General features: G+C 40.4%; 4 protein-coding genes, 4 long non-coding RNA genes and 1 other non-coding gene across 52 annotated transcripts in view; 4 read left to right on the forward strand and 5 right to left on the reverse strand.

Annotated features, from left to right (window-relative positions):
* The first annotated feature begins 4,312 nt into the window (after positions 1 to 4,312).
* Positions 4,313 to 7,781, forward strand: RPS13 (ribosomal protein S13). The gene is made up of 6 exons (XM_072793924.1): positions 4,313 to 4,455; positions 4,610 to 4,658; positions 4,827 to 4,905; positions 6,434 to 6,603; positions 7,010 to 7,110; positions 7,705 to 7,781. Exons 1-6 carry the CDS (start codon positions 4,433 to 4,435, stop codon positions 7,736 to 7,738), a joined length of 456 nt encoding a protein of 151 aa, XP_072650025.1. The 5' UTR covers positions 4,313 to 4,432; the 3' UTR covers positions 7,739 to 7,781.
* Positions 7,782 to 14,368: 6,587 nt separating this feature from the next.
* LOC140614734 (uncharacterized) lies at positions 14,369 to 47,492 on the reverse strand. 2 transcript variants are annotated; one of them, XR_012015513.1, is made up of 5 exons: positions 47,411 to 47,492; positions 28,449 to 28,569; positions 27,175 to 27,392; positions 22,765 to 22,827; positions 14,369 to 14,563 (listed from the first exon to the last, which is right to left on the reverse strand). It is a non-coding gene; the product is annotated as an uncharacterized lncRNA (long non-coding RNA). The 2 variants fall into 2 exon arrangements; XR_012015512.1 differs by having other exon boundaries at positions 22,754 to 22,827.
* On the forward strand, positions 31,214 to 31,678 carry LOC140615394 (uncharacterized). Its single transcript, XR_012016060.1, has 2 exons — positions 31,214 to 31,288; positions 31,386 to 31,678. It is a non-coding gene; the product is annotated as an uncharacterized lncRNA (long non-coding RNA).
* LOC140615681 (U6 spliceosomal RNA) lies at positions 32,139 to 32,242 on the reverse strand. The gene has a single exon (XR_012016164.1). It is a non-coding gene; the product is annotated as a U6 spliceosomal RNA (small nuclear RNA).
* Positions 47,330 to 267,526, forward strand: PLEKHA7 (pleckstrin homology domain containing A7). Of its 18 annotated transcripts, none has more exons than XR_012015511.1 (30): positions 47,330 to 47,462; positions 47,557 to 47,633; positions 47,728 to 47,785; positions 176,721 to 176,804; positions 190,228 to 190,339; positions 191,087 to 191,191; positions 193,751 to 193,823; positions 195,244 to 195,344; positions 203,219 to 203,394; positions 217,620 to 218,090; positions 225,969 to 226,491; positions 226,998 to 227,084; positions 227,674 to 227,793; positions 229,896 to 229,949; positions 236,810 to 236,890; positions 240,712 to 240,780; positions 240,979 to 241,059; positions 241,921 to 242,070; positions 242,690 to 242,791; positions 249,095 to 249,203; positions 249,358 to 249,584; positions 252,824 to 253,012; positions 253,108 to 253,225; positions 255,259 to 255,362; positions 256,065 to 256,265; positions 259,111 to 259,269; positions 261,479 to 261,612; positions 262,347 to 262,489; positions 264,011 to 264,116; positions 266,052 to 267,526. XR_012015511.1 is itself a non-coding variant. In XM_072793905.1 (30 exons), the coding sequence occupies exons 1-29, from the start codon at positions 47,380 to 47,382 to the stop codon at positions 264,104 to 264,106; spliced, it is 4,092 nt and encodes a 1,363-aa protein (XP_072650006.1). In that variant the 5' UTR covers positions 47,330 to 47,379; the 3' UTR covers positions 264,107 to 264,116; positions 266,052 to 267,526. The 18 variants fall into 18 exon arrangements, 17 of the variants coding, with proteins under 17 accessions (XP_072650006.1, XP_072650007.1, XP_072650008.1 ...); XM_072793905.1 differs by having other exon boundaries at positions 264,006 to 264,116; XM_072793906.1 differs by having other exon boundaries at positions 255,259 to 255,350; positions 264,006 to 264,116.
* On the reverse strand, positions 69,508 to 75,930 carry LOC140615395 (uncharacterized). The gene is made up of 4 exons (XR_012016061.1): positions 75,580 to 75,930; positions 74,235 to 74,420; positions 72,491 to 72,597; positions 69,508 to 70,420 (listed from the first exon to the last, which is right to left on the reverse strand). It is a non-coding gene; the product is annotated as an uncharacterized lncRNA (long non-coding RNA).
* Positions 267,527 to 283,671: 16,145 nt separating the features above from the next.
* On the reverse strand, positions 283,672 to 296,594 carry C23H11orf58 (chromosome 23 C11orf58 homolog). Its single transcript, XM_072793961.1, has 5 exons — positions 296,365 to 296,594; positions 291,044 to 291,127; positions 287,515 to 287,575; positions 285,415 to 285,524; positions 283,672 to 284,708 (listed from the first exon to the last, which is right to left on the reverse strand). The coding sequence occupies exons 1-5, from the start codon at positions 296,425 to 296,427 to the stop codon at positions 284,478 to 284,480; spliced, it is 549 nt and encodes a 182-aa protein (XP_072650062.1). The 5' UTR covers positions 296,428 to 296,594; the 3' UTR covers positions 283,672 to 284,477.
* A 33,587-nt stretch (positions 296,595 to 330,181) lies between these two features.
* The window catches only part of SOX6 (SRY-box transcription factor 6), a 633,064-nt gene continuing 386,529 nt past the window's right edge, over positions 330,182 to 576,716 (forward strand). For 2 of the 22 annotated variants that reach the window (XM_072793947.1, XM_072793954.1), the window contains exons 1-2: positions 378,915 to 379,211; positions 477,152 to 477,223. Coding sequence is in view for 3 of the 22 variants with exons in the window: in XM_072793929.1 (XP_072650030.1) it covers positions 549,344 to 549,357 (14 nt within the window). In the remaining 19 variants the exon portion in view is untranslated. Of the gene's footprint in view, positions 330,260 to 331,733; positions 331,894 to 373,380; positions 373,561 to 377,970; positions 378,371 to 378,914; positions 379,212 to 379,815; positions 379,970 to 381,615; positions 381,894 to 434,677; positions 434,735 to 437,342; positions 437,414 to 447,346; positions 447,389 to 477,151; positions 477,224 to 495,356; positions 495,439 to 496,504; positions 496,561 to 506,726; positions 506,810 to 541,601; positions 541,688 to 547,136; positions 547,212 to 549,264; positions 549,358 to 554,315; positions 554,402 to 576,716 lie in introns of those variants that run through there. The other 20 variants (XM_072793935.1, XM_072793936.1, XM_072793934.1 and 17 more) reach the window with 20 other exon arrangements.
* Positions 398,232 to 501,590, reverse strand: LOC140614739 (uncharacterized). Of its 5 annotated transcripts, none has more exons than XR_012015518.1 (5): positions 434,554 to 434,655; positions 433,833 to 433,908; positions 429,324 to 429,418; positions 408,017 to 408,141; positions 398,232 to 398,976 (listed from the first exon to the last, which is right to left on the reverse strand). It is a non-coding gene; the product is annotated as an uncharacterized lncRNA (long non-coding RNA). The 5 variants fall into 5 exon arrangements; XR_012015517.1 differs by lacking the exons at positions 408,017 to 408,141; positions 434,554 to 434,655 and adding exons at positions 499,818 to 499,910; positions 501,481 to 501,590 and having other exon boundaries at positions 398,239 to 398,976; XR_012015515.1 differs by lacking the exon at positions 408,017 to 408,141 and having other exon boundaries at positions 398,246 to 398,976; positions 434,554 to 434,646.

A 576,716-nucleotide genomic window follows, 5' to 3' on the forward strand; every position in this document is an offset into this window, starting at 1 on the left:
CAAAAATCCTGAATTTCAAAACTGGCCTATCAGTTGCTCCTAACAATGATAAATCTGACTTCTATCCTGTGATTCTTTGAAACCAAGCCATAGTTCTGGATTGCCACTTTGCCCCATCACCATTTCATATGGTTGGATGCAATATTTCCAGACTTCTGTAAGTATGGTCCCTCGCCCTGGTGGTTTATTTAAATATTAAATAGGGGATCCCTGGGTGGCGCAGCGGTTTGGCGCCTGCCTTTGGCCCAGGGCGCGATCCTGGAGACCCGGGATCGAATCCCACATGGGCTCCCGGTGCATGGAGCCTGCTTCTCCCTCTGCCTATGTCTCTGCCCCTCTCTCTCTCTCTCTCTCTCTCTCTCTCTCTCTGTGACTATCATAAATAAATAAAAATTAAAAAAAAAAAGACATTTCTTCAAAATGACCATCACATGAGAAGATGCTCAACATTATTAGTCATTAGGGAAATGCAAATCAAGATGAAGTGATACCAGGACACCTGGGTGGCTCAGCGGTTGAGCGTCTGCCTTAGGCTCAGGGCATGATCCTGGAGTCCCAGGATCGAGTCCCACATCGAGCTCTGCGTGGAGCCTGCTTCTCCCTCTGCCTATGTCTCTGCCTCTCTCATGAATAAGTGAATAAAATCTTAAAAACTATAAGATACCAATTTATACACACTAGGACAGCTAGAAATTTTAAAAAGTGGAGTGTTCGCTTTGGCAGCACATACACTAAAAAAAAGTGTGGAGAATCTCAAGCCCTCCTCCCTACATTTCTGATGGGAATGTAAAGTGCAGCTGATATACAAAACATCTGGCAGTTGTCAGAAAAGTTACCCTATGACCTGGCAATTCATTATATATATATAGATATAGATATAGATAATTTGCAAGAGAACTGAAAACAGGTACTCTGATACTTGTACCCAAGTGTTCATAGCATTATTCATAATGGCCAAATAGTCGAAATAGGCCAAATGTGCATCAACTGATGAATGAGTAATTAAAATGTGGTATAGCCATACAGTGGAATACTATTTGGCCATATAAAGTTCTGAAGCACTGGGGCATTTGGCTGGCTCAGTCATTGGAGCATGTGACTCTTGATCTCAAGGTTGTGAGTTCAAGCCCCACACTGGGCATGGAGCCTACTTGAAAAACAAAAAACACGGGCAGCCCCGGTGGTGCAGCGGTTTAGCGCCGCCTGCAGCCCAGGGCGTGATCCCGGGTCAGATCCTGGATGGAGTCCCACATCAGGCTCCCTGCATGGTGCCTGCCTCTCTCTCTCTCTCTGTGTCTCTATGAATAAATAAATAAAATCTTTAAAAAAAAAAAAAAAAAAACACTGATAGATGGGCAGCCCCGTGGCCCAGAGGTTTAGCACCGCCTTTGGCCCAGGGTGTGATCCAGGATGGAGTCCCACATCAGGCTCCCTGTATGGAGCCTGCTTCTTCCTGCCTGTGTCTCTGCCTCTCTGTGTCTGTCATGAATAAATAAGTAAAATCTTTTTTTTTTTTAAGATTTATTTATTTATTCATGAGACACAGGCAGAGACACAGGCAGAGGGAGAAGCAGGCTCCATGCAGGGAGCCCGATATGGGACTTGATCCCAGGACTCCAGGATCATGCCCTGGGTGGAAGGCAGGTGCTAAACCACTGAGCCACCCAGGGATCCCCAATAAATAAAATCTTAAAAAAAAAAAAAAACACTGATAAATGCTACAATATGGATGAACCTTGAAAAATACTATGATAGGAAACCACACACAAAAGGCCACATATTGTATGATTCAATTTATATGGAATCTCCAGGACAGGCAAACCCATAGAGACAATACAAAATAGTCCTTGTCAAGGCCTGTGGGGAGACTGGAGAGTAATTGCTTAGAGAGTACAAGGCTTTTGGGGGTGATGAAGACTGGAATTAGTGGTGATGGTTGCAGCATGCTGTGAAAATAAAACCACTTTAAAATGGTGAAAATAACAAACTTTAGGGCATGTGAATTTTACCTCAAAGAAAGATGTCTTAGAATCCTGGGGCAGGGACACATTGGATGGCTCAGCGGTTGAGCGGCAGCCTTTGGCTCAGCTTGTGATCCTGGAGACTAGGGATCGAGTCCCACATCGGGCTCCCTGCAAGGAGCCTGTTTCTCCCTCTGCCTGTGTCTCTGCCTCTCTGTGTGTCTCATGAATAAATAAAGAAAATCTTAAAAAAAAAAAAAAAAAAAAAAGAATCCTGGGGCACCTGGGTAGCTTAGTTAAGCATCTGCATTTGGCTCAAGTCATGATTCCAGGGGCCTGGTATGAGCTCCACATTGGACTCCCTGCTTCTCAGGGAGCCTGCTTCTTTCCCTGCTGTTCCTCTTGCGTGTGCTCTCTCTCAAATAAAATCTTTTTCTTTTTTAAAGATGTATTTTTTTTATTTATTTATGATAGACCTAGAGAGAGAGAGAAAGAGGCAGAAGACACAGGCAGAGGGAGAAGCAGGCTCCATGCCGGGAGCCCGACGCGGGACTCGATCCCGGGACTCCAGGATCCCGCTCTGGGCCAAAGGCAGGTGCGAAACCGCTGAGCCACCCAGGGATCCCTAAAATCTTAAAAATAAATAAAGTTTAAACCTGCAGGAGGAGTGCTAGGAAAATGTCACAGATTTGTATATTGTGAAGATAATAGGATGTTATGTCGGAAAGGAGGATAACTTTAGATGGTCTTCAGGGAAGGCTCTTTCTTTTCTTTCATAAGAAAAAGAAGGGGGTGCCTGGGTGGCTCAGCGGTGGAACATCTGTCTTTGGCTCAGATCGTGATCCCCGAGTCCCGGGGTCCGGTCCAGTCCGGCATTGGGCTTCCTGCATGGAGCCTGTTTCTTCCTCTGCTTATGTCTCTGCCTTTTTCTGTATCTCTCATGAATAAATTTAAAAATCTTAAAAAAAAAAAAAAAAGTGCAACCAGGGGGAGAGGGAGAAGCAGGCTCCTCACTGAGCAAGGAGTCCAATGTGGGCCTCAATCCCAGGACCCTGGGGATGCCAGGGTGGCTCAGGGTGTGATCCTGGAGTCCGGGGATTGAGTCCTGCATGGGGCTCCCTGCTTGGAGCCTGCTTCTCCCTCGGCCTGTGTCTTTGCCTGTCTTTCATGAATAAATAAAATATTTTTTTAATTTTTATTTATTTATGATAATCAGAGAGAGAGAGAGAGAGAGAGAGGCAGAGACACAGGCCGAGGGAGAAGGAGGCTCCCTGCGGGGAGCCCGATACGGGGCTCGATCCCAGGACCCGGGGATCACGACCTGAGCCAGAGGCAGACGCTCCACCCCTGAGCCACGCGGGCGCCCCTTGAATGGAATTCCTGATGCTTTAGAAGAAAATCGCTCATCAGTGATTGGCTGAAGGAGTAACAGCAGAGGTGGCTGTTTTGGTCCGTGGGAGTTCTCTACGTCTCCGCGGTTATTTTGAACACTGATACCCTGATTTCCCTGCGTCCCCCTTCCCGGGGCCAGCTGCACTTTGAGCAAAGCCCTTCACTGCCGCGTCTCCCAGCTCCTCGCACGCACGGGCGCCGAGTCCGCGTGGTAAGGAGTTTCAGCCGCAGCTCCGCCTTGCCGGGCCGGACGCACGTGCTTCTGCGGTCTCCTCCCCCACAGCCCTCCCCCCGCACAGCCGGCCGGGCCCTCGCTGCCCGGCTTTGCGAGCTCCGCGCTGGGGCCCGCGGCTCCCGGAGGAGCCGCCCCACACAGCGCCCGGCGCAGCCCAGCGCCTCCCCGCCCGCTGCAGGGGAAAGGTGAAAGCTTCCCAGGTGGAGGGGGAGGTCCTCCAGGGCCTGGTTCAAAATCCTGGGTTCTTCTCTGGGGCCAAAGAGCTTAAATCAGGAGCGGAAATAAGAGGTGGTCGCGGTGGCCGGCGGTAAGGACCACGACTTCCAGTGCAGCGCCTGTCACCGCGGGATTGCACCTGTGCATCCACGACCTGCAGGCGCGGCCTCTGCGGTGGCCAGTGCCACCACCAGGCCTGGCGCTGCTGCACGAATGAACACCTGTGCATGGCTGAGCTTCAGGCGCTCAAATTCGCTGAGCGGCGGCGGCGCACGCTGGGACCAAATTGCCCACGCTCCCTCCCAGGTCGGGACTCGAACCTGCACGAATATAAGCGCAGGCAGCTCCTCCCGAAAGTGCGCGGGCAGCGGGCTTAACCTCGCGCGCCGGCCCCGAGGCTCCTCGAAGCCCTGATGCATGCCGGGATGTGTAGTCCTGGGCACCGAGGGATCTTGCGGGGCGACGCCGAAATGCATCTCGGGATGTGCAGCCCCCGTTCGCCCGGGGGGCCGCGCGGCGTAGCTCCGCCCCCTGCGCGCGAGGAGCGCGGACGTGTGTGAGGTCACTTCCTGCGTGGCGGGTGGCTTCCGGCGGCGTCCCGACCCTCGCTCTCTTTTCCGCCGCCATCATGGGTCGCATGCACGCTCCCGGGTGAGCTCGGGTTTCTGAGCGGGTTGCAGGGCTGGGCCGCGGGGCGCGGGGTGTGGGGGGAAGGAGGGCGTGTGGGCGGCGAGCGGAGAGGAGGCTGTTCTAGGCCGTGGTGGCACTGAGCAGCGCCTCATCCCGAGACCGTTTCCCTTCCCAGGAAGGGCCTGTCCCAGTCGGCTCTGCCCTACCGCCGCAGCGTCCCCACCGTAAGTAGCGTGCGGGACCCGGGAGGCGGCGGGGCGGGGGGGGGGGGCTGCCCTCCGGCCGTCGGGAGGACGGGTGCCGGGCCCCTCACGTGTGCCTGGGGGGCGCCGCTGGGCGCCGGGGCCGTCCGCGCTGTCCCGGCCTAAGGCCAGGTTCTCTTGCGTCCACAGTGGCTGAAGCTGACGTCCGACGACGTGAAGGAGCAGATCTACAAACTGGCCAAGAAGGGTCTGACTCCCTCGCAGATCGGTGGGTGTGTGCGCGCGTCACGCGGCCCCTCGCGCCTGCCCTCGTGTAACCTGCGGGGGAAGCCGCTGGCGGTGAAGGTGCCGCGGCCGTGCTGAGAGAGCCTTTCAGTCGTGTCCCTGGCGTTCCCGCTGCTGGCCCAGGCCTGCCGTTCATTTGTGGGACTCTCGAGTTCCTTATTTGGCATTGGGGAAAATTACTAAAAAATGGTCGCAAAGAAATTTTTTTTTAAGCGTCTTCTTTATTCATGAGAAACACAGAGTCAGGCTCCATGCGGGGACCCCGATGTGGGACTCGATCCCGGGTCTCCAGGATCACGCCCTGAGCCAAAGGCAGACACTGAGCCGCTGAGCTACCCGGGCTGCCCTGGACGCCAAAATTAAAGGGGTATTTGCTGTGGGCTAGGCGCTCTCCCTGCTGAATGGTCCTACCCATTTTACCGCTCTCCTTTAGTTCGGACAGCTGCACGTCCAAGTAACTGAAGTTCTGTCCATCTTACAGTTGGGGAGGTTGAGGCACGGTGCAGCTCTACACAACTAGACCCAGAGCACGCAGCTGTTGGGTGGAGGAGTTGGGATTGGCAACTCCGTGCTTGTCACGCCCTCACGTTGCGATTTGAACCTCAGTTGTGGGTAGTTTTGTGCACGTGGTTTCATTCAGCAGACGTTTGCCTGCTGTGTGGTTCTGGACCCTGAGAATACCCTGGTCAGGAGAAGGGCAAAACGTGTGGTCTCTTTGAGCTTATGTAATCTAGCGGAGGCATCACGCGCTGTAGGAAATCCTAGACTGTCAAGTATTCAGAAAGTGCTGTTTCGAGGTTAAAATACCACACTTAAAGTTTTTACAAGAACGTCTGATAGAATTTCTCCATTCATTCATTCATTCATTCATGGGAGACAGGCAGAGGGAGAGGCAGGCTCCCCACAGGGAGCCCCATGTGGAACTTGATTCTGGACCCCAGGATCACACCTTGAGCCAAAGGCAGATGCTCAACCGCTGAGCCACCCAGGCGTCTCCTGATGGAATTTCTAAATGTTATGGTTTTAATTATTGAGCAAATACATATAGAGGAATCGCATTGATTTCTTTGGTGGCCTATCATCCAGCAAGTTCGCTATGATGATGTTCTTCCAACATTTGAGGTTTTCTTCGTAAGGGTTTTTCTTTCTTTCTTTTTTTTTTTTTTAAGATTTTATTTATTCATGAGAGACCCAGGGGGCGCAGTGGGGGCAGAGACACAGGCAGAGGGAGAAGCAGGCTCCCTGCAGGGACCCCAGGATCACGCCCTGGGCTGAATGCAGATGCTTAACCGCCAAGCCACCCAGGCATCCCAAGGGTTTTTCTTAGTATTCGGTAAACCAGCCTTGGGTTCTGAGTGAACCTTGCACCCATTTTCATGTTTGTTTCTGTGACATATAAGTAATCCCATTATACGGAGGAAAACTTGGGAGAATGACCTGGTCTCAGAACCTTGACATTGCATGTTTCAGTTGTGTGTTTGGTAGAGGACTTTAAATTACTCCTTTTTCAGGTGTGATCCTGAGAGACTCCCATGGTGTTGCACAAGTACGTTTTGTGACAGGCAATAAAATCTTGAGAATTCTTAAGTCCAAGGGACTTGCACCTGATCTCCCTGAGGATCTGTACCATTTGATTAAGAAAGCTGTTGCTGTTCGAAAGCATCTTGAGAGGAACAGAAAGGTAAGAGACTAGAACCGCTTATATGAACTTATTTCAGTAAGGTGTGATGCATCTAATGTGAACTACTTAAAGAGGCTTAAAGCACAAACTTGTTACACTTAGGTTGCTTTGAAATAATTATAACAGAAGAAATTGGGGTTGGGGCCAGCTTTGGCTATGCTATGTGCTGTATATTCAGTTGGTTGAAAATGTGTTTATTTGCAGAATTTGTACCTCATTCATGTTGGGGTTTCTGGAAGCCTTAAATTCCCTTAGGGACTCGCTCTAGCCTCATGAACCGTAGTCTGTGATTCTATTACAGGGCATTGGGTATTTTCATTAGAGTGCATGGTATTTGCATTCTTTTGTTAAAATAATATTTGGTAATGTTGTAAGTAGTTTTAATTCCATCAATTTTTATTTTTAGGATAAGGATGCCAAATTCCGACTGATTCTGATTGAGAGCCGTATTCACCGATTGGCTCGATATTATAAGACCAAAAGAGTTCTCCCTCCCAATTGGAAATAGTAAGTATTAACCTTTTTGGTTAATAAGAACAGATGTTAGCCATATAGTAAATACAGTAGCAACTGTAGTAAAAGGCCTGTTGGTAAATGTTTTAGCCCCTGCTCTGCAGTTAGCTACTCTTTTAACTCTGCCATTGAAGGAGGAATACATCCATAAACAATGCATAAACAGGCATGGCTGTGGTCCATTGAAACTTTATTTACAAAGACAAGCAAAGGGTCCTATTTTGCAGAGCCCTGATTTAAAACATGAATAAGCCCTTTGAATCATTCTAGACCGTAAAGTTTCAGTTCATACCTCTGCTCCCTGTGTTATGTTGTCTTCAGTTTTGCATAGATTACTCGCTATAATGATTAATTTCCAAATATTAATTTTTCACCAGTTTTTCCTTAATGTTTGGTCAGTTCTTCCTTAGATGAGTGAAGATCTTCATGTCTTATGCTTCAACACAATAAGCTAATTCAGGAACTTAGTGCATTTTACATATTTGTGGTTTATTTTAGCTGTTTGGAAATAGCTCCATAGGTGTGAGAGTCTTAATGAATATGGAGGACCTATTTTAATCCAGCTCTTCCCCCTTTTTTCCTTTTCAGCGAGTCATCCACAGCCTCTGCCCTGGTCGCATAAATTTGGCTATGTACTCAAGCAATAAAATCATTGTCTACTAGAAGCATATGTTGTATTTCTTTACGGAAAAAAACATGCCGATTCATGTATGTTGATCTTTTTTGATGTGGAAGTGTTTTAGCACAGTAAGTGTGTGATTCTACAGAAAGCAATACCTTTTTTAAGATTTTATTTATTTATTTGGAGAGCATAGCATGAGCAGACAGGGAGAAGCAAGGCTCCTCAGTGAGTGGGGAGCCCAACATTGGGCTCAACCCCATGACCTTGAGATCATGACCTGAACTGAAGGCAGACCCCTAACCAGCTGAGCCACTTGGCTACTCCATTTCTAAGAATTCTTTTTTTTTTTTTTTTTTAATTTTTTAAACTTTTTTTAGAGATTTTATTTATTCATGAGAGAGAGGCAGAGACACAGGCAGAGGGAGAAGTAGGCTCCATACAGGGAGCCTGACGTGGGACTCGATCCTGGGTCTCCAGGATCAGGCCCTGGGCTGAAGGCGGTGCTAAACCCCTGAGCCACCGGGGCTGCCCCTTTTCTAAGAATTCTTTCTTTCTTTTTTTTTTTTTTTTTTAAGATTTTATTTATTTTTTTCATGAGAGACAGAGACACAGGCAGAGGGAGAAGCAAGCTCCACACAGGGAGCCCGATGCAGGACTCGATCCCAGGACTCCAGGATCACACCCTGGGCTGAAGGCTGGCGCCAAACCGCTGAGCCACCCAGGGATCCCCTTTAAGAATTCTTAATACATTTAATGTTAATCCTAAGGTAGGCCTGTGGTCAATGTCGTCCAGGTAGTGTATGCCATCGTATAGTCTGGTCAGAAATGTACAAGAAAGTTCCTCTGCAGAAGGAGCATCTTTAGTATGGAGGGACCTCAGGAAGAACTGATATTTAACCCCACTCTTGCTGTTGATGCTTAAAGATGAAGAAGGAATTTAGGTAACAGCAAGGACAGTTCCATCTGGAGCAGAGGAAAGCAGAAGAACTGTCAGATGAACTCAGGTCGCTGAGCCTCACAACACAACTCTTGGATGGCTTAAAACAAAATGGATTCACGTGGATTCTTAAAGAATACTTAATTCTTAACCTAATGAGGTATGTAGGTATCCCTGTTTAAAAGAGGAAGGTCTTGGGACACCTGGGTGGCTCAGCCATTGAGCGTCTGCCTTTGACTTGGCGTGATCCCAGGGTCTGGGATCGAGTCCCACATCAGGCGCCTGCGTGGAGCCTGTTTCTCCCTCTGCCTGTGTCTTTGCCTCTCTCTCTCGGTCTATCTCATGAATAAATAAAATCATTAAAAAGGGGGGGGAGGTCTTGAACAATAAGTAAGTTGTTGATGAGTATGAGACCATAAGCTGGAAGGCTAGCTGGTTTACAGAACCACACATTCCTTCAGACTTGAGTAAAAAAACAGGCTATTTTTATGTACTGCCTGTTTTCCAAGTGTATCAGTTGAATAAACACATTTAATAAGCTTTTTACTTAAGCTTTACCCTAAGCAATAATCAAAGTTGTGTTTGAAATCACCATGAGGCAAAGTCCCTTGTTTTAAGAGAACAGGATTAACTAGCATTGATGGCCTTTTGAGTGCTTTTCTCTTGGTGTACAGACACCAAGTGACTTAACGTTATTCCTTAGAGCACTTCATATCTTCACCTGCCCAGCACTGTGGGTATACAAGCTGACTCAGTCCCCTTCCTAATGAGCTCACAAACAGTGGGAAACCATCTGTTTCCATATTCTACCCCATCCTTACCTGGGGTTAGATTTTTTTAATCCCTGTGTTTTTGTCTTTAAAGATTTCGTTTATTTATTCACGAGAGACATAGGCAGAGGGAGAAGCAGGCCCCATGCAGGATCCCAGCGTGGGACTGATGGCAGCACCCCAGGATCATGCCCTGAGCCAAAGGCCAATGCGTTTAACCACTGAGCCACCCAGGCGTCCCTGTATTCATGTTTTAAAAGCAGCTATCATAAACCAAGAAACTGATAATAGGACAAACATCTCTAAGGGTAAGTAAGACAAGCTAACTCAGCATGGTTTTTTGCAATCACTAGGTAGCTAGGCAAATGTTAAGTATTGATGGTTCTGGACCAAAAACTAGTGAATAGTTCGTGGGGGGCAGCCCCGGTGGCACAGCAGTTTAGTGCCGCCCGCAGCCCAGGGTGTGATCCTGGAGACCCGGGATCGAGTCCCACATCGGGCTTCTTGCATGGAGCCTGCTTCTCCCTCTGCCTGTGTCTCTGCCTCTCGCTCTCTCTGAATGAATAAATAAATAAATCTTAAAAAAAAAAGTTCATGGGGCATTTGTTGTTTCAAAGCGTTATCTAGGGTTTGTTTTTTTTTTTTAAGATTTTTATTTGAGAGAGCAGGAGGACGGGCAGAGGGAGAAGCAGACTTCTGGCTGCGCAGGGAGCCCAAAGTGTGGGAGGGGGGGAATCCAATGTGGGGCTCAGTCCCAGGACCTTGAGATCATGACTTGCACTGAAAGCAGCTGCTTAAACTGATCCAGCCCCTCAGGTTTGATCTCAGGGTTGTGAGTTCAAGCCCCAACATGGGGCTTGCATATTTGTGGTCCTTGCCATCAAGGAAACTTACTGTGAATATTGAATATGACCACATGTAGGAGGTTTTTAATACCTTAAAAAACTAGTATGCTTGATAGTAAATAAAACTTAAAAACATTTCCAATCCTTAAGTAGTGGGGAGAGAGGGGTCAACTTGGTTTTCAGCAACAGTCCTGTCACTTAAAGGCTGTGGGGGTAAAATCTCAAGAATCTAAGTTATTGTGAGGAGGTACTTAATGAGGTACTTAATACATGGTGGTAGTTAAATCATTTCAGCGAGCAACTTTGGTGAACCTCCCTCCAGGTAACTACCCGTTGGGATATTTTTGTACGTGGGCATCATACTACATATGTCATTCCGTTGTTCTTTACTGGTTCTGTCCAGGTTTTGGTATTACAGGTGTCACCAACTGTACTTTGCCTTGTAGTTGTCTGGAGATCAACTCACAGGAGTGGGAACTTTGGCACATGTATTTTATATTTTTGTATATATATTGTGAAAAATGGCATTTCAACAGTATAAAGTTAGCAAGAAGTACATGAGAATGTCATTTCTTCACATCCTTTCAAAATTGGTTTTAAGAGAATGATACTGTTTTTATTTTTATTGTTTTACTTATTTGAGTAAAGAGTGTCTTATGTTTCTTTTTTGTGAGCTGCCTGTTCATGGCTTATACCAGTTTTTCTCAGAACATTGTTATTCTTAACCCTTTATCATGTTACAAATATTTTTCCCATTTTTTTCTGTCTTTTCATCTTTAGAAGTTTTAAGAATTTTATTGATGCTGTCCCTAATGATTTTTCTTATGTTTTTAAAAAATGGATCAGTCTAATTGTTTTTTTTTTCTGCTTCCCCTTCTGTGAATATAGTCTTCATCTGTCTTTTACACTTAGACATTTATTCTTTCTTCATAAACAAAAGTTTCCATATGCTTTTTCTTTGTAACAGTTTTTCTGACACAGTTGGAATCAGCATATGCATGTTATTTGTCCAAATCTACCCATATGTGAACAGCTAGGGTTTGAAGGTTTCCTTCAACAACTGTTCTCTTCATTTAAAACTCATCTTTGTGATGCTTGGCTGGTTCAGTCGGCAAAGCATGCAACCCTTGATATCAGGGTTCTCAGGTTGAGCCCCATAGAGTTTGCTTAAAAAGGAAGGTGAGGGCAGCCCTGGTGGCGCAGCGGTTTGGCGCCGCCTGCAGCCTGGGTTGTGATCCTGGGGACCCGGGATTGAGTCCCACATCGGGCTCCCTGCATGGAGCCTGCTTCTCCCTCTCCCTGTGTCTCTGCCTCTCTCCCTCTGTGTCTATGAATAAATAAATAAAATATATATAAAAAAAAAGGAAGGTGAACACCTGTCGCTTGAAGGGAAAAGGACTTTTAAGTTTTTTTTTTTAAACATGCCCCCCCTTAACTATTCTTTAATCAAATTTATGCATATATGTGGTTTTAGAAGTATCATTTTACAAGACAGCTAAAAATAGTCTCTCCCCTTTCACAGTCTGAAGTCTAGGGCAGACTTTTTAAAGATTTTATTTGTGAGAGAGGCAGAGACACAAGGCAGAGGGAGAAGCAGGCTCCCTGTGGGGAGCCCAATGCCTCACTTGATTCCAGGACCCGGGGGTCACCCTGAACCAAAGGCAGCAGCTCAACCACTGAGCCACCCAGGTGCCCCTAGGGCAACCACTTTAAACTCCTAGCTGTTTTTCTGACCTACATTATGCCTTCTTGTTTAACATTCCTTTTTTTGTTTAAATTGAGGTAAAATTCACAATGTAAAATTCATCATTTTATTTTTTTTTATTTTTATTTTTTATAATTTTTTTTTTTTTTTTTAATTTATGATAGAGAGAGAGAGAGAGAGGCAGAGACACAGGCAGAGGGAGAAGCAGGCCCCATGCACCGGGAGCCCGACGTGGGATTCGATCCTGGGTCTCCAGGATCGCGCCCTGGGCCAAAGGCAGGCGCCAAACCGCTGCGCCACCCAGGGATCCCAAAATTCATCATTTTAAAGTGAAAAGTTCAGTGGCAATACATTTTTAAAAATACCGTACAACCACCACCTCGTCTAGTTCCAAAATGTTTATATCACCCCAAAATAAAACCATACTCAAAAAGGCAGTTACTGGGGAGCCTGGGTGGCTCAGTTGCTTAAGCATCAGCCTTTAGCTCAGGTCATGATCCCTGGGTCCTGGGATTGGGCCCCACATCGGGCTCCCTGCTCTGGGGGGAGCCTGTTTCTCTCTCCCTCTGCCTACCTCTGCCCCTACTTGCTTGCTCAGTCTGTCAAATAAGTAAAATCTTAAAAAAAAAAAAAAAAAAAAAGGCAGTTCCTTATTCTCCTCCTCACCTTGCCCCTGGCAACCACTAGTCTGCTTTCTGTTCCCATGGATTTACCTATTCTGGATATTTCATATAAATGGAATCATGTAATATGTGACCTTTTATGTCTGGCTTTCACTTAGTATGATGTGAGTAGCATGTCAGTACTTTTTAGCTAAATAATATCCCACTGCATATAAGCATAATTTATGCATTTACTTGTTTGGATTTCTACCTTTTGGTTATTTCAAATGGTGCTGCAATAAACATTTATGGTCATTCACTTGTTTGAATCCCTGTTTTCAGTTCTTTGGGATACACACTTAAAAAGTGGAGTTGTGGGCAGCCCCAGTGGCTCAGCAGTCTAGCACCTGCCTTCGGCCCAGGATGTGATCCTGGAGACCGGGGATTGAGTCCCACGTCAGGCTCCGTGCACAGAGCCTGCTTCTCCCTCTGCCTGTGTCTCTGCCTCTCTTTGTCTTTCATGAATAAATAAATAAAATCTTCAAAAAGTGGAGTTGGTTTATTTTTTATTTATTTTTTATGATAGTCACACAGAGAGAGAGAGAGACAGAGGCAGAGGGAGAAGCTGGCCCCATGCAGGGAGCCCGACGCGGAACTCAATCCCAGGCCTCCAGGATCACACCCTGGGCTGCAGGCGGCGCTAAACCGCTGTGCCACCAGGGCTGCCCCTAGACAGATTATTCTTGAGACTTACAGTTCAGGGATCTAGTGTCAGATTTCTATTTCTACATAATGTTTTCCTCTCTCTTGGTTCCTCCTTCCTTTTGGTGAAACATTCTCTGGTAGCTCCCAAAGAAAAGGCTCAATCCTTGGATTTCTTTGTTTATACCAACCCCTAGGTAATTTCATCTGGTCTGTGGCTTTAAATGCTACCTTAGGGGTTACTACTTTAAAACTCATACCTCCAGTGCAGACCTTCCCTGAACTGCAGCCTTACATGTACATCTGCCTATTAAATATCCCCACCTAGATCTCTAATAAATACCTAGGCTTAAAAAAAAATTTTTTTTAATTTTTTAAAATTCCAAACAGAACTCTTGATTTTGGCAATCCAAACCTGCTCTCTCCCCAGATATCTCCATCTCAGTAAATAGCAACTCATCCTTGGACCAAAATCCTAAGTCCTTGACTTTTTTTTTTCTCTAAATGCCACATACGTACTTGATCACCAAAACCCCTTAGCTCTACCTTTACAACATATGCCCACATTTAAGCACTTATGACCTTTACTACAACCACCCTAGCTGAAGTCACTTTCTACCCTTACTACTGTAAAAGCAACTGTTCTCTTTCCACCTGTGAGCCCCACTGAAATCTTTTCTATATATGAAGAGTGATTTTTAAAATGTGAATCGTTGGGGTGCCTGGGTGGCTCAGTCAGTTAGGGTCTGACTCTTGATTTCCACTCCAGTCATGATCTCAAGGTTGTGAGATTGGAGCCTTACATTGGGCTTCACACTGAGCATGGAGTCTGCTTGAGATTCTTCCCTCTTTCCCACCCCCTTTACAGGTATATGCATGCTCCCTCTCTCCAAAAAGAAAAAAGAAGTTGTAAGTCACATGATGTCCCACAGGTTCAAAAACCTCCAGTGGTTTCCCATCTCACTCAGAATAAAATCTAAAATCCTCCTCTTGCCCTCTAAGGCGGTGTTAGGATCTTGGTGGAAAACAGATGGATGTCATACTCACATTGAGGAATTTGGAGAGAATCTTCTAAAGGAATGTTTTATTTTATTATTATTTTTTTAAGATTTTATTTATGAGAGACAGAGAGAGAGGCAGAGACACAGGCAGAGGGAGAAGCAGGCTCCAGGCAGGGAGCCTGATGCAGGACTTGATGCTGGACTCCAGGATCACGCCCTGGGCTGAAGGCAGACGCTTAACTGCTGAGTCTACCCAGGCATCCCTAAAAGAACGTTTAATAAAGATGTGAGTGGGGTTTAGGGAAGCCACAGGGCATACTGCCTATGATTCCCTGGAGCTAGCAACTGTGGGGAGACATTAGGCATTTCCACCCCTAGTCTGAAGAGTGCAAGGGAACTCAGAGCTGGGGAGGGTCACCTGACAGAGCTGTGACCCTCTGTAAAGATTCCGGCCTTCTGATTTATTGCAGGTGCCTTCCATTGGCCAAACCTCACAGGAAGCCAGAGGTCAAGGGAGCCTGTTGATATGGTCCCTGAATATCAGGCTCCCAGGCAGCAGAGAAGGGTGGAGAGTGGGACTGGAGGGACAAGCGGAAAGCATCCAGTACAAAGGGCCCTGTGATCTGGCCTTGTCCAGCTACCTGTGTTCATCTCCTACCACCCTTTCCAGTCCTGGTGGCCTGGTTCCACAGACACTCTTCCCAGAGTCATTGCCCCTCTAATTCCTCTACCCGGAAGGCTCTTGGCCCAGCTATCCACATGGCTTGTTCCTTCCTTCCTGAAAGGCCCTATCTAAAAGAGGGCCCCCTCCCACCCTTCGGGCCTGCTGTTGTTCAGAGGACGGATCACTACCTGACACGTCATGTTGATATTTTCAGATTATAAGATCCAAACAAGGACCTTGTTTGTTCACTGCTGTATCCCTAGCATTTAGAATAATGTCTGGTACATGGTAGGTTCTCAATACTAATGTATAAAATGTTAAAGGAATGCACATAAGAGTAGAAAAAAAGTTTTGGAGATCTTGGAAAGTCTTTTATCAACCATCACTGATAACTAATAAAGAATTTGACTTGGGGGACGCCTGGGTGGCTCAGCAGTTTAGCACCTGCCTTTGGCTCAGGGCATGATCCCGGGGTCCTGGGATCGAGTCCCATGTTCGGCTCCCTGCATGGAGCCTGCTTCTCCCTCTGCCTGTGCCTCTTGTGAATAAATAAATAAAATCTTTAAAAAACAAAAAACTGTGGTTGTAAAGTCAGGTGTCATTCTGACTTCCATTGCTTTGTTAGTAACCTATGTTTTGTTTTCCTTTTTTTTTTTTTTCTTTTTTTACTTGCTTTTAGGATCATCTCATCTCTTTATTGGTTAGTTTTCTCAGTTTTGTGATAATACCTTGGGTTTTCCTTTTTTTTTTTTTTTTTTTCATTTGTTCCATGAGATACTCAGTAAGCTATTTTAGTCTCAAAATTGTCTTGCAGTTTGGGGAGATTTTCTTGAGTTATTTATTCCTTTAATGTTTCACACTATTTTCCGTGTTCTTTTTCTGGAACTAATTATTTGCTTACGCTTTCTGGACTGATGCTTTAATTTTTTTCATCTTTTACTAGCTATTGTCCATCTCTTTTCCTGCTTTCTGGGAGGTTTCAACTTTATCTTCCAATTTTACTTAGAGTTTCATTTCTACCTTCATATTTTAAATTTCCCAGAGTCGGTGATATGTTGGTAACTGTTCTATGTATATTGTTGGATGTGTATTTACATATGTGTGTATATACATGTATGTTGTGGATACACATATGTATGTTATACACATGCATGTGTGTTGTGTGTTGGCATGTTGGTGAATGTTTAACTCTTGTGAGGGAAATGACAACACTGATTTGTAGTGTTTACCTATTTCTGTGGTGTAAAAATTCCCACTATGGCCTATTTCAAACTACCAGCAGGATGTCACGATGTGGTGTTAGGAAGAGATGCTCAGTAGTAGCCATTATATAAGATTTCCCCTATACAGAAACAATTAACATAAGTGATTTCAAAACCATGAATAGGGCAGCCCCAGTGGCTCAGGGTTGAGCGCCGCCTTCAGCCCAGGGCATGATCCTGGAGACCTGGATCGAGTCCCATGGCGGGCTTCCTGCATGGAGCCTGCTTCTCCCTCTGCCTGTGTCTCTGCTTCTTTCTCTCTCTCTCTCTCTCTCTCTCTCTCTCTGTGCCTCTCATGAATAAATAAATTTAATTAAAAAACCATGAATAATAGTAAAACTATAAAACAATCAGGAAATGGTGAGTTTTGAGTATTTATTACTATTGTTTTGAATACAGTTTATTTACCTTTGAGTTCATTTATTTTATTTTTAAATAATGTCTGTGTTTAACTGGCTTGCAGAATTCCTGAAAATTTAACAGTCAGCTCTTGTGAGCCCTTATGAACCAGATCCAGTTCGCCACTGCTCAGAGCTCATTTTTGTTCCTTTAATTTTTTTAAAGGTTTTTTTATTTATTTGAAGGGGACAGCACATGAGAGAGCGCAAGAGCAGGAGGAGGGGCAAAGAGAGAGGGAACCAGTGGCTCCCACGAAGCAGGGAGAATGTGGGGTTCTATCCCAGGACCTGAGATCATGACCTGAGCTGAGAGTAGATGCTTAACCGACTGAACCACCCAGGCGCTTCTAATTTTTTTTTTAATTTTTATTTATTTATGATAGTCACAGAGAGGGAGAGAGAGAGAGAGGCAGAGACACAGGCAGAGGGAAAAGCAGGCTCCATGCACCGGGAGCCCGATGTGGGATTCGATCCTGCGTCTCCAGGATCGCGCCCTGGGCCAAAGGCAGGCGCTAAACCGCTGCACCACCCAGGGATCCCTAATTTTTTTTTTTTTTTTAAAGATTTGATTTATTTATTCACAAGAGACACAGAAAGGGGGTTGGGCAGAGACACAGGCAGAGGGAGAAGCAGGCTCCATGCAGGGAGCCCGACGTGGGACTCGATCCCGGGTCTCCAGGATCACGCCCTGGGCCGAAGGCAGGCACTAAATCGCTGAGCCACCCAGGCAGGGATCCCATAATTTTTTTTTTTAATAGAAAACTGTTGTTTCATAGCTGTCTTCTCATCTTAGCTCTTTCTGCCTCCACACTGTCTGGTTTTGCTGAGCTCCTTTGATGCTTGTTTGTCATTTATGTTAGGAGACTTTGCTCAAATACCCAGTCGTCCTTGCAAGAATTTGAATTGTGATGCCCACCGTACTGTATAGTGAATTGTATCCCGATGCAGTTACTCTTCTTCGCTACTAGGTGGCGTATATTGTGCTGTTGCTGGTGTAAATGCTACCATATAACCAGCAGCTTTGTGTAATTTAAATGTACTTTGACATTTATTATTTCTTTGATTTTCACAACTTCCCAAAAGTTAACTCCAGATATCCTTGGAAGGAGACTTGGAATGAATTCAAACATATATGTCCTATTTTAAAGATGGGGAGGGAGGGGCGCCTAGGTGGCTCAGTCTGTTGGTAGCCTGACACTTGGTCTCAGCTCAGGTCTTGATCTCAGGGTTGTGAGTGCAAGCCGCACGGTGGGCTTTGCACTGGGTGTGGAGCTTCTTAAAAAAAGAAAATGATGCAGAAATTGAGGTTTAGAAAAGGTAACTCAAACCAAGATCATTAGGATATCTAGTGTTCCATCAGTATATCTTGGCGATAGACTTTTACAATAGTTTTTTCCAAGTTTTTGTTTTTTTTTAATGAGGAGTACAAATAATAAAGACCCATGTTCAAGGCACCTGGCTGGCTCAGTCAGTAAAGCATGTAGCTCTTCATATGGGGGTCATGAGTTCAAGCCCCACGTTGGACATAGAGATATTTAAATAAACTAACATATATGTAGGTTTAAAAAAAGGACCCGTGAGGCAACCCGGGTGGCTCAGTGGTTTAGCGCCGCCTTCAGCCCAGGGCATGATCCTGGAGACCCGGGATCAAGTCCCACGGTGGGCTCCCTGCATGGAGCCTGTTTCTCCCTCTGCCTGTGTCTCTGCCTCTGCCTCAAAGGCAGGCACCAAACCGCTGAGTCACCCAGGGATCCCCAATTTTGTTTAGTTTTTTATGTTGGCTCCATGCCTAACGTGGAGCCTAATGTGGGGCTTGAACTCACAACCGTGAGATGAAGACCTGAGCTGACATCAAGAGTTGGATGCTTAACTGACTGAGCCACCCAGATGCCCCAAGGAATCAAATTTTAAAATCTCCAGACATCTAAGTGAACTTAGGCACTGCTCTCTTTTATATTGTTTCTCCCTAATTTTGTTACCTATCAGTAAAAACTCAAATTCTCCCAAGCTAAGGATAGGAGTTGCCTTTCAGCTGCAAGCGAGTGCTGTTGCCAGCATCCCAGCCTCACCTGCAGTCATAGTGCTGCTTACACTCCTACGTGTTGTGTGGCTACAAACACAATGATGTATGTACTAGTAGCTGGGGAATGACAGTCCCCATATCAGGGTAGCGGCACCCCTCTAGCGGGAGGAACTGAGCAGGATTGGGCAGGACCACACAGACATCTTCACCTGTGTCTGTAATGCTTTCTTTTTAAACCTAGGTTTAGGTTCAAGGGGCTTTTGTTATAGTTTCTGTGTCTTTTTGTATGTCCAGCATAAAAAGTCTCTGTGAGGTCTACAATTGTAGAAGCAGTTTGCTCACTCAGCAGATATTTACTGAGCACTTCTGGGACAAATCCTCTTCTATACAGTAATGAACAGCAGTCTAGGGTCTGGATTCATTGCTAATTCATTCAACACACATGCACGGAGCTCCTGCTCTGGGTACCGTGCTATGCCAGATGCTCATAAGATGAGGCACTCGTGCTTGGTCCTGCACTCTGACAGGCTTGCCCACTAGTGTGGGGTGGGGCACATTATCCATGAAGTGTGCAGCCCTTGCAAGACAGGACTTAGCTTCAGAAGAGAGATAAAGTGTTAAGGAAAAATCATAGAATTCGGAGGGCTTCACAGAGGAGATGACAGTTAAGCTGGATCAGGAAGGACAAGCAGGGAGGGGGTGCAGTGCAGGCAAAGAGCCTCCTAAGAAGAAGGAACAGCATGAGCAGAGTGTGGAGGTGGAGAGTGTGCAGGGTGAAGGTCTAGCGAGCATTTTAGTTTGATTGGTGAACTTAGTAAAGTCCGGGAAAGGAGTTAGGTCAACTGGGGAGGGCCCAGGTCCAGGTAGGTCTCCTACTTAGAGCCACTGGCTGTTAGTCAGGGCCAAGAGGGCCGGGGAACGGCAGCTGGGTGGGCAGAGAGAGGACCTGCCCAGACAGGGGCGGGGGGAGATGGATCTGAGTAGAATCCACAGGACCTGGCAGCTGTTTGAGCTTGGGTTGGGAGTGCTTTTCACAGGAGGTTACTCAGTGTCTCCTTGAACCCCTCCAGGGAGGGAAGGTCACCATGTAAAAGGTTTGGGCTTTTCCTGCTGGATGGTAGTTCCTCATTTGTGTACTGGATCTCACATGGAACTCCCCTGCACAGGAGTGCGCTGAGGGGGAAGGACGTGGAAGAGGAGGAGCTTGGAAAAGTCGGAAGCATGCAATTTCTGCAAGAGTCTGTGCGCTGGGGTCCTGGTAGTCAGGGCGCCTGAGGGCAAGCCCAGCTGGAGGTTATCAAAGGGGAGAGGCTGCCGTGGGGCTGCTGGATTGCCTCCGTGGTGTCCGTGGGGAGATGTGCTGAGACTGGTATGCCCTCCCTACCGGGGGAACTTGGGATGGAGACACCATCTAGGGCTGGAGGTGTGGGGGCAGTCTGTGTCATCCAGGAGATCCTGCTCTGCTGGCATTTCCTCTTCCAGTTTCAACTGATCTGAGGTCCTCTCAGCATGAGCCATCACATTGGCCCTCACACTCCAACAGCATGGCTTTAGGTTCAAAGATGGGGCCAAGACTGGTCTAAGGAAGACTGATAGGTACACTTCGAAGGTCACTAGAACAGAACCCCTCCCCGTTGCCCTAGATCTCTCCAGCTAACCTGTTGCAGTGCCTGAAATCCATCGCTGGAGAAGCACATACATTTCCTGGAGGGCCCGGCACATTATTCGAGAGCTTACTATAATACAGTTATTAACAAGTTCACCAAGATTTCAGAGGGTTTGGTTTTGTAAATTGTCAAACCCTACTCTTTTTTTTTTTTTTTTTAAGATTTTATTTATTTATTCATGAGAGACGCACAGAGAGAGGCAGAGACACAGGCAGAGGGAGAAGCAGGCTCCTCACAGGGAGCCCAATGCAGGACTCAATCCCTGGACCCAGGATCGCACCCTGAGCCGAAGGCAAAAGCTCAACCGCTGAGCCATCCAGGCGTCCCAACCCTACTCTTAAGTAAAGTGTCATCATTTATACAAATCATCCCTAAGCACTAACTAGTTTGAACTCAGGATCAGGGAATTATGGGTTAGAAACCCTTTGCCTCCATAATCTCACTGGAGCTTTACAGCAACCTCGTGCTGCAGAAATTATTCAAATTCTCTTTGCCTCAGTGTCCTCCTGTAAACTGGATGTAAAATCCCTTGTCCAAGGTCACATGACCCATATGAGGCCACAGAGACCGAGTATTAGATTTAGAAACGGGGCTTATTTCTTCCTACTTTCTCAAAGCAGTCTGGGGTGTGACACTCTCTACGTAGTGGAAGGGCAGTTCTCTGACCTTTGCAAGCGGGGTGAAGAACGGGTGGGGGCTAGAGAGGGAGTCATAGTCCCCATGGGTGGGTGGGTGAAGGCATCCAGAATCTGTGGCAGGAGGTCACTGAGGAAGTCGAAATGGGATTTTGGGTTGTGGTCTATTAGCCATTCAGGTGGTGAGACATTGGTCCTACTACCTCGGGGTGAAGAGCCTGGGATGGAGAATTTGAATTACTCCCTCAGGATGGACCCCCGACCCGTCAGTGCCTAAGCCCTGTTTCTCCAACCCCGCACTGCTTCCCAGTGGTGGCCAAGTCTCACTGCCTGGTTGAGTCTTACCTGGAAAAGGAGGTTGACCAGGCAGGCATGCTAAGTTCTGGAAGCAGCTAAAACTATTCCAGTCTCCAACACCTCCAAAAGCTAGGCCCTGGGGCAGGGAGGATGAGTGTTTCCAGTCCTAATGGAATCACTTTTTCCTACATCCTAGCAGATTTATTTCTGCCCTCGTGCCTCCTTTCCAAGATTGGAAAATCAGGTGTATTGGGAGTCATCTTCTGGGCTCTGCCCAACCTGCCCATTTCTTCATTCAGCAACGTTCTCTAAATGCCTACAATGGTCCTGGCCCCCTCCTCCCCTCTCTTATCCGTCTGTCCATCCATCCATCCATTTATCCATTCATCCATCCAGTCAACAAATATATATTGAACTATGTGTCAGGTGCTGTTTTAGGGCTCGTGATACAAGAGTGAGCAAAACCAGACATGGTCCCTATCCTCATGGAGCCCGCGGGGTTTGGGAAGAGAGAGATATTCAAATAATCACTATACAACTGTAGATGGCATCTGTAACAAGTACTACAAAGGAGACTGCCTGGTGCTACAGGAGCCTCCAAGGTTGGGTGGGTGAATGGCACTAGGTAGGCCATGAAGGCTTCTCTGAGGAGGTGACACTTGAGGCCTTATCTGCAGGAAGGAGGAGCGAAGGAGGAGGGGGTGTGGGCATTGCTGGCGCAGGAATATAAAGGCCTTCTGGCAGAAGGGAGCACAGTAAGCGTTGGGGAGGCCGAGTGGGGCCAACAGGAGGGAGGGAGGCAGGCCCTTGTAGGCATTTTGAAAGATCTGCCTTTGCTTCAAAGCAACAGGGATAGAGGGTTTTCATCGGAGGGAGTGACGTGATCAGCTTTGCATTTTGAAAATGCTCTGTCAGCTTGCTGTGTGAAGGATGGAAGTGGGTGGATAGAAGGGCCTAGTGAATTTGTAAGAGCAGACCAGTAAGGAGGCCAGAGTCCAAAGGAGAGTTGACTGTAAGCTGGGACTAGGGGTTAGGGTAGAGATGGAGAAGAGTTGAAAAGTAAGAGAAACATCTAGAAAGTAAATTTGACAAGACTTGGGATTGGGTTGGTTATGGAGAAGGAGAGAGAGAGAGAGATAGGAAAGGTGACTGCCAGGTCTGGGACATGGGCAAGAGGAGGGATGGCGGTCCATTCCTGCAGGTGGGGGACACTGAGGACGGGGCAGGCAGGGGCAGCACGTTATGAGTGCAGTGTTGGAGATGCTGGGTTTGAACCGTCTTTAAGATATCCACACAGAAGGGTGCCTGCGTGGCTCAGTCAGTGTGGCTTGGGTCATGATCCTGGAGTCCCAGGATCGCGCCCTGTGAGTCTGCTTCCCCTCTCCCTCTGCTCCTCCCCCTGCTTGTGCTCTCTTGCTTGCTCACTCTCTCAAGTAAATAATAAAATCTTAAAAAAAAAAAAAAAAAGATATCCACACAGAGATGCCAAATAATAACCACCACTTACCGGGCACTTACATGTGTTAGGCACGAGGTGGAGAGTATCAGCGCCACCGCTGTCGACAAGGACACGCTAAGGCTCTGAAAGGTAAAGTAGGTGGGAAGGTGACATACAGATCGGAAGCTCGGAAGCAAGCTCTGGGCCTGAGAGTAGGGTCCTCAGGGAGGAGTGGAAATGAAGCCATGGTCAGCCCCCGGAGAGGAGTCCAGCTTCTTCCCCCTCTTACCTCCACCCCACCGCCAGCTGGGCCCCCCTCGCGCTGGGCAGTAAATGGGGTGCCTGGACCTACCCCGCGTGTGGCCAACGGTGTCAAAGGCGGCCGCAGTGAGGCCTCCTGCCCACTTGTCTCCTCGGAACCTTACTTTCTCCAGTCAGGGCATCCCCAGCAATCCGGCAGGCCTGTGGCCTGGTAACTAATAGGGCTCCGAGCCCTGAGGCGCCAGCACCTGTGCGGTGGGCGCGGGGAGGGCCTTGTTGCTGGACACTGCGTGGGCCTGAGCCTGCTGCTGCCTCCCTGGAGCGCTGCGCGGGGGTGAACCAGGCATCGGGCAGTACTAGGCCTGGGGCACCCGGGGGGCTTCCTCGGTGACTGCCCCCAGTCACCCCAGCCACTGATCTCCCCAGCCGAGGCCCAGACATTTAGAGCGGGGCCATTCCTGCCATGCCCTCTGACTTCTTGACCCACAGAATCCCGAGCAAAATAAAATAGTTGTTTTGAGGCACAGAACATTGGGATCCCGTGTTTCACGGCGAAAGGAACCGGACAGCTTCCTGGAGGGGCGCGGGCTGAGCGTCCCCGGCCTCCTGGCTGCGGGGGACAGGGCAGTGGCTTCTCTCCACCTGCCGTGACTTCCCGTTCTCGCCTCCTCTCACCGACGGGAATTACACGTGGACGTGTGTGTCTGTCTGTCCTGTCCACTGGCGGGGAGCCCCTGTGGGGAGAGGAGGGCACGGCTGTCCCCGTCGCCACATAGCCCAGGCTCAGAGCCCGGCAAGAGGAGAACCAGAAAATGCTTGCTGGTCCATGCATGCTGCACGCCTGCACGCTGCCTGACGCTATTCCCCCGGGGGCACCCCCACTTCTTCCGGGCTCACAGGGGCGCTGGGCGGGAGCTCTTGCTGGCTGCCTCACAAAGATGTATGATTGGCCTGAAAGCACTTTTGCTGAAAGCATTCTCATAATACAACAGTTTGACCGAAACACTGGTTTGATTGAAAATAAATATTCCCATTTGCTCAGGTTATTTTTTTTCCCTATAGTGTCAGCTATTTTCATGCTTCACAGGGCAATTTTTAGCCAAGAGTTTTTTAAGCATTTTTGTCCATTTTCAGAATTTTTCAGAGTTTTCCCTCCTAACTATTCGTAATTTGCTTTAGCCTACTTTTCTGCTTTTTAGTATTTGTAGTGATTGAAAGTTGGAACAGCTTAAGAGTCTAATGGATGTGGGGTCCTGCTTGGGACCACTGACTTAGAGTCTCAGAGGAGGGAAACCAGATGGGGCACTTCATTGGGGTACTCATTTTTTGTGTGTGTGATACATTGCGGCTTCAAGAAGGAAGGGGCTTGCCAAGGTCACGCAGTGAGGGGACAGTGAGGACCAGCATCCAGTGTCCTGGCTCCTGGCCTAGTACCCCTTCCCCTCTGTTCCTGCTCCAGGTAGGAGAAGAAATGGTCTCGAGGTGAAATTAAATCTTTCTTATGTCTCTATTTTCTGATGTTTCTGAAGGAATATAAATTGCCTTTGGACAAAAAGAAAAAAGAGTAAAAGAAAGAATTAAAAAATTCTATTACAGGGGATCCCTGGGTGGCTCAGCGGTTTAGCACCCGCCTTTGGCCCAGGGTGTGATCCTGGAGTCCCGGGATTGGGTCCCACATTGGGCTCCGTGCATGGAGCCTGCTTCTCCCTCTACCTGTGTCTCTGCCTCTCTCTCGTGTGTGTCTCTCATGAATGAATGGAGAAAATCTTTAAAAAAAATTCTATTACAGACATTTCGACCTGAGTACCCTCACCCCCTCCACTACACCGTGTATAGACAGGGTAGGAAGGCTGCCCGCCCACGCAGCTTTGCCTCTTTTAAGACAGTGGCCTTTAGGGACAATCTGGCTTAGACTTGTGATCACACAGGTCCCGGCTTTGAGCCACAGGGTCCAGGAAAAGCCAGTATATTCTGGGGGCACATATCCCTGGACCTACCCACCCAAGACGGAGGAGATGCCAAGTGGGGGGCGGTAGGCCCTGCAGAAGGCCACAAGCCCCAGGAAGTGCCACCAGAGGGCAGCAGGAAGCTGGCCCGAATCTCTTAGGAGTGTGGGGGGCCCCCCACCCCTGCTAAGAGTATCCCTGGGGGGCCGCGGGCTCCTGGGAGGAGCATTTTGGTCAGGTTCAGAGGGAAGGGAGTGGAAAAGCTAGGTTTGTGTTTGGGGATGGCCCGTGTAAGCTTGGGGAGACAGGAATTAAGAAGTCAAAATTGCCAGAGGTGAGGATGGGAACTAAAAGCTCTGGGCGGGCTGGGAGGGGCTGTGTCTGTTTTCTGGAAGCAGCTATATCCTTTTTTCTTTTTTTTTTTTTAATATTTTATTTATTTATTCATGAGAGACACAGAGAGAAAGGCAGAGACACAGGCAGAGGGAGAAGCAGGCTCCATGCAGGGAGCCCGATGTGGGACTCGATCCCAGGACCCCAGGATCATGCCCTGCGCCAAAGGCAGACGCTCAACCGCTGAGCCACCCAGGCGTCCCTGGAAGCAGCTATATTCTTAGAACAGTGCCTGGAATACAATATATATTAAATTAGTGTTTGGTAATTGAATGTACAAATGGAGATACTGCTGGGCGGGGCAAGGTGGGGAAGAGAGGGATGGCGGGTGTTTGAGTGGAAGACAAAACACAAAGAAATTTTACCTGTTTGTTGGGCAACATGCCAATAATCTCTTTAAATTCATGATCCCTCTTTTCTTTCTTTTTTTTTAAATATTTTATTTATTTGTTCATGAGAGACACACACACAGAGAGAGAGAGAGAGAGGCAGAGACACAGGCAGAGGGAGAAGCAGGCTCCATGCAGGGAGCCCCATGTGGGACTTGATCCCAGATCCTGCGATCACGTCCTGGGCCGAAGGCAAGCACTCAACCGCTGAGCCACCCGGGTGTCCCATGGTCCCTTTTTTCAAGTTAGCTTTTAAATTGAAAAATAGTACATTCTTATGATTAAAAAATATGAAACAGGGATGCCTTGGGTGGCTCAGTTGGTTAGGCGTCTGCTTTTGGCTCAGGTCATGATCCTGGCTGGGGGTGTCCTGAGATTGAGCCCCATGTGGGGTTCCCTGCTCAGTGGGGAGCCTGCTTATCCCTCTGTCTCCCCTCACCCTGCCCCCCTCACGTGCTTTCTCTCCCTCTTAGATAAATAAATAAATAAATAAAATATATATTTTTAGATTTTATTTATTTATTCATGAGAGACACACAGAGAGAGAGAGAGACAGAGAGAGAGGCAGAGACACAGGCAGAGGGAGAAGCAGGCTCCATGCAGGGAGCCCGACGTGGGACTCGATGCGGGGTCTCCAGGATCACACCCTGGGCTGAAGGCAGTGCTAAACCTCTGAGCCACCCGGACTGCCCAATAAATAAAATCTTTAAATAAATAAAATAAAAAATAGGAAACAAAAATTTAAAAATAAATCTCCCAGGACACCTGGGTGGCTCAGTGGCTGATCATCTGCCTTTGGTTCAGGGCATGATTCCGAGATCCAGGATCAAGTAGCACATCGGGCTCCTTACAGGGAGCCTGCTTGTCCCTCTGCCTGTGTCTCTGCCTCTCTGTGTCTCTCATGAATAAATAAATAAAATCTCTAAATCAATCAATCAATCAATCAATCAATCAATCCTCCCTCTCAAGCCAGCCCCTCAGGCTTTCTCAGAGGCTGACAATGTTTATTGCATATCTTTGTAGAAATTTCATATGCATGTCCTTTGTGGGTCCCCTGCTCCCTGCCTCATCTCTCTGAACCTCCAGGCTGAGATCAGAGTGGCATTTCTCCAAGTGCATCCTGGAACCACCTACAACAGAATCACCTGGTGGAGATATCACATATTAAAATGCAGATTTTGAGGCTTCACATGGATCACCATAATCAGGGTCAGGAATCCCTGATTTTAACAAACTACTCTGGGCATTCTTTTTTTTTTCTTTTTTCTCAGTTTATATATATATATTAGTAATCTCTACACCCAACATGGGGCTCAAACTCAAAACCCCGAGATCAAGATCATGAACTGGATGCTCTTCCGACTGAGCCCGCCAGACATCCCCTTGGGCATTTCCGAAACCCGCTAACCTTTGAGAAGCACTGACCTGACTCACACCATCACTACATGGGGGGAGGGTCCAAAGAGTTCTGGGGCAAATCTAGGTTCTACTATGCCCTCACCTTGTGACCTTGATCTTGGAAACAGACCTTGGAAGCAGGCCTGTCTCAGGCTGCTGTGACAAAGTACCTCAGGCTGGGCAGCTTAAATAATAGAAATGTATTCCCTCGCAGTCTGGAGGCTAGAAGCCCAAGATCCAGGTGCCAGCAGGGTAAGGCCTCTCCTCCTGGTTTGCAGATGTCTGTGTTCTCCAAGAGTTTTCACAATCTTTCCTCTGTGCCTGTGAAAAGGTAGAGAGAGGGAGATGACGGGGGAGGAATGGGGAGGGGGTCAGTGCTCTGGTCTCTCTTCTTCTTCTTCTTTTTTTTAATTTTATTTACTTATTTGAGAGAGAAAGAGAGCAGGGGTGGGGGGGGTGACAGAGGAAGAAGCAGACTACTGAGATGCAGGGCTCCATGTGGGGCTGGATTTGGGGGTCTATCCCAGGGGCCCTGGATCATGACCTGAGCCAAAGGCAGACACTTAATAGACTGAGCCACCTCTCTTCCTTTTCTTATAAGGACATCAGTCCTAATAGATTAGGGCTCCACCCTTATGACCTCATATGATCTTAATTACTTTTTTAAAGGCCCTATTTCTAAATAATCACATTAGGGATTATGGTTTCAATGTATGAATTTTGTGGGTACTTAATTCCATAATATCTTTTTCATGTCCTCCCCCCAATTTAATGTCTTCTGCCTCAAGGCATGTCTCTTCCACTTATTCAGGTTTTATAAACTTTGTAGTAACCACTATTTTAATAACCACAACATTTAAATAATAAAACCACCATTTTAATAATATATTTAATTATATGCATATAATTATATATTGAACTTTCACACATTGAATTTTTACATTTCTCATAAACTTATTGCTAGTTTAATATTTAATGTTTTTTTGCTTTTTTACCCCCACATTTTTATTTGTTAAACGTTCTAATCTATAAAACAGTTGTAAGATATGCAATGAATATCGATAGTCCTAGATTCACCAGTTGTTAACCTTTTGCCATATTTCCTTTATCTTTCTCTATGTATCTCTATTTTTTTTGTCCTGAACCGTTCTCTCTCTTCAAGCTCCTGTGATGCTCCCCTAGCTGCTCCAGAGCACCTCTGGTCTTTTGACATTTAAAGGACCTACTTCTTGCATATACTGAGAATGCTTCAGAGGAGGGACCATGGTGTGTGTTCCACTGAAGCTCTAGGATTTTGTAGTATCTATTGCCAATGGATGTTCAATAAATAAGAGAAGTGGGGCACCCAAGGTCACACAGCTTAGTGAGGGCCCACACCTGGATTTACATGCAGGTTCAACAGGCCCAAAGTCCATCCTCTTCCATCATGCCATACTGTCTCCTTGATAGTAAAGCAGACTTTTCACAGGAGAATAATGCATTATTGGTTACCTGGAAGCTGAAAATATGGGGGCACATATTTGATCGACTGAATCGCATTTTGATCTATCCTTTTTTTTTTTTTTAAGATTTTATTTATTTATTTGACGGAGAGAGAGAGCACAAGCAGGGGGAGTGACACACAGAGGGAGAGGGAGATGCAGACTCCCCGCTGAGCAGGGAGCCTGATGTGGGGCTTGATCCCAGGACCCTCAAATCATGACCTGAGCCAAAGGCAGATGCTTAGCCACATGAGCCACTCAGGCGCCCCTGATTCATCTTTGAGCATAAACTACTTTGCATTTAAGTTGCTGGCTCAGTGTCATGCACATCAGCAGGAATAGCTACCATGAACTGAAGTCCTTCACTATGGCTGATCAAGGGAAAGCGCCTCCGGATGAAGCTCCTTTTATCATAGGTGGTAGTGATTTGTCCTGAGACAAATTGGTTGGAAAGGGAGGGCCTTGGACAGGTGTGGAAACGTGCGTTCTGGTCTAGGCTGTGTTATGTAACTAGTCACACAATCTGTGGCAGCCCACTTGCCCTCTGTGGCCTTCAGTGTCTTCATCTAAAAAATGAGGATAAAAACTTGCCTTGCCCATCTCCTAGAATTGCTGTGATCAGAGAAGGGAGAAAGCATATAAACCTTTGTGGGTTTTGTTTTGTTAAGATTTTATTTATTTATTCATGAGAGACACACAGAGAGATGAAAAGACACAGGCAGAGGGAGAAGCAGGCTCCCTGCAGTAAACCTGAGGCGGGACTCGATCCAAGGACCCTGGGATCACACCCTGAGCAGAAGCTCAACCACTGAGCCACCCAGGCGTCCCAAACTTTTGTGCTTAAAATCCATTATATAGGGACGCCTGGGTGGCTCAGTGGCTGAGGGTCGGCCTTCGGCTCAGGGCATGATCCTGGTCCCCAAATCGAGTTCCACATTGGGCTCCCTGCGAGGAGCCTGCTTCTCCCTCTGCCTGTCTCTGCCTCTCTCTGTGTCTCTCATGAATAAATAAATACAATCTTTAAAAAAAAAAAAAAAAAAAAGAATCCATCATATACTCCATCCAATCAGAATCAGCTCAAATATTAGTAATTGTGCTCGGAGAATCATGTAAAACTTAAAAAGAAAAGGAATCAATTATTTTGTTTTTATTAACTGAAAATTTTGCTAGGATCAGGCCATAGGCTGGGAAAAATTCATGTCTTGTTTTCATCAATCACAGGAGGTATCTACCCAGAATGGAACTGGCACCACATCTGAGCTCTCAGATTCAAATGCTACTTCTTACCCTGTTGAGTACTTTTCCTTAATTGTACAAAATGATATATGTGAAAAAGAATTCTTTAATGCTTGATAGATTGAGGTCAATAATGGTAGTTATTAACCTCAGGAGCACATTAGAATTACCGAAGGAGATTTAAGATCACACCAATGCATTTCTTGGGGTAGGGCCCAGGCTTTTTTCTTTTCCTTTATTTTCTAGATTGATTGATTGATTGATTGATTGATTGATGAGAGAGAGAGAGAGAGAGAGAAACCATGAGCAGGAGGGGCAGAGGGAGAGGGGATCTCAGACTGCACTGAGCACAGAGCCTGACATGGGGCTCCATCCCAGGACCCTGAGATCATGACCTGTGCTGAAAGCAAGAGTCTGATGCTTAACCAACTGTGCCACCCAGATGCCCTTGGGCTTTTTTCTTTTTAAAGCAACTTGGTAATTTTAATGGGCATAAGGTCTATAGGTACATGAAAGTATGAAATGAAAAAGCTGTAACAGTGCTAATTGATATATAATGTGAACCACAAAGGTGAGCAAATATATGTAACAAAATTTTGTAGTAACCACTATTTTGATAATATATTTGACAAAACTCAATGGCTCAGCAGTTGAGCGTCTGCCTTCAGCTCAGGGCATGATCCTGGAATCTGGGATGGAGTCCCACATCGGGCTCCCTGTGAGAAGCCTGCTTCTCCTTCTGCCTCTCTCTCTGTGTCTCTCAAGAATAAATAAAATCTTAAAAAAACCCCAATACATCCAAAATATTATTTCAACATATAATTAGTACAATTATGAATGAGATATTTTACATGTTTTATAGTAAATCTTCAAAATCTGTTGTATATTTTATACTTAGAACATATATCAATTCAGATAATGCAGTCTAGCCATAGTTCATGGGGCCAATGGCTATTGTTTAGGGTAGTGCAGAGCTGGAATATATAACATAAATATTTTTGCTTATAATTCATTGGATGATGCAGTTGCAAGAATTTCTAAATCTTACCAAGACCCTTAGATGCATGCATTGCTTTCCTTGTTTTTTTTTTTTTTCATTTACAGGCTCAAATTTGAAATAAAGTTGTTATAACATTCACTACCTCTCAGTAAAGCTGTTCAGTTTTTATTATATAGGTTTTATACATACCCATTTTGCATATATTGTTTCATTAAGATTATTCCTTACTTGTTTGAATATTTGCTACTATTATAAGGGAGAAGAGTTCAGTAACTGATTATTGAGCTATTGATTTGTGATATTATCTTGGTCCCAGACTCCCTTATTAATTTTAAGCATTTGGGGTTGTTTTCCACATTTAAAGTATCATGCCATATTATCTGCAAATAAATTAAAATGTTTTATGTCTTTCCCAATACTTAAATGTCTTATTTCTGTTTCAGGTCTTATCGTATTGGCAAAAATTTCTAAAACAGCATTAAATAATAGAATTGCTATAGGTATGCTTCTTTTCCTTTTAATGTTTTCTTATTTTAATGAAAATGTCTTTAAATGTTTCATCGTTAAAGAATGTTTCTTTTTCTTTTTTTCTTAAAGATTTTATTTATTTACTTGAGAAAGAGAATCTGGGAGCACAAGCAGCGGAGAGGGGCAGAGGAGGAGGAGAAGCAAATTCCTCACTGAGGGAGGAGCTCCTGAGATCATGACCTGAGCTGCAGGCAGATGCTTAACAGACTAAGCCACCCAGGGGCGCCCCTGTTGAAGAATGTTTCTATCTGTCTGAGAGAGATGCTCTCAAAAGAAACATTTGGTTACCTGTAATTTTCTACTTCTTTTTAAAAGCTTTTTATTTTGAGATAAATATAGATTCACAGAATTTTGTAAAGACAGTAGAGAGGTGTCTGTTTACTCTCTACCCAATTCCCCAATGGTTATATCTTATATAATTGCAGGACAATAGCAAAACAGAAAATTGATGTTAGTACAATGTATACTTCTATAGTCATTTTATCCATTTGTGTAGCCACCTCTGCAATCTAGATACAGAACTGTTTGATCACTACAAAGACCTCCCGCATGCCATTCCTTTATGGTCACATCTTTTCTCGCCCCACCACCATCCTTAACCCCTGGCAACCACTAATCAGTTCATCATCCCTATAATTTTTCTTTTAAATTTTGAGAATGTATGGTATCCAAATAATATGTAAATATTTCAAATTGGCTTTTTGAGCATAATGCTTAGAGGTCTATTTAAGTTGTTATAGCAATAGTTTGTTCCTTTTTATTACCAAGAAGTATTCCATGGTACAGATGTACCACAGTTTTATGGATTTTTTTGTTTTGTTTTTTAATACAGAACACTTTAGGAATTTGCATGTCATCCTTGTGCAGGGATCATGCTCATCTCTTTATTGTTGCAATTTTAGTATATGTGCTGTTAAAATGAGCACTGTACCACGGGTTTTTTATTTTATTTTTATTTTATTTTTATGATACTCACACACACAGAGAGAGAGAGAGAGGCAGAGACACAGGCAGAGGGAGAAGCAGGCTCCATGCACCGGGAGCCCGACGTGGGACTCGATCCCGGGTCTCCAGGATCGCGCCCTGGGCCAAAGGCAGGCGCTAAACCGCTGCGCCACCCAGGGATCCCCTGTACCACGGTTTTTTTAAGCCATTCACCTATTATAGGACATTTTGCTTATTTCCATTTTTTTTTCTATTACAAAAAGCTACTGTGACCAATCATGCGAAAGTATTTATGTGAGCATAGGTTTCATTTCTCTGAGATAAATGTCCAGGAGTAGGATTGCTTGGTCATATGGTAAGTGAATATTTATTTTTTAAATAAACTGCCACAACTATTTCCCAGGATGGCTATAAGATTTCACATCCCCACTAGCAAAGTATGAGAGATATAGTTTCCCTGCATATTCACCAGCATTTGATATTGTCACGATTTTTTATTTTAGATTCATTTTTAAAAAGATTTTATATATTTATTCATGAGAGACAGAGAGAGAGAGAGAGAGAGAGGCAGAGACACAGGCAGAGGGAGAAGCAGGCTCCACACAGGGAGCCTGATGTGGGACTCGATCCCGGGGCTCCAAGATCAGGCCCTGGGCTGAAGGCCACACTAAACCACTGGGCCACTGGGGCTGCCCTTAACTTTGGATTCTAACATAATTTTAAAAATTAGGATGGTTTCATCAAATACATCTTTGGCATTTATTGAGATAATTTCATGGTATCCCTTACTGGCTCTCTTGATGAATTGCATTAATTAATTAATTAATTAATTAATTAAAAAAAGATTTTATTTATTTATTTCAGAGATAGAGCCCAAGCATGAGCAGGGGAAGGGCAGAAGGAGCGGGAGAAGCTGAGCAGGGAGCCCAGTGTGGGGCTGGATCCCAGCACCCCAGGATCACAACCTGATTCAAGGGCTGATGCTTAATCAACTGAGCCATTCAGGGGCCCCGATGAATTGCATTATTTTATCCTTAAGTATACATATATTTCGGGATGCCTGGGTGGCTTAGTGATTGAGCATCTGCCTTTGGCTGAGGGAGTGATCCTGGAGTCCCGGGATCGAGTCCCGCATCAGGTTCCCCACAGGGAGCCTGCTTCTCCCTCTGCCTATATCTCTGTCGTTCTCTCTGTGTCTTTCATGAATAAATAAATAAAATCTTTAAAAAAAAGTATACATATATATTTTTTTCTTCAATGTTACATTTTACTTTTTGGGGAGAGAGGACAGGAGAGGGGGGAAATGGTCTCACGGGAATCTCCCAGGTGTATGAGATTGGTAATAGAAAGATGGCCAGGCAGATTGGATGGAAGGCCTCCAAGATTCTTTCTTCTGATTTCTATACTCTAATTAAAAATGATATGACATATATGTAAGTGTCTAAAACATGGTATTCAGTAAATGTCTGTTGCCTTTCCTAGCAGGGTTCTCCACAGGTTGTACCTAGGCATCATCGTCCTTCTCCTTTTCAAGAATGAAGCTCACCTGGAAAACTAGAGCATTAAAAGTACAGTAGTTTGGATGATGCATTTGGCTAGCTGGCTCAGTGCAGGGTTTCCCTGTCTCCCTGTCCTCCCCACTCCACTCCGCCAGGAATGGGCTGGAGTAGTTGCCCAAAGCTCCCTAGGCAGCTTTCCCTGGCAGATTCCAAGTGTAGGGCTGTGGGCTGCAATTCTCAGGGCACAATCCTCTCCTTTTGGTGCTGATACTTGTTCAGAGAGACGCAGACATGTGTGCTGATATTGCAGGCTGCCTTCAGGATCTCAACAGCCCTGCTGTGTTCAATCTCTTGGAAACCCACATCATTCACACCTAGGGTTTGGTCTCTATCCTGGAGTCCTGTTCAATGTGAGTCGGAGTTGGGAATCACCTTGGAAATGAAGATACCTTGCTGTTAAATCCCAGCTAAGCTTCACGGGGCTACTTTAGTGTGATGACTGGGGGCAGAAACTGGGTTGACTCATTGGTGTAGTCTTCGTGGCTCCTCTCCTGAGGAGCATCCGTGCCTGGGGATTCTCACAGGCTGGTAGGAAAACTGCCAGGTAGTCATCATAAAGAATCTGGCTGTCCATCTCCAAGGCCATGCAGCAGGCCTCAGACACCTCAGGCTCTGCTCACTGCCAATTCTACATATATGTTTTATTTTTTTATTATTTTTTAAAAATATTGTATTTACTTATTCATTAAATTCACACAGAGGGCAGCCCGGTGGCTCAGCACTTTAGCGCCGCCTTCAGCCCAGGGTGTGGTCCTGGAGTCCCCGGATCAAGTCCCCTATCAGGCTCCCTGCATGGAGCCTGCTTCTCCCTCTACCTGTGTCTCTGTCTCTGTCTCTCTCTCTCTCTCTCTCTGTGTGTCTCTCATGAATAAATAAATAAGTAAATAAATCTAAAAAAAAAAAAAAAGAGAGAGAGAGAGAGATAGAGAGGCAGAGACATAGGCAGAGGGAGAAGCAGGCCCCATGCAAGGAGCCTGATGTGGGACTCGATCCTGGGACTCTGGGATCATGACCTGAGCCAAAGGCAGACGCTCAACCACTGAGCCCCCCAGGTGTCCCAAATTCTACATATATGTTTTAAATAGTAAAAATGTCAAACAGTACAAAAAGGAACACAAGGAAAAGTAAATCACTTCCTATCATTATCATGAAACAATCACTTTACCTGTCTCTTGTGTTCTCATCAAGGGACTATATATATTTATGTTTTTATTTATTTATATATTAGTTTCATTGAGATAAAATCGACATATAGTATTGCATGAGTTTAACAAGTACAGTGTGTTGATTTGATACTTAAATATTGTGAAGTGATTACCACAGTAGCATTAGCTAACACCTTCATCACCTCACATAATTACTTGTGTGTGTGTGTGTGTGTGTGTGTGTGTGTGGTGAGAACATTTAAGATCTAGTCTCTTAGCAATTTTCAAGTATATAATACAGTTTTGTTACCTGTAATCACCATGCTGTATATTAGATCCCCAGAACTTAAAACCAGATGTTTGTACACTTAGAAAACATCTCCCCATATCTGCTACCCTCTGGCATCCACCGTTCTATTCTCTGTTTCTAGGAGTTTAGCTATGAATTTAGATTCTGCATATAAGTGACATCACACAGTATTTATTTTCCTCTGACTTATTTCAGCATAATGCTCTCAAGGTCTATCCATGTTGTCACAAGTGGCAGAATTTCCTTCTTCAGCATAGCTGAATAATATTCCTCTATATATACATTAGAGTATAGATATATATGTATATTCTATATATTGTATTTATTCTATCTATCTATCTAATCTATCATCTATCTAATCTATCAATCTTCTCATATACAAATGCCTATATCTATATCTATCTATCTATCTATCTATCTATCTATCTATCTATCTATCTATATGTCTCACGACTCTTTTACCCAGTCATCTGTTGACAAATACTTAGGTTGTTTCCATATCTACGGTAAATAATGCTGCAGTGAACGTGGGAGTGCAGATAGCTCTTTCCTTTGTTATAATTTCCTTTGGACATATACCCAGAAGTGGGATTGCTGGATAATATGGCAGTTCTATTTTTAATTTTTAAAAAAGTTATTTGAGAGAGAGAGTACAAATGGTGGGGGAGGATGGGCAGAGGGAGAGGAAGAGAGTCCCAAACAGATTCCCCACTGAGCACAGAGCCCAACATGGGGTTCAATCTCACGGTCCCAAGATCAGGACTTGAGTTGAAACCAGGAGTTGGATGCCTAACCGAATGCACCATCTAGGTGTCCCTATTTTTAATTTTTTGTGGAAATACTCTACTACTTTCCATAGAAAGGCTGTAGAAATTTACATTCCCCCCCCCCCCACAGTGTACAGGGTTTCCCTTTTCTCCACATCCTTGCTAATACTGATTAGTTCTTGTCTTTTTGATGACAGTCATTCTGTGTGAGGTGATATTTCATGGTGGGTTTGATTTGCATTTTCCTCATGATTAGTGATGTTGAGCATCTTTTTATGTATCTGTTGGCTATTTGTAGAAAAATATCTATTCAGGTCTTTATATATACACACACATATATATAATATTCAGGTCTGCTCATTTTTTATTGGATTGTTTTTGGCTATTGACTTGTATGAGTTCCTTATATAGTTTGGATATTAACTGTTTATCAGATATATGATTTAAAAATATTTTCCTTCCATTCTGTAGATTGCCTTTTCATTTTGTTGATTGCTTCTTTTGCTGTGTAGAAGCTTTTAGGTTGATGTAGTCCCACATACTTATTTTTGCTTCTGATGCTTATCCATTTGGTAGCCTATCTGAAATATCATTGTCAAGACCAATGTCAAGGAGCTTTTTCTCTATGTTCTTTTATCAGAGTTTAGTGGTTTGGGGATTTAAGTCTTTAATCCATTTTAAGTTAATTTTTGTGAGTGGCGTAAAATAGGCATCCAATTTCCTTTATTCTGGATGTGATTATCCAGTTTCCCAACATCATTCATTGAATAAACTATCCTTTCCCCATTGAATATTCTTGGCTTGGGACCACTGGGTGGCTCAACGGTTGAGCGTCTGCCTTTGGTTCAGGATGTGATCCCGGGGTCTTGGGATCGAGTCCCCCATCAGGCTCCCTGTGGGGACTCTGCTTCTCCCTCTGCCTATGTCTCTGCCTCTGTGTGTCTCTCATGAATAAATAAAATCTTTTTAAAAGATTTATTTATTTATTTATTCATGATAGAGAGAGAGAGAGAGAGAGAGGCAGAGACACAGGCAGAGGGAGAAGCAGGCTCCATGCAGGGAGCCTGACGTGGGACTCCATCCCGGGACTCCAGGATCGCGCCCTGGGCTAAAGGCAGGCGCTAAACCGCTGAGCCACCCAGGGATCCCCTTTAAAAAATATTCTTGGCTTATTTTGTCAAATATTAGTTGGCCACATATGTGAGGTTGATTTCTGGGCACTCTATTCTGTTGCATTGGTCTATTTTTATGCAAGTACCCTAATGTTTTGATGAATATAGCTTTGTAGTATAGCTTACAATCTGGGACTTTGCCAGCTTTGTTCTTTTTTCTCAAGATTGCTTTGGCTATTCAGAGTCTTTTGTGGTCTTATATGAATTTTAGGATTGTTTTTACAGTTTCTGTGAAAAATGCCATTGGAACTTCAGTAGGGATTGTACTGAATCTCTAGATGGCCTAGGGTTGTATGGACATTTTAATGACATTAATTCTGATCCATAAACATGGGATATCTTTCCATTTATTTGTGTCTTCTTCAACTTATTTCATTGAAACCTTATAATTTTCAATGCACAGATCTTTCATCTCCTTGGTATTTCATTGCTTTTGATGCTACTGCAAATGGAGTTGTTTTCTTTGTTTCTTTAGCAGATATTTTGTTGTTATTTTATAGAAATGCAACTGATTTTGTATGTTGATTTTGTATCCTGTAACTGTACTGATTTTATTGATTAGTTCTAATAGGTTTTCTTTGTGGAATCTTTAGGATTTTCTTTTTTTAAAAGGTTTTATTTATTCATTCATGAGAAACACACACACACACACACACACACACACACACACACACACACACAGGCAGAGACACAGGCAGAGGGAGAAGTAGGCTCCATGCAGGGAGTCCAACGTGGGACTCGATCCCGGGTCTCCAGGATCACGCCCTGGGCTGAAGGCGGCACTAAACCACTGAGCCACCAGGGCTGCCCTCTTTAGGATTTTCTATGTATAAGACATGTCATCTGCAAAAAAAGAAAATTTTACTTCTTCTTTCCCAATTTGGATGTCTTTTATTTCTTTTTCTTGCCTAGTTGCTCTGGCTAGGACTTCCAGTATTTTATTGAATAGGAGTGGTGAGAGTGCCTACCACTTGTGGGAACCCTTGTTTCTGTCTTGTTTCTGCTCTTAGAGGAAAAGCTTTCAACCTTTCACAGTAAAGTATGGTTGTAGCCATAAGTTTGTTGTATATGGTATTTTTTTTTAAGATTTTATTTATTCGCAAGAGACACAATGAGAGAGAGGCAGAGACACAGACAGAGGGAGGAGAAGCAGGCTCCATGCGGAGAGCCCCACACAGGACTCGATTCCAGGACTCCAGGATCACACCCTGAGCCAAAGGCAGACGCTCAACCACTGAGCCACCCAGGCATCCCATATATGGTCTTTATAATGTGGAGGTATATTCCTGCCGTTCCCAGTTGTTGAGAGTCTTTAATCATGAAAGATGTACTTTGTTTTTTTTTTTTTTTAATTTTTATTTATTTATGATAGTCACACAGAGAGAGAGAGAGGCAGAGACACAGGCAGAGGGAGAAGCAGGCTCCATGCACCGGGAGCCACCCAGGCATCCCTCTACTAAACTTTTATCCCGATGTGGGATTTGATCCCGGGTCTCCAGGATCGCGCCCTGGGCCAAAGGCAGGCGCTAAACCGCTGCGCCACCCAGGGATCCCCCGAAAGATGTACTTTGTCAAATGATTTTTATCTTTTGAGATATGGTGTTTATTGTTTTTTCCGTGTCCATTTTATAATTGAGGGAAAATAAAAGTACGCACACACCACATACACACAGAAAATAAGAATTTTCATGTTATGCAAAGATAAATGCTTTGTCAAGATTTTGGTATAGGACTTTCAGTCTTTCCCCCAATATTTCCAGACCTCACCTAGGATCCAACAACTAAGGTATCCAGAACCTTACTCTCGGACTATGGGTGACATTCCTTCTGTTTCTTTACTACCTATGTCTTTCTATTTTTTAAAAAGATTTTATTTAAGCCATCTCTACACCCAACATGAGGCTTGGACTCAAAATCCCAAGATCATGAGTCACATGTTCCACTGACTGAGCCAGCCAGGTGACCCTTTTAATTTAAAAACATTTTTTAAAAAAATTTGAGTGTAGTTGACACACAAACTTACATTGGTTTCAAACATATAAAATAGTGATTCAATAAGTGTATACATTATGCTATGCTCACCATAAGTGCTATGCTCACCACATGTGTAGCTATCATTTGTCACCATACAATGCTATTAAAATATCTTTGGGTCACCTTAAATATCTTTAGGTGCCACCTAAAATATCTTTGGGTGGCACAGTTGGTTAAGTGTCTGACTCTTGGTTTTGGCTCAGGTGGAGATCTCAGGGTTGTGGGATCAAGCCCCATGTCAGGCTCTGCAGAGTCTGCCTGAGACTCTCTTTCCCTTTCCCCTTGTCCCTTCCACTCTGCTCTCTCTTAAATGAACAAACAAACAAACAAACAAACATCTTTGACTGTATTCCCTATGCTGTGACTTTTATTCCCATAACTGGAAGCTAGATCTCCCACTCCCCGTAACCCATTTGCACATCCTCCCATCACCCTCCCCTCTGCCAACCATCAGTTTGTTTGCTGTATTTATAGTTCTGATTCTGCTTTTTGTTTATTCATTTGTTTTGCTTTTTAGATTCCACAAACAAGTGAAATTATATGGTATCTGTCTTTCTCAGCCTGATTTATTTCACTTACAATACCCCCTAGGTCCATCCATGTTGTTGCAAATGGCGTGACCTCATCCCTTTTATGGCTGTGTAATATTCCATGCTATGTGTGTCTGTAATCTCTTCAATGTTTATCTTTTATTCTTTTTATTTATATATACATATAAATATATATAACATATATATTTATCTTTCATTCTATTAATGTGGCATATCACATTTATTGATTTGCATATATTGAGCCACCCTTGTATCCCATAGATAAATCCCACTCAATCATGATATATGATCCTGAATTAGGCTTGCTAATATTTTGCTGAGAAATTTTGCATTTATATTCACCAGGCTATTGGCCTGTGGCTTTCTTATAGTGTTCTTATCTGGCTTTGGTACCAGGGTAATGCTGGCATCTTAAAATGAATTTGGGAGTATTCTCTTCTATTCAATCTTTTTTTTTTCTTTTTGAAGAGTTTGACAAGGACTGGTGTTAACTCTTCTTTAAAAGTTTAGTAGAGGGGGGATCCCTGGGTGGCGCAGTGGTTTGGCGCCTGCCTTTGGCCCAGGGCGCGATCCTGGAGACCCGGGATGGAATCCCACATCGGACTCCCGGTGCATGGAGCCTGCTTCTCCCTCTGCCTGTGTCTCTGCCTCTCTCTCTCTCTGTGACTATCATAAATAAATAAACATTTATAAAAAAATAAAAACAAAAGTTTAGTAGAGGGATGCCTTGGTGGCTCAGTGGTTGAGCATCTGCCTTCAGCCCAGGGAGTGATCCTGGAGTCCTCGGATCCAGTCCCACATCAGGGTCTCTGCATGGAGCCTGCTTCTCCCTCTGCCTCTCTCTCACTCTTTCTGTCTCTCATGAATTAACAAATAAAAATAAAAATAAATAAAAGTTTAGTAGAGGGGCAGCCCAGGTGGTTCAGCGGTTTAGTGCCATCTTCAGCCGAGGGCATGATCCTGGAGATCCGGGATCAAGTCCCATGTCAGGCTCCCTGCATGGAGTCTGCTTCTCCCTCTGCCTGTGTCTGTGCTTCTGTCTCTGTGTCTCTCATGAATAAATAAATAAAATCTTTAAAAGTTTAGTAGAATTCACCATCATGGAAACCTTCTGGTCCTAGGCCTTTCATAGTTGGGAGATTTTTGATTACTGATTCAATCTTATTACTTGCTATTAGTCTATTCAGATTTTCTATTTCTTCATGCTTAAGTCTTGGTAGATTGTATGTTTCTAGGAATTTATCATTTCTTCTGGATTATCCAATTTGTTGCCATATAGTTCATAATAGTCTCTTAAGATTTATTGTATTTGTAGAGTTGTAGTGTCCTCTTTTTCATTTCTAAATTTGAGCCTTTTTTACCTTAGTCTAGGTAAAGATTTGTCAATTTTGTTTATCTTTTCAAAAAAGTAGCTCTTAGTTTCAATGATCTTTTTTTTATTGCTTTTTTTTGGCCTTTATTTCATTTATTTCTGCTTTGATCTTTGTTATTTCCTTCCTCTGCTAAATTTGAACTTAGTTTGCTATTTTGATTTGTTTTTTGACCCATATTTGTTCAGGAGTATATTATCTATTTATTAAAAAAAATTTTTTTAATTGAATAAAGTCTATCCCCAGCATGGGGCTCAGACTCATGACCTGGAGATCAAGAGCTACACGCTCTACTAACAGCCAGCCTGGTGCTCCAGGAGTTTTTGTTTTGTTTTAAGATTTATTTATTTGAGAGAGAGAGAGAGAGAGAGAGAGAGAGAAGGGAAGGGCAGATGGGGAAGGAAAGAGAGAATCTCAAGCAGACTCCCCACTGGTGTGGGGCTCAATCTTATGACCTTGAGATCATGACCATAGCTGAAATCGACCTTTAACTGACTGAGCCACCTAGGCACATCAGGAGTATTTTATTTAATTTCCATATATTTACTAATTTTTCAGCTTTTCTCCTCTTATTGATTTCTAGTTTCACATCATTGGGGTCAGAAAAGATACTTGATATGATTTGAATCTTCTTAAATTTGCTACAACCTGTTTTGTGACTTACCGCATGATCTCTTCTGGAGAAGGATCTGTGTGCACTTGACATGAATGTGTGTTCTGCTGCTGTTAGATGGAATGTTCTATAAATATTAGGTCCATTTGGTCTAAAGTATCATTCAAGCTCATAGTTTCATTATTGATTTCCTGTCTGGGTTATCTATCCATTGTTCAAAGTGTGGTATTGAAGTTCCCTGCTATTATTATATTGTCTATTTCTCCCTTCGGATCTGTATTTGCTTAATATACTGAGGTGGTCTAATGTTGGGTGCATATATATTTATAATTATTTTCTTGATAAATTGCCCCTTTATCATTATATAATGATCTTCTTTGTCTCTTGTTGCTGTTTTGGGTTTAAGATCTATTCTACCCCTGTTCTCTTTCAGTTTCCACCTACACGGAATTATCTTTCTCCAATCCTTCACTGTGAGCCTACGTGTGTCCTTACAGCTGAAATAAGTTTCTTGTAGGCACCATATAGTTGGGTCTTGTTTTTTTATTTTAATTTTTAAAATTAAAAAAACTGTAATTTATTTTTAAAAGATTTTATCTATTCATGAGACACACACACACACAGAGGAAGAGACACAGGCAGAGGGAGAAGCAGGCTCCATGCAGGGAGCCCAACGTGGGACTCAATCCCGGGGCTCCAGGATCATGCCCTGAGCCAAAGGCAGATGCTCAATCATTGATCCACCCAGGCATCCCAAATTTTTTGAAAAGATTTTATTTATTCATGAGATATACATAGAAAAAGGCAGAGACATAGGCAGAGGGAGAATCAGGTTCCCTGCGGGGAGCCTGATGTGGGACTTGATCCTGGATCCCTGGGATCATGCTCTGAGTTGAAGGCAGATGCTCAACCACTGAGCCACCCAGGCACCCCTATTTAATTTATTTTTTAAAAAGATTTAATTCTCAAAAAAATAAAATAAAAAATAAAAAATAGATTATTTATTTTAGAGAGAGTGAGGGGAGGAGCAGAGGGAGAGAATCTTTAGGCAGACTTCCTGCTGAGCATGGAGCTGGACTTGGGGCTTGATCTCACAACCCATGAGATCACGACCTGAGCCAAAACCAAGAGTCAGATGCTCAACTACTGAGTCATTCAGGCACCCAGGGATCACACCCTGAGCCGAAGGCAGATGCTCAACCACTGAGCCACCCAGGTGTCCCCCATTATTTCTTTAAATAAGCTTTCTTCCCCCTTCTCTCTCTGGAACTGCATAATTCATAAATTATTTCTTTTGATGTTATGCCATAATTTCATGTAGGTTGTCTTCACTCTTTTTTTGTTCTCCTCTGACTGGATAATTTCAAAGTTCCTATCTTTTTTGTTTTCTTTAAAGATTTAATTTATTTATTTATGAGAAACACTGAGAGAGGGAGGCAGAGACACAGGCCGAGGAAGAAGCCGACTCCTCGTGGGGAGCCCAATGCAGGACTTGACCAGGGGACCAGGGGATCACGCCTTGAGCCAAAGGCAAATGCTCAACTGTTGAGTCACCCAGGCATCCCTCAAAGTTCCTATCTTCTAACTCACAGATTCTTTCTTCTTGATCCATCCTGATGTTGATATATTTTTTAAAGATTTATTTATTTGAGAGAGAGGTGGGGGAGGGCAGAGGGAGAGGGAGAGAGAGTCCCAAGCAGACTGTGCTGAGCAGAGAGCTCAACACTTGACCCAGAGATTATGACCTGGGTGGAAACTAAGAGTCTGTGGCTTAATTGTGCCACTCAGGCACCCCCTGTGGATGGTTTCTTTTCTCTCTTTCTCTTTTTTTAAGATTTTATTAATTTATTCATGAGAGACAGAGAAAGAGAGAGACATAGGCAGAGGGAGAAGCAGGCTTCCCACAGGGAGCCCGATGCTGGACTCGATCCCAGGACCCCGGGATCACACACTGGGCTGAAGGCAGACGCTCAACTGCTGAGCCACCCAGACATCCATGTTGATGGTTTCTATTTCATTCATTGTATCTTCAGCTCCAGAATTTTTTTTTTTATGATTTCTACCTGTTAAACTCATTTTGTTCATGTATTGTTTTCCTGATTTCATTGAATTATCTGTGTTTTCCTTTAGCTCAATGAGTTTCCTTAAAACAGGTATTTCAAAGTATCTATTGAGTAAATTGTAGGTCTCCATATTGAGGTTGATTACTGAAAGATTATTGTGATCTCAAGTTTTGTATTGCTGTTTCTGTGTTTGAAATGGCAGTGACCTCCTCTAGTCTTTAGTAACTGCCATCTTTTTTTTTTAAAGATTTTATTTATTTATTCATGAGAGACAGAGAGAGAGAGAGAGGCAGAGACACAGGAAGAGGGAGAAGCAAGCTCCACGCAGGGAGCCCGATGTGGGACTCGATCCCAGATCCCAGGATCATGCCCTGAGCCAAAGGCAGGCACTCAAATGCTGAGCCACCCAGGTGTCCCAGTAGCTGCCTTCTTCAATGCACCTAAACTTGTGTTTTTCCTCCAGCTCCGTGCTGGAACTTCTTCATTCGAAACCGGGACTTCTGCAAAGACTCTCTCATCGGTAAGTGATTATCCAAGACAGTGCTTTCCAGGGGCTCCTGGACCATGGCTGAGAGGGGTTGGGGTTGGTTCATGGGCCACTGCAGGGTCCACAGTGGGACCAAGGTATGTATGCCTATTGCCCAATGCAACATGTAGGTGAGACTCTGCCTAGGTCCCTTGACATATGGTGCTGGATTCCACGTCCTCCAGAAAAGTACTTTTGTCCATACATGGATGCCAAATTATTGTTGTTGGGGGTGGGTGGGGACACAAACAGGGGTATCTTATTCAGCCATGATGCTCCCTATACATTTTTAAAAAAAATATTTCATTTATTTATTCATGAGGCGGAGACATAGAGAGAGAAGTAGGCTCCATGCAGGGAGCCTGATATGGGACTTGATCCCGGGACTTCAGGATCATGTTCTGGGCCGAAGGCAGACACTCAACTGCTGAGCCACCCAGGCATCCCTGCTCCCTATGCATTGATAGTAGTATACCAGGGCAGCCTGAGTGGCTCAGGGAGAAGCAGGCTCCATGTAGGGAGCCCGACGTGGGACTCGATCCTGGGACTCTAGGATCACACCCCGGGCTGAAGGCGGCGCTAAACCACTGAGCCACCAGGGCTGCCCAGCTCATTGTTTCTAACAGTAGCATAGCCTCCCATTGTAGGAGTATGACATAATATAATTAACCTTTTCTTTTCTATTTAATTGAAGCATAATTGACACATGACATTATATTAGTTTCAGGCGTACAACATAATGACATATATTATGTCAATTTGTGTTTTTCCTCCATATAATGACATATCATTATATGATAATCACAATATATTAATTTTAGGTGTACAACAATATATACAAATGATATTGCAAAATATCACAATAAGTCTAGTTAACATCCATCACCATACAAACCTATTCTTTTTTGATAGATATTTAGGTTGTGTGGAATCCTTTATTAACTATTGACTGTGCTGCAGCGAATACACTGGTACACAGGTCTTTGTGTCTCTGTGTGAGCACCAATGTAAGATAAATTTCTAGTAGTGGAATAGGTAGGTCAACAAGTATATGCATTTAAGTTGTAATAGCTGTTGCCAAATTACCTTCAAAGAGGCAACCATTTTATAATCCCACCAACAAAGAATGTCTTTCTCTACAATGCACATTTTTTTTTGCCAATATGATATCTAAGAACTAGTATCTTAACCTTAACTTTAATCTGCATTTCTCCTATTAGGAGGTGGTTGAGTATCCTTTCATTTGTTTAGAATCCACTGGTATTACTTTTCTATGAACTATGTTCATATCCTTTGCCATTTCATTATTTTAAATTAATATTAAGAATAAAAACACAACTTTCTCATTGTCATTTGCTGAAGAACCTCCTCAAAGGCAGGAGGCCCCCTCAAACAAGTATTCAGTGGTCAAGTGGTCAGTGGTCTCCACAATCACACCAACTCCCCCCTTTTTTTTTAAACTCGTAACAGTCTCCTTCCCCAACACCACTGTCTTCTCAAGGATGGGCACCTTTATGATCTCTTCAACATCCCATACCCTTCCCATGAGCCTGTGTTTGCTCTCCCATCCTTTCCCTCTGGGGTGCTCTCTTCTCATTCAAACCTGACCATTCTTTCTGGGCACAACTGGTTTCCACCTGCCTGGGGTGCTTTTCTGAATAACAGTGCCTAGGCTACCTAGAGTCTCCTGGGAGCCTCTCCCCACCAACTGCAGCCTATACCTCTGGAAGGTTGGGCTTGACATCTCCCAGAGTCTAGCTTCCCCTCTGTCCGCGCTCAGCATACAGGGGTGCCAGTGTGGAGTGTGTCTTAGGCACTTTTTCAACATTTATTGAATGTGTACACGAGTCAGGCACTGCTCTAAGCACCGGGAATGTGGCAGTATATGAGACAGAACTAGGTCCCTCCTCTCCGCCCTCTGACATTTTAGCCTGTTGCTGGTAGCTCAGCCTACAACATAGACAATAAGCACACACACACGCACAAGGATGCCAACTAAGTGTATACACGTAATGGAATAGACAGTGGAGGGAGGAGGGAAGAGGTCCCCTTTGGATCAAAGGGGTCAGGGGAGGGATCCCCCAGGAGCTGAGATTCCAGCATAGGCCTGACTGTGAGAAGGCTCCAGCCATGTAAAGAACTTTCCAGAGGCCCCAGAGAGGCCCAGTCTGGCGCTTCTGCTCTTCTAAAGATAGAGGAGATGCAGCCGGTCCACAGCGTCTGTCACTTGACAGGAACTAAAGGCAGACAGAAGCCTAGGATCCCAGCAACTTCGGGGCTGTGTGTGTGTGTGTGTGTTGTGGGGGGGGGGGACCCTGCACCCTCCTTCTTCATCTCCCAGCTGCAAACCTGGGGAAATAAAATCTCGCTTGGCCGGTATTCGTGGGCCACCTGCCGGGGGCCAGGGGCCAGTTAAGCACTTTCCAGCTTTGTGACTTCACATACTCTACACGACAATCCCTCGTGATACTTACTATAAACTTTATTTTACAGCGGAAGGAAAAAAACAAAAAACAACCACCGAGGCTGCCCAATATGGATGCAACCTGTTCCGATCTGCGCGGGCCAGAAAGCGGAGTTCGGTTTCCTGGAGGCGGGAGGTCCGCGGTGGGGGTCGGGTGTGTGTGGGTTCGGGGCGCACCTGCTCCCCGGAGTTTGCCCGCCGCGCCCCGGCAGCGGCCCTGGGCCCCGCCCGGGTCTCGGCGGGGCCTCCGGGCAAGGGGCGCGCGGCGGGGCGGGGGCGGGGGCGGCGGGGCGGGGGCGGGGACGGGGACCGGGACGGGGACGGGGACAAAGGCCGCGGCCGCCGCGCTCGGGTCGGGCCGAGTCCCGCGGCCGTGCAGGCGCTCGGGGCTCCCGGGACCAAGCCGCGCGCCGCGATGGAGCGCCCCGGGGCGCCGCGGGGGCCCGCGCAGGCCGAGCCCGCCGCCCCGCCCCCTCCCCCCCCGCCCCCGCCCCCGCCCCCTCCCCCTCTCCCGGCGGCGGCGGCGGCTCCGCGCTCGGCGAACATGGCGGCGGCGGTCGGGCGGGACACTTTACCTGAGCACTGGTCCTACGGCGTGTGCCGGGACGGCCGCGTCTTCTTCATCGAGTGCGGCGCGGGGGCGCGGGCGGGGGCGCGGGCGGGGGCGGGGGCGCGGGCGGGGGCGCGGCGGCGGCGCTAACAGGTGCACCTCTCTCCGCAGCGACGAGCTCCGCCGCACCACCTGGCTGCACCCGCGCACCGGGGAGCCCGTCAACTCGGGCCACATGATCCGCTCAGGTGGGGGCCGGGCCGGCGGGGGCTGGGGGCTGGGGGCTGGGGGCTGGGGGCGCCCGGGGGCTCCAGGTTGACCCGGCTCTCTTGCTTCCCGCAGACCTGCCCCGCGGCTGGGAGGAGGGCTTCACGGAGGAGGGCGCCAGCTACTTCATCGAGTGAGTGGCCCGCGCGCCGCTTCCCGCCCGCACCTGTGCTGTGCGCGGGGTCCCCGCCGTCCCCGCCCGCGCGGCCCGAGAGGCTGGGCGCGCACAGAGCCGCGGCCGCGCCCCGCTGGGGTCCTGGGCGCGGGGTCCGGGCGGGGCCGCCGGCTGCCCCCCCCCCCCAGCACCCCGGGTCCTGCACCCGGGCGGGATTCGGGCGCGGGGTTAGGGCCCCGGCGGCGGCGGCGCGGGCTGGGCCCGTGGAGCTAGGACTTGCGCCCGGGGTCCCGGACGGAGCGCGGCGGGGAGAGGCGCAGGGAACCCCCCGGGAGAGGCCTCGGGCGTCCACCTGGTTCCTGGGGCGACGGTGCAGCGTCGGGACCGCGCCCCCTCCCCGCCTGGAGCGCGGGGTGCGGGGTGCGGTGGGGGCGGGGAGGGAGCCCCTCAGCCCGAGGTGCTGCTCGGACCCCCGCGGCGCCCGGCGGGACGGTCACTCCTGCCCCCTGGAGCCGAGCGGCACTAGTTCAGGCAAAGCCCGCGGGCGTCGCGCCCCGCCGGTGGCCGCGGACCCGGGCGTGCGGAGCTGCGGCCCCGGGGCTAGGTTAGGGCCCCGCCCCGCCGCCCCCGCGCTCCGGCCCGAACTTTCCCGCGCGCGGCGGGTACCTGTTGTCTCGCTGGAGCACCCGGCCGGCGTGCTCGCCAGTCGACCCCCGGCAGTCGGAAGCTGCGCTTGGTCCTCAGCCCGGGGCCTGGCACAGAGTAGGCCCTCGGGAAATCCTCGTGTGCGGAATGAATGAACTAGCCAAGGGCTGCGGCTGGACGGTGGTCTGACAAGTAGCGTCACTTGGGGGGGAAGGGGGGGCTGCGAGTCCACCAGCTCGAAGCACTGCTCGTCAGTAGTAGAGCAGCATAGTCGGAGCTTGATGGTCTCGGAAGATCCTGGATCCCCCCTCCCTACTTTGGGCTCTTGCAGGATGTTTGAAATCCTGGTGGATGAGATGTGTACAACTGAACACTAGGGCTCTGGCTGGGGTCCTGCCTCATGTCTGTGTTTGAGAGAGAAGTTGGGGAGCTGGTGAAGACCTCAGAGCCCCTCAGTCATGGGCCTGGCTGGTCATAACTGCATTTATTAATATTTATTAGATTTCTCCTCGTGTGCCACACATTATTCTAAGCATTGGAACCACAGAAGTGAGTAAGGCAGACAAGGTCTGGATGCTCAGGGGGCTTGCAGTCTAGTGGGGAGAGGGAGCAGAAAATAAGTTAAAAACCAAGAATAGGATCCCTGCGTGGCGCAGCGGTTTGGCTCCTGCCTTTGGCCCGGGGCGCGATCCTGGAGACTCAGAATCGAATCCCACGTCGGGCTCCCGGTGCATGGAGCCTGCTTCTCCCTCTGCCTGTGTCTCTGCCTCTCTCTCTCTCTCTCTGTGTGTGTGACTATCATAAATAAATAAAAATTTATTTAAAACAAAACAAAACAAAACAAGAATAGGGCAGCCCCATGGCTCAGCGGTTTAGCGCCGCCTTTAGCCCAGGGCGTGATCCTGGAGACCCAGGATCCAGTCCCACGTCCAGCTTCCTGCATGGAGTCTGCTTCTCCCTTTGCCTGTGTCTGTGCCTCTCTTCTCTCTCTCTCTGTGTCTCTCGTAAATAAATAAATAAAATCTTAAAAAAAAAAAAAGAATAATGTCAATGGTGACTACTGTGCAGAAAATTAAAATAACGTAGTGTGATATCAAGTGACTGAGTAGTGGTGTTGGATTGAGAGGTCAGTAGTGGTGTTTCTCAATAGGTGACATTTATGGTAAAATTTGAATGACAGGGAAGAGCCATCTTTGTGTTGATGAGACGGCAAAGCATTTCTGGAGGAGACCAGCCAGGGCAAGGGCTTCAAGGCAGAAAGAGCTTCAAGTTCAAAGAACCGAGAGGCCAGTGTGGCTGGAATGTGGTGAGCAAGGGAGAAAGTAGCAAGAGAAGAGGTTACAGATAGGAGAGAGCAAATGGTGTAGAACTTTATGAGCCAGGGCAGGGAGTTTTTAAACTTTATTCTAAGCCCAGTGGGAAATCACTAGGGGAGGGGGGTGTTAAGCAGAGGAGCAATGTGATTTGATATGCATTTTTAGAAAGATCATGCTACCTGCTGTATAGTGGACTCTATGTAGGTGGGTAACTGTAGCGGGCAGGGTAGTAGTAGCGGGTTGTTGCTGTAGTCCAGGCAAGAGTACATGATGACTTGACTGAGGGTGTGGCCCTGCAGATGAAGGGAAGTGGTCATATTCAGGCTTGTTGATTTGGATGCAGTCTGTGAGAGGAAGAGAAAAGACGACTCCCAGAGGCTTGAGCACCTGAGTGGATGGTACTCATATCACTCAGATGGGAGGGCTGGGGGGAGGAGCAGCTTTGGAGTGAGGGAGCGCATAAGATCTTGTCTTGACATTTGAGATATGAGTATGTCAGGTAGTCGGATGGATGTATCTGAAGCTCAGGAGAGAGAGAGAGAGGACTGCAGAGGTGTATTTGAGTATTATAGGTGGTATTCAAGGCCACAGGATTGGTTGAACTCACCTTGGAAGAGAGTGTAGACAGGAAAGATGACCTAAGCCTTGAGACATAGCAGTGTTTAGAGGTTGGGAAAAGAGGTGGATCTAGCAAAGGAGATTGAGAAGTTAGGAGAAACCCCAGTAGAATGAGGGGTTCATAGAAGCTTAAAGGACAGAACCTGACTGGAGTAGGTGGATGGGAAAATATGGGGTGCAGAGTTGGGGTCATAAGTACAGGTGAACCTTTTGGGTAATTTTCTTATGAAGAGGGTTTGAGACATTCACTGAGGATTGGGGAGGTTGTGGGTTTGAGGTGGGGGAGGTGTCCTGTTTATTTAGTGGGGAGATGAGAGAGCATGTTTTGTTCCTTGGGAATGATCCAGTAGAGAGAGAGAAATGGATGATGCAGGAAGGAGATAGGGCAGTTCCTGGAGCAGTGTCTCTGACAAGGTGAGAGGGGGGATCCAGGGCTTAGGTTTCAGTGGTCCCAGCTGGGAACAGGGCCTTTTTTTTTTTTTTTTTTAAAGATTTTATTTATTTATTCATGAAAGACACAGAGAGAGAGGCGGAGACACAGGCAGAGGGAGAAGCAGGCTCCTCGGAGGCAGCTCGATGCGGGATCCCAGGACCCTGGGATCACACCCTGAGCTGAAGGCGGATGCCCAACCACTGAGCCACCCAGGCATCCTGGGAACAGGGCCTTTCATCTGCATGACAGGAGGGAGGGATGCCCATGCCAGAGCCCATGCTAGGAGGTTGGCAGGTTTGGTGAGGGGAGACGTGGGTATTTCTGTCTGATGGTATCTGTCTTTTCCATGAAGTACTAGGCTGGGGGAGTACTAAGTCTTGAGCTGGGGGGCTTGAGGGCTGGGTAGAACTCTGTCAGCCATTGCCACAGCCCCCTGACCTTCTCTCTTTTGCTGACTCTTCTGTGGTGACTCCGTGAAGTTCCTAGTGATTATCCTATAGCAAGCCCTGGCTCCCCACTCCCCAGGGTCATCCCAGGCCTAGGGAAAGCAGCGTGTGACAGGTCCCCGACCTTCAAAGGCCAGCCATACAGGGGGGCTGGGACACTGTGGCAGCCAACTGTGTTTTCTTGCTCCTTCTGAGACAACTTTTGTTTTTTTTTAAAGATTTTATTTATTTATTCATGAGACACACACACAGAGGCAGAGACATAGGCAGAGGGAGAAGCAGGGTCCTTATAGGGAGCCTGATGTGGGACTCTATCCTGGGACCCCAGGATCACGACCTGAGCCGAAGGTGCCCCCTGAGACAACTTCTTGAGAGACTGAGGGTTTGGGAGTAATTGTTCTCCTTTTCCTTACATAAAAAAATCAGTCAGTCAGCTTTCTTAGATTTGCTGTGATAATTTCAGAATGTTCTATTTTTGGGGGTTCTTCTTCTAATGTGGCTCAGTTAGAGGGACAAAGCATTGGGACAGCTGGTTTTATTTTCCCCAGTGGGTCCTTGGTCTGGAAAGTTGTGTAAGGTTTTCAGGATGTATCACTTGCTCCTGATATTTAGTGGATGTTTGGTACTCTTCAGTGTACATTTCTTTCTTTATTTTTTATAGTTTCTTTTAATACAAGATTCTTTAACTCTGCTGTACTTAAGAAAATCCAGTCTCATGACCCTGAGCTCAAGAGCCTCATGCTTTACCAACTGAGCCAGCCGCCCCGGAGTACATTTTTAAGCAGAAAAACTTGAGCTAAGGCAGGTGCATTTTAATTTTGATTTCTGCACTTGAGTTCAATTTTGGATTAGGGGCAAAACATAAAAGGAGTTTACTCCTGGTTCCCCTAATTCTAGACTTGGTGATGCTGATATCCTCTTTAAGAAGACTTATACTCTAGGAGCACCTGGGTGACTCAGTTGGTTAAGCCTCTGCCTTTGGCTCAGGCCATGATCCTGGGGTCTTGGGATTGATCCCCACATGAGGCTCACTGCTCAGTGGGAGTCTACTTCTCCCCCTGCCCCTCTCTCTTTCTTGCTTTCTCTCTCTCTCTCTCAAATAAATAAATAAAATCTTTTAAAAATATATGTATTTATTCATGAGAGAGAGAGAGAGAGAGAGAAAGAGAGAGAGGCAGAGACACAGGCGGAGGGAGAAGCAGGCTCCATGCAGGGAGCCTGATGTGGGACTCGATCCCGGGTCTCCAGGACCACACCCTGGGCCGAAGGCGACGCTAAACCGCTGAGCCACCTGGGCTGCCCAAGACATTAATTATTAATTAGTAAAAGAAATTTGGCAGAGGAGCCTTTTCAAATATGAGATCCATGAGGGTAAAGTTCTAGAACAGGCCTTGTGAGGAAGAGTGTTAGCACTGGGCTGGTTTTCGGGGGTTTTGTGGCACTCTGTGGGTTGGGTTCTCCTTACAGCAGGCTTTGTATAGGTCCTGAGTCAATAAAGAGGATGAATGGAGAGAAGAGGGGGTGTTGGCCACCCTGTCTGGACCAAGGTTGTCGCTTGAAGACTGGTACCCTGTTCTACATCTCTGAGACTTGGTGCTGGGCTCTGAATAGGGTCTTGGTATTTATTGAAGCAGTAGTGTTTTAAGGGACTCAGTGAGTTTAGTAGTTATTCCAGGTTTTAGAAAACTTGCTGGAGAGGAGATCAGGGGTTAGGAGAGGCTGGGTAAGGTGACAGAAGCAAAGCAACTAGGAACCATGCCTGTCAAGGCTGGTTCTTGGATCCCAGCCCTCCTAGAGATAGTTGCTTGCTGCCAAGAACAGCATTTGAAGGAAGAACCTGGCCTCCTGTGGCTCCTTCACCTCATAACCTCATGCTCTGCATCTGGGGAATGGGACATCTGTTGGCATTCCCTCCCTAATTCTCTCCCTCCCTGGTTGCCAGGCCCTGGAGTCCTCTGTGAGTTGGCTCTAGGGTTTGGGCAGAAAGCAGCTGATTACACAAGGTCTCTTCTAACTTTAAGTCCCTTGGTTTTAGCTTTGGAGATTTACAGGGGCATCCTATGTAGGTGTCATTCTCCTTGTGGGTGTCCAGCCCCAAGTGAGGCCAGTGAGGCTCTTGGGAAAGACTTTTCTGAGGCTTAGACACCAAGACTGACTTTTCCCTCTCTAGTTCTTTGGACCACAGCAGGTCCTGTGTGGCTACATGATTTGCAGGACTCAGTGAAAAAAGAAAGTGCAAGGCTACTTGTTCTAAAAACCTGGAAAAAGGTGCCCACTAAAGATATTAAAGTGTAAACCTTTTCCCTTTCTTCTGTAGTTTCCCCCCCCAGTTTTTCATGGTGTTTTTTAATTTGCTATTCAAAGTCAAAAAATCAAATTATTAGCATGACTCTCAGGTTCATCTCTGTTTTGTGGAATATTTTGAATGCAAACATCTGGGTGATGACCTTGTGTGCTGAGCCACCACCAGCACCACCATGCTCACTCCAAGATAGCACAAGGTAAGAGTACTGGTTCTCAGTCTCTCCTGGACAGGCATGAGGAGCAGGGAGGCTGTGTGGGGCTTGGGGTTCTAGGTACCTGGGAATAGGTAGTTAAGACCTTGTCCCATAGAGGCAGGGAGTTGGGACCACTCTTGAGCCAAGGCTTTAAGCCTCCTTCAGAAGAGTTACTTTTCTAGAGATAATGCTAAGTATGTACAGTGTGTTTTTGTATTCAGCAAACCCATTTTCTCTGAAATTAAAAGGAAAGAGGAATTGGGGAATGAAGGCTAAACCAGGGAAGACAGAAGGTCCAGAGGGGTACCCCAATGGGGCGTAGGCACCAAGTACAGAAGGCCCTTTGGAAAAGTCTGTGAATACTGGAAGGCCCAGGAAGGTGCCCTCCTGAGATTTAATTATGCCATCATCCAAGGGACAGTTTTCCAGGCCCCCCCTTTATTTCCTGTCTGCCACATTTTTCTCCCCAGAGAAATGTTAAACTTCATGTTAGTGGAATTCGTCTTGTAGAGTGCCAAACTTTTGGTTCATTTATTTGCCCTCTTTCTCATTTGTCATCTTTCTCATTGCCTGGAACAGCAGTTCCAGAAACTTGATTTCAAACCAGAAAGCAACAATTCTGCAAAGAATTTCTGGGAAATGGCGGCTCACATCTATTTAAAATGGAAATGCTGAAACCTCTTGTTGAAGGTTAAGAAAAGCTTCCCCCAGCTTGGCCAGTTTTGGCATAATCCCACACTTTACGTTTCATTTCCTGGTTGTTTTATCAAGAGTGAAAACTGGCTCAGGGATTGAAGTGTTAGGTCCTGTACAAAAGGAACAACAGCGGTGTTGTGCAGAAAGCAGAAGGAAGGATTAGGAGCCGTGATTTGTACCACGCTCTCAAAACCATCCCAGAAAAGATCTGGGAAAACCTCTTTAGGAGAAACGGTTGCAAGTTGCTCTTAAGGCTGTTTACCCCTGAGCCGGGTGTGCTTCAGAGAAAGGACAGGGGAGGGTGGTGAGGAGAGGTGCTATGCCCAATTTCCAATGCTGTGTGTATGGAGAGGGTGTGTGGAGGTTTCACGTGCATTGGTGGAACTCTATTCTCATGATATTTATGGGAGGAAACTTTGGGCTTCTTAAACTAGGGCTTCAGGGGGATCCCTGGGTGGTGCAGCGGTTTAGCGCCTACCTTTGGCCCAGGGCACGATCCTGGAGACCCGGGATCGAATCCCACGTTGGGCTCCCGATTGCATGGAGCCTGCTTCTCCCTCTGCCTGTGTCTCTGCCTCTCTCTCTCCCTCTCTTTGTGACTATCATAAATAAATAAAAATTAAAAAAAATAAAATAAACTAGGGCTTCGGGAAAATGGAGTCTACTTGAGAAAGCACATCAGAATGTGGACTGTTTGGTGATTTAATGAGGTGCTTGCTCCAGTTTTCCCATCTCTTCGGAAGACAGCATGGGTTAGAATCTCTGCTCAGTAAACTGGCATGGTGTCTTAGGTAAATATTGGCAGAGGGAGAAACACGGAGGAATATGGTTTTATTTGCCTGTTGCTTTTAAATGGCTGTCAAAACATTTGTTCCCAATTTTCTGAAATGACAAGTGTTTGGGGTTAATGTTTTATTGTTTACAGAGTGCTTCACGAACATTATCTGGTTGGAGGCTCACAGTTATTGCATTTTTTAGTGCAGAAAAGTGGGCTCAGAGCGATTAAGTGACTTCGTAAAGCCTCACGCTGTGTTAGTTCAGCCTCTTCAGAGTGCGGAGAAGAGGTGGACATGTGTTGTCTCAGTCCCAGGATTCTCAGACTTTGCAACCACAGCTGAGTGTCAGAAGAGGATGAAGGCGAACTTGCCTGGGAGATTGGATGGTAGGAAACGTCATCAAAATGTGGGTACTACCCAAAAATTTATGTAGACTTATTATAAAATCTCTTTCCATATCTTCCATTAAGATCAGTGCTTTGGCAGGATGTATCATGTTCATTGTATGGCTTTGTGTTTTCCTGAACAGAAATATGTATTCCCGGGACACCAATTCCCCTGTTCATTTTTTTTTTAAAGGTTTTATTTATTCATGAGAGACACAGAGAGAGAGAGAGAGAGAGAGAGAAAGGCAGAGACACAGGCAGAGGGAGAAGCAGGTTCCACTCAGGGAGCCTGATGTGGGATTCGATCCTGGGACTCCAGAATCATGCCCTGGGCTGAGCCACCCAGGGATCCCTCCCCTGTTCATTTTAAGGGACAGGGGAGTGTGGGGACTGCTCATTGGCCTTCCAGCCTCTCTGGGCCATACATCTCCAAAGGGGGACGTATAGGCCCTGAGGAAGACATTAGCAGCTGTTGTGACCTCGGGTCATTTTTTGCCTGGACTGAGTTGTGTCAGACCTCCTCTCTGTCTCCCATCCAGCCTACTCTGGGTCACTTGGATGCTGGCTGGGTTTTTCTAGAAGCCAGAGCATAGCCAGGCAGCTTTATCATGCAGAAAAATGTATAGGTACTGTGTATGTGGTGGTTGTGTGTGTGTGTGGAGGTGGTGTAGGAGCATTGGCTCTGGATTTCCAGCTTCTGACTCCAGTTCCACCAGTTAAAGCTCCTTGTCCTTGGTAGGTTACCTACTCCCTTTAAGCCTTGCATCCTCACCAATGAAATGGGGATCAATGTGGGGATTACATGAATTATTTAATGGAAAATGTGCCAAGCAAGTGCTAGTACAAATGCCCAGTAAATGTGAGTTTCTTTTTGTACAACCACACAACTATGAGATGGGGTGGAAATGTGAATTCTGAATCCCAATTGCGTTCAACTGCTGCTGGAGATATCTGGTACCCTCGAACTGGGGTTGCCTGGGTCAGGAGCATGCAAACTGTAGGACTCAACTCAGGATTTGGACCAATAAAAACTATAACCATTATGGTTATTAGAAGGATGTCCTCATTCTTGGGAGATACGGAAGTATCAGCTCCAAAAGGTTGAGAGAAAACTCTGTGTGTGTGTGTGTGTGTGTGTGTGTGTTTGTTTTGAGGGGAGCAGATGATAGAGCAGATGGAGCAACGTGTTAACCATGGGTGAGGCTGGGTGAGGGGTGCTGTTCTTGCACTTTTTCACTAAGTTTAAAATGATTTCCAAATTAAAAATTAAAAAAACAACACTAACCTTGACCATCAGGGCTATGCTGTCCCAAGGCCACAGTACCTTGTCCAGGCTGCAGGGACCTAGGGACCAAGAGCCCAGGGTAATGAGGTGTGAAAACGCTCCTGAGTTGGCTGTTTCCTGGGCATTTAGAAGGCTGCACAGATGTCTGCTCTTTAATCTGGGTAGCCACCTGGTTATCGGCTCTGACTGCTGAAGGACAGACTTATGGTCTGGTACTGCCTGGGCCACAGATGTCAACAGTAATAATCTTCATGGTACTCTATAGTTGAAAAACACATACATTCCTTTTAGAGGCAGGTATTCTTATTATCTTTTTAGCTTCATTTTACAGATCAAGCAGTGGAGGCTGGGGGAGGGACAGGGGTTAAAAGATCTAACTGATGCCAGAGCATCAGTAGGGGAGCTGCAACTTAGAACCTGAGTCATCTTGGCTCCACATTTGTGTACTGTTTCTACCATGGTGTCTTCTGACTCCCATTGCCACTCCCTCTATACTGAATCCTCCCCCCAAATTGGTCTTCTGTACTTTCCCTCACGACCCTTTGGGCCTCATTCAGAAAGTCTCCTGCAGGGTAGATGAGTGATGGGTGGATTGGATGGTCCCTAGGCAGGACAGGGGGCAGGTCCCTGGTGCTCTGGGAGAGTGCCCCCCCCCCCCCCCGCCCCCGTACCATGTCAGCTGACCACAGCTTAGGGGCTGATGAGCCTCTTAAGCCTGCTTATAGCCAGGCCGTCTCTTTCAGCTTCTGCCAGAAGAGTGTTTCCAGCGTCACGGCCAGTGTTCTCAGGGTTTCTCAGGGGCTTTTTCTGCCAAGGTTGAGCCCTGACCCTCTCGAGGTCTGACAGCTTGGAGTTAGCATGCAGTCTCTTTTAGAGGCTGCTGGCTGCCTCTTGTGCTTCCCTGGAACAGTCAACAGTGCAGGTGGGGTGCAGTGCGCTCAGGGGTGGAGGAGGCAGAGGGCCCATTCAAGCCCTCTACCCAGGCCCCTGGCTACACAACCTCCAGTGTTCTCTCCCCCTGGGTAAAGTGGGAGGTGAGACAGTCTCCTTCCCAGGAGGAGTAGAGCCAGAGCAATGTTGTAGGTTAGTGCAGTCACCTTTGCAACGATCATATCCTCTTTACTTACAAACTGTGTTGTCTGTGGATGTCCACAGATGGAACCAGTGGGCCACCTTGAAGAGTGGTGAACACCTTATTGGAGGGACAGTTAAATGAGAGGCTTTTGTTCCAGGATTCATCTGTTGGGTCACCAGACTCTGATGAAGCATGTGCTATATGCCAGTTTCCACACTGGGTGCTGTGAAGAGAAATAGCTAACATCATCTCTGCCCTTCAGCCGTGCCCAGTCCAGGAGGAGAGAGGGACACTAGACAATTTCAGTATAGGTGACTGGGGGTGGGGGCCCTGAGGACAGGCCCTAGGGAGCTTCAGAGGTTGAATGTGAGAAAGGCCAGGCAGCCATGGGGCAGAGCAATGGGCAGCCCAAGGCAAGAGAGGCCATTGGAGGAAATTAGGAACTAGGGGCTGTGGGCGAAGGTAAAGTATGTGTGTGCTTGTCTGTGTCTTGAAGAGCCCGGTGCTGAGTTGAGGCATAGGGATTGGGTCTGGATAATACTCTTCACTAGTAGCTGGGCTTCAGGAGAGTGGTGTAATTGGGGATATTGTCCTAGGGGTTCCCCGACTCCAGTGTCTGAGGGGTGATGCTGCTTGGGGGTTATAAAACATGAATTCTGGAGTCTGAGTACCAGGGTCTCTGCAGCCGGCTTAGACAGGTCACTTAAGCCTCTTCAGAGGTTTCTTCATCTGTAGAATGGGGACAACGACTCTACTGTTGACTTAAGGATAGTGCCTGGCAAATTGCACTTGCTGTGTAAGAATGAACTATTATTATTACTACTCCTAGAAAGGAAGCCTGTTTCTGTGGTGAAGTGTGGCACAGTCAGGAGAGAGCTGTGGTTCATTGTTTTGAGGGAAATCTCCTAAGATAAGGCTAGCAGGAGAGAGAAGTGTGTTTTCTTGTTGAGACTTGTCTTCAAAAAGAAGCTGAGCACTAAATCGTTGGTGCCTAAATATGAAAGAAATGATTCTTCATCTTTGAAGCCCTGTGTGGATGTGTCCAACTAGCGAGAAAATGAATAGGTGTCTTGGGCTTATGATCAACACATTTTCCAAATGGGCAGTTTTGATCTATTCCTCTTTCATCCTCCAGCCCCACCTCCTGGTGAGACGGTTCCATGGTGTTAGTATTAGTGTTTGCATTGCCTGGCAAGGCATCTAGCTTTTTCTTTGGAGGTAATGAACCCTGGTACCTATGCCAGAGCACTTGACGAAGGAGTAGTGAGGCAGACATGAAGTAGTGACTGTTCTGAAATGCTGAGTCAAAACTTTCAGGGGTTGGGACAGGGAATCAGCATTATTACAAGTTCCACGAGTGATTCTATGGACACGGGAAGTGAAAACATCTCAGAGCTTCAGCTTCCCCACAATAATGATATCGTGTGATAATAATAATGCTACTTTCCTTCCTGGTGTTGTTGAGAATTTATTGAGAATCTGATATGGTGGCCTGTCTGCAGCTCCTTTCGGCACATGGTAGGTGCTCAGGCATTTGCGAGCCTTTTCATTTACAGGAGGCCCTCTGTTGGAACTGATTGGATGAAGCAGTGGGAAGGGCCTTGAGAAAGTGTCAGTAGGCACTGCTGTCCGTTAATGCCCACCCTGTTAGCCAGAGTAGATCCCGGGCCCCTGGTGGGCCTCTGGTTTCCCCCATGGAGGTTGGGAATGTGCTGCTGTTCCCTCTGCCCGGATGATGCTGGCAGTCCTAGAGGTAGGTAGTAAGGCTGGTCTTGTGGGTGACCACTTTGTAGGGACTACCATCTGCTTAGGTCTCAGAACCCCATGACCACTTAGAGATCCTTCTGAGGGCAGAGGAAGGCCTGGAGTAAGGGGTGTGTTGTTCTGAGTGATTGACATTGAAAGCCAGAGCCGGCAAGGAGGCTGCAATTAAATTGAGAAATTGGAATGTTACCCTGCGTGGGAGAATAGATGCTCCAGCAGACAGTGGTGATGATGAGGAAGTCGTAGAGATGTCTGGTGTTGCAGTCTTCCCTGAGCTGGTCCTGGGGGAGATGGAGCAGGGGCAGGATGGTGACTCAGTGCCGGGAATAGCTCGCCAGCACCCTGGGAACAGTGTCAGGCACAGAGCCAATCCTCAGCCAAATTGGTGTGGGTTAGTTGATCTGACATTTGGCATAACCTCTTTGACACTGGCCGACGTACAAAGAGAGAGTTGATTGGCACTGAGAGCAAATTGAGGTTGTAAGTTGACCACAAAGTCTGTGGTCAGGGTTCCTACCAGGGGAAAAGGTTTTCTTCCTTGCTCATGAAATTGTTGGGAGAGATTTTTTTTTTTTTTCTCAACACATTCTGACCTGGGCATTTAAAGAAATAGATGAATGCTGTGAGGCTAAATATCTATAATCACTGCACCCATTAATGCATTTCTAAATGGAATTGGTGGTACCTGAAATTACATCCATTTACCAAGGCTTGAATAATTACATTTTTTTAGCCCCGGTGTGTGGGTGGGAGCTGGAGAGTGCTCAGTTGGCTTCTCTCAGCCCTCCTCACCTGAAAATGCATAGATGTGTTTGTGTGTTTGGTACCAGATGGTTTATAAAACTCAGTGGGGGTATTAATTCTTTGGGGGAGAGGAAAGTAATTGGCTTCCTATTCTGTGAATAGATAGATATTTAAATTAGAATCCAAAGAACATGCTTTTTATTTCAAAAGCTCCATGTGTCTGAGGAGCCCACTGATTTAAGATGTAATAACTGTGTTGTGTGATGATCTTGCTGGGCCTTTTGAGGCTGCTCCTTGAGGCTGGGAGGACTGGTTGGTGCTGATTGTCTTCTTGAGTCCCTGGAAAGGTTTGAGAATTTGCTTTTTTCTTTAAGGTCTGTATTGGATTTGGCTTGGTTTTGGGGTTCAGTAAGATGAGCGCTAGGGCAGAGGGACTGTCACACTGAGAAGCCAGTTGCTTTTGTTGCATCTATATTTGCTTGTTTTACAAATGTTTTTTTTTTTATTTATTTTTTTTACAAATGTTTAACTAGTGCTCACCATATGCATTGTTTTAAGGGCTTAATAGACAGGGGTTCATTTAATACTACTACCAATCCTATGAGGTAGGTACTTATCTGATTCTCATTTTTACATATGAGGAAGATGAGGCACAGGCAAATTAGGGAGCTCGCAGTACAGGTGTAAGGTGGCAGGGCAGGGGTCATCCCCAGCTGTCCTTTTTTTTTTTTTTCCCAGCTGTCCTTAATTGGGGGGTCCTCCCATGGTCCCTTTAAGCCCTGCTTGCTTGTTTCACCATGCTCCATGGTAGGTAGGGAAACTATAGGGTTGTGATTGAGCACACAGGTTTGGCAGCCCAACTTTGTGGCTGTGGAACTCAGGCAAGTCATTTAACCTCTGAACAAAATGGGGCAAATGCTGGTATCTGCCCCATGGGTCTTTTGTAGTGGTTAAATGAGAGTAATACAGACATTCCCTGACTTACAGTGGTTCAACTTATGATTTTTTGACATTCCCATTATGGGAAAGAGATTTGCATATCATAGATAGATACCATACTTTGAATTTTGAGTTTTGCTCTTTTCCCAGGCTAGCAATAGGTGTTGCGACACTGGCAATGCTGGGCAGCAGCAGTGAACACAGCTCCCAGTCAGCCATGAGATCATGAGGGTAAACAACTGATAGACTTACAACCATTCTGTACTCATACAATTATTGTGGGGTGTTTTTTTTTTCCTTTCGGTACATTATCCAATATATTACATGAGATTTCCAACATTTTATTATAGGCTTTGTGTCAGATGATTTTGCCCAATTGTAGGCTCACCTAAGTGTTCTGAGTACATGTAAGGTAGGCTCCCTAAGTTATGGCATTGGATAGGTGAGGTATATTTTTGTTTTTTGAAGAATTTGTTTATTTATTCATAAGAGACACACATAGAGAGGCAGAGACATAGGCGGAGGGAGAAGCGGGCTACATGCAGGGAGCCCAATGTGGGACTTGATCCCAGGATCCAGGAATCACGCCCTGAGCTAGAGGCAGACCCTCAGCCACTGAGCCACCCAGGCATCTCTGACTTCAATATTTTCAATTTACAATGAGTTTGTCAGGATATAAACCACATTGTAGATTGAGGAAGTATGGACATGTAAAATACTCAGTCCCCAGGGCATAGTATATTTAGTAAATTTTAGCAAATATTTACATGAATGTTTTTTTTCCGTAATAGCTGATTGGTCCAAGCATATTTGGGTAATTCCTTGACTTATATCCCACAGTGACTCTTATCTTCTGATATATACAGAGGGTACTTGTGTGTACTGTCCAGCTCAGATTCTCAGTTACGGGCATTTTGTGATACAAGGCATTGAACATCCTGATGCATTTTGCGGAGGGTTAAAAATGTCCAACTGTACTTGCTGTTTTTAACCACAGCTGTACCCTAATTATGACCTTGGCTGTTACAGCTGAAAGGGTTAGGCAGTTTGAATATAGTAAACATATCTGACCCAAGCTCTGGCTTGCCTTCCCTGGGTGAGGGGAGAAATAGCTCTGGTGATAATGGAAAAGTAAAAAGGGGAGGCCGGATTCAGTTTAGCATTTGTGTATCCATTTTTGCCATGTACTGGCACCATATTTGTTGCACTCTGTGGGATGTCAGGGAGCCCAGGGATCTGGTGAAGCAAGATGTCTGCACAGCTGCAGGTGACAGGATGGTCAAATAGTGTGTGACCAAGTGGTAGGTAAGTAGTATAGGTGCAGCACGGAGAGGAATGTCCAGGAGGAAACAATTCAGGGGTTGGAGGAGTCAGGGAAGACTTGGGGGCTTTATGAATTGGGATTGAGTGGGGACAAGACATGGAGCAGATGTTTCAGAGGGACTAGCATTCATCATTCAGGGGTCTCTTCATTTAGCAGACTTTACCTGAGCACCCTGTGTGTACCAAGCATTGTCCTGGGCACTGGATAGCAAAATGAGTAGGGCAGAGTGGAGAACATAATACCGAGAGGCAGAATGACCCAGTGTCGGGAGCATGGTGTGGCACGGGATTGCCTGGGTTTGAATCCCTGTCCTGCCACTTACTAGCTTGTGAATTCTGAGCAGGTTAGATAATCTGGAGCATCGGTTTCCTCATCTGTAAGATGGAGGTAATAGTAATTGTGCCGGAGATGAAATGAGTTCATATAAAGTACTCAGAATAGCCTTGAATACATCCTGTGTGTTGGTCATTATTATCTCAAGAACGTGACCTCCATGAGGGCAGGATTTTCTCTCTCTTTTGTGTTCCCTGCTAGGTTGCTGGCTCCCAGAAGGTATCTGGTACATAGTAAGCACTCAGTGAATCAGAGTGCCATGGCTGTCCTTCAGGAACCTGGGAGCCTGATCTCCGGTGGGGACACAGACAAGGAACAACTAGATGATACTGTGCGAATGATTTGATAAGGAGAGCTTGGGGATTGGAAGGGCACAGAGGAGAGCTGGCCAGGGATGGCTTTCTGGTGGGCGAGGGGAGGCTGAACTGTATCTTGAAAAGCAGGGATTTGTTGGATGACAAGAGGAAATTTGACTTTTCAAGGGAGGGGGAGCAGCCTGGGCAGAGCTGTAAGAACACAACACTTTCAAGATGTTGTGAGAAGAGGAAGGAGGTGCAGAAAAGCGCTGCTCCGAGGAGCTGGGGCTCGGTCCTGGGGGCAGTGCAGATCCAGGGCATGAGGAGGGGTGTGGCCAGGGCCCCACCAGGGTTGTGGGGGAGGAGGAGAGGATATACTGAGGGTGCTGGGCATCTGCAGGGCTGGAGCCTGATGAGGGATCCCACCCAGCAGGTGAGGGGTTGGCCTCTAAAGGAGGAGAAGCTGGGTAACCCATACTGCTGCTTGGCAGCACTCCTGCCTTAAAATAGAAAGAGATGGAGATAAAGAGTGGGTGGTGTGAGTGTCCAAGGGGTGACCTAGTTAAAACCTGACCCCCTGGAAGGGCAAGAGCCGTCCTTACTGTCGCCCTGCTTACCTGGTCTCTCCTCGGCTCTGGGCGATGCACACAAGTCCTGTGGCAGGTGACCTTGGCCCTACCCCGCTTACAGGAAGTCTGGTTTCCAGGCTGTGTACTCAGTGCCTCTAGGGGAAAGGGGGTGCGTGAATAAGGGAGAAGTGGGGGGGGAGAAGTCAAGTTAATGGAACCTATGTATTTAGCAATTCCAATTGAAGGAGATTTTGAGGAAAAACTCTTTATATTTAGGTATCAGTTCCCCACCGAGTATCCTAATTCCTTAAGGGCTTAATTATCGACAGATAGTAACACCCTTCCCCTCCCTTGTTACCCCACCCTGGCTTCTGACTTCCTTAAATACCCCCAGAGATAGTAGGGAAGAGTAAAAGTGGAGGCTTTCACTTTCTCAGGCCCTCTCCCTCATTTTCCTTTGGACTGTCTGATTTCTCTGAGGCCTTCAGGAATTATTTCTATAGCTGGTCATTTCCATGCAGGATCTGCCAAAGGTCCTCATGCAGGACTTTATAAACTTTACCTGGGGTTGTGAGTCTGACACACTGTGAAGATGGCATGTACAGGCGTGTGAAGTAGAGTCCTCTGACCATTGTGCCTGGGGATGTTTTTCTGGCTTGCAATCTAGTGTTGGCGAGGGTGCCCTGTGCTTGTTTCTATAATCCCTATCCACCACGTATTCAGCACCTACTGTGTGCTTGCTAGGCCTTCACGATGGCTCTGTGAATCTGGTGTCACCAGCAGGGAGAGCCCCTGGGAATGAGAGAGCAGAAGCTGCCACAGAGGACCCATGGGTGATGATTGTTTCTAGTGAGCTCGAGCCGTGTTTAAGAGGGCCAGGAAGTTTTGCTTGTCTGTGGGAATGGGCTCCTGGTACTGGGCCTGACAGGAGGGAAGAGTGTAAGCTGAGTGTAATGCCTTGGCTTCCTCTCATAGTGGGCAGGTGGGAAGGGTGGACAGAGTTGGTGATGGCATAGAAGAGATTCAATAGGATCAGCTCAAATAGGGCCACCTGGGTGGCTCAGTGGTTGAGTATCTGCCTTTGGCTCAGGTCGTGATCCTGGGGTAGAGTCCTGCATCAGGCTCCCCACAAGGAGCCTGCTTCTCCCTCTGCTTGTGTCTCTGTCTGTCTCTCATGAATAAATAAATAAAGTCTTTAAAAAAAAAAATCAGGGATCCCTGGGTGGCTCAGCAGTTTGGCGCCTGTGTTCAGCCCAGGGCGTGATCCTGGAGTCCCAGGATCGAGTCCCACATCAGGCTCCCTGCATGGAGCCTGCTTCTCCCTCTGCCTGTGTCTCTGCCTCTCCTCTCTCTCTCTCTCTCTCTCTGTCTCTCATGAATAAATAAATAAAATATTTAAATAAAATATTTAAAAAAATAAAAATAAAAAAATATCAGATCAAACATCACCACATTTTTCACACATCATTTGCTTTAACCTTCATGGTATCCCTAAAAGGTATTCTTCCTCCCATTTTATAGATGAGGATGCAGAGGCCCAGGGAAATTATACATCCAAGGTCACACACCTAGGAGTGGTTGGTGTATTCTGATTCACTTGTAGGCCACCTCAGGTAGTATGTTAAGATTCTCATTTGCACACATGGCTCTGAGACCCAGGCTCAAATGACTTACCCAGAGTCACACAGTGGAAGGTAGTGGCACTAGGCCTGGGACTCAGATCACCGAGCTCCCTCACTGGCTTCCTTGTAAAGGAGCTCTTCCACCTTTCAAAGGCAGGAGCAGTTTGCCCATGAGCCACCCAACCCTTCAGAGGTGGGGGGAGAAGGATGGTGAGTCCTGCAGGGAGAGGCCCCTCCTGGCTTCTGCTCTCTCTTCACACCCAAACCCAGAGTCACATGGCATCCTGCCTGCAGCTCTGCAGTGATGCACTTTCCACGCTTGTATGTCTGGCTGGGGCTCTGGAGACCAAATTCAGCTTGTCTTTTGGTTTACTCAGTACAAGCAGCCAGTAATGCCTACTACTTAGCATCAGGCACGTTTCCAGGGAACTTTTAAAACCCTGCCATCTCTCCTTTGAAATATATCTGGAATCAGATTGTACCTATGACCTGCGACCACCTTAGCCCACGCTATTGTCATCTGTTGCCGGACTGTTGCAATACCTTCCTAACTAGTCCCTGAGCTTCTCTTCCCTTCCCCCAGGACAACAGCTGGAGATTGTTCTACAGTGGAATTTGGATTATGTCACCTCTCTCAAACCACCTAAGGGTCCCATCTCACACACAGCAGAATCCTAGGTCCTCATAGCAGCCCTTGAGGCTCTGTGTCGTCTGTTCCCACCCCCGTTACCCCTCCGACCTCATTTCTTCTCTCTCTGCCTGCCGCTCTGCTCTAGCCACGTTGGCCTCCTTGCCGTTCTTCCAACACGTGAATACAACAAGCCTTTGGGCCTTTGCACTCACTGTGCTCTTTATCTGGAATGGCCCACTGCTTCCTCACTTCCTTCAGGTCTCTGCTCACATGTCACCTTTTTAGGGTGGCCTTTCCGGACTCCTCTTCCCCAGCACTTTCTCCTCCTTTAACTTTCCTCTCTTTTTCTTTAGAGTTCTCAGCCAATCCAGATACAGTAGGCTTTATTTTTATTTTTATTAATTTTATATTATTTTTTTAAAGATTTTATTTATTCATGAGAGACACACAGAGAGAGGTAGAGGAGACATAGGCAGAAAGAGAAGCAGACACCACACAGGGAGCCTGATGTGGGACTCGATCCGGGAGCCAAAGGCAGATGCTCAAGCGCTGAGCCACCCAGGTGTCCCCAGATACATTATATTTTAATTTGTTTGTCTCTCCCACTAGAATTTAATGTCTGTGAAGACACAGAGAGTGCCTGTTGCTCAAGACGGTACCTCTAGTGTCTAAAATAGTGGTTGCAACAAGTAGCTGTTTAGAAAATAATTTTTTAGCTTTATTTAGATATGATTCACAAAGGTTCTTGAATATATTTAAGATGTACCACCTGATGTTTTGAGATATATATAAAATAGCAATTGAGATAGTTAACACATGCGTAACTTCTTGTGGTTACTTTTTCTGTGTAGTGGTGAGAGAAGATAATTGTTGAATGAATTTATTAAATGGTTCGGTGAACCCTGTGCTATTCTGTCTTGGGACTCTGGCCGAGAAGCTTTTTAGCCACTGAGCGGTGCCTCTATACCCAAGGGAACTGTAGCCCGAGAGGTAGAGGGATGGGCCTTGGGTACCCTGGCTTCGGTGTCCCCAAAGTCTACTCTCTAGTTTGGGAAATCATATGGTATTCTTATTTATCTCCATACTGGCCTCCAGTCACTCCTTCTGGGGAATTTTTTTTTTTAAGATTTTATTTATTCATAGAGACAGAGACACACACACACAGAGAGAGAGAGAGAGAGAGAGAGGCAGAGACACAGGCAGAGGGAGAAGCAGGTTCCATGCAGGGAGACCGATGTGGGACTTGATCCTGGGTCTCCAGGATCACGCCCCGGGCTGCAGGCGGCGCTAAACCACTGTGCCACCGGGGCTGCCCGAATTTTTGAAAATCAATATATTCTATCATGCTTATCTACAGTGACCACAGCAAATTAAAACGTGTTGGCTTACCGGCTAACCCTCAGAAGCATTTAAATGCCAACTGAGTTCTCAAAGCCATACAGATCCTCTTGGTGGCCAGAGAGATACCATCCCATACCTCGAGGTTCTCCCTGTAGAGTTGGATTTGAGCCGTGCCCAGGGCAACAGTGTGGTTCAGAGCTGAGGGTGTAATAAACTGGAAGGAAAGAAATCAAGGTTGAGTGGACACCTATTGTGCACCATACACAGGCATGATAGTTATGTAGTTATCTCACTGAACCTTGAGGTTCACAATTCCATGCTCATTTGACGGGATGAGGAAATTAAGGCTCAGAAGTGATGCGACCAAGACTCTCACTGACTTCAGAGCCTTAGGAGTAATTGGGAAAATCTCTAAAGGGAAAATCACAACCAGACTGTGAAGGACCATTAGTATTTGGGTCATGGGGACAGTGTGGCATCAGCAGTGGCACAGATGATGAGACAAGAGTGCTCTATTGGGTGTGGCTTGGATGGTTTTGAGGCAGCCTTCTGAATATGAATATGTGTCTTTCTTTTTCTTATTATTAATTACCTGGGAACTGGGAGAGAATATTTTTAATGAAGCCCCCAGAGAGCTGGGGCTAGGGAAACCTGGCATCAGCTCTTCCCCACATAGGACCTATGCATCTTGGGGTCCCCAGGGACCATCCCAGACAATGCTCACCTGACTACGTGCAGCTCAGCCTGGCTCCTAAAGGAGATTGGAGCAAACCCCACCAGTGCTGGAGGTCTTGTGGTTGGGGAAGGTAGGACACTGCCATGTCCTGGGTGGGGACTCCCCAAAAAAAGAATTGGGGACTGTGACACGAGCTTTCCTGTCTGGGTGTGGGGGGTAGTGCTGATTCAGAATAGTAAGCCCTTCTGAAGTAAATGCTTCTTGCCACCCAGCTTGTGCTGGTGGGGTTGGAGCTGCTAAGAGGGCAAAAGAGGTGCCTGTCTTGATATCAGTTTAATTAACTTGTTCATACAGTTGTTTGCTTATCAGCATTTATTAGCTCCTACTCTGTACCAGATGGCACCATACCAGATTCTGAGGCTACAAAGACAAGGATGTCTTCAAGGAATTCATAGTCTAGCATAGGAAGAAACAGGCCAAAGATAATGTTCAGTGGGTAAGGGCTGTGGGACAAGAAAACAGCCTGGGGCTGTTGCATGGTGCCTGAGGCCACAAGGCTTTGGGTTGGCCGACTTGGGTTTGACTCTTAAACCACTTACCATCTTTGACCTTGGCCTGTTCTTGGTCTGGGCTGGGTGCTTACATACTTTGTCTCATTTATTCCTCAACTCAGCCTAGTGAGAAAAATTTTTTCCCCATTTTGTATTTGAGGAAATTAAAACTTGGAGAGAATGAATACTTTGTTAGAGTCACTCGGTAAATAAATAGCAGGACTAAGATTCCAACCCAAGTCTGACTCCAAAGTTCCTGTACTTTCTGCTCTAACCGGCTGAGGAGAATGAGTTTTGTTCATGCTCCTGCATGGCTGGTGCCCTCTAGGAGATGCAGCTCTGGGAAAAAGTTGTTTACTGACCATAAACTCCGTAGTTGTTGACAGAATGATGTGACCATCCAGAATGCTAGTTTTGTTTTAGGCCACTTTAATGAAAAGTATAGTGCTCACAACATGGGAGGTGATGGTGCTGCTCTGCCCTTGGAGATCTAGGATCAACTTTTTAAGAGGGATATGACTCCTTGAAGTCCTTCTGAGGGAATGACTGTAATGGGCACTGGAAACGTCATCTCCTGAGGAACAGCTGAGGAAACTGTGGGGATTTCATGCGCGGAAGAGGAGACACACAAGGAGATGAGGGCTGGTCGCAAATATCTGAAGGGCTGTCACATAGAAGAATCTTATTATCTGGGAGAGCAATAGGGAGAAAGTTTTTTTTTTTTTTTTTGTAAAGATTTTATTTATTCATTCATGAGAGAGAGAGAAAGAGGGGGGCAGAGACACAGGCAGAGGGAGAAGCAGGCTCCACGCAGGGCGCCTGATGCGGGACTCGATCCCAGGACCCTGGGATCACACCCTGAGCGAAAGGCAGACACTCAACTGCTGAGCCACCCAGGTGTTCCAGGAGAAAGGTTTTTGGCTCTGGGTTTACAATAGAATCTTCTAAAATATTTCAGTATATAGTGAGTGAACTGTCACCAAGGAGCTTGGCCTTCCAAATAATGTCTAGGAAACTTCACCCAGTGGTATTGAGGACTTCTTAGGTGCAGATGCATTAGAGAGTTGACTCCAGGTTTGTGCAGAGCCCTTTGAAATATTTGTGATAAAATAAGCTCCCCATTGCTAGCAATAAGTGGGAGTCCACTACCCATGAGACCTATTGAGTGGAGGAGGCAGGAGAGAATGGAACAGGTGGTAAGAAGGGAGGGATCCAGGAGGCCTTCATGGAAGAGGTGACATTGGAGTAGGGCCTAGACAATACTTCATTATGTGGGGAGAGGGGCAAAGTCTTAGAGGAGGCACATATAAGTGAGTACAAATGACGTGCAGGGAGAGAGCCAGATGCGCTGGTGGGGTATTTCCTGCCAGTTGGAAGACTCTTCCCTTCCTGACAGTAGAGCTTGAAGCTCTCTGGTAGTTGAAGGAGATCCAGATTTACTGCAGTTTGCTGGTAACACTTGGGTCATGAAGAGGCAGGGAGAGATGTTCCTGTGAGGCTTTTTCTATTTCTCAGAGGAAGGTGAGGCCTGAGATGAGAGAGGGTTTCCTGGCCAGCAGAGGGTGAGCTGAGGCTAGAACCCACTGCCCAATCCCAATACCTCATCTGGGGGCTGTTTTCAGTGTGCCGCATGGATGACTCTGTCCAGACTCCATTTTTCCTGGTTCCGCCTCCTGGCAGGCTGTTATCCTTAAGAGAGAAAAGGAGGAGAGAACAAAGTTGTATTTACCAAAGGGGCTGGTTGGGCAGGTCTTCTTGCTGAAGCTGGAGTCTAGGCCAAGGTCAACTGGGCTGGCTCCTAGTGGGTGGAGGTGGGTGGGGTCAGGCCCTGGAGGGCCATAAACTGAGGGCTTTTGGTTGGGGGTGACTACTGGTAGGAATGGAGGTTTGTCCAGGGTATTGCCCCTGAGCACAGCAGGCTGGAAAGATTACAGCTCATACATTCTTTCTCAGATTAGGGCCATGGGAGATTATGGGATACACAGGAGGCTGTAGGAGGCCTGTAAATTTCCCATTTGGGGCAATTAATTTGATGGATTGTAAAACAGCTCACCACTTCCTCTCCCCCTGCCTGGGCTGGGCAGTCAGACTGGCCGGAGAATGTCCCAGAATGCTTTCCCCAGAGTCCTGCACTGCCTTCCAGGGTCCCTTGTTAAAGCGTTCACCGGGGGCAGGGGCTGAGCATGTCCTTTTGTTGCCACCCCTCTGGGATAAGGAAGAGCACATAGTAGGTGCTTTAGAGAACCATGCAGAGCTGGTACCTATCTGATTGGAACTCTTCCAGAATGCTATTAGGGGTGGGACGGAGTGGGGCTCGTGGTGGCAGCTCTGGTTTGTAGATGGGGAAGTTGAGCCCCAGAGTGGCGGTGGGGGGGGGTGGTGGTGAGGTAACCTGCCCAAGGTCACTCAGATCGTTGGTGCTAGCTGGGACGCTAGCCAGATCTCTTCTCTACTGGGCCAGGGTGTGTTCTTCCCAGTTGTGGTATGCTCAAAGTGAAAGTGAAATAAATAGCACTTCTTCTGGTTCTTTCCCCTGACTTCCTCCTTGCCTTCAGCCAGTTACTGCTTTGGTGATTGTGTACAAGGCGGACAGGGTTCTCCTCTCATCTCCTCCAAGCAGTTTTGCAGCATGTACTTCTCCTGCATGCTCACTAGTGTACCGTGGCTCATCTCGGTGTCTCTCTTCTCGGTGGGGTCTGGCACCTGTGATCGGTAAAGGGTTCCTGCACATCACCTTTCTCTGGTGCCTCCTGAAGGCCCTGTCCTCACCAGCACACACTGAGGCTGGTGCAGTTGGTCCTGACAGTTGTCAAGCTTTGGTCCTGTCTTCCTTCCAGGGACCCAGAGTCCACATCCTAATGTGCCTCCTGATGAGGGCCTTCCCAGATGTTCCTAACTTGGGGCTTCTCTTTGTGCGGTCTGCATCCCATCAGATCACGCTGTTCACCTTGGCCTGAACACAGCTCAGCAACATCCTATTACTTCTACACTCTCCTGCTTCTATGTAGTTTCCATTCCACCCAGGAATGTCCCTATGCATCAGACATTACCTCAGGAAGTCTTCCCTGACCACTCTCCACCAAGGCTTTGTGATATCCCTTCATTGGTGCTTTTGTTCATTTATTCAGCAACGATGTAATGAGAAACTGTTCTGCACCCACAGTGTTATAAGTGCACGTGAATGAAACACTAAGGCACCTGTGCTCATGGAGCTTACAGCCTAGCTCCTCTCTTGCCACTTATCTCCTTAGTTTATACTAATGTTTCCGTCTCTCCCACATTAACCTATGAATTCTCCCCATGTTTTATGCACTCCTCTCTCGATCTCTAGCACTCAGCACAGTGTCTGGCAAAGAAAACCGTAAAAGTTGGGCCCTGGGTGGCTCAGTGGTTGAATGATTGCCTTGGGCTCAGGGCATGATCCCGGGGTCCTGGAATCAAGTCCCGCATCAGGCTCCCTGTGGGGAGCCTGCTTCTCCCTCTGCCTATGTCTCTGCCTCTCTCTCTATGTGTCTCTCATGAATAAATAAATAAAGTTAAAAAAAAAAATAGAAAGCCTTAAAAGTTAGCATTGGATGAACGAATGAACAGGTTTCCCACCTTCTTGTCTCCCCAACCCACTTGTAGAGTGTACATGTCTCGCTGCTTGTGTGCAGCACCCCTGCCTTCCCCATGCACTGCTGGCACCGTCCTGCTCACATGACTGTCTTGCTTCACATTACACCTTTTTGAGTCTAAAATCTTTTCTTTCTCTCTCACCTGGTTGTACATTTCTTCAAGGTGGGTCTGTTTCTAGTTCCATTTTGTGTGCTTGGAGTTTCTGCCCCTCTTCATCTTCAGTAAAACAAAGGGCAATATGTGAAGTGCTGCAGAAAGAAATAAACATGTAAGGAGAGACTGAGTGCCTTAGAGGTATGATGATTTACTCAGAAATCTGGTGGACACCTGCTGTGTACCAGCCCTGAGCCAGGTGCTGGGCATTTTTGATGAAGGAAGCAAAAACATCTGTCTTTGAGCAGCCCAGATGGAGGAATGTGAGGACAGGTGGGTGTAGGATGCCAGACCCTTCCCTTTGGTGGCACCACCAAGAGGGGTGTCACACAGGCCTGGAGTTCAATCCCATCTCTGTCCCTTGGTATCTGGCTGACCTTGGACAAATGAGTCAACTTTTCTTGAGCTTCGGTTTTCTCATTCACAATAAGGGGCTGGGACGAACATCCCCTTTGTGGAGCTGTTCATTCATTCATTGAGTTCCTGCTCTGTGCCAGGCATCGTTCTAGATGCCGGTGAGGGAATTGTGAACAAAGTCATTAAAAGTCTCTGCCCTCATGCAGTATGCATCTCAATAGGAGAAAGACTGGAAACAAAATGGTTTAAATACATAGAATCAGGGGATGGTAAGCAATGTGGAGGGAAAGAAGTCAGGAAAGGAGGGAGGAACACCGGAAGAGCAGGCTTGGCGGGGAAGCAGATGGTTAGAGGAAGCCTCTGCAGAGAGGGCATTGGCGAAGAGATGTGAGCCTGCAGGCAGACATCTGGGGGCAAGACATTCCGTGAAGGGTAGCAGCAAATGCAGAAGTCCTGAGGCCGGAGTATGCTTGGCTTGTTGAGAGAAGAGCAAGGAGGCCACTGTGGCCAAGACTAAAGGAGTAAGAGCTGAGGTTAGAGAGAGAGAGAGAGAGAGAGAGAGAGAGAATAGAGTGGTTTGCAGACCTTAGAAGGGACTTTGGCTTTAACCGGAGTTAGGTGATAGTCCTCACTTGGAGGGCTTTGAACAAAGGAGTGTCATGATGTGCCTTTTGATTTAGAAAAAGGATAATTCTGGTTGTTGTGTGGAGAAGAGACAGATCAGAGACAATGTAAGTAGTGTGCTTAGCACAGGGTCTGGCACGGACGCCTTCATGAAGTGGTAATGTTCATCTTGATGATAATGTTATTAAAGATTGACCTAGATGCCTGCTGGTCCTGTCCTGGGCCCTCATCCTGTCTACCTTCTGCCCTCACAGGAGCTGTAGCATCCAGGTTGCCTTCACCTTGAGAAAAGCAACGAGTCTAGGCAGGGGAATGAGGAGGGAGAAGGTGGCTGAGTCTTTGGCTGTTTTTTTTTTTTTTTTTTTCTTGATCTTCTGTTTAGTAGTCATGGGAAGAGGGTGGTGGCAGTGGTGAGGGTGGCAATGGTGCCGGAGAGGGGGCAGGAGAAAAGCCCTGGCCTCTGTAAACCTAGACTGGAGAGCTCGACCTGGCCTTCAGGAGCTGCCAGTCAGTCGCATGGCCCACTCCAGGTAATGCCAAGCCAGCTGCTCCTAGAATGTCTGTCCTCTTCCTCTTTGCTCCTTCCTTCCACTGGTGGTCTAGGATTCTCAGGAGGGGCTGGAGCTCTGCACACAGAGCTGCTCCCCTGCTCCTAGGACTTCACCGTGAGCATCTCCTCATTGCCTCCACCCCTAGAATCTCAGGCCTTTATGGAAAGGTCTGGGTCCCTGATGTCTCCGATGTGGTTTACCTGTTTGCCCCGTATCGAAATGTCTCCAGCAGCACTGCTGATCAGGCTCCGTCCGCTGGATTACTTTGGATAGCAGGAGGGGTGCACAAGGCAGCCCCTCCTGGAGTCTTCATATCCCCATTGTTAGGAGGCTCCATTTTGAAGTTGAAACCTCTTCTGCTCTGACTTCCTTCTTTGCTTTTAGTTCTGAAAATACAGGGAGTGAGTTCTGGTTCCTCTTATCCCTGCTTCTGTCCTGTACCCACCCTCTATTAGGTAGAAGGTTGTTAGTTTCCCAAGAGACTCCTTGCAGAACAGTTCTGGCTCTGTTACTCAGGGATCGACTGGTTGAGGAGTCAAGGAAAGCTTTGTAGAGTAGGGTACATGGTGCTTGAGTGGGGTCCTCTAGCAGGTTAGCTAGATCAGGAAAGGAAGAAAAGCCTTTGAGGCAGAAGGTAGGATGGTGTCTTTAAATAGTATGTAGAGTTAAGGATTTCTAGATTCTAGGTAGTTCAGTATCACTGGAATAGTAGGGGATGGGGGAAGAGAGAGAAAGGGAAAGAAGAGGGAGGGAGGGAAAGGCAGGGAGGGAGGGAGAGAGAGAGAGAAAGAGAGAGAGAAAGAGAGAGAGAGTGTGTGTGTGTAGAATACTGGGTACTGTGAAGAAGGTGAAGCTGAGAGGTCAGGTCAGAGTCAGAGCATGAAGGGCCACCTGGGACCTACCAAGGATTGTGGACCTGACGTCAGAGGACCGCCTAGGAGAATGGGTTTCTGGGTACCCATAGGTTTCATGTTCTCCTCAAACTGATAAATGGGTTTTTGAGTACCTCTGACTCTTCATTCTGCTGGGGTCTGGATTCACCAATTAAATCTGTCCTTCGGACTTTTGCAGAGTGGATTTGGGTACAAGTCAGTACCCTGAAGTGCCCGTTGCCTTAGACATCCTGTTTCTGAGTTTAGTGTACCGGGTGCGCCTGGTTCTGGGCTCCTGCCTCTTGATTACCTGTTTCATGGGTTGAGGTGGGGGAGGGTGCTATCCCATGGCCGGTCAGCCTCAGTTTGTCTCTGCCCCATAGTTGGCTGGACACACAGGCCTGCATTTGCCTTGTAGGGTGTCTCATTTATGCGGGCATGAACAGTGTCTGGACTCCAAGCCCTTGGCCAAACATTCCAGATTCTTTGGCCATAAACTTTTCTAAAGGGGCCTGGGACCCTTCCAGGGCTTGGCAGTTTTTGTTTATGCCCCACACAGATAGCTATTTGTATCTGATTTTTGTATATTCCCAAAAGTACGTTTCCAGCATCCTGGGGGAGCCCTTTATCTCCCAGCCTGGCCGGCTCTTTGGGAATCTTCTGGCAGACTCACCTCACACCGCTGGCATATGGAGCGTCCTCCCACCACTGTCTGTCCTTCTCTGGTGTCTTGGATGCTGAAGTGCTGATGGTGGAGTGAGGCTTTTTGTTTTGTTTTTAAATAGGGGCAACGTGGGTAAACAGAGCGGCGTTTCTGGTGCTGTCGGGAGGGCCAGGACCCTACATTCCGGTTCCATGACGACAGCCTGTTTCGTTGCTGCTTGCCGGGCTGTGGGCAGCAGCAGTTTAGACGGAGACAATGGTGGCTCTGTTGAAATGCTGCTGAACTCCAGCAGAATGCATTTTAATTGAACACTTTCCACCCTGAAGTCTGCGGGGATCTGGTGGCCCACTCCTCCTCGTTCGCTCCTTTTCTCTTTGCAGCTCAAGAGCCAGGTTGTTACTGCAGCTCCTTTTTCCCCTCTGATATTAGCAGCCTCTTGGGGGTGGGGGGGATGGTTTCCAGCCTGGGGGTGGGGCTAGCCCTGGGCAGACATGGCAATGGGAAGAGAGAGGAGGGCTGGCAGTGGCTGGGAGACATACCTGTAACCCGGTCTGGGTGTCAGCACAGGGCAGGGATCAGTGGGTGCCTTGGGAAGCTCTCCTTCCCGGGACCAGGGACCTGCAGGTGCTTGGGAGCCCTGGGCCTAATGTCAGGCTGCCTGGGTTGCAACCCCAGGATCTCACTTCCCAGCATAACCTCTCTGGAACTCAGATCCCTCACCTGCAAATTGGGGGGATAGGAATAGTGTCTGCTTCTTAGGACAATTGTGAGAATTAAATTAATTCAATCATATCCAGTGTTATGGGTACCTGGCACCTAATAAATACTCAGTAAGTACATTTATCATTATATTATATCATTTTAATATTATGTCCTGATCATCATTAATATTACATTTTACCCTGCAAGGGTTCCATCTGAGACTGCAAGAGGGACAGAGCAATATTCTCTCTAAAATGCAAATTTGCTCTCATCACTCCTTGGCTGAGAAAGCCTCAGTGAGTCCCCATTAACTTCTCTGCATAAAGAGGAAGGAATTTCTGCTTATTGAAGGCCTACTCTGTGCTAAGTAACGGGCCCCTGGTGACCGCTGCTCGTTTAGCCTGATGGGTAAGACCTTTATCCGTTGGCCCTATTTTTATTTTAGTAATTTATTTATTTATTGAAGAATAATTGACAGGCAATATCGTGTTAGTTTCAGGTTATGACATAGTGATTTTCTATTTATATACATTATGAAATAGTCACCACAATAAATCTAGTTACCATCTGTTGCCATACAAAATATCACAGTATTATTAACTATATTCCCTATGCTGTATGTTACATCCCTGTGTGATATTTATTTTATAACTGGGAGATTGTTCCTTTTATTGCCCCTTATCTTGCTTATCTTTTCTCCCCTACTCTGCCAAGCAAACAAACAAACAAAAAAAACCCAAACCCACAACTCTACCTCAAAGGATGGCTTGTTCTTTGATGTCTCATTGCCCTTTTCTCCTCAGTGCCTTTGTACTTGTTCTGCCTTCTGCCAAGGATGCCCTGTGGGTGGTGGCTGTGGATCTGGAGAAGAAGATGGGACCGGGGAGAGTTTGGGGATTCCCACAGGGGGTGGTGGACACAGCCTGCGTGAGAGCCCACTGGCCAGTCTGACTACAGGGGGCTGACTTTGGTGGAATTCTGCTCCACCACTAGCTGTGTGGTCCTAGATATGCTCTATAATAGCTACCCCATAGGTTTGTTGTGTGGAGTTAATGTCTGACCTACTGTGAGTGTCAACAGATGTTAGCTGTTCTTGCTTTTGCAGTCTTTCCAAAGATCTGATATAATTTTTCCTGTTTGGAGTTCTCTTACCAGACTCAACACTGGACTGGCTTTCTTTGCAAGGAAAGAGGAATTGGAGAAGTTCAATGCATCAGGGAGGTCCAAGCAGGGGTTCCTTGTCCTGCCTAGCAATTCCTGCAGCCTCTGGCCAATACTGTGGGCCAAGGACGGTTTCCCTCTCTCTTGTCTGTCCATGGCAGGGACCCTGTCCTCAGTTAGTGACTATGCTCCTTGATGTGGCTATTCCTTGTGGTGACAGCTAGGTAACAGACACAGGGTAGACTCACGAGACATGGAGACTATGTGTACACAGACCTGCTTGCTTATGGATGGATTTACCTGTCGGTGGATGGGCCACTTGGTAACCAAATGAGAAGTCTTTTTTTTTTTTTTAATATTTTATTTATTTATTCATGAGAGAGAGAGAGAGAGAGGCAGAGACACAGGCAGAGGGAGAAGCAGGCTCCATGCAGGGAGCCTGACGTGGGACTCGATCCCAGGTCTCCAGGATCAGGCCCTGGGTGGAAGGCGGTGCTAAACTGCTGAGCCACCCGGGCTGCCCTCAAATGAGAAGTCTTTATGGACCAAAGTGAATTGCTGATTTGACATTAGTGAGTAATCCATTTCTGCTCAAGAAAGGTGGCATATGTGTTTTTTCATCTTGCTGGCTTCACAGGGCCAGGTTCTCAGAGACTGATAGGTTGCAGGTACCTCTCACTGAAACAGTGAAACTGATGAAGTGCCTTAGAAAGAGCAAGGGTAACAAAGAATGGGGGATTTAATTCAGGAAGCTATGCTGATGTGCAGTTCATGTCCTCTTGGCTCTCTGATTACTGGGCTCAACATTCAGGAGAGCTGGGGCTTTATCCTGGTTCTGTAGCTCACTATGTGACCTTGAGCCATTGGGCCTCAGATTCCATATCTGTAAAGTGGGAATAACCATCTAACTTTGCCTGCCTCCCAGAGTTATTTTCAAGGTCTTGTGTTCCTGTGTATTCATATTTGTTCACTCATTCAATTACCTTTGCTAGACCTACTGTGTCCCAGAGCCAGGCGTCTAAGGATGGACAGGATATGATCTCCTCCCTTCTGGAGCCCAGAGAGGGAGGTGAAGGTAGGGAAAATGTGTGAGTGGATAGCCATCATGAACATGACTGGCAAGTGCTTTGCTAGAAGCACGAAGAAGGTATGTTGGTTCTTAACTCTGAGAGGTCAGGGGTGACTTTCCAGAAGAGGTAACACTTGAGTGGGGTAGAGATAAGAAGGGAAGGGGGCATGAGGTGGAGGCAAACATGGCCTGGCACTGTAGAAATGTGCCTAGGGTTGAAGATGGGGTTGTGGGCATGTGGGGAAGAGGCCACCTGCAGATCAGGCTGGAGATGGGCTAAGGGTTGAGTCTTTGTCAGGGGGTGGGGGCAGAATGACTTCAGGCACTGGAGTGCAGGATCAGGTTGGCATTTTGCAAATCTCATTCTGGTGGTCCTGTGCAGGGAGACGTGCTGGCTGCCTTGACCATAATCTCCTATGACCATTTATTTATTTTTTATTTTTTTATTTTTTTCCTATGACCATTTAAGTGAGAGATGATCCAGGCCTGAACTGAGGCAGGGCTGTGGGCATGGAGGAGGACACAAGGCACATTTGTGTATGTTTGTGTGTATGCGTATTTATATGTGTGTGTTCTGGGAAAGGGCAGTTTCATTGCTTATTGAGATCATCAGAAGTACAGACACCTAGCATTTTCAGTGCTATGGCTCCATCCTTCCAGGGGATATGGAGACAAATTACAGAGGTTTATGTACAGGGATGGTCATTTGCAGTCTTGTGTATATTACTAAGAAATTGAAAACAGCCTTGTCCATCGGTTAGGAGTCAGATAACTAAATTATGGAGACCATAAAATGCAACCATTAAATGTTGTTTGCCGGCCTGTTTTTCTGAACACAGCAAGATAAACATACATGTATAGCACTTAGCCTGCTACCCCTTTGTTATTTTCTATGATTCAGAAAACCTACTGAGGTCAGGTTTGCTCCTTTCCCCTATGTATGACTTTCTATCTTATGTTACTTGATAACTATTTCATGTCCGGGTCTCTATGAACAAGGACCATTCCTCATTCTTGCTGCCTTACTTCCCTCAAGCAACAGGAGTAGGTGGCCGCTAATTATTGCAGAATTTAACTGAGGGATGTGAACAAAAGGCCTTGTTATCACCATTAAGTGATATTAAGCTGTAGGCTGATTCTTCCTCTTGTAAAAAGAAACAGTGTGTCTGGCTCATAAAGAAGCTTTTAAACTAAAGTTGTGTTAACAAAGACCTCTTCCAGAGACCTCCCTGCTTGGGGGGAGCCAGAGTACATTCAGGCTTTGTTTCCTCTGTCTTAGGGAGCCAGCTGGAGGTGAGGGGAGATGAGGTGTGCTTGCTGTCCAACCGGTTTTCACGCACAACATCTGAGCTGATGTGTTTTTGTTGGGGTGGCAAAGGGGCGGGGGAAGCTTTGCCTTACATCTACTGGGTGTTAGCACCTATGTTACCTTGTTTCATCCTCACTGCAGCCTGAAGATGAAGGAAAGACTCTGCTTCTTTTTGTAGACAAGGATACCAAGGCTCAGAGGTTGAGTATCTTGCTTAGGTTGCCCAGCTAGGATTTGGTAGAGCCAGGATTTGATCCCAGGTCTGTCTCAAACCTTGCTTTTCGTTAGCTGCTAATGATTCTCGAGTTGGGGCTGGCACCGGGCAGGTAGGCATTCTTGCTGTGTGGTTTGGCTTTGGTGATGGGTAAGGGGTGGGAACGTCTGAGTTGGGGCAGGATGAGAGTTAACCAGTTAGTACTTATTTCATATCTGCTGTGTATGCAACACGATGCTCGGTACTAAGGGACACAGAGAAGAGGCCAGGATGACGCTGTCCTTGTCTAGTTAGCCATCTGGCTGAAGTCACTCGTTCTTATCTGGGGAGATAAAGTTGGAGGTGGTGAGGGATGAATAGGAATGGCGGAAAACAAGAGGTGGAGGGAATCTGAAGAGGAACCGCCAGTGGAATAGAGGTGGCCTGCAAGAGGGTGGTGGGTTGTGAGCAATGGTGTAGGGATGGCAGGTCTGGGCTTAAGTGGTGGTTCTTGGAGATGAGGAGTGGAATCTTGATTGGGAGGCCTTGGACACTGGGCTGAGGAGTTTTGCTTGATTCTTTAAGTGATCGGGAGCTAGTAAAGGCTTTTAAATTGAGACATAACTGACATACATTATATTAGTTTCAGGTGTACAATGTAACAACTCTATTTGTATACACTGTGAAACGATCACGTGTCTAGTTAGCATCCATCACCACACATACTTAATAGATTTTTTTCTTTGATGAGAACTTTTAAGATCTATTCCTTTAGCAACTTTCATATATGTAATACAGTGTTATTAAATATAGTTGTCATGCTGTACATTATATCCCTAGGACTTATTTAATTTATAACTGGAAGTTTGTAGCTTTTGACTTTGTTCACCTGTTTTATCTACCCTCCCCCTCCACCCCCCCCACCTCTGGCAACCACATTTCTGTTCTCTGTACTTATGAGCTGGTTGTTATTGTTATTTTTAGATTCCACATATAGGTGAGATCATAAAGTGTTTGTCTTTCTCTTTTTTACTTATTTCAGTTAGCATAATGCCCTCAGGGACATTATGAGAATATTGAAAATGGGAAAATTTCTTTCTTTCTTTCTTTTTTTTCATGGCTGAATGATATTCCTCTGTGTGTGTGTATGTGTGTGTGTGTGTGTACACGTACCACAATTTATTCATTTATCTATCAATGAACACTTAGGTTGTTTCTAGATTTTGGCTAGTGTAAATGATGCTGCAGTGAACATGGAAGGGCAGCTGAGTTAGTGTTTTTGCTTTCTTTGGATAAATACTCAGAAGTGAAATTGCTGGATCATCTGGTAGTTTTTTTTTTTTTAAGATTTTATTTATTCATGAGAGACACAGAGAGAGGCAGAGACAGGCAGAGGGAGAAACAGGTTCCCTGTGGGGAGCCCAATGCAGTACTTGATCCCAGGACCCTGAGATAATGACCTGAGCCAAAGGTAGGCACTCAAGCACTGTGCCCCTGGTAGTTCTATTTTTAATTTCTGGAGGAATATCCGTACTGTTTGCCAGAATAGTTGTACCAATTTATAATTTCTACCAAGTATACAATGGCTCCCTTTTCTCCACATCCTTGCCAACACTTGTTATTTCTTGTCTTTTTGATATTAACCATTCCAACAGGTGTGAGATTACCTCATTGTGGTTTTGATTTCCACTTCCCTGGTGATGACCGATGTTGAGCATCTTTTCATGTGTCTGTTGACTTTCTGTATATTACTGAAGGCTTTTGAACAGATTGTTGATATGGTGGGAACAGTTCTAGGGTAGTTCATCCAGCCATGGTATAAAATGTGGAGTGATGGAGGGAGAGGAGAGCTGCCTCACCTCTCTAGAATGTTTTACTCATCTGCGAGAATAATGGTAGGAGGGGTAGGGATGTCCTGGCTGAGGTGGACTGGGTATGTTAGATCTACTTTGACTTGGGTATGTGATGGTCCTAACAGTAAACAAAACAGGTAGCTGTGTGTGCTAGTCCTGGGATATGTGTGACCACACTTAGAGAAGGGTTAGATTAAAGAAAAGTTGGCGTGCATGTGTGCAGGCCTGCATTTATTGAAGTTATTCACTGAGTGTCTACCATTGCACTTAAGCTAGGTGTATGGTAGTGAGCAAAATAGACATGATTCCCTCCTCAGGTCTGGCTTTGAAAGTAAATGTCAGGTGAGAAAAAAAAAGGACAGAAAAAAACATCTGAGGTGCTTTAAGAAAACAATTTACTCTATAGCCCGGTTGTTCCACTAGAGTGAAAACATTGCTTCTCACTACAGATAAGATCTTATAGAGGAAACTCCGGGACAGAGCTTTACTGGAGGGGTGGGGTTTTAGACAGAATCTAGTCCAACCCCCTTAACTTAGAGGTGAGTTAAACAATGGGCCCGTCTGGAGGTTGGGGGAATTCCTATGAGCTCTACAGCACATTCCAATAAATCTCTGTGCTTCTCAGCACTCCTGCCCTGTACCATGCTGGCTCTTCTTCCTGGATGAGCCCATCTTTCCAGCCTGGTTTTTGCCCTTAGGTGGGAAAAAGGGCTGGAAGAGAAAAAGGGGGATAGAGTGGGCATTAAAAATGGAACAGTGAGGGGCGCCTGGGTGGCTCAGTTGGTTAAGCATCTGACTCTTGATTTTGGCTCAAGTCATGATCTCAGGGTGGTGAGATCAGGCTCCATGCTGGGTGTGGACTCTGCTTGTGATTCTCTCTTTCCCTCTGTCCCTCCCCGCTTTTGTTCTCTCTCTCTCAAAAAAAATAAAAAGTACAAAAAAGAAATGAAACATGGAAAGTGTTTCAAACAGGGCAACCCACAGAGTAGCAGCCTCCCTTCCTCTGTGGGTCAGTGAGGCCTCAGTTTAGAAGTTTATTATTTATTTATTTATTTTTAAAAAAGATTTTATTTATTCATGAGAGAGAGAGAGAGAGGGAGAGGCAGAGACACAGGCAGAGGGAGAAGCAGGCTCCATGCAGGGAGCCCGATGTGGGACTCCATCCCGGGTCCCCAAGATCATGTCCTGGGCTGAAGGTGGCGCTAAACCGCTGAGCCACCCGGGCTGCCCAGTTTAGAAGTTTAAAGAGGCTTTGGCTGGACTCATGTTCTTGTCAGTTGCCCAAGGTTTGATAGATAGCTCATTCCCAGGGCTTGTTTCTGAAGGGCTAGATGGTATGGACCAAGATGTCAGTCACTTCAGAAGACCACATACCCTAAGAAAGTCCAATGTCTTTCCTTTGAGTCTTGGGGCTCTGGCCAAACAGCTCCTGGTATGGCTACAGCTCAGGTCTCTCAAGTACCCCTGTCTCAGAGGTTCAGGACCTCTGGCTCAGCGAGGGTAAGTAACTTCTTGGAGTCTGACAGTAAAGGGTGCAGCCAGTGCTGGAACTCATTCTGTATGCTTCACTCTGTGTGCTTGTGGGCCAGCTGGAGGCTGCACTGCCTGCCTTCCTGGGTCTGGGTGGCCCAACCCTGTGGAGGTCCTTTCCCAGATGACCAAAGCCTGGCTTGTTTGATACTCACAGTGGTTGGGGAGGAAGACCCTGGTTGAGTAACTAGAGGGGAGAGCACCACCATGAGAGGGCTTGGACTTTGGAGGCATAGAGTGTGGGGTGTAGCCCCATCTGCCCCCTTTACTGGCTGTGAGATTCCCATGAAGTCACTTACCCTTACTGAACCTCAAGTCCTGTACCTGTAAGATGGGGTGAGGGAATATTAACACCACAGGATCATTGGAAGGTGGAAATGTGAGTGTGCTCAATGCATAAGGCACAGAGCCTGACATAAGAGGCAGGTGCTCAGTCTAAGTTCCAGGATGAATGTGCCCGTTAGTCCAGCATGCAGGCTATATGGCTATATTCTAGTATGCTTCCAATCAGAGGGGAACCCCTCTTTTTTCACTACTAGTCCTCTTTTTCCCCCACAAATCCATCTAGGTCCACGGATTTGCTAGAGGCCTTGCAGTCCATGCTTCTTTGGGGAACCCTTTGGTTTATTATAGCAGGCCATATGGTTATTGACCAGAAGGTTTCAGATTTTTCAGGCATTTACGAAAATTAGCTGCTCGGTGACACCACATGTGTCTTGGTATGTTGGTGTCTATTCATCATAATGTATGTGGAGGCATTTAGAAAACAAGGAGGCCAGGGGCTCCTGGGTGAGTTGGTTGAGCATCCGACTCTTGGTTTCAGCTCAGGTCATGATCTCGGGGTTGTAAGATCAAGCCCCGCATTGGGCTCTGTGCTGAACATGGAGCCTGCTTGGGATTCTCTCCCTCCCTGCTTGTGTTCTCTCTCTCTCTAAATAAATTAATAAAATCTTAAAAACAAAAGGCAAAGAGGCCAGATTCTAAAATATCCACATATCTGCATTTTTCCTGACTTTCAGAGAAACATTTTCAAAAGCCTAAAATATTAGATTGAACTTGGATAGCTCACTAGAACCTGAGTAGTAATAGTAATAGTGGCTAATACGGCAGTAATAATAGCTTACATTTATTGAGTATGTTCTGTACTTGGAACATCTAAGCTCAAAGAGTTGCTGAGAAGATTAACTATTTCCATATCAGAGATCAAACCAAGCCAAAAACTCCTATCACTCACTGGTGATAATAGTCATACAGTGGATTACTATGCATCCATTTAAAGTGGTGCTGTAAAATATTAACTAATGATATGGAAAATGTTCCCTGTACCTTAGTAGATAAAAGAAAATTATGAAACAGGCTGGCATTTAGAAGTTCTCAGTGTATGTTTAAACCTATACTCACACAAAGCAATACTGTCACCTTCCTCATTTTATTGGTAAGGAAATTGACTTGCCTAAAGGTCACATAGGATTTTGTTTTGGAGTCTTTCTTTCGTAAGAATCCAGCATTGTCCTCATTGTCTTCATTTGTTTCTATTTTAAAAAAAATAGACATTCTATAATCAAGAATTGCTGAATTCAAAGCAAAAAAGACAAATGAGGCAGGGATACCTGTTTAAGAACCACATTGTTTTGTTTTCATAGTTCTTACAGTTGGCAAGATACTTTATAGCATTTATAGTATATACATTCTATTCCTAGTTTAAAAAAATACATGTTTATTGTATAATTAGGAAAATAGAGACCCGTCTAAAGAAGGAAAAAAATATTTATAACCTCTCAAGGATAATCATTGTTAACATTTTTTTCTTCCTTTTTCTTTGCAAATGTATTGTAAATTTTATAAACTTGGGATTGTGTTGTACATATGGTTTTGGTTCTTGTTTGTTTCACTAATCTATTGTAGACATTTCTCCCCATCATTAATTGTTCTTCTAGTCTCTAGGGTTTTTTTTTTTTTAAGATTTTATTTATTTATTTGACAGAGAGAGAATGTACAAGTATGGGGAGCAGGAGAGGGAGAAGCAGGCTTCCCAGTGAGCAGGGAGCCCCATGCGGGACTCGATCCAGGACCCTGGGATCATGCCCTGAGCCAAAGGCAGATACTTAACCAACTGAGCCACCCAGGTGCTCCTACAGGTTTATGAGTAAACCTCAAATTTTGGACATTAGGTTATTTCCACTTTTTTTCATTATTATGAATGATGCTGTTATAAACACTCTTGCCTTTATGAACATTTCTGGTCACTTCCTTAGGATAATATCTTGGAAGAATCATTATTGGGTCATAGGACATCAGCCTCTGATAATTCACTCTTTGTTTACATTTTCTCTTTTGTAAAGAGAAAATAACCTTTGAAGCTGGTTTGGGAGGGATTATTATCTCCATTGTACAGATTGGAAGCTGAAGTTTATAGAAGTTGCAGTTTCTCAAGATAAACTACTTTGCAATGATAAAAGGAATCGCTTTAATCTGATGAGTTAGAATAGTGTAGGAGGTGGGTTCAGATTTATCAGTTTTGTCATACTATTCAGACTTTCCAGAAATTCCACTTTCTGTAACTTCCATCCATGTCGTGGATCTGCCCCCTGGCCCCACAAAGAACCAGTTTCTTCCTTAAGGATTCACAGAGGCTCCCATGTGGCCATATGCATGCCATTTTCTGAGTTAAATCTTCCTTGTTTTCTCATGAAGCATGGCTTTTTATTTATTTACTGTCTTTGGTACTAGTCTGGGCATATTGTACTTTATCAGTAATCTTCTTAAAGTGTGTATTAATCAGCACCTCAGTTTGGAAGTGACAGAAACCCAACTCAAACTAGCTTAAACAGAAAAGCCAAGTGTTATCAGTTCCAGTTCCAGGGAATGCCAGGGGTAGATCTGACCTGGTCTTGGTGCTCACTCTCCCAGGATCTGTGTATCACATCTTAGAGAAGATTTCGGTTGGCCCTGCTTGGATCCTGGGCTCACCCCTTGAACGAGTACCCCTTGAGTAGCCAACGGTTGCAACCTGACAGCATGGGGAGGTGGTCTTCACTGAAGAAGAGGGTGTGAGCAATGCATGTCTATTATATTGTGATATGCAGGATTGAGCACTGTGCGCCCGGTGGTGTCTGACCAGCTCAGAAGAGAATGGAGTCATCATCTCTCTTTCTCTCAGCATTTTACTTCTATTAAGACAACCTAAAATCAAAAGAGGTTCCCTACTAATGTGTAGTCATATTACATCAGGTGCTAATGCTCAGCCTCTCTCTCCCCACTTGTACTGTTTTGTACTATTTTTGCCGGGACTCAAATTTAGGTTTTTAAGCTTATCCCTGTTAGGTTTCATATGGCTATTGGGTCCAGAGAATCAACCTGTTGAGACCCTTTAGCCTTAATTCTGTCATGTGGCTTACTGGTCTCCCTCTAGCTCAGTGCACTCTGTAGTCAGGTGATAGATGTGATTGACATTTAGTGGGGGAAGGGGGGAAGGGGGGATGAGGGAATGAAGTAGCTCCAGGCAATCAGCTGCATTAAAAGAGCCAGAATCTTCTCCTACCTCTCCCTACTCCCCAAACCTGTACAGTTTGTGTGTGTGTGTGTGTGTGTGTGTGTTGTTTTATTTTTTTTGTGTGGCCCATGAGGTCAGCTTTCTGGTTCATAGTATGTCAGAGCTTGCCAGGAAGGACATCAGGCAATCTGATTTCCTACTGAGGCCCAGGATGGACTTAAGTTGAAGTAGGAAGGATCCAGGTTAGATATTAAGAACTTGTTGGTATGGATGGGTGTGGGAGGTATGCTGGAGGAAGCGTAGGTCCATTTCCAGAGACTGCAGGCACTTGCAAGTACCTGAGAATTTTTCAGTGGTATAGGGTGGCAAGCAATGGATTGGAAGTGCCCGTGAGCCTCATTGAGGGTTTAGGTTGATTGTGTCAAGGCTCCTGCATGCAGGCAGTCTTGGTGGTGAGGGGTAGCACTGGTGTTGCTCTGCTGAAGACTCCAAACTGTGTTGTTCAGCTGCAAAAACAGTTTTCTTCCTTTGCAAGCAAGAAACACAAAGCAGCCCTTCAGAGAGGACAGCTGGACGTGCAGCAGTCCTGGCAGGATGTTGTGCTATCTGATGCAGCATAGGGTGAACCACCCCGGATGGCTTGGCAGAAGCAGCGTTGGGCAGCAGCCTCCGGAGGGCTGCCTGGAGATCAGGGAGCTGTGGGGGGAGCCTTGCCCTAGAAGGGCCTGAGTCCATGTAGAGGGACAGGCAGGAGGCCTCATCTAGGCACTGGCTTGCCTTGAGTGGAGCAAGAATGACACCAGAGAATGGCCTTTTCTGTGTGGCCCAGTGGGTCCAGTGGAGCCTTGTATGCCGAATGTGTGTCTTTGTGTCTAGAGTTGAGCCTGCAAGCAGTTCCCTTTTAGTGGTCTGGGAGAAGAGGGAGGCAGTTCCCTCTGAATGTGGCCGCCTCAGGGGCACCTGGGTCTCTCACCTCGAGTGGGCCTGCCAAACTACTCAATGCTTTGGCAGTCTGTCCTGCTGCCATCTAGGTGACTTCTTGTGACTTCCTAGTAACTCTCTGTCCCCCTGTCCACACCAGATCCCAGTTAGATTTTGGGTTTTGGCTTGGGCTGAATGTGGTTTTATCTGCTCATCTTCGCTCTTGTATTCTGTCTCCCTTCCTCTCTCTCCTTCATTGTTTGTGTCACTTCTTTCCCCTTTGCTACATGCTCCGAGCTCCCCATTCCACCCCAAGGAAGGTCAGTGGCGGTTGGTTAGACCAGGACCAACTTCCTCATATTTAGATGAGCTCCTCTTTCAGGGCAGCAGGGTAAATGAATTGGGTCTAGAGTCCAAGGCTGAGTTTGGCTGCAGAGGAGGAGGTTGAGGCAGCCAGCTGCCAAGTTTGTGTGTCTAATGGGGGTGTCTAAATCACTCTGGTACCTGGAGGATGCAGGACAAGTGCTTAGTGCTTGTCTGGGGCTCGTTTTGGGCTCCTGGGCTGTCAAAGAGGAAACTGGTTTGCAGGGCACTTTTGCATTGGAGAAGGGGAGCAAGACAGCTGGTGGGCTATTCTTTTCTGGATCCTGGGTCCAGTGGGACCCTGGGCTCCCTGGCAGGAGGTGACTTGTGGGCGGACCTCAGGACTGGAGAAGGGTCTTGTGGCATCAAGCAGAGCTGTTTTCTCCCTTCCCTTTCCTCAGCCTGGTGGAGAGCTATAGCATTTGTCTTTGATGGGGTGTCTCTTTAGCATTTGTCTTTGATCGGCACTGCCCAGACCTCACATACCCAGCTGAGGGGCTATTTGAATTTTGCTTATCTCTGCTTCAGGAGGAAAGAAGCCAGTTTGGGAAAATGTGAGTGGGGGGAGGGGGAGTTGCTAGTTGAGGTTTGCCCTGGTGAAATGCTCTCTGGGCTGTTCCTGGAGTTGCTGGAGAAATTATATGTTAATGGGAATGTTCTTTTCTAAACGTTAACTAGCAAACCGAAGAAGTGTTTGCCTGTTAATAATGTACCTGGTAAGCTGTTGAGCTGAACTTTCACAGCCAATTTAAAAAACAAGGTAGGGAATTAAAAAAAAAATAGGACATCCAAAGCGCGCGTGTCCTGGAATGATTTCCATGCTTCTGTTGAATAAGTGGTTTTGTCAGCACAAAAAGACTTGGAGGCTTTCAGTGGCCCTGTTCTTGTTGGTGGCCTTTCCAGGAGGTGCTGATGGTTGGCTTCCTGCCCCTGAAAAGTAATTTAATGTGTAGCCCATTCGTAGATGAACCAGGAAGCCATTTCACCACTTTGTGAAGCCATAAAGTTGGGGCAGCTTTTCCCATGGTGGGAAAGGCCCGTCAAAGTGGCTGAGGCAGAGCAGGGAGCTCCCCAAACCCTGTGCAGGCAGACGATGCAGGCATAAGAGAGCCATAAAACCCTTCTGGCCCAGGGGGGTGGGGCTGGCTGAAGGAATAAAGCAGGGAGTGGAGTTTCTGCTCTGGTATCTGAGATGACAAAGTCCTTCTGCAGAGTTTGCTTTGGAAAAGAGAAGAAGTTAAAACAAAACAACCCAAATCTCTGAATGGAAAATTTAGGGAAATTGAAACAAAGACTCCTCTTGGATTCTGAGTGGTGTGTGTTACTGCAGGAGATTGGTGCCTTTTGTTAGAGTCCCTGGATCTCAGTCAGGCCCCCTCTAAGCTTAAGCTCCTAACTTCACTTTCACAGTCTGGCTACTGACTCCAGATGTCCTTGTACCTTGCCGGCTCTGCTGGTGCCTGGTGGGCTTGTGGTTCAGAGCGTGGCACCTGGAAATGAGCTCAGAGAGTGGACTTTGCCTGGCTTGTGCCTACATCCCTCAAAGTGCCTGACACTAGGGGTTGCTTAGAGGATGTTTGGGGAATGCATGGGTGGTTACTTACAACTTTGTGCAGCACGTACACACACACACACACATACACACACACACACACACTCCATGCCTCTGGTCCTGCCCCTGCACCTGTCCTGTCTTCCCAGCCTCATCCAGAGTTCTCCTCTTGCCTCTTGTGTGTCCTCACCCCTACCTGTGTCATTAGAAGACCTAGTCCACGCTGAGCAGACATTTGCACTAGTGTTTTATGTCCACTGCCTCATTTACTCCCCACAGCCACCCTGGGAAGTAGGTGCTAGTGTTATTATGTGGTCATCTTACAGATGAAAAAATCAAGGTGAAGAGGGATTAACTAATTTGCTCCAGAAGTTAATGGTGATACCATGGCTTACCCACAAATATCTCTGATTCAAAAGCTGAGTTCTAAATTTCTAGGCTGCAAATCTCCCTTTTTCCAGGCTTTCATCTGGAATAGAGAAAAAATGCTTCCGTTCTCCCCTCCCTACTATTCCACTGTTTACAGGCAGCTGTTTCTCACTTCCCGCTGGCATAGGAGCCCCCTAAAGATGAGTTGACAGTAGAGAAGTGTCAGGCTCTGAAGGGTTTGCGGTGGTGGGTTTTGTGAGTTTCTTTCTCCCCGTTATAATCATGGCTGTCGGTATAGTATATAAAAATCAAAAGAAAAAATCAGAAGGAGAAAATGGCAACAAAGGAGGGGTCGGTCTAAGATAGGAGTCTTCAAACTTTTTTGATCATGTGTATCCCATTAATAAATTAGCATGTGCCCTAATATATGTAGACTCATTTATAAATTTTATACACAAACTGCTGTGCTAATGTACCTATAAGACACCCACACACACACTTAAAAGGATGATATAAAAATAAACGTGAATAGGTGTTCTAATATTTTCTTTCTGAACTGCAGTAGGCCATCTTGAGTACCTCAAGGTTGAGAATGCCCCACTTTGGAGTCCCCTTTCCCCCCCCCTGCCCCCCCCCCATTATCTGATCAATGCTCTGTGACTATAGAGCCCTGTGAGAGAGGGCACCTATGGCTGGACCTTCCATTTTTAGGTGCTCTGATTCTCAGAAGCATGTAAGTCCTGGCCTAGCAGCCTCATGATTTTTGCTTAGAGTTTTACCAAATGGACTGGAACCAAGGGGGAAGCTCTCCTAGCCACTGGTCTGGGTGCAGTCCTTTGCTGAGCCCTTCTGTCGGTCCCAGTAGTTTGTGAGTCATCCTAGGGATGACAAGGGAAAGGCTGTTTCCTGGGGCTTGGGTAGAGCCCAAGGATTGGCGAGGATGTGGAGAAATTGGGACCCTTGGGTTTTGTGGACAGGGATATAAATGGTGCAGCCACTATGGAAAACAGTTTGGTGATTCCTCAACCATCTAGATAGAATTAACTGCATGATCTAGCAATTCAACTTCCAGGTATATACTCAAAGGAATTGAAAGCAGAGATTTTACAATAGCCAAAAGGTGGAAATAACCCAACTATCCATCAACAGATGAATAGATAAACAAGATATAGTATACACATGAAATGGAATAGTGTTTGGCCATAAAAAGGAAGGAAATTCTATAACATGGATGAACCTCAAAGACATGCTAAGTGAAAGAAGCCAGACAGAGAAGGACAAATGTTGTATGATTCCACTCATAGGAGGTGCATAGTCAAATACATAAAAAACCAGAAAGATTAGGAGTTACCAGGGGCTTGGGGGGGCTGGTGGAGGGGAGGGGGGCTGGGGAGGGGGAGGGAGGAATCAGTGTTTTTGCTACTAATGGTTATAGTGTTTCTGTTTGGGGTAATGAAAAAGTTTTAGGGGCACCTGGGTGGCTCAGTGGTTGTGCCTATGTCTTTGCCTTTCTCATGAATAAATAAATCTTTCTTTTTTTAAAAAAATTAAATCTTTAAAAGAAAAATAAAAAGTTTTAGAAATAAATAGTGAGGAGGGTTGCACAACATTGTGAATATAATAAAATAAGAAAAAACATTTATTTAAGATTTTCTTTATTTATTCATGAGATACACAGAGAGAGGGGCAGAGACTTAGGAAGAGGGAGAAGCAGACTCCCTGTGGGAAGCCTGATGCGGGACTCGATCCCAGGATCCCGGGATCATGACCCGAGCTGAAGGCAGATGCTCAACCACTGAGCTACCCAGGTGCCCAAGAAAAAACTTTTAAAAACGGAGAAGGAAGTGAGGACAAGAGGCTGGGGGTTGGGGTAGAAGGACAGGTGGTTGGTTACTTCTTTTGTCTGAATGTGGTGCAACTGTGGATCAGATGCCAGGCTGTCCCCATCCCTGTGGGTACCTGGTGCCAGGCATTAGGGCTGCTAGAATGGGACACCTGTGGCCACACCCTGGCCATTCTGACTGGATATACAGATAGCTTTCCAGGGCCCCAGGGGATTGGTCATCAAGATTTAGGCCATGAAGTAGGTCTATTTGTCCCCCTTCTTGTCCCCTCTCCCCAGTCAGCTGATGACAGCTCTGGTCCTGCAGCCCAGCACCCTGTAATCGAGGACACACCTCTCTGGCTGCTCCATTGTCAGAGCTCTCTGATTTTCAGAAGCGGGTAATGGTTTTCCTCGGAGGGTTAGGATCATGAAGTAGGGCAGACAGGCTTCTTTGGAGTTAAATTTAGGGCTTAGAATCCAGGGGTGGCTGAGAGAAGCTGTATTTAACTGCTACCCTACCACCAAAAAAAAAAAAAAAAAAAAAAAAAAAAAAAAAAAAAAAAAAAAAAAATTGTCCTAAATTAAGCTCGGTACATGGAACCTGAAGATACCTCAACCAAATTGGAACACACGCCTCTAAAAATAAAAGATGCTGAAATCTGGAAAACACCACGTATGGCTTTTTGGTCAGGTGCTTGTTTCTCTGCTTTTCTATTTTTGCCACCCCCTGGTCCCAGGACTGGAGTGGCACAGGGACAGCGTCACCCTCCTCCCGAAGAGTAAGGCCTTGTCTTCCATGATCCATGGTCCCTGGGATGGGGAGTAGAGGCTTCCTGTTCTATAGATAAGGAGGCTGAAGCCAAGAAGTGCCATGACGACTGTCTCATGGGTCACAGTGGCCACTCCTGCTTCTCATTCCTCACTTTCCCAAAATTGGTTAGCCCTTGGTTCTCTTGGGGATGGGTACCTACCTTCTCTCAGAAGCCCCCTTAGTACCACCTACTTCCCAAGGCTCCAGTAGCCAAGCCCAATATGTTTGTTGGGCACTGTGATTTTTCCTGTTGCTCCTGAGTGCTGGCTAGATCGGAGTGCAGAGGGGATTCTCAGAAACACAAGTACGAGGGCCACATCCAGGTGCTGGTGTGCACAGTCAGAAACTGAGCTCTCCGGAGAGAAGACTGGGGGTGGTTTTAGGAAGTGAGTGTTGCATGGAGAAGACAGGAACCATAGTGAAAGAGGGGCACTTACTGCATATTGGGCCTGTCTCTGAGGGTCTTCATACAGACGGCCTCACGACAACCCTGAGAGGTGCATATTTTGATCATGCCCAGTTAGAGTGAGAAAATTGAGTATCCTGCCCAGGGCCACCCAGTAGGCAAGGGATAAAGATGGGATCCAACCCCAGGCAGCCTGTCTCCAGGGCCTGTGCACCTAGCTGTGTGTAAGCCAGTCATTTCTGCCAAAGCCACAGGGCTGCCTCCAGGTCTGAGGCACAGAGTTGGGACTCAGGGCCCCGGTGCTCCTCCTATGACCTCCTGATTTGGGAAAAAGGTTATAATAAAGGTTGCCCTGCTCTCTTCCCCCACTTACTCCTCTTCTGGAGTGGTGGTTGTGTCAGCCTGACTTTGGCATGCAGGCTCCTGCTTTCCATCGGGGGCATTTTGGTGGGGCCCACCATGACTACCTACCTACCTTTGATAAGTGTTCACTCATATTGTCTCACAACTGCCAAGGAGGTAGGTATTACTGCTCCCAATTTACAGGTGAGAAAACCGAGTCTCAGAGAGGTGAACGTCTGGGCCACGTTAAATAGCTAATTAATGGCAGAACCTTAATATGATCTCAAGACTGTCTGGCTCAAAGTCTGTGGCCTTTCACCCTCTTCCCCACGCAGTGCAGTGGGGCTGCCGTGACCTCCCTCACCCTTGGCTCTGCCAAAATCCTATCTCTGGCTTTGATGATGACAGGGTGGGTCTGAGGGCTAAGGTGAAAATAACATTGCCCTTTCCAGGGAAGATGCTGGGGGCAGAGACGGGGGAGGAGGGTCCCCATGACCTCCCCCCATGTGTCCTGATGCTCCTGTCCTGGAAAAGTAACTGCTAGAGTACCCCCCACCCCTTTGGGTGTGGCTGGGGGTGTGTGTGCAAGGCGGAGGGCCTCTTTTCTGGGCCACTTCTCCGGTTTCCTGTGGCCCGTAACTGTAAACTCTCCGGAGTTCTCGGCCAAGGGAAGCAGAGGGAGGATCAGCGCCCTTGAGGGGCCGAGGCAGGTGTGAGAAGCAAGTGCTCTTCCCTCTCTGAGACTTGTCCTCTGATGAGGCGCATGGAAGCTGGTATCAGGATCACCTGGGGCTGGGAGCCCTTCTGCAGCCCTTCCTGGCTGAGTTGCTGAGACACTGTCCTTTCTTTAGGAGCCTTGGTCTTCCTGGTGAGTGGCAGAGAAATAAGCTTGGGGCGGGGGTAGTTTGGGAGACTCACTGAGGAAACTGCTGGATGCCCTGATTTTTCTAAAACTTGAGGGCTTTGTGTTTTGGGAGAAAGCTGTAGCCAGAAAACAAGGAGGGATATGTCTCAGAGGATCAGGCTTTTCAGCCAGAGACCCCCACGGGCTCGGTTGGCAGTGGGCTTCCTGAAAGGGCGCAAGGGGGAGTTGCTGGCTGGGTCTGTTTTTGGGGAACACAGACTGGAGATGTGGAGGGTGGGGACAGAGGTGATGAGAGGAAGCCCAAAGTTTGAGGGCAAGTTTGGGTTCAAGGAGCTCGCCCATAACTAGAGTGAGAGCTTCTTGCCCACCCTGGGCTGGCTCCCTGTGTGCCTCTGTGCCCCCATCTGTACTTTGGGGGTGAAATTCTCTCTTGGCAGCTTTTCTGCTCTGTGGCTTTAGAGGTCTCAGCTGCCGGGTGTAGCTGTTACTGTTTGTTGTTGTCATTATTTATTATTTAAGCACCTCTCTTGTGGCCGAGCAGGGGCCTATGGGTAGAGTATCACCCTAGATCGTGGGTTCCCTTTCTCCACTGGACTCTACAATCACCTGTTTGTAGTTAGCATCTCCTACTTGCCGCCGGGGTCTGCACCAGGTGTTCCCTGTGGGCTAGTCAGGGGAGCCAAGGAGCCTTTCTGGAAGTGGGCCCCCACAGCGCTTGTGTCTGTTGATGTGGTGTGCGTGTCCTTCTCTCCCCACTCTGTTCCACCCTTCTCCCCCCCTCACTCTCATAGTGCCTGGCACACAGCTCTCGGCAACCAGGTAGTCAATCCAGCGGGGTGTGTGGAATCTAGATCTGTGGCTTCTCATCTCACTCTTGTTTCCTGGCCCAGCTCAGGCCCCGGGTGCTGTATCTCCTGCTCAGGGTGCCAGACGCTTGGGGGGCTGTACTGGCCTCTCCTGGGGCGGGGACGTTTGGAGTTGCCCAAGCAAGAGGCTGCCAGTGCTTGGGCATTCAGGACAAAAAAAGAATAGGAGTCGTCATCCGGGAGATAAGAGGTCGTGGGAACTGAAAGGACACATGGCTCAAGGTGGACAGAAAGGCCAGTTCACAGCAAGGAGTATGGTTGGTAGAGCCGTGGGAGGATGTGAAGGTGTGTGTGTGCATGCATCTGATCTTAGTGGCAGTGTGGAGGGCTGGGTGTGGCGTGCACAGGAGTCGGGGCCAGCACTCATCCTTGGGTCTTCCGTGGGTCCCTTGGGGTCCGTTGGTTTCGGCTCTGAAAATCCATAGGTGTTATCTGGGCTCTTTCCCCTGGGTTTGACCTGGGGTAAGCCATTTGGAGGCGCTGACCTTTGAGGGAACCCTCAGCCCCTTCCAACTTGGAGCCACATTTTATGGGCAAGCTCAAACCAGGAACAGCACACCGATAAAGAAGTGTTTTCATTCTCAGGGACGTTAATTACTACAGATTAGATTTCTACTGAGTGGGCCTTTTGTTGCAAGACCCTTTCTAACCAAGGTGGTTTCAATACTACTGTGGGTTCAGTGAGCCCATTCAGGTTCATTACTTAGGTCTGTTACCACCTGGAGGATTCAGCCCTGGATGTCATTACTTATGGCCCCACTGGGTCTGTTTTTTTTGTTTTTTGTTTTTTTAAGATTTTATTTATTTATTCATGAGTGATATATAGAGAGAAACAGAGACACAGGCAGAGGGAGAAGGAGAAGCAGGCTCCATGCAGGGAGCCCGATGTGGGACCCAATCCCGGGTCCCCAGGGTCACGCCCTGGGCCGAAGGCAGGCGCTAAACCGCTGTGCCACCCTGGGATCCCCTGGGTCTGGTTTTTCAAACTTGGTTTAACTCCTGGCCTGGCATCTTCCTGAGACATCACTCTCGTGGGGTGCTGAGCCTGGAAAAAGATAACCCAAGCATGTAGACACGTTTTCTCGGCTCTGAATTTTATTAAACATTTACAAATGTGTTTTCTTCAGTTTCCGGAGGTAATCTGGCACAAACAAGATGGGCTTTGAGTGTTTTTTCTAGTTGTCATGTGTATTTATAATTCCATCAGTTCCCAGTCTATGGAAGAGACTGGAAATGAATCAGGCAGTGGTGGTAGGGAATCCAGGCAGAAAATGGGCAGTTGGTGGCCCGTCCCCAAATGTGAAGACACGTAGTTTCTGGCTTGGGTGGGGTCTGGACTCTCACCCACCCGCAGCCTTGACACTTCCACTCTTGCGATGGGCACTGCTTGTGCTTCACACTTTTCCTTTTTGATATTCTTTCTCTGGTTGCAGCTGCTGTGTCACTAGGGAATTAGCAAAGAAGAAAATAAGTCACCCATAATCCTACCACCCTAAGATAATAGATAATGAAAGTCAAGATCTTACCATATTTCCTTATAGATTTTTTGGGGCATTTAAAAATAATATTGAGGTGTTACACTCTCTCTATATGTCTATATCTTGCATTTGCAGAACAGTTATTTCTTATTGCAGAAACAATGCACATTTGATTGTAGAAAACTTGGAGAATACAGAGAGAAAGCACAGAATGAAAAGTAAAAATTACACTGATTATTCCTCCATCTAGAGCCAAGCATTTTTTTGGACTGTTTGTTTGCATACATTGCCAGTCTTTTTTTCTCAAGGATATATAGCACATTATCTCTCCCCACAAATCATGCAAATACAGACATCCTTTTTTTCCCCCCTTTTTACTTAAAAATATCCAATAAATGTGTGTCACGACATGCAGTTTTCTGAGACATGGTTTTTGAAAAATAATTTAGGTGAAATTTATGTAATGTGAAATTAACCATTTAATACATTCACAGTGTTGTGCAACTACCACCTCCATCTCCTTCCAAAACATTTTCTTCACTGGAGAGTAAAACTCCTTACCCATTAAGCAGTTTCTCGCCATTTCCCCCAGCCTCTCGCAACCAACCAATATTTGTAGATTTATCTATCCTGGATATTTCATGTAAATGGAATCCTACATAAGATGTATGTGTGTGTATGTTTGAGACATGGTTTTTGATGGCTGCATGGTATGCATTTTATCTTTTTGAATAGGCCCCAGGTCTTCAGTGTGGGGTCTCACCATCCAGGAGCTGGGTTACCATAATTTATCTAATCCCTTGCTTTTGGACACTGAGGTGGTTTGCAGGTTTTTAATACCTACAAGGTAATAATGTGTTGAACATCTTTGTGCATAAATTTCTTTTTGTATTTCAGATTAGCAAGGACATGTATTCTTTAGTATGTCTATGCAGTTTAATTTGAAGTCATTATGAAGTAAAATCTTTTTTTTCCCCTTGGGATCATCTGGGCCTCCCCCCCCCCCCCCCCCCCCCCCCCCCCCGCCAAATCTTTCTGTTCTCCAAGGGCAGCATAACTTTTGCAGAGACTGGTTAAACTGCTTTAGATGGAATTGACAGGGCTGGCCAGTGCTTGCGGAACATGTAACCACCAGAGACTTCAGGTAAAAGTGATGGTGCTGCTTCTCATCTCTCATCCAGGTGCAGGAAGTGCCAGAGTAAAGCTGGCTGTGAGATGTCCCATGTAGACATTGTGGTGAGGGCACAGCCAGGAACAAGCTTCCTGGAGAGGCTTCAGACCTCCTGCAAAATTTAAGGTTGGCACGATTTCCTTTATCCTTGTCAAAGACCTGGATCAGGGATTATTAAAATAGGAGCTACCTTTGACTACTACTGTGGCCAGGTGAGCCTAGGATCATTGAAGGACGGTTAGCTGGTTCTGTGGATTGGGAGAGAGAGCCACAAAACCAGCTGATGGAAGGAACACTGAAGTGAAGTCTTTTTTTATTTTTTATTTTTTTTATTTATTTATGATAGTCACAGAGAGAGAGAGGCAGAGACACAGGCAGAGGGAGAAGCAGGCTCCATGTACCGGGAGCCCGACATGGGATTCGATCCCGGGTCTCCAGGATTGCGCCCTGGGCCAAAGGCAGGTGCCAAACCGCTGCGCCACCCGGGGATCCCCTGAAGTGAAGTGTTATCTTTGCTGTGCCATTAATTTATCTATGCGATTTTGAGCAAGGCACTGCTCCTCTCTAGGAATCAGGTTGTCTGTACTTCAGTGAGTGTTGACTGGCCCTGGGCACTCATGCCCCCTTCAGAATTGCACTAGCTGGGCCATCAATGATGACTGTTTGCTCCAAGCCTAGCACAATGCCTGGTACAGAGTGAACATTCAACATGCATCTGTGTGGGCATGCATGCACACACGTACACACTCCTCTGAGCTGCTCTATTTTGACCATAGGATGTACCTGTTGCCTGGTCCCTCTTTTTGTGTATACAAAAAGAACATGTTCCTACAAACTGGATCACTGGGTGTGGTTTCACTCACAATGATTTCTAAGTTGCTGTGTATGGTCTCTAAAATCTCCTTTTTTCTAGGTGGCTGGGTCTCTAACCATGTCTCCAGTCATTATAATCTCTTGTTTGGGTTCACTAAGCCTGTCTTCATTTTAGATAACCAGAAATAGTCCTTAAAATTCCATCCTTTCCCCCACCCACTGCCATTGTAGAATTTCTTGGGGATAAGAGTCTTTATTATTCTTTATGGACATTATGAATTGCTGGCTCCTGTTTGACATGGCCTAGAGAAAACAAAACAAAACAAAACAAAACCCTTTAGAATTCTATCCAGATCAGTTGAGGTTAAGTGTGTGTGTGTGTGTGTGTGTGTGTGTATATATATATATATATATATATATATATATACACACACACTATCTTCTCTATTAGTCTGTAACCAAACTGACTTATTCAATTAATTCAGTTAATGCTAGGGAATCAAAATCATGGCCCGTCAAGATGCCATAGTCCAGTAGGGAAAAATAGATACACAAACAACTGTAATGTAACAAGTGTCCTCAGGAGGATTGTATAGAATGCAACAGGAATGCAATGGGGGATATGGGGCATGGATCCATCCCATGGGATAGCCTCAGTAGGAAGCAACTTTGAACCAGGCCTTGAAGGATGGATGGGTAGGAAGTTGTCTTATTGATGGGTATGAGAAGAGTATTCTGGGAAAAACCTTTCATTCCATTCATTCATCATTCATTCATTCAGCAAGTCCTGTGTTTACCTGCTGCAGCCTAGGCTCTTGGTTTGTTAGGAGTTTAGGTTTTCTTAGTATTCCCTAGGGGTGCTTCGCATAGTGCATATACCAATTATTTGGGAAATATTTGAATAAATAAAAAGTTTCACCTAATAAGTAAGGAAAAGTAAAAATTATTCTGATATTTGTAGAAACTAACTTTCAAATGAAATAATGTATATGAAAATAAAGCATTAAGCAACTCTAAGGTATGCAATTAATATTTAACTTTTTTTTCAAAGAAATTTATTTGGAGGATTTTTGTGGTCTTTCAAATAACTTCAGCATCCTACATTATTATTTTATTCTTACAAGCTTCAATAGTGCTGGATAAGAGAATATTTATGATGATGTTTTAATTTTATTTCATGATTTTATTTCATGATTTGTTATTAACATATAGGGGAATAAATCCTACAAATCTTTTTTTTAATAAATTTATTTTTTATTGGTGTTCAATTTGTCAACGTACAGAATAACACCCAGTGCTCATCCCGTCAAGTGCCCACCTCAGTGCCCGCCACCCAGTCACCCCCACCCCCCACCCACCTCCCCTTCCACCACCCCTAGTTCGTTTCCCAGAGTTAGGAGTCTCTCATGTTCTGTCTCCCTTTCTGATATTTCCCACTCATTTTTTCTCCCTTTCCCCTCATTCCCTTTCACTATTTTTTATATTCCCCAAATGAATGAGACTATATAATGTTTGTCCTTCTCCGATTGACTTATTTCCCTCAGCATAATACCCTCCAGTTCCATCCACGTCGAAGCAAATGGTGGGTATTTGTTGTTTCTAATGGCTGAGGAATATCCCATTGTATACATAGACCACATCTTCTTTTTTTTTTTTTTTAATTTTGTTTTATTTATTTATTTTATTTTTAACGTTTTTTCTTTTTTTTTTTTTAAGATCTTATTTATTCATAGAGACAGAGAGAGGGGCAGAGACACAGGCAGAGGGAGAAACAGGCTCCATGCAGGAAGCCCGATGTGGGACTCGATCCCGGGTCTCCAGGATCACACCCCCCAGGCTGCAGGCGGCGCTAAACCGCTACGCCACCAGGGCTGCCCGACCACATCTTCTTTATCCATCATCTTTCGATGGACACCGAGGCTCCTTCCACAGTTTGGCTATTGTGGACATTGCTGCTATAAACATCGGGGTGCAGGTGTCCCTGCGTTTCATTGCATCTGTATCTTAGGGGTAAATCCCCAGCAGTGCAATTGCTGGGTCGTAGGGCAGATCTATTTTTAACTCTTTGAGGAACCTCCACACAGTTTTCCAGAGTGGCTGTACCAGTTCACATTCCTACCAACAGTGCAAGAGGGTTCCCTTTTCTCCGCATCCTCTCCAACATTTGTTTTTTCCTGCCTTGTTAATTTTCCCCATTCTCACTGGTGTGAGGTGGTATCTCATTGTGGTTTTGATTTGTATTTCCCTGATGGCAAGTGATGCAAAGCATTTCCTCATGTGCTTGTTGGCCATGTCTATGTCTTCCTCTGTGAGATTTCTGTTCATGTCTTTTGCCCATTTCATGATTGGATTGTTTGTTTCTTTGCTGTTGAGTTTAATAATAAGTTCTTTATAGATCTTGGAAACTAGCCCTTTATCTGATACGTTATTTGCAAATATCTTCTCCCATCTGTAGGTTGTCTTTTAGTTTTGTTGACTGTATCCTTTGCTGTGCAAAAGCTTCTTATCTTGATGAAGTCCCAATAGCCTTCGTGGATGTATCTTGCAAGAAGTTACTGTGGCCGAGTTCAAAAAGGGTGTTGCCTGTGTTCTCCTCTAGGATTTTGATGGAATCTTGTCTCACATTTAGATCTTTCATCCATTTTGAGTTTATCTTTGTGTCTGGTGCAAGAGAGTGGTCTAGTTTCATTCTTCTGCATGTGGATGTCCAATTTTCCCAGCACCATTTATTGAAGAGACTGTCTTTCTTCCAATGGATAGTCTTTCCCCAGTGGATAAGCTTTCCTCCTTTGTCGAATATTAGTTGACCATAAAGTTGAGGGTCCACTTCTGGATTCTCTATTCTGTTCCACTGATCTATGTGTCTGTTTTTGTGCCAGTACCACACTGTCTTGATGACCACAGCTTTGTAGTACAACCTGAAATCTGGTATTGTGATGCCCCCAGCTATGGTTTTCTTTTTTAAAATTCCCCTGGCTATTTGGGGTCTTTTCTGATTCCACACAAATCTTAAAATAATTTGTTCTAACTCTCTGAAGAAAGTCCACGTCCACAGCATTTTGATAGGGATTGCATTAAACATGTAAATTACACTGGGTAACATTGACATTTTCACAATATTAATTCTGCCAATCCATGAGCATGGAATATTTTTCCATCTCTTTGTGTCCTCCTCAATTTCTTTCAGAAGTGTTCTATAGTTTTTAGGGTATAGATCCTTTACCTCTTTGGTTAGGTTTATTCCTAGGTATCTTATGCTTTGGGGTGCAATTGTAAATGGGATTGACTCCTTAATTTCTCTTTCTTCAGTCTCATTGTTAGTGTATAGAAATGCCACTGACTTCTGGGCATTGATTTTGTATCCTGCTACACTGCCAAATTGCTGTATGAGTTATAGCAATCTTGGAGTGGAGTCTTTTGGGTTTTCTATGTAGAGTATCATGTCATCGGCAAGAGGGAGAGTTTGACTTCTTTGCCAATTTGAATGCCTTTTATTTCTTTTTGTTGCCTGATTGCTGAGGCTAGGACTTCTAGTACTATGTTGAATAGCAGTGGTGATAGTGGACATCCCTGTCTTGTTCCTGATCTTAGGGGAAAGGCTCCCAGTGCTTCCCCATTGAGAATGCAGATCTTTCTTAACTTGTGGAGTTTCCTTTGTGTTAAGTCTGCTTCTTACCCAGTGAAGTCCTGAACTTCCATTCTGACTCCATGATTCAGTTTAGCTTCCCTTGGGCCTGAAGGTCAGTTTCTGAACTTTCTATAAGTTTAGTGAGTCAACTTTCTAATCATGATAAAGAGCAAATTATTCTTTTAGAAACCTGGTGCAGGGACACCTGGGTAGCTCAGCTGTTAAGTGTCTGCCTTGGTTCAGGGCATGGTCCTGGAGTCTGGGGATTGATTCCCACATCAGGGTCCCCATGAGGAGCCTGCTTCTCCCTCTGCCTATGTCTCTGCCTCTCTCTCTGTCTCTTATGAATAAATAAATCTCAAAAAAAAAAAAAAAAAACCTGGTGCAACTTGGCACGTTCCTGTCTTACTAGTTTGTTGAGGGGGAAGGGAAGGAAAAAACATAAGCACCCTATAAATCTGCTTTATATTTTCCTGCAGAGTAAATAGTAGACTTTTATTTATTTGAACAACAAAGATAAATACAAACTAGAAAAACATTGTCCAACTAGGTCAATTTTCCTTTAGCAGGTAGCTTAAAATGTGCCTCTAAATGCAGTACTATTTATTCAAACATTCAAAGTTAATTAGTAGGGACACCTTGGTGGCTCAGCTGGTTAAGCATCCAACTCTTAATTTCAGCTCAGATTATGATCTCAGGGTCATGAGATCAAGCCCTGCATTGACTCCACGCTAGGCATGGAGCCTGCTTAAGATTCTTTCTTGTCCTGGGATCCCTGGGTGGCGCAGCGGTTTGGCGCCTGCCTTTGGCCCAGGGCGCGATCCCGGAGACCCGGGATCGAATCCCACGTCGGGCTTCCGGTGCATGGAGCCTGCTTCTCCCTCTGCCTGTGTCTCTGCCCCCCTCTCTCTCTCTCTCTGTGACTATCATAAATAAAAAAAAAAAAAAAAAAGATTCTTTCTTGTCCTTTCCCTCTGCCCCTCCCTGGCTTCTCTCTCTAAAAAGCAAACAAACAAAAGAAAAGCTAATTAGTAAAGAGCTCTGATGTAAACTTTGTTAGTCAAAGTTTTTTTTTTTTTTTTCTTTTTAAGATTTTATTTATTCATGAGAGAGACACAGAGAGAGGTAGAGACACAGGCAGAGGGAGAAGCAAGCTCCATGCAGAAAGCTTGACGTGGGACTCGATCCTGGGTCTCCAGGATCACGCCCCAGGCTGAAGGCGGCACTAAATTGCTGAGCCACCAGGGCTGCCCATAGTTTTTCAATTTCAGTATAAAAATGCATAGAGCATAAAATGAAGTCTTATATTTCAAACCTGTGATCAAGGTTCTTAATGTATTACCGTTTTGAAAAGCCCTGGTGCTTAACCATTTTGTCTAGCTTATTTTAAAAATCGGGATCATGTACATAATTGTTCTTGTTTTTATTTTTTTTTGCACAGAATCTTAGAACTTTAAGACTTCTTATAGATTATAGTCACATTAGCACTCACAAAAGAACTTTCTTAACTTTTTCTAGTTTCTTGACTTTTTCATCTAGTCAATAAAGTAATGTAAGGTGATTAGCTGATTACTGTGAAGAGCAAAGTTTAAGACTTGTCTATGAGAATATATAATCCAGTGGAATCTAGGTGTGTCATTTCCATGCCTTTATATGCACCTTCAGTGCTCTTTCTTTGTCCCTCTTATACATCTGGCACCCTAATCCTTAGCCTTCAAGGCATAGCCAAAGCCTCCATGAAGCTTTCCCTCACCTCCCTGTGCCTTTTAGGGTAGTGGTTCTCCAACCTTGGGCACTCAGTGAATGTTCTTTAAAATGGTAATGAAAGGGGGGCCTGGGGTGGCTCATGGTTGAGCATCTGCCTTTGGCTTAGGTCATGATCCCAGGATCCTGGGATCGAGTCCCACATCAGGCTTCCCGCAGGGAGCCTCCTGTTCCCTCTGCCTATGTCTCTACCTCTCTCTGTGTGTGTCTCATGAATAAATAAATCTTTAAAAAAAATAAAATAGTAATGGAAGGATGCTGAGGAATGTAGGTAAGAATGATTCCCTGTCCCTAGGTTGCTCACAGATGATTAATACCCAGTGTAATGAGTCCCAGAATGGAAGGATTCTCTGGGTATTGTGGAAACTCAGGGGAGGGAGGAGTTGGGGAAATGTGAACAGGGAGGTGGGGTAAGGGGTATATAGGAGACATTTGACAAGAGGTTTAAAAACCTGGGAGTTAGGCAGGGGTACCTGAGTCAGGTAAAGATATTTGGAAGAAGGTGTTCCATGCAGAGCAGCCCTGTGTGCATTGCCCTGGAGGTGTGAAAGGCTCAGGCTGAGGGAAGGGTTAGATGATGTGTGGGGCCAAGGTGGACGAGGCTAAGCCACTTGTGGGGACACAGTGGCAGGTCAGGCCAAGTAGGTACTTGCACCTTGGAATACAGTCACTTGGACCTTGCAGACCATGCTTAAGAGTTGGGACTTTGTTCTGTATTCGGTAGAGGGTTTTTTTTTTTTTTTTTAAAGAAAAATCGATCTGATCTTCCCAAGGGTCAGGAAAGTAGAGAAATCGCTTCTTTCTGGATATGCACAGCCTTTTTGACCCCCTGATGGCCAGAATGAGTTGCTCTTCACATCCTTTCCTGTCCAGCTCCCTGGAACATCAGGGAAGGCATTGTGCCAGGGAGCAGTGGATCCCTGGAAGCTTCTCCACAGGGGGCATCTCTTCCCATCACTGGTGTGGGAAATCTTCTTTTCTATTCCTTTGAGGGCTCCTCTGCCTTTACCTGAGACTTCACCTGTAGTGGTAGTTATGGTCATGCCCATCACTTCTCACCTCACAGAATCTAGAGCATGGTCTATAATGAGGAGGGAACCGTTCTCAGCTCTCTGCTGGCCCTCCAGCTCTGACTTCTCCCTTCTCTGTGTCCCTCCTCTGCCTCCACACACTCACTCTCTCTTCAACCATCCTCACTGTTTAGTTTGCACCCCTCCTCCACCCTGAGATTTGCCTGGCTTCCTGCTCACCAAGCCCAAATGCTGCTGTCAGGCCTGGTTCCTCTCATTCTTTGACTTTATTGACAAGTTTCTTTTTCTTTTTTAAAAAATATTTTATTTATTTATTCATGAGAGAGAGAGTGAGAGGCAGAGACACAGGCAGAGGGAGAAGCAGGCTCCATGCTTAAAAACAAAAACAAAAACAAAACAAAAACCCCCACAGGTTTCAGGGCCCTATCCATTTGAGAGAGAGAAAGAGAAAGGGAGAAAGTCAGTAGGGAGGGGCAGAGGGAGAGGGAGAAAGAATCTGGAGCAGACTCTGCACTGAGTGCAGAGCCCATCCCAGGACTCAGTCCTGCAACCTCAATCAAGACCATGACCTGAGCTGAAACTAAGAGTCTGGATGCTTAACTCAGCCACACAGATACCCCTGGAGTCTGCATTTTAAACAAGCATCTTCCCCCTCAAGTGATCATATTCTCATTGAAATCTGAATGTCTGGTTTAAAGGTCAAGGTTATAAATGCATTTTATCTGCTGAGCATCAAGTGTCTTCTAGATGAGGCCTGGGAGGTGAGCTGGATTGCTGTCCATCCCTTCTCACCTGCAGGGCAGATGGGACATGGATGGAGGCCATGGCTTTTGTGACGTGATTGCGAGGGGAGCATAGAGGAGGTGGGGCCGGTCACAGTGAAATGGGTGGACAGATAGATAAAGCTTGCTAAGTAGAGATGGGCAGAGCATTAAGAGAGGGACATTGGGAGGCTCTCAGGGAGGGGGAGCCAATGTGAGCAAGGCACGGAGGTGAGAAATCCAGAGTGGGGAATGACAAGGAGTCTGGGTTGCTGGATGGAAATACATGAGGGGAAGCAGAAGATAACAGACTCTGGTCATGAGGGTTTGAATGCCATGCCGAGGAATGCTGACTTCCTGCCTTAGAGATGCTTCTGAGGAGACTGGAGTGTGGGCCTCTGTGTGCACCTGTCACCTGCAGGGCTTGCTGTTCCCTCTCTGTGTTGAGGATGTCTCTCAGGAGTGGAGGTGATGGGAAGGGCTTCCTGGGGAGGGCTCTGGGAACCCTGGTGCTCAGGATCAAGCTCTAAAACCCTTCCGTCCATGTTTGATGTGGGAGGGTATCTTCTTGTTTCAAAGTTCTGTGCTTTTTTAAAATTTTTTTTAAAGATTTTATTTATCCACGAGAGAGACACACACACACACAGAGGTAAAGACACAGGCAGAGGGAGAAGCAGGCTCCATGCAGGGAGCCTGACGTGGACTCGATCCCAGGTCTCCAGGATCACGCCCTGGGCTGAAGGTGGCGCTAAACCGCTGAGCCACCCGGGCTGCCCCAAAGTTCTGTGCTTTTAAAAATATTTTCATGCTCCTGTGAGTTTGCTGGAGAACCTGGGATGGTGTGTGTATGTGTCCCCCCTTCATCTTGCCTCACAGTTTCCCCAGTTGTGTGTGTGTGTGTGTGTACGTACCTCGGTAATTGTGCAGATACTGTTTTACCTATCCTTTCTTCCTCATTGCTACCACTGCTGTCACCTTCCTAGTGTGAGGGAAATGGAGGGGGAGGTAATGCAGGACATTCGGATACATTTGGATGTGTTTTACAACCCACTAGCTGAGAAAACAGTAGCCTGCTTAATAACCCTGCACCTCCCCAGGTTGGGTGGGGCCTCGGCACCTGTATTCTCCACATGCTCCCAGGGGCACTTGCTGATGTTGATGTGGCTATTAATTTGGAACCATCTGCCCAGATAACCCAATCACTTTGTTCTTTCACCCAGGGATTAGGGGCCCATGAATTCCTCAGCAGGAGTGGGGGTTTTCGAACTTGAGAATGACGACTCCTTCCTCCACTTTGATCAGTAGAGAGGAGACTACCGTACAGAGAAGAGAGTTGGCTGAGGGATGTTCCCCTAGGTCTGCAGTGTGTGGTGGGTGTGCGTTGCCAGAGCCTGAGTCTAACAGAATGCTCATTAAGACCCACAGCAAGTTAGGGCCTGTCAGTAGTGAGTACTCTTTGCTGTTTTCTACAGAAAATTCACTTTAAAACCTGATTTGCCTTCAAATACCCTGATTTGCCATTCTAATTAGGCCCTGGAGTCGGGCTTTGTGGGCAGGCTGGTGGCACCCTCTGTGCATCCCGATTCCGTGAACCTCTAGGGAGACACTTGAAGTGAAATTCTTTGAACACATCAAAAGAAAGCCAACACAAACAAACAAAAATCCCAGTGATTCCCAAACCCAAAAAATTTGGCGTGTCCAATTTCAAAGTTCCTACCCCCAATTCACTTTAAGGTTGGTATAATCCTGCCTTGTGATACGAAGTGAGGAAAGAGGATTTCACACTTTAAGAGGGGAGGATATCAGGGTTGGGGGCTCTGGCAGGTGAGGGTGTCCAGCGCTCTTCAGAGTTGGTAATTCAGAGACCAGACTGTTTGGGAGAAGGCACTGGGTGGAAGCCTGGAAGCCTCAGCCCCAGGCTGACTGGACTCCGGCTCTCCTGGGTGCTGGCGTCTCTGATCAACGTTGCCCACCTTTCCTGTCTGGCAGCCTGAGGGCTGTGGGAGACAATAGTAGCAGTGTCCCGTGTGGAGAGTGAGGGTGGCACCGCCAAGGGTTCCTGCTGCCCCCATGAGGAGGACGGGGGAAAGGGAGGAACTTCCCCACAGTGGAGGTCTAGCTCCCCCTAAATGAGTATAGGGAACCTGGCTGGCTCCTGTCTGAGGCTTGCTCAGTGAGCAGACTGGGATTGCCAGTCAGGGAATGCTTTTTTTCCTTAAAAATAAAACCAAAAGTACCAGTGACCTAAATGAGAGAGCAAGGCAGTGATGTCCTTTGAGGCCAGAGAGTGAAAGTAGGAGACTTTGTAGGACTTTTGTTCCCAGTCAGGTCCTTACTGGGCCGATGGTCCAGCCTTTTCCTACACCTAGATCCCCGATTCCTTTGAAATTGCCTCTTAGTAATAGCCTTTTTATTCTGGTACTATGTCTTCTTCCCTTCAGATCTGCTATCTGTAGGGCCCCCAGCCCCTTTCCCTCTGTCCCCTCGCAGCCCTTCACCTCCAGAGAGTGCCAGATACTCCTGACCAAAGATTTTATTCTGTTCCCTGCTTAGTAACCTTATGGAGATTCCATTTATTTAGCTGATAAAGTCCAATGACCTATCAGGCTTATAGCCATCCATCTAACACTTACCCTGTACTACAGGACTCTGTGAAGTTCCTGGGTACAGAAATATAGTGACAGAAAGAGGTACAAATCTTAAAGAACCCCCAGGTTGCTGGAGAAAGCAGGTAACAGTCAAGTACAGGAGCAAGTATGGTGGGCTGTGGGATAAGAGGGGAGGGGCATCTGGGCTGGATCTGTTAATGGTCATTCATAGTGTAAGATGGGAACACATTAGGTGCTGGAATGAAACCTACTGATTTTGAGTAGGAGGAGGGATAATGATAGTGATGCTTTTAAAACAGACCTACTTCAAATTAAGCTTGTTTAAAAGTATTAACTCTTATTTCAGTACCTGGGTGGCACAGTCAGTTAAGTGTCTGACTCTTGATTTTATTTTATTTTATTTTATTTTATTTTATTTTATTTTATTTTATTTTATTTTATTTATTTTTTTATTTTATTTTGTTTTTTATTTTTATTTTTTTTTAATTTTATTTATTTATTTATGATAGTCACAGAGAGAGAGAGAGAGAGGCAGAGACACAGGCAGAGGGAGAAGCAGGCTCCATGCACCGGGAGCCCGACGTGGGATTCGATCCCGGGTCTCCAGGATCGCGCCCTGGGCCAAAGGCAGGCGCCAAACCGCTGCGCCACCCAGGGATCCCTTGTTTTTTATTTTTTAAAAAAATTTTATTTATTTATGAGAGACAGAGAGAGAGAGAGAGGCAGAGACACAGGCAGATAGAGAAGCAGGCTCCATGCAGGGAGCCCGATGTGGGACGCGATCCCGGATCCCAGGATCATACCCTGGGTGGAAGGCAGATGCCCAACCACTGAGCCACCAGGTATCCCCATGATTCTTGGTTTTAGCTCAGGTCATGATCACAGGGTTGGGAGATCCAGTTCCCCCCATGTTGGGCTCTACACTACGCAGAGTCAGCTTGAGATTCTCTCTCCCCCTGTCCTTCTGCCCCTTCCTCCCATGTGCTCACTTGCTCTCTCTAAAATAAATCTTAAAAAAAAAAAATTATTAACTCTTCTGAGTCTCAGCTTCCTCATCTGTAAATTGGATAAGGCATAATAATAGCACCAGCCTCATAGGATCATTGTTAAGGATTAGATGAGATAACGAATATTTGTGGAACATAGTAACTGTTCAATAAATATTGGCTATTGTAATTATTATCAAAGTCAGAGAAAAAACTTTCTCCGGGATCCCTGGAGCGGAAGTCACTGAAAATACAGAGAAAAACATCTCCAACAATTTGCTCAGCATGAATTCTCCAGGTCTTATAAGCCTGTCTGTTGCAACATGCTTCAGCATCAGTGAAAGGAATAACACCAGGAGTGCAATTTGGTGAAAGATGTCTGCTGGATGAAGAGTAACACAGTTTGTCAAGTGTGGGTTTTGCATGTTGGATTTTTTTTTTTTTAAAGAAGAGACATTTTAATACTTGTAAGATAGGTTGGTACAGCCATTCCCTAAGTGAGGCCATATCAGAATTGCCTGGGAAATGTCTTAAAAATACAGATCCTGGGGTCCTGCTTTTCTCCCTTCCCCTAAACTCATCCAGTATATCTGGACAGGGCCTGGAAATCTGTATTTTAAATAAGTGCCTTCAGACAATTCTGTTTTGCAGCTCAGTTAGGGAACCTAGGACAGGGCTCTGAGGCCAAGTACTGGGCTTAGCTTCTCCAGGTACTGTCTATGTCTGCCTAAGTGACCTGCTGGTTACTAGGCCTTCTGAGCCCCAGGCTTGTCAGATGTGCATATCTGACAAGATGAAGAATGAGAGCACTTGTATGTGGGCTCTGTAAATGTAAAAGATTATCATTTCTACTAATTCATTACGACAGTCTCTTCCTCTCAATCCCACTTCTTCCCCTAACAATTTAATCAGAGTTACCACTGCACACATTTATCTGTTAAGCCTATGGTTGCTTTTCTCATAAGATTTAATGTTGTAAAATAAGGAGCAAGAGCCTGTGCTTTGACCCAACAGCAAATTTCTTTTTTTCCTGTTAACGGCCTCTGATTCTGAGCTCGGGTCTGTCTGCAAATATTCTTCAATCAAGTGGTTGGAGAGACTATGCCAGGCGTTTATGATTAAGGATTTGAAAGCTTGAGGTCTCTGCTGTGCTGAAAGGTAGCTGCTAGCTACATGTGGCTATTGAGCACTTGAAGTTCGGCTAGTCTGGCTTGAGATGTGCTTCCAATTTGACATCTCAGATCTGAAAGACTTAATGAAAAGAATGTAAAATATATCAACGATTTTTATACTGGTTCATTTTGAAAATGATAATATTTTGGAAATATTGAGTTAAAGTATATTATCTCTAAAAACAATTTCACTAGTTTTTTACCTTTATTATTAAATTATTAAATTATTATTATACATATTATATAATATATACATATATATTATATAATATATAAATTATTAAATTTTTTTATTTATTAGTGAACACGAAAACAGGGGAGGAGAAGGGGGGAGAGGGAGAGAGAGAGACAGAGAGAGAGAGAGAGACACTCCCCACTGAGCAGGAAGCCCAGCTAAAGCAGGGCTTGATCCTGGAACTGAGCAGAAGGCAGGCAGTTAACTGACTGAGCCACCCAGGTGACCCTGTTTTTACCTTTTTTAATGTGGCTACTAGAAAGTTTTAAATTGTGTATGCGGCTTGTGTTGTATTTCACCAGGCAGTACTGCTTTCCAGTTTAAGTCAATTTTGGGGACCAGTTCAAAAAGTTTGCAGTGTTTCCTCTGTTTGCAAATTCAAAACGTGAGTTTTACATTCAAAATGGACATATAGAGCAGTTATTCCAAATCATTTAACTTGACCTTGAATGTTTTGAAGTGTTGTTTTTGCTTTTTTTTTTTTGAATTGGAGATTTCATGAAATTGGGTCCAAAGGGCATTTGTGGCTCATCTACTCTATCTTAAGAGTCTTCTAACATCTCTAGGAGGGGCAAGAAGAAAGCCTAAGTAGAGAAATGGCTTTGCTCAGATTATATTTTTATTGTGGAACTGCAAAGCCCAGAAGACAGCAGTGTATAGTGGACGCTGCCGTTCGTTTTTTAACTGTGGGCTTGGAAACTGCTGTGATACAGCCACGAAAGCACTGCTTACCCTTTTTCTAATCATTTTTGGCCTCCCCCTGGCCCTCTGCTTTCTCTCTCTCTTCCCCTGATGTGGTTTTTTGATTACAGTGTGTGAGACTCAGCCAGGCACTCAGTGGTGAGGTTGAGAAAAACACATTTAGTAACAGCCAAATTGGCATGGGCACTGGTCACTGACTTCTCTCTCTAAATGGCAGCATTCCTGGGAATTCAGAGCATTTTCTTCATCTCTGAAGTGGCAATGCTAAAAGCTCTTGTGTCTACCTCATGGTGGAATTATGAGAAATAAAAAGGCAAAATAAAAAGGACATTAGGTGCAGAAATAGTTGATAGTAAAAGTCTAGCTTCTCTGCCATTAACTGTTTCTGTGACAAACAGTCTCTCTTCTGTAAGTCTCAGATCTTTCTCCTGCTATAAACTAAGGAAATAGAATGGCTCAATATAGTTAAAAGGGTACAAATCTGACCCCAGATTGATTTCTAGTTCTGCTGTCTATGGGCTGTGTGACCTTAGGAAACATACTTGACCTCTCTGTGCTTCATTTTCCTCATCTGTAAAATGGGTAATAGAACCTCTTGTGAGGTTAATCGAGCTAATAGAACCTGTAAGATTCTTAGAAAAGCACCTAGAAGATAGTAAACACTCACTGAACATTGGATTCATTCAGTCTGCAATATATTCCGAGTGTCTTTTATGTGCTAGGTGCTGTTCTAAGCACTGGGCACAGCAGTAAAAAAAGCACTTAAGATCCCTGTGAGAGAGGTACTTTTAGAGGAGGAATTCCAAGTGTATTTATTAATTATAATTACCAGAGTAAACCACTGTCTTAGGAGCCTTCACAGACTGTGCTGCTTCATTTTATTTACTGGATTTTGACACTAAGATTTTTTTCTTAAGAGTTCTATTGGTGAAACAAAACAAAGCAAATGCAAAACCTTGGGTTTTATTCCTAGCTTACCTGATACCATGTGACCTTGGGCAAGTTATATTAATTTCTGAGGCTTCATTTTCTCACGTAGAAAAAAAGTTAACAAGTATTATCTTACTCAAAGGAGAGTATGAGCTTTCAATGTATTTTTTTTTTGAGCTTTCAATGTATTAAGTGAGATAATACCTGTAAAGCTTTTAGCATATGCTTGACTCCTAGTAAGTGTTCTATAAAGGTTAAATATTATTGCCATTGCTTCCAGTTGTAGAGATTCTGGATATCAGTGGTTCTAAATGAAAAGATCCTCAGGCTGGTGGAAGGTAAATTGACTCTTGTTCTCCTGTGGTGCCCACTCTGTAAGTGAGGTTGTTCAGGATGCCTTGGAAACTGTATTCTTTTTCAGAGAAAAACAACAGATCCAGAATTTCAGTAGAGCTGCCCAAAGATGCAGTAAAGCGTCTTTGAGCAGTAGTGAGTCACTCATCATTGGTGATGTCTAAGCTGGGCCACCAGTAGGCAGGGATGGGCCTTGTCGTCATGAGCTCTGAGGTTTGGAGGGTTGGTTTGGTTGTCAACATATGATCCAACTGTGTAAGGAAGCCCTAGGGAGGGTCACCTGATTATCCCAACACCTTGCAGTGCTCATTTCTAAAGGGCAACTGGTGAGCTCGGAGGCATTCTGACCCACCCAGCCAGGTGGGGCATTTGCTGGGACAGACTTCGCTCTAGTACTTTCCTTCTCCTGAGTATAGTTATTTCTTGGAGGCAGGTGCTAGGGTTGAGTTGGAGAGAGGCGGGTCATGCTACTGTTTATCCAGAGAGTAGAGGGCACCTGGTCTTGGTGCCACAACTGTCCTTCAACTCCCTTCTCTGGGGATGGAGTGAACGGAGATGACTTCAGAGCCAGGTGGCCAGTGGAGGGGCATGCCTGTGTCTGGACCACTCAGCCAGCCCTGGGGAGCCGCAACCAGCTTTTAATTTTGGTCTCAATCACTCCTCCACCCTAAACTTACCTACAGGGAGTGAAAAAACAAAGGCAGGCACTTGTTTGCTGGATTCACTTACTCTTCTCTTTAAAAAAAAAAAAAGAAAAAGATAATTATTAAAAAAAAAAAACAGAACAAAACGCTTGTTATATCAGGCAGTTTATTTGGTGGTTTTTTTTTTTTTTTGGTTTATTTGGTTTTATTTTATTTTATTTTATAAATTTTTTATTGGTGTTCAATTTGCCAACATATAGAATAACACCCAGTGCTCATCCCATCAAGTGCCCACCTCAGTGCCCATCACCCAGTCACCCCCACCCCCCGCCCACCTCCCCTTCCACCACTTCTAGTTCGTTTTCCAGAGTTAGGAGTCTTTCATGTTCTGTCTCCCTTTCTGACACTTCCCACTCATTTTTTCTCCTTTCCCCTTTATTCCCTTTCACTATTTTTTATATTCCCCAAATGAATGAAACCATACAATGTTTGTCCTTCTCCGATTGACTTATTTCCCTCAGCATAATACCCTCCAGTTCCATCCACGTCGAAGCAAGTGGTGGGTATTTGTCATTTCTAATGACTGAATAATATTCCATTGTATACATAAACCACATCTTCTTTATCCATTCATCTTTCGATGGACACCGAGGCGCCTTCCACAGTTTGGCTATTGTGGACATTGCTGATATAAACATCGGGGTGCAGGTGTCCCGGCGTTTCATTGCATCTGTATCTTAGGGGTAAATCCCCAGCAGTGCAATTGCTGGGTTGTAGGGCAGATCTATTTTTAACTCTTTGAGGAACCTCCACACAGTTTTCCAGAGTGGCTGCACCCGTTCACATTCCCACCAACAGTGCAGGAGGGTTCCCCTTTCTCCGCATCCTCTCCAACATTTGTGGTTTCCTGCTTTGTTAATTTTCCCCATTCTCACTGGTGTGAGGTGGTATCTCATTGTGGTTTTGATTTGTATTTCCCTGATGGCAAGTGATGTGGAGCATTTTCTCATGTGCTTGTTGGCCATGTCTATGTCTTCCTCTGTGAGATTTCTGTTCATGTCTCTTGCCCATTTCATGATTGGATTGTTTGTTTCTTTGCTGTTGAGCTTAATAAGTTCAACTAATATTCGACAAAGGAGGAAAGACTATCCACTGGAAAAAAAACAGTCTCTTCAATAAATGGTGCTGGGAAAATTGGACTTCACATGCAGAAGAATGAAACTAGAACATTCTCCTACACCCTACACAAAGATAAACTCAAAATGGATGAAAGATCTTAATGTGAGACAAGAGTCCATCAAAATCCTAGAGGAGAACACACGCAACACCCTTTTTGAACTTGGCCACAGTAACTTCTTGCAAGATTCATCCATGAAGGCAAGAGAAACAAAAGCAAAAATGAACTATTGGGACTTCATCAAGATAAGAAGCTTTTGCACAGCAAAAGAAACAGTCAACAAAACTAAAAGACAACCTACAGAATGGGAGAAGATATTTGCAAATGACGTATCAGATAAAGGGCTAGTTTCCAAGATCTATAAAGAACTTATTAAACTCAACGGTTTATTTGGTTTTAAAAGATGTTTCCTGAACATCTGCTGGTACAAAGCACCTGCTAGCCACCAGAGGGCGGAAGAGAAAAGATATCCTTTTTCGTGCATCTTTCCCAAAAGTAACCCATTCTTCCAGTTTGCTGTGTGCCAGGTACTGTGCTAGGACCCGGAGATACAAAGCTCAGAAGACACAGTGGTCCTTCTCTTCGAAGCTCTAGCACAGCAGGGGAGACAAGCTTTGAGTCAATAATTTTAAGGTCCTGGTTGTTCATCAGGGGTGAGGGGTGGTGACAGACCCAGTCAGTCTGAATGGTGGCTCTTCCCTAGCTTTCTTGTTCCAGGTCCTGGTGGCCCTGGCTTGGGTTTGGCCAACCTGAGACAATTGTCTGCTCTCCTGGGTTGCTGACTCGCTCCCTGTGGTGATGTCTGGGTTTCACTATATCCTAGGTGTCAGTGAAATGTAACTGGTTTTTGTCACTCCCCCCTGGTCAGATACCTATGTCCAGGCAACTCAGGGAAATCCCCTGGGCCCCACACACCTTGGCTATGCCGGCGCAGCCTTTCCTCCTTCGTAATCTTTGCTGCAAACCAGGAATCCTCTGGCTCGTAATAGAAGAAAGGCCTGGAGGGATAAGAGGGACATGGGGATGTGTGTTGCCAAGCTAGCTGTTCTGGAGAAATATGAGAAGAGAAAAAAAGGGGGGGGGGAGTGGCTTTGAATGAACTGCTTTATGAGAGGGACTTAAAAAAATAGACTTTACTTTTTTGAGCAGTTTTGGGTTCTCAGCAAAATTGAGCAGAATTCACCCTTCCATACATACCCTGTATCCCCCGTATATCCACAGCCTCCCCCCAATATCAGCACCCCCTACCAGAGTGGCACATTTGTTACAATTGATGAGCCTACACTGACACGTCATTACGACCCCAAGTCCATGGTTTACATTAGGATTTACTCTTGGTGTGAATTCTGTGGGGTTGGACACATGTATAGTGACTTTTAAATTGCATCTGTAGGGATCCCTGGGTGGCGCAGCGGTTTGGCACCTGCCTTTGACCCAGGGTGCGATCCTGGAGACCTGGGATTGAATCCTACATCGGGCTCCTGATGCATGGAGCCTGCTTCTCCCTCTGCCTGTGTCTCTGCTCTCTCTCTCTTTCTCTGACTATCATAAAATAAATAAAAAAAAATAAAAAAAAATAAATTGCATCTGTAGACCTAGATTTTGTTTAGTGCTTAGTGTTCCCTAAACTTCAGGCATTGCCAGCTTTAGGCATTCTTGTCCACCTCTGCATTTTTGCAATAGCCATGTATTTTTCTTTAAATGGACACACTTAAAACCACTAAAGTGAATTTAAAGAAATAATTTCATATTCATTTTTTATTAACCTTCATAACTCTTATTGATGTCATGTATGACTATTATTTATAGTATTTATGTATTTTTTCAAATGTTCTTGCCACACGCTGCCTTGGGCACCCTTGGGTATCTGCTCCATTCTTAGGGAGAGTACCCAAGAAGTTAATGAGTGGACTTTCAGGAGTCCTTGAGTCTCCTCAAACTGCCCAAAATTGTATTTATGTATTTCTGTTCTGAGTGAGATAGTTCGAAGTTTTCATTGTATAAAAGGACCCAATAAGAACAACAGCATCTCAATCGGCAGTTCTTGGAATTATGTCTAATTATCCACAAAGATTTTATCTTCCCAGGAAGAGGAATGGAGTTTTCTATGAGAAACGGGCCTTTTACTCACAAAACATCCTACTTTTCTAATAGTGCAGATAAATGGCACATTGAGAATCAGTAACAGCTCATCTCACCTCTCCTCATCTCTGTTCTGTTTTCAACCTTCAGCATGTGAACATTAGTTCATTGCAAGAGGAGAATGACTGTTTTCTGATCCAAAAATCATGAAGGATGGCCTGATGAGGGATTTGTATGTGTATACCATGCCTTTCTGAGGTATTAGGGGAATACTTCAGTTATATATTTAATGAGTTGTCTTTATTAAACAGAGAAAATTGTTTAAAAAAAAAGTGGGGGTAGGGAGAGAAGGGAGCTCCTATGCTGAAATATCCAGAATATAGGTTCACTGTAAATATAGGTCAGTGAATGTTTCAGGGAAAAAAATGAGCTAAGGGAAAGCTGCTTGTTAGGACAGAAATATAACATGATAAAGTGGCTCTGGGAAAAAGCACCACTGTGCTAGATCACACTATCACAAGGAACGCACTGCTTGTACAAAAGTGCACCAAGCCACATGTCTTCTTCTGCCTCTGGGGTAACATACCAGGCAGGGATACAGAGGGCACTCTGTTAGTTCTTTCCAGCTCAACCCCTTAGCCTTAGAAAGAGTATTAATAAGTCTTTGTGTCCTGCTTCTACCCAAGATCCATGAACACTAGATGCAATGATAAAATAGAAATAAGAATTTGAAATCAGGATCAGGGAAAATGTAAGAGGAAGAAGACAAACTGAGGGGGTTGGGGAGAATATAAATATTCATGCAATAAGGGTTTGGATTAGTGTTGAGCTTCACATTTGACCTAGAGCTTCCCGGCAGCCAAAACAAGAAGGGAACAGTAGGTTTTCTGGATTTCACTGTTGGGAAGAACATCCTACTCATTAAGAGGAAGCCAAGAGCATCCTAGTTTGTCCCTTTAAGTTAAATATCTTATGTAGAGCCCACCGTGGGTGTGGAGAACAAGATCCTCTTCAGCTTTCCTCTTTGTCTTTACTAAGCTCTCATTATCTTGCAGCTCCTCAGACTGGGCCAATTTCCTCATTTTAGGTGGCCGTCTTACAGATGGCCATGCACCTCTCCTGTATGTACTCATCACAGATGTACATTTACATCCACTCATGTGTTTAATAAGAAGACGAGCTTTCAAAATAGACTCTAAGCCTCATGATGCCAGGGCCATATTATCCTCATTCTTGGCATAATCTTGGCACACTGTAAGATCTCAGTAAATGCTTTTTGAACAAATGAATAAGGCAAAAGCAGTCAGGGATTTTATTTTAATTAATTAATTTATTCTAAGATTTTATTTATTCATGAGAGACAGAGAGAGAGAGAGAGGTGCAGAGACACAGGCAGAGGGAGAAGCAGGCTCATGCAGGGAGTCTGATGTGGGACTCGATCCCGGGTCTTCAGGATCAGGCCCTGGGCTGAAGGAGGCACTAAACCGCTGAGCCACCCGAGCTGCCCGCAGTCAGGGATTTTATGTGGCTGATTCTTGTACCTCTCACAGAAAATTGAGGCCCTTTCAAGGTTGCAAACTATCTTTTGTCCAGGGAGCTTGATCACCATGGTGCCCCAGACGTCCTCAAGTTCTTTTTACTCCACGGTGCCCTTCAGGGATTATTAATAATACAACTCCAGTGTATTGTGCACCTGCTGTAAGTCCAGTCTTATACTAGGCACTTGATACATGTTGCTTGCAGTCCTACCAAGTGAGGGAAACCGAGGTTTGGGGAAGGAATCAAACTAGCCCAAGGTCAGAGAGCTGGTAAAAGTCGGGATGTTGGTCTGACTTCAGAGGCACGCTCTTTCCTTTCTGTCTGCTGCGTCTGAGCCTGAGCCACAAGTGTCTGTGTGAGTTACGGGTTCTTATCTCTTGGCAATTAGAGCTGCACAGCCAGGGTATTTCTGGCATAGGCCATTGCTGCTTTCTGACAGCTGTTACATTCCAGTCTCTCTTGAGTTTGGGGAAGGAAGGCCCACACCTGGGGTTGGCAAAGGCAGCCTCAGATCTCATTTTCCCTGGTTTTTACACACAGAGAATATGTTTATTGCTCTTGTCACATAGTCTCCTGAAGTACAGGTGAATTAAGCTTGAATATTATTTTCATAAAAGTCATTAGGGAGAAGGGGAGAGGAGATGCACAGTTCTGTTGTCTCAAGGAATAATTGGATTTGCCCAATGATTGGTAGAGTGCAGGTGGGAAATGACAACATGCCGGGAAGTACATTTGACAGTGCATTTGATTCCAGATTTGTCAGGCATGTATTTTTAAAGACTTTGTGCCTGTTGTCATTATTTTAATAGAGACCTAATTTTTAGAATGGAGTTCATTATTACATTAAACTTTCTCTATTCACCAGGGTTGGCAAATTGAATAGTCTCATGGCTCAGTGTTGCCACCTACCGTGTTCTGCATGGAGTGTCAATCTTCAAAAACCAGGAAGGCAATAAAACACATTTCAAACTACAACAAGGCATAATTTGATCTGTCTGTTCTTCTACAAGGTTGCAAGTCCTCAGGGTGAACATTATAAGCATCTGTCATCACTGCATGCTCTCGAGTGCCAAGACACTGGTTCCAGTGACTTCTGGTGATAAAAAATGTTAGTCAAAAATACCACTTTTCCTTTGCTCCCTTGAGAATGAGCCCCCTCAAAAACATTTGCTGCCTGCACATGGGGATCTGAATAATTGCTACATTCAGGTTTATGTTAGAAGGAGTGTTCCCAAAGAAGGCACTTAAGGGGATGTTTGTAATGCGATGAGGCTTTTGGTTCTATCTTTGGCCCACTAGTCTCAGTAAGGATTTTGGCTCATGTCAGTGATTTGGAAAACCTAATAATTTTTATGTCTCCAAAGTTGTGTTCCCAGGCTGCTGGCTATTTCATATTCTTAAGCTTGTTCCTGCATTTTAGGAGGACACCAGAGAATAGCAGTAGGCACTGTTCATGCCTTTACCTCCCCCATGTCAAGAAAGCATTGAGATTCCAACTTTGTAGATAGATTTAGATTGAGTCTTATTCCGATTTCCTTCAGTGGCTTTGACAGTTTCTTGTTTGGAAGATAAAGCATCACAGTATTGAACTGGCATCCTGTTGTTCCCAGTTTTAATGGTAAGAGCCACAAAATCATCTGTACCTATATACAGGATATAAGATTTCACCCCCTTCCCCCCATATATTATTGTTTAGACAATTAGGGACAGAAAAATATGAAAAATGCAGGTGTTAATTTTTACTAGACTATTTTTTAGCATAAGGAGATCAGATATTTTAAGTGTTTTACTTATTAATTCAGATATTTTTCCCCCTAACCTCCAATTGATATCCACAATAAACAGACTTTATGAAATTTGTAGATCTGTAAGTTTAATATCCAAGAATGTCAAGACTGTGCACTGTTTGTCTGTTTATCTATTGCTTTATCCGGTTCCACAGTGGATTCAAGGCTGCTTATGGCAAAGGGATAAAATACAAATAAAAATATAAAATAATCAGCAGAAGCCAGAGTTGAGTATAAATTATGTTAGGATATTTAAGCCTAAGGAGAAAGAACACCCTGGGTCTATTTCTGTTAAACTAAAAAGCCATTTCATTGGACAAGTTGATGTAGCCATTTTTTTTTTTTAAAGCTACTTGGAAGTGGGTCTCAGTTTGGAAAGCTCTGTGTAAACATGGGCTGCCTTATGTTTCTGACATTTCAGCTGAACTTTAAAAGTTGCCATTTTTTTTCTTTCTTCCAACCTCTACCTGACCTCTAATGCACACACCCATTTCCTCTGAGCCAAGGAGGTGTGAATACCGAAGGTATTTTATCAAACGAGGTTGCTGTTTTTCTGGAAATGCTGTAGCCAGGACGCCAGCCAGCCAGCCGGGAATTTGGGAAGCCTGAATGTGGGAGGCTTATTTTGGAAACTCTTTCATTATCATCACACTCAGGCCCTTGTGAGCAGTTGCAGGGACTCACTCACACCCGGATGGGCTTCAGTGATAGGAGGGCTGGAAAAAAAATGTTGCAGTGTAAGGGAGGGGGTCAGGAGTCCCCTTCTCACAAGCCAGCAGGATGCCCCATAACCTTCCCTCCACAGCTCCTATTTCCAGCCTGTCCTCCTGGACCTCCAGGCTCTGTGGGTTACTTGGAGGAGTCTGGCTCCCAGGGAGCTGGTTCAGAGAATAGGGCTGGGATGCAGACTTTCCTGGACCACAGAAGGGCTGGGCAGGCTGCTTTCTGCCTCAGAGCAAGTTGTAAGCTTGTGTTGAGATACCAGCTGTGCTCTTGCTTGTTACAACCAACCAGAAAGGTCTGTAGCTGAGAGAGCCCTCTTCCCCCACCCATACAAACACACAGGCACTAAGGAGTCATGTTGTGATGGGATTCCCAAGTGGAGACTGCCATACCTCACTGCCTTTGGGATTTCTCCCTTGGATGTCTAATAGACTCGTTGGACCTAAGGTGTCCAAAATAAGAGTTCTCGATCCGTTTTCCTGTTTCCTCTCCCTTTGGATTTGATCCCCCCCACCCCCCGCCCCCGGGCTTAATCATCTCAGGAAATTGCACTGGCATCCACTCTAGCTCATACCAAAAACTTGGGAGTCTTCTTTGCTTTTCTCTTTCCTTCACCTCTGTCATAAATCCTGTCACTGGTGGAATTGGCTATTGCCACCAAGACATTTTGCACAGCTGATTCCCCCTCAGCATTTACACCATTGTTGTCTTGTCAGCTACCACCCTCTCTTGCTTGTAAGGTTGAAAGACTCCTGCAGTGGTCTTTTTACCTAGCCTTTCTGGTTTTCCTCACTTCTTTTCAAGGCATACGAGTGGCATTGGAATCAGATCATCTGGGTTTGTATATTGGATCCTCCACTTACTGGGATGGGCAAGTCAGTCTCCTGTACCTGTCATCTGTAAAATTGGGATAATAATGATACGAGTTTTCATGAGGGTTAAAGATCATACATATAAAGTTCTTTGGGTAGTTCAGAGCACATTGTTTAAACACTAAGGAAATGTTAGGTTTTTATTTATTATTCTCAATCCCCAGGCCATTCTCTTTATAAATGCTACAGAAGTCTTTTTGGAAAGCAAATTAGATCATACCTCTTCCATGGTCCAGTCTTTTAACCCCTTCCATGGCTTTCTGTTGCTTTTGGAAGAGAATCCAAATTCCTAGCAGGTATTACATAGCCCTCCTTCATCTTTGCTATCTGATTCCTCAGTTTCTTCTCTTATTGTCCTTCCCATTGGTCACTGATGTCCAGCCTCACTATTCACCTTCTGTCCCAGGAATAAACTTTGTTGCCGCCTATTCTTATGCCTAAAATGCTCTTCCCCTAGATCTTAGGCATTTTACTTTTACATACCCCGAACCCCTATATCATTCCATCATATCACTGTTTCATTTATTTAAAAGACATTTATTTATTTATTTATTTATTGCTCACATATGAGCAAGGGAAGCAGAGAGGGAGAGAATCTCAGGCAGACTCTGCACTGAGTGTGGAGCCAATGTGGGGCTTTATTTCACCACCCTGAAATCATGACCTGAGCTAAAATCAAGAGTTGGTCACTTAAGTGACTGAGCCACCCAGGCACTCCTATTTCCTTTTCTTAATAATATGCATCCATCTCTGAAATTATCTATTTAATATCTATATTTTTGTCCCCCTGTCTCTTTCATCACTACTGTGTCTTCTGTGCCTGCAATGCCTTATTTATAAAAGGCCCTAATAAATGTTTAGCCATTGAATGAGTGATGGCCACTATTTATTTAGTATCTACTATATCCCATTCATTTACACAATTATTGTAATTATTTCATCCTCATTACAATAGTATGGGGGTGGGGATTTTTAATCCCATTTTAGGGCTGAAGAAATAGTGGCTCAGGGAAGAAAATAGTTGGTAAGTGGGTGAGCCGACATTTTAACTGAGTTCATGGTGTTTTTAGGTGATAACACTAGTGAATTCAGAGAGTTCATTCCCGGCTTACGAGTACAAAGTGAGACCTGACAGGTATCAAGAGTACACTATACTCATCCTTTTAGAAGATAACAGTTTTAGAGTGTTTCCTATGTGCTAAGTGCTTCTGTGTATTTTCCTTGTTGTGGCATTCTTTTTTGAAAAAAAAAAATTTATTTATTCATGAGAGACACAGAGGGAGAGAGAGAGGCAGAGACGTAGGCAGAGGGAGAAGCAGGTTCCATGCAGGAAGCCCAATGTGGGACTCCATCCCAGGACCCTGGGATCACGCCCTGAGCCAAAAGCTCAACTGCTGAGCTACCCAGGCGTCCCACTGTTGTGGCATTCTTTATCATGCCCTAATTTTGTTGTAATTTTGTTGAGGCTTCACAAGAGGTATTAATTGGATTCATTCAGATTAAATTTTGAATTGATTCAAGTCTGCTTGGGTGATGCCTGCTGGAAGTCGAGGGGAGACAGGTATTAGGCACTCCTAGCTTTTTAGCATCAGGTATCTCAAAGTGTGGCCTCCAGAATACACATAGCCAGATCACCTGGGGTGCTTCTCCTGGAATCTGTTTTTAAACAATCACTTAGAGGTTTTTCTGATTAAAATGGATATATGAAGAAGATCTCAGGTTATAGAGATGAGTTCTAGCTAATTAGATGTTTTGTAATTTGGTTTTCCTGATTTAACAAAATCTATAAAGCTGTACATTTAGTTATTCATTTTATCAAACTCCTTTGGGTGGCTTATTTAGGTCTCTGACTAAGGAGCAAGTGGTCCTCCTCCCCCAACTTTCCCCTGCATCTTAATGGTCCTTAGGCTCCCAAATCTCGAGTCCAAGTTGGCTTCCTTGGTCAGGATTTTCAAAATGTCCTGCTTAGGTGAAATAGAGTGCCTTATTTCTGTCCCTGAGATTTTGGCTGTGGGGGGCTGGTCTGTTCTCGAGGGGACTGAGTAGTTGTACAATGGTGAACCTTCTGATATATCTGTCTTTGTTAAAAGTTATTTTTTAAAATTGGGTTTGTTTTTATTCCTTCCCAGAAACAATTCTGGAATGATCAAAATTCCTAGTCCTTGATGTCTGATCTTTCCTCCCCTCCACTCACTCTCTAAACAAAGGCCTTGTGTTTAATAGACACCATAACAGTAAAATTAGCTTTATTAGACTCTAGGTGAACTTAAAATGTAACCTAATGGCAGCTCTCTCTGACTTGTCATGTATTTTATTTTGAGCAGACACCATGGGTAGTGGCCCTGACTGGTAGGCGATTAAATGATTATTGCTCATTGAAGTGGCTAAATAACATAGGCATCCTTCATCTTTAGATCCTGCCCTGGTGGCTTTTGCCCATTGTGTTTGGAGAAACCTGGCCCCCACCTTGGAGTTTTTATCTCAGCTGCCTTCTGTCTTTGACTTCAGAGCTCCCTGTGCCCCTGGAGAAGTCAGCATCTTTGTCTTTCCCACCTCCACTCCCACATCTGATGTGTGTGCGTGCGTCCCAGCTTCTTGGAAAGCATGAAAGGTGAGGCAGGTTGCAGTTTACCAGCCTTGTGTCACAGGACCCACAACTAGCCAGCTCCCTCCTTCCCTAAAAGTCCCAGAATATATTTCATTAAGTAATAACACCCTACACTGACAGTGCTGTTCACTTTGTCTCTTTATTAGGCTATTTCGTAGAGGTGAATCTGAGGCACAGATCACCCAACTAGTTACTGGCTGAAAGCAGTCTGACTTATGGCCTGTTCTTTTTCTACTGGTCCTTACCGGTGTTCTTGGGGGCACCACCAGGTCTTTGAAAAGCAGACTCAACAGTTTTTAGTCCTGAGGACCAAGGGTATGTGCTTTACATGTTCTCAGCTTATTTATTTGATAGAATTTCCTGGGTAGAGGACAGCTCCATTAGCGGTCATGGCTGCTTCACTTCAGACCCTTTAGTCTAAGCTTCTAAGCATCATTATAAGCGCAGCCTAGGAGGTAAATGTAAAAATAATCTTCTTGCCAGGTTTTCTTGCATGGTATCCTAGCGACGATGTACTGTCTGTCCTTGCGTGTTGGGGCACCGACTGGGGCAGAATCAGCGCTTGCAGAGGGGAGAGATGTAAAGGGCATGGTCAGTCACCCTCTTAAAGTCAAAGCCTAGATTCTTGTTATCTTTTGGAGAGTTTTTAACTCACTTATTTTTAGGCAACATTTTATTTTCTGATTAAAAATATGTTTCTTGTCAGACAACTTGGAAAACAGAAAATCCTAAGGAAGGAAATAAAAATCAACTGTAATTCTAATGTTGTTAATATTTTGGTAAATATCCTCCCAGTCATCGTTTTTGCTTTCATACAGTGATTAGGTTCTAAATTCAGAATGTAAGGGGAAAAAAATCTCATAAAGTCAGAATTACTCTAAACCACCCTGGACAGTAATTTTTATGCTCTCTAAAGTTTGGAAACCACTGATCTAGACTCAAGGACAACTGAAAAATCTATATGAAATGAAAAATCTGGGAGAAAAAAAAAACCCATCTACCTTTGTAAGTTTATTATCAAATCCTTAATGGTGAGTAGATGGTAGTGGAGAACTGAATTGTGTTCCTGCCTGCCTGTAAGGTTTATTTCATTCTGTTTTAATATTAAACTTTTGTAAGTTATGGGTTAATAGATTTACTTGTGAGGAGATATGCTATAGTGGCATCACATCTTGCTCCGGGTGTTAGGTTCTGAGTCAATCAGTGAAGAAAACATAGTGCAGCTCCACCATAGGTACTTAACCACCCTGCTCCCAAACTCACACACATGTGCACACACACACACACACACAAATTGGGATCATTTGTTTTATAACATTTGTTTAATTCAACAGTAAATATTCCATATAGCATTTTAAAGTTGCATGTGTATATGCAATTGTAAAGATGCTTATTAACCAATCTCTTGTACAGTTTATTTCCAATTATTTGTTCTAAAAATGGTGAAGTGAACATCCTTGTGGATAAATCTTTGTGTTCATCCATAATTATGTCTTGAGGATAAATTCTTAGCTGTGGAATTGATGGTTCAAAGGATATGAACATTTTTAAGTCTTTTAATTCATCGCTCAGTTGTCCCCAGGAACATTGTATGCTTCCATCAAAGTGTCTGTTTCCCAGTATCACTGGAGATTATCATTCAGAAGAGTTTTCTACAGCACGCCTTTCTTTTCTTTTCTTTTCTTTTCTTTTCTTTTCTTTTCTTTTCTTTTCTTTTCTTTTCTTTTCTTTTCTTTTCTTTTCTTTCTTTTTTCTTTTTTGGATGACCCAGGGCTTCTCTTCATTGCGTGGTCAATTTATCCTGGAAAGAATAAACAAAATGAGGCTACAGATGATAAGTGCTGGTGGGCAGGTTCATGCAAGGGAGGGAAAGGGACAGATAACTGGGAAAGGGTGAGCTTGGAGACCATTTCTTTACTCTTGCCTCCAAGTCTTCAGTAGATATCTAAGGAGAGAATTTTAATATTTAAAGGGCATATATAGTTTTAAAAATTTTTAATTAACATATAGTGTATTATTAGTTTCAGAGGTAGTTCAGTGATTCATCAGTTGCATAGAACGCCCAGTGCTCATTAAATCACGTGCCCTCCTTAATGCCCATCACCCAGTTATCCCATCCTCCTACATCCCCCTCCCCTCCTGCAACCCTTTGTTTGCTATGATTAAGGATCTCTTATTGTTTGTCTCCCTGTCTGATTTCAACTTATTTTATTTTTCCCTCCTTTCCCCTATGATCCTCTTTTATTTCTTAAATCCCACATGAGTGAAATTATATAATTGGCTTTCTCTGATTGACTTATTTAGCTTAGCATAATCCCCTCCAGTTCCATCCATGTTGTTGCAAATGGTAAGATTTCATTTTTTGATGGCTGAGTAATATTCCATTGTGTGTGTGTGTGTGTGTGTGTGTGTGTACCCCATCTTCTTTATCCATTCATCTGTCAATGGACATCTGTACTCTTTCCATATTTTGGCTATTGCAGAAGGACATATGTAGTTTTAAAAGCATATTTAATATCTTAATTTTTGATTTGGAAAATGATTTGATGTCTTGTCATTATAGATGCTACAGGACAGTAATGATATTTATAAATTTATCCAAAAGGGAATATGGTTTTTAAAAGATAAATGGAGGGACTCCTGGTGGCTCAGCGGTTGAGCGTCTGCCTTCTATGATCCTGGGGTCTGGATCAAGTCCTCATCGGGCTCCCCGCAGGGAGCCTGCTTCTCCCTCTGCCTACATCTCTGCCTTTTTCTCTGAGTCTCTTGTGAATTCGTAAATAAAATCTTTAAAAAAAAATGGAGAAACACTGTCTTAATCTAGCACTTCACCTTACAGAAACTGAAACCAGAGAGTAAAAAGGATTTCTGTAGAGCTGCACAGCAAATTGATGATAGAGTTGAAGCTAGACGTAAAGGCTCTCGACTGCCTATTCAGAGTTCTTTTGTTGAGTTTGGTCATCATGGTCTAGGAGACGAAAAGCAGTTATAGGGTCCTCTTTGGATAGGTGGCCAGGCTTTCTTCCAGAGCCTATGAGCTGCCCCATACCCCTCCTGGGCGAAGATCCAGGTGTTTCCAGCATGGCAGTTCACTTCTGCTTGAACATCTCCACCTGTGACTAGAGTGAACTTGCACTTTGATAACCAAGGTTTTTGCCTGAACTTTCCTTCTTCCCCTTCCATAACTTCTAACTTCTCTTCATGCCTCAGTGTCTCAAATGCCACTTCCTCAGGGAAGTCTTTCTTGACTGCCAAGATAGTTTAGGGTCCCTGTGTGCATTCCCATAGCACCTCTTACCTTTAATACCCTTGTCACAATTATAATTTGCGCTGTACTTAATATCTCTCTCCCTGACTGGGCTATATGTTCTGTGACTGTTGAATGTTGTTTATGTTCTGTTGCTCCTGGCCCAAGCATTAGTAAATGCTTGAATGTTTGATTATTTGGATGGATGCTAATGTGTGAAGTGGAAGTGTGTGTGGTTGCTGGGCGGTGCTGCTTCTGATTGCCTGCAGAATCAGAACTGTCCCTTATGGCCAAGGGCATTGAGACTTGAAGAGAAAAAGGAGACTCCTTGTTAGGCTGCTAGTATAGAGACAAGCCAGAGGGTATGGATTGCTTTGCTGGGTTCCCTATAGAAGCCTCCGGATGATGGGGTCAGTAACCTAATCCAACCGAGCATTCATTCCTGGCTTGTCAGAATCAGTCCCAGCAATTTAGGTAGGGGTGGTTGGAGAGAAGCCTCCTTGAGTCATTCTGGGGAAGATACTTCAAGGTCAGGGCTCTCCTTGGCGGGGAGGAAACAGCAACTCGGGTCACCTGCAGCCTGGTCTTCACAGTCGATGGGCACTTGCAGCAGCGGCTGTGAGGTCTGCTGGGGGCTGGCTGGGCGCCAGAGCAGCGCCGCTGTTAGGCGGCAGGTCCTGCCCCTCCGCCGCTTTCCCTCCCCCGCCTCCGTCTCCCTCCCCGCTCGCGCTTGCAGCATCCTCTGCAAGGAGGGGATGTGCTGCGCTCGGACGCGCCGTCCTGGCGGCGCGGCGGCACTCGGGGCGCGCTCGGGACCGCCGGGGTCCGCCGTCTGGCGCTGCGCCACGTGCCTGGATCCGCGCTGATGTCAAGTGGGTGTGGGCGCTCGGGGAAGGCCCAGGCGAGGACGAGGAGGGCGCGCGATGCGCTGCTGACCGGTGGCCGGCCCCGGCTGGAGGAGCGGGCGCATGGAGCGGGGGCGCTGCCCGCCCGGGGACGCACCCCCCGCCGCCCTGGGGGGCTGGCGGGGACCAACGCGGGGGGCCTGCAGGTGTGTCCGCGCGCCACAACTTTCGGGGGGCTGCGGGCTGTGGGGCCGGCAGGGCGCGGGGGGCTGCGCGGGGGGTGCATGGGGGCTGCATGGGAGTGCATGGGGGCTGCATGGGGGGCTGCGTGGGGGCTGCATGGGGGGTGCATGGGGGGTGCTTGGGGGGTGCTTCCGTGCCTGGGCGCTGCTGGCGTGATGGGAGCGGGTTCGTCCCGGCCGGCCCTCCGCGTGGGAGCTGCAGCTCGCCGCGGGAGTTTCGGGGAGAGAATTTCTGGGGCGGGCACCCGGCTGGGGGTTACTCATCGGGAAGGGCATCGAGGGAGCTGCCTTGTTTTGAGAATTGGGTCTCCAAGTACAGCCTCCGTTCATGGTAACAGGATGATTAGCCCTCAGCAGAGAGCTCGGCTTCCTGGCTTCCAGAAATCGGCGGTGGTTGGGGGCACCCATCGGTCGGGGGTGCGGGAGGGGGGAGTGGGCAGAGGCGATTTTTTCCTCCTCCTTTCTAACCGCCCCCCCCCCCCAACTCCCGTTGCTGGGAGCCAGCTAAGGGGGAGGCAAGGGGTCAGCTCCTCAGCGTTTGACAGGTCTGGTTTCAGACACACCTTCCCAGAGGAATGCGGAGGCTTTGTTCCAGGCGCCCGTCCCAGCCCCGAGCCCAGAAGCTTGCGGGCTTGGGGCCGGGGCTCCGGTGCCATTACTCATCTTTTATGGCAACGCCGGCAAGCTCCCGGGTAGGCAAGTTAATTATTAATGTGTCTATGCTGGAAATGAGATTTGGTGGGTTGCAGGTTTTTCTTTCCCTTTTTTGGCATTGGCACTGAGGTTTAAGCCCAAGGAATTGCAGCCAGTTTGCAGAGAAGGATGCTGGTATTTCCCCAGTGATCTACACTTGAGAGGAAGGGATCCCCTTCCCTGCCAGTGGGACAGCACCATCACCCTTCTAGAGCAGAGAGGGAGCAGCTGTTTTTTTTTTTTTCCCCCCTTCCTACTTTGGAACCAGCCTCTACCTTTCCTCCTTTGCTTTCTGAAACCAACCACACGCCCACCCCTTGTCCCAGGGCAGCTTCCTGATGAAGCTTCCAGGCCAGGTGTGTGAGACATGGGTCCTCTGCTGACCACCTGAAGTTTTCTGGAAAGGCCTGCCTTACCCCAGCCCTAGTACCTGAAAATCTGCACTTGCTCAACAAGTGCCTCTGGGTGTCTTTTCAGGCCCCTGATCTGTAGGACTATGGATGGAGGCAAGAGGGTCCACCCGGTGGTCACCTGACCTGTCTCTCCCAGTGCCCTCCGTGCCTACTGGAAGGAGGAGGTCAAGGTGGGGAAGAGCTGAGGGCGGGATGTGGTTCCTCTCTCAAGAGGGTTTCAGTTTCTCTCCTCCTTGGCTAGGGAAAGGTGGATTCTAAGACTGGTTAGTCTCGCAAGGTATTTCGGGTGGGCCCCTATTGAGTGGGAATGGAAGAGCCCAGGCTTAAATCAAGGGCTGTGGATGGGGCTTGGCTTTGGGGGAGGTAGGTTGGAGGGGGCTGGTTGGAGGCAAGCCTGAAGAGATTTTGCCCCATCTGGGGCCTATGGAGAGTTGCCAAACTCAGCCCTCCTGGCAGCATTGTGCTTTAAAGACCTGGGAAACCGTTTTTTTTCTTGTCAGCTGAGGCTGGAGTACTTAGCCTTATAAACTGAGGGGTTGATGGATCTGTAGTTAGTGTGATGAGAAGATAAGCATATCTTGGCAGTTGATGCTCTTAGGAGTGTAAGAGGGGCTGGGCTTTCTGGGGCTAGGTGTAGGGAGGGGGATGGGCTTAGGGGGTTGAAAAGTGAGTAAAGGGAGTGGGTTTATTGGGGGCATGGAGTGCAGGGAAGGAGATCTTAGCTCTGATTGTAGGCTGTGCATTGTGTCAGAGGTTCTCTGAGACAGGCTGCCGGAGTACCCCACATTCCTCTCCTCAATTTTCTGTTCCCTGCTTCAGTGACTTGGCTTGCTGGATTCACCTTCCTTGTGGTTCTGATCTCCAGGGCTGGATTCTTCTTCTTTCTTCTTTCTTCCTTCTTCTTCTTCTTTTTTTTTTTTTCTAAAGATTTTACTTATTTGTCATGAGAGAGACACAGAGAGAGGCAGAGACACAGGCAGAGGGAGAAGCAGGCTCCCTGCAGGGAGCCTGATGTGGGACTCGATCCCAGCACTCCAGGATCACGACCTGAGCCAAAGGCAGACGGTCAACCACTGAGCCACCCAGGTGCCACCGGGGCTGGACTGTTCTGATGGCTGCCCAGGGACACATAGTTCCCATCTCACTCCAGCCTTCCAGGGAGGAAATGAGTGACAGGGCTTGGCTTTAGGGAGGCAGCTGACCCTGGTACCCGGGTTACTGGGGAGTCCATGCCACCTGTCTTCCCACCTAGGGAGGGTGGTTATGTATACCCGGTGGCAGGCTTTCAGACTTCCACCTTCTCCAGCAGGGCCCTGTTGCTGATCTGCTGGCACTCTGCAAGTTGAGGATTTGGAGATAGCCCTGATTAGGAGCAAGTTTTTTCTATTATGGGAAGTGTGCCCATGGCTGCCTTCTAATGTCTGCTCACCTCCTGGCCGATTGGTTGTGGCTGAATATTCATTGATAATGGCCTGGCCACTCCCTGGGGAAACTACTCAAGGTGAGGCTATAAAGAGTAGGTGGGTAGTAGCGTCCCTGGGAGTGTTGTGAGGCAAGTAGGAGGTCAAGGGGTTGTGAGGAAAGTGAGGCAATTATCAGAAAGGCTCTGGGATTGTGGGGTTAGCAGACAGGGTCAGAGGACTGAGCAGGGTTGGTTTGGACTCCCCCCGCCACACACACATGTGTCCTATTCCTGCTGTCTGTGCTGGACACAGGCTGAGGTGAGTCCAGCAGCAGCAGAGGCCTCTGTCCTGGGATCTGACTGCCCCTGCGACCTGGGAAAAGGACCAGTCTGTTTATATATGCCAGCTCCTAGGTTTGTCGTCTTCTTTCCCTCTTAAGGGAGGCACTAGGGTTGATGGTGGCTGTGACTGTGTTCCTCAACACCAGCTGTAGCAGGGAGCCTTTTCCTGGGATGGACAGCAGGATAGAGTACCCAGGCTAAGAGAGAGGTGCCCTGAAGGTTTGTTCTGAATCTGATAATATCAAGACAAAAGACACAATAAAGACCCTGGCAGCCTTTGTGGTCTTGGTTTGCAAAAACACAAAATTCCTCCCTAGGTTTTTTACTGTCTCTGAAGAGAAAAGAGGCCAGTATTTTAGGCCTAGGCCCTGTGGGTATCCAGGAGCAAGGGGAAAGAAAATGAGGGTTAATTGAGGCAGATGGTGTTTGGTTTCCTTGCCTGTTAAAGAGAGGTAAGGATACCTCTGTTCAATACTCCTTGCCCCCCAAGGATAATTGTGAGGATTATGAGATGTTTGTAAAAGGTTTAATATAGTGCTTGTTAATTGGTAGCTATTATTTTTTATTAATTAAAGATAACTGGAGGATCCTTGGAGCAACAGCTGGGAGAGTTTTTTATAGAAAATGTGAATGTCAGAAATGCCATTGTTTTTTTGCTAACTCCAGAGACCATTCATACCTGGGCTCCTACCTAGTGTCAGATGTGAGAACTGCCCTGGAAGAGTTTCTTCTGACCTTCACATCAAACCTCTTTTCTGGCTTCAGATCATTCAAGGAGGCTTTGGAGACCTGTGAATTCCTGACTATAGGCACATAGCACAGTTGAACTAGAAAGGCATGCTGAAACTCTTGCTATACCATCTCTGGTCTAGCCATGATTAATGGAATGTTAGTCCAAAGAGCAACCAGATACCTGGCACTTTTAGCTGTGTAACTCTAGACACATTATCTCTTTGAGCCAATGTCCTATGAGAATAATAAAACCTGCCTCTCATAGTTCTTATGATCAAATGGGATCATGTATGTTAAACTGTGATGTGGCGTGCAAATGGTAATTTACTGTGTATCAGACACTGTTCTAAGTGCTTTCATGTGTTATTTAATTTTTGCAATAATATATGATGCAGTTTTCAATTAGGAATTTAAAAAAATATATTTTATTTATTTATTCATGAGAGACACAGGCAGGGGGAAAGCAGGCTCCTTGCAGGGAGCCCAACACAGGACTGGATCCTGGGTCTTCAGGATCAGGCCCTGGGCTGAAGGTGGTGCTAAATCCCTGAGCCACCTGGGCTGCCTGTCAATTAGGAAGTTGATGAAGAAGTTGAGCTGTTAGGAATTGTAATTATCATTGGCTAACCCACCCCCCTCTGGAAGTCATACATCTGAAGACTTATCTTCCACAGTAAGGAATAACCAAAGTTTCAGCAAATGTTTGCACATTGCTTTTTCCCCATTGATCTATTCTAACATCCTAGGCTAATTCTTGATGTGTTTGCAAAATGAGTATAAAAGAGGTCCTTTTTGGTCAGTTTGTTTTTTTGGTGTCCTTTCTTCTCTGCTCCTCATCCATAGGCTGTATGGGGCTTAGAGACACAGCGCTTTCTTGGCTGTGACTTTTAAATGTCATTGTGTGGGATGATAACCCTCTTGTGCTCACTCACCTAATGGTCCCTTTTAAGAATGAGGTTGCTAGGGCAGCCCTGGTGGCTCAGCGGTTTAGTGCCACCTTCAGCCCAGGGCCTGATCCTGGGGACCTGGGATCGAGTTCCGCATTGGGCTCACTGCATGGAGCCTGCTTCTCCCTCTGCATGTGTCTCTGCCTCTCTCTCTCTCTCAGGAATAAATAAAATATTAAAAAAAAAAAAAAAAGAATGAGGTTGCTAGTGGACCAGTGTTGACATTAGGGTGGTAATGCAAGGTGTATTAAGGGGATTGTACATTAGCATGCCTCAATGCTGGCTGACACTTAGATGCGCACAGTGTTATAGTTTTATCTCCTGATTTGAGTGTAATAAAAACAAACTGAATGTGGAAAAAGAAGGAAAGGGATTGTTGGTTTTTTTAATTTTTTATTTAATTTTTATTTTTTATTTTATTTAATTTTATTTTTTGTTTTTAAAAGATTGTATTTATTTATTAGAGAGAGAGTGAGAATAAGAGAGATCACAAAGGGAGAGGAAGAGGCAGAAGCAGACTCACCGCTGAGCAGGGAGCCTGATGTGGGGCTTGATCCCAGGACCCTGAGATCATGACCTGAATCGATCCCAGGCACCCCGAGGGATTGCTAGTTTGCTTTGACTTTAGGCAAGGGAAATGTTTGGTTTAGAGCCAACTATTAGGCTCCAAGTTTTCAAGTTCCCATCCTTTCTGTTGGTTCTAGTTAGCTGTTTTGCCTCCTTCCCTCTGCTCCAAACTGTATCTGCCAGTGAGTAAAGTCTCAAGTTTTAAATGTGTTAGGAAAAAAAAAAGAAAGGAAGAAAGAAACACCCTCTGAAAATAGGGGCTCACGGCTGGTGGTGTTCCCAGCATGGGTGGTACTCATTAACAGAGACTTATCACAGCCTCAAGATTCATCCTCATTACTTTTGTAGCACATTTATAGGATAAGGAAAAGGCTCCAGCTTTGTGGGTTATTCTCTTTTTATGACAAGAATAACATTTATGAGGGTATGACACAAATAAAGGAATAAAGATCTGGTGAGGAGTGAAAAGTGAAAAACCAACTGATAAGGGTTCCAGGCATGCTCAGGAGGTTTTAGAGCTCTGGTTGGCAGAGGTAGGGTTTTCGTGGCATGGACCTGACCTGGGTGTCCTGGTTCCCACAGCAGCATGGTGATGTTGTCAGAGGAGGTATTGTTATTGTCATTAGGAAAGTAGAGTGACTTGCCTGAGGTCAGATAGCTAGATACTAGATATGTAATGTCGGATACTGGGACCCCCCCCCCCCCCCGACTCCAAGGGACACAGTCTCATTTATCCTTGTAAGAATTTAAAGTTTTTTCCTATTATGTATATATTTTGGAATATTTAGAATATTACAAAGGAAGATTGAAGAAGGGGGTGGGAATGATGATTCAAGCACTGAAGACAGCACTGTTTACATTTCAGTGGATTTCTCAATTTCTTCTTTTTTTTTTTTTTTTTTTTTTTTTTTGAAGAGGGAACATTTGTTTTTATCAGGGAAGTTTTGCTTGTTATCTGTACAGCTCTGGGAATATTCAGTTTCCTGTCTTGGAGCAGGAACTCTGTCTGTAAGAGTGGTTTCCTTACATATTCAAGTCAAGTTCTTTTGTGTGAAACGCTGCTGGGCACTGTGGGGGAGAGGAAGATGAACAGGGTGTTCCTGCCTTCAGAGGGCTTATAATTCAGTAGAGAGGCAGATGTACACCAAACCAGGTAGTCCAGGCCTAATAGTAATAGCAAACAGTGATAACTCCAGCTTTGTTCCAGGTACTCAGACGTTACTCACACTTAATCCCCAAACAGCCTCGTGGAGGAGGTATTACCCATTTTACAACCGTAGAAACTACAAGGTGAAATGGCTTGCCTAAGGTGATAAAACTAATAACCACCAAAGCTGAGATTACAAGACCAAGTGCCCTCTCTCATGAAGAACTGATGTAAAAAGTCCCATGAAGGAGATGCACAGTCTTTCATCCTTTTCTTCTCTCAGATTTTAAGACAGATAATTCCAATTATATTGGATGGTATTCATTACCTTTTCAAAAAGATCCCTGCCCAGATTCTTTTGCTTATTCAGACCATTTGATAATAACTCTCAGAATCTTGGAACTAGAAGGAAATGGAAAGGTAGTCTAGTCCATTCTCTTTAGTTTCTTGTTTTGGAGAAACTGAGTCTCAGAAGGGAAATCACCTGAGCACATATAATAGTGTTTAGTTGATAAACACTCTTAGTATCAATAGTGTAATAATGTTTAGTTTTTCCATCAGTTTCCCAAACCGTGAAAGCGTATCGGATAATATAGGGGTGAGATTTTTTTTAAAGATTTTATTTCCCTATTGGAGAGACAGAGAGTGAGCATGGGGAGGGGGAGAGGTGGAGGGAGAAGCAGACCCCCTGCTGAGAGGGAGCCTGCTACAAGGCTTGATCCCAGAATTGTGACCTGAGGCGAAAGCAGACACTTAACTGACTGAATCACCCAGGTGCCCCCAAGGAGGTGAGTGTTTTTAATTTTAATACCTTTATACATGGGTATATAATTTCTCGTGTGTATTTGAAGAGAAGTATAGCTAGAGCATCAAATTATTTGGCAGCTATTATTGTCTATGTAGTCTATTTAAAGGAAAAAAGTGGAAGTACAGGTTGGACAGGGAAGTGGTAGGAATCATGGAGGTGGTGTGTGGGTGATGTGTGGAGAACATTAAGGAAACCGTGCATATACACCAATTTGCACTCTCCTGGAGGGTTATCTTGCCCTGCTAGCTTTATTAGTTAAGGGGTAGGAAAAGGGAAGACCATCCCCTCATGGAAATATACTACCTGTAAGCATTATACTTGGGCTCAGTGTGCGGATGTTGAGAAAGCTCAGAGAGGTTGATTAACAAACCCAGGTAACACAGGATAGATCAAAGAGTTAGGATTCAGATCCCAGCTTGGGATTCTTCCATTGCCAGCTCCTAGCACCTGTCATATTTTGTAAGGTGAGTGAACCCTGGGCCCGGCCTGCTCCTCTTCTCAGGGGTTCCAACATCTTGTTCAGGTACCAGGCTCAAGCAGAAATGCATGTGGTTGGGTTGCTAGGTTGCTTACTGTTAGTCTGCTAATTTAAAGCTTGATTTTGATAGAATTTCAAAGAGTGTGCCGTATTTATAATATGTGGTATTTATCGAATCTGATTCATGCTGTTAAGTGATAGAACTCTTATCTATCTGCCTTTTGGCTTCTGTTCACATTGTGATGCTGCCATGTGGGTTGTGAGCTCCAGGAAGATATAGACTGTGCCTGTCAGTCTATGCGAAGGGTAATTACCAAATGCTTTTTCTAGCCATCTAGCCATACATTCAGCCATACATTCAGAGTTCAGAGCATTAACTAGTAGATTTTTACCTAGAGTGGAGGTATGGAGATGTAAGTATGGTTCATCTAGCCATACATTCAGAGTTCAGAGCATTAACTAGTAGATTTTTACCTAGAGTGGAGGTATGGAGATGTAAGCATGGCCTGCTTCCAGGTTAGCTGAAGAAATCTGGAGTTGCAGATTATGGAGAGAGGGCCCCTTTAGGATATTTTCACTACCATGGGTGGGGGAAATGTTTAGGCTTTGGGACTTTCCTCAACCAGCTGAGAGGATTCTACTTCTCACATGGAACATGGCCTCTTGCATGAAGTAGGCAGTTATTGCCCATTTGCTGTGTACTAGGTGCTGTGATAGTGGGGTGGGCTGAATGATTCCTCCCACCCCCCCAATTAAGATGTCCATGTTCTAATTCCCAGAACCTGGGAATATGTTACCTTATATGGTAAAAGGGACTTTGCAGGTATAATGAAGTGAAGGATCCTGCAATAAGATGATTCTGGTTTCTCTGGGTTGGCCCAGTGTAATCAGAGGGGTCCTTATAAGAGAGTCAGAGTATGGGCAGCCTGGGTGGGTCAGCGGTTTAGCACTGCCTTCAGCCCAAAGCCTGATCCTGGAGACCCGGGATCAAGTCCCGTGTTGGGCTCCCAGCATGGAGCCTGCTTCTCCCTCTGCCTGTGTCTCAGCCTCTCTCTCTCTCTCTCTCTCTCTCTCTCTGTGTCTCTCATGAGTAAATAACTAAAAAATATATATATATTTTTTAAAAAAGAAGGTCAGAGTGAAAGAAGGAAATATGGATTTAACAGGTTGGAGTGATACACGGCCATGAACCAAGTAATGTGGGTAGCCTTTGGGAACTGAAAAAGGCAATGGATGGATTCTCCCTTGGTAGCCTGCTGACACTGGTTTTTGCCCAATGAAGCTGATTTTGGACTTCTGACCTCCAGAAGTATAAGACCATAAATTTCTTAAGCCATTAAGTTTAAGCCACTAAATTTCCTGTCATTTATTAGAGTTGCAATAGGAAACCCGTACAGATAGGTACTGAAGATTGAAGAACGAATGTAGTCATATTCTCTGCCTTCAAGTGGGGCTCAGTCTAGTGGAGGGGGCAGGCAAGTACACAGATGATTTGGATAATAGTGGTGAGCCTCTGATAGGACTGTAAATCCAGGAATCTATAGGACCTAAGCCAATATGGGCAGATAAGGGAAGACTTATCTGGATAAGCTGAACTCAGGTGCCAGTGATGGAGGGTTGGAATTAGGTCATGAAGTGGGGCAGAGAAGGGCCTTTTTGGAGAGAGAGAAGCATGTTCAAAGTTATTTCAGTAAGATCTGAAAACTAGGTGCAGGCTATTGGCCAGGCCTTGTAAAGCAGAAAGCTGGTTCCATCTAAACTGGTGTGGGCTCTGATAACCCTGTTTCTGGGCCTTGCGTAGTGGAGCGGTAAGATGGAAGTGCTATACCTTCAGGGTCTGTGAACACCCATTAGCTCTTTTTACATGTATTATCCCATTTAATCCTCATAGTAACTGTGCAAAGAGGAGACTGTAATTTCTTCATGTTGCAATGGAGCGAAATGAGACTTAGGTTGGGGGGGGGGCAGAGGGAGAGGAAGAGAGAGAATTCTTTTTTTTTTTTTTTTTTTTTTTTTTAAGAGAGAGAATTCTAAGCAGGCTCCATGTCAGTGGAGACTCTGAGATGGTGACATGAGCTGAAATTAAGAATTGGATGCTTAACAACTGAGCCACCCAGGTGCCCCAGAGACTTAGGATTTAAGTAATGGGCCTAGGGTGACACAGTTTGTAGGTAGCAGGGCTGAGATTCGAATCTTAGGCCTTCAGGTTTCAGAGCCCAAATTCTTAGTATCCTCCTCTGTGATAGAAAGATCACTGGGCCAGAAATCAGAGGACTAGAGTTCTAGTGCTACCTCTGCTGCTTATTAGACTTAGGGCAGGTCAGCCTGTTCCCATCTGCAGAAGGGGACAATAGGCCTGCCTTCTTCAGAGATGTGAGTGTGTAGGAGATTGTCCTTTATGAATATATTCATTTTCACAAATATTCTCATCAGAGTTTCAGACACCCCCAGAGAGGGTCATGTTAGTGAGCCTCATCTTGCAGTATTGGGTCATTCTTAAGGGTCATGCGACAGGTTAGGGAATTTGACCAGAGTAGGTGGTCACTGAGGTGTTCACATGAGGTTAGAATGTTTGTATCCATGAGCAGTGGTGGAGACAGAAAGTGGGCAAAAAATGGTGGGTGGCCTGTCTCAGGTGCCAAGGGTGAGAGAATAAGTCTAGAAGGAAGCAGTGTGCTCTGCATCTTGTTTCCTGCAAATATGCTGATGTTGGAGGCGACTGGGGAAGAAACCTTTCCTGACTTGGAGTTGGGCGGTTAGCTTTTACTCCCAGCCCTACCGCGTACTGTTGCTGAGCAGGGAGCCCAATGCGGGGCTCATCCCTGGCTCCTGGGATCGTGGCCTGAGCCAAAGGTAAATGCTTAACTGACCAAGCCACCAGGTGCCACCAAGGGCTAATGATTCGTACTTGGCAGAGTATGTGAAAGCATCCTGTCCAGTTCCTGGCATTTAGTGGACATTGAGTAAATAGTGGCCATCTCTGAATCTGGCAGTTCAAGGCTTCTCAGGGTTAATCCAATAAATCCCTGTTCTTTGCAGGATTCCACCTTTTCCCCTCGCCTTTCAGACTCACTTAGGCATGTTGTAATTGGATGCGAAGGGAGACTCTGGCCACAGAAGGAGAGCCCTATGAATCTTTGAGAGGGGAAGACCCTTTGAGGGGGGAAGACCTTTCCAGTGGGAAATGGTGACGAGTGGTTTTCAGGTGGCTGCAGTGGGTACGCCGAGCCATTTTGGAAGTGAGAATATGTTTGTCTTGCCAAGTATAAGATTGAATGTCACCGTTTTGCTTTCTGGGAATAATGGCCGTGCAGATGAAGTGGATTTATGGCGCGGAGGCATGTCAGAGAACAGACTTTTTTTTTTTTTTTAATGTCTACATTTTCTGATTATTGAGGTAATGTGCTGATTTTATAATATCTGGAGAATACCGGTAGGGAAAATAAAAACGTTTAGTTCCACACTCAGAGACGATTACTGTTAACATTCTGGTGTATTTCCCACCATTCGTTTTCAAAATGCACATAACCTTTTTTTGTGTGTGTGTAAAATGCACACTTTAATGTTTTATTCACTTAACATTAAATCATGTCACGTGCATTTCCCAGATTATTACCTATTCCTTAAAAACATTTTTATTTGCTACATAATAGTCTGTACTATTATGTATATGTTCCATAATTTACTTAATCATTCCCCATTCAATAGTTGGGCATTTAGATTGTGTCCATCACAATACATAAATGCGTATTTCCCCTAAAATACATAAAAATATTTGAGGGTTTTTTTTTTAATCCACTTTCTTAGATTCTCCAAACTGGAATTCCCAGAATGAAGAATAAGTACATTTCAAAGTGCATTTTGGTGAGGATTATCAGACTGTTCTATTTATCTCATACTAAAAAGCAGGAAAGTCATGGCATGTTAGATGGCTGTGGTCAACCCAGTGAGGTCCATACCCTTGATCATTGTGCAAAGAAGGCTGCCTCCCCGCGGCTCACTTGCTTCCTGGCAGACAGTACAATCAGCCTCTTGTGGCTCCCAGTGAAACTTAAGTAATGGGTCAGCCTTTCCAGTGCTTCCCTTTCTGTCAGGAAGTTCATCTGTGAATCTAACCTAAATCTCAACCGCTGCATTTTAAATCGTCACCCTCTGCTGGCTCCCCTCAGTGGAGCGGAGCAGAGCAGAGCTGTGCACGATCCGCAGGCTGCCCACTCGTGTCTCCCCCACCGCCTGACCGCCGTGGCTCTGCCCACCAGCCTTATGTTACCCTGGAGGAAACTCGAGGGTCTCTGGCTACTGCTGTCTCGACTGGGAGGGCGGCCCTTGCATCGAGTTGCTGCCGATAACGCCAGGTAGGGTTTCCAAACCTGAGCGTGCCCACGCTGTGAGGGCCAGCCTCCTGGCCTCTCCCGTGCCCTCTGCAGAACTTGTGGGGGCAATTAGCATTCAGAGCAGTGCTCCCTTATTGACACTGCAGGTCTATCAGATTCATTCTCTGGGAAAAAAGAAATGTGGCTAGACCGGGGATTAATTATGTTTCAGTCCCAGGCGCATTGGCCAAGTGGTAACTGCAGTGAGGCCGGACAGCCAGGCAGGGAGGGGGCATCTGAGTGCATTCTGGTGATGGGAAAGCCAACTGTCAGTGGAGGGGTAGGGTCTTACCCTGGGCCTCCCACCCTTGGCATCAAGTAGCTGCTGCGCCCTCTGCCCAAACAGCCTTGGCCACCTTTCTTAGCCAGCATCCTTTGTTGGGAGCTGACAGCTTTATTACAGGGCAGTAGGATGTTAATTTGGAGGGAAATGAATATAGCTGCAACTTCACGGGCAGTAAGAGGCCCCTTGTGTCCCTTGCTTAGACATTTTAGAGCTGGCTGGCAATAGGCCAGCAGGGTGGACCAGATCATACAGGAAACAGACTGGGAATTGAGTCCTGCAGCACCTGTGGGAGTATCTGAGCGTGGCTGGAAGCCCAGAGGAGGCTGGAGCCCGAAGCCCAAAGCATCCCTGGGGCCAAGCCCAGGCTGGCTAAGCTTCTCCGGCTCCTTGCCCTCCCCTGCAAGTCAGCACCAGGGGATCCTGCCTTAACATGAACAGCTTCATGCTTCTAGTTTTCCCTCCTCAGGAGGTCTATGCTCACAAACAAGATGCCTGGTTTCATACTTTGCTGTTTCTTCTTTCAGTGCCTGGTACAGGTCTAGCACTTGATTGAAATAAACATTTAGGAGGCAAAACCCAGTGGTTTTATGCACTTGGTAAGGAAGCTGCTTCTCTGCTCTTCAGTCCCCATTTAAAATTTCCGTGTCCGATCATTTTTTTTTTCCTTTGAAAAGGGTAAGCTTTTTCTTCTGGCCCCTGTTATTGTTATCCCAAATCTACTTTGGGGCTAAACGTCACTGGTACTTTTGGTTGGCAAGTTGGAGCCCAGTGTCCCCACTGTGAGACCTTAGCCTGGTGGATGCCATCCCTGGCTGCACTTTAGAATTCTCTTTGGAGCTTTTAAGAAATATTGATGTCTGGGACTCAGTGCCAGAGATTCTGATGTGTTTGGTCTGAGTTGAGGCTTTGGCATCATTTTAAAAACATTCCACAGGTGATTCTATGTTATTTATTAATGTCCAGTGAGTTTCCTAGAATAAGGAGTAAGATATGCCTGCCATGTCCTATCAGCAATTTCCCTTTTTGAGAAGACATGTGTGAGAAGCCTTGTGATATCTACCATAGTGGGTCGCTCCAAATCCTTTATGGAAGCAGAAATGGTGAAATGACAAATGAAAGGATTGTGTTAGTCCTTTCCTGTGTGGTACTGGCTTGCTGAGAAGTCCCCGTGGATGCACCTAGCATCTCTATTACCAGGGTGTGCTCTGGCTGTGCTGCTCTGCCTGGTAATTAAGTAGGGAACCTGGACAGGATGAGGATGCTTTAGCGAAGGTTAAAGATAAAAAAAGGTACAAACAGGGCATGAATCTGTTTATATTTGGTTCATTAGCCAGGGCCTGGATTCACTTTTCTCAAACTTGTGGAGCATGGGCACAGGAAGGAAGGATGGGGAACAGGGCTGTGAGTGTCTGGCTTTCATTTCAGGTCTAGAGGACAAACAGGGCAAAGTAGCAGGTGCTTGCAGTGACCATTCAACCTTTTGTAGGCTGGGATCCCTAAGGCCTCACTTCTGGCAATGTCCTTTTGAATGTTGTAGAGGTGTCTTCCCAGAAGGGTTCATAAGGGACTGAATTATTGCTGTGAGTGAATGAGCCCTTTCTCTAACTGCATTTGGATTTGCCTGTGGGTTCCTCTACGTGATTTGAGAATGGTTATGCTCCTAGTTTGCTAATGTATTTGTCTGGCTGCCCTAAGTCCTATTACCTTCCCTACTCTCTCTGGAGTGTGTGAGGCTGGGGCTTGCTCCATGAACAGCTTCTCAGATTGAGGGGCTGTTCTTGTAGTTTCTGCTGCTCCTTAGCTTGTCTTATGGTGAGGAGGGCTTCTCCCAGGCTCTGGGCCTTAGAGAAGCTGGAGCTCCAGAGAGAGAGAGCCCCCATACTTGTCCTACAGGTAAGGAGGCCTCTAGATTAACCCCTGGGATGCTGGTGGCCTCATTTCTCAGACTCACAAATCCTGCTTAGAAAAAGCTACGAGCATTTTATTTCATTTTTAAAAATAGTTCTCATGCTATTCAAACTGTACTTGACTAACTATAAGAGATTCCCCTGGGATGCTTGTTAAAAACGAAGACTCTCTGGGAATGAAATCTAGGAATTTTGCCTATTAGCTGGAATCCCAGGCCATTATCCGGTATAGAAATGTTTGAGAATAATTTTGTTAAAAAATATTCCTCTCCCACCTCCTGCCTTGTTTTACAAGGGAAATATGACACAGATTGGTCAAGTGACTTGCCTGGGATCACACAGTGAATTAGGTCTGGAGCTAAGTTTGGAAGAACCTGAAGCCAAGTCCAGAATGTTAATACCTCCTAATAGGTGTGAAGAGCTTTATTCTTTGAAAGTGTAGTTTATCTTTCTGTTCCTCTCGTTTGCTAAGATGGAGAGTGTCATCCATCCATCTGTTGAACCAGATTATTCTTTGTTGTGGGGCTATCCTATACATTATAGAATGTTCAGCAACATCTTGCTTCTACAACCCTTGGATGCTGGTAACATCCCCCAGTTATGATAATCAAAAACGTCTCTAGACATTGCCACATGTCCCTTGGGGGCAAAATCACCCCAGTTGAGACCACTGCTTTAGCTGTAGAAGCTGTGTGTCAGGGACGTTCCCAAATAGCATCCTACGACATTTATGTTTGGGGACTTCACTTTTAAAATATGCATTGTTGGCTTCTCCCCAACTTGGCTACTGTACTGGGCTACACACATAAATGAAAATCACGCTGGATATAGGCTGTCTCCTCCTCTCCATTTTGGCTTGCAGAAGGAAGGCATAAATAAACCTGGAAAGACCACTGAATTTGGACACCAGGCCATGGTTTGCCAGCCAGCCCTGAACTTCCTAGCTGTGGGATCTTGGGCAAGTCTCTTAAACTTATTATAAGCCCCTTCCCTCATCTGATTATGATAGAAAGAAATGTTTGTTGTGAGAATTAAGTGACACCTTGAATGTGTTAGTGTTTTTAAAACAGTACTCTTATATTAAGTGGCGATGATAAGATCCAAGGCTAATTACCAACACTTGAAGGTTTTCTCAAATTCAGAAGTGCAGAACTCAGCACAGCAAATTGAGACTTGTATTTGGCCAAGTATATATGACCCTTGTCCTCTTTCTGCCCGTCATGTTAATTTTTCCCTGTTTTCACTTTAAATTTCACCTTCTCTTTCTTGGTGGCCATTGTGATACCTCTTTTGGGTCATTGTCTCTGCAAGATTTGTTAGCTTATTATCTGTGCTCTGTGAGATAGTTTCTTTTTATGGTGAGATTTCTTTTATTTTTTTTTTTTATGGTGAGATTTCTGAAGGGCTGACAGATATTTTATGAAAATCTCAAAACCAGCACCATCTTCTTTTCTTTCCTCACCAGCACCCAGAGAAGTGCATGGTGATGGGTACATGAGCCTTGATTTCGGGCTGCGAAGCCTGCACCCGTCTGCAGAGATGCATGCAGATGAGCTTGGAGATTAAAGGTCTCTGGGTTCTGGGCACAACAAAGCTCAGCTAGTTCAGCACTTATTTGCAGTCAAGGAAACTGAGCCCAGAGGGGGAACGTGTGGGGGTGTCAAGGTGGCGGAGTTTGCTGCTTTTGGTGTGGTACTCACGCATGCTCCCTGCTGCCGCCTGGGCTGGTGTGGTGGGGAGCAGGCCCCACTCCATATCCACGGGGCTCTGGCTGACTTCTCTTTGACTGTAGATGTTGCCTTGTAGGTCTTGTGAAATCATCTCTTTCTGCTCAGTAATTTATGGATGGAAATTCATCAGAATTCTCACAGTACATGACATGATTTTCACTGATTCTTTATAGCAGGACATCTTGAGAGGAAAAGGCACCGAACGTGAAGGCGCTTCAGTGTCTTTGTGAAGAGGAAAAAGATTGAGAAACCGAAGGTCCTTTTGTTTCTTCAGTAACCTTGAACGCTGTCTCTTGGCTATACATTTTCTCCCACTGTGATGTGCTCTAATACCATCATCACTGCTGATATTAATTGTTAGTATTATACTTGCTGCTGTCTGGTGAGTGCATGTGAAGTGTTTGCCACAATGAACATACCACAGTTGATCTGCCTAAAATCTCTACAAAGAGGGCGCTATAACCATCTCTATTTTGTAAACAAGGAAAGTAGTTAAGTAACTTATTCGCGGTCATGGAGTAGGAGAGGGAGCTGAGATCTAAACCCCTCCCGTGTGTAAATCCTGACTAGGCTTGTTCCTGGTCTGTAGTTCCTGACTCCGGTGCAGGTGGTTATTGTGAACCGCAGCAGCTGATCCTCCTCTCCAGCCCAAGTCCGATGCCTTCAAGGACCTGCTGTTTGTCACATGACCTGTTTGGCCCTCTAGGGCTATCCCCCGCACTGGGTGGCATCCAGCCCGCCAAGCCAACACCTCCCCAGACACGTCCTCTCAGGCTGTGCCAAAAGCCTGGATGAGAAGAACTGTCCCTGACTTTGGAACCTAGAGATCTGCTGTCAAGGGAGGCATAGCCTTTAGAGATGAAAACCTGGGTTCCACCGCCTGGAGCCCTTCACCTTCCAGAGCCTCATCTTCCTCAACTAGAAAGTGGAGGGATTCCTGTTTCACAATTTTTTTTTGGGGGGGGGGGAGAGTGTTAAATGAAACACTTCATTTTGAAATGAAGTGTTTTTAAACTTTAGGTTTAGGTGGGGTTGTGAGACTAATGACAGTAGATTCCAGAGGAGGGGGAGTGGGAGCCTGGGGAAGACTGGGGAAGAATGTTCAAGGGGACGAAATACAGGGACAGTTAGGGGGAAAAGAAACAAAGGAATCTCCCTTGCCAGTCATTTCAAAGGCCTTCTTGCCCAGCCTTAACTGAGGTACCATCACGTATGGATGTGTTTCTACTTCCCTGCCCTCCTCTGGAGAAGTGCTCACAGGCTTGGAGTGGGGCTGGGGGTTCCTGCAAGGCCCTCCCTGCAGATATTCACCTGAAGGCTCCGTCCTGCTGTTCTCTGGGGCTCTGCAGCAAAGAAGGCTGCCTGGAGGGGACTTGACTGTTTTAAAGGAAAGTTGCTAATAGATACTTTAGATTATGGTGACTGAGGAAAACACAGAATATTTAAAATTATTTTTTTTGCCATTAAGGTAGTGTAACTACTTCCAAAATTGGATGATAGAGGAGGAAAAAAGCATTCATTTCACCTTACTGTATTTTTTCTAGATGTTTGGGGGAGGTGGGAGAAAAGTTCGTTTGTTTTAATTAAGGTATACATAACACGGCACAAATTTGACAGTTTCACAAAGCAGTGAAAGTCTTTACAGAACATGCTTTTAGTCATTTTGTACATACGATTTTGACTTTTCCAGTTAACTTATTCGTATGTCTGAGCATTTCTTCCTCCTTCCCATTTTAAAGATTTAAAAAATTTTTGCAAGCAGCATATGTAAACTGTATTTGTGAATTTTTAGTCTGACAGCAAAATACCAAATTGGTAACAGTGGTGACATGTTACAGATGACTTATTTTTATTTTTTGTGCTTTTATTTTCTAAATTTTCTACAGTGAGCAAGAGTATTCAGAGAAGTATACTGAGAAGATATTGTTCATAATCTTGGAATTAACATTTTGGCCTATTTTTATTCTTACTTATCCTTTACATTTCTTAAACATAGTTGAGGTTATATTTTGTATCAGTGTGTGGGTCCTGCTTGGTTTTCATTTAACATAAACAGTTACTAAGCTTAGATTCTTCATAAATGCTGCTTTTAATGGCCGGGCAGTATTCTATCAAGTAGAAACACCATATTTTGTTTAGCCATTCCCTTATGGTACTATAGTTGGGTGATTACCAGTTTTTGTTTGTTTGTTTTATACTGTTAAAATAATACCATAATGAACAACTTAGGAAACAAAGCATTTAGAAGTGTTGACCCTCAAACAATCAGTCTGGTGTTTGGAGCAGCTGTAGGCCTGATGGATGAGTATACAGCAGGCATTCAACAGTTGTTTGTGCTTAGTGAATCAGGAGACATGAGTGAAGGAGTTCTGCAGATGACTTGAATAGTGATAATGTGGAGGAGTAAAGAATGTTCTATGGCAGTGCAGGCCTGTAAAGAGGGCCCCCCAAAATGGACCGCAAAATCCAAACCTGTCATGCTCTGATAGCTTCCAGGTCTTTGAGAGGGTTCTGCAGTTTGGGCCATGAAGGATATTGGGGGAAGATAGTGACTTGCAAAACCGTACAGCAGGAATGTGGGGCTTTCTCTGTCTTTGCGCCATGTTGGAGAACCCAGTGCCAGTGGTCCTTCTCCCGTCTGAAAGAGGGAAACATGGCCAGGACAGAAGCCTAAGGGGCGGATTGTTGTCTGAATGTGTGCTGCCCCAAACAGCTGCTGAAACCAAATCAATTTGTGGAAGGCTGTGAGGGTTTTCTTGGCTTGGCTCTCTCTTTTGGAATTGAATAGGAAAATAGAATTTCTCTGAAAAGTGTCTCTCTGTGTTTGTGCCTGGAGCGCTCTGTAATTTGGACCTTGTCAGAACAGCCTGTCTTTATTTTGAATTTGGAACCACTGACTCCCCTTTTCTTTACACTGTGAGCTATTTATATGCCCAAAAAGCATAAATGGAGGCCTTTTCACCTTCTCCCTCATGACTTCAAGAAATAAATAAAGGAAAGCAGCATTCTCTAGAATCTGTAATCCCTGAGGGCTGGTGGTAAAGAGCTGAAAAATATTCCAGTGTAGACATCTGTGCTGTGTGGTGGGCTGTCGATGGGCAGTGAGGAGCTTGGCTGCTGTCTGAGGTGCTGCTTCTCAGCCTTTTCTAGAACCTTTTGGGGAAGGGAGTCCTCAGTCACCTAGCTGAGCATATATCCCAAACACATTCTCTGTCCATTTATTCATGTACTCCTCCTGTTTGATTCACTTTGGTTATCGATCACCTAATGTACTGTCCTGCAGTGTGCAAGGCCATAGAGAGATAGAGCCATGACTAAGCCTGCCTTCCTGTATTCAGTCAGGACTCGATGGCAGTAACGGGAAACTTGCTATTCTAAACAGAAATGGGTTTTGTACCATGCATTAGGTGTTATATCATTATGGGAAGGGTGGGAAAACAGGATCGAAGCGGGCCTTTGGTAGTGACTCCTAAAACAGGAATCTGAAAGTGGTCCACTGGTAATGGTTTTCTTTTCCCTTTTTACTCCCTCTTTTGAACCCCTCTTGCCTCCTGTTCCTAGGCTCTCTGTCCTAGATGTTAGTCTCTCACATTATGAGAAAAACTGCTTCCAAGAGTTAATGGAATGTGAAGTGTTAATGATCACGTCTGTTGTTCATAATACTTGATGTCACTTGCTGATCCTTTACTAAGTGCCCAGCTGTGTGCTAAGTCCTTTACGTGCATCATCTCAGTTCTCACAACTTCTGTTAGGTACTGAGTAGTAATACAGGTAAGGAACCTGAAGCTGGTAAAAGTGACTTACTTACCATTGTTCAGCTAATAAGTAACACTTGAATTCAAACAGTATCCCTCTCCGGAGGTGATTGCAGCTTGAAAGAAAAGCTGGGCCAAAGGAGATACTCAAACAAATGGCCAATAAACATGTGAAAAGATGCTCAACATCAATGATTTTGCAAATCAAAATCATTGTGAGGTACAGCTTCTCTCTCTCTCTCTCTCTCTCTCTCTCACACACACACACACTTAAAAAGATAATTAAAAAGTGCTGGTAAGAGGCGTCCTGGTGGCTCAGTTGGTTGAGCATCTATCTGACTATTGGTTTTGGCTCAGGTCATGATATCAGGGGTGTGGGATGGAGCCTTAGCGGGGCATCCGCTTCAGATTCTTTTCCTCTCTCTCCCTCTGCCCCTCCCCCAGTCTCTTTCTTTCTGTCTTTAACACAAACAAATAAATAATCTTTTAAAAAAGAGTGCTGGTAAGACCGTGGAAGAATTGGAACACTAATACACAGCTGTATTATGCAGTCATGTTGGAAAGCAGTCTGCAGGTCCTCAAAAGGCTAAACATAGAGTTACCATAAGATTCACAAATTTCATTCCTAGGTACATATCTAAGAGAAATGAAAACCACGTCCACATGAAAACTCCTACATGAATGTTCAAAGCAGCATTATTCATAATATCTCCTAAGTGGAAATAACCCAAATGTCCACCAGCTGATAGTGGATAAATGAAATGTGGTACATCCATATAATGGAATATTTATTATTTGGCAATGAAAAAGTGAGGTACATGCAATAAGGATGAACTTTGCAAACATGATGCTAGAGGAAACAAGCCAGTTAAAAAAGATGACAGTGTTATGATTCCATTTCTATGAACAGAATAGAGAAACCTATAGAGATAGAAAATAGAGCTGGAAGGGGAATGACAGCTAAAGGGTATGAAGTTTCTTTTTAGGGTGAGGAAAATATTCGGAAATTGATTGGGGTTATGGTTGCGCAACTCTGGCTATATAAAAGCGATTGCATTGTACACTTTAAATGGATGAATTGAAAAAAAATTGAAAAAAAAATAAATGGATGAATTGTTGGTTTTTTTTTTTTTTTAAGATTTTATTTATTTATTCAAGAAACAGAGACAGAGGCAGAGACACAGGCAGAGGGACAAGCAGGTTCCATGCAGGAAGCCTGATGTGGGACTCGGTCCGAGTCTCCAGGATCACGTCCCTGGCCGAAGGCAGCGCTAAACTGCTGAGCCACCGGGGCTGCCCTGGATGAATTGTTTGACATGTGAATTATGTTTCAAGTTGTTATCAAACCAAAAAAGAAGAAAAGCTAGAAAGGACAACACTTATCCAAATAAATTGCTAGTGGTGGAATTTAAGGAATAGTATATAAATCCCATCTAATTCTCTGAAACTTTTGGGTCATATTAATTTGTCCTCACTAGAATCTGGTCAGTGGACTTAGAGGTGATTTCTTTTCCTTAGTTGTCTTTTTTTTTTTTTTTTTTTAGTTTTTTTTGAGTTTTCCCTATGCAAAAGGAACATCATGACTTCTACATGTTGTATCACTTGAACTAGTTTGAGAATTTTTGTCCTAGAATAGAGATTTTTTTTTGGGGGGTGGGGGTGGCGGTGGAGGTAGCGAGGTATCACAGGTGTTCTTCCCTGCATCGAGCAGGTGTCAGAATCTAATCACTTCTGCCTGGAAAGCTGCCTGCCTTTTACCCTCTTGTTTCTTACTTACCTTCTGTCTCTCCAGAGACCACCAAGTTGTGTATAATTTTGTGCATAACTTTTTTTTTTTTTTTTTAACAAGGAAAAGAACATGGGAGGATGGTGGCGGTGGTGATGGGTAGTCATCTCAAATTGAATACTGGTAAAAGGAAGAAATGTAGTGGGGTGTCTATGCCCTTAAGTAGTTTGTTCCATTTAATTTATCCAAGTATAATTGCTGATGCCAGCATTTCAGAGTCTACTTCTTGTAACTCAGTAAAATACCTCATAAAAGTTATAAGGCCTGCACAGAAGGGGAATTCACTGTAGCCCCGTCCTTGCCACCTCAGCTAAGGGCCAGCTGGACCATACATATGCTTGGTTTTTTTTTTTTTTGTTGTTGTTATTTTTTTTTAACAGGAGTTATGGATCAGTGAAGTGTAATTTATTGAGATCCAACTGTATGTTTGAGGACAGAATATTCTATTGGGCAGTCAGAGTATAACTGGGGATTTACAACCCATAAGGGGCTTAAAATTTGGAGAGTTCTTTACCCATTACACAGTAAGTTGGCACCTTGGAGCATGACCTGGATTTCTCCGGCTCTGAGGCCTTCTCGTTTATTGTGTGCACATGTGTTTTTCTGTAAGTAAGGCCCAGGTGCCTTCCAGGTAAAAGGGGAAGTGAGAATTGGAGTATGTCTACTAGATGCCTCTCCCCTCACGTTGTCCCATGAGTCTGCAAGCACTTTCCTGTGCTCTTCTGGCACCTGGGCTCTCTATGTCCCTACTGATACCTGGGATTGCTAAGAACAGGCCTGGAACAGCTCACAAGTGTGGTAGAAAGAGAAATCCCAGAGAGCTAGGTTTGGGTCCTCACCCTACCACTCACAAGAGGTCTTTGCCTTTGGGCACATCACTTACTTTTCTTAAGGTTTCCCTAATCTTCAGTAGAAATAATGCTATATACCTTACATGCTCATGATGAATATGAAATGGAAATCATAGGGAAAACACAAAGCATGGTGCTGGAAACCCATTAGGCCTTTGATAAAGATCATTACCTCTTTCTCAATCTGCTTTTCTTCTTTGCCTCCCCTTTTCCTGGCTTGATTCCTACACGGGGTTGGCAGAGAAAGCTACCCAGTTTTCTCCACCTCCAGTCAGAGGCCACCTGTCAGTGCTTTTATTAACATATTTTCTCTCTGCCTCCCTGTTTTTGTGCTAAATTTATCTATATCAAACACATTTCTCCAAAATAAACCCCATTGAAAAAAATTGTTTACTCTAGAATAACGCTGCCCAGTAGAACTTTCTACGGTGATGAAATGTTCTTGGTGATTCTTGTCCTTTTGCTCTTTAACTTAGATTTAAGATGGGTTGGTGAAGATTCATAAAAAACCCCTGAGACCTCGATTGGTGTCACACTGAATTTATAGATTGATTTAGGGAAGAGTCAAATATTTTTACAACATTGGGATTTCCTAGTTCTCCTTTCAGTTAGGCCTTTAAAAATATTTTTCAGTAAAGCTATATTTTTCTCCATGAAAGTTCTGTCAGAGGTCCATCCAGAGCCAAGTGACTAGCACAGTTCTGGATTTTTGAATATTGGCTAGGTGGCCATAAGTACAGTGGACTAGAGAGAGCAGTGTCTGGAAGCAGAGGCCACTGAGGATGCTGTTGCAGTAGTCCGGGGGGAGAGAAGATGAACATCTGGATTTAGGCCTGTGAGGAGGGAGAGGAGCCACATATACTAGAGACGTTTCCTAGAGGAAAAAGAACAGCACCTTTTTAATTCTTCCAGGGCAAAATAAGGCAGAGTCATGATGATACTTGCTGCCATTTACTGATAGCCCACTGTGTACTGGGCCACATGCCGGTATATTATGGTCGCCATTGCTTTTCTTGATGCTCTCAGGTAGCCAGTGTTATTTCTGTCCTCCAGACCAGGAAACTAAACCTCAGAGAGGTTAAGTAATGAACCCAAAGAAACCCAGGGGAACAAAGTAAATGCTTGAATCTAGATCTAACTCCTGCCCAAAGGCCACTGAACACTTGTCTAATCTTGGGCCCTCTCAGAGTTTATTGGAAGTACTTTATGGCAATATGCCAGACCTTTCGAATTTTATGACTGAAATAAAAATGACTAAAATCTTGCTCTCAATCATAGTCAGAAAATTAAATTGGAGTGTTTACCTAGTTTTATAATGTTTGATAAAAGATCTAGACATGTCTGGATTTATGAGATCTATAAAATTTGAGTTGTTGAAGGGGCAGGAGGGAGGGCTTTGGAGATATAGATCATGTGACTCAGTGGAAAGCCTCAGAAGTATTTTTGAATTCTGACAGTGTTCCTGGTCATGTATTTCTGGGTAACATTTTGTTGATGTTTTTCTTCCATTGGTCAGACAAAAAAAATGAATAGCCTTAATTAAAATTTCTATTGTCTTTGCCACAGAGGAAGGAAGCCTTTCCGTGGTTGTCATGGTGATGTCTGAATGACACCGTTGAAGTGGGTAGTGATTGCCATCCAGAGCCCTGAAATGAGCATTTATCATTTTCCTTGCCCCCTGAGAGGCTTGCAGAACCAAACTGCACATTTCCTTAATCGTCTTTTAAATTCACATTTGAGCCAAGTGTGTGTGTGTGTGTGTGTGTGTGTGTGTGCATGCGCGCGCGCACTAGGGAATATACTGTGCTGCAGCCATGGTTAGAATCAAGTCTGAAATCCCATTCTGTTTGCTTTGTGTTCCTGAAGCAAAATGCCATGTGTGTGGTGCTCATGAAAAGTCTGAGAAAGTAATTAGGAACTAGCAGCCTTTTGCGTGGCACAACGGGATAGCTCAGGAAGGAGGCCTCCTCCCTGTCCCAGCTCTCTTGCCCCACTCCCAGGCACTCAACAGCCTTGCCTGACACACCTCTGTACGCAGCCTGTTTAGAGGGGCTTGCACTTAATACCTGGCAACTTTAAATGCTGCCACTTAACCACCCATCCTCCGCTGTCCCTCCCTGCACCTAGCAGGCTCACTGGAGCCGTCATGCTGCATGCAGGCACAGTGCAGCTGTTTCTGACACTAAAACTAGGCTCTTTGCTGGCTTTGGGATTTCTGCATGGTGTGATTGGGGTGAGGGAAAGGGAATGGGAAAGAGTGATGTTGTACAGCTGGAGAATCTGGATGGGTTTTCTGATTCTGTCTGCACGTGAGGCTACCCTCCACCCAGGCCTGTGAGGACAGGACAATGACACCTCTCCTTCCCAGTGGTGCTGTGCAGCTGCATAATATAGATGGATTTTTCCAGAGCTCTGTCTGCAGGTGAGATTACTCGCAGGTCTAAAGAAGACAGGCTATGACACCTCCCACTCCCAACTGGATTTCACGTGACAAAAAGCAAAGAATTTGCCTTCAAGTCTTGGCTCCACTTCCTAGCTAGCCATGTGAACCTGGACAAGAACTCAACCTCTCAGAGCCTTAGTTTCCTCTGTAAAATGTAAAATGGTAATAATGACAGTAACTGTCTCTCCAGGTCATTCATTGTATCTCATTAGATGATGCTTTGTCAGCTATAAGTGTCAGATGTAAGCTGTAAATTCTAATTCATAAAGCTGATATTGTATCCTAGGCTGAGTGCTGGAGAATCAGAGCCAACTGAGAGGCAGGACAAGAAAACAACCATCAGAATAAGATGGTAAATGTGTGATTCCGGTGTATACCAACAGGCACTTAACTCTGCCTGGTGTTAGGGAGGGCTTCTAGAAGAAGGTGGTGACCCTTGCACTGACCCTTGAAGAATAGATAGAAGTTAGCCAGAAAGACAGGGAGACAGCCTTCAAGAAGAGGGAATGGTGTGTGTAAAGGCACTGAGGTACCACCGAAACATAGGCATCCTCATAGGAATGGGAAACCATAAGTCAGGGAACAGGTGAAGGGTGGGATTTGCCTTTATCCAGAAGGTCAGGGGAAGCGCTGGATGATTTGAGGGCAAGGAGTGACATAATCTGTAGGTTTAGAGATATTACAGGTGGCTATGTGGAAGACTGTTAAACGTTCCACTGTGAGGAACAGGTGGGCGAGTGCAGAGATAGAATGATGACCTTAGAGGCTACTCAGTCATCCCAGTGAGAGTGCTGTGGGGATGGAGAAGATGGACTGGTTGGTGATATGGAAGTAGAGTTGACTAGTCTCTGATAGGGAATGAGGGAAAGGGGTAGAATAATTTCCAGCATTTCTATATGGTATTCCCATTGGCCTTTGGAGAGGGACAAATTTTCATTGTGCAGGACAGTGTTATTTAGCAATCTGGGCCCCCTGCCCACACAATGTCACTTAATTGCTATGACAACAAAAATGTCACTGCCGTTTTTCCAAATGCCCCTACTTGAAAACCACAAAATAGTGGTTTACCATCATGGGGAATGAAAGATGAGAAATATGGTGGGAAGGACTCCATTTTGAAATATGTTGATTTAATGGTGCACAGGAGACACCTTGGTAGAAGTGTCCTGTAAGTGTTTGGATCTAGGGATCGAGAGAATGGACAGCCTTGGATATAGAGCTTCAGGAATCCTACCCATGGCAGTGACTGAGCTTTCCCAGGAAGAGATAGCATGAGGAGGGGGAGGTGGATAGCAGAACCTTGGGGACTGTCATGTGTCTTGTTTGATCTTGCAAGCTGAGGAGGAGTGATCGTATTCCAGGACCCATAGTGAAGAAGAAACTGAAGCTCAGGGAGAGCAGATGACTTTTCCTAGTTTCTCTTTTATTCAGTTTTGGCCGGGTCACTGTCCAGATGAGACTGAGGAGAAATGGATTTTACCCCTTCAGTGAAGGTTCTTTTAACGTCTAGTTTGTAGCCAATTGGCCCAAGTGTCTCGATGACTGAGCTGTCCCTATCTCTTCCTCACCTTGGGTTTTAGAAGTCTCTGTGCGTTAGTAAGGAGGCTTCTCAAGGTTTGCTTTTTTTCCCTGGCAATGGCGGATTTTTCCTTGGTGCCCTCTGTGTTCTTGGTTCACTGATTCATAGACACTTGAGGAATTGCAGGGAGGCATTTAACATGCATCAGATACCATCACTAGCAGAGAAAGTGATTCACGGGCGCTCTCTCCACCTTCTGCATTCCTCCCCACCGACAGAGTTTGACGTTGGGGAATTGAGTCTGGACCTGGAAGAGCACAGTGAAATTGTGTGATTTAGCGATGGCAGTGTACAGCTGCAGCCAAAGTGGGGGTGCTCAGGAGCAGGGGATGGTGAGGAGGCTTTCACTCCCATGTCCTTCACAGCACCCTCTTCTTTTTTTTTTTTTTTTCTCCAGTGTACAGCACCCTCTTCAAAGTTAGCAGTTGTTCTGGGTTGAAGAGCACCAACAAGTTCTACCAACAAGTTCTGGGCTCTGACCTTCAGGCTTTCTACCAGTTTCCATATATATATATTTCTTTTTTTAAGATTAATTAATTAATTAATTAATTATTTATTTATTTATTTATTTATGATTGGGGGGGGGCGCTCAGAGATACAGGAGGAGGGAGAAGCAGGCTCCGTGCCGGGAGCCCGATATGGGACTCGATCCCGGGACTCCAGGATCGTGCCCTGTGCCAAAGGCAGGTGCTAAACCGCTGAGCCACCCAGGGATCCCCCCAGTTTCCATATTTTCAGCCAGAGTGTTGGGACTTTCCGCCAGGGACAGGAAACTCTGGAGGTTTATTTCCAGAGTGTGGTTACTCTAATAAGCATGGCTTCCTTTACTAAGCCCTTATCCAGTAGCAAAGTTTTCTTCTTGCCATGAGAAAGTGAGAGCTGGTTTTGCTGTGTTTGTCTTCATGGGAAATGGTCCAGCCTTTGACTCCAGCTCTGGAGTTAAAGGCTTAGGTTTGAATTCAGGCTCTGTCCCTACTTAGTTGTGTAATCTTGCATAAACCCCTTACGTTTTCTAATCTGTAGAATAGAGATAATAGTACCCACCTTCTAGGATTATACTCAAGAATGATATAATGACTGCAGAGTGCCTAGAATATGATACGATACACTTATGGAAATTACAGTTTGGAATATCTCTTTTATTTGGTTCTTTATCCACTATCCTGCCTTCCTCACACAATTTGGCTCTCTGTAGAAATCTGTCACTTCAGTGTGTAGCCGGCCCACTATTTAGGGATGTGGAGAGCTAGTAGGTTTTCTTTAGGGAGAGAGATCTTGATAAGACCAGCTACCCTTATTGTTTGTCTACTTAATTCTAGGCACCATTTAGAAGGTCTTTCACAAAGCCTGCACTCGCAGTGTGGGGTTGCAACTGGAACCCAGTTGTCGCTCCAAACCCACACTCTCTTGCTATCTCCCCTGCTCTGTCTTCTCTCCGTCCTGCTTTGCCCCCTGCCCTAAAAAAAAAAAAAAAAAAAAAAAAAAAAAATCAAAAAGAAATACCAGAATTAAGCCAAAGAAGTCTGTCAGGATATTCTCTCTGGGCTCATTGGTTTGCTCACTGGAAAGTCTGGGTACTCTGAGTCCTCTGGGTCAGGCACCTTCTTCCTGCTGTGTTTCTTGACATGAGGCTCCCTTCCTGAATGGGCATCACTAGGAAATTAAGAAGGAAACTGGTTTGGGTGGGGGGTTTCCGAAATCATCCCCATTTTGCCCATTTCTAGAAGTGAGATAGGCCAAAAGAGCCCCTCCCTGACCAGATGTCTGGAGTCATTTTTTCCTTCCTCTACCAACCCTGAACTGAAGGTGGAATGGTCCCTTTTCCCCGAGTCATGGAGAGATGCTGCGTGATTGGGCTTCTGGCGTCCCTTTGCTCTGACACCACTGTGAGAGACTCTTAAACAGGTGGGCTGAGGACGTCTTGAGCAAGCAGAGCAGCACGTGGGAAAGTAGCCCTGGAGGCTGGAAGGGAGCCCTTACTGGGACAGCTACGAGAGGCTCCTCCCACTGGAATGTGGCTGGACTACTTTACCTCTCACAACCTACTGACAGCTTTATCTTTTCTAAACAAAGACCCTGTGCTTTAATTCCTCATGAACATCCCTTGGGCTCTGGGCACAGCTAGCCTTCAGATCTGTGTGCTGATACTTTACAGCTCAACCCCAGTTTATGGAGTAAAGTGCTAAATGTCAAGATTTATGTGGGTCATTCTACACTGCACACCTGCGAGTGAGCTCATATGGCCAACTTTGTGCCTGTTCTTGGTCTTCTCCTTCCATTACTGCCCTGACCTCAAGGTAGAATGGGAAAAGTTTCTAGGTGTGTCCCCCTTGTGTTGAGTATCAGAGAATTACCACTTCCCCTGTCACCACTTGCTCAGCCCTGCCAATGTGGAGGTGACAAAGAGAAAAGGAATTTGGTAGAGCAGCATCATGTTAATCAACTCCAGCCCTTTCCCATTTTATAGATAAGGGAACTGTGGACCAGACAGAGAAAGTCATCTGTTTCCTTCCCAAATGGCTGGTAGGTAATGTTATTTACCTTTAACAAATTAAATGCCCAAAGTAGAGTGCAAAGGACACATCATGATGCAGGGAAAGAGTTTGGCTTCTGGACTTGGACTCCGATGGGAATCCTAAATCCTTCTGAAATGTATGGCCTTGGACAAATGACAACCCCTCTTAACCTCAGTTCCCTAGAATGGTAATACCATGCCGTGTTGAAGTGACTGGTAGAGGTAACATATGCAAGCATCTTAAGCAATTACTCACAATGATAGGTTTTCAGAAAACAGTGACTGTTGCTTTTAATATAGTCTAAGTGGCCTGTTAATGGATACTGGCCACATTGGACTCTTAAAGCTGTGTATCTAAAAGAAAAAGCTTGACACAGGTACTGCCAGTCTCAGAGTAAGTTTCCCATGAGAAGGGGCGTAAGGAACCCAGCTTCTACTATTAGGCTATGACCACCTGCTCCTGTAACCAGTTTCCTGGAAGTAGGCATAGGTTCTCAGCCACAGATCCTTGTATCTTTGTTTACCCGCCAAAATATCTCCTAATGCACAAGATCTCTTCATCCTCCCATATACTTCAGATTTCACATCATTCCTAAATGGTATGTTTCATGGGTTAACAGATTCATAGAGCTGGAAAGGAGCATACGAGCATTGTGACAGATACAGACCTAGGGTTTGTGTGTTTTTTTTTTTTTTAAATATTTTTTTCTTTATTTATTTATGATAGTCACACACACACAGAGAGAGAGAGAGAGAGAGAGAGGCAGAGGGAGAAGCAGGCTCCATGCACCGGGAGCCCGACGTGGGATTCGATCCCGGGTCTCCAGGATCGCGCCCTGGGCCAAAGGCAGGCGCCAAACCGCTGCGCCACCCAGGGATCCCTGGTTTGTGTTTTTTCTATAGCAGCATTTTGCCAAGTGGTTTTTGACATGGGCTTGAAAACTTCCACCAACAGGAGGCAGCCAGCCAGATGTTCAGAAGCCACTCTGACTTTGACATTGGTAGACACACAATTCCTTGAAAAATATGCTTCCCAGGGACTCCACCTACTGATCTAGTTCTACCATGTTGGCCTTCAGGGAACAAATCAAATTACTCTTCTTTATGATAGCCCTGCAGAGATGATGAGAGTGGTCCTGTGCCCTGAATCCTCCCAGACCATAAAACTCCTGTTCCTTTAGCGATGTGTTTTTTTTTTTTTTTTTTTTTTTTTTTTTTTTTTTAGTGATGTGTTTTTGACCCATTGGTTGCCCTTTCCAGTCCTGGCTTGTCTCTCTTCCAGCTTTTCACTCTCTGATTAGTTTTTTCTTCCCTTATTTTTTCTTTTATTTTTAAAAAGATTTTATTTATTTATTCATGATAGTCACACACACAGAGAGAGAGAGGCAGAGACATAGGCAGAGGAAGAAGCAGGCTCCATGCAGGGATCCCAACGTGGGACTCGATCCTGGGTCTCTAGGATCATGCCCCGGGCCGAAGGCAGGCGCCAAACCGCTAAGCCACCCAGGGATCCCCCTCTTCCCTTATTTTGGACTAGTAAGTGAGTTCCAAGGCCCTACTAGCTTTGCGACAGCTTTTCCATACTGTTGACTAGTTGGTTTTGTAGTTAATCAAAGCCATTAAACAAATACAGATTCTGCATTATTTCCTAAAGCGGCCATAACAAGTTATACAGACTTGATGGCTTAAAACATCAGAAGCTTATCCTTATAGCTCTGGAGGCCAGAAGCCTGAAATCAAAGCAGCAGCAGTATTGGTTCCTTCTGAAGGCTCTGAGGGAGAATCTGTTCCATACTTCTCTCTCTGCTTTTGGCGGCTGCTGACAATTCTTGACATTCCTTGGCTTGTAGATGTTTCACTTTAGTCTTTGCCTCTGTCTGCACATGGCCTTCTCTCCTGTGCATACTTTATATACCGCTTGAATCCAGACAATGGCTCTGGACTTCTGTGCAAGGTCTTTTGACCAGATACAAGGATTCCCAGCTCTAAAATGTAGCTTTCAGGGTGCCTGGGTGGCTCAGTCAGTTGGGTGTCGGCCTTTGGCTCAGGTCATGATCCCAGGGTTCTGGGATGGAGCCCTGCATCAGGCTCCTTGCTCAGAGGGGAGTCTGCTTTTCCCTCTCCTCTGCTGCTCCCCCTTTTTGTGCTCTTTCTCTCTGTCAAATAAATAAAATGTTTTTTTAAAAAATCTATTTTTCATATTTGTTAGTGGATAATAGTCACTGAAAGATGATTTTGTTTAAGGCGGGAAATTAATTTTAGAACAGGGTATGATGTTTTTTCATAATTCTTGTTTTCAGGAAGCTAGTGTTAATTTACAGTAAGTAATCATGATGACCTTGAGCAATTCTCTAGCCTTCTCAGACCTCCATTTCCTCGTTTGTAAAACAGATTGGATGAGGCAAGCTCTGTGTCATTTTTAGCTCTAAAGCTCTTAATACTGTGATTTCTGGAAAGCATCACCCTTTGTGATAAAATGTTTCAAGTTGGCTTAATAAACTAACTGAAAATGAATAACTCTTGACTAAGAAGACAGATTATGATTCATGAATCTGAAAATCTGAAAAACTCTACCCTTTTGTTCACCTTTGACAGGATGTAGAGACTAAGCTGCTTGTTACACATTCCTACCCTCTTCTTGGTTACTCATGTAGTATAATATACTATGGGATTTGCATCTATTTGGTTCCCAAATATTTGTTACATGAATGAATGAATATACTTATGTTACATACCATTTTTGGGAGCAAGTAATGCAGTATCATTCTAGTCTTATCATCTAGTAAGTTTGGGCTTTTTAAGATTCCTCCTGAAAATAATAATTATAATATTAAAGGCTCCACGCCCTCCATGAGACTTGAACTCACAGCCCTGAGAGCAAGAGTCGCATGTTCCGCTAAGCCAGGCAACCCCGCCCTCGAATATTATTTTTAGAAGATGGTGGCAATGTTTCATTGTTGGTTTCTGTAGCAGTTTCCTTATCTGTGATGTGGGTGACTGTTGAGGACTGGACTCCAGGCCCTGTGCTCTAAACACCACAGCAAAATGTGTATTTTTTTTTTTTCAGATTGGGGGAGGTCTGTGGCCGTGTCCCAGGCAGCACTTGGTAAGATGCTTTTCTGTTGCGGGAGCCCTACCTGCTGTTAGTGGCCTTGTGGGTGTCCATAATGGGCTGCAGCCACTGGCAGCTCTCTTCCTTTGGATTCTCTAGGGACCTTTGTTGGCAATGCCTCTCTGGGCTTTTCACTTTGTGGAAGAAACAGTCGGCTGGCTGTCCTGGGTCTTACCTTTTTAGGAGTCCCTTCAGGGAAGGCTAAGGATGAGTCCATTTGCCATTATTATTAGGAAGATTCTTCTCAGTTTTGTTGTTGTTGTTGTTGTTTGTGTGTGTGTAGAGAGAGAGAGAAACATTTTGTGGCCTATTTTTGCCATTTTCTTTTAGTTATATTTTAGAATATATTTTACTTAAACTCAATTTGCCAACATATAGTATAACACCCAATGAGTTCTTACTCTTATACAAGAAATCCATATTCTTTAAAACCAAGCTCCTCACTGGGTGTTATACTACATGTTGGCAAATCGAACTTCAGTAAAAACAAGGAAAAAAATAAAACAGGGCTCCTTCTTTAAAGGAAGATCTTCAAAAATAAATAAATAAATAAATAAATAAATAAATGAATGAATGATCTTCTCCACAATCAGTGGTGGTGGTACAAAATTGGTTGCAAACTCAGTGTTTATAGAGGCTTAATGGATAACAAAAAAAGCAGACTGTGTTTATGCTCTCCAATTTGTTTTTGGAATACTTGGCCTACTCTGTTTATCTTTGATTTCTCCCATTCTGATTGAGCTACGGTTATAAAGAAGTTGCTTTCCTGTAGGAAAATTAGAAATATAGGTGTGATGATAAATAGCACTAAGTGTACATTCTCAACATTGGGAAGCACTAGGGAGTGATGACTGCAGTGAACTAGAAGGACTATTCCACCTCTTGTGGGGGCCCAGTGCTGCCCCCACTTTGGTTTTTCCAAAGCAAGCTAGATTTTTATATGAAATGTTCCTGATTTCAAACTTTGGTTCAATTTAAAAACTCTGTGTGGCTCAAATAAAACTCATTTTGGGAACAGATTGGTTTGCATGTCATTAATTTTAAACCTCTCATATGTGTTTGGGCAGATTGACCAGGCTCCCACATCATCTCTGTCTATAGATTGGTCTGGTTTAGGGCTTCTAAGGAAGCTGTGATGTGGAGACATTGCTATGCCCATCCTTGCATATGGATATGTGGGAATCCAAGATATGTAAAGTCAAAAGAAAGTTATAGGATAATATGTACAGGGCAGCCCAGGTGGCTCAGCAGTTTAGTGCTGCCTTCAGCCCAGGGCGTGACCCTGGAGACCCAGGATCAAGTCCCACATCGGGTTCCCTGTGAGGAGCCTGCTTCTCCCTCTGCCTGGGTCTCTGCCTCTCTTTCTCTCTGTATCTCCCATGAATAAATAAATAAAATTAAAAAAAAAGAATAATATGTACAGTTTTATTCTAGTTATGTATTTTTTCTAAAAAAAGATGTGTATATAAAATTTAAAATACATGAAAGCTTCATAAAGCCAAAAAAAAAAAAAAAAGATACTTAAGAAACTGGTAGGGGCACTTGGGTGGCTAAGTGGTTGAAGGACTTCCTTTGGCTCAGGTCATGATCCCAGGACGGGTTCTGGGATCGAGTCCCATATCAGGTTCCCTACAGGGAACCTGCTGTGTCTCTTCCTCTCTCCCTCTGTCATGAATAAATAAATAAAATCTTAAAAAAAAAAAAAAGCTGGTAAAGGTATTGCTTCTGAGATTGACACTGAATTGGTGGCAAGAAAGGGAACTTCTGCATTTTTACTCTCTGTAATACAGAGTAATTTTGAAAGGTAAAATGAAAAGAGTCGTTGGGATGTATAATTGCTGCATAAAGAATGTGAGCCTTCAGTGCTGATAGTGTTGAGGAAGGATGGAAACAGTGTGGCCCAGAGTGATCAGGAAGGGATGTTGGAAAGAGAAGGGGCCTTGATGGTTGGGCGGAATCTATTAGAGAAGAGGACAGCAGCAGCTGAAGCTTCCTACCCCTCAGGAGTAGGAAAGCATGTGTCTTGGGGACTGGGGGGAACAGGTACATTTGCAGGAGCTGTGGGTAGGGGGAAGTGCTGAGAAGGACGCTTTAGCAGTGAAGGAGGGTGGTGTATGGCAGGAAGTAATGGAATGTTTGCTGTGCTCCAGCATGATCCATCTGGCAACAAGGACAAGGGAGCTTGTAGGCAGAGCCAGAGGGTAGGAGCCTTTCATGTGGCCTCTTCTGGCTTCCTTGGTAGCTGCCACGGGTCCCTGCTAGGGTGTTGCCTGGCAAATGGGGTTTATATCTATATACCTGATGAATAAGCTCATGGCACTTTCTATTCCTTCACTCCCAAGAGTGTGGGCTTTGGAAGCTTGCCCACCTCTGCTGCTGCTTGTTGTGGTTCCTATACCTCTGAAGTCAGCATGTCCCTCCCGACATTTTGGAGGTTCTGTAGAATGACTGGCCATTGACTAAAGTGTAGCCGCTAAGAACAGTTCCATACTTTGGAATCAGGTAGTAGTTCAGGGCTTGAATTCTGACCTTGCCACTTACTGGTTATGTGGTCATGGGATGGCACTTGACCCCTTTGGGCTTTGACACCCTCTGTGCAAAATGGAGATGGTACAATTTACCTTCTAGGATTGTTGTATCTGGCAGATTGATACCTAAAACATAGATGTGCCTGCCTTTACTTTTATATTATGGTCTCCACTCTGGCTTGTAGTTATGTATCTATATTATTTATGTTTAACATATGAAATATATACTTATCTGTAATTGTTTATGACTATATCAGTCTATGTTGTTGGATTGTAAGCTCCTATGCAGTGGGGATAATATGTTCTAATCGTTGTTTTACTTCAAAGCACTCAGAGTGCTAAGGACATAGTAGGGCTAAATAAATGTTGGATGAGTGGAGTCTGTGTTCTTTAACCTACTCCAATCTTTACACAATCGACTTGTGATTGATTAGGATGTGTCTATAACTGTGGGCGTATCTCCTATGCAATAGTTAAAACAAGTTTTGTCAAGCTGAATGCCTTTATTAGGGTGATTATCAGGATGGCTCATGAGTCACTTATTATTTAATTCCACTGTGGTACATCTATAGTTTGTGGGCCTTGATGTTCCTACAATTTAGGAGGTCTTTAAAATCATATAAGATTGTGGAAGGCATGTATACACAGTACTAGGGCCTTAGAAGGTGCTTTTGTTTTGTTTTGTTTTTTAATTGTTTAACTTTTACTTTTTTTAATTTATTTTTTATTGGTGTTCAATTTACCAACATACAGAATAACCCCCAGTGCCCGTCACCCATTCACTCCCACCCCCCGCCCTCCTCCCCTTCTACCACCCCTAGTTCGTTTCCCAGAGTTAGCAGTCTTTACGTTCTGTCTCCCTTTCTGATATTTCCCACACATTTCTTCTCCCTTCCCTTATATTCCCTTTCACTATTATTTATATTCCCCAAATGAATGGGAACATATAATGTTTGTCCTTCTCCGACTGACTTACTTCACTCAGCATAATACCCTCCAGTTCCATCCACATTGAAGCAAATGGTGGGTATTTGTCATTTCTAATAGCTGAGTAATATTCCATTGTATACATAAACCACATCTTCTTTATCCATTCATCTTTCGATGGACACTGAGGCTCCTTCCACAGTTTGGCTATTGTGGACATTGCTGCTAGAAACATCGGGGTGCAGGTGTCCCTGCATTTCATTGCATCTGTATCTTTGGGGTAAATCCCCAACAGTGCAATTGCTGGGTCGTAGGGCAGGTCTATTTTTAACTCTTTGAGGAACCTCCACACGGTTTTCCAGAGTGGCTGCACCAGTTCACATTCCCACCAACAGTGTAAGAGGGTTCCCTTTTCTCCACATCCTCTCCAACATTTGTGGTTTCGTGCCTTGTTAATTTGCCCCGTTCTCACTGGTGTGAGGTGGTATCTCATTGTGGTTTTGATTTGTATTTCCCTGATGGCAAGTGATGCGGAGCATTTTCTCATGTGCTTGTTGGCCATGTCTATGTCTTCCTCTGTGAGATTTCTCTTCATGTCTTTTGCCCATTTCATGATTGGATTGTTTGTTTCTTTGGTGTTGAGTTTAATACGTTCTTTATAGATCTTGGAAACTAGCCCTTTATCTGATATGTCATTTGCAAATATCTTCTCCCATTCTGTAGGTTGTCTTTTAGTTTTGTTGACTGTATCCTTTGCTGTGCAAAAGCTTCTTATCTTGGTGAAGTCCCAATAGTTCATTTTTGCTTTTGTTTCTTTTGCCTTCGTGGATGTATCTTGCAAGAAGTTACTGTGGCCGAGTTCAAAAAGGGTGTTGCCTGTGTTCTTCTCTAGGATTTTGATGGAATCTTGTCTCACATTTAGATCTTTCATCCATTTTGAGTTTATCTTTGTGTATGGTGAAAGAGAGTGGTCTAGTTTCATTCTTCTGCATGTGAATGTCCAATTTTCCCAGCACCATTTATTGAAGAGACTGTCTTTCTTCCAATGGATAGTCTTTCCTCCTTTATCGAGTATTAGTTGACCATAAAGTTCAGGGTCCACTTCTGGGTTCTCTATTCTGTTCCATTGATCTATGTGTCTGTTTTTGTGCCAGTACCACACTGTCTTGATGACCACAGCTTTGTAGTACAACCTGAAATCTGGCATTGTGATGCCCCCAGATATGGTTTTCTTTTTTAAAATTCCCCTGGCTATTCAGGGTTTTTTCTGATTCCACACAAATCTTAAAATAATTTGTTCTAATTCTCTGAAGAAAGTCCATGGTATTTTGATAGGGATTGCATTAAACGTGTATATTGCCCTGGGTAACATTGACATTTTCACAATATTAATTCTGCCAATCCATGAGCATGGAATATTTTTCCATCTCTTTGTGTCTTCCTCATTTTCTTTCAGAAGTGTTCTATTGTTTTTAGGGTATAGATTTCTTACATCTTTGGTTAGGTTTATTCCTAGGTATCTTATGCTTTTGGGTGCAATTGTAAATGGGATTGACTCCTTAATTTCTCTTTCTTCAGTCTCATTGTTAGTGTATAGAAATGCCACTGATTTCTGGGCATTGATTTTGTATCCTGCCACGCTACCAAATTGCTGTATGAGTTCTAGCAATCTTGGGGTGGAGACTTTTGGGTTTTTTTGGAAGTGAGAGGTACTAATGCTTGAGCTTCATTAGTTTCAAGTAAACCATGTCTGTGTTTAAAGATTTGCAGAACACTCACTATAGGCAGTTAATAGGAGTTATGAAGAATAAGGAGATTTTTTAAAAAGTGTTATATATTTATTTGAGAGATAGCAAGTGAGCACAATCTGGGACAAGCAGACTCCTCACTGAGCAGGGAGCCTGACTCGGGGGCTTAATCCCAGGATCCTGAGATCATGACCTGAGCTGAAGGCAGACACTTAACTGACTGAGCCACTCAGGTGCCCTGGATAAGATTTCTAAAGTGGAAAAAATGGTGGTAATCAATACAGGTTTTAGTAAAACCATCATTCCAAGAAGACTCAGAGGAAAATCCTCTGTATGTTTTTTTTCGTTAAACAAATATATATTGAGCACCTACTGTGTGCCAGGCACTATGTACACATTGGAACATAGCTTTGAAAACCCAAGTCCTTGTCCCGTGGAGCTTATATTTCAAGTGGCCGCCTGTGTCATGACTTATAGACCTACTTAGATTGTAGTAAAGAGCCACAGTGCTGATCTGAGGCTGTGGCAATAAAGGCACGTTGATGCCTTAGTTTCCCTTTCTGATTCCTCTTCCTTCTCCTCTCCAGGTCTGTTCTTTTTTTTTTTTTTTTTTCTTTTTAAAGATTTTATGTATTCATGAGAGACGCAGAGAGAGGGGCAGAGATATAGGCAGAGGGAGAAGCAGGCTCCCTGTGGGGAGCTTGATGGGGGACTCAATCCCAGGACCTCAGGATCACCCCCTGAGCCAAAGGCAGATGCTCAGCCACTGAGCCACCCAGGTGCCCCTCCAGGCCTGTTCTGAGAGGGAGAGCCACATGATTAAATCTATGCTAAGAGGACCTAAGCCATCCCAAGCAGTGATGAAAGAATCATAGCCGTGTTCCCTGAGGTTGTGGGGATGGTGGCTTGGGACTGCTCAGGCACTTCCTTGCCTTTGCCCATGGGACAAGCGTGATAAAGAAGCTATCACTTTCCCACTGAAGGCTCTGTTTTAGGGCCAATTTCAGCCACGAAGGTAGCACAGCAAAACTGAGGGAGCAATTCATTCAGACTCCAGAGCCAGTAAATGGAGGTGTTTCCTATGTCCTGCTTCCAGAGGAGTAGCCAGGCCCACAGTCTCCCAAGAAGAACAGCAGGATCAGGAGACGTGAAGCGCCTGCCTCACTGTTTACCACCAGCCAGTGCTCTGCTTGGCCGCAGCAGCAGGGCAATGACTCAGAGCTGGAGCCCTGTTCCTTGTGTTGTTGCCAGATTTTGCGGGGGGGGGGGGAGGGGGGGGCGTGTTGGGGAAGAGGGAGAATGAATGAGTAGGAGCAAGTGGCTGCTGGATTCGTAACACCTTCAGAAGCAGCTGCTGGAGAACCGAAATTGAGAGTAGGCGGGCTGTGAGCCTCCGCCTCACCTCTGCAGGCAGCTGGGGCCTCCTTCCCTGTCTGACCGGAACCCGAGCTTTCATAAGGGCTGGGTCTGGGGAAGAAGACACAGTCCTTCTGAACATGGAGCTCACAGAGAGAGTGAACGTGTCTGCCGCCTTTCCCTGTGAGATTGGGAGAGCAGGTTAGTCCTGTACGGGTTTCACCGGGACTCCGTTCACTGCGATGGATTTTGATTCATGAAAGTCAGGTAATGACCAGAGGGAGTTTTCGATGGCTTGGTTGGGAGTGCCTGCAGTTAAAAAATAAAACCAAAAAAAAAAAACCCAACACCAGATGATCCAATTTAATTGAGAATAAATAGGACAAAAGTATCATTAACTTCACCTCCCCGATGTCATTACAAAGGATTTTCTGTTGGCTAGCGAGATTGGGGAGGACAGCATTCTGTCCTGTTCCTTTGTGTTTCAGTTATGTGTAGTGTTGTTTTGGTTCAGTCTGCGGCTCGGGCAGTAGTCAGAGATGAACCTCAGCGTCTCGGGATGTTGTGGTTGGAGGATCCCTACAATATCACCTGGTCTGCACGTCTCATCTTACACTTGAACCCAACTTACTGAAGAGTATTAAACAGAAGTACAGAACCAGGTACTCTCTGAGGTCGACAATGTTTCCTGGGAAGTTTTAAAACTTACATAGAGTGTGCATCCCCAACTCAGCGCAGCTTGCTAGGGAGGCTGTTTTTCTTGGGCTGTGCTTTCTGAACATTGGGGCTTGATCTGGTGAGGGACCGAAGTGGGGCTGAAGGCAGGCGCCTACTGATCTGAAGTACTTTGCCTGGCAGGCAAGTTCTTTAAATAGAAGTTTAAACTGGAGGCTGAGTGTAGTGCCTCAATTCAAACAGAAAAAACTGTGTTCTTGAGCCGCTGTCCTACAGCGTTTGCAACATGGAGAAAGGCAAAGCAACTGGATTAGTGTGGAGTTTTAGAGCTAGCAAAAGAAAAACTATAACAGACGCTAAACGTGGAGTGCCTCGCGCTAGGCCCGTTATCAGTACTTTCAAAAACAATCTGGCAGGATTGGAATTGTATTCTCTTTTTTCAGATAAAGACACCATTCAAGGGTCAGTAACTCCTTCAAGGTTGTGCACCACCAAGTGTGCAGCAGAGCTGGGGTTTGGACTGTGATCTGTAATGTCTCTGAACAACAGCTTGGGGTTCATGCTTGGCAGGCTTCATGTGGCCTCTGCATTGGACAGATGAGGAAACCAAGACCCAGAGAGGCTGAGTGTTTGCCTGGGGGGTGTGGAACTGGCAGTAACAATGCTGGTACGTTGGCTCCTAGTACATTGCTTCTCAGCCAACTTTCTTAAAAAAAAAAAAAAAAAAAAAGCAGGAGGCTATTAGTTTTGGTTCCCTCATTGTATCAGGGGTTTGGCTTTAATCTTTTCATGGTTCTTGACGTCCTGTGAAGTCAAAATTAAAACTCCCTATTAACCATGTAGGAATCCTAAGTGCTGGGACCCCATGTGGGAGCTCAGGAAGAAAGCAATTCTTTCCTATGGGTTACTGGGTCAGAAGAAGTAATTTATGAAATGAGTTGGCCACTGAGTAGGTCTGCAAACATCTGGAATACCTAATGAAATATAGAGCTTTTCAAATCATGCTGGAAGACTTTAGTCCATTAAATCCAGAGTTTGGACCTTGAGTACTTGTTTGGAAGTTCTAGCAGGGGAGTGCAGCTACTCATATACCCTTGACTGAAGAATGGTCCTCCTCCAACGGGGGGTGGTCGTCCTCTTTGAGTGCGCAGCTTTGGGACGCACATGGAATGGTGAGGGAGGAAGGGGACACCCGCCTAGCCAGCCAGATCAGCCGAATCAACCCTGGAGATCACTGGGGTGACAGATGTCACAGCCAGATCCCCCTCACATCCAAATCCAGAGTTTGGAAAGAACGGTTCTCTTTGTAAGATATGCAAGCTTTGAGTTTGCTTGGTTAATTTTGTGACTCCTTTATGCCCAGCTCTGTCTCTGCCAGGCTCTGCCCCTTTAGCACCTTTGGATGAGGATAACAACAGGTACTGACTGACCCTTCAAGTGGTAGGTCTGGGGTGTGGCTGGATTTCAGTGTGTCTGCTTAGTTGGGTGTGTGAGTGAAAGCCAGGGGTGGACAATGTGGGCATGGGGAAGGCCATTCCTTGGTCTGTGCCATGCTCCTCAGGGCTGCTAAGTCTCCAGCCTGCATGGAGGAACCTTTAGTAGGCCTACAGACCCCTCTCTCCCCCACATTCTCTGGGGGAGGCATGGCAGGTTGGGTTGCTGTGATCAGAAAATGAGGTGGGTTCTGCACAGCCTGTCTCTGAAAGTGATGTGTTTGTGAACTCAGGCTATTGAGATAAAGGAGTTCAAGTGCCTGCTCCATGGGTATCACTGTTCTGTGTCGCAGGAGATACATGAGAAATAAGTGAATGACGGCTCCCAGCCCTCCAGGAACTTAGGCTCTCACTGGAGGGAGAGAGAGAGGGGGAGGAGAACAAACACACATGAAATAAATAGAGAGCAATATAACAGCATATAATCAGTCACCAAATTGTAGGTTTCATACCAAATATTTTCCTAGTTCACAAAAGGGAGATACAGGTGATGTTTGTATTATCCTCCTGTGTGTTTTTAATCACTCAGTAATTTCCTCTTGGGTGTTTGCATTCCATTCTTTGATTCTCTCTGTTGCGTGTATTAACCTCCTTTGCGGGGGTGGGGGGGTTTGCAGGGAGGGCTAATTTCTCCAAATTATATTGTAACACAGTTGGGAGAGAGCCAATGATGAAGTGTTCTTGGCAGGTTGGTGTCTCATCCTTCTTTCCTTTGTCACTAAGAGCAGAAGCCACTGCCCCCTGATGGCTTATGACCCTTTAGATGATCTGTTACTTTTGCCCAGACTTCTGTAGGGTTAGCTAGCCTATTTGGAGGCATGGCCTCACTTTAAGGTAGGACTTGCCATAGTCATTTCTCGTTCATTCATTCAGCAAATGTAATAGTGCCAGACACTGGTATAGGCCAATGAGGGCAGCGAAAAGACAGACACGGTCCATGCTCTCCTGCAATACACATATTAGGGAGACTGACAGTAGTCAAAACACATAAGTAAGAGAAATTATAGTAATAAATAAAATAGGGTGTCATGATATCAAGTGACTGAAGCCTATCTCAGTGGGTGATTGGGAAGGGCTCTGAGATGGTCATAATTGTGCCAAGGTCTGATTGATAAGGAGCCAGTTATGAGAGTATGAGGAAAAGAGTTTCCAGGCAGAAAGGCTAGCTAGTACAAAGGTTGTTAAGTGGGGAAGACCTTGGTGTTCAAAGGAGTAGGAAGGAGGCCATGTGGCTGGGATGAGAAAGGAGGAGAGAAGACGTCCATTGTACGAGAAGGCGATGCAGCTGGTCAGGGGTTAAGTTACCTAGGGTCAAGCCAAGGTAAAGAGCTTGCATTTTACTCTGTGATGTGGAAGTGTTGTTGGGTTTAAAGGAAGAACATGACATGATTTAACATCCATTTGAAGAGACCCATCAGGGTTCCAGTGAGGCGAGTGGGTGGTACAAAGGCCGGGGTAGAAGCAGAAAGAGCAGTTAGGCTGTTGCAGTATCTTATCTAGAGATGATAGGGTGCTGGCTGTAGAACTGGAGAGAAGTGAGCACATTCAGAGATGTCTTGTAGATAGAGGCACCAGGACTTGTTAACACAGTGTGTGTGTAGGTTAAGGTAGAGCAAGGAATGGAGAGCGACTCCCAGGTTGCTGGATAGTGATGCTGTTAATGAATAGGGAAGACTGGAGAAGGAATATTGGGTGTGTGGGAGTGGGGGGAAGAGGCTTATCCTATTTTTTGCTCTGTTAAAATGTGGATTCCTGTTAGTCATTGCCGTGCTCAAGGCATGTGTTCAGGTTCAGCAAATGTCACCTGAGTACCTTCAATATACCAGGCGTTGTGCGAGGTTCTGTGTGTCTCTCATTTATCCTCACAGCAACTTGTTGGAAGGTTATTATTACTCTTCCCTGTTTGCAAATGGGAGAACTGAGACTCTGAGAGGTGAGGTGGCTTGCTCTGGTTTGAACACAGGTCTTCTGACCATGGGGCTCATGGGCAGGCATTGAAGGAGGCTGGTTAGTGCAGTGTTGATGGGTTTCACTTGGAGAGAGGATGGGGACCCTATGTTGGCTCATCAAGGCCCAATTCCCATGATTTCTGAAGAAGGGCCTATCAGAGTAATGCCCACGTGCAATGAGCTGTTGAAAATCTTGAAATTTTCAAAATAGTGCAAGCTCTAAAGACCATTTCAGTAAGATTCTCAGTCCCTTTAGGAAATGCCACATGAACAACAGTGGCACTTTGTACTAAACGAGCAATTTTATAAAAGTTTTGAATAAAATAAAGGGACCTTGGAAATGTTGAAAGAATGTAACGATGCTGCTTCCACCTTTGGTTGTCACTTCTTTACTCTGTGGCCCAAGTAGGAACTGAAGAAGAGAGGGAAGCAATTTCCTGTGTTCTTGGAGTTACCAATTTGGGGACCTAAGTAGGAACATTATTAGGTTACCCACAGTCCTTGGTTTTCTTGAGACACTGGGATTTAGAACAAAGACAGTAAGTGCCTTAACAAGCCTGGAGGCAGTACTGAATGTTCATCAGGCCTGCAAGGTGACACTCTTACGGTATTCGAGGAGCCACACTGAGGAGCCAGAGGGGCCAGGGTGGCAGCTGCTGCTGAGCATACCAATGAGAAGAGCCTTGATAGAGTCCCTCCTTAGGCTTTCAGGCTGGATACTTTTCTTACATTTTAAGTGGTTTCTTCTCTTTATAGCTGGGCCAGATAAGAACTCATGCTGACTGCGCGGATTTGTCTAACACTCCGCATACCAATACCACCACTGTCAGAAAAACCAGATTTATCAGGGTGCTGTGACCTCCACTCTTGAGCACCATTCACATAACTGCAGAACTTCTTGCTATACCAAAAGAAATTGCCATGTTAAGTAATTGGAACCTTTATGTTTAACCGACCAGAGTCTCACTGCTCACATTATGGTCAAAATCTATAGGAATGGAAGATTAATCTTGCAAAAATGCTGTTTACATTTTGACCAGTCTTGTCAGTGGTTGTAGGTGGGCTCTTCCTTCTATTGAGGTCAAATCGATTTCCACTTCTCCCTAGTACTCACTCTGTCCTCCTGTCACATCTCTCGTGTTTGCTGTTGGATGTCTTTAGGGCCTAACTCAAGTCCTCCCAGGCTCAGGGCTTGTGAAGACGTGCTTATTTATGTGAATGGTTACCTATGGCCTGCCTTCCTTGGGTGATCCTTCCCTGAAACCTTCTGCACGTCCTTCTCCTCTCCCAGGTGAGACTGGCTGCCATTCAACTTAGAGGGGCTGCTCTTAGGAGGAAGAGCAGGATCTGAGAATAAAGCCTTGCTTGTGTTTTACCTCATTTAGCAAGTTACTTTCTCAGTAGCCTGGAGAGAGACAGAAGCTCTAGTATAGAGGAAAGAAAGTTTCTGTGCTCCCTTGGAACCGGCCACCTGGCTCTCAGCCGGGCCATCTCCATCACTACCAAGGAGCAAGGTGGCAATTCAGGTTTAAGAACAGGTATTTCAGGGGATTTGTCTGTGCCTGCTAAATGTGCCTTGAGACAGGGTGATAGGACATGAGATTCTTCATGGATTTTAGAAAATCAGGAAATGGAGCAGGGTGGGGGCTTTGGGACTGAGGTCAGGGACAGCAGGTAAAGTCAGAGGACTTTGCAATCTCCAGATGGGTGTGGGGATCCAGCATTTACTATGCAGCCTTTGTTTGGTGTGAGGATGAGCTTAGCTTAATGGTAGGAGACCAGAAGGGTGGTGGTGTGCAGGAATGCAGGACCTGACTGTCCTTGTCGGCAAGTCATCTACCCTTCTTGGATCTCACTTTCCTCACCTGTGGTCTGGTATGATGAAACACAGCCTGCCATACTGGGTATTTGGCAAGACTGAATTAAATAACTCAAGCACCTAACATTTCTTTTGCTCAAAAAGTGCTGAACCAGAAACTCTGCAAGTTGGGCAAGTTTGATCAGAAATGATCATATTTTAAGACCTCAGTGTTCAGGAGGTATTATTCTGGTTTCTATCTTTTCTCAATGTATGAGTCCTTTTTTCCCCCCTTTAATTTAGTGTTCCAGTAACATATAACCCAGATCATCAGTTTTCTTATGTGTAACACGGGAATAAAAATATCAGCTCTCCCTACCTCAGAGGATACTTGGGAGGTTAAGATATGATGATGAATATGACCATACTTAAAGCTTCATGGAAATTCAGGAAATGGTAGTGGTAATACTGTGGTTGATAACTTTTTTTGGCAAGGAGGACAGCATCTATATTAGGGAAGAAAGGTTAGGGAGCTGCCTCTAGATCTGATCGAATGACAGCTATATTTTTATCCACTTAAAAAAATCTGTTTTTTAATGTTAGAATGTAAACCTCATCTTAGTGTCTAAACCTTTCAGGTCAGGATTCATTTACCCAAAACTCTGGACTTATTTAAGCTGATACATGTTGGGTATGGGGAGCCCAGGAGTACCTCTCAAGGTCATGCAATGTATATGAAGTGGTTGCTGGATGCTGGATGCTACTGCTCCAGGCATAGAGAAGATTCGCTTTTTGTACATATCAGAGATTCTCCTGGCTGACCTTGGATTAGGATCAAAGGCTTTTTGGGGGTGCTGCTGAGTGCTACACAGGTGTTGTCATTCAGAGCTTTGGTTCTGGGCACAACTGAAGGAGGGGGAGGTGTAGAGGGAGAGAGGGAGTAGCAGTGGATGATGGTGCTGTTTTTTTTTTTTTTTTTTTTTTTTTTTTATGCTTTGTCTTTAGGGATTTCGGGTCATAGCCAGGAACCTGTCAGCCCTGTAGACTCCTGAGGAAAGGGGACAGCAGGTTATCATGCAAAGAGCATCTAATCTAGAAATAGAAGACCAGAATTTATGTCCCAGTCTTATCATTTATTGATGAATTTATCTTAAGTCACTTAACCTCTCTGAGCCATTTCCTCATTGATAAAATGGGGGGTCGATGGTGGTTAATAGCTAAGACGTATAAGGAAAGGTTATAGAGTCCTTGAGAGGTAACAGTGGATGGTGGTATCGTTGCTTTGTTGTTATTCTCATTATGAGCAGGGCATTTTTTTTTTCCTCCAGGTGGAAAAGAGGCAGGCTTAGAATTTGTGTTTTCAAGATTCCCTGGTGAATGGAAGTGACTCTCTAAAAGGAGCTGGGTATTAGAGAAAAGAGAAAGAAAGAAAGAAAAAAAGAAGCTGGGTATAAATAAAGCCAACCCCTTGGACATGGGGCAGAGATTTCTGGACCAGATGTTGCCAGGCCCTGCTTTTCATCCTTATCTAGATGCCTATGCCTTAACTCTGCTTTCTTGTGAAGACCAGGCTGCTGTCTGCCAGATGGAGTCCTGGGATTCCAAGGGCTTGCTTCAAACCTGGAGCTGGGGATTTGGAAGCTAGAGTGGTTGGGAGGGGGTGAAAGGGTGATGGGGGTGGTGCACAATCACAGAACCATCAGCAACCTGGTCTGATGGCTCTGACGGCTTCACATGTGGCTTATTAGCAGTCAGGCTGCTCCAAACTCAATGCCAGCTCACCCCAGACACCAGAACACAGGACACTCTGGCCAGGCCCCAGGGCAAGTAAGATAAACTTAGTAGATATAGAGAGTTTTTTCTTTTTTAACCTTTGTTACTATGCTCATTAAACATACTAATCTCTGGGAGTAGCCCCATGCTCAGTTTGGAGATGGGCTAATACTTTAGCAAAATGAGATGATATATTGACTCTGACAGTGAAAGCATGTTAGCCATCTGTAGTAGGAGCCTTAGAAATGAGTATGCCCTTTGATTAAGTAATTTTACCTTTGGGACCTTAACCCAAGGAAATAATTTGAATTGCGGGAGCAGTCTGTACTAAAAGATGTATAGTGCACCCAAAAATGTCCAGCATTAGAAGAATGTAAATCTTTCTAGAATCTAAGCAAGGGGAAAGAACTTTTTGTTCATTCTGTATCTCTAGCATCTAAAGTAGGACCTGGCACACTGAATGGCCAATGAATGTTTTTTAAATAGTTGCAGTTTTATCCATAGGATAAAACGATTACAAGTTTCACTGGCTATCTGGAAATAGAGCATTCCAGTGAAACTTGTAAGACAGAATGATGTAAGGAAACAGCGATGACCATAATTTATATGGAAAAAATTTGGAGCATGCCAAGAACCCCCAAAATAACCTCTTAGGCTTTTCTGATTAATCTTAGGACATGTTTTGTTAATAGATGCACAAAATAAATCGAGATGAAACACAGTTGCTCACAGACCCAGTTCAAAGCTAAGACAGCTTGATGCTGAGATGCTGGTGTAGTTCCCAGGTAGGGAGCTTGGCGGTGCCACTCACTGCTCCGGAGTGCACTGCCTCTAAGAGGACTCCCTAGGATGCAAATGCTTTTCAACCTTTTTTTTTTGTAAAAGTGAAAATTCTCTTCACATTTCTTTCAGTTAGTGAAAACAGGTGCTAGTGTAGGTCTTTCCTAAAAATGTAGCGGCTTAACTTGAACTTCCAAAAGGTGGGAGACACCTGGATTCAGCTATTGCAAATGAAGAAGTCTTAGAGACAGGAAATTTTCCATGTGAATAGGATGTGAAAAAGGCAGGAGACAGATTTATAAATGCAGGAAAATCATAATTTTTTAGTAGAAGGAAATAAAAACTAGGGAAGGAGAAGATACTCAGGTATAGGTGGTGAGATCATGGGTGACATTTTTTCTTCTTATATTTTCAAAAATTTCTAAAAGAACTAATTTTTGAATGGGGAAAACACTTTAATATAAATCATACTCTTGGGGAAAAAAGGACATTAAGTTTGTTTATTCCTCAAGCAAACCAGCAGCCTCCAGAGCCTTCTCCTCCTTCCTTTCAAAGAACCCAGGCATGCAGCCTTTGTGAATACACAAAACACCTACACACTTTGGTTGTGTCTGTCAGCTTGGCCTGGAAGCTGATCCCTCCTAACTTCAAAAGGGTGATAGAAACTCCACGGTGTTGAAATTGTGCAGGTCATGTTGCAGAGACATGCCCATACATTTACATCCCATCATTGAAGTGAAGGCATATTGTAGTAGGGAGAAGAATTTTAAGAAGATAGATTTTTCTGGGTGGGTGGTTAATTCTTGGAATTCTTTCCCTGGTTCATGGTTTTGGGAAGCTGTTGAAAGTGCTGTCTGCTTTCCTTCATTCTTGTTTTAGCTCGTGCCATCTTAAGGTAGCTTGTTATTGAGCCATTGGGTTTGTTGGAGTAAGTACTTCATGGAATATCTCTCTCAGATGCAGTGGTCTCTTGCAGCCATTCTTTCCTAGAATTAAAATCCTTTCATCTTAGGTTGGCTGTGGCACCTGAGCTGAAAGTTCTTGTTTTTTTAAATGCAGCTGGGGCCTGACAGATTAAATGTGTCTCCGAAGAAAGGCCCACTCTCTCACTCTGGGAGGAATCTGTGATGATCAGGGGTCCTCAGACATTACTGACCTGTTGTTGTGTCTGCAAGCCTTTCCATTCACATGACTTCTCATTCATTATCTCTCTCTCTTTCTCTTTAGCCATAACCAACAGACCACAGCATTCAGGCATCCTGTGAGTGGGCAGTTTTCTCCGGAAAATAGTGAATTTATTCTTCAAGAAGAGTAAGTACTTCTGTATATTCTCCTTTTCCAAGCAGAGTTTTGGAGCTTAAAGGCATTTGGTCACAACAAAGCTTGTTAGACTGTTTTCTCTCCCAGATAGAGAGACTTGGAGTGGGTTGGTTGATCCAAAGTGGAATGCAAGAATTTTGTTTTTCAATCTCTGGACTTCTCTCAGTGGGAAGATGTGGAAGTGTGGAGATGATACAGGTTTGTGCTGTGATTGATACTGTCAGAGCCTCTTACAAACTCCTTTTCCCCTGAATGAAACTCCCCCTCCGTGGCCCCCAGTATCATCTAACACACTAGCTGTGCTCTAAGAGGACCCACTCATTTGGAGTGAAAGTGCCTTAAATACAGTCTCACACCAAGCTGAACCAGCCTTCCTCAAGTTAAGAGTCCAAGCCCAGGGCTTTGAAGGGAGGAGGGCTGTGGCGCCCATTGTCCCTGAACATCTGGAGTTCTTTCTACTTGTTTTTACCAATGTGGGGACTTTCTTGCTCCTCATTCCTATTTCAGCAGAGCCCCTGGGCTGCTAAGACTAAGTTATACCACCTAGGGCTTGTCTACTTAAAAATGCAGGTACAGCCCAAGCAGGGTGTGGTGTTCTGCAGGAATGAAGGCAGAGAAGTGTATGCAAGTGGCTCTGTTTCTTTCTGCTCATCTGAGACAGTTCTGTTTAAGAAAATAATTCTGTTTGAGACATTAATAGAGACGTTGGCTTTTTCTCCCCCTTCATATCATTCTTAGACCATCTAGACCAAATATCTGAAAATAATCAATATTTATATTTTCACAGCATTTCCCTCCCTAATGCACTTTAAATTTTCTATTATGGAAAATTTCAAACCTGTACAAAAGGAGAAAGATAAGGCAATAAGTCTAATGTATTCATCTCCCATCTTCAACAATTTCTAAAACATGGATGATTTTATTTCACCTATAGCTTCCCTCTCACCACATAGATTATTTTGAAGCAAATTCCAAACGTCATTTTGTTCCTACAGTATTTTCACCTTAGAATCATTATTATCTTACAAAACTTTTAAAACTGGAAATCTATAATTATGACACTAACATTCCTTGCATGTTTTTTTCTGTGCTGGGGGTTTTTACGTGCATATCTCATTTAACACGACAATCCCAAGAAGCAGACCATCACCATTTTAGAGATGAAGATATTGAGACTCAAAGAAGTAAGGTCACTTGCTCAAAGTTGCATGGCTAGAAGTAGAAAAAGCCAAGATATCCCCCTGCTTGATCTCTTCAGGCAGGGGTAACCCTTGCCCCTAGTCAGAGGCTACTTGCTAAATTATTTTTGATGTGGTGGTCCCATGGGTCATGATGCCAGACTAGGGTTGGGGTCTGACTTTGAAAGCATTAGTACTATTAGAAAGTGGATGGAAGGTAAAGATTGTTTTGTCTTCTACATAGAGACAGAACTGCTATGTAAAGACAGAGCCAGAATGTGGATTCTCTACATTCCAACTTGAAATGAGCTTGTTTATAGAATCCTGAAGGTCAGAAGCTCTTGGGAGGTCAGCGAGTTCAGCCCCCTTCCTTACACATCCTAAAGACATGGCTGCCTGTCATTTATAAAGGTCTGGGTAGAGAATCCATTAGAACACCTATCTTGGGAAGTTACCAACTTTAATAAAAGCTTCTAGAGAAATGTAGACTTCCCATCACTAAACACCATTGTCTTTACACACTTCCTTTCTCTCACTGTTAAGACTTTGTTCCTGGCCACTTCTGAGAAGACAGCCTCTTTTATCCTCCCAAAATATCTTTGTAGGTAATCTCAATACCATCCAGTGTCCAAGAAAAAGATATTCCTTTATTTTTTCAAGGGTCACTTTTCCCCCTCTACATTTTCTGGATGTCATAAGGACTGCTTGCTTGTCTCCGGTGGTGGGTGCAATGTCTGGGTGACCAGAAATTCCTTGAAGCAGGCGGGATGTGCTTTAGGCATTGAGAGGAAGGGAAGATTCCTATGAGCTGATGTGGTGATCCCTGCATTCACTCATTAAGTATTAAGTGCCTATATTGTGTCAGGGGCTGTGTTGCACCCTGCAGTGACAGCAGCAAGCAAGACGAATGTAGTCCTGTCTGTGAAAAGCTTATAGTTGAGTAGAGAAGATAAATAAACAAGAGCTCACAAATGGGATAAATGTTCTTGGTAAAAAACAAAAACAAAAACATAGGGTTCAATGGGAGTTGATAAAAGAGAGTTCTAACCTGGCTTAGGGAATCAAGGGATGCCTCTCTGTCCTGGGAAAGGATGTTGTTTAAATTGAGATCTGTCTAGTCAAAGTGTCCCAATCTGGGCAAAGGTCTAGAGGGGAAAGAGGGTAGAGCATGGGGGATCTATACCAGTTGAGTCAGAATGAAAAATGAGGCACACCAGATGGACTCTGGAGATATTTGGGAGGTAGAATTGACAGGACTAGGTGATTGATTGGCTGTGATGGGGATGAAAGAGAGGGAAGACTTTCTTGAAGTGTCTGGCTCTAAATTGGAGGAAGGGGGGATTTAGATAAGTGAAGATAAGTGCACGTGTGTGCGTGGGTTGTAGCTGAGAGAAGTGTGACCAGCCTTGGTGGGGTCAGAGAGCAAGAGGGACTGACTTACGGAGGAGGTTTGTGAAGGGGGGAGTAAGGAGATAAGGTTGGAAAGGGAGATACAGCCAGTTATCTAAATTGCTTCCTCCTGAAATACACCCAGATTTACCCCTGGTGGAGCTCTGGATGGTGAGTGAGGCATGATTTCACCTCATAGAAACCCAGTTTTAAAAAATGTGCCAACAAGTACTTGGTTTGTTCCTTTAGAGGAGCTTAATTTTTTTGTGTAGTGTGTTACATGGTGAGGAAAAAAGACTGAGATGGCCATTCCTGTGTCCTTTACACATCAGTTCTCAGGTTAATGTGGTGAGTGAGAAACTCGCTCTTTTCTTTTTCTTCTCTAAGGAGTATCTTTTAAGACCACATTGACTTCTCTTGCTAGAGCCTCCACTCTAGGTTCTTGAAGTGAATAGTTCGATAGCAGTGGTCTTCAGGGTGGTCTCTGAACCAGCATCACCTGGGAGTCTGTTAGAGATGCAATTCTTTTTTTAAAAACATTATTTTAAAAAGATTTTATTTATTTATTCATGAGAGAGACAGAGAGAGAGAGAGGGTGGGGGTGGGGTAGAGACATAGGTGAGGGAGAAGCAGGCTCCATTCAGGAAGCCTGATGTGAGACTCAATCCCGGAACTCTGGGATCAGGCCCCGAGCCAAAGGCAGACACTCAACCGCTGAGCCACCCAGGCATCCCCCTAGAGATGCAATTCTTGAGCCCCACCCCAGACTTACTAAATCAGCCACTCTGGAGGTATAACCTGTATTTTAACAAGCCTTCGGGTGGTTCTAATTCAGGTAAAATAACAACCACTGATTTAGACAACTTGCTGTTTTCATCCCTCTTAAATTACTCCTAGATTCTTCCTTTCATCCTTAAATCTTCTATAGATACCCATCATTCTCTGGGCTGTGGTGACAATCTTAGATGGATTTTAGTGGAATAATCTTGGGCTCCTTCTTGTGTGGGAAAAAACCCAAACCAGTCTCCATGGTGACTTCCTTTAGAGCATTGCTGTGTGAACAGATAATACATCTATCCCACTGTTGGCAGGTGGGGCTTACCTGAGCTGCTTGGTAGAACAGGTGCATGCCTACCAAAAGACTTCCCACCTTACAGATTGGAAGCATGGGGAAGAGAAATAATGTGAAAGCTATGATCAGTGGGTCCAGAGGACATGAGCTCTGAGTATTCTAGTTTCTGTGTCAGTAATACAGAATCAGCCAGGATAGGCTAGGGTCTGCCGTGGTAACAACAACAAATGAAATCTCAGTGAAATAAAAAAATTAAGTTTGTTTTTCACTTAAAAAGATTTATTTATTTTTTAAAATTTACTTATTTGAAAGACAGAGTGCACAGAGAAGGGCAGGGTAAGGGAGAGAAGCAGACTCTGCTAAGCGCGGAGCCTAATTTGGGGCTGGACCCTAAGATCATGACTTGAGCCAAAATCAAGAGTTAGATGCTTGATCAACTGAGCCACCCAGGTGCCTCTATTTCTGCCTTTTGCTCCATGACCATCACAGGTCACCTCAGGGATTCTGCTTTGTCATTTTTATTGAGGGATGGTCCATCTCTGTGCTTCCATGATTGCCATAGCTAAGACCAAGGGAACTTGGTGAATAAACCAAGTCATATGACTTTCCCTAACTTCATGGGGCCAGGGAAGTGCATTTCTACTATGCACCTGGGAAGACCATCCAAAATATTTGTTGGCCGGTACTAATGACTATACTTAATAATCCACAGTCCTGATTTATTAAGGGAAGTAGGACTTTTTTTTTTATTTTTAAAGATTTTATTTATTTATTCATGAAAGACAGAGACGTAGGCAGAGGGATAAGCAGGCTCCCTGTGGAGACCTGGGGGATTTGGTCCCAGGACCCTGGGATCATGGCCTGAGCCAAAGGCAGATGCGCAACCACTGAGCCACTCAGGTGCCCTGGGAAGTAGGATCTTTTGAGTCTATCACTGACAAGCATCTTCTGCTGCATGATTAGAGGGTTTGATTTCTCATTTCACCTTTTCTGTTACATTATCTAGTTTTTTGACGAAATTATCAATACAGGTGGATATCAGTCAACATGTTCTACAGTCTTGTTTCCCACGGGACACTTCTGTATACCCAAGCCAACAGGCCTATGAGACTCCCACTTGCAAGAGTTAATATAAGTTCAGGCTGCATTAGTAAAAATCCAATATATGGAGAAAGGAGGACAATAGTTCTGGTATATCATGGTGTGTGTGGACCACTTCATTCATTCCAAGTTTATGGAGCATCAAGGACATGCTAAGCCCCAAACACTTTGATGTGGGTACTAAGTTTGAAGAGGGATATTGAGCAATTGAGATTGCTCATTGGCTTGTGATCTTTCATGTTTAGTCTGCAGGAGAGAAGATGAAGGAGGATGTGCTATAAGTCTTTGAGAAGGATTGGCAGGTGGGAGTGGGAGTGGGGTACATTTATTGTATGGCTGCCAAGGCAAGCAGTGAGGAAGAGTTCTAGGCAGGCAAATTTTAGCTCAGTTCATAATTTTCTGGGAAAACAATTTCCCGACATCCCTTGTTTCAGGATCTAGAATTTCAACTTTAACATTAAATGAAGTAATCTACCTCCTAGATTAAAAGTTGGCTTTTTCCATTAATAATGTTATTATTTTTATAGTGAACACTTAGAGCCCCTACTATGTATTACTGGGTATTTTTCTAAGTGGTTTATACTTATTAATTTCTACAACCATCTTATGAGGAAGATGCCTATATAGTCCTGGATACTGAGGCCCAGAGAGGTTAAGAGTCTTGCCAAAAGCCACACAGCTTGTAAGTGGCAATTAGGATTTGAATTGAGATAGTCGGGCCCCAGATGCTGTACCTCCAACCACTCCAGTACTGTCTCACGTTAGAGTGGTCTTAAGGAGACAATCTTCTTCCTTGGCTGTCCTTAAATGTTAATGTGCCAACTAAGCAGGCTAGAGATGTTGATTCTATCTGCAGTAATGAAATTCGATCTAATAACTTCATCCTTGCATGAAAGATGCCAAGTCTCCTTAGTAGTCTTTTCTCCAGAAGATATTCTCAGGCTTTTCTACAGAGCTTCATTTCCAGTGACTGATATTTGAGTTCCTCCTCTTCAGCCTCTTTCTGATTCCCCATGATGTTCTTGAACTGGGAGCTTGTAGTTTCCTTTGTGGCTTAACAGGCCACACATAGGGAGCCCTCCTGAAGAGATGACCCGGCACAAGGGACTTCCAGGCTGTGGTTCTGGTGGGAGGGAGGGGGGCTATGCACAGGAGCACTTTCTCCTCTGAGCCGGGCTGTCCAGGAAGCCGCTGACAGCCGCCTCCGCAGCTCTCTCGGAAGAGGAGAGAAGCATTCCGTAGCTGTGACGCCGGCAGCTGATTGACAGCAGGCTGTGTACACTGATCCCCAGGCTCTGTCAAGCATTTGATGTTGAGGTGGGGCCTACTTGAGAGAGAGTATGTGCTCTGGAAGTTCAGAAGCCTGCTGCTGTGCTCAGAAGCCAGCTGTAAGGCACCACAAATCTCCTAGATTCATAAACCTGGAGGAGACCCTTGCCTGGCTTGCCTCTCCTAGCATCCTCTTGAGGTTAGCTTAGTTCCTTCCATTGAAGTCTGAGTGGCCCCCTTTTTTCTCATTGGATTGTTTGGAAAAGAACTGTAAATTGGAATTGCCTGGAATGTTATGAATGGTGTTTGGAGGATACCCCTTAAAAAGATATCTTGCTGAAGGTAAGAATTACCTTCCTGACCTTTGACTTCAGGGGTTCATTTTGTAGTAGCAGAGCAGGACTCTCCAAGGCATATGCAGATTATAGGCCTTGGGGGTGGGCTATCTCCTGCTTCTAGGAGAGAGGGAGGCTGACTCCTGTTTCTCCTGCAGTTACAAGTTGGTAAAAATTTGCAGTGAGAGATGAAGAGCATAGGGTGGGGGTGGGGGCGGGCGGGGGTACACTGCAGCTCTGTGCCTGGAGGATTCTGTCCTGTAGTTCATCTGCTGCACCCTGGACTGTGTGGCTGATATAACCAGCACCTTGTCTCTCCAGCCTGGCAGTCTGGGGCTAGCTTTGCCTGTTGCATTTGGTTGCCATGGCAGCAGAAAAATGAAGAAAAATGGAAACATCTGGCAAGCAGATGCAGAAACTTGACTGTTCAGTTTTCCTTCCTGGTCTAGGAGACAGCATTTGTGACAGTCACAGGTAGGGAAGAGGTGGTGCTGTTGTCTGCAGTTCATTCAAACCCCTGGGTGTTGACTTGGCATTGGCGTTGATGTCTCCAAGGACACTGGCATTGGAGATGCGACCATTGCCACGCGGCAGTCTGTGTGGGGTGAAGATGCTGCAGTAGTGGCTCTGCTGTGTGTGGAAGGGAAGCTGCTGCTTGCAAACAGTCATTTTATTTTTTTTCCTGTGACTTCTCCCTCTCCTCCTCCTCTTCAACCTCCCTGGTCTGGGAAGCACTGAGCTCTCCATTAGAAAGTGAGGGGAGTGGCTACCTGGTAAGCCTGGGAGAGCTGAGAGGCTAGAGGAGGGCTTGCAGATGGCTCCAGTTAGCATTGTAGCATCTCTGAAATAGCAAAGCAGAGGCGGAAGGAACAGGAGAGGTCAAGGTTTGGTTCTTCCCCAGCACAGACTGAGGCATGGGGCGTGGATAGGGGACAGTGGAAGAGACCGGTCCAAGGTCATATGACTGAGCACATAGGAGCATCTGAGTTCAGAGCAATGCTGAGATTGGGGGCAGGGAGCTCATGGGGCTCACTGGACTATTTTCATGCCAGGTGAGGGGTGCTCTTTGGGTGCTCTTTGGGCTGCTTTCCAGCTCCTGAGGGATGGGGTGGGGTGGGGCACTGGAGCCTTTATTCTAGAGAGGAGTTGGGGTGGGGGAGGAGCAGGAACACAGAAAGCCATAGTTGAGTAACAAGGCCACACTCGTTGAATGAAAACCCCTGTCAGACAGCCTCCTCCCAGGTATTGGGAGTATACAGTGAGCGTCGGCTGTCTGTCTGTCTCTTAGAGGAGGGGATGTGGAGGTGTCTGCCTGCTTGGGACAAGAACTTTCTTTTATTCCTGCTTTTCATTGTGCATTGCTTTTCCCAAACTCCTTAGGTGGTGAGTGTGAGCACTTTAAAAAATCTGGTTGTTATCGAGTGTGCCTCTTCTCATATACCCTCCTCCTATGATATTAATTCTGGATGAACTCTTGTGTAGAATCCTTGAGGAGAGAGCATGAATTTGGGGGCCTGTGTTTTCCAAGAATTGATAGGACACAAGCAACATCTAATAATGATGTCTTCTCAATAAGGGATTCCCAAGTCCCCATAGCTTTCTGTCCTCCTGTGGAAAGAATCTGAGCCTGGTCCCCCAGCCACAGGTTTATTACATTTCGAAGGAGCCCCACCAGACACGGCGCTTATAGGGGCATTTCTAGGAAATGATCGTTTATATGTTAGTTGTTTGGCATCTTGAACTTTCTGGAGAGAAGTGCCTTGGAAATAAAAATAGAGTGTACCTGAGATTTAAATTCTGGGGTCTCCACTTGTAATAGTCGTAACAATGCTTTTCATTTAGTGCAGTGCCATGGTTTTCAAAATGTCGTTTGAATCCACACAATCATCTTGTGAGGTGAGAGTAGTTTTCACCCACTTTGCAAAAATGTTGACTGAGGCCCAGAGAAATGTGATTTGTGAAGAAGTGGCTAAACTGCAGAGTTTTGTTGAGACCCAGTTATCCCGGGCTCCTGGTCTTTCCACCACCCTAGGATCCTCTTGGTTTGGGGCTGGGTCTTGGGGCTGAGAAGAGCAGGAAAAGCCTGCTTCTGTCACACCCTGGGACTTGCCATGAGATGGTGTCTCTGTGGCAAAACCCAGGTTTTGGAGTCCAGCTTCTGTCTCGGGCAAATTATTAATCTCAGTCTCAGTTTTCTCATTTACAAAATGGATACGGTAAAACTGGCGTTTTAGGGGTAAGTGAAACAATGAATGCTAAGTGCCTGGCACGCAGTAGGTGCTGGACAAGTCCTGCCCAGTCCCTCTGGTTGCTTGACCTTGTGTACTGACCCTAAGGGTTACTAATTCTTGGCTTGGTGACCTACCTATTAAGACAGTGATAGGGTAGGGTCTTGCTGTGATCCCACTTCAGCTTGCTTCTGTTCCTGATGTTGACCAAGAGGCAGCTGAGCATCCCATTAGCCAAACTCCTCTACATTCAGACCCAACTGAAAAAATGACTTCTGAATTTATAACCTCCCTCTTACTACCTCTGTCAATGTTATACGCATTTGCTCTTGGGTATGTAGGTAGCAGAAGCAGTTCCTTCTATAGAGGGGGAAATTGAGGGACAGAGAAAGTGATTTCCTGTCCAGGCTCACTTGACACATCCTTCAGGAAGTTTAGAGTAGGATGAAGTCACTTTCCTACTAGGCTTCTCCAGACTGATTTTTGTCTAGTCCTAACTTCTTTTGTTCATTTCAGCTGGGAGGCAGTTAAGTTAAAACTCTAGCTCACTGTTTTGAACTTCAGCCCACACCCCTCCAGCAAAATAATCAGCATTCATGTAGCCCAAGCCAAGGAAAGAGACGTCTTTGTTCAAATCATCCCACTGTACTTTGGGAATCCAGAAACCTGGCAAACAGGCTTTTAAGTTAATAGATTTTATTTAATGACACCAAGAGTCTGCCTTCCCATAGCGTGTGCAGGTGTTTTGGTGTCTCTCCTGGGAGTCTGTGACTCATGTGCCTCAGGGCATGCTGTTGACTGAACCACCTTTCACAGCGGCTCAGCTCAGGAGCACAGGCTCTTCTCTGGGGGAGAGGATGGATCATGAGTGAAACCTGTCAGGAGTATACTTCAGTCTGAGGAGTGGAGGCTAAGTCAGTGTCCACCCCACCAGGCCCTTAGGGAGGGAACATGTCTGTTAGATGATTCTTTCAGTATCGTCTGTCTTCAGGAAGCTATACCCATAACACTGGTGATAGTCCCATTGTTCAGAACAGTGTGGTAAACGACCTCCAGAACTTTCCAGAGCCAGCTTTTTAGCCAAGTGAGAAAATTGGTTTCCAGATTTTGTTTTGTTTTATTTGGGTTTCTTTTTTAGGGGGGCGGGGTGGGCAGGTAGGTAGAGGGGCAGATGGAGAGAGAGAGACAGACAGACAGACAGACAGACAGATAGAGATTCTTAAGCAGGCTCTATGCGCAGTGCAGAGCGTGACGTGGGGCTTGATCTCAGGACTCTGAGATGATGACCTGAGCCAAAATCAAGACACTTGATTGGACACTTAACTGACTGAGCCACCCAGGTACCCTGAGACTTTTTTTATATTCTTATTTTTGGGTACCCAAAATGGTCTCCCAAGCATGACCACTACTTTTTTTTTTTAAACTAGTTGTAATTCCAGATAACTAGTTATTTCCCAAAGTCATATTTACCCTTGGGAGACCTAGGAGATCATTACTCATTGAGGAGATTCAGAGGAACATCCTCTGAAGACCAATCTTGTTATGTGGCTGAGTGGGCACCTTGTTCTTTCAAAGAGCCAGGTCAGGGACTACCAGGTAGAGGTTGAGACTGTTGCTTGAGTTGGGAGCTGTCCTTGCCCAGGGGGGACCTCCGATGAAGATATAGTCACTGTTTATAGAGACAACATGGTCCCCTCTCTGGGGCAGATATAGTTTGAGCTTTAGTCATATCTCCTGATAAGCCAGCTGTCTCTGGGTGTGGCTGAGCAGAGGTCTCTGCAGAATGAAGAATGGAATTATCTTGATGTTTTTCTTTCTTCTTTTCTTGTACTCACCTGCCAACCCCTGTGTTCCGCTGTCCATCCCTGTTGTTCAGTATTAGGACCACAATCAGTCCTCCTCCAGCTAAAATCTTTTCATAATTGGCTCCCTCGGTGGTGATTGTACCTTCTTTCCTCAACCTCCAAGGCTGTAGGACAATACTGTTGTCTGGAGGAGCTCCTTGGCCAGCCAGCATCCCTGAATGGGATGGTGACATAGAACTAGAAAGCGGGAAGTGATGAAAGTCAGAGTTCAAGGATGTAAAGATACAGAAATGGTGCAAGTGGCCATCTATCCTGGATCTTCTCCCAGTCACACCTCCAAATAATTTTTTCTTTGTCCCATAGAGGAGGAACAGTATCTAGTTGATGGAATGTGATGTCATTTAAAATGATGTGGGGATCCCTGGGTGGCGCAGCGGTTTAGCGCCTGCCTTTGGCCCAGGGCACGATCCTGGAGACCCGGGATCGAATCCCACGTCAGGCTCCCGGTGCATGGAGCCTGCTTCTCCCTCTGCCTGTGTCTCTGCCTCTCTCTCTCTCTGTGTGACTATTATAAATAAATAAAAATTAAAAAATAAATAAATAAAATGATGTGGATGTGGATGCTGGCTGGCTCAGTCGGTAGAGAATGTGACTTTTGATCTCAGGGTTGTGAGTTCAAGCCCCATATTGGACATAGAGCTTACTTAAAAGGAAAAAATTAAAAAAAAAAAAAAGAAAAAGAAAAAAATAAAGAAACAAAATGACATGGATGTGTTTAAAATAATGGAGAAAATGTTTGACTTATAATAGGTTTTGAAAAAATCAAAATGCAAAAATCATAAACACGGTATGATCACAATTATGTAAAAACACAAAAGTGCTCTTCCCCACTCCTGCACAAACCAGACCTATAAAAAGAATGGGAGTATATAGGACTATGATGATTTTTTTTTCCTTTCCTTTTAGCTTTTTAAAAAATATTTCCCAAATATTCTATAATAATCCTCTGTGTCTTAAATGGGAGCAAATTAAACTGGATAAAATCCCAAACAAATCTATTGTCAGACTTTGTGTCTTGAGTTTTGGCTTAGAGCTACAGCTGCCATAACCGAAAACTCATCTTTGTCTCAACCTCTGGAAATCTAAACGTCAGGCAAGGCTAGGTTCCAGGCAGATGTTTTGGGCATAGTTCTGCCTGGAGGCAGGGGCTGGACAAGGCAGCCTCTGAGGGCCCTTCCTCTGAGAGCCCTTTTCACCCCCGGCTGGTGATTATCTCTCTGCAGCATGCAGCCTTGGCAGCAGTGAGTGGGGCTGAGCTTGGTGACATTCTCTGAGTGGGGAGCAGTAACAAAAGTCTGGCTGGGATGGAGGCCGGGGGCGGGGAATCTGGAGTGAGTGCCTGAGCTGATAAGAGCCAGTGATCTTTCTGCTTGGTGGGACTTGCACCTCCAGCTGCCAAGCATCCAGTAGAGCTCAGCCCCTTGGAAAGCTGGTGCCACTGCAGTGGTCCTGCTGTTGGCACAGCTCAGAAAGCACAGTGGTAACGGCTACTTCTGCGAAGAAGTAATGGTGCACGGTGCGGGGACCCTGTCTTTCGGGGCAGGAAGGATCACTTATCCTTTGAGGAGCAGTGGTTTTGAAGGAAGCAGCCTATCTCCAAGGTGGAAACTAGGATTTTCCCTCGTAGCACCTCTGTAAAAGTTAGTCTGGCGAACGGACATCTGGAGTGCTGCTTCTTTGCTGTGTCTTGTTTGGATCCTCCATCTCTTCAGGCACCTGGCCCAAGCCTCCAAATCAGATTTCCTCCACTCCTCAGGCAGAGAGCCTCAGTTTACTGCACGCAGCTGCCTGGATCGTGTTGCCTGTCAGAGAACCCAGCCACAGAACAATGAGACTTACACTTTGAGGAAGGCTGACTGATCTTGGAGTTAGTAGAGTCTGGGAAGCAGGCATCAAGCTGTTCCAGGACAGGCACTGAATTTGTTGGAGGCATTTGCCACGACCCGGGCTTTGAAAGACTGGCGAATGCTGGGGCTGTGTGGAGGCAGGTGAGAAGGGTTCTCTGTAGTGTCTCTTGAGTGTCAGACTGAGATGTTCCCAGAGTTCTGGCTATCCCAAGGCAAGCAGAGCTGTTTGACGGGAAGCGTGGTGACACTGTTGGGGACACATGGAGGGGGATCTTCATTGGGGGCCCAGGTGGCTTTCATTGCTTCTTGCTCCCAGGCATGGCACAAGGGGTTAATATCTCTGATGGTTCTATTTTGGGGCAAAGGAGTGTTCCTAGAATAGGGCTCTTTGTTGAGTAATCTATTTTGGGAGGCAAGCCCCACTGGCGTTTATGTAAGTGATTCTCTGTGTGTATCTGGGGGTGTGGATGTGTGCGCTAGTGATTTTTTATTACTAATTATAAACAGCTTCTTTTGGGAGCCAGGGAAATGGAGGTGTGTGTGAGAGTGTGTGTGTGTGTGTGTGTGTGTGTGTAAGGAGTATGTGTTGCTCTTGTGTGAAGAGTGTTACAACTGTTTGTGCCCATCTGATTGGGCAGTTGCCACAGACACCCCAGTAAGAGAGTAAATGTGGGGACCTTAGGACAGCAGGTAGGAATGATGGCCTTGGCTCCTTTGTGGGGTGTCAGGCTAGGAAAATGTGCCCATCTATTCTTTTGATTCCCTGAAACACATGGCCATTGTGGCTCTTGCTGTATACTCTGGAGTCAGGTGGTCTCCAACAGATTGATCATGGCACATCAACCAGTTCTAGTCTGGAATAAACCTCAGATTCCGGGGATCCCTGGGTGGCGCAGCGGTTTGGCGCCTGCCTTTGGCCCAGGGCGCGATCCTGGAGACCCGGGATCGAATCCCACGTCGGGCTCCCGGTGCATGGAGCCTGCTTCTCCCTCTGCCTGTGTCTCTGCCTCTCTCTCTCTCTCCCTCTCTCTGTGACTATCATAAAAAAAAAAAAAAAAAAAAAAATAAACCTCAGATTCCACTTGCGCTGCAGCCTGGTACTTACTGGACTCTGCTATGTCTTTCCACAGGCCACACCCACATATGTCGAAGCAAGAGAAAAACCAAAGACCGTCCAGCATGGTCAGTGAAACATCCACAGCTGGTACCACGTCCACTGTGGAGGCCAAGCCTGGCCCCAAGGTGAGCTCCTGGCCACTCACTTCTTTCTTCCATTCTTTAATATTTGCAGATGCTCATCAACCCCCACCATAGCTTTGTGAGGGAAGCATGTAAGAAGTATCTTCCCCAAATAACAGATCAGGAAATTAAGACCACTTGGGGTTTTGTCACTTGTCTAAGAAAGAAGGTGATTGCTGGCAGATCCAGAACCGACATCTAGGTCCTTAGATGCCTTCTTCATTTTCCCAGCTTGCTTGGGAGGGTCACACCACTGTTCACAGGTGTATTACGAGACTGCCCGGTGAGCTTTGTGACAGGTGGGCCTGAGGAAAAGTGAGATGTGGGATCAGTGACTGAGGAGCAGGGGCAAGAACCAGCATTTCAGAGAAGGGGTGAGTGCTAAGGACCGAACACAGATAGGAGGGGTAAATCTGGACATTGGCAAAATCTGTGACTGAAAAGTAGTTTTGCTCCAGAAAGATTAGGACATCTTAGGACCAACAGCTGTTGGTGAAAGTTGATTGAAGAATCCCTTTAAAGTTGTTTTTTTTTTTTTTCTTTTCCTCTGTGACCCAGACGGGAAGCTTCCTAGGTCTTGGATTTGTGTTTTCATTAAAATGCTGTGGCCAGGTGCCCACCTGTTCTGGTCTCCTTACTGTTCATTTGATCAAAGGGCACGGCCACTTAGAGTAAGGCAGAGGAGGCTCCTGCTTTTTGTGACTCCCCAAATCCCCCCTGCTGCTAGAATTCGAGTCTGCTTTTTCCTAGATGATCAAGTCCAGCAATAAAGTCCACAGCTTTGGGAAGAGGGACCAGGCCATTCGGAGGAACCCCAATGTTCCGGTGGTGGTGAGGGGGTGGCTGCACAAGCAGGTGAGAAGACTAGGATGTGAGAGTGGGGGAGGGGGATGTGTCTTGCTGATCTCATTCCTTAACCTGGAAATGGGGACAGACTCAGAATAAACTCTCTGTTCCTGAGTTTGTCTGAGTTTGTTCCTGAGTTTGTCTACGCTGTCCATTTTTGAGTGGACCATCTGCTTAATGGCTGCAGCTTCCCTCCCCAAGCCCACTTGACCAATTGGGCCCCCAGAGCTATTGGCTGCCCTGGGACCAGGCACTAGTGCGGGTAGGTCAGCATGAATCCAGCCTTACCACCAATCCCCTGTCCGCGCTCTCCTCTTGATGTGAAAGAGCCTTTGTTATCATTTGGCTGACAGATCCCATCTTTTCCTCTCCCGTGGTCTGGCACACGTATCTAGCTCCCGTAGCCACCTCAGATTCCAAATCAGCCAAACTCAGCTCATTGCCTCCTCACCCTTTACCTCTTTTTTTTTCCCCAACCTACTTTTTCTGGACCTTGGTGATTATACCAACATTTTCCTAGATACCCTGGTTAGAACCAGCTTTTTCTTCTCCTTCACTCCCCTTCACTCAGGAAGCCCTGTCAGCTCCCCTGAGGCTATCCTGCATCCCTGAACTCACCACTAACTGCTCTGTCTCTTGTTAGGCTGTGCGCTCTCAGGGCCAGAGATCATGTCCTTTTGTCTCCTTCCTTCTCTCCTTGCCATCCACCCATGTGTTCGTCTATCTGTCCATCTGTTTACCAAGTGCCTGCCAGGTTCTATTTTTTTTTAAAGATTTATTTATTTATTTTAGAGAGGAGGGAGAGGGTGCGTGCACGAGCAGTGTAGGGGAACAGAGGGAGACAGAATCTTAAGCAGACTCTGCGCTGAATGTGAAGCTGGATGTGGGGCTTGATCCCACAACCCTGAGATCATGATCTGAGCAGAAACCAAGAGTTGGACACTGCCTGCCCCTGACTGCCCCTGCCTGCCCTGTTCTAGGTGCTCTCACAGCAAGTGTAAGGAGATGAATAACATGTGGTTCCCGCTGTGGAGGCACTCAGTCTGCTGGGGAAACAGACACATCTCGGACATGCCCTGTTGTTACCCTCGTGGTCTCTCACTTATCATACCATCCAAAAAAGTCACAAATTGCAAGAGCTATGATGTTAATTTTTACCAAAGGCTTTATGGGAAGACAGAGCAGGGCATTAGGCTGCCCACCACACAGAAATCCCTAGAAGTCCCCTTGAGATCTCTCTCCCCTCTGACTCACCATGGCAGCTCCCATAGCTCTCCAGCCTCCTCCGTCAGACACTGTGCTGGCCCTCTCTCAATGATTCCCTCTTCCCTCACAGCTGTGTCTCTTTCCTTGCCTCTCTGCCCATCTCTTTTCCCAGAATAACCTTCTGACTTTTCCTTTTGCATCCCTGTCCCCATTAAGCAAAAGTATGCTCCTTTGATATGTGGAGGGAGAGAAAAGAAGGTATAAGTAATTCTTCTCCCCAGCACCACTGCCTAGCCTGGACCCCATGGCTCTGCTGTAACTGTAAGAGGCCTGCATCGAGTGCTGTGGACACACATCACAGAGAGTGTAGCTGTGCTTGCAGTCTTGAAAGGCTTCCCAGAGGAAGTGACATTTGCACTAGGGTGGAAGGATGGAAAGGAGTTTTCCAAACAAAGCAATATGCCAAGATCTTAGAGATCATCTGGTCAGTGCAGAAGATAAAACCAAGAAATAACATTAACTCAACAAATTAAATTTGTTTTTAGCACTTTAGTAAGGGGAGAATGAACAAACTTCATGTTGTGCTTAGGTTTATAAACTGACATAACTGTTATTTTAAATTTAAACTTGCAGAAGGAAAACAGTTTTAACAGCTAAGAGCAGCTCTGGAGTTTTCCTAGGTTTAGGGGGTTAAAATGACTCTATAGCACTACTATTTCCCTACCCTGGCCATGTTTTTTTAGAATTTTCACAATCACCTAAAATGTTTTTAATAAATGTGTTGATTTACGTTTTAGATGTGTAAAGACAAATTCATGTTATGAGGCAGTTTGATAGCAAGATAACCAAGTCCCTTTCATCGAGTAGAAGGAAAATCCATGGCAAAATTAGCCCCTTATCATAGAGAATGGAACTTGGTCAAATGAGAACTTTGCTTCATTGATTAATTAACTAACTTAAATTTCTTGTTCCATACTATGTAAATCAGTTTTCTCATCAACATAAGTGAAGGTATTTATAGAATAGTACCTAAATAAATAAATAGCTTCCTTTTTGTTAAAAGCTGATTTCTTTCTTAATGGAAGAACTGTATTTTTTAAATTCACATTTTCCTTTCTAAAAGAAAGATACTTATATTAATCTGTTTCTAGAACACACACAAAATTTCCTTGGGATAAACCATCATTGAATCTAAATTTCAATGTCCTTTTCAGAAATGGCCTTGCAATAAAAATTCATTAATTTATTGTAAGAAAGAGTGGATATGGGCAAGTCTTGTTTCTAGCATCACATGATGCATGATTGGAAAGGGGAGGGAAGAGTATACTCAGTATGGTCTGATTAGTTTTCTTTGCTTTGCAGGACAGTTCTGGGATGAGACTGTGGAAAAGGAGGTGGTTTGTGCTTGCTGATTATTGCTTATTTTACTATAAAGGTGAGCTGAGGCTCAGGCCACCAAGGGATCTTTATGTTGGAATGGGTGGTAAGGTGATACAGGTGATTATATTTTCAAATCCAGTGAGTGGACCAGTGGCCTGAGATAATATATAACCTATTTATTTGCCAAAGTGTTCACGTTTACATATGTGGTGGGTTGGTGACTTTTTAGCAATCCCTGCACTCGAAGTGCCATTTGTTGAGTTAAAGTAAGGAGAATCCAGTTTATCTGCTGCTTACGTTCTCCAAATCTGTTGTTGTCTGTGATTCTACCCCATTTGGAACACAGGCATACTTTCAACACAATCTGGAGAAGTGGGAACTATGGATAAATCATTATTTCATCATATGTTGTAACTTGTTGTCTGGATCTATCCCCTATTATATTGGATGGATAACTGGTGAGTTGAGTTGGCTGCATGTACGTTTATGGAGCCCCACTCCATAGAATTAGGGGCTGTGCAATAGTGAGGAAGAAGTTAAGACTCAAAATATGAAGGAAGAGAGAGTTTACTTGTAAGACAAGACTAGGCTGTGTTAGGTGCTTTATAAGGCATTCAGTGTGCTTAAGCAATTCAGGGAGTGTTGGAAGTTAATTCCTTGGAGAATTCCAAATTGGAGAATTTGGGAGGACTTTCAGAATAAATGGGATTTGAGTTGGGCTTGTAAAGATGGGTAGAGCTTTGCCTGTGTATGGGGGCAGATGGACATTTCAAGCAGAGGAAACCACTTGAATAAAGTTCCAGAAGCAGAAGAAAGTGGAATGACAGACCTGTGAGGCCTGAGTGGGTCTTGCATGTAGAACATACTTGAAAAGAAGGCTCAGGAGGTGGGCTAGGGCCAAAACGCAAGAGGGCTATGACCCCAGGTAGAGTAAGTTGGGCTTCGTTTTGCATCCAGTAGGCCGTCAGCAAGTGCCTTTGAGTAAGGGAGTGACAGGACCAACTCTGTCATTAGGAAGTTAGCTCGGTAATGAAGATGGATTAGAGGAGGAAGAGAATAGATGTAGAAGGTAGGATATTTCACAAATGCTCTAACTTTGCCTATGGGGTTTGCTCTTCCCAGAATGCCCTTCTCCAATCCTTTAAAACACATTAGATATCACCTTCTGAAGCCTTCTCCATTTCTCCAGACTGTGCCACTTCTGCCTCTGTGCTCCCACAGCACTTGGTATACAGCTGAGTTATAGAAATTCACAGGTTGCACTGAGCATGTTTCCATGCCTGTCTCTGCCCCCATCTGATTAACCGGTGTCATTCCTGTGTTAGCACAAAGTTCCCCAGGGAGCACCTGAAGGGATGATCAGTGATTACAGTAGTCCTAGGGAGCTGTAAAGAGCCCTGAACTGGGGCAGTGGGATGGACCAACTCAGGGAAGCTGCCACAGAGGTTATTCTGATGTGTTTTTTCCATTCAAAGACAGTCGAGAAGAAGCGGTCCTTGGGAGCATCCCTCTGCCCAGCTACGTGATCTCGCCTGTGGCCCCTGAGGACCGCATAAGTCGCAAGTATTCCTTTAAGGTACTGCCCTTTCCCCCTCAGGGCAGCTATTCTACCCTAAGAAACCTTGGGTTCCCAAAAATGGCTTCGTAAAAGCAGTTGTTTGTTGTGGGGGATGGGGAAGAAGTTAAGAAGTTCAGATGCATGATAACAAGATTATAAATTCTTTGTTTTTTCAAATAAATTCTTTAAATGAGAATAATACCACATCAAAAGTTATTTCATTTGTATCTGAGCTTCTGAATCCACCAGCTTTGCTCAAGTATTCAGACCCCTCTTTCCTATTGCCATCAGTCCTGTGTTTACTAGTCCCCCTCATGGAGGTGCTTGGATGGCTCAGTCAGTTAAGCATCTACCTTCAGCTCAGGCCCTGATCCCAGGGTCCTGGGATGGAGCTCCGCACCGGGCTCTCTACTCACCAACACACAGCTTCCCCCTCTCTCATTCATTCATCCTCTCTCTCTGACATAAATAAAATATTAAAAAAAAAACCAACTAGTCCCCCTCATGCCTTCCCTTCACTGCAGTCAGCTAGTCTAACTAGTGTCCAGCCACTCAGTATAAGTCATGGTCCCTCAGAGTGGATTTCTGTCAATTATATTATGAAAACATACACTGAGGGTTAGAATCTCACCATCAAGAGATTTTCAGGTTTGTCTACTTTGTTCATCTTGTTGAAAAGCAAATAGAATCAAATTTGTTTTTTTGGCTTTTTTTCCTGGATCACTGAAGATTCATAGGGAAATCCCTTCAACAGTAAAACCTCCTTTCTACTCTTCTACTTGGTCATATGTCATACGGAGTGAGCGTGGCCATGATAATTGACGGCAGGCCTTTGATGCCCTCTGGCATCTTCAGGGCCAGATGTGGAGGGTCCAGGAAGGTGGTGGTCAGGCCCAAACTTGGGGAATCCTGAGGCCATCTCCTTTGGTGACCTCCACACATTTCCTGCACTGCTGCTATTTCTTGGGCCTCCTAGGGTTGGTAAGGATAGGGTAGGTTGAAGATCTACTTTGCTGGCAGTTGAGTAGAAGTCCCAGCACTGAAACAAGTGGCCTTTGGTGCCAGTAGCCACGGGGAAACACCCTCTCACACTGCTCAGGGTACAAGGCAACCCACTACTCATGCAGCTTAGCTATTCCCATGTTTAGGGTGTAAGATGGGTACTGGAATTAGGTACTAAAGCAGAAGATGAACAGATGTCAAGTTTGCCAACCATAGGATAGTTAAAGGATCATGGAAAAGCACAAGATAGGACACACCGTTCTCTGTAAGGGTTAAGGAGAGCATTGGTATGTGTTATCCACGGTGTCACTAGAAAGTGATAGTCTGCATCAGCATCTTGATCTGGAGTCTGTTGTGGGGGCGGTGGTTGGAAAGTCAGTCTCATCTTCTACCTTTCCTTCCTGGGCTGATGCTTTAGCTTTGTTTATTGCCAGATTGGAGCTGTCCCTCTCTCCCCTGACTGTCACTGTTCCCGATGACTGCAGAGTTGCTATGGGTTAAAGATTCTGGGATCCTTCCCTATTTCTTGTTGCATGACATACTATTGCTTTATATTTGTAAAACCTTTTATGACTAGAGACCTACTTCTCTCCACATAAGCTCATTTAAGGTTGTAGAGAACCAATATTGTGCAGTCAGTATTTATATCTTAATCTTTATAGATTAAGAACACAAGGATTAGAGTACTTCAAAGTCGCAAAGCTGATGATGGTGACAGAACTTGAACATGAACTCTATCCTCTTACAATTATATTCTAGGGAGGAAGGATGGTTTCTTTCTCTTCTCATTTTGGTCATCTCCTGCAAGCACGTTGTAGGAGATGGGAAGTGATTTGAATTAATGTTTATTATTATCATTTTAGGAAGACTCTTGTATTTAATCGTTCAGAAGCCTCTCCTGCTGATTGCTGGCTCTGAGAACATTGTGTTCAGTGGGTTTCACCCTGGTCTTTTGCAGCCTAAAGGTCTTCCTCAGAAAACCTTCCTTTCTGGGGTTCAGCGTTGTTACTGGGCAAACAGTTGGGATACTGTTCTATGTAATTCTTGGGGACAGCATTTGAAATATGGTCAAAGTAACTGATTGTAACTATATATATTGCATCTTAACACTTCACTGGGAGGTGTGAAAACAGATTTAGAAAAACATCTTTTATGTGTCATAGATTCTTTTCTTTTTGAAAAAAATTTTTCTTAGAAGGACTTTACTAAGAGTGTTCCTTAGCTAAATCTTTTGTCTGAGAGACAAGGCGTACTTGTGTTTGGGGGATCCCTGTGGGGGATCCTCAGGGTCTGAGAATAGAGAAAAACTGCTGCAAGCAGGTCTAGTGGTGTTCAGCTGGTTTTCCACAGAGGGTTGTGGTTTCCTTTGTGATAGAGTTCTCTTTCCCTTTGATTGCAGCATTGTTTTTTTAGGGGCCAGAAAGTGGGACCCTTGGGCAGTTCAGGATCCATGTTCTTGGGGACCCTGAGGAAGGCACAGTGTTTAGTATCCTGGCCCTTATTCCTGCTTCTGATGTCAGCTCTTCATTATTTCCAGAGCTGAAATTCTCTGACTGTTGCTAGGGTACCTTGCTTGAGATTGTCAAGAGTATCTGTGGTTGTAGATAGGCACAACCTGAAAGGTTATATGGTCCTTTCCTTGTCTCCCTCCCTCCCTCTTTCCCTCCCTCCCTCCCTCCCTCCCTCCCTCTTTCCCTCCCTCTTTCCCTCCCTCCCTCCCTTTCCTTCCTTCCTTCCTTCCTTCCTTCCTTCCTTCCTTCCTTCCTTCCTTCCTTCCTTCCTTCCTTCCTTCCAGAGCTCAAGCATGAGCAGAGGGAGAGGGAGAAGCGGACTCCCTGCTGAGCAAGGAGCCCATGACACGGGGCTTGATCCCAGGACCCTGGGATCATGCCCTGAGCTGAATGCAGCTGCTTAACTGACTGAGCTACCCAGGTGCCCTTTCCTTGTCTTTCTTTTTCAATAGTGCCTGAATCTTGGCAGCCCCTATGTATTACCAGGGACTCTGGTGCTGGATAGACCCTGAGACACAGGCAGCTCTGTAGGAGAGCCAAGCAGGGCTCTTGGTGGCATCTAGGAGATATTCTGTAATGCCCTGACCTTTTGTGCTCTGGTGGCTCATCTGGGTGCCTCCCCAAAGAGCTCCTATTAGATGCACAGCCAACCTTGGCTTGCTCACCTTGGCTTGGTCACCTCAGAATAAGTTTGCCCCTCAGGTCCAGGATCTGGAGCAAAAAAACATTTCCATGCAGCAAAGGATCCAAGGATCCTCAATGGGGAAAAAGCCTTATTAGTCTCTTTTGAGCTGTTCTTCTTCTCTCAAGACCAAGGTTTCCTGACCTGAGCTCTACAGATCCCCAAGTATCAGTGGATAAATCACATCTTTACTTTTTTTAACCTATAATGTTTCCTTTGATTAAGAAAGCAGGCAACAGCAGGTATCTGTAGCACCTCTGCCTTGATCACCAATAGAAACCAGAAAGCTCTTTATATCCCATCATGACTGTTGTAAATATCTTGAAATAGCATTATGCTCATTGCCACTTTGAAATTATAATAATTGTTACATTTCTTAATGAATTATTAAAGAAGTACCTCTATTATACCACATTTAAGAAAATTTTAGTAACTGTATTTCAGTATAACGAACTTCCTTTCTTTTTTATTTTTATTTTTTTACTTCCTTTCTTTTATTTGCATACTTAGAAACCTTCTGAGAAGAGTTCTTAGGATTTATGAAACTATCCAAAGGATTCATGCTGCCCAAAAGGTTAAGACCTCTGCTTTAGATTCTGGCTAACGGCCAGGCGAAACGTGATTTTTCACTTATTTATATTCAGCAAACTTTGATTGTGCTCCATTGTTCTACTTGGTAGGATGTGGATGCTGGGGATACAACAATGAGAAAGATAAGGTCCTTGCCTTCAGGGGGTTCTGTTCTAGAGTCCCCAGCACTGTGGAGGGTTATTAGGGGTTAAGAGAACAGGGAAGAGCTGCTCTTTCCCTCTCCCATTTCCGTTTTGCCCTCCATCTACTTTTTTCCACTGCCCTGTCACTATTCTGTCTTGACCGTTATTCCTCCTATTGGTAACTAACTTTCTACTGAGCACATGGTGAGTGCTCCGTAGATGTTGGTTTTACCACAGCTTCTGCCCTCAGACTCTGCAGCCTCCAGTCCATCTTGCACACTTTCTGAACGGCACATCTGTTTAGGCTGTGCTCTCATGACAAACCCTCCCATGGTTCCCCACTGCCTGCAGTATAAAGCCCAGTCTTGGTTTACCAGCCCCAGCTTCTCTCTCCAGCCCCATCTTTAGCCACTCCCATCTTAGATTTTCCCTCCAGCCGTGTACAGTTGCCTGGGGCCCCAGGACATTTCTTGCCCACAGGCCTTTGCCTGAGCTTCCGCCATAGCTCAGAATGCCCTTTCCCCAACTCTTAATAAGTCCTTCAGGTCTCTGCCTGGGGGTCACCTTCTTCAGGAAGCCTTCCTTGAGTTCCCCGGACAGGTTAAGTGCCCTTCTTCTGTACATCTACAACTCTTGCCACTGCCCTGCAAGTGGTTGGTTTAGTTATCCAGAGCTTTCACCTGGAAAACTAGCCCATCAGCTGGTTCTGCCTGGGTAGATGGGGCTAGTCCCAATCTTCAGACAGAGACCACACAAAGCAGTCATTTTAAGAAGGAGCTGTGGTCAGTGACACTGCTTATACGTCCCGAGTTCAGGCTTTCTTGTAATTCGTGTTTAGTCCTTTGTACATTAGCAATGGGGAGGGGCAGAAGAGAGTCTTTCAAAGTTTCTAGAAAGTTCAGTCAATCAGCTTAGATTACTCAAGTGACTGTTCCTATAATAACATCAACTAACATAGCTTTTGAGCCTTGAATAACAGCCTTAAAAATGCTTTCAGTTCCATATGTGCATTATCTCATTGAGTGCTCACGTAGCCTTAAATGGTAAATACCACCATCACCCACAGTCCCATTTTGAAGATGGGGAATCAGAGGCCTGGGGAGGTTGAGCAGCTTGTCCAGGTTGCCCTGAGGTAAGAGGCAGGGTCACCAGGGCCTTGAGTTCTTACGCAGTTCACTGTGCTGCTCGGAGTCAGCCTGAAGGTTGGGCACAAGGAGCTCCTTCTTAATGTCAACACATGGGCAGTCTTTGTAAGTCATAAACCTGACAGTTTTATCCTTGAGAATGGTAATTTTCAAAAATTACCATTCTCAGCTCTCATGCCCAATCTATCCCCAGGTCCTGCTAACATTACCTCCTAGTTTTGTGCAGACTCAAGGCGATCCTCTTCTTTTCAGCCCCTCCCACCATCTCTCACCTATAGAGGTGCTTCTATAGAGATCTCCTGCTCCCACTCCCTCATCTGCCCCAGCCCTGCTCTAACCTCTTCACATTGAAGTCAGAGTCGTTTTTCCAGACAAAAATCTGATCTCACCACTCCCCAGCTCAAACCCTTTACTAGCTTCTCCTTGTTCTTGTAAATGCGACAAAACCCTAACATGACCACAAGGCCCTGGTGACCTGGCCCTGCCAACTCCAGTAGCCTCATTTCATCCTGCTCTTTCCTTTTTTCTATGCCAGGCATGCTGGCTTCTTCCTTGAACATATCATATTCTCATCCATCTTGGGGTTCCACACATTCCTCTATGCTACTCCTACTAAAATATCTGCTTACTCTGTAGAAGGCAGCTTAAATGTCACTTCTGTAGGTGAGTCCTTCTCCAGGGCAGGCCAGGTTCCCCTGCTGTCCTCCCTTATAGCATCCTGAAGTTCTTCATGATACTTCTTACAATTGTAGTTTTTTGTCCATGGTCTTTCTCTTCTATGTGACTGTAAACTGTCTTGGCCTTGATTAAGACTGTCCCCTCAATTTCTGGTATAGCGCTTTCCTATAAACAAAACAATTATTGTTGAATGAATGAGTTAGAGAATGAGTCAGTTGATGGGCCCTGACCTAGGCTTCTATGTTCTAAAGACTGATGCTGAGGGCATGAGGTGTGAGCATTCCAGCTTCTTTCCCTAGTACTGGATCTAGACCAGAGTCTTAAGGACCAGGAGAGCAATCATATCCTAGGGCCATTAAGTTTTTGAGGTAAAATCTTCCTTGCTTGCTTGCATCCTCATTTCCTTTAGGCATAACCTAAAGTTTTCTCTTCAGTTGTGCAAATTTGCCTAGTGTTAGGCAAAATTGGTGGTGTTAATTGGAAAGCAAAGAGCAGAGGATAGGCAGCATCTTTGAGATGAGATGAGGGAAGGGGTGAGAAGACTTCTGATTACCTTGGCTCTGGCATCTTCCTAGGCCTCAGGGCACTTTGGATTGGGGTCACGTGGCCAATTGTACTTCTCACTTTCACAGTTAATACATCTTTTATGTCCAAGCACAGACAAGAGTGTAGTTAGGAACCTGTTCTTCAGAACCAAGGGCAGCTGGACACAGCACATATTGGCAATTTGATTAGTGACTGAGGTTGTTTGTGATCATGAGTAGCTCCTCTTTTTTGATGGATCTAACTCCCAAGGCCCATTTGCAGACATGTCAACTCTCCATGTTTGAAGTGTCCCTGGACAAGGCTTGCTGCACAAATGTTAGTATAGTAGGAAACTTCTCTATCACACCCTTGAGGGTGCCCTATTCTTGTGGGTGGCTTTGTGTCTGGTGGGGCAAGTGCCTGTCCCAGAACTCTGTAACTGTGCAGAAGGTCTGGGAGGAGGTATCAGAGATGTTATGGGGTCACTGTCCAGGGAAACTTCTCTATTTTATTCACTACAGTATACCCAGGAATAATGGCTGGCACATAGTCAGTGCTCAATAAATGTTTGTTGAATAAATGAAGAGTTTATTAATGAATAAGTGAAGTCCCTGCTCTCATGGAGTTTGTATTTTGGAGGGAAGAGACAGATGATAAGCAAACTTGTGTGTAAAATAAATAATACCAGGTAATGTTAAATGCTGTGAAGAATCCCTTACTGGGCATGGAGATCAGGAAAAGTTACTTAATGTCTTAGACCTTCATTTGCCACATTTGTAAAATAGAGACTCTGTCCCTACCTCTCAGAGCTGTTGGAATTAAAATGAGGTTAAAGTCATGGAAGTACCCAGGGGACACATACTATGCATTGATCAGATTTGTTGATCTTCCTCATACCATCTTCCTATGTAGACTTGGTGGGGTTTTTCATTACAAATTTAAGACAGGCCCCTGCCTATTAGAACATAGGGTGGAACTGGGGTTGCCTCTTGTTTGCACCCATCCTGGTTGCTTTTCAACAGTCATTTCCAATACCTCTTCATGGGCTTTTTGCAAAGATACATGTGAAAGCACCTTGAGGCTTCCTGACACATAGTAGGTGTGCAAGAATTTTCAAATGTCAACCTTTTTAGTGCCTCTTTGGAGAGACAGAAGAGCAGCAGCTTTGATGGGCACACGTCACATTTCATGCCCAAGCTCTGAGGCACAGTGAATCCCTGCACCAAGCCACATGCTCTGACTGCTGATTTTTGGCTTAATTCCAACAGTCGCATGCTGTGGAAGCACCACAACAGAGATTCCAGAGAGTTTGCTTCTACAGAATGAGTGTTTTGAAAAACTCTCACATAAGCCTTGCCTGGGTGCCCCTCCCTAAGCAGGAGTAAGATGAATAGGAACAGGTACAGCTGCAGGGCTTTTACCATGGGGACCAGACACAGCTGTCACTGGGACTGACTGCACCAGGAATGGGGAAATCCAGCCATGATGGTTTCCGGGTGTGGGAACAAGTTGGCTGGTGCTCAGGCTTTTAATCTGGAAGAGGGGACAACGTGGCCGCAGCATTGTCCGCTTGTTACTTCCGGAAGTAAAATGTGTGCTGACCTCCCTGACCTGGGTTTCCGCCTCGTGTTTACAGGCTGTGCACACGGGGATGCGAGCACTCATCTCTAATAGCTCCATGGGGGGCTCTCAGGCTGAGCAGTCAGGCATGAGGACCTACTACTTCAGTGCCGACACCCAGGAGGACATGAACGCGTGGGTCCGGGCCATGAACCAGGCTGCACAGGTGCTGTCTCGATCATCGCTGAAGAGGTGAGTCCCAGTGCAGAGTCTCTGTCAGAGCACTTCCCACACTAGGATGGGGACCCAGATAAGAACACTTGGGTGCCCCGAATTCCACTATTCATTCACTTGTATTAAGCACTGCCCTTTCTTTGAAAGTCCTATTTAATGATGAATTCTTCTGGGAGGAGAATGCATGCACAGTAAGATCCCCCAGAAATTACTTGATCCTCTTTTCATTGGCCAGAGAAATGCAAAGACCTGGAAGGGTGAAGTAACTGCCTGAAGTACAGAGCCTTGGAACCTGGTGTGTGTGTGTTTCTCATTTGTCCTCCTCTGATGTGTGGTGGGAGAGACAACCTTGGGGCACCAGATGGGGGAAGAAGAAGAGACAGGCAAGAAAGATCTTGCAAAGTGAAAAACGTGCCTCAGACTGCCCACCACATTGCTGGGGCTAGCCAGGGAGCTGCCTCTTCCCTCAAACGGGCAAACCAAGGGTATAGTCAGGGATGTTGAAATTCCTGAGTCTGTTGGCTGTGGGTGATTCCCTGAGAGATAGTGCAGGAGGACGATGAGTGGAGTCAGAGGCTCTGAGAAGGTAGGGTAGCCCTGGAAAAATCAGGGTGTGCCTTGGACCAGTCCTCTTCTGACATGGGCCTATTTTTCCACTCTCTGGACACCTTGCTCAGCTGAGAGGCCTCTTTGACTGTGGTCTTTTAGTGAGGCCTCAAAATAAAAGGTTCTTCTCTAGTAACCTAAAGGCAGGATTTTTCGGTGACTACAAATGGATTTCACATGGTGTGTTTTATTTAGCTTATCAGCCTCTTCCAGTATATGTGTATTCTGGGATTAGTGGTACTACCTAGTTTCATGCTATCTTTCTTGAAACAGACCTTTGGTGTAGAGTGACATCCTTCAAGGGGCCAGGTTGGGGTCTAGTCCTCCCCTTGGAGTTTCCGTAATACCTCAGTCAAGCATTTTCCATGCTGTTTTTTCTTTCACCTTCTGTCTGCTTTTCAGTATCCTAGACTTCAGGGAGGGATTGTCTTTGTATCTTCTGCACACCTGCCACAGAGTAAGCTGTCAAATGTCTGGTGAGTGAGTGAGTGAGCGAGCTACTACTGGATGAGTGAATATGTTAGGACAAGACTAATGATTGTCTTGGAAGTTCCCACGTGGACTCTGAATCAGTAACTGCAGGTGTTCAGTCAAATCTGACTCTGCCTCCTAGCATTGTCATCCAGCCTGCATTTTTCTTTTTCTTTCTTTTTTTTTAAAGATTTTATTTATTCATGGCGAGGGTGGGGTGGGCAAAGACACAGGCAGAGGGAGAAGCAGGCCCCATGCAGGGAGCCTGATGCGAGACTTGATCCCAGGACCCCAGGATCATGCCCTGGGCCAAAAGCAGGCACCAAACCGCTGAGCCACCCAGGGATCCCCCAGTTTGCATTTTTCTATTGTGTCCACAATGATGATGTGAAAGCCTCTGCCATTAGCCCTGTGGGCACTCTGTTCATAGCGACATTGTCATTTCCTTCATCATCCCAGGAGAAGGAAACTGGGTGCATTTGGCATGTCTTGCTTCTAATGCACATGCTGGTCCCTAATGCTCACTCTTTCCTAGTCTTTGCTTTTCATCCTTCAAAAAATAAAATGCCAAAGGGCAAAGATATGCTTAATCATCTTTCTGGGGTAATCTTCACTTTTTTAAAAAAGATTTTATTTATTTATTTATTTTATTTATTCATTCATTCATTCATTCATTCATGAGAGAGAGAGAGAGAGAGAGAAAGAGAGAGAGGCAGAGACACACACAGGCAGAGGGAGAAGCAGGCTCCATGCAAGAGGCCTGACATGGAACTCGATCCCGGGACTCCAGAGTCACGCCCTGGGCCAGAGACAGGCGCCAAACCGTTGAGCCACTCAGAGATCCCCTTCATTTATATACATATATACACTTATATAGAAATATGTAAGTTTCTTTTGTGTGTTTTCAAAGCACGAATGATAACATCTTAATCCTTTATTTTTTATTTTTAAAAATATTTATTCATGAGAGAGAGAGAGAGAAAGAGAGAGAGAGAGAAGGGCCGAGACACAGGCAGAGGAAAAAGCAGGCTCCATGCAGGGAGCCCGATGCAGGACTCGATTCCCGGTCTCCAGGATCAGGCCCTAGGCGGAAGGCGGCCCTAAACCGCTGAGCCACCCGGGCTGCCCTTAATCCTTTTTTTTTTTTTTTTTTTTTTTAAAGACTTTATGTGAGAGAGAAAGCACAAGCAGGGAGAGGAGCAAATGGAGACAGAGAAGCAGACTCCCCACTGAGCAGGGAGCCTGACTTGGGGCTCAGTCCCAGGACCCCGAGATCATGACCTGAGCCAGAGGCAAACTTAACTGACCGAGCCACCCAGGGGCCCCCCAAAATCCTTCTTTATCAGTGTATGTGGATCAACTTTATTTTGGACTGTTGTATTGGTATTGTATAAGGACCATAATGCTCCAAACCTTGGATGGTTTATCTTTCCTCATCTTTTACTATTATGAATAGTCCTGTAATGAAAAACCTCTACAAGCCTCTGCATATGTCTTTCAAATTGCTGTATCAAAATATAATGCATTTTAAATTTTAATCAGTATGCCAAATTGCCCTTTAAAGGAAGCTGTGGAATCTACTAGTGAGAGTCCTCATCTCCCACATCTTTGCCAGTAGTTGATATTATCAAGCTTTAAAATTTTTTGTTGAGCTGCTGTGTGGATGAATAGTATCTGGTTATTTCAATGTGTATGTCCATGATGATAGGGATCTTTTCTGTTTGTTGGCTACTTGTTTCCTCCCCAGTGAACTGCCTGTATGTGTCCTCTGCCTGTTTTTTTTTTTTTTTTTTCCTGAGTTGTTTGCCTTTTCTTGGTGCTTTCTTTCCTGTGTGCTGTGAAATCTGCCCATTGTAGGATGCAGCTTAGCCTCTTGGTTGATGGAAGTCTGTCCAGCCTTGTGGCTAATGGAATCTGATGTTCCCTTCTTTTGAAATTCAGGATGCTGTTTGCCAGTCTCTAATATTCTGGCCTTTTTCCTGTTCTCTTTGATTCCTCAGAGATCACCTGAGGGGTTTCTTGAACCCATTCCCGAGTTCCTTTATGGCCCTGAGGAATTAACTCCTGGGCCTTTCCCATCTTCCTCCTTGTCCTGGACTTTCTCTCATCTTTCTTCTTGATTAAGGTGTGGAACTAAATCCAGAAGTTAAAGAATTCAGTTTTATTTATGTGAATCATCTTCCCCAAGCAGAGATACCTACATCTCATTCTTTTAAAGCCGTCCCCTCCTTAATTTTAATTTTTAGAAAAATAGAAAGTTTGTTTTTTGCTTTGCTTTGCTTCAAAAAAACCAAGCTTAGCTCCTTCTAGACTCTTTCCTTTCTGCCACATTCCTGTGGGCCCATTCCACTGTGCATCTGTGCTTGATTTTGTGTCCCACCTTCCATTTCTTGTGCGTGTCCTTTTATAACTTGAGCTCTGAGAGCTGCCTGTGTTATCAAACTGGCTTCTTTGGACCAGCAGTGGCAAATGGGTTCTTTCTTGTGTCCGATTTCTACTCAGTTCATCATAATGACCAGGATACTGGGTCAAAGGTAGCCTGAGAATGAAATCAGGATTATGGGGAAGAAGTATTGTGATTGGCAAGTGATGCCTGCCTTGAATTGTTCAGGATTAATTTGCCTAGCTGAAATTTGGCTATTTTTGTAACTTTTTTCTACTTGAAGATTTTTGAATTAACCATCAGATTCTGTTCTGGAGGGGCTCCATCCCTTATCTGTTGGGCTGGTTTCCTTCCCTTTTAGGGTCTCGGGCTATTGTCCCTAGATTTTCTCTGAACTTTTAACATTTGTTCTTATGCCCTTAATAAATTCTTAAAATCCCATAATCGTGTTTGCCGTAGGTTCCTTCCTTAAAAAACAAAACAAAAACCCAACTTGTTTTACCGTTTGAGTCAGAATAAAGGCAGGATAGCATTTCCCTTTAACTTTCTGAGAAATAGAATAGTCAGCTAAGCAAATCCAGACTTATTAAATGTTCTATTTCCCCAGAATAAGATGTTCAGACATTTGGTTAGTTAGAATTATTCATCAGGCAGTACTAAATCTTCCCTCTCCTCCAGTTTGGTGATCTGCATTGGAAAACCATCTGTGTTAAGTGGAGGGCCCCAGTGGTCGCATATCTGTGTGTCCCCAACTCGGTTCTTACCAGATGCTTCTATTCTTAATTCACATGGGCGGATGCTTTGTGTATGTGGTATATATAGTATGACTCCTGATTGCAGGTAGCAGAAAATGCAGGCAAATTTTTCTTAAGAAGGGAGGAATTCATTGGTTCCCTTGACTGAAAAGTTCAGGATACGTTTAGCTTTAGAAACAGGTGGGTTTGGGCAGCCCGGGTGGCTCAGCAGTTTAGTGCTGCCTTCAGCCCAGGGCCTGATCCTGGAGACCTGGGATCGAGTCCCACGTCGGGCTCCCTGCAGGGAGCCTGCCTCTCTCTCTGCCTGCGTCTCTGCCTCTCTCTCTCTCTCTCTCTCTCTCTCTCTCTCTCTGTGTCTCTCATGAATAAATAAATAAAATCTTAAAAAAAAAAAAAAGAAACAGGTGGGTTCAAGGCTCAGACAATATTAGAAGTCATTGTCTCCAGCTACCTCTGGTTTGGATTCATTCTTCAACTCCATGTAGAGGTCCCTGACCAATCTAAGATCTGGTGGCAAGGTAGCTGCGGTAGCCCTAGACTCTTCTGATGAAAGTCTAGCAGGAAAAGAGCCAGTCGTGCTCAGAAGCTCTTGTCCAGAGCCATTCTGATTGGACAGGCTTAGATCACATTTAAACCCTAAACTGTGAACTGTTGCCAGGGAATGCACTGACTGGCATAAGCCCAGGATACATGTTTCACTTCTGAGAACTGAGGGTGAGGTAGGGGTGAATGCCCAAGTAAATGTTGGGGCTGTGGGCAGAGGAAGGAGAAATGACTCATTGGCATGGGATAAAGGAAGCACAAATGACAAATGTCCAGGCCAGCTGATTCACCCCTCACTTCGTATTGTCTTGGTTTCTTTTACCTTAAACTTCTCTTCCCAGAACTTAGTGTCAGAAGTCAGATGGATGTGGGTTCAAATCTCAGCTCTACTACTTTCTAGGTGAGTCACTTGTACAGATTCGGTATACTTTTCTTAGTCCATAGGGCTATTACAAGTGTTAAGTTAAATAAGTGAATGTATCAAGTGCTTACTTAATAGAATGCCTAAGATACTTTATATCAGATATGCCACCTCCGGTAACAATGTCATTGGCTTTTTTTTTCTTTACACCCTTCCAGTTTCATCATTCATCCTCTGGATCACATTGATGATGAGTCTTCTATGAACAAATTGCACTCTCTCCCTTATCAGGATGTGCTCATCCCCTAGCAGTGAGAATTGTGGTTCTGTTCTACCCAGGCTCCTGCAGCACCACCCCTCCTTCTGCCCTTCACTTCCTTCTTCTTCCAGCCTTTTCCCACAACATTCCTCTGACCTAGGAGCAGAGCTGAGCTCCCTTGCTACAACTCCCAACTTTATCCCCTCGTTTCTTATACAGGCTTAGGAGTCTCTTGATGGAAATGCATTTATGTATTCTTGAGATCCCACCCCATACTCTGTAAAGGGGCACTGAGCAGTGGTGCCAAAGCCTGCTCTCTAGCTCCATCTGTTCATAATTTCTTCCCCCCATTTCCATGTTCTTCCACTTGCCAGATTTTGGACTGTCTTGAAATCTGTCTTCCCAACTCCCTCACATTGGACTTCTTTTTATCTTTTGTCTAAGGATATCTTCTCCAACAAGTTAAAGCACTAAGCAAGGAGGTCAGCTTGCCTTTACAGCTCACAAAACTGCCAAGCAGCTCAGATAGGAGGGCCTATCAGAAGACAACTTATCTTTTTTTTTTTTTAAAGATTTTATTTATTTATTCATGAGAGAGAGAGAGCAAGAGAGAGAGAGAGAGTGAGAGAAGCAGAGATACAGATAGAGGGTGAAGCAAGCTCCACGCAGGGAGCCTGACATGGGACTCGATCCCAGGTCTCCAGGATAACTCCCTGGGCTGAAGGCAGGCACTAAGCCGCTGAGCCACCCAGGGATCCCCAACAACTTACCTTTTTTTCTAAGCCTCTCTGGTCTCTCTGTAATTGAAGTCCTATCTTTGGACTGAAGGAACTTACAGTCTAATCACCTTTGGAGTAAAAACCAATTTCCTCAGGGATTTTGAGCACTGCATGGGTCTGGTCCCTATGACACTTTTCATGTCTTGCCATTCCCTATTCTCTGTGTCCTAACCATACTGTACTTCTTGAATTGAGTGCATTTGTACATGCATTCATCTGTTTAGTCTTTTATTCTACAAATATTTATTGAGGGTATATTGTGCATCAGACACTGTTAAAGATGCTGAGAAATACAGCAGTGTTCAAACAAAGAGGCAAAGTCTCATGCATTGTTGGGTAGGGATGGTGGAGACAGACCATAAATAGGTAAACAACAAGATGATAATCTATCATAATCCATGCATGAAGGCAGTAAAATTGGGTGATGGGATGGGAGGGACAAGGGGGCAGGGAAGATATGGAGGTGAGGCCTGATTGATATATGAATGTTACAGATGCAAAACTGAGGCAGAGTGCTTTAAGCCAAAGGAACGGCATTTACAAACACCCTGAGACACGAATGAGCTTGGTTTATTCAAGAAACAGAAAGCGGAGGAGTGTGGCTGCATCTAAGAGAACAAGGAGGAGAATAGAGTATGATGGGATCTGGGTAAGAGATGGAGGTCCATCTCATTAGGCACCAGGATCCATCGGGGCCTTGCTCATCTGCTCCCCCAGCCTTCACCCTTATCAGGAAAATAGAGTGCATCCTTTAGGCCTTACCCTCGATGTTATTCCCTCTTTCCCTGACACTTCAGTGTGTTAGATTGCCCCAGCCAGTCATTCCTTTTGCACAGGACTTTCACATTCTGTTGGCCTGCTTTCTCACTGTCACCCCTACTAGTCTATAAACTCCTTGAAAATGGAACAGTGTTTGACACATAGTAAGCAGTCAGTTAATGGATGTGTGGATGGATGGTTGGCTGGCTGGCCGGGTTAGTGGATGGATGGATGAACAAAACAGCTATAAAACTTCTACCTATAAGAAATTCAAATAAGGATTTGGGGGGCATCTGGGTGGCTTAGTGGTTGAGCATCTGCCTTTGGTCCTGGGATTGAGTTCCGTGTCAGGCTCCCCATGGGGAGCTTCTCCCTCTTCCTATGTCTGTGCCTCTTTCTGTCTCTCACGAATAAATAAAATATTTTTTAAAAATAATGATTTGGGACATCTCAGAACAAGCTAATCAGTGTTGTGGGATCAGTACGTGGGGAATCATCCTGCTCAGAAATGGCCCATACATTGCTGGCTATCTGCACTGTCTTCAGAGAACTAAATATTTGGTCTTCCAAACCCAGAGCATTTTGAGTAAAGTGTAGCAGGAACACCTGAGGTTGGACAAGCCCCTTGGGCCCTGAGCAGAAATAATTTATGGAGATGTTTTCAACCAGGTGCAGGGCTTTGGAATCAAATCAGATGGAGTTTGAATTCTGCTTATGTCACTGGTTGCAGGATTCAGGCATGTTGGATAACCTCTTGGAGCTTCACTTTTATTGCCTGTAATTAAGGATTAATAATATCACTAGCCTTGGAGGATTATATATGATAAGAGGAGAAAATAGGGACACCTGGGTGGCTCAGTGGTTTGGCGCCTGCCTTCGGCCCAGGGCATGGTCCCGGGGTTCTGGGATCGAGTCCCACATCAGGCTCCCAGCACAGAGCCTGCTTCTCCCTCTACCTGTGTCTCTGCATCTCTCTCTCTCTCTCTCTCTCTCTCTCTCTGTGTGTGTGTGTGTCTCATGAATAAATAAATAAAATCTTTAAAAAAAAAGAGAGATAATATATTTTACTTGCTTATTAGCTCAGGGTTTTGCATTTAGTGAGTGCTCAGTGATGACTGTTGCTTCCACAGTTTCTAGTCTTCAATAGAGACAATTTATTGTAGGTAATCTGGTACTTACCAGTACCCTCAGCCTCTTTGGGTTTAACACTACTGATCTTGCAGGATTGTTATAGGGATTAGAGAGGATCTGTGTCAAGTTCCTGGCACATAGTAGGACCCAGCATATGGTAATAACAACTAAGCATTGGCCACAAAAAAAATGAATGACCCAGAACCGTGACTGCCATACAGAGATGGGAAGTAAGCACACTTGGCCAGAACTCCAGACTGGGTTGAGATGAACTGTGACAGTTGAGCTTGACTTACCTGATAGAAAGAAGAGGGAAAGGATTCTCTAGGCAGGTAATGAACAAGACCTGGAGTGACCAGACCTCCTTTATTTGGTTTGTCAGTCCTTAAAACTTCACAAGGGACTTTGCCAGTAGCTATTCTCTGAGGCAGGAGGGACCTCAGCCTGGCCATCTGGTGTTTCGTTTATTCTTTAGCCTCACTCTTCTTTGGAGGAGGACAGTCTGGAGAACTGGAGAGTGTGTTGTCAGAGCAGTCAGCCCCTCTATTGTTAATTTAGAGCAGAGCATGAAAGGGAGCCAGATACCTGCCCCACTCCCAGGAGGACTGCCCTATTTAACTCTGGGGGAAAGAAGAAACAAACTCCTGTCTCTATTTCTCTCCAACCATTTCCTTCCTCAAATGCTAGGAACTAATTCAAGTGAGCAAGTGTGCCATAGGCTCCCAAGATACTTCAGGGCTCTTTTCAACCTTTTGTACAAGTCTACGGACTGTGCTTAGGGTCAATTCTGACTTTGGAGGCCACCGTCCTCCTGAGCCTGGGGTCAGTGCTCAGGACTCAGTGTCTATCAACATAGGCTGAGCTGGTTACCTGATCTGCTTCAGACTACACTCTCTAAGAATCTCGGTGGGCTGGCCCTTGTTCCTGGGTTCCTAGTTTGGTGGTTTAGGTGTGGAGAGTAGGGAGGGATCCTCTAGTAGGATTGTAATAGGAGGGCCGTATCTACTGCTGGACCAAAGTCCAACCAAAGCCCTACAAGAATTATTCCTCTCCCCACCCAAGTCTTTGAATGAGATTTAATGTGTATGGTGTGTTCATGTGTTTAGCATTAAGACAGAGGGAAATAGTGGTTCTTATTTCCTGGTGAGATCAAGGATTTAGACACAGAATAAAAACATAATCAGTGCTTGGTATGATCTGTTAACTTCCAAGTTCTTGTGAGGAAAAGGAAGAAGAGAGAAATATCTCCGGTGTGAGGTGAGTGCTTTTCCCACTTGCAGGAGGAAGCCAGACTTTGCTCTAAGCAGATGCAGAGCATTGCTGTGATGTGCTAAAAATGGAGGGACCCAATCCCTGCTAATAATGCTTAGCCCCTTGTAACAGGGATTGTGTTTGGTTGCTAGTAAAAGAACAGTGCAACTTAGGGTTGCATCATCAAATTGAGTTTTAATTTTCTCACAGAAGAGGAATCCAGGAATCCATAGTTAGTCCAGTCTGGTATAGCAGCTCCATCAGGGGATCTGGGTTCTTGCTCATTTTCTACCCAGTTTTAAGCAGGTGGCTTTAATCCTTATTTTTGTTTCCTTACAATCCGGAGTGAAATCTAAATTCCAGGCAGGAATAAAGGAAGGGTTAGCTAAGCCAGCTAAGTGTGACTTCTTTTTTTTTTTTTTTCTTTTTAAGATTTATTTATTTATTCATGAGAGACACACAGAGAGACAGACAGAGGCAGAGGGAGAAGCAGGCTCCATGCAGGGAGCCCGATGTGGGACTCGATTCCGGCACCCAGGGATCACGCCCTGAGCCAAAGGCAGATGCTCCACTGCTGAGCCACTCCGGCGTCCCAGTGTGACTTCTTTTAAAGACTTCCCTGGAAGACCCACCTAGCAATTTCTGTGTACATCTTAACATTTTATTGGCCAAATCTAAGTCACATGATCACCTTTAGCTCCAAGGGAGATTGGAAATGGGACTTTTTGCTGGATACATTGTTACTTAGAAAAAATTGGGTCAAGGGAGAGGGAGAGAATAGATATTGGGTAGTCAATGCATCTGTATTTGAGGGCACAGTGTGCCAGGTACTGTGCTGTGCTTTTTTCTGTGCACTGTCTCCTTTAGTCCTCACAACAGCCTAATAAAGCGAGGGGTCCTGTCCCCATTTTGCAGATAAGAAACCTGAAACCAGAGAAGTCAGAGACATGCTCAAGGTCACTCAGCTTGTATTGGGTGGAACTATCCCTTGAATCCAGGTCTGACTGGCTTTAAACCCTATGCCCACTGGGTTTGACACATTTGGCCAAAATGGTCATCAAATGCCAGGAATGCCCTGTGATTTTTTTTTAAAGATGTATTTATTTATTTCTGAGAGACAGAGAGAGGCAGAGACATAGGTAGAGGGAGAAACAGGCTCCCTGTGGGGAGCCTGATGCTGGGCTCTATCCCAGGACCCTGAGATCACTATGTGAGCCAAAGACAGATGCTCAACCACTGAGCCACCCAGGTGCCCCCATTCCCTGTGATTTTGAACAGTCACTAAGTCCAGCTCCTCACAATGATAGTAGTGACTTGCACTGGAAAGACTTGTGTCATCTTAACTAAACATGTGTGCCTTGCATGGCCAACTTCTCTGAATGACAAAGTCATTGAGAGCTGAAGTGTGCTTTATTCTTTCCCACCATTGTGCTAAATCGAGCATTGCAAATCTATTTTGTGACAGGTTCCTGATTTGGGAAGTTGTGTGTTAAGTTGTAAGGAATGCAGGGAGATGGGGAAGACCAGAAAACATTGTTGCCTTAAATCCTGTATCTTAGTAAGTTAACTGTTTATGTCAATTAAGGTGGGTGAGTAGAGGACATCATCTTTATCTTTCTTACCTACAGCCATAGCCTGAGTATTTTGGGCACAAAGGCATCTTATAGAAGTCCCAGCAGTCAGAGACCAAGAGCTGTTTATAATCCCAAGTTTGAGGGCCTAGAAGGCTGCCAGCTGGCAAACAGACTGCCATTCTTTTAGCCACCTCTTAAGGTTTATTTTGCAGTAAATGGTGGTAATCTGAGAAAAGCATTGGTCATTTTCTATCAACTTTATTGTCATGATGTACCGGCATATGTGAAGGTGTGTACATCCTATGTACACACATAGTAAAGACTAAGATTTATAGTTATAAGCTCCATGGTTAGAAAAGCTTGGAATCCTCCACTTTTTTGGGGGTCAGTTAATGAGAACAGTATTAAATGTGGTAACTGTGATTACATCGGGCTTTAGGGTTATCTGGCTTTGAAGTCAGAGACTGTTTTCTCTGCTACTTTCTTATACCTCCAAATATCTGCCCCAGTGGGGATAGATGGTTGTTCACTAAATACATGGAGGTTGATTGGTAAAGAAAGGAAAATCCCCATTACAGTTGGTTGGGCTGAGGCATCTTATGAACACACACTCCTTGGTTTCTGGAGTTGAGGAAACTCCCTTTTCCTTTTAGTTCTAATGTCATATATGTAGGTGGCATGTTTGTTTCATAACCTGGTTTTGTGACCAAGCGCTATTTATCTTTGGGGTGGGAATAAAAAAGGAAGTACAGTCACTTAGGTCTCACAATTGGAGTATAAACCAGGTTATCAAGCTTTGGTGACTTGGCTGGGGTGTGACCCAGAGGACAGCCAGAGCTCTAGACCTGTAGGTAGCAGCCTTAGCACAGCCCCCATGGGTGGTTTCCTGAGTTTGAGAAACATTAAGGAAGATAAAGGCCAAGTCAGAGAACCTGAAGGCTACCAGTTGAGGTTATACTGATGCAGTTATGGAGGATTAAAGGAAGAAAGGACAAAGTTAAAACCTATAATGTACTCTATGGAAAAAGAGTTGTCCCTTAATGAACATATAGTAAAAAATGGTTTTTGTTAAAGTGTAGCCCCTGAATATTTCCTATATATTCCCACTACTGGAGCTTACAGACCAACTGAACATTAGGAATGAAAGGGCTCTCAGAAATAATAATCTAAATATGTCATTATAAAATGATATGATAGGACTCCTTCCACAAAGACTTAGACCAAACTCAAACTAGCTTAAGTGAGAAAGAAAGTTTATTGGTTCACAACCAAAAAGTCCAGGGATATATTTGGTTTAGATATGGCTAAATCTCAGAGCTCAGGCCAAGTGTTAAGGATTCTGTGTTTCTCCATCTGCTTTTCTTGGTGTTGACTTTTTTGTTTTTTTTTAAGATTTCATTTATTTATTTGAGAGAAAGAGCAGGAGGGAAGGGCAGAGGGAGAAGCAACTCCTCATTGAGCAGAGAGCCCAATCGGGGCTCAATTCCAGGACCCCAGGATCATGACCCGAGCTGAAGGCAGATGCTTAACCAACTGAGCCACCCAGGTGCCTCGGTTGTTGGTTTCATTCTCAGATAGCTGATTCCCATATAGTTACAGCAGTTCAAGACCAGCTCTAACCAAAGCCTGGTTGGTCTAGCCAGCTCTAACCAACTGACTTACTTGGAATAGGTGATGTGTCAACTCTCAAAGTAATCACTGAAACTTGGAGCCTCAGATGGACAGGGACTAGGGTCCAAACAGCAGCATCCAAACCATATGGATTGGGAGTAGGGAGAGGTGGTCCCTAATGAAAATTGAAATGCTAAAATTGATTTTTTTTTTTTTTAATAAAGCTTTGGGTCTTCAGGGAAAAGTCAGGAGAGTACATTGACAGTGAGGTGCGAGATTGCTTTTCTTAGTTACAGGTTAGATTGCTTTTCTTAGTTACGGGTTAGATTGCTACTTTACATTGACATTTTAACTATCTCTCAGACTGGATTGATCCTGCCTGCCCTAAGTCTGTACTGACTGTTGGTAGCTGAGGTTTTTAGGTTGTTGCAAAGGCGGCTTGGGGTCTGGGGTCTGGCCACCAAGATGTAAAATGCAGCAGCATTTCCATTGTATGCTTTTATGTTGAAATGGAGAGCCCTCTGGCTTGGCCATTTGAGGAATGATGGATCTCAAGGCCAGGACCTTTTACCAAGGAGACTGGCTGCTCCAGCCAAGCATCCTTAGTAATTTTCTGGTCTTTCTAGACTGGGCTACAGTGTGTTCTTTTCTTCCCCAATCTATTTTTGCAAAGCCTGTGGAGCTGCTGCTTTGTCTCTGGCACCAAGTCCTGGGGATATAGACATAACTAGATCCTGCCCCATGGAAGAGGGGTAGAAGGGCAGCTTACAATAGGAGACAGGCCATGAAAGAGGAGTCCTTCTTGATGCTCACAGAAGTTCATCCTCTAGCCTCTGTTCACATCCTGAACTATGGTCCCCATCCCATTCTTCTTCACAGTTTCTAGGTCTGCATGTGTGGAGGCCATGGGCACACATATGGAGAGGCAGTGGGGAGCACGTGGGAGTGCTGGCTGGTATTAGCCCTGGCTCTGCTCTTTCCTAGCACTATGGTCTTGGGCAAATCATTTATCTTCTCTGTGCCTTAGTTTCTTTATCTCTAAAATCCGACTAGTGATACCTCAGAGGATTGTTGTTAGGCCATTGTTCTTGTGGGTTCCTGTTTGAGCACTAGGTAAGAGGTCATATGAAGAGGTTACTGTGCCTGTTCTCTACTCATCATCTTCAGAGAATGTTAATTATGCGCCAGTTGTCCTTTGGGCTGTGTTTGATGCCAGTGGGAGAGACCCTGGGTTTGGGAGCCTTCTATCTAAGCTGGGTTGTCTCAGACAGACAGATGGACAAAGAGCAAAAGAGAAAAACATGAGATTGTCACATGTATCATTTATTCATTCAGTAGTATTTATAAAGCACCTACTCTACACCAGTCATTGTATGGAAGTTATTTAATAGGCCTATTGTAATTGGCCAGATGGGTCTCTGGCCTGAGGGAACTCATAGTCTACTTGTGTGTCAGATGAATAAACATACAATTATGGTCCAGTGTGGTTAGTGTGACGGTGGAGTCAGCTAAAGTCCCAGTCTAGGCTGGGAATAGGTGACTGGAATGGCTTCCTAGAGGAGGTGACATGTAGGCCAGGTCCTCAATGAGTAGAAGTCAGGCAGGAAGAATGAGGGACTAGCTATGAAAGATATTCCAGGCAGAGGGAGCAGCCCTTACAAAGGCCTGGAAGAAATTTGAGCATACAGTATGTTCTTCGGGGAGTCTTGGCTGCCAGCGGTGCTGTCTGGAATGGGCTGAATATGCCTCTGTTGTTGCAGAGACGTGGAGAAGGTGGAGCGGCAGGCCGTCCCTCAGGCCAATCATGCAGAATCCTGTCGAGAGTGTGGCCGCGTGGGATCTGGACATACGAGGGACTGTTCTCATCGCAGTCACGAGGATTCCTTTGGCTTTGAGAGGCGAGAGCAAGAGGAAGAACGGTACCGGTCCCAGAGGGAACCACTGGAGGGCAAGCGGGACAGGAGCAAGGCCAGGTCCCCTTACTCGCCAACTGAGGAGGATGCCTTGTTCGTGGATTTACCTGGTGGCCTGAGAGGCCAACAAGCACAGCCCCAGCGGGCAGAGAAGAATGGGGTGCTGCCCACCACATATGGCCCAGTAGAGCAGAACGGGACCGGCGGGTATCAACGGGCCTTTCCTCCCAGGAACAACCTTGAAAAGCACAGCCAGAGGAAAAGCAGCCTGGCCCAGGTGGAGCACTGGGCAAAAACCCAGAAGGGGGACGGCAGGAGGTCAGTAATAGACTCGGAATGGCTGCTACTAATGAGCATAGTAATGTAATAATAGTCACTATCATTTCCCCAGCACGTGCTGGGGAAATGCTGGCTTTACACTCTCCTCCTCCATTAGCCCTGTAAATTCCTGTAACAACCCTGCAAGGAGGGGGTGATATCCCCAATTTAGAGACAAAGAGACAGGGGTGTGGAGACGTGAAGGAACCTGGCCAGGGCACACAGTGGTGGTGAAGCCAGAGTGTGGACCCGGGACTGTGAACCCGCCAAGCCTGTAGGAGATTACATCAGGGGGTTCCTGGGTCCCCAGTGACTGCACCTTCAGACAGTCAGTATATAGAGAGTAACTGATCTTCTCTTCTTACTCTGCTACTTCCCTGCATCCAGGAAATATTTGTGGAAACTAGAGTAAATACAGATCCATTTTCAATTCCAGGCACACAGAGAAGTGCTTAGGCGCTGTTGACAGTAAGCTTTATCATACCTATTCCTTCAAGAAGCAGTTTTTAATTATTTTAGAGGGCATGCAGTTTTGGCTATTTGCAAAGCACTGTTTGTATTTTATTGTAATTTTAGATTAATAAAGGCGCTTTTCTGAATGTGAAAAATTCAGGGTCACCGGCTTCCCCATTTTCTCCAGAAGCCGCTGTGTTTTGTCCTCCTTAGGAAGACAGTATATCGTTTCATCATCCTCGGGCTTCTAAAACAAACCCCACTGACTGAAGAAGCAATAGCGAAGGCCCTGGTGCTTTCAGAAAGTTCCCTGGGGACTTGAGGGGCTGCTGTGGTTGTGCCAGAGCTCAGGCCAAGTCTGCCACAGACTTACTTGCCTGATCAACATGTTCTAAAGAGCCACATATCATCTCCGTGTTGGTGGGGCCCAGACTTTCTCCCTGTGGGCTGTGGAGGCAGCAGTGCTCCTAAGGGAATAGCCTCAGCCTCTTTCTAGGTGTGTGGTTATGCTGTGCATGTGTAGGTTGTGTAACCTCTTTAATCTGGTCTTGGTTGGGCACTTGTGATGGTAGATGGTGGAGAAATTACAATGAAAATCCTCCAAGGAATTGGTAGACATTGTTATGGGACAGACTGGGCAAAGGAAAGCCTTTGGTGTCATAGCTAAGATAACTTCCCATTCCCATCTAGGACTGACCAGGTGTCAATTCCATTTGTTCAAATTTTGTGTCTTACTGAAAACAGAAAGCTACACAGAGGAGGAAAGTTTCTATTCTTGGTGCTGGGCTAGGTAGATCCCCCTGGGAGGTGATTCTAAGTGCCTTCAGTGCTGAATGAGGTTGGAAAGCTGGCAGGCATTAAATCATGCAGGTCTCCTACTCCAAGGTAAAACAATTTAGATATTATTTGAAAAAGCAACAGGGGAAACCACTGGAAGGTTTTAAGCAAGTAGGGGAGGTTATCTGGTTAATAATTGAGGAAGAAGAGCCCAGAGAAGATACTGCTACAATAGTCCAGGATGTAACAGTGGACATAGAAAGATTTGAGGTACATTTTGGAGGTGGAAACAGCAAAGCTTGTCAATGAGTTGGACGCTCTGGATGAGAGAAAGGGAGGAACAGGGATGATCCCTAAGAGTTTTGACTTGAACAACCAGGTAGTTGCTGAGACAGGGAACACCTAGGGGCAAGATGGGACAGGGGCATCTGGGGAGGGGGTGGTGCAGGGCGGGGGTGGAAACAGTGTTCCCGTTTTGCACAGTAAGTTTGAGAAGCTTATTAGTTATCCAAGGGGAGATGTCAGGTAGACAGTTGGATATAGGTTATGGTGTAGAGGTTTGAGGTCTGGTTGGGACCAGTCAGCACATAAATGGTACCTCAACACTTAGAAGATAGTCTAGTCGAAGAGGGATCCCGCAGAGGAGACAGCATGGTCAGAGAGAAACTACTCATGGTAAGTTAGCTATTTTCTCTTATATGCCACAGCTCCTAGGAACTGAAGTCAATACGGGCAGGCTAGGGGAGGTAAAAGCAGGAAAAAGCAGAAATAGGGGAGGCTAGGAAAGCTAAGGGTTTAGCCCATATGAGCCTGTATTTCTTGCTAAAAGAGTTTGGATTTAATCTTGGAGGCCTGTGAAAGCCATCAATGGTTTGGAGGGTATTGGCAGGAAAGAGGCATCAGGACCACCTGGGGAGATTTTGTATAGCCTGGATAGTCCCTACTACATCCCTATTCCAATACAGCAGGTCCGTGTGTGTGAAGAAGTCTGTCAGGCACTTCTGATGTGCCCTGCCCAAAAATGAGAATGGTAGTTTTAGTAAACCCCTTATTCTTAAAGGTGTTTTTTTTTTTAATTAATATATGCACATAGTTTAAGGATTTAAGTATGATTCCCATCCATCCCTAGTCCTGGTTTCTGTCTCTTTGAGGCAGCTACTTTCAATTCTTTCAGTGGTTTTCCCAATTTATTTCTGTATTTCCAAATAAGATACACCGCTCTTGACTTTTAGCTATGTATAGGCATTCTACTGTGGAAAATAAGGATTGAAGTCTCTTGCTCCCCACTGTGCCTTTCCAATAGACATACACTTACCCTTACCCTAGCTTCACAGGATAGCATAATTTTTGTATAGATCACTAGTCAGTTTTTATATTACTATGACAATATAAATACTCATAGCTGGGCCATATGGTATGCTAAATTTAAATTTCAGTTCAACAATTTTTTGTTTTCTGGTGTTGATAATTTTCACACTGGTGGCTTGGTTTTCTTTGTACCAATTAATTTCATCACCAAATTCTTAGCTACATGTGTAAATCTGCTTTTGCTCAGTACCCTCAAATAATCATTAATCCACTCACAAAGTAAAAAAAAGATCCAAATACCAAAGGATAAATATTGAAAAATAAGTGTCCTTCTACTTTATTTTGGAAACCTACTTTCACTCCCTAAAGACCAACCACCATGTTAAGAAAAATAAACCCTACCCTTCACTTTACTTTTTTCACTTAATGTTTCTGTGTATATGCAAGTCTATATGTAGATATTTGAATGTATCTTGATGAATGAATCTATCTTTCCATATCAGCACATATAGACTCATATCATTAAATTGAAATAAGCAGAGTACCCCATTGTGTGGATCTACAGTGGTATTTATACCATTCCCTATTGATGGACAGTGAGGTCGGTTACAAACATTTGCTATTACAAATTATGCTGGAACGAACATCCCTGCCTCATTATCTCTACGTGCAAGTACTTGTATATTTAAAGAATAGATTGCTTGAAGTGGAGTGACTGGGTCAGAGGATCTATGCCATTTTAATTATGATAGTTATTACAGAATTGCCCTCCAAAAATACTGTTTCAGTTTATACACCACCCAAAGTGTCCTTGTTTGTCAACCCACATCAGCACTGAGAACTACTGTTTCAGTTTCTTGCTCCAGTAATGGAAGATGGTTTAGATGGAGAAGAGCCTGGAAAGAGAAAATGATCAAGTATAAAGTGGTCATAGCTTGGATAGGAGACCCAAACCAAAGCAGTGAAGATGGTGAGGATTTTGAGGAGGGTGGGTAAGATTCACAGATGTTGAGGTTGGGTAGGTATAAGACTTGGTAAACTGCTTCATCAAGGCTGGGAATGTGTGGAGGGACACAGGTGGTACTGACATTAACAGGTTTGGCTTGGTTAATAGGTAGATGTGGTACAGTCCGGATGTTAGGAGTTTTAACAACACTCCCCTCCCTGCCCCCCATGTGATTCTAATGTGCAGCCAGGCTTGAGAATCCCTAGCTTAGAGTGAGCCATAGCAGAGGGCCAAAGGCAGGATGCTGAGGACCTCCAACCCAAGGGGTGGACAAAAGCCATCTCTGTGAAGGAGATGAGCAGGATATGGGGCTGGCAGGGTGGGGGGAGGACAAGTGGAGTACAAAAGAAGGAGTTTCATTTAGAAGGAGTCCAGTTTATACTTGGAATGAGGACTTCTCCTTGGAGCTGGTGCCCTCTGAGGAAGTTGGGAGCCACTGAGATTGTCTGGAACTTGCTGGGACTTTTGGTTCCACTGAGGCTTTAAAAAAAATATATTTTATTTATTTGACAGAGCAAGCACACACAAGCAAGGGGGTGGCAGGCAGAGGGAGAGGGAGAAGCAGCTTCCCACTGAGCAAGGAACCCAATGCAGGACTCTATCCCAGGACCCTGAGATCATGACCTGAGCTGGAGACAGAGGCTTAACCAACACTGAGCCACCCAGATGCCCCTCCATTGAGCTTCTTGATGGGCTTACATGGGCAGACCTGACCCTCCGTTCTTAGAGCTAGGATTTTTAAGTAGTTAGGTCAGGGAGGCACACAGTACTAGGAGAGGAAGACAGGAAGAAACCAGAAAAGGTTGCATGGCCAGTGAGAAACTCTTTGTGGTAGGGGCACAGAAAGGAGTTTCAAAAGCTGTGTGACTGCTCTGCGGTTATAAGTTGTTGGTTGAAATGTCTCTACATAACTGCTTCTGGCAGCCCGCAGCCCACAGACCTGGGTCATTCTGCTACACACAAGGACCTGTTCTTGGGGCCACATAAGGGAGATAAAGGATGATAAGTCAGTTGCAAGAAGATGACAGGATTGGGGAAAGTGTTGGACTTTCCTTGCATGTGAGCTGGAAGTTTGAGCCTTTCTTATCTAAGGGGCAAGGTGACATGAAGCCTGTAGATGAAAACAGTTCATTGGCCTTGGAGGTCACTGAGCACACAGCGAGAGGAGCTTCAGTCTAGTGATGGAAGCAGATCTCAATGGACTGAAAGGGAAAAGTGGGGAATTGACACCGTTTCGAGAAGAAAGCGGTCTGTCTGAGTAAGTGAGGTTGACAGTATGATCGTTCACTTGTATCTGGAAAGGATTGCATCTTGCATTCTCAGAAGTGTTGTTTTCCTTAAAGGTATATTTGTAATATCTTATAGTCAAGGAATAAGTAGATCTGGCTGCTTAATGAAGGAGCCTCCAACATTTGAAAATAGAGAAGAGAGATGTATTTCTGTGCTTTGTATGATTAAGACTGTGCTAATCTCATTAGATTGGACACATTAGAAATTGGAAGGAGGGTTATTTGCTCTGTAGTATGATCTCATATTTGTGGGTCTAGACCACACAAGAAATTATTTCTAATTGTTCTTTTAGTACTCGGAGATACATATTATGTTTCACATCATTAAACTACATTAGAATGATGTTCTGTGAGGACAGGCTGACATATCCTTAGAATTTTACATTCTAAGAGATTGTTTTGAAATTCTAGCCTTCCATCCCCCCACCCACCCCCGTATTTAAAGCAATTTACATACTTGTAAAATAAAAAGGCAGGAGTGGGGATGGATTCAAGCACTCGGCTATTACAATGAGGAACAGAGTAGACAGTGAAAGTCCTGCACAATTGATGTGGAGGTTAGGGTGAGGATATCTGCTGCATAAGTAATTGGTTATCAAAATTGATTTTGCATTTTGATATGATCAGTTTGTAGGAGCTGTATCTGAATATCCTGTTTAGTGCCTTTTGGGACAGGGAGGCCCCGTGGCACAGAGCAGGATATGAGGGTGGGAGACCTGGAACTTTCTTTTTGGGTAAGGATGGGTTTGGGGGCCAGCAAATGGATCTGCTTTCAGGGGCAAAGCCACTATGGGTGCTCCTATCTATTTCAGTGGGATCTTTACCTCTTCTTACAAACTTACCCTCCTTGTGTCCCCTCACTCCACCGTTGGTCAGTTATCTTGGTTTGGCCTCTGGAGCTCACCATTGCACTGGGTTTTTTAGGCTTGCCCCCAGATGGCCAGCAGTGCGGGTTTGGAGTATGGCAGACAGTGTTTAAGCAGAGGGCACAAGTGATAGGATGAGCTGAGGGCTTTGGGGCCCCTGTGCTGGGACTCTGACTGTCAAGGTGACACAGGCACTGAGAGCAGGCTGCAGAACCAGACCACAGGGGTATGGGAGCACAGGTAGGACATACTTTGCATGGTCTGAATTTTGCTGCAGCCAGAGTGAACAATAGTTGGGCGTCCCCAGGGGAGGCCCCCAACCTGGTTTCTGCGCTGCAACCTGCCACTGCTACTGCTTGACGATTCAGCCACTGCCCCTTCCTCAGAGACACCTGCCCTCCTGACTTTGGGAAATCAGTAGCAAACCCTGCCACCTAGTGGCAGACGGCCACGCTAGGACACGTCTGGCTGAAGCGATCTTAAAATTACCTCCCGTAATTGCAAAGATAACAATAAAAAGAGAAGAAGGCTACCATTTTGGAATGACAACTGTTTCTAATCCCCGCAACAGTCTGTTGGGTTCTTAGTACAGAGGTCATAAGTGAGGAAGTGGTTAAATGAGATGAATTTAAGAACAATTAAAACAGCACTTCTCAAACTTTGGCCACCTGGGGGGCTTGTTCTGACTTGGCAGGTCTGGGGTGGGGCCTGATAACCTGCATTTCTAACAAGTTTGCAGGTGGTGCTGATGCTGCCCATCTATAACCATACTTGGGGTGGCACTGACTTAGAACAGTGGCTGGGTGGTTATGCATCAAGACTTTTTCAGACTGTGGACAATACTAGAGAATGTGAGAGAGTTCCTGCCCTTGGAGGATTTACAGCTTGGCTAGGGAAGAGGTGTCTTGCAAGGATGAAAAAGTTACATCAACAAAAGACCTTGGACAAGCTTCCTACAACACAGTAACTAGGTCAGAGCAGAGTGGGAGTCCTGAGGGCTGCAGAAGACTTCTGTGGAAGGGGCCTGAGACGGTGTCATGGAAGATGAGTGAGATTTGGGTGAATAGGACAAGGGGAGCCCTTACAGGTAGGGGAATGAAGAACAATATTATGAGGATAGGAAGAGGTGGAAAGGAAGAACCCATTGAGAAGTAGATGCTGTGAATCAGGCATAGAGCCTGCGTTTTCTTACTTGTCTCATTTACTCTTCAGAACAGCCTGATGAGGGAGATAATCCTGTCCTCCTGTTACAGGGGAGGAAGCTGAAGCTCAGAGCAGTCCAATCAGCTGCCTTGGGTCGCATAGCCCATGGTGGTAGAGCTAGCATTCAAACCCCGGTCAAGCTGTCTGCGTTTCTCCACTTTGAGAAGTTGCCAAGCTTTGTAGGAGTCTAGGGTGAGGCTCTCATTCTTAGAGTCCAGCAAGGACAGGGGTTGCCTAGTTGCCTAGCTTGCCCCAGCCCAGTCCTTGGCCCTGGTTGGAGAAGCAGGGAGAAAACAGCAGGACTGCAAAGTGGGTTGGGATCAGGTGCTAGAGAGGGGTAAGTACCAGGCTAAAGGGGTTCAATTTTATTTCCTAAGCAGTGGGGAGTCACTGAAATTTTTGGAGCAAGGGAGTGATTGGATCCAAGTAGTTGACTGTAGTTGACTGTGTACAGGGTGAACACTGGTTAGGAAGGGCTCAGAGTGGTGTAGGGAGAGATGATTAATCAGTATCTGGACTAGAGTAGTAGAAAAAGAAAAGAGCTGGTGCCAGCCACTTCCTTTAAGAACCTCCAGAATTTGGTATTGAGGCTACCGGCAGAGGGCAAGTCTTGGTGACCTGGGGCATTATGAGGCATTTCCTAGAAATAGGCACACCTTTTTGGAAGAGCTGACTGAAGGAGAGGGAGAGGAGAAGGCAGGTTTCCTCACCTTTCACTTGAAGTGATGGATGTGGGGCAGCCAGCCTGCCTGGTAGGGAGGTTGATACCCCAAAGATTGCTAGAGAACAATGGTTGTGGAGTCCTCTGCATAGGGAAGGGAGTGACCGAGGTCCTGGGCATCTGCTTTGATTGTTCTCTGGGGTTCTTACAGAGCTGTCTCATGTACCTGACATTGTGGATTTACTTAGCTATGTTTCCAAAAAACCGGCAGATCCCATGCTGGTTGTCTTACCCATCTTTCTCCTTTGTCCTCAGCCTGCCCCTGGACCAGACCCTTCCTCGCCAGGGTCCTAGCCAGTCACTATCATTCCCAGAAAACTACCAGACTCTTCCTAGGAGCACCCGACATCCCTCAGGGGGCTCCTCGCCCCCTCCCCGCAACCTGCCAAGTGACTACAAGTATGCGCAGGACCGAGCCAGTCACCTGAAGATGTCGAGCGAGGAGCGCCGGGCACACCGGGACGGCACGGTGTGGCAGCTCTACGAATGGCAGCAGCGCCAGCAGTTCCGGCACGGCAGCCCCACGGCACCCATCTGTGCTGGCTCCCCAGAGTTCACTGACCAGGGCCGGAGCAGGAGCATGCTAGAGGTGCCCCGCTCCATCTCTGTGCCTCCATCTCCCTCAGACATCCCTCCTCCAGGCCCCCCGAGGGTCTTCCCACCCCGGCGGCCACACACGCCAGCGGAGAGGGTCACCGTGAAGCCACCGGACCAGCGGAGGAGCGTGGACATCTCCCTGGGGAGTTCTCCCAGGAAGGCACGGGGCCATGCCACCAAGGTAAGACCCTGGAGGGCTGCCAGGCAGCTGGGGTTCAGCATTCGGGCACCAGGACCCTCACATGGTTTGAATACAAATTTGAGCAGTTTGGAAATAATGATAGGTGACACCTACGCGGTACTCTTAGGTGGCAGGTGCTATGCTAAAGGCTTTTCTTTAATGCTTACAACAGCCCTATGAGGTAGGTGCTATTATCATGCCCATTTCACAGATGAGGACTGAGGTATTAAGAGATGAAGGATCATACAACTAGAAGTCTGCTTCCTCGCAGACTGGAAGGCAGGAAAAAGTATCTGTGGTCAATCGTTTCAATAACTTATAATAACCCAACCTCAGCTTTCCCTCTCCAACGGGCTTTGCCAGTTTACCGTTGTTATAACCTGGTAAGAAAGACCTGGAGCCCCATTTCCCAGATGAAGAGGGGTAGTGCCTTGTGGCAGGAGGCCCCGGCAGAGAGGGGCAGAGGTTCCCGGCTGCAGGGTGACTTCCTGTCTCCCCACTTACAGAACTCCTCTCACGTGGACCGACGCTCCATGCCCTCCATGGGCTACATGACCCACACGGTCAGCGCCCCGAGTCTACACGGAAAATCGGTAAGCCGCCCCTCCTCCGCCCCACCCCCCATGAATGCGGCACCTCCTGCAAAGTGCCGTCTTAGCTGGTTTCCCCCCACCCCCAGCCAGCCCCGTGCAATCTGCAGGGCAGCTGTCAACCCCCACTTTAGACAAGCTTTAGCAGAAGCTAAGGCTCAGAGAAGCCCAGGGACTTGCTCTGTGTCCTCCAGCTGACATGGGGTTCCCCCCAGATCAGAGGGGGAGCTTGGGGGAGGTTAAGGAGAATGCAGGCTTTTCTTCTCAGGCAACATTTTGCCCAAAGCCTTTCCCCAGCCACCTGCCTTTCTGCTGCTCGCTCTTCTCCTCTTGTCCTTGCGTTGGTTAGTTCACTTCGTCTTCAAAGCTCAAGTCGGGGTGAGGCTGCACTGGTGGTTGCCGTTTCCTGAAACAAAGTGTTTCCCGCAGCCCCTTTTCTGCCAGCGCCTTTATTTGTTCTGATGACACAATTAATGCAATAATTACTTAATGGTGTCACGTCAGTGCTGTCCCGGCCCCGGGGTGAAGAGTAATTATAGCGTCGTGCTCCTGTGGTGGCTAATTTCCTCGTGATGTGTCTACACACCTGCAGCTGGAGGAGCTCTCACTGCTTCTCGCCCGGTTACGGCGGCACCAGGCCAGGTTGGCCAGTGTGCGAAATCTCGCCGTCGGCCAGTTACTGCAGCACCAGCTGACCTTTCCCGCCTGCCAGGTCAGCGCTGGTGGGCTCGCTCAGGGCCGGGGCCACCCTGGGGGCAATGGAGTGACGTGCTGGCCCGTGTTTTCCTGTGCCCACGCTCTAGTCCGTATTTGCTGTCTGGCTCGCTCCCTGCCTGTTTGCTTCTGGTTGCTGTCGCCAGACACTGCGCAGTGGTGGTGGGGCCCCTGCCTCTGCTCCTGGGGAGGAGACTGCATGTGGTGTGAGGGACCTGAACTGTGGCTTCTCCAGCTGTGAGTCGTGACTGCCAGGCTGGCGTGTGGTCATGTCTGAAGGGCTGTGCTGGCTGTCATCCTTGTTGCCACCGTGGCTACTCCTTGGGATGCTGAAAGGTGTGTTTCATTGGTGTCAACCTGGAGGAAAAAGGCAGGGTGCCCTCTCTCAACTGGAGGGTGCCCTGGGATTGACAAAGCATCCTCACATCCCTTATCCTAGTGAACCTCACTGTACCTGGGAGAGGTTAGGCAGAACAGAAGTTACTACCACACCCAAGGCACTGGATCCAGAAGGGGAAGTGACTTACCTGGGATCCCTCAGCCAGTGGCATGCGGGCTGGAGCCAAAATTCAGGTCCTTTCTGGCATAGTTTATAAACCTAATGAATGGGACATGGAGGTTTGCAGGCAAAACCTGCAAAGGTCGGCAGAGGACAGAAGAAGGAGGATGACAGGAGTGTCACCTCCCTTGATAGTCCTGTTCTAATGAGACCTGAGAGACTCAGGAAATATAGTTGGAAAAATGAATGTAAGCGAACACAGCAAAACCCCTAAGCTGTGAATTTGGGTGATTTTTTTTAAAGATTTTATTTATTCATGAGAAACAGAGAGAGAGAGAGAGAGAGGCAGAGATACAGGCAGAGGCAGAAGCAGGCTCCATGCAGGGAGCACAATGTGGGACTCGATCCCTGGTCTTCAGGATCACGCCCTGGGCTGAAGGTGGCACTAAACCGCTGAGCCTGCTGGGCTGCCCTGGGTGATTTTTAATAATATTCCTCTGCTTATTCCTCCTTACTGCCATTGAAAGTATATAGGGACCGGGCTGATTAGGGAAGTAGCGATGGATAAGGGGACACTTTAGGGATAGAAATAGCATCTTGGAAGTCACCAGTGTCCCTGTCAGTGGTCCTTCAGGTCTTCTCATGCTTAAAAGCAGGCTGAACATCTCACATTGTTTACTTGTTTTATATCAGATATGTAAACAGGGCCCTCTCCCCCAGCTCTGGCTTGCCTTGGTTTGCTGGGAGACCTCTTAGCTTGTTGGGAAAGTGGTCCCTGGGGCATTTTTCTTAAGCTTTTGCCACCCCTCTGCCTAATAGTTAGCTTATGTGGACTGTTACATGGGAAACACAGGTCCTAGAAAATGAAAGAGTCATTTGCTTATTCTCTACTGTTTCTGGTAATTACACTGAAGGACTCAGCAGACTGTCAGAGACCGTGTAGGCAGACAGGTCTGACATTGAAACGACCTCAGCCAGCTCCTGACATGGCTTCATGCTGAGCGAAGGGAGCTGAAACTTCCAGTAACTGCTGGTGCTGAGCATCCTAGAACCAAAGGTTGTGTCAGGACCTACCTGGGTCCCCATGTCATCTCCCTGCCCCTTCAAGGCATTTAGCCACACTAATCAGAGGGTCATTTTGCTTCATGCATATGAAGTGGGCCAGTGCAAAGGTTTGACAACAAGGATCGGAGCATTGGTGATTGACAGATGCCTAGCGCAGGTGTTGTGTGCCCTCTTCCAGCCAGACCCCTCTAGTTCTGTCTCAGGAGCTCACCACTGGCCTCAGTTCATCTGCGCTGCTGCCCTAGCCCTGTGGTGGTATGTGTGCTGTCTCCCTCCTCCCCACCAAACTGTCCCCCGCAGCCAACTGGGGACTAGCTGGCTTTCCCCACAGTGACCTGCAAGATCCGCCATGCAGAAAGAAGGCTCTAAGCTACACTGACACATTGGCGCTTCCTCTGTGGCCCCAGATGTGTTAGCCTGCTGTGGTTCCTTGAGCCCAAAGCTGTGCAATGTTGTTGATTCACACACGGAGCCCCAAATTTTGGAAACCCTTGGTGTTCATAACTGGCTTTTTTCTCTCTGTGCTTCATTTGAAGGCTGACGATACCTACCTCCAGCTGAAGAAAGACCTGGAGTACCTGGACCTAAAGGTGAGGGATGTCAGGGGTCTTGCCTCCCTTGGACACACATCTTTCTGAACATGTCGGCCTCATTGGAGCCAAGCCCAAAGCCAAAGGCTGCACAGGTCTTACCAAATCTGGATCCCAAATGAAGACATGTCCTGTCTATATCAGAAGAGATTTGTCTCTTACTGCCTCTAACTCAGGGCTCAGTTCCTTGTGAGTTCTGCTATAAGATTTCTGGCTTATGGAATGAAGGCATGGGATCCTCATCTCTTCCTGTTCTTGGTTGGGACCCAAAGGCCCTTCCAAATAGTAACTAGTTCCTTCCTCAGAGCTGATGGTGGGGTTAGGTTTGGCTCATAGGGTGCTACTGATGTACGTTTCCAGCTACGAGTATTTTGGTGGATTTTTGGTTTTGTGCTGGGGAAGCAGGTTCCAACTGGAATTCTATAGGCCCACCATGGTCTCCCATATGGGAGTCTCCCATATAGATTGTCTCCCATCTGCATTTAGGAGGTGAGCATTGGGCTCCTCTCTGTAGGTGATAAAGCTTCAGGCTTGAAATCAGCCTTCAGAGCACAGAGAGTTGAGAAAGCTGGTGGAGAAGTGTGAGAGGCATTCTGTGTGAAAGAACTGCTATTGTTTCCTTACCACAGCTCTCTGAAAGCTCCCACTGTGAAAAACACTTCTGATGCCTAAACCATGAAATAGCCTGAAGGAATGTGACCTTTAATTAACTGTGGATGTGGAAGAGTGGGAGGGCCTGTGGGAGGACACCCAGGCGATTGCCACGGGACACGCCTCCCTCAGTACCCCTGTGTACCTGGCTTGAGGTATTTTTAACATGAGGATTGTCATCCAGCCTTGTAGAAGCAAGAGGGTTAACATTAGGCCCTGCAGCAGCAGATGGGGGCCCTCCGCACACTGAGACAAGATCAGAGCCTTTGATTAGGAGCCAACTAGTTAACTTCCGTATCTGATGAGCACTTGCTGTGTAACCAACTCTGGAGAAGCCTAAGGGACATGGAAGAGAAAATTGAGATTCTCTGGCCCTGAGAAACTCCCAAATATCCTGGATTAGAAAAAGAAAATCTCCCAAGATAACATAGACTTGTTTGCAATGAGCTTACAAAGATCTGTGTGGCTTAGTGCTCAGAGTGGAGATAGTGAAGATCACCATGGGCTGTAATGCTGGGAAGCCTTCTGGAGGAAGTGGCATGTATGTGGAGCCTTGAAGAGACAGAGGGTCTGAGTTGGTTGAAATTAAACGGAAGAGAACAGTGAGAGGTGAGGTTGGTGTGGCTAGGGCTGGAGGAGGTGGACCCCACAGAAACTTCTTTAGGAAGGAGGAGTACAGTGAACAAAAGTCAGACTTGACTTTCTGACATGAGCAAAACAAGGATGGTTCTCTTAAAACCAGGACATTTCCTAGCTTATGTGGCAATCAGATCACACAGAACATGAGTGAGTATTGTAAGTATGGTAGCACTGCCTCAGGATGCAAAATGTGCAGCCCAGCCTATCCCGCTGTGCCCTGATTCTGGGCAGGGTCCTTCCACCATGCCCACCCCTCAACTGACGTAGAGAGAGATCCACCCACCTTCACCTGCCCTATGTTACCACCTCATCTCCATCCCCTAGCCTCCCCAGTAGCCAGTCACTATGCCACCTCTTTATTCTTCTCACCCCCCTTCAGGGCCATGCAGTCAACCAGAAGTATTTATGGAACATTCACAATGTACCTAGGCTGGTAAGAGAGGTTTGTTTGGCTCCCCATCAGCATGGGTGTACCTTGAAACAGTCCTCAGAGCGCTTGGTGCATGATACAAGAGAGACCTTAAAGAGCCTGAGCTGGAGTACTAGGAAACCTCTGTCTTCTGATTCTTATTTTTGTAGGATAGCAGACACTCACAGCTGGTCCTGGAGGGAAGATTCTGTTCAGGTCCGTTTTATTTCAAGATCATAGAAATTGAGTAAAAAGGGATTTGAAGAGAGAAACTGAGGCATAGGATAGCAGAGCCAGGAGTCCTTGGATGTCCTGACTCCCGATAGGAGCTTAATAGCAATGGAGGGTATAATGTGTGATGGTTACTGTGTTTTGCTAAATTATCTAACTTCACAGTAGCCCTGAAAGGAAAGTGCTGGTATCTTTTTTTTTTTTTTTTTCCACTGACTAAGGTTCAGAGAAGTAAAAGGCTTTCCCAAGGCCACGTATGTGGTTACTGGAGAATTAATATTTAGGTATATCTCTGACTCTGAAACGTGTTCTTGAGTCACCTTGCCTCCCAGCCTTTCTTAAAATGGTGTTTCTGCTACTGTAGACCCAAAGGCATTTCAGTTTTTGGTGGAGCTGAACTGGAGCCGTTATCCCAGGAAGTGTGTTTAATGTGATAGAGGCAAGGTGCATCCTTGGGGTGTTTCACTAGCTAGGAGCTGTCTGCACCCAGAGCATTAACTGGTGACTTTCTGGAAGTTGTCACTCATATAGAAAACAGATGTGGTGATACCAGAGTTTCCCCAGTCTTTGTTATTCCAGTTGCTAAGCTCCTCTCAGAGAACTTTTCCCCCAAATGAACTACACTAGTAGCGGGGAGATGCTGGGGTTTGTGCTGTGTGTGAGTTGTCTGTCTGGTGTGGCTGACAGAAAGATTGGCACCGCCTTGGCCTCTCTCCAAGGTACAGGGTGCCCACATCAGGGAGGCAGTGAACCTGCTCTGCTCTGCTCAAGCCCAGCTGGGGTATAGGGTTCCCAGATGGTGTCTCACTTTAGGACCCAGATGAGGAAAGGCCTGGAAGCAAAGCAGAGGTGTTGTGGGCCTATAGAACCATGGCTGAGGATGTATTAGGCAGGATGCTTTTGTTTGCAGGTATCTGAAACCCAAATCAACCTGTTAAGAAGCCAAAGAGGGAATATACTGCTTCTTTTAGCTAAGGGCTATATCTCAGGGGCTCAGGCCATTTCATCACTGTTCTAGTTTCCCTGGTGTGTGGACTGCCTCCACATGGCAGAGAAGGTGGCCACCTGCACACCCAGGTTCCCTTCCAGCCCAGCCTAGCATCACCATGGGTGGCCACTTGCAAACCCAGACTCCCTGTGGAGTGAGGGAGGGGTTCCCTGATGGGAAAGCATGCTGGGCAGAAACAAGAAAACTCAGCAGCAGTTAGCACAGCTGCACTGCAGAGTGGTGGAGACAGCTCTGGGTAATTCAAGAGACATATAGACAGTCTGCAAAGTTCTGAAATGTTGCCATGTGTCTTCTGTGGCTGCAAGGGGGAATGAAGACAAATGCATAGCATGCGTCAGCTATACTGCAATGTAAAACAATGGGTAGCAGCTACAAGTAGAGGGGTTTCTAAAAGGACTTGCTCAGGTTGTGCGGTACCCCCCATCTCAGGGTGCAAGTGAAGCTAGATGACACTGTGGGGCAAGGGGTGTGTGTGTGACTATATCAGGAAAACCCTGAGGCCCATTGGCTCTTGAGATTGCAACATGCTCAACAAAATGAGCTGATGCTGAGCTCAGTTGGGGTCCCTGAGATGAGGGCCTCTGTGGATACAGTTGAATGGGCCTTGAAGCCCAGCCTCGGTGTGGAGTAGCAGTGACATAGCCTCACCATGACCAGCTGCTCATGAAAAGTTCCTCTGGGTTCTTGGGGGCGAGGTGGGGCACAGGTGGAGAGGAAAGAGGGAAGATTTTTCTGGGGGAAAAATAGCTTCCCTATCCCCACTTGGTTGGCCTAGGCTCCCCTATGTCCCTGCTTCAAAGGCCACAGATTTAAGGATCCAACCGCCCCCCTCCCCCCACCACCAATCAGCTGATGCTCAGCTTCCAGAATCAGTTGGTGGTGTTTGCCTCCCCACATGTTGTAAAGCTTTTTCTCCCCCAAAATGAGTATTTGTGTTGTGCTGCCAAGTGCCTAAAGGCGTATTCCACTCTTTTAGAAGACACTCTATATTAATGCTCTTTTTGGAAAATATTTACTTGGTGGTGCCAGGGTGGAAAGGACTCCACCTTGATTAAGCATCTGTTCCTGCCTGGCAATGTTTGGGCATGTGTTGTTCATTATTGCACTTGATCTTCTCAGCAGCTTCAAGCAATAGGAATTACTATCCCTACCATCCTAAGAGTCCAAATATCAAGAGAGGTCACTTCCACTGTAATAGGTCTGGAATTTAAACCCAGTGTCTAGGGCATCTCGGGTGGCTCAGTGGTTTAGTGCCGCTTTCAGCCCGGGTTGTGATCCTGGAGACCCGGGATTGAGTCCCATGTCGGGCTCCCTGCATGGAGCCTGCTTCTCCCTCTGCCTCTCTCTCTCTCTCTCTCTCTCTCTCTCTCTCTGTCTCTCATGAATAAATAAAATCTTTAAAAAATACATAAATCTAGTGTCTAACTTTACACCTGCCTTCTTTCTTCCATATACCATGTACTTTGCCCACCCTAAAGTTGTATTCACTGAATTGTGTTTCTGGTGTCATAGTTCTGCTCTTCAGAACGATATACCCTGGCTAGGTCTGAAGAAGCGGGTGTTGGGGTCACTGTTGTTGACAGCCTAGATTGCTTTTATGCATCTGTGAAGCACAGCTGGGAAGGGGAGGTGGAGGAGAGGGTGTCTGCTGCTGCTCAGGTGGTGCCTTTAGGGGTAGAAGAGGTTGCAGTTAACCCCACAGAGGCTGTTGTTCCTGACTGAGGGATGTGTCATCAGTGACTCTGGTTGCTTGGCCTCTAGCCTCTTCCTGACTGAACCTGAGATCAGGGCTATTCTGTTCAGGGTCTGTTTCCAAACTTAGCCTTTAGAACAAAGTTTCTTAGGTTGTGGTCTGGAACACCACCTATTTCAAGATCACTTGGGAGCTGATATTTTTTTGAAGTACAGAACCCAGGGGTTCTGTTGAATTAGAACCTCTGGGAATGTTGCCCAGAATTCTGCAGGGGTTTTTTGTTTGTTTTATTTTTAAATCAAGCTCTGGGATGATTCTTGTGCACAAAGAAGTTTGAGATCTGTTGTTTTGGAGCAGGGAGTATTATTGTTTTTTTTTTAAGATTTTATTTATTTATTCATGAGAGAGACACAGAGAGAGGCAGAGGCAGAGGGAGAAGCAGGCTCCCTGCAGGGAGCCTGATGTGGGGACTCGATCCCAGGACCCCAGGATCACGCCTTGAGCCAAAGGCAGATGCTCAACCACTGAGCCACCCAGGTGCCCCTGGAGCAGAGATTATTAACCCTGGTCATGAACTAGGACAACCAGGGGAACTTTTAAAATGAGTATCAGTGCTTTGATCCTACCCCTTAGAGACTCTGATCTAATTGGTAATAGTCAGGTATTATTCTTTAAAAACAAACAGGGACATCTGAGTGGATCAGTCAGTTGAGCATCTGGCTCTTGATTTTGCTTAGGTCATGATCTCATGGGTTGTGGGATCAATCCCTACATTGGCTTGCATGCTCAGCATGGAGTCTGCTTGAGAGTCTTTCCCTCTCCGTCTATCCCTCATCCCTACTTGTGTGTGTATTCTTTCTCTCTCTCTCTCAAATAAATCTTAAAAAAAAAAAAAAAAAAAAAAAGGCAAACTCTCTAGGTGTTTCTAATGTATGGCCAGGGTTGAGAATCATTGTTTCAAAGCAGTGGTTCTCAAAATATCCCAGATCAACAGCATCAGCAATACTTGGGAATTTGTTAGAAATGCAATGTCTTGGGTCCCACCCCAGATCTGCCCAGCAAATCTGTATACGGTTGACCCTTGACCAGTGTATGGGTTAGAGGCACGAACTTCTTGCATTGTTGTAAATCCAGAAATAACTTGACTCCCCAGAACTTGACTATTAGTAGCCTATTGTTGACAGGAAGCTTTACTGATAACTAAATCAATCAACACATAGTATAGATGTTATATGTATTACATACTGTATTCTTATAATAAAGTAAGCTAGAGAAAATATAAGAAAATCATAGATGAGAAAATTTATAAGACCTACTGCATTTATTGTAAAAAATCTGCATATAAATGAGCCCTCACAATTTAAACTCACATTTTCAAGCTATATTCACTAGCTGTATTAACAAGTCCTCCAGGTGATTCTGAAGCATGCTGAAGTTTGAGAACCGCTTCTTTATAGTAGTAGTGGTTCCCAGTCTTGGCTGCACATCAGTATCATCCAGGGGTGCTTTTAAGGATCTGGATGCTCAGGCTCTACCCCAAACTGGTTATATCCAAGTCTCTTAGAGTAGGACTCAGGCATCATCTATCTATCTATCTTTCTTTCTTTCCTTCCTTCTTTCCTTTCCCTTTCCCTTTCCTTTCCCTTCCCCTTCCCCACCTAAGTGAGTCCATTGTTCAGCCAGGATTGAGATCCACTGTTTTAGCCGGTAGGGACAGTGTTCCCTCAAAGGAGCTGTAAGCATTTGGGATCACTGGTAAGATATCATTATTTAGATGAACATAGTTGTGAAGGCGAGGGTCTAGGGGACTGAAGGTGGAAAACATGGGGCAGGGATTAGACTGATGCATGGCACCATCCTAGTGATTCAGAGTCTTACAGTGTAGGGTAAAAGAGGACAAAGAAAGAAGCAAAGTCCCCTCTTGCCTTCTGCAGGAGAAACCAGAAGGAAGCAGGCACTGATAATGGCCCTCTCACATAAACTAGCCTGCACAAAGATCCTTCAGGCAGAGCTTCTTGTCGTCTATTTTATAGGTGAGGGAATGGAAGTCTGGACAGGCCAGCAGCCGGGAAGCAGCACAACCAGACTGAGAGGTGATCATTTGATTGCCTAGCACACATCCTCCTTAAGGTTTCCCTTGGCCAGTTCCCCCAAATTCTGGCTCCTTCAAGTGTCTTTTGATGTCTCACCTGTTACGTTTTGTTATATTTGCTTTTTGTTTGGAACAGATAAAAAATAATGAACCTTTGATCAACGTGCTTTACAAAGTGCTGAAGAAGTCAGCACGGGGCTGTCGGCCCAGGAGAAGCGTAAGATGATCTGATCTGTGTCTCCGAGCGGGGCCATTCCATTGCTTCTGGCTCAGTGCCGACCTCATCACTTGCTTACCCAGGGGCTCTCCTGACTGCCCCCAGGCTTCCTGCAAGTCATTTTGGTTTATTTTTTTCTCCCGTTGAAACTCCCCTCCTCATTTTGGCCGGTGCACCAGGCTGAACCTTTCATCTGCGGTGTTCTGTGCCTCCATCTTTTGTGCTGCCACGGGGGTGGGGAGGGCGTGCCTGGCTTGCCACCAGCTTGTGTTGTGTTCCCATTCTCTCTCATCTGCCTCCATGGTGAGGACTGACGTCGACCGTGACCAGTGTGGTCTGTGTAGTCAAGCGTGAGTTCCCCGGGAAGGGTCGCAGTTCCTGGTCACCTTGGAACAGCTGGAGTACCCTGAGATTTCACCATGGCCCTGGGATCAGGGTGGCTTTTCTCTGGGGTGGAACGTTGACATTTGAAAACAGTCAAGGGTGGGACTGGAACAAAATGGACTCTCCCAGATACCCCCTTTGACTGATGCTGAAGTAGCCCCTGAGATGTGGCCAGCTTTTATAGCTTTCCGAGAGGCTGCAGGATAGGAAGCAAGTGCTATGTCCAGTCATCCTGAGTCCTGAGAGAAGGTGTGTTGGGATGTGGTGGAGGGGAGGTGAAATACGTGGGTGACCTTCAGTTCCTTTCTGGGGCACATACTCTTTCAAATGGGAGGATGCCCAATGACTTTCATTTTTTTGTTTTGTTTTGATGACAGAGATACCTGAGACCCATAGTGACATTTTAAATGGATCTAAACATTGCTATCACAAAGCAAAGTTTTAAAAGGAAAATTAGATGTAATAAACTACTTGTGGATACTCGTAGTAGCCTTGACTCTCTGGAGCAAAGGCAAATTCAGAAGTTTAAGGGGCCTCTGAGCTGGGTAAACACTTTCATGAAGCCCATGCTCTGAAGCCTGTGCCTGTTATTGTATAGGAGTAGGCCCAACTCACTCTATTTTGTTACATTCACAGGTTCACTAAACAAACATTTCCCAAATATCCTCAGTATGCTGGGCCCTGACTTTAAGGATACAGAGAAAATATGTCACAGTCCCCACAGTCACCCCTAATCAGAGTTACTGATGACTGAGGAGGAGACAGCGTATCATCTGATGTGTACTGGGAGACACAAGGTGTGGGAGGATCTTCCCTGAAGGGCAGGGGACCCAGTTGGAGGGAGGGAGTTAGGGAAAAGCAGCAAGTGTCACCTCTGTGGAGTCTTTAGTCCTAACAGACTCAGCCATCTGAATTCCTAACTCACAGCACCTTAAATGCAGCCATTAAAAGGGGACAAGAGAGACGGCCCCTGGGTGGCTCAGTTAGTTGAGCAACTGCCTTCGGCTCAGGTCATGATCCCAGCGTCCTGGGATTGAGCCTCACATTGGGCTCCCTGATCAGTGGGGAGCCTGATTCTCCCTCTAATGTTCCCTCTGCTTGTGTACTCACTGTCTCCCTCTCTCTGTGTCAAATAAGTAAAATGAGACAAGGGAGAGTTACCTCTTAGAAAAAGAAGGTGTACTAATATTCTGAGGGAGAAACATTATGTGTCAAAATGAAAGCACAGAGACTTAAGAGCATTTAATCAAAGGGCAAGTAGTCCTAAAACACTAACTTCTAAGAAATTCCATATTACTGACATGGAATATCAGTTTATAATGACTCTGATTCATCCCTGAAAGGTTGAACTTATTTGCAGTTCTATGAAAGCAGCGTAGGACTTACTTTTAGAAACCTTCCCGTCAAACAGTTTCAAAGGTTCGGCTTTCTCAAAATGCCCTTTTTGTGTGGAATACGTCATTCCTTTCCTGATGGTGCTGGATAAATGAGGCATTGCTCAATTAGATTCTCTGCCTTGCTATTTCAGTATCAAAAAGATAGCGTCTATTAAAAGCTCCAGTGAAATAAGGGAAAGAGTTTTGCTAGGAGGAAAAATTCCCACAGCATATCTCAATTTGAAAATGATTTCTTCTTAGGAAGTGAGCCAAGGGTCAGCCCCTTGGAGAGCAGACAAGCTCCTTGTCCTCTGCTCTGATAAAGGACTGTGACACAGAGTGACCTCCTTACCTTTACCTGCTGGGTTCCCCTGAGTTTAAAGGACCAAGTCCTGCCTGCGAGGTCCAGCTGTTGGTGGTTCACCAGGATTAATTCCACCCCTCCCCACCTTTCCCACTCCTCTGTCCTTGCAGGAGCCAGCAGTTTGTCTGTGGATTGTGGCAGTAGTCCATGTGTTCTGTGACTCTGTGTATTTGTATGTACACGTAATTTGCCAGTCTGAAGAGCAGAATTTGGCTGGAGTTCTACTTTTTTCCAGGAATTCTACAGCATTGACCCACACGTGCTTCCCCTTTGACCTACCTACAGTGCAATAAGCATTTGCTAAGTGCCTTCCATTGTGCCAGGCTTTATGTTCAGGGCTGGCTTTACCAAGATAAAGAAGACGGTGGTCCCTGCCCTCTACTGTGGAGCTTGGGAATGGGTGGGGGTGTGTGTCTGCAGCTAGACTCCATCCTCAGCCCAAGGCATGGAGAGGGCATCATTCCTTGACCTTGACCTTCACGTTTGCTGCTGATGATAGAGAAGGAGGAAAGCAGGACAGTTGGGCACATGAGTAGCTTGAGTTCTGAGAGGAATGTTTGCCAATATATTTCTGCTGCTTATTCAAACAAACTTACTGGAGCTTTCAGATGGAGTAGGGAGAAAGAGAGGGCTATCTTTCCAGCAGCTGTCTGTCCATCCACACTGGGACCCTCTGCGTGGTATATCTCGGTCATGATGGGTTCCACCCTCTGTTTCCCTGGTCACATCTGTAAAATGGAACTTAGCAAGTTGGCCTTCCCTGCATGGGACACGCTCGACCTGGCCCTCTCCAACCATGGCTTGGCTGTGGGGGTGCATCTCTGGAACAGTCCCTCCACCTCCGCCCCACACAGCTTTAGGCAAGAAGGAGATTAGGGGAAGTGAAAACATGGGCTAAAGGATTGGGTTTAGCTTTGTAGGGGTCAGTAGGAGATGCCAGCCTGGTGCCCACATGTGATCAAGGGAAGGATGGACAATGTTGTGAATGCCTGCTGACCCATAAGTTTGGGTGATTTTTGTCTACTGCTTTTTGGCTTCCTTCCCTGAGAGATTTTCTTCCCTGAGAGGATTGAGTAACTTGTGACTTATACAAATATGACCTAGCCTCAGTTATTCAGAGATCAATGGAAAACCCCAACCAGGATTTATCCAGGTTCCTTCATCCCTTGACCTGATTCTCTTCCCAAATGGTGTAGGGTAAGAAAGGCTCACCTTGCTTGTGGGGAGGTAAGAGCCTCAGAGGCTTCCTTTAACTGAGGCTTGGTGATGCCCCAGGGACTCGCTGGTTCCTCCTCCTCCACCTGCCTGCCCTGGGTTGGGTGTCACAGACTTCTGTAACTTGGATATGACGCCAGGTTCAGTAGCAAAACTATGTCTTTTAAGTCTTCCAGGATTCATACTGAACTTGTTTGGGGAAAATTTAAGCTTCCATAGTTAATGATACTATAATTCGAACGTCTACTTTTTCTTTAAATTTGAGAAATTTACAAGTGCTTCTTGGATCATCAAAAGGTCTTGGTTTTTCCGTAAAATGAAGTAGGCATAAAAATCAGGTTTCGCCTGAGTTTTTGCTCCTTTCATGCCATGACCCTACCCACCAAGACCTTCACACTCTTCCATTGTGGGGCTAACTCTCCTTCTCAAGATCTAATCCTTGAACCTCATGGTTAATCTCATTTAAATTGTTCGCCTCCCAGATGACGGGCCGGGACCTTGTCAAGGATCGAAGTCTGAAACCAGTGAAGATTGCGGAGAGTGACATTGACGTGAGTGAGCAGGGCAACAGGCTGACCACCCCCCCTGCCCCGCCCCACCACCCCCGGCTGCCTGCCTCCCCCTAGATTGGAGGCCGGCAGCTTCAAGCAGGGCTCCATGGTTCTGTAGCCAAGACTTTCTGATCACTCTTCAAGATCATGCCCTTTTCTCATCACCCCAGGCTCTTTCCAACCTGTTCTTGCTCACAGGTCAAACTGAGCATCTTCTGTGAACAAGACCGGATCCTCCAGGACTTGGAAGACAAGATCCGAGCCCTCAAGGAGAACAAAGTATGCACCGGTTTTGCATAATCTTGGGCTGGGTGTAGGGGGGTTTTGTCATGCTGTCTTTCCTCAAATATAGATTGAATTCTCATGTCACAGGTATTCATTTATCCAGAACAGGTGTTAGTTTATTCAGAACAATGTGTTCGCTTCCAGGGGCATTTGTATCTAAACCTGGAGGAAATCTTATGGGGAGACTTCGGCTCTGCTTATTCCAAGTGCCACCTACCCCTCCTCCACCTGAATTGTGCTCTGGCTTATCTCTCCTCGGGGGCCCCCGTGAAGTCAGCCGGAGAGAGGAGGGCTCTGCTGGCTGAAACGTGGTGACCCCAAGCCCCTGAACTGCATGGAGGAGGGCTGCCTTGGAGAACGTAGCCATGTTGCTAACAGGACAGAGGCTGTCATTTTCTAAAGCTCATTTCCTCCCAGGATCTGGGCTATGGAGGAAGCAAGCCTGGATGGGAGGGGAGGAATAGGCCAGGAGCTGCCAATGTTTGGTTTCTTAGATCCTTAGTGTGATTTTTTTTTTTTTCTTTTTTGAACTTCAGTAAAGCACTATATTTGTGATGGTAAAGATTCATAGCATGCCCTTTTCACCAAGAAAACTTAAGAGAATTTTCCATCTACTCTTTGATGTATCCTCATAGTTTATCCCATAAAGAGTGGATGACCTTATGCCCACTTCACAAATGAAGAAACTGAGGCACAGAGCTGTTAGGTGTCTTGTCCCAGGAGGCCACTCAGTGGGCAGTGGGCCCTTCAGCCTCAGTTAGATCCAGCAGGTTTGTTTGTATCCTGGCATGGGATGGGGAGGCCTCTGGGGACTGTCCTGCTATCCTCTTGTTCTTTGACCCTTGCTCCGTGTAGGACCAGCTGGAGTCTGTGCTGGAGGTATTGCACAGACAGATGGAGCAGTACCGAGACCAGCCCCAGCACCTGGAGAAGATTGCTCACCAGCAGAGGTTGCTGCAGGAGGACCTTGTCCACATCCGGGCAGAGATCTCCAGAGAGTCCACTGTGTGTAGAGGGTGTGGAGGGTGGAAGACACTCCCCTCCCCTCCCCACTCCCCCAAGATGGGCTGGGCAGGGGGCTGCTTCTCCTGTTTCACAAGCTGCAGTTGAGTTGGTGACCAGGGACGTGAGTCTTGGAGCAGTAGAACTTCTCTAGGCTGCCTCCTGAGAGTAGTTCACCTTGTTTGAGGGTGACACGTCTGTCTCTGCTGGTACCTCAGGATGCTTTCCATCAGTGACTCCTGTATGGCTACAGGGGCACCCAAGGGACTAGATTTCTCAGAACAGGCTCTTCTCCTGATCTGTGTGCAGTTAATTCCCAGATGTCAGAATTTCTACTTTTTAAATTTATCCATCTGATGTGGTGCAGGCCCTTTCTTCCAGGGCTGGGAACCAAAGCATCTCCAACGGTGGGAGAGGGGACAGACAGTTCAGGTGGCCAGGGTCAGAGCAGGAATGAGAAGACAAGCCCTGTCTCTCTCCTGCCACGCCTGGCTGAGACCTGCTGGGCTCCCCTTTCCTCCTGCCCTGGCTGGGTTAGCAATGGTCAGGCGTAGAGGTGCTCAAGGGGCTATCTGGGGGACAGGGGATAACTAAGACTCAGGAGCATTTCCTTGGCCAACAGGAGATGGAAAATGCCTGGAACGAATACCTGAAGCTGGAGAGTGATGTGGAGCAGCTGAAGCAGACTCTGCAGGAGCAACATAGAAGAGCCTTTTTTTTCCAGGTGACCCATGGACTCATCCCTTCTGATCTCTGTTCCTTCTGAGAGCCTTCACCTGTGGGGCTGTGAGCCCTGTGAAGTGGCCTTTTTTTCTTCCACTGGGATTCAGCCTGCTTGCCCCCCAAGCTCTCCCTCGGGGATCCCTTCCCCCTGCCAGGCTGTGATGAGAAAACTCACCTTAGCACCCCCTACCTCTCTCCTCTGGAAGACAAGTTCTTGGTGTTTTTGTGACTGTTTTACTATGAATCATTTGGGGCAAACAGCCCTGAGAGGAAAGAAATACCAACCTGAGAACCTTACAGAGACTTGAGAATGAGCTATGTTTCTGTAATTCTCCACCCCATCTTGGCACTACTCACTTAGCAGCAGGAAGCCCTGCCTCCATCCTGCCTGCCTGCCTTTGGTTCCTGAAGTTAGATGTTATTAGTCCTTCACGGAGGAGGTAGTGTGAATCTAGGTGCATTTCAATACCTCTGGGCTCTGGGCAGTCAGTGCATTTCTTTCTTTCTTTCTTTCTTTCTTTCTTTCTTTCTTTCTTTCTTTCTTCTTTCTTTCTTTCTTTCTTTCTTTCTTTCTTTCTTTCTTTCTTTCTTTCTTTCTTTCTTTCTTTCTTCTTTCTTTCTTTCTTTCTTTCTTTCTTTCTTTCTTTCTTCTTTCTTTCTTTCTTCCTTCCTTCCTTCCTTCCTTCCTCCCTTCCTTTCCCTTCCTTTCCCTTCCTTTCCCTTCCTTTCCCTTCCTTTCCCTTCCTTTCCCTTCCTTTCCCTTCCTTTCCCTTCCTTTCCCTTCCTTTCCCTTCCTTTCCCTTTTTTCTTTTCTAATTTTTTTTTTTTGGCCACTGCCCAGTGATGGCTTTTGTTCTCCCCAGTTGGGTCTTCCAATTGTCCAGTGTTTCCCCATTGTGGTGCCTGATTAGGTTTCTGCCCCACCCTCAAATTTTTTAAACATGGAAAATAACCTTTTTATGAACCCAGCTTCAGCGCTACCATAGCTCCTCTGTCAGAGTCCTGACATGAATTCGATTTATGTGAAATCAGTAAGCATTAATTGAGAGACTTCTTGTACATGAGGCATCATGCTAGGCTAATTTTGGTACTGAGCTTGCTAATCTATGAACTAGTTCTAGCCAAGGCTCTTCCTTCAAGTGATTTCATGAATATAATGATCTGAATGTCAGCCTGCCCAGAGAGCAAAGGAATTCAGGGGAGGGATTAGGTATTTGGCCTGGGAAAAAAGCCTGCTGTCTCACCGTTGGGAGCTGATTCCCAGAAAGCCTGGTCCAAAGCCATGTGGAAAAGACTCTTGCTTGCCTGTGCCTCAGGGCTGACCTGCTGGTTCCCCCAGAAGTTGTCTGTCTCCTGCTGCTATTGTCTTTTTTTTTTTCCCCTATAATTTCCATGTATCCAAGCTAACATTTTCTTATTTTTGTTTTTTGGTACCCTAGCACTTGGCATAGTGCCTTGAAAATATCAGGTGAATTTTGTTGACAGTGTCCTCCTTCAAATGATTATTTCTAGTTACTAGTTTCTTAAACTGTTCTATCCCATTATTACTCATCTTCTTGGATCTTCTTTAATTAATTTTAGCAGTGATTTTTTCTTTTTTTTAAGCTTTTTATTCATTGTTTTTCTATAACTATAAAAATAACACATGAATGCATCTCTCTGAAAAGGCCAAACAGTAAGAAGGAAAAGCAAAAAATGAAATAAAAACTCCTCTGCCTCTTTTCCTTCTCTGCCCCAGTCCTGTCACCTGCCCCATATGTAATCAGTGTGTGGTTTTGCCTTGCACACCATTTTTGTGTGTTTTTAATCATATACCCATCCATAGAATCATATAATTTATTTGGGGGCAGGAGTTGGGTTTACTTAAAGAGGAATCATACTTACACATTGTTTGGTAACTTGCTTTTTTGTGACAACTTTATGTTGCGGAAATCTTTCTGGAAAAGATCTCTCCAAGTTTATGTTGCCTGATACAGTGGCTATTTAAATAAATGTAAATATAAATTAATTGAAATTAACTAAAATTAAAAATATATTCCTCAGTCACACCAGGATCATTTCAATTGCTCAGTAGCCACGTGTGGCTGCTGATTGGACAGTACAGATTATAGAAGATTTCCATCATCTCAGAAAGCTGTGTAAAGTAAAAGAAATTAGTTCTTAGCTGCTGAATAGTATTTCATGCACAGTATTTCATAGTACTTTAGCCAGTCTTTTCTGATGGGCATTTAAGTTATTTGCAGTGTTTTGCTTTTATAAATGGTACCACAATAAGCATTTATGTAACTGCCTTTTCAAGCTCGTTTATAAGCACTTGGCTAAGATAGACTCCTAGGGTGGACTTGCTAGACTGAAATGAGTGTACATCTTAAATGTTGCTGGAGGCTGCCCAGTCACTCTCGAAAAGGCTGCACACGTTTGCCCTCCCACCCTCAGTGAATGAGGGTGTTGAACTTGTTTATCCACATCCTCTTCAGTATTTGATATTATCAGTCTTTTTGGTTTTTGCCAGTCTGCTGGCTGAAAAAGGGCATCTTGTTTCACTTTGCATTTATTTAATTACAAGTAGGTTAAACATCTTTTTATATGATCATTGCCATTGTGTTTCTATTATGCCTTATTTCATGGTGATTTAACATACAGCAGTCCCAGAATCCCTTTTTCTGCTCCAGAAAACAAATGGGTACAATGTACAAGTCTCATCAAAGACTCCCTGAAGAACTTAACCATGTAAGTTATGAGGAGCAAGGCTAGTTTGAAGCCTAGCCCCTGCAACGTGATTTCCACCTCGCCTGGTGCGAGCATGGCGTTGCTCATGCTTTCCCTGACTCCCTGATCTGGAAAGTGCACCTGGCCCTTCTTTGAATAGGCTTTGTGCTAACTTCTTTAGTGTAATTCTAGGCCAGGCAAGCTGTTGGAGTCCTGAATAAATCATTAACAGTGGAGATATGCGTGCAGCCCCATATATAAATTCTCAGGAACAGGTCTTGGAAACATGCCTCCCTTTAGCCAGGTCTGGCTGTGAGAAAATTCACAGGCTTTTCTTTATAAAGATCCTTATGACTACCTGCACAGGGAAGCGAAAGGATAAAAGGACATTGAGGTAACTGTGGGAGGCAGTGACAGATGAGGCTGCCTGTATGTGGCCCTGCTGTATGTGGTGCCTGACATTAAGTTTAGGCGTTTGCTGAATGCAGTACATAGGAGCCTCTCTGCCCAGCATGGTGTGAGGATCCAGGGATAAAACACCACCCCCTGCTCCCCAAAAGCTTCCTTCACCTTGTCATTAAGTTCTGAAATTCCATTGTCCTTGGAGAACCTTAGATGTTCACTGGCTTTTGCTTGTCCTTGCTCTTCTCTTCTCTTACATGTGGGCGTGACAGAAAGGCAAAATGGGGGCAGGACAATGAACTGACAGGTAACAGTATGCCAAGTAGACTGCTGGAAGAGAGGGGAGAAAGTTGATTTTAATCCAATGCTCCTACTTTACCTGTTCCCAGCACTCTGCTCAGGGGCCTCCACTCCTGAGATAATCCTGTTAGCTCGCATGCTCTCTCTCTCCTCTCTCTCTCTCTCTCTCTCTCTCACTCACTCACTCCCTCTCTCTCTCCCTGGGTTCAGTACCATGTCTGTTTTGGAACACTCGTGCTTTGGTGTGAAGCTGAGCATCAAGCCTGTTCCTTGGGTATTGGCTCTGAGGATGTGTTTTGCTGTTGGAAGGGTGGAGAGAGTATGAGAATGTGAGCTCCCTTAGGAGGGAGGCTTCGGACATCTGTTATCACAGCTGTTGGACAGCATTTGATCAGGGAATTTTATGTTATTGGTCCTTTTTGCACTCACCATACATGTACTGAGAACCTGCTGGGTACCCAGGCCTGTGGCGATATACCGAGGGTATATAGTCTACTTGCAGGATCAGGCAAGTCCATAAGTATCACACATACAAGAATTCTTCTACTTGAGAGTACTTGGGTGCCTTGAGAGGAGATAGGGTGTGAAGCCTTTGTGTTTAAGTCCATTGGGAGTGATCAAGGCTGAGTTCTCTCATGACAATTTAAAAAATAAAAGAATATTTGATGTTTAAACAACTCTATTAAAAGGTGCCCATAGGTTAATATCCAAAATAGGACTTATACAAGTCAACACCAAAACAAAACAAAACAAACCTCCGCCCCCGCCCAGGGAACAAAAGACATTTAAAAATGGGCAGAGGATCTTAATAGATATTTTTCCAAAGAAGATATACAGATGGCAACAGACACATGAAAAGATGGTCAACATCACTAACCGTCAGGGCAATGCAAATTAAAACCACAATGAGATCACCTCATACCTGTCAGAATGGCTAAAATAAAAAAGACAAGAAATAAATGTTAATGAGGATGTGGAGAAAAAGGAACCCTCATGTACTATGGGTGAGAATGTAAATTGATGCAGCCACTCTGGAAAACAGCATGGAGGTTCCTCAAAAAATTAGTAATACCATATGACTATTCCAACAATTTCTGTACTGCGTATTTAGGCAAAGGAAATAAAAACACTAATTTGGAAAGATATATGCACCCTATGTTTATTGCAACATTATTTATAATAGCCAAGATATGGAAGCAACCTAAATGTCCATGGATAGACAACTTTCTCAAGAAGGTGTGTTATACACCACAATGGAATGTTACACAGTTCTAAAAAACATCAGCTCATGCCATTTGCAACAACATGGATGGATCTAGAGGATATTATGGTAAGTGAAATAAGTCAGACTAAGAAAGACAAATACCACATGATTGCAGTCATGTGGAATCTAAAAAACAAAAGACTAAAAAAAAAGCAGAATCAGACCCATAACACAGAGAACAAACTGATAATTGCCAGAGGGAAGGGGGTTGGGGGCGATGCACAAACAGGTGAAGGAGAGGGGGAGGTACAGGCTTCCAGTTATGGAATGAATGAATTGTGGGAATAAAAGGCACAGCATAAGGAATATAGTCAATAATATTGTAAATGCGTCGTATCGTGACAGATGGTAGCTACCTTGTGGTGAGCATGGTGTAAGGTTTAGAGAAGTTGAATCAATATGTTGTACACCTGCAACTAATGGAACATTGTGTGTCAACTATACACAGTAAAATGCCCACAGTCCCTTAATCATGATAAAACCTGCTCACCTCTTTCTAGGACCTCTCCCCATCTGATTTTGTTTGTGACTTGTCGGAGTGTGCATATGCTCATGTAGGCTGGCTCTTTTCCCATTGTACTTTTTTTTTAAAAAAAAATAACAGTTTTATCACATAATTCAGATACCATAAAATTCACCTTTTTAAGGTTTACAATTCAGTGGTTTTTAGAATAGAGTTGTGCAGCTATCACCGCAATCAATTTTATAACATTTCATCCTGAAAAGAAAACCCTCTGTCTATTAACAGTCACTTCCCATCCACATCCCCAGCTCCCCAGCCCTGCTCCAGCCAACTGCTATTCTGCTTTGTGTCTCTATGGATTTACCTATTCTGGACATTTTGTGTAAGTGAAATCATATAAAATGTGGCCTTTGTGTAGCTTTTTTCATGTGGCATAAACATTTTCAAGGTAGATCTGCATTGTAACACATATCAATACTTTATTTCTTTTTATTGCCAAACGTTCACTGCCCATTATGCTCTCAAATGAACCTCAAGTCCCAGGATTCAGCTTTGTCTTTTAAAAGATGTTCTTTATATTCTGGAGATAGTGTAACCTCTAGTCTTTGCCTTCTTTTCCCTTTTGCCCTGATTGTCTAAAAAAGTATTTTTAAAAAAATTATGATAAAATATGCATAACGTAAAGTTTATGACCTTAGCCATTTTTAGCTTATAGTTGAGTAAAGTACATTCACATTGTACAGCCAATGTGCAGAACTCTCTTCATCTTGCAAAACTGTGACTCTACCCATTAAACAACAGTCCTCATTCCCCTCTCCATCCTGGCCTCTGGTAACTACTCCTCTGTCTCTGACTTTGATTGCTCTAGATACTTTATAAGTAGAAGCATATAGCATTTAAGGCAGTCTATTTTTAAATTAGGGGGAGCTAGCCAAGGCGACTTGGAAAACTCCTCTGAATTTTTCCCCTTGGATCTTGAGGATCTTCTATATGTGTGCTTCCCTATGAAGCTCCAAGGCAGGCTTGGCTCTAGGCCTGGTGGGGTTTCCAATGGGGTTGCTGCCCCCTAGGGTGAGGAGCTATGTCTGAAATGACAGCATAAGTCCTAATGAGAAACTTCTGGTAGGTGCTAAGAAGTGAATGAACCACCATCTTATCTTTCTCAGGAGAAATCGCAGATACAGAAGGATCTCTGGAGGATTGAAGATGTCATTGCAGGCCTGAGTGCAAATAAAGAGAACTTTAGAATCCTGGTAGAATCAGTCAAAAATCCAGGTGAGTGGGCCACCTTCCTGGGGGCAGGGAGTTGGAGGTCAGCACCCATATATATGGGCTGGCCCTTGGGGAGGTCAGGTCTTTATGGCGTAAGTCCTCCAGGGAAGAGAGTCTTTGTTCCATCCCATCCTTTGTTTCTGTCCATGACCCTTAGAGAGAAAAACGGTGCCTTTGTTTCCTCACCCGCCTGTGCCTTCACTCTCGACTCCTGAGAGCAAGCCACCCCCACAGCCCAGCCCTCCCACCAGTCCTGTGCGGACCCCTCTGGAGGTTCGACTCTTCCCCCAGCTGCAAACCTATGTGCCGTACCGACCTCATCCACCCCAGCTGAGGAAAGTGACATCCCCTCTTCAGTCACCAACCAAGACGAAGCCCAAAGTCGTAAGTATAGATGACCAGGAGCTCAGTGCTGTTGTCTTCTCTCTGGGAGATGATTGTCTCTCTGTGTCCGCAGGTCAGCTTCTTTTGGAAGAGAAGCTTTTGGAGAAACCCGGGGAGACAGAACCAGCCAGAGTCCTGAGCTATGAAATGTTAAGGAGTGGTAGAGCCAACTGTTGTACTTTAGACTCCCAGAACTGGAAGAGCCCCTGGAGAGGGTCTAGCCCAGTCTTCCCATTTTGCAGTTGGAAAAACTGAGGCCCAGCAGGAAGAAGTTACTGTGCTAAGTAGGATGGAATTTGTGATCTGCATCATGCAGAGACAGGTGGCTGCCCCATGCAGGACTCAAACCTGCAAACCTGCAGTTACACAAGCCTGTGGGTGATGGAGTCCTCTCAGCAAAAGAGTATCTTTGTCTTCACCGGCAGTTGAGCACTCTGCTGGGTTATAGGATACAGTTGATCTTCACAATGACCTCATGGAGTTTAGACAGGAAGGTCTGTATCCCATCCCACACCTAAGAGAACTGAGGCTCAAAGGTGTTCACATTTGCTTAAGGTCTCCATATTAGTAGGTCCAATCCACACGTCCTGTTCTTTGTGTCATCCACCATCTAATTGGATGTTTTGCCCAGCTCCTCAGATCGAGTCTGTGGCCCATATGCTTGCCTGAGCCAGCACCTTGGCTTGCCTATCAGAAAGAAGGGCCAAGCTTTTGACAGAGTCTGGGAGCACAGGAAACTTTAAAGAGATAGAAAATGCGGACAGGTACTGTGATGGCTCACATCTCCAGCACCAGGCCAGCCTTGGCTGTAGAATACGAGGGATCTGGTCCAAGTGACAAGGAAGCCATAGTGGAGGGGACCTTGGAACGAGGACCTTCAGGTTTTGCCAGCAGAGGCTTAGAGGAGCTTTGTCTGGGGACAGGGTATGCCTAGGACGTCTGACAAGGTTGGTATCCAGTGCTGGCCAAAACACACAAGTTCCCATACCCTGGATCTTGCTGACCACCTGCTTCCAGCCATAGCCCAGGGCCCATAGCTGGAAGACAGGTGCTGGGACTGAGTCGTCATGAATTTCTTCACATTGAGGTCTCCTTCCCAATTTTATATCTAAGAGGCAGTGGGGTACCAGCCACCAAACAGGAGGTGGGAAATACAGCAGGAATGGCTAGGGCACACAGCCTCTGACTTAAGGCAGGATGCCTGCTAGCAGGGATGAGGAGCAGAGGGAAAAGATGGTAGCTTAGGAGCTGGATGGCCTGGATTCCAGTTCTTGTCTCACTGGATCCTTGGTCAAGTCTCATCCCTTCTCTGGGCTTCCTCAGTTTTCCCTCGTGCACAACAAGCAGCTTAGAATAGATGGTCACAGAGGCTCTTCACAGTTGAGTCCTCTGTGGCCCACAGGCAGGGCTTTTCAACTTGGCTGAGCATCAGAGTCACCGGGTGGGGGGCATCTTCTTTCCCTTTGTTCACCAGGTTTACCATTTGTTATTATTGTTTGTTTTATATTTGTACTTGTGACATAGTGATATCCTGAGATTGATATTAAACATGAATATATAATTTAACAAATAATAAAGAGACCACCCATTTATACCAACACCTAAACCAAGAAACAACTTTGTCAGCAACTAGACACCTCAGGCCCATGAGTCCTTTTCTGCCTGAAGTAACCATTATCACTATCTTGACTTTTTGAATAATTTCTTTGCCTTTTTTTTTTTTTTTTAAATTTTGCTTACCTATGTCTAAACACTTGAGTTGTTGTGCCTGTATGTGGTACTGTATTCTTTTGTATCTTGCATCTTGTCTTCAACGTTATATATGTGAGACTTGTCCACTTTGTTGCATGTAGCTATAGTTCTTTCATTTTTATTTGGCTTATTCTCTTGAATTTAATGTTACTTTTTAAAAAAGGTTTTTATTTATGTATTTGAGAGAGAGAAACAGTGCCAGTGAGAGAGAGGACAAGTGTGTGTGTGGGGGGGAGGGTAAAGGGAGAAGCGGACTCCCTGCCAGGACTCTGGGATCATGACTGAGCCAAAGGCAGATGCTTAACAGACTGAGCCACCCAGACACCCCTGTCACTTTTCTATTAGATAATATTCTCAAAGGGTACAAAATAAAAAGATACAGAAAAGTATATAATAAAATGTCTCTTCCCACCCTCCATCTCCAGACATTCTATTCCCTTTAGTCAAAGGCAGTTTTGTGTTTGCGTCAATGTTTTGTGTTTATCTTTCTGGGGAGCTTTTTAGAAATTGGTGATTCCAAGACCTTGTCAGAGTTGGAAACCGCTGATGCTCAGAGAGCCTGTGGGTATCTGGGACAGGAGGCTTAGCTTTCAAACAGTAGTGAATTGTGTCATTTTGCTAGAATGCTGATAAACCTCCATAGAGCAAGCTTCAGCATCCTTTCCTGACCTCTCCAAAATTCTGAAAAACAAAGAGAAACTAAGGAAGGAGGGAGGGTGATTAGGAAGGGGTGCCAATGGTCCCTGGTTCCAGGAGTGGGTGTTCACGGCAGTCAGGGGCCAGGCTGTCGGTCTGTGCAGAAACCACAGCCCTCAGAGAGCATTTATTAGGGGGCGAGGAGTCAGTTTCAAGGAAAATAGTTACATTCATCACCACCCAGGGAGTGGGCTGCCAGGAAGGCAGTGAGTCACCCGCACTGACTGCTTATCCAGTCCCTGAGTCAGGAAGGAGGAAATATTTTGTAACCACGCACATTTCTGATAGAAAGGGCAGGGGATGTAGACTGTCCTTGCTCAGATCCCAACCTGTTGAAGGATCCAGAGACCATACAGGGACAGTGAACCAGCTCGGTCTGAGAACTTTGGAGTGGGGTAGATGTTTGTCCTCCAGGTGGTGTGGAGGGCTAGGGGTGCTGCTGTCATAGAGATAGGACTAAGTAGACTTACCGGCCCGCTCCCCCCATGGGACACTTCAAGGAGTGGAGTACAATCTTGGACACAGGAGAGCGGAGTTCTGGGTTTCGTATAGGTAATGCAAAACGGAAAGTGAGTGAATTGAAGAGAAGAATAGGATTAGAGCAGAGGCATCCCCCTTCCTCACAGCTCATCCAGGGGAAATGCTGGCATCGCTGGGCTGAAGTGGTCGTGCTCTGCAGGCCCGAGGTGGCCTACTATGGCCTTTTGGGTCACCCCTGTGGTGGTGCCACTAGGCATCCTCCCTCTAGCTGCCTCTCGCTGGGCACTGATTCTAGTTCTTTTTCTGAGCAGGAAGATGAGGCGCCTCCCAGGCCCCCACTCCCGGAGCTCTACAGTCCAGAGGACCAGCCCCCGGCAGTACCACCTCTCCCGAAGGAGGCCACCATCATCCGGCACACCTCAGTGAGAGGTCTTAAACGGCAGTCGGACGAGAGGAAGCGAGACCGGGAGCAGGGGCAGTGTGTGAATGGGGACTCACGGGTGAGCGGAGAGCGAGCCCGGGTGGCCCCGCTGCGCAAGGGAGGGAAGGTGGCGGGACACTGGGCAGGTACGACAGCCTCAGACTCTGCCCGCAGGTGGAGCTTCGGTCATACGTTAGTGAGCCCGAGCTGGCGACTTTCAGTGGGGACATGGCCCAGCCCTCCCTGGGACTAGTGGGCCCCGACAGCAGGTACCAGACACTGCCAGGCAGAGGTAAGGCAAAGCTGTCCGCGGAGGCTTTCTGGGAACCCCTGCTCCTACCACACCACTGCTCCCCAGTCTCTGACCCGGTCCCTTGCACCCTTCCGCTTGGGGCTTTGGGCCTCAGTGTGGGCAGCAGCTGTCAGGGAGACTCTGGGCTGCAGGGAGGGCCCGTCCTTCCGTCCTCTGGCCTACATCCTGATTCTCTTCCTCTTTTATTACATCTGCCCCTGGAAATAATAATAATAGCAATTACTTCAAAGCCCATCGCTATGTTATGCTCTATATTCACCTAGCTAATCTCTATAATAATCCTGTGAAGGAAGTACTATTATTATTCCCATTTTAGAGATAAGAAAACTAAGACTCAGAGAAATTAACTAACTTGCCAAATGGCTAACAGGTGATGGAGTCAGAACACAACCCCAGTGTTCTGTCCCAGAACCACGGCACCCTGCAGGTTGGGCTGTTAGGTGACTGCCATCAATTTGGTGGTCTCTGGCTTTCCAGTAGGTTTGTGCTCTCCTGTGTCACTCTGAGACTCCAGGAGTCCTTTCTCCAGACACACCTTTCTCAGTTGGGGTTCCTCCTCACTGCCCTCCCCTATCCCTTCAAGATGGGGGTGAGAACAGACTTAGGCCCTTAGGCTCACCTATACCTCCTTTGTCCCCACAGCCAGACTATCTCCTCAGAAATCCCATTGCAAGGAGGTCTCCTGACCTTTTTGCATTTGGGTCTGCTGGAATCTCTGAGCAGGCTGACTATCTCCTTCATTTGTTCCTCACCTGATCCTCCTGTCTGCTCCCCAAAGTGGGTGGTCAAGTGCTCTGCTCATTGGTCAGGTGCAGAAGCAGGAGGAGCCACAGCTATAGTTCTGGCACCTGCAGGGTTATGGGACTCCAGCCCACCACACTGCCTAGGCATGCTATGGCCTGAGCTGGTCCCTGGAGGGTGCAGGCTCTGGATTTTGCTGAAGCACTGTGCACAGGGATGCTGTTCCCTTAATTCACTATGGCCTAGAGGTGTTTATTAACAGTGGTATTAGTGGCATTTGGAGCAGGACAGTTCTTTGTTTCTCAGGATTCTCTTTGCATTGCAGGGCAGTTATCATTCTTTTCCCTACACGCTAAGTGGTAATGGTGTCCTCAGCCAGTGTGATGTCCATTTCTAGATGTCAGGGACTGCCCCTGATAAGAATTGGTGTTAGTGGAGAAAGCACAGGTGGTGGCACCAGCCAGCCAGGGTGAGATGATTTCTTTAAGCTATCTCACATCTAAGGACCCAGACATGGAATGTACATGGTCGACGATATTCCTACCATGTGACCTTGGGCAAGTTCCTTGACCTCTCTGAGCCTTAGACTATAATTCTCTACAATGGTTGGGTAATGAATGCTTACGTGGTAAGGCCAGTGGAACAAAATCTATATAAAACACCTAGCACAGTGCCTTCCCGTTAGATAGTTAAGTGATCAGTAAATACTTGGTGCTGCTGCTTTCCTTTCATTCATTTATTCATTCAGCCAGGCAGGCAGGCAGGCAGGCATCACTGAATTTGCAGGCTAGTTGGACAGGTACATTGGCACTGTGGTCAATGCAGTAACCAGTGCATATATTGAAGGATATGCAGGACAATAGATTCTGCTTGGGCATTTAAGAAGGCTTCACACAGGCAGGGCATCCAGGTTGGGTCCTGAAGGACGCATAGGAGTGCATCAGGATGAAAGGATGAAGGGCATTCCTTCCCCTCCATCCTTTCTAGCTGCCAAGAAGCCCAGGTCTTCTGCATATGAAGGAAGACTAGGGTGGTCTACACATCTTCAGAGATGCTATTTCCCATTGGGGACAGGGAGCACCCCTGGGCTGGCCCCTCATCCTCTACCTGGGGGCTTGCTCTTCCAGGCTCTGGGGAGGAAAAAGAATGGGTTATTGGCCAGGTCCTCACAGTCCCCTCTCAGGAGTGGGAGGTGATTCGGAGGGGGTGGTGGTGCTGGTAGCCTGTCCACCCCATCACAAATACACTTGCACTTCTCTTTCCTCACTAAGGGCTCTCGGGGTCCACGTCAAGGCTCCAGCAGTCGTCCACCATTGCTCCCTACGTCACACTCCGGAGGGGTCTAAATGCCGAGAGCAACAAGGTGACCTTCCCTGTGAGTGGCCTTGAGAAGTTCTCAAGGAGTGCTCTGCTCCCTCACCCACAGAGGGAAGGGCTCAGAGGTGGATGATGACTAGCAATCCTGTGAGCCCCAGGGATGGCCTCTGAGGTGACTTCAGCCTCTCCTGAGTGCAGGGTCCCTGTCACCATGTACTCAGTGGATACCTTTCCCATGGCCCACCTAAAAGGGGCCAAGATATATTATGTTCTGTATTCAGAGGGCCTCTCTGCAGCTGTTAGCACAGACACCAAAGGGGTAGGACCCAGGACACTCATATCCTGAAAAGCTGCAAAACCAGTAACTTTTAAACTTTATAAGCAAATGTCATTTGGGGTAACACTGACCTTTTACAGGCATCATACAGCTCTCCCCATTTCTTCAGGCTCACATGAGGGTATCCAGAAAGTCTGCACCCTGAGTTTTGGCTGCATCACATGCTGCATGTGTGCCCAGCTGGACAGTCCTGGGCCTCAGTATCTGCATCTGCAGAATGGGATGCTCTCCCGAGAGCCTGTGAGGGTCAAGGGTGTTGTGTTCATGAGTGTGTTTAGAGGAGCTAGAGTGAGTGAGTGAGTGTGTGTGTGTGTGTATGTGAGAGAGTGAGAGGGAGAGAGTGGGAAGATGGGAATGGAGCTGCAGGGTGGCTGCCCTGTGTCCTAGCCCAGCTGCCTTGTCTCTCACTCTCCTGCTCCTCAGAGACCCAAGAGTGCCTTGGAGCGCCTGTACTCAGGGGACCACCAGCGGGGCAAGATGAGTGCGGAGGAGCAGCTGGAGCGCATGAAGCGACACCAGAAGGCCCTGGTCCGGGAGCGCAAGAGGACGCTGAGCCAAGGAGAGAGGACGGGTCTGCCCTCGTCCCGCTACCTCAGCCAGCCTCTCCCTGGAGATCTCGGCTCAGTATGTTAGGAGGGTCCAGGCAGGTGGGGCTGGGACGGGGAGCAGAGCTTCCCTGAGTTCCCCAAACACAAGGACATCACACCCCCGAGAGAGTAGGCCTTCGACCAGGAAGGTTCAGAGAACACCCCACAGGCTGTTTTTGTCCACAACCCAGGCCACATGTGTGACCTGGTCAGAGGGTGATCCGGAATTGGAGGAGGAGTGAGGATGTCACGGCAGGAGCCTAGGAGCCAGAGAAAATGTCCCAAGTTTGTTCTCCAAGCTGAACTTGCGAGAGGACTTTGTAGCATTTGGAGTCTCAGCTGGATCAAGGACTTGGGAGTACAGAGTTCAGGAATGGAAGAGGAAGATGGTGATAAGATTGGATGAGGAGGAGCGAAAGCCAGCTAGCCTCCCAAACCTCTAAGCGATGCTCTGTGGAGCAACTGGGCACAGGGTCGTCCGTGCAGCCCTGAGGGCGGGCGGTCTCCCCCAGCTTGTGGTGCCGGCAGGCCTCATGGTGCCCCCGGAGAGCGGGGGGGATCTGTGCTGCCCCCCGGCGTGCTTCCAGGCACTGCACCCTGCCCACAGTCCCCTCCTGTCCCTTTTGGAAACATTCCATTTGACTTCTCCCTGTTGTTTGAAATCACTGTTTCCCTAGCCCTCTAGCCAGACTGCTCTTTCCCTAATTCATTGCACAAGCTCTTTTGCTTTTAGTGTTACCGCTCATTGCCTCTCTAATCCTGCCTGATTGTGTTTACGGAAGCTTCTAATTTGCATTGAACATTCTTTAACTGGCCTGTGCTCTTTATTACCAGGCTTGTAATAGCAGCTCTTGTCTCCATAGCCTAGCCAGCACTCCCATGTGTGACTCACCTTTCTGCTGCCCCCTTTATGCAGGCCTACTGACTCATAATTCACTTAACCCAAAAGCCTCCCCACAAGGCTGAGCCAACCTGCTGCCTGAGGGCCGTGATCATGGGCAGAGGTCTGGGCATTATGAATTGATCAAAGTCCATGCCTTACACCCGGATGGTAGACACAGACTTCAGAGATCGCACGTTTAAATAAATCCTACCAAGTCTAAAGTGGTTCAGTTTTGATTCCTCCAGTCCTAGCACACAATTTCTTATGGAAAACTTTTTGTGTTTCTAGTATTTAATAATTTGAACGGATGCCAAGATATATTATGTTCTGTATTCAGAGGGCCTCTCTGCAGCTGTTAGCACAGACACCAAAGGGGTAAGACCCAGGACACTCATATCCTGAAAAGCTGCAAAACTGGTAACTTTTAAACTTTATAAGCAAATGTCATTTGGGGTAACACTGACCTTTTACAACCTGATGTCTCAAATGTAGAAAGATTATCTAAAATCGTAACTTGAGTATCTTGTAATTTTTCTCTTAAAAAAGACTTGTGTAAGTCTCTGCATCAACGCCAATAAACGTGTTGCTTAATGACAATGGATTGGCGTGGTTCTTCCCCAGGATACATCCCAGAGTCTAGTGAACTTTTCCTGTTTGTGCAAACAATCAGGCTGGGTTTAAATGAGGATTTGTCTCTACTTGGGGCACTTGTGAGCGTGTAAGAAAATGTGCATTTTCTTTGTGAATCATTAAATTAATTTTTCATCTTTGAAACTTCAAATGCCTAATCCTTTCATACTATAATTGGAAATCACCACCTAAGAGCAATTACATTGGCTTGGAGTCAGTATGGAGAGCTTGTGCATGAATGGGTGAAATGTGCTGATACAGCTATGGGTTTGGGGCTTTGGGGGGGGACTTAAGGGAGTATCAAAGACAATCATGACCACTGAGGGCTCCGTGAAATGTATGGGGTGGGATGGAGGAGGTCTGCTGGGATGGAGACGCATCTGCTTGGTTTCTGCTCAAGAAAAGAGAAGCTTTGAGCCTGTTTCCTTCTCTCAACACCCTGCTCAGTTTCAAAAGCCTGTGAGGACATAGGCCATAGAGATTTGAAAGGCGACTGTGGAGTTGCAGAGTTGTGTTTGGATCTTACAATGGCCAGTTTAGTTTTTCCCTCTGTGAAGAGATGCTTGTTTCATAGCTGGTACTAAGGAATAGCCTGGGAAATATTGCATTTGATTTAGCATTTCAATTTTACATGGTTTCATTTTTTTTCTAACTTCAAGTATCTGCCCTCAAATAGATGCCTGGGTAAACAGCAGCTTAGCTACCTCCCTAGGCCCAACCTATTCCTGCCTAGACCTTCACTTCCCTCTATGGGTACAATATCCCCCACCCCTAAGTGTATCCTCTTGGGAGTACCTAGTAGAGAGGGTCTTGGCTATTGGTATGTGCTTACCAGAGCCTCAAAGGGCTTATTTTTTTCTCACCATTTCTGAGCTGAGATGTATGGCTCCTGAACCCGGAAGGCTTCCACAAGCTATGAAGCAGCTTTTTCTGAATCTCTGTCCCAGGTTCTGTTTTGAGGTCACCCTCTTGGATTTGGAAACCTCCTGTATCTCTGGGGACCAACATGAGTCTAAAGTCATGGGTCTTAGAACTAGGCCCTAGAGGTACATGTGTGAATCCTCTGGGTGCCCAGATGAGAGAGAAATCAGCAGTCTGGCATCAGAACATGTAAAAGGGGCAGAGGCCTCATTCTCCATTTCTCTTACTTGGCCTTCCAGCACCCACAGGGACCGACCATGTCTCACCACTGCTGTCTTGTTTTAGAGGTGAGGTTGAGATGCTCATGGTCACACAGCTTTTCCCTCATGGGTCACAGGCCCCCTTCCCAAGGACCCCAGTGCCTGCAGGCCCCATCCCAAAGGGGACAAGCATGGTTTTCTGAGCAGTCAGGAAGCGACTACATTTAACCTTCTCGTTCTGTTGCCAGTGGAAGCGCGAGCAGGACTTTGACCTGCAGTTGCTGGAACGGGCGATGCAAGGGGAAAGAAAGGACAAGGAGGACAATGGCTGGTTGAAAGTGCAGGCCATGCCTGTCACTGAGTTGGACCTGGAACCTCAAGACTATGACTTGGACATCAGCAGAGAGGTGAGGGCAGGGGCTTCCTTCATGTCCCCCCGGGAGGAGCAGGCTTTATCCGGCTCAGGCTGGCGACCGACCTGACCGGCCCTCCCAGTGGCACTTGGGGGAGGGGGTGCTGTCCAGAATGGGGACAAGTCTCAGTTTCTGTGTGGCCAGGAGGATGGATGCATAGCAGCTCAAGGCAATAAAAGGAGCCAAGGCATTTTGATGCAGATTTAGATCTATTTCTCTCCATAATTGAGGGCAAGTCATTTAACTTCTCTGAGCCTCAATTTCCTCTACAGTAAAGTGGGTTGTGGTGAGGATTACGTGATTCAGCACGTTGCTTGCAGGATTAGCAGTGGTCAGAAAATCAGGAGCACAGGGCCTGGCACATAGTAGGCATGTGATGAGGTAGTTGTTATTGGCAAATGCTCCCCAGAAAACTAGGTGTTGGCCTTGCAACTGGCCAGTCAGGCCAACTTGGGCAATTAGACTTGGGCAAGGCTGGGAGAAGGCGAGCGGGTTTGAAAATCACAGGTGAAATTTCCAGCCCCTGCCGAGACCTGCGCAGTTCTGGTCTGAGTTCTTCTGGTGCCCTCTGGTGGCACCAATGCATCATGGCTGGCCAAGCCCAGGAAAGCGAGTAAACCCTGGGTCGTCTTTCATTCAGGAATATGTCTTACCCACAGGAAGAGCAAGAAATTAGAGGGTGACAGACTCAGGGTCTTCAGGACACGGGGAGGTCTCCTGAGGCCTATATTGTGCCGTTTGTAAGCTCTGTAGAACGGTCTATGGCTGTTTGGTTCACCGTGCACTTAGCACCTGGCACAGGGCCTGGCACATAGTAGGTGCTCTGTAAGTACTTCCGGAGTGACAACTCTGTTGGATGAAGCTCACAGTGGCGCATAGATACCCCACAAATATTTGTGTAGGACTTGTCGTGCTCTGAAACTACACGACAGGAAACGTTCATACCACTGGAAGGATGAGCAAATTCACACCTGGGGAGTTGCTGAGTTCTGGGGTCAGCTGGGCCTCCAGGGGTTAAGGAAGCCTGTCCTCACCCTCAGACCTTTTCCCTTTGGCACCTCTGAAACAGCTAAAGGTCTGCATTTTCTCAGATTCACACAAGAAGCTTCTACTTGCTGCCTTGGCAGTGGAAGTGTGCTTCATGGTGTCCTAATTGGCCTCCCAGCCAGGGGAAAAAGTCCTTTCTTATCTCTAACCTAAATCCCCTCTGCTACAATGCAATCTACTTCCTTCCTCTGGATCTGCCCTCATTGGACATAACAGACAAGAGCTTATTTCTTGCCATCTTTCACCAGAATAAAAGGTCTGCATGGGTTTAAATTCAAGTCCAGATTTGCCCTGGGATTGGATTTAGCTTGTTTTTAGAAGCTTCAACCAACCTCATTTTAACGTGCTTTTGCAGATCAAGGAGGAAGAAATTCCCTGGGGTGTGCAAAAGTTGCCTTTAGCATTCTTAGCCTGAGCCAGGTTTCAGCAGGCTGGAGTTACTGCTGGGCGCGTGTAGTAGGAGACTGGTGGGAGGGAGTTGGGGCATCTTCCTCTGCAGCCAGTAGATACTGCATGGCTGCTTCCTGTCTAGATCAGAAGAGCTTTTGTAGGGGACAGGACGCATTATCACTTCCTTTCATCCACCCACCTAGCCACTATCCCTCTATCTAACTACCTGCACATTCAGCCACCCATCCAAGGAGTATTTGCTGAGTGTCAGGTCCCTGCAGCAGACAGTGGAGAGACAAAACAGGAGGGGATGCCAGGGGCGGGGTGGGGAGGGGTGGGAAGACTTCTGAAGTGTGGTCCAGAGCGTCAGAAAGAGTAGCGTGAACGGAAGAGCATCCCATGCAGAGGAAAGAGCAGGGGCAGAGGCCACACGGTGGGTCAGTGGAGGTTGGCAGGGGTCAGCTCATATCGAAGGCGGCATTAAGGATTATCATTGTATCCTGAAGGCTTCCAGTCTCGTGGTCTTGCCTTTCCTCTTCCTTTCCACTGGCCTGTAGGAGGTTGTCTGGTGTGGTGGAAAGAACACGGGCTTCGGAGTCAGACCCAGGTCCAGATCCTGACTCCACAGTGGACTGCTGTTGATCTTAGCAAGTTACTTAACTCTGTGGGCTCCGTTTGCTTCCTTGTGCTGGGGGACAGGGCGAGGAGCGAGTCCTAAACCCCATATCTGAGCCCCCTTGCTACCACCGCCCGGTCCTTTCCTCAGCTGTCCAAACCTGAGAAGGTCTCCATCCCTGAGCGTTACGTGGAGCTGGACCCTGAGGAACCGCCCAGCCTTGAGGAGCTGCAGGCGCGGTATCGCAAAGCCGAGAAGATCCGCAACATCCTTGCTCGTTCCAGGTCAGCTCTTACGGTGCTCGAGTCTTGACAGCCTGCTAGGCTGACCCCGGGGGTGTCTCAGCTGCCTGGGCCCTGGGCCAGGCTGACTAGGGTGCATGTTTGTCCGGGTCTCTGACTCAGGTAAGCCGTGTTTATATATATATATATATATAAGGAGCAGGCTGGCTCTCAGAATGGCACCAGCACATCTGTGAGGAAGTTTGCTAGGTCATCTGCAAGTCCTAAAATATGCAATAGTGGGCCATCCTGGTCCTCTGCCCCCAGATCTGTGTCTTGTGATGCTGGCAGATGTAGGGAGTGGAGTCAAGTGTGACGATGAGGTGGACACAGTTGGAGATCAGCCCCAAGGCTGGTCCTCCCGGTGTCAGGGCACAGATCCCTAGATCAGAGCCAGGAGCTTAGCCTGGTCCCGGGGTGCCAGAGGCCTTGCCCACTTCCCTGGAGGCCAGGATGGGAGGCTTTCCTATCTCCTCAGCCCCTGGAGCTTCAGAAACATAAGCCCTGATATCTGAGGGCCTCTCTTTCAGAGTTAGGTTAGCTTTCTCATTTCAGGATTTAATAGGAACCCAGAGCTGGAACTCTTTTTTTTAAAGCCATGATGCCCCAGAGGAGGAACAAAGCTATGACTGGGTGTTCGAGAGAAAGTGCACTAGAGCAGCCCTCCTCTCCTGAGGCAGATGCGAGGGTGCTGGGGGGTGGAGAGGCCCATCGCCTGCTTTCTGGCCCTCCTGCAGCATGTGCAACCTGCAGCCGACCTCAGGCCAGGACCGGAACAGCGTGGCCGACCTGGACTCGCAGCTGCAGGAGCAGGAGCGCATCATCAACATCTCCTACGCTCTGGCCTCCGAGGCCTCCCAGCGCAGCAAGCAGGTGGCAGGTGAGGCCACGGATGCCAGCCTCCAAGTCTGGCTCCCACTCGCTGCTTGGGCTCAGAGCCCAGCATGGCCTGTCAGGGAGTCTGCAGAAAACTAGGTGTCAGCCTTGGTAGTTTGAGGGCCAGCGGTTCGTTCTCCTGTCCCGTGAACACCACAGGGCTTGGGAGGTAAGATGGGGCAGGGCAGGTGGTGGGAGAACTGAAGCCCAGGAGCGTCTGAGGAAAGAGGTCCGGGAGAGGGTATTTCTAGCTCATTCTTAAATCTAGGAGTGGTGCTGCTGTTCAGCTTTCTCCAAGAACGTGGGTTAAGAACAGATTTTTCAGGCCTCTGAAAGAGGGGGCCCAGAGTAAGATTTCTGGCTTCACAAGAAAGGGGGCAGGAAAACACTGGTGTTTGGATTTCTTGCTGGGGCAAGGCAAGGGGGTTCCTCTAGCTCTCCCTGGAACTCCTGCTTTTGTTCCCAGATCAAAACCACTGTCCATTTTAGCAGAGTGGTCTGTCTCAGTAAACAGGTCTTGGGAAGTAGGACTTTGCTGGCCAGTGGGATGGGAAAGTGTATTTTGCGTGTGCGTGTGCGTGCGCGCGCGCGCGTGTGTGAAAGGCTTTCTCTCTCAGACAGGAAGGAGACTCGTGGCTCCCCCTCCCTCCACATCTCTGCTCCCTGTGCATGTACCCCCAGTCCCTCTAGTATTGTTTGTCCCCAGATGCAGAGGCCACTGTGTGTCTGGGTGGTGCCCTTGGCCAGGGGTGTTGTAGGCCTTCCAGAGAGGGAGTGATCACAGAGCCTGAAGTGGTGTCACAGCCCCCCAGCCCTCCAATCCTGGCCAGAGGGTCTAGAAGTGATGACCGGTGGGGCTTGCTGGGCCCTGAGGTGACTGGCCCTGGAAGTTTGGTCTGGGGAGCAGAGCTTTAACATCACCTCAAGGAGCCAGGGGAGTGACCTTAGGCAAGGGGAAGGCTGTTCGCTGTCCACCCCCACACCACCCCCGTGCTTTGATCCTGCACAGAAACCCTGAAATCCCTACTGTCCTCACTCCCTTGAAGACAAGCTACATGGGGTGAGAGGTGGTTCGGGCAGCTGGGGAGACAGTGGAAGACTCACCCTGGCCCCTCCTCCAAATGATCCTGGGCGGTTCCTGTGGCTCATCTTGATTCCTCTCCATGTTGAGGGGTCTAGCAGGGATACTCCGCCACCACCAAAAGGTGCCCTCCTGTCTGGCCTGTCCTTGCTCTACCCTCGTGGGCCTCAGCTCCCTTACTGCAGGCAGTTCGCAAGGCCTCCCTCACCTCCCCACGGAGTGTCCACCTTTGCCACAGCCTTTCCTTACTCTCGCTCCCTCCCTCCAGCTCAGAGGCATATCTGGGACCCGCAGGCCAGTCCCAACCGGGCCCCCACCAGGCCCCATGGGCATGCTGCCCAGGCCCACAGCACTCCAGCCCTGCCAGGTGGGGGCATCTGGTGCTGCAGGAGCAGATGAGGAGCCTAACGCCCCGCTTAATTCCTGTGTGCCCGTCTAGCGCAGCAGCTGGCCCTCCTCCCGCCTAAAGCCCCCCTGTCCTCCAGGACGGTGCCACCTTACCCCCCCTTAAGCAACGGACTCCACTACACCTTTGTCTAACACCTTCCAAGTAAGAGCCCTGCCTGGCCTGCCCTTCCCCTAGCGCCGAGCATGCCTCCCCACCCCCTCTGCCGCGGAGATGATTGCAGTGCCGCCTGCTGAGCTTCCTTCCTTCACCCGCAAAGCGGCTGCTGGGGAGGCCGCCCTGGACTGGTGGGTGGGTAGGGATGGATGGTTGTTAGGAACCCCCTCTCAGTGGCTTTGCTACAGTAGGGGCTGGGTGAGCCAAGCCCCTGCCTCCCTGAAGTAGAAGATAGAACTATACCCCTTCTACCCAGCTCTCTTTCCTGCAGGGAGCCCTGTGCTCCAAGGGACCAGCGCTGGCAGCCTGGGGTTGGGGGGTTGGAAAGGAAAAGTTAGTGTCGGCTGGCCTCTCAGGCTGTGGCTAGAGAATTTGAAGAACTGGAAGACTAGAAAAATCCAGGAAACTGGGGCCCAGTGAGGAGTGGAAGCCCACAGCAGGCCAAGTGGAATTGGTGTCAGGGCAAGGACTAGGACTGCCCTTTACAGCACTTGAGCACCTCAGGAGGGGAGAGGAAGGGAAGCTTCAGGGGGAGGCCACCCAGGGCAATGTGAAGTTGGCCCTCAGCCATTCAGAATCTTCTGGCACCACCCCTTGTGGGGCCTCCCCATGAGAGCATTTAGTGATGAGAGCAGAGAGGGGTCAGGGCAGGAGCAGAAGAGGCAGAGCCCGGAGGCCTGGCATCCGGTCCAGTCTTGTGGTGAGTTCGTGGCCTGACAGTTACCTCACCTGGACAAGGGAGGGTCAGACCAGAAGTCTCAGCAGTCCTCTCCCTGACATTCCATCTTGCTTTCATCTTGTAGGGTTTCCCTTTCTTTGCTTTGTACATACTTACGGTTAGCATCGTTGAGTACCTGCCATGTGCCAGGCATTGTGCTAAGCATCTCCTTCAACCCACACAACCATCCTAGCAGATACTTAACCCACTTTATAAATGAGGAAATGAAGCTCAGAGACCTTGAGGGACTTGCCCAAGGAGTTGAAGCTGTAAGCATCAGACCAGGGTTTGAACCCCTACAGTGCAAGCTCAGAGACTTTGTTCTCTGTCACCACCATGGACTCATCTGGGCCACCCCCAGGAGCTCTAGGTGTCTGGAGAAGGGAGGGACAGAGTGTGTGTGCACTGGGGGTGGGATTCGTGATTTTTCATCAGGTGTCCCCCAACCTGGTGCCCTGCCCACCTGAGGGTGGACGGAAAGGATTGGCCTGCTTAGGCCGGGCTCTTGGAAAGTATGCCTTAGAGACCCCGTAACTGAAGAACCACAGAGAGATGCTCCAGCCGCGTCCTTCGTCAAGGCCACAGGGACGTGTTGGGGCCACAGTAGGGGTGTGGATTTCTCCCGGAGATCTGAGTGTGGTAACACCAGCCCAGGCCACAGAGACGCAGGCCAGAGGCCCCCCGGTCCTCCCAGCTTTGGACACCCCCATAGTTGCGAGATAGGCCTTGAATGCTTTTTTCCAGAGTGCATCCACATTTCCATTTGTCCTCTTGTTAGGGTAAATCTTCACTAGGAGGTGGGTGTGACCATTCTGTTTTTAAAAAATGAGACTCATGGAGGCTGAGAGCGTTACCGAGTCACTTAGTGAGTGAAGGGCAGGGCCAGAACTGGACCCCAGAGTCCTCTTTGCTCAGGCCGTTTGCCCTGTCAGGGCAGAGACCCAATCTAGGGGCCAGTGTCTATCTGGCAAAACTTTCTAGAAGTGGTGGGGGTGAAGAGAGGGTGGGGCCAAGTGCCCATGAGTCCTAGAAGCTGAGGGCCCCCAGCAGCGGCCGCATTGCCCCAGCCCCCTGCTCTGCTGCTCTGTCTTGTCAGCCTGCTGTCCCCTGTCCCCTATTGTGTGTGTACAGACATGCCCCCTGCCTGCTCCCCAGATGTGGTGTGAGATCCTGCACTTCTCACTGTGTCCTGTGCTTTTTGCCAGCCCAGGCAGTGACTGACCCGTGACCCAGCGTGCAGAGAAGTCTGGAGCCAGGGGCCCAGTGGAACCACTTCCCTCCCAGAAGATTGATCTTCCTTCCCCTCAAGGAAATCCCTTCCAGCTCAGCAGGGGTTCTGGCTGGAGGAAGGAGCAGCCCAGCAACTGTGGGGTGTTCACCATAGGCCTAGGTCCTAACACCCCCACCCTGACTTGTTTTAGTCCAGACTCCTTTTTACATATGACAAAGGCACTTTTGATACACACTGTAAAATACTGACGCTGTATTTTAGAATCAGAATATATTTTATAACGTTCACCTCAAGGGCTGATTGGCTGGAAAGGTGAGGATGCAGGATTTTGGAGCTGCACAATACAGATTCAGGTACTGTTTGGGTGGTAGGGGTGGGTGGGGGAGAAGGGCAGGGCGGGCGGAGGCCAGTCCAACATCCAGTGAACTCAGGTGAAGGTTGAACTTGATCTGTGCTTCCAGGGGAGCCCGGTGTTGGGTTCATTGGTGGGCTATCTGGGGAAAGAGGGGGTCCTTAGCTGTAGAGGTCAGCTGTCCCTGACCTGGCCAAATGACCAGCCTGGAGGGGGAAACTCCACCAGGGTGGCATGGGGAGCCCAGGTCTGTGCCTTGGCCCTTGGGTTTGGTTTAGGGGCAGTAGTGTGTTCAAGAGATTTGGCTCCCAAACTGTTCATGAGCTTCTCTCAACAAAAGGCTCTTCTCGAGAAAAACAGAACAGTTTGCTTTAATTAAACAAACAAACAAACAAACAAAATATATGTATACATACACACTCTGAAACACAGAAAAGGTGAGAGGAAGCACCTTTTATTGTATCATAAGCAATAAACTTCACACTGGGTGGTGTCCACCTAAAACTCCCTGACTCCACACTAGGCTGTGATCGGGCTTTGCTGCCTGCCCTGGAGAACCTAGGTCAGCTTCCCCAGGACATGGTCTGGCGGCCGGAGGTCAGGCAGCGTGCCCCCAACATCCCTGATGGCCAGCAGCAGGCCTTTGACTCCACTTCCAGGCCCAGGTGAGGAGCGGACTGCCAAGCCAGGCGCAGTGTTTGTGGCCCTTTATTTAAGTCATGAGCTCACAATATTCTGCATACAGAAAATGATGTCTTAGGGGAAAGACACACACACACACACACACACACACACACACAAACAAACAAAAAACCTCCATTGGGTGGGGCCACACTTTAAATGAAAATTTGTCTTTGACTATGGTTGGAAAAAAAAAATCTTAACTATATTTAGAAACTGCTGTCTATTTTTAACTAACTCCATATGCTGCCAGTATCAACTTCATGACATTTGCCAAAATAAGATTTTATTTTTGCCTTTATAAGATTTTGTTGGAAAAATGAAATGAATATTTTGCAAGAAAAAGTTAATTTAAATAAAAGTGTAATGGTTTGCAAAAAAAAAATTGTGATGTACAGATTAAAATATTAACCTGATATGCTTCCTGCTTCTTGCTGGCTGTATTCTCATGAGCGGCCTGTGTTGGTTTTTTTCCAATTCTTTGGAAAATCCCCAGTGTCAGCTCTCGGTCTTGCTTGTGTTCACCTATGAAAAGTTTCTCCTGCTGACAGTTCCTTGACACTTGATTGACTCTAGAGGTCCAGGGGAAGAAGGCTTTTGGGCCCTTGGCGGGGCTTCAGCGGCTGCTCGCGGTGGCCCCCCACCCACCCCAGCCCGGCTGAGCGGCTGCCAGGCTGCGGACTCCTGCGTGGGGTTGGTTTGGCAGGCAGACTGCAATCCAGGAGAGCAGAAGGGACGCCACGGGACCTCTTCCAACCCACACGCGGCTGGCTCGTTCCAGTGAGGCGGGTTAGTGACGGACCATTGTAAACTGGATTTGTATTTGATTCGTTTTGACTTGTGATGTAGGCTTAAAACAGAAGCCAGGAGGCCAGTTGAGTTTGGGGATGTGTATATTTCCAACTTTGTTATTATGGCAGTTTTTCTCTATTACCAAGGAGAGCACCCAGGGTGTAGGGTGACTTTCCAACTCTTTAAACTGGGGAGGATAGATTACAAAGTATTCTGAACAGGGAACACTGCTGCTTTTTAGCTACTGATCTCTCTTTCAATTTTAAAATAAAAAAACACTCTGGTTTCAAGCATCACTTGGAGATATCTCCATAACAGATGAAAGAGGTTGGGGGGGGGGGGGGCAAAGGGAGAGGGCAGAAATTCCTCAATAACCGAGTGCAAAAGTTAAAGAAAAAAAAAGATACAGAAACCAATACCCCCTACACACAGGGTGGCCGTCTGTAGACATAGACATTTGTTCAGCAAAAACACGTCCACAGTTTTCTTACTGTTGGTCTCAGTTTCTGTTTCACACGTACAATCCTGTGTAGGAGGCAGCGTGGCAACTCTGTTCTCTCCAGCCCCAGCCAGGAGAAGGGATAGCCTCTTCTATAACAATCGTCACCCAAACTTCAGTCTACAGAGAGCATGACAGGCCTCCATGAAGAGCACGTGTGGTGTGGAAAAGGCATGCTCCAGCCACATCATGTAGAAGCAGGCAGCATGGCCTGCCACCCCCACCCCACCCCCCACAACCCCCACAAGAGGATTCGTGACTTGAGGTAAGACAGGGCCATCTGTGAAAGTACGTGCTCGCTGGGGACCCTCCAGGTGAGGACCGCTCCGAAAACCAACCCCACGTGGCTTGACCCTTCCAGCTTTGCTTCTTAACCAGGACCACAGGGTCTGAGCGGAGTTTATTTATTAGCTTACTTATTTTAACTTATTTTGGTTTTTTCTCTGAGCAGAGTTTGGAACAATGGGATCATGGTGGACAAATGGGAGCGAGCTGCTCCTGCATCCGTTTGCAGCATCCCCTCCCGGGTCGTAACTTTAACCTGGGCTCCTGTCGAGCCCAGGATGTCGGTCTCATTTTAGCAGGAACCAATGGGAACACTGTAGGATCTCGTCTGAAATGGGGGTTGGGAATAATCCCCACTTTAGCTTCCTGAACTGCCCAGATTCGCAACACGTCCAGGGCATTGTTTCAGTGATTAAAGCCGAGGCGTACGGACACTTACGAGTGCTCGTGAAGTGGAGGTACCCAGACTAGTGCAGATGCTGAAAACCTTTTGTTTGCTCCCCATCATTCTTCTGCCTGCCTTTGTGTCTGGCTGTGAGAGTAGAAACTTCCCTTAGCCTGTTTGCCTCCCTCTACCCCCTCTGCTATGGTCTTCAGTTAAACTGGGTTCTCTAGAATTGTCCTGGCCATTACAGGTTGCAGGCCAAGGCCAGGGAAGCCTCCACCGGCCCAAAGTCAATTTGGGGATGGCAGGGGTGGGAGTGGTTTTGAACGTTGGCTCAGCTAGACAGGGGCCCATTGTGGTCTTTAGGATTTTCCTCCACCCGTGGTTACTGTACTCCGTGGCAAGTCCTTTTGTGTTCGCACCAAGGGTGGGAAAGAAGCAGCAAATTATTTGTCTAATCCACAAATCACATTTCTGAGACATGGTAGGTAAGTTCTGGGAGCCCCCTGCTTCTGATTCCGCATCAGACGCCGGGGTGCGCAGGGGACTTGGCTCACGTGGGCTTCGTGCCGTTATGAAAAGAACAAAGGGACCAGGCCGGGCCGGGGGTGGCTGGGAGAAATGGCAGCTCTCCGGGCCCGTAAACACGCCGTTGCTTTGCCGCCTCCACTCCAAAGGCTATCACTTTCATTGCTCTCCGAGCAAAGAAACCTTTCTTCAGAGCGAGTGGCGGGGTACAAAGGCAGAGTACAAAATGTGTGCACATCACAGTCCCTGCAATTCTGTTTGAACAAGCATATTGATTGGGTCTGACCCTGTTACATTTTTTCCCTATTATTTGAAAAGGTGCATCTAAGTGTAGTGAATTGAACCCGCGGAGCTGAACTTTCCATGAAAACTTCTCGAGATATTTCTTTAGTTCAAAGCTTTTGAATTTTAAAGGGCATTTTTAATATGAGTCTGTGGAGTATTCTCTGCCACAGCCCAACAAGGGGTGTTAAATGCAGATGAGGCTGGAGCTGGGGTGCGGGTGGGGGTGGACCTGCCTGCACAGTGAGGGGTGCGGGTCGTGCGTGGTTGGAGGGTGCGGACCAGCCCAGGAAGGGCTGTGTTTTGGAGCAGCCCCTAAAAAGGACCTCTCTGAGCTCACTGGGTACAGCTTAGGGGTCAGAGAAGAGGCTTCCCAGCTGAGCTCCTCAAAGGCTTTTTACTTTTTATGTGGAGAGCCAGCAAGCACTTGCTAAGGGCTCCTCCCGATAAACATGGGTTTTGGCCTGGTGAGTAAGGGGCTCCTGACTGCTCAGCTGCCAGCTTTCTCCCACACGCTGCCTTAGAACCGAGGGGGAATGAGACACAGTCCCTCAGCTGAGGTCACAGAGTCAGACATGAAGCTTCCATTGTCCTCAGCCCTTGGGTTGACATCACTAATCAGTCGCAGATGCTTTCCCAGAGCCCTGAGCCGCATCTCTATCCTTAACTGACTCGACATCTTGGGGCGTTTTGCTAGTTGTGTGGGCTGTAGCAGTGGTTCCTCTCACCATCCTGGCCCCGGGCCCTGGAAGCTTCCACAGAGTCTCATTTTCCCCACACATAGCAGGGGTTCTCCTGTCCCCGTGAAGACACGCAGCCTCCTTTGACTGAGTCCCTGGCTCCCTGTTGGTCCAAATCCCTGTTTGCCTCTGGAAGCCTCTGGGATCTAGAAAGCATCTCCTTCCTAGGTCTCGAATCCAGGTTCAGAGGCAGAATTGTCCCTGGGAGGAGCTGGAAAATTGGGTCCTATGCCGAGAGAATGTAGTCTCTGGGCATCTCAGCAAAACCCTTCTAGGGTCCTTGCCAAACCCCCAGCCTTAGAAGACTATGGCCCGTGGAGGTCAAAAAAGGGTCAGAATCACATTAATAAGCAGTTCTTTGGGTACCTTCTCTGCCCACAATTGTGGGAAGACCAGCCCTCCTCAGATTCCCCCTGCCTAGTTGTGGGAGCCTGCAAGGGGGTTTCACATACACGCCATCATTTTCTGTCACTTTCAGGCCTTCTTGCTGTTCCTGTGTTTCCTGGGACTGTGTTTCCTAGACAGGTGGGCACATATGAGGTCCCAATGACAGTAGCAGCGCAGCTTTCATGGCCTCTGCCCCCTTCTGCCCACAGTGCGGGTCCTCTGCCCAGGTCTTCTCTGGTCATTTCAGGGAGTCCCCAGGCATATCTCACATCAGTTCACAATAGTCTTGTCGAGTTGGAGCACTTCCACTTGCAGCTTCTTGATGCTTTCTGGCCATGAGGCCACTGCCCCTATGCTCCAGGAGAGATGCCTAGCTTGCAGCCCCCGCCCCAGGCTGCAGACCCCAGAAGTGCTGGATGAGGGACTGTCTCTGTGGAGCTCACCCTGGCCAACCCCAGACTGCATCTATACATGAATGGGAGATCTTTCGCTCCCTAATTTTGTGTCTCATGGGCCCCAAAACAGGCTTGTGTGTGCTCTGGTTTACTCTGGGGAGAAGCTGCCTAGAGCTCCTACTCAGGTCCTCCCTATGGGGCTCAGACACATTCTCTAGGTCTCCTCCCCCTGCCTCAGGCACACACCCCTCTTTCTGTTGATGTAAACTGACCCCAGACCATGTCTTATTTCTCATGATCTGCAGTCTGGACTGGGCTCAGCTGGGCAGATTTTCTCTGTGTAGTGATTGCAGACATGGGATGTTCAAGTAGGGGCTCTTCACTCACGTGTCTGGCACCCCAGGTAGGAGCTGGCTGGGCATCTCCATCTTTCCACATGGTCTGTCCAGGTGGCTGCTTGGTCTTTGTTACAGCAGGAAGGTCTCAGGGTGGTTGGACTTTGGATCTGAGCTGGCAGGTCTGGAATTGGCATAGAGTCACTTTCTCCCCATTCTCTTGAACAAGGCAAGGATATTAAAGGAGAGGGAATAGACTCTGCCTCCCAAAGGGTGGAGTGGCATGCACGTACTGGAATGGAAGGAATGGACAGTGGCCATCTTTGGAGACTGTCTACTGCAAGATCCTCTCCTCGTTCTCCTTCAGCCACACTGAAGCACTTGAGAGCTTGTGCACTCTCTCCAGCTTTCTCTTCCCTGCAGTGGCCATCAGGAGACACATATTCTAAATAGTGCAGCCATAAGATGCAAGATAACTGTAACTGGACCTAAGTCTCCACTTGGGAGGGACTCCCCAGGAGAGGCCCCCAAGGTCTGCAGCTAACTTTGCAGGAGTGAGAAATAAATGTTGGTTTATCCATCCACTGGGATTTTAGGCTTTCTTTGATCCTGTTACATAGTCTAGCCTATCCAGGTGGTAGGTATTCTTATTCCCATATTACACACGAGAAGACTGAGGCACAGTGGCTCCATGACTAGTAAGCAACTGGGTAGAAGTTTGAGTTTGTATCTGACTCCAGAGAGCTTTTAACCATTACATGGGCTACTATTACCTTGGAAAGAGGAAGTGCCCTGTGGCCCTGGATTCTGGGTCACTTGAAATAGAATTGCTTCTGGTGAGAGCCGTGAGCTCATGGATAGCCTGCAGAGAGGCCTACGGGAGAGTGCCTAGTGAGTAATGTGTGCTCAGCACATGGAAGCTGCCATCATGGCTATGATTTGACTGTGAGCGTCTCCTGGAGATCCCACAGAGAGGGGTTACCATGGCATGCTTGACCCGGCCATCTGTCCCTGGACTTTGGGGCTTGGAAACCAGATTTGATAGCACCAAGAGTAGGGCTGTTTCTCAGGGCTATACTCACTGGGCTCAGAAGACAGAGAAAATTGGGTAAGAACCCAACTGCCAGGCCACTAGTGTTCACTGACACACACACACCCTTCCCCAGGCCAAGTCTTCGTTCGAAGGTTGCCTGGCAGTCTTGAGACCAGGGCAATCTTGGATAGTCCTGGTATCACTGAGCTGCATCAGCTGAGGTCCTATTCCACTGTAGGGTGCTCCATTCCGAGACCCAGTGCTCATGTTTCTGGACCCAGGGCTTCCTCTCTCGGGATGAACAAGATGCATCACCACTCAGGTGCTCTCTCCTGTGTGACTGTGGCTGGCAGTCTCCTATTAGCAGGTTGACACCATGGAAAGGATGCAGCCAGGAGGCAGAGGTAACAAGCACAGGCTTTGGAGCCACGTTGCCTGGAATCTAACCTTGGTTGCTCCATTTGGCCAGCCGTGACCTTGGGCAAGTTACTTAACCTCTTCATGCCTCAGTTTTCTCACCTATGAAAGATTTAGATTAGCAACTACCTCAGTAGAGTTGTTGTGAGGATCGAACGTTATTACACAGAAAAGGCTAAGCACAGATTCGACCCCATGGGAAGCGCTAGAAAAAAATGTATGTTATTTACCTGCATTAAAGTTATGATCATTTAATACATATCACATTCTTATTCTTTGTTTACTTATTGCCTGTCTCCCTCACAAGAATATATGCTTCATGAGAGCAAGGGTATTGTCTTGTTTAAATTACCCCTAGGGCCCAGAGTGGTGTCTGCCACAAGAAGGGGCTAAGCAATGTGTTGAATGAATGAGAGAAAGTCAAGGCTTGTTGGCCAGGGAGCCTCTTCTTTTCTTCAGATAACTTTGCCCTGCTCTGCTCTGCTCTGTTGGGTGTTTTCTACTCTAGCCCCCAGAGAGCACCCCCAGCGCCCTCTTTATAAGTTCCTCGAGTAGTAGGTAAGAGCAGGGAGTGTGGGATTCAAAGCCACCCTTACTAACTCTGACCTTGGGCAAGTTACTGAACTTTCCTAAGCTGCTGTTTCTTCCTCTGAAAGGTGGGAATAAGTACCTCCCTTACTGGGTGATCCTGGGGACTGAATGAGATCATCCTCAGACTCTGCTGCAGGTGTGGGAGCACTCCTGTGGGAGCACCCCGCCGAAGTTCACCGCGCAGGTTTGCCCTCATGTATAGTCCTTACTGGAGCAGCAGGGCTCCAGGTGGTTCTCCCACATTTCTACCATCCTCTTTCCCTCATTCCACAGGATAAACAGGTTTGGGGTCATCCGTTATCCCCAGTCTGCTGCCCTCCACTGTCGGCCTGCCGTTTTATTTATTTTTTAAAAAAAATATTTATTTGAGAGCGAGTGAGCAGGTGGCGGGGGGCAGGCAGAGGGGGAGAGGATCCAAGCAGACTCCTGCTGAGCCCGACGTGGGGCTCGACCTTACAACCCATGAGACCAGGACCTGAGCTGAAGGCAAGCTCCACCCAGGAGCCCCTGTCTGCCATTTTAGACAGGTGCTTGTGGCAGGTAAAAATGGTCCAGGGCTTTTGAAGTGGGGTTCACAAAGCCGTGCCACTGCCGGCTGCCTCCCTGAGCCCTCCAGGGGCCAGGCCCTGCGATCCTCCGAGGCCCCCCTGCAGCCCCGCGGCTGTCCACCTGACATCAGATCAACCTGTGCCTGCCCCTTTGATGTGACTCCCAAACTGGAGCCTCGTGCCCTGCTCTGAGGACCTGGGCTTTGAAGTTGGCCTATAAACTGCGCTTTCAGGAAGAAAGTTGTCTGTTGGGCCTCAGAGCACGGCTGGGCCCCGTAAAGGCGCCCCGAGTGCCATGAACACCTGATAAATAATTCTTTCTGGGCCCAAGAAAGATTCATTCCATTTAAAGAGGACGAGAATTCCCTTGACCTTTTCGTTGAAGTTCTGGGGTGGTGGGGGTGGGTGGGTGGACCGAGGGTGTTTGCAGCTGCTCACTGCAGCCACGTGGGGCAGGCAGGCTGTCTGGGAGCTGAGCCCTGTGACTGCTCCCTGTCCCTGACCCCTGACCCGAGGTCCCCTCGGCCGCCGCTCCCCCTCCCGGTCGCTGCCTCCTGCTCGAACCGTCCTCCGGCTTCGTTTTGTCCGTGTTCTGAAGCACGCACGCACGCACGGCCGGGCCAAGAATGCAGCCTTTTGTGTCTGGCTCTGTTTTCACTAAACGTCGTGTTTGTGATGGTCCCCCTATTTCAGTCGTTGGGCTGTTCAGCCTTCATGCTCGGCATGTTGGGGAGTTAGTTATCCACGCTGGCGCCCAGGGACCTTGGGCATCCCCCGGGGCACTGGCACAAGTGCTACTGCCGCGAGCGTCTCGTGTGTAGCTCTTGGTGCACACACGTTCACGGGCCTCTGGGTGTATCCCTGGTGTAGAGGTGCCAGGTGCTAAGCGGGTCTTCAACACCTAGAAAATGCCAATCCATTTTCCAAAGCAGGAGTGTTAACGCATAGCCCGGGAGTTGTGGCACGTGGTCGCCGTGGCGGCGGCCCCTGGGCAGGCCCCGTGATCTCTGCCTCCTGCTGTGTGCACCCTGCGGGAGCGCCTCCCTCTGCTCGTGGGCTGGAGTCGGCAATTCCCGTCTAATAAAAAGATAATGACGGAACAGGAGGTCCCTTCCAGCACGAGGTTACGCGAAGACTAGCTTCGTCTGGGCATCCCCTCGTGCTTTCTCGCCCGCTGCGGGGAGCGAAGCCATGTGGTGAGCTTAGCTCCCAGAGGCCCGAAGGCCCAAAGCCTGGACGACCCCAGCAGCCACGGAAGTGAGCTGGGAAGTGGGTCCTCTCTCCAGGCAGGCCTGGGGAGGTCACATCCAGATGACTTCTGAGAGGCACCCAGCTCACCAGAAACCATGAGATCAATGTTTCTTGTTTCTTGCCATTAAGTTTGGGGGTAACTTCTACAATAACAGATAATCTACACAACAGAACTTTTTTTTTTTTTTTTACTTTTTTTTACTTTAGCCATTTTGATGTGTATGAAGTAGATTTCTTAGTTTCTCCCTGATTGTTAATGATGTTGAACATTTTTTTTTTTCTCAAGTACCAGTCAACTTTTATTGGATACTAATTGTGAATTAGGCAATGGAAGGATTCAAGGATGCCAGGCAAAAGTCACGGTCAGGAATGCCAAACGTGCTTCCACACTGGGCCCTCTTCAGTGGTACTTGTGTAGCCGTTCACGTTTGAGGTTCTCGTAAGAACTACAATAGCTGAAAAACACATAAGCAGCCCCACCACAGAAATCCCAGTGACACCCCCTTTATTCACATTGATATACTTGTAATACCAGCAGTGACCTCTGAAATGTTGAGCATCTTTTCAAATGTTCATTGACCGTTTTTTTTTTTGTAAAGTACCTGTCAGGACTTTTGTCATTCTGTGGGGTTGCATATCTTTCCTTCCCTGGTTGGTTTGTAGGGTTTCTGAATATGAAGCCTGTTTTAGCTTGGATTACTCCAAAGAAAGCAGAGCCTAAGGCAAGGGCTTGAAAGAAGATAGTTTACTTGAAAAATGATCCTATGGAGCAGAGTGGAAAGAAAGAGAAGAAACCAATAGAAGAGGGCCTTTTCAACCTGTGACTGCGGTGGGAAAACTTGGGCTCAATCTCACTGGGGCCTTCGAAGAGCCATGTAAAATGCACCTCCAAATTATTTGAGGTATGAACGAGAAGACCAGTTTTCTACTAGCTCAGGGCCCCCACTGACCAGAGGTTCCCCCCATAGAGTATCCCCCATATTTCCAGATCCCACATATGTGTCTCCCATATGAACCCCGTATTAGGACAGCCAAGAAGCCATAGGGCATCAAACAAGAGGTGAGGCTGAGATCCCAGAGCAGTAATAGCTAGGGTAAAATGGAGGCCTAGAGGATGTGCCCTGGAGCATGGGAAGTATCTGACACAGAGCCTTGTATTGATCATAACGAATTGCTAACAACTTCTCATACTCTGTAGCCTCTGCACAGTGCCTTTTAATAAATAGATAAATAAATGTTGATACCCAGAAAAGCAAGTGTCTGTCTTATTCTTCACAATTGTCTTGCCAATTTTTGTCTTCTGCATTTCCTTACAAATTTCAGAATCAACTTGGCAAGTTTCACCCCTCACCCTCATATGGGTTTTTTTCCTATTGAGACTGTATTACATATAGATTACTTTGGAGAGAATTGTGTCGTCTCAATATTGAGTGTCCTAATCCATGAACATGACATATTCCTTCATTTATTTAGGCCTTTAACATTTTCTTTTCCAAAATATTTTATAGAAAGAATTCTGCTTCTAGCAATGGTGGACAAGGTGGCTTTGAATCAACTTTCCCTCTGAGGACAAATAAAAAAGGAGGCTGAAGTGAAAAAAAAAATTGTTTTTGAAGGTACTGGAGAGTTTTCAAAACTCTGTAGGGAGCCAAGATTCAGAGAAAAGGTAGGAAGTATGAGGTCAGCATTTGGTACCATTTTCCCCTCAAAATGCATCCCCCATGGACCGTGGCAGTCAGCCAAGGACCCATGGGAGTGCCTTTGTATAGATTTGGGGTTTGACAGCTTCCCCATCTCCAGTACTCTTCCTCAGATCCTAATCTCCTTGACAACCTTGCATGCTGGTCTCTGTTTCTTCTAGTGAATCTGCTGTTTACATGACTTTCCTTTACTTGTGGTTGGAAAATGACCTCAGGGAGAAAGGAGAGCTGAATGTGGAAATCTCTGTGTGCTTCCTTTCTCTTAATGATCAGAAGCCCTGAGTGGTTTGGCCAACACAACTTTCTTTATCTTTACTCTTGAAGGATATTTTCACCGGGGATAGGATTCTAAATTGGTGGTTTGTTTTTTCCCCACTGTTTTGAACATATCATTACATTGTGTTCTGGCTTCTTTTGTTTATGTTGAAAAGTCAACTGTCTTATTTTTACACCCTTAAAGAGAATGTGTCTTTTCTTCTCTGCACTTACTTATCTTTGGTTCACAGCACTTTTACTAGAATGAGTCTGTATGAGTTTGTCTTTATTCACTTTAGAATTTAGATACCTCAAATTTGTGAGTGGATATCTTTTGTTTGGGGAGATTCTTTTATCTCTTTAAAAATTGATTTTCCTCATATTCTATTTTATCTCTTTAAGGGATGTGTAATTGTATAAATGCTACTAGCTCCTTTTACTCTTTCTCCTTGCTAGGAAACAATACTACATTATGCAAGAATTACATGTGTTTGAGAAGGATTTGACAAATAAATTAGTTTTTCTCTCACTGACATGCCTTTGCCACTCAAATTCTCCCATACTTTGAAGCGTGTCTGTCTTTGACATTAGCAGTGGCAAAACACTCAAATCATCATGGAATTTGGACATAGTCACTTTTTGTTTCAAGGACAAAGAGCAAAGTGTGTGGAGGATTTTCCTGGTCACAATGTTAAATATTTAAGGTTTTAGAGGCTGTACTATCCCAGCCCTGACTGGCAGGTGCTGAGTGATAAAGGCACCTACATGCTCTTTGATAAATATGTATTTGTGGTATGCAGGGCCCTTTAAGGCACGAGCCCTAAGAGGAGCCCATCTTACCTGATAGCATTTCTCAGTCTCAACACTGACATTTTGAGCCAGATAATTCTTTTTTGTGGGGTCTGACCTGTGCATTATACATTATAGAATGTGTAGCAGAATCCCTAGTCTCTACCCACTAAATACTAGTAGCACTCCCAGTAGCAAGAAACAAAAATATCTTCAGACGTTGCCAAATGTTCCTTGGGAGACAAAATCCCTCCTGGTTGAGAACCACTGGTCTAATACTCCAGACAAGAGAGACACACATGGTTAAGTTCCATGTGGAACTTAATACTAGTAGCCTGCTTTGTAAAAGCAAGCACATAACCAGTTTAACTAGAGACTATGTGGTATTATGAGTTGTGTTTTCCTTTGGCTTTGAAAGGAAAAGCTTCCTGTTTGGAAGCTCAAAGCTAAGTTTCAGGTTATATTAACTGTCAGCCTCAGTTTTCAGGACTGATCTTTTATTTCTAATATAACAATCCTTTTAGAAATGGCTTCACATAATGTGAAGAGTGGCAAACAGAATGTCTCTGTTTGAATTCAGACTGAGGGCAACATCTCAGTGCTGGTCAAAGGCATGGAGGCACTGTGCTCAGTAGAGTGAGTTTGGCTCCTTGAAGCAGCTTTTTTTTTTTTTTTCCTTTGAAGCAGCTTTGAGACAGTGAGCATTTTGGGGAGATGAAGAGAAGACCAAGGCAGTTTGTGTCTGTAGGGGGCGTACCTTGTAGGGGGCATGCAGGTGTTCTTTTGGTTTATCCTGTGCATGAAGTAATTGTGGAATGCTTTCTGAGAGGGGGCTGGGGGGCTGAAGTTCTAAGCAGTGATAATTTGCGTGTGATAAGTTAGTGTGTAGTTACTTCCAGTTTGGAGACAGAAGAGTGAAGTCACTTCTCTCTTCTTTTGGAAATCACCTAAAAGTGGGTGCCTGGGTGGCTCAGCGGTTGAGCGTCTGCCTTCAGCTCAAGGTGTGATCCTGGAGTCCTGGGATCCAGTCCCACATTGGGCTCCCTGCAGGGAGCCTGCTTCTCCCTCTGCCTGTGTCTCTGCCTCTCTCTCTCATGAATAAATAAAATCTTTAAAAAAAAAAAATCACCCAAAAGCAATAAGGAGAATGAGAAAAGGAACTGCAAACTCCAGCTTCGACAAATCTAGGAGACATCTGAAACTTGTAACTCTCAAACAGGTAAAAGAGTTGAAAAACTAAGGAATATCAAATGAAGAGTACAGAGAATGCTTGCTTCTGCAGAATCTGAGACCTGGTGTCTTCTCCAAGGTGAGGCTATTTGCAGGACCAGTCTGAGTGGCAGGGAAGAGAGGAAGCCCCTGCATGTGAAGAGCCCTCTACTATAGCATATGATCTTCATTGGCAGAGCTAGATGGGTTCACACACATCATTCGATCTGGTTAAAAAAAGTAATTTGTTCCCTCTTCAATATGAAAATCCTGCAAATACCTGGGGAGAGCTTAATTTAAAGATGAGTCATCAGTTTTCCTCATGTAGGTAAATGGAAACTCAGGGTCTCCTGTCTCACATGCTACATCCAGTCCTCTGGTAAAACTGGAGGCTCTACCTTCAGAATACATCCAGTATCAAGTTCTCATTACTTCCACTGTTATATCCTAATCTACATTCCTGTGCTCATCTGGAATATTGTGGTAATCTCACAACTGTGCTCTTCATTTTGACATGCGACTCTATAGTATTTCTTTCAAACACAGCTGCCTAAGCTCTATTATATCAGGTCCTTCTAATCAAAACTCTCTCCAATATCTCTTTGAACTCATCTCACAACTTTTAAAAAAAAAGATTTATTAATGAGAGACACAGAGAGAGACATAGGCAGAGGGAGAAGCAGGCTCCTAACAGGGAGCTCGATGTGGGACTCTATCCCCAGACCTGGGATCACAACCTGAACCTAACACTCAACCGCTGAGCCACTCAGGCGTCCCTCATCTCATAACTCTTTTTGGCATCGAAGCCAAACATATAGTCTTCATCAAAATGTATCCCTAATAAATTAGCTTTAGAGAAAGCTCTACCAATTTTATTCACCACATATAACTAGAAACTGGGGGCGCCTGGGTGGCTCAGTTGGTTAAACGTCTGCCTTTGTCTCAGGTCATGATCCTGGGATCGAGCCCCCATGTCAGGCTCCCTGCTCAGCGGTGAGCCTGCTTCTCCCTCTCCCTCAGCCTGCCACTCTACTTGTGCTCTCACTTGTTCACTCTGTCAAATTAATTAAAAAAAAAAAAAAAAGACCCCCAAACTGGAAAGAGATTTGCATTCAGGCCTCAGTATCAACATTTTAAATTGTCCCTTTTCGGAAACTTGAAGGACTTTTCCCACTGGGAAGATAAAACCTCGTGAGGTTTAGGATGGTGAAGAGGTATTGCCTTTTTCTTTTACTGATAAAGTCTACCCTGAAAGGAGAGGTAATTTTCAGAGATCAATTTAGGAAGAACATGTGGATGTAAAGAAAATGATTCTGTTGAATTCCTTCATGTACCCCAAGAGTGGATATTATCTGAAGACTGCTGGTTAACAATGCCAAGAACTGCTAACAGGTCAAAGAATTAATGTTTTAGGAAAATTAGAATCATTGATTTGATCAAAGTATTTTTCAAAGCAGTTGTGTCAAGGTTGGGTAGAAAACATACTAAAATGAATGAAGGAGGGGATGACCATGATGAAGGCAGTGACAGAAGCACGTTATTAAAATTGGATGTAGAAGGCATAAGGTAGGATTACAACAGCTTAAATATTATCTAGGAACAATTATTTTTAAAATGTGAAATAAAAAATAAAACGTGAAATACTAGGGGTACAAGTGTTGACAGAAAAGGGGTCAATAGACCCCTTTTAATCAACAGATTAAGCAAGAGGTTGAAGACTCAAAGGAAGATATCAAAAGCACTAGATTCACAAGAAGATGCAAAGGATTTATTGAGCAATGAAGATCTACCAATATGAAAAGCTTTTAACCTGCTTTATCGAATTCTCAGTGACCATACAAGGTAGTTGCTATTGCCATCCTCATTTTGCAGACAGGAAGAGACCCACGGAGATCTAGTTATGTCCAAGGTCACTCAGCTTCTTCACTATGTTGGTAGAGCTGGGCTGTGACCTAAAACAGTGGAACTTCTCTATGGTTGTGAATTTATAAGGCAGAAGCTGAAGGAATTTCTGATAAAATCTATTTATGTAAGCTAGAAGGCAAGGCCATGTTAAGATCAAGGAGTGGGGGGCACCTGGGTGGCTCACTGGGTTAAGTGTCTGCCTTCGGCTCAGGTCATTATCTAGGGTCCTGGGATTGAGCCCTGCATTGAACTTCCCGTGCAGTGCGGAGTCTGCTGCTGCTTCTCCCCCTACCCCTCCCTCCCTGCTCATGCTTGCTAATAAAGGAATAAAATCTTAAATAAAAATGGAGGGTAACAAGTCTATAAAGAGTGTTTAGACAATCGCTAAGAAGGTGGGAGGAGTGGACTAGACAAAACAGTATTGACAACATGCAGTGTTAACATTAATTTTTACTAATAATGGGTCTTCTCCAGACGTAATCTGTAGAGGACTGGATGGGATGGGATTTTCCAGGAAGGTATGACTGGAGAGGATTATTTAGGATACTTATAACGGTGATAATAGATTGATAGACCAATTAATAATCTAACAGGGATTGTGAAGCAGGTGAAAACTAACAATGACCTAATTTGAACATGTATAAAAGAATAGAAAGGTAATGGTCAGAGGTAATTTTTAAATTAGTGATTTCAGAGGTAACGTTTTTGGATATTGGAAGTATCCAGGGATATGGTTGTCGTGGAAACCAAATCATGAAATCAAAGCCCTTTGAGAAGTGGTCATTGAAACCAGGCAGTTGAAAAATTTTCCTCAAAATTTACTTGATGAATGCGACCTTTCTGATCTCAAACTGCCGTTTAATCAGAAAAACAAACATTTTAAACTTTCTTCTGTAACTTCATTTTCTCCCAGGCTTAAACAAAATTAGATTTGAGGATTTTTACCTATTACATACAAAGTTGGAAATTGTGGTCCTGTAAAGCTTTTCAATAAAAAGACTGGTAAATCGTTGGCATAGGTAAACACTTGGGAGAAGTGTATTTCAGGTAAGAAACTGTCAATGATAGGGCAAATTTGCCATAAAACTTTTGACTAAATAGTCTTTCAACTGCACAAAAATAATGTGTATTTTCCCACCTGATTCTTTAATAGGGATATCAAGATGGTAAAGCATCTTCCTGTTTTTTTTCTCTAAATTTGATAAGGAAAAAAACCCCACAACCCTGATGTTCATGCTTAAAAGATAGCCATGATGTTTAATGTGGTGCTGGGACAGTAGGCCACCAAATGGACCAACAGACCTAAATTTACTCCAACCCTGAATTACATAAATGGTCCAATAATATATCAATTAGTTGGAATAAGAATGTCTCTATTTGGACATGAAGAAAAAGGTCTTCCAGTTGTTTTAGAAGAAGGATCTTCAATTTACATATTAAGAACCAAGACTTATAAACAACCCAGCACATTTAAACAATAAACTAATGAAAATACTTTTTAAAACATAATACTGATTTCACCCACTTCCATTCTTAAACATAAATCAGCCTTCATTTACTACTTAAATTTTCATTGTAATAACCGTAGAAATTAGGTATCTAAAAATGTGTGGGCAACTGAAATTTGAATAAAGCCAAATATGTTCAAACTGAGTACCTATTAAATGATATATATCCTGTCTACTACCCACTGACTTGATATTCTATTATGTAGGGTAGCACCTATTTTAAAACAATCTAAGAAAGATCAAAAGCCAAATATTGGGGGTCTAATCTATGAATGGATTGCGTCAACAGATATCACCTGTTCTAGTTTCTGTACTCGTAACATTTTAAATTTCAAAGTGACTTAGGAATTTCTTTTTTAAATCCGACACATCAAACACATACTTAAGTTTCTAGATATATAAAAATTCAGCAAACATGTTTGACTCACACCTTTGAATATGTTACTTAGAAACATTTTGGACCCAAATATTTAAGGATCATGGATTAGCCACTAGCCCATAATGCAGTTTGTTAATCTGCTGTACAAGTCAACCACTTAACACCAAAGGATTCTAACCTCACTCCCACAGAAGCAGCAATAAAATCAGAAAGCAATACTACTTTCTAGTAATTTGATAATCAAGATAACAAACAGCATTGGGATAAAAGGAAGAAAATTTGTTTCAGCTTCTTCAATAAGCCTATTCCTCATCTTAGATAATGAGGATAAAGGTATCACAGACCAAATATGGGAAACTGCTTTTTCTTTATTTAGGCCTTAGGAAGAAAATTAACTTTGGTCACATATTACCTTAAAAAAAAAAAAAATCCAGTTTTACATATTCCTAAATAGATAGGACCAAATGATCAGAGAAATAATTTCTTCTGTAAAAATTGGCCAAATTTTATCAAAAACCTAACATACAATGTAATTCAAATTATATAAAGACTGCTTGGGATCATAACATTCCAAATGTATGACAGTTGCAACTCCATCCTAACAGGTGTGAAAGTATTTGCTCTCATGTTGCTTTGGTCCAAAAGAGTAGAGCTGATCAGTAAGAATAAACTAAGTACCTAATTTTTTGCAAACAATTTAGTTATTGGCAGCAGAAATATCCATGATGAATAGTTCTACTACAGCAAAGTATAATAACTGAATATATTTCATGAACACATCACAATATCAGATAAACTTATAAGAGAAAAATATGAAGGAACAAAAAAGATGAAACAGCTACCACAAAAGAGTCTCCTCCATAACTATCTGAAGGGTAAAAAGGTGAGATTAGAATTTGATGATGCTAATATGAAAGGAAATTGAGTATTGTATTTATTTCTTATTTTATACAACTCTTACTCTTTACAAAAATGGTTATAGTCATGCCCATAAAAGTGTAATCCATGGCATCTGAAAGCAAACACTCTTTGTAATTATTTAAAAGGGCCTTTTTAAAAATTATAATACAAAGGTCTGTGCTCTATAAGCAGTCCTCCACTGTGCATTATAACAATAAGGCTTACTTTTAATACAAAGACTAAGTGTTTGGGAGTTATGAACCACTGGATTTAACAAACATCATTTTATAGTTGCTTTTTGCATCTTTTTTGTTTTTGGGATCCTCCACTTCATCAGGGTGCTCAGTAGCTTGGAGTTCTTCAGCAGACTCTTCTTTCTCTGACTCTGAATCACTTTCAGAGTCATCTGGACTTTCAGGATCAGGTGAATCATCATCATCATCATCATCTCCAGCCACATCACCTTCTCCATCATGATCTTCTACCTACGAACATCAACCAACAGGCTCTTCTTAAATACAAGTACCCCAGTAAAAAAACTGGGAAAGACACTAATTTTTGTCACCGTCTCAACGCTCACTCCCTAGCCATTCAAAGTTTTGAGACGATTATGATCAGAGTCGGCCAAGGGAAGACCTGAGGACTCAGGAATCTCTGTGTATTTTACCCATTAATATTTAAGTAGAATTTCAAGAAACAGCTCTGAAGACCACTCACCCGAGTCCCTTCCCCCCAGTTTGAAAACTACATCTTCCTGAAAGAAATAGTATTTTTTTAAAAGTAAATAAGGCAAATTAATCACTGACCCTTGGAAATGTGGAAAAGTTATCAATGTTTTACATATTATACTACTTTGTAATTAACCAGCACGTATAGTATGAAAAGAGCACTGAGAAAACTGAGAAAGATCCTAAATTAGTACTTACATGAAATATTTCCTGTTTTTATGCTATTAAAGATGTGCCATCATGATCATCTAAGCAGAATTTATGTTAAGCTTTTATCAGAAAACATTTGTAAAACTCAAAAATATCTCATTCTCTACAAAGACCTATTTGGGCACACAGAAAGTTAAAGAACTAAAAAGAAAGCTTTCTACATAGGATTCTTGATTGCTAGAGTAATCTAACAGAAATAAAGGATATCAGTTTAGAAATTATCTTCCCCTTTAGTGAAAATGTTAATTACTACCTCACTGAAGCCAAGTCCACAATGTCGTCGATATCTTCCTGATAATTTACTGTCCATACTTTGCTGATATTGAGACTCCAGTTCTTCATTAATTTTCTTGTCTTCTTCCCCTGCATGTCCAGTGTACTTTGGTTATGTTTCAGTCAAATTAATAAAAACATTTGATTACACAAAAAAACCCATATTACAAATGCTATTATATTTAGGGCTGATTTCTCTAACTTTACAATGAATTTTGTGGATGGGTTACCTAATAGATATAATTTAAGGAGGTATTTATGATTACTTCTTTAGTAGCCAACCCTCTGAACTACAAAAGTATTTATAAAAGATGAAGAACCTATATTTTTCTATGTGATAAGTTAAACTAGACATAAGTCTCAGAACTGCCTATAGTTCAGATATTATAAATATTAATCACTAAGAACTTTGGGCTTTAAATACTGCTTATTTATAGTCTAATGAATAACTGTTAACCTGAAAGTGAGTTTTCTCCTACATTCAAAAAAACCAGCAACAAACAAAAGTTTCTGTTTCTGAGCAAGATATATAATGAAAAGGCAGGCAATTCTGTTCAGAAAATGGTCAAATAAATAATGGCTCTAATTCATACCTTTCTTACTATCAATTTACTGAAACAACATAACTTATTTAGAACTAGAACATTACTAATACCATCAAAGCTTTCTGAGGGGTTGTCTGGGTGGCTCAATCCAGTGAGCATCCAACTCTTGATTTCGGCTCAGGTCATGATCATGATCCCAAGATGGAGCCCCACATTGGGTTCCCCTCTTAGTGGGGAGTCTATTGAAATTCTCTCTCTCCCTCTCCCTGCTTGCAAGTGCTCTCACACTCTCTACATAAAACTTTAAAAAGCTGAATATGCCATTTTATTTTGTAAATATAAAAGAAATTTCATTTTAATCACAAAATAATGCTTGCATTATTTTTATTCATAAAGTCCACAGTTTAAAAGAATAAATGCAGTTAAATATTTTTCCATTCTGCAAAGCTCAGGGATTCCTTTTGCCTTTTCTTTTTCTTTTTTAAAGATTTTATTTATTTATTCATGAGACCGACAGAGAGGCAGAGACATAGACAGAGGGAGAAACAGGCTCCATGCAGGGAGCCTGATGCAGGACTGGATCCCAGGACCCCGGGGATCACACCCTGAGCTAAAGGCAGATGCTCAACCACTGAGCCACCCAGGCATCCCCCTTCTGCCTTTTCTAACAATGCAAATAAATTTGAAATAATTGTCTTGAAAAATAAAAGACCTATTAATTTCTAAAATGTGCTACATATTCTAGGTTAGTATAAAGTTAATTTAAATAATTTAATTAAAAGATTTGTTCAATACGATCCAGGTCATTATGTCCTGTTTTTATTAAGTCCAAGATTAGAATCAATTTTATATAGAAGAAAATTTCATTTTTCAGTAGCCTGAATTCAAATCTAATCTCTTTCATTTTTAGTTTTTATTTTAAAAATTTTTCCTTTAAGATTACGTTAATTTCTTCAGGCTTTGTAATAAGTTTGTATTCTTTATTAAGGATTTAAAAAAAAAAACCTTAGTGAATAAATTCAAAACCAATGTCAAGAATAACACTGTATGTTAATCTATAATGTAAAAAGTACATAAATACATATTACATAACAGTTGGCAAGATAAGGCGTAAAGCTCACTACAATTAAATATATGTTCTGAAGACAGAAAAAGGACAGTTTCTTAGTTAGAATATCTTTGATATATATACTCCATAATCTTTAAAAATTACAGTACATGCTAATTGTTACATATACATGTTTACATATACATTTCTAGTTCTAGGATTTTCATCATTAGCAACTATACAGAGAGGGACACCCGGGTGGCTCAGCAGTTGAGCATTTGCCTTTGGCTCATGATGTGATCCTGGAGTCCTGGGATCAAGTCCCACACTGGGCTCCCTGCATGGAGCCTGCTTCTCCCTCTGCCTCTGTGTCTCTCATGAATAAATAATCTTAAAAATATATATACAGATAATATCCCAAAATATATATAAATATTTCATATTCCAAATCTAACACCACCTCTTAAATTATGTTTTACTTTCTTACCTGTTCGGAAGTGAGATGTTGATTTGTGGTCTCCTATAACAAGACGGCCAGTATGTTCTTTCTAGAAGAAAGCAGAAAATGTATTAGAATTTGAGATCACTAATTTAAAATAATTACAGAGTGTCTCCTAATGTGCCCAATATTATTCCAGGCTTTTGGATACAGTGAAGAAAAACAATTAAATTGACATCGTTGTCTTTATGGAACTTACATTCTAGCAAAGGTAGAGATAAGGAGGGGAACTGAAATCAGTAAGTAAATTATACTGTGTTAGAAAGTTCTAAGTACCATTAAAACAAATACATACCTTTTTTTAAAAATTTTTATTTATTTATGACAGTCGAGAGAGAGAGAGAGAGAGAGAGAGAGGCAGAGACACAGGCCGAGGGAGAAGCAGGCTCCATGCACCAGGAGCCCGATGTGGGATTCGATCCCGGGTCTCCAGGATCACGCCCTGGGCCAAAGGCAGGCGCCAAACCGCTGCGCCACCCAGGGATCCCCAAAACAAATATATAAATAGAGCAGAAAACAGGAGTGGAGAGTATGTAGACATCAGGCTAGAATCTTAAGTGGGATAGATAAATAAAAAATTGAGTTGATACAAACATTTTCTTTTCTAAAAGGCAAATGAGTTGCTTTAGTTTTCCCACCTCCTCTTTCTGATGCCTCAGGCACATTTCATACAAAGAAAGCAAATGAAAATTAGGTAGATAAAAATGAAGAAATTAATAGGCTTATAATGAACAAAGTGATAGATCTTTATTTTTTTTTTATTATTTTTTTTAGATCTTTAAACAAATAGCCAGCTGTTATCTGACTACAATACCCATCTTAAACTGTCAAAAAGAACAGAATTTAAAACAATCTAATTCTTCTAAAATATACAAATAAATCCTGATTCAATGTCACTAATTGATCAAGGTACATAATTACTCTCAATTATCAGTTGTAATCCACTCTTTATGGTTCATACTTAGTTTTATAAGGTAAAGAAATTCTTCACTAAAATAGTGAAGGTGAGATTAAATGTGACTTTGCAAAGTAATCTTAACTAATCACCTGTGAAGATGTGGTACATAACAAATCTTCCTATTATGAAAGGATGACAGACACATTTTCCACACCCAAATATACTACTGAAAGGCTTCAAGCATTAATACTTAACTGCCTCACATGCCATTATCAGCAAATCAAGGACTCAATATGCCACTTTAGACTGCAGAATATATTCTACTATTAAAATCTGAAAATGTATAATGCACTAAGTTATCTGAGGATGATGATAGTAATGCACTGGTCTATTCACTTTCTCTTAGCTGGTTCTCCCTGTAACCAATAAAATATTCACAGTAGTTGGCTAGGGCTAGGAATATACTTCACAGCCACAAAACAGAATAAATCTAAACAGCCTACATATAAGATCAAAGCTACAATGCTGGCCTTGCTAAGAAAGAATTTAACGTATGTAAACAGCTAATATATAGGTAGTCAATTTTATTTTAAATTGTTTAATCTGGGGCAGCCCCAGTGGTGCAACAGTTTGGCACCGCCTGCAGCCCAGGGCGTGATCCTGGAGACCCAGGATCCAGTCCCACGTTGGGCTCTCTGCATGGAGCCTGCTTTTCCCTCTGCCTGTGTCTCTGCCCCTCTCTCTTTCTGTCGCTCATAAATAAATAAGTAAAATCTTCAAAAAATAAATAAATAAATAGGGATCCCTGGGTGGCTCAGCGGTTTGGTGCCTGCCTTTGGTCCAGGGCGCGATCCTGGAGTCCCAGGATCGAGTCCCGCGTCGGGTTCCCAGCATGGAGCCTGCTTCTCCCTCCTCCTGTGTCTCTGCCTGTCTCTCTATCATAAATAAATAAATAATTCTTTAAAATAAATAAAATAAAATAAAATAAAAAGTTTAATCTGTTCTTTCTTCCCCACAGTTTTAATGAGATACATTTGACTACTGGTAACTAAATTTCATACACTTTATTTGTTTAGAGTATTTTTCCTAAGTACTCAAAGAGTATTCATTCTACTAGGTTGAGCATGTCTCCTAAATTATTACTTACTTCATATAGTCTTAGTAAATATTTTATTTGCATGAATCAAGACAAACTTCAGACTTTCTATGATAGATCACAAAATTATTGGGAAATCTGGATTAACAAGATATTATAAAAATGCATTCTTGTACAGGTCTTACTGTAGTTATATGATCTTTCCCAATCCTAAACCCCATTGTTCTAGTCTGGCTAATTCTTTGTTTCACCAATTCTATTTCTGGGACGCTTTCTTGTACCACTAACACAGAATTAGCTACCCCTGTCTGTTGATTCCACAGCAGTAGGTGCACAGTTCTTTCATAGCAATTATAATTCTAAATTATCTGGTTTCCCTACTACACGATGGCTCCAAACATGTATAATGATTTATGTGACCCCTAGGACCTAGCATGGTACCTGGCTCGTTTTAAACACTCAATAATTGTTGGTAAAATCCATGAATGACTCCCATATGAATAACAAAGGGCTGAATTTAATTGTGAGGAGCTTAAAAGAGAAAAAAAAAGTTTTCTTATTTTAGTAAAGTAAGTATCTAGAGATAACTGTATTTGCATGTAAAAATTATTGCTAGGAACAAGAAGGGTTTTTCCCCAATAGGTGATGTTTTCCTGGCATCTGTATTTTGTATATCCTAATACGTTAATCAAACTGAAAGGGATTTCAAAATATACTGAACATCTTAAAAATTAAGTTTTTGTAAAAAAGATTTATTTATTCATGAGACACACAGAGACAGAGACAGAGAGACAGAGACACAGGCAGAGGGAGAAGCAGGCTCCATGCAGAGAGCCCGATGTGGGACTCGATTCTAGGTCTCCAGGATCTCCTTTAGCGCTTGGGCTGAAGGCGACACTAAACCGCTGAGCCACCCGGGCTGCCCCTAAAATTAAGTTTTTGATAAAGGCTTGTCTTCTACTTCAAGGGCTAGAGGGAGCTATAAAATATGAAAGGCCTACCAACTGGTCTTTCCAGAAATGACTTCTACTAAATCATTAGGCTAAACAAATAGCAATCATAAACTTTTCTTCCTAAGGAGTCCCCTCAAACCAAGATTATTTTCTATTCAGTCTCTAAATCTTACTGCCCCAGTAGCCCTGAGAATCCTAGAAGTGGTTCAGAAATAGTATACTTTGGGGCACCTGGGTGGCTTAGTGGTTGAGCATCTGCCTTTGCCTCAGGTCACATAGAGCCCCACATCAGGGTCCCTGCAGGAAGCCGGCTTCTCCCTTTGCCTAGGTCTCTGCCTCTCTTAGTTCTCTCATGAATACATAAAATCTCAAAAAAAAAAAAAAAAAAAAAAAGAGAAAAAAAAAGAAGTACTATACATTTTAAGAGTGCTTGGTTAGGTCACCTGTATTTCCCAAGCGGAGCAGGAAGATGGGATCAAAGTATATTCATTCAGTCTGGCTCACTCAACAAACAAAATAAGGATTTTATTTTCACAGGAAAGATTAACGTACATACTATTTGATGCTTACCTTTCCTGCACCCATAAGTCTCAAGAACTTCTGTTTTCTTTCTTCATTACCTAAGTCTGCTGCTTCCCAATTGCTAGATCCAAGCTGCAAAATTAGCCAATTAGTTTTTTGCATAGTAATATTGAAAGATTTCAAGTCTAACTCCCAAGGTCCCCCTCCCCCACCATCATTTTTAACTATAAATAGTGCACACTGATTTTGTTGAGGTAGTTAAGTATATGCATCATACTCAATATATACTCCTTTTCTGTTACTTCAAGGCCAAATCCTTTAGTTCTTTTGCAGCCAGAGTTCTAATTCTCAAGTTTGCACTTAACAAAATCACCTGGAGGGTGTGTTAAAACCCAAACTTCAAGGCTACACCACAAGAGTTTCAGATCCAGTAAGTCTTGGATGGGGCTCAAGGATTTCATTTCTAACAAATTCCTAAGGTAGGACGATATTGTTGATGTGGGGACCACATTTTGAGACCTATTCTAGAGCCTTGAAAGGCCCTAGAGTACCTAGGATTTATAACCCAGAGGCTGCCACCATGGTTATTTAAAGTTAGTCTGGCTTTAGTGATATTCTAAAGGACCATGGAACAACAGTCTAATAGACCAAATTTTAGGTTTTCAATTTCTTTTTTATGCAGTTCTAGTTATTTGTAAAGATTAATATGTTAAGATTTTTATTCTTTCTTAAAGGTCTTCCAAAGAACAAACAGAAAACTATTTCCAAAAAGAGTAAAACTCCTTCTACCTTGTAATTATTACATGGTCAGTTGAGCCCTTTTACAAATCTTAGAAATATTATGGAGTCCTAGTGATATTTTTCCTTACATCTTGAAACAGACATAGGAATTATCTCATTGATTCATTAGTTATTGCCAACTATGCTAAAAATGACTAAAATAAGGAAACAGAAAAATGGTGGAAGAGTTTTCTCATCCTATTGTCCAAGGTAGTGCATCGTCCTTCAAGAAGATTATCACTCCTCCACTGTATGCTTCCAGTTTTCATGGACACAGTTGAGAGTCCAGAATTTTTCATCTCTACCCATAATGGCGACTGGGTAAAAACTGGAAACTGACAGAAGTCATTTCACAATTATTAGATAAATCAGGTGAATGCATAATGATACGTAGTGTACCCTAAACTAATGGTAATGGCAAAATTAACTGTATATGCAAAAATCAGATTGTGAATTTTTGGATGATGAAACACTACATGATTTTTCTCCAACTCAGGAATCAACAAGAGACAAAGAAGAAAAAGATAAGAAAAAAAATATGGCACTCTTGTCTAGAGAGTCTTTAACAGGGAGGACTTGATCTCAACTGCACCTTAAGAGCTCGGACTATCCTGTTTTTCTTAAAAAAAAAAAAAAAATAAATAAATAAATAAATAAATAAATAAATAAATGTGTGACTGCTTCATCTTTTATGGTATCTTTACACCAAAATTTACTTGATAGGATCTGAAGCTGGATAAGTGCTAAAGAAAGATGTATATACAAAGGTGACTGGGAGGAATATAGAAAGAAAACATTCATTGGATTGATCATTCTAATTGAGTTTATATCTAAAAATGAAAACGTTTTGCAGTTATGGAGTAAAGATGATGACCCTCTTTTCAACAGAAAATTATGAGCACAAAGGTTTAAATTCTTCAAGTATTATATTTTGATGATGCAAATGCTAGAATTACAAATAATGATAAAGCTAAAATATTAGAAATTATTTGAAATCTGAAATTATATGTTCCAGTTTTACACACAACTGACAAGCAGTTAGCTGTATTCAGAGGATGCTAACCATTCTGGGTAAAGGTCATGAAAATCAGGAAAATGTATAATAAAAATTTGGGTTTGCTAGGGTTATATGCATATTAAAATTTTCATTAAAATTGTTTTTCACTATCTTTCTTCTTCCAGAATTTATTTGTAGAAGACTTAGAAAATATAAAAGAAACAGTGGTGACCATTTCTCTTGGGATATGAGTGTTAAAGTATTTGTACATGGAATATTAGCCATCAAAAAAATGAAATCTTGCCAATGGCAATGACATGGATGGAACTAGAGGGCATTATGCTAAGTGAAATAAGTCAGAGAAAGATAATTATCATATGATTTCACTTATATGTGGAATTTAAGAAACAAAACAGAGGATCATAGGGGAAAACAGGGAAAAATAAGATAAAATCAGAGAGACAGACAAACCATGAGACTCTTAACTATAGGAAACAAATGGAGGGTTGCTGTAGGGGAGGGGACTGAGGGGATGGGGTAATTGGGTGATAGGCATTAAGGAGGACACTTGATGTAATGAGCACTGGTGTTATACACAACTGATGAATCACTGAACTCTACCTCTGAAACTAATAATACACTATATCTTATCAATTGAATTTAAATAAAAGTTAAAAAAATATTTGTACAACACAGACACGCACTTGTGGTTGAACTAAATTCCTTTTGGTGGGGAGCTTATATGCTTTCATGATTTTGTCTACCTAATTTCCAAATCTACTACTTTCCACCTGAAAACTCGTATCTTTTTATAAGCCAGTTAGTTCTTAACTATTCCTGGCTGAACATAGTTAAGAAATAAAAAAAAAAAAGTACTAGTGAAACTTAAGTTCTGATTCTCACTGAATCACTTGCGCTCCGTGAGCCTGGACCTGGCATTTAACTTCGTTTTCATTCTTTATCTACCTAGAATAGCTTCTTTAAAAGACTGTCTTAAGAATAACACCTAAGAATTGCATAGTGTTTTACAACTTACAAATGACTGTTCATTTATGTTCTCAAGAGTCCAATAAATAAGAATAAAGAGACAAAGTGACTTAAAAGTTTGAGTTACTCTGACCTTCTTGCCTTAATAAGTTCTCTGCTCTTTCCACATCATACTATACATGACCAAATGAGAGAATATGTGAAAGTAGTTTATGAACTACAGTTATAAAACTTATGGAATCAAGTTAAAAAAAAATGTCTAAAAGCCAAAGCTTTTCCAAACTATTTCTATTACAAGAGCAAGTATCTTCAATGTCTTTACATAAATAATCCTATCACTTAACATATCTAATCCTAATTTTTCCCCCCAATCAAGTCCTTCTGGTTCTTCCTGTCAAAGACCTTAGTGAATAAGAGCAAGCACCCTGTCCAAGTGCTGCATTCTCAAAAGCACATGGGTGCATGATAGAGGGTCTCTACGGTTACTAAAATTAACCTCTCTCCTACACTCTGAAAAAGAGCTTTCATTTCTTCACTTCAAACAAACCAATGAGGCAATTTATAAGTTATCACTAATACCTTTTACTATAGAATTGTAGTCAATCTACCTACCTCCCAATACATACTTAGTAACTCTTAGAATTTACTTCTAATATTGTCAGCATTCTCTTAGACTCCGTGTTAATATCTACTTTTAATATCTTTCAAAATGTTTTGTTATCTCCATTTGATATGTGAAGTCAGTAGGCAAAAAAAAAAAATGATTATCTTTTACCTGCAGTCAATGTTCATTAGAAATTGATGACCAACTACAACTTCAATTATAATTAGCTGATCTTCTAAAATTTAGATGTATATTTCAAAAATATATTTTTAAGTTTTGCATATAGTATTTAAACATGTCTTTAAAACAAGTAAAGATAACTCCCAATTACCAGTAAAAGTAATATTCACATGAAAGAAAGGGACTTAAAAAAACACCATCAAAAGACAAGTTATTCTATTTGCACTTTAAATTAGCAACATAGTCATTTTTAGAGTGTATTAAAGTTGCAGGACCTAATCTTGATTTGCAACTATAACCTTTCAAAAGAGAATGCTTATAAGACTGGAAAAGGTCTTAAAGGTCATCTTAAACTGATCCCAACAGAAGCTGTAGAGTTAATGACTTAATCCCTTTAACTTTCTGTTGAATTACCTAACATCAAGAGTTTTCTGCGAGGCTAAAGGATATTTCTTTGAGTCCAGCAAAACAGGTGCCTGACGTTCTACAAATCGAGTCACAGTTAACTACTAGGAGGAAAACAATGTAATAGCTTTTAAAATGGCACCCAGGTTACTCAAATGCCTTAGATAAACGCCTGGCAAGTACTGGATTACCATATTAACAAGAAAAGACCTAAAAGCCGGTAGCAGGGAGGAACACAGGGCACGGATACATCTCACTGTGTAATTATGCATCCCCAGATCCTTACTGGTTACTAGTCTTTCTGCAGAGTTAGGTTCAACTTAAGAGCCTTGGCATTGTGGTCCTAAACCCACCACCCGTCCAAAGAAGGGTGGATCTTATCACCTCATTTTGCTACAACTCAGGCACTAGTAGTCTTTAGTGAGCTTTTAACGGTTCACAGAGTAAGGTTATTACGAAAGGCACTGAACCGCACTATAAAAATGACTCTACGTCTCCAGCAATTAATAGTGCTTTAAACAGCAACTGAAAACGAGATGCCGTTCTTTTATCATCCTTAAAAGATGACCTCTCCATGCCCCCACCTCCTCGTCCCCCAAATTTCTCCATCAACGTTCCCCATGGCGTTTACCCATTGTATGAAGGACCTAGTTTTCCGTTTACTGCAGGTCTCCATGACACTGCGCTAAGAGCTAGGACAAACACACAGAACAGACCTAGGCTAATAAGCACCGTGCTTGGTTCATTTTTGGATTCCCAACACCTGGCATGGCAGTAAATATTTAATGGGCTATTCTAAGGAATGAGTGGTTTGCTATTGAAGCAGACAAGCTTAGGGTGGGGAGGAAAAAAAGAGGAAGGGAGCTGAAATCAAAATGGGCTTCTAAGGTCTCAACATCCTAGACCTACCTCACCACCCTGCGTCAGTACGAAATTACTCCCCCTGGGGCAATTTTTTTCGGTCCAATACCATCATCGGCTTACTCTTTTAACAGGACACTGCAAAAAACGATTCCGGCCGGAAAATCTGTCCAGACGTGTACCAACATCTTGACATTGTCACGGACGCATTTTAAACCTCGAACGCGAAGGATCCCGCCATCCCTATCCCAAGCAGAAGAGCCCGACAAAGAAGCTTCATCATACGGTGCCAGACCCCCTCAGGACGTCCTTCCTCGACAACCCCCCCTCCCGCCTCCCCTTCCTACGCAGGTCTCTAGCTCTTAGGATATGGACCTCGACCTCTTCAAACCTTCCAACCCTAATCAAGGAAAGGAGACGTTTCCCAGGTTCCTACCCCTCGGCCCTCCGCCTTAGGGCCACCCCAGACGCTTCCTCCTTCCTAAACCACCCTTCCCGGCCTACCCCAGCCTTTAGTAGGCCTCAACCCTTATCCACTCCGCCATTGTTATTTACATCGTCGTCTGGGGAGGCCGAACGCTTCACCCCGTGCGGATGGGACTCCCTGGCAGCGCTCATCGTTGCTGGGACCCCCGGCGGGAAACGCCGAACCCCCTCGCCGTTCTCTCTTCAGCAGCGGCGCCAGCAGCCTGCAACCTGCCCCCGGCCCGAGCAGCGCCACTCCAGAACGCAGAGCCCCTACAGGCCTTCTCCGCCACAGTCGTCACCGCCGCGGCTACTCGCCACCCACGGAGCATTCGTGTAGTTGTAGTTTTCGGGCTCACCTCATACCGATCTGCACAAGAGGGATGAGCCGGGGAACGGAAACTACAATTCCCAGGAGGCTCAGCGGCGCAGATCGCGCTGCGTGGCGGGAGTGCCCTCTAAAGCTCCGCCTTCTTCGGCCGGTGGAGGGAGCTTTCCCGCGGATGGTTATGGCGGTGAGCGTTCGTGTAGAGCTTCGTCGCCACAGAAAGCGGCTTAGAGGCTTCGTCGCCACAGAAACGGGCATTTCGCTGTGAGATGCTGCGCGACTGATAGAGGCGTCTGTCGTAGTTAAGCACCTAGTTTTAAATGTAATGTTTGAAGATTATTGAATCCTCCCTGGTACCGTTCCCCACCACCCCCCCCCGCGACAAAAACCTTAAAAAAAAAAAAAATATGGCTTCTACTGTTTCCCACCCTCCTGTTCTCTATTATTCTTCAGGGGTTTTTAGATGACCGGCAATGCGGCTTTCTAGAAGATTAATGAATATTTTGCCGCTTTCTCGTTCTCACCGAAATGAGTTCAATATGGTTCCGGTTAATTGGCTGTTATTAAAACCAGGGTCCACCTGAGGGAAATCTGTAAATTGTTGACACAGCTTTTTGTGAAGTGGGAGTGACCCTAACCGACCTCCCTGCTGGTATATGGGCAATGGTACTTTCGGGGCCTCCACCAAGAGGAGTCCGTTTCAGCCAGAAGGCTCTGTATCTTTTAATTTTCCTCAAAAGTTTTTGTTGAATTGAGGTGAAATCCACATAAAGTAAAATTAACGGTATTACAGTGTATGATTAAGTGGCATCCGGTACATTGACAATGCTGTGCAACCATCACCTCTATTTCCAAGACCTTTTCGTCACCTCAAAGGAAGGTCAGTTACCCATCGAGGAGTCCTTCCCCATTCTCTTCACTCCCCCCCCCCCCTCCCCCCCCCCCCCGCAGCCGCTACTCTACTCAGAAAGTGCTGTGTCTAAAGGTTGTACTCCGATGTTAGAGATTCATTCATGCAACATCAAGATCGGTGATTTTTTAAACCAGTCCTGAACCTGTGTTCCTTCAGCCCTAACATTCTGTCAGGATTCTTGTCCTTATGTATTCTGAAGTTTCTGACTGACTTTGATCACACAAAAAAATAAAAAATAAAAAATAAATAAATTTTTGCGCAAAAATCAGAAAATGGTATGACAGGATAGATTTAGTGTACATTTTGGTGAGGAGAGCAGCCTGCCTGTGAAGCTGTTTCACTATCAGCTTCTGAATGTAGCAATTTCTGTAGTTTTGACTGCCTGTGTAGAGATACTTTTACTGCGCTAGATTTCAGATGATCTTGGTACCATTTACAGAACTGACTAGTGGAAGACTGGTCTTTATTTAATGTATACGGTCATATATTCAAATTCTCCTTAAGTTTGGAAGCAAAGGAATAACAATGCTGATTACGATCATATGAAAAAAAAAATCTCAGAGTTGTATTTTATGACCAAACAAGGGCACCTTAATCAATTAGTTCTGTGGTAAGAATAAAATCAAGGAGAAGAAGAAATCCATGAGGAGAAGTATTTTGGGGGAATGGTTACTTGCTGATTACTATGAATTAAAATATTTTGTGTATTGATTCTACAAAGATTCTGTAGATGTAATTACAATGAAGTTACAGTTACGTTACAGAATCTTCTAGGATTGACTATGGTTCACATCCAAAGGGTTTGACAGACTATAAAAACATACAATTTAGAACTTGGCTTTATTAAGAAATAAATGAGGTGACTGAATAGATAATTTTGAATTGCTGAAAGAATTCAGGAATAAAAAAGGACTATCAATAAGGTTAGTAGTTACTAAATAGTACTAACTTAAATTAACTAATGTTCAGATGAGTTTAATGAGCTAGCAACCTTTTATTTCTTTACCAGAATTGTTGGCACCTGGATGATTAAATCTTCAAGTTATCGTAAATCAAGATCACAAGCCAAAAAGTAACATAGGAAATAAAAAAGACTGGATCATTCTAAGAAATTTTACTCAGTTTCGTTACAGAAGGCTGTATAGGTAAGGGTGAAATTATAGTGCAATAGAAATTCATAAATGGCACAGAAACTCAGTAATACCCTTCCTCCTTGTTCTGTAAAAACAAGAAGATACTCTGTACACCTGTTCCATTTAGGGGTGGGGTGTGTGTGTGTGTGTGTGTGTGTGTGTGTGTGTGGCAGTGGGAGAATCTGAAGCAGGCTCCATGCCCAGTGTGCAGCCCCATGTGGGGGCTTGATCTCACAACCCTGAGATCATGACCTGAGCTGAAATCAAGAGACACTTAACTGCTTAACCAACTGAGCCACCAAGGCACTCCAACAACTGTTCATCTGAATTTTTTGTTTCTGTATCTTCCAGCACAATAGGTGCCACAGAGTAGTAACTTTTTTTAGTACTTCAATTAATGAAGTATGAAATTATATAATGTAACAGAGTGGTACCTCCTATACATCCTAGAAACTTAGCAATGTTCTTTTTATTTTTTATTTATTTATTATTATTTTTTAAGCAATATTCTTCTTTATTAGATAGTAAAGACAATGAGAGGAGGCTCTGTTCCTCATAGGACTTGGAAATACTTTCCTGACCATGCCTTCTTCATTTTTTATGTACCCAGTACTTTAGCATGTAATAGGCATTCATAAATGTTTGTTTCCCTTCAGCCAAGAGAATCATAACAATGTAGTTAACAAACCTAAAGAAGACATAAAAGCTCTGATAAATATGCTCTGTACAAAAAACTTGCTACTGCTTTATCTGAGGCTGAAAAAAAATTCCTGGAGCCAAAGTTCTAACTACTATTTATTGAATATCCACTATGCATCATGTGTGTTGCTAGGTGCTTCACAACAATTTGCAAGGATTTTTATTTTATACATGATGAAGTTTTAAGAAAAGTTAAATGCTTGCTCATGATCATATAGCTAATGAGTGAATGGCTAATCTGGGATTTGGTCCTTAAATGTGTCTAACACCAAAAACCTGTGCACTTTCCACTGTGCCAGTATAACTCAACACTTATATTGGCAGCTTAGTATGCGTCAGTGTGCTAAATTTGAAGAAAACTCAAAATAAGTATGTATAATCTCTTACCTTGAGGAATTTATAGCTTGGTGGGGGAGGGATGACTAAGTGGCACAAGAAAGTTACAGATGAAATGCTGTGAAAGCAGTTCATGTATTCAGGAATGGTTAGTGTCCTGTGAAACTGAAACCCGACAAGCACAGAAGGATATTCTGAGACAGAACTCTATAGGCTGATCAAAGCCATCAGTTTGAAACTATGTGTGTTCACGTTCAAATCCTTTCATAGATTTATAGTAACCTTTTCCCATGCCTAATAGTTTTCCACTTAAATCCATTTTATGTATCATAGCCAGACTCATCATCTGAAAATGGAATAGAGACTCCTGCTCAAAAACTGCCCAGAGCTCCCATTTTGTACAGAATTAAGTTGATATAATTAGCCTATAATTAAGGGTCTATATTTTGATTCTCTGTTCTTATTTTCCGTGCTACCTTTTGTTTATCTTGGTTAGTCTGTCATTGCTAGTTAAATAAAAATATATGTGCTATAATAGAAGTATGAACAAAAATACAAGTCTTACTGGGTATTCTAGACTGTCAAAGAATCTTTTGAGTAGAATCTAAGATTAGCATCATAACTTGTATATAAACCGTGACTCAGTAAATTTTCATTGTATTATATGAATGGATATGGTCAGAGAGGAGCAAGTTTACATGGTAAGATAATGAATTTTTTTATTTTAGACATATTATATTTAAGGTATTAGTGGGTCACCAAATAGACCTGTCTAGTAGGCAATTAGAAATAAGGACTTCAAAGTTAGGAAAGGCCATAAATTTGGAAATCTCCAATCTAGAGATGATGGGAGTGACTGAACTTACTCAGTGATCACATAGAAGAGAGGTCCTTGGAAAAGGAATAAAAAGAAAACAGTTAAAGGTAGGCAGAGCCTGAGATCAAAAGATTGATGTAGAACAAGGTGAGTTGCATATCATTGAAGCCAAAGGAAAATTATTTGAAGAATGTGTTGTTTAATTGGGAGTGAAACTTATCTTAAACCTGATTTTAAAGGCATCATATAGGGATGCTTTGGTGGCTCAGTGGTTGAGCTTCTGCCTTTGGCTCAGGTCGTGATCTGGGATCCTAGGATCGAGTCCTGCATCAGGCTCCCCATGGGGAGCCTGCCTCTCTCTGTGTGTCTCTCATGAATGAATAAAATCTTAAAAAAAAAAAATAAAGGCATCATATTAAGAGAACTGAAGGGCCTAACATACAATCCTGAAGGCAGGGTATAAAAAATATTTGTGATTGATGATGGTTGATGATGATGGGATGAATTCCCATTCTGGCCATGGGATGTGCACATTTGCCATGTTGTTACTGTAAATATTTACTGTGATGTAAATATTGACTTGATTACACATACTTAGAAAATTTAAAGAATGGAGAATAAAAAGGAAAAGGAAAATGTATTTGCTTCTAAAATTGCTTCAGTAAAGTTGTTGATATGTTTCTCTAATTTGCAAAAAGCAGCCATATTCCAATAGTTGTCAAAGGGAATTTCTGACTTTAGATGCAAAAAGCAGCCATATTCCAGTAGTTGTCAAAGGGAATTTCTGACTTTAAATCAACGGTGATACCTTTTTTGGGGGCAGGGGAGAAATTTGAGAACATTTTAGTTAATTCTCCAAAATTACTTTGTTGTTTTTGCCAAATATAAAAATGATCTGTCAATATGAGACTGGCTAAATAAATTATGGTAAATAGATCACCATGTAGCCATTTAAAGGACAGGAAACTCTCAAAAATTAAAAATAGAACTACCCTATTATCCAGTAATTGCACAACTGAATCCCAAAAATACAACAACAATAATTCAAAGGTATTCACGAATCTTATGTTTATTGCAGGATTACTTACAACAGCCAAACTATGGAAGCAACCCAAGTGTCCATTGATGGATGAATGTCCATTGATGGATGGATGAATGAATAAAGAAGATATGGGATGTGTGTGTGTATTTGTATTTATATTTATATTTATATATAATAGCCCTTTGCGACAAGATGAATACATCTAGAGAGTATAATGCTAAGCAAAATAAATTAGCCAGAGAAAGACAAGTACTATTTGATGTCACTCATATATGGATTTTAAGAAACAAAATAAAGGAGCAAAGAAAAAAAGATAATCCAAAAAACAGACTCTTTTTAAAATTTAAGTTCAAGGGCAACCCTGGTGGCATAGCGGTTTAGCGCTGCCTGCAGCCCAGGGTGTGATCCTGGAGACCCGGGATCGAGTCCCATGTCAGGCTCCCTGCATGGAGCCTGATTCTCCCTCTGCCTGTGTCTCTGCCTCTCTTTCTCTCTGTGTCTCTCATGAATAGATAAATAAAATCTTTAAAAAAAAAAGTTTAAATTCAGTTTGCCAACATATAGTATAACACACAGTGCTCATCATATCACATGCCATACTTAATGCCTGTCACCCAGTTACCCTGTCTCCTGACTCATCTCCCCTCCTCCAACCCTTTATTTGTTTTCCAGAGTTAGGAGTTTCTCATGGTTTGTCTTCCTCTCTAATTTTTCTTCACTCAGTTCTCCCCCTTCCCTTATGGTCCCTTTTACTATTTTTTATATTCCACATAGGAGTGAAACCATTTGATAATTGTTTTTCTCTGAACTTACTTCACTCAGCATTATACCCTCCAGTTCCATCCACATTGATGTAAATGGTAAGTATTCATCCTTTGTGATGGCTGAGTAATATTCCATTGCATGTATATTTTTTAAAATTTTTTAAAATTTATTTATGATAGTCACACACACAGAGAGAGAGAGAGGCAGAGACATAGGCAGAGGGAGAAGCAGGCTCCATGCACCGGGAGCCCAATGTGGGATTCGATCCCGGGTCTCCAGGATCGCGCCCTGGGCCAAAGGCAGGCGCTAAACCGCTGCACCACCCAGGGATCCCTGTATGTGTATATATATATGTATATATATATGTATATATATAACATCTTCTTTATCCATTCATCTGTTGATGGACACCAAGGCTCCTTCCATAGTTGGGTGTTGTGGACATTGTTGCTGTGAACGTTGGGGTGCAGGTGTCCCATTGTTTCATTACATCTATTATATCTTTGAGGCAGTAGTGCAATTGTTGGATTGTAGGGTAGCTCTATTTTTAACTACTTCAGGAGCTTCCACACTGTTTTCCAGAGTGGCTGCACCAGCTTGCATTCCCACCAGCAATGAAGAGGGTTCCCCTTTGTCCACATTCTTACCCACATTTGTTGAGAAACAGAATCTAACTATGGAGAACAAACTGATAGTTACCAAAGGAGAAGTTGTTGGTGGTGAGGATGGGTGAAATAGGTGATGGGGATTAAGGAGTATACTTATCATGATGAAAAAAAATAAAGTAAAATAAAACAGCAAAAAAAAAAAAAAAAGGAAATTTTTAAAGTACTTATGAGAGACATATTGTTGAATAAAAAAAGCGAAGTGCAGAACAGTGTACTATTACACTGTATTTGTATTAAAAAGATGGATAAGAGTCAATATATATGCATAAAATATTTCCACAAATATACCCAAGAAACTGATAATATTTATAGATTCCATGCTTGGAGTGGTGGTGGCTGGGGACCTGAGGTACAACGGTGAGAGGGAGTCTTTTCACCATACTTTATCTTTTGAATTTTAAGTTGTCGGACTTACTAGCCTATTAAGAAGTTAACCATAAATGAATGCATAAGTAAATTAAATTGGGTTTGAAAAAATCCAGAGTCACAGGTAAGCAGACTCATACAAAGATAAAATAAACCCATTGTAAAAATGTGGAAAAGCAAGTATAAAGAAGAAATAATAAAAATCATACTGTCCTAGTACTGAGGTGAGCACTGTTAACTTGTAAGTGTAATTCCTTCTAATTTATTTTTTCTAGTGATTTGGAGGATATATATTTTGTTTTGTTTTAATGTTATTAATGGCCATGTTTTAGTTTTTACCCTAACCAAGAGTAAAACAATATCTCAATGTCTCATGACTCCCTACCTGTGGGAGGAATTTCACTCCTCTCCTTTTGTTCTATTCTTCCCTCAATTCCGGGATAGTATCATTTATGGTTTAGGTGCAGATTATGGTTATTGCATCAGTTTTTATATCACATATATTTTCCAACAATAATGTTTGGGGGACGCCTAGGTGGTTCAGCTGTTGAGCGTCTGCCTTAGGCTTAGGGCATGATCCCAGAGTCTGGGAACAAGTCCCACATTGGGCTTCCTGCATGGAGCCTGCTTCTCCCTCTGCCCATGTCTTTGCCTCTCTCTCTCTGTGTCTCTCATGAATAAATAAATAAAATCTTAAAAACAAAACAACAATAATGTTTGGGCATATGCCTTCAGCCTTTTAAAATAACAGCTTTATTGAGATATAATTCATGTACTACATAGTTCACCTACTTAAAATACACAAATAAATATGTGTTGTTATTTTTAAGTAGGCTCCATGTCCAATGTGGGGCTTAAAATCACTACCCTGAGATGAAGACTCACATGTTCTACCGACTGAGCCAGCCAGGTGCCCCAAATGTTTTTTTTAAATATAGTCTCAGAGTTGTGCAGTCATTACTACCATCAATTTTATAGCATTTTTATCACCCCAAAAAGGAACACTGTATCCATAAGCACTCTATTTTCCTCCCATTGACCCCAGCCCTAGACAACCACTAATCTACTTTCTGTCCATATAGATTTGCTTATTCTAGCCATTTCATGTAAATGATATACAACACGTGATCTTTTGTGACTGATTTCTTTCACCTATACTATTTTCAGGGTTCGTCCATGTTGTAGCACATATCAGTACTTTATTCCTTTTTATGGCTGAATAAGATTCTATTATATGGATATACCACATTTTGTTTATGCATTCATCACTTCTTGGATATTTGGGTTGTTTCCACATTTTGTCTATTATGAATAATGCTGCTATGAACATTTGTGTATAGGTTTTTGTGTGAACATGTTTTAAGTTCTCATGGGTATATGCTGGGTCATATGATTACTCTATGGTTAACTTTTTGAGGAACCATCAGACTGTTCTCCAAAGTGGCTGTATCATTTTACATTCTCACTAGCAATGTATGAAGGGGCCGATTTCTCCATACTCTGGCCAACAGTTGTTACCTATCTTTTTGGTTATTACCATCCTAGTGGTTTCAGTTTTGAAACCAAATCTTTTGAGTGGTTTTGTGACAGAAGATGAAGTGTGTAAACTATCAAGGATACTAATGGCTATATATACTAAAGGCTTTATATAAGTCCAGAAAGATCACATATCTGGAATTAGGTCTGGCTGTAGTATTTGTGCTCTTAATCACTATGTGTTGGTGCTACACATAAAGTTAACTCACATGGTATAATCTTTAATCTTTATTTAGTGAAAACTTGACAATAATACATTTCTTGCAAATTGGAGATGCTTAGTTCCAAGAAAGAGTTCTTTTCTTTTCTTTTTTTTTTAAGATTTTATTTATTCATGAGAGAAAGGAGAGGGAGGCAGAGACATAGGCAAAGGGAGAAGCAATCTAAAAAAAATCAAGGACTTCCTCAATGTGCTTGTGTCTACTAATTCAGTCATTACTGTGTCCAGTAATTCTCAAAGTACTTTTGTGTTTATGATTCAGTTTTATATAACATAAGGACTACTGTGAACTATAATTTTTATGTTAACAAGTGTTGTTGAATAAGTAATTGTGTGAAGATGGAGAGTCACTGAAGTTCTTTGGACCTCAGTTTCTTCATCAAACTATGCTTCTATGATTTGGATTTAGTTCAATTATAAAATTCAGATGATGACAATCATTTCTTAGTTCTCTGAGAGGGAAATTTAGTTTAGTAGATGGAATTTTCTGTTTTAAGATATTTTTTCCCTTGAGATTTTCTCAACTTCGGAAGTTACTGATAGAAAAGCTCAGAGTTGATCATGCTTTCTTTTGACAGCTTTTTTTTTAAATGGACATTTATGGTTGCAATTCTGATTTTATATTCTTTAATTTATATTCCTATAAATTACTCATAATTTCTTGCACAGGTTTTCCTATTTTGTAGTAGTATTTCATGATTTTTTTATAATTTACTAATGTGCAATCATTTAAGCTGGTCTGAAGTTTTTGTTCTGTTTTGTTTTAAAGATTTTATTTATTCAGGGGCACCTGGGTGGCTCAGTGGTTGAGCACTTGTCTTTGGCTCAGGTCATGATCCTGGGTTCCCAGGATCAAGTCCCACATCAGGCTCCCTGCAGGGAGCCTCCTTCTCCCTCTGCTTATTTCTTGCCTCTCTGTCTTTGTCTCTCATGAATAAATAAATAAAATCTTTAAAACAAATAAGAATAAGAGATTTTATTTATTCATTTGACACACACAAAGAGAAAGAGAGTGAGCGCATAAGCAGGGGGAGCCGGAGAGAAGGCAAGCTTCCTGCTGATCAGGGAGCTCAATGCGGGACTCCATCCCAGGACCCTGGGATTATGACCGAGCTAAGGCAGATGCTTAACCTGCTGAGTCACCCAGGTGCCCCTAGTTTGAAGTTTCTAAAGTTTGTACTACCTCAAATACTTTGTGATATACCTTGATTATATATATATTAAGTTTAGAACACTTTACTAAACGTTTCTAGGGCATAAGTAGGAAAGAGACACTATTTTTCTGCCTTCAAAGAATTTACATTTTAATTGTAACAGTTTTAATTCAGTTTACTAATTCATAAAATATATCTGGAAAATTTGCCAGACTTGGGCATGGATGAAAGTGATTAATGGGTTTCCTTCAAGGGAATGCTGAATGTCTAGGGACTCTGAAAGGTTTATCTGGTTCTAAATGAGTGTACAGTTTGGATCATCTTTGATTGACAAGGCTATTTTACAACTCTGTAGGGATAAAAGTTAAATTGTAAATAACTGAGAACATTGCAAACATTTTTTAACCTATAAAACTGCAAATGATTCCTATTCTCAGCAATACAAATGGATTTTGTCCAGGAGAAAATATAAATCTTTATAAGTCAAATTCTATTATGAATTGATTTTCACTTCTTTCTGATTTCCTCATTAATTAATAAGGAAATCAAATCTGACACTTAACATTTTGATTCATGTTCTTTTTATATTTACATAAGAATCATGATTTTATCATTTTGGAAATTATACTTTAGAATTTTTATCTACTTATATAACGCAGATAGAGTTAAATATAAATACATACAAATTTTTAAGAAGTACCCATATATATACTGAAAAGTAATAAAACAGCACTTATTTTTTTAGACTAAGAATAATATTTTCACAAACAATGAATGTACATATAAGGTGAATTAAAATATATTCATAAGGGGACGCCTGGGTGGCTCAGTGGTTGATTGTCTGCCTTCTGCTCAGGGTGTGATCCTGGGGTCCCAGGACTGAGTCCCACATTGGGCTCCCTGCAGGGTGCCTGCTTCTCCCTCTGCCTATGTCTCTGCCTCTCTCTTTGTGTCTCTCATGAATAAATAAAATCTTTAAAATAATACAAAAATAATAAAATATATTCATAAGCAAGAAGAAAAATTATAAATAAAAGCATTTTATGGTCCCACCATCCAGAAATAATCACCGTTAAGACCTTGGAATACAGTGTTTCAGACTTATTTTTGGTATGTATGTAATTTTTTTTCTAAAATAGGCTAATAGTATATATTGATTTACGCCTTTTTAGTTTTAACTTAAAAGTATATAAGTGAGCACCTTTTTGACATTTCGTTTTTATAGATTGTATTTCAGCATTTCTAAGGAGAGGGGGTTCTTGTTAGCTATCAACTGCAATTACTTAGTAGGTGACATGTCATTATTTTTAACATGACAACATGTTAAATAGATATACAAAATTACCAAGTGTAGAAGAAATTAAAGCAAAAATGTGAATACTTTATAAAAGGTAGCCACTCTGGAATCTTGGAAGTCTGCCTATATACACTTCATGGTGAAATCTCTTGTTTGGTTTTGTTTTGTTTTTAAAAAAGAAGCTGATAGGGGCACCTGGGTGGTTCAGTGGATTAGGCATCTGACTCAATCTCAGCTCAGGTCTTGATCTCAGGGTTGTGAGTTCAAGCCCTGTGTTGGGCTCCACATCCAGGGTGGAGCCTACTTTAAAAAAGAAGAAGAAGCTGGCATGTAGGTTATTGGGGAATTAAGGGTGGGGGGAAGAATCCAAGACTACAAAGGAAAGGAAGCCTGGGATATCGGTATAGGAAAGCAGTCCTATCCTAGCTGTTAACATTTAAAAAGCCTTTTCAAGGACTGAAGAAATAAAGGCTACAAATGTCTGGAGCTTGAAATGGCTTTATACTTTTGAACTTGTTATGAAAGCTTTTCTTAGATCTCTCTTTCCTCCCCTCCTCCAAAACAAAATAGTTTTTAAAAAAGAAATTAAACAGGAAAAGACCAGATAAAAAGGATATTGCTGCATAGTCTATTTTAAATTTCTGCACCAGAAGAATATAGCTTCTTAAAATTAAAGAGAAGAATTGCCATGTTTGAAAGTCTGAGGAAACAGAATAAGTTGTTACATTCTTCAATCTTGTGAATTGCTAGCAACTGAATTGCTAGCAACTCAAATGTAGGTGCACTTCCCGCAGGGATCAACACCTCTTGATTTTGTTGCTCTTACACTTATTTACAAACATGTTAGAAAAAAGAAAAGAGAAGCAATATACACCAAGACTATTCTGTTTTTAATACAGTATTTGGTTGAACACAAATGTTTTATATCTGTCTTCATAAATAGTAAGTTTTTAAAAAATGTTAAAAGGACATGGATTGCCAATTCTTATAAAATTCTTCACCAAAACGCTAGCTATGACTTTACTCTCGTTTTATGATTTATTTATTATTATAAATGAAATGGAAAAATAAGTAACTGACATTCAGTGACTTGTAGATTTTGTCCTTTTAGCATTATAGACCATAGAGATTGTAGAGGGATTCCAAATCTCTCTACTGGAGTCTAACCCTACTGAAAAAATTTAAAAGTCCTGCAATGTAATACAGAAGTTCTGAAATTTAGTCCCATCACTTCTATTAATTTAGTCATGGCATAGTCACTCAACCTCTCTCAGAGCCAAAATAGTTTATTCTGTTTCTTCCATCTCTAAAGCTCTGTAATTCTGTGAATTTAAAAAACGTGAACGTAATGTTAAAGATAAAATTTTCTTTAAAAAGTAATCTCAACAAATATTTTAAAATTCCAAATGATGTCTTTATTTAATTACTAATGTAAAACAAAGGATACTACAGAATTCTTTTTTGACCACAGAATTTTTTCTTGAGCTTAATTTCTTTGTTTTTTAATATTATAGCATCTGCTGCTTCTACATTTGACATTTTTTTTTTCATTTTAGTTTTAGGTGTACAATATAGTGATTCAACAATTCCCTATATATTATAAAATGCTCACCACAGTTATTACAATATTATTGACTATATTCCCTATTAGGTACATTTCAGCCCTGTGACTTATTTATAACTGGAAGTTTGTACCGATTAACCCCCTTCATCGACTTTTTAATTGAAATATAATGGGCATCTAGAAAAGTCCACAAAGCATAATTGTATAGTTCATTGTCACAAAATGAGTATATCTATATAACCACTGCCCAGGTAAAGAAATGAAATATATTTAGTTCCCTTAATATATTCTTTCCCCCCCAGTGACTACATTCTCTTTTTCCCCAAACATAGCTATCTTAATTTTTTTTTTTAAGATTTTATTTATTTATTCATGAGAGACGCACAGAGAGAGAGAGGCAGAGACACAGGCAGAGGGAGAAGCAGGCTCCATGCAGGGAGCCCGACATAGGACTCCATCCTGGGTCTCCAGGATCAGGCCCTGGGCCGAAGGCAGCGCTAAACCGCTGAGCTACCTGGGCTGCCCCACTATCTTAATTTCTAAGAACATGCATTGATTTTCCCTATTTTGTTAAAATATAAATTAAGGCATTAAAAATTGTAAGACTTTGAGTAAAAGTCGATTTGAATCAGGCAACATCCAATCTAGCGGATACAATGGAGCTTCAAGAAGCTGTAAAAAATGAAAGACTTCTATACTATAGGCTGAAGGGAACAGGAACAAGGATATTTTATCAGCAAAAGCTGGATTGCTTGTGGCAGGGTCACTTTCTTTTAGGCTATGGCAGAGGTCTAACATTACCTCACTAGTGCTGACCAGTTGATTCTTGATTAGCTGGTGTAAGATTCCATTTCTGAGAGAAGTCAAAACTATAATTAACTCAGGGCACCTAGGTGGCTCAGTTGGTTAAGCATCTGACTTCAGCTCAGGTCATGATCTCCGGGTCCTGGGATCAAGCCCTGCGTCAGGCTCCCCACTTAACAGGGAGTCTGCTTGTTCTTCTGCCGCTCCCCCCACAGTACTCTGTCTCTCAAATAAATAAAATCTTTTGTAAAAAATTTATCAAAAGGGATCCCTGGGTGGCGCAGTGGTTTGGCGCCTGCCTTTGGCCCACGTCGGGCTCCCGGTGCATGGAGCCTGCTTCTCCCTCTGCCTGTGTCTCTGCCTCTCTCTTTCTCTCTCTCTGTGTGACTATCATAAATTAAAAAAATAATAATAAAAAAAATAAAAAAAACAAAAATTTATCAAAAATATTTATTCATTTTAAAGAGAGAAAGGAGTGGGGTGGGGATGGGCAGACAAGAGAATATCAAGCAGACTCCCCACTGAGCCTGACAATCCCATAATCCAGGAGATCGTGACCTGAGCTGAAACCAGGGGTCAGTTGCTCAACTGATTGGGCCACCCACGCGCCCCAATAAAATCTTTATAAAACCCTGTAATTAAGTCTTGGTTTAGTGATGTGGGGGGTTAGCATCAGAGACTCCATTTGGGTTTGTTGTCTTGTTTTTAACATGAGCTTTATTTAAATAGAACCAGACAGTATGTATTCTTTTACATCTAGTTTTTTTTTTTTTTTTTACACAATGTTATTGTGAGAATCGTCACTGTCATTATGTAAGAGCTTGGTTCATTTTATTTCTGTATAGTATTTCACTGTATGAATTCACCTGTTGTTGAGCCTGTGGGTTTCCAGTTTGGGGCTACTATGAATAATGCTGCTTTAAGATTTTGTGTGTGTCTTTTGAAAAAAATGTGCATACATTACTGTTAGGTATATGCTTAGGAGTAGAAAATAATATGAAAAGCTTTTCCAAGGTATGTGTACAAATGTATATTTCCATTTGCTCAGACCATAGAATTTAATGGTTCCTTTATGATTATCAGAATGAATTGATCTCTAATATGGAGAATTTGAATTTTCCCAGGAGAAAATTGGTATGTAAACACTGATTAGGCTTATTCATGCTTATTTTGAAAGTATCATAGCCCTACTCTTTGGTGACTAGGACTCTGGAATTTCTCACTACTCATTATTTGATATAGGAAAAAGCAATTGAGTTTTTGCTAATTTTTGTTTCTTCAGAGAACTGAGAGTGGTGGGAAAAAGTAAAACTTCAAAATCATCGAGCTGTTGTTTTCATTTTCTTTTTTTACTTGCTTGGCTAAACTAAGCAGTGTTCTAATAATAAACTCCTTTAGCTGTCATAACATTCTTGAATAATATAGTACTTTCTGCTTTGAGCAGAGAGATTAGTATTTATTATCTATTCCTATGATGTTTCTCCTTCCTCCCCCCCCCTTTTTTTTTTTGCTAATTCTCATTGAAAGCATACATTTTCACTTAAGGACCTTGCTGTGGGCTATCCACCCACCACAACACATTAATAAAAAGCTATTTCTTTTGGGAAAGACAAACACCAAAAACTAAGTTCACTGTAGAAACCTAGATGTCCTCAAAGGCTTTATCTACTAGTGTCATGATATTTTTGTTCTATTTTTAATTCAATTCTGGAAAATAGATTTTCCCTAATCAAAATATCACAAAAATTCAGTGATTCTAGATTGATGATGGTTTGAGTTGATGTAGAGAGAGATACTAAATCAAAGTAGATCAAGAGGATCAAACGAGGTCATATATTTGAGAGTACTTGGTAAAATTTAAGGTGTTGACATCGTCATCATTATCATCATGAGAAGAATTTAGTCCTTTGTAAGAGGAGGAGAAATAAACAGTCTAGATATAATAGAACTCTATTAACTGCAACGGGATCAGTGCTATCCTATAGAAATATACCGAGCCACAAATCTGAGTCATGTATGTAACTTAAGATTTTTTAATAGTCATGCTAAAAAAAAGAAAAAAATAGATGAAATTAATTTTAATAATGTATTTTTACAGTATATCAATATAGTATCATTTCAATATGTAACCAAGATAAAAATTATTGAGATATTTTACTTTATCTATTTTTACCAAGTGTAAAAAAATCCAGTGTTTATATTCTAGCACATCTCACTTGGGGGTGATCACATTTCCAGCGCCCAATAAACCACAGATTGCTATTGGCTACCATACTGGACAACACAGATTTGGGGCTTTCCATGATAGAATGGGAGGGTGCTCCATGCTGTACCAAGTGGATATGATTCACTCATGCTTTTAGCGGTATTTCACTGTAATGCATACTAATAGTGAGTTGTTAGTCTATGTTTTGAGATATAGTAGGATTTCAAGTTTCTAAAGGAAGAAAGAGCCCTGAACTCTATTACTGAAATTCATTTTCTGAAATTTTTCCAACAGGACTATTTTGCTAGATTCTAAATGATAAAACATAGAGCCTTGAAGCCCATAGAAGTCCAGTATATTCTGAGGTAAATTGCCTATTAATGAACAGCAGCAAGAGATATAACTGATGGATGAAAATTAAATGATACAACATTCGGAACAACTGGTAGGTGAATAAAAAAGGAAATATATTAACTGTAAAATTTTTATGAGGGAAAAACAATGAGCATGATTGATTATATGAAAAGGACTTTGCTATAGACTGAATGTTTATGTCCCTGAAATTCATATGTTGAAACTTAATCTCTAACATGATAGTATTTGGAAGTGGGGACTTTGTGAAATTTTTAATTGTCCTTTTAAAAGAGAACGGAAGAGTTCCCTTTCCCCTTTCCACCATGTGAAGATACAGCAAAAAGACAGCCATCTATGAAGTAGGAAATTAGTGGTTCTCACTAGACACTGAATCTACCAGGGCCTTGATCTTGGATTTCTTAGTCTCCAGAACTGAAAAATAATGTTGTTTAAACCACCCAGTCTATGGTATTTTTGTTAGAGCAGTCTGAATGAACTAAGACAAACTTTGAAAGTTTAGCAGAGGGTTCCCTGGGTGGGTCAGTGGTTTAGTGCCTGCCTTTGGCTCAGGGTGTGATCCTGGAATCCCAGGATCAAGTCCTGCATTGGGCTCTCTGCATGGAGCCTGCTTCTCCCCCTGCCTGTGTCTCTGCCTCTTTCTCTCTGTGTCTCTCATGAATAAATAAATCTTTTTTTTTTTTTTAAATGAAAAGTTTAGCAGAGTAACTTTAGGGAAGTTGGAAATCAAGCAAAAAGTTCCAAGGAAGTATACTCTTTTTTTTCAATAGAACAATGCTGTATAATGTCTCATTCACTAGGAGAGTCCATATAAACCTATTTGAACTACAATATACCTGAAATATTTGTCCTTTGCAGTAATTACTATTCTAAAACTAAAAGTAAAAAAATTAAAATATTTTATTATTCCTTTTTTTTAAATTTATTTTTTATTGGTGTTCAATTTACTAACATACAGAATAACCCCCAGTGCCCGTCACCCATTCACTCCCACCCCCCGCCCTCCTCCCCTTCTACCACCCCTAGTTCGTTTCCCAGAGTTGGCAGTCTTTACGTTCTGTCTCCCTTTCTGATATTTCCCACACATTTCTTCTCCCTTCCCTTATATTCCCTTTCACTATTATTTATATTCCCCAAATGAATGAGAACGTATAATGTTTGTCCTTCTCCGACTGACTTACTTCACTCAGCATAATACCCTCCAGTTCCATCCACGTTGAAGCAAATGGTGGGTATTTGTCATTTCTAATAGCTGAGTAATATTCCATTGTATACATAAACCACATCTTCTTTATCCATTCATCTTTCGTTGGACACCGAGGCTCCTTCCACAGTTTGGCTATCGTGGCCATTGCTGCTATAAACATTGGGGTGCAGGTGTCCCGGCATTTCACTGCATCTGTATCTTTCCTAATACTTTTGAAAAATTAGGTAGAATTTTTTAGATGATGAGATGGATGGAAACACAGGTATTTTTAAGGACTAAATGGTTAATGACAGAGCTTTTTTTCCCTAACCTTTTATTATGAAAATTAAAAACATATACACAAGTAGATGGAATAGTGAGTGTGGATACCTTGTGCTTAATAGAGAAGTAAAAAGTTGGTAAAGAAAAGTTGGATCAAAGTTTCCTCTATCAGTCACCAGGTGTTGACAAGAGCAGCTTGAGATGGTTTTGTAGTTTATCAGATTTGAGTTCTGAAGGAACAAAAGGAGCTGGAGAATGCACTGATTCATGACTGAGTAAATAGATAACATGGCAAGTTCTTTGCTGACCAGTGATTAGATTCTGGAAGTCGGCAGCCTAGGATTCCTGGGTTTGATTGTTTCTTCTTTCATCAGTGGTAATTATTAATTATTGGTATTTTGCTTGTTTCAAAATTATGAGTTTCATATTTTATGTGAATCTTAGAGAATTATTAGCTATTGAGAAAGCAGTGAATTTTTAGGAACAAAGTCGATTTCCCTAAGAAAGTTTATTCTAAATGTGTTATCCATATTAAATATTTTTTTGTTTATATTGTAAATGGTTTATGTAATGTCAAACAGAAAACAATTTATCTATATTTTCAAATATTTCATTTATAAATAGTAATAATTATGTAAAAGATTTCGACAACCAAAGGCTTTGTTTTGTATATGGTTGCAAAAGTTTGTACTGGTATTTTGGTCACTGTGTGGGAAAGTTGTTAGGTGAATTTTCGGTTAGGGCTATCAGCATAAGACAATGTAATATGTAAGAAAAAGCCTGAATCACAAATCAGAAAACCTGGAGACATTGTGGGTGTGTCACTTATTATTGTGTGTCCTTGGGCAAATCACTTCTCTTTCTGTATCTCAGTTTTGATATTTGTCAAATGAGAGGTTTGGAATTAGACACACCTGGTTTTTGTTCATGCAGCAAATATTTATTGAGAGCTATTTTGTGCCAGGCACTGAAAATATTAATTAACAACATAAATAAGTTAATTGGCCTCAACCTTTATGGAACTTATGTTCTATTTTGGTAGATGACAACAAAAGATAGAATGCATAAAACAATTACAAAATATAATAAGTACCATAAGGAAACAAGGGACTCTTGACAGTGTAGCTTGGGATTATCTCTTTGAGTTAGTGACTCAAGGATGAGAAATTGCTGGCTAGGTAACTAATGGGAATGTGTTTCAGGTAAAGGGAACAGCATATGAAAAGGGCTTGAAGCTGGAAAAAGCTTGGTGTGTTCTGGATGCTGAAAGGAGACCAGTGTGAATTAGATTGTAGTGAAAGAGAAGAGAGTAGCATAAGATGAGATTGGAAAGATAGGCAGAGTTTTATAGATCATGGTAATGGACTTTTGATTTTATCCGAAGTGCAATGGTGATTGATTTAATGTTTTAAGAAGCCCCCTTTTATTACAGTCTGGGGAAGTGATTAGAGGAGGTTTAAGATTAGAAGTAAACCTGTTGCATAGTCTAGGTGAGAAATAATGAGGACTTGGGTTAAAGTGGTAGTGATGGAGACGGAGAGATGTGGAGTAATTTAAGATATATTTTATGAGAGGAAACAACTGGATTTGCTGATGGATTGGATATTGAGGATGATGGAAAGGAAGGAATAAAAGATGGCTCTTAGGTTTCTGGCTTGAACAACTTTGGACAGAATTTCTATTTACTTGGTGGGGAAAGATGGACAGATTTGGGTGGGTAGGTATCATGATTTCTTTTTTGGATTCTTCTTTGGACACATTAAGTTTATAATGTCTTTGACTTGTTCAGGTGGTGATTTAAAGAAATTAGACAATTAGGTATTTAAACCTGAAATTCATGTATGTCAGGGATAGAGGTACATGCTTGGGAGTCATGAACATAAGGATAGTATTTAAATTCAAGGGAATGAATGAAATGATCCAAGAGAAGAGACAAATTTCAAAGGTCTGGCTTGAGTTCTGAGGAAATCTAGAACTTACAAGTCAGGTAGAAGAAGTAGATTAAAGAGTGGAGGCTAAAAGGAAGTAGTAGTGAGAATGGAATAAACCAGGAGAGTATAGTTTTTGGAAGCCAAGAGAGATCAGTGTTTCAAGGAGGGAGTTGTTGATTTTGTTCAGTGCTTATGAGAAATGAAATTAAGATGAACACAAAGAAATGACCATTGGGTTTTGTAACATTTAATTTTAATTCTGACTCTGCTACTTACTAGTTGTGTGAATTTTGAACACTTCATTTTACATTAAGTCTCAGTTTTCTCATCTTCAGAAAAGAGAATAACAATACTTGTATCATATGGTTATTGAAAGGGTTGATGAACTAACTAACGTATGTTTACCAGGAACAGTACCTGATAAATTTGGGATGCTCAGTTGATATTAATTAATTCCTTTCTTCTCTAGGTCTGTGATACCTTTTGAAACTTTGAATAAAGTACACCTATCCCATGCTTAAAGATGTTAATTTGTTTCTGAAAATTCTGTTGCTTAGTGAAAATCTATAAAATAAAAAATTAATTTAGTGGTAAAAATTATATTTCATCTTAATGCAAAATACCCAAATATTTTCCCAGATAGAAAAATGTATCATTTAAGGAACAATGAAAAAAATTTATATAAATAATAGATGACATTTAGAAGTAAATAGATTATACATAATCTATTAAGTAATAAAGGTTTACTGTGCTTGCCAAAGGAAGAAAAGAATTGACAATGGTTGGTGGAGGAGGAGTGTAAGGTATTCATTTTTTGGAAAATATGTTATTCTTTCTGCACCACTTTCCCCATCAATGTTTTTAGCCTTTTAGGGGTTCCTGATTATCTTGCCTTCACATTAACTTAATATGAAATTACAGCACATTTTAAAAGTCGTACAAGGGGGATCCCTGGGTGGCTCAGCAGTTTAGCGCCTGCCTTTGGCCCAGGGCGCGATCCTGGAGTCCTGGGATCGAGTCCCATGTCGGGCTCCCTGCATGGGGCCTGCTTCTCCCTCCTCCTGTGTCTCTGCCTCTCTCTCTCTATGTCTATCACGAATAAATAAATAAATAAATAAATCTTTAAAAAAAAATAAAAGTCGTACAAGATGCTACCTTTTCATTCTTTACTAGCAATGCAGAACTTTTGAGTCCTCTAAACGTGGTATACAATGCAAATTTTCCCGCATGATATTCTCTGACAAGGAGTTATTATGTTGTTGCATAAACTGATGACTATTTTTGCCTGGAAGTGTAACATCAAAATATCATATAGTGTATTTATTTAGTGTGTTTTTGGGTAAAAAAAATATTTTGGAAAAAAAGATGTCATCTGAAAGTGATAAACTTTTCATAGCCATTTTAAACTAATAAGTTGCTATCTAAGGTAAGTTTTTATTTACTGATCATATACTCCATGCATGACTATGTTAGGCTCTTTGGAAATAGGTAATACATTTACAATTTAATGAGTAGCTTTTAGCAAGCAGAATTTTAGGTGATTTTTAATTTTAAGGAAAAATATTGAAAAGGCAAAAGCCATTAATTGCATCTTTAATAATGTGAAATACTCTCTCAATTGAGTAAAATATGAAAACCTAATTTATGTTAACTGGAAATAAGAAAATATGATTATAAAAATGTAGTTACACTTTTAAACTATGTATTTTAAAAAATACATTTTTTAAATTGGCACCTATACCCCCAAACTGGCAAACCATCTTGTGGGGAATCATAAAGCCCCTCTGGCAGATGGGTAGGAGTATGGATGCACCAGAGAACCACTGTCCAGGCAGGTTGGATTTCCATTTCATGCCGAGCTTATACATCTAAGGCACATGTATTTCTTGGCAAAAATCTGAATTTCCTGCTGAAAGTCTTGGCATAGATAAACATAAGATCAATGAGTTCCAAGATAGGGTTTTTGCCCTAAGTATCCCTGTGTATCTTCTATTGGCATGATGCTTTTAAAGGAAATATAATTGGTAAGTCACTCATTTCCCCCACTAAAGTTGCTATATGGTAGTTTTAATAATATACTGTACAACTGTTGTTACTAGTTGGTGTTGTATATATCTTGGTCCCAGAGCAATAGCATGTGCAGATTGAAAATCAACCCGAAAGATTTCCTTGAGTGATTATTGCAAACTGAAACTTAATTTTATTTCTCTCTGATCATCTTCCTTTTGTACTGATATTAGATTCAGTATCCACTCTAGTAGCCCATCCAATGATGAGGTTTGTAGGCATCCCTAAACCTGAAAAAATGGCTGAGATGAACTCAGGGGCATTCTTTATTTTTCTGAAAGTAATTCTGTATGGCTTATTTCAATTTATTTACTTTTTTCTCCAGAATTACTGTAAAGGTTTTCTATTTCACTCATTACAGCACAGTGTTTTTCACATTTGAATAGACTGCATCAACATGAATTCTTTATAAGGACCTTAAAAACAAACTTTGCCAAGTCCCCGAATACAGAAGTGAATTCACATCCCAATACTCAGCTGCCTCATGAATAAAGGAGAGCCTGTGCCTGACACTTTGAAGCTGTAGCTGTTAAACCATACAGAATATTTACCTCAATAAATCATTATAAGAAACTAAGGTACAATTATACCCACAGAGAAAAAGAATTCAAAACACTGATTTATGTGTTTCAGTGCCTATTCCCTCTCCCACTATGTTTTGAATTTTATGCATGTTTGTCATCTTTGGCTGCTCCTATGTATCTTTAAACTAATGGGTTCTGATTTTTTTGTAACATTCCTCATTAAGTTTGTTATTTTTCTTAGACACACAGACATGATTTGCATAGTACAAAGTTTTACATTTAAAATGAACTATATCTCATTTCTTAGGGCTGAAGCAAAAAAATGGAAAAAGTGACTTATTTTAAATGAAACACTGACTTTGCTTAATTTGTGGGTATTTAAGCATAAGTTCCATATAAAGGATTTCATTCGGCATTTATTTTGGAGTACTGGGAAACAGTAAAGACCTGGGATATAAACAGGAAGTAGACTACTGACCTAAAGAACTACCTTCTACTAAACTATTTTGCTTATTTAAAGTGATAATAGTATTATGGAAAGAAATGTTTGTTCACCAGTGTGTGTTTTGTCCTTCTGAAAGTAAAAAAGCCCAAAAGCAAAAGTAAACCAGTAACGTGGAGAAAGGAATGGCAATGAACTTGACAAAGGGTCAATGTACAGATAGGAATATTTTTGCCTCGAATAATTTACAATGTCATCTAGATGTGATAGGAAAAAAGGCTTTCTAATGATATGTTATAAATTGACATAAAAAGTATTTTAAAACAGCAAAATAACTTACCAGCAAGGATAAAAATGTTATATCTTACTGGTTTAATTTAAAATGATTTAATTTTTATAAGTTTAGAAAATCAAAATACATACAATTCCTGAACTTTATCATAGAAATCAGGGACTGAAATTTAATTTAATTAGTTATGTGATTGGTTTGGCTCATAGGGTTGTACTTTTAAACAATGTAATGTTATCTAGATGTTATCCCCTTTTTCAATCAGTGTGAAATTGTGGATATTAGTTGGGTTAAAGTCAGACCTTTAATGAATTCCTTATTACTCAAGCAATAAGACTTCTCTTATTGTTTCTTATACTTTTCTAATGGGAGGAATATAAGGATATATATAGATTGTAGGTTATTTGGGATTCTGAGATCTTCCCTTCCCCTACTTCTCTAATATTACAACCTGTTTATTTCCTTCCAATTACTAATTACTGTCTATAATTATTTTATTTATTGTGTACTTTGTTTATTGTTATCTTCCCAGTAAAAGCTCCATATAGCAAGATCTTGTTTATGTTATTAATAATATATTCCCACTGCCCAGATAGATGTTCCTGGTGCATAGCATGTGCCTAGTAAGTATTTATAGAATGAATGAATGAAGGGAGCCAGTGTAGTGGGCACTCTTGTTTACTTTCATGCTTTTTACTATGAGTACAGGGTGGCTAAGGTAAGTGGAGTTCGATCTTGAGGGGAATGAGAAAGTCAAAGAAAACCAGGATAAGACAAGAGAGAATCCAAATGGAGAAAAGAAAATTAAACCCAGTTATTGAAGAGCAAATATTCAAAATTCATTGACTTTTCATGTAGAAAGTGACTCACAATAAGAAGTCATTTGAGAAGAGTAAGATCAACAAGTCAGAAAGGAAAAACTAAAAGAGAAGCTACAGTGAAAAAATAACCCCATCTATTTATTTATTTTGATTACATTTTTATCAGGCGCCTACTCTGTAAGGAACAGCATTAGGCATTAGGCACTGAGCATACTTTGCCTTCAAGGAGCTTAAGTCTAGGAGAAGGATAAAAACATACATTAGTAATAAGGAAGAAAAAATAAGAGGCAAAAGAAAAGTATAAGCAAAATTCTTGAGAGTTCAAGCTAGTCACAAAAGACTACATATTGTATAATTCCATTTATATGAATGTCCAGAATAGGCAAATCTGTAGAGACTAAAATTAGATCAGTGGTTGCTTAGGGAATGGGGCAAGTAGGAGCAAATGGGGAGTGATTGCTAATAGGTATGTTTTTTTTTTTTAAGGGGTGATAAATCTGTTTTAAAACTGATTCTGGGGATGGCTGTATATCTCTGAATATACTAAACACTGACTTTAGCATTTTAAATGGGTGAATTGTGTGATGTGTGAATTATATCTCTGTAAAACTGTTACATGAATGTTTTCAAAGAATTCAATGAGAGTTCTGGAAAGCTATGGTCAGAAGGAGTGAAGAAGGGGGGATTAGAGGAGATTTTGAGATGAGGGAAGATGTAAATGAAGAAACCATGGGTTATGAGGTGGCAGGTAAGTGGGACAATTTAGGGGTGCTTAAGCAGGATTTTCCTTTCTTACTTTTGAATAGGAAATTTCTGAGAATGGGAGAGATAAATTATTAGGACTGGCAATAAGAAGACATCAAGTGCTTAAAGGAAGAGTGAAAAATGTATAGAGAAATTTCACTTTGGAGATAATCCTCTGTGTGGGTGAATGAAAGAGAAAGGGGGTGAGAGCTAAAAACTAGAGCACAAATAGAAAAATGCATGTGTCATAGTACAGGAGGTGAGGGAAAAAGAAAAATAAGTGTAAGAGAATTTAGCTAGAAGAGAACGACAGGAATGGAAGAGGTAAGTGGGAAGAGAAAGTGATGTTAACGACCTATTCCTTTGTTTTCAGTTGTTCAGGCACTCATGATGGTCCCTTTTCTGATTCTTTTTCTTCTGTCAGCAACCCTATCCTTTCAGATACCCAGTCCTTTCCTATTGGTTATTCTGAAATCTGAGCAACTCATTTACTCTTAAGAGGTAAGGATGTCAGGCTATTCCTACTTTCAAGATCTTTTATTTTTTAAAGAGGACTATAAGGAGAAGGCAGTGTTTAACACAAAGATATTAATGATGGAATTTAGACATCTGATTAGAAAGCTTGACTTTTTCCTTAAAGAGGTAGAAGGGAATGTTTTTATCATACAATATAAACAAATGCCTATTTACGAATATGAGCAGAAGTGATGGAAATCTGGATGATCTCTAGTGTCTTTCATATTGCTTCATGTCAAAGAGATTTTTTGCTATTAAGTAATGTTTCAATGTTTTTAAAAGTTGCTAAGAGCGGGTTCCCTGGGTGGCTCAGCAGTTGAGCGCCTGCCTTCAGCCCAGGGTGTGATCCTGGGGACCTGGGATCGAGTCCCTCGTTGGGCTCCCTGCATGGAGCCTGCTTCTCCCTCTGCCTGTGTCTCTGCCTCTCTCTCTCTCTCTCTCTCTCTCTCTATCATGAATAAATAAAATCTAAAAAATAAAAATAAAAAATAAAAAAAAATAAAAGTTGCCAAGAGAGTATTTGAATATTCTCACCGGAAAATTCTTTAAATCTTTACCTTCCAAAAAATTCCCTATGATTTTGCACCCTAGTTTAATTATCCAGAAGAATTGAGTCCTGAACTATGTTATATAAAGTCCACTTTTAAATTTGGGAGAACCCAATCTAGATTAATGGGAAGTGAGAATTTGGGTATTTTGTAGGAAACTCAAGGTAAATATAATGTTCTACTCAATTCTTAGCTGTGTAGCTGAGGAACTTCACTAGACTTTTATTCATTCAACAAATTATTTATTGAATACCTACTGTATGCCTTGTCCTGTGCTAAGAGTCTCAGTTTCTTCACTTTAATACAAGCCTAATAATACGTTTTGCAGGATTATTGTGGTGGTTATGTAAAATCTACCAAAGTGCTTGATACAATGATGTTTAATAAATGGTTACTTTTTTTTTTTTTAAGGTTGCTATTGCTTGCTTAGCTTATCACTCTACTACGCATTTGGTCTTTTATATTTATTTGCCTTACAATTAACAAAAAAATGTAAATGGGAGAGTAGGGACCATGTCTTATTTATTATAGTACTTTGCAAATAGTAGATTTCCACATACTTCCAGAAAGAAAACCCATTATAATTCCTGAAGCAAAGTAAGTTATTTTCAACTAAAGAGGTAGAGAAGATAATTTTAGCCAAATTGACTATAACATTTGGGTTCAGGCTTCTTGGCAATCCAGAATAAATGAAAATCATAGTACTGTTAGCCAATAAAAAAGGAAGTATACTTATTTCTTAAATAATACAAACTTTTATCTCACGTTCAATTCTAAGAGGAATTTGATGTTTATGTAACTGATTCTGAGTGCATTTGCAACTGACAGTGCCTTCAATAGCAGATTAGATTTGATAGTTTGACAATAGGAACTGTTCAAAGGTGAGAGATCAAGTTGGAGATTGTATAATTGGTAAGAAAAGTTAGGTCATTTCATTGAGCTTTATTCATTTATTTGACAAGTATTTATTGAATACTTGCTGGTAAGAGAAAAATAGAAGAAATATACGTGTATTAAAGCGATCTGCAAGGTGTATTAAAGTGATACTGTTGAGAGAAATAAAAATTTTCTGTGTTGTAACTCACAAGTGATGTTCCATGGGTAAACTTTTAAAACATAAGGTATCAGTTTAAGCATGTTGTAAAAAAGATGAAATAAATAAACACAAAATAAAATTTTTAAGTTAGTTTGTTTTTGATGGGGAGGGAAATAAAAGCCAAAGATAAATCATTTATTTTATAGCACTCAAGCTTTCCATTAGCATTCCCCTCTACTTTCCAGATTATATTTCTAGTTTATATTATTATGAAACACTTTGAGAAACTCAAAAGTGACAAAGGTCTTTGTAATTTAAATAAGTCTTTGTAATTAAAAATTCCTCTGGACTAGAACTTGGCACTGAGGTCTCTTTTTATCTTGAATAGTCTTTTTCATAAAAAATATTCACCAGCCATTTTTTTAATCAAATGAAAATTTAAAATAATGCTTCTGGCAGTCATGAGACATTATACATTCATAAAAATAATAAAATGTTTTCATTACCAGGTGTTCTGAGAATTTTACATTAACCAATTTACAAGTGTAATTTGATCATTTACCATTAGCATATGAAATATTTTGTGATACCCTCATGGTCATTAATCCATATTTGTGAACTGTATATTTTCCATGTATTGTATCACACTGATTAGTGTGATTTGATCATGTAGTAAAACACATTCAATGCACATATTATGTAACTTATTAAAGTTCAAACATATGTACATTTTTAATGCTGCAGGAAAATAGATTCAAATCTGATGCCACTTATGACCTTATAATAATTGTTTTATTTATTATTTGCTAAATGTTCAAGGGAAAACTATCCCTTAAAGAGGTGCGTGGAGAAGAATTTTATATATATGTTTATTGCATAGGTAGTTTCTTTGACATGGACTATTTCAGTTGAGATGTAAAATACAATATTCAGGATTTTTTTCCTTGTTCATAAAATATTACAGTACAACACAGGCTTTCTGAAGGTGTCTGGGACATCAAACACCTTTAGAAGATTGGGACTCAGGAAAACAAGAAGGCTGGCCAGTGGGTTTGGAATAGGGAACCTTCCAAATTCTCCATGCCCAGGGGGAATAAAGGATACTAATGGAAAAAAAAGTGACTGAACTTCAGAGCTAGCCAGTGTCCTTGGATGGGAAAAAGGTCTGTAAGAGGAAGGTTCTGATGTTTGTAAAAGTGCCTTCCAGTGGTCTGACTCAGGAAATCATATGTAGTAAACTAATTTAACAATTTATATAGTCATTGCGTTTTCCCCAAGCAGTGTCTTTATTTCTTGCGAGCACACAAACACATGCTTTTATTTCATAGAAGGGTTAAAACAATTCAGAGAAGTTACCTCTTCTAATAAAGACCAGCGTAGCATTTAAAAAAATACACAGAAACTTTCCTATAAAGTCTTAGATGAGAAGGGTTCAGGAGTTTGAGTATATATAGCGGCTAGCAAAATTGCATGAATATTAGTGTATATAATTGATACGGTGTATATAATTAATAGTGTGTATAAATGAGATAATATCAGTTTAGGCTTTTGTTAGTTTGTAAATCATTTTTGAATTATCTCAAATTATTAATAAAATATTTCCTTCGGGTTTCAAAAATACTTTAAAGTAATTAAATAACGTTATTTAAATATTTACATTTAGACTAACTCCAGAAACCAGATAATGAATTGTGTTTAGAAAACTTTCCACTGAGACACCTGGGTGGCTCAGCGGTTAAGCGTCTACCTTCGGCCTGCGGTGTGATTCTAGGGTCCACGGATGGAGTCCCAGGTTGGGCTCCCCAAGCAGGGAGCCTGCTTCTCCCTCTGCCTGTGTCTCTGCCTCTCTCTCTGTGTCTGTCATGAATGAATAAATACAAATCTTAAAAAAAAAAGAAAACTTTCAACCAATATCTTTCTTTTCCCACACATAGTATTTGATCTTAGGTTAGGTAGAATGGCATGCTCATGTTATTGAATGTTAATGCGTTACTTTGTTTTCCTGAGCCAGATTTCTGAGGTTTTCAGAAGCCATAAAATCCTTGTTAAAATCAGAGTAACCCTGGGTGGCACAGCGGTTTAGCGCCTGCCTTTGGCCCAGGGCCAGATCCTGGAGACCCAGGATCGAATCCCACATCGGGCTCCTGGTGCATGGAACCTGCTTCTCCCTCTGCCTATATCTCTGCCTCTCTCTTTCTCTCTCTCTCTCTGTGTGACTATCATAAATAAAAATAAATAAAAATTAAAAAAAAAGAAAAAATCTTACTAAAAAAAAAAAATAAAATAAAATCAGAGTAAAAGTCAATAATAGGGGAAACAAGTGTATATCACATTTGAAAAGGTTATTCTCTGTTTATAACGTAGGAAGTGATACAGAGTGTGACATAGTTTAAAGTATACTGGAATTAATAATAGGAGACCTAGGTTTTAGTCCTTGATCTGCATTAGGGGAAGCAACTCACCAGGTCTCAGTTGTTTTTTTTTTGATTAATCATTAACAATGATTAATGTTTTTAAAGTGAACTTGCTTTGTTTTATCGTTGTTTTAAAAGCTATGTTTTTAAAGTAAACTTCAACAGTAAAGCCTATAGCATATTAAGTATATAATTGAAAGTAAATCATAGTATGCAGAATTAGAAAGCTCACAAGCAAGTTTATCAAATAATCAAAGTATATCTCAAGGAAAGTGAAACATCTAGGTATGTGCTACCTGATATGCTTGCCACTGAACACATGTGACTATTTAAATTTAGATTTAAATTAGTAAACATTAAACAAAAATCAACATTTAGTTTTATAGTTTTACTTAGCCATGTTTTAAATTTTCAGTAGTCACGTGTAGCTAGTGACCTGACCGAGAACATTTCCATCAAGGCAGAAAGTTCTATTGTATAGCACTGACCTAGGTGCTCAGTCAAATGATCTTGATTTCTGTAGTAGTCACAGGAGCATTATAGGTATAACCTATAATTCAGATACTTACCAGGTACCATTCTATCATAGGCACATAGGTTGATACCTACTTGGGCCAGATGGATTGGTTTTGGACTTGGGGCTAATGCTGCTTGTCTAGAGAACCTCCAATATTTATTAGTCTGGGGGAAATCCCTTTCTTTCTCCTAGGCTAAGGAAGGCTGTGGAATAGAACTGAGAAATTCAGATCAAATTAGACTTCCTTTTGGGAAGCATATATGTAATAAATATATTCATGTATGTATTTTATTATATTTTTAAGTTTATGCATACTTCTACCTTCTAATAATGGTTTAGGACAATTTCTCCTTGGAAAATTTTTCTATTATTTTCCCCAAAGTTACTCATTCAGATCTATTCAAAATATATTTATTAAACACCAATGCCCAGCTAGATAGAAAAACTAGGAAATATTCAGATCTTTGAAGAACAATTCCTGCCATTAAGGAGTTTGTAATAGGAAAGGGGAAAAATATTTTTACATGAAAAGTTTAAAAATGCAGGATAAGCTGGGTTAAATGTGTAATAAATGGTATAGCACCATATTTACTATAGAAGGAGAGCTCTGTGAGCTTGAGTGATTGAAGAAGTTAAGAAAGAGACTTGAATTGAGATTGAGTATGTTAGGAAGAACTTTCAGCAGAAAAGAGCCACAGATCATATGTAAGAATCAGCAAGGTATGTTAGATACTACATTGAGCTTAGATTGTCTGTGGTAACAAATAGCACACACAGTCATACATTCCTCTGAAGTCTAGTCTTCCTCTTTTGCCTCCTTTTCTCGACCACCTTTGAATCCTCCCTTTTCCTTACTACCCTTAGCTAATTAATCAGTGTATTCTATAGAGTCTTTCTTTCTAGGGGGTTACGAATCATTGCCTTTATTTCTAAAAATTTCTTATGTCTCAAGCACACTTATTTTTCATGTAACAGTCTAAGTCCTGGTCGGTTGGTCGTGGTCAGTGAGTGGCTCTCTTTCATATAGTGATTCAGGAGTGCAGGCTCTTTTGTGGCTCAACAGTCTCTTAAATCAGGAGAGTGTGTAATTAAAGTCTTATATTTACCACTTCTGCTTACATTTCATTGGCTAGAATTCAGTTACATATTCCAAACAATGAAGGAGACTAGGAAGTGTATTCTAACTGTGCTCAGGAAGGAGAAGATATTTGGTGATCATCTAGCAGCCTTAGCCACACGCAGGAAGCCAATAAATCTGGTTTAGCTAATAATACGGAAGGTTAGTATGGGAAAGCAATGAGAAATAAGATTGGAAATTTAGCATAGGGTCATATTGTGGGAAATTTTGACTGATAGTCTAAGTATTATGAACTTTATTTTGTAATCATTTGGATCTTTTTGTACAAAAGAAAGAGGTGAAAATGGCGTTTTATAAGCATTAGTCCAGTATACAGAATGCGTTGGAAGAAGAAAGATTTTTAAGAGAAAAGGTAATCCAGGTTTGAGATGACAGGGTCTTGGCCTAAGGCAGTAGGAGTGGAAATGAAAACATTGATTTATAACCCACTAGAAAGAAACTATAAAATATAATGATTGATTAGTTTGGGTCCTATGAAGAGGGAGGAATTAAAATGGTGGGGAGAAGGGAGAGAAATTTTCTTTCTGCTCTAAATATTCAAAGGAGTTTATGTGTATGTGGAATTTGCCTTATTATTTCTGATTTACCTTAAAGAATTCATTTTCAGTCTTTTAGAGTGCTTAAGAATCTCCTAGAGCATATGTTAAAGGGGGGAGATTCTGGGCCTTCCAGAGATTCTGATTTAGCGGTGTGTATTTTTATAAGCAAGCTGAATGATTATGAAGCAGGTGGTCTACAGACTACACTTTGAAAAACATTGCCTTAAAGATATTGGCTCATGGTAAGTGATGCTTTACTTTTTTTATAGTGAATGTTTGGAAATTACTTACTCTTATTTTTTTTAAAGATTTTTTATTTATTCATTCATGAGAAACACACACACACACACACACACACACACACACAGAGGCAGAGACACAGGCAGAGGGAGAAGCAGGCTCCATGCAGGGAGCCCGACGTGGGACTCGATTCTGGGTCTCCAGGATCACACCCTGGGCTGAAGGCGGCGCTAAACAGCTGAGCCACCAGGGCTGCCCTTACTTACTCTTATAGGCTGATAAAAGATACTTGCGTCTTTAGGTTCTGAGTAGAATGATCGGAACCATTCTTAACAGTGTGTTTTCCTTATTGTCTCAGTACTTTTGGAACATTCAGCTTTGTCTCCACTTCTTTCCGTTCCCTGAAATGCTGGTATCAAGAATCAGAAGTATTTCCTATCCTGTCCTAAATTAGCCCAAGTGATTCCCTAGCCAGAGAAATAGAAATAACAATCTGCTCACTCTGTTTTCAAAAGTGTACTTTTTTGTGTATGCCATTGGTATTAGGGTGGTATCTGAATTTTGTGGGATTGCTGTGATGCACACACACCTCTGAATATCTCAATCAGAAAGGAGAGGAGTGCCAATTCTTCCCCTTCCCAACATGTGTGATTCCATCTTCATTCTTCAAGTGCAGTGTATATGTGTAGAAAATGTCTGTAAAGATATATAGCCAACTTTTAACAGCAGCATTCAGAGGTAGAATTGGGAGGTGAAAGAAAGAAATGGGGCTTTTCTTTTTATAGTTTATATTTTTCTCTATTATTTTTAAAAATCATGAATATATGTTAAGTTTAAGAATGTGTCTTTTCCTTTTCATCCGAGATTAAATAGATGTAATAGTAATAATAGCTACCACTTATTAAGTGCCTTCTTTCTACCAGCCCTTCACTTTATTTAACATTCACAAGAATCCTGAAAGGTAAGTATTAACATTCCCATTTTACATAGGAAACAGGGATTCAGAGAGTAAAACGTGCCTAAGGGCATATGACTATTAGGTGGCAGAGCAAAGAACTAAATCCAGGTTTCTCTGATTCAAGTTCATGTTTTTTATGACTACATTACAAAGACCTTGTTCACCCGAATTCCTTTGGATGGCTGGAACCTGTGTGTATGAATGATAATGGTTTTTTAGTCCTTCAAGAATCTTTTAGTAATTAAGAAGACCAGCTATTAAAAATAAAATAATCAGTGGAAATAAGAAGCAAAGAAAATTCCATGGAGTGTCCTGGGACTGGAGTTAAGTTAGTCTGGTCTTTTGGTCACCAGATATTTATTGTGAGTCACTTTGTATGGAACTTTTTACTTGGCCTCTGAACACCTCACTTGTTACATACTGGCAGGAAACCATTCCATTCAGAGGAAAAGGCTTTAAATAAAGGACTACCTTCAAAGATGTGGGCAGAGTTAAGAAAACCAACAAGAAGGAGGAAGCCATTACCACCCTCAGGCCTGAGGGGACAAAAGGATGGGGTTGGCAGCCCTGGAGGAGGGCCTACTGGACAGGAGCCTTTGTTCATTATGCAACTGCTACTAGCTCTAAGACCCCAAAAGAGGCTGAGAGTAGAGAAGAAATACTCTTTTCTTTCTTCCTTGCCACTCTTCTGCAGGTGCTTCCCCTTGGCTAAATACAAACAGAAGCCATCTGATAATGAGCCCAGGTGATGTAATCTGAGGTTTTAGCCACTCAGGGCTCTACGTGGAGGAGTCTGGCGGTGGGGCAGAGCAAATGGAGAATAAGCAGTATATCCCTTCATTGCTTTCCTCTTGTTTCAAGATAAAGACAAAATTCTTCACATGGCCTATAATGCCTTAATATTGTTTGACCTCTGGTGACTTCGTTTTTTTGTTTTTTGTTTTTTTAAGATTTTATTTATTCATGAGAGAGAGAGAGAGAGAGAGAGGCAGAGAGACACAGGCAGAGGGAGAAGCAGGCTCCACGCAGGAAGCCCGATGTGGGACTCCATCCCAGGACTCCAGGACCATGCCCTGGGCCGAAGGCAGGTGCCAAACCACTGAGCCACCCAGGGATCCCCATCTCTGGTGACTTCTTAAGCATTTTTTCATTCTATCCACTCTGATTTTCTTTGTTATATCAATCCTTTGTTCTTGCCATGTATTCATCTTCTACAAATGCCTGTTCACATGCCCTTTTCTTAGATACTTCCTTCTCTTTCCTCCCCTTTCCCCTAATTAGTGTTTACATATCTCTCAGTTCTTAATTCAAAAGTTACTTCCTTGGGGAAGTCAGATTTCTCTGACCCGATAAAATTTCTTTTTTTGTAAGCTTTTTTAGTGGAGTATAATTTTTCTTTATATTGTGCATTATAGTAGCAATTTACATTTACTACATTTATCTGATTGTGTTTACATTTTTCTGATTTTTTCATTAATGGATTTCTTCATGCTAGATCAAAAGCTCCCTGAAAGAACTGAGTCTGAATTCTGCATACCAGCATAGTTCCAGTGTCCACAATGTTTGGCACTAAGTAGGTACTTAATAATATTTGCAAGAACAAATGTAAATAAAAGATGAATAGAAGCCTCCAAAGGATTCACATTCTATTCGACGAAGATAATATGTGCATAAGTATAACAATATAACAGCAAATACAGAGCAGCAATTATAGCAGTTAAGGCAAGATCTCAAAGATTCCACAAATGTTCTGCACTGGAGGTTATTTGTATGTGTCTTATTATCATGTCCCTTGCTTGTAGTCTAACAAAAATTCTCATACAAATGTACTTAACACAGCACCTAGTATGGTGTTACTTGTACATAGTGGTCATTCATTAACTATTTAATTAGTGAATGTAGACAAATTATGAACCATATAGTGGGCTTGAGAATTAGTGTGCATAAGAATCATCTGAGCAGAATCACTTACTTAAAATATAGACTCCACTCATCTATTGGTGGGCTCTAGGGTTGCCTCTATATCTTGGCTATTGTAAATAATGCTTTGATAAACAGAGATACATATATCTTTTTAAATTTGTGTTTTTATTTTCTTTGGGTAAATACCCAGTAGTGGAATTACTAGATCTTATGGTAATTATATTTTTAATTTTTTGAGGAACCTCCATACTGTTTTCCACAGTGACTGTACCAATTTGCATTCTATACCTGAAACTAATATAACACTGCATGTTAATTATACTTCAATTTTAAAAAAGGAAAAAATAAAATAATAGACTCCACTCCATAGATACTTGTTTCAGTAGAACTTAAGTAAAGTCTGAATATCTGCATTCTAAATAAGTACCCCAATTAATTATGATGCAGGTGATTCGAGGACTACATTTTGAGAAATACTGGACCATAAGCTCCTTGGTGGCAGCATGATATTCTGGTTAAACATGGGCTTGGGAGTCAGAGACTCCTGGGTTTGAGTCTTGGCTCTTATACTAACTAGCTATTATTTTAAACTCTCTAGATTTCAGTTTTTGGCTATAATATAGGCTATGATAGCACCTACTTCCTAAGACTATTATGGAGATCAAAATAAATGAGAATGTATTTGTAAAACATTTACCACAGTGCCTGTCATATAAATGTTCAATAAGTGGTAGAATTGGTTTTAATAATCAACATTTAGCCTAATGCCTAGAACATAATTGATGTTCAGTGAATGTTTGACAAGTGAATAGAGTATAGTTATAAGATTATCACATTTATAGCTAGAAGGTCATTTAAAATCATCTAATCCAATATCCTCATGTTATATATTGGGAAATCCAAAGCTTACACAGTTTAGATGACTCATTCAAGGTTACATATCTAATGATATAATTAGTGGCAGAGCTGAGATCAGAACTAAAGGATGAAAGAAAAGATCTGATCATTACTATTTGTCTAGTATTTATGGTTGGAGTTACATTTAGATTGTAAATAGGTAGACTGACATATGTTTCTGTTCATAATCAATGATGCCTTCCGAATGTTTCTTTTTTTAAAAAAAGTAGGCTCCACGCCCAGCATGGAGCCCAACACGGGGCTCAAACTCATGACCCTGAGATCAAGACCTGAGCTGAGATCAAGAGTTGGAGGAGATCAACCAACTGAGCCATCCTGGGCCCCCCCAAATGTTTCTTAAATATTAAAACAACAAACAGAAAACTAGTAAGTAAAACTAAATTACTGCGTAGCTGTTGTTGGATTCTATTTTCTTTCTAAATATTACCTCAGAGACTACACTATTTCCCGAATAGAATACAGATGTCACTTGTGGGCTTAGAGCAGTAGAGCCATAAGCTACTTGAAGAGCTAAGTTTATCTCTTGCCTTTGGGCAATAATGGTGTCCTAATATTTCCTGTCTCTTTCTGAAGCTCTTATAATAGTTAAATATTAAATTGCTATGAAATATTTGCAACAGATATGATAAATGAAGGGTTAGGATACTTATTTTGAAAATCATACTAATCTGGGTAAAGATGAATTAGACGGATTATACACACAACTAATACTATATATGGTAAATTAAAATGAAAAACTGGTCATTCTCACCAGCAATTAAATTGCTGTAAAGATAAACAGTAATGAAACACTATTTGTTGAGTCTCTGTTTTTTAGTAGCAGTAATGCTGTCCTGGGTATGGTAAGATGGAGATACTCTTGAACTATTAGTGGGAATCAGAATTGATACCACCTTTATGGAAAGAGATTACTTTATTATTATTATTTATACAATTTGACCTAGTATGATCTCACTTCTAGGAAAGGAACTTAAAATCCTAGCCAGAGGTAACATCAAAGATTTGTGTATAATAATGCTCATAATAGCATTATTATTATAGGAAAAGAGAAAAACATTCTAAATGTCCAATGGTAAGGGATTAGTTACAAGAATGAACCATAGGAAAATGCTAATATTTCACAGTTATTGACATAGAAAAACATTAATTTTATATGATACAATGGTTTATTTTATGTAGCTATATAATAGAGTTTATAAAGACTGTAATAAAGTGGAAAATGTTCACTGTATCAAGTAGACTGTAAAGTAGAATACAAAAAAAAAAAGTAGAATACAAAACTCTGTAAACAGGATAGTGTTAATTTTGTAAAAGAAGAAAGAATGCAAGTATAAGTATGTATATATCTAATAATATGGAGAAAATATTATTTACCAAATGCCTTTTGGGGAGAATCTTGTACTTATTTAGAGAGAATACCTTAATAAACTACTTGAAGTAAGGTTTAAGACTCCAAGCTGGATATTCAATTTCAGAAGTTGGTAAATTGTCCTCTATTTTATTGATCTCCATGATGAATTTATGTATGTGAGTTTGAATGTAAAGGCTAGAGAAGAGCTCTACAGGGAGGAGAGAGTGGTAACAGAGCTAGGAAGGGGGAGCTAACTTAGCAGGTTGGGGCTGGCTGCATTGAGCAGGAGTTTAGGAGAATAAAAATATCTAAGGCAGATTCTAAATTTGTTGGCTGTGGAGACAGCCCACTAAAAAATCTTCAGTGAAGTCTAATTGCTTACTAAAGCCTTTTTTCTTTACTCCTTTCTATCCCCCCCCTTTTTTATTTTGAGAGAGAGAGAATTTACAGAGAGAAATAAATGGGGGAAATAGTCTCTAGGATTTTGGAGCCAGCTAATAAGGGAGTAGATGTATCTGGCTTACAAATGGCATAAAAAAACTAGAGAGGTGTAATCTAAAACATTACTAATGGTTATCTTGGGTGATGGTATTTTGTTTTGTTTTTTTCTTCTTCTGTTTTATGTTTTGTTTTTAAAGTTTTTATTTAAATTCCAGTTAGTTAGCATACAATGTAATATTAGTTTCAGGTGTACCATATAGTGACTTACCACTTCCATTTAACACCTTATCATAAATACACTCCCTATTACCTATTTATACATGTTTTATTTATTTGTTTTTATTTTTAAAAAGATTTTATTTATTTATTTGACAGCACAAGAGAATACTAGCAGGGGGAGGAGCAGAGGGAGAGGAAGACGCAGGCTCCCCACTGAGCAGGGAGCCCCCAGTGGGCTTGATCCCAGAACCCTGGGATGATGACCTGAGCAGAAGGCAGACACTTAACCAACTAAGATACTCAGGCACCCCCCTCTGTTTTATTTCTTAAATTTATTACTTTTGTAACCATATATATATATATAGCTCAGATCAAGAATAAAGTGGTCTGTTTTCTTCATGTTTTACTTTAGTTGCCTCTATCTTGACTATCAGTGAATTCTCATTAACACAACAGGAAATTTCTCTTTCTAATGTCCCTACTTCCTTTTATAAAAGTCCTAAGACACACATGACCACACATTTTTAGTTTCTCCCTTGCTTTCTATCTTAACCTCTTTTTCTTTCTTTTTGCTACCTATCTCCCCTGCCCGATGAACTTGACATAGCTTGCAAAACCAGTTCTGTGATGCTATTCTGATGGCTGTTAGGATTGCGCCAACTAATTCCAAACAGGAGCATGAAAACAGGAATGACCCTCAATCTTGAGTTTTAGTTAAAATAAAAACAAGCAAACAACAAAAAAACCCTGTTTCCTAAGCCAAAACTGCAAGGACCCATACTTTCCATATCCTGTAAAAATTTTGACCCTGAAGGAGTCAGTTGATCTTCAGGTGTTACCTGATGTACAGCAGCCAAATAAAACAAAATAAAACCTTTAATATATATATATATATATATTTTAAAGGTTTTATTTAATATATATATATACTATATATATAGTATATATATATAATATCATGTATCATATCATATATCATATATAAATATATATCACAGATAAAAATAATTTGTTTATACATATAGTGTGTATATTTATAAATAATTTATATATATATAAATTATTTATTTGTTTGTTTGTATTAAGTAAGTCCCATGCCCAGTGTGGAGCCCAATATGGGGCTTGAACTCATGGTTGGGCTGGCTGAGAGGGGCACCCAAAATGGTGGACATCTCAAATTGGGTCAGAATGGCTAAGGCAGCGTGACCGCCACTCATCTCTAGTAAATCGAAACCTAGAGAGGAAAACAAAACTTTCCATCCGGGACTTTCCAGCCAGGGACCACCCCCCTTCATCTGTACTACCTCCACCCCAGCCAATCACTTAGGGACACGGTGTTCCCTTGCCTAATTTGGCGAGGGACCCCCCCGGATCCAGACTGGAACCAATAAGGCTTAAAAACTCGGGCCACCTCTCCAAGTCACGGAACCTCGCCAGGGAGCGCCCCCCATTAAAGCACTCTCGGACCTACTGCCTGGCTCTGCCGTTTTTTTTTTATTTCTCTGTCGTTCATTTGGAAAAAACCTAACACTCATGACCCTGAGATCAAGACCTGAGCCAAAATCAAGATGCTTAACCAACTGAGCCCACCCAAGCACCCCAAAACCTTAAGCCTATATTTAAGCCACTTTCATTTAAAGACTTTCTTTGACACTGCAAAAATATTTCCTTATTGAAGGCTAACACTTTTTAAGGTGCTATTACATATCCTGTATAATGGCAGGCACTTTGCACATAATAACTCATTTAATCCTCATAGGATTATGAAAATTACTGTTATTCTCATTTTACAAATGAGGTAATGGAGAGTTTTCAGTAACTTTTCCCAGCTAACCAATCTTGGAAGTGGCCAGCAGTGATAATACTTTTACACTCCAATGACAGTGTTTCCCTGTATTGCATGAAAAGCCAAGGAATTAAGCCATGTAATGAGAAGAAGCAGGAAGAGGAAGAGGAGAAGAGGACCAGGAGGAAGACAGGGAAAAGGATGGAGAAGAGGAAGAAAAAGAAGGGAAAGAAGAAGAGGAGAAGAGAGAGGGGAAGGGGAGGAGGAAGAATTATTACCCAAACATGTAATGTGATATTATTTTGAAATATTATAGAAAACTTCCCTTCTTGGCAGTTCTTTTTTTATCTTGCAGCCCTTATGCTATAAAAACTAGACTCCAAGACTGAGATTTTTTTGCCTCAGTGAAGGGAAGCCAGAAAAGACCCCAGCAAGAATGAAGAGCCAAATTCTTTGCTTTGAATTTCAAAACAAGCCCTATAAAGCTGATAAAAGAGATAAAAACCTGGAGAACAGGATTTCAAGCCCTACCAGGCTAAGAGCCCTGGAGATTCAGAGCTTTGAGTTTATACCATAAGCCACAGACTGAGGAATGGTGCATTTTCTAAGCACAAAAAGATAAAAAACACTTATGGAGACAAGAACAACCCTAAAGGGTTAGAAGGAATAATATCCAGTGATCAAATAGGGATGGGTATAGTTCCAATTTTCCCTAGCCAACGTGAAAAATCTCATAATTCACAGGAAACTCAGAAAATGTTTGCCTCAGTAGCAGAGCAAACTTAGTCTTAGACAATATACTGCTTTAGTTCTACCTTGCAAAGCTTAAAAGCAAGACCAAAAGATCCAACTATTTTCAAATGATTTAACTATTATAACAAAGCTCAGGGATATTTATAGGAATACAGAAATATCCAATAGTTGTCAAGGGAAACTTTACAATATCTGACATTCATTAAAAATTTAACAGGGATGGAAAACAGCAGGAAAATACAACCCAAGAAGAGGAGAAAAATAAATCAATTGAAGTTGACTAAAAAATGACACTAATGAATGAATTAGTAGAAAAGAACATTAAAAAGTTCATATGGTATTCCATATGTTTCAAGAAGTTAGAGGAAAGATTGAACAGAGGCATGGAAAATATTTTGAAAAAGACGCAAATCCAACTAGTAGAGATATAAACCATGATGTCTGAGATTTAAAAAAAACACACAGGGTGTGATTAACTATGACATCTGAGATTTTAAAAAAAATACACAGGGTGTGACTACAGTATAGTAGTCATTGCTGAAGAAAAGATTAATGAACTTGATGACAGTGTTAGAAACATTGCAAAATGAAATAGAGAAAAAAGATGGGGAAAAAAATGGAGAATCATTTAGCTGTGGAACAACTTCAAATAATCTAGTATATGTATAATTGGAGTCCCTGAAAGAGAAGTGGAGAAGGGAAAGAAAAATATTTAAATGAATAATGGCCAATATTTTTTCAAATTTGTTGAAAACTATAAACCCCAAGCACAAGAAACACTTATAATCAAAATTTATTAAAACCAGTGATAGAGAAAAGAAAGCCAGGGAAAAAAAGACATTCTATATAGAGATACAAAGATGGTTTTAATGAAACCAGACTTCAAATTGGAGATGATGCACATGACAACATGATGGAGCAAAAACTTTAAAGTACTGTAATAATAATGCTGTCAACCGAAAATTATATTCTCAGCAAAAATATCCTTCAAAAAAAAAGCTGTAAGAGACTTTTTCATATACATAGAAGCTGAAAACTCATTACTAGCAGGCATGTACTACAAGAAATGTTGAAGGAATTTTCTTTAGGCAGAAGGAAAATGATAACAGATGGAAATCTGAATATAACAAGAGAAATAGTTACTGTATGAGTTAGTATAAAATCCTTTATTCTTATTATTGAAATCTCTTTCAAAGGTAAAAGCAAAAATAAGAACAATGCATTGTGAGATTTATAACATGTAGAAGTAAAATATAACATGAAGGTGGGATGGAACAGGTGAATGGGATAGTACTTGGAAGTAGTCTCATAAGTTAAAATGTACACTATAACTTTAAAATAATGAGCAAAAGAATATAATAATTTTTAGTTAATAAGCCAACATTGAAGATAAAATGGATTCATAAAAGATTCTATTCAGAATAAGTGATGAAATAGGAAAAGGGGAACAAAGAATAAAGGAGACAAAAATAGCAAAATGGTAAATTTAAACCTGATCATATCAATAATCTCATTACATGTAAATGGCACAAGCATTGCAATTAGAAAGAAGAGATTGTCAGATTGGCTAAAAAGGCAAGAGACGACTATATATTGCCTACCAGAAACCAAACTCACTTTAATAGGTTAAAAGTAAAAGGTTGGGAAAAATAAACTATGCTCACATGAGTCAAAAGAAAGCTAGAATTGCTATTTTAATATCAGGCAAAGTAGGTTTCAGAGCAAAGAATATTTTAGGAATAAAGACTGTCAATTCATCAAAAAGACTTAACAATCCTGTTTATACATCTGGCAATAGCTTCAAAATACATAAATAAAATGAAAGTAGCTATGAAAATACACAAGTTAGAGTTGGAGATTTCAACAAGTGTTCTCTCAATAACTGATAGAACAAGAATGTAGGAAATCAGGAATGATATAAAAGTTTTAACAATTCTATCAACCAACTTGACCTAATTGACATTTATAGACTACTATACTCAACAACAGCGGGATAAACACATTGTTTTCAAGTGCACAGGGGATATTTACCAAGATAGCATTATTCTTGACCAGAAAAATAATTCTCAAATTTAAAATGATTCAAATAATGCATATATATTCTCTGCTTACAATGGAATTAACTTAGAAACTAGTAACAGAAAAGACATAAAATCTCATATATTTATTTTTTTTTAAAGATTTTATTTACTTATTCATAGAGACACACACACACAGAGAGAGGCAGAGACACAGGCAGAGGGAGAAGCAGGCTCCATGCAGGGAGCCCAACGTGGGACTCGACCCTGGGTCTCCAGGATCACACCCCGGGCTGCAGGTGGTGCTAAGCCGCTGCACCACCAGGGCTGCCCGAGATCTCATATATTTAAAAGCTAAGTAACACACTTCTAAAAAACACGAAGGTCAAAAAGAAGGCAGAAGGACAATTTGAATATTTTGTGTGGAATAAAAATTAAAATGCAACATATCAAAATTTGTGGGATGCTGCTCATTTAGTACTTAGGGGGGTAATTTATAAGACTAAAAGTCTTTCTAACAAAACAAGAAAGGTCTAAAATAAATGGCTTCAGCTTTCATCTTAAGAGATAGAGGGATCTCTGGGTGGCGCAGCGGTTTGGCGCCTGCCTTTGGCCCGGGGCGTGATCCTGGAGACCCGGGATCGAATCCCACGTCGGGCTCCCGGTGCATGGAGCCTGCTTCTCCCTCTGCCTGTGTCTCTGCCTCTCTCTCTCTGTGTGACTATCATGAATAAATAAATAATAAAATCTTTAAAAAAAAAAGAGATAGAAAAAAAAGAGTAAAATGAATCAAAAGTAAGCATAAAAAAGGAAATAATAAAGATCAGAGCAAAAAATCAAGGAAGTAGAAAACAGAAGAAACAATAAGGAAAAATAATGAGACCAACATTGGTACTTTGAGAAGATTAATAAAATTGATATTTACTTAAAGTGATAAGGAATAAAAGAAAAAAAAGACCCAAATGACATCAACAAATATTCTGAATATATTACAAGGATAATATAGGAATTTCATAAACAATTTTATGCCTATAGATTTGACAGTTTAAAAAAAGTGGGAAACATTTTTTTAAAAAATTCAAACTATAAAAGTTCAATTAAGAAATGAATGACCTTAGTGTTTGTGTATCTATTAAAGTTAGTAAAGAATTTTAGAATTCTTTGTTCTAGTCTGTGAAAAATACTATTTAATTGATAGAGATTGCATTGAATCTGTAGATTGCTTTGGGTGGTATGGACATTTTAACAATATTAACTATTCTAATCCATGAGCATGGAATATCTTTCCATTCATTTATTTAATCTTCAATTTCTTTTATCAATATCTTATAGTTTTCAGAGTATAGGTCTTTCACCTCCTTGGTTAAATGTATTTTTAGGTATTTTATTCTTTTTTGATGCAATTGCAAATGGGATCATTTCATTAATGTCTTTTTCTACTAGTCCATTATTAGTGTATAGTGTATATTTTGTATCCTGTTACTTTACTGAATTCATTTATTAGTTTTAATGGTTTTTTGGTAGAGTCCTTAGGGCTTTCTATATAAAGTATTAGAAATACTAAATAATAAAGAATATTATTTCTATAATAATATTTCTATATAAAGTATTTGCATTCTGCAAATAGTGGCAGTTTTACTTCTTCCTTACCAATTTAGATATTTTTATTTCATTTAATTGTCTGATTGTTGTGCCTAGGACTTCCAATACTATGTTGAATAAAAGTGGTGAGAGTGGGCATCCTTGATCTTGGAGAAAAAGCTTTCAGCTTTTCACCCCTGAGTATGTTAGTTGTGGGTCTGTCATATATGGCTTTTAGTATGTTAATGTATGTTTCCTGTAAACCCATTTTGTTGAAAGTTTTTTGTCATTAATGGATGTTGAATTTTGTCACATGATTTTTCTATATTGAGATAAGCGTATGATTTTTTTCTTTATTTTGTTAATGTGGTATATCATATTGATTAATTTGTGGATACTAAACTGCATATTCTTATATCCCTGAAATAAATCCCTCTTGTTCATGGTGAATGATTTTTTAATATATTGTTGGATTTAGTTGGCTAATATTTTGTTGAGGATTTTTGCATCTATATTCATCGGGGATATTAGTCTTTTTTTGTTGTGTCTTTGGTTTTGGTAGGGTAATGCTCACCTTTAAAATGAATTTGGAAGCATTCCTTCCTGTTATATTTTTTGTAATAGTTTGAGAAGGATATGTATTAACTTTTTAAATATTTGGTAGAATTCACCAGTGAAGCCATCTGGTCCTGGACTTTTGTTTGTAGAGAATTTTTTGATTACTGATTCAATTTTATTACTACTAATTGTTATGTTCAGATTTTCTTTTTCTTCTTGATTCAGTTTTGGGAGATTGCATGTATAGGAGTACTCCGTCTTTGGCCTCCATCTTTCCATCTTGTTCATGCCTGAACAATGACCTGAGGCTACGTGTTCTAGGCCCCTTAGAGGTTAATGTATGCTCTAACCAGAATGCAGGAAGGTTTGTTCTTATCTTCCTTAATGTGGCAATTTTAGGTAACTAGTAGAGATGACTGGCTCACAGAAGACCCCTTTTAATAACTAGTAGAGATGACAGGTGCATAGAAAGCCCCATTTTTGCTAACTGGTAGGGATCCTCAGGTATACGTACAGTTGGTGCCACTTTAGAAAACTACCCTTTGACCTCACCACAATGCCCCTCAGTCTATAAAAACTGTAGGTAGAGGTCTGGACATGGCAGAGAATAGAGTGGGGATACCTTTGTAGCTGCCTGGATCATTGCCTGCCTGATCCCCCCTGTCAGTAATTTACACTGAATAAAACTCTGTGTATATGGTATGGAGTGGCTTGGGTTGTTTTTCAGTTTCAAAGCACCTTCTCACTTTGGAGTATACTTTACTCTCCCTCTTCTACCTTCTAACAGTATGTTTCTAGGAATTTATTGATTTCTTTTAGGTTGTCCAATTGTTGGCATATAATTTTTTTTATAACTGACTCTTATAATCCTTTGTATTTCTGTGGTCTTGGTTGTAGTTTCTCCTCTTTCATTTCTATTTTATTTATTTGAGTCTTCTCTCTTCTTTCCTTAGTAAGTATGGCTAAAGATTTATCAATTTTGTTTATCTTTTCAAAGAACAAGCTTTTAGTTTTATTGATCTTTTCTATTTTTTGGTAGCCTTTATTTCATTTATTTCCACTTTGTTCTTTATTACTTCTTTCCTTCTACTAACTTTGGGCTTTGTTTGTTCTTTTTATTTCATTTACTGTAAGTTTAGGTTATCTATTGGAGATTTTTCTTGTTACTTGAGTTTGACCTATATTGCCAAAAACTTCCCTCTTTTGCTGCATCCCAAGGATTTTGAACCCTTGTGTTTCAATTTTCATATGTCTCATGGTATGTTTTTATTTCCTGTTTGACTTCTTTATTGACTCGTTGGTTGTTTAGTAGCATGTTGATTAGCCTCCATGTGTTTGCATTTTTTCCAGTTTTTTCCCTTGTAATTGATTTCCGTTTCAAACCATTGTAGTTGGAAAAGATGCTTGATATGATTTCAATCTTTGCAATTTATTGAGATTTGCCTTGTGGCTTACCATGTGATCTCTCCTGGAGAATGTTCTATGTATGATTTGTTTTCTTGCTGGCGAGTTTGAGTTTTTTGTATATTTTGGATAACAGTCTTTTGTCAGATGTGTCTTTTACAATTATTTTCTTTGATTTTTGGCTTGTCTTCTCATTTCTTGGCATTGTCTATCACAAAGCAGAAGTTTTCAATTTTAATGAATCCAGCTTATCAACTATTTCTTTTATGGACCACAACCTTGGAATTGTCCGTAAAAACTGAATGTCATCTAAACTAAACTAAAAAGTCATCACCATGCCAAGCTCATCTAGGTTTTCTGCTAAATTACCTCTTAAGATTTTTATAGTTTTGCATTTAGGTATATAATCCATTTGGAGTTAATCTTTTGTGAAGGTGAAATGTCTGTGCCTAGATTCAGTTTTTTTGCATGCAAATGTCTGGGTATTTCAACATCATATGTTGATAAGACTATTTTGTTCCATTATATTGGCTTTTGTCTTTTGTCAAGGTCAACTGACTATATTTATGTGTTTTATTTCTGGGCGCTCTAGTCTGTTCCCTTGATCTATTGTCTTTTTTTTCCCTCAATAATGCACTGTCTTGATTACTATAGCTTTATATAAATCTTGAAGTTGAGTAGTGTCAATTCTCTAAATTTATTCTTCTCCTTCAATATTGTGTTAGCTCCTCTGGGTCTTTTGCCTTTCCCTATAAACCTTAAAATCAGTTCATTTGATTTATATTTTTTTGATATTTTGTTTAACTTATAACTAAGTATTTCATTTTTGGCATGCTAATGTAAGTGGTATTATATTTTAAATTCTACTTGTTCATTGCTAATAAATAGGGAAGTGATTGATTTTCATATATCCCAAAACCTTGCTATAATTGCTTATTAGTTCCAGGAGGTTTTTTTTCCCCATTTTTTTTCCAGATTTCCTTTCACGATCAGGTCATCTGAGAAGACAGTTTTATTTCTTCCTTTTCAGTCTGTATTTTTTCTTCTTTTCTTGTCTTATTGCATTACCTACGACTTCCAATATGATGCTGAAAAGAGGTGATTAAAAGAAATATCCTTTCCATGTTCTTGATCTTACTGGGAAAACTTCTAGTTTATCACCATGAAGTATGATGTTATCTGTTTTTTTAAAAAAAATTTGGTAGATATTCCTTATCAAGTTGAGGAAATTCCCTTGTATTTCTAGTTTACTGAGAATTCTTTAAGTCATGAATAGGTGTTGGATTTTGTTAAATGCTCTTTTGCATCTATTTATGTGATCACGTAGTTTTTCTTTTTCCTGTTGATGTGATGGATTACATTAATTGATTTATGAGTGTTCAAACATCTTTACATGCCTGGGATAAATCCTACCTGGTCATGGTGTATAATTCCTTACATATGGTTGGATTCATTGTGGTAATATTTGTTGAGGATTTTTGTATCTATGTTCATGAGATATCTTGGTCAGTAGTCTTCTTGTATTGTCTTTATTTGGTTTTGATATTAAGATAATGGTGGCTTTATAAAATTAGTTAGGAGTTAGTCCCTCTACTTCTATCCTCAAGATATTATAGAGAGCTGGTATAATTTCTTCCTGAATTTTTTGGTAGAGTTCACCAGTGAACCTGTCTGGGGCTGGTGCTTTCTGTTTTGGAAGGTTATTGATTAATCATTGATTCGATTTCTTTTTTTCTTTCTTTCTTTCTTTCTTTCTTTCTTTCTTTCTTTCTTTCTTTCTTTCTTTTTTAAAGATTTTGTTTATTTATTCATGAGACACAGAGAGAGGGGAGCAGAGATATAGGCAGAGGGAGAATCAGGCAGGGGGAGAAGCAGGCTCCATGCAGGGGGGCCGACATGGGACTTGACCCCAGGTCTCCAGGATCACGACCCGGGCTGAAGATGGTGCTAATCTGCTGAGCCACTTGGGCTGCCCAATTCAATTTCTTAAGTAGGTATGGTTGTATTCAGATGGTCTTTTGCATTTTATATGAATTTTGGCACATTGTTTCTTTCAAGGACTTGATCCATTTCCTCTAGGTTATCAAATATGTGGGCATAATGTTGTTCATAGTATCCTTTTCTTATCCATTTAATTTCCAAGGGTTCTGTAGTGATGTCTCCTCTTTCATTTCTGATATTAGTAATTTATATCCTCTCTCTGTATTTCTTAGGTAGCCTGACATCAGGTTTTTTCAATATTAGTGGTCTTTTAAAAGAAACAGCTTTGGGAGTTAATGATTTTCTCTATTTCTTGTTCTCAATTTCATTGATTTCAACTCTAATTTTTATTATTTATTTTATTTCTCTTAAATTTTTTTTTAAAATTTATTTATTACAGTTACACAGAGAGAGAGAGAAAGGCAGAGACACAGGCAGAGGGAGAAGCAGGCTCCATGCACCGGGAGCCCGACGTGGGATTTGATCCCGGGTCTCCAGGATCACGCCCTGGGCCAAAGGCAGGCGCTAAACCGCTGCGCCACCCAGGGATCCCATATTTATTTTATTTCTCTTAGTTTTGACTTTATTTACTCTTCTCTTCCTTATTTCCTGAGATGGAAAATTAAATTATTGATTTTAGGTTTTTCTTCTTCTAATACATACAACTAATGCTACAAAGTTTTCTCAAAGTTTTCATTCCATCCCATACATTTTGATAAGATGTATTTCCATCTTCATTTAGTTTAAAATATTTTAATTTTTTTCTTGAGATTCCTTCTTTGACTTATGTGTTATTTAGAAGTATGTTGTTTAGCCTCAGCGATCACACAACAAAAAGAAATAAAAGGCATCCAAATCAGCAAAGAAGTAGTCAAACTTTCACTCTTCACAGATGACATGACACTCTGTGTAGAAAATCCAAAAGACTTTACCAAAAAATTGCTAGAACCAATACAGGAATTCAGAAAAGTTGCATGATACAAAATCAACACACAGAAGTCTGTTGCATTTGTGTACACTAACAATGAAGCAGCAGAAAGAGAAATCAGGAGTCAATCCCATTTACATTGGACTAAAAAGCGTGAGATACCTAAGAATAAATCTAACTAAAGGGGTAAAATATCTATACTCTGAAAACTATAGAACACTCATGAAAGAAATTGAGGAAAACACAAAGAAATGGAAAAAATTCCATGCTCATGGATTGGAAGAACAAACAGTGTTAAAATGTCTATGCTACCAAAAGCAATCTACACATTGAATGCAATCCTTATCAGAATATCATCAACATTTTTCACAGAGCTGGAACAAACAATCCTAAAATGTGTATGGAACCAGAAAAGACCCTGCAAAGCCAAGTAACAGTGAAGAAGAAAACCAAAGCTCGAGGCCTCACAATTCTGGACTTTAAGCTCTATTACAAGGCTGTAATCATCGAGACAGTATGGTACTGGCACAAAAACAGACACAGAGATCAATGGAACAGAATAGAGAACCAAAAAATGGACACTTAACTCTATGGCTAACCAATCTTGACAAAGCAGGAAAGAATATCCAATGGATAAAAGACAGTCTTTTCAATAAATGGTGCTGGGAAAATTGGACAGCCACAAACAGAAAAATGAAACTGATCATTTTCTTACACCATACACAAAAATAAACTCAAAATAAGTGAAAGACCTAAATGTGAGAAGGAATCCATCAAAATCCTAGAAGAGAACACAGGCAGCAACTTCTTTCACCTTGGCTGCAGCAACTTCTTGCTAGATACATCTCCAAAGGCAAGGTAGACAAAAGCAAAAATGAACCATTGAGACTTCATCAGGATAAAAAGCTTTTGCACAGCAAGGGAAACCATCAACAAAACTAAAAGGCAACCTATGGAATATGAGAAGTTATTTACAAATGACATATCAGATAAAGGGCTAGTATCTAAAATCTATAAAGAACATTAAGGAGGGACATGCTGAGGTGAGCACTGGGTGCTATACTTTATGTTGGCAAATGAAATTTAAATAAAATAATAAAAACTTATCAAAATGAACACCTCAAAAACAAATAATCCAGTCAAGAAATGGGTAGAAGATATGAACAGACATTTCCCCAAAGAAGACATACAAATGCCTAACAGATGCATGAAAAAAATGATCAACATCACTTGACATTAGGGAAATACAAATAAAAAACACCATGAGATGCCACCTTACACCAATCAGAAGGCCTAAACTTAAAAACTCAGGAAACAAAGATATTGGCAAGGATGTAGAGAAAGAGGAACCCTCTTCTACTGTTGGTGGGAATGCAAACTGATGTAGCCACTCTGGGAAACAGTATGGAGATTCCTCAAAAAGTTAACAGAACTGCCTTATGACCCAGCAATTGCACCAGTCAGTATTTCTCCAAAGGATACAAAAATTTGAAGGTGTACATTCACCCCAAAGTTCATAGCAGTAGTGTCCATGGTAGACTATGGGAAGAGCCTAGATGTCTATCAACAGATGAATGAAGAAGAGGTTATCTATATCTGTATCTGTATCTATGTCTATTATTCAGCCATCAAAAAGAATGAAATCTTGCCATTTGCAACAACATGGATGGAACTAAGGGGTATCATGCTAAGCGAAATAAGTCAGTCAGAGAAAGACAACCATATGATTTCACTCATATCTGGAATTTAAGAAACAATACAGATGAACATAAGGGATGGGAAGGAAAAATAAAATAAGATAAAAACTGAGAGGGAAGCAAACCATAAAAGACTTTTAACTATCAGAAACAAACTGAAGGTTGTTGGAGCTGAGGTGGGTGGGAGATAGGATTATTGAGTGATGGGCATTAAGGGACTTGATGTAAGGAGCATTGGGTGTTATATGCAACTGATAAATCACATATTCTACCCTTGAAACTAATAATACACTATATGATAACTAAATTGAATTTAAATAAGAAATTTTAAAAAAGTGTTTTGTTTAATCTTCACATATTTTAGGATCCTCCATATCTTTCTGTTACTGATTTCTAGTTTAATTCCTTTTGGTAACTGCAGATATTATATGATTTCTATTCTTTTAAATTTGTTAAGTTATGTTTTATGGCCCAGAATATGGTCTATCTTGGCTGATTGATGGTATTGTTGAGTTCAATTTTGTCCTTACTGATTTTTGCCTGCTGGTTCTATCAATTTCTGACAAAGGAATGTTGAAATCTCCAACTATGATAGTGAGCTCATGTATTTCTCCTTGCATTTCTATCAGCTTTTGCTTCACATAGTTTGATGCTGTGTTGTTAGGTGCATATACTGTAAGGATTGTTATGTCATCTTGGAGAATTGACTCCTTTATTATTATATGGTGCTTATTTATCCCTGATAAATTTCTTTAAAGTCTGCACTGTTGGAAATTAATATAGCTACTTCTGCTTTCTTTTATTTGTGTTAGTATAGCATTTTTTTTCTCTCTCATTACCTTTATTCTACATGTGTCTTTATAGTTAAAGTGGGTTTCTTGTAGACAACACATAGTTGGGTCTTGTTTTTTGATCCATTCTGACAATTTCCATCTTTTAATTGGTGTATTAAGGTTATTAATATTCAAAGTGATTATTGATTTAGTTGTATATCTACATTTGTTACTGTTTTCTATTTGTAGCTCATCCTTGTTCCTATTTTTGCTTTTCACTCTTTTTCTAACTTATGGTTTTAACTGAGCATTTTACATGATTCTATTTTCTCTCTTTTTGTAGTATATCAGTTATACTTCCTTTTTGTAAACACTTTTTAGTGGTTGCTTTAGATTTTGCAATATACATCTACAATTAATCCAAGTCCACATTCAAATAACACTATACCACTTCTTAGGCAGTGTGAGTATCTTGTGATAACAAAATAATCATAATTCTTCTCTACCATTCCTTATATCATTGCTGTCATTCATTTCATTTGTATATGTATATATAGGATGCATATGTAAGCATATATGTGTACGATGTATACATAAGCATGCATAATCAAACAAATAAGTTGTTGCTGTTATTTTAAAGGCATTGTTATTTGTTAGATTAAGAAAAAGAAAAATAACATTTTAATTGTATTTTCCCTTATTCTTTCTTAGATGCTCTTCCTTTTTCTATTTAATTCCAAACTTCTGACCTACCTTATTTTCCTTCTCTTTAAAGAACTTCTTTTTCCATATCTGTCAAGGAAGGTCTACCGGCAATAAATTTCATCAATATTTGTTTGTCTGAGAAAGTCTTTATTTCTCCTTCATTTTAAAGGAAATGTTCTCAAAATACAGAATTCAGGATTGGTTGTTTTTTCTTTCAACACTTCAAATACTTCATTCCATTCTCTTCTTGCTTACATGGTTTCTGGAGATGTTAGGTGTAGTTCATATCTTTCTTCCTCTATAGGTAAGGTGTTTTTTTCCCCCTCTGGCTTCTTTCTGGATTTTTCTTTATCTTTATTTTGTTTTGTATATGCTGTCTACTTTATTCATTAGACCCCTTAGCATATTAAAGATAGTTGTGAATTCTATGTCTTATAATTCCAATATTCCTGACATGTCTGGTTCTGATTCTTGCTCTGTATTTTCCAACTATGTGTGTTTTTTTCCTTTTAGTATGCCTTCTAATTTTTTCTTGATAGTCAGATATGTTATACTAGGTAAAAAAAAATTACTACTGTAAATAGGCCTTTGTGATAGTAAGGTATGGGGGAAGGAAACCATTCTATGTTCTATGATTAGGTCTAAGTTTCTTTAGGGGCACTATGCCTCTGGACTGTGAACTTCACAAGTGTCTCTGTTTTTTTTCTTCTCTATTAAGTGGGAAAAGGTGGCTAGAGTGGGCTAGAGTTTGGTATTTCTTTTCTCCCATGTGATAGGATAGAGTTCACTAGAATTAGGTGTTTTATTTCTCTTAGATCAGTTAGGCTCTGATAATACACCAGGAGGTTAGGCTGTGGTTAACTAATTTCCCCTGACTGTAGAACTTTTTAAAAGGAAAAGTCTCCTCTGGCATATTACAAAATATTCTTTTTTTTTTTTCCTCTCCCTGCCTGAAACATTAGAGAATTTTTTTCTGTTATTTACTGTGAACCTGGTAAAACTCCTGGAAGTAAAACAAAAATGTGGGGACCTTCCATGCTGGGTTCCCGTTAAGTTTTTTAACTCTCAAACTTTTCTGCATTAAGCTTTCACCAGAATGTCTGAAGGTTCTAATTTCTTCACATATTTACCAACACAAAATATTGTCTATCCTTGTAGCTATCGTGGCATGTATGAAGTGGGTTCTCTTTGTGGTCTTGATTTACATTTCCATAATGACTAATTATGTTGAGCATTTTTTGTGTTTAGTATGAGCAAGATGCAGCAGAAATGATATAAAGGTTTCAAATCTGACAATACTTTAGATATTGGATGTTTTAGACATGGAATATAAAATAGGTATATTTTATCTGTTTAACAAAATAAAAGTATATTTAAAAATGAATACAGATTAAAAGACAGTAAAAGATGATTTAGTGATATGAAAAAGAAGAAAAGAGAGATTATGGAAACAAAATTATAATATGTAAAATTTTAAAGTCAATTAGATACAGCAGGATGGTAAAGCTAAAGAAGTTTCCTAGCCTATAGGCCAGAGAGAGAAAGGATTAAAAAACATGAAAGAGAGGTTAAGAGATATAGAGAACAGAATATGAAAATTTAATGTAAATCCAATTATGGATTCAGACGAGAAGGAACTGAGCAGAGACAATATTTGAAGAGGATTTTCCAGAATTAGTGAAAGTTACCAGTATATAGACTCAGAAAATTAATCAAATCCTAATGGAAATGATTAAAAATATATCCACAATTGGACATATTGTAGTGAAAGTTCAGAGGACAAAAAATTCTTAAGGATGATATAGAGAAAGATTACCTTTCGAGAACAACTGTTAGGCTAACAGTTGTTTTATCATCAGGAACAGAGGAAGACTAAAGATAGAACATGTTCAACAATGATTATAAATATAAATTTGTGCATCCAATGAAATGCTCTTTAGCAAGGACAAAAAGAAAATATTTTTTCAAACAAATAAAATGAGCAAGTTTATAGCTAGCAGACCCATGCTAAAAGAAATTTTAAGGAATTCACTTCATGCAGAGAAAAAGTGATGCAAAATGAAAGGTCAGCAATGCAAGAAAGAGTAGTAAATAAAACATATATAATATACAGCAATATATTGGTTAAAGTGTGAATCAACATAATTAAATACTAAGTGTAAACAACAAAAATATTTATAGGAATAAAAAATTATATAGAATTAGAATATGGGACAAATAGCTTAAAAGTATGAAGGAATTATCAGAGTTAAAGTGTTTAATCCCCATGTATTGTTTGGGAAAAGAATAAAATATATTAATTTTTTAGACTTTTATAGTTAATCACATAATGTATAGAATAGAATGTATGACTTTATGGGAAAGGTAAATGTGCATTGTGCCTTAGTTACAGAACCTAAGTTTCATTTAGGTTGTTGGTGTTTACAGTCAGAAGACATTTTTTGGGTTCCCATGTTATGTGATTATGTTCAGATATTTAAGCAGAAGTGTAGTGTGGAATTTCTACAAAGATTCCTCAAAAGTCATTTTTTTTTAAGAGAGAGAGAGTGAACGAGCATAGGGGGTCAAGGGCCAGAGGGAGAGGGAGAGAGAGAATCTTAAGCAGGCTCCACAATGGGCAGAGCTTGATCTCCTGACCATGAGATCATTACCTGAGCTGAAATCAAGAGTCAGTCGATTAACTGACTTAGCCACCTATGTGCCCCAAGAGGCATTTTCGTAGGTGGGAGATGAGTCTTTGTGTCCTCCTCCTTTTTTCTTTTGCTGAATGCATTATAGATGTGATAGCTGCATCTTCAGCAACCATCTTAGGCAAACTTGGGCCAAGAGGGTGGTTTTAAGCATGGCCTAGGATTATTGTGTAGAAAGATAGAAGGAATGTGGGTTCTTGATCATATTAGAGTATCTATACTATCCCTATCCTAGCTTTGGACATCTCTCAAATAAAAGTGAAATACATTTCTATCTTGTTTTAGCCCTGTTATTTGTATTTCTTGTTGTTGTTTTATATTAGAAAGCTTATCAGCAGCTATTTCTGATCCTAGTTTATACAAACTTCCAAAGTGGTAGAAGAGAGAGAATGGGATGAGAAAAAACATACAGTAACTCAATGAATCTAAAATAGGAAAGAAAAGAACGAGAGGGAAAAAAGCAGACAAATAGAAAACAAAAAATAATGATTGTAAATACATTTAAATAAATGTACCTATTAGCAATCACATTAAATATAAATGTATTAAACTCATCACTTAAAAGCAAATATTATTCTACTAGATTAAAAAGAAAATCTCAGCTATGTATGTTGTACTTATAAAAATATTCACGAAACACAAAGACACAAGGGAGGGAAACTTCCAAGTTCATTGTATGAGGACAGTATTACTCTCATACCAAAACCACCATAAAAGACACCACCATAAAAACAAAAAATGACACCACCATAAAAAAAGAACTATAGACCAATATCTCTGATGAACATAGATGCAAAAATCCTTGACAAAATACTAGCAAACCAAATCCAATAATACATTAAACAAATTATCATGCTCAAGTGGGATTTATTTCTGGGTTGCAAGGTTGGTTCAATATTCACAAATAATTCAATATGATATAACAAGAGACAAAAAGCATATCATTTCAATAGGTACAAAATAAGGATTTGATAAAGAACAAAATCCATTCATAAAAACCTTCAACAAAGTAGGTTTGGAGGGAACATGCCTCTCTACATGATAAAGTCCATTTATGAAAAACCCATAGCTAACATCATCCTTTTTTTTTTTAAGATTTTATTTATTTATTCATGAGAGACACACAGAGAGAGGCAGAGACATAGAGGAGAAGCAGGCTCCATGAAGGACCCCAATGTGGGACTTGATCCCAGGACCCCAGGATCACACCCCAAGCCAAAGGCAGACGCTCAACCACTGAGCCACTCAGGCATCCCTAATATCATCCTTAATGGTGAAAAACTGAGAGCTTTTCTCCTAAGGTCAGGAACAAGACAAGGATGTCCACACTCACCACTTTTATGCAATATAGTACTGGAAGTCCTAGTCACAACAATCCGACAACAAAAAGAAATAAAAGGCATTCAAATCAGTAAGAAGTAAAACTGTCACTATTTAAAGATTGCATTATACTATGTATAGAAAATCCTAAAGACTCCACTAAAAAACTACTAGAACTGATAAATAAATTCAGTAGTCATAGGATACAAAATCAACATACAGAAATCTGTTGCATTTCTATACACCAACAATGAAGCAGTAGAAGGAGAAATTAAAAACAATCTCATTTACAACTGTACCAAAAATAATAAGATACCTAGGAATAAATCTAACCAAAAGAGGTGAAAGACCTCTATTCTGAAAACTTTGAACACCAATGAAAGAAATTGAAGATGACAGAAAGAAATGGAAATTCCATGCTCATGGATTGGAAGAACAAATATTATTAAAAAGTCTATACTACCCGAAGTAACCTATAGACTTAATGCAATCCCTATCAAAATACCAACAACCATTTTCACAGAACAAGAATAAACAGTTCTAAAGTTTTTGTGGAACCACAAAAGACCTTGAATAGCCAAACCAAATCTTGAAAAGGGAAAACAAAACTGGAGCTAGCACAATTCTAGATTTCAAGTTATATTACAAAGCAGTAATAATCAAAGCAGTATAGTACTGGCTTAAAAATAGACGCATATATCAATAGAATAGGACAAGAAAACCTGGAAATAAACCTACAACTATATGGTCAATTAATCTTCAACAAGGCAGGAAAAATATGCAATGGGAAAAAGTCTCTTCAGCAAATGGTATTGCAAAAACTGGACAGCTATGTGCAAAAGAGTGAAACAGGACCACTTTCTGACACCATATGCAAAAATAAACTAAAAAAGTATTAAGGACCTAAATGTGAGACCTGAAACCATAAAAATCCTAAAAGAGGGCACAGGAAGTAATTTCTCTGACATCGGCCATAGGAACTTTTTTCTAGATATGTCTTCTGAGGCAGGGGAAATAAAAGCAAGAATAAACTATTGGGACTGCATCAAAATAAAAAGCTTCTGCACAGCAAAGGAAACAATCAACAAAACTAAAGGCAACCTACTTAATGGGAGAAGATATTTGCATATACTGCATCAAAATAAAAAGCTTCTGCACAGCAAAGGAAACAATCAACAAAACTAAAGGCAACCTACTTAATGGGAGAAGATATTTGCATATGACATATCCAATAAAGATTTACTATCCAAAATATATAAAGAAGTATACAACTCAACATCCAAAAAAATAATCCAATTAAAAACAAGTAGAAGACATGAACTGATATTTTTCCAAAAAAGATATACAGACAGCCAACAGATACATGACAAGATGTTCAATATCACTCATCATCAGGGAAATGCAAATCAGAACTATACTCACACCTGTCAGAATGGCTAAAATCAGCATGAGAAACAACAGGTATTGGCGAGGATGTGGAGAAAAAGGAACAGTTGTGCACTCTTTCTTAGTGGGAATGCAAACTGTTGCAAACAATGTGGAAGACACTATGGAGAAATTAAAAATGAACTGTCCTAAGATCCAGTAATCACACTACTGGGTATTTATCCAGAAAATTACAAAACACTAATTCAGAGGGATGCATGCATGTCTGTGTTTATTGAAGCATTATTTACAATAGCCAAATTATGGAAGCAGCCCAAGTGCCCATCAATTGATGAATGGATAAATAAGAGGTGATATATATATATATGTATATATATATATATACACACATTGCTGTATATACATATATATATGTATATATACACATACACACCATGGAATATTATTCAGCCATAAAAAGCATAAAATCTTGCCATTTGCAAAGACATGGATGGAGTTAGAGAGTATAATACTAAACAAAATAAATAAGCCAGGAAAAGACAAATAACATATGATTTCACTCATATGTGGAATTCAAGAAACAAAACGAATGAACAACGGGGAAAAAAAGGCAAAACACACCAAGAAATAATCTCAACTATAGAGAACAAAATGATGATTACTGGAGGGGAGAAGGGGGGATGGGTGAAATAAGTGATGAGGTTTAACGAGTACATATACCATGATGAGCACTGAGTAATGTATAGAATAGTGAATCACTATATTGTGCACTTGAAACTAATCAAACACCATATATTAACTATATTGGAATTAAAAAACACTTAATAATAAGATGAACCTAAAAAACCCACAAGGACACAGGTTGAAGAAAATAGAGAATTTAAAAAATATGCCAGATAAATACTATCAGAAGAAACTAATAGAAATGTATTAATAGTTGAATCAATAAAAGTGATTAGAGATAAAGAGAGTAACTGTGTAATAAAACACAGAATAAAAATCTTAACCTCTACCCATCTAGTAGCATGGCTTCAATATGTATCAATGTAAAATACACAGCATTTAGACGAGAAATTTACAAAAGATTTAAAAACACTTCAATGATAGAGAAAAAAATTTGAGGAACACAATAAGTACAATTCAATGAATCCTTGTTATACCCAATAATCAGATAATATTCTTTTCAAGTGCAAATGGAATATATTTCAAAATTGAGCATTTGCTGGGCTGGAAAACAATTTTAACGAATTTCAAAGTAATATTTCATTTTCTGCCAATGTAATTAAGTTAGAAAACAATAAGAATATAAATAGAAAATATCATACATTTGGAAATTTATAAACTAGAAAAAATCATACATTTGGAAATTATAAATGTAACTAGAAATAAACTAGAATATAACTAGAAAATATAACTAGAAAAAATCATACATTTGGAAATTTATAAACATCTAAATAATGCATGAGTGTCTAATAATGAAATCTCTTAGAGGAACTATGAAGAGTCTGGTATTTAACTCTGTTTATAAGTGAACAAACTAGCCTATCAGTTTTATGGATACTGGCAGGATATATGAAACACCTAGATCAGAGAAAAGGAGAGTTAATTACTCTCAGCAAGAGCAGAGGCTGAATTGTCACCATTTTTGTGTGTTGGCATCCCAAGCCCAAATTCCAACAGGATGATATGATGCAGGACAGGGTGATGAGGAATCTTGAGCTTAAGGGACTTGAATTTTTTAAATCAAGAGAACCTTGGGCAGCCCTGGTGGCGCAGCGGTTTGGCGCTGCCTGTGGCCTGGGGTGTGATCCTGGAGACCCGAGATCAAGTCCCACATTGGGCTCCCTGCATGGAGCCTGCTTCTCCCTCTGCCTGTGTCTTTGCCTTTCTCTCTGTGTGTCTATGAATAAATAAATAAAATCTTAAAAAAAAAAAAAAAGAATCTCACTTTTTTGGCCTAAACAATAAAGTGCCTTGCTAAAACTGAAGGTTGTCCTATTACCTAAAGGAAAAAGGGAAGAATGGATACAGGATGACAATTAGCAGTTTGTAGTCCAATATTTCAATACAAAAAAATGATTGAAGAAGCAAGACCTCATGAGCATCTCAATAAAAGACAAAAACTGCATGATAAAATTCTAAATCTATGTATGATAAAAAGAACTCTTAGCAAATTTGGACTAGAGAGGATTTCCCTAATACAAGAATAGGATACTATGAAAACCTCACTTTATAGATCACATTTAATTTTGCAACAGTAAAAGCTTTCATTTTATAATCACAAATAAGATATGGCTGTTGTCTATTTCCTTTTTCATACTATATTGTAATTGTAGCCTACTCTACATTGTAGAGTCTAGTTTGTGTGGTATAGACAGGCAAAGAACTAAAGTGTAAAAGGATCATTGTGGATTATATGATTGTCTTTGAAAAGCAAAATTAATCTAATAAAATTAATCTTATTGGAATTAATAAGAGAATTTATTAGTATTTCTGGATATAATTAGAAAATAATTGTATATTTATATCATTAGAAGCAAAGTATTAGAAAATGCAATAAAAGGGGATCCCTGGATAGCTCAGCGGTTGGGCACCTGCCTTCGGCCCAGGGCGTGATCCTGGAGTCCCAGGATCGAGTCCCACATTGGGCTCCCTGCATGGAGCCTACTTCTCCCTCTGTCTGTGTCTCTGCCTCTCTTTCTCTCTCTCTCTCTGTGTCTCTCATGAATAAATAAATAAAATCTTTAAAAAATTAAAAAAAGAAAATGCAATAAAAGACCAATTATAGTAGCAAAAAAATAAGTACCTAAGAATACATCTAACAGAGAATTACAAGAATCTTTGAGGATAATATAATAAAACTTTATGGAATAATGTATTAGTTAGAGTCATGCTGGTTTAACAGATAAACTCCACTTGCCAGTCATTTACCACAGTAGATGTTTCTTTCTTTCTGAGGGTAATCTAGAACAGGTGTTTTGGATTAGTGGGTGGCTTTCCATTGAGTACAGTTGGTGCTCAGGCTCCTTCCCTTATTTTGGCCCTGCCATATTTAACATGTAGCTTCCAAGGTTGCTATAATAAACAGAATGCAGGATCACGCAGAAGTTGCTAAGGCTAGAGCTAGTAACACCTATGAGTATGCAATTCCAAACAAAATTCTGCAGTATTTTTTGTAAAAATTGACAAGCTGATTCTAACATTTATATGGAAAGAGAAGATTCTAGAATGGCCAAAATTTTTTGAAAAGAGGAACAAACAGAATTGAAGGATTTACACTAAAGCTATAGTACTCAATACATTATGATATTGACAGAATAGGCACATACATCAATAGAATAGAATAGTCTGGAAATGGACCTAAACATATATGGTAATTAATTTTCAATGAGGAGTAGAGGCAATTCAATGGAAAAAGTCCTTTAAAAAATTGTGCTGGAGCTGAGGCACCTGGGTGATTGACTCAGTGAGTTAAGGTCTGCCTTCTGCTCAGACCCAATTCAGGCTCCTTGCTCAGCAGGGAACTTGCTTCTCTCTCTCCCTATGCCCCTCCCCCTCTCCCCTGCCCCTCTCTTTTCCCCTCTTCCCCACTGCTCATGTTTTCTCTCTCTCTCAAATAAATAAATAAAATCTTTTTAAAAATGTCACTGGAGCAATTGAATATGCAGGTGTTGGCAGTGGGGGCATGGGGAAGAAAAGAGATAAAACAACAAAAAAAGAACCTTGAACAATACTTCATATAAAATTTTTTAAAAAGATTTTATTTATTCATGAAAGACACAGAGAGATTTCATTTATTTATTCATGAGAGACACATGAGAGACATTGGCAGAAGGAGAAGCAGGCTCCTTACAGGGATCCTGATGTGGGACTCGATCCCTGAACTGCGATCAGGCCCTGAGCCAAAGGCAAACGCTCAACAGCTGAGCCACCCAGGTGTCCCTTCATATACAAAAATTAACTCCAAATGGATTATGAGACCTAAGTGTAAAATCTAAAACTATTGTATTTCTACAAGAAAATGGGAAAATTTTTATGAGCTTAATCTAGCCAAATATTTTTTAGATATGACACAATTAGGATAGTCTCTAATAAATGGTGCTGGGAAAATTGGATAGCCACATGCAGAAGAATGAAACTAGACCATTCTCTTACACCATACATAGAGATAAACTCAAAATGGATGAAAGATCTAAATGTGAGACAAGAATCCATCAAAATCCTAGAGGAGAACACAGGCAACACCTTTTTGAATTTGGTCACAGCAACTTCTTGCAAGATACATCTATGAAGGCAAGGGAAACAAAGGCAAAAATGAATTACTGGGACTTAATCAAGATAAAAAGCTTCTGCACAGGGATCCCTGGGTGGTGCAGTGGTTTGGCCCCTGCCTTTGGCCCAGGGCGTGATCCTGGAGACCCGGGATCGAATCCCACGTCGGGCTCCCAGTGCATGGAGCCTGCTTCTCCCTCTGCCTATGTCTCTGCCTCTCTCTCTCTCTCTCTCTCTCTCTCTCTCTGTGTGACTATCATAAATAAATAAAAATTTAAAAAAAAAGCTTCTGCACAGCAAAAGAAACAGTCAACAAAACTAAAAGACAACCTACAGAATGGGAGAAGATATTTGCAAATGACGTATCAGATAAAGGGCTAGTATCCAAGATCTATAAAGAACCAATTAAACTCAACACCCAAGAAACAAACAATCCAATCATGAAATGGGCAAAAGACATGAACAGAAATTTCACTAAAGAAGACATAGACACGGCCAACAAGCACATGAGAAAATGCTCTGCATCACTTGCCATCAGGGAAATGCAAATCAAAACCACCAGGACACCACCTCACACCAGTGAGAATGGTGAAAATTAACAAGACAGGAAACAACAAATGTTGGAGAGGATGTGGAGAAAGGGGAACCCTCTTGCACTGTTGGTGGGAATGTGAATTGGTATAGCCACTCTGGAAAACTCTGTAGAGGTTCCTCAAAGAGTTAAAAATAGAGCTACCCTACAACCCAGCAATTGCACTGCTGGGCATTTACCCCAAAGGTACAGATGCATTGAAACTCCGGGACACCTGCACCCCAAGGTTTATAGCAGCAATGCCCACAATAGCCAAACTATGGAAGGAGCCTTGGTGTCCATTGAAAGATGAATGGATAAAGAAGATGTGGTCTGTGTATACAATGGAATATTCCTCTGCCACTAGAAATGAGGAATACCCACCATTTGCTTCAACATGGATAGAACTGGAGGGTATTATGCTGAGTGAAGTAAGTCAATAGGAGAAGGACAAACATTATATGGTTTCATTCATTCAGGGAATATAAAAAATAGTGAAAGGGATTAAAGGGGTAAGGAGATAAAATGAGTGGGAAATATCAGTGAGGGTGACAGAACATGAGAGACTCCTAACTCTGGGAAAAAAACAAGGAGTAGTGGAAGGGGAGATGGGCAGGGGAATGGGATGACTGGGTGATGGGCACTGAGGGGGGCACTTGATGGGCTGAACACAACGGTGTTGTGCTATATGTTGGCAAATTGAACTCCAATAAAAAATATACAAAAAAATAGATATGACACAATTGCACAGTCCATAAAATAAATTTGACTTCATCCAATTAAAAACTTTAGCTCTTGGGCACCTGGGTGGCTCAGCGGTTGAGCATCTGCCTTTGGCTCAGGGAGTGATCTCGGGGTTCTGGGATCAAGTCCCACATCAGAATCCCCGTAGGGAGCCTGCTTCTCCGTCTGCCTGTGTCTCTTCCTTTCTCCGTGTCACTCATGAGGGGACTGGGTGATGAATAAATAAATAAATATTTAAAGGAAGCAAAAAACCCCTAATACTTTAGCTCTTCAAAAGACGCTGCTGAGAGAAAGGAAAATCAAGCCATAGTTTGGGTGAAATCCAAAACTATGTGATGTTAGAGGACTTGTGTCCAGAATACACAAGGAACCCTCAAAGCTCAATAATAAGGAAACAAATAAATTGGGAAAAGATTATTTTCCACACGTGAAACTGATAAACATTAATATTAAAAATATATAAATAATATGTGAAGAACTCTGAAATTCCACAAGAGCTGATTAGTGGGATGTGTTACTAATGACAAGAGTCTATATAAGTCATAGCTTAATCAAGAAGTAAATCAAATCTTTCTTCCTTGAAATTGATTTCAGTAGCTGAACTGTGGTATCTCCTCTAGTAACACATCTGGAAAGGACCCCAAGCCACTGTTGCATGGTCTGGATCTGAACTGGGGCCTGAGAGTTTAGATGGATGTAATTATATATACATTAAATGAGAGGGGGAGTAGATAGAATTACACAAAATTAAAATTTCTATGTAAAATAAAATTACAAACTAAAATCTAAAACATGAAAAAGCAAGTTAAGGCAGGCATCTGAAATTAACAAAAACTGATAATTGAAATAGAAATGTTACATTAAATTGAGTTTGTAAGAGTCTGATAAAGGCTTTAAAGTGAGAATATATATGATGTCCACAGAGAAAGAAAGCATAGCAAAAAGAGTCAGAAGTTATGAAACTGTAACTGGAGGAAATTTAACAAGCATAATTGATATTAACCTCATTTTCCACTTGTTTGCTCCTGATATATACGCATGCAATAATTTAAAAATGTTAACCTTTGTTTAATTTACTTGTTAGTTCTCATGATTGATAGATTATTTAAGCTTGTAAAAATACATAATTATAACATCTCTAAAGAGAGTTTTACATTTTATTTTCCAATCTTTATGATTTTTATTATTTTTATTTTTGTCATATTGCAAAGCTAAGACCTTCAGTGCAATGTTGAATAGAAGTGGTGAGTCCGAGCATCACTGCCTTGTTCTCAGTCTTCATTCAGTATTTTACTATTAAGTATGATGTTAATTGTAGCTCTCTCCCACCCATCCTCAACCCCAGAGATGGTATTTATAAAATTGAAGGAGTTTCCTTCTATTTCTAGTTTTTTTTTTAAGATTTTATTTATTAATTCATGACAGACACAGAGAGACACAGGCAGAGGGAGAAGCAGGCTCCATGCAGGAAGCCCAATGTGGGACTTGATCCAGGGTCTCCAGGTTCAGGCCCTGGGCTGAAGGCGGCTGCTAAACCGCTGAGCCACCTGGGCTGCCCTATTTCTAGTTTTAAGAACTTTTTAAATAATGAATTTCTCTTGCATTTTGTCCACAGCATTTTTTACATCTATTAAAATATTTTTCTCTTTTATTCTGTTAATATGGTGAATGTACTTGATATTTGAATCTTACACTAATTTTGACTTACTACTTTGTCATTATTGATTATCCTTTTTATATATTGTTGGATTTGCTTTGTTAATATTTTATTAAGGATTTTTGTGTCTATGTTAGTGAGGGAATTAACTGCAGAAAACCAAAGACAAAGAGGAAATCTTGAAAAATCCAGACATAAAAACCATGTTACCCCTAGAGAAACAATAGGAGTAATGTTGGGCTTCTTTTCAATACCACACACACACACACACAAAAAAAAAAAAAAAACACACACACACACACAAAGGAGACAGTAGAGTGAAATATTTAAAGTGATGAAAGCAAACCTTTCATCAATATAGAATTCTGTATCTAGCAGTTATTATTCAAAAGTGAAGAAGAAACAAAGACTTTCTCATATAAACAAAAATTGAGGGAATTTGTTGTCAGTAGACCTACCTTGCAAGATATGTTAAAAGTTCTTCAGAAAGAAGGAAAATGACGAGAATATGGTTAGAAACTTTGACTTTCACAAAGAAAGAAAGACTGTTAGAGAAGGAACAAATAAAGTTTAGTATAGAACTTTTAACATTTTTTTTTTACTTTTTAAAAAATTAGTTGATCTTATAGATCACTAGTCATTTAAAATAATAATAGCAACAATATGTTGAGTGATTATAGCCTATGGATGGGTGAAATGAGTGACAGCATTGTTTTAGAGCAGCAGGGTGAAATTCGGAGTACTCTGTTATAAGGTACCTGTACTACCTGTGAAGTGCTCTAATGTTTTTCTCATCAGAAAGGGCTTTCTTAACTACACTGTATAAAATAGTAACCACCCTCATTCTTATCCCTGGCCTTTTCCCCTTACCCTGCTTTTTCTTTATGTAGCTCTTACCATCTCCTGAAATGCTATATATTTATTTGTTGGTCTGTGTAGCTTTCCATTCTAGAGTATAAACTCTATGAAGGCAGGGAGGGAGTTTGCTCATTGTGACATGCAGTAAATGCTCAGTAAATATTTATTGAATGAATAAGTGAATTAAGGAATTAGTGATTTGTCTTAAGACTAATGAGTATTCAGGGATCCCTGGGTGGCGCAGCGGTTTAGCGCCTGCCTTTGGCCCAGGGCGCGATCCTGGAGACCCGGGATCGAATCCCACATCGGGCTCCCGGTGCATGGAGCCTGCTTCTCCCTCTGCCTGTGTCTCTGCCTCTCTCTCTCTCTCTGTATGACTATCATAAATAAAAAAAAAAAAATTAAAAAAAAAAAAAGACTAATGAGTATTCATCCACTGGGACTGAGAATGTGCATCTAAATCACATGGGTTCTCAGACGCCTGGGTGGCTCAGCAGTTGAGCATCTGCCTTTGGCTCAGGTTGTGATCCTAGACTCTGTGGATCAAGTATCACAGTGGGCTCCATGCAGGGAGCCTGCTTCTCCCTCTGCCTGTGTCTCTGCCTCTCTCTCTGTATTTCTCATGAATAAATAAATAAAATCCTTAAAAAAAATCACATGGGTTCCAAACATTGAAAATTTTTTTTGTTTATGCAAGGGAGGGGTGGCTGATTAGTAGGCAGTTGATAATGTCTGCCATAGGATACAAATAGTCAATTTATAGAAAAGAAAATATTTTTTAAAAAAGAAAATAAAAGAAAATATAAATAGCCAATAAACTTATGAAAAGATAGTCAGGGAAATGAAATTAAATATCAGTAATAATCTATTTGTCATCAGATTGACAGAAGTAGAAAAGAGTGATAATTTCCAGTGCTGAAAAGGGTGAGGGGAAATCTTATATGTTGCCAATGGGAGAGTAAATGGCTACAACTTTTTCAAAGTTAACAGATAGTTTCTGTTAAACTAAAATATACACTTTCTTTTAACCTAAAAATTCATTTTTGGAAATCAAACTTAGAGCAACAAATGCAACAATAATGAAGGCTATTATTACAGCATTTTTATGGTGATAAAAATTGCAGATAATTTGTTTGCCCATTAATAGAGATAGTGTTATAAATAGTTGTAGTATATCCATCTGTAATATATACAGCTACTAACAGAATGCATCTGATCTATTTTGAAGGAATGTCCATGCAGTGTTTTGAAAGCAAATTGCAAAGGGATGTAAAAAGCATTATCTCATGTTTCAAACAAATATCATAGAATATATGTGTATATATATTCAATATACATATGTATATATGTGTTTGAATAAATGTGAAGAAAGATATAAAAGATATATGGAAACTATTAACTTTGCTTATCTCAGGGAGGTGGTAATGGGAATTTTTGTTTTATTAACTTTTTCCTAATAATCTCAGTATTATTCCACTAGTTATAATGAATATCATAATGCTTTTTAAAAAATTAATTAATAAAATCAACTTGCAAAGGAAAATAATACAGGGATTAAATATGGTAAGCAAAATAAGTGATTTAGTTGTTAAAACAAAGAGGTGTGATTAAGCATAATAAGAATATTATATGAACAAAATAGTGACCGTATCTTCCCATTGTGACATTTTGTGAAAGTACAGATTAATTTTTTTGTAGAAATAGTATCCAGTTTGAATCTCTATAACTTTAGAGGGATATGGAAAACTCAGAGAAGAGAGCTGCAAATTAAAAAAAGAAAGCTGCAAGTATTATAAAAATTTTAATTATTAGACATAAAGAATGAGTCTAATAGTATACCTAAATAAGAATATGACATTTAGAATAAGGCTAATTGACTACCAACTGAATACTTATTGTAGGTTCATAATAGGAATGTTTTTGGCTTGCAGTGTCTTTTCTTTTCTTTTTTCTTTTGGCTTGCAGTGTCTTAAGCAATGAAAACATTTATTTCATCTGATAAGAAGTCTAGAGTTTGAAATTTTAGGGCTGTCAGAACAGTGTAGTGATGTCTTAGACTCTTTCTATACTTTTGCCCTACCACTCTCATTATTCATTGAACATTTACTCATTTTACAAATATTTATGGAGTACTTGCTATATGCCAAGAACAGTTCTAGTTATTTTTGAATTTTTCAATCATCTTTTCATCTTGATGTGTATTATCTCATGATTGTAAGACAGTTCTTGCCACTCTAGACATGATAGTCATATTAAGAAATAGAAAGCTGAGAGGTGCATTGACAAAAGATCTTTCCTTCAGGAATCTCTGTTCTTTTATCAAGGCAAGAGAACTTTCTCAGAAGCATCCAGAAAATCATATAAAATTAAAGAGATTGAAAGTAAAGAAAAAGTAAGCATTTTAGAAGTTCAGCATTCCAGAAAAGGAAAATAGGAAATGAAATAGGGTAGAAAAAGAAAAAATACAAGAAACTGTCCAGAAATGAAAGACATGAATTTAACTGAAAGAGGATCCAGGTGTCCAGGACAATGAATGAAAAAAGATCCACACCTAAGGCATTATTGTAAACTTTTAAAACAATAAGGATAGAGATTCCAAAAACTTCCAGAGAGACAAACAAATGGAGGAATGCTCATAACTTTTTGAGAGAAAATGATTTCAACCTAGAATTCTATACCTAAATCAAACTATCAACTGAATGTCATGAGAGATAGATAACTTTTCAGATATATAACAATTGAAACTTACTTCATATATATTCTTTTTGTTAAGAAGTTACTAGAAAGTGTGCTCCAATAAAGTGAGGTGAGTAAACCAAGAAAAGGGAAGATGTGGGGCCAAACACAAGAAATCATAAAGGCAAATACCAGGATGACCATTGTGCAATGGCTTGGAGAGCAGTCAGTTTGAATTTGAGCTGAAAGGTGATTATTTGACAATTTGGAAAATAATACTGATGGGCAAAAACATGTGGAAAAAATGATGATGATAGGCCATGAAAAGTTAGATTATTATAAGTGAGTGTCTTTCAATAAATAAAAACAAAGAAGTTATAAAAGAAATGACATGTATTTATAGTATACTACTTGGCTCAGGCATGAAGAGAATTTACTTTGTGTGATAATGTAAGGATAATGTAATATTGGGAAGATGATAGAGATGATATACAAGCAACATTTACTTGCTAAAACAAGAAGACAGTAGATAATGACTAGTGAATGTAGAAGTAGTACTTAGGAAGTAGAAATGACTTAGGATATAGGATCATTAACAGATGTGTCAAAGGGCACTATAAACTTGGCAATCTGAAAAAAATTGCAGTTGAATGTAAAAATTATTTTAGAAGCTGATTTATTCAGTTGTGTGCTGGTTTCTTGCTTAGGGTAGTGTCTAAATACATATAGTCAATGAGTACAAAACTGTAATATTAAAACCATCTGGTACCCTACATCATCTTTGCGCAAATACTTTCTGGAAAACTGAGTTATTACTTCCACTACTTCTATGTTGTATTTGCCTTTTGTGACATTTGAATGACCATTGATTTCAGTGTATCTGATACATCTTTAAATGCATCTGTTGGAATGGCTTGTGATGATTGTGAACTACATGTTTATGGAAACCAGTTGCTGTATCTGGTGTATAGTGTATGGCTTTTCTTTTTTTTCTTTTTTTTAAAGATTTTATTTATTTATTTATTCATGAGAGACACAGAGAGAGAGAGAGGGGGGCAGAGACACAGGCAGAGGGAGAAGCAGACTCCATGCAGGGAGCCCCACGAGGGACTCTATCCCCCAGGTCTCCAGGATCACGCCCTGGGCTGAAAGTGGCGCTAAACCGCTGAGCCACCCAGGCTGCCCGTTTATGGCTTTTCTTAATCTAGCACTCATGCCTTGCACATTTGGATGTACCTTGGATAAACTGTTCTTAGTTCTCTCATTTTAGGATTTTTAGTTTACTCAAGGATACCACAAAATAATTGTAAGTAGTACGTGAGCATTCCTTGTATAACTATAGAGCAGCAGAATATTAGCTGTTGTATTAATCACTTGGCGAAATACTAATTACAAACAGACCAAAACCAAGTTTGCTAATTGTAGAACACATCTTATTTAAGTTTCCAGGATGACATATTGTTCATAAAAAAATTTAGGTTGCAAGCTTTTTTCAAATATAAGCACACAGAAAATGTAGAATGAGAAAGTTAACATTTTATACTATATTGTAAAGTATATTAAATTAGGAGTCTACTGGTGATTTTAACAGTCTTTTAACTAACATAATATCAAGACCAAAGTGTTGCTGGTCCAAGGTAGTTTCTTTGTTCCCTATGTTTAAATGTCATGCCACTAATATAATTGTAATGCTCATGTAAATAATTAGCTTACATTTAAAAACTTTTTTAATTGAATGAAGTCAAATACGTGAATGTATTTCATAACTTATTATAATCTAGGAGATAATTGAAATTTCACAGTAAAATATATTCAATTTCAATACTAGTATTCATATAAATAAATGCTTATGGGTTATTGAATATTTAATACAATTTTAAGGACAAGTAATTATCTTCTGTCATTTTTCATATTAAACAAAATTTTAGTTAAAAAATGTAAGTGTTTTAATATATTCGGGAATTTTTCATAATTAGATATTTTTGCTCAGTTTGTGCCAATCCAAGTATTGTTATATATTGTATGAATGGCAGTATTGTACCTACCTCCTCTTTTTGTTTTAAAAATATCTTTTCCATTTTGACAGAAGTAAATTTGAAAATGTCAGGAGTAATTTAGTAAATAACCCATCTGAGCAATAGAAATACCCTATTTTTGTTATTTATTCTCTGCTGAATAAGAACAAGAAGCAACATGGACAATAACCAAAATTAGAATTGATCTGTTATCTGTAGTAGAAACTGAAAACACTATTACTGTGATATAGGCAGGAGATAAATGCTTCATGAAGAAGATTCATTATTAAAATTTATTTTCAGAAAATAGAAATGTCCAAATACTTAAGAAATTAAACATTTTTAAGGTGCCTAGCATGATGCTTGGTTCAAGAAATAATACCAAAAACAACAGTCGTATTTTAAGGGTTTTTGTGTGTGTGTGTGTGTGTGTAATATAGGTCCATGATTATGACAGACAACTTTTAAAATATTCATTTGACATTTTACAATGTAAAGCTAGATTGTTACTGCCTTGCAGGGTCACATGATTTTCAATTTTATCATTGTATTTTTTTCATGATGGTGGTATAGTAGTTAATTGGTTGGTCTTCAGTTGTGTAGACAGTGGACACCTGGCTTACTTGGACTAACACTTTTTTTTTTTTTTTTTTGGACTAACACTTTTATACCAATAAGTAAAACTTGGTAGGATAGATTATCTAATGCACAGATCTTACGCTGTAGTTATAGTGTTAAGAAGTCCTTGTTATTATGAATGTGCATTATGAGTATATTGTACACAGTCCTGGTATGCAAATGTGTAGCATTCAGAGAAGTGAAATAATTCTGTGTTATTATTATCTTTGTAAATTACATCTTAAGAGTTTTTGAGGACTTTATGATGGCAGTTTTCTATAGTCACAGTCATACAGTATGTGCAGCACAAAGTGTTTTCTTTCACTATTAACAATAACTGAGCCAATGAAAATGCTTTTTAAATATACACTCGGCGAGCAGTTATCTGGCTCTTCCTTCTTACTATCCACAAACCATCTTTTATCGTCTTTTAAGGCAGCATATGAAACAGCTTTGTAAACATCTGTTTTTCATTGTTAATTGTCAGGAAAACTGGGGATTTAAATGCTTCTTTGGAATCCTCTTAATCCTATCAAGAAGAATAAGTTATGTATGTTTATCTTTTCTTCTTTAGATTGTTTCTTTACCATTAAAAAAATACACACATAATGTCTTTATTTTTCTAAAAATTACTGTCAGTATTATAATATTTTTATAGATATTTTGAGGATATTGCTTTGTAGTAATTAATTGGAATTATTAACAACATAGGCTACATTGTATCTAAAAAGATGTATGATAAATATGGGCTTAAATATAATTTGCCTTTTCAAATCATTTTCAGAGTTTTCTTGGGCATAGTCCATTTCAAAATGTGGAATGAGAGAAAATATAAGGAAAAGGTATTTGTCAACCAAAGAACAGATTAATTAAGAGCTCCAAATCATTTGCCATATTTATTCTTTAGGAAATATATGCTTTCTTTTCATAAGCTTTTTATGTTCCAATAATTGAACCATTAATGTCAATGGAATCTTTTTGGCAGTGACATACTAAGAGGGCTTTTGCAATAATACATGTGTCTTCCTTCTAAGTGAAAAGGATCTGTTGCAATAATTACTTAAAAAATATTAAAATTCTGCACCAGTTTTTTGAATTTATAATGTAAAAGCAAATGCACCTATCTCTAGAGAACAGAGAGAGCATCCATAATTTAATAATTAAGTAATATGTAATAACCAATAATTTTTGTTACCTAAAAATAAACTTAAAAGTAACAAAAGTATAAAATACTAAGAGAAGTAGTTGATTGTTAATGAAAACTTTTTTTCAGAATGTGTTTATTTTAAAACATTTTATGACCTTTATTAAATTGCTACCTTTTCATGCAATTAGAATGCGTTGTGCATTTTTCTTTTTAAAAAGGCTTGTACTTTATTAGTTTCTAAACTGGTATAAATTAGAAACTCACTATTCACTATTTATATCGCTTTTTCAGTCTTTGCTTTTCAAACTTGTATTGAAGTGATGTAGAACTAGGCCTTATCACTGCATATAAAATTAATTGAAATGACATATTGTTGCAGTTTCTATGGCAACCATATCATGATGCTGATGCTCTTAAAAATTTATAAACTATAATCTGAAATATGCTAATTCTAGTGAACATAGTTAACACTTATTTGCTTAATATTCAGTTTAGTACTAAACTTCATCAACTTGGAAAGTAGGTTGATAACATATTGTATATGATTAAAAGGGGTTTTGGTATTGAGCTCTTGAGTTTAAATATTTTCTCCAGAAACCTACTATTCTAGAACTTTAAGTGTGAATAAGTGAAGCTTTTCATTTCTTATTGTCTTAAACAGACATGAATTAGCATGAGGATGATCGTTGTTGCAGATTCTCTATATTGCTGTCTTCTCCCCCTATTAAAAAGATAAAATATTCAAACCTAATGCAAAACATCCTGATGAAAACTTAAAAATTCAATGAAATCCAATGAGTTATTTAAATAATTGCAAACATTTAGACACTGTGAACACTGATTTATATTTTAGCTTTCATTTGTTTGACTTTAGGTAGATAATATCTTTATCTTATATGTATGATTGTGATACATATTAGAGACATCAAACCAGAAAGTTACAGAGTAATTTTGCACAGCACTTATATTAAAGACTGATTTGAAGGTATGGTTTGAAGTTTCCCTTAGAACAGGTTTGAAAGTAAAATACATAAAATATGTTATTTGGAATTGGATAGTGACTATAGATTGTTTTCAAATAAAGCTTTTTTTTAGATACACACTTTGGTAAGTCAGAAGAACTTTTAGAAATGTCTGTGGTTGGTTAGTAAAAATATCTGAAGTAATTTAAACAGTATATGTCAAGTAAAATTAATTAATATCATATGTAATTATCAAATATACTTCTACAACAGAATACTTCTGCTGGCATATTTGGTAAAAATAATTTTCAGTATATTAAGTAAATTTCAGCATTGTGCAAATTTAATTAATATTTATTAAATCATAAAAGTGCAAAAGATCCTTAAGTAACACACTTTTAATTATTTGCTTTGCACATATATTGCAGTCAATAAATATTTAAATGTGAATAAAAATGTGGAAAACAAGCAAAAGTCTTCAACATAATTGTGATATTTAAAAACACACACAAAAGAAATCCTCTATTTAGAAAATTTGAAAGTAGCAATCTGGGATTTGGAGGAAAGATTTTTAAGTAACAAATAATACAATTAGAGAATTTAGTTAAATTGAGTTTTTTAAAAAACAATGCTAACACAATAATACAGAAAGCCTACAATTGCTGAGGTAAATTATCAAATCTTTAAAGACTAGTAATATTAGCAAATTATTGTTTTATTGTTTGATATTTATCTGTGAGCAGTCTTACACCATTATTTTGTGTCCCTTGCTTGTCTTTTATTAGACACTGGAATGGAACTGTAGGATTTATCAAATGTTTCTAGTGTGGTTAAGGTGTACACTGAATGAAGTGATAGTCATCTTAGAGGTTGTAAACCTGAGATTTGGGAAGAGGTAAGTGTTAGGAAGGGAGGCACATATGAAGGAATGCACGTGCTTTACCAATAGTACTTAATGATGGAAAGGTTACATGATATCCCAGAAGAATGCTATTTGGACAAGTACTTTGAATTTTAGTGAATGAATGTTATTTCTGTGGTTGAATTATCCTATCAGTCTTTATCATATTTTTGCTTTCTGTGGTTTTTGTGATATTCATGCTTACGTATGTAATTATTTAGATTACTTTTAGAAAAATAATTCTATGTTTCATTGTAAGACAAACATTTGGATAGAAATTTCACTTTTCATCTGGATCTTTTAGTGGCAGTTTTGGCAGCCCTACGCTATAAAACAATCAGTACTTTAATAAATAATTTTCTTTCACATAGCATTTTAAAAACATTAGGTCTGGCATTTAAAAGTATTAGGTCTGATATGTATTTTTGAGGGGGCATTGGTAGAGGTTTATATTTTCTGGTTTCTACCACATTCCTTCTAATGGTGGTTTTATTTCAATATATTTTTGCCATTGATATTCTACTTATAGTACAGTGAGGCGTATATGCCAAATAGTGACAAGTTCTTCCATGTTGTTAGAATTTTGATTTAAAGATCATGGAATTGGTGCCTGACTGCCCATGTGCCTTGTGTTGCAGTTTTATAGTCACTGGTCTTTGGTTTTTCTTTAAATGAGATTTCTACCCAGGCTTAGTTTCTGGCAGTTACATTAGACTTCCTGTGTATATCCCTTTCACTTAAAAGAAGATGAACTGCCAGGATTATGTATGGTGAAACCAAGGCCCCTCTAAGATAAGGCTCTGGGGGCACTGTACAAGTCTAATGTTCTTCCATGAGGCTGGCCCACCCCAATGTGACTAAGAAATGAGATAATTTGAGGGCTATTACATATTTAAGGTTTTCATAGTGGATTAGAATAGTATTACTTAGCACAGGTGTTTCTATAATTGGGATTCCCTGGGAAAATTCAGTACTGTATTCAAACACTTAGCTTTCTACATGAGTGGAGGAAGATCTAATGTTAATTTGCTAGGCTGTGGAGAAACCAGGGAATGGGGGTCTGGCTTGGGGGCCTGTTGCCTCTCTCTTTGAAAACATATTTCTTGTCCATTATTAGCACTGGGTTGCTGTGGTTCTCTTTTTAAAATTTAATATATTTCATTAATTATTATTATTACAATGCTGACCAAAATAGTGAAGGCCCCTGTTAGTGCCCATAAGGGGTGATTTATGGCCTCCTTTAACACAAGATAGCTCCTGAGTGTCCTTTTTCTTGAGATAAGTAAAATTATTCTTCCTCTCCTTTGATAAAGCATTGCATTTAAAGAATGTCTATGTACTCAAGTGGTAGGGAAGACCGAGGCACCCTGGCTGCACATTTCACTGAGGAGGATGGACTTAGAGTAGCTTTGCAGAGGTCCCCAAGTCTTGAAGGCAGCGTCCAGGCATAACAAAGAACAACCACAGTTATTTCAGGAGTAGGTAGGAGATTCCTAAGTCTGGTGTCCTTATAATGCAAGGTGTGAGTACAGGAAGACAATGTGTGTAAAGGGTTTCAGTAAGATAGGGGTGGGAAAGTCGAAAATCGCTGAAATAAGTATTATTTTTTACCGAATCCATTGTTAGACAATCAGAAAGACTGATTTTCTGAGAAATGGGCTACTATGGAGCTAAGCGTTCAGCTCTCGCAGCAGGCGACTGGGCTGCCTGAGCGTCCTTCTCGGGCTGGTGCAGTTCTCGTCCGGGAGCCCGCCGCTAGTGACCTTGGGTCTATCTGGCAGCTCCCGGAGTCCCTTTGTCTTCTGCCCCAGGGCACAGAGCGAGCGGGAGTGGCGCCCCAGGGAGTGCGGAGTCCAAGTTGAGCCGAGGTCACTTAAAAGAGAGAGCTGGGTCCTCGGCCAGGACTGGAACGGATGCTTCACCCCTCCGAAACTGCCTGCACCCCTCGCCACTGGCCTGGCAGTTAGTGCTTGAAGTTTCGGGGCAGCAGCGCCGGCCTTGGAGCTGCAGGGTCCTTGGCCCGGAGCTTTGTACTTTGCAGGGAGAGTGCGCCATCCTGGGCTCTGGGCTATTGGTTTTAGCTAGCGTGCAGTCTCAGCCCTCTTGTCAGCCCAGGTATCTGAGAGCAAGCAGGACTCGCTTTGCTCAGGGGGTCTGCTTGTGGGCCCTCCTTCGCTTCCCTTTCTAGCGGTCCCGGCTGTCACGCCGGCGGCAGGGCCAGTGTCCGCGGGGTTGGTCTCCGCCAGCCGAGAGCCGGGCGCAGTCTTCCGCTCGACCTGAAGGTGGCGACTTAGGCACACAAACAGAGCTCGGCCAGCCGGAGAGGTTGGCACCCTCGCGGTTCATCCACGTAGCATCCCAGTTTTCCCGCTGCTCTCCAGCGGGCTGAATTGACGGTGAAAGGGACTTGAGTTTAGACGAGGAGTTCGGCCCGATTGTCAGAACGTGTGTGTATCTCTCTGTGCGTCGGTGTGTGCGCGTCCGGGCGCGCAGAGGCGGCGGGAGCTGGTGACCTGATAGAAACCCTGGGCGGCCCGGTTAGGGACGCCGCGAGTCTCCCCGGCGGCACCTGGGCGGGCGGGGGCGGGGGCCGGGGCCGGGGCTGCGGGAGTGCCCTGCAGCCCGAATAGCCGCGGTCCGTGAGCAACCCGCCGAGGGACCGCGGGTTTGGTCGCTGCAGCCAACGGTAGAAGATTTGCTAATTTCGTCTCAGTGACACCCAGAATCTATGAGTAGAGAGATCTGGAAAATAAAGCCCTTCGTCGTGCTGTGCCCTTCTCCGGGGTGCACGCCCGCTGACCCGAGTGGGAGGGGTCCTTGGGGGTGGGGAAGAGAGGCACAGACATTGAAAGAATAAACGTGCGATAGTCACACAGTCTTACCTCCGGGACGAAAGGACACGGTTCCTAGAACTGAGATATCCATAGCCAGTCTGCATCCCAGCTGTTTCTCTCCCGTAGCCTCTTTCCTGCCTAACACAGCCTTCTGACTAACTTGGACAAGGCTTAGCTGGCCCCCTCCTTTTTCCCTCTCTCTCTCTCTCTCTTTTTTTTCCTTTCCAGACATTCCCTAAACTCAACCCAGGGCAAATCCAGAAGTCGGTACAGTACAGAGCTTCCATTCAATCGTGGGGGGGGAAAATCCCGTTTACAGTTTCTCCCAGGCAGATGGAAGAAGTAGATGGTTACGGGACTTTGGAGGGGTGCATGGGGCTGGCATGGGGTGTTGGTGGCAGGGAAGCGCGATTTCTCTTAGGTCTTGGTGCTGCAGGTAAGGTTCCCAGATTCCAGCTGCCCTCGTGCTGAGCTGCGGTGGTGGGTGAGAGTGGAGGGCGATCCTCGTCTGATTAGTGGGGAGCGGAGGAGGGTGGAGTGTATGTGTGGGAGGGAGGAGGAATGGACCCTGGACAGGCTCCACGGACACATTGTCTTGGTTTGTGTCTGTGCCTGGTCTATGCTGCTGCCTCTGGAGCCTTTTGAGTAGGGTAGTATGCCCTAGGCTTTTTCTCCCTCCCCCACCCCTCCTTTTAAAATGTGTTTAAAAAGAAGTGAATATCCTTCTCAAATGAGTTAAAAATCTTTCTTTGACTTTCCATTTGAGATGTCAAAAAGATTAAATAAATGAAACTTTATTTGACCGGGGAGTTTACCCAGAGACTCAACGACATCTCGGGTCTTTGGCCTTATTCTAATTCCATGGTGGTAATTACCCTTCGTTTCTTTAAGTGCAATAGATTTATTGCCTTAGAGACTATGCACAGTTTGATTGAATTATTCATTTTTTTTTCTTTGGTGTAGACTGCATCTGGGGACTCTGATGTGACGTGTAGATTTTTTTTTCAGGAACAAAGGGAATGTGGAAATGAAAGAGAGAGGGAGAGAGAGGCTGGCAGATGTAATGAGACGCGGTGAAGGTGTACGCAGACTGGCACTCCCACTCCTCCCTTCTGCTCTCACTGCAGCCCTGGGTAACTCGCAGGCTAACACAAACAGCTTTTCTCCCGCAGCCTGCCCTCTGTCACTGTAAGTACATCAGCCTTCTCTTATCAGCATGCAGATTCCAGCCACGCACTCCCCTCGCTCGGCTTTGCACCTTAGACAGCAGAAGCACATTTAAAAATTAACTTTCCTAAGCCAGGAAAGACATGTCTGTAAAACTTATTTTTGATTTATCTTTATTTTTCTTTGAAAAAAAGTTCATGCATTTTTACCACTTTTCCCCACCTCCTTTGTGGCGGTGCTGCTGCTACTGTCGCCACCGCTGTGGTCTTCCCAACAGGATGATGCGCAGATTCAAATGAAATTTAACGTTATTGTCTAGCCACTTAAAGTCCAGGGACAATGCCTTGTCCTTTTGCAAAATGACGTCTTAAAGAACACAGAGCATTATTCACAGTTTGTTTTTTGCTTTTGTTGTTGAAACACGAGTTCCGACCTCTTTGAGGTAGAGTCCCAAGGGCACTGTTATTTGGGAATTTGGGTTATTTGGTTACACCAAACTTAAATGAAGTGCAGTGGGCTACTGAAGTGCTGTTATGTTTGTTATCCCTGTTTAAGGAAACCAATTGCTAAAACTTTTCTCCGTGCTGTAATTAAAGTTTTCAACTTCTTCCTTTTTGGCTCTTTATACTCTTTCACTTATTCTTCGTTTCAGTAAAGTTCTCATTCCCCGTGTTTTGGAAGTAAAGACATTTATATTGGTCCTATTTATACGTAGCTCTAAAGCCCTTCCTGAAATAAGTTAGCGACCTTAAGATGTAGATCTGAATTGTTCACCCGCTGGTTGTAAGGAGACTTTCACAGCGAGAATTTGAGGTTTTAACAGTCGTTATGATTTTTGCGTGGGTGCTTTAAATATTAAATTCTTTAGCAGAATTCATTGCGTTGCCCTTCCCAAGTTCAGGCGGACCTTTCTCCAGGAACTGCGCGCGCCTTTCCTTTGCGGGTTCGCGCCTCTTCTCTGGAGGTGCGAGGCCAAACTTAGCAAAGCCGAGTTGCCTTTGCTGGTTGCTGTGCACAGGGACACCGCGACTGCACCGAGGCAGCTGTAGCTGCGGCAGGTAAGTTAGCCCCCCACGCGTTCGCCCCTCCTTCCCTCCTAGTTCCCCTAGCTCTGCGCCCAGGGTTCTCGAGCTCCGCGCGGTACTCCGACCCCCAGGGCAAGTGAGCTCCAGTGCGCCTGGATCTGGCGATAAGGTGCTTGGGTGTCCTACGCTGCCTGTGGAACTTCTCCGAGCCCGCAGGCCAGTGCGGACCAGGTGGGGAGCCCGGCACTTCAACTCGCTGGAGCGCTCTCCGCTTCGCCCCCCTGCGTTGTACAGTCGAGCCCGAGGCTGGAAAGGAAACCTTTAGGGCGCACCCCCCGCCCCCAGGGCCACGTGTCACCCCATGCACAGCCTGAAGTGCAGCGCCGAGACCCCAAACTTTAGTTTTTTAACTTTAGGGATCAATGTTGTGACCAGCCTTGGGGTTCCGCATTATCAATCTACTTTGGGATCAGTTTATTAGATAAAATCTAAAGAGTTCCTGCCGCTTCTAACCGGAAGGTCCACCGGCAGCCCAGTATTGGGGCCTTGGACTCCAGAGATCTTGATAATGTCGCCTTTCCCCCCTTTTTGCCTCCCGCCAGCGGCCTGCATCTAGTTGGCGGGGTCAGTCTTACCCCCCAGATCCCCAAATGCTGTGTGATTTAAAGAGATGGATGCGCTGGTGCTTGAAAAGCCAGACTTGTCGCAGCAACTCCGAGGAACCCAGTCGCATCCCAGCATTTCCGTCCAGGATGTTTCACCTCCCTCGGTGTAGCTCTTCCATGAGAAGTCAGGCTTTGGGATGGAAACTACCCCCTCATCTCTCTGCCCCAACTCCGCAGCCACTTAGGTCATTCGAATTTGACCTCATCAGGCTTTGGAGAGATTTTTTTTTTTTTTTTTTTTTTTTGCCCCACGGGTTGAGTTCCAGGGCAGGTGGCTGGAGAGTGTGAGACTCTGGAACCCGGCGCTGGGCCTGGCTTCTCTCATTTACAAAGCCAAAACCTAGAACAAACCCCAGAAAAGATTTGGCCCATGTCTACCTAGAAATGCTGGTCTGGGTTTGTCCCTTGGGCCTTGGAGGTCAAGGGGCATGCCTGGTAGTTCTGGGAATGCTGGGGTGGGAGGAACTGGCTGCAAGGTGCCAGGCTTTCTCTTTAATGGCCTCTAGGCTCTGGCTTCTTGGGGGGGGGGCGGTCATTTTAGTCCTGAAAGTCACTGTGGGCTATGGGGACACAATATTTCTTCTTGGGGACTAGCTGTCTTCTCAGCCCATAGTTATCAAGTCATTTTAAACTTAAAGTCCTTAAACTTCCAATCCTTAAATATCTTATTTCCTATTGGGGTAGAAGCATCTGGCTATTCCTTCTGCCCCACTAATCCGAGATGCTCACTCTCACCCTTGTTTCTTTATCCTCTCTTGTCTGGAGTTCATATGAAACCAAACATAAAAATCTACTTTAAGAAGCCAACATATGACTGACATCTCAGCTTGCTCCATCTTCTGTGCTTGCTGACTCCATTTTTTTTTCTAAGTTAATGTAACAAAGGTGAGGCTTTCTACCTTTTATCACTTTTATCAATTAATCTGTGGGCAGGCAGTCTTGTTCAAAATCTTGGCAACCTTAGACTGCTGTGAATTTTCTGACTTTCTTAGTCATGATTCCTGTCCATATCTTCTTTCACAAAGTCCTTGTTTATAAAGTGTCCCAAAGTAGCCATCTCGGATCAGTTTCTACTTAGTAAGGATTTTTCCTCCACAAATCTCTGCAGTAGTTACATAGGTATGTCAGAAACTCTCTTCCAGCTTTTAATTTTGATGTAATTTTGACTCTCCACTGACCTTAGAGTTTCTGGAATCTAGTCTATCTTTTTGGGCCTGGGTTAAGGCAGGCCAACCTGACTTGGTGCACACCGCCTCGAGTTAGCTCTGTGTCTGCTGCTGTCAGTGCTGGTTTTTTCATCTATTTCTTTTACTCTGCATCTCTACTACCTGACACCAAGATTATCCCCTCCCTACTCGGTCCCTCAGCTTGCGTGCACTAAGACAAAGTTCCAGGTCTCTGCTCCTTTAGACCATTCTGTTCCCTTGCAAATCTTTTATCTACCCTACACATGCATCAAAGAGAATCTTTAATTTATGTGGGTTTTTGGGGGTGCCTTTTATTAATATAATTTCCTACACCTGACATGCATTTTTACATACTGTTCAGGGTGACAGAAACTCATTCCTTCTAAAACTTCCAAGCTACCCCTCTTGGAAATTGTACCTCCAAATCCTTTCCTCTACAAAGTTGAGGTAATAACACATAGATCACCCACCCAATTCCATGTAACACAAACTTATCCATATAAAAAATGTGGAATTATCTTATCTATTGCTGTAAAGGTATTTTTTTCTTCGGTAGTTTGGACATGTCTTGTTATTTCTAATTATTTTAACTCATAAACTCCATAATCACATGGTCTGCAGAACATTGCCATCTACATATATTAAGGATCTCCTATGTCAATTGCTTTTTCTTTTCTTTCAACTCCTCCTCCTCCTTTGAAAATAAATTTCTCTTCCTCCATTTACTGAGATCCTACTAACTGGTGTGTTTTCATGATTTCTGGTTCCAGCATCTCTTTTAAAAACTCTCTTTTGACCAGTTCCTTTTTCATTTTCTTTCATCCTTCTTATTATTCATCCTGATATTCACCCATCGTTCCCTCTCCCTGGTCTGTTTCAGCCCTGGTCCTTCCCTTTTTCTGTATCTCCCGTGACTCACTTTTGTGGTCCACTTCTGTATCTCAGTACTTGTTAACATTCAGCCCGTTCCTCCGCTGTCACTTAACTTTTTCAGAACACAGATTACCACCCCTGTATTTTCCTCTACCGCTTGCCTTCCTCCTCTTCCCCAGTTTGCTTTCTTTCTCTGCAGTTGTCTACCTTTGCCCCAGTGCAGTTCGCCTTCCTCTTGACTCCTCCTCCCAGCAGCCCCAGCCCTAATAGTGTTCCTTAGGTCGTCCTTTACTCCTCACCCAGTCTCTCTCCCACCTAATACTTGCCCCCATTCCCCTCTGACCCCAACTCTCTTCTTTGTCCCTTCCCAGTTCTCTCCCAGTAGTTGCTTCACTCTTTCCTCCCAGGCGCTTGCTCCCAGTTCCAACCTCCGCTCTCGCCGATCTCTGCCCTCTGTCTCCGGTTCTCTCTTGCCTCTGCCTCCCGCTCTTCCCTCCTTCTTCTTCCTCCGGCCCTCCCCCTCCCTCCCAGCTTCCCTGCCTGGCTCGCTGCCTCCCTCGCCTCTTGTCTCATCTTGCCTGTGTTGTCTGGGAGGGGAGCCCTGCCTCCTCTCCCTCGCTCAGATCAATGCCCTGGCCACTCACTTTCTGATGTTGCACGACGGGAAATGCTTTGAATACTTACGACATGGCCGCTCACACTGATTGCCAAGATTGACAGCACTAACCATCGCCTTCACTTGTTTCAAGGGGGGAAGCCCCTAGTCACCCCGCTCTGCGCGCACCTCCTGGCACCCCGGCGGCAAACTTGTGCCGGTCAGCGCTCCCCCCGCCTGGGGCGGGACACCCCCGCAGACTTGAGTTAACGGGCTGCGCCGGCCGCGGCGCTGGGGGGCTCTGCGCCCTTGCTCCCCGGGCGGTGCTAATTGACCCAGCATCGACTCCCCTTCCTTAATTTTTTCATTTTATTTTATTTTATTTTATTTTATTTGTGTCTTTCCCTTTTTCTTTAATGCCATTTGCTCCCGCGGCGCAGCGCACAAGGAGCCCTCCCGTGCGGTACCATCCTGGAGCCCGCCCAGGTAACCGGGACGGAGCGAGCGATCTAGAGAGCGAGGGAGGCAGAGCGAGAGCGCGCGGCCCGTTCGTGAGCTACCTGTTGGGGAGTCGGAGGCGGCAGGGGCCGGCGCCCGGGGCTGGGCCGCCGGCCCCGGGCGCCTTCCGCCTCTGCCCTTCCGGGCCGCCTCGGGCTTAGTTCCCCTGGGCTGGGACCGAGGGGCTGGGGTCGGGCAGGCGGAGGGACGGGAGCCGAGCGCGCGGAGCCCGGCGAGGGCGCGGGTTGCCGGAGCGGCGGCCGGCCGGCCCGGGCGGGTTTCCGTACTCGGCTGGGGAGGGGAGAGGGGAGAGGGGAGGAGGAGCGGGAGCGGGAGGAGGGCGCTCCGCGGGGCCGAGGCGGAGGGGGAGCGGAGGCTGAGAAAGCGGCCCGAGCGCCTGCCGCTCGCTGGCGGCCGCGCGGATCCCCAGGATGCGTCCCCCTCGCGGAGAGTTGTGCCTTGTTCCGGAGGCGGTGACAGATCTGCGTGGCGGGCTTCTGCTTTACTTGCCACCTCCCCACCCCACCCCCCCGCCCCAGCCCCCAAAATCCACTCCGAGAAAACACATGTTGTAGCTGTAGATAACCGTGCGTAGGACACTAAGGCAAAAAGGGCAGGGGAGAGAGACAGACAACGCAACCTTTGACAACAGAAAGCTGTTATCGCCATCCTAAGTATTCGTCCGGAAATCTGTCCGCCCTCTCGGCCCACCTCATTCCTCCTCCTCCGCCTCCCCGTAGAGATATTCTAATCTATGTAACTGGGAATGATATGAAAAAGAAGTCAGGTGGCTTAGAGAATGCACTTGTAAGTCTCCGTGAAGTTCGAGGTAGGTATTTCATTGAAGTTTGCGCAACCGTGTGATAGAGGAAGCTTGTGTGGCTGCGTGTGTAGTTCTCTCTCCCTCCCTCCTTCTCTCGCTCTCTCGCTCTCTCTCTCTTTCTGGGTGAGCAAATGCGTGTGTGCTCCGCGAGGGTTCAGATGGGACCGCCGGGTGGTCCTGCCCTCTGTGCCCACAAGAGGGCAGCATCCTTGAGGGCTTTGTGAGCGCCGCGTTTCTCGTGATCGCCGCAGGCTTGGGTTTAGAGAAAGTTACACCGAAACTTTCAAACTGATACCACATCTTACTGCGCGATATTAAAACAAAAAAAGAAAGGAAGAAGGAAACAAGGAAAAGAAAGAAAGACATAAAGAAAGAAAGAAGGAAGGGAGGCAGGGAGGGAGGGAGAAAAAAAAGAGAGAGAGAGAGAAGCGGAGGAAGAAGAGAGGGAGAGAAAGAGAAAAGAAAAAGAAAAGCCGGCGACCAGCCTACCCGGGGAGAGTCGCCGTCCCGGCAGACTAGGGGGAGGGCTGTTTTAATTGTGGGTTTGGCCGACTGACGACTGGAGTGCCCTCCTCGGCTGTCTTAGTTGTAGCCGGAGGTCATGTAAATCGACCTTAAAAGAATGCATAAGCCATAAATTAAAATAAACCCTCACCCAAGGGCTGATCCATAAAGTAGACAATATCCAACCTGGACAAAACGAGCTTTCCTTTACGAGCCGACTTAAACCGCATCCCCCCAAAAGAATAGAGACTAAATGCAAAGTAAGTTTCCCAGCGAATATTTTGTTTTCTTGAAAAGTGTTGCGTTGATTTCGCGGTGCGCCGGGCTGCGACGCCGCAGTTCCCCGGAGCGCTCCAGCGTCAGCCAGCCTCGGCCCCGGGCGGGGTGCGGGAGGTCGGGGCGACCCGCCGGGTCTCCGGGTCTCGGAACGCTCTCCTCTCCTCTCCTCCCCGCCCCCGCCCCCGCCCCCCGCCCCGTTTCGGTTTGGAAACTTTCGGCTATTTGTGGGGTGGACGCTGGCCGCGGGCAGGCGAGAGTCTAGGATCTCCGCGCTGTCCTACGGGGGTGAAGTTTAGCGCGAGGAGTTGATCGCGAAAACCCGGGTCGCTAGAAAACCGGGCCGCTGCCTTCCCGCCCCCGCCCGCGCCCCCCGCCCGCGCCCCCCGCCCTGCGCCCCGCGCCCCCCGCCGCCCCGCCGAGCGCGCTCCGGCCCCAGGGCCCCGCGCCCGCCGCCCCCAGGCCCCCGCCGCTCCCGCCCTTCCGTCCCCTCCCCCATTTTTGGACGTGACTTTTTACGATCTTTTTAGGAACAAACCAGCCGGACTCCAAGACCACCCGAAACCCAAGGCTGATCCGCGGTCCCCCGTGCTCGGGGCCGCCAGGGCGGTGGAGCGGGGCCGCGGGGCGCGTGGAGGGGGCGGCCCGGCGCGGGTCGGCGGGGGTCGGCGGGGCCCCGGCGCTCCGCCTGGGGCGCGCCCCCTCTGCCCTCCGCGCGCCGGCCCCCCGCGCCCCCGCCCCCGCCCCCCCCCCCGGCGCCCCGCCCGGGCCCCGCCGCGCGCCGCCCGCCGCGCCCTCCGCGGACACCGGCCGGGACCCGCCGCCCTGGGGCTCGGCCGGGGCGCGGGGGGCGGTGCTGCCGCCCGCCCCGGGGTCCAGCCGGAGCCCGGTCCCTCCCGGGGGAGCTGCCTGCTTCCGTCTCCCTTAAAGGGCCCGTCGGAGCCGGGAAGGGGCTTGTGCAGAGGCTGCCGGGGCTCGAGCTCCGGCTCCGGAGGAGCGGCCCGCGCGGCTGCGGACGCCAGATATTAGCCGCTCCGTTTCCCGGGCGCTGCACGGAGCTCTCAGATAAAAAAGAGAATATTGGTGTGTTGCGAGCAGATAAAAGGTGGTGGTTGCCTGCGTGCGTTGAGTTTTATTTAAGCTCTCCGAGGCTGACCAAGTTTGAAAAGGTTTGTTTGTACGAATTGCCAGATAATTGAACGCTGCCCCTATTTGGGGACTAAAAATAAGTCTTGGACTGTGCTGGCGGGGCCCGGCTGTCAGGGAGATGGGCTGTCCCCGGCTGCTTCTGTGTGTGTGTGTGACCTCCCCCGAGGGCCGAGCTGGAAGTTTGGGTCTCCAGGCGGCCTGACGCCGCGGCTGCGGCTGCGACCCGGGCTGGGCTCCGGACCTCCCGCCGCCCTGCCGATGGGCGCCGGACCCCGGCACGCACTCCCGAGCCCAGGCTTGGGCCCCGGCGGGGTGGCCCAGACCACAGCCCCGTGAGGTCGGCATGCGAGAATGCCCCTCTCCCCCCGCCTCCCCAGGGTCTCCTGTCTTATGCCCTTTATAGTCACATGCCCAGGTTTTCCCCCCCCACCCCCCGGCCCCCCGGAGGAGAACACACACAGCCCCGCCCAGTCTATTTCTAGGAGGTGGGTTTGGTGAATAAAAAGGTCAAGTGGTCGGGTCTGCAAGCTGGTCCATGGCGAGGGGGGACAGGACGGACACCTGGCAAGGACCGCCCCGCCTGTCCCCCCCACCCTGGCTGGTCCGCCCGCCCACAGCTGGCCTCCCCAGGCCACATTCTTGCACTAAGTGCGAGAGGCTGTGGGAAAAGCAATCCTGAACCGGCCAAGAGCCGGCGAAGCTGATCCCGCGATGGCATTTTGTTTTGAACAGTTGCTGGGGTTGACGTTTCCTCATAAGGTAAGGTGTCACTGGACGGTCGGCTGCCCAAATGCCACATGTATAATTAGCTTGCCCACTCAGCACCTCATCCCCCGAGGCCCATAGGCACGGGCTTGGCGAACTTGGTCCACTCAAATCTGTTGGGGGGCTGCAGGATTCCCGAGGGAAGGCCGAACCTACCAGGACAGCCCTGGGAGGCCCTGGCACCAGGGAACACTGTGACAGTTGTAGTCTTGTCTTTGATTTCTCCCCTCTCTGGTTTTCTCCCCCATCCCTTCCGGTTTCCTCTATTTTTCGGCTGAGGGGGAACTACTGGTTTAGAGGAGTAGATGGGACACCAGCAGCAGGCTATAGACTGAACGAGGACAGGAGATTCAGGGTAAAATCTGGCAGTGTAGGTCTTTTCCATACCCTTACCATGGGGGACGTCTGCTAAGTGCGCTCCTCTGTCTGCACTAAATCCAGTAGGACCAGCCCAGGCTTGACATTGTATCTTGGCTTAGGTAGGGCTTCAGGCTTCTAGTTTGGACTGTTCACCTGTCTGTGTTCTCCCTCTTAACTCCCATGCTAGAGGTCTGAGAGTTTTCTGTGCCCTGATTGCAGCTTCTGTTTTCCCCCTTCAGGCCTAGCCGCTTGGGGCTGCTAGTGTTCACTGTGGGGCAAGCCCGGAAAGACCTGCAGTCTCTTCCTGTACCACTGTTCAGCCTGGGGTTCTTAGGACCAGTGCCTTGTTTTCTCTGTACCCAGAATGGTGCTTGAACTTCCTACCTGGCTTCCCAGTCCCCAGCCTCAGGTCAGCTTTAGCCTGCACTCTCTGGTGGAGACCAGATTTCTATAGCCATGAACATGACCTTCCCTCTTTCACACTGTGCAGTAACGGTGGAATTCAACACTCAGCATTAGGTACTTTCACTAGTCTCCCTCCTGCCCTTGTTCCTAGGCCACTCAGTTATGTCTGATACCTACTAGAAGATTCTCTTTATTTTAAAACAAACAAGCAAACATCCTAAATCTTCCACAAGTTTAGTGGGATAGTATTAGCTTTTCTATGGCAGCAAAAGTGCACCTGTCTGGCAGGAGGTGGGGGGCACAGTTTATTTAGTTGCATTTGCCTTTTATTGAACCAGTAAAATGTTTCATTTTCTTTTAGTAGAGGAAAACTTAGGATTGAATTTTTAAAAACTCTACTAGGTCATAAATGAATTATCTATATACTTCTGAGAATATCTTCCTGAATACACATGTGTGAGCACATGGATAGTAGGCCAAATGACATGTAGATTTTTTTCTCCTACATTTTTGAAAGCCTCATAAATAAAGAGGGATTATTCCTATTCTAAAACAACAACAAGAACAAGACCAAGAACAACACCAAACCACCAAAAAAAAAAAAAAATAATAATAAATACTCCTTCAGACTCTGAAAGCAAGGAAGTATGAACCCACATATCAGATCTAGTTTATGACCAAAGACAGTAAGTAACCAGGACCTAGACAAGTGATAGGTCATCAATTCCTTAGGCAAACTGACGTCCCCTGTTGCTTTTCTCAAGTACCACCACCAACTCCTCTTTCCTCTCTGCTCTCTCACCACATTCCTTTACTTATGGTGGCAAAACTAGATGGTTTTTAATTCATTGTTTATCTTGTTTACTGTTGTTCTTAGTTATTGTTTTGGAAGTAATGAGAAGGAACTTTCACTTGTGTATACATATTTCTTAAAGAGCAAAAATATTTATAAGTTTATTGTTATGGAACATGATGCAAACTCCTACAATAGTATATTGTGTAGATACAACACTCAACATTATACTGTAAAGATAAGTGTAAAATATATTAAATGATAAAGCAGTATTGATATCTATTCCTTCAGCTGAGACTATTCTTTAATGAAGTCATTAACTAAATATCTAGAAGAGATGACATTTGGTAGGAATATTATACTGTCTGATGAACCTTTTTTCTTTAGTAGCAGAAAGCAACAGATTTTTCTTTTCTTTTTTTTTTTTGGTAAGGGAAAAACATACATTTAAAATATACTTAACATACTTAGCAAATGTTTCTTTTATAGGGCTTTAAAGTATATTACTTTAAATACATATGTGATAAATTTTGGTGTCATTATTGAGATTTTATGTCTGTGTCTATTTGACTTTTAGGAATTATGGGGTGGTGGTCCTTGATGAAATTGCTACACATCTTATATTGAAGAAATTAGTGACGTTTTAAATAATTTGCTTTCAATTACTGTAATAGGTACTAGAATAAATGAATTCTCTTTTAACAAGGTTTAATATACATTGACTTTAACCATTTCAATATTTTCTGTACTTTTCAATTTTGTTAGATTACATATTTAAGTTTGAAAAAATTCTCTTGTGAGGCAATTCATATACACTTTTTCACTATTTACAAACAGCATTTTATAGTACAGTACAACTAAAACCGATTGATCTAAGAGCTATTTTTTAAAATATAGTTTAGGGGTGCATATATATCAATTGATGTTTTTGAAGTCAAGTGAAACATTCCATCTAGCTAATGTGTCTGAGAGTACCATATCAGGCACAGACAGGTACTAGAAATGATAAAACACAGATAACATACAGCAAGATGATTCGCAGATGGGACGTATTATCTGCTGTCACGAAGTTAGATGGGTCATATTCCTGTTTTTTATTTTTTTATAAAATTAATCCAGGTTATTTCAGAATTACCAAGTTATATGGGTATGTGAGAATAGATTTTATTATAGAAGTCTACTAATAAGTGAACAAATATTCATTGCTTTTTAGAGGAAGAAATGGATTGTCTTTGCATTTGAATTGCTTCTTGTTTAAGAAATGTGGCTCTCTCCTATTTTTTTTCTTAAATAAGAAAATAATATATTGAATATTCTATGTTTTCATCCTAACTCTACATTTTCTACTGGTTAGATTATATTCTGAATCTCAGTATACTCAAGTAAAAAAAAAAAAAAAAGGCTGGCACTCTGATATAGTCTGTCTGTGAAGAGCAATTTTTATTGGATGTAAGTGCATTTTAAATATATAGCATATCTTTTTTGCCTGATATTCTTCAACTGTGATCTGAGAACTAATTGTTTTGGTGAGAGTTATATCTGAAACTTTCATCATCCTTTCATTACATATCCTTTATCCATTTATAGGAAGAGCGTTTTTATTTTCCTTGTTCTGTGGAAGAGGGTAAAAGCTTTTTAGGTAATTATTTTGTTTAGACATTTAGCCAAACTGGAAATAATTTTAAATTTGTGTTATGATTTTTTATAGAGCTTTTCAAGTTTTAAGTATGCATTGTCATAATTTGGATAAAAATATCAATTGAAGAATGTGGGTGGAGGTTTTAAGATGGAATATCATTTAAATCTACTAAGGCTCTCTCACCTCCAAAAAAGGGTACGGTCTGTTTTTCCTCAAATCTGTGGTCGTCTCAAAAAAGGGAACATGAAATCCTAAAACCTCAGAGAAGCAGTATCAGTTCAGTTCTTAACTGTAAATCCTTCATATCGTTGCTCAAAATATCCAACTTTACACCAATATTAGCCATTCTTTTTATAGTGACACCATGCTTAGTAAAAAACTTCTAAGCACTGAGGTCAGGTGTTGAGATTGGATTCTAGTTTATTTTTTATGAATCAGATAAAGATTTCTGTGCATGAGACCATATGTGAAGATGAGAGAACAAGAACATTTCCATATCAAAGGCAATATATCTGAGGCTGCATGGTAATTAAAATGCAGTGGTTTGGACTCTGTGCACTAGCACTTAAGCAGAGCATTGCCGGGACCTTGTGCATCATGCAGGCGGTTGCCTCTTGCATACTTCTTGAAATACACTTATAATTTTGTACAAACATTTATGCCAGTCCACACTTTTCTGTAGATAATTTGTATTTCATCCAAACCATTCAAAGTAGAAGTTATTTTTTGAGCTACCCCCTCATTATGGCTTTTGTGCATCAACTATTTTTATTCTAGTTGTTTGTATTTCCTTTTACCAGAATGATGCCTTGTTTATATTCAGAATTTCTTCTTGCTCCTTTAAGACCCCTTATGTATCACTCATATTTTACTATCCACTCAGAAAACTTTCATTTTTAGGAATGATGTGAATGATTTCCTGAGGTTAGTTGTAGGTACTGTGGTCTATTATAAACTAAGGAAATACATTTAAAAAAAAATCAAATGTCCAGTTATTTGTACTCTATAATACTGATAGGTTTAGTAATCCTTCCTAATTGCTCAGCATATAATGTTGGAAAAAAAAAAACCCTTTCAAATTGCTTAAAGGATTCCAAAATATTCTTCTTTACCTTTTAATGGCATAAAAATGTGTAGTGGCATTCCCTTTTGTACTACTACAACTGAAAAACAATCATTTGAAGCTATAGAGATCTTTATATTTATCTAGAGAGAGTTATCTTCTTTGCATTTATAGGGAGTTGTTTGGCTTTATTTATAAAGAAGTGGGTTAGTATCTTAACCTGTAATTATTTGGGGATTGAATAGTGAAATTAGAAAAATCTAACAATTGGTAGTCCAATGTTGTATATATTTCAGAAAATTTTGCATTTTTGGTAACTAGCTTAAATTTGCTGCTCTGTAATTTTGTAGATTTTCTATTTCCTATTTGCTTTTTCTCTATGAACATTCTACTCTGGCACATGTAGTAAGGAATTCACTGGTATATTTTATTTGCTAAGCTACACTGGTTTATAAAGCTTTTTAAAGCTTTCTTTGGATTGAAGCAGTATGTATTGCAGAAGCCTAATGTGATATTGTGAAATTCTTTAAGAGTTTTTGTATTTTAAACTATTTTGAATCAAAATTACTTAAGTGTATTGATTTAATGCTTTTCAATGATGACCTGTATAAATAAGCTTAGTAAATATAAGGTAAATTCAAAGCACGTTATGTGATATGCATATTAGCATCTATGCAAATATTCTATATTCTCTCATATCAAGTTATCCCCTTGATCTTTCTTCTCTAGAAATCTCACAAGATAACCCTTTACATGATCTATTATCCCTACTGCCTTCAATAATTTGTTGTTTCTAGTCATCTTAAAGAGATGAATTGAATTGTCTATCTTTAATATATCCATTCAAATGCAAAAAGGGACTTTAGTGCTATTTGTGATTTTGACTTCACTGAGCACAATCTCTTCTCTTCTTTGAAAAGTAGTTCTTTAAAAGTAGACAAAGAAAATTAAAGATGCTTTACTTTCCACGACTACACAAGTACAATATGTGGAAAAAAGAAAATGTAACAGGTTTTTTTTTTTTTTTTTCTTTAAATAAGGAGCATAGATTTCAAATGGAACTCATTCGGAGACATGGTTGCAAATATTTCCTTTCATACTTTAGAAACAGATCATTGGGTAACATGATTGAGCACTTACTAAGTCCTAGGCACCCTGAAGGGCATTTTTGAAGTCACAAGTATTTTTTTTTTTTTTTTAAGGATTTTCCTTTCTATTGAAGATTTTTGATATTTGGTAGGTGGGGAAACTTAGCTGCAGTTGTCATGGTGCTAAGCAGGTCATTGGTAGAACTGGAGAAGAATGCTCCTAACTAGGAGAGAATAATCCATCATTCTTTCTTGGGAAAGAATATCAAAGGGCAGCAATGTTGTTATTTTCTCAGAAATAATCTCCAGCTATCTTCATGGGCATTGAACCTTCTATTTAGAAGTCAGCCGCCCCCTCTACCCCCAATATATACTTGATGTAATCCCTAACTCTCCATTTCTTCATCTCTAAAATGGGAGTAATAAAAATATATACGTCATAGGATTATTGTGAGGTTTAAATGAGATAAATGAATGTAAACCACTAAGCTCAGGGCTAGGTATAACATGAATATTTAATACCTGTTGAAGTGGTATTATTATTGAAGTGGTACTGTGCTTATCATTATACAGATCTGGCTTCCCATTTCAGCTTCCCTGTGTACTTACTATGAAATCTTTGGAGAATTACATAGTCTGTTTCTTTTACTCTTACATGAAATGTGATGATATGTGTTCCTTCCTTTATTTCCTAGAAAAGAGAATTCATTAGTAGTCTGGCAGACTTGGGATAAATGCAAAGATTGGATGTCCGGCTCTCGAATTTGAGAAAATTCCAATTCTAAGGCCTGTAAGGGATTTTGAAAGGTCATTTCATCTGTCATCCTGCATCCTCCAAGGGTGTTTCGATCACCCCTTCTCCATTCTAATCAGTTAGGAAACTATTTTGAACACCTGCAAAGAATGAGATTTTATGATCTTCTTGATATCTATATATCTATATATATATATCTTAGAAATTTTATTTATTTACTCATGAGAGACACAGAGAGAGGCAAAGACATAGGCAGAGGGAGAAGCAGGCTCCTCACAGGGAGCTCGGTGTGGGACTCGATCCCAAAATGGGATCACGCCCTGAGCCAAAGGCAGACACTCAACCACTGAGCCACCTAGGCATCCCAGTTTATGTATATTTCAGTGATTAACACCAGAAAGTTCTTTGTATCAAATATACACATCTTAATCTGCTTTCTTTTGGTTTCATTTAAAGAAAAAAAATGGAAACATGTATTCTTCATTTGAATGATAGACCTGCATGTGAGAAAATAAAAATTAAACTTTGAATTTTTATTTCTTGAATCTTTCCTTTGGAATCTTATTTCCTAAACTAATTTAATGACCTTGGATAAGTTATGCAACCTCTTTAAGACTTGATTTCCTAATTTTTAAAATGGGGATTGTGATAGAATTCATCAGATGATAGGGTTGTTGGGAATTTCAGTTTGGAGAGACTGTACATAGAAGTTCATAGAACAGTTCTGGACAATGGAATCAGGGTTACTTGACAATAATTATGTGATCAATAGAACTTGGCATGAAAAGGCTAATTTTTAATTCTCTTACATTTTGTAGAACGCCATTTTCAAAGTGCTTTCAGATTCATTGCCTCATTCAATAAAAGTTATGCTGAGTAGATAACCTTACCAGTCATACTGTCTAACTTCCTACTTGATATGAATAAATGTTTCAATTGGGTTTTGCTTCAGGGTATTATTCACTACAAACAAAGCTTGTATGTCATGAATCAGGACTGGCTTTTTTGGCCCTCTTTTTTTTTTTTTTTCCTTCCCCCAGTCTCTTCTATATAATGTCAATGTTCATTTATTTTATCTTCATACTTATTTCCAGAGCCAAACCAGTGCTGCATTTCCCATATACCAATGTATAAATGAATAATATTTTGCTGATCAGAAGCTTTAAATATCAGTTATATATTCCAATTAGTAAAAATGAGAAAATGATTTAGTAGTAATTGTGGCTAGTTTTATAAGGCAACTCTCTCTCAAAATATGGGGTTCATGAGGGAGGATTAATGAAAGGATCCTTGGCTGGGAAGAGATGGGAGCCACTTGATTACATGATTTTAAAGATGAAAAATGCAAAAAAAAAAAGATGAAAAATGCAATGAAGAGGTATGAATATAGGTAATTCTATGCAGTGTGCTGGTTGTTTTAATGGAGATAGGTATAAGAGCAAAAGTACCTATGTAAGGAAAGGAAAGCTTCTAGTAGGAGGCGGCCTTTGAGCTGTGAATTAAAGAATGTTTAAGGATAGTTTATTTGAGGTAACATCCTGAGGAGCATTGGACATGTGGGAAACACTTGATACCATTACTACTTTTTAGTTCTGACACCGAAAGGTCTCATAATTATATCTTTATGACTCCTAGAAAGGCCATCTCTGATCATGAATGTGATGTAGCCATAGGCCAGCAGCTTAACTGATACACTTCTCTTTCTTAGCTCAGTTTTGTGGTCAGGGTCATTATGAGTACATTTTTAAGGTATGGGGGAGAATTTTCAGATTACTGCTTTTCTTTAAATACATTAAATAAGTATTAAAATTAAAGTAAGTGACTTATTAATATATGACTGGATGGTCAGTACAGTGAGTTAAAATCTCATATCTTAGCTATAAAAAAAAAACTTTTTTCAACTGGCAAGCATGATCTTAGAGAAAGGCCAATATCTGGAAATTCTTAGATCTGTGTGTTGTTTCTGAGTTTCCTTTATTTTGTTATAGGTCTTTAGGCCTCACATTTGTCATTAAGTTTTTCTAACTAGAGAGTTGGCATTTTCCTAACTTCTTTTTTATTGAGGGATAATATGAACATAAAATAATCTTCAGAGTGATTCAAAATTTTTGGAGGAAATAGAAATTATTTCACAATGATGATAATGAACAGTAGCAAGAATAACAGCAACTGTCCTTCTCTACTTTTGACTACTCTCAAATAGGGATGCTAAATCCACTTTCTTCAGTTTTGTAATCTGGGATCTTATGTTTTCTTATGACTTTTTGAATACCTTTTCTCTGAGCCCACAAGACTTCTTTGCTGTTTTTGGCTTGGAAGTTTTCTCGTGTTTTATAACTTGTTTCTTCAAATCAAACACACCTATTGAGATTTTTGCAACTTCTAAAAAGGACTTGATGGTCACATAGGCTGGAGAAGTTATGGCTCTGGTTTCTAATCACCTGACTCATTATCTTCCTTACTGGGGCTTTGGCATACTGGACACTTGCAGTGTTGACCATGACATGAATAATATGAAATCTCTCCATTAGAAAGAAAGACTCAGAGGCTAAGCAGGAAAAAAAAAAAGGATACAAAAATTCTATAGAACAGTTTAAAAACATCTCGTTAGTTATATTAAATTGGTTATGAGTCTTAAAAGAACTTTCCTTTGGAACTTTCAATTGAGTTCTTTAATAAGAAGCAACCTCCCCCCCCCACCAAAAAAAAGAAAATGAAAATTGAAATCATACAACAACTGAACAAAGCTTAACTAACTTGGAATGCAGCAAAGTAGTTTAGCTGAATCTCAGGAACATTTATTACTCTGGAGTCTGAAGATCCAAATATACATTGGAGGAAAATTGGACTTTTAAAAAATGTCTTAGCTGTTGTTCTTTCCCACTATAAAGATTGAATTGAAAATAGATATACTGAAGTTTAAAGAAGAATTTCAATATTGTAACAACTAAAATTATAATATTTAATTTTTATTTTTAATATAATATTCTAAGACATTATTAGAAGAAAATTTCAGCTTTTCATGGGTTAGACTCTTTAAACTTTTGCAGACAACAGTTCCAGAGAAGACCTTCACTTGTACTTTTGTATAGGTTTATGTGATTTATAGGTATGCTAAAGTAGGGTCATGGTCATGTACACTGAATTTAAATTGTATAGCATTTTGTAAGAGGCTTATTTTCTCTGAGGCAAATATATGTAACAGCCTAAGTTAAGGTGGGACTTGTGAATTTGGGCACTTAATTCTTCTTTATGGCATGGTGGGGAAAGAATGAAAAATAGCTCAACTTTCAATTAAGACAGCTTGGGACCTTTTTCATAGGTCATCATAATTAGCCATGTCTTAGTTGTGTAGTTTTGTGTTTAATTTCTTCGTTATGTTCACAAAGAAGACTCATTAAAGTTACCAAGAGCTATTTGAATAAAGTATATGGAAAAGTATACCCCTTTATATTGTATGCTAATTTTATCTTCTGAATTTTCTTAGCACCACTCTTACATCGTTGGGTTATTTTATTCTTCTTTCTGATGTGCATGTACAGTAGTTTCTATTATTAATATGCCAAATAAATAGGACATATGAATCAATGTCCTTTAAATTTTATTTAGGCTATGATTATATATTCTCTAATTTTGCTTATTTAATACAATTTACATCTGATAGAATTTAAAAACACAAATATAATTTTAGTAAATTTAGTAAGGGGGCATTAAATGATTTGATCATCCTAAATTGTTTCATGGCATCCATTAAATAAGTTTAAATATGTATATTGCTAGTGCATCTTAAAAGTAAATATGTTGGATTATTTATATAATGTTTGTTTGAATATCTTCCCTGATTGATTAGAGTGAATGTAGCATTTTCAGTGGCCGAGGTGAAAGGAGCAAAATTTAGGATGTTTAAAGAGAGAAGGAAATAGAGATATTAGGTGGTTGCCCAAGGGTAACTTGAGAGTATTGTTGGTAGGGTTGAAGCTGGAAGAATTCCTCTGGCAAGATCATTTTAAGGCTTATTTAGGGAGAACTTCTAACTATAATAGAATTCTGTAACAGGATAGAATTGAAGAGTCTTCAAACTTTTTGGATAGAACAGATCATCAGCAAAATGTTTATGAGCGTGCATCCTAGTGCATGTGCATATTTATTTAAAATTATATATGTGTGCTAGTGTGCTAATATATCCTATAAAATAATCATAAATTGATATCATAAAGAAAGATATATAGATAAAATAAATAATATTTTAAAACTAACTGTGGTTTTCCCAAACTCTGTAATTTAACATGCTTTGTTATTTTTAAAAGTTAGTTTAACACTTTGTGATGAAATAATTTATAAGCTTGGTTCTAAGTTCAGTTTACTTTGCTACATGGTTTTAATGCTGCCATAGCTGAAAATTATACCTCAAAAAGAAAAATAGATCCAAATGGAAGAAGTACATCATTATTTGCACTTGCTAAATTGTGTACTAATTTGTTAATCCTATTCACAAAATATGCAAAAATTTGTTAAAATCTTCCCTGATGGCAATCAGTTGTTTCTGGCAATGAAGTTGAAGATATAGCATTTTAATATTTTTAATAAATAGACTCAAAACCCATTGAAACTCTTTGGAACACCATTAAACAGGTTAGAATATTCTGTTGCCAATTTTAAATTGAAAACAGATGAGAGTTTTTGTAGATGATAGACATAGAATTTTTGGTAACAAAATCACACTATGATGGAATCGTTTCCAAACATATGTTTTCAAAATACTTTTTCATAGCACAAATCTGTTTTGAAAAGCATTTACTTTCTCATTTGATAAAATCTCACCTTTACTTTGAAGACAGATTAAATTTTTTTGGATGGTTTGTATGTATGTAAGTACCTAGTTAGCTAGCTAGTTAGCTACTTTGTAACACACACTTAACATCTACTTGCCTCCTGTACGTACACTAGGTTTTTTTCTTTTTGTTGTTCCTAATCCTTAAGTTTGGAAACTGTGCGATCAAATAAGCTGTGGAACATCTGGGTGGTGCAAGCAATCCACATGGTTACTACTTCCCATCTCATTTCAAAGCATTGTAAAGATTATACGATGTTTTACAGGTCTGTTTAAAAAAGTAATTGCATCATCATTACAGTACTTGGCTTCAACATTGTGTCCCCATTGCCTGGCTATGAGCGACGTATTTAGTGAAGTCCGTGGTGCCCTCTCTGTCATTTTATGTCTGTTTTCCCCCCCCCCTTTAGTCCAGCTAGGGTAACCATTCCACCAGTGGTTACACTTAGCCAGTTTCCTCTAAAAATTATTTTTAGTTAGAAAAGTAACATTGTTGAGATTATGTCTTCTTTGGTACTTATTATAGTGGCTCACTCAAATGTAGCACTTTGCCTATCAAATATGGCAAACTGAGGCATGTTAAAAATATATACATTCATTTATCTGAAAAAGAGGCATCCTACACATGTGAGTTTTTTTTTCAGATATTCAGCCATGTTTTCTATGCAACTTCCAATACTGTGGCACAATCCCAGAGGATGTAATTCACATATCATTCTAGGTAAATTGTTACTCAGAGCTGTGCACTGTGAGAGCTCTAATTTTTTAGCAAGGGAGTTTATTTAAATTTGTTGCCATTTTGTTTTCTGTGTATCATTTTAGCCATTTTACTAGTAGCAGAGCAACATGCGCTTTTCTAATAGTGTAGCTTTTTGTCTTTTTTATTTTTTTTTATTTTTTATTTTTTTTAAATTTTTATTTATTTATGATAGTCACAGAGAGAGAGAGAGAGGCAGAGACACAGGCAGAGGGAGAAGCAGGCTCCATGCACTGGGAGCCCAACGTGGGATTCGATCCTGGGTCTCCAGGATCGTGCCCTGGGCCAAAGGCAGGCGCTAAACCGCTGCGCCACCCAGGGATCCCTTTTTGTCTTTTTTAATTAAGGAAATTCAGAAGAGGTTTCTAAGCATTTAACATTAAGTTTCATGAAATGTTGTAAGATATAAGATTGAGAATTGCATGATTTTAAACATTGCTGGAAAAATTGTAGGCATTACAAAAATTTATATCTATATGCTTAGTTTCAAAATGTCTTACTGATTGTAATAGCTTCATATTCTTATTATTTAATATGTCAAAGTACAACAGGATAAGGTACACTGTTGGTGATACTAGATATCCTGTAATGTGGCCACCAAAGGGCTGCTCCTGCAGTACAAGTACTAGTTTAGCCTTAGTTAATGTCATGAAGGCCTATATTATTAATATTATCTTCAAACTGTATTCTCTGGGAGTATCATTTTAAACAGCTTGAGCATTTGTTTACGGTTTAGTTAAAAACTAGGTATTATTATCCATCATCGCTTTCCTCTCTTTCCTCTGGTATGGGACGTGACACATTAATGTTTGACATATAAACCCAGGTGTTAATTTGTTAAATTTAAGTAAGGATTAATTTTTCTTACCTTTAAAATAAGTATATATACATCAGTGTATTTATAGGATACTCTTGGGATGTGTGAGCTCACTTTGGACAATAGAAATAGAAAAGTAAATGGGAGAGACAGGTATGGGTATGATGAGTCAAAGAGGAAAAACATAGTTTCCAAAGAACACTCTCCTGGGACAGATCCCTGTGAAGAATGTAGCCAACCACTGAAAACCTAAGACAGGGAGCGGGGCTACAGATTTATCAGCACTGAGGTTCAGAAAACAGTAGCGTGGCATTCTCACAGCACTCTAGTATGAGAGAGGGAGCAGACTTTAAACCATCTTTTTAAAAAGTTTATTTAAATTCAATTTAATTAACATACTGTATGATTAGTTTCACAGGTAGAATTTAGTGATCCATCGTTGCATATAACACTCAGTGCTTATTACTTGAAGTACCCTCCTTGATGCCCATCACCCAGTTACCCCTCACCTCCAACAACCCCCTCAGTTTGTTTCCTATAGTTAGGAGTCTCTTGTGGTTTGCCTCCCTCTCTGTTTTCATCTTATTTTTCCTTTCCTTATGTTCATCTGTTTGGTTTCTTAAATTCCACATACGAGTGACATCATATGATATTTATCTTTCTCTGACTGACTTATTTCCCTTAGCCTAATACTGCCTAGTTCCATCTGCATCACTGCAAATGGTAAGATTTCATTCTTTTTGTTGGCTGAGTAATGGTCCATAGTGTGTGTGTGTGTGTGTGTGTGTGTGTGTGTGTGTGTGTGTGTGTGTATCTCCCATCTTTTTATCCATTCATCTGTTTATGGACATCTGGGGTCTTTCCATATCTTTTTTTCCCCCATATCTTGATGTAAGCCATTTTTTATTCTTCAAGGCAAAACAGTTTGTTAACATAAAGGGGTCAGCAAGATTCCATAGTTAAGTTGCTGGAGGATCACTATTTCCCTGAATGCTGAGGCCCTCTGTTGCTTCCTTACTCAGCCTTCCTTGGATTTAGATACAATTAGAGCAGAAGATGGGGAAGGTGAGAAGGGCAGGAATAAGACATGGTTACAGGCCAGCATGGTCTTTTTGACTCTCTCATTTTTCTCTTTTTCCTTTCTCCCTTGATATACTTGTTGGGCAGCGTGGTGTAATAGTAACCCAGTTTGGGAGGTTCAGCTCTGCCAATAAACTTTGGGTGACTTTGGCTAATAGACTTCTTTCTAGGAATTAGTTTCTTTATGGGTAGAATGAGAAGTTTGATGATCTCCAAAGAGGTTTCAGCTCTGACATCCTGTTTATACTGTTCTGGGATAGAACTCTGTGCTGCGTCTCCACAAAGAACTTGCAATGAAATTCTCTGTTCTGTAAGTCAGTCTCAAGGTATCATGTCTACTCTGCCTTCTAAAGTGACAAATGGCTAAGAATTTAACAGAATAAATGAATTTATGCTTGTGGACACATGAGCAAAAATTGTAATATTTTTAGCTTCCCTTCACTTTCCCAGACAATTTGATAGAGTGCATTTCCATAGTGTGATCCTAGACAGTGCCCTTGCTTTCTAACCTAAAATGGCTAATAAGAACTTCAGGAAGGAAGTGTTAGCATCTGAAGGGTTGTGTCTGTGAAGGAGGTTGGGCTGGATGAGATAGGCAGGGCATTGGGACACAGCCATCAATTCATTGCATGTGTTTGGAGAGGCTGGCAGCAGTGGCCAGTGCCAGGTTTTTTGAATATGGTTTCTGTCACCAACGGAGTTGGCTGTCTTTGAAGTCTGTTAGTTAACCTCTTCCAGAATCTTAGAGTACAACTAGCACTCAAGAGGAGAAGGATAAAGGAAATTCTAGGAATAATAATACCCTTCCCCTCAATTTTCAGTAAGAATTGAATTATCCTCTTCAAACAGTTTTTTGAAGCATCTAATACATAAACAGATTTCAGATTTTCCCATTTCCTCTTTAGTACCTATTCACTGCCATGGATAGAGGCAATATTGAGTAATGAAATAGATGCATATCACCAAACATATATTGGGCAGTTGCCATATGTCAGACATTTTTGGATGCTTTCATAAGATAGAGATAATAACCTGTATCATAGTTTTTGAGAGGTTTCTTTCTTTCCTTTTTTTTTTTAAAGATTTTATTTATTTATTCATGAGAGAGAGAGAGAGAGAGAGAGAGAGAGAGGCAGAGACATAGGCAGAAGGGGAAGCAGGCTCCACTCAGGGAGCCTGATGTGGGACCTGATCCCGGGACTCCAGGATCACGCCGTGGGCTGAAGGCAGGTGCTAAGCCACTGAGCCACCCAGGGATCCCCTGAGAAGTTTAATATATAAAACACACTTGGAAGAGTGCCTGGTTTGTTGTAAGCTCTCATTAAATATTAGTGATTATTATTTTATTACTTCATTTGCACAACTCTAGGAGGTAGATGTAACTATCCTTATTTTATACTCAGAAAAAGTAAGTGTTGAAGAGAGAAAAGGACTTGCCCAAGGTCACATAGCTATTAAGTGGTAGAAACATAATCTAAACCCAGATGTCCTGGCTTGAAGTCCCATAGTATTTCTGCTGTAATAGAGCTGCCTATAAGAGGCAAGTAAGTCATGAGATTTCCCACAGATAAGCTACAAACTAGATAATCAGGAGCTTGGATAACCAGGATAATCAGGAGCTGAACATATTATTATGTGATGTTGAATTTCAGTAGGTTCAGTTATTAAAGCCATCCTTGCTTTTCATGGCCGGTGTTAATGAAAACTTCTGTTGTATCAGAACTGTATCCTCTCTGCATAGTTCTAATCTCATTCTTACATAGTTCAGATGTCATGGTTTGATCTTAGTTACTATAAAACCTTGCAAAGTGAGGACCTAGCTCCCAAATACACTAGTTTTGGTTAACACAGTCTAGTGCAAAGTGAGGACTTCCTGTATTTCAGTCAGCTTCACATTCACATACAGCAATTCCCAATACTCTTTCCTTTGGACCAGTTAGATGGTTTATTTCCATTTGATGACCTATTATCTTTTGTGTTGTTTGGCTTACAAGGTTCTGTTACTGCTAAGGGAGAGAGCACTGTGTGGTATAAGTAAGGTCTATGAAGGTCACTGATGAGTGGCTCTTGGCTTTTAGGAATACCACCTTTATTGTATGAAGCAATAGATCTTTCTTTGGACTTAGAAACACTTGTTTTCTCTACTTTTTATTTTTTTAAAACTTTCCCCACTTTCCATTACATGTTAAGTTTTGTTGTGAGTTGATGTGTTTCTTTCTGTCTGTTCTAGCAATGTAAAGGGACGCCAGTGAGGCCAATTATCTCTCAGTTGGTGTTTTATATATTGTAGTAGACAGTGAGCAGCCATCAGGCAAGAACTGGATCTATTTAAATTTTTTAGATACAGATACTTAAATTCTTTTTTAAGCACTTAATGATTTCAGCCTTAAGACAGATGCATGGGTTGCCTCGATGTCAATTTTAGGGCAAAATAATATTGAAAAATACTAGTGCTTTGAATTTCCTGAATTTCCTCCTATCCCCCAAATTTAAAACAATTTCCTTCCTTTGAATTTTTATTGTTGTCCTGCCTTCTCTCCCACATTTAAGATTGTGTTTTTAAAATCTGTTCTTAGTTTTCTTTGTCAAGCATTCTGAACAGTAGAAATCCTTTGCTGACTCTAACTTTATTTCTCTTACTTGTACAGTGCTGGAGAATCAGTTTGGGGGTGGAATGAGCTTGAAACATTGTGGCTAAGAGCATATTCCACCACTTTCTAGCAGTGTGAACATGGGCCCGTTACTTTAATCTACTTTAATCTGTAAAATAGTACCCACTTCTCAGTGTTGTTTTAGGTATAAGTGAGTAAATATAAGTACTTTGAACAATGCTTGGCACGTGGTGGGTGCCGTGTAAGCATTATATATCATTAAAGTGAATGCTTTTAAAAGGAGAATCTGGCCCAAAGCGAACAATATTAAAAATACTTCATTGAAGGGGTAAAAATGAATACTACTAGGATGTGATGTGCCATTTCCCCAACACAGTGACTCTACAGTACTGTTGAGAGGGAATACTGTTTTATAGTAACAGGTACTTTGAGAATCTCTTCAGCTGCAAATCAACAAATCAGTTGGAATGAACAGTCCTTTATTGTAAGGCCAGTATCTTCATTTTTGAATTTCATAATTTGTGGACATGAGGTAATTTAGGTATAGAATGAGTTTGGGTGTGAGTTGTCTCAGGGCCAAATTTGTGACAATAACCAAAGAAGCAATGGTGAGCTTAAAGAGGTAGCAGGTAACAGATAGGGAGCTTGACCCAGGAGGCATCCTCCAGGGAGGACCCAGGTGCGACTTGGCTTGGTCACTGATTACAGACCTAATCTTTAAGTCCTAGAAAGTTACAAGTAGAGACAGCTGGCTGAGATTGGGGTGGAGTTGCCATCAAAGCTTTTTTGGTGCAGGTTTCTGTGTCCTGTGGACCCGGAAGGCATCCTCCAGGAATGGGTCATGGATTGCCCGTTTGACCTCCAGGTCCAGAAAGTTCCTAGTGGAAGCAGCAGATTGGCTATGTTAGAGATAGGATTTGAACCCAGATTTGTCTGATGGTAAAAGCTAAGCTCTTTTACTAATGACTTCATGATGTTTCCGTGATGAGGAGGGCACCAGTGGAGAAAGACAGTGCAGGCATCCATTAGTTCAGTATTTAAAGGGATAGATGACGTGCAGTATCTAAGAGGGCAGCTGTGAAATTAAAAGGGTTGCCTAAAGGCATCAATACCATGGTGATGTTGCTGGAGGAGATGGCAGTGGTATGGTAGTTGTTATAAGCTTTTGGGTAGATTAGAATTTGGGAATGCATTTCTATGTATTCCTATAGTATTTATACCTCAAATCATAGACTCACCGTCTTTTCCTTATGGAACCTCAGACTCAAAAGGGTGTTTTTATCATTCTTTTTATGGTGTAAAATCGTATGTGATCATTCAGGCCATGCTGGGGGAGCAACGATAGAGAAGTTCTTCCTCTCCACCGAAATATAGGCTCCACATGGATAGGAATTTTGTCCCTTTGTTTGTTGTTTAATTTTTAGTGACTAAAGCAATGCCCAGAACCTAATAGCACTCAGTACGTATTAGTGAATGAAAGAATGTCTGGGCAACTTGCTTAAAATTTTGTTTTATATATTGAACAATATTATGTACAGTGTTATCTCATTGAAGTCTTAACCTTAACCCTGTGAGGCATGTATTATTTCCAATTTATGGGTGAGGAAACTGAGACTCAGGAATTAAGAAATTTTCTTAAGGTGATTTTTAATAATAATGATGGTTGGGATTTGAATCCGAGTATAACCACTACATTATACTGTAGAATTATTATTTCTGTTGTTCTCGATAGTATTATTTTATTAATGGAGCCTAAGTTTTTGTGGAAGCCATATCACACTGTTGACTCAGAAATCTTACTGCCAACTAGAACTCACAAGCTTTTTAGTTACCATGTCTCATCCATCCTATACTTGAGCTGCTGAGGTTTTGTTTTGTTTTGGAGCTAAGTGCAGGAGTTTGCATTTACTCCAGGTAGGTTTACTCTGGTTAGATTCATTTGATCTTTCCTTATTAGGATTTTTTGGTTTAGAATATTTAAACATTTCATCGAGTATTTTTTTGGCATTTATTGACAAAATAATTTTTTTATTTTTAATTCTTGTTAATATTCTGTAAAACATGTTGATAGATTTTCTTGTGCTTAACTATCCTTGTATTCCTGATATGTATATTTTATATTTGCATATAAACATGTATAAAATATGTATAATTAATTTTGGTGCTATCTTTATAGAATTTTGGTAGTATGGGTCATGCCAGCTTCATAAAATGAATTGGAAGCTTTCCATCCTAGTCTATGTTCTGAAAACATAGGAATCATCTATTGTTTACTGCTATTTTTGTCTATTGTATAGCACAGGAATTGATAGTTCTCTAAAAGTTTACACTTCTCTCTAAAGTCATTTGATCCTCACACTTTTATTTATTTTTTTAAATTTAAATTTAGTTAAGTAACATATAGTCTATTATTAGTTTCAGAGGTAAAGTTCAGCGATTCATCAGTTTTATATAACACCCACTGCGCATTATATCACTGCCCTCCTTAATGCCTGTCACCCGATTACCCTATCTACCAACAGCCCCCCAACAACCCTCAGTTTGTTTCCTAGGATTAAGAATCTCTTATGGTTTGTCTCCTTCTCTGATTTCATCTTTTTTTTTTTTTTTTAAGTTTTCCCTCCCTTCCCCTATATTCCTCTGTTTTCCCCCTTCCACATATGAGTGAGATCACGGGATAATTGTCTTTCTCTGATTAACTCTTCTCATTTAGCATAATACCCTCTAGTTCCATCCAAACTTCACACCTTTCAAAGAAATAGATATTTAACAGTATTTTATTGGTCTGTTCATATTTTTTGTCCTTTCCTGAGTCAGTTTTGGTAAATTTATATTTTACAGAAAATCATCTATTTTTCTCTAAATTTTAAAAATATATTGGCATAAAGTTGACATGATGTTCTCTTATTTTTTCCATTACTGTCATTATACTCTCTTCCTTATTCTTTATGTTTTTAATTTTTAAGATCCCTTTAGATCCTGATTCTTAACATATTAATTATTAAAAACTTCGTTGAGCATGCCAGCAGTTAGCCCACATTTATTTGTATATCCAGAAGGCTTAATTAATTAAATAAAATTAAACAAATTAAGTATTTTCTATATGCCAGATAGATGCTAGAAATTTAAAGGGTGGTTAAAACTGTGTCCTATAGTAACAAACTTACAGTATATATAGCAGGGATACTTGAGACCATTTGTCAAATGGCTTGTTGAAATTCAGATAAATTATTTCTAATGCATTACTCATCAAGTAATAAAGTACTTCAGACAAAGAAGCAAGAGAGGTTAATATGACAGGACCTGTTCTTTGTGAACCCATGTTTGGTCTTAATGATTACCTCTTGTCCTGTAGGTGGCCAGTTATAAGTTCTACAATCTTGTCCTGGTAAAATTAACTTCATAGAAAGGATATATTACTGGAATAGATCTTGCTCATTAATAGAGATTCTGTTGGGAATTTTTTTAACAATTCTAGAAATTTATACATTTTATCAATTAGAGAAGAAGTGCTTCTTAAATTTTACTAAGCATACAAGTCACCTGGGGATCTTATTAAAAATCAGATTTGAATGTTGCAGGTTTGGGGTGGGTCATGAGATTCAACAAATTGTGCTGGGACAACTGGATATCCGTATGCAAAAGAATGAAGTTGGAGCCCTGCCTCATACCATACCTCATACCTCAATTAAAAAATGAATTCAAGATGAATCAGAGACTTAAATATGGGATAAGGTTATAGAACTCTTAGAAGAAAAGATAGGAAGGAGTAAATCCAATGACCTTGGATTAGGCAATTATTTCTTAGACATGACATCAAAAGCATTAGTGACAAAAAGGTAAATTAGACTACATCAAAATTAAAAACTTTTGTCTTTCCAAAGAAACCATCAAGAAAGTAAAAAGATAGCTTATAGAATGGGTGAAAATATTTGCAAATATTAAATTGACAAGAGGCTTGTATCCAGAATATATAAAGAACTTTCACAACTCAACAATAAAAAGACAAGTAGCCAAATTTTTAAAAGATTTTATTTATTTATTTATTTATTTGAGAGAGAGAGAGAGAGAGTGTGTGAGTGTGTGAACACACCAGCAGGGAGAAGGGAGCATAGTGGGAGAAAGTATCTCAGTGTGGAATCTGATGTGAGGCTCGCTCTCACGACACTGAGATCATGACCTGAGCTGAAATCAAGAGTTGGATGCTCAATGACTGAGCAACTCAGGAGCCCCAATAACCAATTTTTTAAAAAAGAGCAAAGGATTTATACTGCTGTTTTTCAAATAAGATTTATAAAGGCCAATAAGCACATAAAAAGGTATTCAAGATCATTAGTCATTAGAGAAATGTAAATCAAAATCACAATGAGATATTTCTTCCTCATACTAGAATGGCTGTGATTATAAAAATGTGAAACTAACAAATATTGGCAAGGATTTGAAAATATTGGAACCATTATACATTGCTGGTAGAAACATAAAATGGTGCAGTCACTTTAGAAAACACTTTAGTTTCTCAAAAAGTTAAACATGTAATTACTGTATGACCCAGAAATTCTTCTGCTAGCTGAGACATGGTCCTTTTAGAAGATACATAACACAAAAGACTTTGATAGCAAGAAGGAAAATCAGGAAAGTGTATTGTAATATTGTGAGAAGCCAATAGACAAGTTGTTTTTATAAAGAATAATAATGTTAAATATTTTAAAAATTTTCTAGTCATACCGTTTTTGCTTGTTAACTTAAGTGAGATAATGTGCATTTGTGCGTATACATTTAAAGGTGGAATATGAGATTCTGTTTTTAAAACTAAGAATTAGTGAAAATAAATTAATTAGCTTCTTCAGTTTCTCCCTCTCCCTCTCTCCTTCCTACTTTCTTTTCTTTGTTTGCATTCATTTTTAAAGATTATTTCCATTAGTTATTCATACTTAAAAAGAATTTCCCTTAGTTTTTTAAAGATAGCTTTCTGATAAGTAATATCTTGGAAAGGCTATAAAATGGGAATAGACCTTTTGCATAGGAGTGTTGTAGAGACATGAAATAGAGTGTATTTATTCTAAATCTGAAAATCCCAAGTCTTTTTATTGACGTTTCTTCAGCAATCCAATATAGTTTTAGTTCTGCTTAGTACATTTTCTCAAGAGGTGTTTTGATTTCAAGAAAGAATAATGTTTTCATCCAAAGGAATGACTCTCCAAAAATGAATGCTAAACAACATTTTATGATATTTCAGGAGATGCGTCTTACTACTTTGAGGTGACAACATATGCTTTTGAAGTAGGGAATTTTATACCATGTATGTTATTTCTTAGTTTATGAGTGTGTGTGTGTGTGTGTGGGGGGGCGGGTTTCCAGTCCATACCTAACTTTAAAAAATGAGTATATTTGTAGTAGTTTGTGGTTTGTTTCAGAGAGCTTTTCTCATACATTATTTCATTTTTATTCAGAATAATTCTGTGTAAAGTAGATTTGTTCTTTTTTAAAACTGAAATGTAAACCTGTAAAGTATATAAAATACTGTTGTGTGTTTCTGTAATGAATAATTATAGAGTGAGTTCCATGTAACCAACATCCAAGTTAAAAAAAAGAAAAATAATATTGATATTATCTCAGAAGCCACTTGTGTCCCTTTCCAGTCTTACCCCCACCCTCTTTCAGAAGTAACCACCATTCTGTATTTAACGTGAGTCACTTCCTTTTCTTTATAGTTTTACTACCTATGGATGCATCTCTGAACAATATAGTTTGATTTTGCCTGTTTTAATGCATTATATAAACCATGCAGAACCTATTTTTTATGTGTTGCAGTTTTTGCTTAACATGTATCATCATGAAATCCTAGTTCATTAAATTACTTATCATTGTGGGAGTATCAGAGCTTATTTATCTTTTCTATTGTCATTGAGCATTTGGACTGTTTCCAGTTGAGTTGCTGGTTATTATGAACAATGCCACTGTGAACCTTTTTGTACATATATCCAATCTTGGTGAACATGTGTACATGTTTCTCTAGGTTGTAAATACAAGAATAGAATTGTTGGGTCAGAGGGTGTGCCTGTCTGCATTTTTACTCGATAATGCTAAACTCTTTTCTAAAGTGATTATACGCTCACCAGTAGTCTGCGAACATTACCATTGCTCGACATCCTTGCCAATAGTCGATGTTGTCAGATTTTAAAGTTTTGCCAATCTGTTGGGTATGCAGACAATACTATCTCATCATGGTTCTAATTTGCATTCCTGATTACCAATGATATTAAACATTTTAATGAGTTTTTTGATCAGGTAAATTTCTTCTTTTGTGAAGTACCTGTTAAGTCTTTTGCCCATTTTTCTATTAGATTGTTCTACATATTCTGTGTATTTATGCGTTGTCATTTATATGTGTTGCAGATATCTTTCCCCACTCCTGGCTTGTCTTTTCGCTCTCTTTATGGGATTTTTTAATGAACAGATATTCTTAATTTTAATATAGTTGAATATTTATTGATCTTTTCCATTTTAGTTAATGCTTTTCCTATGTTGTTTAAGACATTCTTTCCTATCTGAGATCATGGAAATAATTTCCAACGACTTTCACATTGGCCTTTAATTCACTTGCAGTTGTTTTGAGATATTGTTTGAGATATTGTTTTCTTCCTCTTATGGGTATCCAGCTATCAGATGATTTATTAAAATCCGTCATTTTTTTATTTCTCTGTAGGGCTACCTTTGTTATATATCAAATGCCCAGATAAGCAGGCACCCACTTTGGGGTCCTATATTATGTTCCTTTGATGTCTTTATCTTTTTTGTACCCATATGCTCTGACGTAATTATATTTTCTCTATAATAAGTTTCTTATCTTACAAAGTAGGTTCTGCCACTTGGTTCTTATTTTTCAAGAGTGTCCTGGGTCTTCTTGGCTCTTTGTATTTACATATAAATTTAGAACTGACTTGTTAAATTCCATAAAACCTGTTCGGGTTTTTTATTCAGTTTGCATTTAATCAATGAGTCAATTTTTAGGGAAGTGATATCTTTATAACATTGAATCTTCTAACTCATGAATGCATTATATTTCTGCATTTATTTTAGTTCTTTTAAAAGTCTCCCAGTAAAGTTTATAATGTTTTTTGTACAGATCTTAACAACATTAATATTAAGAAAATTAACAATTCAAGACAATAGTAACAGAGAGGTCAGGAAGTTAATTTGTTAAGTGAATACTATAGACAATATATTGCTTTAGGGATTCAAAAAAGGAACAGATATGCCTCAATATTTCATAATAGATGACATTAAAAGAGATTTTTTTGTCAATTAGTAATTAAATAGTTTTATTTTGGTTCCTTCATAGATGCTATATACATGTCTGGAAATTAATTGTTGTATTTTCAGTTGGTTAGTAGGTTAAAAAAATCAAGGTACGAATTCCTTTATTGACTGTGCACAGTTACTATTTTAGTGATTCCTTTTTCTGTTGATGAATCTTTTGGTTTGAAATGGCTAGCCGTAAGCAGACGTTTTGGTATCATGTAATAATATCTTAAGAAAGGTCTTTATAGTCACTTCCAACCCAAGGATATTATAAAAGTTTTTGAAATGTAAATGTTTGATGTGACTTCTGAAATAATAAAATAGTGCATTAGTTGATCCTTAGTAGTAAGTTTAGCTATTTCCATTTGGTCTGTTAATTCTTCGAAAACACTGGAGACCTTCTATAGGCTTTGGGAAAAATTGAGCCACGTGCATTGTTTGACATTAAAATATAGTTTATTTTTTATTTTCAAAATAGAGATTGGCATATTTAAAAGAATAAGTGACATTCTTAGTTTCTAATAAAAATAAATCTCTGTTGGTAGTGAAGCTTGTTGTACAGTTAGGTCCTAACCTTGTCACTTCTGGGGAACAGCAGTGAACTTGTTTGTTCCTGACAGCAGACAGCCCCACTGCAGAGCCCTGGTTTCATGTTACATTAAGTATTAGTGCTGTTCTTTCAGGAGCTATTATGCTGTGACATCAAAGATTTTCTGACAGGGCAGTGGTAGGTTAGCACTGAAGTTGTCTACTGAAATTTTAAAGAATGGAATTAAATATATATGATCAGACTTTAATATAAGAGTTAGAGACAGAATTAGAATGGTTAAAAGAGAGTTGCAGAAATGATAAGTCTAGAGGCTGGCCTCTTTGTCTCTGCTTGTTTAAGGCAAATTTTATTACCTTTTATTTCTACAGCATGAACAAGTAGCCATTTTAATGCTGGGAGAGTTGATCATTTTCAGAAAGACGTTATGAATAAGGAAAAAGAATCTTTGTGAAATAAAACAAACAGGTGGAAAAAATAGTCTTTTGTGAAATGAAACAGGTTTAGGCTGACCTGTAGAGTATTTGATATAAATGAACATGTGGACAGTAATTGCAATGGCCTGACTTCCTTCTTGCTGATCCACTAATTAGCTAAAAGGATCAAACTACATACTCTATTAAAGTTACAGAAGTACAATTTAGATGGCAAGAGATGAAAAGTCTTGCAACTAGAAAGGCTTAATTTTTCATAGCAGTTATATAAATATAGGTAACTTAAAATTAATCAGATTACAATGTCTTTTGAAAAGGCTTTTGTTAAATGCTGAGAAATATTATTAGTCACTTTTGTTTGTATAAGCTTTCCATTTTAGTAAAAATAAATTAAGCATTGTGATTTCAGCTATTTGTTAAATAGTTTTTTATGTGGTGAAGTCAAGAGCTGCTATAACATTACTATGATATTTATATGAAACAGTCTTGGTAATGTGAAATACCAATTAATTTTATAAGTATAGTTTATTGTTGAACATTTTAGACAATATAACAGTGTTTTGAGATTAAGTGAATAATAAATCATGTTAAAATGAATGTTTTCAGTACTGTAGTTTTCTTTTTGTTAAAGTAATAGTAAACAAAAATATTTTTTTCAATTATATGCAAGATACACCATAATACATTTATTTTAAATAATAGAACACTAGTACTGTCAGTTGATAATTAACTGGAACAAAAAAGAAATTTTCCTTATAGGTTCTTATATGTTTTATGATGTTTTAAGGTAATTTCTATCCAGTTCAAAGTAATCTATAATAGAGTCATGAAAACAGTTACTTTAAAACACTGAATTTAAAGGTCTTTGCTTTGGCACATACCTCACAATTTTATTCATACAGATTGAATTATATAGGGAATATTGCAACGTCCTTTAAAAATCACTAAAAGTGATTACTAGAAAAAAAAAAAAAAAAAAGAGGCCTAAGGAGCTCCACTGTTTTCTCATACCATTTGTTGAAAGTGAAATATTTGAACCTGTAGGTCTGAAATGAATTTGTTTATTTTATTTTATTTTACTTTAATTTCAGAATAGTTAATATACAGTGTAACATTAGTCTCAGGTGTACATATAGGGATTCAACAATTGCACATATCACTCAGTGTTCGTCACAAGTGCCCTTCTTAATCCCCATCACCTGCTTCATCCATCCCTTCCCCTCTGGTAACCATCAGTTTGTTCTCTAGAGTTGAGTCTGTTTCTTAGTCTGCCTCTCTCTCTTTTCCTTTGCTCACTTGTTTTGTTTCTTAAATTCCACATGTGAGTGAAATCATATGGTATTTGTCTTTCTTTGACTTATTTCACTTGCATTACACTTGAAATGAGTTTGATTATATAAAAATACTTTTACCTTTTAAAAGTTTTTGTTTTGTTTTTATTTTTTTGTACAACAAAATGCAATGGTAGCAAATCAAAAGAAGCAATAGGCCAAATATGAAACAAACGTTATAATATCTTCTCTGAGGACCCTAAAATCTTACACTCCAGAAATGTTGAAGTAGATTAAATATTTTTCTTTTAAAAAGATTATAGTTTTAGGGGCACCTGGGTGGCTCAGTCAGTTAAGTGGCTACCTTCAGCTCAGGTCATGATCCCAGGGTCCTGGGATGGAGCCCCTCATTGGGCTTCTTGCTTCTCTCTCTTCAATGCTTGTGTGCTCTTGTGTTCTCTCTCTCTCTCTCAAATAAATAAGTAAAACCTTAAAAAAAGTGATAGTTTTAAATTGCAGTATTTGGTAGGAAAAAAAGGGGTAATATTGGGATAGATATTTATTCATCTAGAAGCTTAATCTTACATAAATCTTATATAAATATTTATATTATCAGTATTGTTTTAATCCTTTCACTTCTGCAAAGCATAGCATCCTAATTCAAAATGCTTTGAATTGCCATTCTACAATTAGGATGCATATTATTTTAATAATGTTGTCATTAGTTGGCTAAAAGCAACATAGCTGTATTTGAAAATTTCTAGCATACTTATTAACTGAAGTATTGAAAGGCTATAAAGAATTTCGGTCTTTTTCATATAGTGGTGAAGGAAAATACAAGTACTTAAATTAATACGAGCTGTTTTGAAAAACTTAAAGTCTGATTCACCACACTTTCCATAAAAAAATTGATTAGCACTAGTGTTCCCAAGAAAGCTGCTTATAGGTACAGTCAGCCCTTCACAAAGGGCTCCTAAAGGAATGTTATAAAAGATTATTTGTTTTTGAAAATTTCATGCATTTGAATTAAAAGTTACTGGGAAATACACTTTGGAGAATTTGTTGTACAATATATTATGAGAGACAGCTGCCTTTTCAAATAAAAGTATTCTTCCATTAAAAAAAGTCCTTGGCCATCAGAAATCCCAAATAAATTAATCTGTATTGTTTTAAGTTTCAATATGTGTTACATGCTTTTTCAAATCAGCAAATAATTTATTAGGTTCTGACTATGTGCCAGGACTCATGGGGATAGAAAATAATTAGTGTGCATCTCTGAGTTCAGAGAACTTTGTAGTTGTTAGGGCAATACAAGATAATATATAATCAATTGCTAGAATGGTGGTAAGATTGTATCTTCAGACATGAGAAAGAATAAAATCAGCTACAGGAAATCAGGGTGGGCTTCATAAATAAACTTTTGAATTAAACCGTAGAAGCATTATAAGACTTTTATTGGTATTGCAAAAGGGTAAACATCTCAAGGTAGGTGAATTTTCCTTTGTCTTTGCAAATTTATATTATTTGTGCACTTTTTTGAGCTTATATTAATTAGTTTTGTTTATTAAACTGGATCGAAAAATTTTTCTCCAACAAAATCCAGAAGCTTTATATTCTGCATAGAATATCTTTTAAACTAATATAATGTCTTTGCTTCTCTTTTAATGAATAACAGCAAAAATGACTTGAAAGTTGCACCAGTAAATAGGTCATGTAATTGAGGTGAATCCTCAAAATCTAGTATTCAATTTTATTTGGTAAGTGAAAGGTAGGGGGGGATCTTCAAAGGCTGAAAGGTGACAGAGAAGAGGGCTTGTTTTTTGATTTTTGTTTTTTTAAGACTGTCTTTGTCTTCCTACTGCAAATGTAACACATTTCATACATTGTATTAAGTCTGTTTCAAATCTGTGCATAAAAAGAATCTCATAATTATATTATGTAGCTCTTGGCAAATATTTACAGTTTTTTGGACTGGAGATTGAATATTACTATTCAATACCCTCATTTATGTTTTATAGTATTATAAATATATACCTGGTAAATTCTGAGATATTCAAAAGTTTTAACAGTTTATCTGAAAACATTTTAAAAAATGAAATTACTGAGGTGTGATTTAAGAGCTCAAGATTAACTTCAGTTTTAGTTATTTTTATCTAATTAACCACAATTTCTTTTTACCTAAAGTAAAAGAAAATATTTAAACCAAAGACTACTCAGCCGATCATACAATGTAAGAGAAACAAGATCATTTTAAGTAAATAGTCTCATTTATGCCAGATGGTATTTACATTGCTATATCCAAGAAACAGAATTTTTATATTTTTATCTGATTTTGATGGGAATATCAGTTAAAGGGATGATCCTATTAGTTATCACTTTTGATAATTCTCACATGTAAAATAATTTCTCTTAACACATAATTAGATAAACATTTAAAAATAATTTTTTGGTCAGTATTTGAATTCTTTTGCTCTTTAAATGGGTACCAGTATATAAAGTGAATTCTGACCATTTTACTATCCTACCATTTTATTTTGTTTAATTTTGAGGTATAGTTGAACTTTCAAAAACAGTGTTAAGGTGTATTTATTTATTTAAAAATTAAAATGATTGAGATTAATGTTAATTTCAGCTTTTTAAAAAGAATTTCACAAGAGTTTGATAATTGCAGCCAGCTTGCTATGTTAAAAAATGTCAGCAAACCAATATCTGAGTTTGGGGTTTATTGGTACAACAAATCCCAACTTAAGATGCATAACATAACTTGATAATGTCCTTCAACCTGTATGATCCTTACATGCAAGTCTACATTGCACCTATTAATTTGTTTCTTCTTTCATTCACTTAACAAATTTATTGAGCATACACACTGAAGCAGGCACCAAGAATTATAAATATAAAAAATAAATGGCTACTGCCCTGGATTAACTTATAACTGGAGGTGGCAGAGGGAGTGTTAAGGATGAAGGAAGGCAGAGAGAAAAGATACATTGGAAGAGTAAAGGTAAACAGTGTAAAAGACATCAAAAATATTTTTGGATTCTATATTGTGATGACTTTTAATGGAGTAATGGATAGAGGTCTGTGGGAAGATCTAAGAGGGAAAATTAATATTGACTCGAGTCAAGGGTCCTCAGCTACTGTTTTTTATGCATACAATTTGAATTTTTTGTTTTCACTTCACTTCCTTAAGGTCAAGTCACTATGTCCTTATTTTCACATTTTAAAAATTGACATAGAATTTACATAACACAAAGTTACCCATTTTAAAGTGAATAGTTAAGTGGCATTGGGTACATTTACAATGTTATACCACCACCACATACATCTAGTTTCAAAACTTTTCATCACTCCAAAATGAAATCCCAAGCCTATTTATTGAACAGTTACTCCGCATTTCTCTTTCGTCCTAGCATGAAATCTCTATGGATTTACCTTTTCTTGATATTTCATATGGATGGAACCATACAATATGTAAACTTTTGTGATTGGCTTTTTTTTCACTTATCATAATATTTTCTAAGTTCACCTATATTGTAACATTATCAGTACTTGATTCCTTTTTATGACTGAATAATATTTCATTGTGTATATATCACAATTTGTTTATTTATCCATTGAAGAACATTTCTTGTTTCTACCTTTTGACTATTTTGGATACTGCTGCTAAAAACATATGTGTGCAGATATTTGAGCACTTGTTTTCAATTCTTTTGGGTATACCTAGGAATGGAATTGCTGGGTCATATGGTAATTTCATGTTTAATGTTTTTAGAAACTGCCATAAACTGTTTTCCACAGTAGCTGTATTATTTTATACCCCTACCAACAATGCATGAAGGTTACAAATTCTCTATATCCTTGCCATACTTGTTACATTCCATTTTTTTTTATTAGGGTCATCCTAGTGGATATGTCAGATACTATCTCGATGTCTATTTCTTGCAGTCAGAACTAAGGATTTCTGAAAACTTTAGGGAAGTGATGAGTTTTTTTGAACTCCCAATTGGTTGGGATACTTGCTTGACTGACTCAATCTATTTCTTCATTCTAGCAGAAATTATCCTAAGCTTCCCAGAGATACTTTTAGGCTGATAAAACTGTAATATGACATAGTATTGTTCATTCCCCAGAATCTGTTATCATCAAGACAGGATCTTAACTCCTACAGGACATGTGAGGTTAAGTATTTTAAAGGCTGGTGAAAATATTTTTGGATTCTCACAGGGCTTACTCTGAAGATGACCTTAAAGAGATGTTGCTCCTATTTCAGAAGACTCTTGAAGATTTCTGATGTAGCACTTTAGATAGCTATTAGGAAACTAAAGAGCTGATGCCTTAAATTGGAAGTTCTAAACTTTTTGGTCTCAGGACCTCTTTGCACTTTAAAAAAGAACTTAGGACTCCAAAGGCTTTTGTTTATGTGGGCTATTCCTTTTTTTAAAAAAATATTTATTTATTCATGAGAGACACGGAGAGACAGAGAGAGGCAGAAACATAGGCAGAGAGAGAAGCAGGCTCCAAGCAGGGAGCCTGATGTGGGACTCGATCCCAGGACTCCAGGACCACACCCTGGGCTGAAGGCAGGCACTAAACGGCTGAGCCATCCAGGGATCCCCTATGTGGGCTATTTCAATTGATTTTTACAACATGGGATTTTTTTCCTATTGATTATTTTGTTTATTTTAAAATTATTTTTGTCCACCAAGAAGAGATTACCATGGACACTTATTTCAATGGGTTCTTCTTAAAAAGATAAGAGCTTTTGCATCTATATTTATGAGGGATATTGGTCTGAAACTTTATTTTGGTACCTTTTTGTTTTGTCTGGGTTTAGTATCAGGTAATATTAGCTTTATAAAATTAATTGGATAGTATCCATTCCTCTTCTATTTTCTGGAAGAGATTGTGTAGAATTGGTCTTAATTCTTCTGTAAACATTTGATAGATATATGGGCCTGGAGATTTCTTTTTGGGAGTACTTGTGAATTCAATTTCCTTAATAGTTATAAGGCTATTCAAAGTATTTATTTCATATTGGATGAAGTGTAGTAGTTTGTGTTTTTCAAGGAAGTCCATTTCATCTAAGTTGTCAAGTTTATGTGTGTAGGGTTCTTAATAGTATTCATTTGTAATTCTTTTTAAGTCTACAGGGTCTGTAGTGATACCTCACTTCATTCTGGATATTGACAATTTGTGTCTTCTCTGTTTATCAGTCCTGATAGAGGCTTGTCAATTCCATTTATCATGTCAAAGAGCCAATTCTTTGTTTTATTGATTTTTCTCCTAGTATCCTTATTTTTAATTTCATTGGTTTCAATTTTTTGTTTCCTTTTTTTCCTGGTTGCTTTGGGTTTATTTTGTTCTTTTCTTCTAGGTTCTTGAGGTAGGAGTTTAGACAGTTTTTTTAAAAAAATATCTATCTATCTATCTATCTATCTATCTATCTATCTATCTAGTGTGTGTGCCAGTGGGCATGTGAGTGGGGGTGGGGAGGACAAAGGGAGAGGGAGAGAGAGAATCTTCAAACACAATCCCTGCTGAGTGTAGGTAGCCCCATTCAAAACTCCGTCCCAGGATCCTCAGATCATGACCTGGGCTAAAATCCAGAGTCAGTCACTTAACTAACTGAGCCACCCAGGTGCCCTAGGAGTTTAGATTATTGATTTAATTTTTTTCTTTTGTATACAATTAGCGTTATAAATTTCCCTGTGAGCACTGCATTATCCATGTCACCCAAATTTTGATATATTTTAATTTTTCTTTAGTTTAATGTGTTTTAAAATTCCTGTTGAGATTTCCTTTTTGACCTATGGATTATTTAGAAGTGTGTTGCTTAGTTTCCAAGCATTTGGAGATTGTCCTGTTATTTTTCTGTTACTGGTTTCTAGTTTGATTCCTCTGCGGTGAGAGAACACATTTTGTACAATTTCAGTTCTTTTAAATTTGTTAAGGTTTCTTATATGGCCCAGTTGATGGTCTATCTTGGTATGTGTTCTGTGGGCACCTGAAAAGAATGTGTCTTCTACCATTGGGTGGAGTGTTCTATAAATGGCAGTTAGATTTTATTCTTCTTGTTGAGTTCCTCCTCTATCTTTAGTGTTTTTCTGTCCAGTTCTATCAATTACTGAATACTAGTGTAGCCATTTTATCAGTTTGAGTCAAATATAGAACCTATCTCCTTTTATATTCAGTTATCCATCTCAATTTATAATTGTCTCAAATATTTCTTCTACATACATTAGGCAGTGTGTTTTAGCCATCAAACATAATTTAGAAAACTTGACATGAAAAGGAAAGCATATTGTATTTATGCATGTTTCCATATTTTGCCTACCTTGTTTTTCTTCCTTCTTGATGTTTCAGCATTCCTTCTTTTGTTGTTTTTCCTCTCTGCTTAGAGAACTTCTTTTAGTTATTCTTTTGGGGTTGATGGATTCTGCTTTCCTAGTTTTCTTTCATTTGAGAATGTTTAGGTTTCCCCTTCCTGAAGGATATTTTCACTCAGAATAGGATTTTGGGTTTATAATTCCTTTCTTTCAGCACTTGAAAAATATTGTGCCACTTTTCCTTTGGCCTCTGTTTTTGATGAGAAATCCATTGCCATTTGAGTTGTTTTTCTTCCATAAGTAAGGTGTCATTTTTCTCTGAATGCTTTTACATTTTTTTTTTGAGTTTCTAGTTTTTGGAAGTTTAATTATGATGTGTCTTTATATGGAGTTTTTTGGAGGGGCTTATGCTATTTGAGGTTCACTCAGCTTCTTGAGCCTTTGGGTTTATGATATCTCTTGGTAGGATTTAAATGTTTTCATCCATTATTTCTTTTGAGTAGTTTTTAGCCCCACTTTTTTTCTCCTCTCTTGCAAGACTCTGATGACATGAATATTAGATCTTTTGCCATAGTCCCAAAGGTTCTTAACAATCTGTTCATTTATGTAGTCTATTTTCTCTATTAGGTCTGATAATTTGTATTGTTCTATCTTCCAGTTCATTGATTCAGTCCCTTCCAATCTGCAATTGAGTCCCTCTGTTGAGTTTTTTATTTTAGTTATTGTAGTTTTCAGTTCTAAGTTTTCCACTTGGTTCTTTCTTTTTTCCTTTTTTTAAAAAAATTAAATTAAATTAGCCAAAATATAGTACATCATTAGTTTCAGATGTAGTTTTCGGTAATTTATCAGTTGCATTTAACACCCAATGCTCATCACACCCCATACCCCTTAATGCCCATCCCCCTACTCACCTCCCCTCCAGCAACCCTTAGTTTGTTTCCTTTTTTTTTTTTACATTTGTCTTTATTTAAGTTTTATTTGCCAACATATAGTATAACACTCAGTGCTCATCCCACCAAGTGCCCTCCACAATGCCTATTACCCAGTTTCCCCATCCCCTTCCCCACCTTCCCTTCTGCAATCCTTTGTTTTCTATAGTTAGTTAATAGTCTCTCATGGTTTTTCTCCCTCTCTGATGACTTTCCATTCAGTTTTCCCTCCCTTCCCCTATGATCCTCTGTACTGTTTCTCGTATTCCACATATGAGAGAAACCATATGAGAATTCTCTGATTGACTTACTTCACTTAGCATAATACCCTCTGGTTCTATCCATGTCGATGTAAATGGTAGATATTCATCCGTTCTGATGGCTGAGTAGTATATTCCATTCTATCTATCTATCTATCTATCTATCTATCTATCTATCTATCTATCTCACATCTTTATCCATTTATCTGTTGCTGGACATCTCAGCTCTTTCCATCATTTGGCTATTGTGAACATTGCTGCTCTAAACATTGTGGGGCAGGTGCCCCTTCAGATCACTACATTTGTATCTTTGGGGTAAATACTTAGTAGTATAATTACTAGTTTCATAGGGTATTCTATTTTTAACTTTTTGAGGAATCTCCATACTGTTTTCCAGAGTGGCTGTAACAGCTTGCACTCCCACCAGCAATGTAAGAGGGTTTCCCTTTCTCTGCACCCTTGCTAGTATTTGTTATTTCCTGTCTTGTTAATCTTAGCCATTCTGACTGGTGTGAGGTGGCCTCTCATTGTGGTTTTGATTTGTATTTCCCTGATGCCAAGTGATGTGGGGCATTTTTTCTTGTGTCTGTTGGTCATTTGTATGTCTTCTCTGGAGAAATGTCTGTTCATTCTTCTGTCCATTTCTTGACTGGATTGTTTGTTTTTTGAGTGTTTTTTTTTTTTTTTTTTAAGATTCCATCCATTCATTTGAGAGAGAGAGAGAGAGAGAGCAAGATCGCATAAGCAGGGTTGGGAAGCAGAGGGAGAAGCAGACTCCATGCTGTGCAGGGAGCCTGACATGGGGCCCAATCCCAGGACCCTGAGACCATGATCCGAGCCAAAGGCAGATGCCCAACTGGTTAAGCCACCCAGACACCCCTGTTTTTTGGATGTTGAGTTTGTTAAGTTCTTTATTGATTTTGGATACTAGCACTATATCTGATGTCATTTGCAAATATCTTCTTCTATTCCATAGGTTGCCTTTTTTTTCTATTTATTAATAGATAATTTCTAAAAAAAAAAATAGATAATTTCTATTTTTTCATTGTTTCAAGTGTGTTCACAATTTGCTCATTTTATAAATTTATCATGGCTGCTTTAAAATATTTGTCAGATAATCTAACATCTTGATGTTAGCATTTATTGATTGGTCTTTTTCATTTAGAATTTTTTTCATTTAATTTGAAATCTTCCTGGCATGGCATGATAGTGATTTTTGGCTTGAACCTGTTTATTTTGTATGGTATTATGATACTCTAATTTTTCTTTTTAAAGATTTTATTTATTTATTTATAGAAAGCACCAGCAAGGGAAAGAGGAGAGTGAGAGGGAGAGAGAGGATCTCAAGCAGACTCTGTGCTGAGTGCAAGCCAGATGCAGGGCTTAGTCCTCTGACACTGAGGTCATGACCTGAGACAAAAATCAAGAGTCAGATGCTGACTGAGCTGTGTAGGTGCCGCCATGACAGTCATTTTCTTATGTAAATCTTCTGTTTTAGCTGATTTTCTCTGACACTGTTCAACTAGGGGGAAGATGGCTGCCACTGCCATGTGGGTATAGAAGTCCAGATTCCCCACTTGTTTTGGGGCTCCTCGTTACTGATGGATGAGGAGTTCTAGCTCTTCATGTAGTCTTCATTGACATCACAGTGGAGGTGGCCTTGTTACTGCTGGGCACTGGTCAATGTTTTGATTCTTTACTAGACTTCCTCTGATATGATCTTAGGGGGAAGAGGAAGAACATTTGTTCCTGCCTGGTGAGAGTAGAAGTTCAAACTCCTTACATGTTTTCACTGACACTACACAAGAGGAGAGAGAGCCTACAGGGGCTTATTACTGGCTGCTGGTGGTGAAAGTTTCAGATCCTTGCCTGGCCTTCTTTGAACCTCCTTGAGGGTGAGGGGTGAGTGTTGGGTGCCTAAGTATAGCTGTGAGAGAGTGAAATTCTAGCCTGACCTATTAGTTTGACTAGGTCAGGGTGGAGCCACAGTTTTTCCTGTGGCATTTATCTGAAATTAGAGCAGTTATTATCTGAAAGCTTTCTGTCTTGCTAAAAGCTGCCCTTTTCCTAGTTCTTTGGCTAGAGTGAGCAGGCTCTTCTTGGAGGTGATGATGGTAATGATGATGATGATGATGATGATGATGATGATGATGATGATGATTTTGGTCTTTGTTTATTGGTGTTTCTAGGTTGCTGGCTCCTTTAGCTTTGAGTCTGGGAATATGAGGAAAAATAAAATCCAGAAAATTCATCACATGTCATTCCTCAGCTCCTGAGGATCTAGCAAGTTTGTCTTCTTTTCATCTTTTAAAGTCTTCTAATTGTTTATTTTATATACAATGTCCAGAGTTTTTAGTTGTGCTTAGAGGGTGGAATAGAGAAAAATACTTTTATTCCATCTTACCAGAAATGGAAGTCTTCATATTAGAAATTTCAAAACACAGGAATACAGAAGGACATATTCCATTAGCTTTTGGAGGAGTGACATCATTATACAGTCTTTGGAAAACTCTACTGTACCTTACAAGATAATGTGAAAAGGGCAAATAGCATATTATTGTCCTTATCATGAAAATAATTTTGAACTTACAGACCTCTGGAAGTATTTTGGGGACCCTCAGAGATCTCATGACCATTTTTGAGAACTGCTGCCCTAATTTGTAGTCTATTCAGGGACCTAGAAATATTAATGTTGATGATATAAGTTTTAAAGCAATTGGTATTAAATACCTATTGTTCTAATCAGGCACTGATCTGGGTGCTAGGGATATAGCAGTGTAGGAGATGAACAAAGTCCCTGCCCTCATGAGCTTTGAGCTCTAGTCAGTTGATCTGGCAAACTGAATGATGTCATGAGTTTTCTATTTGCCTAAGCTAAGTCCTTATGCTTGTATCTCAGGATTTGTCAGGGTGTGTGTGTGGCTATTTATTTACAGCAGGTGAGGTGGTACAACTGCAGTTGTTGATGAAGTTCAGACTACTGAGCATATTGTGGTGCCCAGAGTGAGTGGTTAGCAATACTTAGTTGCAACACAAACAACACGATTTTTTATTATGCTATTTTTTAAAATTTTTATTTATTTATGATAGTCACAGAGAGAGAGAGAGAGAGAGAGAGAGAGAGAGGCAGAGACATAGGCAGAGAGAGAAGCAGGCTCCATGCACTGGGAGCCTGATGTGGGATTCAATCCTGGGTCTCCAGGATCGCGCCCTGGGCCAAAGGCAGGCGCTAAATTGCTACACCACCCAGGGATCCCTTATTATGCTATTTTTAAGACACTTGTGTTTCTTCCTTTCCTTCCTTTCTTCCTCCCTGTTTCACTTTCTTCTTCCCTGTCTCTTTCCCTTATTCATCCCCTCATTCCTCTCTACTTTGATTTGTAGATAGACTATTTCCTCAGATCACCTCTGTAATTTTACTACAGTTTCAGCCTGGCAAAGTTATAGCCTCATGCTTCTTTATTATATATTTATATATATTTATTTAAAAATGTATTTATCTTTATGTTAAATTAGATATTTATATTATAAAATATAAATATATATGTAAGTACTTAAAATATATAAGAATTATATATATAATATACATATATACACATATTTTATGTGTATTTTATATTTATGTATATAAAATATGCATCTGCTGTGTCTCAGGCACTGCTGGGTACTTGCAGTAACACTGGTAATTGCATCTGAAGCCCTCTGGTCTTAAGGCAAGAGTTGAAATATTTTAGTGTATTGGCTTAAGAAGATCACCCTAGGGCATATACTGTAGAGCTTGCATGTCCCTAACTATTCTAGTTCCCAATTTTAACCTGATTTAATGGTTTCTTTGGGTGAATCACCACAATATTTATGAATGAGTTGGCTTTGAAAACCTCCCTATCTTGTCTCCCACTCTTAGCATCTAAGTTATAAAAACTAGGCTTGATTTGCATTTTCTTGGGCCATTACTTTATTGGGGAGAGGCATTGCTTTTAAGAGAGGTAGGATATTAGATATCAGAATATTCTAACTATGACTGTAGTGTGAAACATTTTTTTCTTGGCAAGAAAAAGGCAAAATAAAATAAGCCCAAATTTCAAATTTTTACTTCAATCAAGATAAGCTTATTGGAAATGTATTTTATGTTTATTTATTTTATTTTTAGAAATGCATTTTAATGGTGCACTGATAGCCTAGGAAAACTAGGAATTCAAAAGTAAGTATTGCCAGCACTCCTTAGACTTAAGTATTAGTAATAAATATTGTGAAAATTACAGTTTAGAAAAGAAGATTAGTACAATACAATTAGTAAGGCACATAAGGCAGTAGCAAGTAACTGAGAGGCAGGGGTAAAGTGATTTTATTTAATTTAAAGGTAGAAAACTACATTTTTATGTTTTGCCTTTGTTTTTAAGACATCTGTGTCCACTTGTTATAACAACAATTCCAACTGTGAATAATGGAAATCATTGAATGAGTATAAATGATGTATTGACTGTACCTTTCAGCCTATAACACACCTTCCTTGTTGGCACCAAATAGCAATGAACGAGCATTTTATTAAAACTGAGACTTGTGGTTCTAATCAAAGGTCACTGGTTGGCTCTCACTTTTCAGTTTCAGATTTGTCTATGTTTGATCAGGGGGCAGCAATGAAATTATTATAACAAAGGCTTTCTACTAGACTGTATCTGTCTGTTGAAACTTGAAAGTCTTTGCAACCGTGATGTTGACAGCATGTGAACACTGAAGGAATGTGCAAGCTGTTTAACGTCTTAAAGAAACTTTTAAGTATCATCTTCCTTTTGTGTTGTTGGAAGATTTCAGATACTATTAAGGTACTAGTGAAAAGGTGTTTCACTGATTAAAGAAGATTTTTTTTTCTAGCAAATATGCATTAAGACAGTCTTCCTATTACTTTTTCTGCTCAGTCTCTGCTTTATACAGCAAGTTCATTAACATGTAGATATGCGGTGATTGAAGTCAGACTGCTTTTTACAGTGGAGTTGTCTTGATATAATGAGCTCCTCTTTAATGTTCAAAAAATTGTTGTTACTTTCTAAAAGGGGTTGTTTGTGAATTTCATTAAATTTAATCTCCTCTTCAAACAATTTCAGCATTGTTCAGTTTACTACAATTAAAATGCTTTCTGATGCTAAAAAATCACTTTTTACAGATGTATCACAAATGTAAGCACTGTGAGAGGGCCTTTGTTTTTTACTTTGAAAGAAAAGCTGCTATTTAGCTGAGAATTCTCATTTTTTTAAATTGGTGCTCCATATGGAAAATCAGAAAAGGGTACACTTACTGTATTGCTAAACAGTCTAGTTTGCTCATGAGGGTTGGGTTTCACAACTAGTTCATTCAATCTCTGAACTAAAGCATTGGTCTAATCATAGTTGAAAAACAAGGGCCTTAACCTTGCCTTCTCAGTTTACTAGAGTGCAACCCCTTCATCTTTAGAATGTTAGAAGTTTTGAAAAAGAACAGATATAGTGAAGTTAGATTTCTGCTTTGGACAAAAGTTTTCCAAGTGGCATATGAGAAAACTGCCTAAATTCTCAGTTGCAGATCAGCGATTGTAGTTCATAGTGAATAGCTTCGTTCTTTGTAAATTATCCTTTCCATTTAGGCAAGCATAATTTCCCCCTAATCTGTAGGACTTGAATGGTATGAGAGCAATCCATGGTATTTCTTGAAGATTGGGCACAGAAAGAGGTACAGTGTCTTTTGGAGAATATTTCGCAGGTGGAAGATTTAAAAATTCCCAGGTGGTAGCAAGGAAGTTTTCTAGGTGAACCTCAGGAAGGCTGGCTTGGGAAGGCAGGAAGTTGGAAAATTGAGAATAAATTATTTGGTATCTTAAAGTTTTGGCCAACCAGCAAAATTCTTAGAGTTATATGAGTCTACTATGATCATTGCTCAAGAAAATATTCTTCAAGGATGCTTCTTCCTGCTTTAGTTTCCGAGGCCATTTACAGAATGCTAAAACATCTAGTCAAGTTAGGAATACACTCAAATTCTTGATAGTCGGCATTGTTTAGAAAAAATATTTTAGTTGTTTGGCTAATTTTTGAAATTGTGTTTGGCTTTCTTTTCTTGCTTTTTTTTTTTTTTTTTTTTTTTTTGGTGTTTTGACTTATTAAGGGCAGAGCCAACATCTGAAAGTTAACTAGGGTCTTTAGTAGACTGAGCTAATCATATCACTAAATGGGCCTTTATAAGTCATTATGATGTAGCTACATAGCAAAAATGCTTAATCACATATCTTTATCACTCAAAATGTAAGATGAAAAAAGCACACGATTCTTGTCCTTATAAGGCATGAAATACTTCCATAGCCTTGTAGCAGCTAATGATGATAATAATCTTACTGACATTATATTTATAATTATAAATATATCACATTATCATTTATAGTTATAAATAATAAATATCTATATATAATTATATATTATATAATTAAATAAATATAATTATAAAGGCAATATTTTCAGGTGAGAATAATATTTGAAATAGATACAGAAGAGACAGACATATATGAGCAAAAGGTAACTGTGAAATACTGAATGAGAGTAATGGAATTTTATGTATAGGTTAACTCTCATATGGAGATTGCCAGCTTTATGTTAGTTAAATCAGAAGAAGCTTCATTAAATAAAGAGAAGTTGGTAAGCTGGAACTAGCTAGGGAGGACATTCCAGGGTAGTGTATAGTCAAGAAGAAATTTGGATGAGAAAATAGATTAACTGGATATATTTAGTATAGAGTAAATTTTCCATAGGGGAGTTTAGGGTAAAAGGTAAATAGAAGAAAGAGGTGCTGAAGGACAAATTGGGGAAGAGTGAAGGCTTAAGAAATTTGTCAAGTGAATTGCAGATGCCATATGGAAAATTTCCTGACCTTACTTTGCCCATCTTAACACTCTACGTAGACATACACGTGCCCACGTGCGTGCACACACACACACACAACACACACACACACCTTAATTATGCTCCTGAGAATTTTGATAACTTTGATAACATTCTCTAATATTTAAAGGAAGCTAGGATGGAGAGATAAAATTTTGTGAAAAATCCTAGTTATATTTACTGCTTGTGATCAGGGCATTTAATATGACAAACTAGAAACAGTGTATTTTGAGAATATTATCAGAAGTTCTGGGATTCTCTAGCTTGGAGGATATTTAACTGACATTGAAAAAGGGAAATTGGGCAGCCTGGGTGGCTCAGTGGTTTGGCGCTGCCTTTAGCCCAGGGCCTGATTCTGGAGTCCCAGGATCGAGTCCCACGTCGGGCTCCCTGCATGGGGCCTGCTTCTCCCTCTGCCTGTGTTTCTGCCTCTCTCTCTCTCTCTGTGTGTCTCTCATGAATGAATAAATAAAATCTTAAAAAAAGAAAAGAAAAAGGGAAATTATGTGTGACAACCATGTTATAGCATATAAGAATAGTGAAAAGTTAGAGAATAAAGTCAGAAAATCCTGGAATGAAATTACTTAATTTGATCCCAGAAGCACTCACAGCCCTATGAATTGTGTTGTACAATAAAAACTGTAAGTATTCTACATTTTATGAATTAATTTCTCATGTTTTTTATTATATGCAAAAGGCAATAAAACAAAGTAGAAAAACAATGATACTTAAATATTAGCAACAATTTGAATAAAAGTAAATTTATAATCAGGATAAAATACCATTGCTGAAAACAAAGTTGTATTACATGGTTTGATACCAGATACTGTAATCTGAAATGTTAAAACATTTTAATCAACATAGAAAATGGTAGAGATGCTTGTCCTATTAAGTAACTAATGCATTTATGGTTACTTTTGCATGTAATTCTGTGGTTGTATTTGAACGATACCTTTAAAGAGGATACCACAGTTACCTTTTAGTTGTATTTGAATATTTGGGTCTAAAGATTTAGTTGGAGTACTTTTATTTTAGTAGGAGGAAGTATGAAAAGTGTGATGGTCTCTGAGAAGAAAAGGGATTAGGTCAGCATTGCAGGTAGTTTTTAGAACATCTAACTGTTTAGTATATTTTCAGCCATGGTTCTATTTATTTTAGTTAGATTTAACTGATGGCTGGAGAGTGTTAATCTGGGGACATGTAATTTCAGTGCTTTTGATTTTTTCCCTCATTTTTAGACTATGACTGTAATGAATCCCTGATAATTATGACTGTAATGTCTTCAGCCATTCTGGCTATTTGAACCTATTACTAAAATATCTGTTTTTAGGGGTGATTATATATTCATTTAAGGACCTTTTGTTTTAGATGTCTGATATAGAAAATACTATAGAATATAATTAAGAGCTATGACATTCTCTTGAATAAGTTCTCATCTTGAATCAAATATAATAAAGTTTTGATTCTTTTTTTTACATAAAAGTATATACACACACACACACACTCAGAGTCTTGGAAAGGAAACATGTATATTAAAAAGCCTATCTGGGGATCCCTGGGTGGCGCAGCGGTTTGGTGCCTGCCTTTGGCCCAGGGCGCGATCCTGGAGACCCGGGATCGAATCCCACGTCAGGCTCCCGGTGCATGGAGCCTGCTTCTCCCTCTGCCTGTGTCTCTGCTTCTCTCTCTCTCTGTAACTATCATAAATAAATAAAAAAAAAATTAAAAAAAAAAAAATAAAAAGCCTATCTGGATATAGAATTACCAAAATACATTATTGAATTATTGGTAAATATGAATTTGTTCATAATATTACTTAACTAGCAAGATACATGAGAGAAGGCACTTCAGTTTATTAACATGTTCATCATATCTCTACTTTTTAAAGTGATTTAACTTTCTGGTGGATGAAATTCTCTGGTAAAATTTTTTGTTTAAGACTGTATATGTAATAATAATGATAATATATTTTATTTAGGAAAAACATCTAAATGCTTAAATTACCCATCATACCTGAGTAAAAATAATTTTAAAAAGAAATAATTATAGTTATCTTGGTAGATGATCAGCTAATTAGTGGTAATTTAGACTCAATAAATGCACACACTGAAAGATGTAATGAGTTTTCATAGCATTGTCAACTTTTTAATATATAAGTTAAAGAAATTCTTTTTCTTTTCAGATTGTTGAAATTTTAAAATGTTATTGATACCACAAATTCTATTTGTTTGTCTGTTTACATATTTATTTTTGGTTGTGGATTTTGCAAATTGTCCTACTGGCCAGTATGTGATTGAGATTGAGATGTTTTCCATTTTTAGATATTTCCATGTAAAACATTCAAAGAAGTAATCCTGAACATCTTTTAAGAGTCAGCGACCTTATCTTTTGCCAAAATCAAATGACATTCACTACTGATACTATGGAGAGAGGAATCAAAATAGACACCTAATTATAATTACTTTTTTCCCCATCATTATATCACTACGTGCAGAACAACTGATTTTTAAGAGATAGCATAACTGCTGAATTTTGGCAGGTACAAAGGGTTTTTTTATTTTTTATTTTTTTTATTCCTTCTCCCTCCCTCTTCCTGCTTTCATCACATGTAGGATTTGTTGGAACAGTTCAGACTGACCTCTTTCTTGATTTACTTTCAATTTTAATAGTTTATAGGAATAGCAGAAGTGCAAAGCAGTGTAAATATGTTTATGATTGCTTCATATTTTTGGAAATCCTAACATTTATGGTACAGTTCATTTGTTGGGAGAGTAAGAATAGTTTTGAGTAATTTGGGGGAAATGACCCTAAAGGCTTGCATCAAATGCTATACAATCAGCTGCTAGAGTCACTGCTTTTGGAATAAAATCAGTTTTGAGCAGCATATGAAGAAGGCATAGACTATATATGTTTTAAACTATTCTGACCTAATACATAGTACTGTGCCTGGCACATAATAGATATTTAATAGTTGTTGAAAGAGCAAAGGAAGATACGGTGGGAGGAAAGGAGGAAGGAGAAAGAAACCTAAGTTGGTTAGACAAAGCAGTAAGTTCCATGTTACCCTGTTGTGGTTTTTGGCTGATACATTGTTCTCCTAAACCAATAACTAACAGGGGTATGATCTTTACACAGGGCATGAACATTCTGTAACTTTGAGAAACTTGTCTTTGCAGGGATTTTAGCACTTTATTTTGCTGTTCACAATGGTCGAATTATTTTCCCTACTGTTCATTTTTGTTGGATAACATTAGGAAGTAATGAGACTTAGGTTACTCACAACATTTCAAGGAAAGCTCTGATGATGATTACCAATGTATTTATTGTCTCTTCTCTTAAAACTGTAGATTCTGATGACCAGTTCTTCTTTCAAATTGGCTGAGTACTACCTCCAGTAAAGGCTACCACTTCCTATTCAGTCTTGTTGACCATACTAAAATATTTCTTATACTCTGTAACTTCTACGTGATACTTAAGAGTAAAAGATCCCACTTGTTAGTTCATTGACAGAAAGTGTTTCATCTTTTAGAGAAGGTCACTGATGAAATGGTGTTAGAATTTAGGACTATTTAAGGACCTGAATAATAGAATTCATCATTTTGTTGTTAGGTCATCAATGAAACTCATTGATTCTGTCTTTAGGAATTTGTTGTCATTTTACTTATTGTTAATTTTATCCTGGCTCAGCTTGGAGTTATGGCATCAATTTACATTAGATGGTCCTAGGATGAATACCTTTTAAAAGATATGGTCTCATTTGGAATGCGGCTGCTAGATTGTAGCCATTTACACACTTGTGTTCTAAAATATTGTCATTATAGGTGTCTTCCTTTTACAGATAGTTTAGTTACTAAAGGGAAAGTTACTAGTTGAAGAAAGAAAATATTTTTGAAGATGATAAATTCCTGAAGTCCAGATTTTCAGTCTTTTTTGTTGACACCATTTAATAATTATTATATTATGAAATATAATAAAGTGATCATAAAAATGATACCTATATTTATATAGTGTTAACTTTTTTGAATAATTTTATATCAGGGATTTAAAAAATTCTCTTCTAGGTAGGTATTATAAATTGCCATATTATTTTTTCTGGTTCTCCAATTGTGTCACAGTTCTGTGATATTTACCAAATCAACCTAACTTATGAATGTCAGCCCAAAGCAGTCTGTAATTTTTTTATGGCATTGAGGATCTCATTCTAGCCTTGTAGATTGCAACTTATAACTTTTAGGAATTTTATATAAAGCTTTTATTTTATTTTTTAAATCATCTGGTATGCTGAGAGACCTGAACCTCATTCTTCTGTAACTTTTGATTGGGCAATATAAAGTACATCTTTCTTTATGAAGTGTCATTGATAGCAACACCTTGTTAATTATTGTTTATAAAAAATACTTTGATTTGCAGAAGGCTCTAATTATTGTTAGGTACAATAAATATTTGATTTAACCTTATTCATTTGGCCAGACCAATAGACTCTTAAGCGTGAATAGATAAAAAAACAAAACGTCTACACTAACAGAGTGAGATATGTTTTGGTTGCATGTGTTTTTTTGGGGGAAGGGGTAGAAAATTATGCTTATCTTTCTAAATTACATAAATCTTACCTTTAGGCTAGAGAATTCACCTTCTAGATTTAAATGTTTTGTTTTGTTTTGAGAGATATACTCTTTAATCCCCATTACTTATTTTATCCAACCTACCTCTCCTCTGGTAACCATCAGTTTGTTCTCTATAGTTATGAATCTGTTTTTTGGTCTTTCTTTTTCCCTTTGTTCATTTGTTTCTTAAATTCCACATATGAGTGAAATTATATAGTGTTTGTCTTTCTCTGTCTGATTTATTTCCCTTAGCTTAATACTCTCTAACTACATCCATCTTGTTTCAAATGGTAAGATTTCATTTTTTTGTGACTGAATAATATTCCATTATATCTCTATCCATATAACTTTTCCCATTTTGTAGGTTACCTTTTAGTTTCATCGACTATTTTCTTTGCTGTGCGGAAGCTTCTTATTTGATGTAGTCTTAATAGTTTTCTCTTTTATTTCCTTTGCCTCAAGAGACATATCTAGAAAAAATTTGCTATGGCTGATGTCTGAGAAATTACTGCTTGTGCTTTCTTCTAGGATTTTTATGATTTCAGGTCTCATTTTTAGGTCCTTAATCCATTGTGAGTTTATTGTTGTGTATGGTGTAAGGAAGTGGTCCAGTGTCATTCTTCTGCATGTGGATGTCCAGTTTTCCCAATGTCATTTGTTGAGACTGTCCTTTTCCCATTGCATATTATTTCCTGCTTTGTTGAAGATTAATTGACTATATAATTGTGTGTTTATTTCTGGGTTTTCTATTCTGTTCCGTTGATCTATATGTCTATTTTTGTGTCAGTATCTTACTATTTTGATTACTACAGCTTTGAATTTTAACTTGAAGTCTGGAATTGTGCTACCTCCAGTTTTGTTTTTCTTTTTCAAGATTGCTTTGGCTATTCAGGGTTTTTATTATTCCTTACAAATTTTAGGATTGTTTGTTCTTGTTCTGTGAAAAAAGCTTTTGATATTTTGATAGGAATTGCTTTAAGTCTGTAGGTTATTTTGGATAGTATAGTACTATTTTTTAATTATTTTTTATTATTTTTAAAAATTTTTTAAAAATTTTTATTTATTTATGATAGTCACAGAGAGAGAGAGAGAGAGAGAGAGAGAGAGGCAGAGATATAGGCAGAGGGAGAAGCAGGCTCCATGCACCGGGAGCCCGACGTGGGATTCGATCCTGGGTCTCCAGGATCGCGCCCTGGGCCAAAGGCAGGCACCAAACCGCTGCGCCACCCAGGGATCCCAGTACTATTTCATTTCATTTTGCATTTCCCTAATGATTGATGTTTTTGAGAATTTTTTAAAATTTTTAAATAAAAAATTATGTGCTTTTATGTGCTTACTTGTCTATATATCTTTGGAGCAATATCTTTTAAAAATGGTTTGCTTATTTTTATTATTAAATTGAAAGTTCTTTATATATTTTAGATACATGTTCTATACATGTCTGATGTGTGTTATACAGATACTGTTCCCAGACTGGGCTTATCTTTTCATTTTCTGAACAGTGTCTTTCAAAAAGCACAAGTTTTTGATTTTGATGGAATCCATTATGTCAGTTTTTTTCATGTATAGTGTATGTTTTTAAATGACCTCTACTTATCCCAAAGCCAAAAAGATTTTCTCATAGATTTTCTTATAGAAATTTTACAATTTTAAGTTCTATATTAAGCCCATATTAGGTCTATTTCAGGTTTATTTTTAATATATGGCATGATAGTAATGATAGTATGAGGTAAGAGTTAAGGTTCTTTTTTTTTTTTTTTTTGGATAATGGAGCTCAAATTGTTCACAAATGTCTTTTGAGGAAATTACAAAAGGACAAACTTTTCTGTTAGAGTTCTGTTAGTATAGTTACCATTTCTGGCATTATTCATTCCTTTGGTAAATCTAGATTTCCATCTAGTGTTATTTTACTACTATGTGAAGAGCTATCTTTAACATTTCTTCTAGCACAGATCTGCTGCTGTTGTATTGTCTCTCAACTTTTATTTGTCTGGAAAAGTCTTTATATTACTTCATGTTAGAAAGTTATTTTTCTTAGGATTCTGTGTTTGCAAATCTTTTTGCTCCCCAGTATTTTGAAGGTGCTGCTTTATAGTCTTTGAGCTTATGTAGTTTCCAATGAAGAGTTTGCTAATCATTCTTCCTTTTTCTTTGTATGTATTGTGTCATTCCCCCTGCCTCCCTGCCCCGGCTGTTTTTAAGATTTTTTTTTTTTATCATTGTGCAGTAATTTGATTATGATGTATTTTGTATCTTTATGTGGTTTCTTTATGTTTCTTATGTGTGGGCTTTGTTGAATTTCTTAGATCTATGGGTTTATAATTTTCTTCAAATAGGAAAGCTTTAGCTACGTTCTTTTTTTTTTTTTTTGAGATTCCACTTATGTGTGTAGATTACTTGATGCTCTATTCATTTGTTAAATTTTTCTTTCTCTTGAGTGCTTCACCTTGAATCTTTTGCTTCTGTTGCTGTGTCTTCAAGTTTAACTGTTAATCCAATTCAGTGTGTTTTCAATTTCAGATATTATATTTTCCTTCCTTAGAAGTTATGTGTCTTTTTCACATATTCCATTTCTCTTAACATGTTCATGTTTTTCTGTATATCTTTGAACATGTGGAGCAGATTTTAATAGTTATTTTAATATCCTTACCTGCTAATTTTATCATCTCTCTCATTACTGGGTTTCTTTCTGTCGATTGATTTTTCTTCTGGTCACGGGTTATATTTTCCTGTTTCTTTGCAAGCCTGGAATTTTATAAAGTTTTAAAAAATTATTGTGGTAATCTTCATGTAACAAAAATTAATAATTTCAGAAATTTAGTACATTCATTATGTTGAGCAACCATCACTACTATCTAGTTCCAGAAGATTTTTGTCATCTCAAAAGTAAAACTATACCTTTAAAGTAGTCATTTTTCATTTCTTACCACTATCTCTGGCCCCTGGCAACCACTAATCTTTCTGTCTCCATGGATTTGCCTATTCTAAATATTTCATATTGGCATCATACAATATGGCCTTTGTATCTAGTTTCTTTCACTTAGTCTATTTTCTAGATTCATCTATGTTTTAGCATGTATGACTACTTCCTCCATTTTTATGCCTGAATAATATTTCACTGTATAGCTATACCATAATTTATCTATTTATCAGTTGATGGACATTTGGGTTGTTGCTATCTTTTGGCTATTCTGAATAGTGTTCCTGTGAACATTTGTGTATAAATTTTTGTTAGAACATTTGTTTTGAATTATTTTTTGGAGTGTACCTAGGAGTGGAATCGCTGGGTCATATGGTAGTTTTGTGTTTAATGTAATAGGAACTGCCAAACTGTTTTCCACAGGGGCTGTAATATTTTACAGTCCTACCAACACTGTATGAGAGTTCACTTTCTCTGCATCTTCATCAATGCATGTTATTTTCTGTTGTTGGTGTTTTTTAATTATAGATAATCCTAGTGGGTATTAAGTTATTTGTGAATTCCATTGTGATTTTATTTGCATTTTTCTAATGAACAATGATGTTGAACATATTTTCATGTACTTATTGGCCATTTGTATATTTTCTTTGGGAAATTATCTATTTAAGCCTTTGCTCCTTTTAAAATTGGTTTGTCCTAGGAAGCCTGGGTGGCTTGGCTTAGTAGGTTAAGCGTCTGCCTTTGGCTAAGTCACGGGATCCTGGGTTCCTGGGATCAACCAGGGAACCTGCTTCTCCCATTCTGTCTGCCGCTCCCCCCCTTGCTCATTTTCTCTTTCTCTCTCTCTCTCTCTCAAATAAATAGAATCTTAAAAAAAAATAAAATTGGTTTGTTTTTTCATTGTTGAGTTGTAAAAGTTCTTTATATATTGTGGGTACTAGGCCCATAATGGATATATGAATTGCAAATATTTTCTCCATTCTGTGGGCTTTCACTGTTTTGATAGTATCCTTTGATGTGCAAAAATTTTTAATTTTGATGAAGTCCAAAGTAGTTTTTCTTTTGTTACTTGTACTTTGGTGTCATATCTTAAAAAAAAAAAACTGACAAATTCAAAGCCATGAAGATCTACTCCTATGTTTTCCTGTAAGCATTTTATAATTTTGGTTCTCACAGATAGGTCTTTGATCTATTTTAAGTAAACTTTTTTTGAGGCAAGTACATTTTGCATGTGAATATCTAGTTTTCCTAGCATTTGTTAGAATAACTATTCTTTCCTCATTGAATGGTCTTGGCACTCTTGTTGAAAATCAATTGATCATAGATGCATAGTTTATTTCTAGGCTCTCATTGTCTATTCTTTATCTATATTCTGTCCTTAGGCCAGTATCACACAGTTTTGATTTCTATAAGTTTGTAGTAAATATTGAGATTGGAGAGAGTGAGTCTTCCAACTTATTTCTCCTTTTTCAAGATTGTTTTGGATGCTCAGGTTTCCTGGCACTTTCATGTAAATTTTAGGATCAGTTTTTCCATTTCTGCCAAAAAAATCATTGGGTTCAGTAGGGATTTTATTGAATCTGTAGATCTATTTGGGGAATGCTACTGTCGTAACAATATTAAGTCTTACAATCTATGAACATGGGCTATCTTCCTATTTATTTAGGTCTTCTTTAATCTTTTTCAAGAATGTTTTGTAAGTCCTGCCATTTTTAATTGAATGATGAGCATTGTGAATTTTATGATATTGAAGGCTAGATTTTGTTTTGTTCCTTTAAATAATATTGTGATATCTGATAAAGTTACTTGGAATCACTTAAGTGAGGCTGGCTTTCAAGCTTTTTTTAGTGAGGCAGTATGTACTAGGAATAGTTTAGAACCATTACTTGATGAGACCTTTTGATGATTTTTTAAAAGATTTTATTTATTTATGCATGAGACACACACACACACACACACACACACACACACACAGAGGCAGGCAGAGGGAGAAGCAGGCTCCATGCACGGAGCCTGATGTGGGACTCGATCCCAGACCCCAGGATCATGTCCTGAGCCAAAGGCAGACGCTCAACCACTGAGCCACCCAGGTGTCCCCCTTGATGATTCTTCTTGATGTTCATGTATTATGATGTCTTTTCTATGTGGCTGGTGGGAATATGAACTATTCTCAGCCCCATGTGGACTTCGTACATTGTTTTCCAGTGGTATTTTTCCAGAGTATTGTAATTTTCTCTAACCTATGTGCGGACCTCTATTCAGCCAAAGACTGAATGGGACCCCTGCTTTCTCTATGCAGCATTCTTCCTTTTTGGTATTCTTCCCCATTAACTCTAGCCTTCTCAGTCTCTCTGCTCTTTAAACCTTTTTTTTTTAAAATTTTTATTTATTTTTACGATAGTCACAGAGAGAGAGAGAGAGACAGAGACACAGGCAGAGGGAGAAGCAGGCTCCACACACCGGGAGCCCGACGTGGGATTCGATCCTGGGTCTCCAGGATCGCGCCCTGGGCCAATGGCAGGTGCCAAACCGCTGCGCCACCCAGGGATCCCCTCTCTCTGCTCTTTAATCTTTGTTTGGGATCTCCTTTCTGTTCTGTGGCCTGAAGATTCCAGGAGCATTTGTAGGTTCACTCATTTGTTTCCCTTTTCTCAGGAATTGTACTCCTACATAGTTTCATACATTTTGTTTTCTAGTTTAAGGTAAATCCAGTTGTTGTTACTTCATCAATGTTAGAGTGATTCACAACTTCCACTCCTATCTAAGAAAAATTATACTGAGCTTTCATTGGTGTAAAATAAAGAGGGGACATCTTAATTCTTGTTTAATACCTGGATTAATTTAGTGCTATTTTTCAAGTAAATACTAGCTTAATGATACAATAAATATCCACATTGTTAAGACTAAAAAAAAGAAATTCAACCTTAAAAGCATAGCGTTCTAATGGTGCGGTAGAGGGAAGGGGAGGTACTTCAGTTTTTTTTATGTTTAAAATGAAGAAAATAATATAGGTATTGTGATATGTCTAATGTGATATATGTAATGTGTTTAGGACAGTGCCAGGTGTATACTGCATGGTGAACCATTATTATTATCTTAATCATAATCATTTTTATTGTCATATAAGGAGACAAGGAGGGGATTAGATCATGAGATTTAAAGCTATAAGAATATTGATCTAGTGGAGCTGGGTGGCTCATTTGATTAAGCATTCACCTCTTGATTTTGACTGGGGCATGATCTCAGGGTTGTGAGATTAAGTCCCTTGTTGGGCTCTATGCTTGGGCATGGAGCCTGCTTGGGATTCTCTCTCTCCCTATCCTTCTGCCCCTTTCCCTATCCCCTTTATTCCCCCTTGTGCATGCACTTTCTCTCTCCCTGTCTCTCAAAAATATATATTTATCTAATTTAGTGTCAAATTATGCCTGGATATACTAATTTGGATATCATTGACATGAAGAATAGAAGACAGAACCTGAAGTTTGGGCTGGTAATATAGAGCTTAATAAAGACTTTGGTTCTATGAAATTTGTATGATAGCCAGCATAGTTTTCCCTCTTGTATCTGTGATATCTGGATGGATACTACTGCAACCATCAATATTAAGAAATGAAAGGAACATAAGGTAAGAATTTTCCTGGGTTAGAAATAAAAAGATCTGTATCATAGCCATCACATTTAAAGATTTCATTCATTTATTTTTAGAGAGAGAGTACGTGCCTGTGAGGGTGGGGGAGGAGTAGAGGGAGAGAACCAGATACCCCACTCAATGGGGAGCCTGATGGGCTGGATCCTGAGATCATAAACTGAGCTGTAATCAAGAGTCTGACTGAGCCACCTAGGTGCCCCAGCCATTACATTTTAAAAAGAGGCTCAGATTATCAATATTATTAAATTATAAAGTTATAGTTAAATAATGATATTATTGTTAAACTTCGGGCAACAATATATGTAATATATATTGGTCTATATAGTAAGTGTTTTTCTAGAAAGCTACATATTCATTTGATTTTGGTTAAATTCACTTTCAAAATGGGTATGGAGGATTATACTACTGCTAGAAAGAACTTGCTTTTGAGGTGGAGAGTTCTTTGTTAATAGACATTGCCTGGCATATTAGTAGGTATTCAATTTATATTTCTACCTAATTAATTTTTTAAGTTTTTAATGGCAGTGTGTGTGTGTGTGTGTGTGTGTGTGTGTGTAGACTGTTTTTGATTTGGAAATAAAATACTATACCTTTTCAGAAGTAGAGTTAGGAGACTATGAGTAATATAAATATGAGCTGTCATTTACCAATTACTGGTCCCTGGTGCTGAAAAAAAAAAAAGTACTCCACTGAATTGATCATAGTCTTTAAAATAAAATCTCTTTGTTGAGCAAACTTTTGAATTTTAATGGTACAGAGCATGGAGTTACTTAAGAAATGAGTATTTTTGTTCATAATGTGTTAGGGTTGAATAATATTTCTGTTTTAGCTAAACAGAATTTATTTATTTTTTATTTATTTATTTTTTAATTTATTTTTTTTATTGGTGTTCAATTTACTAACATACAGAATAACACCCAGTGCCCGTCACCCATTCACTCCCACCCCCCGCCCTCCTCCCCTTCTACCACCCCTAGTTCGTTTCCCAGAGTTAGCAGTCTTTACGTTCTGTCTCCCTTTCTGATATTTCCCACACATTTCTTCTCCCTTCCCTTATTTTCCCTTTCACTATTATTTATATTCCCCAAATGAATGAGAACATATAATGTTTGTCCTTCTCCGACTAACTTACTTCACTCATGGAATATTACTCAGCTATTAGAAATGACAAATACCCACCATTTGCTAAACAGAATTTAAATGGAGCTACATAACTGATTCTGAAGTCTTCTTGATTTGCTGTTTCATTAATAACTGGAGTTATTAAAATTCTTAGTCACAATATTGATTAAAATGCTCAAAATTTGTTACCTTGCTAAATTCTGTAGGACAGATTTATTCTGGGAGATCTTTGTGAATTAGGAGTTTAACTTAACAGCTCAAACAATTGCTGTAGAAGTTTGCTTGTGAGGTCATAATTTATACCATTATTTTTATAACTAATGCCACAAAATGACCATGCTACTATAACCAGCAGCAGAATTTGGAAATGGTAGGTTCTAGTGTGTGATGTTATTGCATATGAATGGAGAGAGATGTTATTTCAATGATATGTTTTTATTACTAGCTTCTGTTTTTATTAAGGATAATGAGAACCTTGTGTCTGGGCCTGTGAACAAAACTAATGTGACCTTTGATGTGACCCACCTGTTGTGCTTTCACAATCGATAATAGTCCCCTCATGTGAAGCTGATCTGGAGAACAACAGCATGCCAGCATGATGGAAAATAACATTTGCAAATTTAGGTCACAGAAATTGAAACATGCTTGGATCAGGTCCTAGATTAAAGTAATGAAAACAACTTATCTAACCAAATATTTTGAGAAAAGAAGATATTAACGGATGTCTGCTTCACAATGCCTTTTTCAGGGGAGAATTGTTCCTTGGCGATATGCTTGTCTGTCAGGTTCCTCATAAAATGAATGACTAATTCAATGCTTGGCAAATTTTGCAACTAAAGATAACCAATGCCTGGCTGTTAAACATCCACAATGTTGTTGTATTCATGGAAATTAAAAGTTTTATTTAGCATTTAAGACCAATTTTTTAAAGTATCAATCATGCTTTTAAAGAGAAAGGAATAAACTATGCTTATATGATTCTTGGAGCATGGGTATAAGTAATAGCTTTCCCTACTAGACCACGTCTGGCTTGCATTTACCTGGAAAGCAGTCTACCAGTTTATCAGTTTTGCAGATAAACTTAAGGACATCATCATCTGGTAGATATTTTTCACCAGCTTGCAAAATGTCTTTAGCATATTCATTCTTATGAAGATCTTAGTGATGATATATATCCAGTGAGCAAACATCAGCATCTCAAAATTAAAGAACTTAATGTACTTCTGCTCTGCAATGGGCAGGTCAAATTCCATCTTTATGAGGAAATCATTGTGATTATAAAAACATTGACATATCTTGGCTTCTGGATTAGGTTGAAGATAATCCCTAACTAGTCAATACTCATCTTAAATTTGCAGAATTTCTCTTCCCTCTTTGGCAGCTGCACGGACATTAGTGTCATGGCTATAGCTTTGTTGATGAGGGTTCCACTGAAAGGCCCTTTGTAGAAGGAGGAAAAGAGTGTGGTGTTGAAAGTGTGATGGATGATACTTTACTGATGTCTTGTGCTTTGCTCTTGAAATTACTGCTGCCAACATCAGTAGATCGTTCTTCCTCTTGGGGTGGTAGGGAATGAGGGTCAGGAGACAAGTTTGTCTTGGATTTCCAGAGAGAATTTAATGCATATTTTCTTAGAGAAACTAGAGTGCTATAATCCAACATTCAGATATGCACTAGTGAACTGACATTGCATTCTATTGGTATCATTGTTTCTATGAGAAAGTACATTCCAAGTTCTAAGAAGACGTTTGGAACTAAATCCATTTGTATGATTCTGTGTTTCCTGTAGAAAATATAGGACTTCCTATATTTCCAAAATTATAGAACTGCAATATTTTAGAATTGTAGAGACCTTGGAAGTCATCTATTTCAAATTCATTTTATAGATAAAACAAAGTTCAATAGAAAACTTAGGTCTGGGGAAAAAAATGATCCTGTGGGATTGAGCCTTTAAAATATTTTAATAAAATCATTTTTATCTATAGGCTTATTTCTTTTAGATTACAAGGTTTTTTGTTTTAGAAATTTTCATAGTTCTGTGATTTACAGGCCTAAGAATTAACTATTTGAAAATTTTCCAGGTTTCTCTGTTGAGGACTTCTGCATCACTAACCAATATTGTATGATCTATAGATTATGAAGTGATAAAACTTTGTATATTTTGTTAGACTTCTATCTTTTGCTGTGTTGTTTTACTAGTTGTGTTTCATAGAGTGTTGAAAATATGTTACGATGGACAAAATATTACTTTAAATGGCCAGTATATAATTATTAATTGATTCATTTTAAAATCCCTAAATATGTGTTTATCTGAATCTTTATATGCTTTGGATCTATAGATTGGTGTTATGTTAAGGTGGACAAGAGAAGAACGTGTGCTCAACAAATATAATGTTATTGGTTTTCAAAAACTGATCATAATTCAAAATTATCCTTGTTTGGAACTCTGCGTTTTTATTTTTGTGTGATTTTTTCTTGATATCTTGTATTGATATACTTATCAATAAAGCTGTTTGTAGAAGGAATATGTTTATTTTTTATTTTTATTTTTTAAAAGATTTTATTTATTTATTAATGAGAAAGAGAGAGAGAGAGAGAGAGAGAGAGAGAGGCAGAGACACAGGCAGAGGGAGAAGCAGGCTCCATGCAGAGAGCCTGACGTGGGACTCGATCCTGGGTCTTCAGGATCATGCCCTGGGCTGAAGGCAGTGCTAAACTGCTGAGCCACCCAGGCTCCCAGATGAATATGTTTATTTTTCAAAATGACATTTAAACAAATCTGCCATTACCAAATGACATAATTTTATTTATCCTGGTATATGGGAACTTCCTTTTACATCTTACTCCTGCTCAAACATGCACCCTAATAAGACAAAATGAAAAGTTAGAGATTAATTAATATTATGCGGAAGACAAAATTTAAAGTTTTCAATGAAAGTATGCTATCTCTAAAATCTTTTTCACCCTATACATCTTAGGATGAAAATGTAGCAGCCATTTTCTGCTGCTGGAAAAGAGTGACGAGGAGGAGTTAATAGTTGACTTTCACGTATGTTTTTCACCTTTGTCTTCTTTAGAATTCAAATCTCAGAATATGACTTTTCATATCTCAAGAGACAGCTTTTTGGTCTTAAATCTTGTCATTGAGCTTTGTATTAATCCTTTGTCTTACCTAATTTTTAGGGATATGTGATTTTTTTTTTTAATCCAACATGACTATCTCTATCTTACCCAGTTTCACAGACTAAATTATGCCCCAAATATTAAAGATATATTAATTTAGTTTTAAATATTCTGTTTTCATCACAAGGTGCTGGTATTATATACTTTTCATTTGTGTTGAGCATTTTAATGTATTTTTTTGCTGAATGAATATAATTAGTATGCTAAGTATTATGTTTTAAACAAATGCCATATATGTAATTTTGCATTTAATTGTTTTTTTGATGATATAGGGGGCATCAATATTAAGTGAAATTTTATTCAGTGATTTAATTTCCTTGAAAATATTTCTATCAGAAATTCATATTATACCTGTATTATGCTGAACATGATGAAATGTTACCATCTTTCCCTTGTTGTGTCCGTATTACAGCAATATCCAAAACATTCAGAAGTTTAATTTAGACTGAAATGTTTTTTTCATAGAATAAATAGAATATTTCACCTGTGAAGGGTGATTTCACTTTGCAAATTTGTTCTAAGACCTTTGTAATTTACAACTTGTAACCTTGTGTGCCTGATGCTTAAAAACGTTGGCATATCATGTTTCAAAAATGTGTAGAATAGTTTTGAATCCTGCTATTGTCTCAACAAAACCAGAAATTGATATTGAGACTGCATTTTATTTGGACACATACGAAGATATGTTAGGTCTAGGTCTGTTTTTATAAAGTAATTTTATTAAGTTGCTGTAGAATACATGTTATTTAAAAAGATCTTGAATCATGATATCATAGACATGTTCTAAGTAAGAATCCATAATTGAAATTTGCTGAGGAAACCATAAGAAGGGCAGCCTGGGGGGCTCAGTGGTTTAGTGCCTGCCTTCGGCTCAGGGCGTGATCCTGGAGACCTGGGATTGAGTCCCACATCGGGCTCCCTGCATGGAACCTGCTTCTCCCTCTGCCTGTGTCTCTGCTTCTCTCTCTCTCTCTCTCTCTCTTTGTGTGTGTGTGTGTGTCTCATGAATAAATAAATAAAATCTTAAAGAAAAAGAAGGAAACCGTAAGAATCCAGTTTCCTTTTATTATTAAGTGAAATAGATTACTACTGGATATAATTGTATGCTAGACACCATGATTGAACACTTTTTACAGAACCAAGTAAACTTTTTTGGTTTTGGAAAATTGAATTCAGAGCCCAGTGCCACTGAGATTAAGGTAATGAAATTATGAGCCAGTTAGTTAGCTTTGCTTTATTTTTTGGTCATACTGTGGGTTAAGCAACCCAAAAGAATGAGGATAAATAGACCCCTTCCTGAGTAGAGTAGTGTTGAGGGCTCCTTGGGTATTAGTTCTAAAACTAATCTCTTTTTATTTATGCATTTGAAGAGAAAGTGGATGGGGAAACCTCTTGTCTCCTTGGGATGGGAAGCCTATATTTCATAATTGTTGAATTTAATTTTCTAAGATTTAACAAAAGAATTAAAATGAAACTGAAGAAATTTCCTAACTTCATATATATCTTTATAGCAAGACATGTTAATTTCTTTTTTTTTTTTAAGATTTTATTTATTTATTCATGAGAGACACACAGAGAGAGAGAGAGAGAGAGAGAGAGAGAGAGAGGCAGAGACACAGGCAGAGGGAGAAGCAGGCTCCATTTAGGGAGCCGGACGTTGGGACTCCATCCTGGGTCTCCAGGATCATGCCCTGGGCTGCAGGCGGTGCTAAACCGCTGTGCCACCAGGGCGGCCTGACATGTTAATTTCTAAAGATCTTTGTGAAGTAAAACAAAGGATGAGGTTAATGTCATTAAAAATAAAACCACCTAGTTTGACTTAAGATAGTATCCTCTACTATGAAAAATAATTATATCAATAAACACTTTTTTCCTATCCTCCTCTTTCATGCCTAACTTTGATTTATTCTTTCCACATTGTATCGTAACTTAAAGTGTTGCTTAGTGCTTACCTTTTAGCACTAACTTCTTTTTGATTCATTCTTTGCTTAGGCGAATTTTATTTTCAGGTAGTGTTTTCTTGGATTCAAACTTCCATAATCTTTATGTGTTTATATATTTTATGTTTCATCTTTGTTGCTTTTGTACTTGAAGGATAACTTGGCTGGGTATAACATAATGAGGTTACACTTACCTTTCAGGATTCTGTAGAATTTACTCTACTTTTTTTCTGGCATTTAATGTTGTTGGGCAAAGGCTATCCACTTGATTCCTGCAACAACCTCTTCTACCTCCAACTTTGCAGGTGATTGTTCTTACCTGTGAGCCTTCGAAGTACAAAGTTTATGATGATATATTTTAGCATCATTGTTATGTTTTACCTTTTCCTGGGGACTATGAATTATTTTCTCCTTTTATAAGCAATTTTCTTTATGTGTATGCCTATTTAAAAGTTATTTTCTTCAGAATCAATAATGATATATATGTCACAAATCCATTGCTTTCTTTTTTTAAAAATATTTTTATTTATTTATTAGAGAGAGAGAGAGAACATGAGCGGTGGGGAGGCAGGCAGTGGGAGAGGAGAAGTAAGCATTCCACTGAGCAGGGAGCCCTATGAAGTGCTCTCTCCCAGGACCCTGGGATCCTGACCTGAGCCAAAGGCAGACATTCAACCAATTGAGCCTTCCAGGCACCTCCATTATTTTCTTAATTATCAGTTTTATCCCCAATATTTTCCCTTTGTTCATTTTTACTATTTCTTTTAAAATGATTTCCTTAATCCTTCCTCTAAGCCTTAGTATCAGTTGTTAAAACAATTTTTTTCTGTTATATCAAATGAGACTTTTATCTATGTAAAATGACTTAATTTTCCTTCTTCCATTTCTTTTTTAAGTTCTGCCAGCTTACTTTTCAACTACTATTATATATATATAATATAATATAATATAATATAATAATATAATATATTATATAATATATATAATATAATATATATAATTTTTTTTGGCCTCTTTATCTTTTCTTTGAGCTCTTCTCCTCCATTCCCAGGTCCTGTTATTTTTATTTGAGACTGAGGAAAAATATTAGTTTAAACTCTGTTTCTTTGAGCAGGGAAGAAAATCATTATTCTTTTATTGTGTAATCGGTGTCTCTGATATCCTGTTTTTTTTCCATTATGTATGCACATATAGATCCTGTGCTAATTTCTTTCATATTGTTTATCTTTAGATGGGGACATATTTATCCTGATAGCTATTTGCTGAAAAATAATACGAAGAGGAGGACTATAGAATGAATTGCAGCAGTCTTAGCAGCTTTTAAACTTACATGTTGTCTTGCAAACTTTTTTTTTCTTCCTTCCTTCCTTCCTTCCTTCCTTCCTTCCTTCCTTCCTTCCTTCCTCCCTCCCTCCCTCCCTCCCTTCCTTCCTTCCCCCTCTCCTTCTCCTCCTCCTTCTTCTTTAACATTCTGCTTATTATCTCTCCTTAGTTTCTGGCATTAGAATTTTGGTGTAGCTTACAATGAAGCACCTTAAGTCAGGCTATCTGTGTTGTGATCTGGTCATCTCTGCTTCCTTTCCCTCACCTCAGGCAGTGTTTTAGGAGATTAGGTTATAGACAAGATGGTATATCTACATGTTTCCTCCTCATTCGGTTCGACTTCACCTGCAGTTCCTCAGTGTGGAACTGGGCCTTCACAGGAATATTCCCTACTAGTTCTATTAGCTCTCATGCCTCTAAATTGTATCACTTTAATCAAAGGATCATTTGCTATCCTTTCAGGCTGTGGTACTTTGAGAGAAATTTATTCTTGCTTGAAGTCTGAGGAGGTAGGTGTCAGCTTATAGTATTCTTCTGTATTCTGGTTTAGATTTCGAGATATTTCGCATATATTCTTCATTTTGTGGTTTGGGCTTGTCGGAATTTCATTGCTTCATTGAAGGTCTCCTCAATACACTCTCCTCACCCACCAATATTCTTTTCTTTTCTTTTTTCTTTTTGGTAGTTTTCAAAGGAAAAGAAATGAGGAAAAAATGCTTTTGTTCATCTGATAAATACATTCTATACTCTTCTCAAGTCAATCAAACATTTCCTAACATTTACTTAGTATCTGCTATATATTAAGTCTTATTCAATGAGCTTTATATAACTATTATATCACTTAATCTTAAAAATCCTGTATGTTTTCTGTATTACCTCATTTAAAAATCATACATCCTAGATTCAGAGAAATTAATTGCTCAGGGTTACACAGTTGAAGACCTAGAATTAAACCTCAAGTCTAGGGGTGCCTGGGTAGCTCAGTCAGTTAAATATCTGCCTTTAGTTCAGGTCATGATCCCAGGTCCTGGATCGAGCCTTGCATCAGGGAGCCTGCTTCTCTCTCTCCCTCTGCTGCTCCCCCTGCTTGTGCTCTTTCTTTCTCTCAGATAAATAAATAAAATCTTTAAAATAAAACAAAAACCCTCAGGTCTATTGGACTCCAAAGCTATATTTTTTCTTTTACGTCCTATCTAGCCCCTCTGTTTAATTATAAATTTTGAATAAGATATTTTATGTGTACTTCATAGTTAGAATTTTCACTGCTACTTTTTGGCTGATTTGAATTTGATAACTATGTCTATACATATCACCCACTCACATATATAAACTACTACTACTAGTGTTGTAGGATTTCCTTGATGGTGTATGTATCTGAGTATGTACAGACACAAAATGTATTAGTAAAAATTTTCTCTTCTTTGCGTTATCTATCAAAGGGACCAGTGGTACTCTATTCCAACTGGAATAATACACTGGTGCCTGAACATGAACAAGATAATATTTCTGAGGTAGATTATTCATGCAACAATTGATCCTTTTCTGATTTAATCTACCATGTGACTTATTGACATTCTGAATTGCAGGAAAATTTCCAAAGCCATCTTAGGTAAATACAACTTACTTAGTTTACTGTAAGACTATGAATGGTAAGCTATAGTAGCAACATTTCTGGAAAAAGTAGGGGTTGAAGAAGAGAATAATTAGGATCAGGTTGTATGGATAACTGACTACTACAGTTTTCTTCTCATATATGGGAGAGTACATGTTGTTTTCTTTTTAATTTTCCCCCCATTGTGTTATAGAGTAACAGGGTCTTCAAATATAAACAAATAAAATAACATGGCATACTTGTACAAAGATTAGTTACTTGTAATGAGCTATGTAACTTAGAGAGTGTTTGCCTTTTCTCCAGCAGCAGCCTAGCTCTCTGGCATGGAGGCCTGCTAAAAGATTCACCAGCTTTCTGTTGCAATACTAATGTTCTGTGGTGCCTCTACTGCTCTAATTACTATCTACCTGATTAGAAAGTATTTTGCTAGCATAAATATGTATCTCTAATTAGTTTTAAATTCTTGAATTATAAGAAGTCAACAATAACAACTAGAAGTTACCTTGCCACCATAGTTTCTTAACATTTCAAATAGACTTACAATTGTGGTAGAAATTGGCAGAGACAGCAGATCATGGTTTGGAGCCCCAAGGTGACTCAGATGAAAAAGGATTCCTTAAACGTATTGAGAGGAACTCATTCAGTTTCATCAGGGATAGTATGTTTTTTGGATTTTAAAAAACACATGATGTCCAAAGGCTAGTGACCACCAGTTTCACAGTGGTGTCTGAAGTGAGTTCATGGTAGTATTCAGGTAGCTACAAAAAAAACTGAGTGTTTATACTTTTTAAAGAAAAGGGAAACACCCTACTGCTTTTCTTATGGCCTGTGAAATCAGAATCTAAAAAGTTTTCCCCTGAGGCAAGCTATTTTTGTAAGTGCTCTTGCCCAGAGAAGTGCTATCAATTTCTCTTCTTATTTTCCAGTTCCTTGGGGTTCTCATTGTTCTGTACTCATTCCTATCTATCTTTTCATAAGTCTATTTTCATAGATGTCTCTCTCTTTTTTACTACCCTTATATTGCCCTATTTCACTTAGATAGGTTAGTTATTGAAGTCTTTTATAGCCAATACTGGTTTTACACAAGGACAGATCCCATCTGTTAAGTTAATGCTTGTAACTTGACAGAGAAAAACTGTGTATGAATGTGGAGTGAGTTTAAGAGCAAGTGCTTTGGAGTCATATGTTCCTGGACTGGGATCCTCAGCCTCCAATCACACATCTTTGGAATATCTTTGGACAAGTTACATAACTCCTCTGAGCCACAAATTTGTAAAAGATGGATAATGTCTTTCTTGTTGGGTCGCTGAGAGATACAGTAAGATAACTTATGTAAAGTATAGCTGGTACAATGATTAAAACGTATGAAGAAGTCATGGGGATAAAAGGTATAGGGAATATAGCCAATCATTGTAATAGTGCTGTATGATGACAGATGGTAGTGAGCTTGGCATAGCAGAGAGACTTGTTAAATTGTTATGTGTTATACCTAATGTAACATTATTCAACTGTACTTCAATTAAAAAAATAATAAATATAGCGTATTGTACTATCGATTACAATTATTTATTCCTTAACTTTATAGGTGAAGTATATTTCCTCCTCCTTACTGATTTTGGGTTTTGGCTATGTAATTTCTGAGCAGAATCTTTTAGAAACATAAGTCAGTCGGAGAAGGACAAACATTATATGTTCTCATTCATTTGGGGAATATAAATAATAGTGAAAGGGAAAATAAGGGAAGGGAGAAGAAATGTGTGGGAAATATCAGAAAGGGAGACAGAACGTAAAGACTGCTAACTCTGGGAAACGAACTAGGGGTGGTAGAAGGGGAGGAGGGCGGGGGGTGGGAGTGAATGGGTGACGGGCACTGGGTGTTATTCTGTATGTTAGTAAATTGAACACCAATAAAAAAAAAAAAAAAAAAAAAAAAAAAAGGAGACCTAGAGGAGAGGAACCATAGGAGAGCTTCTGACCAGAGCTCAAGGTAGTACTTGAGTCCTACCTAGTACAGGAAGCTGCTGAGTGGATGATAATGTAACTTGATCTCTGGAGGTCTCATATTCCACATAACATCCTTGCTTCCCTAAGGCTGAGCTAGACCTTTATAGAGGCTGCCCCCTGCTCTTTCCTTTTTACTTATGCAATTTCAAAATAAAATAATAGTAACTTAAAAAAAAAAAAAAAACAAGTTTCCACTAGGCTTCTAATTCCTTTGCCCTCTGTTATAAGAGCATGTTTCAAATATACAGTGTGTTCTGAGCCTGGGTTCTAAAATAAGAAAATAGAGTAGACTTGAATCTGACTCAAGGCCTAAAGGAGAGACACACTGACCTGCTTCCACCAGCATAGAATGAGTAGAGAAATAAATATTTGCTGTTGGTAAGTCACTGAGGTTTTGAGGTTCTTATGCAGTATAATATCACTTCTTTTTTAAAAAAGATATTTATTTGAGAGAGAGAGAGAGTGAACGAGAGAGAGAGAGAGAGAGAGAGAGAGCGCGAGCAGGGGGAGGGGGAGGGACGAGGGGACTCAGACTCCCTGCTGAGCAGGGAGCCCAAGTCCAACTCTATCCCAGGATCCTGGGATCATGATCTGAGCTGAAGGCAGCTGCTTAAACAACTGAGCCACCAGGTACCCCAGTATAGTACCATTTCTGTTACCAGTTTCTGTATTTGTCAGTTTTGTTGCAGTCAGAAAGAATCACAAAGTCACAGTGGCTTAAAACAACAAACATTCATTTCTCAATCATGGGTCTTCAGGTTGCCCGTGGCTCTGCTTGGCTTTCTTTGGCCATATGGCATTTCAGTCTCTGATCCAGGTTGAAGGAGCAGCCCCTATTTGGGATGTGCTGTTCTCACAGCAGAAGCCAGGAGTACAAACTGCTGAACCAAATTGTGTAGGTGCATTTCAAGCTTCCATAAAGATATAGTGTTTGTCACATCTTCTCATATTCAATTGACCAAGTCACCTATCCATGCCTGGCAATGGGGCAGGAAAACCTACTCCATCTACTGGGGGGGACACTGGAAGTCACATATCAAAGAATGGGAATAGATAGTTTGGGAACATAATACAACAGACCACAGTAGACTGTTAGATTTCTTCTGCCTTCAGTATTTGTTTCTTTTATTTTTTTACATTCTTAAAAATTTGTATTTTATTTTATTTTAGTTCAGTTAATTAACATATAGTGCATTGTTAAGTTTCAGAGGTAGAATTCAGTGATTCATCTATCAGTTGTATAAAATATCCAGTGCTCATTACATCACGTGTCCTCCTTAATGCCCATCACCCAGTTATCCCATCCCCTACTTCTCTCCTCCAGCAACCCTGTTTGTTTCCTATGATTAAGAGTCTCTTATGGTTTGTTTCCCTCTCTGATTTCATCTTATTTTTCCTTCCCTTCTATGATCCTTTGTTTTGTTTCTTAAATTCCACATGAGTGAAATCATATGAAAATTGGCTTTCTCTGATTGACTTATTTTGCTTAGCATAATACCCCCTAGGTCCATCCAGGTCGATGCAAATGGTAAGATTTCATTTTTTTTGATGGCTGGATAATATTCCATTGTATACGTATACCATGTCTTCTTTATCCATTCATCTGTTGATGGACATCTCGGCTCTTTCCATATATTGGCTATTGTGAATATTGCTGCTGTAAACATTGGAGTGCAGGTTCCCCTTTGGATTGCTACCTTTGCTTTTTAAAAAAAATCTTTTTAAATATTTTATTTTTATTTATTCATGAGAGACACAGAGATAGAGGCAAGAGATATAGGCAGAGGGAGAAGCAGGCTTCCCACAGGGACCCTGATGCAGAACTTGATCCCAGGACCCCAGGATCATGACCTGAGCCAAAGGCAGATGCTCAATCACTGAGCCACCCAGAAGCCCCGGATCACTGCCTTTGTATCTTTTGTGTAAATATCTAGTAGTGCAATTGCTGAGTCATAAGGTAGCACTATTTTTAACTTTTTGAGGAACCTCCATACTGTTTTCCAGAGTGGCTATAACAGCTTGCATTCCCATCAACAGTGTAAGAGGGTTCCCCTTTCTCTGCACCCTTGACAATATTTATTGTTTCCTGACTTGTTAATTATAGCCATTCTGACTAGTGTGAGGTGGTATCTCATTGTGGTTTTGATTTGAATTTCCCTGATGCTGAGTGATGTGGAGCATTTTTTCTTGTGTCTGTTGGCCATTTGTATGTCTTCTCTGGAGAAATGTCTGTTCATGTCTTCTGCCCATTTCTTGACTGGGTTATTGTTTTTTAAGTGTTGAGTTTGGTGAGTTCTTTATAGATTTTGGATACTAGCCCTTTATCTGATAAAACATTTGCATATATCTTCTCGCATTCCATAGGTTGTCTTTTGGTTTTGTTGACTATTTCCTTTGCTGTGCAAAAATTTTTTAAATCCTGATTCTCAATGGCTCATTTTTGCTTTTGTTTCCCTTGCCTGTGGAGACATATCTAGCAAGAAGTTGCTGCAGCTAAGTCAAAGAGGTTGTTGCCTGTGTTATCCTCTAGGATTTTGATGGATTCCTGTCTTTCATCCATTTTGAGTTTATTTTTGTATGTGGTATAAGAAAATGGTCAGTTACATTCTTCTGCATGTGGCTGTCCAATTTTCCCACCACTATTTATTGAAGAGACTGTCCTTTTTTTCCATTGGATATTCTTTTATGCTTTGTTGAAGATTAGTTGAACCATAGAATTTGGGGCCATTTCTGGGTTCTCCATTCTGTTCCATTGATCTGTTTTTGTGCTAGTACCATACTCCATACTGTCTTGATGATTACAGTTTTGTAATAGAGCTTGAAGTCTGGAATCATGATGCCACCAGTTTTGGTTTCCTTTTTCAACATTCCTTTGGTTATTTGGGGTCTTTTCTGGTTCAGTACTTCTGTTTCCATTCCAGGATTGCTGAGCAGTTATAGAAGACAAATACATTTGGAAAAGGTAATGTGAATTTAATTTTACTTTTCTCAGAGTAGATTCTAGCTGAGGGTACAAGAGCAATTGAGAAGGATAAAGAAAATAGTCAATTAAGTATTAGGAAATATGTTAGATACCTGTAGATTGAGTATGAGTCCTGGAAAGCATTGCGGAAAAATTTTCATCTTGCAAGTGTAATGTTATGATGCTGTCAGGTTTCCAGAATTCTAAAAGGAAATGGCTGTGGCAGGACCCTTTCTGTTTGACTAATTGCCTATGTTGATTTTTTTATCCCCTCCTCAGTGCTCTAGGAATTTTTATGAGCCTCTTTAAAGTAACTGAGATGCCAGTTAGGATACTTGTAACAAACAGGTGATATCTACAGTCTGGTTGTTGCTCCTGAGTGAAAAGTCCTTTTGGCCACTGGAGCTGCTTCTTTGAATTGGCATCCACTGTACTGGGGCATGAAAGCTCATTAAAAAGTGTTTCATCTATTATATTACCTGACAAGTTTCCTTTTCCTACATTTATGTATATCTATGGGGGTCATAGTATCTTAGAGGGTGTCTGGGGAGAACTTAAGCTTAATGTCACATTTAAATTGATTTTGTGACCTTAATTTCTCTTCTCTGTTCTGTCTCTATTTTCCTGTCACTTTAAAAATGTCTGAGTCTTATTTTAAGCAAACTCGATATAGAAGAAGCATTAGCATTCAGGTAAATTAGTACCTTCTAAACTTAGTATTGCATCATGAAATTTGGAGGAGAGGTTGAGCCTGTTGAATATAACTTGGAAGACATGGTAATAACTAATAAGTAATAAAAATAGGATTTTATCCTAGCTACTGAAAATGAAAGCTCGTTTATGTTATTTCTTTGATTCTCATTTTCTCAAAATCTGGCAGGTGGGGGAAAACAATAGCCTTCCCTCTCTTACTGGGATATATATGGTAGCTCTGAAAACACTTTGTCTTCAGAAGGTGCAATGGAAAGTTTTTTTGTGATACAAGAATAAAGGGGAGTTCTCGGATATGAAAAAATTATGCCTTGGATGATGAATTTATTTTTCTGTCCAGCTTTTGAAGAATAATGAGTCATGTTCATGAGTTGAGTTCAAGAAGTAGAGAGTGGTCTTTGGAAAGTTAGATATACTGCTTTTGCCATGAAATGTGATTATTGAAAAGAGTGCTGTTGTGTGTTTGAAAATAAAGGATATAAGTGAGGCTTTTGAAGGTTTTGTTTGGGGATCCCTGGGTGGCTTAGTGGTTTAGCCCCTGCGTTCAGCCCAGGGTGTGATCTTGGAGTCCCAGGATCAAGTCCCACATTGGCTCCCTGCATGGAACCTGCTTCTCCCTCTACTTGTGTCTCTGCCTCTCTCTCTGTCTTTCATGAATAAATAAATAAAATCTTAAAAATATAATAAAGGTTTTGCTTTTATTTTTTATTTTTATTTTTTAAATATATATTTATTCATGAGAGACACACAGAGAGAGAGATAGAGAGAGAGAAAGACATAGGCTGAGGGAGAAGCAGGCTCCTTGCAGGAAGCCCAATGTGGAACTCGATGCCGGGATCACGACCCAAGCCGAAGGCCCAACCACTGAGCCACCCAGGCATCCCTAATTCTGTATGTTTTAAAGTCCTAAGACCTTGTTTTCTTTCTTTTTTAGTATCTTTTCTCCCATGTGCACTTACATATTTCCTGGTTACATTTTGATCTGGGATCAGAAATATGAACAGATACTGCCAGGATACCCTCTAGTGTGAAGTTGCACACATGCTTATCTTATGTCTCTGTGACTATCTAACCTAACAATGTGGTGTTTCCAGTGAGTTTTTCTTCTCTTATGTGGAGTGCTTTTGAGTTACTTTTCTCAGGTTGTCTCATTGCTTCCTTTTTCCTTTTTAGATTGCATATACATTTCAAGGCACTGCCTGACTTATTTGGTACTGACATTGAGACTATTGATTTTGCTCACAGTAACCCTGGCTCATTCCCTTCCTCTGGACCAAGTTTATTCAGGCACACTTGGAAAAGTATATTTTAGGTACTTGTGTTATTTTCCTTTATTTGTCACCAGTGATTTGTCTTTATTTATTTGAGTCTTACGTATTTGTGAGTTAACAAGCCTGAAGCTTTAAGTCAGAAGTTCTCAATTTTTCTTTGTTCGTGGTGTCTTTAGTGTGTCAGTAATTTTTTCACAGTGACTCTGATACAAGAGAAATAATTAACAGTTTACTTTAGTACATAGTTGGGATCAAACAACTTAAGTATTTATGTACTATAATTTTATTAGCTGTTTGAAAAAAATACAGGTAAATTGAAAGTAAAAAAATCCACAACTTTAATTTTGTTTTTAAATAATCACAATTGCTAATGAGATGTCTGTGCCTTTGGGCACTGTACAACTTTTTCAAACATGAAAACAGATTGGACATTGCCTTCCTTATTTTCTGTTCCATATAAATTTTGGCATAGTTGCTTTTTTTTTTAAATCACTGTAACCACTGAAAACCCAGCTTTGCAAAGATATGAAGCCATAGAAATGAATATAGTATGATATAAAGTTGAAATTTGTGTTTGTAGTTTGCGGTGATTGACAGATGTCGTGTATCAATCTGCTTCTCTGGAGTTAACATATCCTTTAGTATTTCTGTGAGTTCTCTGTGGCATATTGGGGTGCCTTGGTGCAAAATTTAGAAAAAATGGCCTTTGGTACTTTGTTTTTGTCTACCATGACAGCATGCTTTTCTTGTATAAAGCAAAGTGTCTGGAAGATGGTAGGTACTCATTAAATTTTGGTTGGTTTTCATTGTCTGTAGGCACCCAGTTGGTTCACAGAAGTTAGGACAAAAAAAGAGAACATATGTACAGTCTGAAGTTCTGGAACAAGACATATTTTGAAGCACAGTACTTTGCTGAGTTATGTTTTGCCATGCTTCTTGCTTTCCCCTTGAATGAATTCTGACGATTGTAAGACACTCATATGGGCTTGTCAAAGGCATAGTTCAAAACCTTAATCTCCTCCCATTTGTTTTTAATGTGAGGAACTCATCTTAGACATCTGTTCTAAGAAAAACAATTAGAGAGAAATTATGATGCAGTGGTCTTATCCTGAATGTTATTTTGCAACTTGGCTAGCTCCTGTGCTTTTAAGTTTTAGGAGCATAATAGTCTTATTTCATGGTAAACACTGTGAGGCAAGTGTAGCGTCAAATTTTTGTCGTTAGTTGACTGAGTCACCTTGCTCTGATTCACCACTGCAGACACCCAAATTGGGAATAAAAATTTAGTGGGTGGATGCAAGGGGTAACATCTGCTTTGCCAGCATTCTACTCACTGAATATACTATTTGTATAGTTCAGGTACTGCAATTAAAAAAAAAAAAAGGTAAAGCCTGGACATACAAGATCTTTGGAGAAAGTTTTTAGACCTTATAATTCTGTTTTGACTTGGCTGGAATTTTTCTCGCTTAAAAAAATTGATTTAATCCTCCCTAGAGTGTTAAGTGCTAACTCAATATTTTGGTAATTATGCAGAAGGAGCACCAGATGGTTTCTGAGGATGACACTGTATGGGTGGGAGCATTGGTGAATGAAGCTGTGGTAAACTTTGTGGCTCCATGATCATCATTGTCCATAGTAACATTGTTACTATGCTTTTGTGACAGAGGAACAGACAATTACATCATATTTTAAGGTAAAAGAATACAGTTAGTTCTGAGGAAAGAGTTTAGGTTGCTTGTGAACTGCCATGTAGTAAGAAGGTATAATTTAGAATGAAGCTCCTCTTGTATTATAATAATTAAAGAAATGTTTCTATATATTTATTTGGAAACTAAATTTTTTCCTCTTACTATCTTTTTCCTTTTGCCCTGACAATCATCTCAAATTGTTAACTTATTTTTTTTATTTAGCAGAATCGGAATTTTAACTTAGATAAATTTTTTTTCTGGGTTTTGTTATTTTTGCCTTCAGTTAGCTGGCAAGAAGAATTGCTTACTATCTCTCCCTCCTGATCAGTTTATCTGCACTGGAAAATGGATAATTAACTGTAATTGCTACATCAGAAATGTCTCTGTACTGCATCTCAAATCCAAGAAAATGGTGGTACTAGTCTCCAAGACATAACAATGTATAACAACAAATATGACAACATGTAAATTCAGAATAACCTACTCTACAAGAGTATCTTAGTGGAAACAATAACCAGAGTGTTAATAATAATAATTTACCATAGAAAGAGGAGTTCTTATTAAAATTGACTTTGATTAAATTGATATACATCAGAGTATTTCTTTTCATCAAGTAGACTAAATTGTTTTTTTGCGTTTTAAAATGTTGTATAATAAAAAATTACTGAAGTCTCTGTACCAAGATACTGTATAGATTTATCAAAAGGAAGAAAAAATACAATTTTTTATCCTTAAAAGATTTATAGTCTGAAGAAATGCATATTGAAGCAATTGAAGAGTTGTTCTATTCATGTAGGCCAGGGTCAGGTGCTTAATTAATATATGCTGAAGAAAAAAAATATGATTTTACATAGGATTAAGAAAAAATAAAGCCATTGACTCTTAACTAGTTCAGCATAGATTTTTTGTTGATTTGAAGAAACAAGTAAATAAGTAACTACCTGTAGGTTTAAATGTGAATTTAGGAGCTTTATAGTCTTTAAAGCCTGTGAACAAATGGTACAGAACCATGTTGTAATCTACTAATTACTTCTGAATTTTAAGAGTGGAAGCATCTTTCTTTTTCAGATGTCATTCATTTTTGTTTATTATGAAGTTAACATGAGATTGGCAAAACATTTATAGTCCCCATGATTGTACGTACACAGAATGAGGTCTGTATATAGTTGAATGAACTTAAAGACAGACATGAGATTAACTTAAATAAAAAAGACATTCATAAAAGCTATGGGAAAGTTAGATTCAAGGGTATTAAAATGATCTATAGTATTTCCATGTTCACTGTGTTGGGTTTACAGAGAAAGGGATAAGTTGAAGTGAAGATCTTCTTGATTCAACCTATTTTGCAGTAACCATTTTACTTTTTTGTAAATGGCTAAATACTCATGGCATTCACAAAGAGTATGTATGCCAAAAAGTGGGCAGAGCCATCTGGAAGAAAGAATTATTTATTGCTCAAGTATGCTTCTTTAAAATAAAATAAAATTATTACAAATTATACAAAGAGGGAATATATGTTTAGTGGATCTGTCTGGACCTAATCATGACTCGTTCTCCTGTCATTTAAATGATCTGGTTAACACAAGATAATACTTCTCATCTTTGTTTTGTCTAACAATGTTTTGTAATGTTTTTGAAAATCTGTGTCATTTTAAAGGTGCTTCCATTATGCTGAGACCGTCATCCGAGGATGGTAAATCCCAAAACTTCATTCTTAGATTTAGTCAATTATACTGACTTCAGGAATATAAAATATGTACATAGGTGATATACTAGATGGTGCACAGGATAGCATACCTTAAAGATACTTCCTTTCTCAGGTAATCTTTATATCTTACTACTGTTTACAAGATTAGGTATTTGTTATGTGTCAGGGATGTTGAGGACTTTGGGAAACTCAATTCCAAAATAAATTTATTTACTTGAATGGGTCATATGTGTATATGGCAAAAATTTATAAAGGTAGAGAGAAAGTACAGAGTAAAAAGTAGATGTACTTCCTACAAGCTCCACAATTTCTCAGGTCCCTTTTCTGAAAGCCATCTCTATTACCAGTTTCTTATGTATCCATGTAGAGCTATACTATGAAAAACTTTCTTACCACAAATGATATATTATATATATATTTACCTGTATCTCGCTTTTTTCATTTCTACAATATACTATTGAGGATATACCTATTAGGATATTAGGAGAAAGAATGCTTTCTCATTCTTTTAAATGAGTACAAATATTCAGTGTTTGAGTATGCTATAATTTATTTAACCCCTCATTAATGGACTCTTTGGTTCTATTCTTTTGCTATTACTAACAAACAGTACTGCATTGAATATCCTTGTAGAGTCTTCCTTGTGTTCATGTACAAATATACCTGTAAGACTAATTCCTAGAAATGGAATCGTGGGTTAAAGGTTATATGCAAACTAAAATGAAAATTTGAAGTTATTATCAAATTGCTTTTCATAGCTGCTGTGCCAATTTGTACTCCTAACAATAATGTTCGAAACTGCTTCTTTCTTCATACCCTGGACCATACAGATGAAAACTGGTATCTCATAGTTTTTAGTTTTAGTTTTAGTTTTTATAATTTTCTTTTTTTCCCAGTTTTTAAAGATTTTATTTATTTGAAAGAGAGAGGTCATGAGAGAGAGAGAAAGAGAGAGGGAGAGACCACAAACAGCAGGTAGGGGTAGAGGGAGAAGCAGACTCTCCACTGAGCAGGGAGCCTGATGTGGGACTTGATCCCAGGACCCTGGGGTCATGACCTGAGCGAAAGGCAGAGACTTAACTGAGCCACCCAGGTGCCCTATCACTTTCTTTATATTGCTTATCTTATGTTTAAATGTCAATGGTTTAAGAAAGTAATTGTTTTTAACCTTTGTATTATAGAATATAGTATCCAAGTAGAGAAGTGCATAAAACAAAGATGTTTAATCATGAAGTGAGTATCTGTATAGTCACCACCTAAGGTTAAGAAATAGTGTTTATAGCATCCCCAGAATCCTTCTTGCTCTTCTACCAATCATTACTCTCTTTCCTCCCACAAATGTAAAATCACTATTTCTTTTTTATGGCAATCACTTTTTTTTTCAATTTTTTATTTAAATTCTAATTGGTTAACATACAGTGTAATATTAGTTTCAGGTGTAGAATTTAGTAATTTAATCACTTACATACCATACCTGGTGTTCATCACCAGTGCCCTCCTTAATACCCATTTAACCTGTCCCTCCTGCCCCCCTCCACTCCAGCAACCCTCAGTTTATTCTGCACAGTTAAGAGTCCAATTTCTGGTTTGCCTCTTTCTTTTCTCCCTCTGTCCCATGTTCATTACCCCACCCCCTAGTTTCTTGTCCAGAGTATACATCCTTAAACAATATAGTTTGGATTGCTTATTTTTCTATACTTCATATAAATGGAATCATACATATATCCTTTTATGTTTGTATCCTTTCATTTTGTATTATATGTTATTACATATAACATCCTAAATGTTAGCATCCTAAATGATCAGTAGTTTGCTCATTTCATTGTTGCACAGTATTCCATTGTGTGACTGTATCACAGCTTACCCATCCTATTGTTGACAGACATTTCCAGTTTGGGGCTAATATAAATAATGCTGCTATAAGCATTCTTCTACACTTGGATGCATTTATGTTGGATAACTACTTAAAAGTGGAATTGCTGGATCATAGGATATGGTATTTGATCTACATTAGATAATGCCAACCTGTTTTACAAGTCTTTCTAAATTTATACTTCCACCAGCAGTTCATGAGAGTTTCTGCTATCATGTGCCTTTGCTCAGTATTGTAATTACCAATTTTTGTAGTTTTTACTTTGATGCTGCTGGGTATGATATAACATTTCATTATGATTTTAACATGCATTTCTGTAAATATTAATGGAGTTTAGCACATTTTCATGTTTATTGGACATTTGAAATCCTCTTTTGTGGTTTCTTTTTAATTTTTATTTCTTGGCCTAGTTTTCTATTCAACTGCTTGTCTTTTTCTTACTGATTTGTAGAAATTCTTAATTTATTTTGGGTACAAACCAGTTAATATGTTGTTTTAATTTGTGTTTCAGGAAAAGCAAAGTCCATGATAAGGATGAGAGTACGGATAGCTTTTATTTTATTAAGATTTTGTTTATTGATTGATTGATTGATGGGGGGGGGGAGAGAGAGAGAGAGAATGAACGGGGTGGGGGGTTGAGTGGCAGAGAGGGGCAAAGAGAGAATGAGAAGCAAGTTCCCTGCTGAGTGATCCAGGACTCAATCCCAAACTGAAGGAAGATGCTTAACTAACTGAGCCACCCCCATATAGCTTTTTGGGAGTGATTCTAGGAAGTAGAAGAGAAGGAGTGATGATGGTGAGGCATAGAAGAAGGAAAAGCCATTATTAAGGTCACCACTGTAGGCATCAGGGGCTTGATTGCTCTAGGACCTCTGAGAAGAGCATAGAACACTTTCCTGAAGGAAGGGTGTCTGGAGCACTTATTCAATATGGTTGAGAGTTCCTGTTAGAAGCATTCATTTCCCCAGCCTCCATGCTGTGCTTGTGTTGGGCAAAATGTACTCCCATAGCCTTTAGAGAAAGTCTAAAGCACAAGGTAGCAGATTGTTCAGTGAATATTTAAGATGAACTACTTGCCAGAACCAGTTAAGTTTGGGCTCACATGAAACTTCTTTTGCAGCTCTGGCTAAAATCAGAAATGGGCCAGGGAGCTCTTAAGTAGGGGCACCAGTGGTGTCCTTTGTATCTTTTAAATATTTTTCCCCATATTTAAGGTGACTTTTACTCTCTTATTAGTGTTTTTTTGTGAACAGAAATGCTTACTATTTATGTAATCAAATGTATCTACCTTTTTCATTTTAGCTACAATTTTTAATCTCTTAAGACATCTTACCCTGAATACATGAGGACATTCTTAATCTTTTTTTTTTTTTGAATAGTGTGTTTTGTTTGAGAAGGTGATTAAAGGTATAGATAATTTCTCCAGGAAATTAGAATCAGTTTAGCAAGTTATGTATATACACATTCACATGCACCAAACTGTTGGAATTTTTATTGGATTGCTTTGATTTTGTAGATTAACATGGGGAGATTTACTTCATTACAATTTGAGTCTTCCAATCCATGAGCATAGTAGAACTCTCTTATTAAGGCTTTTGACCTATTCTCAAAAATGTTTTATAGTTTATTGCAAGGAGGCCTTGCATTTCTTTCATTGAAATTTTTGCTTAGGTATTTGATATTTGTAATGGCTTTATATAAATGGTATTTATAGATTCTGTTTTGTTTGGGGTTGTATATAGAAATACAGTATACTTTTGTGTATAAAGCCCTTGCATAAAACAAACTTGCCAAATTGCTTGATTGTAATTCTTTACCTGTAGATACTTTAAAATTTTCTGCCTATACCACTCTATCATTTCACATAATGGCAATTTGATTTCTTAATTTTTAATCCTTATGCCTTATATATTTTTTTCTTGCCTTCTTGTATTTCTTGTATTGTTTAAAAGACTTCCAATGCAATACTGAGAATAGGGTGCCTGCGTGGCTCAGTCAGTTAAACATCTGCCCTCAGCTCAGGTCATGATCCCAGGGTCCTGGTATCCTGTGTCAGGCTCCCTGCTCAGTGGGGAGTCTGCCCTTCCTCACCCATGCTCTCTCTCACTCTCTCTCTCTCAAAAAACTAAAATCTTAAAAAAATCCAACAATGTTGAGAATAAAAGTACTGTTGATGGGCATCCTTGTTGTGTTCTTTATCTCATAGAAAAAGCTTTTGACATTTTGCCATTAAGTGCGATTGTGATATTTGCTTAAAAATAATGTTTATTATGCAGTTGTTGCAATTGTTTGGTAAACCACTCTAAATATATCAAGTCAAATTTGCTGATTGTATTATTTAAATCTTAAATATTTTTCCTGTTTTTGTAGTCCAGATTTTAAAAAAAATTTTATTTATTTGTTTGAGAGAGAGAAACCGAGATAGTGACAGATAGTAAGACAGAGCCAGGAGCAAAGAGGAGAGGGAGAAGCAGGCTTCCCACTGAAACAGGGAGCCCAGTGTAGGACTTGATCCCAGGACTCCAGGATCATGACCTTGAGCCAAAGGCAGGCACTTAACCCACCGAGCCACCCAGGTGCCCCCAGATTTTTAAAAATCATTTATGGAGAAAGGTATTTTAAAATTTTTACTCTGATTGTGAATTTGTCTATTTTGCCTTGTATTTCTGCCAAACTAGCTAAATATTTTGAGGTTCATACAAATTAAAAATCATTTTATCTTAACATATATGTTTTATATACATAAAAATACATATTTGGTGGATTGACTCTTCTATTTTTAACTATTACCTTTATCTCTAGTAATGTTCTTTGCCTTTAAGTCATTCTTGTTTAATAGTATTAGAGTTTTCTTTTGGTAGTGTGTGCATGTTATATTTTAAAAATCTGTCTACTGTTTTTTATATTGTATTCTTTTTGTTGTATTCTTATGTTTTAGAAGTGTCTCTTATAAACCACATATGAAAATGATTTTATTTATTTATTGAATTTTAAAAGTTCTTTTATTTAAAAAAATTTTAAAAACATTTTATTTTTTAAAAGATTTTATATATTTATTTATGAGAGAGAGACAGAGAGAGAGGGAGAGAGAGGGGCAGGCAGACACAGGCAGAGGGAGAAGCAGGCTCCCTGTGGGGAGCTGGATATGGGACTCAATCCCAGGACCCCAGGATCATCGCCCAGATGCTCCACCCCTGAGCCACCCTGGTGTCCCTTTAAAAATGTTTTAAATTCCAGTTAGTTAACACACAGTGTAATGTTCGTTTCAGGTGTACAATACAGTGATTCAGCACTTCCATCTTTTAAAATTGGAGTATTGGTTCACTTCCATTTAATCTCTGAAGATCCTGTGTGTCATACTTTCAACTCTGGCATGTCCTGTCCTCCAGCTGCTTTACTTTTCTCTATATCACTTACCATCATCCAAAATAATATTTATATTAATTATTTTGCTTATTGTTTGCCCCCCACTAGAATGGATGCAGGGACTTTTTTGTCTATTTTATTTATTTATGTATTCACTAAGTGGATAGGTATTCCAAAAATTTTGCCAAAATAATGATTCAGTGAATTACACTTTATATATTCTTTTTGGAGATTTACAAAAATATTAATATATAAAGAAGTTATATAGGTACAAAATTTGTTCAACCAAGGATTTCCCAAGCTCTTATAATCATAGAATCTTACTGAAATGTAACATCTATGAACTCAGAAAGCAAGCGTTCTATAGAACATACTTTGGAAAAGACCTGGAAGATGTGATTATTGAAGAAATATTGAAGAAATATTGAAGAAATATTCCTACTATTCACATATTAGAGACACATTTAGAAGATCTCAGTTGGGGAGGCCACTAAACTAGTGTTCAGCAAACTATGTCCAGGTGACCAAATGTGGCTCACTACCTATGTTTACAAATAAAGTTTTATTGGAATACAACCATGCCCATTTATTTGTGTATTGTCTGTCTTGTGCTCTATGATGACAGACTTGATGAGATGTGACAGAGACCATATGGACTTAAAAACTTAAATTATTTACTATCTGGCCTTTTACAGAAGATGTTTGCTACTTCCTGCTAATAATCATCAAAAAAATTCTTGAGCATTTACTACTTTATTTGTGGGCTCAACACTTTGCTAGACATTTTTATAGAGATAACCTCATTTAATTATCCTAAGAATCTTTTGAGGTAGGCAATATAATTATTTTTATTTTAGAGATGAGGAAACTAAGATTCAGAGAAATTAAATAATCACCCATGATCACACATGTAATAAGTGACAGAGATAGGATTTGAACCTAGGTCTGCCTCCTAGTCTTTGTTCTTTCTCACTAAACTAGACTGCCTTCTGGTTCCTGTTGTTCTACAGAGTGTGAAATAATGGAATACATATTAAAAAATTAAAAATTCATAGTGTGCAATGTAATTGTTATTCTAAGAAGTTAGCTATGCAAGCACAGCTGACTTTATTTTGAGGTTTTTTTTTGTGCTTACAATTACTTGAGCATAGCAATAGTAAATATTACATTCTTATAAAAATGTATATTTGCGGAATCGGAGTTTAAATACATAATTTCCCAGATATAATTTTGTATCTTTCACACACTCAACTATTTTAAGTTGGTTCTGATATTTAGATATCCATTTGTAATTTAGAAAGCATCCTTCTTTCATTCTGATTAGTTTTGCATACAGTCTATCCTAATAGAAAGGAGAGATTAAATATTTTAAGATTAACCATGCCCATAATAGTATCAGTTGTTACCATTTATTGAGTGCCAAAGTGCTAGGAGACTGTACTAATTACATATAAAGCAAGCTCATTAATCTTAGCAAGAAATCTGTGAGGCACAATACTATTATCAGGTACATTTTAAAGTAGAGAAGCTGAAGTTACTTATCAAGGAAAAAGTAGGTGACGTGCCTTACTCTGTACCTTCAGAGGAATAGTGCTGATTTATTTATTTATCTTAAAATATTTAATTTATTTATTCATGAGAGAGAGAGAAAGAGAGAAAGAGAGAGAGAGAGAGGCAGAGGGAGAAGCAGGCAGGGAGCCTGATGCAGGACTCGATCTCAGGACCCCAGGGTCATGACCTGAGCCAAAGACATACGCTCCTCATACCTGGGGAACCACCAGGTGCCCCAATATTGCTGATTTAAAGGAAGTTAGATAATTCTGTTGGCTACATTTAAACTCTATTATGTAATAGAATGGACTTGCAGCACATGAACATTTTCCTATGCTATTACCTAGGATTCCAAATAAAAGTTGTTTTTTTTTAAATTTTATTTATTTATGATAGTCACAGAGAGAGAGAGAGAGAGAGAGAGAGGCAGAGACACAGGCAGAGGGAGAAGCAGGCTCCATGCACCGGGAGCCTGACGTGGGATTCGATCCCGGGTCTCCAGGATCGCGCCCTGGGCCAAAGGCAGGCGCCAAACCGCTGCGCCACCCAGGGATCCCCAAATAAAAGTTTTAATTGCCACAATAATATGTCTAGTAATGGTCTATATTTTACTTAAACTTTCTCATTTTTAGATATAGGATATAGAACTCATATTATTAATTAGGAAGGTTTACTTGCATATTAATTATAGGTAAAATATCATTTGAATGTTGGTCAAGGTAATGACATTTGTGAACTCTATATAAGATAGTAGAATTACATACCTTTTTTCTGCTTAATTTACTTTTTTCAATGAAAGATACTAGCATTATGGAAATTTAGAAAAGTATAAAAAGCAGAAAGAAAAGAATTTACCCCTTCTCTCATACCTGGTAGCAGTCTTTAAAAGCTGATGCTTAAGAAAAAGACTGGGAGGGGGATCCCTGGGTGGCGCAGCGGTTTGGCGCCTGCCTTTGGCCCAGGGCGCGATCCTGGAGACCCGGGATCGAATCCCACATCGGGCTCCCGGTGCATGGAGCCTGCTTCTCCCTCTGCCTGTGTCTCTGCCTCTCTCTCTCTCTGTGACTATCATAAATAAATAAAAAAATAAATAAAAAAAAAAAAAAAAAAAAGAAAAAGACTGGGAGGAACTATTAAGCTATTAACAAAGACTGCTTTCTAAAAATATGTGAATATAATTTTTATCCATTTTTTGCTTCATATTATCACATGAGCATTTGCCAGGATTCTATTGATGTGCTATTGTTGATATAGATATAGAATGTCCAAGATTGTACATAAAATTTTTTATAACCATAAAATATTTATACCTAGTGAGTAGACTATATCTGGCTTAAACTCCCCTTATTTTAAAATAGTTTTTAAATTTTAAAAATTTAAATCCCTTGTTTTTAAATATAGTTTGCTTCAAATTATTATTGTTATGCTATTTTCTCTCTTTTTCCTTTGATTTTATTTTATTTTATTTTATTTTATTTTGTAGTGGGGGGAAGGGCAGAGGGAGAGGGAGAGAGAATCTTAAGCAGGCTTCATGCCCGGTGTGAAGCTGGACACAGGGCTTGATCTCACAACCCTGAGATCCTGACCTGAGCTGAAATCAATAGTCACGTGCTTAACTGACTGAGCCTTCCAGCCCTCCTTCTTTTGCATTTTAAATTATAAATGTGTAACTGACTGACTTATTTTGCTTAGCATTATACTCTATAGCTCCATCTTCATTGTTGCAAATGGCTAGATTTCATTCCTTTTTATGGCTGTAATATTTATATTATTAAAATATAAATATTGTAAATTTGACTGTAATATTTATATGTTATATATATGTGTGTGTGTATATATACATGTTCTTAATCCATTTGTTAGTTGATGGACACTTGGGCTGTTTCCATAATTTGTCTATTGTAGATAATGCTGCTATAAACATTGGGGTTCATGTATCCCTTTAAATTAGTATTTTTGTATTTTTTGGATAAATACCTACTAGTGCAATTGCTAAGGCAACAACACAAGAAACAACCAGGAATTGGTGAGGGTGTGGAGAAAGGGCACTATGCTTGGTGGGAATGCAAACTGGTACAGCCACTCTGGAAAACAGTATGGAAGTTCCTCAAAAAGTTAAAAATAAAGCTACCCTTAAATTTTTTTTTAAATAGAAAGCATTTTATTCTGATTATAGAAGAAATAAATGTCAATGCATATAAAAAAAAATCCAGACAAAAAAGAAACAGAAAAAAGAGAAAGTCTAATTTATAATCTTAATAAACTTTTGCTGCATATCTTCTTTTTTGTATTTATGCATATATAAGTATACATATATAGATATCAACTCTCATATATTGTTTTGCAGCATGTATATGTTTTGTGTTCATATGTATACATATCCATGTAATTATTCATATATTTTTATTCAAATGTAAAAAATACATATGCTTCCTAAGCCTTCCCTCTCCACCGCTACTCCTAGTAACAATAGGCTATAGATATCTTCCTTGTTGATAAATATGGATATATGCCACAATTAAATGACTACACGATACTCTTTTGTGATTATACTCTACTTATTCTAATATTGACAAACCTTTGGTTGTTTCCAGCCACTTACTAATATAAACAATACTTCAGTGAACATTTTTGCATATATACCCTTTACCCACTTGTCCAATAACTTACTTAGGATAAAATAGAAATAAAATTTTTGTATCAAAAGACATGTACATTAACTATTTGGGTATATTAGAAAGGGCATTTTTTACTTTTTAAACTTATTTTTTCATATTGTTTTAAGTTCTTTTTGACAAGTAATATAGCAAATGCAAAATCGTCAAATTGCCCTCCATAAAGTTTGTGCTGTATTGCGTTCTTATCAGTGAATGAGAGCGCCTGATTCTCATGCTCATAAACATTAAATATTAATAATATTTTAAGTTCTTGCTAGAACATTATTTTGTATTGAGATATGAATTGTATTATGTATCATTTAAAAAATTGTGATATTTAATATATTTTTTTTAGCTTATTTGCTGTTTCCATTTTCTCATTTGTAAATATTCCGCTTATTTTTGTGGCCTATTTTTCAACTTTTAAAAATTTTTATTAATTTAGGAGCTTTTATGACCCCCTTTTGTTATACCATACCCAAAGTACACTTTCTTCAGTTTGTTGTTTTTATTTTAACTTTGTTAATGGTCTTTTGTTAATATAGAAGTTTAAAAATTTTAATTTCAATTTTATTATTCTTTTCCTTATTTTAATGTTATGTTTAGAGAGATGTTTCATATACATAGATTAAACAAATATAATCTTTATAATTATGTAAGCAGCTTAGATTTTTTTTGTAGTAGCTTAGATTTTTTAAAAGATTATTTATGTTTTTAGTTTTTACATTCAAGGAATTTATCTGGAATTTATTTTAGTATAAATTGGTAAGGACTTAATACATTTTTTCCCAAATGTCTATCTCTCTATATTGAATAGGTTATGATTTATTGAATAGTTTGTTATTGCTCCATTAACTTGAAGTATCACTTATATAATTTACTCTTTAATAAACTGTCATTTATTTCTAGATTTTCTGTTCATTGATCTGCTTGTTACTCCTGGCAACAAAACAGTTTTAATTTATGTACTTGTGTAATATTTACATTAAGCCTTTTATTTTATTTTATTTTTACATTAAGCCCTTTAAACCTAAAATTTGTTTAGATTATTTTATTCTTGGAAAGAGATTAAACTTCTATATTTAATATTTGAAATCATTTCTAATATAAATTATTTACTTGAACATAAAATAACATCCTTGGCCTTAGATTATTTCTCTTTAAATTTTGTAAGTTTTCATATGATGTATATAATATAAATGATGAAAAATTTCATTTTTTTTGGTAGAAAGACTCTTCTGTCCAGTAAAATTGTTCTGGGGAGCTGCTCTGAGGTAGAAGATGCCAGGAGGCTTTGAATTATAGGCTAATATGTGAGCTTGGCATAGTGCCTATCCCAGAGAACTCCAGTGGTTGAAGCACAGGAGTAGGATCAGAGTACAGAAGTGGTGTGATTTAGAATCTCTTAAAAGAAGTTCTTTTAGCATCAGGACCAATAGGTTTTAAAAGGCCTAGGTTCAGAAATGTAAAGGAATGCTGTTTAAATGAAACTTAGGACAGTGCATAGCTTTGAAACCAGAGATTGTGAATTTGAGTGCCAACCCTGCCAAATTACTACCATTGTGAATATCTAATCCATTTTGAATATCTAATCCCATTGAGTTTCAGTTTTTCATTTATAAAATGATAGTAAATCCCACCACAAAGTAATTATGAGGATTTAACGAGAAAATAAGTATCAACTGAACAATGGTTGGCCTATAGAATTTGGTTTATAATGCCTGGTATTTTTTTTTTTTATTGTGAATTCTTGCAGAAACAAGGTTGATGGGGATCAAAGTTAGGTCTGGGATTTGATTTTTGGAGAGTTCTGTGAATGTTTTCCATCTCTACACATTAAGAAAGGCAGTGGTTTTTGTTCCAGTGCTAGCATGAGAGCACTAATGTAGAAAAATGAGAATTATGTGTCTACCAGGGTGTTTTCCCTATGTACACACATGCATACACACACATGCACACGCACACACACAGAGTTCCATCAGTTTCATCATGGATCTCAGGAAAAGAAAGGGAAATTAGGAAAATTCTAGGACAAGAAGGTAGAGAAATGGCAATTAATTGAAAGTGGGGGGATGGGAAAGTGCTGGCACTGGAAAAATGTATTAAAAATCCAGTTATTTACCCCATTTCCATTTTTCAAAATGCCTTTTATCAAATGCATTAAATGGAAGAGAGCAAAATATCAAAACTGGCATATTATGAGAGAAGTGAATGTTAAGTATCCCACTCTACTTCACAGATGAAGTAACAGGAGACATTTATATTCCTCATAGAATGAACAAAGCCCACTGATTGGAAACTGACTGAAAATGAAAGCTCTGTCACCAATTTGTCATGTGGTCCTAAGTGAGTTATGTGTCCATTTCTTTGTCTATAAACTTGGGTGCATCTCATTCTGGTATCCCCGATAGTTTTAATTTAGGAAGAGAGGTAATTTCTGATAGCTTCCAGGTGGGATCATGTCTGGACTTTACAGTAAAAACTTTAAGTTGTTGTGAGGAATATACAGTAAAAGGATAAGGGTCTTTCTACGTGATTCTCTTCATTTGTTTCTATGTTTTTGAGAGTGAGCAAATGACTTAATGAGATCTGAGAAGGACTAATCCATTGTGTGTGACTAAGCTCCCTGTGCGTATGCAGTGTGTAGTTACTGAGTTTGGTGGTGGGGAAGCATTGCCAAGGACACAGCTTTTGGGTCCTGTATCTTTGAGACATTCTTCTTTAAAACATAAGTGGTTATGGTAGCTACTCGGTTATCGGTGTGAGTTGTGACTTGGGCATATTTCAAGGAAAAAGCAGAGAGAGAAATAAATTTATAGAAGACATTTCCATCTGGCATGTTCATATCTCTATTCCTTACTGAAACTTTGGGAGATAAATAGTATCTCTATTTTCCTATGCATATTCTTTCTTTATATATATATACATATATATATATGTATATATATTTAAAGGATTTTTAAAAAGATTTTATTTTTAAGTAATCTCTACACCCAATGTGGGGCTTGAACTCACAACACTGAGATCAAAGGTTTCATGTTGTATAGACTAAGCCAGGCAGGTGCCCCTCCTCTATGTATTCTTTATTTCAGAAAAGGAGATTATATAGTTTTATAATCTGTTTTCTTCACCTAACCAAATTTCACACAAAACTAATTATTTGTCTCCTTTACTAGGCTTTGAATTTCTTAAAGTTACTAACTCTATTCACTTTTTTTTTGTTTTTTTGTTTTTGTTTTTTTAGTGCTTAACATAGTGTGTGGTGCAGAGCAAACATTTAGTAAATGATGAATAACTATGATTTATTCTAGGAATCAGGACTATTAGATAATTAGCCATAGTCACTAGATCTTTATTTTTCTCTTCTTTTAGCATCTTTCCACCTTTCAATTTCTATCACAAATTGTTAAATGCTTAAAAAATATAAAGTGCTGTATACATGCTATGTAGCAAGTTCAGACCATGTTGACTCTGCATTCACATAAATTGTTCGGGTCTGAATCCAGTTGATAATGCAGCTGTTATTTTTATAATCTTATCCTAAGTACATATTTGCACAACAGGCGGTGTCAACTCATCTAAGTAACTTAGTGTTATTTGCTTGATACTTTAAATTACAGAACTCCATTACTGAAGTCATTATTTGTGGTTAAGAGGGAGTGGTACTGAGAATGGTAACAAGAAGAGTGTCTTAATATGACTATCAAACTGGACCCTCTTTAGACATCTTTAAATTTATCTTGATTTAACTACCTAGAAGAAGTGTAAAGAACAGTTCTTCCTCCTTTATCTATTAGTTTACTCTATAGAAAATAGTAGGCTGATTTAAAAAAATATATGGGCTTAAAAATTAGTACTTTCTGCAAGCTTTTGTTAAATGATGCTTTCAAAATGTCCTGACACTTTATTTTGTGAGCAGGACTCTGGAGAGAAAACACAGCAGGGATGGAATCCTTTCCTTTTTCTGGGTATGATAATGCACTGCAAATGTTGAGACTATTCTAACTATAATATTTATCTTACAATGAGTCCAAATTGTCAGTTGCTGGAGATCTGGAATTGTGCTTTATTGTTCTCTATCCCTAGAGGTCCCAATTCATGTTATGCATCCTGTGGGCTCTCAGAAATGTTAATTGAATTGCTGGAGAATTGCTGGTATCATTCTCAAATTAAAAAAAAAATACAACATACTGAAATAACTAAGACTTAGTTTTTAAGTTAAATTCCCTTGTTTAGCTTCTAATTTCCCTTACGTTTAAGAAAATATTTTATTTTTTAAAAACAGGAATTCCAAAATCATTGAGAATATTTTCCATAAGATAAAGAAATTTTATGGAGTTACAAGATTTTTGTTTACGAACAGAAGTTTTTGTGAGGTTACCCACATTTAACACAGTTGCCCTTTAGCCCAACAGTTATTGAATTTTAGTGTGCATAAGAATTACCTGGGGGCTATGCTTTAAAATAGATTCCTAGGCCATACTCTCAGAATTGCAGAATCAATAGATTCAGGTGGGGCCCAACAGTCTTTTTAAAAAAATTAATTATAATAAGTATCCCAGGTGATTATGATATAGGGAATCAGAGAATTATGGTTTGATAATCACTTTTTTCTCCAGTCCCACTTGCACAAAACTTTCTCTGACTTCTGTTATTAAACTGATACCAGTGTTATTCTGTATGTTGGCAAATTGAACACCATTAAAAAATAAATTTATTATCTAAAAAAACTGATACCATTATGTCTGAAATTAGACTGCAAGAAAAAAAGATATATTAAAAAACACAGTAATAGATGTTATTTCCAAGAAGGATATTTTGCTAAGAAAAGCATAGGATGTGAAAGAAGACATGATGTGAAAGAAGACATGAAAGAGAACAAACTTACTTCTGAGTGAAAGGTATAAAATCTATTCCGAATGTCTTTTTGGCCCACTGCTAATTTTTCATTTGATTCTGGTCAAGTGATCTTGCTGCCTTATGCTGTGTTTACAATTTTTTTTTTACAGACAAGACCTCAAAATACAAGAGTTTTGGGGATTAAGTTGCATGGTGATTCTGTAAATAGGTTTTGGAAGTTTGTGGTCTGTATTTTTGTCATGGTTCATAGCAATAAGCTGCTTTTATAAAGTATATGACATGCTCTCTTCTAAATAATCTTATTCATTTTTCATGTAGACACAATTTTTATACTGACTCTCCTTGTTCACGGATGGATCTTGAACTGTTATTTTAGTAGAGCAGTAAAGTGTTGGCAGTTGTGAAAATGTGTCAAACTTAGGCAATTTTACCTCTGCTTTACTATTTTGCTGCACATGTTGGTAGAGGTAAACTGATGGGCCTAGAGAATGTGATATTAATTTCTCCTCTTCTGACCCAGAAATACCTTAATCTGACTATCTCCCATGTGTTAAAGTAGACTTAGGAAATGTTCCATTAAAGTATAAGCATATACTTCCCAGTGGATGTGGATAAAATATAAAATTGTAAAATCTTAAAGTGGTAGGGACATTTAGAGGGGAACTAGCATAGTAGTTCTTGAACACCATCTGCAGCATGGCTGGCTTTAACAATCATCCATGGAGCCTTTATAAAGTGGAAACTCCAGGCCTGGGGTAGGTCCCAGAAATTCATACTTTTTAAGCAAAAGCTTTCTAGGTGATTATAATTAGCTAAGTTTTGGTATAACTTTCAACTCATTGTGGGAATTCTTTATATTCCAATAACCCCAGCAAGAGTGACCCAGCTTTTACTTGGACAGCTCCAGCAACAGATCTCTATTTTGTAAGGCAACTTATTCCATTGCTTTCCTTTTTTCATTTTTTTTGTTTAATTTTAAAATTTAAATTCTAGTTCACATATAGTATAATATTATTTTTGGGTGTAGAATTTAGTGATTCATCACTTACATTAACACCAGGTGCTCATCACGTGCCTTCCTTAATATCATCATCTATTCAATCCATCCCCCTGCCCACCTCCCTCCAACAATTCTCACTTTGTTCTCTAATTAAGAGCCTATATTATAGTTTGCCTCTCTTTTTTTCCCACCTATGTTCATCTGTTTTATTTCTTAAATTCCATATGTGAGTGAAATCATATGGTATTTGTCTTTCTCTGACTGACTTATTTCACTTGTATACTCTAGTTCCATCCACATCATTGCAAATAGCAATATTTCATTCATTTTGATGGCTGAGTAATATTCCACATATATATATTTTTTCATCGGTTGATAGACATTTGGGTTCTTTCCATAGCTTGGCCACTGTTGATAATGCTGCTATGGATATCAGCATGCATATGGCCCTTTGAATCAGTATTTTTTGTACCCTTTGGATAAATACCCAGTAATGTAATTGCTGGGTCATAGGGTGGTTCTATTTTCAACTTTTTGAGGATCTTCCATATTGTTTTCCAGAGTGACTGCACCAGTCTGCATTCCCACTAACAATATAAGAGAGTTCCCCTTTCTCTGCATGCTCACCAACACCTGTTGTTTCCTGAGTTGTTAATTTTAGCCATTCTAACAGGTGTGAGATGATATCTCATTGTGGTTTTGATTCGTATCTCCCTGTAGATAAGTGATGCTGAGCATCTTTTCATATGTCTGTTAGCCATCTGGATGTATTCTTTGGAAAAATGTCTATTCATGTCTTCTGCCCATTTCTTAATGGGATTATTTGTTTTTAGGGTGTTGAGTTTGATAAGTTCTTTATAGATTTTGGATACTAACCCTTTTTTTGTATATATTTTTTATTGGAGTTCTATATGCCAACATATAGCATAACACCCAGTCAGATATGTCAGTTGCAATTTTCTTCTCTCATTCTGAAGGTTGCCTTTTAGTTTTGATTGTTTCCTTCACAGTGCAGAAGTTTTTTGTCTTAATGAAGTTCCAGTAGTTCATTTTTGCTTTTGTTTCCCTTGCCTCCAGAGATGTGTCTATAAGAAGTTGCCATGGCCGATGCCAAACAGGTTGCTACCTGTGTTCTTCCCTAGGATTTTGATGGTTTCCTGTTTTATATTTAGGTCTTTCATCCATTTTGAATTTATTTTTGTATATGGTATAAGAAAGTGTTCCAGTTTCATTATTCTGTATGTTGTTTTCCAGTTTTCCCAACACCGTTGCTTTTAAAATTTTGTCTGGAGCTAAAATCCACCACATTGTAATTCTTACCCATGAGTATTGTTCTTTCTTTTGGTAAGAAGAAAGATAAATTAACTTACAATCAGCATTTACCATATTATACTCCCTGTGCTAATACTAACTCTTTGTTGGCCTGAAAATTTTAAACTATATAGTTTCCTTAGCTTCAAAGTAGAGTACTAGAGTAATAAGCTGTTATCAAAATGTGGCCCATGGACACATGGGAACCCCTGAGACCCTTTCAAAAGGTCTGAAAAGTTAAGATGATTTTTATCATGCTACTAAGGTGTTATTGCCTTTTTCACTGTGTTGATATTTACATTGAGGATGCAAAGCAATTTGAGGCAAGATTGCTGGTTACTTAGTACAAATCAAGACAATGGTACAAAATTATATTAGTAGTCATTGAATTTATTTTATTTTTTATTTTACTTTATTTTAAAAAATACTAATTTATTTATTTTAGAGAAAGAGTTTGAGCGAGCATCAGCAGGGTAGGGGCAAAAAGAGAGGGAGAGAAAATCTCAAGCAGACTCCCTGCTGAGAGTAGAGCCCAATGCAGGATTCAGTTTCACAACTCTAAGGTCATGACCTGAGCTGAAATCAAGAGTTAATTTCTCTTGAATTTCTCTTGAATGCTTAACCAACTGAACCACCCAGGCAGCCCTGAATTAAAAAAAAAAATTACGACAATTCACACATGAAAAAGCCAGTTTTGCTTACGAATGTTGTAGGTGATTCAGGAAAAATTATCCATTTTATTAATTCTTGACCATTGAGCATAGTTTCTAACACTTTGTGATGAAATGGGAAGTATACATTTCTTGAGAAAAGTCACAAGTGTGATTGAGTTGCAAGCTGAACTTACCACTTACCACTTTTTTTCGAAGAACCTCAGTTTTACTTGAAAGAATGGCCAAAAGAATATAAAAAATAGTGAAAGGGAATAAAGGGGAAAGGAGAGAAAATGAGTGAAAATATCAGTGAGGGTGGCAAAACATGAGAGACACTTAACTCTGGGAAATGAACCAAGGGGTAGTGGAAAGGGAGGTGGGCGGGGGGTTGGGGTGACTGGGTGACCGGCACTGAGGGGGGCACTTGGCGGGATGAACGCTGGGTGTTATGCTATATGTTGGCAAATTGAACTCCAATAATAATAAAAAAAGACACAGTGGCTATTCACATGGCTGCTTGGCAGACATAGTCTCAAAAATGGCAAAGTGAACCAGTCAGCCATTTTTAAGAAAAGCAACTGACATTGCTCTCAATAATAAAATTTGAGCTTTTAAGTGAAAATTAGTAGTTTGGAAAACTTGTATCCACCATCATGAGGTTGATGACTTCCCAATATTTAAAAACGTTCCTGATAAAATTGTTGAGGATATTAGCAAATGTGATTTTTAAAAAAATTGAATAATGAAAAATATTAATGTTTTGAAGTTCTGAACAACTCAGTGAACTGGTATATCCCAGTTGAATCAGTGCATGGTGCTACAAAATCATTCAGGGGTAAAAGATGCATTTAATAAAGATCAGTGGGTTTTAAAAGTAATAGAATATAAAAAGCTCACTGATACTGTTTTTAGATATTATATTACAATTAACCTTTCAGAAACTATTACTTGTCATATTTTGATGTCAAAAAAGAATAGTTACAATTATCTGGAAAGGCGATTGAAATAACTCTTCTTCTTTCCAATTTCCTATCTATGTGAAGATAGATATTTTCCACATACTTCTACCAAATCAACATATCACAATAGACTGAATGCAGGCGCACTTATGAGAATCCAGCTGTTTTTATTAAACGAGGCATTTAAGATACTTGCATAAATACAAAACAATGCCAATCTTATTTTTTTTATTTTGGCTAATATGCTTATATTTTAAAAGTGTGTTATTTAAGTTACTATGTAATTAATAGGCTCATCATCAAATGATTATGATTTAATAATTTATTTTATTTTAAATGAATAACTATTTTTTTCCTTAGATTTAGTTTCTAATATAATAAATATTGATAGCTATGACCATAGTATCACTTTGGGATTTTCAATAGTTTTTAAAAATGTAAAGGTGTCTTGGATCAAAGAGTTTGAGAACCACTGGTATGTATAGATGGTCTCTGAAGTTCATTGCAATGAACCATCTTTAGAACATGCAACCATTCTAATGTAACATGGTTCCTGTAAGATTTCTTAGCCATTCTCCTCTGAATGCTTGTCAAGGTTGCTTCTAAATTGCAGCTCTCAATACTGAAATTATATTGAAGATGTAGGCTGAGCAGCATAGAATACATGAACAGGCTATTAGAAGTAGCCTTCAATAATAACTATCTTTGGAGATCTTTAAGAAAAGGAGAAATTCATGTTTCTTTGAGGAAATGAAGTCTTGTTCCAGGAAGGAAGGGCGTTGAAATAGGTAGCATCTTAAACTATCTTCCTTGACACTTCAGAAATACTCTCACCTTAGCATTAGAAGATATAAATGTCAATAACTAAACCCTCATTTTCCATTCACTATTGTGATGTTCTTTATTAGCATTTATGTTAAAAAAAATTGGTCACTATCAGTTCCTTTGAAAGATGAATTTCATATTTCACTCTTACAGTGATTCAAATTCTACATAATTTAGTATACTTATTAAGAAGGAAAGGAAATGTAAGAATTATGGAGTTCAAGAAACATACCTTTAACCTACAAATGCTATCTATACATAGTAAAAGTGATAATAGTGAAGAAGGTTTTACATTTTTAATAACTGATGCAGCTTGGGGGAGAATAGTAGTTGTAATACAAAATAAAATCTCCAAGAAAACTTATTTGAATTGGCCTATAGGATATTTTTTAATGCCTCCTGAATTTTTACCTATTTATTTTTATTTTTTTATTTTTTTAAGATTTTATTATTTATTCATGAGAATAGACAGAGAAGAGACAGAGAGGCAGAGGCACAGGCGGAGGGAGAAGCAGGCTCCATGCAGGGAGCCCTACGTGGGACTTGATCCGGGGTCTCCAGGGTCACACCCTGGGATGAAGGCAGGCACTAAACCACTGAGCCACCCGGGCTGCCCCTTATTTATTTTTAAATATATTAAAAAAGATTTTATTTATTCATTTAATTGAGAGAGAGCACAGGGGCAGGGGAGGGAGAAGCAGACTCCCTGCTGAGCAGAGAGCCCAATGTGTGGCTTGATCCCAGGACTCCGAGATCATGACCTAAGCTGAAGGCAGATGCTTAACTGACTGAGCCACCCAGGCGACCCCTCCCTAATTTTTATTTTGATGTATAGAAGACCAGGCATTGATTTTTTTCAAGTCAGTTGAGAAAATAAGTGCTTTAAAGGGAGTTGTTTTAACTTAGTAGCTCCTTCTGTATGACATTATTAAATCAAAGATTTGTAAAGCAAAAAAGATTTTAATCTTAGACTTGAGTTTTGAACATGCAATAGCTATAATTTAATGTAAAAGTGAACAAAATTTTGTTACAGGTATTTTTGGAAGCATTTCAATTCATAAAAAAAATACCTTAGAATCATTGATTTTTGGGGTTGGAAGGTCATTTAATCCAACCACCCATTTGATGCTTTAAACTTCTTGTTAAATCAAATAATAATAATAATAATAATAATAATAATAATAATAATAAAAAGGTGGGGATAAGAAAAGAAATGGGAGTGGCTTAGAGACAGCTTTAAGCAAGATTTTAAAAATCTAGTTTGAAAGCTTTTAAAATGTAATTATACAGGGAGGTGGCAGTGTATTTATTTGCTGTTTACTTTTGATCTATTACCTATTTTTGGTACAGTCGGACATGCTTTTATGAAAATGTTTATGGTTTCTTGACTTGATGTCAAGAGACTTGTTTGAAGTTGCCTTGTAATTCAGAGATTTTTCTTTTTGTAACTAGTATTATTAGTATTTGGGGTGGCTGCCAGATTAATAGCAAGTTAGTCTGGATTTGGGTGACTACTCTTGAATACATAAGTAATATACCAAATTTTAGAAATAACTTTATTGTTCGGGGGACCAATTAGACATGTTAAGTGTAAAAAAATCTAAGTAACACCAACTTATAGGAATAAGAAAGTAAAAATAAGCTTATATCTCACTAAATGTTAACATTTTTGCTAAATTGTACTTTATTTTGTGAAACTTCATGTACATGCGTGTGCATATACACATATTTGATTTTCTATAAATTGGTTATTATACATGTAGTTTTTAAGAATACATTTTGGCCATCTCTTTTATTTGAATAAATATACATTTATATCTTAAGTTTTAATGGTTATAGAGCAGTGTTATATGTATATATCATAATTTACTTATCCACTTAGTAGGTTATTTCCAATTTTTGGCTGTTATAAAAATGCTGTAATGAATATACATATAATATGTATATATATTTTTAATAGTTTGTGATTAGTTCTTTAGGATAATTTTTAGAAATAGCATTGCAAAGTCAAAGGATATTGACATTAGAAATTTTATAGGTAGAATATAAGAAGTAGTGAAAGGGACTATAAGGGAAAGGAGGGAAACTGAGTGGGGAAAAATTAAAGAAAGACAAACCATGAGAGACTTCTAACTGGGAAACAAACAAAGGTTTGGGGAAAGGGGGGGGAGAGTGGGGGGATTGGGTGACTGGATGATGGGCACTAAGGCGGGCACTTGACGGAATGAGCACTGGGTGTTTATGCTATATGTTGGTAAATTGAATTTAAATTTTAAAAAGGGGGAAAAAGGATGACATTAAAAATTTTAACATTTACTGTCAAATTACCCTTCAGAAAAGTTGTACCCAGTTTATAATCTCATCAATGGTATATGAAAGTGTTTTTTTCCTCACACCCTCACTAATACTAGTTTTTGTCCAGTTTATAAACTATTTTGCCAGTATTTTAGGTGAATATGTTTTATTTGTATTTTTTGATGATATACATATTTTTGTTATTACACATTTGTATTTCTTCATTAGTTCATTTCCTCTTTGTATTCTTTTAAAAAATATATATTTAAGTGCTTGTAACAATGTACTTTTTATTTAATAAATTAAGGATATACAAAGGATCTGACAACCAGAGAATATGGACCATGTCACCACCATGGTCAGATGTAATAGTCTGTGGCTCAGTTTGGATTATTGATAGTTTTAAGAATCCTTGAGGGGAAAGGCCATGACTTTTAAAAAAAATTATCTGCCTATCTGCTAATTGATATATAATTTATATATAACACTGTATTAGTTTTAGCTTTACAACATAATTATTTTACTTATTTTTAAAAATTTTCATGTTCATACTGTCTGGAACAGTCTCTCACCCATGGTTGTCAATAGCTGAATGAATGAATGAATGAATGAATGAATGAATAGAGGAAGGGGACAATCCATGGTGATTGGGTGTTCTGAGGATTCATTTTCCTAAACAGATTGTGATTTTCCAGAACAGATGGTAATTTGCTCCGGCATTTCCATCTCTATCTTTTTAGTTTTGTGCTGCCCTCAAGACCAAAGTGGTCACTTTTATTTTGGAAATGGCCTGAACTTTTCTAGTTCTTAAAGAGGTAGCTTACTTCAAACTGTGTGTTAATTCTTGTGAGTTAATTCTTAACTCTTTGCCCATCATAAAATATTGCTTGTTTATTCACAAATTGTCTGCAGGATGAAGTATGCATTAAAGTCTTCTTTTTTATAACAATGAACTGTGTGATTTTAGAAGCTATGGTTTTTAAATTGTTTGCTCCAAAATTCACCAGTGGTGTAAAGCAGTTGATGATGTGATTCAGACTTGCTTTTAACATACGTAGTAAGACTGCATTGATATGACAAATGAGATTTACTGACTTCATGTTGATGTATATTAAAATATTATTTGCCCTAAATGTCTAGAATCTGATTTTTTCCAAATTTAAACTATTTCCAGAATTAGCGATCTTAACTCCAAAGGAGCTGATGATTGAAAAATGACATATATGTCAGCCAGAACATTTTTTGGATGCGTTTTATTTTATCCCCCATCATTTAAACACAAATGAAGGAATGGGATGTATTGTGTATTTTGCATAATTCCAATTCATGCCTTTAAAGGAATAGTTGCCAGAAAGACAAGGTGTGAATTTTTTTAATAGTATGTAAGTATTGGATTCTTCCAGAGTTTATGCTTTTGGATATACAGCATATTGATACAGATTTATTTGTGGATAACTTCAAATTATAAGTTACAACTCAGAGCAGGATAAAAAGTAAGCATAGTTTATATTAGAACAAGTATTTGCTGTCTTTGAATAGTACACATAGTGTGTCCACATAGTGTTATGTAGTGTCCCCGATAAAATTGTTCTGGATCTGAAAAGATCAGAAAACTGTGAGAAAGAAACGAGTGTTATGCCAAAAATAAATTCAGTGCTACCTTCCCTGGCCAGACATTCTGTATTTCTTGCATCCTTGGAAGTAAGCATCATACAATTATTGGCAACTAGTGAAACTGGAGTGAAGAAGGCCTGAGGCACCATTCTTAAAAAAAAAAGGAAGTCTAGTGAAGAAACCTAATAGGTGTATTAACCATCAATACTTAAAGCTGTCCAAATGCCCAGGGCTTTATTATCTATCAATCCTGACTGGAAAATAGAATAAATTATCTGGGTCACTTAGGCAAAAGCATATGATAGGAACTGGGTAAGGGCTGAGTTAAGTATTTATTTCATATCTCAATTTCAGATGCTTAATTCATTATAGCCATTTGTGCTAAAAATAGAACATTGGAAATAGTGTCTCCTACAAATGATGTTGATCAAGATTCATTTTTTTCCAGAATGAATTTTATTTAAATCTAGTTAGCTAACTAATCAGGCTAGTTAACTAACCTAGATGTTTACCAGCTATATTTTAAAAATGTGGATTGAATCAAAGCAATCTCTAAGTCTAGGAAAGTCTCTGACCTAAATTAGGAACTCAAGCTCCATTATTATTTTAAGTTGAACACTACTCATAGCCATTCTCACATTTTGGAAAGAATATGGCCTTTGCAACAAAGTTTCTTTGTTTTCACGGAACTAAACATGTGCTGTATTTAGACCAAACAATAAAAATAAACTACCAAACTACCTTCTAATGCATGGGGGTTCTGGAGAGAGGAAACCATAGATATTTAGAGGCATAAAGTGACTCATTGTGCTAGTTAAAACTTTTTACAAGGCTAGCTCTGTGTGTTTGAGTTGCATCTGTTACCTCTTCAGCCAGAACTAAAGTGTGTGCAAGCAAAAGAATTTTGGATTGAATTGTGCCTTACACAGAATGCACTGCATATACCCTAAGTGTCTAAGTGGGTTCCACACCTTCAATAGAAAAAAAAGTACATCTTTTCATTTTTATTCTACCTATAAGATATTCCTGTTGGACACATCCAAGATATTTTCTGTGAAATACATTCATTTTAACTTGCAGGCATAAATTAAACATGTTTTTCAAATGTAACTTGTAAGCTTCTGTTCCCTCAAAAATGTTTTTTTCCTTTTTATTTTTACTTATTGATACTTTCAGCAACAACTTTTCTACTGACTTTTTTATTAAAACCAGAATGGACAGAGATGTATTCCTGGAGGTAGAACAATGGAATAATTTTCTCTTTGGTATTATCATCTTGGAAAAAGTTGTTGGAGTAGATGGGGACAACTACCTGAATAAAAGTAGTGTAATTTGTAGACAGAATGTATATACTCCTTTAATAAAGCATATAAATCAATTTACTTATATTTTTAAATTTCATTTTCTGTCTAAACTTTCAGGTCACTTTCATGAATTCAAAGGCAATTTACCAGTGATTTCTGGGTGCTGGGGCTGATTTTTTGTCCGTGTTTGTAAGTATTGGTTTGTTTATTATTTCTTATCACATAATGAAATAGCTACAGCTTGTAAACAAGATCTTAATTCCTTTCTTGGAATTTTTATAATTTTTTTCTGTTACTTTAAGTGTTATTAAGTTTTTGGAAGTGTTTTCTTAAGAGGACTATAGAAAAAGAACCAGCTGGTAAAAAAGCCTCAGTTTATTGTGATTTCCAGTGAAATAACACAATGGTGGGGCCCGTTACAATAAGCTGGAAGAATAAATATCTTACTTTTTGAAGATGGGGCTCAGTTATAGGAATGAATTACCTTAAAGAGGCTAGTCTATATACACATGAATAATTTACCCTGGTAACTTCTTACAGACTTCTGGTTGTCTGGACTTGAAAAGTACTATGTGCCTGTACATATAGGAAAGATGTGAGATGATACAGAATTCAAAGAGCTATCAGTACATGAGGAGATTATGTACTAAGGAGCCAAAGGCTTAGTTAGTGAATGTATAATGTGTAACCAAATGGGGATATTTCTGCTTTCTTCACCATCCCCAAAACAGTATTAAATTTTAAATGATATTTAGGAGAACAAAGATATTTTTTTTCCTCAGAAAAGAGGTAAATTTCAAGAAAAAAAATGGAATGAACTTGAATGATTAATTACAATACTTTAAAGTGATACATATTTATTAATATAGAAGTAGTGTAGAGTATGGGGCAGGCACTAAAATGTAAGCATATAAGACCATATTTAAGTAACTTGAGTTTAAAATATATTTAAATGTGTATATTGTTGGAATCTAAGGAGGTCATATACATTTGATAACAACAAAGACATAGGAAACTTGTCCTCTGTTAGTGTACTCTTAGAATGGAGTTTTAGAGGATAGACTTCCAGGAAAATATTTAAAAAAACCAAACATTATAAATTCGAGTTTAAGTAATTCAATATTTAAGCAGAGCACAGTGAAAATTTATTTAAAATGAGCTTTATAAAAAAAATGAGCTTTATCTTTCTTTTAGTAGTAGCATTGATTGGGACAGGCATTTTGAATGAACTTAAAAAAGATGTGAATGTTTAAATATAGTTTAATACATTTTGTATAAATCTAATGCTTTATGAAAGAATATATTATTTGTATGGAATTATCAATTCATATTTTATTTGAAGACTTAATTCTTATGTAAAACACAAAATATTAAACTGTATGGCTCCTTTGGATTAAATGTAAGCTTTTAATTTGTGCAAGGTATCATAGTGAGGATTAGCAGGCGAAGAAGATGGAGAAAGAAATGTAAAGTATCTTTGAAGGGCTCTTATGAAAAAGAATAATTCCAAGGAGTTGAGCTTATCCTATTAGAAATCTGAGTGAAAGGAAACAATTTTGAGTTATTCAAATCTTATCTCAGTTGCTTTGTCCTTTCTTTTACCTCCTTTCTCTCTTCTTTCATATTATTCAGTCATTTCTTTTAGTAAGTTTTTAGGATGACTACAATTTTAAATGACAAATACAAGATAATCACTGGCAGTTCAACCAAGATGGCCTTTATTAAAATACTAAAATATAGTTTACATTTGTCATTACCCAAATGCTCTCTTTTCTGATTTCTTTGCTCCCCTTAGTTCCCCCTCCACCAGACATACATTGACTAGCTTTGAATGAAGGTGATCCAATTAGCTGAAATTTTTCTAGCAATTTAACAAAGAGAGAGACTAAAATTAGAAGAAGGGATACTGTGGCTATAGTTTCCATATGGTTGTTTCTGGAGTTCAACTTAAACAATCTTTTAGTCAGTTTTTTTCTGATCACTTAGGCAAGAAGTCATGCTAATCACATAGGCCCGAAGTAATTGTTTTTCAGTCTTGAGAATTTCCGTGTTTAGGGCTTGGACTTTGTTGTTTCCAAGTTCAGTAGTCTTAAGCTTTGTTAGGTGCCATCTTCTAACTGTAGAACCTTTTTATTAAAGGAATGTAGCAGGATACTATGACTAAGATAAAAATAACATGGCATTCAGAATGCTTGAGTTCCCATTCCTTTCAACTATTGCAGAAACTGTCCACCAGTTACACTGAATGATGAGGCAGCTAAGGCAATGGAATTATTTATCTTGTCTGGCCTAAGAACAAGCAAATGGGATCAGTGACAATGGCTTCTTTTAGGAACTTTAATTTCCATACTGGAACTGCTTATTTGCTACATGATCTAAGGCAGAAAGTTATACCTCACGGCCATGGGAAAGTTTCTTAGTAAGGTGTGCAGAAGCCAGTCTGCGAGATAAGGAAGGTGGGATATTGTTTTGCACATCCATAATGAATGGGCCACACCAAGGGTGTGTGAGAACTGACTGGAATCTAACCTACTCACATCAACTACCTATGTCAGGAAAGGAAAACACTGTGAAGGAAAATAATTACCTTCTCAGAAGCTGAAAGCATCTTATTCTATTTTTTTTCTCTTTAAAAAATTAAACTACCCTTGTCTCTTTCAAAAGTAGGCATTGTATAAGAAGACCTTGTTTTGCATGTTATATCTCGCATTTAATTTTTTATCTCTAGAAATAATTGTATAACTCTGACCATTTAATTTTACCAGGGTAATAAATGATTGGTTACAACAAAACAAAACAAAACAAAACAAAACAAAGGTAGGTTTGCCCAGGCCTTTTACATAATTTGATAATGAATTTACTTTTATAACATTCTGTCCCTGTTCATGGTCTTGAATGGCAGTCTTTTCCTGAAAAGATACGAACGTATTTTATTCTCTGGCACAAGAAGTGATTATTGCTTAGCCCCATGTTTGAGGCAATAATAATAATAGGATCTTAATTTGGTGTAACACTTGCTTTTACAGATATGAAATTGGCTGAGTTTTGTAAACACTGTTAGGACAATAGGAATTATGCCTATTTTTTTTTGAGTAGGAGGACTCCAATACAGGAATTCATGATATAAATCCAGTGCTCTTTCTTTAAAACCGACCTATTCTGTCACAGAATTTTAGCTCTCTTTCTTTTGTTGCCTTTGATCAGTGTCTCAGTCTCTGGTGGCTGTACAAATATTTTTGATAAGTTGAGGTAGAGGGATTGCTGGGTGGCTTAGCAGTTGAGCATCTGCCTTCAGCTCAGGGCGTGATCCTGGAGTTCTGGGATCAAGTCCCACGTCAGACTCCCTGCATGGAGCCTGTTTCTCCCTCTGCCTGTGTCTCTGCCCCGCGCCCCCCTCCGTGTGTGTGTGTGTGTGTGTGTGTGTGTGTGTCTCATGAATAAATAAATAAAATCTTTTTTTTAAAAAAACTTGAGGTGGAATAAGTCAGGGAGGAGATTGTAGAGCACCTTCTACCAATTCATTTCCTCATGTTCCTGGAACATTTGCTCCTGACATCTTCCTGTCCCCCTGTTCTAAAACTGCCATCCGTCGTGTTTCAGCTGAAATTTTTTGAATTGTGTAGATTTTCAGGAAACAAAAAAATCACAAATTCATGTCTTTGTGGTATTTTAAAATGAAAAGAAATGTATTTCAAACTGAGCATAACCCAGACCATAGCTCCCTCAGTGAGAATGCTTGTGATTTTCAGGACAAGTAGGTCTAAGTGTATTATCTTTAAAAAATATTATTCCAAGCTAATCTTGACATAGAGCAGGTAAATAAAAAAGATGAGCTGTGAAAATCCACAAATAGGGCTTGAATGCCATTTTCCATGACAACGGGAGCTGCCCCATGAAAGCATTAATGCTGGGAATGTAAGGAATTTAAAATTGTGCCTTCTCAGTTTTACAGTTGTGTGCTCATGTTAATTAGAGATATACTGACATTTGAAGTATCTACATTAATACACACAGCTACTGTACATTTGTGAACTGTGGCCAGAAATCTACTTTAATTGAAAGCAGTTTGCTAATCTGAAAGTGTATATCCATTACATTTTAAGCTTTTAAGTTTTATATACTAGTGCCCTTAGATACTTGTTCTTTCTGCTCTCTTCACTTTCTATTTCTAATTTATTTATACCTGAAAGGACAGTCTGGCCTATTTTAATCTCCTAGTGGTGTTTTGGAGCAATATTGATGGAATTTTGAGAAAAAAATGTTTTTAATAGTGTCCTTTATTTGCTGTAGTTTGAATCTCTTTTCCCTCTTTGACTTTTCTAAATTGTTGGTTTTTCTTTCAAACCTTTAAGATGGCCTGCCGCCGAAATAAGGTAGGATTTAGGTTTATGGAATTTGCTTCCCTGGCTATATTTAAGCACTAAAAAGCTACTCTTCTGAGTCACACTATGGTTTTAGCTAGCATAGCCCAATATTAGAGACTTTGTTGGGATGAACAGTAAAGAGGCATTCTGTTTTTTCTAATATAGTTGGATTTCATCCTTCCTTCTTGATGTCAGGCCATGTATCTTAATTTTTGATTTGCAAATATGTTCACAATAGCTGGTGACTTCTCTAGGTCATCTTTAGCCCTAGAATGTTTTGTTTTGTCTCTCTTACAAAAAGGGAGATCTTACATCTATTTTTTGCAAGCTTGTATTTCTTAAGAATTTGCCTGTCAGGATTTTTAACCTAATTGTTCTGTGCTTGTTGTCTAATGAAACTCCCTACACTTACTTTTTGGACCAATCCCTGAATATTACACAAGACCAGTTAGAAAGAAGCTTCCTTTTAGTAGAACCAGAACAAATTGCTCTAAAAAGTTTGTAGTACTCTGCACTTGTTTCATTAAACCATTTTACTGGCACCATTAAACCACTAAGACCTGGGACTATTAAAACTTACCCAGTATTATTATTAGGAAGATGACCTATTTTACCCTTTATTACTTTTATTCACTGTGCTAAGTTCTTCTGTTCTTTATTCTTTCATGTTGCTTACTACATATTGTGCCATCACAGCACATTTGGTAATTCCAAGTTAATTGCTCAATTATCAGTGATAGTCATGAAGCACTTGAAACATGCGCAGTGGAAGATTTAAAAAATTTCAAAATAAGTTGGTGTGTCATAATCTCGAATGTGAAACATGCCAATATCTGCAGGCATAAAAATACACTGCCTGAGCTAGGCATTTCAGGGAAGGCAAAATCTACTCTTAAAATCAGGGCTTTTGTCTGGCAGTGAAGTGTTTCATCTTTGCTAATTTCAAACAACATGTCTAAATTTGATCTCGGTTTACTTTTCAACTCTAAAAATTTGGTTGTGGTTATAAAAGAAAAAGGAAAGAAAACTATTGATTCTCTTTAAATATTTTACCGGAATCTTGCAATCATGATATTCACTGTCAAGTGGAATTTGATGTGAGGTAGATCCATGTTGGCTATCCATCAAATAAACTGACTTACCAAGGACACAGAATGATCTCTTTATAATGTTTCTTCACTCATAAGGCAATCCTCTAATCAGAGGACAGCATGACAGTGAAGATAGTATGTTGATGCTTTATTTATATTGGAAAAAAAGCCCCATGAGAACAATGATGCTTTGGGGACTTATTCTGAATCTCATAGGGTAATATTCTCAGATGCCTTCAAGATAACTTACACATTATGGCAAAATAATTACTGTAACTCTTTTGGCAACTAGGCAAACTATCATTAAATTTTGCATTAGTATTCAGTTTAGGATTTTCTCTAAACTAATATAGCGCCAACAGCTCTTTTTTAGATGCTATTATGGTTCTTTCACATTTTTATAGTACTGTAGTAAAGCTGAATTTACTGGCTACATTTGAAGGTGGAGTAGAGCAGCACAAGAGTCAACATTAAAGTGATTCAGTGCCCGTTGGAGAAAAATTCTTCTTAACTTGAGATTGGAAACAATGTGGGGCTTGAGGGCAGTTTGCTAAGAGCAGCTAATAAATTTGAATATTTCCCCAAGAAGCTGTTCTCTGAACTTGTTTTTAACCAAAGAGATAGGCTTAATCATCTTCCAGTATTCTTATATAACTTTCATTAATACTTAAAGGAATTAAATGTTATAGAAAAGGAGAAATAAAGCCATAATTTGAACTGGGTGATGGTCTCAAATCTGAGGACGTGAGAGAGTGTCAATAAATGCAGTAAGTCACACACAGTTAACTGTTATTTATCATATAATGATCTGTAATTATAATATATGTAATATAGAACATATATATAATATATGTAATATAATGTTTATACTTCAGTTAACAGTAAAGTCATTAATTTACTCAAGCATTTAGATAGAAATAGTTTAGTAGCTATTCAGTTTATAAAGATTGAATAATCAACAAAATCTAGTTCATTTTGTTGTATGCTTGTCTCTACACATCATTCTAAGCATATAGTTTTATCTGAAGTACATATTTCATGTATTTCAGTCATGGTTGCTCCAAGACCAAAGCATCTTGGAGTATGGATATAAATGCTTATCATTTCACCAAATTTTTTTCAGCTCCAAACATAAAAATGTGAATTAAATATTGCTAGTAAAAATAAAAATGTTTTCTGCATTCTATCTCTTTCCCTTCCTTTCTATTCCTTTCTCACCCTCCATCCCCTCCACCTCATGTATATGATTATATATATATATATAAAACCTACATATATCTTGTTGGAGTTTTTCAAAGGTGCCAGGCAGTTATAATGTATAGACATTTTGATTTTTTAAAGATTTTATTTGTTTATTTGAGAGAGGGAGAGAGAGAGAGAAAGAAGGATAGAGAAGAAGCAGGGATGGGGGGCAGAGGGAGAAACAGACTTCCTGCTAAGCAGGGAGCCTGATGCAATGTGGGGCTTGATCCCAGGACTCCAGGATCATGGCCTCAGCTGAAGGCAGATGCTTAATCAACTGAGCCACCCAGGTGCCCTGGCAATTATAGTGTAAAAAGATAAATTTTTAAAGCATCACTCTCCAGAGATGACTGGCAAAAGGGACAGATCCTTAGTGTTTAATCAGTCAAAAAAGTTTGTTCATATGATGTAATACTTTTTATTATTATTTGCTTAGCACTAAGAGCTTGGCACAGTGCTTACAAGAGAAGAAAAGATGGTCTCTAACCTAAGGGCTTAGAACTTGGTATGTTACTAGAGAGTTTATGTGGGTGGGGTTTTCTTTGGATACAAACTGTACTGGAGTTAGCTCTTTTTCTTTCAGCTCATACAGTTTCATATAAACTTAAGTGAATGAATTTATTAATAAAAGCAGATTTTCTATTTTTATTTCACCTTTGGGTTCTTTTATACCTTTGGGACATACAAGCACAACAGAAAGGTATATTTGACAGTTAATTATAATTTTTCCCTTTTTGACTCAGGCATAATAGATAATTAAGCAATAACATTAATGAAATCTAAGTCTGCACCCCTCTAGCTGCCTACATTCAGTGAAATACAGGTTCTTTTTTTCCTTAAAGCAATGGCAGCCTGATAAGAAGCCTATGGCTTGATTTTAGTTATTACCACTAGTGTTCTGAGTTTCACTTAACAAAGTGCAGAAGATATACATATATTTATATTATATACAGATATGATTCCTTCTATGAATATAATTTTTCTCCCATGATTGCATACATACAGCATCACCAACTAGAATGGGTTATTTTTGAGGTGTGATTGATCATGCATAATTTGATATTTACTATAGCAGTAAGTACACACTTAATGAATAGTTGACAGGTTTAAGGTTTGGAAACATTTTGGGCTTTCTGATAGTGGCCATTTGTAGAAGGCACTGTTGATTTTGTGACTAATTACAGGGAGTTTTTCCCTGGACTTGAAGTCAGGGAGCAGATAGGAATTGAAAGGCAGTATCTGGGGGAAGGCTGAGAAAGTAAGGCATGAAAAATGTGGGTGTAAATAAGAGAGTTGAATTTAAGAAAACTTGGGCAGCCCTGGTGGCTCACTGGTTTAGCGCCGCCTTCAGTCCAGGGTGGGATCCTGGGGACCCGGGATCCAGTCCCAGGTTGGGTTCCCTGCATGGAGCCTGCTTCTCCCTCTGCCTGTGTCTCTGCCTCTCTCTCTCTGTATCTCTCATGAATAAATAAATAAAATCTTAAAAAAAAAAAAGAATTTAAGAAAACTTTGAGCACCGACAAGCTTTTTGAGAAGATAGGGTTGAATAAATGGAAGAAATACCTGTCCCTCTAGTTTCACGCAGTAATTGAACAGAGGAGACAAAAGCAAGAGAAATTAGTGAAACAAGGTTATTGAAATAGGTGATTTTTGTAATTATAAAATGTGTTTGAGGATTATTATTTAAGATGTGGAAATACCTATTTGGATGATAGTAGTAACTTAAAAGAGTTCTTTAGTTCCCCCTCCCATCTGTTTAATTTTATTGATTTGAATTCAGTGACTTTTAAGAACAGCTGTAGGAATTTTGGGAAATGGGTACCCCACTGGTAGAAAAACCAGTAATGATAATTTTGCTTTATTTGGGGGAAAGATTAATATAGATATAAATGAAAATAATCACATATATTATACCCTAATATTTTATAGGGGAGATCTTTAGAAACTCTCATTGTAAATATTACCAAGAAACGTCCTTGTATCTTCTAGAACAAAGAATCATTTGAATTAGGTTTCAAATATGTTATATGGTGTTTTTAGTTTTGGAGGTGAGGAAGTTTTTTGAAATTACATTTCTGTAAAGTGAATTTTAATGTAATGAACATTCCCTTTCCTTCCTCCCTTTCACCCTTCCTCTTCTTTTCCCTCCTCCTTCCCTTCCTCCCTTTTGTCTTTTCATTTAGAGATAGTTTGTTTTCTTTTCTTTTTTAAAAAAAATATTTATTTATTCATGAGAGACAGAGAGAGGCAGAGACATAGGCAGAGGGAGAAGCAGGCTCTTGCAGGGAGCCCAATGGGGGATTCAGTCCCAGGACCCCGGGATCATGACCTGAGCCGAAGGCAGACACTCAATTACTGAGTCACCCAGGTGCCCCAAGATAGTTTGTTTTCAATTAGCCTGTGTACTGCTTCAAAATTTTAAGACAGTACTGAACATATGTCCATTAAATTGTATGCAGGGTCACCCTTTTGCTTCAGGACTGAAGAATCCCTATTAGGTTTCTTACATGAACTAAGGGTACTCTTGCTCATTTTGTACAAAGAGACTGAAGAACTGTTGGAGTTTTACTGTTGTGATATGATAAAGTTGAGATAATGGGAAAGAAGTGATAATTCAGCTTTAGTAAGCTACTAAACTTGAATTGGGATTTGTCAAATTTTAAGGCTTGTTGAATGTTTGCTCTCTAAAAACAAGATAGAGGATTAATCATGGTCAAAAAGGATAGTTTTTAAGTCTCAGAAAGACATCCTACGATGAAATATTCTATTCAGCCATATACTTACAACCTAGAAGGCAGTCAATTGTGTTTTTCTAGCAAGTCTTCCATATAGAATGAATTCATCTTGGTTTTTGATGTTGGTTGTGTCCTGAGAATTCATTTGACTGAGGTTAATTATCTCATGCAACCAGTGGGGTAAAATTTATAAATGATTTCAAGGATACTAAGCAGAAAGTGAAGCCCAGATATGTCTGAAACAAAGTTGTGGATTGTTTAAGGTTCTAATCCTATAGAAAACTGATAGAACAACAAACTATGCAGCAATCTGAAGTGTTTAAGAGGGAACAGGCTGCCACTCTCCCACAACATTTCCAGCTAGGCCAGCACTCTAATACTTCCCACTGTCTGTGGCAAAAGAGGAATGGGAGGGAGCAAGTGGTCTTTAGTTGGCAGAGAGAAGTTGATGAAAAGCAGCTATTGCCTGTGTTGAGCTCCTGTATGTTTTAGGCATTGTGCAAGGCACTTTTACGTTGTTATTTTTAATCCTTCCAATAATCCTAAAAGATAGTTTCCTCCCTTTCCTAAGTCCCCACTTATCTTCTCTAAATTCTGATTTCTTTTTGCCTTCATAGGACTTAAAATGGTTAATAAGTATCATCTATTTATATGTTTATTGAATGTCTTTTTTCTTCAATGGATTTAAAGTTCTGTTGCAGCTGAGATCATGATCATTTTGTTCAAACTTGTATACTAGTTTCTATCACAGTGCCTGACACAGTAATTTCCCAATAGATATTTGTTGAATAAATGAGCAACTGAACAAAAAATAAAGGAAAGAAGAAGGAAGGAACTCAAGGAAGAAAAAGGCACAGCTGGTATTCAAACACAGTCTATTTGACTTCAAAACACATCTCTTCCCACTCTAGAACACCAGCAAGGGTTCACTTTATTTACAGTGTTCTTTTTTCCCCCACACCCAGCATGGAGCCCAATGTGGGGCTTTTACTCATGACCCTGAGATCAAGACCTGAGCCAAGATCAATAGACATTTAGCTGACTGAGCCACCCAGGCACCCCTAGAATATTCTTGATTATTAACTTATCTGATAAAATTTTCATAGATTCAGCTCTTGTAGAGTATCTCAAGCCTGTTTACATTGTAGTCTGAGAATTCTTATGTCTTACTCTGAGCCTGAATTCCATGGAAAAGGCCTGAACTGGCTTTTTTTATCTCATACTGTTGGAATATTGCAACCATTTATGCTAATAGTTCTCTTCAGAAACATAAATTTCATGTTCTAGATTTTTGGGTTTCAGCTCCTCCTACACAAAGAGAATGCATTTCTCTTTCCTTCTCTGAGATTGTCCCTTAATTTAGATCCTTGTGCTGCTAAATTGATTTTTCAGTAATAGGCAGAGTGACTATTATATGCCTTGCTGAGGTTTTTCCTGGAGGAGAGGTGTGTCACTATTTAGAGAGAGCCTATGGGAGGAGCTGGGCTCACTCAAGGAGCTCTTATCCTGGCAGGTGCCAGGTGCTGGGGTTTGGTTTGATCATTGAGCAGTGCGCTCCTTCTGTTTGCCTCATTTTTGCTGCTTGAATTTTTCCTTGTTATTAATAAGTATCACTATCAAGAAATTTTTTGTTTTATTTATTTTTTAAAAGATATTTATTTATTTATTTATGAGAGAGAGAGAGGCAGAGACACAGGCAGAGGAAGAAGCAGGCTCTATGCAGGGAGCCCAATGTGGGACTCGATCCCGGGTCTCCAGGATCGCACCCTGGGCTTAAGGCGGCACTAAACCACTGAGCCACCCGGACTGCCTGAAATTTTTTGTTTTAATATTGGTTTTTGAATAATGTTATTGAGTATTTTCATTTCCTCCTATCTCTGGTTCTTTTAAAATAGCCTTCCTGTGTCTTTCCATTCTATTTCCCAGGGAGGGAGGTAATGTAAGCATGTTGAGAGTAAATTCAAGGTTTGCCCAATCTCATAGTGCTGAAAGCTGTCATTGTATTTAGACTTTCAGCAATGCTATGGGTAGCCTTGAAAACATACATTTTAAGGGTGCATAGATGTGGTTAGGTCAAACAGGAAGTATATATGTCCCAGATATATAGAATAGGTATGTTTTTAAATATTGATGTCAACTTAAATTGTCTTATATAAACTTCCAGGAGGGTATGAAAAACAGATTTCTGTGATATGAGATACTTAGTATCTATTGGAAATTAATTCAACTCCACAAAAATATCCTGAGTACTGACTGTATTCAAAGTAGAATATTAAATGCTACATCGGAAATAAATACAGGGCACAAAACTTCTGTTATCAAGAACCTTAGAATATAGACATAATTATTAAATTATTGTTCCTTTTTTTGTACCTAGTGTCTAACTCAGTGCATGGCTCAAAGGAGGGATTAGCGAATATCAATTATTAAGTGCCTTGATAAAGTAAGAACATAGTACTCTGGGGGGCGGTTCAGAAGAATTAAAGACATATCCCTTTAAGAAGAAAGACTCTAGGAAGTAGACTCTGAATATCTTTGAAACTTGAGTAGAATTTTGTCAGTGGAATAGAGGATGAAGCGGGGTACATCCTTCATCCTGGGATATCACAAGGATGGGTATGAGATAGACAAATGGAAGCAAGGAAGTATGAGATAGGGAACAATGAGAAGTCCAGTCTGACTGAGGTGTAGGGTATGTAAAAGCTAGAAAAATTTTTTAAGATTTTAAAAATTTATTCATGAGAGACACACAGAGAGAGGCAGAAACATACACAGAGGGAGAAGTTGGCTCCCTCTGGGAAGGCTGATGTGGAACTCGATCCCAGGACCCCGGGATCATGACCTGAGCCAAAGGCAGGTCCTCAACCACTGAGCCACCCAAGCGTCCTTAAGCTAGAAAATTTAGTGTAATCATATCATTGTGGCCTATAAAGCTAAATTAAGGTGTTTGGTAGATTTTAGGGGGCCATCACAGCCAAATAGTCTGATCGTATGGCAAGAGCTATGCTTTTGAAAAAAGTATTTCAGCCAGCAGTTGGTAGAGTTGATTAGAGCGAAGAAAGACTTGAACTAGAGAGATAGATGTTAGGGCTACTGTAATAGTTCAGGCAGGAGATAAAAGGCAGGTATTTGGGGAAGAGAAAGAAGAGACTTTGTCAATGTAGACTCTATAGGCCTGGTCAGATTATATGTGGTGAAGAGTATGAAGGAAAGAAAAAGACTCCTATTGCTTTCCCTGCTCCTGTCATTCTCACAGTACTGAATTATTGAAAAAGGGGGAAATGGTCATGCTACTTATTTCTTGTCAATGCTCAAATCCCTTGCCATCTCATTGGTTAGGTCCCCAGTGAAAATTGGGAGTATTTTATCTTTCCATGGGAGAATAGGGAGGAAGGTGTGTTTTTAAAGGAATGAGAATATACTTAAAATTATTTTGAGGATTTAAAAGCATAACATAAACACAAAAGACATTAACACCAAGGGTTAAAATTATTTGATTGTTGATTTCAGAAGGGTAAGGTAAAACTTGGATGCTGTGAGTTAGAAAAGTAACTATGCTTGAGATTATGGTATTTCTATCAGCTGGCTCACATAGGGATTAGTTCATGATGTTGTTGAGGAATAAAACAAGTGCACATAATTTGGTTACTTTTAGAATTCTCTCAGATAAAGTGATGACTATGACTCTCTGGTTACATTGCTGTATTTTGTCCTTTTCCACAGAAGGTGTAGTTGCAATATATATCATATTAGGATATAGGCCCTCCCTACTTGTCTCTTTCAAGGGAAGAGGAAATAGTGCAGGAAAGTAGTATATTCATGAGCAAGAAAAGACTTATGGAAATGAAAATTAAGAAAAAATAGACTTTTTCAAGAGAATGGGATAAAGTCAAGTTGATTTTGTAAATGATCCTTGTCTTGATCCTTGATCCTTGATCCTTGTAAGTATTCTCATTACTTATTCAGACTAACACTAATGTGCATTCATTCATTTATTTATTCACTCAGTAACAATATGAATTTGGGATTCTTTGGACATCAAGTGGAATTTAAAATGGAAAAGGAAGATTTAGTCCTTAGGAATTTATAATCTATTTGTAGGAGGAAATGAAATATACATGTATGAAAAAGAAGAGCAAAAAAGTGACTGATACAAACTAAGCCCAACAGTTCCTCCCTAGGAAATGCTTTGGCCATTATTACTTCTTCATGGCAAGAACCTTGTAATTGGTGGAAGGAACATGGCCATTGTTCTTTCTTAGAGACCTAGAGTTTCTGGTCATCTCTATGTTCCACTCAACTGTATATGTGCCTTAGCCTCCTAACACACTGAGCTCTTTGCCACTGCTTCATCAAAGGGTGGTCTTACATTACCTATGTATGACTTAAAAATCTGTCTCACTTGGGCCTAGCAAATAGCACATATTAAGTGGTGCATAATAGGTTCCAGTAAAATGCTATTTGAGTGCATTACAGAAACTCTGTCATACATTCTATTGATTAAGATATTTTAGGCTAAAAAAAATCTTCTTTAGAAATTTAAATATCCTATCAATAAGTATATGATAAAAATTCTAAGTGATAAACAATTACATATCCTTCGGTGAGGTTAAAATCTATTACTTTTTCACATCTTAGGCTTTTTATATGCTTCTAATACTTTAAAATCGCCAACTTTTGAGTGCCTTTCTTGAGTCAGAAATATACTAGATGTTTCATATTATTTTGAAATATATGGTATGGAGTTCCTGCCACCACTGGATACTATTGTGTACTAGCTGTGATCTTAGGCAAATTGTATAACCTCTTGGAGCCTTAGCTTCCTTACCTGTGAAGTGAGAATCTTACCTACTGCATTTTTTTTACAGCTTTATTGAGGTATAATTGGCTTACAATAAACCGTGTATATTTAGAGCATATGATTTGGTGAGTTTTGATGTAAGTATACACTAGCGAAGCCATTTCTGCAATCAAGGTAAATTGCATATCCATCACACCGAACAATTTCTTAATGTCTCTTCAGAGTCCCTCACTCCTGCCCCTCCCTCATCTTTCCCTGACTTTACACCTAGACAGTCATTGATCTGCTGTCACTATAGATTAGTTTGCATTTAAAATATTTTTATGTAAGTGGAATGATACATTATGTATTCTTTTTTGTCGAGTTTATTTCATTCAGCATAATTATTTTGAGATTGATTTGTGCATGTCAATAACTTATTTTTTAAATTGCTGAGTAGTATTTCATTGTATGGATATACCACAATTTGATTATCCATTCAAATTCTTTCTGATTTTTGCTTATTACAAATGAAGCTACTTTGGACATTGTCTTTGTGTGAATATAAACTCTCTTGAGTCACCTAGGAGTGAAATGGCTAGATTACATAGGTGTATGTTTAACATTAAAAGAACTGCTAATTGTTTTTAAAGAAGCTCTTGTACCATTGTACATTTCTTATAGCAATGTATGATAGTTACAGTTGCCCACATCCTTAGTAACTCTTTATGTGTTTAGTCTTCAATTTTAGCCATTCAAGTGGCTTACAATGATATCTCATTGTGGTCTGGTTTTCATTTGTAGTTCCCTAATTGACTGATGATGTTAAGCATCTTTTCATGTGCTTGTTTGCCATCCATTTACCTTGTTGAAATGCCTTTTAAATCATTTGCTATTTTTTTTAATGGGGTTGTCCTCTTTTTTATTGAGTTGTAATAGTTTTTATGTATTCTAAGTTACAAGTTTTTGTTGGATATATGTTTTGGACATATTTTCTACTAGTCTGTGGGTTGCTTTTAACTTTAAGCGTCTTGAAGAGCAAAACTTAAATCTTGATGAAGCCCAATTTATTATTTTATTTTATATTTCATACTTTTTGTATCACATATAAAAGTTTTTTACAAAATCCAAGGTCACTAAAATTTCCCCTTTGCATTATTTTACAAGTTTTATAGTTTAAGGTTTTAATTAAGGTCTGTGATTGATTTTGAGCTAATTTTGGTAATGGGGTGAGATACAGTTTGAGGTTTATATTTTTGCCTATGGCTGGTTGATTGTTCAGTGCCATTGGCTAAAAAGGTTATCCTTTCACCAATAAATCACCTTGGCACTTTTGTTGGAAATCAATTGATCATATACATATAGGTTTATTTCTGGAGTCTCTATTTTCTTCCATCGATCTGTCTATATTTTTAATGCTACTATCTTGATTACTTGTTTACTGTAGCCTCATGGAACGAATTGAGAAGTATTCCCTCTTCTTCAATTCTCAGGAAGAGTTTGTGTATGATAGGTATTTCTTTTTGAATACTTAAAAGATTTCATTAATGAAGCCATCTGTGCTTGAAGTTTTCCTCTGGAAAGATTTTTAACTGAAAATTCAATTTCTTTAATAGATGCAGGGCGATTTATGTTATCTATTTCATCTGAGTTATGGACTTTATTTAATAGCATTTCATTAAGTTGTTGAATCTATTGGCATAGAGTTGTTCACAATATTTTCTACACTGTTAAGATCTGTAGTGATGTCACTTATTTCTAATATCAGAATGTCAACACAATATATCAAAATTTAGTACTGCTTTTTTGTTTTCTATTTTGCTGATTTTTTTATCCTTATTACTTCCTTTATTCTGTATTCTTTGGGTTTAATTCGCTCTTCTTTTTCTAGTTTATTAAGGTGAAAGCTGAGATAATTAATATGAGAACTTTTCAAAATAGGTATTAGTGCTATAAATTTACTTTTAAGTACTGCTTTAGCTGAATCCCATAAATTTTGATATGTGGTATTCTCATTTTTATTCAGTCCAAAATACTTTCTAATTTCCCTTTTGATTTTTACCTTGATCTGTGAATAATGTTAGAAGTATCATTTTATTTCCTAATATTTAGGGATTTTCTGGATATTTTTCTGTTTTTGAATTTCTAATTATTTTGTTGGGTGGCAAGTTCTAAAAGTGTAAATTAGGTAGAGTGGGTTGATAGTATTGTTCAGGTCTTCTATATCCTTAATGATCTTTTGTCTACTTGTTCTATCATTATCTGAGAGTGAGATATGGAAAACTCTGATTATAATACTCCTTGAAATTTTATTAGTTTTTCTTTCTTGTATTTACTGTTTTTTTTAAAACAGATTTATTTATTTATTTGAGAAAGAGAGCTCATGCATGTGCCTGAGTGGGGGAGGAGCAGAGAGATAATCCCAATCCCAAACAGACTCCCTACTGAGCAGCTGAGCCCACAACACTGAAATCATGACCTGAGCCTAAAAGAAGAGTTGAGTTGGATGCTCAACGGACTGAGCCACTCAGGCACTTTTTTCTTGTATTTAGAAGCTCTGTTAGGTGGATGAATGAATTGACTCCTTTATCATTATACAAGGATCCCTTTATCTCTAGTGTTATTCTTTGCTCTGAAATCTACTTTGTCTGAGAGTCACTGCAGCTTTCTTTTTATTCATGGTACTATGGGTAATATTTTTTCATCTTTTCAGTTTTAAAGTATTGTGTCTTCATTTTAATGTGAATTAGTGTAGACTGCCTGTAGTTGAGTCTTGCTAAAAAGCAATAAAGTATGACAATTCTTCCTTTTTAATTTGGATATTTAGATCATTTACACTTAATGTGATTACTGATGTGGTTGAATTTAAATACATGATCTACTCATTGTTTTCTATTTGTACCATCTGTCCATTATTCCCTTTTCCTGCTTTCTTTTAATTTATTGAGAATTTTTTTAAGATTTAAGATTTCACTTTTATTTTTTGTTTTAATTACATTTTAGTGATTGCTTTTGAATTTATAACAACCTTATATGACTTATCACAGTCTTATTTCAAGTAATATTATCCCACGTCACATATAGCATAAGAATTTTACAATAGTATACTTATATTTCTCTCTCCTAGGCTTTGTACTTTTGTCATGCACATTACTTCTGCATATGTTATAAACTTAAAAATAGTTATTTATCCTTTGATAGTCAATCATATTTTAAAGAGATTTAAGAAATAAGAAAGTCTTTTATATTTACCACATATTTACCATTTTCAGTGCACTTTATTCCTTTGTGTAGATTTGATTTCCATTTGGTAACATTACCTTCTGCCTGAAGAACTTTTTTTTTAAAGATTTATTTTATTTATTTGAGAGGGAGAAAGAGAGAGTAGAGAGAAGGGCAAAGGGAGAGGGAGAAAGAGAATTTCAAGGAGACTCCTTGCTAAGTGGGAACCGTGACGTGGGGCTTGCTCTCACCAACCCCAAGATTATGACTGACCAATAATCAGGAGCTGGACACTTAACTGACTGGACCAACCAGATGTCCCTCTACTTTTGTATTTCTGAAAAATCAATATTTTGCTGTATATAGAATTTTTTGATTCAATTTTTTGTTGCTCAGTAGTTTAAAGATATCACTCCATTGTCTTTTGGCTTTCATTGTTTTTTTTTTTTTTCCTTTTTAAGCCAGATACAATTGTTATATATGTTCCTCTGTATGTGATGTGTTGTTATAATAGAGGCTTTTAAACTGCTGAGAATACAACATACTTTTGGGAATAGGTAAAATTTAGAAGGAAGTGGTAGGAATAGATTAACTGAGAAGAAGCAGATGGGGATTCTAGGATTTAGGCAGCATAAACACAAATAGTATAGGCCATAAATAAATGTGATATAACTGAAAGAACAAATGGACTTTGGAGTTGGGTTCATAGGGCTTTACTCTCATCACCACTTGGTATGACTCCAGACAAATACCTTTGCCTATTTGAAATTTAATACCCTCATCTATAAAATGGGTGTGGTTGTTGGGAAGATTATATGATGCATAGAGAAGATTTATTTTATATCTGGCAGATAGTGGGTCCAATAACGATTAGTTTCTTCTTTTTAGACATTCTATATCTTCTGATGAGGAAAGAAAAATGCTTCAAGAAGGACTTTGTGACCCCTCATCACTTTGTATAAGAGCCCAGGTATAATATATATAATTTATGAGTATAACTAATGTTCCCACTTATTTCCTATTTCCATGGCAAGTGAAGATTGCATTGCATTTTTGTGGTCCAATACTAAGGCTTAGGTAACATTAACACTCAATCTCTTTACATCTTCTACTTTTAACTTGTATTTAAAAGTATTGAGATTATTGGCTAAACTTTACATACAAATTAAACCATTTTACTACCACAATTCAATATTTTTTCAGAAATGCTTCCTTTAATAAGGGACATATATATAGAATTAAGAATTGGAAAGATAAGTATCAAACCCTAAATTTTCCCAAATTTTGGATTCCTTTGCATTAATTAATTAATTAATTTATTTATTGAGGTATCATTGGTATATAACATACTAGTTTCAAGTGTAAGTTTTTGTTTTATTAATAGAATCAGTTTTGATTTCAATCTCCTATCACAGAAGTGATATAAGATACAAAGTTTAGAAACCCTTGACCTTAAAAAATAACCATCCGTTAAATCTCCAATCACTTTATATAAGACTATGGTAATGTGCACTTGCAGAAATATTTTGGATGCATAGGGATTTAAAAGTGATTTAGCATAACTAGAGAAAAGAGAAATCTTTTTATTTCTTCACTGAAGGAAAAATTCAGAACTAGTTAACTAACTCTGTATTTGGTTAAGGGAGCTAAAGAATTCGCATAGTTAATAAAACAAAAAGTGATAAACCATAATAGTTTGGAAGCCAATTTTAGCACTATTTTTGGCTCTTGAATACTTATATTAACATACACAACTCATAGGTATAGTACGTAATGCTGCCGATCCTGCCAAGTGAAGAACCACCTCTCATCAACTGCTGGATGTTGAGTTAACAAGGATTTAGCATAGGATGGCACCTGGCTTCATCTGCCCCCTTTGTTGTAGATTGGTTCTTTGCATTTGTGAACCTTCCATTGACCTTGATGACAGTTTGCTTGGTTGAGTTTCCTTATTTTTACCTTAAGATGTTGCCCTACGATGCTTGTAAACATGTTCAGAACCTGGGTTTGATGAATCACACAAAACTCCTCTACAGGGCATGAACTGAAACTGAGGAGGTGACAATATTATAATTCATCATTTGGTGATATTGTGAGTATTAATGCATTTATAGTTCAGCTTGACAAACTGTGGCCCTATAACATGCAAAAATGAGTTTAGTTGTTTCATTTTAATTTCAATAAATATGGTTTATACTTTTTTCAGCCTGTATATGTGATAAAGAAAATATGACTCTCCCCTTAGAAATGCAAGGTTCTTTGCCTATGTGACTATGTTGTAGTTTTTTAAATATGAATTATAATAAATTGCCATCTTGATTTAATGAAAATAATGTTAGGAGTTTTTATATTACATTATGGCTTATTAGGGATATTTTAAGTTCCCATTTATTCAAAATTTCATGATGAAGTACCTGTTTTGGTATTTCAAGTAAACATTTAACTCCTAACTTTAAATAACCAGTAACTATATGTACTCAATGCAGGTAAACTATATAAAGCATTTATCAGAAAAAATGAAACATGCTAATAATAGTAAATACTTATAATAGCTAAGTATATTCAGTATTTAGGACTTAAGGTTATTTCACAAAAATTACTTTCATGGAGGAAATAAATATATCTTCTTGTATTAAAATGCCATAAGAATGACAAAATTTCTATTAAATTATTAGTAACTCCAGGACACACCTCATAGTTTGTGTGGCCTAGAAATAATATGACAATGGCTAGAGTGGAAAGATCCTGTTCCTTAAAATATGGTGGCTCTTTGAACTGTCTGAATAGTCTATGTCCTAATGGCACATACCAAATACATCTTAAAATTGCAAAGGAATTATTTTTAGATATCTAACGTAGCCTCTTTTGGACTAACATAGCCACTTTGTTGTCAGATTTCCCTTTTTAACGTATGCACATGAGACATTCAAATTTTCATATAAACAAAAAACTTATTATTTGATCCTTGAAGTATTTGTGTCCATATTTTTACCTACAAATCCTTCTTATTATGTTCAAGTTGAATTACCAAGGAGGAAAAGCTTATAAATTTAAAATAACCTTTTGTGGTGATAAGATGTGGTTTATATTACTTGGTAAAAGACACTGACTTAATAAAACTGAAAGGAAATAAATCAAATGGAAACTGTTTTGGCTGCTTATAAAACTGATTTTAACTTTTAATAAATTTTACTATAGTCAGAGACTATGTCTCAATATTATATTTTCACTAACATAAATGGACAGTTATGTCCACATGATGAATATGTGGGGTTAATGATGGTAATTTGCCACCTGTGTCATGAAACAGCTCCTTTTGATCCTTATGTAAAAGTTTCCATAGCTTTCTTGGTAAGTCTTTAGAGTTAAAAAAATCTGAATTAAAAAGAAAAAAATTAATACTATAAAAATCTCAGTCTTGCCAAAAAATGAATCATGCATAAGATCTGAAAATAAATAGAAAAGTATTAGAGGTATATTTTAGATAGCAGATTGGATCCATTCAAAGAATTTGTGGATTGTCTTTATTATGCTATGGTAATAATAAATGGCATTGTGCTACAAGCTTAGTAATAAAATGGAATAGATTTTAAAACACAAGCTACTTTAGTAACTTAAGCTCAGTTTCTCTCCACTTCTGTATTCGTTGCAAAGGAGAATGTACTACATCTCTGTGAACAACCTGAATTTCTCTTGCCCTGGAAAATCATAAAGTCCAACTTGGCTTTTGACACAGTCTAAGCTACTTGGATTAGGTAAAACTGATCTTAAAAGAGAAAAATTGGAGACTCAGCAAACCCCAGCAGATATTTTGACGCACTCTTGGAGCTGATAAGAGTCGTCATAAATTTAAACATTACCTTTCCTAGCACAGAAACTTCACTAATAAATGGCTTTGAATATTTTATGAATGATTGAGGATGCTGTTTGCTAATAAGTCCTCTGGAAGCTATGATTTTTGGGGGATGGTTTTACTTTTGGAAGAAGGAGTGTTGAAGAGAAGGTACTGATGATGTGTCATATAATTTTATAAGTTGCATAACTGCTTTTAACTATGAAACTATCTCTGATTAAAATAACAATTGAGCTTGTAATTTTTTCTGAACAGCTGCTGCTACGGGGGGTCATTACCTTGGAGAGCTTGAAAATAATCGTACTCCCGGTACATGAGTTATGTAGTCTTGTGTTTTACAGCAAAGCACAAAGTTTAAAGCCTATAGAAGAATGTTATTTGAAAGCTGTCAAACCATGTTAAAAAAGACTGCATCGTCAAAAGGCCCTGGTGGCCACGATTCTGCATGTAGCCTTGTCTTATTCATTATAAAATGCATGTTTATAAAGTTCCACAGAGCATCCAATTCCCAATTCACTTATATCAGCAAGACTTAACTTGCTCATTAATCTAAATTCTTTTGCAACTTTAATCTACATGTTTAATTAATCATAAAATGAGGCGGTAAGTAATTTCAGCAATGTGTGGCTTGTTATCAGATGCATTTAATCACTCTTCTGTGAGCTCATTTGGAAACACCTGAAGATGTCGAGTGCAGTTTGAATAAGCATAAATTATTCTTTGTCAGTGTACTTCACTCAACTAATAAGACATTAATTTAAAAGGCACTGTTTGTCATTTTTAGATCTTTACCAATATTTTTAGCTTAGCAATATAACTCTAATTGTATATATGATTCACAACTAGTGCCCGACATAGGAAAGGGTAAGAGTTTAATTCATTTTTCTTATTTACATGTAATTATGTCATGTAATCTTAGTTTTTAATGAGGATTAACCATCTTGTAAGTATTCATATGCTTTTGGAATAAGGTACTAATGAATTATAGTTGGAAAAATTATTTGTTGGTACAAAGGTTTATGATTCCTTGTTTGTTGCCTAGGTTAGGTCTGAAAGGACTTGAAGTTTGGGAGAGGGCATTTATTTGAGGATATAGGTACTGTACAGAGGTTATATCATGCAGATGCTAACCTTAAAAAAATCCAAGTAAAATAGTTACATTCAGCTATCTCAAGTAATAACATATGTAGTCTTTGTTTAGGACCAAATAGCCTGAAATAATGACAGTCCCATTTCTCCCCAGTCGCTTAACAATGTTACACAGTTGATAATAGCATTTTTTAAAAAGCAAAAACCAAGAACAACAATAACAAAAAACCACTCAGAGTTTCAGAGGAAAAAAAATTCATGAGAGCTGAATGGGTTATATATCTTGATGTCACAAGTATAGGAATAAAAATTGCATTTTATAGGATGTCATCACCTGTCCTGTTTATGCCATGAGAGTAGTGACATACGGTAAGAATAATTATCTCAGTGGAAACAAATTTATTTACCTGCCGTGGAACATCCCTGTTCATCTTACTCATGAACTCATCTCACTCATACGCATCTATGGATTGTCAGCAGTGAGCCAGAGGGGATGATTCCTGAAAAGGGAATATTAGTTTGAGCTGAAATATAGCCATATTCTCCATTTTTATTTGATGTGCACATCTCCTGGGCTACTTCCGTTTCTTCGGGGATCTTTTACACTGAACTAATGGTTATTTATATGTCCATTTCTTGCCCTATGCCTCATGACTATGTAAAATTTTTTTTCCTGTTTTCCTTTCTAAGGGAAAACAAAATCCCAGAAAAACTCATTTGTATGGTTCAAGTCATACAGGCCATAGCAGCACATTACAGTAAAATGCCATTTACTCTTACTTCACTTAAAGCACTATAAGTTGTTTTCTTAGAACCACTAATGAAAACCTCAGCCCCTGAGGCATTTTTAGAATTATCCTTGAAAAACATTTCATTTGAACTTAGCTTTCTTAATAAGAACACTTTTTTTTTATTTTTGAATAATCTTAGTGAATAAACACGTACAGTCTAATATGAAGGCTTGCTGTCAGTTTTCTTAACAGGAAACCGGAAACTTTTCTAACTCCCCTTCTCTTGCCTAAACTTGAGATAATTTCTCCAAATGGATTTATTTTCTAGTTTGTTGTTTTGGATGCAAAGAATGAACACAGTGTTCCCCTTCTGTTGCCCCAACTGATGTGTGTGCAGAGGCTTGACCCATTTCCTATCAGGTCCTTCTACACAAAGACAATGATTATTTTATAAAAAGCTGTATGTTAGCTGTAGCTATTTGTCTGTAGATGTGCTTCAAGAGGAAAATGATAAACACAGTTCCATGCAGCTCTTATACTTAGATGTTTGAATATGTGCTTATGCAGGTTTATATATATATATATTCATACTTGCTAATGTATGAAAAGACGGTATTAGGTTATACAGATGGTTAAGTGTGTATTTAGTTATTTCTCTGGAATTTGCATGAGAATGAGTTGCCTTATAGTTAAATTAACTTTCCTAGTGCCCTCAGCCTAGAAACTTTGTATGTTTTTTTAAGGCAGCATCTGAATCACTTATGTTCAGGAGAACATAATAATACACATGATTTTAAAAACTCTATACAAACATAATATTGGCATAGTTATTCTTATTGGCATTATATTAACAATGTGTTATAGCCACTAATAATCCTTTGTTCATACCTACTTCAGAGAAGGACAATCATTATATGGTTTGTACTCATACGGGGAGTATAAGAAATAGTGAAAGGGATTATAGGGAAAAGAGGGAAAATGAGTGGGAAAAATTAGAGAGGGTGACAAAACATGAGAGACTCCTAACTCTGGGAAACAAACAAGGAGTAGTGAGGTGGGCGGGGGGATAGGGTGACTGGGTGACCAGCACTGAGGGGGGAACTTGACGGGATGAACACTGGGTGTGATACTAATATGTTGGCAAATCGAACTTCAATAAAAATATATATATACATATATTTCTACTTCCAAGTACTGTATTTGAAAATCCCAGACTTAATTAATAGTAAATGAGGAAGTAATTTATAATTCTCATATTGAATTCTTGCTTTTTAAAAAAATTTCCTCCCCCTTTTGTAAAGCATATGAACCTATTTAAAAAAGACTGCTACTTAGTTACCTGATTTTTTAGTGTATCTTTACCTATATCACAAAAAGACATCTCTGAAATATTCATAGGGCTATACTTGTAGGCAGTCTCCAATTTAATAATATAAAGTTCTGAAAGTTTATTGTTTGGAATTTGGAATGGATATTCTTATAGAAACCAGGTTATAGATGGTGACTCAGTTCACTGGGCAACCTACTGATACCCATTTACCCCATAATATGCCTGAATTATACTATTGACTGTACTATAGTAGCTAACTAGTATCTGTTAAATAGTTTTGGTATAAAGTCTCATTTTGAATCTTATTTTAATAACATTCTTTTGATGAATTTCTGGTGGTAGGATTTGATTTTTCCTACTTCCACTCTACCAGTGCATAGCAGTGGAAATGAAACACCCCTTGAAATGAAATTTAGGGGGTTAGGCTGACTTCCTGATGTCTCTAGCTGTTGAAAGAAAGTAACTGGGTATCCTGACTGAAGTAGGATGGAATTGATGACTTTGGTTGCCCTGGTATAGAGATGTGTGTCTGTTTTACAAATGAAGGGTATCCCATTGGAGATGGGATATATATTGATATATATTGTGATATATTGATATATATTGGGAGAGTGAAGAAGGAGCATTTTAAAATTTTACACTAATGAGCCAAAGGGTGAAGAAGATCAATACTTTTGCTCATTCACCATGCCTCATAGTATATTCCAAGTATATTCATTGTATATCTTGTACTTACTTGTTCCCACCCTCATAATTTTGGCTTTCAGTTTTTAAGTTATAGCACCAGTGAGAGTAGTTCAGTTTTAATAGGAAAATAATTTTGGAATACATTATTGATTAGATCTTATGTAAAGTGAGGTGATATAAGCATATAGGAAGAAGCTGAGGTTGACTCAATGTTAAATATTCCCAAACACACAACAATTCTCCCAAATGAAGACCAGTTCATTCCTGTTTAACTACCTTATGTCCTTCAGTATCAGAAGAAAGCCATATGAAAGTGCAAATAGCTAAGGCAAAATTTATTTGGTTACACATAAAACATCATCTTGGACCTCAGCAATTGAATCATATATATCCTTTTTACTTCAGATCTGGCAAACGATATATTTTTTTGATTGCCAAGGGGGCAAGTATGAAAAAAGGAGAGCTGTAGGGAGAAAATGAGAGAACTGATATTTCAAAGACTCTAAAGATTTAAGTTTTAGTTTAGAGAAAACAGTTTGATGAGTTATAGGTAAAATAGAATTTGGTTCCTCCCCCAAAACACATGAGGAAAAGTACTTGACAATGCAAACCATATCTTTTTTTTTTTTTTTATAACCTGGGGAGTTTGGAGAAAGAAAAGAAAAGAAAAAAGAAAAGAAAAGGAAAGAAAAGAAAAGGAAAGAAAAGAAAAGAAAAAGGAAAGAAAAGAAAAAGGAAAGGAAAAGAAAGTAAAGGAAAGAAAAAAAAAGAAAGAAAGGAAAGAAAGAAAAAGAAAGAAAGAAAGAAAGAAAGAAAGAAAGAGAAAGAAAGAAAGAAAGGTAGATTTTGCAAAGTGAAAACTCAGCTACCAAGTGAAAAATCTGATCTTTTATCATCTAAGCACATAGTTGGGTAACTCACAAACAGAACTACCCAGTGTATAGGTTGCAGTGGCAAGAAGCCAACAGTGAAATCAAACTCATAAGCACCCTATAGAAAACCCCTCAAATTACTGCTGTGCTGTTGCCAGCTGTACTGCCAGGGAACAAGAGCTGTACAGATTTCTGTGGAATGACTGGGTTACTTAACACAGCTTGATTGGCTCTGTTCCTACTCCTGTTCTCTTTGGTTGACAGCTGACCACCATACTGGTTTGGTTTGAAATAAGACTGAAGTGAACACAACCACTTATATGCACCTTCTTGTTGTATACTGCTCTCCTGCCTGCCATCCCAAACCCATACATACCCTATGTACCTTGCAAAAGGTGAGATAGATACAACAGTTTCTTTGAGTAAAGCACACTGAAAGCGGATGATGCTTTCCAGTCCTTTTATTCCGTGAATCCATCATATCTTTAGAAGAGTTATTTCCTTGGTCTTTATTTGTAAGTGCCTGAATTTATTGAATGTGAAAAGAATGATATCTTAAATTCTTTTAGTTTTGTTAACTTTTCTTCATTTTAAATAATTGCTTTCTTCATGATCCTAGAGCTGGAATGGTTATTCAAAAGCCATCTAGTCTCCCTCTTGCCCTTGGATAAACTCTTGTAAGTAGCTACTTCTGTCTTGCAGTATTTCAAAAAAGAAGATATAAAAAGATATCCCAAGGGGCACTAGCAGTTGCTACATTCATGAGTTAGAAATGAGCAAGTTGGTTGGATATTTCCCTGTGACATGAAACCCATTAATTCACATGTTCTAAGGAGGCTTCCAAACTTTTTTTTTTGACTGATTCAGAGTAAGGAATTTTTTTTAATTCTGACCAAGTATGTAATATAATATAACTGAAATAAAGTTTTCATGAACAAAACTTACCCTTAATATGCATTAAGTGTTGTGTTTTCTTTCTTCTCCTTGCCTCCTCTTCGTTTCTTCTTGTTCCCTTGCACATTCTCTCCTTTTCTTTTAAATAAAAAAAATGCCAATTGGCACTCAGAAAACTGATTTTATTCATTAACCCATACTTAGAAAAATATTGCATTAAAATAAGCAAGCTTTTTTTTTTTTTTTTTAAGGCTTGGTCTTCATGTTCTTTGATCTACTATTGTTTTTAAAGAATTAAGTATCCTCCAACAGACACTAATTCTGTTACTTGTTTTGGTAATATTATTAGGAAGATAAATTTTATACTTCAGTAGTGGCATGTGATCTATTAATAACATCATGTATTAGGTGCTTAGTTGTACCAGATTTCGCATTAAATACTTTCTATTTATTTGCCATGAGAATTTTCTCATTTAATCTTCATAATTACCCTGTGAGGTAGAAACTGTACTTCTACTTATTTTTATAGTTGATAAAATTTAGGATCAGAGTAGTATATCAACCTTTCCAACAGTAAATAATAAATCTTAAATTCAAGGTTATTTGACTCAATGACCACACTGTTTATCTTAACTCTAATAACTCCTTAATTTTGGCTTCAAAAAGATTAAATGCCTTTGTAAAGCATCTGTATCACAGAGCAAAGAAAAGAGACTTGTGATAATGATTGCCATATATTTTTAATAATGTAAATTGAAACTTCTTGATAAAATAATTTTCACTCTAAAAGAAAAATAGAAAAAGAAGAAAGAAAGAAAACCCCCTCTAGAGCCATGAATACAAAAATTTGCTGTGTTATTTAACTGTTGTATAATTAAATCTTGTGAAAGTTTTCTTTTTAAGGAAAAAAGAAATATATATACATAGTCTTACATCTTATGGTATAGGCCAGGATATTTTAGCAAGTCAGAGGAACTCAAACATGAATGAAGAGTGGAATTTTCCTTTCATTTTCTATAATAACTATGTTTGTTGAAGAGCAAAACAGAGGAAAAAATGACCATCGTGCCTGGTTTTGAAGAAAACTTGTTTATACGTGTAATACATTGGAGCAATTGTTTGAGATCACTTTGACTATGCAGAAATGTGACCACTGAAATTCTTAAGCAAGGTTTGGAGCTATCGACTCCATAAAACTAATTAGGTCAAATAAGAGTGAATATTTGTGAAGGTAATTCACTTAGCTCATTTTTCCAATCTGTCTCTGGAAAAGGGAAAATACTTAAGAAAGAAAATAATAATGGACACATTTGGCTTTTATGACTCTTTTATTTCTGTCTCCACCTCTGCCATATTCTTAGGGTTAATACTAGATAATTTCTATCTTTCTTTTCTTTTGCCCTTTCTGTATCTTTCCTTTCCTTTTCTATGACTTTTGTTTCCTCTCCTCTCTCACCTCTCTCTTCCCCTTTATTTTCTCATCTTCCCTGCCCCATCTTTCATTTTTATGTGCAATCTTTATAATCTAGATTATAACCTTCATTCTCTTGTTAGATGATTCTTTTATCTTCTTTTTTAAAAAAGATTTTTTTTATTTATTCATGAGAGACAGAGAGAGAGAGAAAGAGAAAGAGAGAGGAAAGAGAGAGAGAGAGAGAGGCAGAGACACGGGCACAGGGAGAAGCAGGCTCCATGCAGGGAGCCTGACGTAGGACTCCATCCCGGGGCTCCAGGATCAGGCCCTGGGCTGAAGGTGGCACTAAACTGCTGAGCCACCCAGGCTGCCCTCTTTTATCTTCTAAACAAAGTGGAATGGATGTTGTTTCTGTTTATTAAAGTGATCTTGAAAAATAACATATTTTCTGCATTCTTGCATTCCACTCTTTGTCTCATAAACCAGATAGATTTCAGAAGAAATTTATTGTCCTATTTCTGGAAAATGTTGAAATGTTGACTTTATATCTTCTTGGGAGTAAGATGTATCTATGTATCTATGGTCTTTGTATGACCACTAAAGAGAAAAACCAGCAATTCCATGTTAAAAATTATCACTGATCCAAATATTTCTGCCACAGTAACTATAAATGAACCTTTGTAAGTACACCCTTTTATACAAGGAGATGGACTTGTTCAATATGTGATTGCTATCTGATGCTACCCCAGAAGAGAATTTGAAAGGAGGCAGGTGTGCTAGATCTAAGCCCCATTGAACTCTAGGTAAGGATTCTAAAACCATCCCCCTCAAGGGTACTTAGACAAGGTGGAATAAGATGAACTTGGATTTAAAGATACCACAAAAACATGCTCTGAATTCCAGAGGAAGGTAAGGAGTACTTTCTATGATGGTAGAGTGTAATAAGACCATGATCAGTAACAGGTATGTGATTGAGATATTGATAAACCTGTCAAATATTGCTGTGGGTAGACAGATTTGGTTTATGAATAAAGTTGTAAAAACACTCACAGACACATGACTGCAACCATGTTGGGCAAATACACAAATATACAAAACATGGGGTAATTCTTAGTGCATTGGTAGAGTGAGACACAGAATGAGAAAGAAAGCTTATCTATATTCAGATAAATGGGAGATGTTAGTTAACTAACTGTTAGTAACCAACTGTTAGTTGGGGAAATAATTTTTAGAGTTGGTGGATTATATAAGTGATGATTTCCCTGGTTTATTGAGTCTAAAGTAATAGATCTAATGTTACTCTGCTGTTACCTTGTCTATTTTAATGTGAATCTTTAAGTAGAATCAGACTTATACATTTTTAGATATGGATTCTATTCTTGATTCAGGATTCTTCTGCATCTTAGGATCATGTACTGCTATCAAGATGAAACTTCTCCCATAGCACCATTGGTTCTAATAGCTCTTAAAGGTAATTAAAATAATTGAATTTTTATGATGGGGCAAATACAAGTATTATGAAATTGATTCCTGTGTGGAAGTTAACTTTGTTTTGTTCTATACTTTGGGCTTTAAATCTAATCTTGACCAGCCTCCTTAGTCACAAGGAGGAACTAGCTGAGAGAAAGTAGGCACATTACCAGCAATCTATAATCTACTTAGGAAACTTCATCTGTCCTCTTTATCACTCTTGATTTCAATGTTTGTCCTTTCAACTATTTCTAAGAAAGATAGATACTTCACTTTTCTTTCCCTTTAGTTTCTAATTTAGCAGTTCCATTAAATATCTGCAGAGTGGAAACAAATTTTGCATACAATGTCAGGATGATTCCATAATAACAACCTGTTTTAGGACATGTTTTCTGTGCCCTGTGTATTTCAGGTAAGGGGGATCAAAGAGAACTACCATTTACTGAACACCTACATGTGTTATCTCATTTAATTTGTACAATAGCTCTGAAGTGACAGTTACGTTTAGATAAGGAAACTATTTGACATTAAGAAACAACCCTAGTAAAAGAGCAAAATTGCCACAGATTCCTATTTGAAAAGCAACACTTATAGAAAATGCCAACTTATCTTTGCCATTATAGTGAGTTAGAATGTGAAATAAGTAAGATATCAAGGTATAAGTGAGAAAATATGAATAATGAGACAGAAATTATTACTATTTGTCTCACCTCCACAGTGAATTATTAGAAGTCATGCATCTAAAAGAGAAAATAGCACTGTAATCAGTTTGACGTTAGTTGTAATGTGGTACCTCAGAAAAGACAATGATTCATACTTCTGCTCAAGTGAGAAAACACTTCTTATCCTAGTTTACTTATATGTATATTGACTAGATAAGGGAGCCTTCATAGAACCACAGGCATAAACTATTTTTAACATGTTCATATAATTTGACTCCTGGGAGAGGGATCTTTTGATGCAAAGGGTCTTTGATGACAAAAGATATCCTAAAATGACATAAATTTCAGTTTCTTTTTTTTTTTTAATTTCAGTTTCTATTTCTTGCATTCTCACTTCAAGTTTCAGTAGAGAATAATGACCAATTTTTAAATAAAATAAAAAAATAGGTAAGGTCAAATGTTTAAAAAAACAACAACAGGTAAGGTAAAAGGTAGAGGACTTATCTTTTATCTTTTTTACCTTAAAAATTTTTGGTGATTTTGTCAAGCACCTAACGCTGTGGTTGATTTATAACAGATGCTTAATAAATATTATTGAAATGAAATGTGGAAATAAATATGTGCATATTCTTTAAAAGAAAAACTCAACAGACATTTACTGAGGGCTTAATATGTTCCAGATACACATGTATGAGATTTAAATGTGAATAGCATGCTAGAGCCAACTGTTAAGTAGCCTAAAATCTAATGGAGAGACAGGTAGAGAGAAAATATAATAACATATTAGTCTTAGAATTGAGATATGATTGAAGTAAGTTACATAGAATTTGAAATTTTCCAGAGAGAACTTAGGGCTTCATTGAGTAGGTTAACATTGGAATTGCTTCTGAAAGGAGTAATATGGAGTTGCTTAGAGGTCATGTGAAGATATAATTTTTATCCAGAGAATAGCACTTGTAAAAAGCACCTAGACATTAAAGGGGCCTGGCATATTGTGAGAATTGTAAAAATTCAGTATCATTGCCACATGTGGAACTGAGGGTATGGGGAAAGGAATTAGATGGAAGAAATACACTTGAGGGTTTTTGCTGGTGCAATTGATTATTTCCTGATATGAACCTGGAGATGTTTAATTTCAACTAATTAATTTCAGTGAGATGTGGATTTTTCTAGGAAATTACCCAATTTATTAGACTTTCTATGATACACCTTTAAGTGCCTTTACTATAGCAAACAAGATATTAAGATATTTGTTAAAGTGAAGAAATTGTGCAGAGTGACAAGATATGGAAGTGGTGTAGAATGATTTATTGAAAGAGTTGTGGCGCACCTGGGTGGTTCAGTGGTTGAACGTCTGCCTTTGGCTCAGGTCGTGATCCTGGGGTCCTGGGATTGAGTCCCACATCAAGCTCCCCACAGGAAGTCTGCTTCTCCCTCTGTGTCTCTCATGAATAAATAAATAAAATCTTTAAAAAAAGAGAAAGAGTTGCTTGTCACTTTTCCTTAAAATGGTCCTTTCTGAGTTGCTTTTTGAACTTACCTATACTTTATCTACCAGTAGATTTGCTACACAACTTATAGGTCAGTCAAATGACTAAATCCTAAGAAGTATACACAATGGGTGCTAACATAAATACAGTTTATTTTTGGTTAATAGTTTTTATTTCTATTTTTAAGATGAAAAGTAGAATATGCAAAATATATGAATGCATATCTTGCTAGCTGCAGGAAAATGTTAGATGGGTATAGCTTTGGTTTCCTCATTTATGTAAACTACTTATGATATGTACTTTTAAGACTTTATTCCAGATGCAAGTTTCATTTTCACATAAAGAGAAGGTCAGGCTTTACAATGTTATTTTTCATTTATTTTTTTTTTTCATCCAGAGAAACACCTCAGAGGTTCCAGACTTCATTTTAAAGAAATTAGAGTTCCTTCAACTTTAAATTGCTTCAGTAGGTCACTACCAGATTATAGAGAGCATGATGTGCCTTACAAGTTGAAAAGTTTTCCACCAAGTAATAGCAGCAGTGAAAATTGTCAGAGAAACAACTAATTAATCTCTGCTCCTTTACAGCTATTTAATGCAATGCATAACTAAAAGTCCTGTTAAATTAATTAATGATTTCAATTATGAACTTTTCTCCAAAATGTTATGATTCGTATCAGGCTGATAATGCAGTGACCTGGGAGTGTGAAATCTGTGTTATGAAGAGAGTCGCCAGTTAATTGATTCACAAATTATTTAAAGTTTGTTGCACCCAAGGGAGTGCTCAGTTTCATGACAGTCATTTCTTAAAGTGTACAAACTCCTTTTTCACCTTAAGAATGTCTTCAGTTATTAAGCATGATAAAATGCCAGCATGTTTCTGGGGCTATGAGTATCTTAACATTTATGATATAGAATCTGTAGGTTGAATATGTGGAAATTAAATCTATATTGGAAGGAGAAAAAACTTAGCTAAATTATCAATGACTCTCTTTCATGAGAGTTTTTTTCATTGCTTTTACTTTACGATTTTAGTTTTTTTAAACATCACTCCTTAAAATGTCTTTATTTTTCTTTTTGTATTTGCTATACATTGAGCATATTTCATGTTAAGAGACAATATAATTATGCATTCTTAGGAAATTTTTAATGGGCAAATAACACAATATAATTTGTTTTGATGATTGGTGTTTGGAGCATTTGGATTGCTGGTAGGTCTAAAATGCCTAGCCTTATGTTGGAGAAGGTTTTAACTTCTCAATACAAGAACATTAATTTCTATAGGACACTTGAATCTTTTTATAGTATATAGGAAAAAGTGAAGAGAGTCATTGCTACCAGTATGGTTGTTTTACCCATGACTTAAATAGCAAAAGTGTACATATATGTACAAGGAGAAGGAAGGGAGTCAATAATATCATTAATATTTTATAATATATTTGTTAAAGTTTTATCAATTTTTTAATGCTAAGCTTGAGCTGATTTCAGTTCAGGTGATACGACCATAAGTAAGAATCCTTTCTTAATTGTCCATGACTGGCTGAGGTGGAAGAGAAAGAGACAATACTTGAGGAGTGACTCAAGCAGGGGGAGAAGGAAGCAGGGAAGTGCTGGCTGTAAGTGGAGGCTATATTCTTAGTGGCCTCTATATAATCTTCTCTATTCCATACACATATTAGGGCTTAATGAATAGCTAAAAAGTCTAGTAGTGCTTTTAGGGTGGTTGGACAATATCTTTAGCAGTTTCATTCCAATTTGATAGGTGATGTAAGAAAAATATTTTTAATTTAACTTCTTGAGAGCATTTTGTCTCTAAGCTCTGAATTGGTAGATGTATTTACAAGATGGAGCAGGAACTTGTATTTTGGACAAACACTATGTTTTGCAAGTTTTACTTATCCTGGTGACTCTTATGTTTCACTACCCCCCTGCTTTTTTTTGACCTAAGAAAATTGCCCAAAGAGAAGACAAAGAGAGAAACAGTATTATTAAAAATAAGTTTATCTCTGTTAAACTTGCTGTGGGGCAAAAAGGAATGGACTTGAAAGGGAAGTAAATTTATACTAATTTTTGCATTGTAGGAAATGTACTATTTCAGACACTGACTGACTGCTTCTGTTTTCTAAAATTAAGGAGCCTATAATCTCAGCACCATTAACAAGTGCTGTCATTCAGATACACAGTGTCTGGCTGATTTAAATAAAATGAAATGAAGATAGTTGTTTCTGGTCCCTTGGCTTCACTCATTGCCATAAACATATGCTCTGCGTCCCGCTTCTTTCCATCTTATTTATGACTTTAATTTGTTGTGTGGGCTGCGCTAGAAATTAAATTTAATATAATTCTCCAAGGGACCCTGTCATATAATAACATGGTAATTTCTGTGTATCCTTTTGAAAAATGAGGAAATTAATTCTTCCTGACATGTTCTAATTATTCCAGTGTGAACGGCAAATCCGTTTTTCCTAGCCCCTGAAGTGTTATAGGCAAATGGCTGGTGTTCAAAGCTGAGGTGCTAATGCTGACCAGCAGTGCGTTTAATTTGAAACATGAGCAGACACCTTTCAACACACCTTTGTAATATTGGAGTACTTTACAGAAATTAATTCACTACTTATTTGGCAGCTTAGCCTTGGGGTTATGTTTTTTTATTCATCAATACTATAGTCATGTTAGCATAATATTTCCTGTTTCCTTCAGTGCCTGGTGTCTATGTATGGAACTTAGAATGTGCAATGGATAGTTCAACTGTAGGGATGACACAGAATCCACACACTTCAGAAATACCAGTTGTATGCCAAATTGTATTTATACTTTATAGAGAGGTGTAGTAAAGTCTTGAATGTTAACTTAATTATAGTCTATGCTTAGCAGCTTTAACTGAAATTATATAGTGTAGGAATTATTGGGCCAATCTTGCTGTGAAAAGACTACTTACTATACACTCTGCTGCCCCTGCTGTAAATTTCAGTTGTGAAGATTCAGTTTATTATATAGCAGTGATACTATGAAAAGTCAGTTTGTGAATAATATTTATGGAATAAGAATCTCAGGTTCTGAACCTGTCTAGAAAAATGTAGCTATACCCCAGGAGATAAGGGGTTAAAGCTATTTATTGGTGCTATTGGCCATATGAGGTGCATGACTTACTCATGTGGGTCATTTGAACTCCTTCATAGGTCTATGTGGTATTTTTAGAGGAATAACAAAAATAACTTCCTAATACTTGTCCCTTTATATGTAATCTTCTTTATAAAATTAGTCATTATACACTTCTCTAATCAGGGCAATCATTTGTCCCAGCTCTGATACAGTTCCTTTGTTTCAGTTAGCACTTGATAAATGCCATTGCATATTGACCATTTATTGTTATAATAAACAAGTGAGGGATCCCTGGGTGGTGCAGCGGTTTGGCGCCTGCCTTTGGCCCAGGGCGCGATCCTGGAGACCCGGGATTGAATCCCACGTCGCGCTCCCGGTGCATGGAGCCTGCTTCTCCCTCTGCCTGTGTCTCTGCCTCTCCCTCTCTCTCTCTCTCTCTGTGTGACTATCATAAATTAAAAAAAATAAAATAATTAACAAGTGAATGCATGAGATTCTACTTAAAATAGAAGGTAGAAATACAATTAAACTTAAATAAAAGAAATAGAATTGTGTTTGGAGTAGCAGTAATCAAGGTTCTTTGTTTATCTGTTTTTGTATCTCTATTATATTCTCTTTAAATTTTAACTTAAATAAGAGAAATGTGAATGGTAAATAAATAATTGTTCTGATAAATAGCATTAATATTAATTAATTAATACCATATTTTTTCCACTGACCATTCAGCTGCTAGATAAAATTTTATGCTCACCATCAATCTACTGGGTGCTACTGTCAGATTTAGATTATGAACAGGAGGAAACATACTTAGACTGCTCTGTCTTAGCTTTCCTTTATACTAAACCAAAGGAAGAAGTAGGCTTCTTTTGATTGGAAACTGAGGAGAAGAGACTTCTTTATTGGTATGTCTTGGCAGTCTTGAACTTTTAGGGGTGGCAAGGGAACATAGCAACATGCTTCTTCCTATTCAATTACACATCCCTCTCTCATGTTCTTGTCAAGGTAAGGTTATTTCTGTGTCCCTTTGTAAGGGTAGGAGATGCAAAAGGTCGGGAGTAAAGAGGAGGCCAGGTTGTCCCATCTTAGACCACAAGACTATACAAGTTGCTAAAGATTTCCTGATCACGAAGTTCTCCTTTGTGCTCTAGGGTAAGAAGGGAAATCTATTGCCCATCTGGCCCTTCTTTTTTCTTTCTTTTCCTTTTTTTTCCTCACTGAAATTATGGAGGAATTAGCACCAAAGACCAGAGACAGAGGCTAGATTAGAGCCTGTCTCTACTAGACCAGATAATTTTCAGAGCCAGATACATCATTTAAATCAAACTGATTGAGATACACATGTAATGATCCGAAGGGGCACATGCACCTCAATGTTTATACCAGCAATGTCCACAACAGCCAAACCCTGGAAAGAGCCAAGATGTCCATTGAAAGATGAATGGATAAAGATGAATGGATACATTATGTGTGTATGTGTGTGTGTATATATGTATGTATATACACAGTGGAATAATAGTCATCAGAAAAGATGGTCATAGGATGAATACTTACCAGTTACATTGATGTGGATGGAACTGGAGGGTATAATATGCTGAGTGAGGTAAGTCAATCAGAGAAAGACAATTATATGAGTTTCATTCATATGTGGAATATAAGAAACAGCATAGAGGATCATAGGGAAAGGGAGGGAAAACTGAATGGGAAGTCATCAGAGAGGGAGACAAACCGTGAGAGACTCTTAATGATAGGAAACAAACTGAGGGTTGCTGGAGAGGAGGTAGGTGGGTGGATGGGGTAATTGGGTGATAGTCATTAGGGAGGGCACATGATGTGAGGAGCACTGGATGTTATATGCAGCTGATGAATTATTGAACTCTACATCTGAAACTAATGATGTACTATATGTTAGCTAATTGAAATTTAAAAAAAAATTTATTGGAGTTCAATTTGCCAACATATAGCATAACACCCAGTTCTCATCCCGCCAGTGCCCCCCTCAGTGCCCATCACCCAGTCACCCCAACCCCCTGCCCACCTCCCCTTCAGCTAATTGAATTTAAATAAAAAAAGTTTTGAACAGGTTAAAATAAGCTACTTATATGTGCTATGATGTATGTACCTAGTTCCAAGCTCTTTTTGGGAAAGAGACTGCAAACATTTTTATGTGCTTCCATCAGGATGCTGCAATCACTGGTCCAGCAAAATAAATGAAAAGAAGTCCATAGTCCCCAATTTTGAAATTCTTCCTTTTCAAATATTACTTAGGCTCAGTTTTTAGTCATTTTAATTTTTTTATTAGAAGATTTTATATCGTTATTCATGGGAGACACAAAGAGAGGCAGAGACATAGGCAGAGGGAGAAGCAGGCTCCTTGTGGGGTGGGGTGCCTGATGCGGGACTTGATCCCAGGATTCTGGGATCACAACCTGAGCCAAAGGCAGACAGATGCTTAACCACTGAGCTACCCAGGTGCCCCTAGTCATTTTAATTTTTAAAAAGTTTTTACTATAATGTCAAGTTAATATCCAGAAAAATATGTTAAACTTATTCTATGTATTTTTTATTTGAATCAAAGAAATTTGATATGTATGTTAAATTTTATTTAAATAGATAAGTTGGAATTTATTATTTATTTTGTATGTGTATGTATGTGTGTGTACACATAAATATGTATGTGTATATATATATGTACACACACATAGGCACACACACAAACACAAGGATACTTCTAAAAGGCCCATACTTGATTTATGGCCCCCATTAAACTCACTGATACTTTCCTTTTACATCAGTATGTTTCAAAAAGCATTTTCATTCATTTGCCAACTTACTCAGTTTTGTTTACTGATTACTATAGTTTAGAACAAGATTTTCTCTATACTCACATATGTTCGTATTTTTACACTAACAAAAACAAATAACATTTACTAAGCATATGCTATATGCCAGGTACTGTGCTAATCACTTTATGTGCATGTCTTATGTAAAACTACAACTCAGAGGTAGCTACTGTAATTTATGAATATAAATATATTTATAAATAAAAACATTTTATTTTATTGATGAGGGAACTAAGCACAGAGAAGTTAAGTACTTTGTCTACAATTACATAGTAAATAGGTGAGGGAATGAATAATTTAATATACCAAGTGCTTTAAACAGTGCCTGTCACATACTAAGCCTTCACTGAACATTAGTTATTGCTATTTGTGTGTATGTATGTGTGTGTAATAGAATGCTGTGGGTTCTGAATTTCAACCAATATTTGTTGACTCTCTTTATTATTATGAATGGGATCATGAGGCTTCCTTAAGAGAAAGTGAGGAAGAAATTAGACTAGCTGATCTTTAAACCTAGCTTGGGAGTCTAGCTACATTTAAGAGCTTCAGTCTTATTTTAACTAAGCAGATATAGTCTTTGAACAAGTAGAACATGTAAGGAAGGCTCCCTTTTAGGTTCTATACAGTATACAAAATGTTTCTACTCTCACAGAGTTTACAATCTGGTGGGTGTTGGGTGTAGGGATATGGGAAAACATAATGACTATAATACTGGGTAGAATAAGATTTATTTTTTACTTCAAAATAGTTCAGGAGACAATTTGTAAGTCCTAACATTCTTAAATAAGCTCGTAGTTTTGACCAGATTTTATGCTTGGTTCACAGAGAAGGTTAAGATTCTATGAAAGGATAATAATATGGGGGGTAGGGCACAAGGTGTGGTGATTTCCTACATATTAAATTTAAGGTGCTAGTTGGACCAGTATGTGGAGCTTTCAAATAGTTAAAATGATAGCAGAGTGACATTTACTGAAAACTTTCTATTGAAGAAGCACAGTATAAATCACTACCTAGAAGGCATTTTCTCATTTAATCTTTTTAACAACCAGGTAAAGTAGATATTATTGCTATCAATCCTATTTTATGTAAGGGACCTGAGACAGGTTAAATACCTTGCCTAAAGTTTCAGAACTGTAGGTGACAGAACTGTCACTTAAAATTAGATTTATGTGATGCTATGCTCTCTTTTTACTTTTTTAAGATTTATGTTAGAGAGGAGAGCACAAATGGGATGGACAGAGGGAGAGGGAGAAAGGATCTCAAGCAGACTAAATGTTGAGTGCAGAACCCAGTTGGGGCTCGATCTCACAACCCTGAGATCATGATCTGAACCAAAACCATGAGTCAGATGCTTAACCAACTGTGCTACCCGGGCACCCCTGTGATACTATGCCTTTACCCATGAAATTATACTGTGTAGAAGTGCAACTATAAAAGAATTCTGGGCAGAAATGTAGATTTGGAAATTATCTGTAAAGGAGTGATAGTTACAACCACGGAATTATGTGATATCTCAAGAAGGAGAGGGAGAGGGGGACAATGAAAGAATGATAAAATAATAAGCAAAGAATAATAAATAGAAAAGTTTTTACATCCTAGAAGTCAAAGGAGAAGAAGAGACTGGGGCAACTGGCTGGTTCCCTTGGTAGAGCATGCAACTCTTGATCTCTGGGTCATGAGTTTTTTAAGTAGCCTGGATTCTACTTAAAAAAAAAAAAAAAAATGACCAACAGTGTCAAATACTGCTGAGAATTTTAGAAAAATGAGGATCTGTCAATAGAAGCTTATAGGTGAGGCCAGAAGCTAAAAGGCAGAGGACTGAGGTGTGAAGATGATGATCAGGAAGTAGTTGCAAAACAGTAGAATACTTTCAACAAAGGTTGGTGGCTTAAGGAGCAAAGGGATGGAACAATCCCTTAATGTTAGAGAGACCATTGACATAGGTCCTCTTTTAAAATGTTAACATAGGGAGAACACAATTGTTGATGTAAATAAAGGGAGCAATCAGGAAGAAAGAAAAGGGAGGAAGAAAGCTGAAAGAAGAAAAGAGGGAGAAGAAGATTTCCTACTGCTTGAAATAGTTTTGCTCAAAGATATTTTTGATAGATTATTCATTTCCTAGGGCTGCTGTAACAAAGTACCACAAACTAAGTGGCTTAAACAATAGAAAATTATTCTCTCACAGTTCAGGAGGGTAGAAATCCAAAATCAAGGTGTTGCCAGTGGCTACACTTGCACTTCCTTTGTTCTTTCTCTCTAGCTTCTGGAGGCTTGATGGCAGTGGCTGGAATGCCTTGACTTGCAGCTGCATAACTCCATTCTCTGCCTTCATTGTCCCATGATGTTCTTCCTGTGTCTCTGTGTCTTCATGTGGCTGTCTACTTATAAGGGCTGCAGTCATATTAGATTAAGAGCCCACTATGCTCCGTATGACCTCATCTTCATTTAGCTAATTTTATCTGCAACTACGTTCAAATAAAGTTGCATTCTGAGGTATTGAGGATTAGGGCTCAAACATATCTTTTTTGTTGGGGGGATATAATCCAATTTATAACAATAGGTATTTATAGATTACTTTATCTTTAAACCCAATACAACTCTGAGCCACTTTTTAAGCATATCTCCCCTACTGTAGTTTTATTTGTTCATTAATTCTGCAGATAGAATTTGGGTAACCTGGAGTTTTTTTTTGTTTTTTTGTTTTTTTTTTTTAAGATTTATTTATTCATGAGAGACACAGAGAGAAGGCAGACACATAGGCAGAGGGAGAAGCAAGCTCCTTCAGGGAGCCCGATGCTGGACTTGACCCTGGAACCCCAGGATCATGGCCTGAGCCGAAGGCAGACGCTCAACCACTGAGCCACCCAGGCATCCAAACTTGGAGTTTTTGATATATGAAGCTAACATTTGTCATGCTGTTTCTAGTTGAGGTCTGACATTTAATTTGCTCACTTAGTCTTCTAATGTCAGCAGTACATTCCATGTATTTTATGTTAATTCAAGAAATATTTGTTGAGTACCTACTGTGGCAGATAACCATGATAGGGACCGTGGGACACAGCTTCTCAACTGGTGTGCTGTGCAAAGTTTCTTCTTTGGATTACAAATGTTCCAAGGTATGGATCCCTCCAGCCTTAAAGGTGTCAAGTAAAATATGGGGTGGCAGGTCGGGATAAGCACCTCTGGCCATTAGCATCCTTGAGAGTCTCCTCCAGCATGTCATATAAATCTTAACATTTTCTCTCTGTACCATAGAATGTAAAAGATGAGGAGCCTTTCTGGATTTACAGAGAAGTATAAATTGTCCTTACCCTCCAGGAGATTATAATCTGTTTGATAACTAAGGACAACATATGAATGATTTAAAATGAAAACCAGTGTGCGATAAATGCCAAATAAGAGATTAGAGAAAGCATTAAGGAATAGGTTGAATTTGATGTTACCTGTGAAGTCTGAGTAACGTATCTTACAAGGGATGAAGAAACATTATAGATAGGAAGTAAGGCATGACTCAAGTTGTACATTTCTGAAAATACAAGGTATTTGATGAGTGGGGAGTAGGGCATTGTTTTTAAGAGAAGATGTTCTATATAGGAAATCTGTAGACTTGGAAAGGTGGATTGGGGTTAGCTACTGAAAATGATTTGAAGACTGGGATCATGCCTTAGGTATTTTTGGTCATCTGTTATGTCTAGGGAAGCAACTTGCATATATTAAGTGTGAAGTAAAATAAGTTTGCTGAATGGATCTATAATAATTAGTGGTTATTTTGATGATCCAAAGGCTACTTATTCACTCCTGTTTTCCTTGTTACTTTAAATATTTTATGGTTTTCTTTCTTAGTGTGTGCCTTTGGCTTGTTTAATTTAGTAATAAGCTGCATAATCAACATATCTTGAACTAGTCTGTCAACTGAATCATATTATTAAGATGGGAGGAGAGAAGAGCAATGATAAGTGTTTTAAAAGACTTTTTTTTTTGGATCCTCAACTCTGTGGTCAACTATCTTTGACAAAATGAGAAAGAATATACAATGGAAAAGAGACAGTCTCTTCAATAAATGGTGCTGGGAAAATTGGACAGCCACATACAGAAGAGTGAAACTGGACCACTTCCTTAAACAATACACAAAAGTAAACTCAAATGGATGAAAGACCTAAGTGTGATACATGAATACATCAAAATCCTAGAAAAAGAACACAGGCAGCAACTTCTTTGACCTCGACTGCAGCAACTTCTTGCTAGATGTGTCTCCAATGGCAAGAGAAACAAAAGCAGAAATGAACTGTTGGGAGTTCATCATGATATAAAGCTTTTCTACAGCACAAGAAATATTCAACAGAACTAAAAGGTAATCTATGGAATGTGAGATGATATTCACAAATGACATCAGATAAAGGGCTGGTATCCAAGATCTTGTCAAGAAATGGGCAGAATCCAGCCAGGAAATGGGCAGAAGACACGAACAGACATTTCTCCAAAGAGGATATATAAATGCCTAACAGATACATGAAAAATGCTCCACATCACTCGGCATCATGGAAATTCAAATCAAAACCACAATGAGTTGCTACCTTGCACCAGTAGGACTGGCTAAAATGAACAACTCAGGAAACAACAGATGTTGTCGAGGATGCAGAGAAAGGAGAACCCTCTTACACTGTTGGTGGTATTGCAGACTGGTGCAGTCGCTCTAGAAAGTAGTATGGAGGTTCCTCAACAAGTTACAAAAAAAAACCAATTACCCTATGACTCAGCAATTGCACCAGTAGATATGTATCCAAAGGATACAAGAATAATTACTTGAAGGGGCACATTCACCCCAATATTCATAGCAGCAATGTCCATAATAGCTAAAATATGGGAAAAGCTCAGATGTCCATCACAGATGAATGGTTAAAGAACAGGTGGTCTATATCTCTATCTCTACATCTTATTCAGCCATCGAAAAGAATGAAATCTTGCCATTTGCAATAATGTGGATGGAACTTGGAGGTATTATGCTAAGCAAAATAAGTCAGAGAAAGACAAATACCATATGATTTCACTCATATGTGGAATTTAAGACACAAAACAAACAAGGGGAAAGGAAGGAAAAATAAAATAAGATAAAAACTGAGAGGGAGGCAAACCACAAGAGACTCTTAAATATAGGAAACAAACAGGGTTGTTGGAGGGGAGGAGAATGGAAGTTGGGATAATTGGATGATGAGCATTAAGGAGGGCACTTGATGTAATGAGCACTGGGTGTTATATACAATTGATGGATCATTAAATTCTACCCCTGAAACTAATAATACAGTATGTGTTAACTAAATTGATTTAAATAAAAGTTTAAAAAACCCCTTTTTCTTATGGGGAAGGACTCACTGAAAATTTAAAAGGCTAACCAAAATGTTGATTAGCTCACCTTTTCAACACCAAATTTCTTCATCTTTAAAATGAAAGTGTTGAAAAAGATTTCCTTCTAGATCTAAAATTCTATGATCCTACAACTAATAGACTGTATTATACATGGTTCATATTCTTAAAGGGAAACTTGCATACATATTGCATGATTTGGCTGTTAGCCTCTAAGTTGGTGTTTTATGTAGATAAGTACCTAATTATACAAAGACAATTTAAAGATAATTTGGAATTTTCAAAATATATAAAAGCAAACAATTAAAAATAAGTATAAAGTATATTCTAAGGTTACCTTTACAGTTCTTGAAACTGTAGCCTTCCTCTGAAGAAATTAAATTTGATTACATTTAAAATCATGTGATTTTTAACAGAAATAAATATACATATTCAAATCATTTGTGCTCTGCACAATTATTAGTATTCATGTCTTTAGTTTTAATCAATATTCATTTTGTTTCTTATTGCAATAGAACGCTGAAGAAATAATTCTTGCAATTTCATCTGCTGTGCAGAGGAGTCCTCAATTAATAATAACTAAGTTAACTGTGATGAATACTATTATTTATCTTACATATTGAACAGAAAATAGTTATATACTTATGGCAACTTGTTCAAAGTTAGATTGTTATTATAAGTTGGATTGTTACCATCTCATATGTAATATATAACATCTAATATAAACCTGAATACTAAGAAAACATCCAAGAAATAAATATATCTTTAAATATTTGTGATTACCATTTTTTTCTGTGAATGATTTTATGAACTAAATAGTGTCTCTCCAGTGATTATTTTTAATGTTAAATTTATATAGACTATAGAGATGGCATCTTCGACAAATATTTGATGTCATTTTCTATTCACTCACCCAATATTTCTTGGGCACTTGCTTATGAACCTAATGTTCTGTTAAAGGCTGAGGATACAAATCTAAATAGGGCAGAGTTTTTAATGTCAAAAAGCTTATAGGTTAGAGGGGCAAATGAGATAGGTTCATAATTATAGTACAATATGATATCCAGTTGATGAAAGTTTTTATAAGATGCTATGAGCCAACAAAAGAAGAAATTAATTTTAAAAGAAGACATGTAAAGAAAATTTGATCAAAGAAGTGACTTTGAGTCATGTATTTGATAGAAGAGTAGAAGCTCGAAAGAAGTAAGCTCCATAATGGCTGAATCTCTGTCTTGTTCACTATTCTGTCTCTTATGCCTAGAATAATGCCAGGGACAGAAGAAGCATTTTAATTTTTTTTTTATTTTTTTTATTTATTTATGATAGTCACAGAGAGAGAGAGAGAGGCAGAGACACAGGCAGAGGGAGAAGCAGGCTCCATGCACCGGGAGCCCGACGCGGGACTCGATCCCGGGTCTCCAGGATCGCGCCCCGGGCCAAAGGCAGGCGCCAAACCGCTGCGCCACCCAGGGATCCCAGAAGAAGCATTTTAATACTAGCATTTAATACTGGGGTATGGGAATTTAAAAAGGACATGCCCAGAAGCAGGAAAACCATAGGCAAAAGCATGAAAATATGGAAGATCATGGCATATGTGAGGACTTACAATTTAATTTTTTATGACTGGGATGAGGGACTATAAAGTGTGTACTAAAATCTAATGATTGGGATGCCTGGGCCGCTCAGCGGTTGAACGCCTGCCTTTAGCTCAGGGCGTGATCCTGGAGACGCGGGATCGAGTCCCACATGGGGCTCCCTGCATGGAGCCTGCTTCTCCCTCAGCCCATGGCTCTGCCTCTCTCTCTCTCTCTCTCTCTGTGTCTCTCATAAGTAAATAAGTAAAATCTCTTTTAAAAAAATCTAATGATTAAGAGAATGTACTTTGGAACATGTACAGACCATAATTTGAATCTTGACTTCATATTATACTGCTTTTGTGATCATGGGTAAAGCTCTGATCCTCTGTTGTTCCACTTAAAAATATAACAAATAATATTTGTTTATAATGTTCTATATAGATTTACTGGCAATAGTACCTGGCAAACGGAAAACATCAAATAAATTATTAAACCATTAATACTTTTTTTGAGGAAGTGGAGAGCCCTGAGACTGGAGAAACAGATATGATGAAATTTTGAAGGACTTTGTGTGATAGAATTTGGACCATCCTGTAGGTGATTGAGAGCTACACATCATTTTTGAATCCTGAAGCATAAGTTAGGTAGTTTTATAAACCTTATAATATTAGAGGACTGCTGGCTGTACAGAAGGTCCTCACAGAATATAAATTGAGTAAATGATTTCAATATTTAAAGCATGTATATAAAACAAAATGTACTGGAATCTAGAATTTCAGTTAAATTTTAAATTTAGTTAAATTTTAGTTTGCACACCCTCACAGAAGGTATACTGAGTAAACAGTTTGAATATTTAAATCATGGATATAAAATGAAATATACTGGGATTTAGAATTTATGGGAGAAGTTTGTTAAGACTTGGTAGCAAATAGCTACCACTAGGGCTTTCTATTTCTCCAGGTATAATTTGAGTGCCCCTAACTGGATTAACTACTTGTATAACTAGCAGGATTTGAGTGGCTGTTAAAAATGCCGATTCATGATGCCCCCATCCCTGCTGAATTAGAATCTCTTGAAGCCCTGGAATCTTTGTCTAAACAGATTCTATAGATGGTTCTAATCACCACAGAGATTGGGAACCATTTTCTAGAAAAATATTTTGGTAGAAAGCTACAATTTAAAAAAATAAGACAAATGTAAAATTGGATTTCTGATTAAGGTACCTTGTATCACTGAGTACATCTAAACTCTGATATCAAAAACTGACCTTTTAAGTACATTTGTTTTAAAAATTTAAAACCTCCAAAGTAACAACATGTAAACAGCCAATTCATATGTTATTTCAGTTTCATTTATAAATTACTTTTGAATCCTTTGGCTTAAATGGAGAAAATTCCACAACTTTACTTTTGACTATAATTAACTTGGCATATGCTTTTGAGTTAATAATGAGTCCTGAAGTTCCTTAAAGAGCTTTTAAAAAGGTGCTAATGTCCTTTCATTGTTCCTAAATCACTGAGTGGGGTGCAGATAGTTGTCTTAAATAAAGTAGTGCTAATTAAATATAGTTATTCACGTCTGTCAAATGAAGTTAACTATATTTGTGACTTAGAGTAGAGGGATGGAAAGTGAAAAAAGTGTTTGAAATGTATGAAATGAATGCCAGTTAAACAGAGAAAGTATAATTATTAAGGTTTCGTGGTAATTGGTTTGCTAAGGGACCTTTTGGGAAAATCCCTAAATAGCACTTTTCCCTTGTTTCTGAATACAATATGATTTGTTTTTTCTTCCCTTTCTGATCTCACGCCTTATTTCCTACAGAGAACTTCATGATTATTAGAATTCAGGAAAGGTTTGGTAAGGTCTATCCAGACGGAACCATTAGTACTTTCAATAGCAAAAATGTAAAAATGCTCATAATGCTTTACATAACTAAATAGACTGTAAGAAACTGAGTAAGTTATCTATGATGTATACTTTACATGAAATCTGAGCCATAGTGGGACAATTCAAGCACTAGAAATTTAGTAAATTTAAGCCATCAGTAAACATTAGTATGCTTCTTAGTTGTTAAATATGTGCCTCCTTTTTTTTCCTCTTATAATCTCCTGTTCCATTTTTTTCTTTCTCATGTTTCTTTCATCTAGCTTATAAATTTGAATATTTGCATTTCTTAGCCATGTATCTTCTTAACTATAGTGTAGACTGAAATACCCAAGGGGCAATGGGATTTTGCATAGTTATTATGAAATGACTTGAAATTTTATTTTAATTTTTTTTCCAGCTGTATAACTTGTTTATTTTGGAAATCTGTCTGGCTTGTTTTGTGGAAATTATCATCTTAGATAAAGTGTTTACCATGTGCCAGGTATTATTTGAGACAATAGATATATAACAGTGAATAAAACAAAACCCCTGCTCTCATTAAGTTTGTATTCTAATGGTAGTAGGGGAGATATTAAAAAATAACAAATAAGCAAGTAAAATAGAGTATGTCAGAAGGTGATAAGTGCTGTGAAGAAACACCAAGTAGAATGAAGGAGGGATGGAGTGCTGAGGTGGAGAGTTAGCTATTGTATAAAATGAAGTAAGGCCTCATGGATAAGGTGATATTTGAGCTGAGGTCAGAAAGAAGTGAAAGAGGAAATCATGCAGATATCTGGGGTATGTATAGATGTACACTTGATGAGTTTGAGGAATAGTAGTAAGGGGACCAGTGTATCTGTATGGTGTGAATGATGAAAATATGCCAAATTTAAGCCACTGCAAGGGCTGTGCCTCAGCTTTTACCCTGAGGAAGATGGGAAACCATGGGAGGGAGCAGCCGGCAAAGGGAGAGGGAGAGACAGGCTCCTTGCTGGGCAGAGCTGATGTGGGGCTCAATCTCAGGACCCTGGGATCATGACCTGAGCCTAAGGCCGCCGCTGAACTGGCTGAGCCACCCAAGTGCCTCTCTTTTTCTTTTTTTTAAAATTCCCGTTATTCTCATCCAGGCTTTTATCACCTCACATATATTTAATCTCTCCAGCTAGATTATAAAGCCACTGAGAGATAGCCACCAGAACTCTCTCTCTCTCTCTCTTTTTAAACCTTAGATCATGATCAAATATGTTTGACTACTTGTGACAAACTGTACGAAGTGAGTGGAGACCAGTGTACAAAAGCAATTCCATGTGAGAAGCAGGAATTCTTTTTTTTTTTTTTAAGATTTATTTATTTATGATAGACATAGAGAGAGAGAGAGAGAGAGAGAGGCAGAGACACAGGAGGAGGGAGAAGCAGGGTCCATGCCGGGAGCCCGACGTGGGACTCAATCCCGGGACTCCAGGATTGCGCCCTGGGCCAAAGGTAGGCGCTAAACCGTCGAGCCACCCAGGGATCCCCAGAAGCAGAAATTCTTAATTTGTGTTCAAGTCATGGACTCTTTTTAAAATAAAAAAAAAAATTTAACTTATTTTATTTAAATTCAATTAGTTAACATAGAGTGTATCATTAATTTCAGATGTAGAGTTCAGTCAAGTCATGGACTTTAGAGAACCTTTTGAAAACTATTGGAAGTCTTTCTAGAAAACATGCACATGCCTGGCATTTTGCACATGATCTCAGGGTCCATGGACTTTGCAGCCCCTACCCCAGACTTTGGTTAGATATCCATTTGATCTGAACCAGAACTATGTCTTACTCTTTGTTTCACTAGTACCTGACATGATGTTCTGTCTTTAGTTTGATATTTGCTGATAATGGCAATAATGAAACCATTTGTCTATTCTTTGCAAAGGTCATTGTACTGGAGTTCCTGATGTCTAAAAGTTCTGCATACTAATAAACACTAATTATCACATCCTATGTCCATTGTTAAGAGACATGGACTATCAAATATAAAGGTCATTGATATGATGTATTTAAGTTAAAAGTGGGTGTGTTTTCTGTAGCATAGTATTAGTTATTTGAGAGGTTGATTATTTCAGTGTACCTGAGTTTCTTTTAATAGCTGATACCAACTGCAAGGAAGGTAACAAAATACTTGATGTTTTGTCATATGTGCCTATTTCAATAACCCAGCAATATCTTGAAATGACCTGGTGTGGAGGATGAGAAAAGTCTAGGGACTGCTGCCAAGTCCTACAGAGCAGCAACATGGAAGTTGTTTAGTCAGTTTTACTAAAAGTTTGAAATCTACTATACTAGAGGCAAGTGCAGAAACTGTGTTAATTGCTAGCTTATTTTCCATATGGTTCTGTTTTAATGAAGCATATTTGATGCAGATGGTTGGAAGTAATGTCTAAACTGGCCCTGACTAATTCCTACAGTGCTTCCACTCCAATACTTAACAGTGCCTTTGTAAAGTTTCTTCATTCACACCTTAAAAAAATTATTTTTAATTTTTATTTTCTAGTTAAAATGTGGCCTAGAATAACGTGAAAATCATTCTTTAAACTTGACCTCTGAAAAGAACAAGAACAGTCATCTCTATGATTCTAGGTCAACATTACTTTCCAATTTGGTTTCTTTCATATTAGTGGGGTTCTTTCATCATTATATGGTTTTCTGAAAGTATTTAGTTGAGGAAATTGGCATTACAAAGGATCACAGATAGGAACTTCATAGGAACTGAAGTGACTTTACCAATAGCTTTGTTAACATGACAATACTCTTATCTCTTCAGGGATTGAAATGCAGCAGCTTGGAATATAAATAACTATCCTTTATTTGCACATTCTGTATATCTTATGCAATGAAATTGGACATGCTAGATATTAATGTTAAGTTAGAAGTGAAATCAAGGATAAATTGCCCAGCAATACTGCAAAAATCCTTCCATTTTCTTTCTTCCCTTCTATGAGACTAGAATATCAACATATAGTCATTGTGTTTGTCTTAAATCTTTAGAGAGAGTTCAGATATGTTATCTTGCTTAACAATGATATGCTGATTTCCTCTAAGTGTTTTATTTTCATGTACTTGTTGCTAAATATGTGCACTTGTCTTCATATTTGTTCATATTTGCTTAAGAATATAGATAATGTTCTTGTTAGACTGGAGGTTGAGTTCTGCAGTGCAAAAAAAGAGACATGGTTCAGTGGGTTTGTATCCATTTTGCTATGTTTTTTTTCTCACATTGTCACTTAAATATTCTCTTTGTTATCTGAATAGGACATCTGCTGACTAGCCTGACCCTCTTTACCTGATTGTGTGAAAAGTCTTGGTTAAATCTGTTAGGCCTTGGAGGCCCAGGGATCTGCTAAGTGCTTCTGAGCTTGAAAGACACACTGTCCTTGGTCTGTTTTATGTTTCCCACTTATGGATTCCTTTGATAAATAACCCTGATGTAGGTATGGGATAAGCCAAACAATGCAGTATTCTGAGCAGTAATTGATCCAGAGGGCTAATTACCTCTTAATAAACACTGGACTTTTTCTCATATTGTAGAGAGGTTCAAAAATGTAGTACAAAAATTAATTTTTCACCCAACTTAGTTGTTGTAATACAGGCAGTCTGAACACTGTAGAAAAATAATCAAAAAAAGAAAAAACCCCACAAAACCTAGTTTGTGAGAAACCTTTTAGAATCACAGTTCTGTTTTTATTTACCTCTATTTCCCCCTTGTCTTTCACTAGCAAGAAAGTTAACACTAGACTGGGCAGTGTTCTGCCCAGATATATTTGCATGTGTTTGGGGAGTTGTATTGAACATACCCCTTTGCCACAGAAAGTATTCTCTTTAAATGTCAATTTCAATGTTGAAATTTTATGAGAAAGGAAAGGAATACACATTTTCACTTATTTTAAACTTCTCCTTGGAAAATGTAGTTTGCTGCTGTTGTCTCAAGTTGGAAGAAATTGCAAAGTTTTCTTCAAATACTCATGGAAAGCAAATGCAATCCTGAATTAGACTAGAAAAAAAAGGTACCTTCTAAAAATCTGAATAATTATAACAGGTCTGTGTTAGTCATTTTTTTAAAACTTTTTCTCAATTTATATTCATCCTGGAGTTGACCTCCCCCCTCCTTCTTCGTCTTCTTCCTCTTCTCCTCTTCCTCCTCCTCCTCCGCCTCCTTCTTCTTCTTCCTCTTCCTCAAACAACTCCTCCTCCTCCTCCTCCCTCCTCCTCCTCCTCCCTCCTCCTCCTCCTCCTCCTCTTCTTTCTTCTTCTTTCTTCTTCTTCTTCTTCTTCTTCTTCTTCTTCTTCTTCTTCTTCTTCTTCTTCTTCTTCTTATTTCTTCTTCTTCTTTTCCTCTTATTGTTTTATCTTGCCTTGTTTGTTTTATTCCAAGCATAGTTTAACTTTTCACTGAAGCAAGAGCCTAAAAAGGTCAGAGTAAGAAGCGAACAATTACCTTGTTTCAGGATAGAATATATTATTTCCCAAGTAATGTTTTTTTTTTCCAAGTAATGTTTAAATACGGAATTGAAGAATTACTGTTGAGTTTGATTCACTTTGAGAAATCTCAGAAAAATTTTAAAGATTTGTCACTGTTTCTCTTCTTATAGAAATGCTTCTTTTTTTAAAAAAATTATTTATTCATGAGAGATACAGAGAGACAGACAGAGACATAGGCAGAGGTGTGGGACTCCATCCCAGATCCCATCATGCCCTGAGCCAAAAGCAGACCCTCAACTGCTGAGCCACCCAGGCATTCCTAGAAATGCTTCTTAAACTCAAAGAGAATAGCTCTTTGGAATACTCTCTGATTTTGAACTCCATGGAAAGCCACTTACAATAGGAGTGGGAGCCCTATGCTGAATTAGGCAGCTGGAGATCAGCTATTACCATGGTGTTGATAGTAACGTACGTTTTGGAGGGGCTCTGGACATGAGGTTTAAAATACCACGTTGCCTCAGACACTTGCTAGGGACAAGAAAAATCCAGCTATGTAGCTTTTTCACCATTATTGTATAGATGTTAGGTACTTGGGAAGTTCCTTCCTTTTCTTTTTCAGAGAAATAATACTCTTATTTTAGAAATAAAACAAGATATTTAGCTGGGCTTCATGTTAGTTAGGCTTTAGGCTTTTAAAATTTTTCTTTTTTAAAATTTCTCACTATGGTTTTCAGGTCTTATTCTTGAACTGTTTCTCTTTTGGTCTTGATTTTGTTTTCAGAGAAATAGCAGAGCTAAGCTTTTCATTTAATTGTAATAAAATACTGCCCTAAAGAAGAAGGAAATATGATTTTTTTACTGGTTTATATAGAAAAGCATATAACTGTAATAATATTTTAACTATAGTTTGTATAGACCATACTCATTTAAACTCTATGCAAATCTTTGTTACTTCAGGGCAAACAAGCTACAAAACCATAATGTGTGGTGTAGTGAGCACACACCATAAATTTGATAATCATACTTGTGAATTCATCATATTTTATATAGGAGATCGCTGTAGCATTATAAATAGTAATGTGCAAATGACGTGAAAAAATGTTGCCACATTCTTGACTGTTTAGTGATTTTAATGCCACTGTATTATTTCATTTTGTGCCAAGTTGCATTGATTGATAAGTGAAGATAGTAAAATACCAGAAATTTTACATTGGTTTTAATGTGTGGAGTTTCTATAATTCCCCTCAAATCTGGAATGTTAACATAAATACTCCTTTTGTGGGGTAGCAGGAAACATACTGCCCAGACTACACATGTTACCCCGCTAGGCCTGCATCTACTGTTTAGAGAAATAGGAGTGGGAGGCTGTTTTAAGTGAAAGTGAAAAAAGGCATTTGTTTAGCTGCATGGCAACACAAATATTTCACTTAGTGAGGACTGACAATGCATCTCATTATGTGAGCCGGTGCCAGCTTGTAAAAAATTTCTGTTTAACTTTCCATATTAGTTGAAGGTGCTGTGCTTAACTGTTTGAAGCCTGGCATCCAGGTTCCTTCCCTTGCTCCCATCCCCAACACACACTTTTTGTCTACCACTGTTTGTTTATAATCCCAAAGTAATAGATAAGAGAGAGCCAAGGATATTTGGTCCATTGAATGCTATTAGGAATATGTGGGGAAACCTGCCAGATTGAAGTCTGCCTCAGGCTAAACATTTGTCACTTCTTCCCATTTCTCCTATTCCGGATGCACTTTCCTTAAGGCTAATTGTTATATTTTGTCTTGACAGTAGAAACATTGTGTGGTATTTTGTTTTAAATTGACAGTTACCTTGTGGTGCTACCATTGCCTGAGTAGCATGTTCTCAAGGTAATAATTCTTATTCTTAGATTCTTGAATCTCCCTTTACAATGTGTTTGGAGCTTAGGCTATTTTTGTTTCTTGTAGCAGTAGAAGGCAGAGTAAAATAAATTAATGATGACCATTGTATCACTTGTTTAAAATAATCTATTTTACAGATTTTGATCTGAAGAAGGTAGAGAAGTACTTTCTATTTCGAGAGTGTTTGAGATAAAGTCTCTGTGTTCTCATTGGCATGATCATTACCTGTGTGTATCAATTTCAATAGCTTTATCCAGATACGGTGGTATAAGGAGAGGGCAAAATACATTTTTAGATGTCTGTGGCTGTAATACATAAATGAAAGATTCTTAGCACTCACGAGCATAGGATGATGTGCAAGGACCAACTGTGTGAGTATTCCAAAAAATGAACATTTTTTTCATAATTTCATCATATTTTTTGAAGCTGTGGGATCAGGAGTGTCAATTCGTTAAGAGAACATTTCGAAACATTTTACCCAGTGAGAGAGCCCTAGTAACAGAATAAACTAAGAGAAGTAATTTATAATGCACAAAGCACTTTAAAATTATAAAAACCAAGAGAGTTAAAAGTGGGGATCACTTTGCATGAAAAAATTGGAAACAAATTCAAATTGTTGACAATTCCTCTGTACTAGTTAATATCTGCATAAGGTTTAGGTGATTGCACTTTATGAGTATGTTTACATTTCTTTCATAAAAGTAGTTGGGGCATTTAATTTTTTTTAAAATAAGAAAAGATTCAGATATGAGAATTAGAAATTTATGATAAAACATTTTCCTTTTTTTCTAAATTAAGTAGCTGGAAATTTGTAGCAAAATCTTTCCCTCCTCTTCCTTCCTCTACTGCATTCTGGTTCTTATTGTATTCCATCTTTCTCTATTTTTAGGGTAGACTTTGGTCCTCTGGGAAAAGAGAATCCTTTTAAATCCTAAAAACTGTGGCATCATCTGTTAGGCAGAAGCCTGAACTGGCTGGGGATTGTAAATGCCTGCCAAGGATCTTTCTGACCTCTTTACTTCTTACTACCTCCATAGTAGTTGTGGATTTTTGCTTAATTAGTCACATTCTAGCCCTGTGTCTGGGCTTTTTAGATAGGGAACACAATATGCCATCAGTTGATGGGATGGGCCAGGGTGTGGAAGTACTAGAAGGCAATGCAGTTGCAGTCTGGATGGAACCCAAAGTAAATATTTTGCCGTTAGCTTTCTCATCAATTAGATAGTCACGGTTAGCCTCAAAGGGCTAATATATGGATTTAAAAAAAACACATTTGGATTTTTCAGTTCTGCTTGTTATTGCTTATTTCCTTCTAATAAAAAGCAGCTCACTTCCTCTCTTCAAGCAGAACCATGCTTCAACTTTCCCAGCAAATCTTGTCTGAGGGTCAGTGAATTGGTCTAGTATCAAGAGCACAAATATGAGGCTTCAAATTTACTAAATAGTTCTTATTCCTCATTCCATGGTTTGGAGTGAGAGGTAGAAGGTAGAGGGATTGTTTCTATAGCATCTCTGTCTCCATGCTTCCACCCTGCCCATCCAATTATTAGTTCAGATTTAGAGTACTTGGTATCTGCCTTAAAGGACACTATTACAATATCCAGTCACAAATTTAATAGCTCCAAAAGTGGAAAAAAACCCTTCTGGTTCCTTGCCACTTACAATGCATGGAAGATAGTAAACATCCAATGAGTATTTGTCGAATGAATAATTGAGTGGATGAGTGAGAATATAGGAAATGTTGACAAGAAGAGAAGAGTATAAAGTTCTTAAAAGATGTGATTGAGAATGATTTAGTGTTATGGACACTTGAAGTTCAAATTCGGAGATTAACTGGTAAAACTGTTGGAATGAGGAGTCCTTAATTCAAAAAAACTTGGACAGATTTACTTTTCTAGCTGGTACAAATTAGCCATCAGTTTTTTCCAGGAGTTGTCAGGTAGCATTCAATTTCCCAAATTTGAAATTTTGGAGGCAATGGGATCCTCTAAAATGCCATCTTTGGAAAACTGCCTAGGATTCAGAATAAGTTATTTTTATAGTACTAGAGAGACTAGACAACATCTTAGAAATTTCTGTACCTATCTGTGGTTTCATATTTCCTTTGCAAAGAGTTATGGTAGAAACATGAAGCTGCGTAGTGGGGAGAGTTGGTATGCCATGCTATAGGAAGTTTGGCAGAAGAGTTTCTATCTGGATATGCATTTTCTTTCTTTTTTTTAATGTTTCAAGTTTTTATTCAAATGCAAGTTAGTTAACATACAGTGTAATATTAGTTTTAGGTGTAGAATTTAGTTATTCAGCATTTAGGTACAAAACAGTGCATAAGAACAAGTGCCCTCCTTAATCCCCATTACCTATTTAATCCATCCCCCCACCCACTCCCCCATAAACTATCAGTTTCTTCTCTATACTTAAGTTTATTTCTTGGTTTGCCTCTTTCTCTCTCTCTGCCCCCTTTGCTCATTTGTTTTGTTTCTTAAATTCCACATGTGAGTGAAATCATATGGTATTTGTCTTTGTCTGACTTGTTTTGCTTAGCGTTAATACACTCTAGCTCCATCCACACATCATTGCAAATGGTGAGATTTCATTCTCTTTTATGACTAATATTCCATCATATATATATATATGTGTGTGTGTGTGTGTGTGGTATATATATATCCAATTATTTTACATATATATGTGTGTATATCTATATCTATATCTATATCTATATCTATCTATATATATATATATCCCACATCTTCTTTATCCATTCATCAGTTGATGAACATTTGGGCTCTTTCCATAATTTGACTATTGTTGATAATGTGCTATAAAACTCGAGGTGCATGTATCCCTTTGAATTAATATTTTTGTATCCTCTGGGTAAGTACCTAATAGTGCAATGCTAGGTCATAGGGTAGTTCTATTTTTAACTTTCTGAGGTCCTCTATACTGTTTTCCAGAGTGACTGCATAGTTTTTTACAAACTAGGTAAGAGGGTTCCCCTTCCTCTCCATCCTTGCCAACACCTGTTTCCTGTGTTGTTAATATTAGCCATTGTGACAGGTGTGAGGTGATATCTCATTGGAGTTTTGATTTGTATTCCCCTGATGATGAATGATGTTGAGCATCTTTTTGTGTCTAATGTATGGACATGCATTTTCTTTCTATTCAAATTTGATTTGATTATGAATTACTGGTCTGCACTTGATTATGAATATAAAGGTGGATTTTTCAAGCTGATCAGAGTGTACCTGGCAGTCAGATTGTTTCTGGTTCTACTTTAACCTACTGTGGTGCTAATACCTTATGGGGGAAGCTTTGTGATCATGTTCGTTGTACAGGGATAAGTAGGCTAGTGTAGTGAGTGTGTATTCCTTCAATAGCTTCATTTTGGGAAAAATTCCTTGGGGAGCCACATGTGCTGAACTTCATGCTAAATATTTAAAATCAAGAGATTCCCAAATCTACCAGTATTCTTCAAGACTTTACTCTTTCAACCCAGGAATTTATATAGTCAAGAGATACTATTTTCTCCTAGGTTCTCTTTACTATTATTTTGCCCAATGCCATGCCATTTAGACTGCCAGATATTCTTGAAGTTTGCAATATCTCTCATTATCAATAATTTATTCTGCTTGTGTAGTTAATGGTGTATCTGTGCAAATAGTATATATATTTATATGCTGGCTACAAGGTAACAAAGGCCCAATTGTTTTTATGGTGAAAGGATACAGATTTTCCGTGCCCAATTAAGCAGGTAATTTACATATATATATATTTATATATAGCTTCTCAAACATTAAAACATACTTCCCATTATGTGTGGGAGGTTTACTTCACATTTTATTGCTCATTTCCTGAAATATAAAAATATAAAATAAATTGAAAAATTAAGTATGTATTTGGGGTATCTTTGGCATGTAATACCCAATTCAGATAGTATATGAAGTGTCTCATTCTTTATACATTGTGAATATGATAGCTGCCATTCTAGCATGCATTATTTATAACTCAGAATCTTCTAATTTTGAATAGTACAATGTATTTAAAATGTAGGATTTAAAAAAATAGGTTGTATGAAAAAGATATGAATGGGATATCTTTATCTAAAATCATTTAGATATTTTTGAACTGATTAGTATAGAAGCAGTTTGTATTTTTCTACTCCATACCATTCCTTTTACTGGAATATTTCAGGTAAACATTTTTACTTGTGGGATTTATATTTCATCTTTCAAGTCCCAGCTCCTTGTAGCCTTCTCTGGTCTCACTTCATTTGAACTTCCACAGTACTTTGTATTTCTCTTTCTGTGCTTGTCCTGATTTGTCTTTTTAGTAGTTTAGTAGTTTCTGTAACTATTCCTTTCTGTTAGCTTCTGAACAATTTTTTTAAAAGATGTTTATTTATTCACGAGAGACAGAGAGAGAGAGAGAGAAAGAGAGAGGCAGAGACACACAAGCAGAAGAAGCAGGCTCCATGCAGGAAGTCCCATGCAGGACTTGATCCCGGAACTCAGAACTCCAGGATCATGCCCTGGGCTAAAGGCAGACACTCAACTGCTGAGCTACCCAGGTGTCCCTGATCAGTTTTTTCTTTTTTTTTTTTTTTTTAATTTTTTTTTTTAATTTATTTATGATAGGCACACAGTGAGAGAGAGAGAGGCAGAGACACAGGCAGAGGGAGAAGCAGGCTCCATGCACAGGGAGCCCGATGTGGGATTCGATCCCGGGTCTCCAGGATCTCGCCCTGGGCCAAAGGCAGGCGCCAAACCGCTGCGCCACCCAGGGATCCCAGTTTTTTCTTTTTTTTTTAAGGACAGGTATATTAAATCAAATACATCTTAAATAACTTATATGACTATATAGTACCTGTTTTTCCATAAGCACTCAGTAAATAATTATTGAGATAATCAAAAATTTTGAAAGACTCCACACTCTCAGTTCCTTTCATAATTTATGAAATTTACATTGCTCTTCTTACATTTGGTTTCTCTTATATGTGTTGATTGTCTTTACTGTTTTCATATTATCCTGGGAGTTCAGGAGGAAATAGTTTCTTGAATTTGCTGATGAGTTTAATGCAACATCTTTTTAAAATATGAATTATGTTATTTATTGTGGGTCCCTGAACAAAATCTGGAGTTTGTGATTGGGGAATAAAGAAGGAATTGACATGTCACCCTCAGCGTTACTGTTCCTGCTCCTTCAGTCCCTCTTGTCAATCACGATTTTAGAGTGAAATCTATACCATACTTCCTGATACTGTCTCTAATATAGTAGTTTGCTCATAATTAGTGCTCCAAACATATGCATAAAATAAATGTGTGAATGAATTTGACATCAACGAATATTGCCTTTGATGTCTCATTCACTCCTTCCACTAATGGCTTATCTACTCTCCCCAGGCTTTCTTTGCATTTGTGTTGCCCTTCCATTCTTGCATATAAAATCTTCCTTTCAAGAAAACATTTGATGGTTGTTTTCAACCCATGATATAAAGGGTCAATATTAGCTTAGTATGTTCTTCTTTTGTGGCATATGAATTAAAAATGTAGAAATCTTTTCAAATAAAAATTAAGGTAAATGAGTTAAGTTATATGTGATCTTCATTCAAAATAAAGGTGTTGATTTTCTTGACTTCATAGAGAAACATGTTTATAGCTGGGCTCCAAAGCAGTTTTGGTATTGCTTAGGGACCCATGAGGAAATTTCTAGGGAAAGTAGCTGAAGATAGATTACTATAAATCTTTGCAAGTGTCCTAAGGATTTTAAAATTGACAATGGCTAAGAATAGAAAGAAGGATAGAAAGAGTACCTTGGGACAGCTGGCCCTGAAGTGAGGAAATGGAACTAAAGTTACCAAAAGAAAAATCCTTTGTTCTCATTTACCTTAAGAATAACTAGATTCATAGTTTTTGTTCCTCTTTTTGGACTGCTAGAAACAATTCAAGCAAATCTGTGCTGTGCAACTGCTATTACAATGAAGAGTTTGCATTTGTTATTATTGTCTTTACCTGAAGTTACTTCACTGTAATAATTACTGGAAAAAGAAATGATTTATAGCTACACACAGTTTACTGTATTCCTGTTCTAGCATTTTTCTAGTAAAAGCACCTTGATTTTATTTTATGTTTTTGGAGAATGATGCTTCTTTTGGTAAATGTGGTTGTGTAGAGTTGCCCTTATCCTCCCAAGTCATAGAGAGTGGGCATTCCATATGCCTGGTCACATTGATTGATTAGGAAATACACATGTTATCCAAGTCAGGCCAATGATATTTAATCTTGGGATTTTTGCTGGGAATTAATGGGAAAGAAGCACAGCCTTTCTACTGTCATTGCTAACCTGGAGTTTCTGATAGTCATCTTTGCCCCTGAAGTGGGAGAACCTGCCTGAGATATGGAGAGAGACCAATTACTGATTACATTGTTTTATTTTATTTTAAAAATTTAAAAATTCAGTTTGCCAACATAGAGTATAACACTCAGTGTTCATCCCATCAAGTGCCCTCCCTAGGGCCCAGTACCCAGTCACCCCATCGCCCTACCCCTCTCCCCTTCCACAAACCTTTGTTTCCCAGAGTTAAGAGTTTCTCATGGTTTGTCTTCCTCTTTAATTTTTTTCTCACTCAGTTTCCCTCCTTTCTCTTATGTCCTTTTCACTGTTTCTTATATTCCTCATATAAGTGAAACCATATGATGACTGTCCTTCTCTGATTGACTTATTTGACTCAGCATAATTGATTACATCATTTTAACACTGAGTCCAGTGTGTAAGAAGCCAGGACTTTTCAGTTATGTTGAGCTAAGAATTTTTTTATTTTAAATAAAGCTGCTTTGAGTTAGTTTTTTTATTGTAACAAAGTGTTCTAATGAATACAACCAAAATTAAGCAACTGACCATAGAACTGATAGGGTGGATTGATATATGGGATTTGGAGAAATATTTTGATGTCCATTGACTGATCCAATAATGAAATTTATTTATTCCACTTTCCATGAGTGCAAATGAGTGGGGTGATATGATGAAGGTCATTACAATTCCTATTGAAATGATTAATATTGTCAAAGAATAAAATGCAAATGAGATGACACAGCTAGGTAAGTTCTAAGACTTAAGTTTATGTTATTTTGAAAATAGAACAAGTTTTTATGCTAAGTGATAAGTCGGACTGAGAAAGACAAATGCTGTATGATTTTACTCATATGTGGAATCTAAAAGAGCAAATGAAAAAACAAAAAGCAGAACCAGATATATAAATATATAGAAAACAAACCGATGGTTGATAGAAAATAAGGGGTAGGGTAAATGGGTAAAATGAATGAAGGGGAGTGGAAAAAATAGACTTCCAGTTACAGAAGAATAAATCACAGGAATAAAAGGTACATCATAAAGAATATATAGTCAATGGTATTGTAATAGTGTTGTATCCTGTTAGATGGTGGTTATACTTGTGGTGAGCATAGCATAATGTATAGAGTTGTTGAGTCACTATGTTGTAGACCTGAAACTAATGTAACATTGTATGTCAACTATACTCAAAAAAAAAAAATAGAGAAAAATTTTAAAAAGAAAATGGAACAAGTTTATGGACTTTTTTCCTGGGTTAAAGAATACAGTTTTTCAGGGCACCTGGGTGGCTCAGTTGGTTAAATGCCCAATTCTTGGTGGCTCCGGTCATAATCTCAGGGTCATGAGATTGAGCTCTGCATCAGACTCCCTGCTCAGAGCTGAGTCTGCTGGAGATTCTCTCCCTCTCCTTTTGCCCCTCCCCCATTCATGCACACGTGCTCTTTCACTCTAAAATAAATAAATAAATAAATAAAATCTTAAAAAATAAATATATAGTTTTCCTTCCTTCTAATAAAATAAGTTGAGGTTTGCCTATATTTTTAATATTCACTTATCTATTGCAGTTTGATATATTTGTTAGATGTATAACTTGGACAGGAATTGGAGAGAGTACCTGTGCTCTGAAGAAATATCCTCTGCTTGTTACATTTTCATATGTTAATCTTTTCATTAATATGTGATTCTACTTAAGATCAACTTTAATGGATTTACCTCAGATTAGAAATCTTCTCACTAGTTTGGAAAAACTCAAAAAAATGGAAATGGATATTGTAGTACAAATTTTGCTGTTTTCCTGGAAAAATAATTGGAATTGTGATGAAAATTTATTCTCCAAATCTAGTTATGCACGTTCTACTCGACGTTTGTAAGTCACATTTAAAGGGGTAATATTTTTAATGTATATTTGCCTTTTAGGAGGGCTCCATTTTATCTGTCTTTTCACATTGTTTGAAATATGTATATAAAATATGTATGTAAAGACTAGGTTGATATTTGATCATCTCTCAAGCAATACTGAACCATTTTATATTAAGATTTTGTTACTTAAAATATTAAAAAAACCCAACATTAAGATAATATCCTAGGTTTTCTTGCTTTTCCCCCTGCCATTCAAGGATGTATATTCTCAGTCAAATTTGATCTTTTTAACTTGGCAAACCTTAAGTGACAAGGTCTTAAGTTGACACTGTTTTCTCCCTAATTCTTGTAGATTATAGATATGTTCCTCAGATCTAAGAGTCTTAGATCTAAATTCCTTGGGTGCTTATGTTCTCATAAGGAAATGATCATGTTCAGAGGTTGGGGTGTTAACTAGTCCAGGAGACCAAGGCCCCATTAGAACCATTGTAACATCAAGCCAAAGTTACAGAAGCCTTAACCTTTAAGAGTCCATGCAGACAACAGCACATTTGGAATGGCATGCACACTTAGTTGTATGGGTGGAATTTCTCAGAGGTAGTGGATTTTGAAGTTTTATTATCTATCATTAAGCAGGATTTCGCCTTTCCTCAAATGACCCCTAGTGTGCAACCCAGAAAAATTCAGTTTAAAATATAAAATTCCTGGGAGAAAAATGCTTTTGCTGCTGCTGTTTCTCCTTCTTCTTCTTCTTCTTCTTCTTCTTCTTCTTCTTCTTCTTCTTCTTCTTCTTCTTCTCCTTCTCCTTCTCCTTCTCCTTCTCCTTCTCCTTCTCTTCTTCTTTCTTCCTTCTTTCTTCTTTCTTCTTTTTTCTTTTTTCTTTCTTGTTCTCCTTCTTCCTCTTCTTTTTAAGATTTACCAACTTATTTGAGGGGGCAGGGAAAGGAGAGGAAGAGAGAATCCCAAACAGACTCCACGCTGAGCGTGAGCCTGACACAGGGCTCAAGCTCATGACCCTGAGATCATGACCTGAGTCGGAGCCAAAACCAGGATTCTGACACTTAGCTGACTGAGACACCCAGGTGCCCCAGAGAACTGTATTTTTTAATCCAGTAAAAAAAAAATCTATAACTTTGTTGTATTTTTCTTTCTCTTTTTTTAAGGATTTTATTTATTTATTCATGAGAGACACACAGAAAGAGGCAGAGACATAGGCAGAGGGAGAAGCAGGCTCCCTGCAGGGAGACCGATGCAGGACCTGATCCCAGGACTCTGGGATCATGACTTGAGCCAAAGGCAGATGCTCAACCACTGAGCTACCCAGGTGCCCCTCTACTGTCTTTTTAAAAAAATTTTCCTGTTACCCTAGAACCTGCTTCTAAGAGCCCTTCCTTTCTTCTTCTTATAACCCTTCAATGTGGTAATCTTTCTTTTTAGTCATTCACTATTTCTCCTACCCAAACCTATTCATGGTATAGTATCCTACAGGAGTCACATAGACTTTTATTATTATTCTTGTTGTTAAATTTTTTTATGACATTTAAATTAAAATAACAAAAAAATCTCACACAGAATTTCACAATATGCAATCTGTTTTTGCTTTTACCTGCTTGTTTCCAGTCCTTGTCCATGTTTTTTTTTTTTAATTTCACATAACTATAATCAGAGCATGGATATCATTGGGTATTATTTGTTTTTCATTTGATGTTATATAATAAATATTTCCTGTCACAAAAAGCTTGCCATGGCCTATGCAGACACTGGGAGATGCCCTTGTATGTCTTTCTTTGGAAGAGATCTGCCATTTGGGTTTTATTTTGGATAGTTTTCCTCCTGGTTTTGAGATATTCCATTTACAATTAGCCTGAAGTTCTTACTGAGGGAAGACACAGTTTCTGTTTTTTTTTTATGGGAATGCATCTTAACATTTACCATTAACTATGAAGTTTTTTGTAGTTTTATTCCCCTTATCTCTTGCATCTGTTGAGAAGTTTATAGACTTTTTCTTCTTTAATCTATGAACATGGCATCATTGGCAGAGTTTCTAAACCATGTAGCATTACTGAGATAAAAACCTACTTGTTCTTGATGGATTTTCATTTACACTGTAGAATTAATTAATATTTAAAAGATTTTTTGTTCTGTTCTTAAGTGAGATTAGTCTATAATTTTTACTTTCTATATAGTATGTTTACTTTGTTTTGGAATCAAGGGTATTTTAGCCTTAAAAGTGAGTTGGGAGTCATATATATTTTAGCCTAAGAGGAATTCATAGGAGTTCTAGAGACACGAAGTTTAAACTCTAGCTAGGAGGAAAAATATTTTTATCTGTAAAGTATTTTGAAACATCAACCTAAGCTGGCATTTTTGTTTTGTTTTTTAAATTTTGGCACAGGGAGAGACTGGGGGAGGAAATTGGGAATAGAGAAAATGTTGGTAAAGCATGGAGGTTGCCTCTATAAGTCTCTGTAAGTGTGGAGATTGCCTCTATATATTATTTTGGTGTTTATTTTTGAATATATTTTGGCAGACCTATAGTATGATCAATTGGGATTAAGAGGAGGGTAGTTTTATGATGTTGGTTAGGGAAGATACTGGTTATTAGAGAAACCATTAACTGAACATTGAAAAAGGTTCCTGAACCAAAGTTGGAGCTACACATGATCTGAAATTTAAATACGTTTTAATTAGTCTGTTTATATCCCTAATACCCTTAAAAGGTAAAGGATTTGGAAAAAAAGGTACAAGGATAGAACTTCTCCTTCAGGTCCCACAATTTTCCCATTGGTTGCATTAAGCCATTTATGACATTGTTCTCTCTCTAAGACTCTCCTGGGAGTTAATTTTAGTTAGATTTTTATCTCTATAAAAAATCTGGGGAGTAGCTTTGAGTCCATATGTAATTTGACCGATGTTTCATTTCATCTTATAAAAAATAGTTCACAAATGTTAGGAACTCTTCAAGTTTGGCCTTTCTGAGTATCTGATATATGATTACTGATGCAATTTCTTACAAAAGAGGTGCTGACTTTCTTCTGTTCTTACTGTTCTAAATGTATCACAATTTAATTCAACACAATTTTTCAGCACCTACTCTGCACCAGGTACTGGATATTCAAATAGGATTCTTCTTAAGGAGTTCAAGCTTTCTTTTTTTCATCCTTGTTCTCTGAAGGCTTTTTCTGATATCCAGGTGCTTTTGTTTTTCTTTCTTTTTTGCCTGTCAAAACAAAGAGATTTTTAAAGGAAAATTTGAGTTAAACCCAAGCTGCTTCTATTGAGAAGAATTAGTACAGCTCTCTGAACATGGGCCTATTGTTTGTTTAGAACCTAGTGTTAATGAGGGCACAATGCTTGTCTTGATTCTTATATGGACCTATTACCTTTGCTCTGTTCCATGGCCTTCAATCACTGATCTAATGGTTGATACTTGCTAAAGACCAGGTGAGAAGATTTGGTTGATCAAAACATTAGAAAACCAGTGCAAATGGCATTCTTGCCAGGTATCATCCTTGTTTATAAAAGGCAAACAATAATTTAGGGCTTCATTTTAAAAAAATCATTACTGATAAAGTTGTAAAGGGATAGGTGGAAAGTAAAAAAGAACTTAAAAGCCATATTATTATGTGATGTTTTTTCCTGTTCTCCATTAATTGGGTAATTCTTAAGATAGTTTTCCCTATGTCATTTAGTTTCCTTTTTAATATCTTTAGATGCAAGATTGAGCTTTGCTGGCCTTTCTTTCTTGTTCTTCGAGTGTTAGTGCCAGCTTTGGCAGCCCACATTGTCAGTGCTGGCTCCCATGAAGGAATGGCTGAAGGCTCCTTTTGGAGACCCACTTCACTGGTTATTTTAATTGCTCACAGGGATAATTGTTGAGTGGTGCTATATAGGATAGTATTTCCTTTGCCATGGGGTTTAGGAATTCTGCCCAGTAATCACTCCTACTCCTGCTAGATGAGTGTATCTGAGTGGAAAGACTGGTAACTGACTCTAGGTATCTCCCTAAAACCATGTGTAAGGCCTCTGTCACATTAACTCTTTGAAATTCATGCAGAAACTGTGAATACTTTCCTCGCTGATCTTCTGTTTCATGTGGTCCAAAACAGAGAAATTTTTAGAGTTTAAAATTAGGACACCCTCTATCATGTAGCCCTGTGAGACCAAAGATTTTCTTTGCTTTCCTTTTTTTTTTTTTAAACTGTCCGAGAGGGGATCCCTGGGTGGCGCAGCGGTTTAGCGCCTGCCTTTGGCCCAGGGCGCGATCCTGGAGACCCGGGATCGAATCCCACGTCAGGCTCCCAGTGCATGGAGCCTGCTTCTCCCTCTGCCTATGTCTCTGCCTCTCTCTCTCTCTCTGTGTGACTATCAAAAATAAATAAAAATTAAAAAAAAACTGTCCGAGATATTAGAAGAACAATAGAGATTTGAGTCATGAGTGCTGAACTGAAAAAAAAATTAAAAACAGTGCTATTTCAGCTGCATTTGCTGTGGTGAAAGACTACAATATACTGTCTGTTTGCTGGTATTCTTTGGTGTTGGACTGTTAATACTTTCTGAGATATAGTGACAAATTTCTGGATCCAGCATCCATTAGATGTTTTCTCAAACTTAGCTACTTCTGTAAGTGGAAAGGAGCCTTCTAAGACTCAAAGTTTGTAGTTTTGAAACCCTTTATCAAGGAATAACTGATTCCCACCAGGCTAGTAAGCCAAAATATTTTAGTGTGTGTGTTGCCGAAGTGAGCACTCAGTAAGCCAGAATAAATGGTGAATTTGTAGAGGTCGTATTTCAGAATTAACTGTATGGTTGCAGGTTTTAAATTGAAAATCAGTGGAGATGATTATTTTTTTGAAGAGTTTCTGTCACTTATTAAATAAAAATGTATCAGTTTTGAGTGGCTATCTAGACTACATTAGTGCAAATGGAACAAAACAGAAACTTCTTCAGAAGAACTTTGGGAATCCTCAAAATGACCTTGACCTCTTTGCTAAGATTGATTGCTCAAAGGCCCCAATTTTCCTTCTTCCTTCATTGTATCCATGACCTTTGTCATGAGACTTTACAGTGCCCTTCCATTTTAGAAGGGTTTTCTGACTCATCCCTTGACTCTGGGATCTATCATTTAACTTGCTTTGGCCAATGGGATGTTAGCAAAGGTGATACAAGTCGAGGCTTGTGAAAGTACTTGTACGTTTCTGTTCACATTCTTGCCCTTTTCTGTCCCCACGAGAAGAACAAGCTAGTTTGCTGGTGGATGAGACATATGGAGCAAAGTTGAATTACTCTAGTTGTCCCAGCCAAGGCCATCCTAGATCAGCCAAAAGCCGGCCAACCACAAGACATGTTGGTGAGCTCAGCTAAAAGCAGAAGTGCCCAGCTGACTGCAAACACATGAGCTAAATAAATGCTTATTGTTTTAAGTCACTGAGTTTGGGGGTGGTCGAACCTGCAGCATTTTTGTGGCCATAGATAATTGATACAACCTCAGTTAACCTCTTTTAAAAAAGACTCAACTGGGCAAATATCACCGATGACTCCTAGTGATTTCTTGCTGTTTCAATGACAACATATGTTTCATAATGATTTCAAGAAATTCCTAGAGCTAGCCTCTCAGTGATACTTGTGTGAGACTTGATTTAAAGTGAAATATGTTTTCTTTGTGGGTCAATTTTAGGAACTCCGGAGATACCTCCACCCAGTCTATATTTTCAGCTAATGTATGTTACCCTTAACAGGGCACAGAGTCATTCCGTATACAAAAAAGTTAAGGTAAAAAAAAAAGTGCAAATAGTGCAAATAAAGTCAAATTCATGTAGCAAGAAACACAAAAGCCAATATATCCTTTGTAAAGAGCAAATTTTGACTGGGAAGAAGAGGTGGTGGTGAGTGGAGTCAGTAAAATAGAAAAAAATGAGGCTCAAAAAAGGGAAACTGGCTTTACTTTAGGCTATTTGAAAACAACAAAGTGTAAAAGTGAATGTTGTGAATGAAGACTGAGCTTTCAAATCTTAATTCCATTTACACTCTGAAAGTCCAACTTATTAAAGGGGAGGTGTTGGATGAAAGAAGCAATGAGGTAGTTTTGTTAGGGACCTGGTGCTTTAATTCTTTCTTTGTGCTTTGACAACAAATCACTGTTGTCTTTTTTTACTTTCAGATGCTCTATTGCTATTTCATTCACTTTCTTTTGTTGTAGAAAGAAGTCTGCTTTTTAGTGAGTATATCGTTTAAGTAGAGGGCTGAGAATCCTGGTCCCCAGGACAGAGACTAGGCTTTACTGATCTCTACTCAGAGAAGAGGTGCTGGATGGGGGAACCTGTACTTAGTTAATTCGTCATGTTAGTTGGAAAGGTCCTTATTATTTTGCACAGCAGTATGGTCACCTGGCGGTAGGTCATTAGCATTTTAGTCTTCTTTTCCTCACAACAATGCGCAACATGCTAATTAGAGGATTCTGAAAGCTAAGTAACCTGTTTTAAAACCAGACATTTTAATTTGCAGCTTTAATGGCTGTTTTTATAATAACTGGCTTTATTGGGGGTAAAAGCACTTCTCATGTTCCACTAGCAAGGCAGAGTATAACAGAAGCTGACAAAATTAAAAACCTCATAATGCGACCTTTGCCTGGGATAAAAGGCTGTTTCATAACAATTTCCTTTTGTTCTTTGTTTAAGCCATTACTCTAAAAGGAGCCTCCGATTAATCTAAGTAAATGCATCATTACAGTACTAATCCATGTCCTTCTGTCAGTGTCTGTTTTAATTAAATAAGAAATGCTCGCAGAAAGATATCACCCACAAAGCTGTGATTGGAGAAAGAAACACTGGTGGAACAGGGAAGATTAAGAAGGGCTTTACCATTTTGTCCATTTGCATAGCTCCAGATGCCACAGTGTTTCAGGTTGAAAGAAAACTTACAAAAGAGTTTAACACACTTCACTCTTCTAGATTTAAAATAATGGGATTTACCAATGAAATTCTAATCATCCAATTTATCACATGTTAGACATTCCAAAGCAAGGAATACAACAGCTTTGGGCGTGTCTTTTAAACCTTTTATACAATGTTGTGTCATATCTATGAAAACATATGTGTCAAATTTGCATGGGGTTTTTCTTATTTCGGGTGACATGGATGGTGAAATCTAGTTGTGCATATACAACAGGATTTTTTTTCCTTTTTGAAGTATCTTGCAACTTCTATTTTGGTTAGGTTTTTTTTCCCCCTTATGGCTTCTTATTGATATGTTAAGAATTTAGGTGCTTAATTAGTTGTTAACAATGGAAAGTACATTTGATAAATGCTTATAAAATGAATATATCCAGTTACTATCACTGCACTGCTACATAGAAACTCTTCTTAGCAGTAGAGTTACAGAATTCCCGTGGTGAGTGCTTTCTCCATATACGGGCCATTATTTGATGTAATGAAAAGAGAAAGTGTGCAACAGTGAGATTGTTAATTAATTTAGCCTAACAAGATGAAGATAAATGAAGCAAAGCACAGATTGAATGAAGCAAGAGGTCTTATTTACAATTTAATACACTTTTATATAATGCAGATTTCACTTGATAAAAAAACCCCACAAACAACCCCACCCCAAAAATACCTAACAAGAAAGTACACTCCCTCCCACCATAGTTCAACACTAAAATCCACCTGACTTTACAGAAAACATGTACTGTGGCTCCATAGAGAAGACACTTTAACAATGTGTAAACAGTGCTTTTCTACTGCTAAGAATCCTATACTAGTTAACCTTTAACTTTAGTATTTCATTATTCTTGCTATAGAGTGGGGATGAACATAAAAATAATTATCTGGAAACCTTCGGGTTTTTTTGTTCTCCAGGTTATCCTGAGACATCTTGCTTCAGTTATTTAATAATCATTTTATTTTAATCCTTCTTTTTAAGCAAAGGAATGAAGCTTAAAAGTGAGAAAAGAAAAAAGAAAAAGAGCTGTGAGCCTTTTTACATGTGCTTGAATCTGTAGCAATTGTGCAGAATTCTTAAATTAGCATTATTTTTAAAAGTCTCCCTTTCAGAGATTAATGAGCTTTATCCAGTATTTGACCTTTTATCATTCTTGCTTTCTGCTCAGAAGTACTTCCTTCCTTCCTACAGTAGCTAGAAAAGACTGTCTCTTATCTTATGTTACTGTAGGCAGTGGTAACAGGGCTCTCTACAAATGGTGTTATTATGGTCACTATGTTTTTATCTCAGGGGTCACGAACAAATCCATGCAACTGCTTCTAAGGATTTCAATAAATAGGACTTTTTATCCAGACAATCGCCTTTTATGTTACTTTTAAACAAAACTACTAGTCCATCAAGAGTTTCAAAAGAAAACAATTCTACAGAGTGCCGGTATGGCCGCACAGACCAATCATCATGGCACCCATTCTCCAGTCCTTTATTTTTCAAGTCCACAACAATAGGTTGTTGATTCAATGGACAAGACCAGAACAATTAAGTTCTCTGTTTAGCAGCAGTGCAGCATTTTAATGCCCTTCTCTAATAATGGTCTCATTATTGTTATTCTAAGACTGGGCCTCAGGAGGAGGAATATTTGCTGGAGGTACGTCATTATTTTGCAAATTTCGATTAGCTCATCATGTTGTCTGTAGTGTGAAAATCGTAGCTAATTAGGGCAGCCAGTTAGACTACCAGCTTTTGAGCTTATGAGTTAAAAGGTAGCATACTTGATAGGCCAGTGATGTGAAAAAGGTGGTAAAAAGGAGGATTAGAGCAGTTGCCTTAGTAACTCCAACTTCCATCTGTGAGGGAACAATGGACTTGTGTTTCTCCCCCACCTTGGTGTAAAAATTGGTTTTGTTTTGAAAGGATAGGGTTCTTTTTATGACAATCTGGAATTCAGCCCAACTGAGTGTAGTTTTAGTTGTTAGGAGAGACCACTGGGGATAGGAAAGATGAAAGGTCATGGTGAGCTTCAAGGACATGAAAGGTTGTTGTCTCATGTAACAATGGTAGATTGTTTTTTTCTAATATTTCTAGCCAGCCCCTAAGTCAGGTGATGGAACAAATACCTACAGTTTAGTCAGGTGAAACGGCGGGGGGGGGGGGGGGGGGGCAGGGCAAGGAAAGGAGAAAAATGGGGTAAGAGAGAGTTTGTACTTTGTTTTAAAAAATAAAAGGGTAGCTTCAATTTGCTTTTATTAAACAAAGTGATATTTCTTTGTCACCATCTCTGAGATTCCAGTGTGCTTTGGATGGTTTGCCTCTGTGGGCCATCACATCTCTGGGAAGCTCTCCAATGTGTTAGGAAATGTGATTTAAGCTTTCTTCCTGAACTCCCAGGAGGACCAGTGATGTGATACTTAACAATAAATTTAGTTGTTGTAGCTTTCTCACATTATTGGTGTTCTTAAAAGGTTTTCCTTCAAATGCACACTGAATAAAATGAATGATAAATATGAAAGAAATTTGTTTCACCACTCTACAGGGTTTTATCATAAATTCTACGACTTCCATCACAGAAAGTTTACAGGAAACTGTTTAGATGTTGCTGCAATAGCAACACAAATTTTTCTCTCTGTACACAAGAAAGTGCAACCATTTTAAGAGCTATTGGGGTTTTGTATTACAGAGGAGGTGATAGGAAAGGATTGGACACAGTGTTAGTTCATAAAAATCCTCAAAACCAAATCACTCTCTCTGGATTTGAAATACTTTCATTTCAGCAAAATGACTGGCTTCTATTTTCCTTCCAATATTAAAATACTTGGTTGTGTTTGTGGTTGGTTGTGTGTGTGTGTGTGTGTGTGTGTGTGTGTGTGTGTGTGTTTGGAACCAGAGAGAGTATAGGAACACTATCCTTTTAGGCAAAAGGATCATCTTTTGATGATCAAAGGATCCTTCATATTTCTTGCTCTCTATTGTCCCCAAACAACCTTTGTATAATTGAAACTGGACTTGGTCCAGGAGATTGGGGAGATTTTCAAATTTTCTTTTAATACCAGGTCTTTGTTTTCTTACTTTTTCTAGCCAACTGTCTTTATTGCTATAGCCTTTCTTTCTTTCTTTTTCTTTCTTTCTTTCTTTTTCTTTCTTTCTTTCTTTCTTTCTTTCTTTCTTTCTTTCTTTCTTTCTTTCAGAAGTTGTGTTCTTTTAATTTATTGTGGGCATGAAACACATAGAGTTTAAGGACTTTTGGGATTATCTAGTCCAACTCTAATATTTGAAAAATAAGAAGAGGCCGGAAAGTTAAAATGACTTGCCCAAGATAACTCAGCTAGTTAGAGGTAGACATATAGATGCCATTTGCTATGCTATTTGAATATAAAAACTTAAAATCAAAGGAAGAATGAAGAAACATTACAGGAACATGTCTTGTTTACAGGTGATTTTAGAGGCTGTAGGGAGATGGAATAAAGCTAATAGAACAAGCTGGTGGTGGTGGTGGTACTGGGATTTGGATCAGATTTTTGTAACTATTAAAGGTTCATTTTAAACAAATGAAACATTTTTTCCTAATGAAAAACTCCACACAAAACCACAGCATAACTGGGGAGAGATGTACTTCAAGGTTCTGGCATTGCATTCAGAATCTGCAGCATCTCTTGATCTAGGCACTGTGTGAGACACCTTCACACAGTATTATAATTTTAAACACTTTTTCTTTCTAGTTTGACAAATTAGTTCACTGTTCTGTTTTTTAGTTTTTGCATCTGTAGAAAGGGACCTGATACTATCCAACTTTATTAGGTGTTAAAAGACATAAGAATCAGTATATGATTGAAAAAATGTAATGTATATTCAGAATATTAGGTGTATATTTGTGCTTTATCTAAACAGACACCCCAAGACAAATATGAATCATATTATTTAGATCAATATAAATGCTATAGTTTAGTTTTTAGAATTATGCAGAGTATATTTAGAAATTTTGGATTATATTTAAACATGGAGGAGAAAATAAAATAATCCATAATTTCACCTTATTGTTTTGTAATAAAAACCTTTACTCCCCAGTAACATTTTGGTATATTTCATTTCAGTATTTTATCTATGTGTGTATGAGAAGAAAGAACATGTCTAGCTTGTTTACTCCTCTTTCTCTGATGCCCAGAACAGTGCATGGCTCATAGTAGGTACTGAAAAATAGTTGAGTAAATGAAAAGAAATTTCAAAATTGGATCCTACTATAAATATGTTTTTGTACTTAAAAAATCATTTTATTACATTTTCCCATTAGTTTTTGAAAACATGACTTTACCATATTATATACCATATTGATGTACTGTAATTTGTTTTAGTATTGGAGTATCAATTTTAACTTTCACTCTTATAATATCAAAGTTATAATATGAAATGTTCACCAATATAAAAATATAAATATGAAAGTATATTATATGAAATATAAATATTAAAATTAATTTGTAAGACTATCTTCAATTTATCATTAAAGTGGTAAAATTTAAAAGTTGGTGAAAAAAACCTTTCTATGAGCAAAGAATCACAGCAGATGTCATCACTTCCTTCAAGTTTTTGCTTAGATGTCATCTTCTCAATGAGGTCTATCTTGACCACTCTATTTAAATTAATTTAACTAATTAATTTTTAGTTGAAGTATGCTTGATATTTAATAAAATATTATTTTCAGGTGTACAGCATAGCGATTTGACTGTTATATACAGTATGAAATGCTTATCCCCCATAAGTGTAGTTACCATCTGTCAACATATTATGTTATTATAATATTATTGAGTATATTCTCTATGATATATGTTTCATCCCTGTGACTTACTTATTTAATAACTGGAGTTATAATTCCCTTTTACCTATTTCACTCCCCCCCACTTCCCCTTTGGCAACCACTGTTTTTTTTTTCTCTATATTTATGAGTATTTATTTTTTGTAGTTGTGATTGTGTTTGTTTGTATATTTGTTCTTTGGTTTTGTTTTTTAGATTCCACATATAGGTGAAATCATATAGTATTTGTCTCTGACTTATTTCACTTACCACAATACCTTCTGATTCATCCATGTTGTTGAGAATGACAAGATTTCATTCTTTATAATGACTGAGTAATATCTCATTTTATTTATATACCATACCTTTATCCATTTATCTATGGATGGACACTTGGGTGGCTTCCATATCTTGGCTGTTGTAAGTAAATAATGCTCCAATAAACATAGGAATATATCTTTTTGAATTAGTGTTTTTGCTTTCTTTGAGTAAATATCCTGAAGACTGATCACTCTATTTTAAAATTGCAACCCTCCAAGGGTGGCTGGGTGGCTTAGTCAGTCAAGTGTCCAGCTCTTGATTTCGGCTCAAGTCATGATCTCAAGGTTGTGAGATCAAGCCCTCCACTGGGCTCCATGCTGGGAGTGGAGCCTGCTTAAAATTCTTTCTCCTTTTCCCTGTGTCCCCCCCACCCCACTAAGTTGTAACCCTCCAAACATTCCTGATTTCCCTAATGCTGTTCTATTTTTTCCATAGACTTTATAAATTTTTAATATAATTTGTATATCTATTAAATTTATTGGCCCTCTTTCTCGTATATTTCCTGGAATATAAGCTCTACATAGCAGAGAATTTTTGACTGTTTTAGTCACTCATATTCCCCAACATCTTGAATAATGCCTAGAACCTGAGAGGTGCTCAACAATATTTGTTGAATACATTTATTAAAATTTAAAACACTGGAAGTGTCTATTTTTTAAGTCAAGAATCAATACTTTTTTCTTCACATGGGTAATGTTCATCAACCAATTTGTATACCTGCTAAGCACTTCTGTCTTCTGAATGTTAATATGTACACATTAACCAGTTAAATTAAATCATAGCACTTGACTGAATCTTAAACTATATTGGATACAGTCTAAATTTCTTGCAACAAATGCTCTAAGGTTTGGTTGTGCAGAGTCACACTGAACTCTTGCTTTAGGGACATGGTTCTGGATAAGAAATGTCACCAGTGTCAATCCAAATGAACCTTTCCTCATCTAAACATGCTTCTGGTAAGACTCGTAAGGTTTGTGTCTGACCTAGACAAACTTCGGTTATCTACTTATTTACTTATATTTTGGGATGATTTTACCTTATACTGCCCCGATTGATATTAGTCCTATTCCTGAAATTTTCTTAAGAAAGACCTTTTAACTCTTTGAGGAACCTCCACACAGTTTTCCAGAGTGGCTGCACGAGTTCACATTCCCACCAACAGTGCAGGAGGGTTCCCCTTTCTCCACATCCTCTCCAACATTTGTGGTTTCCTGCCTTGTTAATTTTCCCCATTCTCACTGATGTGAGGTGGTATCTCATTGTGGAGAACTGTGTGGAGGTTCCTCAAAGAGTTAAAAATAGATCTGCCCTACGACCCAGCAATTGCACTGCTGGGGATTTACCCCAAAGATACAGATGCAATGAAATGCCGGGACACCTGCACCCCGATGTTTCTAGCAGCAATGTCCACAATAGCCAAACTGTGGAAGGCGCCTCGGTGTCCATCGAAAGATGAATGGATAAAGAAGATGTGGTTTATGTATAAAATGGAATATTACTCAGCTATTAGAAACGACAAACACCTACCATTTGCTTCGACGTGGATGGAACTGGAGGGTATTATGCTGAATGAAAAAAGTCAATCGGAGAAGGACAAACATTATATGGTCTCATTCATTTGGGGAATATAAAAAATAGTAAAAGGGTATAAAGGGGAAATGAGAAAAAATGAGTGGGAAATACCAGAAAGGGAGACAGAACATGAGAGACTCCTAACTCTGGGAAATGAACTAGGGGTGGTGGAAGGGGAGGTGGGTGGGGGGTGGGGGTGACTGGGTGACGGGCACTGAGGGGGTTACTTGATGGAATGAGCACTGGGTGTTATTCTATATGTTGGCAAATTGAACACCAATAAAAAATAAATTTATTAAAAAAAGAAAGACATTTTACAAACTGTTTATTTCTTTCAATGCATATGGTTTATACTTAAAAAATATAAAACTAAACAAAACAATGGTCACTTTATATATTTTTGGGGGTAGGTTTTGGGTAGGTGTTAATTATAATCTTTATAAAATAGCAATTTATTAGCTATAATAATCCCTTACATCTATAAGGCATTTATAGTTTCAAATCTTTTAATAAATATGATCTTGTTTTAATTATCAGAATAATCTTAGACACAGAGGGCATGATTTACTAGACCTATTTAGGGACTGAGGCACAAAACTATTAAGAGACTTAATCTAGATCACAAATCTAGGAAGTTATAGAGGCCGTGAGAAATCCAAGTCTTCAGAGTTCTACTAGTCCAGTATTGTTTTTCTTTTACTTACTTAAACATTCTCCCCACATTAAATAATCATTGTCCTGTTGACCTTTCTTAATAGGTTCCAAGAAAATATAAGCAAATGATTAGAATTAAAATTTTTTTCACTTTATTTTACGTAGTATACTATTCCAGTTTTCAAGAATTTTTCTTTAGCTTTCCCTGGTTCTTTTTAAATAATCATTATCTAAAAAATAAAATAAAATAAAAATAAATAATCATTATCTTTAATTTTCTTTTTTTGCTCACAGTTGGTACACAATGTGACATTAGTTTCAGGTATACAACATAGTGACTCAACAATTCCATACATTATGCTATTCTCCACACCAATGTAGCTGCCGTTTGTCACCATTCAATGCTATTATGATATATAGTCATTGACTATATTCCTTATGCCATGTCTTTTATTCCTAGGACTTATTCATTGTGTAAATGGGGGCCTGTATCTCCCACTCCCCTTCACCCATTTTGCTCATCCCCTTGTCCTCCCATAGACATTATCTTTTCCTTTATTCCAAATACAAACATGAACCTTTGTAACAATTTGTGAAACCAGTGGCTGCCATGTCTATATCTCTTTTCGTCTTGTAGCTAATTGTTCATTTCACAGTTCTACACGTGATTAAGCAAGTTCTGTTCCATCACAACAGGCATAGAGCAAACTGTTAGAGGAGTGGAACAGCCTTGGAATAAAGTGAACATAGCAGGCAAAATGCATTCACTAAAAGACTGGACAATGAATACCAACAGGTCCATATATGTGGAAGGAAGACATAAAACAGGAGATTAAAGTGTTTAGTTAGGCAAACAAAGCAAGAAATGTCTGGGCAAGTGGTAGTTCATGATTTAGGCAGCTAGGCCACCATAAGGCCATAGACAACAGGGGTAATTAAAGGACAGATTCTGGTTTCTGAGTAGACCACAAGTGAAAGATTACCATAACCATGTAAGGGTCATGGTCTTAGGTGGCTAATGTATTTAGATACAGGAAAGCAATGTAGAATCCTAGTTATTAGAATCAAAGCAAAAGGTTGAGGTCAACCTAGCAGCAGGATTAATTGATTTCATTCTGAGTCCCAAAGGATTGTGTTGGAGTCTCCTTAGATGAGGTCAGAAATGGCTTTCAAACTTTTAGTGTACATAAGAATCACCTGAGGTGCTTTGGATTTCCGAGGTGGGGCCCATGTATCTATATTTTAACAAGCACTCAGATTTTTCTGATGCAAGTGTTTATAGGTCACATTTTGAGAAAATGCCATAAAGCCTGAGATGGTACTTACTGTAGAATAAGAGATCAAGTATTACAACTGTTGAGAGAGGAAGCAGCTGGGGGTTTAAAGTTAGACCTTTATACTAAGAGAAAAGTATTTTCTAGCCCAGAGCTAATCTGTATTTATCTGCATGTAAATAAAGCAGAAAACACAGGCTAATAAGCACTGGACTGGTGTGTTGTAAGCCTATTATATTTCTCTCTTCATGTATCTTGTTTCTTGTGTATGTGATTTGACCACTTTTGTAATATCTAACATAAAGATTTATACCTTTTAGTGTAAGAAAGTAAGGTTCATTGTTCTTTTGTGCCTAATCTGAACTGTCCCTCATTTTTATTTTCCATTTGTTATCTGCATAATTGAATTTCACCCTTTTCTTCCTGCTTCATAAATTGATTAGCATGAGTTGGGCAGACTGCTGTAATACTAAGGGTTAACCAGAAGAGAATTACAAATGAACTATCTAGAAAGTTGATTATTAATCCAGCTAGAGAAGAAATATCCTTTTACTTAGCAAGAATGAGTATCCGAAGCGCTGATAATATTGTTCAGGCAGTGAGGTGGAATGGCAGAGCTTGGTAAGTAAAACAAAACTTGGAATTAATCTTTTATATTCATTTTTAAATGCCCAGAATGTTAATATATTTAAACAGTTAGATCTATTATGAATTTACAAGTTGCCAGAACAAATCTAAAAAGTTCTGAATGTGTTTGTTAATGAGATCTCTACCTAGGCTATCGGTAAAAGTTAACTGAAAATTATTTACCTAAGTAGATAAATATGTTTAATTTTGAATATTTATAAAAATACACGATTAGATTTGTGATTAAGAACAAGGAAGTGGGCCTGGAGGAATGATTACTAAAACAATCTGAGTCCAAACCTCAGACTAAAGAATATCGAGTGGCAAACTTGTTTTTTCACGAGAGCAAATTCTTAGGTATGAAAATATAATTTAAAATATAATATTCACATAAAATAAGTGAGATACTTTTCAGACTTCTAGGTAACAAAAACTGTCATAAGTTCTCTTATTTTCTGGGTCCTAACACTCATTTCATCGTGATGTTTAAGGACCTTTCTAAAGACAGCTTTTATTGTATTTGTGAATTGGAAGGAAAGAAATGAGAGGATCTGTGCTATTTGTACAAAGAAAATTAAGGGAAAAGATAAGATTTTAATAATGTTCTTGCATCAAAGACTGCTTCTCCTGTTGTAGAAGAAATTTTGATGTCAATATTCAATTCAAAAGATTGAAGCTTGCATGAATTACTTGACATTACAAAAATGAGCCTTTTAAACATAGTATGGACTGTACTGAATATTATTGCAGCTTTGGGCAACCATAAATCATTTCAGTGTAGCATTGTACTCAGGAGAAATTAGCAAACTTACTGAACTGACGTTAAATTGTAACTGTGTATGGTCAAATGCAGAATTTTAACCCTTTTCTTTAAGGTATTTCTTTAGTGGCAATAAAAAGGCCTCAAATTAATATTTTGTTGTTTAATGCTTCAATGAGAACAGAAAAAGTGTGTCTATGAAACTATAAACTCAATATTGGAAATATATATTATCCCTGTGCATGTATTTGTGTGTCTGTGTTTATGAATATATACAGTATATTCAGTATATAGTCAATATATACAATATATATGCATTCAAAATGCCAGAGCACCATTTGGCTATATACACTCAGCTTTTTCTTAGTTCCAATGTTCTGGCCCATATTTAGGAGTAAGAATGTAAGTATAGACCATAATAAGTGAGATAATAAAGATAACAGTTAAAATTTATTGAGCTCTTGTGGGCTAAATGCTAGGTTAAATGCTTTATCTCATTTAATCCTCATATTAACTCTGGGGATGTTGGAAAGCTACAAGGATTATAGTGTATGCTAAAATAAAAGATAAGCTAATTGAAGAGCCTCTAAGATCTGACGCTAAAGTCTAGAAAATAAAGGCCCGGGAAACAAAATGTATAAGAGGGGAGATCCCTTAATTCCGTGTGCTTGTCTTTCTCAAAGTTGGAAGATTTATTTAATATGAACCTTAGAAAGAAGAGGAGAATGAAATGAAGCAGTGAATTCTTAGCATTCATTAATTTCTTTAAAACATTTTATGAAAATTATATAAAAAGGTATAAAGTGTAGGTTAAAATATCTATGTATTTATGAGAAATAAAAACTTACCAATACAGAAGAAGCCTCTTGTGAACTCTTTCTCAATTTCACGTCTTCCTCTCTTTTTGCCAGAGGTAATCACTCTTGAATTTGGTGTTTGTCATTGCCATGCCTCTCTTTATTCTTATGGTTAAATTCCATGTTCTTTATACAAGAGGAAAAACTCCACTTCCTATTCTTTGAAATCCGAAAAAGATCTTTTCTTGGCTTTTTATTGCACTTTAGTTAAAACAAAAAATTCTTTTAATCTGCAAAACCCCTGCACAATCTGGCCACTGCATTACCAGCCTCAGCTCTTGCCTATCCCCCAAGTTCTTTCTTTCTTTTTTTTTTAAAAAAGTTTTATTTATTTATTTATGATAGACAGAGAGAGAGAGAGAGAGAGAGGCAGAGACACAGGAGGAGGGAGAAGCAGGCCCCATGCCTGGAGCCTGACATGGGACTCAATCCTGGGACTCCAGGATCGCGCCCTGGGCCAAAGGCAGGCACTAAACCTCTGAGCACCCAGGGATCCCCCCAATAGTTCTTTCTAATTCAGCTGCTATACTGGTCTGTATCTTCACATTTTTCCTGCTCTAAGGTCTTCACATAATGCTGTCTTCTCAACTGGAATACATTTCTTCCCACTCTTTATCAGAATGTCTTTTGCTCATCCTTCAGGTCCCTGTTTAAAAATGTCATTATTTCAGATAAGGCTTCTCTGATCCTTCTAACTCAAATCTTGTCTGTCTGTAAAGACCTTGCTTCCCACTCTATTTCATAGTAGTACTGCAATTTTAAATTATGTACGTGTGTGAATTTTGTTTAATGTCTGCCCTTCATTCTAGACTGATCTATTTTGTTTTCAGATGTCTTCCCTTGCATTTAGCACACATGGTCTGGTATATGACAGGCATTCAATAAATATTTGTTATTACGGAGGAGAATATAGTGAATGAGAAAGAAAAAGAAAGGGAGATTGAGAGAAAGAAAATTACATAAAAATGGCCTGTGGTTTAGTTTGCATATACTGTTTAGGTAAAATTATGCAATTTAATGCTAGCATGGGATGAGGGAGGTGGCTGGGACCTTTTTGGTTTCTTATCCTCTAGCTATAGAACATTTGACAGCTTTTCTCCATTGTTGCTGCTTATTTTTCAGTGAGATCTTTCACTCTGTATTTTCATTTTGGGAAGTCTCCATTCCTGGATGCAAAAACTGAGCTTTCAAACTAGAAATTTATAGAACAGCTCCAGTGGCTATAATCTTAATGTGGAAACTCTACAATGAGCTCTAAAAATCTGGAAAAATTTAGGACATGTAGTTGAGAAAATATATCTGATATATTCACATAGGAAAGCCATGAAGCCAATTGTAAGAGTTTGAAGTGGGTAATTATAGCTAAAATATTAATATGGGTGATAATTGCTATAATATTGTTAGGCAGTCTGGGTTTTTTTTTCAGGAGAATATAGAAAAGGTTGTTATAAAGGGACAAAAATGAAGTCAGTCTGAGAGGAGGGCTGGGGTTTCAAAAGATAGAATATACATACCTTGTACTCTATGTAAATCTTTGCTGACATTTGTAGTTAAAATCTGAGGCTATAAAATTATGCTGAAATTTTTTTTTTTTTTTTTGGTGGGTGGTATGGGAAAAGGAGATACAAAAGAAGAAAAAAAGAATTTAATTAACATGTCAGTGTTAAAAGGAGAGAATTTATAGAATGCTTCTTTGTGGTCATGGAAGGTCCCATTATTTAATAATTTTGTACCTTAGGGGCGCCTGGGTGGTTCAGTTGGTTAAGTGTCTGACTCTTGATTTTGGCTCAGGTCATGATCTCAGGGTTGTGAGATTGAGCCTTATGCTGGGCTCCACGCTGGTGTGAAGCCTGCTTAAGATTCTCTCTCTCCCTCTCCTCCTACATCCCCCCTAAAAAATTTGTACCTTAAATTTTTATTATACTTTATACTTCTAACGTGAACTTTTTCACATATTATGTTGTATAATCTTCGAGTAAAACTTAGAGTCTTATTATCTTTGTTTCAAATGCTAGGAAAACTGGGATAGAAATCAGACAGGAGCTTGGACAAAAGCTTAAAAAAAATCCTAGGTATAGTTTTCTAGGGCAGACTAATATTTGCTCCAGCTCTACTCCTTCAAAAAGATTTTGATTGGAGGGTATAATTAGGTTCTTCAAAGGACCATGACCAATTAGGTGAAAGTCCTGTATAGGTTTTTCAGACTTAAACATTTTGAATTTTTTTTTGTAATTTTCTAGAGATACACAGTAGTTAACAATCTCCAGAAAAATGGAAATGAGATGGTTAAGTGCATATAATTAACAGACACATTGCTAAGCCTATTCTAAATTAAGGTTTATGAATGAAGTTTAATGGTCCTAGTTCACGCCTGATATCTTAGGGCTTCAAAAATAAGGAGAAATAGGTGTGATCTTGTAAGAATGAAACACTGTAATTTGGAGTAAATGAACTATAGTTCAAATAAAACCATGTGATTAAGCAGAGAGTACAAGCCCCTTGGATGGAAACCCGTCACATGAATTCAGGATAGACACATTCTCGTGCCTATTTAAAAGATTTTTAAAAAAGGAATAGTGGAAGAGAATGTGTATGTTGCATATATACATGTGTGCAGGCAAGTGGAGGGATAGTTCTTTGGAGACAAGTTGCCAGGAATATTTGTAATGATTAGCCAGGAAGGCTGTGTGCTGCATTAGGGTAAAAGCCAAAACTTGTATTTTTCAATTGGGTAAATAATCTGGTTGCAGAGAAATTAATTTTTTTTTTTACCATTTCTGGGGCAGTTGGTAGAAGCTTCTCTTAGGTTAAAAGAACCAGACATGTTTACCCTGAGGAAAGAAGTTTTAAGAGAACCCAGTAGCTGTCTGAAATGGCTAAAGTGCTGTATAGGGAAAGAGTGTATACTCTGGAGGGTCAAACGTAAGTTAGCAGTAAAAGGAACAAGGAGCCAGAATCACAGGAATGGTGGAAGACAAACACTTTGTAACAGTTACAGTTGTCTAAAAATGGAATGAGTTTCTTTGCTGAGGTAGTGAAGGGCTTGTTACTTAAAGGAATTGGGGAAGAAGGTTAAAAAGTTGAGTTATACCAAGTTATTTCAGTATTAAAGTTTATAAGAAGATGTCTTTATGTCAACTGGCTAAGAAGGGGAGGTGAATCAACATAACGAACAAAGATACATTCCTCAGTTATATCAAGAAAGAATGAACTTCATAAAGGCCAGATTTCCTCTCCGGATTCCTCAGTCATGCTTACTCTAGTATGTGAATAAGAAAATTGGTATATTTTTATCTGTTGGCAGCCATTTGATATCTGAAAATAATCCAAAGAAAAACTTTAGACTTCACCTGCCATCCTTAGCCCTCAGAAAAATTAGCATAAGAGAATGGAAGTATATTTTAAGGGGAAAAAAGAGAAATCAGTTCGTTTCTTCATTGGTTCTAGATCTGGAGAATAAGAATTTAGTCTCACGGACAACAGATTTAAAAGAACACTAAATTTGTATACATTTATTTATTTATTTATTTATTTATTTATTTATTTATTTTTTTAAAAGATTTTACTCGTTAATTTATGAGGACACAGAAAGAGGCAGAGACATAGGCAGAGGGAGAAGCAGTCTGCCTGTGGGAAGCCCTGATGTGGGACCAAAGGCAGACCCTCAATCACTGAGCCACCCAGGTGCCCCTTTATACTTATATTTAAAAGGCTCCTGAGCTTCTGGTACGTTGACAAGATAAAGGATCACGTTTTTTAGCATTTTAGAGATTTTCTGTTATTTCGATTTGTCCTTATTGAGGTAATACATTTCATTTAAAAAACTAAAAATAATTAAAAATTACACAAGTATAATACATAAATACATTTTTGTTATGGAATAGTTCCTGGCATATAGCAGGCAATTATTAAATATTCAATGAATAATTATTGGGAAAAAAGTAAAGAGAATTTACTTTAATTTTTTAATGTCTCTCTCCACCCTAAATTCTATTTCTCTTCTCAAACAGAATTGCTATTCTTAATCTGGTTTGTATGCTTCTAGACCTCTCTCTATATAATTGTATACAAGTATACACAATTATATATAAATATGCAATTTTATTTTGTGTGAGGTAACACTTCTCCTTTTCACAAATATTTTACATATCCTTTTTTATTTATTAAAATTACAACTCAGGGGGATCCCTGGGTGGCTCAGCGGTTTAACCCCTGCCTCTGGCCCAGGGCGTTATCTTGGAGACCCAGGATCAAGTCCCACATCAGGCTCCTGGTATGGAGCCTGCTTCTCCCTCTTTCTGTGTCTCTGCCCCTCTCTCTCTCTCTCTCTTTCTCTCTTTCTCTCTGTGTGTGTGTCTTTCATGAATGAATGAATACATAAAATCTTAAAAAAATAAAATTACAACTTAGATTTCTGTCAATTTATATAGCTTTACCTTATTTTTTTCCTATTTTTTTTAAAGATTTTATTTATTTATTCATGAGAGACAGAGAGAGAGAGAGGCAGAGACACAGGCAGAGGGAGAAATAGGTTCCATACAGGATGCCCTATGTGGGACTCAATCCCGGAACTCTGGGATCACACCCTGAGCCAAAGGCAGACGCTCAGCTGCATCCCACCTTATTTTCTTCTATGTAGTATTTTATACTATGTTATATTGTTATGTTGATAGACATCTGAGTTAGTTCCAATTAAAATATTCTCAGTTGAAATTTTAGGTATTTAAAACTTGGAGGATGGCAAAACTTTACTATGTTCTTAAATGGGCACAGAAAAATTCTATTTGGTAGGGTTATGAGAATTAAAGACATTGTAGGCAGAAGTATTCTGAATATGTAACACCATGGAGGAGTGAAAAAGTGTGGTGTCATTTAATCCTTCATTAAGGCAATACAGTTAGTTTTTTTAAAAAGATTTTTATTTATTTATTTGAGACAGAGAGTGTGAGAGAGAGCACAAGCATGGGGAGTGGCAGAAGCAGGCTCCTCATTGAGCAGGGAGCTTAACACGGGGCTGGATCCTAGGATACTGTGATAATGAACTGAGCCAAAGGCAGACACTTAAACTGACTGAGCCATCCAGGCACCCCAAGGCAATGCAAGAAGTTTTATTATCAGAGGATATTTGGTAGTGAGAAAAGGCCATTTAATTAATCCATTTAAAATTAAGTGAAAGTAACAGCTATAACTCTGGACAGAACTCAAAAATCTGAAGACACTGGGAAACAACCAAAAGCAGGCTACATCTTGAAAGGAGATGGAATTTGGAAGAAGAGGGGAAGGATATTGGGGTAAGGTAATCATTTTTAAGGTTTCCCGCATGAGGGCAGGCCTGTGTTGGGTTAATAAAATGCCAATAGAAAAATTAGCAGTCTTTCTGGCCTGGAGAACCAGAACAGACTTTGGGGCAACCATAGCTGCTGGGAAGTGAGGAGGTAAACCTGGGGGGAAAAAAAGAGCCACAGAATGGGGGCCCCAAATTCTATGTACAAACTTTGCCCCAGGCTCTGATCCCCAAACCATGCATACACATGACCAGCTTTAAGGAGCCCAGGTAAGGCTCAAAGAACTGAACAGATTGTTTGAGCTGCTTCCCACACACTCCAGTGAGAGAGAATACGCCATTTGGGTCTGAGCAAATAAATATCTTGCTAAAACAAACAAAGATGACACTCTTTAGAGCATTATAAAAGAATCTCCATGACATAATGATCATGATATCTAAGATATAATCCAAAATTACTCAACAATATGAAGATCAGAAAAATATGGGAAAAATAGGACTTTTTTTTAAACTTTATTTTTTTTTAAATTTTTTAAAATTTATTATTTATGATAGTCACACAGAGAGAGAGAGAGAGGCAGAGACACAGGCAGAGGGAGAAGCAGGCTTCCATGCACCGGGAGCCCGACGTGGGATTCGATCCCGGGTCTCCAGGATCGCGCCCTGGGCCAAAGGCAGGCGCCAAACTGCTGCGCCACCCAGGGATCCCAAAATAGGACATTTTATCAGAGAGAGAGAAATTACAAAAAGAACTAAATGGGAACTTTAAACTGAAATATATAATATCTAAAATATTAAAATAATTTGATAGGCCAGTCAGTATAGATCACAGAGGAAAAAGTCAGTGAAATTGAAAATTGATCAATAGAAATTATCCAAATTAACACAGAAAAAATTGGAAATGAAATGAATACATTAAGGACATGTAGGACAATATTAAAAGGTCTAACATATATAATAAGTTCCAGAAAAAAAAAGGAAAGCAATATTAGGGTGGAAAAAGTACTTGAAGAAATAATAGCCCCAAATTTCCAAATTTGGTGAAAGATATAAGTTTACAGATTTAAGAAGTTTGATGAACTCCAAACAGGATAAATACAAAGAAAAGTACACCAAGGCATGTTATAATAAACTGCTAAAAAAAAGAGAATACTTTGTAGGTAAAAGTTATTTTTTTTATAAGGTCCAAGAAAAAAGAACCCAACCCACCCATATCAGGAATGAAAAAAGAATCATCACTACACAATTTATTTTTTTTCACTATGGAATTTATAGAGATTAAACACAATAAATAAATGTTATGAAAATCTTTGTCTAAAATGTAGTACCTAGATGAAATGGATAAATTCCTTGAGAAATACAGCTTATTAAAACCAACTGAAGATGAAACAGAAAACATAATTAACATCTTATCTATAAAATAAGTTGAATTTTTTAATTAAAAAAGAAACTTTCTGGGTGCCTGAGTGGTGCAGTCAATTGAGCACCTGACCCTTGGTTTCAGCTCAGGTTGTGATATCAGGGTCGTGAGATTGAGCTCTGCTTCTGGCTCTGTGCTTTGCACAGAGTCTGCTTAAGACTCTCTTTCCCTCTCCCCCTTAATCCCCCCAAAAAGAAATAAATCTTAAAAAAAAAACTTTTTATAAAGAAACTATAGACTCAAATGGTTTCACTGGTGAATTGTATCAAACATTTAAGAAATAATGCCCATCTTATGTAAACTTTTCCAAAAAATAAAGAATAATTTCTACCTCATGCGACTAGCATAATCCTATTATGAAAACCTAAAAAATATAACAAAAAAGGAAAATTTTAGACCTATATGTTTAATGGTTATAGATGTAAAAATTTTTAATGAAACATCAGCAAATTAAATCCAGCAATATAAAAAGAAAATAGAGGTTAGCCTAGGAATGCAAGGTTAATTGAACATTTAGAAAAACCTCACCATATTAACAGAATAAATGAGAAGTATAATATGAACATTTTAATAAATAAAGAAAAAGTATTTGAAAACACCTATTCATAATTTAAAACTCTCAGCAAACTATTAATAGAAAATCATGTACTTTTTTTGTTTTTTTTTGTTGTTTTTTTTGAAAATCACGTCCTTAATTTGAAAAATGCATCTATGAAAAATGAAAATAACTTGATGGGCCAGTCAGTAAAGATCACAGAGGAAATATGTGAAAACTAACAAACATCATATGTAATGGTGAAATATTGAATGCTTTCTTTCCAGATGGAGTGCAAGATAATTAAAGCCCATGCTCGTTCATCCTATTTGACATTGTGTCAGAGTTCCTAACCATTGTAATGAGGGAAGGAAAGGAGACAGTATAAAAATATAAAAGGAAAAAAGTAGAATTGCCTCTAATCTGCAAGGTCATTAAATACAAGGTCTTTGGTATTTTAAAATACTAAGTGGATGGAGATAAAAATTACATGGTAAACAATGGGAAGAATAACTTTATTTTGACTCAATTTTAAAAATTAGAACGGAAATGAATAAAAATAAGTTTATATGATTGGGAACATTTCATTTGTAATTCTAACTATGCATTAATTCTTAGAAGAAGGAATTAACTGCATGTTTTTTAAGAGTAATTTTTCAGGTCAAATATTGTGATAGCACCATCACTTTTGATATTGTGGTACCATTATAATAAGGGTCATTTTTGCAAAGAATATTTCTTAAGGACTTTGCTTAATGTTTTTATATTCAAATCACTATCTTTGAATAATCTACTGTATAAACTATCATTCCTGCCTTTTCTGGTTCTTCGGTTTTTATATAGTCTCACTGTGAATTATTATTATTTTTAAAAGATTTTATTATTTTAGAGAGAAAGCGTAGATGTGGGAGAGGTAGAGGGAGAGATTCCTCAAGCAGACTCCAATTGAGCACGGAGCCCTGCTTGGGGCGCAATCTCATGACCCATGAGATCATGACCTGTGCAGAAACCAAGAGTCAGAGGCTTAACCTACTGAGCCACCCAGGCACTCCCTCACTGCAAATTCTTGATTCATCAATAATTTGTGCTATTCTCCAGTACTGTATTTCTTCTCATCAGTTCCTGCATCTTTGCAAGACTTGCAGTTTCATTTTGCAGTCACTATATATTTTTATTTTGAAAGTTATTTACAACATTCCACAATGCAGTATTCATCAGTCAGCTAGCCTGATTCTCAAACTTCACTGAAAAAATTGGCAATTTTAAAAAGTTTCCCTATTCTTAGGCTCCACTTAAACCAATTGAATCAATCTTTGGGAATGGGACGCAGGCATTATTACTACTTTTTAAAGGCTTCATGTGTTTTCAATGTGCAGACAAATTTAAAACCACTGAGCAGAGATTATCAAAGATACAAAGAAATTGACCCAAATGGATGAGATATGTGTTACGTTAATTTGTGAGGGATGTTTGTGCAAGACCAATTTTATAAATATTAAGTCCATTAGAGAATGTTTCTATATTTTGTTACCTTTCACTTCTTACATAATTTTGGAAATTCACGTAATGAATATTTGGATACTGAGAGAATAATGAGAGAATCTTCCATATTTATTGAGTGCCAAGTATGTTTGGCCTAGAATATAGTGGTGACTTATAATGTATGCTGTTCCTCTCTTTAGGCATTTACAGTCCAAAGAAGAGGAGGAATTAAATAATTAATTATAAGATAATAAATAGTATGAAAGGGGAAAGGGAGACCTAACCTGGTTTGTGATCAAGGATGGTGACTGCATTACTGATTAGTGATTAGTGCCAAGACCTAAGACGAGTAGAGATAATTTGGTGAAGAGGAGAAATAAGAGGGAATAAGAGGGAACAGAATTTTTGAGGGCCATAAATTGGGAAGAAGCTTGTAAGCTCTAGGAAAAGAAATCAGGCATAGATGACGAGAACAGTCAACAGAGAATAAAAATCAGGTCTTAAGTTGTCAAGTTTATGTGATGTCAGAGAATGAGATTAGAAAGATGGTTTGAAATCAGATATTAATAGGTCTGATATCCATACCAAGGAATTTGGAGTTTATCATACGGTTATGAGGAAATAATACAGATTATTAAGCAGGAGATTGTCATGATCAGATTTAATGTTTAAGGACTATAATTCAAGTAGAAAAAGAAAGATTGCTCAGTGTGGCATCCTCAACTTAGAATAAAAAATAAACTTCTCTTAGTTTTGCTTTTACTGCATTACACTAAAATTATTAAAGTAGAATGGATTTTTCCCTCCAACTCTCATTATTGCCTTATTCCCCAAGCTAAATGCAAAACAACATGTATAAGGACAAAAAAAAATCTCCACTAGCATTCCTCAAGAGCCATATGTATACCAATACAAGCAGAGTCTTCCTATAACTTTTTGCATTTGCCAAAGATAGCTTTGAAATATGGCCAGGAGCTTGAGAGTCACATACTCAAGGTATGGCTCCAGATACCAAAAATTTCTACAGATACTGAAGTGAACTAAGGCAGTTAATTTGACAGCAACAATATGAAACTGTACTTTTAGTCTGAATGACTAATACCTAGCAGATAGTGGGAGAGAAAAAAATTCAAAATTTTAATTAAATAATGTTTTACATATTTTTCTCCTTTGGACTCAATTCAATCACAAATGCTATAGCAGTTGCCTGGGATTTCCACAGCATTAATTAATTCAAAAGAGCAGAAAATGAATCAGTACCAGAAACTTATTTATTATGCCCTTCTTTCCTATAAGCACCGTAACACAGTCAGCTAGCCTGATTCTCAAACTTCACTGAAAAAACTAGCAATTATTTGTGATCACAGGAGTTTGCATTTCTAAGATTTGGGTGTATCCAATTTAAAGTGGATGAAAATATGCTCCCAAATATAATAATAAAGGAAAATTATTTGTTTTATTTTTTCTTTGCCTTTCTGTTTACTGAAAGTAACCAGTAATGGAAATATTTAACATTATATTTATTTATATATTTATATGAAAGAAATAAGACATGAAAATATTGACACTATTGAGAGAGAGCACACCTAAGGAGCTTTTTAGTTTGTTTTCCAAAGATAAAATGCACTTAAGAAAACAACTTACAGGTATGATTTAGACTTATCTTGTATTACAAAATATGGATGCCTTGTGTATTAATGGTGCCTGTTGCCTTTAGCCCACTGACAGTTGGAGTACAAGAAATGAAATAGTCACAGCTGAATCAGCTGAAGTGCAAGTTAGATCTGGAGATAGCAAATTTTAGAAGAAATTATAGAAAGGGTTAACTGAATATTAATTGGAAATGAGGAAGCACATAATTAAACCCTGGTCCTGGTTATGCTGTAGATTAACTGTGCAACTGTATTTCATTTAGTCCTTCTCAGATCTGTATTAGCACTGTACTATTATTATGTTACTACTGCTGATAATAATACCAATACAAGTAATTGAGAGTTTCCAGTGTCCCAGTACTTTGTGCCTATTTATTCTCCCACTTTTCTCTTTCTAATATTAGAGCTCTAGTTGAGAAAGAGTAAAATGATCTATATTTCTGGAGAAGAAGCACTTTTTCTAAGTGAAACAGGCCTCTAAAATCTGCTGTATAGCTCTCTGGCATGTTTTCTGCTAATTGTACATGCTATTCATTTGGACAGTGCCAAAGAGAGATACATACTGTAAATCAGAAAGAAAACACTTCGCCATAGGTTCATTTCTGATAGTTTAATTTACTTTTTTTGTGCGGCTACCTTTTCTTTCTTTCTTTCCAGCCGTGCAGAGTCAGTGATTCCTAGTAATAGCAAAATTTGCTTAGAGGATTCTAATTTCTGTTAGAAGCTTAAAAAAGTGCACTTCACTTTTGCCTATGCTTCTTGAATTTTTTTCCATTTTATCAGTTTATTTTGTTCTTTTCCTAGAGTTGTTTAAGCATTTTTTGAACCCTAAAAATGAGGGTGTGTCAGAATTGTTGCAAGCAAAGATAGAAGTAATCATATGTGGTTCTTGTTATAAGCTTTGTGTTGATATTGACTGCTATTTAAAATAGCACCTCTGAGATGAATCTACTTTTAGCATTTTTCTTTTTCAAGTGGTTTTATTCTGCAACATGTAACCATTTTTTTTCATATCAACACATTTTTGTCATACTGTTATTGTCCTGGTATCAACATAGGCTATTTGAACAAGGGGCTCAATATAGAATAAGTTAATTCCTCTATTACACTTTCATGTATTTCTTAGACTTCTAAAGACTACCTCTTTAAGCAACCAACATTAATTTTTTTTTTTTTTTTTTTTTTTTTTTTTTTAAATTTTTATTTATTTATGATAGTCACAGAGAGAGAGAGAGGCACAGAGACACAGGCAGAGGGAGAAGCAGGCTCCATGCACCGGGAGCCCGACGTGGGATTCGATCCCGGGTCTCCAGGATCGCGCCCTGGGCCAAAGGCAGGCGCCAAACCGCTGCGCCACCCAGGGATCCCCAACATTAATTTTATAATTTATTTGTACATTCTAATTTCCTAAATGGTTTCTCATTTAGAAAATACAGAAACATTAACTAAGAGTATATTTAAAATCACCATTTCCAGGGATAGTAGTTCCTGTTAAAATTTTGGTGTAATGTATGTATAGTTGAGGTTATATCTAGTTTTAAGTTATAATTTTTAAATTGAATTTCTTAACAGCTTGTCTTGATGGCTCAGAGTTATCATTATGAACATCTGATTCCTGAGCTGTTCCTTGAGTTGAGGGTTTGTTAAGGCTATTTATTGATTGGCCCCGAAACTGCTGTACTTCTTTGAGTTTTTGTATCTGCATTTTGGGTTTCCTGCTTTTGCCTTTGTTTCCAGACGCTAAGCTGTCATCTCTCTGTAATTGGTGTTTTTGCCTCTAGAAATATCATTTCTCCTTCTATACTCCTAGAAGCTGCTATTTCTATTCAACTATGGGCTGATAAGAAGAGAGAGAAAATTAACTTTTGATAGAGTTCTTTTTTTGTTGTTGTACAGCACTTAGTGCAGATGCTTTCATATAAATTATGCTACTTACCACAAGTTTTTGAATTGTTATTAGTTCAATCCTTTTTAATGTAACAACCATTTATTGAACACTTACTATATGCCAGGCACTGTGCTAAGAACCTTACATATATTATGTCAATTGAGTTTATTCCTGCTATAGTCCAGTGAGGTGGACTGTTTTACAGATAAAAATACCTAGTGTCAGAGAAGCTGAGTAACTTGCCTAAGATCATACTACTAATAAGTAGTAGAATCAGGATTTGGATCCAGATGTGCCCCCTCAAATAATGAAAAGTGCTATAATTATGTCTGAAGTAAGAGTAAATAGATTCTGAGCTCAGGAATTCTCCTTTAAGAAAAGTAAATAAGCCGTAGTGTATTACCTTGAGACATCTGGTTTGGGTTTTGCTTCATTTCTAATTCTCCTCGTCTCTCTATTATAGGGATATTACAGTACAAGGAGTCTATCGAGAAATGTAGTGACTTAAGTATGGAAAAAGGGTCAAAGCCAACTCAGTATTGAAGCCAAATTAATCCTAAAAGAATGAGGTTAACAAATATCTACTAATTCTTATTATTGTTAAATAAGACCTTTTTTCATAATTCGTAGAAGCAAGAGTGTATTCTTTGCTAAATATTCTTTATCAAAAGATACTGATTTATGGAATTACATAGAAGTTAATTTAGTAATTAGCCAAATCACTATTATATTTATTGTCCATAGCTATATTTCTTGGGCAAATGGGTTTTAATCTCAATGTCTATGTCTAAAATTATACATGAAATGAAAGGGTAATTTCAAGGAGCAAAAAGCCTCAATAGGATTTTCTTAGGGTAGATGAAATGCAGATTAAGAACTTGGTCTTAAAAGTTGATCTGCCTAGATTCAAACCGTCTGACTCCACCATTAGTAGTACAATCTTGAACACGTTAATTTTTCTCTGTCTAGTTTCTCATATGTAAAATGGGGATAATGATAATAATACATAATAATACACATATTTGGACTGTTTGTTTTGAGGACTATGTAAGTTAATATGTGTAAAGGAGTTAGAATAATGCTTGTTGCACAATAAGTGCTTTATAAGTGTTAGCTATTGTTATTTTAATTTAAAATTTTAACCATTTTCCATATCTAAGAGTTCTGTAAAAACTGCTAATAATCTTGTCTTTGCCTATCAAAATATTTTATTTTTCACTTTACAAATAATTTAATAATGTCTTCTATCATTCTCTCTCCTTCCTTAAGACCTTCCCTGAACTTGACAATGACCTTCCAGTGAACTCTAACTTCATTTTAGATCTATTTCTTGGAACTAAGCACAGAAACATGCAAAGTTACAGTATTTTATTCAGAATGGACACAAGCTTCATCAGAGGTATCAAATATAGCATCTCTTTATCTTCAGATAATTTTCCTCCAAGTTGTGAGATTTTCTCTGGCATTTGAAAATATGACACATTAGGCAAATAGGGTAACAGTGCAGTTCAACTGCTGACTTGAGTGTTGCATGTGCACTAGTATCCAATAATAACAGAGGACTCCTTGCTCATTTGCTATTTCATTATCAAAAAAAGTTGCAAGTGGTAATTTACTCTTTAGCACCCCCCCCCACTATGGTGTGCATGTGCTAGACCAAGATAAAAGCTATATTTTCTTCGTGGAAGGGTGTGGAGGTAGAGGATGATTTCAAATTAGAAATAATGACAGTAATAGAGGCTTCCAATGAAGATACTGTGGCCACAAAAGGACAGAGGAGAGACTCTAACTTCTGAAGCTGAGGTATTTAATTTTTTTTTTTGAGGTATTTAATTAAACATGTAGTTTTTTCCTTTATATGTACAGGTAGCAAGTGTGTTGTTATTTAAGAGCTGAAGAGAGTGTCTGAGAAAGGTGTTTATTGGATGTTTTGATGATGGTTGGGAGAGAAGCAACCCTGAAATATCCAGAAGACCTGCAATAAGTAAAGTAAAAAATAACATTTTGATAGGAAAAGATTTTTTGCTTTTAAGGCTTTTGCTTCTCTTTTATAATAATTAACTGTGAGAATTAATTTATTGTAATAGTAATTTATTATTTTGGATAATAACACTGACTTAGATAAAAATTACCAGATTTTGATTAGAATGTCAAATGCTCTTCTTTTCTTTCTTTCTTTCTTCTTCTTTTTTTTTTTTTTGTGTGTGTTACCTTAGCAAACTTTTTTTTTTTTTTTTTTTAACAGCTTACAACTTTGTCATCCTCAGGTGATTTTATTTCTAAATGTTTATTTTTGAAAGTCTGGCATTGTGCCTGTGTGTGCCTCTGGGTGTGTTTGTGTGTGTATTTGGTTTGGAAGAGGAGATGAGGAGAGAAGGTAAAATTTTAAGGAAATGGAAAGTCAGTGAAAGTTAATGAAAAGGATTGGAGATTTTTGTACAAAAAATTTAAATCATATTTTGTCCCTTGAGATTAAAAATGAAACTGACCATATGATGCATATTTCCATGAAAAATGTGTATAAATCTCATAGGCAAAATTACAAGAAGAAGCAAACTTTCTAAGAGAGGGAAGAACACATATGTAACTTAAAAAATTGTAGGAGAGGTAAAAAGAAACTCTTTTTGAATATGCTTTTAAACATAGTGTGCAATTTGGATAAAGTTTTAACAGAACAGGCTGGGCCATTTATAGATTACAACACTTTAATTTTCTCAATGTTACAAAGTGTTGATTTTGATAAAGAATTTGTTGATGCTGTATCAACTTCTCCATGTGGAGAAGTGCTCCTGGGTGATTAGTTAGACTTAGGGCTCACAGCCAAAATTCAAGTTTGGTTCCCAGTTCTTCTGGTCTTCTGAGAATAGGAAAAAGCCACTACGTTTTCCTAAGACTTGATTCCCAATTAAAGAAATGCCTTATTATTGAGGATGTCAGTTCTCTTCTTTCTTCATTCTCTTTGTTTCTTTAAAAAAAAAGTTCCCTTTTTGTCTCATGTATTACCATCTTCATCTATCTTCAATTAAGTAGATAATAATTTTGGAAGTATTCCAGGGTTTATATTAGCTTAGTCATATGACATTTTAAAAATATTTGTACGAAATTTTTAACTGTAATTGAAAACCAAAGAGTCTATTTTTTTTTACTCTAAGTTTAAAGCTGAGGAATCCAAAATGGTGTGATTAACTGATTTGCTCAAGATCACATACTTAGAAATCCAGGTATTTAGGGATTTGGGTCTGGACTTTTGGTAAAGCCACACTGCCAAATAGTTAACCCTTACGCATTTTTTTTTGTCTTGCCTTATTGTTGACCAGTGTCAGCATTTTTTTTTAAACATCTGCTTAACCATTTGCATTATCTTATTTTACTATATCTACCTATCTATCAATAGATGGATGCATATCGAGAAGATTTGCCTGATTGCTTTGTAGGGCTCGTTTGCAGCTTGATATAATACATTTATGAAGTTTCAAAATCTTAAATAAAATTTCGGATTGTATAGAATATCCTAATACACTTGTGGGATTTGCTTTTAGTGGAAAAACTATGATATCTTTCTGTATCTATTTTGACAATCAGAAGGCAGCATGTTATTTTTTTGCTTTTCCAGAAATTATAGGCTTGTTAAATAATTAGTTAGAATGGTAAAATATAGTCTTTCCCACTGATTTTTTTCTGATTAAAAACCAAACTGATTATTGGGGAAAATTTGTAAAATATAAAAAGAAACTACCATACTGATATTTACAGATACCTCGAAATGCTTAAACTGATTATAACCTTGAAGCTTATCTTAGGTACACATATTTTTTAAAAGAAAAATGGTGTCTTACTGCACATGGTATTTGGCAAGCCACTTTTTAAAAGTTAATGTATCATGATAGTTTTTCTCATGTCGTTAAATATTCTCCTGCATATTTTTTCTTTTTAAAATAAACTTCATTATTTGCAACAAAAATAACATGTCACATACACAAAATTTAGGAAGCATGCACATACAAAGATAAAGAAAAAGAAGAAAAGCTTTATTCCTACTGTCCATATATAATCATTATAATATCAAGTTGTGTATATATCCAGTATTAAAATTTTATGTTTCTTTCTCTAATGTATGTATCTATATCTCCCTTTAAAACAAAAATGGAAAAAAAAATAAAAATAAAACAAAAATGAAAAAAAAATAAAACAAAAATGGAGTCATATGGTAACAAATACCTTATAATCTGTTTTTTTTTAATTTAACAGTTTATAATATAATTTACATTTTCCCATGATACCACTATTCTTTTGATGATTTTTAATGGTTGAATACTATTCTATTTGTGGACCTTTCAAAGTTTAGTGGGTCATCTATAGTTAAGGTTGTTGTGATTTTCTATTATTATTAACAGCATTGCAGTAACTGCCTTTGTAGGTCAGTCTTTGCACACATCTCTGATAATTTCTTCAAAATCTTAGAAATGAATTGTTGGGTAATCACTTTTTAAAAGTATTTAACCAATATTGCCAAAATACCCTCCAGAAAAGTTGAACCAGTTTACTCTTACTAGCAGCAGCATATAAGAGTACTCTTTTTGTCCACATCCATGCTTACACGTAATACTGTCATCATTTTCAACCATTGCCAATATGACAGATAGAAAATGACAGTTTATTTTTAGTATAATTTGTATTTCTTTGAGTAATAATAAAATGGAATATTTCTTCATTTGTTTTTTGTTCAATTACATTTCTTTTTTTTCTCCCCTCCCTTCCTTCTTTTTCCTCCCCCACTGTTTTTTTTATTCTATTTTTTTTATTGAAGTTCGATTTGCCAACACACCACTTTTTCTTTTTCTTCCATCCTTCCTTTCTTTCTGTTTTTTTTCTTTCTCCTTCCTTTCTTCCTTCCTTCCTTCCTTCCTTCCTTCCTTCCTTCCTTCCTTCCTTCCTTCCTTCCTTCCTTCCTTCCTTCCTTCCTTTCTCTCTCTCTCTCTCTCTCTCTCTCTCTTTCTTTCTTTCTTTCTTTCTTTCTTTCTTTCTTTCTTTCTTTCTTTCTTTCTCTTTCTTTCTTTCTTTCTTCCTTTCTTCCTTTCTTCCTTTCTCATATCCTTTGAGAAGTAGCATGGATTTTGGAGTCAGGCTGTTGGTGACAGAGTTTGAATCTTGGCTCTATGGTCACTGCTTATCAGCTCTGTAACCTTGAGTGTTTACTTAATCTCTCAGTGCCTGTTTCCTTATCTGTAAAAGTTTCCTATATGTCATGGGGTTGTTGCAAGGATCAAATGAATGAAGATATATAAAATATATAGAACTGTCCAGCACAAAGTAATGCACACTATTCTAATGGGAAGTTAACTTTTATTGATTTTTGAGAGGTCTTTATATGCCAAAAATATTAACTCCTTATATATGATATAGATGTTTCTCCAATCTTGTCATTTTTGTCTTCAATTAAAATCTTTAGAAAATAAATGTTCTCATCAAATCTAAAGTTTTATTTTTCTCCTTTTGAGTGTCCTCTTTTGGTGTCATTTATAAAAATATACTTTATGTAAATATTCATATATATTTTACTATGGCATTATCATGATTTTATTTTTTTTACTTTTAGTTTTTTAATCCATCTGGAGCTTGTTTATTTTATTGTGTGGTATGCAATTATGATATAAAGAACCAATTGTCCCAACAGTATTAGTTATATAATCTATCGTTAAAACACTACAGTTATCACAAACCAAATTCTTAGAGATATTTGGATCTATTTTCAACTTATTTTGCTAATAATCAGTCTGGCTATTCATTTCACACACTTTTAGTTAGTGATATTTTATATATATGTATATATATATAAATCTACTTATATTTATTATATTAATTTATGTGTATACACATATACATGTACATTTATATACACATATCTATAAATCTCTTCTTTATATATATAAATACATATATAATCTCATATATATATGAGTATATATATATATATATATATATATATATCTTTCAAATTATCTTGGGTATTTTCAAGTATTTGTTTTTCCAGATGGACTTCAGAATAATTTTATCATTTCTTTCCCTACCTACCCCAAAAGCTCAATTTGTGATTTTTTATAGTATACTAAATTTATAAAACAACTTGGGATCATATGATTTTTTAAACTGATGCATTGTGTTTTACTTTAAGGATACATTTTTTATTTAACTAATCCACTGTGCTTAGCCAATTGCAGGGACTCAATGAAAATTCTTGAATAAATGTCAAATGTGTTAATACTAACTGCTGGAAATTTAGGTCATTTAAATTTTTTCTCTACATAAGCAATACTTCAATGAACATATTTAATATATAAGTCTTGGAATACTACCATGATTGCTTCTGTGGAATAAATTCCTAGGCATTTAAAAATCTAGTTCAAAGAGTATTTTTAATGATTTTGATATATTGCCAAGTTGCCTTTCAGAAAGGATGCACCAATTTATACTCCTCTCAACAGTTTGAAACTATCCTGTCATGATCAGCTTCTTATTTGTCTTCCCATTGAAGTGCAATACCAATATCTAATGAGTTTATATTTCATGGTAGAAGAAACATTTTACTTTTTAAATGCTTGTCACATTGTAGTTGCTGAATTTTGAGTAAAATATATATCTCTTCCACTATAGGATATTAAAACAACCAATGTAGATGTAATTCCACATGCTTGGGCAGAGTCACATATGCTGGGAACCAGATAATAATAATAATAATAATAATAATAATAATAATAATACAGTAAATATTATTTTAGGATAATGTCTTCAGGTTTTTTCCGTTTACTACCTTATTTTTCTTCTTTATGCTATGAAATCACTTTCCTCTCTTCTGATAAAAACAAATGTTGGTTACTTAGAGTATCTGATTTTAGCTCTTTTAAAAGTGACAAAGTGTTTTCACTCTTTTTTTAAAAAAAAAAATTTTATTTATTTATTCATGAAAGACAAAGAGAGAGAGAGGTGGAGACACCGGCAGAGGGAGAAGCAGGCTCCATACAGGGAACCCGATGTGGGACTCTATCCTGGGACTCCAGGATCACACCCTGAGCCCAAGGCAGACGCTCAACCGCTGAGCCACCCAGGTGTCCCCAAAGTGTTTTCACTCTTACCTAGCATGAACAAGCTCACTCTTTCTATGACCTACTGGCTTTAAGTTGCAATTTTTGTTGGAGGAAAAAATTCATATTTATTCTGATTTGTCCTTGTATACCTGGGAACTGAGATTTAAACAAGAAAGTAAGCTAACATTACAGTTTTGATTAGTAGGATGGAAAGAAGCTAATAAAGGCTTTAGGATCCTTCAGTTTTTATTGATCTTTTCATTCTTCCTCTTTATCTCTCTTGATGTAGTATACATACTAGAAAAAGAGAATAAGCCTCAATCACGATAATATAGTTATTTTTACCGTGTTTTAAAAAGTGAAATCCTGGGATCCCTGGGTGGCGCAGCGGTTTGGCGCCTGCCTTTGGCCCAGGGCGCGATCCTGGAGACCCGGGATCGAATCCCACATCGGGCTCCCGGTGCATGGAGCCTGCTTCTCCCTCTGCCTGTGTCTCTGCCGCTCTCTCTCTCTCTCTGTGACTATCATAAATAAAAAAAAAAAAAAAAAAAAAAATTAAAAAAAAAAAAGTGAAATCCTATTTTCCTAAAAGCAAATAACAACCAATATCTTCAATATCTCTGTAACTAACAACTTGACTTTTTTTGTATAAAAGGGTCTAAAAATTTTTTTTGAGATTGTTTTAAGAGATTTTAGTGTGCTGAAGAATAGTACCCCTTAATACTTATTTTTCCACCCTTTCCTTTTCTTCTTCCTAATCTCTTCATCTTTCATCTCCTCTCTCCCCACCCTCCTTCCCCTCCCCCTCCTTTCACCCTTCCTGTTCCTATTCATTTTCTTTTTCTTTCTGTTTGGGTTTAGTCAGTGTTCAAGAAATACAATTGTCAGGTCTGGAGTCTGAAATGTTCCGTCAGTAGTACAGTAGGCTTTCCCCATTTTCAGTAGTTGCCTGGGGAGATTTAAGTTGCTCTAGGCTGAGCTTATGGTACATGTAGTCATGGGTTTCAATGATGACCGTGAAGAATTCTTCTTTCCTTTTTTTCACTTTCACCTTATAGAGATCATGTGGAACTCTTACCTTTAGCAAGAGTACTGTGATTTAAAAATCCAATTTCCTTATGTTTTCCCATATTTCCAGTACCCATCTTTTGAAATGAGGTTTTAGCCAGTAAAGGACAAGAATGTAGAGGAAGTGGGTGAAAAATTCCACTTATAGCAAATTTTTTTTAAACATGCATGGATTATGCTTGAGCATTAAGTACAACAATTTTCTAATCCTAAAATGACTCTTCCCTGACAGCCAGCTTGTCTTTCTTTTCCTATTCCCACTCTCATCTCTACTCTCACTC

This window comes from Canis lupus, chromosome 23 (genome assembly GCF_048164855.1).
Source record: "Canis lupus baileyi chromosome 23, mCanLup2.hap1, whole genome shotgun sequence".
NCBI lineage: Eukaryota > Metazoa > Chordata > Mammalia > Carnivora > Canidae > Canis > Canis lupus.

Excerpts from the sequence above, each read along its gene's own strand:
- RPS13 (XM_072793924.1), top strand. The coding sequence starts at position 4,433 with ATGGGTCGCATGCACGCTCCCGG. Across the intron at positions 4,659-4,826 it reads ACCGCCGCAGCGTCCCCACC|TGGCTGAAGCTGACGTCCGA; the intron begins GTAAGTAGCGTG and ends TTGCGTCCACAG. Across the intron at positions 7,111-7,704 it reads CTCCCTCCCAATTGGAAATA|CGAGTCATCCACAGCCTCTG; the intron begins GTAAGTATTAAC and ends TTTCCTTTTCAG.
- PLEKHA7 (XM_072793905.1), top strand. The coding sequence starts at position 47,380 with ATGGCGGCGGCGGTCGGGCGGGACACTTTACCTGAGCACTGGTCCTAC. Across the intron at positions 203,395-217,619 it reads TCTCGATCATCGCTGAAGAG|AGACGTGGAGAAGGTGGAGC; the intron begins GTGAGTCCCAGT and ends CTGTTGTTGCAG. Across the intron at positions 253,226-255,258 it reads CCAGACACTGCCAGGCAGAG|GGCTCTCGGGGTCCACGTCA; the intron begins GTAAGGCAAAGC and ends TTCCTCACTAAG.
- C23H11orf58 (XM_072793961.1), bottom strand. The coding sequence starts at position 296,427 with ATGAGCGCTGCCAGGGAGTCCCATCCGCACGGGGTGAAGCGTTCGGCC. Across the intron at positions 291,128-296,364 it reads CGGCCTCCCCAGACGACGAT|CTTGGATCTAGCAATTGGGA; the intron begins GTAAATAACAAT and ends CTAATTTTGCAG. Across the intron at positions 287,576-291,043 it reads GACTTATGGGTGCAGGAAAG|AAAGAACATACTGGCCGTCT; the intron begins GTAAGCATCAAA and ends GCTTTCTTCTAG.